Source organism: Pinus tabuliformis, chromosome Q (genome assembly GCF_031772625.1).
Source record: "Pinus tabuliformis cultivar Carrire ecotype Pingquan chromosome Q, CPIR1, whole genome shotgun sequence".
In the NCBI taxonomy this organism is placed as follows: domain Eukaryota; kingdom Viridiplantae; phylum Streptophyta; class Pinopsida; order Pinales; family Pinaceae; genus Pinus; species Pinus tabuliformis.
In genome coordinates, this window is record NC_142296.1 from 545,941,726 (window position 1) to 546,510,889 (window position 569,164).

The 569,164-nt window shown below is 38.1% G+C and overlaps 1 protein-coding gene and 1 long non-coding RNA gene across 3 annotated transcripts; one reads left to right on the forward strand and one right to left on the reverse strand.

The window, feature by feature from the left end:
• The first annotated feature begins 181,003 nt into the window (after positions 1-181,003).
• Positions 181,004-468,367, forward strand: EMB2804 (tubulin folding cofactor B). Of its 2 annotated transcripts, none has more exons than XM_089384839.1 (10): positions 181,004-181,208; positions 181,303-181,370; positions 181,546-181,655; positions 222,132-222,283; positions 234,999-235,117; positions 289,491-289,552; positions 342,933-342,974; positions 345,854-345,987; positions 372,120-372,189; positions 467,977-468,367. In XM_089384839.1, exons 3-10 carry the CDS (start codon positions 181,554-181,556, stop codon positions 468,022-468,024), a joined length of 729 nt encoding a protein of 242 aa, XP_089240965.1. In that variant the 5' UTR covers positions 181,004-181,208; positions 181,303-181,370; positions 181,546-181,553; the 3' UTR covers positions 468,025-468,367. The 2 variants fall into 2 exon arrangements, with proteins under 2 accessions (XP_089240965.1, XP_089240964.1); XM_089384838.1 differs by having other exon boundaries at positions 181,007-181,138; positions 181,246-181,370.
• Positions 468,368-546,177: 77,810 nt separating this feature from the next.
• LOC149220609 (uncharacterized) lies at positions 546,178-546,996 on the reverse strand. The gene is made up of 3 exons (XR_016248758.1): positions 546,912-546,996; positions 546,623-546,802; positions 546,178-546,526 (listed from the first exon to the last, which is right to left on the reverse strand). It is a non-coding gene; the product is annotated as an uncharacterized LOC149220609 (long non-coding RNA).
• Positions 546,997-569,164: the final 22,168 nt, after the last annotated feature.

A 569,164-nucleotide genomic window follows, 5' to 3' on the forward strand; every position in this document is an offset into this window, starting at 1 on the left:
TGCATCTTGAGGTCTTCCCTACTTTTGTGTCCATTTTCCTTTAACTTTCTAATTTCCTTTCAAGTCATGCTTAGGCTCAACTTTATGCTTCGACTGCTCATAACAATTTTTCAGCTTTCTGATGACCTCCTCCAATGATCTAGGCTCATCAAACTCAATCTGACCTATGTATGCTACTGGCAGTCCACTGATGAATCTTTGAACCTTGGCCTTCTCCTCCTTGAGGTAAGGCACATATCTCATAAGCTCCAAGAACATGCTAGTCTACTCATCACCTATCATGGAACCCATCTGCAACTCATAAAACTCCTTAGCTCTGTCATCATAGTACCTTTCCAACAAATACTTCTTCTTGAAGAGACTCTCACACTAATTCCAAGTCAAGTCATCCTCATGAATACCTTTAACATTCTTCACATCCTCCCACTAGATATTTGCTTTCCCTTTAAGACTAAAAGTGGTATCATTGCTTTCATGTATTCTGAATAATCGTGTAATCTAAATAACTTCCTCATACCAAGAAACCATGCCTCTGCATCTTGTGATTTCTTCATCTCTCCATCGAATGCACATGACTTTTCTTTCTTAAACTCACCCAAAAAACATCCCTTGTCACTCCTCTTATAAGGGTGATAACGATGACGATCATAATGCTTGTCATAACCAAAACTAGAATGGTACCTATGTTTGTCACCCATCCTATCTGGAGTGTCCAAGGACCTGTAATCTCTAATCATTTCCTCTCCATCCAACATGTACTCACCATGAGACTTGATGCCATATGCCTTATTAGTTTTGTCCTCTTGCTCATGGCTGATTTGAAGTGGTCCCTGTCACTGCAATTTTAACAAACTCTAAAGAATCATTGCATTTACCTCTTCTTGTTTCTCATGTGCATGTATGATTATGTCATTGTCTACCTTACAAATCCTTATTTCTGCCTTTAAACTTCTCAATGTGTCTACCAAATCAGAAGAATTGCCAACACCACACTGCTCATATCATCCATAGGGAAAGTCTCAGTAACCATAGTCTACCATCTTGCTAGTCATCTTTGATATTCTTCCTACAAGGTATATCATGTTAGCTAAACCAAATCACAATGAACCAACGTACCTTAGCATAATTTAGGGAGGATATATCGTCTGCAGGATCAACAAATTGGCGTAATACATGTATAACATAATCATGACAACATATAGAAATATAACCATATAACCATCATTATGGCTAGATTCCAGTGATCAATGCATGACCATATCAACTACACATACCATGACCTCATGCATGACAACAACCACCACATCATTGTACACTTGACCATATGTGAATACTAATGTGCATAAACAAGGCATAATCAGCCATACACTCATGCTGACACACTCCACAAAAACATCATCAACTTCCCATGGTGACCTCACTACAACCATAACCCATACCATACAAATGTAGCAAGCACATCGTATTACAACATAAGAAACACATATGAAATTGAAATGAATGCATGACCAATGCACAACCCATCTAGTTTAAGGGGTGGGCCATGCTATGATACCACTCTGTGGTATCAAATAATGCCCAAAGAAAATGAAAATCGCTCTAATACCACTCGGTAACAACCCTCCTCCCACATCTACCCAAGTAACCGGCCAACCAGGGTAAACATATGGCGCGAAGTTATTACAATATGATTTGACTCCCTATGTGTCAGTTAAGGAAGTGGAATCAACGGAAACACACCATACCAGACCTTTTACACCTGCTACAGGACTCCCAGAATGCATCCTAGTCATTCCCCTTACCAAACCCTGGGTCCCACTGAGTTTTATACCATTAAACCCCTAGACACTCCCTTGATATGGACAAGGGTGCATCTAGGAGGCTTCAAATGCTCACGTAGCAAGGCATGCATGCATCTAGGGACTTTTCTCCTCAAACCTATTCCTGTGACTCCAGGATTTGTGCCACTTTTCAAGCCCATAATCCAGGTCACTACCCAGAAACCCCTATAGCTTTTAGAATCCATAATTTACATAATGACAAGACTTACAAATCAAAAATTGACTCAAGGACTAGGTCTAACCATCCCCAACCAGGGTTGACATTCCATCAAACACTTGGAATCAATGAAATCTACTGGAAATAAATACAAGACAGAGCAGAAATGACTGATAAGTCATATGAGACTTGAAAAGAAGGATGACCACCCTCTTGCCTTAACTGTTTTGACATTATTTAGGTCTTGCATCCATTATCCTTTTAGTTACAAGTAAATACATGAAATAACCATGAATATAACCAGTCACATAACCATGCTTATAACCAACATTAAACCATGTAAATAACAATGAGATAACAACCATTAAGGCCACATAATAACAAGTACAAAATTAAGATAACTTAGATTTTATTAAACATGGGCAAGAGTTGACTAGGTTCGGGACTCCTACGTACCACCCGACCATAAACATTGTTGAACCAAATATTTCTTTAAACCAGTCACCCCCGTGCCATATTCCAAGCATGAATGTGGGATCTCATGGATAAACCAATCAAAAAACAACCAAGGGAATCCAAAGGTTAAACCACCTCCACCCTCACCAAACCGTGATCTCACCAAAACCAACATCAAGATCACAAAACCAAACCAAGCTTGGAATTCCTCCAGACTCCATCACTATCCTTGAGGAATTTTTCGTCTCCTTGTCTCTCAGGATTCACTGCAATCCAAACCTGATCATTAGGCCCTAAACCGAGACACCAGCCTCTAGGATTTACCACAATCAACATCGGATCACTAAGCCCTAATTGAGACTCCACCCTCATGCTTTACCATGTATCCCGCTAAAATCGATCAAGGGATTTCTAGGCCTTTGGGAATTTTCATGAGACCACCTCCACCCCGTTTTCCAAAATCGTCTGACAATTCCAAAGCTCAAAATCGAGAAAACAATCCCATCACACCGTGGCTCTCTAGAAAAAGGAAATGCAAGGCTGAAAACCATTGTCATAACCCGGCAAAACCATGCCACCGACAGTAATAGAACCATATACCAACATGCAAATCTAGGCATGTCAAAACCATCTAGGAAATCACACATGCAACATGTTACCTGCAAGTATTCCTGCTAAAGTTACTTGATCTTGCTCTTCCTTTCTTCATATTTTCTTTCCTTTGTTTTCCTTTTCCTTCCTTTGCTTGCTTTTCCCTTCCTTGCTCCAAAACTAGAATGCTCCAAGAAAACTCTAAGTGTCCAAGAGTGAGAGAGAGAGAGAGAGAGATAATAATGAGAGAACTCCAAAACTGAACTGAAAAAAAGCCATGAACTAATCCTCAGAAGCCTTTTTATTAATGAGGCCTCTATTTTCTTCATTTTCCATTATTTTCCTTCAATTTCCTCCTCACATGCAACCTGTGACCTTTCACCTTCCTTTTTTCCTATTTTCCTTTATTTTCATAAATAAATGTGCCAAAAATACCTTTTTGCCTTTTTAATGCCTTAACCATTGCCTTTGCCAATTTCCCTTAGCCATAAACACATCCAATGATGCCCACTAGGATATCTTTGCCCAACATTAAGCTTGGAATAATTGTCCCTTAACTATGGTCTTATTTTTCCTTTATTAAATTTTATTACATGAACTTTTATCAAGGGGTTGTTACATCGACCTTGTTGAAAATTAGTAGCTTAATTTGATATTTTTATTGGCAAAACGAATGAGAAATTATGAATTTATGTGTTGACCAATTCGACCTGAATTTTCTCAATTGAGCCCCTCCTAGATCATGTCGGCCTGCCAAAAAGACGTGTTTTCACATGGACTGACAACTACATATTGAGCCTATTCACTCTCCTTCAAAGGTAGATTTGAATCGTCTTATCTATCTCAGTTTTGGTGTGATAATATCTCTAAGGAACATTGTTAATATGTGGCTTATATATTTTATGACATGTGCAGATCTGAGGTATTATGTTTTTATGGATTAGTGTGGACCTATGGCATCATACCATTGTAACTTAGACTGAGTTTTTGCAGGACTCTGTGCCATCAGACATGTGAATTTTCTATTGCATTAATCTTTGTAATTATGCAAGCTACTTGTGGCATATTGTGCAAAGTTTCTATGGCATCAATAATTGTAATTATGTGAGCTACTTGTGGCATCTTATGCAAAGGTCTATGGAATCTCATGCAAGTTTTGTATCTTATTTTGTGTCATCGTTAATGGAACTTATCTCTGTGGGAAAGAGAAGGATTATGATTATGAATTAGAATTGGATATTTCTCTCTCCCTTGCCTGATCTTGACTTGGAAAACATTAAGGGCAGAAATTGATGTTTTGATTGAATATTCTAATGTACATCTTGATGAATTGAACTTTCTCTCATAAGGAAATATTTGTTGGGTTTTCCCCTTGTGGTTTTTTCCCTAGCCTCTAGCCTAAATCTTGGTGTATCTTGTCTCTTGTTTATGTGTTTGATGTGATCTCTATTGCTTTATTGTAGAAGTGAACAGTTGAATTTTTCCATGTATAAATTATTGATGATAGGAATTCTCTAAAGAACTAATATTTTATCATTGGAAGTAGTTATCAATTTGAATAATTTCTCTAGTCTTAATTTCACTAGAATTTCAATAGACCCTACTGTGACACCTCCTCTCAAACTTGTTGTGGCTCTTTCACTCAAACCTGTTGTGACTTTGTTGTTCATACCTTTTACTCAAACCTGTTGTGACTTTGTCGTTTAAACATATACTTGACATCGGTTCATTCCCTTGTCATTTATGAATTATTAGATGGATTGCATGGAGCAATTTTCTTTACTAAGTTGGATCTTCATTATGGATATCATCAAATAAGAATGAGACAAGAAGACATTCCCAAAACAACCTTTATAACACATGAATTTCATTATGGGTTTTTGTTATGCCATTTGGACTTGCAAATACACCTTCAAAATTTCAAATCTTGATAAATTATATTTTCAAACCCTTCCTTAGAAAATTTGTGCTAGTATTTTTTGATGACACATTAATCTACAACAAATCTTGACAAGGAAATCTACAACATGTTGATAGGGTCTTGACACTATTGGAAGAGAAACAACTATATGCAAAGTCTTCCAAGTGTGCCTTTAGGTTTCAAGAAATGGAATATTTGGGTCATATTGTATCTCATGCTGGTCTCAAGGTGGATCCTAACAAAATCAAAGCTATGAGGGAATCGCCAATCTGCAATACCTTGAAGAAACTTAAAGGATTCTGAGCGTTGACATGATATTACTACAAGCTTGTCAAGAATTATGTTCAAATAGAAGCATCTCTAACAAAATTATTAAAGAAGTAAGCATTTTCTTGGACTAAAGAAGCAACCAGATCTTTTGAAAACTTCAAGAGGCTATGTGTACAACTATCATCTTGGAAACACCTAACTTCACAAAAAAATTCATTGTGGAGTATAATGCCTCAAGCTATGGCATTAGTGTATTTTTTATGCAGTAAGGAAGACCCCTTGCTTCTAAAATTAGGGAACTTAAAGTAAATAATTTACTTAGACCCATATATGAAAAATAAATGTTGGATATACTATGCATTTAAGAAATGGCATCCATACTTAATAGGAAGACACTTCAAAGTAAAAATAGATCATGATAGTCTGAATTACTTCTTGGAAATTATGTTAGGTTATGACTTTGACATTATCTACAAAAAAGGGAAAAAAACATATTGTGGTAGATGCCCTCTCAAGGAAAGAGGGAGACACAAATGGTTTACTATGTGTTATTTCCTTTCCACAATCCAATTAGCTAGAAGAAGCAAGGACAAAATGGTAGCAAGATGAGAAGATATGCAAGATCATTTAACAGCTACAAGAGGACCCTGACGTAGAAGAAAAAATTATGTGCAAAAATTATTTGTTGTGGTATCAAGATTTCTTATACTTATGTAATAATTATAAACTCAAACAAAATGTCCTTTTGGAAGTACACACTTCTCTTGTATGAGGACATTCAAGGTTCTTGAAGACATACCATAGGGTCATGAAAGATTTTTTGGGGAAGGTATTAAGGCAAACGTGCAAAATTTTGTGGCGGAATGTGTGGTATGCCAACAAAATAGAGGAGTGCCTATCAAGACCCTAGGGCTCCTTCAACCATTAGTCATACCAAGCTAGCATTGGGAAGAAGTTTCAATTGATTTTATTAGATGTTTACCCAAATCTGAAGGAAAAAGAGTCATTATGGTAGTGGTAGATTAAAATACAAAGTATGCCCACTTTTTCTCTCTTTCTCATTCTTCTAAAGCAAGTATTATGACAGAAGAATTCATGGAAATAGTCCAAAAGTACATTGAATACCAAAATTTATTGTAAGTGACAAAAATCTATTTTTTTCTAGAAATTTTTGGACTAAATTATTTTCTTGTTTAGGTACTAAATTGGATCACAATTCATCTTACAATCCTCATTTCGATGGGAAAACTAAGATTATGAATAAATGTTTAGAAGGATATCCACGTTTCTTTGCATCTAATAAACAAACACAATGGGTCAAATTCTTTCCCTTAGCAGAATGGTGATACAACACATCCTTCCATACCTCCTAAAATTGTCACCATTTATGGCACTTTATGGATATCACACTCCATCCATCACATCACCTTTGAAAGGGATTATAAAGGTCCAAGAAGTATAGGACCGCATACAACACCAAAAATAGGTTCTCAAAATATTGAAGGACAACTTGGTTATGGCACAAAATAGGATGAAACATCAAGTAGATTAAAATAATAGTGAAAGGGAATTTGAAGTGGGGGATTGTTTATTTGTGAGACTAAAGCAATATAAACATATGTCCATCAAGCAACAAAAGAAGGACAATAAGTTACCTCTAAGGTATTATGGCACCTATAAGGTGTTGCAGAGGATTAGAAGTATGGCTTACAAACTGGATTTGCCTCCATCTTCACATGTACGTAAAGTAATCTATGTCAGTTGCTTGAATAAGGTAATTGGTGACAAGATCCTAGTCCAAACTATTCTGCCAAATATTAATGAAGAAGGGAAAATAATATTAGAACCAAAAACAATTTTGGAAACAAGGACTAAGCATCTGAGAAATTGAGCAATTACTAAGCACCTCATCAAATGGAGGAATTTCTAGTGGAAGAAGCGACATGGGAAGATGATTTTCATGCAAAAACACCCACATATATTCAAGTGTTGAGGAAACACTTCTTTGAAGGGGAGGGGCATGTTAATCCCTATATAAGCCCCATGTTACCCAAAAACCCCATATTAAGCCCTAGATATTGAGTTATTATATTCATATTATTATATTGTTATGTAGGCTAGAACCCCTCATGGTCCCATTTTATTATGATTTCACCCTTTATGTCCTTTATATACACTAAGGAGACATAGTCCTAGGATCATCAATTATTGTCTTGTACATTGTATTCATTGTAAAAGGAGGTCTCCACCTCGAAGAGAGCTGTAATTATTGATTTCTTATCATTTTTAAGGCACAAGGATCATAACAACTAAAAATTTGTTTCAACTTAAATTTTATTTGTAGGAAAATTAATGTCCCTTGAGATCATCATCAAGGTTTTTTTTGTTTTGCAAGTCATAAGTTTTTCATTAAGTCAAAAAAGTTACATTGTTGTCTACATCTTTTCAAAATTTTACTAGCCTCACTCTTACTAGATTTGTTGGTTGGTAGATGATAAACCAAAACTTTATAGTAGACAAAAAGGATTGTGATATCCAAAAAAAAACATGTCCAAGAGCCAGAAAACCATCAAAATCATAACGCAACTAGTGTCCATTTAGGAGTCAGAAGAGATTGAGCAAGATTCTTCGGTTCACATCGATCATCCACCACCATCAAGGTGAGATCATCATAAAATTTATTTACAGTGAGATCATATATTATTTAGTAATATATTACCTACACACACACACACACCCTAGCATAGATCCATTCAAATCTCTCAAGATGCAAACATTTTTTGAGTGTAAAATTTGAGGAAAGGATTGCACCTCATGAGATTTTATTCCTCCATGTGCTTGGAAAATGTAGATTTAAGATGGATCTATGTTGGTTATTAATATTATTATTTATATTAATATAAATTTCGCATTTCTATATATAGAAATATTCTTAAATATCTCTATCGGATTATGGGCAAAATTAACCAAAACATATGCCCAAAAAAGGGTCATGTCTTCTATTAGTTAGACCATGTGTTTTTCTCACGATACATTTCACATTGCGGGGATTTAAAAAATAAAAATAAAAAATTATTAAACTATAATTTTATTATTATTATTATTTGTTCAACACCTAATCCATCAGGATTGGGAAAAAATTTGTAAATATGTAAATAGAATACCTAGAATAAGAAAATTCCCTAGAATTTGAATCCCAAGGGTAACCATTTTGATTATATATAATACCACTTATCTTAATGGAAAGGATCAATTTGGGAGTTACCATCCTGGCCTTACATGGTATAAGAGCACATGTACCAATTTTGGCTTTGATTTTCCACTTATAACTCCTTTCTGATACTTTTTCCTCTCTACCAACACTCTAATGCTTTGGCATGAAATGCACTACCTTGTAGACCAAATCTCATTCCTTCAACAGTGTTGGTCTTACATCTACGGATCACTTATACACTTAACTCTTTATGTAACATATGTGGACATGGTGCCACAGGCTCAAGAGAATTTGGTGACATCTATGGGAACAGATTTCATATTCGTAACGTTCCATCCAGGCTCACATACCCAACATCTATGTGTATCCTTGCACTCAACTATGTACATAAAACATTGTGGTTTCCTTCTACCAACAACAACCACGATCACGAGTTGTTGAAGAAATCAATAATGAGCTCCTTGTAATATTCATGTGAAAATATTGACCTCCATAGAGACAATGGATATCAATCAGTGTCTCTATCACTAAAGATAAATTTTGTTTTACAAAGAGAGCTCATAGGTTGTCATGAATCTAGTGAAGTATCTTTCGATGCATGTGCCATATCCTATTGCAGAGGAGGTGTTGAATTTAACAAAGGAGAATTATGGGCAAGTGTGAAGATTTTATATCATGAAATTTATTTCTCCCACAACACTAGGAAATCATTGTTACAAACAATCCTCCCAAAATGGTATTTTCATTACTAACTAGTGACCATTCCCCATCACTCTAAAACTTACTAACTCTTTACAAAAAAATGGAATTCTAATAAAATGGCATCATGCTTTTGAAGCATGCCAAAAAGGATTGAACAAATTCGACCTTTATCGATCATGTGAAGCTATAAAATTATGAAGAGAGGAAACTAGCATTGGCATCATCTTTAAAAATAGATAGAAATATTACTTGATCTTTGTGGCCATGTAAATATTATTTATCTACAGATATATATAACTTTCCTCCTTTTACTTTCCCTTGAAACTACATATGAGCCAATCAGATTACTTGGTATTGTAATTATTGAAGTATATAATATTGGACTCCGTAAGATCGTTAATTCCCAACTACTAGCTTTCAATCCGAAAGGTAGACTATTTCTTACCATATTTGTCTCTGTAAGTGAGAATAATATGAGGAAACTTTGGAACCACTGATGTTTTATTGTGTCTACTTCATTTAATAAAAAGGAGGTGTTAGTTGTTAGTTAGAAACTAGCATGTTTCAAAAAGAGGTTGTTTTCTATGTCTAACCTTGATGAGATAAATTGATTCATGTGAGGTGGGTCCATTAAAAAACTCCCTAAAACAAAGATTGAAATGACCACTTTTCCAATTTCATCATTGTAGCTATCATAGGACCCTCCACTACAGTTATTTTTTATCAGCATTAGAATTAGCACCACTTTAAGTATCATCATTATTTTCATCAACACCAACATCAATATCACTTCTAGCATCATCATTATTTCCATCATAACCTACACATTTATCACTCTCAGTGTCGTCACCATCATCAACATCATCATTATTATTTCCAACATCAACTCCAACACCATTTTTTCTCTCAGCATCATTAACAACGGAAAGTGTATAATAGAAAAGGGAAGCATATCATTACATAAGGCTCATTTTGTTATTGTATTTTTCAACATTTACTATAATTTGGCCCTTGGATTTATTTGAAAACTAAAATTGGTTGAATTCTAAAGGCATGGATCTACAAATTTATGCAAGGACAATAGTAGTAACCTTGACAATTTCCTAGATCTTCAAGTTTGCACAATTCTGGTAGTGTTGGTTACAAAACCTCTATATCAATTATAGGACTGCCTACGTGAATGTTTAATGAGTCATTTTGCATATTTCATTATTATTCAGTGATCAAAAGGTACGATAAAGGATCTAGCTTCTTGTGCTTTTATTTTTCTTAAGGTCTTGTCAGCAGAATGAATTTCATAAGTCAAAAGTCAAAGTCAACTTCCAATCCATATATTTTTCTTCATGATCAACACAACATTTTATTGGTCACAAAATCAAGTTTATTATTGTATGGTATCATGAGAAGCTCTGGTATAAAGGCAACCTAAGGCAATCCTATCATTTTCTAAGCTTCTTTGGAGTGTTTAAGACCTAGATAATATTGGAAATATAAAACCTTAGTCCCATATCTATATATACATGATTTTCCTTTGCCTTCTTTTGAAATCATTGTGACAAGTTGTTCAATTTTTGTATCATGGTGATATTATTATATCACAATCTCACTGTCATGGAATATTATTAGTCTGCATGCTTGCAAATTAACCATGCCTCATTATTATTTAACCATTCTATATCCTTTGTTGAGGCATCATTTCACTCTCATCTGGCATATTGTCTAATACACCACCTAATCCCATGTTTAATATATTGCTTCATCATGTTGTATATGTCACTTTGTTACTTTCCCTCTATATAACCTTATTCCCTTATATATTTATATATCCTATCCCAAGTGTTTCCCCAATTCCCAATGACAACATAAGGTTGAGAACCTAAGCCTCAAATGTAACCCTGATAGGAAAACTTAGACCTTTGAGGCAACAACCATGGTCACTGGAAACCCTAGATAATTTCCATGAGTGCAATGCTAGTTAATTAATTTTAAAGGTTCTGGGATGGCCCCCATTCCTTAAGAATTTGAGTCACGTCGATGTCATTGCAATGGGTTTTGCTCAAGGGTTTTATGGAAAGGTGGCCAAGATTGGTGCTTTGGTCATGGCAATGACTAAGGACTCTATGGGTTAAGCCATAGGGCTCCCTTAGCAAGGTGATTGATGGTTAAAGAATAAACAAGTGGAATAAGGAGTTTGAGGTTGATTCCCGATTGAACCAAGGATTAAAACAAATTAGAAGAAAGGGGTCCCACAATGTCACATTGCGAAAAAATGGAGTAACTTGTTTATGTTCTGCAGAAATTTGTGACTTATGAGGGTAGGTATGCCATTACTTTCTTATATCATATATGTTTGTTGTTGCATTTTGAAGCCAATGAATTTATTAATTTTCCTTACTTTTTGCATAATAGTTTGGGATGCATGGCTAAGTATGTTAAAAAAATCCCAAAAAATGTTGTGTCGATTGTATCATTGGGGCCTTATCAAAATTTAGATTGTGGAAGAACTAAGGAAAAGAAAACATAGTTGGGAGGCCTTTGTAAAAGTAGGTCAATTCAGTAGTCCCCTTCCTGTGCTTTAGGAGGCATTTAAAGATGTGGTTGACAGGGTAGTTGAGGAAATTCCTAATAGAAATCAAGAAAATTCTATAGGTGGTGATAATGTTCAAAAGGGTTATGATCCAATAGTTACTTGCGCAAAGAACCCAAAGGAAAAGAAGAAGTCAAAGCCACCACCTTTCAATCCACCAAGAAGAATAACCAAGAGCATGGCAAAAGGCAAGTCATGTCGATAAAAATGGGCCATTCCTCCATCTTCCCTTGGACCTTGTATAACCCTTACAGACTCTCTTAATGATGCAACTCCTTTATCTAATCCATGTGTACCATCCCCTCCCTATTTGATGAATAATTTAGCCCCACACTTCACCCTCTCCTTTAGTGGACTTCTAGATTTGTACATTTTTTTCTCCTTGAGCCAAAGTATTACAGACCCTAATATTTCTCAAAAGGAGGAATCAATAACTTCTCTTCCTATGAAGCTGAAAACAAAGAAAAAAGTATTTAAGACTATTTTTCCTGGTGAATTTATGGACCCACCAGTCTAAGACTTTGATTATGTTGTCAATTTTCATAAATGTTATAACCCCACCATGTCCTTTATTATACCAGTTGAACCTCCAGCCCAAAAATTGAGGAAGAAGGACAAGAAGATTAAAACGTGGAAATCAAAGATTAAATAATTTAAAGTCCTTGACAGGTATGTCAAAAGAATGAAAACATTGTTCTAAAAACTAGGAATGAAGAGTTAAGGAGGGACATTGAATAGCTTTCCAAGGAAAGCAAGAAACATTAGAAGTTAGTCAGGAATTGGTATAAACAAAATTTCTACTTAAAAAGAAGAAATAAGAATCTACATAAGAAACTTAAGGCGACATAAAGCAGGTGGGGCTAAAGTCAACATTAATATCAGTGGTTAATGAGGCATAAGGCCAATTCAGTTTTGATCTATTTTTTACAGGGAGCACCCAATGAATGAATTCAACTCTATCATATATGGTTCTTCTTTTTGTGTGAAGATACATAAAACCTTAGGGCGAGGGGAGATGTTGAGGCTTGGAATTGATGATGTTCTTTTTGTCTGTTTACCATTTTTTACCCTTTTAAACCCCCATTTTTGTCCCCATACAACCCTCTTTTATGCATAATGAACGAAATCATGTTAGCTAGGGATTTCAAGATAAATATTTATTCAATGTTGATTATCTATGGTTTTTCAATGCATTTAAAGTTATTAATATTTATTAAGGTTGTTAATGAGGGTTTTAGCAGGTCTTGTAACCCTTTGGGTTTCCTGCAACTAGGCTCCATGTTGGATACGAATGTGTCCCTCCCATATTTGAATGTATAAATGGGTCCCCTCAGGTTCATCTTCAATATACTCTCTCACCTACTAGATTAGATCTTAACTTCACATTGAGTGCATAGCTAGCTTGACACTTCAACAGTTAACCCTAATGAGATGCGGCCAAGATTGGGGGAACTCAGTTAAGATTTCTTCAGCAAGAATGTGGCCACTCAAACCTAGTTTATCACTCTATTATGTCCTCATTATAGATGTATGTTGAGATTGTTGGATCTCTTGGAGTTTACTTGGAATAGGTCTTTGATTATGGGAGATAATGATGTGGTATTTACTTTATTTTATATACAAATAGAGCTTCAACTCTTAATCGTGTTAGCGAATAGTGGGAAAAGAGATAAGTTGTTATTTTTTAATACAACCTTACGTGTGGCCACTAGGGTCGCTCTGTTCCTTATGTAATCTATGGACCTCTTCAATAAAATATTGTTGTTGATATTCCATATTTATGTTTCATGATAAATATTGATTTTAGTTCATTCTATTTTAAGAAAATGTTGTTAATTGTAAAGGGAACACCAACCCATTACATTGCCTCATCTTGGTAGTGTGATTTCAATACATAGTATGGTGTGTTGTCACGATGTGCAGGTCAACTTTTATTCATTACCTAGTTTATTTCATTTTCATGCATAGATCTATTATCTTGATGTATAATGTGTGAGTTTGATCCCCGGTAATAGATTTGTATTGTGGTATAGGTGTGGATTAATTATATGATGATCATATTTTACTTATAGGGAATAGATCTGACCAACATTGTTAGTGGTTTACCTTAATCATGCGTAGATATATCTTACCATCATTAAACTTAGCATGTTTATTCGAAAACTTGTCTTGTGAGACTTTTAATATAGACTAGATGTGTGGATTGGATAAGTAATGGTCGTACTTGGTTTATAAAATCCATATCTGAGTCATATTGATTGTGTTTCATACATATAACACATAGATCTCTTTTTTTCAACTACGCTTAGCATATTAATTTATAATTTGTTTTGTTATATATCATATGCATGGATTCATTGCATAATGGTTGTAGTCCTTTAGTAAATTTTAGATCTAGTTGATAGTATATGCGTTTGGGAATAACACAGAGTAATACTCTACTTTATAATCGGCTAGATGTATGAAGGATTGTGCCATGTTTATATTTTACTTTCATTACACAAGTTTAATCCCCATCCTTTATATCTTCATATGAAGGATACAGAGATTTCCTTTATTATGATTAAACCCAACATAACGATTTTCAATCTATCTTGTGAACATGTAGGCTAGATGAGTGATGGTTGCATTTGGTTCATAGAGTAATGATATGGTTTGGAATGTTTGAGTTTTGGATACAATATAGAATAGATTTGTGTTCTCTAGTAGATTGAATGTATGGATGATTGCACCTTGATCACATTTGAATTGTAATATATAGACATGACCCCTAGTTCTTGTATTCTTATGTGAATGACATAGAGGTTTATTTGACAATTAGTAGATTTTATATATGATCTTAACCTACCTTGCATTTCAACTAGTATATGACACAATATGATTTGATGCACATGACAGTGTTTTATTTTGGAATCTAGGTTTGATCTCACTTCACAAGCTACACAATTGTGCTCTAGGTTTTTCTTTATGAGTTTGGTTTTCGTAACATTGCATAGAGTTGGTGGTTTTGAGTCTTTTGATGCCTTGATTCCTTTGCTCTGTGTGAGATTGTTTTAACTTCTAGGAGATCAATCACTGAAGGATTCTCTTGGATATTTTCAACCTCCTAAGACTATAGGAACACATTCTTTCTCTAAGTGTGAAAGACTATAGCCCATAAGGGAAGGGCTCTACAACAAGAACCCAGTGGTCCCAATAGCTTAGGGTTTTTCCAATGGATCAATAGATTAATGTCTATCACTAAAGGAGATTAATTACAACTAATTCCTCAGGAGTGAGTGGTGATAAATGATTATTGAGTGAGTTGCCTTGTAACGACCCTGCAGTAGGTACCTAGTTGATTGATGCCTTTTTTGAGTGTCTTTTCCATCTGATTATTGTTAAGGATAGAGGTGATGCCTGCTGAAGGCAAGAACTAGAAGAAGCCTATAGGAACTTGTTTGATCTTATAGAAGCAAGTGTTTCTAAGCCTATTTCCCAGAGACCAAGCCTTTAATACATGATAGAGTCCTTATATTAGCATTTGAATAGAATTATCACCAATATCCATACCTCCACACATATTTTGTAACACCTCTAAGCCTATGCTCCCATATTGACATATTTATGTTTTGAATGTATCATCAATAAATTTTCCCAACAGGAAAAAGGCCAACAAAATTGCAGAGGAGTTGGCTTGTGATTGTAGGTTTTAACCCTATACATAAATTACCTTCAAATGAATTCTTAAAACAAAAAAAATAATGGTGAGAACATAAAACAAACATACACGGAAATTTTCCCTTGGATCCCAAAACAGGGACTACCAGATTGATTTTTCATTATTTTTCTTTTAATGTTGCAATACATATATATACATGCCAAAGAATTAAATAAACCCCAACCCACTAACCTTGGATTAGAACATAACCATAGTTCCCTTGGTCGTATCTACAAAATACCATGGGCAAAAAACCATCATGCCAAAAACCATGCGCGAAAACCATGTGCAAAACTACCCAAAAAAGAAAAATCTAAACCCCAAAAAATTATTTTGGGGTCAGTCATGGAAAGAATATAACACACACCCAACATTCTCCCACTTCTTGTTTTATTTCCACACAGGGGGGCGCGTGAGTGCATAGTTATTGATCCAAGGTTGCAATGCCCATTGTTTCTCTACACTAAGAAAACTTCTCAGTGCTCACAGACTCTGTCAATGCATGTGTAACATTCTTTAAAGTGTCCACCATTACCAACAACACCTTTTTTTCTTCAATTACATCCCTCACAAAGTGGTATTGAACATCAATGTTCTTTGTATTTGAATGATAAGTAGGGTTCTTTTCCAAGAAAATTACACTTTGGTTGTCACAGTCTATCCTTATCGTTCGTTGTACCAACCCCATACTTGAACACAATCTCTGCAACCAAACTACTTCCTTGCTTGCATGATTGACTACCATGTATTTAGCCTCTTAATTGAAAGTTCCACTACATAATGTATTTGTCTCACCCAACTGACTGCTCCTCTAAATAGGTTAAACACATACCCACTTGCAGATCTTTTTTGATCTAGATCTCCAACACAGTCTGCATCAACAAAGCCACAAATGTCCAAAAATTTGTGTAATCATGGTCTTCCTTGGTAGCATAAACCATAATCACTAGTGCCATGTAAATACCTGAAAACTTGCTTCATTGTTATCCAATGCTCATTCCATGGTTTTGACATAAACTTGCTCAATACTCCTACTACATGTGCAATGTGTGGTTTGGTACAAACCATTGCATACATCAGGCTACCAACTGCACTTGCATATGGAACATTGGACATGTTCTCTTCCTCTTCCTGTGTCTTGGGACACTATTCTGTAGATAACTTTACACCTACATAAATAGGAAACTTCACCATTTTACTATCCTGCATATTAAACCTCTGCAATATTATCTCGACATACTTCCTCTAGTTTAACCAAGGCTTCCTCTTTTTCCAATCTCATTTAATTTCCATGCCCAAAATATAGTTTGTAGCACCAAGGTCCTCCATGTCGAATTTAGAGGACAATTGCGACTTCAAATCCTGGATAATTTTATTTTCATTTCCAATCAGCAACGTATCATCCACATACAGGACCAAATAAATAACACAGTCACTAATAAATTTAAAATACACACAATGATCATCTTTGCTCCTGGTGAACCCAAGTCCTTATATAACCCGAATACCATTTCTTTCTTAACTTTCACTGCAAATCCTTCAGGTTGCTTCATGTAGATCTCTTCTTCCAAATCCCCATGAATAAATTTTGTCTTCACATCCATTTGTTCTACTTCAAAATCAAAAGCAACAACAACAGATAAAAGTAATTTGATAGAAGCTAACTTGGCAACATTAGAAAAATATCACCAAAATCAATTCTTGACACCTGGGAATAACCTTTTTCTACCAATTGAGCTTTGTATTTCTCCATCTTTCCTTATGCATTCATTTTCTTGTTAAACACCCATTTATTGCCAATGGGTTTCCTTCCATCCAGAAACTCCACCAAATCCCAAGCCTCATTTCTATCCAAAGATGCCATTTCTTCAACCATGGCCTCTTTCCAAAGTCTTCCATCCTCTGAATCCACTACCTCCCTGACAATTTTTAGATCATCATAAATGATAGATATAGAAAATTTTGAACAGAAAGGAGATGGAATATACCTCTCTAGTTTCCTTCTCTCTCGAACTAATCTTCTAAAAACTATATTTTATGGCCCTTCCTCTTCTGATTCATATTCTGTTGTAGATTATGATTCTTCCTGCTTCAATTCAAACTCTATCTTTTCAGGTTCCTTTGGTAGGACATCGTGTTTAATAACATCCTTCACCTCTCTAAACACCACATCTCGGTTGTACAAAACCTTCCTTTTTTATGGGTTCCAAAGCTTATAACCTTTTAAACCAACCTTATACCCAATAAAGATGCACTTTTTAGATTTACTATCTAACTTGGTTCTTTTCTCCTTTGGAACATGTACATATGCATCACAGTGGAATACCCTGAGATGTGAGAGAGAGGGTTTCTTACTAGTCCATACCTCATGTGGAGTATTATCCTCCAAAACTGATGAAGGTGATATATTAAACAGGTAACATGCAGTATCCACTGCCTCTACCCAGAATTCCTGTCCTAACCTGGCATCATTGAGCATGTTTTTTTCCTTTTCCATCAACATCTTGTTCATTCTTTCTACAATTCCATTTTTCTGAGGTGTGTATCGAGTAGTCTTTTGTCGTATTATACCACACTTATTAAAAAGCTCTTCAAATTCCTTCTTGCAAAACTATCCACCATTATCTGTCCTCAACACCTTGATCTTCTTCTCTCTCTGATTTTCTACCAAAGCCTTAAATTCTTTAAACCTGTCAAAGACTTAAGGTTTCTTCCTGATTCCTGAGGAAATATATCCATGTATACCTCAAGAAGTCATCTATAAATGAGACATAGTACATAGACTTACCCAATTATGGAATTGACACATGTCCAAACACATCACTGTGCACAAGCTCTAATATCCCTTTCGCCCTCTTAGCACCTCAGGGGAAACTCACTCAATTTTGCTTCCCATATACACAATTTTCACATAAATCAAAATCCGGAGAGAAATTAGACATACCTTCTACCATACCATTTCCATGTGGTATTCGAAGGCCCTTCTCTCCAATATGCCCAAGCCTTCGATGCCATAGCATGGTCTTTTCTCCAGAGACCACTAGATTTTCTACACCACTTTCAGGGACCATAGAACTATGTCAACCATCAATAACAATTCTATCTAGAATCTTATACATAGTTCTAATCCAAACTTCTCACATCAATACCATTTCCCCCTGAACCATCTTGCAGGTATCTTTCTCGAACACTATTTTTACACCTGCATAATCCATCTTACTTACAGAAATCATATTTTTGGCCAAAATAGAATATGTAGAACACCAGGAAGTGTTTTAATCCTTTCACCTTGAAACGTCATCTTGACTTTTCCCCATCTGATGATTCTAGACTTCCTTTCATCCCCTAAGAATACATCACCACCATCATATTTCTCGTACTCGCAGAACTACTCCCTATGGGGAGTGAAGTGAAAGGATGCACCCGAATTAACCATGCCTCATAATCCACATGTGTACTTGAAGAAGAATCCAAGTACACATCCCCACCTTCATCTAAGGTGGTTTTTTCCTCTACATAAGTTGCATCATCAGATCCCTTTCCTTTCTCAAGAGTTTTAGATTTAGAATCCTTTTTGTAGTTCCCTTCTTTTCCACATTTCTAGCACACCTTTACAAGTTTTCCTAGAGATTTATATCTCCCTCTAGATTTAGATCTCCCACTTAAGGAATTATTTATGTTTATGTTCTGGGACCGTCCTCTCATAGACCAGGCATCTCCATTCTAGCTCTCCATATTTTTTTGTCTCATCTCTTCAAATAAAAAAATGAGACTATTTCATAAAACTTCAAGGTGGTTGCATTGCTACATATGGAAACAACCAAACTATCCCTCAATCTAGTATAGAACACAACAAACAGATGCATTTATCCTTGTCTGAATTTTTTATATCAAAAGATAACAACTGGCTTACCACAATATTAAAGGCATTCAAATTCTTTGTCACTAAGTCTCCATCATTCATTCTCAGGTTATATAGTTTTTTCTACAGGAACAGTTTGTTCACCAGAGACTTAGACTGGTACAAAGTCCCTAACTTGTCCCACAAAGGCTTCATCATAGCTTCCCCTTATACATTCAACAATATTGAATCTAAGAAACATAATCATATTTTTCTCTTCGCCCAATATTCTGCCGACATTCATGTTGGTGTCATGCTTGGATCTACAGTAATCCATTGATCTCGATCCACCAACAAATCCTTCATCTTGAGCTTAAAAACTCAAAACTTCGACCATTAAATTTATCGATCTCTACCTTTCCACTGTTTTCCGTCTTCTTTCACTGCAGAAATTGATCTCGCAGATCTCCCACTGAACAAGGTCTACCACAGGCCTGAGAAAAACCCCTCAGCAGCAAAGGCATCCCCTTGAAGACGAAATTTCTCTGATACTAAATGTAGGTTTTAACTCTATACATAAATTACGTGCAAATGAATTCTTAAAACAAAAAAATAATGACAAGAACATAAAACAAACATACATAGAGATTTTCCCCTGGATCCCAAAATCTGGACTACTAGATTGATTTCTCATTATTTTCCTTTCAATGTTACAATATATATATATATATATATATATACATGTCGAAGCATTCATAAATCCCTATCCACTAACCTTGGATTAGAACACAACCATATTTCCTATGATCGGATCTACAAAATACCATGGGAAAAAAACCATCATGCCCGAAACCATGTGCAAAACCGCCTGGGAAAATTTTTCCAAGGCGTTGTCGTAGACCCCAAAAAAAATATTTCAAGGTCAGTAATGGAAATAATATAAAATATATCGAACATTAATGGGCCAACTCTCTTTGAAGAGGGATATTTAATATCGTCATGCTAAATACAATAAAGAGGCCAAAATATTGCAGTTTGAAAAAGTCAATGTGAAGAACAAGAAAGTTACATAGAAATAGAGCTCAAAAATCGAAGTTAAAGGATTGAAACCTATGGTATTCTCAAATTCCATTAAGCCACTAGTGACGCGCTACCTCATTCAATAACAAAACAAGAACTAGAAAAAACCAAATTGAAGAAAAGGATATTTGAGCTTGAGGACACTTTTGATTCTTGTACCATTTTTTGCAAAACTATTATCTATTATAACCCTAGATCAAATTCTTAAAGAAACACCTGGGTCAAGTCCTAAAGTCAAAAATACTGCAAATTTATTAATTGGCATTATAATATATGTTGTTGAAAATATAAATATATAGCTCAGTACAATTTTGGAATCCTGGGAAATTAGTATTAATTCAAGTGGTTTGGAAAAAATAATTTCTTCTCTCAGTGAATATCTTAAAGAGGATTTAATAAATGATGAATATTTTACAAAAATGTAGTAAGTACATTTGTGGCAAGGATAATAAGCATGGAAAATCTCATAAGAATTGAATTGTTCCTAAAAGTTATATATATAGTAAAATAACTCAAAGGCTCACCACTAATAAGAGATGTCATGTTGCTAACAAAGGATCAAGTTAAATCTGAGTTGAAGATACACAAAGCTTCATGGGGCACTGAGTTTGACAACCTCACTAAGTTTTGAAAAGAAGAAATCATATGGTGATTGGTTAATTTCGTGAATGATAATGAGAACCATATGGCCACCATACAAGAATTGCATTCCAAATGTAAATCCATTGAGGATGAGTTATTTTTTTTATGAGTGAAACAAGACAAAATGGAAATACTGTTAGTAGATTCATGGTCATGCTTTCAATTCATCCTTTCAAGGTCATGATGGGGCTTTCATGTGATCGAGTAAGATTTTTTTAATAGTTTCAATACCAATGTGTATCATTGGATTGAATATATTGCCATGACTTGGATATTCCCCGAAATTGGAAACATAAGAAGCATGTTGCTTATAAGTATCTGATCAAACCAATTGACTATTGTAGGGGCATTGAGGAGGTGGAGTGAAGGACTTTACTTGGCATATCATCATTGCATTTTAAGCTCCTCCATTAAGCCCTATGCGACATATAAATCTCAAGGGTAATTTGTACATCCTTGAGGTGATATAAGTACCTAGGAATGGCATAAATACAAAGGGTTGGAGTCTAAATCTTGTTGATAATTTGTATCAAATTTAGGTCTTGGACTTACATATGAGTTTTCTACCATGTGATATCATTTAATATTGAGTTGTCCAATGAGGGGTGGTTAAGCTAATGTGTTTTCTCTATGCATTAGTAGAGAAAGATCTTTTTTAGATACACTCTTTGTATTACAAGTTGGAATGTCGTGAGTACCACTAACAAACAATTCTTCTGGTTAGAAGCGATATGATTTGGTTCTATATGGTTTGGCCTCATCAAATTTAGACTGTAATTTTCATAGAACTTGTGCAATTTTTTGTTTTGATTAATTATTTTGAATATGAAACGCATGGACTCTCTTTCAATGATTTTCCACTATTATTTATTGATACTAAGTAAAACATTATTTAGTTCTCAAGATTCATGGTTTGTGTTATGGCTCGTGCAACCATATAAATTAAATGGTTGGTAAATGTGGATAAGCATCAAAACACTTACTCCAAGATACGTCTCGTATTGCTTACATTAAAAGAAATCATAAAAAATAACTGTAATTTAAATATTATTATTATTAATTTTAAAAAGAATTGATATATGAGTTAAACATATACAGATTTTAAAAAACATGTAACAATATTCTTGACCATGGAGATTCATCCCACTTTAATATGGAAATTATTAGCTTATAAATAGTCATTCTTACAACACCATCAACCAAATACCATGTCTTATCAATACCACATGCCCAGTGTGACACATATTGATATAAAATTTTATTTAATTAATTAATTTGAGAAAAATTTATTAAAAGGGCATAACTAACTTGGATATAACTCTTACCCTTGATTTATGACTACTACTACGAATATTTTAACGTAAATCATTGAGGTTAAATCTTTACCATATACCTAATAATTACTAATAATTAAATTAAAATTCTGGAAGATGTAGCCCCAAGGGTTATCTCAATTGGTTGAGTCCTCATTGTTAAAGAAACATTAATTGAAAGGTCGCGAGTTCAATTCTCTTGACTCTCTCAGGGTCAAGATACATGGTTGAGTTGGCAGGAAGTGATCCTTTTGAGTAGATATTCCTAATACAAATATTTCATTGGCGTAGCTGTCACTAATCTCCAAGGACCTTGAAACACATATAAAAATAAATAAAAATAAGAAAGATGTATTCTAAAATAAACACACTTATTGGAATAATTATTATAATGAGTATTTAATTTTAAATTACTTTTGAAACTTCATTTTGCATTGATATTTTTGGCGAGTCAGTTAATTTTATATTCATATTCATGTAAAATACTTAATCTCTATATGGTAGGTTATAAGAAAGAGAGCCTACAGCCCCAATTTAAAACAATAAAGGCATGCTTTTGGTTTTCCAATTTGGGAGAAAACTTACTGATTTATGTAAAATCCTATATAGCAATGTTGTACTTGCTTTAAACAAAATAAAAATCTATAATTTGGAAGTCATCCATCAATTGTTTTTAATAGAGTACTTCTACCTCCATGGATTTCCATTACATTTGCATCTTTTGTCGTAGCTCTTCCTTATGACACATTTTTTTTTATGTTTTTAAACTATAGCTAAGAGCCACATTGATATTCCTTAATTTTCTAGATTTAATTTATTCTTTAATTCCTAAAGTCTCTTATACATCAACATCTATAAATTAAACTAATGAAACTATAATTTTTTAACATTGTGCTAAATAATAAACTAAACTTCATATAACCACCAATAATCTTTGCTATTCCATGTCATGAATGTATAAAGAAATGAGACTAAATGGATCTAATGTTTGACCTTGAAAGGTTGACAATGGAGTTGTGTCATGTCATCACCCATATTATAGTGCTAAGTATATAGCTTGAATTTAATTCCTTTTCTTATGTCAATTCATTTCATTTTCATTATTATCACATCAGATGTGAGATCTATTTCATTGCAAGAAAGAGAGGTGAGATCTATTTCATTGCAAGAAAGAGAGAGAAGATATGATGAACTATGCAATAAATTCTATCTGTCAAAGTAAACAATCAAGCCATTATAGTTTCCACGAAAAAGTTTGTAAATTTATGTAGAAAAAAGAGTGATTTTTTCCCAATCATAGTGCTCTCAATAGCATTAGTTAGAGCATCATACTTGGAGTCCATTTGATCTAATTTCCAACAAAAAGTATTGTCTTATATCCCTTTTCTCTTAAATACATAAGCTAGTAATACCTTCACATGCCAATACGACACTATAGTTTTGGCATACTTCGATTCTCCACCCTTGAGAAAGCTAATATATGGAATAGGTTTCCTAATTTATACATATTCCTCAATATTTGAATTTTTACTATTCTTCATCCCAACTCTATCTTCCATGCCTTGACCTCTCTTCTCACCACTTCCAAATTCATGGTATAATATGAGGTGATAACTAATGCATTCCTTGTCTTCTTCTTATGTAGTGTACCTCTCTTCTTAACCTCTTAAGTAAACATTGACCATTTTGTCTTCGATTTAAACAAAAAGAGCACTAGTCACAGGAAAGGAATTTGCCAAAATTATTATACATTATGTCATATATTCAAGTTTAACACAAGTTGCCTTACACGTTAAAATTATGAATTTTCATAATAGTGTTCATTCACTGATTCAATTAGCCTTGTTTATTGTGTGATTACTCGAAAAGAGAGATTTTAGGTCTTTTCATGGCAATGCACTTTCAAACGGTTTTTTCTTATGCCCTAGCTACATTATTTTCAGGAAAATCATATAATTAGATTTTACTGACAAAGAAACATGAATCCATGATCATTATTACAACTGCCTCTCTACAACAATGGAGTAGCCTGAGAAAAACCACTACAATAAGGCTAGTGTAAAAAAGGAAAACATATGAAAGCATTTGGGAAAAAAGAAGAGAAAACATTGTGGAGGCTTGGCTTTGGGTTGATAAAAGTAGCTAAAATAGTGCAAAATTGCCCATCTAGTGGTTGTATACCTCACAATAAATATGCACTATTTCCAATCCTCTAACATCAGTGACAATGCACCATAAAAATAAAATTTAATTACATATTATCAAATTTTATATTCTTATATTTATATATGTTATGATCTAAAGAAGTTGATATTTTGAATTTGTTTTATATAGAAACCTTCTTTTATCATCTCAAACTCCTAAAAGTAGAGTTTATACTTAAAACTTTTGCAATCCAAGTTTTATAATTAATATTGTAATAGTAGTTCAAATTGATATAACTTTGAAAGGAAAATTGATATAATGATGTCGTAATTTATGCAAGTAAATTAGTCCTGACAATATTCATTGCCAGTAGACTTCATCATCGTTTTGGTTTAAAATAACAATGATATATATGCCAGAGGTAAACATATATAGAATGAAGTAAAAACTATAATTAGGACTCCCAAGTATAATGGAATTGGAAATAGCATCCTTGATCTTGTCGAATGCATCCTTTTCTATTTGGTTCCACTTAAACACATCATCCCTTTTTAATCAAATTTTTCAATGGATGAATGGTCTTGGCAAAATTAAGGACAAATCTCACAAAATTTATTTTACCAAAGAAGTATTGCACATATTTGATCCAAGTTCTATAAGGAATGAATGGAATGTTGGAAATTAAATGGAATAAACATAGAGAATTATAAAATAAATTACAATAATATTGTGAAAAACTAACTTTTACTAATAAATGAAATAACTAAATATTGTAGAACACAAACCGGTTAGAGTTGTGATAGCGATCTCTAAATAGAGAGAGATGGCGGCTAAGTGTATTCTCACAAGTTCTTATAAGAGGTCAAAAGGGTGGCTTTTTAACATAAATAAGTAACCCTAGATATCCAAAAACCTCACCCAATAAGATGAAATCCAAAACGTTTTTAGGCCCCGAGGTGGTTAGTTGGTACATCAACTTCCTATGCGTACAAATTTTGCATACAATATATGTTTGGGGTGCATGATAACTCATTGGAAGAGATACTGGAGGACTAAAACTTGTGACTAGGGCCATTACATGGCATGAAAACCATTGTCCCACATGATTTCCAAAAAACATTGTTTAGGGCTTCAAAGCCTCGAAAGTTTGGGACCCAAAAATTATAAATAAATAAAAACTGCGGAGAAGATAGATAACTATTGAGATAGTGGAAGAAGTGGGTGGCCACTAATATCCACCTCTATTATTACTCCCCTATTAGTAATAAATGGTCTCCTTCATGTCAAGTTCCCTCATTAGATGGCAAAACTTCTGTTGAATTTGGATGCTGGTGTGCAACTTGCCTTGGTGAAGAAGTTACTCTGCTTTGACAACCCAATAGAGTTGTATGTATTGTTGGAGGGTATTATTTGTCTTAGTGTCCATGATGTGATCCGCTATCTCTTATCTAATGCAATTAGGATTTAGTTCTGTGGGGTCTAGTTTCTTGACAACCTCTAAGGTGTCCAACGAATGTGAAAAATATGATCAAAGCAGCTCCACATTAAATATCAAGTACATGCCAAGGAAAGGGGAAATACTTAATTCAAAATTATTTTCACCCAAAACATTTATGATTATGCAAGGCCCATATCAGAGCGGTCTAAGCTTCATATGGAGGCATGTGAGGCATTCTTTCTTTAAATTTAACCACACCTTATCACCAACCTTAAACTTATGTTGAACCTTGTGCTAGTCATGTCATTGCTTGTACTTAGCAATGGCTTTCTACTGGATATCATGAACCTATTTTTGGAGCTGTTCAATCCATTAAAAAAACTTGCCTACCCTATCTACCTCAAATTTGACATGGGAGGACTTGGCTGATGAAGATGCAATGGGCATAATTACATCAATTGGGGCCAATGGTTAGAACCCCAAGCACATTTGAAAAGAATGTGGCCAATGGTTGGAACCCCAAGCACATTCAAAAATAATGTGGCCAATGGAACCATGGAGGGATATGTTATAGCTATGTTTAACATATGGAACATTTTTTTCCCCATGTACAGAGATGCTTGGATTTGTACATGCACAAGATATACACAATCGTCCTTTTCACCACTTTTGTTTGTTCATCTAATTTGGGATGAAAGGCAATCTATTTCGTCAACTTAGTATCCTTGAGAGACCAGAGGTTGGACCAAAATGTGTTAAGTAACTTGTTGTCCCTATATAAAATAATGGTCCAAGGTAGCCCAAAATGAATGCAAACACACTAAAATAAGAGTTTAGCAGTGGGTTTAGTTGTGATACCCTTCTAGCATGATGAAAAATGGCCATCTTAGAGAACCGATTGACAACCACAGATATGAAATTGTTAACATGCTTCATGGATGGAAAACTTGACATGTAATCCATGGATATTGACTCCTATGCCTTGTCTAAGGTAGGTGAAGGAGGGTACAACCCCTACTTCTTGATGGTTGGTTTAGCAATGGCACAAATAGTGCACAATCTAATATGTCATTGGACATCCTATCGAAGCTTTGGCTAATAGAAATACTTTTGAAGTATTGCTACTATCTTCTCCACACCAAAGTGCCTTGCCATCTATCTGTAATGTGCCTCCCATATTAGCTTGGCATGTTTGCTTAAAGGAACACAAAGGTGGCCTAAGTAGAACAAAAACATATCGTGGAGGTGGAAGTATGGAACTTATTTGCTTGTTATCATCATCTGGTATGTGGCAGGGAAGTCAAAGTAACTATTGTATAATTTTGTCCACCCATAGGTCTTATGCCTACAAAAGTTAATAACTATGGTTAGTGCCACAACCAAGAGCATATTGAGGAAAACAGTGACATGACTGGTTCAACCATTCTTGTGTTGATGTTCAAGTAGAATTGTTGCATGTATGTGGACCATTTATCATGGAAATCATTTTTTAGTTTTCCTTTGTGTCTGCATAAATTGCAGAGGCTTATGATAAGTGTGGATGTTTGTATCCTTCTTTAAAATATAAGGATTCCATTATCAGTAGGCCTACATAATGGAGTAATTATCCTTGTCATAGGTGGGGTATCTTTGGACAATATCAAAAGGTGTTTCATTATGATAGGCTACCATATGTCCTTGTTGAGTGAGTAGCACATTGATACCATAGTCAAAGGCATCTATCTTAGGAAAACTTTGTTTTTCCTCGCTTTTGGTTACTTGACTTAACAGCCAAGTGATACAAGAGAACCCTAACATGAACCTTTATTACAAGTTAGCAAGACCCAAGAAGCTACGAAGATTGGTTAAAGTAGTTGGGGTTGTCCAATATCGAACGACTTGGATCTTGGATAGGTCCATGTGCACCCCATGCTCATCCATAATATATCCCAAATTTTGAATCATCTACATGCCAAATGAGCATTTCTTCGTACTAGCATACAACTTGTGTTGTTGCAGGGTGCCCAAGATGTGTTGAATGTGTTGCAAATGTTCTCCCCAGGTTATATTGAATGTGAGGATGTCATCTAAATATACAACCATAAAAGAGTTTACGAATGGTTGCAATATATAATCCATCATCCTCATGAATGTGGTTGGAGCATTATTCAAGGCAAAGGGAATTACCAACCACTCGAAAAGGAATTCTTTAGATTTGAATGTTGTCTTCCATACATTAATTCGTTCAATTTGAACATAGTGGTAGCCCGACTTCATATCAATCTTACTAAACTTAGCACCCTTAAGTTGGTCAAGAATATCATCAATCATGGGAATTAGGTATTTATTCTTGACATGTTTTTGTTTAGGTCCCTATCATCAATATAGAGTCGACACGCCCCATCCTTCTTCTACACCAAGACAATTGGAGTCTTGTTAGGCGAGGATCTTGGTCAAATATGTCCCTTTTTGGGTGAGGCCATGACTTGATGTTTTATTTCCTCATTCTCCAAGAGAGAGTGTCTATATATTGGGAGATTAGGTAAAGGTTCATAAGGTATCAAGGCAATTAAGCGTTTGACCTGGAACTACTGAGGAACCCCCAGAAGTGGAGTGAATATATCTCTATATGTCTCTACAATCTTGTCCACTTGCTTATGTTGTGTACAAAGGCCTTATGCAAAGGTTGTTGTGGTTGTAATGGCCTTATTTTAACCTTATAACCACCACAAAGAGAACAAACTTTTCATTCTAAGAGATTACCCTTTTGACATTGTTTTATTGAGATCAATGAAATTGCAATAGTTGGGACAACCTTTGGTATCTTGTAGAGTTTAACTATGAGAGTAACAATGACACTACAAATCTGAGATTCATAAACAACATGACATTTCCAAATAAAATAGTGTACTGAAATAGAATTACAAAACTTCAGTCAAAAAACATCACATAGTAACTCACCTTTGAAGGATTTAATGTCATAAGACATGTGGCATTGTTGGCTGAAAAAAATGTATCATGCATGGTGATGGTGTATTTATAAGTTAATTATTTTAATCATAGCTTTGAGATACATTGTGCGCTTTATTTGTTAGACCAAGTTCATTAAGCTTTTGAGGCACTCTGTGTAATATACACAAGAAAAAGGACTCTTACCATTTCCTAAATGACCTATACTACAGAAAGGAAATCCTAATGTGACACAGAGTCTAGGTGGAAGATGTTCCTATAAGATTAGCCCAAAGATCATCTAAATGGCATGTCACACATCCAAGATTCTCTCTTAAGATGTTTAGCTCTGTTTCACAGGTCATACTAAAATAAGACAATTCTCCAACACACGGATCTCGTATAACCAAACCATTTAATGAAAAAGAAAATATAACTCAAACTGTAAATTTTAATAGAAATCATAAAAAATAAAGTACGTAAATTATAATCTATGTTACAATAATAAAATAAATACAAAGCATAGGACCTTACCATGGAGCGGGCCCCCTCCAAGGGTTCGGCCTGTGTGGCCAACCATAAAATCAAGTCTCTCACACTACAACACAATTACACACAGGGAAAACACAACATCAATTATATTACTGGAAAAAATAGTACGGTACCAAAATACAGAGTTGATTGCCCCTAATAACTAGAATTCGTGTCCCCAAGATGAGGATGCCTCTTCTTTATATAATAAAATAAAGAATCTATTCATTTAAGGAGAGAGATTAAATTTCTCAATTCTTAGGTTTTGTTTTTATTACAACAGAAATTAGATCATTGTGCAACCTCTTTAGACTATCCTTATAAAACTTTTATAATTGTATCTGATGAGGCTCGTGAACACCATGTTTTATTTATGAAAGATTGGTTGCAATTGGTTCAAAAACTAATTGGAAATTTTGCCCATACATTTCACTTGAAATCAGATGCCAATCAAGTGAATAAGAATCAAGATCCATTACATGGATCCTTCAACCAATGCACAAAATATTTACAAAACATTTATATAATAGTATGTGTAATAATTATGCAGGTTAGATTGGTTAGAATAGTGTTTTTCTCATTTAACAAATATACCCTATTTCAATTATGCGAGGCATGTTCTTATCACACATGCTCGAGATGTTGAAGTAGTTACGGATGGTTATGCTTAGACATAAATCTGTTGGGTACCAAATTTATGAATTAATTAAAAATATTCCATTAGCTTTTAGGATGATTTGTTAGCAACAAGTTGGAGTGTTGCTATAAACACTCGGTATTTATCATTCTCAATAGCTTTAAATGCTCCAATAATATTAAATATTCCCTAAAAAAATAACAATTATTTGTTAGAATTTTAGTCACGATTTATTTTGCAACTCTATCCCACATGGAAATTTGTTGTAGAACTTAGATAATGCAACAGGATGTTGCAAGCCCAATTTCACAGCAATAACTTACTATAGGTGTGATTTCACAAGAAGCTACTACAAGTGCAATTTCGCAGCAATAAGCTACTACATGTGCAGTTTCGCAACAAATTGATACAGGTGTGATTTTGTAGCAATAAGTTGTCAGAGGTACAAGTTTGCAACATTAAGTTTTGAGTATGAGAACCCTGTAGCTATAGAAATATATTTAAATCTGTGACAAGGGATGTGCAATGACCATTACAGAAACTCCCTAGCATGTAGATCTTTAACAAAACCCTTTAATAACTTTTTCAAGCATGAGTTGATACATCAAATGTAAATGCGTAATATATTAATTCTTTCTAATGTTAGTCATAATCCAAAGAAATACTACAAAATGAAAATGGAATATATCTTGAACATAAATCTGGAATATGATCATTAAAATGGATAATATGCGGTTATGGGTAAATGAAATAGGGGTTAAAAGGAAGGAAAGGAGTCAAATAATGGTTTTTTTGTGAATTTGTTGATGCTGCGATAAAAACCCTCCAAAAATTTTCCTACACGTGAAATTTGGAGCCTACTGAGGATCTAACGATATGTCATTCCATAGTAACTTCATGATTGATTAATTTTACGCTAAGTGTTTAAGTCTTCTTCTCGGTTTCTAAGTGTCGAAGTCACTTGCTAACACATGTTCATTCGGTAACAAGTCATGAATGCATTCCTTTACACAAACTTGAACAGGCATAGCACATTCCATCAAGATGGTTCCTATTTAATGTTCAACCTATGGTGATAGTCAGTGTATGCTTTCATTTAATAGTTTCTTACTTTTGGTTGTGATTGTACTTCTATTTCGGTGAGTTTTTCCAACTGTCACTTTTGCACAATTCCACTTTCACAAGTGTCACTTTCATGTTTATGATTGTTGATTTTGTTTTCCTTCACTTTAATAAGTGTTGTTTCCATGATATCTTTGCTCTAGCATGTGTCATGTTCAATGTCGTTCGCATTTTGCAAGTGTCTTTTGTGCTTTTCTCTTACTGTCACAATTGTCATATTTTGGCATGGAAAGAGTCGTGCGTCGCATAAGTGGAGTTATGGTTTGCTTCAAGGGGAAACTTTGTTGTTAATGAGTCTTATTTATCATATATACATCTATTAGACTCATTCCCAATTTTTTATGCATTGTCGCACAAGTGTCATCATTGTTGTTAGAAAGTGTACCTTTAGTGTCACACTTAGTGGAAGTTGTTGTATTCTTGTAGCATTGAGGGGATCACGTTGTTCTTATATTATGAGTGATTAATGTTGTGTCAATGAATTTTTCGAGTGTGTGATCATTTTCAAGTTTTGTCTCCACTAAATTTTACCTCATCGATCCCACACTTAGACAAACCCTAAAAAAATCCTACACGAGCAACTTGACCTCACTAAACCTTCCTGAATTGTGCATTGTGCAATCTCAACCCTCAAGATCAGCCCTTGCTTCTTGGAACTACACAATGTGCAGTTCCTACCTTTCAGAACTACACACTTCATAGTCTCAGTGCTCACCCCTGACCCCTTAAGCTCCAAAATTGTGCAACCCATCCTCCCAAACAACTCCTTTTACACACTGCGCAGTCTCAAGCCTCAAGCTTCCAACCTAACTCCTTGAATTGTGCAACTTCATAATCCCTTGGCCTCTCTCTCTCCAGAACTACACAGTGGGAAACCTCAAGCTTCAAGCCTCAAGCCTACCTCCTTGATCCCATTAACTATGTAGTCACCCTTCCCTAACTTGAATGAACTACACACTACGCAGTCTCAAGCCTTAGTCCTTGCTCCTGACCTCTTGAGTTGCGTAACTATGCAATCCCTAAGCCAATCTCACAGTCCAACACATAGTTCCAACTCAGTCATTTATTTCATGAATCATTTTAGATTAGGAGTTGTTTGGACTAATGACATCTTGTCATGAGTGAATCTCAAGTTGCATGTATTATATCTTGTCATGACATCATGATGATGAATGGGAGGAAGAAGGATACCCTACTAGAAGACACCTTTGGAATCAGAAGACAAGTTGATCATCAAAGAGAAGATGAAAATACATTAGCTTCTTATAGAAGATCAAATATCAATATCACATTAAGACTCCATATTAATCAATCGCTTGAAGGATGAATACAAATCATATGCAAGATCCATCATGAAGATGCAAAGAAAGTAGCAAAAGGAGCAGCTTGGCAATGTCATATCATCATGACGTTCCATGTCATCATCTTCAAGAGGCATTTCAAGAGTACATGTGTCATAGTGTCTTTCCACATCATTTGTGGAATGCAATTACGTAATTCTCCGAAATGAGAAAATGTAAAATATGTGGAGGACCAAGGATACCACATGGATTATGAAGAGTCACTATTGAGTTCTAAAGTCATATAGAAGCTCAAAGGTCTTGTAATAATTTGAAAAGTCATTGTAGAAGCTCAAGAGTCATGAGAGAGGTCAAGAGTCACATGGGAGGTGAAGAGTGACCTCATTTGTTATAAATACACCCTCATAACTCAAGAAAAATGACTTTTGGGACAGGAACTTTCACCTTGGCTTCTATAGAATTGGCATAGGAGAGAATATATTTCATTAGAGAATCAAATGGTGGCTTAATATTCCACTATTGGAGCTAGTGTGGTAGAATTTTACTTATATATCTTGGAAATTCCAGTTAATATATGAATCTCAATGAGCTAGCACATTTTCATGCATGTATTTTAAATATCGTAGGACTATTCTTTAGATGTTTGAGGTATGTGTTTCGTTCATATGTATTAAGGAAATTGAACTATTTCGATGGCTTTGTTGCTTATCTTGTTAAATGTGTGTTGTATTTGGTTTTATGATCATGGCTGGCTTGTGAACTATTTTGCAGAATAAAATGTGGTCCTCTTATGCTCTTGTGTGTCTCTTTTAGGATGGCACTATTAATTTCCTTCTAGAGGATCACTCTCTTTCTCCTAACAGTGAAAGTACCTTGTATACATCACAATTGTATGCCTCACAGTGTCAACTTAATTGTTTGTTTCAAAGAATGTTTGTATAGCCTCTTATGTTAATAATGGCGGTCAAGTAAAATCCCTAAGGACTGGAGCTCCTACTCCAAATGATGTGAGGTCTAATTAGGACTCCACATCCGGGAGACCCCCTTAGTTGATGGATTTCCAGCATCGTCAATAGTTGGTGCTAGAAGTAGGGGTAGATGACAAATTGTGCCCATTGAGTCTCTTTTAAATCTCTAATCTTACATGTCTCTTTCCCAAATCATAATCGCGTATTTTTTTCTAACCTATCCCCTAGTAAAATTTTCATCTTCGAGGAACATTTTCATCACTTGTCTCAATTCAGGTTTGATGGTGAGGGTTGTAAATTCATAGCCAAGCATATATCTGATTTTCTTGGTTTGTGTAAATATAACAAAATCAATGATGAAGATGTTGTTTATGTATTATTCACCCTCACTCTTGAAGGTTGAGTTAAGAAGTGGTGTCAGATTTTACCATATGCTTCCATTCATTCATTCGATCAATTTCTCAAGGAGCTTCATCAAGCCTTTGATGGGTATGATTATCAAGATGTATGTAATAGGATTGATCTGCTCATAATGAAATATGGTGAATCTGTAGAGGATTTTCTTAATTGATTTTTTCACCTTTTCTATGAATTTCCTGAGGGAGTGATTGATTCATATTTTATCAGTGAAAAGTTCCAAAGCTTAGTTCTTCTCTCCATCAAATCATTTTCATCTGAATCATTTTCATCTGAACCCTTCGATGATTCTACTCTCCCATCTTATGTCGATCATGGACACCCCAAATTTGTGAGGAGGAACCTAAAATTTTGTCTATTCCTTGTCCTCCTCCTTTTTCAATACCAATTTGGGTGCCTTTTGGTGACGACATTAAAGTTTGGAAATCTAAAAATCGAATTGTTGTTCCATCCATTCAGCTTTCATCCAATTCCCATAATTCAGATATTATTGAGGACTTGGAATGGTTTAGAAATTACATAGAGCCTAAAGTAACAGTTGATCCCTTAGTTTTTCAAGTACATAATCCTAATCTTGAATCCAATCCAATTGAAAACATAATTTCCTCAAGGGGTTCTTTTCAACCTTTACCATCTACATCTCATGATTCCTTGTTTCATGATCTACTTGGCCAACCTAGTTCAACTCTTAATGATGTTCAACCTATTGTTTCAAGTAGTAATCAAGAACAAGGTAGTTGCATTTCATAAGTAGAGGAGCAAATTGTTTAAGACATGTTCCATCTTTCTTCCATCTTTTAGGATGACAATCTGGAATTTCTAGATGATCACCAATATTGGAATCTTGATAACCTGTCAAGTGATTTCAAATCCTTCACTAAATTTGAGACTTTGGACAACCATCACCATGAAATCCTTGTTTCCATTAATACATGAAATGATAGACATCCAAGTACATCAAATGATATCTATTCTTCTTTTGAAGGCTTAGATTTGTGAAGTATCGATTCAAAAACTACTTCTCATAGTTTCCAATCTCCATTTATGCGACGGGATTCTCTTTCAACTTGGAATGATTTTGAAATTTCTTCAAGACATGCATCTTCAGATACCAAATCCGAAGAAACAAGTTGTCAGTCTTTGGAATAATTGGTTTACCTTGTTGAACAAAAGAAATATCAATCTGAATGTTGCATTGGTATTCATGTCTTCAATCATTACGATGATTAAGATACTCTCATGGCACATAACATGCATATTGATATGTTGGTTTTACAAGCTCAATCTGATATTTCCTCCACCTGAGTCTTTTCATATTTCCTCGCCTTTAGCACATTGATCATTGTATCCATACATGTGTGATAAGTTTATTATACCAACAATCTCTCTAAATCCTTTAGATATTTATCTGGATGGTCATGATCGCAATCAGGTACAAGATGATGAGAACTTATGATCAAAGTATGAAAATTCTGAATCCATTATGTTTGATCTGTTTAATTGTAAATATTTCATATATCAGGAGGAAGTTGTTACAATTCTAAATTATCAAGGGAGTTTTTCGACTGATGCATCTCAATTCTCCATCCATCAATAATTTGATATTTTTAATCTTGAGTCTAATCAAAACTTATATTAACAATATTTTCATTGATACATCTAATGACAGTGGTCCATATCTCCCTGTTGATTTTTATAAGCCACCCAAAATTTATGTTCCACCATCAAAAGGTTAAGTGTCAAGAAGTCCAGACACTTCAGCCCTCGCTAATGGTTATGTCAGGTTCTCACAATCCTGTTGAGATCTCCAAACTAAGTTGGATCTAGATTTTCTTGCATAATTCTTTCATTATAATTTATCCATTGGAATTGAGCTAATTCTTGAAGGAATTTAAGCATTTTAAACTCAATTATGTAAACCCTCAAGATAGAGTTTTTGATGAGATGGAATATTCTTGCTTGGTTAATATTTCATCTTGTGACTCCCTTGTATCACACTTAAGATTTGGGAGCAATTTGTTTACGAATCTACACAGCTTGAAAGCTTGTCATTCTTATTGTCAAGAAGAATTTCATTTTTAGTCGAAAGATTCCTCTCTATCAAATGCTTCTGAGATTGGTCGCCTTCTTATCACTTTCATGCATGTCATGGATCTAATCATCTTTTTCACACAATAACTCTTCTTGAGTGATGGCAAATTCTTTATTCATTCATCGAATCAAGACCCTTGTGTTGTTATGAATCCTGGTTTTATTTTACCCTTGCTTCCAATATTTCACTAGCCTTGAATCTTAAGCTTCAATATTGCTAGAATGATGTCTAATCAAATACAAGTGGAACCAATGGAGAATTGAGGGTATTATAGTCACCAATCTTATCATGATGTTGGTTCTAACAACTATATCTCAATCAATCATTATCCCACTATGATATATGATGATAGTTGTCTTACATTGATTGATCTTGTTGAACCTAGTGATTTTCATTGTTAATCATTTCAATGTCTAGATGCTTGTCGGATAGTTGAGGCACTTCAATGTTAGATGATGGTTATGTAAGGTTCTCATCATCCTGACAAAGATTTTGGACAAGATCAGATTGAATTCCCCTCAAAAGATTCTCTTTGTGATTCGAACGCATTAATTGAAATTAATTTTCTCATGAGCATCAGCGTTTTCAAATTTATATTCTGAATATCAAGATCCAAATGCCGAATGATTATACCAATATTACATTGCAAGCTCTGTCACAAATAACAAGTTTCAATCTTTCTTGATGTTTGCACAAACTAAAAACATGAATTAATGTACTTTTACGAGAAGCATTCAAGGTTTGTATGATCATCATTTCAAGTGACAAGATAAAGCTCAAAACTTGTTAAAGCTAGTCAGTATGGCACATCTTTCAATTGATAAGAAAAACCTTTGATTCATTGTACAAGTTTGTCAAGTTGTAGTCTTTTTTTGTGCATAATTCTTTATACTAATTTTATTGCTTATATCTTTGTGATTGTAGGTCTGGAGAGGTTACGGTGGCTACATTGGAAATTAAATTATACTTAGCCCTGACCTTCTAGCCCGTTAGGTTAGGATTAGGTTTATGGGCATTTAGTCCCCTAGTTGCATTGCATGATTCTGCATTTCACCCTGCACTAGTCCTTGCATTTAGTGTGTTTGTTTGTTTGTCTTCCATGTTTCTTAGTTAAAGTTTACTTCCGCTATGTTTTGATTTTCTCTTTTTTTTATGCCTTGTCTTGTCTTTCTTGGCTTTGTTTAATAAGACTTTGCATGAAAAATCTCTCGCTTGGCTCAAAAGGCAATGTGGAAAACTTGAAAAGGGAAATTGTGATTACGAACAATGCTTAGTTTATTTGTTATCCTCTTCTCTATCTCAGGTTTACATATCTTTAAACCCAATGATGTTTGAATTGAAAATACGATCCATTCAAACATAAATCCTTTGGCTGAACCATAAATCCTGTATCTATTCTAGGATCTTCATTCCTTGACTCGATGTTGTAATTAAATGGTGTTCTTCTTGTCGATCCAATCAAGTAGAAGAAGGGAAAGGGGAAAATCAATAGAAAGCAAACCAATATAAAAGGTATATATAACCTTCTCTGAAGGAACAACCTCTTCTGGTCACAAAAGTCATCATCCCTCTTCCACCCCATTAAATAATAAGTGTCAAAGTACAGTTCCCTAAATAAATAAATAAAGGGATAAAGAAGAAAAAGGCTGCCTACATAGAAAGGTGAAGCAAGTAACTTTGTAGGGGTAATGTTCAGTCTCACTAGCAGTGAAGTAATACTTGTGTTCCTATACTGACTTCGTTGGGGTACTATCTAGGCCTGCTAGCAGCCGAGCAACACCAAAGATGGAAACTAAGACTTTGATTATCTTAAATTCACAATTATATATTACCCTTCTCCTTAATCAAAACAATTGTGATTTGGCAATATTTATGAATGAGTTTAGCCAAAAAAGGAATATAGAAGACTATATCCATAACCGAGTCAAATTGGGAGCCAAGGTGATCCATGCGATGAATCAATACTTATTGAAACACTGATACCTTGCACTTAAGGAAAAAAACCTTAACAGAGAAGTCGGCGTTCTAATAGTGTGTCACCAAGTGTTGATATTGCGATCAACACCCTCTAAATTTTTTCCTACACATGAATTTTGAAGCCTACTGAGGATCTAATGATCTTTCATTCGATATTTTCTTCATGATTGATTAATGTTACGCTAAGTGTTTAATTCTTCTTCTCAATTTCTAAGTGTCGAAATCACTTGCTCACACATGTTCAGTCTGTAACAAGTCATGAGTGCATTCCTTTACGCAAGCTTGAACAGGGATAACATAGTCCATCAAGACAGTTCTTGTGCAATTTTCAACCTATGTCAATAGTCATTTGTGCACATTAAATTGATATTCTCTCATTTTTGGTTACGATTGTACTTCTATTTCGACGAGTTTTTCCAACTGTTAGTTTCGGGCACCTCCACTTTCGCAAGTGTAGCTTTCATTTTTACAATTATAATTTTTCTTGCGTTCACTTTAATAAGTGTCACTTTCGTGATATATTTTCTCTCGTATGTCACATTCAATTTCGTTCATATTTTTGAAGTGTTGTTTGCGCTTTTCTCTTATCGTCGCAAATGTCATCTTTTGGCATGGAAAGTGTCCTGCACTACATAAGCAGAGTTATGGTTTGTTCCAAGGGGTAACTTTGTTGTTAATGAGTCCTATTTATCATATAGACATCTATTATATTCATTCCCAAAGTTTTATGCATTGTCACACAAGTGTCTTCATTGTCGTCATAAAGTGTACCTTTAGTGTTGCACTTGGAGGAAGTTGTTGCATTATTTTCGCATTGAGGGGATCATTTTGTTCTTGTCTTATTAGTGATCAATGTTGTGTCATCGACTATTCTAAGTGTGTGATCATGTTCAAGTTTTTTCTCTACTCACTTTGACCTCACTAATCCCACACTTAACCAAACCCTAAAAATTTCATGCCCAAGCAACTTGACGTCACTCGACCTTCTTGAACTGCACACTACATAGTCTCAGCCCTCTAGCTCAAGCCTTACCTCTTGGAACTGCATAATGCACATTTCCTGCCTTTCAAAATTGTGCACTACGCAGTCTTAGTGCTCAACCCTGACCCCTTAAGCTCTAGAATTGTGCAACCCAACCTCCCAGTCAGCTCCTTCTACGTCCCTGCATAGTCTCAAGCCTCAAGATTCTAGCCTAATTCCTTGAACTATGCAATTTCACAATCCCTTAGCCTCTCTCTCTAGAACTGCATAGTGAACAACCTCAAGCCTCAAACCTTAAGCCTGCCTCCTTGAGCCCTTCAACTGCACAGTCAGCCTACCTAGCTTGCCTGACCTACGCATTGTGCAGTCTCAAGCCTTAGTCTTCACTGCTAACCTCTTGGGCTATGCAACTGTGCAATCCTAAGACAGTCTCACAGTTCAGTGCCCAGTTCTAGCTTAATCAGTCATCTCATGAAGCATGTTAGATTAGGAGTTGTTCGGACTGATGACATATTGTCATGAGTGAATTTCTAGTTGCATGTAAGATATCTTTTCATGATAGGATGATGATGGATGGGAAGAAGAAGGAGACCCTGCTAGAAGACACCTTTGGAGCTGGAAGACAAGTTGATCATCGAAGAGAAGATGAAGAGACACTTGCCTCTGATAGAATATCAAAGGTCAGGATCGCACGAAGGCTCCATTTCAATCAACCCCTTGGAGGAGGAATACAAATCACATGCAAGATCCATCATGAAGATGCAAAGAAAGCAACAAAAGGATCATCTTGGCAATGCCATATCATCATGAAGTTCCATGTCATCATTGTCAAGATTATTCTCAAGAGTCACATGTGTCACATTGTCTTACCGCATCATTTGTGGAATGTAACTATGTAATTCTAAAAAATGAGCAAATGTAAAATATGTGGAGGACCAATGCTCCCACATGGAATATGAAGATTCACTATTAAGTTCTAAAGTCAAATGGAAGCTCAAAGGTCATGTAAGAATTCGAAAATTCATTGTATAATCTCAAGAGTTATGAGCGAGGTCAAGAGTCACATGAAAGGTGAAGACTCGCCTCATTTGTTATAAATACGGTCTCATAACTCAAGCAAAAGGAGTTTTTGGATTAGAACTTTCACCTTGGATTCTCTAGCATTGGCGTAGGAGAGAATATCTTTCTTTGTAGAAGTAAGTGGTGACTTAAAATTCCACTTTTAGGGCTAGTGTGGAAACATTGTACCTGTATATCTTGGCACTTCCACTTAATATATGAAACTCAATGATCCAACACATTTTCATGGATGTATTGTGAATATCATAGGACTATTCATTAGATGTTTGTGGTGTGTGTTTCTTTCATATGTACTAAGGAAATTGAACTATTTCAGTGGCTTTGGTACTTATCTTGTTTAAGGTGTGTTGTATTTGGTTTTATGATCATGGCTAGCTTGTGAACTATTTTGCATACTAACATGTGATCCTTGTATTCTCTTGTGTGTATCTTTTAGGATGGTACTATTACTTTTCTTCTAGAGGCCCACTCTCTTTCTCCCCGTCATGAAGATACCTTGCATACATCACAATTGCGTGCCTCACAGTGTCAACTGACTTGTTTGTTTCAAAGAATGTTTGTATAACCTCTTATGTTAATATTGGAAGCCAAGGAAAATCCTTAAGGATAATGGAAACTGATTGTATTTCCTATTGGGACTCCTACTACAAATAGTTTGAGGTCTAATTGGGACTTCACATCGGGGAGACCCCCTTGGTTGACGAATTTCCAACACCATCAACAAACTCATCATCTCCCCCAAACTCAATATGTTGTATGTACGCATGCAACCTTGTACCCGTATATCAACCAAGTTATCAGGACAGATACTTAATGAAGCTTCATTTTTCAATATATATGGATCCAACTTCGAAGCATAGATCAATTCACGAAGTCTTCTTCAATTTTGTTCGAGGAAATAAGGTGAGTGGACACAACACTACAATGTTTCCCTTGTCATCAATTAGGTTGTTTGTTGGAGTTTAAACAACCCATGATAAATGCTTATGTGTCTAGGCTAGGCACAAGTATTTATGTTGATATAAGATACCATGGACCACCCTTAATGGATATGCAACTGATAAATGGCCTATTTTCTGCCACAACATGCCAAAAGAGATTTGAAACATGGTTGTTGTAATATTTTTAGTTGTAGTTGCTAATCAAGATGTTGTCAACGTAATTGGTTTTTTAATACTTAATTGACATCATATGTAGTGCACAATACTTCTTATGAAATATGAATCTCACAACCCATTAAGTGCCTTTGTAACATGTATGCAACATGAATGAAATAATTTGTAACACAAATACCATGTGCAATGTAGCCTTCAGTGATCCTTGTCTTTAGTTTTTATTCATGGAGGTATGTTCCTATTTTTTGTTGATCTCCTTGGCTTGTCGATCTCAACTGCTTATTTTCGTTTTGTTGGTTCTTGTGGAGAAACAATGATGTCCTCCTTTTCTCCTACTATTGTTCTTATGTAGTAGCATCAAGGCTTTCTATTGTTGGTTCTTTTTGTTCAACAATAGGGTTTCATGATGTATATCCTTGTGTAGCAGTAACACAGATTTCTATTGCCAGTTATTGTGGTGCAAAAATAGGGTTTCTTGATGTTGGTTCTTGTGTAGAAACATAAAAGATTGATGTAGAAACACTAGTGTGTTTCCTTGAGTATCTTCTAGTGCTTCACATTGCTTGGATGACTAGGGAGGTGCTAAGATGGACATGAACCATGGAAATAAGATAAGATGATGTCATGGTTTGGATGGTGTGGTGAAGGATTTCGATTGAACAAGGGTGGGAATAATAATGGTATGATAAGTGATGGTGTGGTCATGAATGATAAAAGTGAAAGTTTCCCCCCACCCCCACCCAAACTCAAAACTTTATCCATCCTCGGTAAAGATAGAAAATGGTAGAGAAATAGGATAGAAAACAAATGGGCTTAAGTGTTTTCCATATACAAATCTAAAGTATTCAATGGATCTAATAAACAAATAGAAAGAAGAAGTGTACTTGTACCTACCTAATAATTTCATGAAAATTGTAGTAGGCATACGATCTTCTATAGCATGTTCTTCATAGGTTCCCATCGCAGAGAGAAAACATCTTGTTGAAATATGGCAACAAGAATATTCCAATTTAATTTGTCCTTGAATTAAATTGTGAATTAAAATTGAATTTAATCTTAACAGCTCCTTGGAAATAATTAATTAATTTATCTTGAATTAATTATTTGGAGAAATTCAGGTTAGAAGTCTTTCTGAAGTCATGCAAGAGTTATCCCTTAAATTAAGGAGATAAAATTGAGTTATATTTGAGTTGTAATTAGTTAACTCAATTTACTGAGTTAAGTCCAGTTAAATTAGTTCCAGAATGTTTGAGGAACTAATAGAGAGTTAACAGTTAGTTGATGCATGTATGCACTCAATTAATGCTACTCCAGTTAACTGAAGATTCCCTCATCAGAAACTCATGCATGTCTATTCTGAGAAAGACCCAATTGATATTAAAGTCAAGGACAATGTACTATCAGTTGCATGTGTTTTCTTATAAATAAAACTCATGCATGCAGTCAAGGCATCATTCCTTGAGGATTGCACAGCTCTGACAGTGTGTGAGAGAGTGTTACACTTGGTAACATGAGAATCATCCCAGAGGAACAGTGCAAGGAAATAGGAGCTTGGAGGGTAGAGAGGAAGGCTAGAGAGAAGCCAAGATTGCCTATGAGCATCTGTGAGGATTGTACTGAGAGCTGGATAGTTGTGAGAGATAAGGCTTTGTATAATTCCTATGTATTTCCACCTTGTATGATAATACAGATAATGGGGTTTTTAGCTAAGGCTTTCCCCAAAGTATTTTCATGTGTATTGTGCGTTGATTCTTCTTCTTCTAGTTATATTGTTCAGCTCAATCTTTAAGCTTCCGCAAATTGATAGTAGAAGTAGGTTATAGTATTCTGCTTTGATTTATATTGCATTATCGTGTTAACCTACAACAAATTTTCTACATGGTATCCGAGATGGATATGTAGAAATTTTCTACATGGTATCAGAGCTGGATTTGTAGTGAATTTTCTACATGGTATCGGAGTTGTGAACAGTATATTGAGAAGAGAATTCAAAGTTTGAAGTTCGGGGTTGCAAGTGAAAATCGAATTCATATCATACTTCAAGGTTGGCCAATGGCATTCTATGGCTTGAGACTCGAGTATGCCTTGGAAGGTAGCTTGAATTACATAGCATGGAAAGATAGAATGGAGGCTATATTAGAAGACAATGGCTTGGAGGAATTCATTGATCAAGAAATCCCAAAGCCAACTTCAACTAATGCACAAGAGTTGGCTGAGTAGAAGAAGTGTGTGGCAAAGGCAAGATAGATCATCCTTGAGGGAGTTCGAGACCATATTGTCTCGAGTCTCCATGGGAAGGATACTCCATTTTCAATGTGGAAGACATTGAAGGACCTCTACCAGAACAGTAGCAACCAGAGGAAATTGGCGCTCAAGGATAAGCTTCGAAGAATCAAGATGGAGAAGGGCGATATTATTTCCACATATCTGAACAAGCTCACCCCCTGCAGAGATGAGCTTCGCAGTGTGGGAATAACTACTGTCGATGATGATATGGTGAACCTCACTCTCCTTGGCCTTCCAAAGAGTTGGAATAGCTACCAGGACTCTATGATTGGAAGGGAGAAACTGTCGAATTGGGAATGACTATGGTCGGATCTTATGCAGGAGGAGCACACGAGATAGTTCTTCATCCAACAATGATGATGAAGAAAATCTGGCATTAGCAAGTAAGGCAAGGGAAGGGGAAGGCTTCCCATTCCAAATTGAATTCTTCTCATGGAGGGAAGAAGGGTGACATGTCTAAAGTGAGATGATTTAATTGTCACGAGATGGGACATTATGCAACTAAATGCCCATCGAAGAAGTCCAAGAAGGGATCATTGGAAAGATCGGAAGGTGAGGCATTAGTGTCTCAGTTCAAAATGGACTTTACCCTCATTGCATGCATGGTGTCATCAATGATGGGTTTTGTCTGGTATCTTGACAGTGGAGCCTCATTCCACATGACCGGTGATAAAAATTTATTCAGTGCCTTGGAGGAGAAAGACCTCAAGATGCACATAGAGATGGGTGACTACGGAAGGTATAGTGTTTGAGGAGTGGGCACAGTTGCTTTTCAGAGGGAGCATGGAGCTCCTCTCATCTTGACAGATGTGATGTATGTGCCTGGACTGAAGAAGAACTTGGTAACAGTCACGATGTTGGAGGACAAAGGCCACAATGTTGTCTTCAGTAAAGGAAAGGTGTTCCTAGGACACATAGCCATGGGTCAGACCAAGAGGATAGGGATTCAAGTGAAGAATCTCTATAAACTAGAGGTAGATGATTATGCAGCATTGAGTACGAAAGCAAAATTGGTACAAAGCCAAGACATTGGTGAGTTGTGGCACAGGCGGTTGGGCCATTTGCATCATGGGGCTTTGAAGATAATGTAGCAGATATCTACAGGACTTCCCAAAGGTAAACTTGAGCAAGTTGACACACGCAAAGGCTGTACCTTGGGAAAGTACACCGAGTCTTCCTTTCATGATCAAGACAGTCGAGTAGAGGCTATCTTAGAGCGAGTTCATACTGATTTGTGTGGACCATTCTCGACGGCATCCACAGCGAAGCAAAGGTATTATGTGATTTTCTTTGATGACTATTCTCGTAAATGTTGGATTTATTTCATGCAGAAGAAGGACCAAACTTTCACAATTTTTTGTGAGTTCAAATCTTTGTTCGAGAAAGAGTCAGGGAAGAAGATCAAGGCCTTAAGAAGTGACAACAGTGGAGAATATGTCTCTCAAGAGTTTAAGGACTTCTATGCAGTAGAAGGAATTAAACGAGAGTTTATGGCACCTCATAACCCACAGCAGAATGGAGTGGCTGAGAGGAAGAACAGAACTATTGTAGGGGCAACACGGGAAATGCTGCATGACCAAGGCCTACCACTTCACTTGTGGGTTGAGGCATGCAACACAGTGGTCTATTTGCAGAATAGAAGCCTGCATCGCATACTTGGGATGAAGACACCGGAGGAAGCTTTCTCCGGTAAGATACCAGATGTGGGTCACTTCAAGATCTTTGGCTCATCGGTATATTTCCGTGGGAAAAAGGATGCACGGAAGAAGCTTGAGTCGACAGCAGAGTTGGGGATATTTGTGGGGTACACGAATACACCTCACAACTATCGAGTGTACTTGCCTACCAGTCGGAGGACAGTGGTTCGCAGAGATCTCAAGTTTGATGAGCAGAAGGCCATGCGAGTTTCCCTTGAGAGGGAGCTCCAACTACAAGTTGTGGAGGAACTGTTGGTTCCTAAGAAGGAGGAGCCTCAGACTGATGCGGAGCAGCCACATGCAGAAGTTCCAGGAGTGGATACATCCACTCAAGCAGATTCTTCCAAAGATGGACAGAAGCACACAAGAGAAGCTGACAGATTGTTGGAGGATGCGAGGGAGAATGTGGGAGCACCATCTTCTCAGTGCAGACAGAGGAGGTCACCTAAGAGGTACACTGGATACATGGCCCTTGTTGGGGAATGTGTTGAGACCGAGCCATCCTCTGAGGAAGCAGTGCAGAAGCCGATTTGGGTTGATGCTATGGTGGAAGAGTATGACTCCATAATTCGTAACAGTGTTTGGGACGTGGTTCCGAGATCGGAGAACAAGTCAGTTGTGAGTTCTCATTGGCTTTACAAGGTAAAGAAAGCTGCTGATGGTAGTGTAGAGAAGCATAAGGCAAGATTTGTTGGCCGTGGCTTTTCATAGGTCGAGAGGATCAAGTTGCTGCAGTATATTTCGACAAAGGAGAAAGATGCTGACATTTTGACAAGGGCATTGTCAAAGTGTAAATTTGAGTTCCATAGAGACAGGATCGGGGTGGCAGACAATCCCTTTCTTATTTAGAGAGAGTGTTGAAATATGGCAACAAGAATATTCCAATTTAATTTGTCCTTGAATTAAATTGTGAATTAAAATCGAATTTAGTCTTAACAACTACTTGGAAATAATTAATTAATTTATCTTGAATTAATTAGTTGGAGAAATTCAAGTTAGAAGTCTTTCTAAATTCATGCAAGAGTTATCCCTTAAATTAAGGAGATAAGATTGAGTTATATTTGAGTTGTAATTAGTTAACTCAGTTTACTGAGTTGTAATTAGTTCACAGTTTACTAAGTTAAGTCCAGTTAAATTAGTTCCAAATTGTTTGAGGAACTAATAGAGAGTTAACAATCAGTTGATGAATGAATGTACTCAACTAATGCTACTCCATTTAACTGAAGATTCCCTCATCAGAAACTCATGCATGTTTATTCTGAGAAAGACCCAGTTGAGATTAAAGTCAAGGACAGTGTACTATCAGTTGTATGTGTTTTCTTATAAAGAAAACTCATGCATGCAGTCAAGGCATCATTCCTTGAGGATTGTACAGTTCTGACAGTGTGTGAGAGAGTGTTACACTTGGTAGCAGGAGAATTATCCTAGAGGAACAGCGCAAGGAAATAAGAACTTGGAGGGCAGAGAGGAAGGTTGGAGAGAAGCCAAGATTGCCTGTGAGCATCTGTGAGGATTGTACTGAGAGCTTGATAGCTGTGAGAGCTAAGGCTTTGTATAATTCCTATGTATTTCCACCTTGGATGATAATACAAATAGTGGGGTTTTTAGCTGAGGCTTTCCCCAAAGTGTTTTCATGTGTATTGTGCATTGATTCTTCTTCTTCTAGTTATATTGTTCAGCTCGATCTTTAATCTTCCGCAAATTGATAGTAGAAGTAGGTTATAGTATCCTGATTTGATTTATATTGCATTATCGAGTTAACCTGCAACAGATTTTCTACATGGTATCCAAGCTGGATATGTAGAAATATTTTACACATCTTTGAACATGTGTGCCAACAATTATCAATAATGTTTTCTCCAAGTTATAAAATGTCTTTCTTTGAATCTTTTAGGGAAGACTACTTCTGCAACAACTTGTTCTACTATAGGTTCTTGTGGGGTAGTAGTCATTTCCCTTTGTAGAATTCCTTCAACTAATTTTTTTCTCTCTATTGTTGGTTCTTGTGTGGCAACAGTAGGGTTTCGTGAGGCTGGTTCTTGTGTGTAAACCTCATGAATAGTAGGTGTTGGTTCTTGTGTGACAAAACCTATTTATTTTATAAATCTTATGGTTAATATTGGTTCCTGTGTGGAACCACCAATGTTGTCCTTAGAAATTTTTTGGTTTTTTTATTGTTGTAGAAATTGTGGATATCTGGAGTATTACTAAGAATTGAAACATACTACAAGATTTGTAGCACATTGTCAGATGTTTGAGGATCAAGGAATTGTGCTAGACAATATTGGCAGTATGCATGAAGTAAAATAAACCTCTAATGGATTGGTAGCAACAAGCTCTCTTTATTCAACTACTAATGAAAATAGCAGGGTAACTTAGCATTGTAAGTGAACCAGGTTACTTTATTGGGTGGGTTAGGAGTGAGTGGAGCAAGAATTTATGGAGGTGTTATGGAGGAAAGAAGTAGGTTGATGTTGTGACATGATAACAATGGTTACATGAATTATATTCTAAGGCTTTAAAGTTAGCCACACAGGAAAAGAAAACTTCATAAACTTTAGTGAGCAATTTAAGCTTTAGAATAGGCATGGGCATACCATGGTACTTCAAATATTCTTGAAGGGCCCTTTTGAACCAATGGGATAAATAATGTAGGAAAGGGGATAGACTTATCTAGCATTGGTCTTTGATCAATTCTCGATTTTTCTCATACTCAATCCATTTGAAACTTTTATGGAATGTTTGGGTTGTAGGTAGACAGTTGAAATGATTCTTTAGTGCATCCCTAGGATATTGAACTTTTTGGGCATGGATTTCCCAAGGAATTGGCATCACATGGTAGAACACTTTTTTCAATGTCATGGTGACATGTCCATTTCGTGAAATTCAACCTTCAAAAATCACTCATTCATGGATTGACCGTCATGATCCTTCTTTAGCCTACAAAAACTAGCATTTTTCCTACAACACATGGTGAGATTATGAAGGAAAATATCTATGAGGAATCTATTCCACCAATTAACATCAAGTAATGCATATAAAATAAATTTCCTAGAGGATTTATTGAAAAAAATCGTTGTTACTTGCTAAGGAATGTGTTGTATCCACATTTGAACCTATTCCTCTTATATTTCGAAGTCTATTAAGAACTCCTTCATACATATCGTCTCTGCTACAAAATTAACAATTGAGTGCTTTCCTGCAATTAGTGTTTGAATGCTAAGAGTGTTTATTTGCTAATGACTATGGTATTGCATCCTAATTTCGATATGAATTATCAATCATAACATTTTAATGTAGAGATCATAATGCTCAAATTATAAACCTTTTGATAATTCACGTAAACCTGTTGATCGAGTTAGACTCATTGTACGTGAACTTTATTATTTTTCCTTTATCTATAGTTTTACGCAAATAGTCCCACAACATCCTTTATGTTCTATCAGATTCCAACAAGAAGCCTTCACAGGCGCCTCCTCATCCATCTGAAGCCATATAATGGTTGGGGTGGATCTAATCCAACTGTTAATGATATCTCCGATCACAAATAGTGCCCAATTTAACCTGGAACCTATGACCTGAAATGATTGGACAACAACAGGTGTTTTTATCTAATGGCTCACATTCATATCGAGTGGCAAAGTGGGCCATTATGAACGCCTCCCTTGTCACTCGAAATGATCCAACAGTAAAAATTTAAATTAATCAATGGTTGTATCTTCCCATGGGTCGCAACTAGCATGTGTTTTAACAGTCATCATTGCACCTGATATGTTGTACCATTGACATCATGCTGCTCAGATGACCACATTTTACTTAAAGTCCCATCGCATTAATACCTAATTAATGATAAAAAGGGTGGTGTATTGTGCGGTAAATACACAACGTGCAGTAGTTTCAATTTGATTTTTAATGTAGGAAAGGTCGCATTTTTCACTTTCACCTTTGTTGAGCTTTGGATTTTGGTCATTCTTTGAATGTTTAAGCCTCTTGTCACAAAACCAAGTAAAGTGCTTGGAATCTGAGTAAGTACATATAATCCAATATTTAAGTGCAGGAATTGTTCTTGATTGGTTTTCTTGAGGTCATAGAAAGAAAATGGCTCTGAATTTGGTAGAAGATGTTTTAGTCGACCCTCTAACCTGTATCAAAGATACGTAGGTAATTATCCCTTAAGAAAGGATTTAGATACTGGTATTATTCATAGCACATATGAATGTCTAATAAAGACTAGACTTCTTTGGGAAACCTTGTCGTATGTGCATTTCGACCTTGATAATATTAAGTTACTTGCTAATAATTTACACCATGAGTCAAGAAACATCATGTGTCCTATGAATGGTTAGGTTCTCCTTGAATTTTTTCAAGAATCTTTAACTAAAATGTTGAATTTACCTACTTCTTGTAAGGTATTCTATGATAAAGAACTAAATGAATTGTTCATCATTTGGGTTAATGAAGAAAATTTGAATTTTTTACAAAATCTGCTCAAAAACCCAAATAAATTCTTTGAAGTTGTCTTGCTTATCTCAACCAAGTCTCTTAAACCCTTATACCAAATGTTTGCTTCACTCCTACCATTTATTCAAGGATATTCAGAGGATTCAAATATGGATGAGTCAATTTTTGTGTTCATGATTGAAATATTAATGAACCGCAACAAAATTACTATCAATTTACTAGGGTACTTAGCTAAGAATATTTATGTTGACTTGACTGCAGCTCTCAATTTTGTTGGAAAAAAAGACTTGATAGACCCGGGGTTCAACCTATAGTTGCCAACAAAGGACTCCATTATATTCTAGCACAACGCCAGCCATTTCATTCCTCCATGAGCGAGAAACATCTCACTTGAGGCATGTCGAGACATTTAAATATAGAAGGGATCAAGAGACAATGTCAAGGATCAACATAACACAGAGAATTAATTTCATGAGTATTATACATCAATTGAGGAATGCTCATAAACCATTATACAAATAAAATAGATATATTCACAGCAACGAATACTAAAATAACTAACAACACATCATAAAAAAAAATAAGGGTCACATCCACTCCATTCATTTTATTCGCTCATACACAGAATTACCTTGCAACACCTCGTTTTATTAATCTGACAGGACCATTACATTATATTTTTGTGTTATTGTGGAAGATTCTTTAGAAAATATAACAAAGTGAGGCTTAATAAGGCTGATTCACAATCTAAGAACAATCACAGAGGTTAGATCTTCAATCTGATATCATCTCGGCATGGACTGAGAAAAATCTCTCTAACTCGTTATTCGTAGTCCTTTTATAGATTTTATAATTAACATTACAATTAATTTGATTTTATAAATTAACATTACAATTAATTTAATTTTATAAATTTAATAAATTAAAAGTCTATTTAATAATAATAATTATGAATGTGAGTAGTCTTTAAATGCGACTTTCTTAAAAGTTTTTCGATTTATTTTATGATGTAATTTGTCTAGAATCTGGTAGGGATTCATTGAAATCACAAGTTTGATGAGTGAACTCTTCACAATCAAAGTGCCCCATGGGTTTTTGAGGGTGTTGAATCCATATATGCAGTCAAAAAACCAGTTTAAACAACACAAATCAAGATTTGACCACAAATTTTTTTGCCATATTCCAACGAGAAATACCCCTGAAACTCTAAAAAGTCGCACTTAAAGACTACTCCATTATTAGTGAAGCATCATTAAAAAATATATTTATTAATTAAAATTATTATTTAAAATATAATTTTTAATTTAATATGTATTTTTAAATCTTAATTATAATTATCTTTTGAATCTATAATGTTTAAATTAATAAATAAGAAAATGCAATCAATAAACTATTATCAATAATAGTTAATTAAAAAATATAAAAATAACCTTTTAAGTTTATTTATAAAATTCAATCTATTGTTAAATTTAAAAAACTTACCCTGACGGGGGAGGCTAACCCAAGGACGTTGGAGGTTGTGCGTGGCCCCCTCGCAAATTTCCCATGTGAATGACATGCAAAAGGGATGCGTGGAAAGGTACGCCAAAGTTTATCTATGTGAAACCAGTTATCCACATTCATGTGCATTTAAGGGGAGGTCGATGGGAAATGGGTATCCTACAAAACTCGATGGGCATTGTAAGGATACTTTAACGATGGAAGGTTGGGGTATGTGACTTAAAACAGTGCCTCGTTGATTCGTATTGGAGGTGGGATAACGTGACCTACCGCTCCTTGGATTATGAAAGAGGTAGAATTTGGTTGCAGAAGGGAGCCTTCGGCCCCTTGTTCTTGTATATATTTTGATTCTCTCTATGGCGCCCTCCTGATAGGGAAAGACTCCAAAGCCCAACCCACCAACGACCTTCCTCTCGAGACTTGAATGAATTTAAGTTTATTATCGATTTTATCGTCAGGTCCATTCCCAGATGTGTTGGTGGAGTTAAGTGGAGTATCAAAGGAGAATTAGGGCAGATCCTACCCCCATTTCCTCTCATTGATTTGTGTTTGTGGTATTTTGTGGCTCCTTTTTCTAAGGGTGTATAAGTGCATAGTCTTTGGCAGGTTACTACCTAAGAGCAGCTCAATTGGGGATGGTGTACACTACGAGGGTTGAAGTAGGGTTGGGTGACCAGAATAGAGAAAGAAAGGGGTTTGGTGGTGTAGGTCATCGGGCTAGGGGAAAAAGTTTTGATATAGTTGTGGATGAGTGTCAATTCGGTGAAACTAGAAGGTATTAAGGTGTGGCTCAAGAAAAGAGTGAAAGGGGCAGAGGAGTCTAGGGGGTGTTGTGGTGTGATGTGTGCATGGCACCGTTACATATCTCCCATTTGGGTGGAGGTGGAAGCGGACTGGCTACAAAACCCATACCTTGATACCAGAATAGGGTTGAGGTGAGGTTGAGAACATATGCAACTGGGATCTTGCAGGGGCCCCGACATGAACGTCGACCACCACAACGGAAGAGAAACAACCCCTCTCGCACCACCAAATGCCAACCGCGATAGTCCGTGAAAATGAAGTTGGAAGCTTACGAGAAAAATCGACGGGAGGAACATAAGGCAGTAATGACAGCCATGGCACAACTCCAAATTTTCCAGTGTCAACTTCAAGAGTAAGTGGTGGTGTCAGGTGCAGGCATATGTGCATTCTAGACAAGCTTAAGCAGATGGAGGCTTTGTTGGCTCACATGGAGCAACACGTCAGCTGCTTTTTCATCCCTCCTCCTCCACTTGCGATGGGTCCAGACAACCTAGATTCTATCAACTCTGATGATTGAGTATGTGTTTTGGTGTTTTGTTCATTTTGTCAATCTTTTGGCATATATTTCCTTTATGGTTATGGTCGACTAGCCTTTGTCTTTTTTGGAATCCTTATTTTCGACTAATGGCAATGGTCAGAAAACCCAGTTGAGGTGACACCAACATAATTTTAAGCAATAACATTGTAAAATATTTACTCCTACAGTTAACAGAAAGATCCGATTTACCAAAAAAGGAAAATTAAAAAATTAAATCGAGATTGTTTTTATAACTAATTTAAATTTAATATAACTTAAAAATTTATATTTTAATAAAATTTAATTTTTCACTAAATTCATGAGAGTTTTAATCAATTTAAATTTAATATTTATAGCAACTCTTACCAATTTAAATTTAAATTTAATATCTTACCAATTTAAATTTAATATCTTACCAATTATATAAAATGCCAACAAGACGAATAAAAAAAATATAATTAGCATGGGATATTGTTAGATGTGATCACGATGATGATGCCCTATTAAATTATTAGATTTGTGTGCTAGCTAATGATGTTTATATGTGTTAGAGGTGTATATAATTAGATGATGTTAGTGAATTTGAATGTGTATTTTAGATGATGTTTATGTTTGTTAGATGGTTATCATCATGATGTTTATTTTTATGAAATGATATATATTTATTATAGATTATATATTGGTGAACTTATATCAAAATTTTATATATGAAATTACATGCAAAAAGACTTACTTTAAATAAAAAATGCAAAGATATTTTTATAAATTACAAAGTTTAATATGGTTGAAACTATAATTGTAAAATTACCATAAATATTTTTCTATTGTATAGATAGTTTATACATATTCATTCTAACTAAATTCTTTTTCAAAAATCAATTACATATGAATCAATGTTATTTTCCATTGTACTATTTACTCTTTTTTAATAGACTCTTCTAACCTAAAAATTATTATTATAAAAGATTTATGATCTTCAATCATAAACATTCTATTGGCCCTAAAATTTTATGGATGCAAATCTTCCTATATTTGTTCTTTTTGTCATTATTTTGTAAGTTGATTGCTATCAAATTTTTAAATTAATTTATCAATTGTGGTTTAGTCAACATTGGGGGCATAATTTAAAGATTTCCAAAAGCAATGATAAAAGTATGTAAACCAACAAACAGCTAATTTGAAAACCAAATTATCACAAAATCCAAATTAAACTTATCACAAACTCAGAATTAAACAAATACGCTAAAATTTTAATTTTAAAATTATAAATTACACATTGGAAATACTTAGTTTTAAGCGTAAAATTGTTTCAATGGAAATAAATAAATAAATAAAAAGGTGTAAAAATGTTTGTGAATATTACCAATTATATAATACCAGCAAGACGAATACAAAATAATATAATTAGCGAAATAAAGAAAACAAAAACATACAACAATAGCATAAATGATGAAATAACACAAGTACATATCACTCTTTGTTGTCATCGCCTTTATTATCTTCCTCGCTTGGCATGATAACATTGTTGTTCTCAAAAATATGTTTTGATCTAGGGTCATGTCTTAATACGAACCACCAATCCCTATCCAACACATCTAGGTAAAAAACACCTAGTTGCAGTGTTTGGGGAAAACATAAGGCTCCCTAGCTTCATGCCACATATTTCTAGAGTTGATACATATCATCCCACTATCATGATCTTCCTTTACATTATTTCGATCAAAGGTGTCCCACCACTTGAACCTAAACATAACACATTGGAATGAAGAGAAGTCCACTTTATGATCTCTTGTATCTTTTTGACATAGCTTAACATCCCCTGTATTAAGTTTTGATCGCGATGGCTAGCACAACTAAATTGATCGAACTCGACTTCCAATCCACAGTCTTGTGTCATGCGTCCAACATCAGCATCCTCCATGCAAAAATGATGTCCATATGCCCACATAGATGGGAACAAATGCACCTATAAAAAATGAAAAAATCATAGTGTCATGTGTCTAATAACGTGAACATATTAAAATGTAAAATATAGGTATTACAATTCAAAGGTGCATTGTGAAGTTAAAAATGTAAATAAATATATTATTACCAAGATTTGCTCCCAATCCCTATGTTTAGCGCATCATCTTTAGCATGTGGGTAACGACCAAATGCACTGCGTTTCTCTCTGACTTGGTCAGCAACCCAATTATTGGGGCATATCATTGGCATATTTTCTTTTAAATGATCAGGATAAGGAATGCTTCTACCATTCAAATGTATGAATTATTTCTCGTCATTGTCCCATTTCCTCCTCTTATGTTCATACAATGCGACCCACAGTTGTTTTGCTTCCAAATTGTAAAGAATGAATTTGTTGATGGATTCAATTTCTAAATTCGCTGATGAAATCAAACCAACATATATAGTACATATGAGATCAAAATATACATTATGAAGTTCAGTGTCAATAGTTACTGTGTAAAAATTTGACAAATGATAAGTCACTTACTCTTTATCAAGTGCCTTTTTTCCATTCGTTTGGAGAAGCTCCCCTTCTCTTTTGTCTTCATCCCCTTCGTCGTCCCAAATCACCGCAGTTGGTGTGTTGTCAATCTACTTGATATACTCATTGGCATAATAGAAAGACTCATATGACATGTACCCCTCTGCCATAGACCCCTCAGGTTTCTCCCTTTATCGAACAAAACTTTCAATTTCTTCATGTACCTCTCTAAGAAGAACATCCAATGACAAGAAACCACCCAACTAATACAACCTCATCTACTAGGTGAATTAGAAGATGAACCTGCAAGTCCATAAACGCGTCGGCAGTTCCTTCTCAAACATGCAAATAATGTCAAGTATCTCTTGCCACCACCATGGAATGTTATCCATATGAATCTCCTTCGATGTGATCCAACTACAAATGCATATAATTTAGATATGGAACGTCGTAGGTCTTGGGGGAAATCATGGTTCACACACCCATGCACGAACAGAGGATAATGACACTCCAAAGTAAACACATATAAAAATTAATTACATTTTATCCCACGGCATAAAAATAATAACAAATAATAAAATCATGTTTTTGACATACGTACTCTTACAAGGTTCAAATGGTCATGTGATTTCAAACCTGACAAATGGTCTTCCATAGTGAAGCAGCACCGTAGTGAAGACCCATATAAAGAAGACACCCTCACACCCATTATAACATCCTTTTCCAAAGAAAGATCATCTTTCTTTAAAATCCATGGGACATTACCTTCTTTGAAAGACTATGAGGACCAACCTCTCCTCTACTTTCTTGTCTTGGCCAATGTTTCTTTTTAGTTTTTGAAGAAATAAGATCTCTCCTAATAGCCAATGTTTCACTTTCTTTCGATGATGTGTGCCTCTATAAATAAGATGAAACATTTTTAAATATATGCATGGGAAATAGTAAGTGGGAAATCTTAAGATGCTCCCAATATAGGAGCTCATAAAAGATAGATTTCCTTTTCATCCCAATGAGCCGCAATTTCTCAACATAGGTGTTGAAGAAATCTAGATCATTGAACATAGGCTTCCCAATTGAATCGAACATTTCTCTAATATCCTTCTCCTTCTCTCTCTCGTATTCTCTAATCCTTTCAGTTGGTGTCATTATTGCAAACCTTTGGGTTCTCTCTGGTTTACCATTGAAAGTAGATGTTTCTCTTCTATAAGGGTGTTCTTCTAGGAGGAATACCCTAGAGCAGTCATACACTGGCTTTCGTAGGTGGTTGGACCACCTAGCCTTCAAAGAAGGTCCACAACATTTACATCCATGATACCCTTTTGTTATAAGACCTGTGAAATTATTGTATACAGGAAACATTAGAGATCATGAAGATCAGAAAAATTGCAACGAATTAAATTAATATGTGAAACAATATTGTTACATATATAAACAAATCAATAAACATGTAATTTACTAGAAAAAACTCTTAAGCCTGGATAATCATGTGTGGTGTCCTCTTTATTGCGATGGGTCCTAATACATCGTATAGATATATCCTTTCCCACAATAACTTCAATTCATCTACCAATTGTTGTAAGTATACATCCATATTATTCACTTGTCTTCTACCAGGGACTACGAGAGCTAACATCAGAGGTTCATTCTTCAAAAATAACCATGGGGGGGTATTGTTATTGATCACTACTACATGCCAAACAAAATATTTGGTGTTTTGGAGGGAATATGGGTTGATGTCACCCATAGCCATGCTAAGTCATAGACTTCATACTTCATCCTTGAATTTTTCGAGCCATGTATCCTCTATATGCTTCAAAGCTATTGAATCATTGGGATTCACATAACTCCCGGCTCACTTTTGTGTGAGGCATGTCATCCCTGCAACATAGCTAATTACTTGCAATGAAAGAGCCTTTGAATCCTTGGGATTATAGACATGTGCCTTAATATCTTATGAGAAAGACCATGTGATTTACCCTTTTTTTATTTATGTTACCTGTCATACCCTACATTTCGGACATATATCTTTGTCTGCATATAGTCCTTTTTATAGAATACAATTATTCAGACATGCATGATATGATATGTACTCAACACACAACATTTTCAACAATTGTTTTGCCTCTTCGCAACTATTGGGCAAGACATTATCACTCGAAAGAAGCTTATCTTTGAATAACCTGCAGTTGGTGGTCAATATTAATGTGCAATGTCAATATTTAACGTTCATTAAACCAACCATTTTTAATGTTGATTGTGTGACAAGATTTCTCAAAATATAAGGGACTTCATCATGGTCAGTTACCTCATTATTGTTGAGAAACATGCATTCGACATGCCAAATTTTGCTTTCAAGTTTTACAGTAACATTGTTGTCCCCAGCTGCTTAGACTATGATTGGTCGTCAGGTCCAAAGAGAGGGGCAGTGGAAGCAAATTCCAGGCTTTCGAAAAATGTATCAGTGATATGAGCATCATTCCCTAGCTCATAATTCTAGAATGCATCTAACAACATTGTCTCCATGGCATTCATATCCCATAAGTAATCATCCATACCAATCTCTATTTGATTGCCTCCATTGTCAACTTGTGATGGAGAACTACTATTGTTGTATTCATTCATAATTGGTGAATCTGGACATAGTGGGAATTGAATAGGTCGTTGATTCAACCATTCTTGGTATGCTTCATATCTAAGTTTTACTCTTAATGCAACCTTCTCTCAATTTTACATTGTAGTGGGCTGCACTAGAAGATGGTAGGTTGGACGCTCATCATCACTAGAATCCTATTTTGAAAAAAAAAATGAACATTAGTCCATCAATGATATTAGTAATCACAATGCAACTGGTTTGTTGAAATTACATTATACCAAACAATTATTACCATATTTGACCCAGAATTGCGGCTGGAAGATGGCATGTTACAATTTGTAGGGTAAAGCGGTTGTCCATTTTCATCTACCAACTACTTGTGGTATGTTGCTCGTAATAAGAGCTTCCAATGTTTTTGAATTGGTGGAATATTTTTTTGCATCTGAACTAGATTCTGAATCAGGATCCTGGAAATTTGGATACATTTTTATTCAAATTGACATGGATAAAAAATAAATTCAAATAGATAATCGAAATATAATTAAAATATGAACTTACTTGAGATTGAAATGGAGAACTGCGCGAAGGACTTTAAGCAATATGGAAGGAACTGGAATTTGAAGAATTGGTCATTTGATATTATGAGATTTTCTCCCTGCATTTGAGCAAAATCAGCAATAATTTTTTGTGTACATACCTAAAATTAATTTTGAGAACCATCCCACAATCTAAATTTCAATATAGTTTTCCAACCATTTTTTAAGAATAAGGCAACTTTAATATGAAAATATATACTATGAACTATTCTAACTCGTGGGGATGCATCCCAAAGGATAATTTGAGATGAATATGCCATTTTATGTCAAAATAAAAATTTAGATAACTTTTAAAGCATATTGTGCTCTTGTAAAATTAACCGCACAAATGTATTTAAATAATAACCGCACATATGCGTTAAAATAATAACCCCACAGGTTTTTGAGATTTCGAAAAAAAACAAAACAAAAAACAAAAAACAAATATATATATATATATATATATATATATATATATATTATCACATCGATGCGTTAAAAAAATTTAGCACACAGTTAAGCTATCTTAATCAGTATGCATTACTATTAAATGTAACGATGCTTTTTACTAAAAAACGCACCGATGTTCTGACCGATAAAAAAAAACAAACAAACAAACAAAACAAAAAAAATGACTTTGTTTTTTCAAATTGAAAAAAGAGCAGTAATAACTAAAAAAATGCGATCTTTGTTCATATTTAGATTTAACTAAAATTCAAATCCTTGCTTATGTGACTACAAAATTTCACCTTAGGGTTTAACTCCCTCTACCACTTCACAATTAGGCTTTTCATTTTAGGCATTTTAGATTTAATGGGTTTGTGTTACTATAGATAAAGTGTTTGGCATGTAAAGCAAGGGGGGCCACTTATTGAATCAGATCCAAACCCTGTTGGCCTTGTCCTTTTCTTGTAAACATAATCTATTTATCAATGTGCCCTATGTAATATAACACATTGATGTGCCTCCGACAAATAGCACCGTTAAATCCAAAAAACTTGTGTTTAATTTTTTATGTTTTCATTTTTTACTGTGATGGCAGTGCTTTTATCGTTACATATCACACTGTCATAATTTAAAGTTATTTAAAAATAATAATTTGTTGTCGGTGCTCAACAATTAAACACGTCGGTGTGTTTACTAAATTAAACACATTGATATGTTTATGCCCATAAGTGCACCAGTTACCGTACCTTTTTTAGCTTAAAATTATGTGATTTAAATTTTATTTAATGGCTTTTATAATGAATGGTATAGGTTGTATATTGATAAAAATTTGTCTGAGAAGTGGCAAGTAATAAAAATATTGACCGGCACAATGGTAGCACATCCAAAAAAACAGAAAAGGCAAGTTCTTTGTAAATTCTTTACAAAATTAATATGTTTGAACTATATGTAAGTTTAACTAATATGTATTGGTTAGTGTGTGTCATGCAGAGCCACAAAATGAGGAAGCTCGATAATATTCTTTATGATCTAAGTGCAAAAGAGTGTAAAATCCAAATGGAAAATTTGCAAAAGGATGAATCACGTGAATGAAAAAAACTATTCAATATGAGTTTTTTTTTTTAATTTTCATTAATAATATACTTAAAAATATTAGATAACATGTTTCAAACAATCTATTAATTCACATATGTTTAATGTTCTACAGGGACCAACAATAAAGGAAAAGAATGTTGTTCTAAGAAAATAAAAATTATAGAACATGTAAATGATGATGAATTGATCCTTAACTCATTTGGAGTGGTGTTGGAGGTTAATGAAAGGGGGGAACTTTTACAAAACTATGAGGGATATAGTGGAACGAACGTATAGATGTACTTTCCACTTACAATACAGAAATCAATTCAATGATTCCAAGAACCAAGTTATATTTAAACTACAAGAAGCATTTCCAAAGTAATGGTCAATGAGACATGTCAAACTTGCAATAGCAAAAATATAAGACAACAAAAAAGAATCATTTAAAAAGTATTATTCCTAATTTTAAAAAATCTAGAATTATATGTATATATTTCTACAAAGTATTCATTTATTAATATCAATTTTGTTATATTTAGTTTTCATATATCAATATAAAAATAGTTTATTACTATTTCGATAAAATTATGAAAATCTCAAAGGATCAACGAGCTAAGATCTGAAACATGTCAGTAGGAATGTCTAAAAAAGAGTACAAGGAGATGGTCAAAGAAATGGGCATAATTGCATCATAGGAGGAGCCATCTCAACAACAACGTTCTTCAAATGTATGTAATCATTGGATTTTTCTATTAGGTACATATAAACAAACCATTTAGCATTAAATATTAAGCTTCAAGTATTTTCTTGCTAAAAATAAAACAAAATGGAACCGATAAAACACATAAAACAAGACGACAAGGAAGAAAAGGGTTGATATCAAAGTTTGTGAGTAATTGTTAATCTTTCCTTATAATAACTTAAATTTCATTTTTGTATATTTTAAGATATTTTACAACAGCCACCCTTGAATATATTCAAATAGGTGCTAACATACAAAGAAGATCCATCGAAAGAATTGATTGACATTGGGTTAAAGATGGGTTGTGAGTATATGTTGGCATATCAAAAATTAATTGTGGAATTTGTAAGTATCTATGTTGTTTTACTTCTTTGAGTTTATAATTAATAGAACAAAAAAATTATGTATATTAAATCTATAATTTATTATGGGGTATAAAACTTGTTGAAAACAAAGTATGGAACTACGCCAACAAAAGAGTTATTGAAAGAAGACGTGAGATTTGGTTTTGAAAGAATGTATATAGTTCAGGACTCAATTCTTGCTATGGTACATTACTTTTCCATTTAAATTGATGTATATTATTTATTTTAATTTTTATTATTTTCACCAATGTAGATACACTCGTCACACTTTATTTTTATGTTTATAGATGGAACTTGAATAAGATGAAAGCAATCGATGCAATCAACAAAACATTCGTCCAAATAACCCAAGTTATGGAAGTAGCTCGAGCACTTACAACAGTTCCAAAGAAGAATGATGATCTATTTAGATATCAATGCAAGCTATTTGTCTATTAAAATCAGACATTTTGTTTAATGTAATGGGTATAGTGTCCCAATTGAAAGACCCCTACCAATAATTATCGCATTTTGTATGATAAAGAGCCCCTTATTCATATATAATAAAATACATTTTAATTTATTCTATTACATTGTCCAATGTCATTGTGAAATGTTACACCATTGATTAAATGTATGGATAATTAAATATTATAATGAAGAGATGTGAAATATGATGATATAACAAATTAATCCAAACATCGTATACAAATTCATTAATCAAAATTTAATTTATATGAATATTGTTAGAAGATATCTGTCAATTTTTTTATGAATAACGGATTTGAAAAATCACAATAATTGCACTGTCACATGTCAATGTTTCTAAACTATTCATATCTTGAATATTAGAACACAAAAATAAATAATCTATCCAATATTAATTTCAACCACATGTAATGATTAAATGCACCAACCTAATGCCAACATCAAATAACAATATTTATCATTAATGCATCATGACATTCTTTGCAACATATTTGCCTTTGCCTTGGAGTCTTGCCTTTGCATCCCAATAATCAACAATTTTACATCATAACAAATTTTTCAATATGGCAATCTCTGCGACATTATCCAAACATTTCAATGTATCAAAACTTCTCCTCCTTCTACTCCTTTGCCTTCTTTTGATGCTTGCTGCTCCTTGCATTGTTGTTGCTCCTTGCCTTGTTTTTGCTCCTTTCATTGTTGTTGCTCCTTGCCTTGTTGTTGCTCCTTGTATTGTTGCTCCTTTGCTTGTTGTTCTTTGTGCTACTCCTTTACCATCAATGATAATATTGCCAACAGTTTCAACATTTTGCATATGGTGTTACAGATGGAAAAAGATTATTGAAAGATGTTGATACAAGATGAATCTCATTGAACGGACCAGCTCAAAGACTATTTAGTGAGTTCAAATCTTTGGTAGGGTTGATGTATTAAAATCACTACAATATAGACAACGCTCAAGATCTTCTTTCTCGACTAATTGATAAAGAGACATTATTGACATTGGTCGAAATTCTTCCTATGCTACATGAAAGGAATGTCCTCATGAAAATGTCTCAGAATCGCACAATGTATATTGCAGAATACACAAATGCGAGAAAGTCAGCATGCCTTGCATTGGATAATTTGCATATGATGCCAAACTCTTTTACTAGTCTAGAGTTTACAAGTTGGACTAAGATTATCAATATAGAAAATACTTAAGAAAAAAAATTGGCGTTTGATGAAAAAGGGATAATATGTATTGCAGTGCGTGGGAGTATGGTTCCCTATAATTATATTAGTAAGACATGATGAATCACCAATTATTTTTTCATGTCAAGAGACCAATTTGAAAATATTATGATTTCACTTAGACAGAATTTGATAGAAATTGAAATATCACTATTATCAGAGCTAAGAGAACTGCAACCCCCCTCCTCCCACATATACCCAAGTAACTAGCCAGCCAGGGTAAACATGCAATGAGAGGCCACTATGATATGATTCAATCTCCTAAGTCACGTTAAGGAAGTGGAACCGACAGAAACACACCATACAAACTTTCAACATTAGCTTCAGGACCCTCAGGAACCAATCCAACACTTCAGACAGCTTGCCCTTGGGTCCCACTGAACTTTTGGACAACTTAAGCCTTAGTCGTTCTCATGTTATAGGCATGACAACATCTAGAAACCCAAAGTCATTCTCACAGGCTTGCCTACTAACGTCCAGAGACTCATTTAGTCAGTGTTATGCCAGCATCCCGAGGATTTGAGACACTTTTTTAGGCCCATAGCCCAGGTCACTGCCCAGAATTGAACAGTAAAATAACATGGAAATGATAGTGCTGAAGAAAACACTTGTTTAAGACCTTGACTGGACCCCTACTAGCCATGACAAGCATTTCATCAAACATATCACAAATATGTAATCTACAGGTATAAATAACAATTCTGAGCATAGGGGTCTCATACTTAGCTGAGAATTGCTAAGAACCATTGATGCCTCAATACATGAACTCCCATTCCATCCATTAGTTCATAGATACATTAATCATTCAATTACAAGTAAAAACATGATGAAAACCATACATGGTTGCTGTCATAAAACACATACATACCCAACATAATAGCAGCAAAAATACTCATGAAAATATAGCCATATAGACCACATATAATCCATCAAAATGCTCATATAAATACAAGGAGAAATAACCTTTAATTAATGATGCAAAATCCAAACCCGGGATGGGACTTTCACATTCCACCCGACCGTAGAATGGTTGAGCCAAATATCTCTTCGTCCATTTACCCTCATGCCATATTCCAAGAATGAATGTGGGATCTCATAGAAAACATCAATCAAAACTCATCCAGAGATTTCAGAGGCGATCCACCTCAATCCATCATACAGTGATTCCACCTCACGGTCGGACATCACAAAACCATCATCAGATTGGTCTTCATCCAAGCCTTCTAGGGCTTCCAGAGCGTTTGTTCCAACCAAGGCTTACAGGACTAGTAACTCAACCCACAGTTGTTGCCAGGCTTCCTCAGCGTTTGTCCAACCAAAGCTTCTAGGACTAGTACCTCAACCCACCAAAGGCTTCTAGAGCGTTTGTCCAACGAAGGCTTCTAGGACTAGTAACGCAACCCAAGTTGTTAAAGGGATTCTAGAGCGTTTATCCAACTAGGGCTTCCATGAACTAATAACTCAACCCAAGTTAAAGAAACATGAGAACCAACCAAAAACAATAATGAAAGTAAACCCACAATCACCATGGTTATCCAGGAAATGGAAAGACTAGGCAATCCACTGTCAATCTAGGCAATCCTCCATGCCAATGACAAATCATAACCAATAATCCACATGCATATGCCATGCATGCCAAAACTAGTGAAGGAAACATGCATGAAACTCGGTACCTGCAAGTAAATATGATGTAGTTGTTGATCCCGATTCCCTCTTGTGCTTTCCTTCTCTTCCTTTTCCTTATTGCTCCAAGAATCCAAGTATGCCACACCCACCAAAGGTGCTCCAATAAAACTCTACGTCTCCAAGAGTATGAGACAGAGAGAGAATAATTAGAGAGCTCCAAAACCGAACTGACAAAAGGTTACCAACTGATCCTCACGATTCTTTTGAAGAACGAGGCCTCTATTTTCTTCATTTTCCATTATTTTCCTTCATTTTCCTCATCACATGCAACCTGTGACCTTTCACCTCCCTTTCTCCTAATTTCCATTATTTTCATAGATAAATGTGCCAAAAAATCCATTTTTCCTTTCCAAAGCCATAGCCATTTCCTTTGCCAATTTCCTTAGCCATAACCAATCACAAGTGATTCCCATCACTAGGATTTTGCCCAACATTCAACTTGGAATAAGTGTCTCTTCATCCATAGTTATTATTTTGCCTTTATTTACTTTTATTACTTGGAATTTTCACCAAGGCTATTACAGAACCCTCCCCCTTGGGGGAACACTGACCTTGGTGTTCAACAACACTTATAACCACAAAATTGTTGTACACAAAATATATTGTCGATGGAGCTTTAGAACTTAGCTCGTTGTAGTAGTTACAATGATGAACTCGCTGAGAAGCAAACCAACATTAAGACATAACAACATAACATCATAATGACATGACACCCATACTGCTTATGGGAGCTTTATAACATAGCTCATGGTGGTATTTACATCCATATACATATGTACATAAACCAACATCATCAAAACATATACCAAGACATATACCAAAACACCATACCAAAATTGTTTTGCCTCAACCAAAAAACAAGGAAGGATACATAGCCTGCATCTGATCTACCATCTCCCATGTAGCTTCATTCGGGACCAAAGTTATTCCACTGCACCTTAACTTTCTTGATTGCTTGGTTTCAGAGCATGAGCACCTTTTTCTACAATATACATTGAGGCTCCCACTGGAATTCTTGATTTGGTTCCACCTGCAATACAAACCAGTCAATCACATGATCAACATCTTTAACATACTTCTTAAGCCATGACACATGGAAAACATCATGGACTTTCAATGTCGGAGGCAGTGCAAGTCGATGGGATAATGGCCCAATCCTCTAGATGATACTGAAGGTCCACAAAATTATGGTGCTAACTTAGCACATGATCCAATCCGTAAGGAGCTCTTCTTCAGCTTGATGCACAAGTACACCTATTCCCCAACCTGGAATTCCTTGAAAAACCTGTTCCAATCTGCATAACTTTTCTGCCTATCTTATGTTGCCTTTCGATTCTTATTTATAACCTACATTTCTTGTTCCATGTCTGCCAAAATGTCTAGTCCAATCAACACCCTTTTAACCAGATCACTCCAATTGATAGGAGTATTGCAACTTCGCCCATACAATGCCTCAAACAAAATCATCCTCAATGATTCTTGATATCCATTGTTGTATGTGAACTCAAACAGTGGAAGGTACCCTTCCCACTTTCATTGTTGATGCATCACATACATCCTCAACATGTCCTCCAATATCATGTTGACCCTCTCTGTCTGTCCATCTATCTACATATGATAAGTTGTACTGAAGGCCAACTCTGTGCCCAAACCTGCAAACAACCCCTTCCAAAACTTGGAAGTGAAATTTGCATCCTTGTTTGACACAATCTTCCTTGGAACACCATGCAATCTTACTACATCTCGGATGAATGCCTGTGCTACATCACTAGTTGAGAATGTAGACTTCACCAGAATGAAGTGCGAGCCCTTTTTCAACCTGTCCATGCTAATCATGATGGAATCATGTTGTCTCAATGTCCTTGGAAAACCTGTGATGAAGTCTGTGTAAATGAGTTCCTATTTCCACTCTGGAATTGCAATTGGCTGCAGCAGTCCATCTAGATGCTTACACTCTGCCTTTACTAGCTGACAATCAAAACATATAGCCACAAACTCTGCTACACCCCTCTTCAAATTCGACCAATAGTAAAATATCTTCACTGTTGTCAGTGTCTTTTGATAACCTAGGTGACCTAAATATGGTTTCTCATGAAAATCTCTTAGGATCACCTTCTTGAGCTCATTGTTGTTCTGCACATATATCCTATCTCTAAATCTAACCAATCCATATATTGTAAGGCAATAGTCCACATCCTGTGCACCTACACCTGTACATGTAATGTCACTTGTACATGTACCTATACCTATACCACCACTTGTACATGTACATGTACTATCACTTGTACCTATACCTATACTATCACATGTGCCATGCTGCAACGTGTGCATAATCTCCATATATCTAACATCCTATTGACCTACCTGCAAGATCCTATCTTGTAGGCCTGTCCCATACGAGCTCATAGCTACTAAGTGATTTACCTGTATTCGTTTGCTAAGAGCATCTGCCACTTTTTTCTCTTTACCTTTGATATATTGGATCTCGAAATCAAACTCATTGATCATAGCCAACCACCGAGATTGCTTACCATTTAGATTCGATTGATCAAATAGATATCGCAAACCAATGTGATCACTCATCAATGTAAACCTCTTGCCCAGAAGATAATGTCTCCACATCTTCAATTCATGTATAATCGTCGCCAACCCAATATCATGCGTGGAATAGTTCTGCTCGTGCTCATTCAGTTTCCATGACTCATAACATACCACCTGTATGTCCTTGATAAGGACTCCACCAAGTCCTCTTTTGCAAGCATTTGTGCACACTACAAATTCTTTGTCTGGATCTGCAATCTTAACACTAGTGCATGTGTCAACAACTGCTTGAGCTACTCAAAACTAGCCTCACACTCCTCTATCCACTCGAACTTCTTACCTTTCCTCTACAATGATGTGATAGGATAAGTGATCTATGAGAAGTTCTTGATGAACCTCTTGTAGTAGCCTGCCCAACCCATGAAGGATCTCACCTCATCTACATTCTTAGGAGCTACCCATTCCATGATGGCTCTTATCTTTTTTGGATGTACTGCAATGCCCTCCTTGGAGACAACATGCCCCAAGTAATGTACCTTAGTCTGAACGAAACTACACTTGTTGAGCTTAGCATACACTTGATGCTCTCTTAACAACCTCAACACTGTTGCTAAATGTTCTGCATGTTCTTCCTCATTTTTAGAATATACCAATATATCATCAATGAACACAATAACAAACTTATCTAAGTACAGATGCAACACACTATTCATCAAAAACATAAATGTAGCTGGATCATTAGTTAAGCCAAATGGAACTACAACAAACTCATAATGCCCATACCTAGTCCTGAACGCAGTCTTTTAAATACCCTCCTCTTTGATGCGTACCTGATGATATCCGGATCTCAAATCAATCTTTGAGAACACTACTTCTCCCTTCACCTGATCTAACAAGTCATCAATCCTTGGCAAAGGATACCTATTCTTGATGGTCACTTTATTCAACTGCCTATAGTCAATGCATAATCTGAGAGTACCATATTTCTTCTTCACAAACAATACCGGTGCACCCCAAGGTGATAGACTTGGCCTAATGTATTGTCCAATGTTTCCTTCAACTGCAAATTTAACTCAAACAACTCAGGTGTTCTCATCCTGTAAGGTGCTTTTGATGCTGGAGTTGCCCCTGGCACTAACTCAATAGAAAATTCTACCTCCCTGTGAGGTGGCAACTATGAAATGTCCTCAAGAAATACATCCCTGGACTACTCTAGAACTAGATACCTGCTCAACACATCTACATCCTCAACTTCCTTACCCTTATCACTAGAAATGTGTACTGCAAATAGCTTGCACCCTTTCGTGTGGCTACACTTTGCTTGCATAGTTGTCACCATCCCAACTGATGTAGATTTCTTCTTACCCTGTAGGACTCTTGGTTCTCCATTTCCATCAACACACTCAATAGATTTATCATAACAATCCACCTTGGTTTTATGAAGATACAACCAATCCATGCCCAACAACATACTATATGAACCCAATATTAATACATTCAAATGTGTTGTGGTAGGCATACCATTCAAATCAAATGCACAAGCTCTTACCCAATGATAAGCTCGTTTCTTCATACCTATAGCCAACTACACTAACCAAGACTTTGCATGTAATACCTTACTCAAATCACACTTATCCACCAAGTCAGGACTAGCATAGTTATAATTAGATCCAGGGTCAATCAAAATAGAAATAACTTGATCACAAACTTACCGTCCATCTCAATGATAGATACCTAATGATCTGCTTGTTTATTATCAAATGTTGCATAGATATGTGGAATACTCTGACCAGCATCCCCAACAATTTAAGCCTCATGCGTATTGTATATCTAAGTTCTACCACCCTGATTATGCGGACAATCTCTCCTGCGACGATCATTGCCATAAATCCAACACTTTATAGGCTTCCAACCTGCCTCCTTGTTTTGTTCCCTTCATCAGAATCTATGTCCTCTATCTGATGCATTAAACTTCTTAGGTGGTGCAACATTATAATTTTTACCTGTATCCTAAGGCCTTGCTCGTTTTCTGTCCCATTTTCCTTTGTTCTTTGCATTACCTCTTCAATCTGGCTTAGTCTCAGTTTTGCGCTTCAATTGTTCATAGCAATGCCTTAGCTTTCAGATGGCCTCCTCCAATGATCTAGGCTCATTGAACTTGATCATGTCTTTGAATGCAATTGATAATCCACTAATTAACCTCTGAATCTTGGCCTTTTCCTCAGTGAGATAAGGAACATACCTCAGCAACTCCAAGAATCTTCTAGTGTACTCATCATTTGTCATGGAACCCATCTTTACTTCATAAAAATCTTTTGCTTTTTCATCAAAGTATCCCTTTGATAAATACTTCTTCTTGAATAGCCGCTCAAACTCACTCCAAAACAAATCCTCATCATGAATACATCTGACATTCTTCACATCTTCCCGCCAAATGTTTGCTTTTCCTTTGAGACTAAATGTAGCCACTCTAGCTTTCATGTTCTCTGAATAGTCATGCAATCTGAAGAATTTCTGAATTCCAAGTAACCATGCCTCCGCATCTTGTGGTTTCTTCATCTCTCCATCAAATGTTGGTATCTTTGCTTTCTTAAACTCATCTGACAAATATCCCTTATCACTCCTCCTATAAGGATGATAATGATGACGATCATGATGCCTTTCTGAATCAGAACTAGAATAATACTTATGTCTGTCCCCTCTCCTATCCAGAGTGTCCAACAATCTGCCATCTCTAACTATGTCGTCTCTATCTAACCTGTGACCACCATGCGACCGACTACCCTATGCCCCATTAGTTTTATCCTCTTTCTCTAGCTTTCATGTTCTCTGAATAGTCATGCAATCTGAAGAATTTCTGAATTACAAGCAACCATGCCTCCGCATCTTGTGGTTTCTTCATCTCTCCATCAAATGTTGGTGGCTTTGCTTTCTTAAACTCATCTGACAAATATCCCTTATCACTCCTCTTGTAAGGATGATAACGATGACGATCATGATGCCTATCTGAATCAGAACTAGAATAATACTTGTGTCTATCCCCTCTCCTATCTGGAGTGTCCAACAATCTACCATCTCTGACTGTGTCTTCTCTATCTAACCTGTGACCACCATGCGACCGACTACCATATGCAGCATTAGTTTTATCCTCTTGCTCTAGCTTTCATGTTCTCTGAATAGTCATGCAATCTGAAGAATTTTTAAATTCCAAGCAACCATGCCTCCACATCTTGTGGTTTCTTCATCTCTCCATCAAATGTTGGTGGCTTTGCTTTCTTAAACTCATCTGAAAAATATCCCTTATCACTCCTCCTGTAAGGATGATAATGATGACGATCATGATGCCTATCTGAATCAGAACTAGAATAATACTTGTGTCTGTCCCCTCTCCTATCTGAAGTGTCCAAAAATCTGCCATCTCTGACTGTGTCTTCTCTATCTAACCTATGACCACCATGCGACCTACTACCATATGCCCCATTAGTTTTATCCTCTTGCTCATAGTTGATCTGACGTGGTCCCTGTTGCTGCAAATCTAAAAAACTCTGAAGTTTTGGTGCATTTACCTCTGCTTGTTTCTCCTGTGCCTACACGACTCTGTCATTATCTGCCTTACAACTCCTTATTTCTTCCTTTAAGCTTCTGAGTGTAACTGCCAAATCAGAAGATCTCCCAACACCATACTACTCTTCTGATTCATAGAGAGAGTCTTTGTAGTCAACCATCTTGCTAGCCATTTGATATTTCTTCCTTTAAGGTATATCATGCCAGCTAAACCAAATCACAATAAACCAATGTACCTTAGCATAACTCAAGGAGCATACCTTGTCTGCAAGATCAACAAATCAGCGTGATACATGTATAACATAATCATGACAGTATATAAGAACATAACATCTAAGCATATAACCATGCAACTGTCATTCTATCTAGGGTCCAGTCATCAATGCATGACCTTAACAACAACACAAACCATGACCTCATGTTTGACAACAACCATTATATCACTACACACTTAACTGCATGCAAACATGATCATGCATAATCGATACATAACCATCCACACATATGCATAGAAACGTATGATCAAGCATGAATAAACGATACTTGAGACCAAACCTACAAGAATGATACATGCAACCAAGCATACAAGAATGTAACTAAGCATGCAAGATGTAACCAAGCATACTACAATGATACATGTAAGCAACATAAATCGACATGTAACCATTCATACACTCACGATGTTGCATTCCAAAATAACAACCTCAATTTTCACATGACGACATCACGCCAACGATGATCAACATCATGAAAATGAAACAACAACGTGGAATGCAAGTGTGAGAGACAAACATGTAACTGGCATGCATGCATGACCAACACATAGCCCATCTAGTCTCAGGGGTGAACCATGCTTTGATACCACTTTGTAATCACCCTCCTCCCACATCTACCCAAGCAATCTGAAACCGAGGTAAACATGCGATGAGAGGCCACTATGATATTATTTGACCTCCCAAGTCACGTTAAGGATCTAGAACTGACGGAAACACACCATAAATACATTCAACATCAGCTTCAGGACACTCAGGAACCAATCCAACACTTCAGACAGCTTTCCCTTGGGTCCCACTGAACTTTTGGACACTTAAGCCTCAGTTTATCTCATGTTATAGGCATGACAACGTCCAGAAACCTAGAGTTTCTCTCATAGGCTTGCCTACCAGCATCCATAGACTCATTTAGTCAGTGTTATGCTAGCGTCCCCGGGATTTGAGCCACTTTTTCAGGCCCAGAGCCTAGGTCACTAACCAAAATCGAACCTTCTCTTCAAAAAAATAAAATAACATGGAAATGACATGGAAATGACAGTGCTAAAGCAAATACTTGTTTAAGACCTTAATTGGACCCCTACTAGCCATGACAGGCATTTCGTTAAACATATCACGGATATGTAATCTACAGGTGTAAATAACAATTCTGAGCATAAGGGTCTCATACTTAGCTGAGAATCGCTAAGAACCATTGATGCCTCAATACATCAACTGACATTCCATCCGTTAGGTCATAGATACATTGATCATTCAATTACAAGTAAAAACATGATGAAAGCCATACATGGCTGCTATCATAAAACACATACATACCCAGCATAATAGCAACAGAAATAATCATGAAGGTACAACCATATAGACACATATAATCCATCAAAATTATCACAGAAATACAAGGAGAAATAACATTTCATTAATGATTCAAAATCCAAACCTAGGATGGAACTTCCATGTTCCAACCGATCGTAGAATGGTTGAGCCAAATCTCTCTTCACCCATTCACCCTCGTGCCATATTCCAAGCATGAATGCGGGATCTCATAGAACACATCAATTAAAACTCATACATGGATTCTAAAGGCCATCCACCTCAACCCATCAAACAGTGACTCCACCTCACGGTCAGACATCACAAAACCACCATCAAATTGGTCTCCATTCAAGCCTTCCAGGGCTTCCAGAGCATCTGTTCCAACCAAGGCTTACAGGACTAGTAACTCAACCCACAGTTGTCATTGGGCTTCTATAGCGTTTGTCCAACCAAGGCTTCCAGGACTACTACCTCAACCCACCAAGGGCTTCCAAAGTGTTTGTGTAACCAAGCCTTCCAGGACTAGTAACTCAACCCAAGATGTTACAGGGCTTTTAGAGCCTTTGTCCAACCAGGGCTTCCAGGACCCAATAACTCAACCCAAGCGAACGAAACATGAGAACCAACCAAAAACAATAATGAAAGTAAACCCATAATCACCATGGCTATCCAGGAAATGGAAAGGCTACGCAATCTACTGTCAATCCAAGCAATCCTCCATGCCAAATGATAGATCATAACCAATAATCCACATGCATATGCCATGCATGCCAAAACTAGTGAAGGAAACATACATGCAACTCGGTACCTGCAAGAAAATATGATGTAGCTGCTGATCTCGATGCCCTCTTACGCTTTCCTGCTCTTCCTTTGCCTTATTGCTCCAAGAATCCAAGTATGCCACACCCACCAAGGGTGATCCAAGAAAACTCTAATTCTCCAAGAGTTTGAGAGAGAGAGAATAATGAGAGAGCTCCAAAACTGAACTGGCAAAAGGTTACCCACTGATCCTCATAAGCCTTTTTATGAATGAGACCTCTATTTTCTTCCTTTTCCATTATTTTCCTTAATTTTTCTACTCACATGCAACATGTGACCTTTCACCTCCATTTTCTCCTAATTTCCATTATTTTCATAAATAACTGTGCCAAAAATGCCATTTTTCCTTTCCAAAGCCTTAGCCTTTGCCTTTGCCAATTTCCTTATCCATAACCAATCACAAGTGATTCCCATCACTGGGATTTTGCCCAATATTCAATTTGGAATAAGTGTCCCATCATCCATGGTTATTGTTTTTCCTTTATTTACTTTTATTACATGGAATTTTCACTAAGGTTGTTACAAGAACGATTTCCTCGAGATGAATTATTGGAGGTCATGTGTGTGGTATACCCTCAACTTTAAAAGTCGATTTTCAAAAGATATTAAAATGTTTAGTAGACCACTTTTGCAAAAAAATCTCGATACATGGAGAACATATTAAAGGTATTTTAGATTCATCAAAATTGTATCAACAAGTTGGACGCTTTGTTGAAGCAATATGGAAGCAATATCCGTTTTTGGAGAATCGTAATGAAAATAGTGTGATAACAAGATTATGGACTACTTTAAGTGCTAGCCAATACTCAAACCATGATTTTGGGATCAGTGGGGAATGAGAAAATGTTAAGTGCATTATCCTTATGGAAGTCAAAATTGAGGAACAATCTTGATAAACATGTGGATACATGTTTAAGATTATATGTAACAAAGTATGACATTAATAATTTTCCATATGAAAGAGCACTAGCTCTTTGGCGATCATATTGTGATAGAAGGGGAGAAAACAATATAACAAATTTCTCTAATGAACTTTAACAGAACATAATTTTTTGGAGGCTCATAGTGACGGTTCATTTGGAGAAGATCATGTTCACAATGTAGAACATGAGGACCAAGATGAGAACTGGAAAATTGATATACCCTAAGATGTAATCTAATTCGATATATGTGAGGGGACTATTATTTTGGTATACATGTCCCATTGATCAAGTAAGATTACTATATGTCAATTTCAGGTAAAAATAGGTTCTATATTTTGTATTTTTCATTGTAACATTGCAGCTACATTTCTTTGATGTGTGTTATTAAAGATTGATATTTCGTATTTAATCATTACATTGTCTATTTCTTATCTATGATAGGAGATGAATTTGGATTTGATGAAGTTGGAACCTATTTATTTTCACATAGACAATGTTCGACTAGTATTAAATGATAAATAACTAATTTAAGAAGATTATCACAAAGCAAAAATGGGCTCATTCAAGTACATGAAACTAGCTTGATGTCTAGCTCTGATATCTTGGAACATTTTAATGGTTTATATGTTGCTTGTGTTTGGGGCATTTTGTTGAGCTTTCAGTTTTGCATTTGTTTTGGTCAAAGATTATGTTAGCCTCTTGAATGCTTTTAGTTCTTATTTCATGCTTAGATTCATAGATCTTCATCTAGTTTTGTCATTATTATTGTTTTCTTTATATTTTTGGTAGTTTGAAGAAATTTGTTTTTATTTCCTTTCACTTTGTGGCATGACTTTAGCATCTTCACTTTTAGAATCTACTAGACTACTATGCTTATTTTACATTTTCTTGGAAAATAATTATTAATATTTGGAAAGGGAAATAATCCATGGGTAGCTAAGCGAAGAGAAAAATGGATTATGTACTAGGATCTTGCACATTCAACGTAGGAGACCTATTGGCATGAGACCGAAATTATTTTGTATAGAGTCTTGTCTCCACTTTCCCAAATATAAAACTAGACCAACTCTAGAGCTTGAAGCATTGCTAAAGTGGAAGGAAATTCCACGTTATCATAAGTGTTTTCAATTGTATTTGATTGACGGAAGGTTTTGAATTTAATAAGCGTGTTATGCATGACATCTCACATACCAAATGATAAAAAAAAAATAATTAAACCTAAGTGTGAAACTTTGAAAGTGGAACAACAACAATTAAACATAATCTTATATATGTATTTAGTAAACTAAGTGGAATTAAACAATTAAACTAAGTACATAAATGAAAAACAGTACACAAATGACTTACATAGAACAAAAAACATGGCATAATCAACAGACAATTGGAATCATCTTTGAAATTTCATTACTTCTCGAAGAAAATCTTGTACATTGCACAACAAAATTTTTGTCTCTAGGCCAAAGTCAGAAACCCAAAATTGGTTCCTTGATCTTCTTTTAAAGGAACTTTTACATTGAAAACAATTATCAAAATTGTCAAGTGTCACAATTACTTCTTAACCATTCGGTCCTCATGAAAATTATAAGACTAAAATATTTGAAATTTATAACTCTTAGAATTACAAAATGAGACATTTTCCAAAAATTGAAAATATTTAGAAATAATCATTTGATAACTTGGGACTCTTCTACAACTTCAGACTCACTTGATGAAGCTCCAAGTTGCACAACTTGAACATTCATTGGTGAAATCAAGCTCTAACATTAATTCCATAGGGTTAAGTCAGGAATTGGACACTGTAACATTCTATTGAAGGCAATTTTCTAGTTGGTTACCTTGGTGTATGTGGGCTTCTCAGTGAATAAAGTTTTGACTAACCATAACAGTTGGAAGTCCCTCTGCATGTAGTTCACAATTGTAGCTCCTTTCATAGTTGTTGTTTTCTCATGAGATGCACTAATCTTACTTTTTTCTTCCACCAACAATATTTCATATTGTTCCCAATAAAGGAGGTTCCCTTGATGATCCAAACATGAAGGTAACCCTACTCTGACTCTCTTGCCAAAATTGGAATTAGAAGTTGTCGCAGATTCCTTCACTTCTAACCCTCTAGTTTTTGCATGTTTCCTATACATGTTATTCTACACCATATTGGTTATTTTTGACACCAAAGTTGTTATGTCTACAATGTCTACTACCCTTAATTCCTTAGAAGATTTAGCATTTAGATAATCAATTATTCTTTTAGCCAAATGTGAACTTTCCTGTGATTGAGTTTTATTGGTGTAGATGATGGCTTTAGAGGCCCTAAGCATTTCCTTTTCTTCAGATATGACTACCATATGATCCTAGGTTACTTTGATTTGTTGAATGATACAATTCCAAATGATCTCTCTCGCTTGAATAAGAGACATGTTCCCTTTTAGCTTTTCTTTTAGTTCTTTGATTTCATCACATGTTGACTTGTATTTATTGTGATGCTCAGTTGCATTCTCTCTAGCCATGTTCAATTGTCTCTCCTTATGCTTTAGGTGTTCTTTTACATCATCCATATTTTTATACAGTTTCTTCAATTCATATTCTGAGATCTTTAGCTTTGCCATAACATGAGTAAGCTTTTCATATGGGTCTTCAAAATCAAGTTGTACTACAATTGTGTAGACATAATTGTCTATCTTTTGTTGCAAATCTGCATTCAGCTCCTTAAGAATTGTTATTTCCTTATTTCTTTCGAGAAACTCATGAGTCAGGATTTCTTTTTCTTTTTTGATCTGGGCCACTTCTGAATCTTGAACATGCTCTGTTGCAGGTAGCTTCAATTTCCTCTTTAAAGACTGGATTTCAGACTCTGCGTTATGGATCAAGGATTGAATTACTACTTTATCCTTTGGGTTTACCTCAAGCTTGATTACCAACTTCTTATACTCTTCATTCAGAGTATGAAGAGCTCGGGAATTGGCCCCTTATAGCATTAATTGACCTATCACCTTTCCCAATAAAGCTTCTATATTGCTCTCTGCCAATGATGTTTTGTTGAGATCATTATATATTAACTCCCCTGTCTTCCTGTGCAGTTTTTTTTATCTGGCAATGTAATTTCTTTAGTGTTCACAAAAAAATTAATTGTTCTAAAATCTACACCAAAGAAAATTGATTGGGCCATGGGGTGACTGAAAGAAAATATCAATTGGTTTCTTTCCAAAACCTTAGCTAAAATAATTCTGATTTGATAACCAAAAGTGGATTGAGCTTCCAGTTGAACCATAGCGTTAGACTTTAACTTTGTGTTCCTCTTCTCAATTTGTTGATAGGTATATTTTTAAACATTGAAGGAATTGTGCTCTTCTTCATCTAGAATTGGAGATGATGGTGCAGACTTCATCCCTCTCAGCTGCAACTGAGAACCAACCTCACTTGAAGGTATTTCCGTGAATTGTTCAAATTTTATCTCACCTCCTATTGTTCTTGCTTTCATACTTCCCTGAGAACTTTCTCCATCAATATCGATGACATCAAAAACACTTCTTTTCAGCCCCTTGTCAGTAGGAAGAGGGGTTTCTACCTCCATCCTCTCTCATGTCTCCACCAAGCCACAATTTTCCAATTTCTCAAGTTTTGGCTTTGGTTCACGAATCATATGATATCTCCAACCTCCTCTTTGAAATGACGTGGTGTGGATCATAGCGCCACTTCTCCCCCTGCTGAAAGTTCATTGCTTGCAACCTTTTCGTAGTCTCCTTTGCAACTTGTCTGTTATTTACAATAAAGGGGCAAACAGTCCTCGGTAATTCAAACAAAATCCTTTCCTAGTTGGGACAAAGTGTACTTGGTCTACATTCAATATTTGTCTAATAAATTCCAATGAAAATATTCTCATGGGCACAAAATAAGGAAGCATATATGGTGGGATCTTTGCTCCATATAATTTGATTTCTATATACTCTTTAAATAAGAACCAATCTCCAACCTTCAAATCTTTGCTCACTGATTATAAAAGAGATTGAGCATTTGGTAAAATTATCGGAGGAGCAATATTATTGATGATTTTATAGACAATTGACATGAAAGAAGTAATGTAAAAATAGAATCTTTCATTATTTTGTCTACTCTTGATAATATCAATCCAATTTATCATTATTTTCTTTTACTTAATTTATATCCATGACATTCAAACCCAAATCCATGAATTGGTCAACATGAACATATAAGAAGAGGTATACTATCAAGGACGGAAACCTAAAGCACCCAGAAATACTAAAGTTGAGAAGTTGTAGATTAATGGAATGTTCCCAGAAAGTGGGAATATCTGACACAATGCTAGGTTGCATCACTAAATGGAAAAGCCCTAAGGCTTGAAAATCAATCACAGATAAAATTGGCCTAACACTTTCAAAAAAACAAACTATGGAAAATTTTGTAGACTCTGGTGGAAGAACTACATTTGGAGGAAAAACTAAGCCATACAATTTATTCTATCTTATGTTGACAGGTTCTAGTAGACATACAAAAGGGTTTCATCAGAAAATGCATTGTAATTATCAGATTGGGAAAATCCAGTGCTTGTTGAATCAACGAGGAAGACACATGCAAAATGTTTCACCAAGGGAATTCATTACATAGCATCTTTGTGGGTATAAATAGAGGTTATCGAGCTGATGAATTCTGGGAAAAAGTAAGTTTGAGGGATAATTACAGCGAATAAGCCTGATTTAACTATTCTTGAGGAAATTTCTGAATCAACCTGACTGGCTAGAATGTTTTGACAAACTTCCATTAAAATTAATGGACAAACAGGGTAAAAAATATCATGTTCCATGTCCATTAGGGGTATATGGGTGGAAGAACCAGATAAAGTGGGTTTTTTTGTCATTTTCAGATTTACTTTCAAAAACACGAGGTAGTTTAAGACTCTAAATGGTAAATACCTAGTAGTTTGAAAGCCGCTTGATGATGGAGTCAATTGTCAATGGTCGTCAAGAGCAGCAATTGGACTTAGGAGCGAATTCAAAAATGGAAAATAAAATAGAAGAAATGGGTTTTTAAAGACAAATGGTGGAAAAATTATAATTAAGGTAATGGAGAGTCGAGACAAAAGAGTATGGAAGGGTGACATGGCAGCCAGTGTGGCAGGTGACATGGAAGGGTGGTGGGTGAGGTGGCTTGAGTGGAGTGACGTGGAAGTGGAGATGTCGAAACTAGCCTCGGGGGCACCCCTGGCAGTAAGTGGTTTCGTCCTTTTGTGTCGTTAGGGTTGATCACAACCATCGATCACCCCAACTTTGACTTTTCAAAATCGCTTACTCGGGGCACCCTACAGTATAAACGTCGAGCTAGTTGTGATGTCAAAGTCGATTTAAGCATAGGCCCTATGTATGGTATGATGATGCATTTTGACAGCTACACGTTTTTAACAATTTGCTCTGCTTGGCACTCATAGGGTTGGCCAACTACCCTTAAAATACATTTTTATTTTATCAACCCAATATTTGGGCCTGATTCATAGTCTCAACGCAACTATATTTTGTACTTTATCTTTTAGTAAACATATATGTCTATTTTCTTTTATGCTTTTATACTTTTTTCTTTTTTAATTAAAAAGAAAAATGACTACAACATATTCGCCATGATTTTACAAGATAATATAATCTGGTGAGAGATTCGCCAAAAAAATTGTATATACATATTATATTATTGATAAAATCACCTTCCATTTTTCCTATGTATCGTGGGGATTCGCCCATTTTTTATAAATATAAATTTAGGGGGATTTCTTAAAATTTTCCCTGTTAGTCAAATAACAAATACAACACTTGTTTGAAGGAGAGGGGCATGTTAAACCCTATATAAGACCCATGTTAACACTAAAACCTCTTATTAATCCCTAGATATTGATTTATTACATTTCTATTAATATATTGTTATGTAGACGAGAACCTTTCATTGTACCCTTTCATTATAATTGTATCCTTTGTCTCCTACATATACCAAGGATATGTAATCTTAGGATGATCATACCTTGTTTTGTATTCTATTCATTCTAGAAGAACATTCCACCCTCGATGTGGATTGTACCATTGACTTCTTGTCATTTCTAAGGTGCAAGGCTCATAACAAAATTACACTTTAGAAGCGATCCAAGATCTAAGCCTAGTTATTTCTAGAATATGAATTAGAGGTTGTCGCTCCATCATTCAATCCACATAGAGCAAGATGAATTGCCCATTTGTTAATGTTTGAGGGAAAGAGATTTGAATCATGGGGTTTGTCATCCTAAGCAAGTGCCACGTGAGAGAACCCTTTTCTTTTAGCATTAACACATCCAAACATATCGACTTTGAATTTCCTCACTTGTTTTTTTTATACGAAAATGTCCTTACACCACTCAATATTTCTTGTCACTAGTCACCATGCTATATTTTCACCCAATTCCTGGTTGAGGAGCATTGGGTATTGAATGCATGGTTTCCTCTCTAAAAAAGGGTCCTTATCATTTTCCAATTTATGAGATGAAACTTCTTCAAAGTAGCTTTACCACTTTGCCATTAGAAATCCCTAATCACTTTCCCTATTCCCTTGTACAACCCTTGTTGAACACATATATTACAAAAGAGGAAATATCAAGGAAATGTAATTGAAAATATCAATGAAAAGTGGGAGCTCCAACTTTTCATTTTGGTATTCATAATAAAGAGTAAGGCTCCACAGCTTTATTGTTGAAGAACTTAGATAATAGGGATGCCAAGGTACTTAAGATTTCACCATTGGACTTCGAGTAAGAACTTGAGTAGTCTAATGAGACCTCCAATAATAGGTCTAGGGCTAGTGTTTCGACCATAAAATATATTTTTTTCCTTCTTAATGTGTCCTCTTGAGGAATTTAAGGAGGAGCTTGTGATCCTCTTGAATCATTTCACTATGATGACAAGGGCACCTTCAATTATCATTGTATCATTTGCAACTTCAGTGTAATTGAACAATTTGGCTCTTATGAGAAGATGTGAATCCTAGGGAGTATGTCTAACTATCTAGATTTTACTACAACCCATTTAAGGGACCATGCGATGATGATGCATAACATCTGAGAGAGCAATAAAGCATGTCTTATTCTCACAGAGCCATGAAAGAAGGGAGTTGTTTTTCCATTAACCATTAGTGTTATCTAAGGGATGTTTATGCATGCATTAATTAAGTCAACAAATTGATTTGATTAGCCAAATCTGCTTGTGACACTAACTAGGAAACTATGTCGTACTTTATCAAAGACATTAACAATATCCAACTTATTCTGTGCCCCTTTATTTGGAACCATGTCAATGGAATAAATAGCTCCCTAACTTAGGTGATGTTATTTATAAGGTGGTGGAGCACATTGCAAAGACAAATAGGGCAGTAATGAATAAAAGAATTGAAATTCTTCTCTTTGAGAATGGGGATTGCCAGGGCTTAGGATTGACGTAGTTTTCAATTCCAATCCACCCTCTTTGACTTTACAAAATCCACATTTTCTAAGAATTATCCACTTTTCATAGCATTAGTAGGAAAATAAAAGTTATTAAAAAGCATTCAAAATGTAAATTTTTGTTATTTATTATTAATTCCATTGTTTTGATATATTAAAAGGCTTATTTAATGATTATTACCACTATTGATGGTTTGTAAGTCAAACCTTGTAACCACTATGGTTTCTAGTAACCCGCCTCTATGTTTGAGATGGTTATGCACTAAACAGCGACATGGTCTTTTTCTCTAGCAGCCTCAAGAAGATCTTATGTTCATCAGATCAGGATGAGAGCAATTGTGGAGCATGTTGGCTGCAAGACAAAGTGTCGTTGACCAAACCCCAAATTTGGAGATGTGCACAGGGTTATTGGGGCTACATGAATAAGGCGCTTAATTATGTATATGGATGTCAATTTGCAGTTTGTATGTGTTACACAAAAATATCGTCACCATGATTATTTGCAGTCAGTATGGGTCTATCATCACTTGTACTGTCCTCCTAAGCAAGTCTCAGACCTCAGCTCTTCAAATCAAGCTTTGAAAATGAGAGAAAGACAATAAAAAACAATGTAACTCTGGTTCCGCACTTTCTCTCACTGTCACCTGCGGTCCCGCACCTTCTGTGTACAAAAACTGCGGACCTGCCCGCTCTGTCCCTAACGGTGTAGGTGCGGACCCCTGTGAAAGTCAAAAGGCGCAAGTTTTATCTTAAAAAACTCACTTTGGGTTAATTCTAGAGGTTTCTAGAAGGAATTTTGACGTGGATTGTTTGCTCTGAGGTGGTTCATGCATCCCAAAAGAGAAGGAGCTAATCCCTTGATGAGAGGAGCTATCCCTTTGAAGGAGGGCTTTATCCCTTTGAAGGAGGACCTAGTAACCTCCCTCCATTGCACTATAAATACAGGCATTGGGCTGGTTGCTAGAGAGGTTAGAAGCTGAACATTTTTTAGGGTAAATGCTGGTGAAATCAAGACTTCCTAGTTGAGCTTAAGAGGAGAGATCACATACCTTTTTGGCTTCATTGGGGAGTGAGTGAAACTTGTCAAAGTAGAGGAGACTTCTTGCTGGACCCTGGGAGGAGCTTGTACAGCGTCAAGGCAAAGGTTGTAAAGTTCTTCTTCTTTTGAATTAATACAATCAAACTCATTTTTCTCAACAAGTATCTCATGTTATTTGTTTCATGGACTCCTTGACTTTCATGTTAAATATGTTTTATGCAATTAGCTTTTCAGGTGCTATTTAATTTGTTTGCCTTGTTTGTGTTTGTAGATTCGCGACAAAGGAGCTCATTTGGATCGAAGGAGCGAGGGCATCCACAAGCTTGCGTTGGACCTAAGGTAGGCCCTAAAAACACTTGTTTGCCATTGTTTATCAAAGCATATTTAGAGAAAGATAGTGTCTGGTTGGTTTGCTTGTCATTAGGTCTTCTTTAGATTCTAGGAAGGTCTATCTTGTCCGCAAGATCGACTTATTCCGTGTGACAAAATGGCGACTCCGCTGGGGACTTGATTTTTTCCTTGTTTTTACTTTGACCTGAGAAACTGTGTTTTTGTTTCTGTTTTTGGCTTGTTGTGTGTGGAATTGGGTAGATTTAGTAGATCCACGGTTATTTTTTGTTTTTCATAACTTTGGTAGAGGACCGCACCCTAGGCTTTTGACACAGTGCGGACCTATCCGCACTTTTGCTTTTAGCACAGAGCGGTACCGCACCTGTGTTAACTGCAGGCCTGCGGACCCTGCCAAACTTTTGGAAAATATAAGATTTTCTCTATTAGTCAGCTTAGTTTTTGTTTAGATGTTGTTATCCCCTGCCCAGACCTGCATATGACTTGTTAAGAACTTTCCTTAGCTTAATTCCATTGGCATTCTCGTTTTAAGCTTTTATCGATTGGGTGTTTTGAGTCTCTTTTTTGAGAAATTCTTAATTTGATTTCCTTTGGTCATTACTTGGAGGTTTGTGTATGAGTGTTAATCGCCTTTGAGTGTTTTTATGTTTTGATCTTTGGAACTCTCACCCGATTTTCTTGACTTGCACTTGATTGGTTCTTAGATTACATTAGAATCATCTTGTGTTTGAGAATTCTCTTGCATAGATCACATTTGCATAATTAGAATTCTCATTTTCAGAATATGAATGAAAAATGTACATAGATTACATTTGCATACTTTTCAAGTGAATTGTGCATAGATTACAATTGCATAGTTTACATTCTGAAAAATCAATCGTAGATTTAGATCAGCTTTCTTTGATTTGAATTTACATATTTTTATTCTTGTTTTTAACACACAAAAATAAAAATAAAATAAAATAAACTTTTTGGAGTTGATTTGCATTAGTTTTTCTTGATGAAATTAGTGCATTAGAGAGTTTGTTATATTTTCTCTTAGTGATCAATTTTTTGCATTGTTGGAAGTGAATGGAAACTCTCTCCTTACTTTAATTAGGATTCATCGAATTGAAAGGATTACATTATCATATTCGATTGCATTCAGTTTTGAGTCGGGGCATAACACCATTGGTTTCATATCCATTTACCCCTTTGAGTAATAACAGCCTAAATAACACAGCGCTTAATTAAAATTCATCTAGTAATTTTTACATTTTTAGGGCTCTTTCCACCAACTTAGCTTAGGCTAGTGTCTTGGAGTAGGAGAGTAATTAACTCTCCAAGACAGTAAAAACAAACAAGTAGTTGTATCTTGTGGTAGGGAAGAAATCCAATTGTTGCATTTATGCTCTGGGAAAGCTCCTCTTAAAGGAGAAGCACGAGATCATATTTGAACCAGTGAGGTAATCAATCCTTTCTCATTGGGAACGATAGAAGATATTCACGTATTAAAAATGGTAAACCTCGGATTGACCATTGTCGAGGAGCCTGGGGTCACTTGTTGGTAAACCTTGGATTATGTCAAGGAGCCTTCAAGGGGATTGAGCTTGTTACTCTGCCCTTGCGTGCGTATCGGATCGTAGACTGTTCCCCCAGGTATATTTGTTTCTGTTGGTAACCTTAGTGACCATAATCTATAGGATTCTTTCCTAAGGTGACGGTGGAGGGAAGATCCCACTGTACCTGGAGCAGACGTCGACTAGACTCACTTGGATTTTCTGGGGGGTTCTCTTCACTCGAGACGGTTTAGTGGAGAAACCTGTGCCAGTCTATTCATTAAGCAGGTTGTCGGGGTAACTGTTCCAACTGCCATTTCTGTATTGAATTCTACGACGTTGGATTTCATCACCAACTAGTGTTTTCGGTACGGAAAGTTACTGTTTGTGTGTGGTTTGACTCCTAGATTTGATAGTGCGTGTTAATTTGTTTGTTTTTACTTTTAGAGACCATAGGTGTGAATTGTGAATTTTAATTGTTAGGTGTGAATTGTGAATTGTTAGTTTTAGTTTTAAATTCACTGAAGTTGAATATAATGGCAAGTGTTCTGGAATTTATCAACCAAGGAACCCCTCTTAACGAGAATCCTAGTACTTTTCCTTACTTTAGAAATGTTGGTCCTCCTTATATGGCTACTTTGTCATTACCTGGATTTACAATAGGTTTACCGATATGGTTATTTTCAACTTCGTTGGCCCCAAATACTCCAATTGTTCCACCTCAATCGAATGCTTCACCTCAACAGAGTTCACCATCTCAACATCACCAACCTTCTGTTGACCCTTTACCTTCTTCACCTAATTTTTCTTCCTCCATTTCTTCCTCTTCGCTTGGTAAAAGCCTTGACGCTAGTAACCAGGCGTCTAAGAAGAAGAAAAAAGGGAAGAAGAAGAAGAAGAAGAAGCAAAATAAGAAAGAAGTCAACCAACCAACCGTGGCTGTAAGTGTTAGTTGTGTTGAGGAAAACTCCGACATGCATCGTAAACCCAAATACCCTTGCAGGCTTTGTAAGGGTGACCACTTCCTTATCAATTGTCCTGGTATTCCAAAGGTCTTGGAAGTATGGTCAGAAAAATCTCATCAACTTTCCATTGATCCATCAACCAGTGATAATCAGGTTCCTGGGAAAAAGGGTAAAGTTAGGTTTCCTTGTAAGTTATGCAAAGGGAGTCATCAAACTCACATTTTCCCTCACATGGATGAAGCCTCAAAATTGTTGGAAAACCTTACTGTTCCACAGCAAGAATTTCCAACTGGTTACCGTAAACTTTCTCCCAACCTACCGTCAACTGACGGAGTGATTGATCTAATTTCAAGTACAGTCAATCACACTCTTCCATTGGAGAGTGAAACTCATGTCACTCAAGTTGATGATCCATTAGTTGATCAAGTGGTCGATTCAATTTCACATTCGGTCAATCCCACTTTCCCTTTAGAGAGTGAACTTCATACCGCTCAGGTTCTTTTTCTTACATCAGATTCTTCTACGCTGGGGGGCATTTCACCTATTTCTACAGAACCCCCTCCAAGTACTGAGGTCTTTTCCTTTGATCGGAATAGACTGACAGAACCTCGTCTTCCTTCCTCCATCCCTTTCCAAATCATTGTCAAGGTTGGTGGTAGGAACATGCATCACACACAGGTAGATGAAGGTGCTTCTGTTAGTATTTTATCCTCAACTGCTTGGAAAGCTTTGGGTTCCCCTCAGCTTGCACCTATTACGCAAAATCTGAAAGCTTTTAATAGAACCATTAGTGAACCTTTAGGGATCCTTCCTAAGTTTTCTATTACCTTGGAAGGTAAAACTGTTTATATTGATCTTATGGTAGTTCGAGGTCCCTTGGATTTCAATTTACTCCTTGGACGAGACTATGTTTATGCAATGAAAGCTGTCGTATCGACACTCTTTCGCGTGATGTCTTTCCCTCACAATGGAAACATTGTGACTGTAGACCAGCTTTCGTTCCCTGGTCTTGTTTCAACTACCAATAATATGACAACCCTAAATGTTCCTGATTCTAAAGTGGTATCTACCCCGCCACGGGTTAATTATGTGGCAACTGGTCCCATGTTTTCAGTTACCGATGTAAGTGAGCCTCTCACTGTTTGCTCATCTTCCCTTGATTTAGATCTGGTAATTGACATGGAAAAATCTATGGGATTACTTGAACACGATGTTCTTATCCCTTTTGAGTCCCTTGACATGTGTTCCTTCCAAAGAACTATTCTTCCCTCTGATGAAGACCTTTTGGAAGCCATGATCAAGGTGTGTCCATTGACATGTCTTTCTTCCAGTTGGAAGCCATGATCAGTGAGTGCGAGGATAGTTCCTTTTCCTGTACCAACCTCATTAAAAAATGAAACAGGTGTCCATGAGGATGGTTTTGTTCCAGTATCAACCTTGTTAAAAAATGAAACAGGATGTTTCGAGGATAGTTCCTTGTAGTGAGTCAACCTCGTTAAAAAATGAAACAGGTGTCCATGAGGATGGTTTTGTTCCAGTATCAACCTTGTTAAAAAATGAAACAGGATGTTTCGAGGATAGTTCCTTGTAGTGAGTCAACCTCGTTAAAAAATGAATCAGGTCTGAGGACAGTTCTTTTCCTGTGTCAACCTCGTTAAAAAATGAATCAGTTGGTTAGAGGAAAGTTACTGAGTCAACCTCGTTAAAAAATGAATCAGGTATGAGGATAGTTCTTTTCTTGTGTCAACCTCCTTAAAAAATGAAACAACTCCCTTTTCCAGTTAAATCTTGAAAGTAAACCTTCATTCCATCCACCTGGTTGAATGCAATGAAGCTTGGGGGGCATGTACCTTGCTTTGCATCATTATGCTGGGGGCATGCGAACTTCTGGAGCATAGTTCCTTGTCTTGTGTCAAGCTCGTTAAAAAATGAAACAAGGAGTCTTGAGCATAGTTCCTTGTCTTGTGTCAAGCTCTTTAAAAAATGAAACAAGGGTAGGTTATATAGGTAGATTGTAGAGAGGAGTCATGAGCATAGTTCCTTATCTTGTGTCAAGCTCGTTTAAAAAATGAAACAAGGGTTTTGAGGATAGTTCTTTTCCTGTGTCGACCTCACTAAAAAATGAAACAACTCCCACGAGTCTTTCCAAGATTTCGAAAGTAAACCTTCATTTCATCCACCTGGTTGAATGCAATGAAGCTTGGGGGGCATGTACCTCGATTTGCGTCATTATGCAAAGGGCATGCAAACTTATAACAAGCATAGTTTTTCATTTCAAGCTTGCGTAAACATGAAACCGAATCCGAGCATAGTTCTTTTCCTGTGTCAAGCTCGTTAAAAAATGAAACAAATCCTCCTCTAATTGAGTCGAGAGTTTGACTAGATCTCATAAATGTTAAGTTGTATATTTAGGTTAATTATTTCAGTTTTTTGCATAATTTTCTTACAGTTTAGGTCGAGTCTTTCAAATGATCTCGTAACTAAACCTTCATTCCATCCAGCTAATAATTACCAGCAGTGTACTTCGTTGAATGAAATGAAGCTGGGGGGGCATGCGCTCTAGCAGTTACGCTTAGGGGGCATCAAGCACAGTTTTCTCTTTGTTTCAAGTTTGTGTGAAAATGAAAACTACTTTGAAGCATAGTTTTTCTCTATTTCAAGCTTTTGTAAAAATGAAACCTATCTCGAGTCAATTTCAGTTATTTTCAAGACTCGTTAAAACTCATGAAAATCTCGAGATTATTTTGTTATCTTTCATTCTCGTAAAACAAATGAAAATGCCGAGTTCTTTCCGTCTTTTCCTGCTCGTAAATTAAGTTGAAAGTCGGCCATATGAGTACATTTTTATCATTTTTTCGAACTCATTAAAACTTACAAAAAAGTGAAAACCATGAGTACATTTTTATCATTTTTTCGAACTCGTTAAAACTTACGAAAAAGTGAAACCTTAGAGTCACCTTTAAGCTCTTTTCTGACTCCTGAAACCTGAAAAGATTGCCGAGTGTTTCTTTTAAACTCGTTAAAACGGAATTAAAAGACGGTCCACTTACAGCTCTTTTCCGACCGTAAAAACATGAAAAGATTGCCGGATTTTTATCGTTTCAAATTCGATATCGGTTATAAAACGACGTGTCGTTGATCACTTTTTTACTTTTTTGGGTCAAAGGCACTAATGACGAAAAGTACTCCTTGGTCGTAAAAGATCAATCGGTTCTCTCAAGTATTATTTTATACTTTTTCGGGCTTGGGAGACATAAATTTACGAAAAAGGTCAACCCTGGAGTCTTCTTAAGTTTTTTCAGACTCTCTAAAATTGAAAAACGCCGAGTTTCTCCTATACTCGACTCGTTAAAATTTCACAGTAAAGGACCTGTTCAATTACAAACAGGAACGAACCACTCCTTCTTAGGGTTCGAATTTAAACTAAGTTGGACTCATCCGAAGGATGAGCTTATAATCAAGCAAATGTTATCCTCCTCAAGCTTGTCAAAAATAAAGAGGTACTTGCCAGAAGAGGTACTTTGTTTGTCATACTTTGTAACCACTCTTGAACACGACACTTTTATTCACCTGGGTTGGGAAATCCTTTGCCTAATAGTTGATCAAACTACATTGAAAGTCTTCAGCGGGTTTCTGGGTATTAACATTGGGTCAATTGTCACCAAACCATCTGCCGTGTCGTTATGTGTTCAGAGGTCACTGCCAATAAGCCATTCATCTGCAAAATATCTGTCATCCATCTTGACCATCCCTGAGTCAGTCCTTGCAACTAAATTTCTTCAACTTGATCTATGATTTCGTGTTGTGGGCTTGCCCTATGACGGATCGCTTTCTATCGACATCAGCTCATTATCTAGAAAGATGATCTAGGAATCGTCAGTACCTTGAGATCTGTATGCCTCAATGGCAGGTTTCTCGCCTTTGACGACAATTTACATCATTGACTTTCGATCAAAGGATTCCGTGACATGTTCGACATCAACACATTTATTCGCATCTCATGGATTGTACTGGGTACTTTGAGAGCCATTGACATCACTGGTGGTTTCTCTCACACTTGTTAACAGTTTACATCATTGACTGGTAATCAAGTGGTTTCTACCATGTTCGACATCAACACATTCATTCGCATGGATAGAATGGTATTGTTTCGAGAAGTAGAAATGAAGACCCTGGATCTAGTTTCCACAATCCAGGCTGCGAGGAATTTTGTATTCATTATAAAATGGACTATTCATAAACAGATGGTTGCGTCCATACTGTGTCCACATGAGTCTTTACTTGTGATGTTTTACAAGATCATTCCTATATCAGAGCAGTAATTAGTTTTTCTAGTCAGTTTTGATCTGAGTATGGGAATGCCTACCTCAGCGATGATATGATCTCATATATATATCTTGCATTGAATGTTTTTACAGGTTCCAACCGGGCTGTCCACAAGATGATCCTCAAAATGATAAAGTACTTCACTCTTCCTAAATGATAAGAAATCCTCATCTACTACAGACTTCGCACTTTAGGGGGCAATCTGTTACACAAAAATATCGTCACCATGATTATTTGCAGTCAGTATGGGTATATCATCACTTGTACTGTCCTCCTAAGCAAGTCTCAGACCTCAGCTCTTCAAATCAAGCTTTGAAAATGAGAGAAAGACATTAAAAATCAATGTAACTCTGGTTCCGCACTTTCTCTCACTGTCACCTGCGGTCCCGCACCTTCTGTGTACAAAAACTGCGGACCTGCCCGCTCTGTCCCTAACGGTGTAGGTGCGGACCCTGTGAAAGTCAAAAGGCGCAAGTTTTATCTTAAAAAACTCACTTTGGGTTAATTCTAGAGGTTTCTAGAAGGAATTTTGACGTGGATTGTTCACTCTGAGGTGGTTCATGCATCCCAAAAGAGAAGGAGCTAATCCCTTGATGAGAGGAGCTATCCCTTTGAAGGAGGGCTTTATCCCTTTGAAGGAGGACCTAGTAACCTCCCTCCATTGCACTATAAATACAGGCATTGGGCTGGTTGCTAGAGAGGTTAGAAGCTGAACAGTTTTTAGGGTAAATGCTGGTGAAATCAAGACTTCCTAGTTGAGCTTAAGAGGAGAGATCACATACCTTTTTTGCTTCATTGGGGAGTGAGTGAAACTTGTCAAAGTAGAGGAGACTTCTTGCTGGACCCTGGAAGGAGCTTGTACAACGTCAAGGCAAAGGTTGTAAAGTTCTTCTTCTTTTGAATTAATACAATCAAACTCATTTTTCTCAACAAGTATCTCATGTTATTTGTTTCATGGACTCCTTGACTTTCATGTTAAATATGTTTTATGCAATTGGCTTTTTAGGTGCTATTTAATTTGTTTGCCTTGTTTGTGTTTGTAGATTCGCGACAAAGGAGCTCATTTGGATCGAAGGAGCGAGGGCATCCACAAGCTTGCGTTGGACCTAAGGTAGGCCCTAAAAACACTTGTTTGCCATTGTTTATCAAAGCATATTTAGAGAAAGATAGTGTCTGGTTGGTTTGCTTGTCATTAGGTCTTCTTTAGATTCTAGGAAGGTCTATCTTGTCCGCAAGATCGACTTATTCTGTGTGACAGTATGGTTCATAGATCAAGTAAAATATGGAATGGAATCCACCCGTATTACCCATCCTTGTAATTATTGTGATATGGTGACAATCTCCATGCATGAGATAGGACATTTGATGAGTCCTCGTGCTCATTTCTTTTCCATTATAAAATTTCATAAATTTCGTCCTTTTTGCACTACATAACTTATCATTTGTAGATTTTTTTATTTATATGATTATTGGGTGCATACATCCCTGTGTTTGACATGTAATTCTAAGACAATTAATTAAGTGAAATTATTGGTGCCATTAAGAGTATGGTTATTATCGTAACTATATGTGGTTTAAAGTTTACTCCATGGGAAAAGTAGCTGGTCGAGAGGGCCCGCCAACTCAACCACATTCACCTATGTATTATATTGAAATAGTGTACATCAGATGTGTGCTATCACTCTTTAGCATGCATGATTATGTATATCTTGATTCGTATTTCTTTACAAGATCATCATTTGGTGTGGATTGCATACTAACTCATTCACCAAAAGTTAGTATTGCATACTAAAAAAATTTCAAGGAGAATAAACACTTTGTGGGGCTCAAGGGATTGCATACTAAAAAGTCTTCAAGGATCATCTTCAACATATATACCCCCACCACTTATTAGGGTAATAAATAAGGTTGAGACACTCTTACACCCTTTAGAGACCCCCTCCCTTCGAGGAGGGAATTTTTAGCCAAAATGAGTTGTACCTCCCTTGAGCCCCATAAAGTGTTTATTCTCCTTGATTCACCCCTTTCACTTACAAGGATGCCTTGATAATTCTTCCATAATTTATCGTGTATAAATTGAAAATAAATGTTTTCTAATTTGGTTTCCTTTAAATGGAATATCTCTATATTTTTTATACAAATTAAACTTTAGACTCTTTCTTGTTTTTTGTTGTTCATTGTATTGTTACTCTCATATATGTACTTCATTTAATAGATTGAAAATTTTTTCAATGACTACTAAAGGCTACTGGGAGGGTGGGTCCGCCCCTCACCTCCTTGTCCTGGTTCACTTATTATTCTCTCTCTCCCTTATTGTTCTTTCAACCAAGTTTCTTATTGGAATTTAGATCCTCCATATCTTCTCCATCATACATTTACTAGTCCTTATTATGGGTGAGAAATCCACTGTGATACCATGGGAAGACACCAATTGAAGCAAAATTTGTTGGTAGTGTTTCATGGACTTTAGAGGTCACAATATTCTCCAAAACAGGGTGGTTTGAAATGTCAAGAAGTGGGTTTGGACAAGGTACATACCATTCAAGTTGTCCATAAGGAGAAATGAGCTGCATGTGTGAGGTTTATTTGGGGGGCTAGATGGGGGCGGGGGGCGAGGATTGGGGGTGTCACTTGAGGAAGCATTTTATTCTAACCTTTCTCCACCTCTTTTATAGTATTTGCAATATAAATTTTTGTAAAACCATATCCTATGTCATGGTCAACTTGATTGAGTGCCTCAAAACAAATTTTCAACATTGAAGTTGGAGCCTCTTTTTCTATTGTTTATTACTCAAAGCTTGGGATATTTCTTGCTAATTGACACTTATCTATTGGGGGTGCCTCTATTGGATTCAATTGCTTGTTTTTCTTTAATTTTCTTACAAAATGGCCATATTTAAGACAACCACCACATTTCAACAACAATTATTTCTACTATATGGCTTGAATGTGAATTCATTTGTCTAGGCTCAGTGGGACAACTCATGAGAAGCCCTTCTCAAAATCAACCTTCATATAGATTCTTGCACGCACAATTTTCCTACTTTAGGCTTAGTTATCATCATGGTATTCAAGCATATTCTTTATGGAAATTAGAGATTTGTCATCCGAAAATATTAATGGGAGGTGAGGGAGACAAACCAATACTAAGATAATAGGGGCCACATCCATCTCAAGATCAAAATACAAGGACTAACAATAAGTTACATACATCCACTAGGGTATTATAAATTAGGAACCACTGTGGAAGATGAGGTCTTTGTCTTCCTCGTGTCAATTTAAACATCTAAATTTAACCTGAAATCCAACCAACCTCATTTTCTATGTATGGGGTATGCCTTTATCCCTTTAAAGTCTACATGTTGATTCCATAATAGAAAATGTTATTTCTTTTTCACACTCATTCATGTTGTTCACCTTCCAAAAAAGGTCTACCAACTTAAAGTGGGTTTTACCAATTAACTATTTATTGCCATAGACTTTGATGTTGTCTTCAATAGTTATCCTTATCCCACTACTTCATAAATACAATGGGATCATTCACATTGAAGCTATATTGAGAGGAGGTCCCTATCCTCCTTGTGTTTAAATAAAAAACATAAATCCCAATGCCAAAAAAAAAAATTGCATCTTACCCTTGAATAATGTAAGATAGTTCCTTTGGAGCCAAATATCCTAGCACAGGGTTAAGGTCAAAGCCTAATAAATTGTTTGTTAAAATCTTGATTAACATTCGTGAGGACATTCCATTCATGATGCTTCAAAAACCTAGAAGGAACAACAAGGGAGGAGGCCAGTCTCTTCCTAGTGGCCAACATAATGGCTTTGAAAAAACTCTATACCTAAGGAGAAAGAATTGAAGGGGAGTTTGGCTTTCTCCCGCCTCTTGCCACCAACATGGATAGGGCACACAAGAAACCCTAATAGAACTACAACACTAACACAATAGATAATCCAAACACCATTTAATTATTCTTATTCTTGAATACCTTCCTCATGGTAAAAAAATTATGACTCAATCACACAAGTCATTTTAATACAAGCTTAGGTTATAAATTCAATAAATAATAACAATGACATAAGTATTTAATGCCCCTATACTTTCTCACACTATTGCAATACCTATTGCTTTATCATATAGTATCAGGAATCCACCATTGTGGTCCTTAAAATCTATTACCAAGGTTGTGGGTGGTAGCCCTCTAATCATATATTAAACTTCTTCCTACTTATTGGAATTGGCGGAAAAAAAAATATTAAGTTTCTAAGTTGATTTAGAATTGTTAAAACCTTTAAAGACACTGGTCCATGATGCATGAAACTTAGAGAAATCATTCCACCATGCACACTTGGATTGTGATAGAACTTTGATCATGTCTAAAATTCATGGAAGGGTTGTCACCAGAAAGAGGGCCATTTTGCTACAAAATTAGTGTAATTCTTATAGATGCCCCCTCCTTCCATCTTAGTTCTTGTATGATATTGAAATTTCATACATAAGATACCTTTTTAATGGTTGTGCGATAATGTTCGTTTTATATCCACTAGCTTTGAGGTGCTTGCCAAAATAGGAGATGTTTAGTTTTTCTCCTTACGACAATGACCTTCACATCTTTATTTCTCTCATCTCCTTTCCCTACGAATAACATCATGAGATGCTTAGGATCTTTCTTAAGAGTCTACTCCCCTTGATAGTAGGAATAGGAAAATCACCTAGTTTTTATTTCGATTTAGAAGAAATTAACAACTAACATTTGACATTGCCAAATAAAGATGTAACATTCAACCCGTCTACCCTTAGAAGAAGAAGAAGAAGAAATTGGTTTAATGTCCACAAGGCTAAAGATAAGCTATGTAACATATCGCCTTTCCATTTGACTTTTTCATTCAACCCTTTTCCCATGCAACATGATAATGAGTGCACCCAACTTCTCAAAAATCCCCTTGCTGAATAAATTATCCCAAGAGATAGCGGTCTGAATATTTACATAATTGTCCCTGCTATTTTTGAAGGCCTCACATTCTAAAATGAAATGCTTTTATGTTTACACTTTTCCAGAAGTGTAAAAAATACACGCTCTTTGTAACAACCCCAAAGGAAAAGTTTCATGTAATAAAGGGTAATAATAGGAAAAATAAGACCAAGGTCATGGGACATGTATTCCAAGTTGAATGTTGGGAAAGCATTATAGTAGGCATCATGTGTGGTTCAATAATGGCTATGGAAATTGGCAAAGGCAAAGAGGCATTAATGGGAATTTAATTATGAAAATAAAGGAAAATAGGAGAAAATGAAGGTGAAGAGACACAAATTAGCATGCAAGGAAAATTAGAGAAAAAATGAAGGAAAATGAAGAGAAAAGAGACATCAATAATAAAAATGCATCAAAGGATCAGTTCACAACTTTTTCAGTTTAATTTTGGCTCTCCCTAATACACTCTTAGACCATTCTTGGAGCACTTTAACATTCACTTGGTTGGGAGAAAGGCAAGCAAGTAAGCAAAGGAAGGAAAAGGACAAGAAAAGGAAAGTAAGGAGAAGGTTGGATCAATAACTTCAACATGAGGATTTTGTACGTAATAGGTTGCACATGTGATTTCCTAGCTGAGGTGTGAATGCATGGTACATGCATTTGTTTATTTGGTTCATTTGTTATCATGGGCATGGGTTTTTCCTGGTTTCCGGTAGCTTCAACCTTGCCTTTCCGTTTCTTGGATAGTCATGGTGTGATGGGATTCATTATTGGTTGAGCTTAAGATTGCAGGAAGGTTTTGTAACAGGGTGAGGTGGTCTCAGGAACATTCCCAAGGGTTGGGGGTGTAGATGGTTTTTTCTAGGAAGCCCTCGACAAGTTGGTGGAGACAGGAAATTTCCTCAAGGTATGGTGAAGAAATTCTAAGGCATCCAAGCTCGGTTTGGTTTTGTGATATCAGGATCGATTTAGGTGAGATCACAGTAACTTGAGGGTGGAGATTGTATAACCTCTAGAGTCCGTGTCCCATGAGATCCCACATTCATGATTGGAATATTACACAGGGGTTATTAGCTGAAAGAAAGATTTCGTTTAGCCCAATCTATGGAGTGGTATGTGGAAGTCCCTAACTTGGTTAGCTTTTGGATAAGTTAATATGAGTTATTCTTCTAATGTAATTAATGAGCACCTGTACTTTTTATTATGATGAGTTTATGGCAGATTTACCATCGTTAATATTTTAGTTATAGGTTGGTGATAAGCATGGTTCTATAATGTGCTTTGGCTATGGATCTTGTTCATGATTTGATATGTATTTGAATGGTTGATGAATGCATGGACTAGCAAGTTGTGTTGTAGCGACTTGAGAGGGCATTAGACCATCTTGGTGATTCTCAAATGAAGTTCAAAGGTGTATGATCAAATATGCATTCATGACCTGTAGCTTACAAGATTACTATATGTTCGACGAAATTTCTAATGTGTACTAGGAAGTTTAGGGCAAGTTCTTACTTCAAATTTTAATGTTTGGCATTTTAATCATGTTAATTATGATTATGAAAAGTTACAGGCAGTTTTGGGCAGTGGTCTGGAGTCTAGCCTGAAAAAGTGGCTCAGATCTTGGAGCCGCAAGCACATAACTGGAAGATTTAGGTCATAATCGCATGGAAGCAAGCTTGTGTGTGCACTTGGGGCCTCATAACCACACTCTTGCCTTGTTGTGCATGCGGTTGGGGTGTTAGGTCAGAGAAAAAGGGTTCTGGCTTAGGGATTGATCACCTGGAGTGGTTTTTCAGCTCCTGAGTGATTTGCAGTCCCTATAGGATATCAATAAGTGTTCAGTTTGTAGGCCCCACTTCCTTAATTGGAACTTGGAGGTCATGTCGTGTCATAGTAGCACCCAACCTCATATTTACCCTGGGAGATTGTAAAAGCGGGTAAACGTTGGGAGGGGTGGCTACATATTGGTACCAGAGTGGGTTTCCGTTCTCTTTGGGTGATATCTGGTACCACAGAGTGGTATCAGAGCAAGGTTGCAGCATTGGACCTCGGGGTAAATGTATATATTTATGCATGCATGTTGATTCTATATGTGCCTAATATGCATGCATTGGGATGGTTACAATTATCATGCATGTGGTTATTATTGCAGTTTTGTGTCATCATGCATGATGTGAGATGTCAATAAGTTGACATGTCGGTGCCATTATATAGATATATATATATATATATATATATATATATATATATATATATATATATATATATATATATATATATATATATATATATATATATATATATATATATATATATATATGCTATATCTCGACTGATTTCTACAGACGAGATAGCCTACCCTGAACTTCATAAAGGTATATTTGATTATGTTTCTATTTGGTTTATCTAACATGGTATGTTTGCAGGAAGAAGAAGATCAAAGATGACAAGAAAAATGGTGGATTACAGTTCACGTGACTCCCATTACAGATCAGTTGAGCAAACAAGGAGATGAGTACTCTCCTGATATAGCAGATAAACTGAGAAGTCTAAAGGTTGGAATCACTGAGTTGCAAGGTATATAATAATAGGATAATTCAGTCACAGGAAAGACTTGTCAGAGCTCAGGAAAAGCAAGCAGAGGTTAATGTAGTGATTTTTCAGAGCTTATCATATTTGTGGAGACAGGGACAACCACAAATCAGTCATGGACAGGAGGGAAGGATTGATGGGGAATATGGTAGCAGATCTTGATCAGGATATAGGTTGGACATGGATGACACAGTCAGAGGTGGCAGGTGGTTGTATACACCTGATAGAAGAGGTAGTTCTTATGGATTTTATTCTAGTTTTGGTATGGAGAGACATCATTATCATCACCGTTATCATCCTTATAGGAGGAGTGCGAAGCAATACTTGCTAGATGAGTTCAAGAAAACCAAGCAAACTACATTTGATGGAGAGATGAAGTAACTTGAAGATATAGAAGCATGGCTACATGGGACGAAGAAGTTCTTTGAATTGCTTGATTATACAAAGAATATGAAAACCAAAGTAGTTATTTTCAGTCTCAAAGGAAAAGAAAATATCTTGTGGCAAGACGTGAACCGTGTCATAAATATCAAGGTAGAAGTGACGAGTTGGCATGAGTTTAAAAGACTCTTTAGAATGAAGTACTTGTCTAAGGATACTATGAAATAAAGGATAAAAAGTTTTATGAGCTGAAGTTGGGATCAATGACAGATGAAGAGTACACGACTAAGTTTTTGGAGCTATTGAGGTATGTGCCATATCTTAAGGATGAGAAGACAAAGGTTCAAAGGTTCATCAGTGGAGTGTTGTTAACATTCAAGGATCGAATTGAGTATGATGAGCTTCAATCATTGGAGGAAGTCATTAGAGAGTTGAAGCGTTGTTATGGGAAATCTAAGCGTAAGTCTAAGCCTAAACGTGACTAGAAAAGGAATGAGAAAGCTAAGGGAAAATGGCCTTAGAAGTAGGTAAGACTCATGATGGAGGTGAGAAAGAAAATGTGGCTCCTTACAAGAATTTTAGTGCGGCTGAGAAGGGACATGGATCTCAGCCTCGAGAGAAGCAGAATAAAGGTAGTGGCAGGGAACCGTTGGAGTGGCCTTAGATCTACATTGCTTATGAGGCATAGACATATGGGGATGTTTGTCATAACATTCCTCGGATCTATGCAACACTTGATAATAGGCAGGCATACCATCAGGCATCTATTATTGAGATAGAATGTAAGCTTTGTGATCAATTTGTTTCCATTTTGATTGATTATGGATTTAACAATAATTATGTTAGTCCTACCCTAGTGGATAAGTGTTGCTTGACAGAAGAAGTGAATACAGAGTCTTGGTTGATGCAGTTAGTTACAGGGACCAAGAAAAGAGTTCATCATTGGGTGACAGCTTGTGCATTCAAGCTTAATGGTATGCCTACATCAACACATCTAAATGTGATTCCTTTGGGTTCATATAGCATGATTTTGGATATGGATTGGTTGTTTACTCACACGACCAAGGTAGATTGTTATGAGAAGTCTATTGAGTGCCTGGACGATGATGAAGATAATATAATCTTGCAAGAAAATAATAAGCCTACGTTGGTGAGAATGGTTATAGCTATGCAGGCAAAGCGTAGTTGCAGGAAAGGGTGTGTATTATTTGCAGTGCATTTTTCTAATAACAAGGGAAGGATGTTGAGGATGATGAAGTCTTGAAGAGATATCCTATTTTGCAACAATTTCAGTATGTGTTTCCAACAGAGATTATAAAGTTACAGCCTCATAGGGAAGTGGATTTTTCTATTAAGTTGGTATTAGGAGCAACACCAGCATCAAAGGCACCTTATAGGATGAGCACTCCAAAGTTGATAGAATTGAAGTTGCAACTTAACGAGATGCTTGATAAAGGATACATAAGGCCAAGTGTGTTGCCTTGGAGTTCCCTGGTGTTATTTGTGAAGAATAGGATTCTACTCTCGATTTGTGCATTGATTACAAGAAGTTGAATAATGTGACTATCAAGAACAGGTATCCTTTGTCGAGGATTGATGACTTGTTTGATTAATAAAAGGGAGCAACAATGTTCTCAAAGATTGACTTGAGATCAGGATGTCATCAAGTGTGCGTCAAATAAGAAGATATCTACAAAACCACATTTCATACCAGGTATGGACATTATGAGTTTGTGGTGGTTCCTTTTGGTCTTACTAATGCTCCAACCACTTTCATGTGTTTGATGAACAATGTGTTGCGTCCTTATCTGTAAAGTTTGTGATAGTGTTCATTGATGATATATTGATATTTTCTAAGAATGAGGAAGAGCATGTAGAGCACCTGATAACACTATTGAGATTGTTGAGAGAGCATTAGTTGTATACCAAGCTTAGCAAGTGCAATTTCTTTCAGACTGAAGTTCATTCCTTGGGGAATGTTGTTTCCAAGTAAGGTATAGCAATAGACCTAGAAAATATTAGAGCTAGGTTGCAATAAAAGATAGGTTGCTTGGTAGAGACAGTGTGGTCTCGGGATGTACATATGGTGTTGTGTACATGTTGTAAATGCGTTTTTGTGTACAAACGATGTTGTGTATGTTGTATATGCGGTGTTATGTATATATGGTGTTGTGTAAATGTTATATATGTGGTGCTATGTACAAAAGGTGTTGTGTACATGTTGTATATGTGGTGTTGTGTATAGGTCGTACATGTGGTGTTGTGTACATGTTGTACATGCGGGTGTTATGTACATGTGTTGTTGTATACATGTGGTGTTGTGTAAAGTTGTGCAGGTGGTGTTGTGTACGTGAGTTGTTGTGTATATGTTGTGTAGGTGGTGTTGTGTACATGTTATACATGTGGTGTTGTGTAAACATTGTGCAGGTGGTGTTGTGTACATGAGTTGTTGTGTATACGTTGTGTAGGTGGTGTTGTGTACACGTTATACAGGTGGTGTTGTGTACACATTGTGCAGGTGATGCTATGTACATGTGGTATTGTGTTCATGTCGTACACGTGTTGTGCACATGTCTCTTGTGTTATGTGTATTGTGTAGTCGTTGTATCGTGACGTGTATTTGTTGTGTTGTACTCTGTGTACGTATGTGTGGTGTTGTACTCTGTGTACATATGTGTGGTGTTGTACACCAGATGTAGGTGTATGTGTTGTGTTGTACACCAGATGTAGGTGTATGTGTTGTGTTGTACACCAGATGTAGGTGTATGTGTTGTGTTGTACACCGGGTGTAGGTGCATGTATTATGTGATGTTGTACATCGTGTGTGGGTGTATGTGTGTGATGTACACTCTATGTATGTGTATGTAGTTGAAGAGAAGGCATTGGGTACTTGTCGGGTGTGGTAACTGATCGAATGTGTGTACGAAAAGGAAAAGAACAAAGATAGAAGCAAAGAACGATTTGAAAGATAAGTATCAGTATTTTATTTCAATTTTTTATTATGCAAGTGATCTATGACTCTAATTTATGATGATTTCATGTGATCTATGACTCTCATTTATGATGATTGCATGTGATCTATGATTTTGATTTATGATGGTTATGTTTTGAGCTAATTGGATGTGATATGTTTATATATGATGATTTGATCAAAGAGCTAGTTTGACTTGTTGTGATAGGAAGCAAACAAAATTGCAGGTATACCTTATTGACGAGCCACCTATGAGGTATGATTTGAATTTATTTTAATTTGTTTTGAATCTAATGACAATTATGTGCTTGGTATAGGAAAGCACGGAAATGTCCGGTTTGGGTGGTTGAAACTGACTGTAAGAATTAGCAGTAGAAACAAAAGGAATTGGAACAGGCAGTAGTGTGTTGGTAAAGCATTCAGGAGTAGGGCCATTATGGGAAATTGGTACAAAATAGTGTCCATTGATTTCCATGAGCATGTTATGATCAGTATAGTGGTTTAAGACGGGGTTATGCCTTGGTTTTTGGAACTTCCAATGTGAGGAAAACTTGTCAAGGGATGGATCGCCCGACGGGTTGTGTAGTAGAGAAGGGGATGCCAATGGAACTTGGAAGGTGTGTGACAACATGAAAGGGGGTGACCATATTTTCCGAGGGACTGTGTAGAAGAGAAGGGAAGGTCAGGGAATGAATTTGTTTTGGTTGTAGGGCTTTACAGGGTAAGTTCCTCATACATAACACCAAAGGACACCGCTCACAAACATATCACATATCAATACACCAGTATTCTTGAGGTTGTTAAAACCCTCAAAGAGGGAAACAATCCACGGCCTGAGCCAACGCGGCCACTTCAGGCAATTTATTAATAAAAGAATGAAAATTTACATAAGTTTCTCTCATGAAGGGTTACCCTACAAATGACCCTCCATGCTCTTTAAATAGAGATAATTGACCAATTGGGTGTTAAGCCATGGATCAAGTGTCGGTAATACCGAGGAGAGAATGAACCGTTGGATCACTTCATGTCTAGAACATATCGTGACTGTCAGATTGTAAGTTACAAAAGTACATAGTAAAGGAACTCACTTTACCTAACTCTACACTAGACCAAGTTATACTTAACTATTTCCTATGTGTCAGAATATCCTAACATCCCCCCTTAAGAACAACTTGGGATAGGATTGAAGGATGTACAAATATGACACAATAGGAGAAGGAAGGAGGCATTAGAGCCTATCCCCCCTTAGTGACAACTTCCTGAACTTAAACTTCGCCTCTGTGAGAGCCTTTGTAAAGATGTCTGCAACTTGATCATCTGTTGAACAATATTACACTTCAAGAACATGGTCATGAATGAGCTTTCTGATGAAGTGCATGTGTAGTTCATTGTGTTTGTTGTGCTGATGTTGGACTGGATCTTTGCATAGTTGAATGGCACTTTGATTACCACACCAAAGTGTATTCGAATGTTGCTGCTGAAAGCCAAACTCTAACAGGATCTGACGAAGCCACAGGGCTTCCTTACTAGCTTCTACGGCACCACGATACTCTGCTTCTGCTGAAGAAAGAGAAATGGCACTTTGTTTCTTGCAAGCCCATGTAATAGGTCCTGAACCAAGAGTGAACACATAACCTGCAGTAGACTTCTAATCATTAGGGTCACCAGCCCAATCGGAATCAGTGGAAGCGACCAATAGAGGAGATGCTTCTGCACTGTAATGAATCCCAAATTGAACTGTACCTAGAACATAACGAAGTATTCTTTTAGCTGCTTTCCAATGACTTTCATCTGGGTTTTGCATAAACCGAGCAATTAGGCCAACAGCAAAGGAAAGGTTAGGATGAATATGGGTCAGATACAAAAGTTTTCCTACAAGTTGACGGTATAAGGTAGCATCAACTTCAGGGGAAGTACAAGTGACTGAAAGTTTGGCTCCAGACTGAAAGGGAGAAGGGGCTGGCTTACAATCTTCCATGAGAAAATGGCGTAGAAGATCACAGGCGTACTTGGACTGGGATATGGAAATACCTTCCTTGGATTGTAACACTTGAAGACCAAGAAAATAATGCAAGTGTCCTAAGTCTGTCATTTCAAACTTCTTTTTAAGGCTAGACTTCACATGGTTTATAAGGTTGGGATCACTACCAGTAAGGATAAGATCATCAAAATAAAGAACAAGAATGATAAGAGACTTGCCCACTTTCTTGGTGTAGAAAGTATTGTCAGAATGACACCTAGAAAAGCTAGTTTCTAAAAGAAAGCTATCCATTTTGGCATACCAAGCCCAAGGGGCTTGCTTGAGACCACAAAGGGATTTCTTAACCCGACATACAACGTTGGAGTCTGTTTGTATAAAGCAAGTAGGTTGTTCCATATAGATTTCTTCATGCAAGTCCCCATGCAAGAAGGCAGATTTAACATCCATCTGATGGACTTCCAATTTGAAAGAGGCAGCAAGGGAAAGAACAAGGTGGATAGAGTTCATTTTGGAAACAGGGGAGAAGGTTTCAGTATAGGCAATGGCTTCAACTTGTGTAAAACCCTAAGAAACAAGACGAGCTTTATGTTTATCAACTTTTCCATCTCGTCCATACTTGGTTCTGTAAACCCATTTGCATCTAACAAGTTTTCGTCCCTTTGGAAGAGGAACAAGATCCCATGTATCATTTGCCAATAATGAACAATATTCTTCATTCATAGTTGTGTCCCAATCTGGATGGCCTGAAGCTTCTATAAAGGTGGCAGGATCATAATTCGCTAAAGCTTGAGCCAGTAAAGAAGAGGCCCTATCAAACTGAGAACGTGTACGTTGTTGATCTATAGGATCACCGGCAAGAGCACCTGCTGCATCCCGAGTAGCACGAACCCATTTTGGAAGCTGAGGAGCTGAAGGAGGATCCTGAGAAGGTGGGGGAGGATTGTCATCCTCGCTGTCATCATCTGAAGAAGAAATATTTTCAGAAGTAGAAGGGATAGAGAGAGGTGGCACATCTACCGAACTAGGCTCGTAGGCTAATATATTTTCAGCAAACTTTACATCTCTTCTAATGATAACATTTTTGGACTTAAGTGGAATAAGTCTATATCCTTTGACATCTTCAGAATATCCAACAAAAATACATTTTTCACTCTTAGGTTCTAAAGCTTTATGTTTCTCGTCTGGAATATGGGCCCATGCTTCACTTCCAAAAACACGAAAGTGACTTACATCTGGTTTAATTGAGCTCCATGCTTCTTTTGGAGTGATATTCTTTAAAACCTTAGTAGGAGTGCAATTTACTATGTAATTTACATAATTAATTGCTTCTGCCCAAAAATTAAGACTAAGTCCTTTAGATTGAAGCATACAATTAGCCATTTCCTTTAAGGTGAGATTATTCCTTTCAACTACACCATTTTGTTGTGTAGTATATGGAACAGTATGTTGCATTTGAATTCCATTCTCAGTGAAAAAGTTGATGAATTTGTTGTCAACATATTCTCTGCCATTATCAGATCTTAGCTTAAGAATTTGATGTCCAGATTGTTTTTCAACAAAGGCCTTAAAGGCCAAGAACACGTTAAATACTTCACTCTTGAGTTTTAAGAAGTATACCTAAGTGCATCTAGAGAAATCATCAATGAAAGTTAAGAAATACTTGTAGCCAGAGAATGAAACAACTGGAAGTGGACCACATAAATCACTATGCACAAGCTGTAAAGGGGCTAAGGCGTGCCAAGAGGCACGTTTTTCAAAACTATCCGTGATGTTTTCTGAGTACACATCCGGAACAAACACCATCTCTGCAAGATACCATTAGAAGACCTGTCACCATATTTTCTTTACATAGATTCTGAAGGGAGCGATAGTTTAAGTGACCAAATCGCTCATGCCAAAGTTTGCTCACTTCATCATTATGAGCAACAAATACTGAGGGAAGATTTGATGACCCAAAGTTGTTAAACTTATACAACCTTGTAGAATCATCAGCAATGTCAGTGGCTAAAATTTGCCCAGGATCTCTTAGGTCTTTAATTACAATATCGTGAGATGAAAATTCAATGATTTTACCTTCACCTAAATGAGTTATCTGATATATAGATAGAAGGTTGCAGGATAATGTTGGAACACATAATACATCCTTAAATTGGCCATTGCCTAGATGAACAGTTCCAGTCCCTACAACACTAAGATATCTATCATCACCAACATATATATTTTTGGTGTTACAATCATTTACAGAAGAAAACATGGCTTTGTTTTTGGCCATGTGATAAGAAGCTCGAGAATCAATGAGCCACTCATGAGAATAAGAAGAAGAAGATACATTTAGTGCATAACCAGACCAAGATGCTTGACAACCACATGTAGAAAGTGTTATTCCTAAAGATGAAGTTGAAGTTGAAAAGTGCTCCAAATGGATGTTATGCTTCTTCATTGTTGTTTCCAAGGCTTCCATCTTCTTAAAGCATTTGGATTCTAAGTGGCCATCTCAATTACAAAAGTGGAAATGCCTATCAGTCTTCTTCCCTTTGTTTTTATTTGCCTTATCATTATGTTGAAATGATTTTTCATTTTGAGACTGAAATTGCTTAGGGCCCTTGTTTGGTTTAGGACCATTCTTTTTAGGATACTGCTTCTTAGTATTCTTTGAATTTGGTTGTTACTAGGCAGCTAAGGCTTTCTTAGAAGAGTTTCCAAGATTAAGAAGACCAAGATATAAGATCTTTTCTTGTTCTCTTATTAAATAATCACAAAAAACATTAAAAGAGGGGGACTTGTAGTCTTGTCCTTGAGAAATAAAGGCTTCTCTAGTAGAATGGAAGGTGGAAACAAACACAGAGTATAATGGTCCCAAATTAGTAAGAATGGAATAGATAAGGCTACCATTTTTTTCTTAACCTTAACACCTTCCAAGAGAAGTCTAAGGGTTTTGAACTTGGACAAAAAATCTTCAATGGAAGAAAAATTATTGGGGTCCAATGTAAGCAACTCGTTTTCGAGTTGATGGGCTCTAATTTCATTTTTAATTCCAAAAACTTTAGTGAGTTGTTTCATTGCTTCATTGGGAGTATCAAGTTCTGCAACATGGAATCTAAGGTCTGGATAAATAGACATCCCTATCAACCCATGTGCTTGATTTTGCCTATTTTCCCATTTGCTTGCCTTATCTTCATCTTGAGGTTTGGTTTCTTGGCCTGAGACTATTTTGTAAATACCTTTACTTCTAAGTAAATCCACAATGTAGGACCACCATTAGAAGTAGTTCGTGTTATCAAGAATACTTGGCATGGACTTTCCATTTTAACAGAAACTGAAACTGTAGATACTAAAACTAAGTGTTCCAATGGAAAAATCTCAAAAAATTAGGCTGATTAAAAAAAACGGCTTCCAGATGAAGAAGTTATGGCTTTTTGAAGAAAAATTGTTGAAGATGCCGATGAAGTTCGTGAATGTGCAGAAATGAATGATAATGTTATATTTTAAAAAAAGTATCCCCCCCTTTCCAAACTTATTATAATTAGATCACTTAAAAAAAAAAAAAAAGAAGAAGAAGAAGAAGAAGATTTTATGTGACTCACTTTTATAAATAAGTAAAGGTCACTTTTACAATGGTATTTTATAAGCTACCCACTAAATTGTAACTTAAATAAAAGATAAAGAGACTTTAGAATTATAAGTGACTCACTTTTTATAATGCGTGAGAACACTTTTACATAAAGTAACTTTAAAACATAAGTTACATGTGCTTTTTGAAAAAGTAATTCAACAAAAAGAAAGACTTGAACTCAAGACTTCGACTCTCATAAAATAACTTTGGACCAAGTGAGCTAGTTTAAAAGGTTAGTAATTTTTGGAAAAGAGGAAGGGGTTTTTTTTTTAGTCACTGAAGCTTTGGGTTGTGTGCTTACTTGAAAAATCTTTTTTTACTTACAAAACAAAAAACACAAAACCCAACACGGACATACAAAAAAAACAAACCTTATGGCTTGAAGTTAGCTTTAGCCAAAAACTAGATATTTGCATCAATGTTTCTGATTTTCCGAGATCACACTAAGGCACGATGAAAAAGAGCATACGTATGAGAAAAACCCTTCCTTTCTGTTTCTGATTTGCCCAGATCGCACAGAGTTGCGGGGCAAAGAGCATACGTAGAAATGAAAGGTATAGATCTGGTAATAAAAAACAGAGAGCTAAATAAACCGAAATAAACAGATAGATGAATAGCTAGAACTGCAAATAAACATTGTATACCTCTAGATCTTAAAATGACGTAGCTAGGGCTATCAGAAACATTTTCACGTGAAACGAAAGGGGTTCTTCACTAGAACAGATGCTCCTAACAAAATAGAGCAGTCCTTTGGACCCGAAAGCAGTCAAAAATAGTAAATCTAGGAAATGATAGTCGGATGCAGTTGTATCGACTTCATATTTGGATCACCGACGAATATGGCCCTCAAATAGCTCCTATACCATGTAGGAATTTACAGGCTAACTTCCTTAGACAGAACACCAAAGGACACCGCTCACAAACAGATCGCAGATCAATACACCAGTATTCTTGACATGGTTAAAACCCTCAAAGAGGGAAACAGTCCACGGCTTGAGTCAACGCGGCCACTTCAGGCAATTTATTAATAAAAGAATGAAAAATTACATAAGATTCTCTCATGAACGGTTACCCTACAAATTACCCTCCATGCTCTTTAAATAGAGATCATGGACCAATCGGGTGTTAAGACACGGATCAAGTGTCGGTAATACCGAGGAGAGAATGAACCGTTGGATCACTTCATGTCTAGAACATATCGTGACCATCAGATTGTAAGTTACAAAAGTACATAGTAAAGAAACAGACTTTACCTAAATCTACACTAGACCAAGTTATACTTAACTATTTCCTATGTGTCGAAATATCCTAACATTGGTCATTAACATTGCTAGATGGAATCAAAAGCACATTGGGAGTGTCCCCTAGAACAATGAGCTAGTAACTGTTCACCGAGGGAACAGGTAGCGCGAGGATTGTAGCGCTAGACATTGGATGAAGATATGACTTTAGCAATGGATTCTGGACTTCCTGGGAAGGAGGTGAATCCTGATACTACTTTGAGGATGGAGGTGTAAGCCTTTGGACTCCCTTGTTGTTGATGCAGTCATTGTATCCTTTTATTTGTTAGTTATAGCAAATGTGCATATGTATATGTGTATATTATTGTAAATATTATATCGAGCTATGGTTATAAAGCTCCATCGACAGTATGATTATTTGATGGTTGAAGCAAATGTGCATGAGTGCATATGTGGTTGTTATTGTAAATATTGTAATGAGATGTGTTATAAAGATCCAATAAATGGTATTATTGTCATGTTTCCAACAAGATGTCATTGTAAATACTACATCGAACTATGTTATAAAGCTCCATAGGCAGTATGTTTGTTTTCAATGGTTTTCTAGTCATAGGTGTCATAAAACACCGAGGATAGTGTTCTCTTAAGGGGTAGGGATTTGTAATAGCCCTTGGTTGATTTTCCATGTAAAAATAAATATAAAACCAAAGTCATGGAACACATGTTCCAAGATGAATGGTAGCCAAAACATCCTAGTGGGTGTCACTTTGGTTTATTTATGGCTAAGGAAATTGGAAAAGGAAAGAAGCGTTAATTGGCATTTATTTTTGTAAATAAAGGAAAATAGGAGAAAAGGGAGATGAAGGGTCGCATATTTGCGTGAGAGGGATATTGAAGGAAAAATGAAGGAAAATGAAGAAATAAGAGCCACAATGATAAAAAGGCTTATGCAGATTAGTTCATGGCTTTTGTCAGTTGAGTATTTTGTTAGTTTTAGCTTGGAGATCTCTTCTATTCTCTCATGTCTCTCATACTCTTGCACACTTAGAGTATTCTTGGAGCACTTTGGTATATATTAGATTTGGAGAAAGAAGGCAAAGGGAAGAAGGAAAACGCAAGGGAACAGGTGGATCAACGACTACAATTGGATTTCTTTGTAGGTAATAGGTTGCATGTGTGATTTCTTTGTTGATATATGGATGCATGGAATATGCATGTGATTATCTGGTTATGTGTTGTCATTGGCATGGAGGATTGCCTAGATTGACATAGTTTTAGCCTTTCCTTGTCATTTCCTAGATAGCCATGGTGTTGGTGCTCATAATTCCTTATGGTTGTGGGTTGGAACAAACGCTATGGAAGCTCTAGAATAACTTGGTTTGAGTTACTAGTCTTGGAGCCTATGTTGGGAAAAAAACTGTATAACCCTTAGTGGGTTGAGTTACCAGTCCTTGGAGCAGGGTTGGACAAATGCTCTGGAGCCCTAGAAGGTTATGGGTTGAGTTACTAGTTCTTGGAGCCCTGGATAGCTTGGGTAGAGACCGATTTGGTTGGTGTTAGTGATGTACATCTATGAGGTGGAATATTTAGTTGAGGGTTGAGGTGGTTTGACCTTTGGATATCATGTTTTGCTTTTGTTTGGTTTATTCCATGAGATCCCACATTCATGCTTGGAATATGGTGTGAGAATGATTCACTAAAAGAGAGATTTGGTTCAACCCAATATATGGTTGGATGGTACATGGAAGTTCCTAACTTGGTTGGTATCTTCATACGTTAATAAGAGTTTTTCTTCTATTGTGATTCATGTATATTTGTAGTGATTATATTGGTGATATCATGTTCCAAGTGGCTCTAGAGAGACTCAATTTTCAAAGTTTCCATATCTCGGAAATAATGATACCAGATTGTAATGCTCATCATTATGAACCAAACAACGTGAACGACACCTCAATCGAAGTTGGTATGGTCAACTTATCACAGTAAAAAAATCACAAGTTAAAGCAGGAAAATGGAACTCATAAAACATAGTTGGCAGCTGACTAGCCAATTAGCCAACAACACATGGCACTCCACCATTGGCTCTTGCGCCTACAAAAAAGACTATATATATATATATATATATATATACACCACATAAAACAAAGATCATAAGATCATATAAGACAAAATGGATATATTAAAAAAAAAATTAAAATAAAAAACCCATTTAAAAATGAAACATGGTCATATTGACCAACAAACGGTCAAGTTATTTTGTTATATTATGGTGTGTAAAATATATGGTAAAATATATGGTGCATACCATATAAATGGTGGTAACCACCATATGTTAAAAAAAAACATATAAACAACAAAAACCAATGAACCCATATTTAAAAAACCGGTTGCGACGACGGGAGATTTTATATTAAAATAGTTGTAATTGGTGGTGTTTTAATCCTAACCAATTTCCAACGGAACACCCGTTATATCGTAAGCCAACTATCTTTCCAACTGTCAAGATCATTCTTGTAGAAATTCCCACTATAGATCACCTAGTAATGCAATGTACTAAAGCAAAACACTTGATCTACTTCTACAAACAATTTAGCGGAAGCTTAATCGAACATCAGCAACATCAATAAGAACACATATAACTGATAAGAAGGAATCAATCACACATAACACAGAATAATTTACCCGGGGAAAGCCTTAGCCTAAAACCCGAACTCTGTATTATCATACAAGTGGAAATATAGCCAGTATTACAAAAAGAATCAGCTCAAAGCTATCATGCTCTCTCTGCAATACCTCTGTTGCTCATAGACAGTCAAAGGCCTCTATCTAACCTCTGGTCTTCCCTCCAAGCCTCCTATTTCTTTGCGCAATTTTGATTGGGGTCCAGTGCAACCACTTGTGTGAATTGGCCTCTTCACACACTCACTAACCTCTGATCCAACTACACAGTCCTGAAGGAGACAAATCCTCATCATGGATGAGCTTCCTTTATAGGAAAAATATTCATCCAACTGATAGTACACTGTCCCTTCTTTGATCTCAACTGGGTCTCTGTCTGAACTGACATGCATGAGTTATTCATGAGAGAATATTCAGTTATCTGAAGTGCAGCAGTTATATGCAAGCATGCATTAACTAACTGAACTCACATTAATTTAAACAAATTGTTAAATTAGTCTAACTGGATTTGACTCAGTTAACTGAGCCAACTAATTACAACTCAATATTACAACTCATTCTTATCTCTTTAACTGATGGACAAATTCCTCAATTTATAGATAAACTGTTGCATGTCCTCACATAGACTTCAAGTTTGATTTTCCTTAACTAATTAACTCAAGATGAATTAATTAATTAATTTACAAACTGTTGTTAATATCAAATTCGAATTTTACTTCCTATTTTTAGTCCAAGGACTGACTAAAATTGGAATCCATCCTGAACTGCTAAAAATAGAATGCTATTTTTAGCACTTCCATTTTTCATTCCTTGTTGCCCAATCCAGCACTGGTACCCAAACTGCTATTTATAGCAGTGCTATTTTTAGCATTTCTTGTTTCCATTTTCAACACTCCCTCTCAACAAGAAAGGCTTCCTCTCGAACCCGATCTTGTACCTTCGGAATGTTCTGCATGCAACACTTCTACCAAGTGTGGTTGCTCCAACAACTCTCAGAACAAAAAAAACTCCCAACTGACCTCTCTATTGGGCTAGAAACATACTCTGATGCTGAAGCTCTACCTGCTGCTGACAAGTGCTCCCTCTCTGACCTCTGTGCTACTGCAACATCTCCATGCATCTCGCACCATTGCACACCTCTTTGTGCCATCTTGCACTAGTGCAACACACTTGTGCCTCTCGCATTGTTGCAGCCTACTAGCTCTGCGCTGTCTTGGAATTCCTTCACTGTAGCTCTCTCTGCCACTCCATCCGCATCTATCTCTACCCAATCAGTCAATTCTTCTACTCCTCATCGGGACTCCTGTAGCAAAGTCGAATCAAAGAGGTTGGGTACCTCAAGGATCATGTCCCTCCTCCTTGGGATGATCACTCCACATTGCCCCACCTGCTACCTGGAGGTATGGCTGCATGTGATCCCTCAGCCCACCCGGCTCGAAGTTTCCCCCTACTAGAGGTCTCTGCATGAGTAGATGTCTCTACTCGATCTCCTCTAAGCGTCCCCTATTGTGGCTGATCCACAACCTCCTGAAGTTGCTGCACCAATCGTGGCTCCTCCACAATCGTCTGAGACTTCTTCCGGCGCTGCATGTTGAGAGGTAATATACTCTCCCTCTCAACCACCAAGTCTCCATCAGTTACCTTGCTGCTCAAGGCTTTCCATGCATCTTGAACCTCAAGAGCATACAGGTTCTTGACCCGTGAACCAATCTGCTTCACCTATCTAGTGATGATGTGTCTAAGGAAAACCTTTCCCTTACTAAAGACTGCATCATAGCCTCTGTCTTCCAGCATCGCGATTGACACCAAGTTTCTCTTCAATCCTGGTACATACTTGACATCAGTCAAGGTAAGGCGAGCTCCATGCTCCCTCTGAAAAATAACTGTGCCTACACCTGAGACACTGTACTTTTCATCATTACCCATCGCTATGAGTATCTGGAGATCTTTCTCCTCCAAAGTACTAAACAAACTCTTGTCATCGGCCATGTGGAAAGAAGCTCCACTGTCAAGAAACCAACCTCTTCACACCATGGATGAAACCATGCATGCGAAGAGTGTGAAATCCAACTCAAACTGTGAAGCAAGTGCCTCACCTTCAGATCCTTCCCCGGATCCCTTCTTGGGTTTCCTCTATGGACAATTTATAGCAAAATGTCCCACCTCATGACAACAAAGCATCACACTTTCGATTTGTCAAACTTCTTCCCACCATGGGAAGAACTAGATTCGGAAAGAGAAACCTTCTCCTTCCCCTTCTTCACCTTACTCGCTAAGGCACAATTTGGATGAAGAACCATCTCTGGTGCTTCTTCTTATCTCCTCCTGCATCAAATCTGACCAAGGTCGTTCCTAATTTGGCAGTTTCTCTCTTCCATTAACCAAGTCCTGGTAGCTATGCCAGCTCTTAGGAGGACCGAGGAGTGCAAGACTCACCATGTCATCATCAGCTGTCACGATCCCTACACTTCCAAGCTCATCCCTACATGAGGTGAGCTTGTTAAGATACATAGAGATCGTGTCACCCTTTTCACACTTGATCTTTCGAAGTTTGTCCTCAGAGCCAGCTTCCTCTGATCACTGTTATTCTGATAAAGATATTTCAGTGTTTTCCACATCGAAAACAGAGTCTCCTTCCCATGGAGGCTCGAGACAATGTGATCTCGAACTCCCTCCACGAGGATTCTCCTTGCTCTAGCCACACACTTTTTCCATTCCGCCAGTCGAGTAGCATCAGTCGGCTTCTGGACTTCTTGATCAATGAAGTCCTTTAGACTGTTATCTTCTAATACTGTCTCCATGCGATCCTTCCAGGCTATATAATTCGAACTGCCATCAAGGGCATATTCTAGTCTCAAACCATTGAACGCCATCGGTGAAATAGATGTGATAAGAACTCAATTCAGTATTCATAAACCACAAACTTCAACTTCTCCCTTCTTGTATATTGTTCTTCCTTGATCACCTGTTCTCTGATACCATGTAGAATTTTTCTACAAATCAGCTAGCTCTGATACCATGTAGAAATTCTCACTGTAGATCACCTGGTAATGCAATGTACTAAAGCAAAACACTTGATCTACTTCTACAAACAATTTAGCGGAAGCTTAATCGAACATGAGCAACATCAATAAGAACACATATAACTGATAAGAAGGAATCAATCACACATAACACATAAGAATTTACCTGGGGAAAGCCTCAACCTAAAACCCCAACTCTATATTATCATACAAGTGGAAATATAACCAGTATTACAAAAAGAATTAGCTCAAAAGCTATCATGCTCTCTCTGCAATACCTCTACTGCTCATAGACAGTGAAAGGCCCCTATCTAACCTCTGGTTTGCCCTCCAAGCATCCTATTTCTTTGCACAATTTTAATTGGGGTCCAGTGCAACCACTTGTGTGAATTGGCCTCTTCACACACTCACTAACCTCTGATCCAACTACGCAGTCCTGAAGGAGATAAATCCTCATCATGGATGAGCTTCCTTTATAGGAAAAATATTCATCCAACTGATGGTACATTGTCCCTTCTCTGATCTCAACTGGGTCTCTGTCTGAACTGACATGCATGAGTTATTCATGAGAGAATATTCAGTTATCTGAAGTGCAACAACTACATGCAAGCATGCATTAACTAACTGAACTCACGTTAATTTAAACAAACTGTTAAATTAGCCTAACTGGACTTGACTCAGTTAACTGAGCCAACTAATTACAACTCATCCTTATCTCTTTAACTGATGGAAAAATTCCTCAATTAATAGATAAATTGTTGCATGTCCTCACACAGACTTCAAGTTTGATTTTCCTGAACTAATTAACTCAAGATGAATTAATTAATTAATTTACAAACAGCTGTTAATATCAAATTCGAATTTTACTTCCTATTTTTAGTCCAGGGATTGACTAAAATTGGAATCTATCCTGAACTGCTAAAAATAGAATCCTATTTTTAGCACTTCCATTTTTCATTCCCTGTTGCCCAATCCAGCGTTGGTACCCAAACTGTGATTTATAGCAGTGCTATTTTTAGCACTTCTATTTTTAGAACTTTCTCCATCAATATCGATGACATCAAAAACACTTCTTTTCAGCCCCTTGTCAGTAGGAAGAGGGGTTTCTACCTCCATCCTCTCTCATGTCTCCACCAAGCCACAATTTTCCAATTTCTCAAGTTTTGGCTTTGGTTCACGAATCATATGATATTTCCAGCCTCCTCTTTGAAATGACCTGGTGTGGATCATAGCGCCACTTCTCCCCCTGCTGAAAGTTCATTGCTTGCAACCTTTTCGTAGTCTCCTTTGCAACTTGTCTGTTATTTACAATAAAGGGGCAAACAGTCCTCGGTAATTTAAACAAAATCCTTTCCTAGTTGGGACAAAGTGTACTTGGTCTACATTCAATATTTGTCTAATAAATTCCAATGAAAATATTCTCATGGGCACAAAATAAGGAAGAATATATGGTGGGATCTTTGCTCCATATAATTTGATTTCTATATACTCTTTAAATAAGAACCAATCTCCAACCTTCAAATCTTTGCTCACTGATTATAAAAGAGATTGAGCATTTGGTAAAATTATCGGAGGAGCAATATTATTGATGATTTTATAGACAATTGACATGAAAGAAGTAATGTAAAAATAGAATCTTTCATTATTTTGTCTACTCTTGATAATATCAATCCAATTTATCATTATTTTCTTTTACTTAATTTATATCCATGACATTCAAACCCAAATCCATGAATTGGTCAACATGAACATATAAGAAGAGGTATACTATCAAGGACGGAAACCTAAAGCACCCAGAAATACTAAAGTTGAGAAGTTGTAGATTAATGGAATGTTCCCAGAAAGTGGGAATATCTGACACAATGCTAGGTTGCATCACTAAATGGAAAAGCCCTAAGGCTTGAAAATCAATCACAAATAAAATTGGCCTAACACTTTCAAAAAAACAAACTATGGAAAATTTTGTAGACTCTGGTGGAAGAACTACATTTGGAGGAAAAACTAAGCTATACAATTTATTCTATCTTATGTTGACAGGTTCTAGTAGACATACAAAAGGGTTTCATCAGAAAATGCATTGTAATTATCAGATTGGGAAAATCCAGTGCTTGTTGAATCAACGAGGAAGACACATGCAAAATGTTTCACCAAGGGAATTCATTACATAGCATCTTTGTGGGTATAAATAGAGGTTATCGAGCTGATGAATTCTGGGAAAAAGTAAGTTTGAGGGATAATTACAGCGAATAAGCCTGATTTAACTATTCTTGAGGAAATTTCTGAATCAACCTGACTGGCTAGAATGTTTTGACAAACTTCCATTAAAATTAATGGACAAACAGGGTAAAAAATATCATGTTCCATGTCCATTAGGGGTATATGGGTGGAAGAACCAGATAAAGTGGGTTTTTTTGTCATTTTCAGATTTACTTTCAAAAACATGAGGTAGTTTAAGACTCTAAATAGTAAATACCTAGTAGTTTGAAAGCCGCTTGATGATGGAGTCAATTGTCAACGGTCGTCAAGAGCAGCAGTTGGACTTAGGAGCGAATTCAAAAATGGAAAATAAAATAGAAGAAATGGGTTTTTAAAGACAAATGGTGGAAAAATTATAATTAAGGTAATGGAGAGTCGAGACAAAAGAGTATGGAAGGGTGACATGGCAGCCAGTGTGGTAGGTGACATGGAAGGGCGGTGGGTGAGGTGGCTTGAGTGGAGTGACGTGGAAGTGGAGATGTCGAAACTAGCCTCGGGGGCACCCTTGGCGGTAAGTGGTTTCGTCCTTTTGTGTCGTTAGGGTTGATCACAACCATCGATCACCCCAACTTTGACTTTTCAAGATAATATAATCTGGTGAGAGATTCGCCAAAAAAATTGTATATACATATTATATTATTGATAAAATCACCTTCCATTTTTCCTATGTATCGTGGGGATTCGCCCATTTTTTATAAATATAAAATTTAGGGGGTTTCTTAAAATTTTCCCTGTTAGTCAAATAACAAATACAACACTTGTTTGAAGGAGAGGGGCATGTTAAACCCTATATAAGACCCATGTTAACACTAAAACCTCTTATTAATCCCTAGATATTGATTTATTACATTTCTATTAATATATTGTTATGTAGACGAGAACCTTTCATTATAATTGTATCCTTTGTCTCCTACATATACCAAGCATATGTAATCTTAGGATGATCATACCTTGTTTTGTATTCTATTCATTCTAGAAGAACATTCCACCCTCGATGTGGATTGTACCATTGACTTCTTGTCATTTCTAAGGTGCAAGGTTCATAACAAAATTACACTTTAGAAGCGATCCAAGATCTAAGCCTAGTTATTTCTAGAATATGAATTAGAGGTTGTCGCTCCATCATTCAATCCACATAGAGCAAGATGAATTGCCCATTTGTTAATGTTTGAGGGAAAGAGATTTGAATCATGGGGTTTGTCATCCTAAGCAAGTGCCACGTGAGAGAACCCTTTTCTTTTAGCATTAACACATCCAAACATATCGACTTTGAATTTCCTCACTTGTTTTTTTTATACGAAAATGTCCTTACGCCACTCAATATTTCTTGTCACTAGTCACCATGCTATATTTTCACCCAATGCCTGGTTGAGGAGCATTGGGTATTGAATGCATGGTTTCCTCTCTCAAAAAGGGTCCTTATCATTTTCCAATTTATGAGATGAAACTTCTTCAAAGTAGTTTTACCACTTTGCCATTAGAAATCCCTAATCACTTTCCCTATTCCCTTGTACAACCCTTGTTGAACACATATATTACAAAAGAGGAAATATCAAGGAAATGTAATTGAAAATATCAATGAAAAGTGGGAGCTCCAACTTTTCATTTTGGTATTCATAATAAAGAGTAAGGCTCCACTGCTTTATTGTTGAAGAACTTAGATAATAGGGATGCCAAGGTACTTAAGATTTCACCATTGGACTTCGAGTAAGAACTTGAGTAGTCTAATGAGACCTCCAATAATAGGTCTAGGGCTAGTGTTTCGACCATAAAATATATTTTTTTCCTTCTTAATGTGTCCTCTTGAGGAATTTAAGGAGGAGCTTGTGATCCTCTTGAATCATTTCACTATGATGACAAGGGCACCTTCAATTATCATTGTATCATTTGCAACTTGAGTGTAATTGAACAATTTGGCTCTTATGAGAAGATGTGAATCCTAGGGAGTATGTCTAACTATCTAGATTTTACTACAACCCATTTAAGGGACCATGCGATGATGATGCATAACATCTGAGAGAGCAATAAAGCATGTCTTATTCTCACAGAGCCATGAAAGAAGGGAGTTGTTTTTCCATTAACCATTAGTGTTATCTAAGGGATGTTTACGCATGCATTAATTAAGTCAACAAATTGATTTGATTAGCCAAATCTGCTTGTGACACTAACTAGGAAACTATGTCGTACTTTATCAAAGACATTAACAATATCCAACTTAATCTGTGCCCCTTTATTTGGAACCATGTCAATGGAATAAATAGCTCCCTAACTTAGGTGATGTTATTTATAAGGTGGTGGAGCACATTGCAAAGACAAATAGGGCAGCAATGAATAAAAGAATTGAAATTCTTCTCTTTGAGAATGGGGATTGCCAGGGCTTAGAATTGACGTAGTTTTCAATTCCAATCCACCCTCTTTGACTTTACAAAATCCACATTTGTCTAAGAATTATCCACTTTTCATAGCATTAGTAGGAAAATAAAAGTTATTAAAAAGCATTCAAAATGTAAATTTTTGTTCTTTATTATTAATTCCATTGTTTTGATATATTAAAAGGCTTATTTAATGACTATTACCACTATTGATGGTTTGTAAGTCAAACCTTGTAACCACTATGGTTTCTAGTAACCCGCCTCTATGTTTGAGATGGTTATGCACTAAACAGCGACATGGTCTTTTTCTCTAGCAGCCTCAAGAAGCTCTTATGTTCATCAGATCAGGACGAGAGCAGTTGTGGAGCATGTTGGCTGCAAGACAAAGTGTCGTTGACCAAACCCCAAATTTGGAGATGTGCACAGGGTTATTGGGGCTACATGAATAAGGCGCTTAATTATGTATATGGATGTCAATTTGCAGTTTGTATGTGTTACACAAAAATATCATCACCATGATTATTTGCAGTCAGTATGGGTCTATCATCACTTGTATTGTCCTCCTAAGCAAGTCTCAGACCTCAGCTCTTCAAATCAAGCTTTGAAAATGAGAGAAAGACATTAAAAATCAATGTAACTCTGGTTCCGCACTTTCTCTCACTGTCACCTGCGGTCCCGCACCTTCTGTGTACAAAAACTGCGGACCTGCCCGCTCTGTCCCTAACGGTGTAGGTGCGGACCCCTGTGAAAGTCAAAAGGCGCAAGTTTTATCTTAAAAAACTCACTTTGGGTTAATTCTAGAGGTTTCTAGAAGGAATTTTGACGTGGATTGTTCGCTCTGAGGTGGTTCATGCATTCCAAAAGAGAAGGAGCTAATCCCTTGATGAGAGGAGCTATCCCTTTGAAGGAGGGCTTTATCCCTTTGAAGGAGGACCTAGTAACCTCCCTCCATTGCACTATAAATACAGGCATTGGGCTGGTTGCTAGAGAGGTTAGAAGCTGAACATTTTTTAGGGTAAATGCTGGTGAAATCAAGACTTCCTAGTTGAGCTTAAGAGGAGAGATCACATACCTTTTTGGCTTCATTGGGGAGTGAGTGAAACTTGTCAAAGTAGAGGAGACTTCTTGCTGGACCCTGGGAGGAGCTTGTACAGCGTCAAGGCAAAGGTTGTAAAGTTCTTCTTCTTTTGAATTAATACAATCAAACTCATTTTTCTCAACAAGTATCTCATGTTATTTGTTTCAGGGACTCCTTGACTTTCATGTTAAATATGTTTTATGCAATTAGCTTTTCAGGTGCTATTTAATTTGTTTGCCTTGTTTGTGTTTGTAGATTCGCAACAAAGGAGCTCAATTGGCTCGAAGGAGCGAGGGCATCCACAAGCTTGCGTTGGACCTAAGGTAGGCCCTAAAAACACTTGTTTGCAATTGTTTATCAAAGCATATTTAGAGAAAGATAGTGTCTGGTTGGTTTGCTTGTCATTAGGTCTTCTTTAGATTCTAGGAAGGTCTATCTTGTCCGCAAGATCGACTTATTCCGTGTGACAAAATGGTGACTCCGCTGGGGACTTGATTTTTTCCTTGTTTTTACTTTGACCTGAGAAACTGTGTTTTTGTTTCTGTTTTTGGCTTGTTGTGTGTGGAATTGGGTAGATTTAGTAGATCCAGGGTTATTTTTTGTTTTTCATAACTTTGGGAGAGGACCGCACCCTAGGCTTTTGACACAGTGCGGACCTATCCGCACTTTTTCTTTTAGCACAGAGCGGTACCGCACCTGTGTTAACTGCAGCTTGCGGACCCTGCCAAAATTTTGGAAAATATAAGATTTTCTCTATTAGTCAGCTTAGTTTTTGTTTAGATGTTGTTATCCCCTGCCCAGACCTGCATATGACTTGTTAAGAACTTTCCTTAGCTTAATTCCATTGGCATTCTCGTTTTAAGCTTTTATCGATTGGGTGTTTTGAGTCTCTTTTTTGAGAAATTCTTAATTTGATTTCCTTTGGTCATTACTTGGAGGTTTGTGTATGAGTGTTAATCGCCTTTGAGTGTTTTTATTTTTTGCTCTTTGGAACTCTCACCCGATTTTCTTGACTTGCACTTGAATGGTTCTTAGATTACATTAGAATCATCTTGTGTTTGAGAATTCTCTTGCATAGATCACATTTGCATAATTAGAATTCTCATTTTCAGAATATGAATGAAAAATGTACATAGATTACATTTGCATACTTTTCAAGTGAATTGTGCATAGATTACAATTGCATAGTTTACATTCTGAAAAATCAATCGTAGATTTAGATCAGCTTTCTTTGATTTGAATTTACATATTTTTATTCTTGTTTTTAACACACAAAAATAAAAATAAAATAAAATAAACTTTTTGGAGTTGATTTGCATTAGTTTTTCTTGATGAAATTAGTGCATTAGAGAGTTTGTTATATTTTCTCTTAGTGATCAATTTTTTGCATTGTTGGAAGTGAATGGAAACTCTCTCCTTACTTTAATTAGGATTCATCGAATTGAAAGGATTACATTATCATATTCGATTGCATTCAGTTTTGAGTCGGGGCATAACACCATTGGTTTCATATCCATTTACCCCTTTGAGTAATAACAGCCTAAATAACACAGCGCTTAATTAAAATTCATCTAGTAATTTTTACATTTTTAGGGCTCTTTCCACCAACTTAGCTTAGGCTAGTGTCTTGGAGTAGGAGAGTAATTAACTCTCCAAGACAGTAAAAACAAACAAGTAGTTGTATCTTGTGGTAGGGAAGAAATCCAATTGTTGCATTTATGCTCTGGGAAAGCTCCTCTTAAAGGAGAAGCACGAGATCATATTTGAACCAGTGAGGTAATCAATCCTTTCTCATTGGGAACGATAGAAGATATTCACGTATTAAAAACGGTAAACCTCGGATTGACCATTGTCGAGGAGCCTGGGGTCACTTGTTGGTAAACCTTGGATTATGTCAAGGAGCCTTCAAGGGGATTGAGCTTGTTACTCTGCCCTTGCGTGCGTATCGGATCGTAGACTGTTCCCCCAGGTATATTTGTTTCTGTTGGTAACCTTAGTGACCATAATCTATAGGATTCTTTCCTAAGGTGACGGTGGAGGGAAGATCCCACTGTACCTGGAGCAGACGTCGACTAGACTCACTTGGATTTTCTGGGGGGTTCTCTTCACTCGAGACGGTTTAGTGGAGAAACTTGTGCCAGTCTATTCATTAAGCAGGTTGTCGGGGTAACTGTTCCAACTGCCATTTCTGTATTGAATTCTATGACGTTGGATTTCATCACCAACTAGTGTTTTTGGTACGGAAAGTTACTGTTTGTGTGTGGTTTGACTCCTAGATTTGATAGTGCGTGTTAATTTGTTTGTTTTTACTTTTAGAGACCATAGGTGTGAATTGTGAATTTTAATTGTTAGGTGTGAATTGTGAATTGTTAATTTTAGTTTTAAATTCACTGAAGTTGAATATAATGGCAAGTGTTCCGGAATTTATCGACCAAGGAACCCCTCTTAACGAGAATCCTAGTACTTTTCCTTACTTTGGAAATGTTGGTCCTCCTTATATGGCTACTTTGTCATTACCTGGATTTACAATAGGTTTACCGATATGGTTATTTTCAACTTCGTTGGCCCCAAATACTCCAGTTGTTCCACCTCAATCGAATGATTCACCTCAACAGAGTTCACCATCTCAACATCACCAACCTTCTGTTGACCCTTTACCTTCTTCACCTAATTTTTCTTCCTCCATTTCTTCCTCTTCGCTTGGTAAAAGCCTTGACGCTAGTAACCAGGTGTCTAAGAAGAAGAAAAAAGGGAAGAAGAAGAAGAAGAAGAAGAAGAAAAATAAGAAAGAAGTCAACCAACCAACTGTGGTTGTAAGTGTTAGTTGTGTTGAGGAAAACTCCGACATGCATCGTAAACCCAAATACCCTTGCAGGCTTTGTAAGGGTGACCACTTCCTTATCAATTGTCCTGGTATTCCAAAGGTCTTGGAAGTATGGTCAGAAAAATCTCATCAACTTTCCATTGATCCATCAACCAGTGATAATCAGGTTCTTGGGAAAAAGGTTAAAGTTAGGTTTCCTTGTAAGTTATGCAAAGGGAGTCATCAAACTCACATTTTCCCTCACATGGATGAAGCCTCAAAATTGTTGGAAAACCTTACTGTTCCACAGCAAGAATTTCCAACTGGTTACCGTAAACTTTCTCCCAACCTACCGTCAACTGACGGAGTGATTGATCTAATTTCAAGTACAGTCGATCACACTCTTCCATTGGAGAGTGAAACTCATGTCACTCAAGTTGATGATCCATTAGTTGATCAAGTGGTCGATTCAATTTCACATTCAGTCGATCCCACTTTCCCTTTAGAGAGTGAACTTCATACCGCTCAGGTTCTTTTTGTTACATCAGATTCTTCTACGCTGGGGGGCATTTCACCTATTTCTACAGAACCCCCTCCAAGTACTGAGGTCTTTTCCTTTGATTGGAATAGACTGACAGAACCTCATCTTCCTTCCTCCATCCCTTTCCAAATCATTGTCAAGGTTGGTGGTAGGAACATGCATCGCACACAGGTAGATGAAGGTGCTTTTGTTAGTATTTTATCCTCAACTGCTTGGAAAGCTTTGGGTTCCCCTCAGCTTGCACCTATTACGCAAAATCTGAAAGCTTTTAATAGAACCATTAGTGAACCTTTAGGGATCCTTCCTAAGTTTTCTATTACCTTGGAAGGTAAAACTGTTTATATTGATCTTATGGTAGTTCGAGGTCCCTTGGATTTCAATTTACTCCTTGGACGAGACTATGTTTATGCAATGAAAGTTGTCGTATCGACACTCTTTCGCGTGATGTCTTTCCCTCACAATGGAAACATTGTGACTGTAGACCAGCTTTCGTTCCCTGGTCTTGTTTCAACTACCAATAATATGACAACCCTAAATGTTCCTGATTCTAAAGTGGTATCTACCCCACCACGGGTTAATTATGTGGCAACTGGTCCCATGTTTTCAGTTACCGATGTAAGTGAGCCTCTCACTGTTTGCTCATCTTCCCTTGATTTAGATCTGGTAATTGACATGGAAAACTCTATGGGATTACTTGAACACGATGTTCTTATCCCTTTTGAGTCCCTTGACATGTGTTCCTTCCAAAGAACTATTCTTCCCTCTGATGAAGACCTTTTGGAAGCCATGATCAAGGTGTGTCCATTGACATGTCTTTCTTCCAGTTGGAAGCCATGATCAGTGAGTGCGAGGATAGTTCCTTTTCCTGTACCAACCTCGTTAAAAAATGAAACAGGTGTCCATGAGGATGGTTTTGTTCCAGTATCAACCTTGTTAAAAAATGAAACAGGATGTTTCGAGGATAGTTCCTTGTAGTGAGTCAACCTCGTTAAAAAATGAATCAGGTTTGAGGACAGTTCTTTTCCTGTGTCAACCTCGTTAAAAAATGAATCAGTTGGTTAGAGGAAAGTTACTGAGTCAACTTCGTTAAAAAATGAATCAGGTATGAGGATAGTTCTTTTCTTGTGTCAACCTCCTTAAAAAATGAAACAACTCCCTTTTCCTGTTAAATCTTGAAAGTAAACCTTCATTCCATCCACCTGGTTGAATGCAATGAAGCTTGGGGGGCATGTACCTTGCTTTGCATCATTATGCTGGGGGCATGCGAACTTCTGGAGCATAGTTCCTTGTCTTGTGTCAAGCTCGTTAAAAAATGAAACAAGGAGTCTTGAGCATAGTTCCTTGTCTTGTGTCAAGCTCTTTAAAAAATGAAACAAGGGTAGGTTATATAGGTAGATTGTAGAGAGGAGTCATATGAGCATAGTTCCTTATCTTGTGTCAAGCTCGTTTAAAAAATGAAACAAGGGTTTTGAGGATAGTTCTTTTCCTGTGTCAACCTCACTAAAAAATGAAACAACTCCCACGAGTCTTTCCAAGATTTCGAAAGCAAACCTTCATTTCATCCACCTGGTTGAATGCAATGAAGCTTGGGGGGCATGTACCTCGATTTGCGTCATTATGCAAAGGGCATGCAAACTTATAACAAGCATAGTTTTTCGTTTCAAGCTTGCGTAAACATGAAACCGAATCCGAGCATAGTTCTTTTCCTGTGTCAAGCTCGTTAAAAAATGAAACAAATCCTCCTCTAATTGAGTCGAGAGTTTGACTAGATCTCATAAATGTTAAGTTTTATATTTAGGTTAATTATTTCAGTTTTTTGCATAATTTTCTTACAGTTTAGGTCGAGTCTTTCAAATGATCTCGTAACTAAACCTTCATTCCATCCAGCTAATAATTACCAGCAATGTACTTAGTTGAATGAAATGAAGCTGGGGGGGCATGCGCTCTAGCAGTTACGCTTAGGGGGCATCAAGCACAGTTTTCTCTCTGTTTCAAGTTTGTGTGAAAATGAAAACTACTTTGAAGCATAGTTTTTCTCTGTTTCAAGCTTTTGTAAAAATGAAACCTATCTCGAGTCAATTTCAGTTATTCTCAAGACTCGTTAAAACTCATGAAAATCTCGAGATTATTTTGTTATCTTTCATTCTCGTAAAACAAATGAAAATGCCGAGTTCTTTCCGTCTTTTCCTGCTCGTAAATTAAGTTGAAAGTCGGCCATATGAGTACATTTTTATCATTTTTTCGAACTCATTAAAACTTACAAAAAAGTGAAAACCATGAGTAAATTTTTATCATTTTTTCGAACTCGTTAAAACTTACGAAAAAGTGAAACCTTAGAGTCACCTTTAAGCTCTTTTCTGACTCCTGAAACATGAAAAGATTGCCGAGTGTTTCTTTTAAACTCGTTAAAATGGAATTAAAATACGGTCCACTTACAGCTCTTTTCCGACCGTAAAAACATGAAAAGATTGCCAGATTTTTGTCGTTTCAAATTCGATATCGGTTATAAAACGACGTGTCGTTGATCACTTTTTTACTTTTTTGGGTCAAAGGCACTAATGACGAAAAGTACTCCTTGGTCGTAAAAGATCAATCGGTTCTCTCAAGTATTATTTTATACTTTTTCGGGCTTGGGAGACACAAATTTACGAAAAAGGTCAACCCTGGAGTCTTCTTAAGTTTTTTCAGACTCTCTAAAATTGAAAAACGCTGAGTTTCTCCTATACTCGACTCGTTAAAATTTCATAGTAAAGGACCTGTCCAATTACAAACAGGAACGAACCACTCCTTCTTAGGGTTCGAATTTAAACTAAGTTGGACTCATCCGAAGGATGAGCTTATAGTCAAGCAAATGTCATCCTCCTCAAGCTTGTCAAAAATAAAGAGGTACTTGCCAGAAATGGTGGGGGAAAAGAGAGAAAAATGAGTCTGTTTGTCATACTTTGTAACCACTCTTGAACACGACACTTTTATTCACCTGGTTTGGGAAATCCTTTGCCTAACAGTTGATCAAACTACATTGAAAGTCTTCAGCAGGTTTCTGGGTATTAACTTTGGGTCAATTGTCACCAAACCATCTGCCGTGTCGTTATATGTTCAGAGGTCACTGCCAATAAGCCATTCATCTGCAAAATATCTATCATCCATCTTGACCATCCCTGAGTCAGTCCTTGCAACTAAATTTCTTCAACTTGATCTATGATTTCGTGTTGTGGGCTTGCCCTATGACGGATCGCTTTCTATCGACATCAGCTCATTATCTAGAAAGATGATCTAGGAATCGTCAGTACCTTGAGATCTGTATGCCTCAATGGCAGGTTTCTCGCCTTTGACGATAGTTTACATCATTGACTTTCGATCAAAGGATTCCGTGATATGTTCGACATCAACACATTTATTCGCATCTCATGGATTGTACTGGGTACTTTGAGAGCCATTGACATCACTGGTGGTTTCTCTCACACTTGTTAACAGTTTACATCATTGACTGGTAATCAAGTGGTTTCTACCATGTTCGACATCAACACATTCATTCGCATGGATAGAATGGTATTGTTTCGAGAAGTAGAAATGAAGACCCTGGATCTAGTTTCCACAATCCAGGCTGCGAGGAATTTTGTATTCATTATAAAATGGACTATTCATAAACAGATGGCTGCGTCCATACTGTGTCCACATGAGTCTTTACTTGTGATGTTTTACAAGATCATTCCTATATCAGAGCAGTAATTAGTTTTTCTAGTCAGTTTTGATCTGAGTATGGGAATGCCTACCTCAGCGATGATATGATCTCATATATATATCTTGCATTGAATGTTTTTATAGGTTCCAACCGGGCTGTCCACAAGATGATCCTCAAAATGATAAAGTACTTCACTCTTCCTAAATGATAAGAAATCCTCATCTACTACAGACTTCGCACTTTAGGGGGCAATCTGTTACACAAAAATATCGTCACCATGATTATTTGCAGTCAGTATGGGTATATCATCACTTGTACTGTCCTCCTAAGCAAGTCTCAGACCTCAGCTCTTCAAATCAAGCTTTGAAAATGAGAGAAAGACATTAAAAATCAATGTAACTCTGGTTCCGCACTTTCTCTCACTGTCACCTGCGGTCCCGCACCTTCTGTGTACAAAAAATGCGGACCTGCCCGCTCTGTCCCTAACGGTGTAGGTGCGGACCCCTGTGAAAGTCAAAAGGCGCAAGTTTTATCTTAAAAAACTCACTTTGGGTTAATTCTAGAGGTTTCTAGAAGGAATTTTGACGTGGTTCGCTCTGAGGTGGTTCATGCATCCCAAAAGAGAAGGAGCTAATCCCTTGATGAGAGGAGCTATCCCTTTGAAGGAGGGCTTTATCCCTTTGAAGGAGGACCTAGTAACCTCCCTCCATTGCACTATAAATACAGGCATTGGGCTGGTTGCTAGAGAGGTTAGAAGCTGAACAGTTTTTAGGGTAAATGCTGGTGAAATCAAGACTTCCTAGTTGAGCTTAAGAGGAGAGATCACATACCTTTTTGGCTTCATTGGGGAGTGAGTGAAACTTGTCAAAGTAGAGGAGACTCCTTGCTGGACCCTGGAAGGAGCTTGTACAACGTCAAGGAAAAGGTTGTAAAGTTCTTCTTCTTTTGAATTAATACAATCAAACTCATTTTTCTCAACAAGTATCTCATGTTATTTGTTTCATGGACTCCTTGACTTTCATGTTAAATATGTTTTATGCAATTGGCTTTTCAGGTGCTATTTAATTTGTTTGCCTTGTTTGTGTTTGTAGATTCGCGACAAAGGAGCTCATTTGGATCGAAGGAGCGAGGGCATCCACAAGCTTGCGTTGGACCTAAGGTAGGCCCAAAAAACACTTGTTTGCCATTGTTTATCAAAGCATATTTAGAGAAAGATAGTGTCTGGTTGGTTTGCTTGTCATTAGGTCTTCTTTAGATTCTAGGAAGGTCTATCTTGTCCGCAAGATCGACTTATTCCGTGTGACAGTATGGTTCATAGATCAAGTAAAATATGGAATGGAATCCACCCGTATTACCCATCCTTGTAATTATTGTGATATGGTGGCAATCTCCATGCATGAGATAGGACATTTGATGAGTCCTCGTGCTCATTTCTTTTCCATTATAAAATTTCATAAATTTCGTCCTTTTTGCACTACATAACTTATCATTTGTAGATTTTTTTATTTATATGATTATTGGGTGCATACATCCCTGTGTTTGACATGTAATTCTAAGACAATTAATTAAGTGCAATTATTGGTGCCATTATGAGTATGGTTATTATCGTAACTATATGTGGTTTAAAGTTTACTCCATGGGAAAAGTAGCTGGTCGAGAGGGCCCGCCAACTCAACCACATTCACCTATGTATTATATTGAAATAGTGTACATCAGATGTGTGCTATCACTCTTTAGCATGCATGATATTTGTCTTGTTTATATTTGGTGACTGCATATTTATGTATATCTTGATTCGTATTTCTTTACAAGATCATCATTTGGTGTGGATTGCATACTAACTCATTCACCAAAAGTTAGTATTGCATACTAAAAAAATTTCAAGGAGAATAAACACTTTGTGGGGCTCAAGGGATTGCATACTAAAAAGTCTTCAAGGATCATCTTCAACATATATACCCCCACCACTTATTAGGGTAATAAATAAGGTTGAGACACTCTTACACCCTTTAGAGACCCCCTCCCTTCGAGGAGGGGATTTTTAGCCAAAATGAGTTGTACCTCCCTTGAGCCCCATAAAGTGTTTATTCTCCTTGATTCACCCCTTTCACTTACAAGGATGCCTTGATAATTCTTCCATAATTTATCGTGTATAAATTGAAAATAAATGTTTTCTAATTTGGTTTCCTTTAAATGGAATATCTCTATATTTTTTATACAAATTAAACTTTAGACTCTTTCTTGTTTTTTGTTGTTCATTGTATTGTTACTCTCATATATGTACTTCATTTAATAGATTGAAAATTTTTTCAATGACTACTAAAGGCTACTGGGAGGGTGGGTCCGCCCCTCACCTCCTTGTCCTGGTTCACTTATTATTCTCTCTCTCCCTTATTGTTCTTTCAACCAAGTTTCTTATTGGAATTTAGATCCTCCATATCTTCTCCATCATACATTTACTAGTCCTTATTATGGGTGAGAAATCCACTGTGATACCATGGGAAGACACCAATTGAAGCAAAATTTGTTGGTAGTGTTTCATGGACTTTAGAGGTCACAATATTCTCCAAAACAGGGTGGTTTGAAATGTCAAGAAGTGGGTTTGGACAAGGTACATACCATTCAAGTTGTCCATAAGGGGAAATGAGCTGCATGTGTGAGGTTTATTTGGGGGGCTAGATGGGGGGCGGGGGGCGAGGATTGGGGGTATCACTTGAGGAAGCATTTTATTCTAACCTTTCTCCACCTCTTTTATAGTATTTGCAATATAATTTTTTGTAAAACCATATCCTATGTCATGGTCAACTTGATTGAGTGCCTCAAAACAAATTTTCAACATTGAAGTTGGAGCCTCTTTTTCTATTGTTTATTACTCAGAGCTTGGGATATTTCTTGCTAATTGACACTTATCTATTGGGGGTGCCTCTATTGGATTCAATTGCTTGTTTTTCTTTAATTTTCTTACAAAATGGCCATATTTAAGACAACCACCACATTTCAACAACAATTATTTCTACTATATGGCTTGAATGTGAATTCATTTGTCTAGGCTCAGTGGGACAACTCATGAGAGGCCCTTCTCAAAATCAACCTTCATATAGATTCTTGCACGCACAATTTCCTACTTTAGGCTTAGTTATCATCATGGTATTCAAGCATATTCTTTACGGAAATTAGAGATTTGTCATCTGAAAATATTAATGGGAGGTGAGGGAGACAAACCAATACTAAGATAATAGGGGCCACATCCATCTCAAGATCAAAATACAAGGACTAACAATAAGTTACATACATCCACTAGGGTATTATAAATTAGGAACCACTGTGGAAGATGAGGTCTTTGTCTTCCTCGTGTCAATTTAAACATCTAAATTTAACCTGAAATCCAACCAACAATATTTGCCTCATTTTCTATGTATGGGGTATGCCTTTATCCCTTTAAAGTCTACATGTTGATTCCATAATAGAAAATGTTATTTCTTTTTCACACTCATTCATGTTGTTCACCTTCCAAAAAAGGTCTACCAACTTAAAGTGGGTTTTACCAATTAACTATTTATTGCCATAGACTTTGATGTTGTCTTCAATAGTTATCCTTATCCCACTACTTCATAAATACAATGGGATCATTCACATTGAAGCTATATTGAGAGGAGGTCCCTATCCTCCTTGTGTTTAAATAAAAAACATAAATCCCAATGCCAAAAAAAAAAAATTGCATCTTACCCTTGAATAATGTAAGATAGTTCCTTTGGAGCCAAATATCCTAGCACAGGGTTAAGGTCAAAGCCTAATAAATTGTTTGTTAAAATCTTGATTAACATTCGTGAGGACATTCCATTCATGATGCTTCAAAAACCTAGAAGGAACAACAAGGGAGGAGGCCAGTCTCTTCCTAGTGGCCAACATAATGGCTTTGAAAAAACTCTATATCTAAGGAGAAAGAATTGAAGGGGAGTTTGGCTTTCTCCCGCCTCTTGCCACCAACATGGATAGGGCACACAAGAAACCCTAATAGAACTACAACACTAACACAATAGATAATCCAAACACCATTTAATTATTCTTATTCTTGAATACCTTCCTCATGGTAAAAAAATTATGACTCAATCACACAAGTCATTTTAATACAAGCTTAGGTTATAAATTCAATAAATAATAACAATGACATAAGTATTTAATGCCCCTATACTTTCTCACACTATTGCAATACCTATTGCTTTATCATATAGTATCAGGAATCCACCATTGTGGTCCTTAAAATCTATTACCAAGGTTGTGGGTGGTAGCCCTCTAATCATATATTAAACTTCTTCCTACTTATTGGAATTGGCGGAAAAAAAAATATTAAGTTTCTAAGTTGATTTAGAATTGTTAAAACCTTTAAAGACACTGGTCCATGATGCATGAAACTTAGAGAAATCATTCCACCATGCACACTTGGATTGTGATATAACTTTGATCATGTCTAAAATTCATGTCAAATTCATGGAAGGGTTGTCACCAGAAAGAGGGCCCTTTTGCTACAAAATTAGTGTAATTCTTATAGATGCCTCCTCCTTCCATCTTAGTTCTTGTATGATATTGAAATTTCATACATAAGATACCTTTTTAATGGTTGTGCGATAATGTTCGTTTTATATCCACTAGCTTTGAGGTGCTTGCCAAAATAGGAGATGTTTAGTTTTTCTCCTTACGACAATGACCTTCACATCTTTATTTCTCTCATCTCCTTTCCCTACGAATAACATCATGAGATGCTTAGGATCTTTCTTAAGAGTCTACTCCCCTTGATAGTAGGAATGGGAAAATCACCTAGTTTTTGTTTCGATTTAGAAGAAATTAACAACTAACATTTGACATTGCCAAATAAAGATGTAACATTCAACCCGTCTACCCTTAGAAGAAGAAGAAGAAGAAATTGGTTTAATGTCCACAAGGCTAAAGATAAGCTATGTAACATATCGCCTTTCCATTTGACTTTTTCATTCAACCCTTTTCCCATGCAACATGATAATGAGTGCACCCAACTTCTCAAAAATCCCCTTGCTAAATAAATTATCCCAAGAGATAGCGGTCTGAATATTTACATAATTGTCCCTGCTATTTTTGAAGGCCTCACATTCTAAAATGAAATGCTTTTATGTTTACACTTTTCCAGAAGTGTAAAAAATACACGCTCTTTGTAACAACCCCCAAAGTAAAAGTTTCATGTAATAAAGGGTAATAATAGGAAAAATAAGACCAAGGTCATGGGACATGTATTCCAAGTTGAATGTTGGGAAAGCATTATAGTAGGCATCATGTGTGGTTCAATAATGGCTATGGAAATTGGCAAAGGCAAAGAGGCATTAATGGAAATTTAATTATGAAAATAAAGGAAAATAGGAGAAAATGAAGGTGAAGAGACACAAATTAGCATGCAAGGAAAATTAGAGAAAAAATGAAGGAAAATGAAGAGAAAAGAGACATCAATAATAAAAATGCATCAAAGGATCAGTTCACAACTTTTTCAGTTTAATTTTGGCTCTCCCTAATACACTCTTAGACCATTCTTGGAGCACTTTAACATTCACTTGGTTGGGAGAAAGGCAAGCAAGTAAGCAAAGGAAGGAAAAGGACAAGGAAAGGAAAGTAAGGAGAAGGTTGGATCAATAACTTCAACATGAGGATTTTGTAGGTAATAGGTTGCACATGTGATTTCCTAGCTGAGGTGTGAATGCATGGTACATGCATTTGTTTATTTGGTTCATTTGTTATCATGGGCATGGGTTTTTCCTGGTTTTCTGGTAGCTTCAACCTTGCCTTTCCGTTTCTTGGATAGTCATGGTGTGATGGGATTCATTATTGGTTGAGCTTAAGATTGCAGGAAGGTTTTGTAACAGGGTGAGGTGGTCTCAGGAACATTCCCAAGGGTTGGGGGTGTAGATGGTTTTTTCTAGGAAGCCCTCGACAAGTTGGTGGAGACAGGAAATTTCCTCAAGGTATGGTGAAGAAATTCTAAGGCATCCAAGCTCGGTTTGGTTTTTTGATATCAGGATCGGTTTAGGTGAGATCACAGTAACTTGAGGGTGGAGATTGTATAACCTCTAGAGTCTGTGTCCCATGAGATCCCACATTCATGATTGGAATGTTACACAGGGGTTATTAGCTGAAAGAAAGATTTCGTTTAGCCCAATCTATGGAGTGGTATGTGGAAGTCCCTAACTTGGTTAGCTTTTGGATAAGTTAATATGAGTTATTCTTCTAATGTAATTAATGAGCACCTGTACTTTTTATTATGATGAGTTTATGGCAGATTTACCATTGTTAATATTTTAGTTATAGGTTGGTGATAAGCATGGTTCTATAATGTGCTTTGGCTATGGATCTTGTTCATGATTTGATATGTATTTGAATGGTTGATGAATGCATGGACTAGCAAGTTGTGTTGCAGCGACTTGAGAGGGCATTAGACCATCTTGGTGATTCTCAAATGAAGTTCAAAGGTGTATGATCAAATATGCATTCATGACCTGTAGCTTACAAGATTACTATATGTTCGACGAAATTTCTAATGTGTACTAGGAAGTTTAGGGCAAGTTCTTACTTCAAATTTTAATGTTTGGCATTTTAATCATGTTAATTATGATTATGAAAAGTTACAGGCAGTTTTGAGCAGTGGTCTGGAGTCTAGCCTGAAAAAGTGGCTCAGATATTGGAGCCGCAAGCACATAACTGGAAGATTTAGGTCATAATCGCATGGAAGCAAGCTTGTGTGTGCACTTGGGGCCTCATAACCACACTCTTGCCTTGTTGTGCATGCGGTTGGGGTGTTAGGTCAGAGAAAAAGGGTTCTGGCTTAGGGATTGATCACCTGGAGTGGTTTTTCAGCTCCTGAGTGATTTGCAGTCCCTATAGGATATCAATAAGTGTTCAGTTTGTAGGCCCCACTTCCTTAATTGGAACTTGGAGGTCATGTCGTGTCATAGTAGCACTCAACCTCATATTTACCCTGGGAGATTGTAAAAGCGGGTAAATGTTGGGAGGGGTGGCTACATATTGGTACCAGAGTGGGTTTCCGTTCTCTTTGGGTGATATCTGGTACCACAGAGTGGTATCAGAGCAAGGTTGCAGCATTGGACCTCGGGGTAAATGTATATATTTATGCATGCATGTTGATTGTATATGTGCCTAATATGCATGCATTGGGATGGTTACAATTATCATGCATGTGGTTATTATTGCAGTTTTGTGTCATCATGCATGATGTGAGATGTCAATAAGTTGACATGTCGGTGCCATTATATAGATATATATATATATATATATATATATATATATATATATATATATATATATATATATATATATATATATATATATATATATATATATATATATAGTGCTAATCTCGACTGATTTCTACAGACGAGATAGCCTACCCTGAACTTCATAAAGGTATATTTGATTATGTTTCTATTTGGTTTATCTAACATGGTATGTTTGCAGGAAGAAGAAGATCAAAGATGACAAGAAAAATGGTGGATTACAGTTCACGTGACTCCCATTACAGATCAGTTGAGCAAACAAGGAGATGAGTACTCTCCTGATATAGCAGATAAACTGAGAAGTCTAAAGGTTGGAATCACTGAGTTGCAAGGTATATAATAATAGGATAATTCAGTCACAGGAAAGATTTGTCAGAGCTCAGGAAAAGCAAGCAGAGGTTAATGTAGTGATTTTTCAGAGCTTATCATATTTGTGGAGACAGGGACAACCACAAATCAGTCATGGACAGGAGGAAAGGATTGATGGGGAATATGGTAGCAGATCTTGATCAGGATATAGGTTGGACATGGATGACACAGTCAGAGGTGGCAGGTGGTTGTATACACCTGATAGAAGAGGTAGTTCTTATGGATTTTATTCTAGTTTTGGTATGGAGAGACATCATTATCATCACCGTTATCATCCTTATAGGAGGAGTGCGAAGCAATACTTGCTAGATGAGTTCAAGAAAACCAAGCAAACTACATTTGATGGAGGGATGAAGTAACTTGAAGATATAGAAGCATGGCTACATGGGACGAAGAAGTTCTTTGAATTGCTTGATTATACAAAGAATATGAAAACCAAAGTAGTTATTTTCAGTCTCAAAGGAAAAGAAAATATCTTGTGGCAAGACGTGAACCGTGTCATAGATATCAAGGTAGAAGTGACGAGTTGGCATGAGTTTAAAAGACTCTTTAGAATGAAGTACTTGTCTAAGGATACTATGAAATAAAGGATAAAAAGTTTTATGAGCTGAAGTTGGGATCAATGACAGATGAAGAGTACACGACTAAGTTTTTGGAGCTATTGAGGTATGTGCCATATCTTAAGGATGAGAAGACAAAGGTTCAAAGGTTCATCAGTGGAGTGTTGTTAACATTCAAGGATCGAATTGAGTATGATGAGCTTCAATCATTGGAGGAAGTCATTAGAGAGTTGAAGCGTTGTTATGGGAAATCTAAGCGTAAGTCTAAGCCTAAACGTGACTAGAAAAGGAATGAGAAAGCTAAGGGAAAATGGCCTCAGAAGTAGGTAAGACTCATGATGCAGGTGAGAAAGAAAATGTGGCTCCTTACAAGAATTTTAGTGCGGCTGAGAAGGGACATGGATCTCAGCCTCGAGAGAAGCAGAATAAAGGTAGTGGCAGGGAACCGTTGGAGTGGCCTTAGATCTACATTGCTTATGAGGCATAGACATATGGGGATGTTTGTCATAACATTCCTCGGATATATGCAACACTTGATAATAGGCAGGCATACCATCAGGCATCCATTATTGAGATAGAATGTAAGCTTTGTGATCAATTTGTTTCCATTTTGATTGATTATGGATTTAACAATAGTTATGTTAGTCCTACCCTAGTGGATAAGTGTTGCTTGACTGAAGAAGTGAATGCGGAGTCTTGGTTGATGCAGTTAGTTACAGGGACCAAGAAAAGAGTTCATCATTGGGTGACAGCTTGTGCATTCAAGCTTAATGGTATGCCTACATCAACACATCTAAATGTGATTCCTTTGGGTTCATATAGCATGATTTTGGATATGGATTGGTTGTTTACTCACACGACCAAGGTAGATTGTTATGAGAAGTCTATTGAGTGCCTAGACGATGATGAAGATAATATAATCTTGCAAGAAAAGAATAATCCTACGTTGGTGAGAATGGTTATAGCTATGCAGGCAAAGCGTAGTTGCAGGAAAGGGTGTGTATTATTTGCAGTGCATTTTTCTAATAACAAGGGAAGGATGTTGAGGATGATGAAGTCTTGAAGAGATATCCTATTTTGCAACAATTTCAGTATGTGTTTCCAACAGAGATTATAAAGTTACAGCCTCATAGGGAAGTGGATTTTTCTATTAAGTTGGTATTAGGAGCAACACCAGCATCAAAGGCACCTTATAGGATGAGCACTCCAAAGTTGATAGAATTGAAGTTGCAACTTAACGAGATGCTTGATAAAGGATACATAAGGCCAAGTGTGTTGCCTTGGAGTTACCTGGTGTTATTTGTGAAGAATAGGATTCTACTCTCGATTTGTGCATTGATTACAAGAGGTTGAATAATGTGACTATCAAGAACAGGTATCCTTTGTCGAGGATTGATGACTTGTTTGATTAATAAAAGGGAGCAACAATGTTCTCAAAGATTGACTTGAGATCAGGATATCATCAAGTGTGCATCAAATAAGAAGATATCTACAAAACCACATTTCATACCAGGTATGGACATTATGAGTTTGTGGTGGTTCCTTTTGGTCTTACTAATGCTCCAACCACTTTCATGTGTTTGATGAACAATGTGTTGCGTCCTTATCTGGACAAGTTTGTGATAGTGTTCATTGATGATATATTGATATATTCTAAGAATGAGGAAGAGCATGTAGAGCACCTGATAACACTATTGAGATTGTTGAGAGAGCATTAGTTGTATACCAAGCTTAGCAAGTGCAATTTCTTTCAGACTAAAGTTCATTCCTTGGGGAATGTTGTTTCCAAGTAAGGTATAGCAATAGACCTAGAAAATATTAGAGTTAGGTTGCAATAAAAGATAGGTTGCTTGGTAGAGACAGTGTGGTCTCGGGATGTACATATGGTGTTGTGTACATGTTGTAAATGTGTTTTTGTGTACAAACGATATTGTGTATAGGTTGTATATGCAGTGTTATGTATATATGGTGTTGTGTAAATGTTATATATGTGGTGCTATGTACAAAAGGTGTTGTGTACATGTTGTATATGTGGTGTTGTGTATAGGTCGTACATGTGGTGTTGTGTACACGTTGTACATGCGGGTGTTATGTACATGTGTTGTTGTGTACATGTGGTGTTGTGTAAAGTTGTGCAGGTGGTGTTGTGTACGTGAGTTGTTGTGTATACGTTGTGTAGGTGGTGTTGTGTACATGTTATACATGTGGTGTTGTGTAAACATTGTGCAGGTGGTGTTGTGTACATGAGTTGTTGTGTATACGTTGTGTAGGTGGTGTTGTGTACACGTTATACAGGTGGTGTTGTGTACACATTGTGCAGGTGATGCTATGTACATGTGGTATTGTGTTCATGTCGTACACGTGTTGTGCACATGTCTACTGTGTTATGTGTATTGTGTAGTCGTTGTATCGTGACGTGTATTTGTTGTGTTGTACTCTGTGTACGTATATGTGTGGTGTTGTACACCAGATGTAGGTGTATGTGTTGTGTTGTACACCAGATGTAGGTGTATGTGTTGTGTTGTACACCAGGTGTAGGTGCATGTATTATGTGATGTTGTACATCGTGTGTGGGTGTATGTGTGTGATGTACACTCTAAGTATGTGTATGTAGTTGAAGAGAAGGCATTGGGTACTTGTCGGGTGTGGTAACTGATCGAATGTGTGTACGAAAAGGAAAAGAACAAAGATAGAAGCAAAGAACGATTTGAAAGATAAGTATCAGTATTTTATTTCAATTTTTTATTATGCAAGTGATCTATGACTCTAATTTATGATGATTTCATGTGATCTATGACTCTCATTTATGATGATTGCATGTGATCTATGATTTTGATTTATGATGGTTATGTTTTGAGCTAATTGGATGTGATATGTTTATATATGATGATTTGATCAAAGAGCTAGTTTGACTTGTTGTGACAGGAAGCAAACAAAATTGCAGGTATACCTTATTGACGAGCCACCTATGAGGTATGATTTGAATTTATTTTAATTCGTTTTGAATCTAATGACAATTATGTGCTTGGTATAGGAAAGCACGGAAATGTCCGGTTTGGGTGGTTGAAACTGACTGTAAGAATTAGCAGTAGAAACAAAAGGAATTGGAACAGGCAGTAGTGTGTTGGTAAAGCATTCAGGAGTAGGGCCATTATGGGACATTGGTACAAAATAGTGTCCATTGATTTCCATGAGCATGCTATGATCAGTATAGTGGTTTAAGACGGGGTTATGCCTTGGTTTTTGGAACTTCCAATGTGAGGAAAACTTGTCAAGGGATGGATCGCCCGACGGGTTGTGTAGTAGAGAAGGGGATGCCAATGGAACTTGGAAGGTGTGTGACAACATGAAAGGGGGTGACCATATTTTCCGAGGGACTGTGTAGAAGAGAAGGGAAGGTCAGGGAATGAATTTGTTTTGGTTGTAGGGCTTTACAGGGTAAGTTCCTCATACATAACACCAAAGGACACCGCTCACAAACATATCACATATCAATACACCAGTATTCTTGAGGTTGTTAAAACCCTCAAAGAGGGAAACAATCCACGGCCTGAGCCAACGCGGCCACTTCAGGCAATTTATTAATAAAAGAATGAAAATTTACATAAGTTTCTCTCATGAAGGGTTACCCTACAAATGACCCTCCATGCTCTTTAAATAGAGATAATTGACCAATTGGGTGTTAAGCCATGGATCAAGTGTCGGTAATACCAAGGAGAGAATGAACCGTTGGATCACTTCATGTCTAGAACATATCGTGACTGTCAAATTGTAAGTTACAAAAGTACATAGTAAAGGAACTCACTTTACCTAACTCTACACTAGACCAAGTTATACTTAACTATTTCCTATGTGTCAGAATATCCTAACATCCCCCCTTAAGAACAACTTGGGATAGGATTGAAGGATGTACAAATATGACACAATAGGAGAAGGAAGGAGGCATTAGAGCCTATCCCCCCTTAGTGACAACTTCCTGAACTTAAACTTCGCCTCTGTGAGAGCCTTTATAAAGATGTCTGCAACTTGATCATCTGTTGAACAATATTACACTTCAAGAACATGGTCATGAATGAGCTTTCTGATGAAGTGCATGTGTAGTTCATTGTGTTTGTTGTGCTGATGTTGGACTGGATCTTTGCATAGTTGAATGGCACTTTGATTACCACACCAAAGTGTATTCAGATGTTGCTGCTGAAAGCCAAACTCTAACAGGATCTGACGAAGCCACAGGGCTTCCTTACTAGCTTCTACGGCACCACGATACTCTGCTTCTGCTAAAGAAAGAGAAATGGCACTTTGTTTCTTGCAAGCCCATGTAATAGGTCCTGAACCAAGAGTGAACACATAACCTGCAGTAGACTTCTAATCATTAGGGTCACCAGCCCAATCGGAATCAGTGGAAGCGACCAATAGAGGAGATGCTTCTGCACTGTAATGAATCCCAAATTGAACTATACCTAGAACATAACGAAGTATTCTTTTAGCTGCTTTCCAATGACTTTCATGTGGGTTTTGCATAAACCGAGCAATAAGGCCAACAGCAAAGGAAAGGTTAGGACGAATATGGGTCAGATACAAAAGTTTTCCTACAAGTTGACGGTATAAGGTAGCATCAACTTCAGGGGAAGTACAAGTGACTGAAAGTTTGGCTCCAGACTGAAAGGGAGAAGGGGCTGGCTTACAATCTTCCATGAGAAAATGGCGTAGAAGATCACAGGCGTACTTGGACTGGGATATGGAAATACCTTCCTTGGATTGTAACACTTGAAGACCAAGAAAATAATGCAAGTGTCCTAAGTCTGTCATTTCAAACTTCTTTTTAAGGCTAGACTTCACATGGTTTATAAGGTTGGGATCACTACCAGTAAGGACAAGATCATCAAAATAAAGAACAAGAATGATAAGAGACTTGCCCACTTTCTTGGTGTAGAAAGTATTGTCAGAATGACACCTAGAAAAGCTAGTTTCTAAAAGAAAGCTATCCATTTTGGCATACCAAGCCCAAGGGGCTTGCTTGAGACCACAAAGGGATTTCTTAACCCGACATACAAGGTTGGAGTCTGTTTGTATAAAGCAAGTAGGTTGTTCCATATAGATTTCTTCATGCAAGTCCCCATGCAAGAAGGCAGATTTAACATCCATCTGATGGACTTCCAATTTGAAAGAGGCAGCAAGGGAAAGAACAAGGTGGATAGAGTTCATTTTGGCAACAGGGGAGAAGTTTTCAGTATAGGCAATGGCTTCAACTTGTGTAAAACCCTAAGCAACAAGATGAGCTTTATGTTTATCAACTTTTCCATCTCGTCCATACTTGGTTCTGTAAACCCATTTGCATCTAACAAGTTTTCGTCCCTTTGGAAGAGGAACAAGATCCCATGTATCATTTGCCAATTATGAACAATATTCTTCATTCATAGTTGCGTCCCAATCTGGATGGCCTGAAGCTTCTATAAAGGTGGCAGGATCATAATTCGCTAAAGCTTGAGCCAGTAAAGAAGAGGCCCTATCAAACTGAGAACGTGTACGTTGTTGATCTATAGGATCACCGGCAAGAGCACCTGCTGCATCCCGAGTAGCACGAACCCATTTTGGAAGCTGAGGAGCTGAAGGAGGATCCTGAGAAGGTGGGGGAGGATTGTCATCCTCGCTGTCATCATCTGAAGAAGAAATATTTTCAGAAGTAGAAGGGATAGAGAGAGGTGGCACATCTACCGAACTAGGCTCGTAGGCTAATATATTTTCAGCAAACTTTACATCTCTTCTAATGATAACATTTTTGGACATAAGTGGAATAAGTCTATATCCTTTGACATCTTCAGAATATCCAACAAAAATACATTTTTCACTCTTAGGTCCTAAAGCTTTATGTTTCTCGTCTGGAATATGGGCCCATGCTTCACTTCCAAAAACACGAAAGTGACTTACATCTGGTTTAATTGAGCTCCATGCTTCTTTTGGAGTGATATTCTTTAAAACCTTAGTAGGAGTGCAATTTACTATGTAATTTACATAATTAATTGCTTCTGCCCAAAAATTAAGACTAAGTCCTTTAGATTGAAGCATACAATTAGCCATTTCCTTTAAGGTGAGATTATTCCTTTCAACTACACCATTTTGTTGTGTAGTATATGGAACAGTATGTTGCATTTGAATTCCATTCTCAGTGAAAAAGTTGATGAATTTGTTGTCAACATATTCTCTGCCATTATCAGATCTTAGCTTAAGAATTTGATGTCCAGATTGTTTTTTAACAAAGGCCTTAAAGGCCAAGAACACGTTAAATACTTCACTCTTGAGTTTTAAGAAGTATACCTAAGTGCATCTAGAGAAATCATCAATGAAAGTTAAGAAATACTTGTAGCCAGAGAATGAAACAACTGGAAGTGGACCACATAAATCACTATGCACAAGCTGTAAAGGGGCTAAGGCGTGCCAAGAGGCACGTTTTTCAAAACTATCCGGATGATGTTTTCTGAGTACACATCCGGAACAAACACCATCTCTGCAAGATACCATTAGAAGACCTATCACCATATTTTCTTTACATAGATTCTGAAGGGAGCGATAGTTTAAGTGACCAAATCGCTCATGCCAAAGTTTGCTCACTTCATCATTATGAGCAACAAATACTGAGGGAAGATTTGATGACCCAAAGTTGTTAAACTTATACAACCTTGTAGAATCATCAGCAATGTCAGTGGCTAAAATTTGCCCAGGATCTCTTAGGTCTTTAATTACAATATCGTGAGATGAAAATTCAATGATTTTACCTTCACCTAAATGAGTTATCTGATATATAGATAGAAGGTTGCAGGATAATGTTGGAACACATAATACATCATTAAATTGGCCATTGCCTAGATGAACAGTTCCAGTCCCTACAACACTAAGATCTCTATCATCACCAACATATATATTTTTGGTGTTACAATCATTTACAGAAGAAAACATGGCTTTGTTTTTGGCCATGTGATAAGAAGCTCGGGAATCAATGAGCCACTCATGAGAATAAGAAGAAGAAGATACATTTAGTGCATAACCAGACCAAGATGCTTGACAACCACATGTAGAAAGTGTTATTCCTAAAGATGAAGTTGAAGTTGAAAAGTGCTCCAAATGGATGTTATGCTTCTTCATTGTTGTTTCCAAGGCTTCCATCTTCTTAAAGCATTTGGATTCTAAGTGGCCATCTCAATTACAAAAGTGGAAATGCCTATCAGTCTTCTTCCCTTTGTTTTTATTTGCCTTATCATTTTGTTGAAATGATTTTTCATTTTGAGACTGAAATTGCTTAGGGCCCTTGTTTGGTTTAGGACCATTCTTTTTAGGATACTGCTTCTTAGTATTCTTTGAATTTGGTTGTTACTAGGCAGCTAAGGCTTTCTTAGAAGAGTTTCCAAGATTAAGAAGACCAAGATATAAGATCTTTTCTTGTTCTCTTATTAAATAATCACAAAAAACATCAAAAGAGGGGGACTTGTAGTCTTGTCCTTGAGAAATAAAGGCTTCTCTAGTAGAATGGAAGGTGGAAACAAACACAGAGTATAATGGTCCCAAATTAGTAAGAATGGAATAGATAAGGCTACCATTTTTTTCTTAACCTTAACACCTTCCAAGAGAAGTCTAAGGGTTTTGAACTTGGACAAAAAATCTTCAATGGAAGAAAAATTATTGGGGTCCAATGTAAGCAACTCGTTTTCGAGTTGATGGGCTCTAATTTCATTTTTAATTCCAAAAACTTTAGTGAGTTGTTTCATTGCTTCATTGGGAGTATCAAGTTCTGCTACATGGAATCTAAGGTCTGGATAAATAGACATCCCTATCAACCCATGTGCTTGATTTTGCCTATTTTCCCATTTGCTTGCCTTATCTTCATCTTGAGGTTTGGTTTCTTGGCCTGAGACTATTTTGTAAATACCTTTACTTCTAAGTAAATCCACAATGTAGGACCACCATTAGAAGTAGTTCGTGTTATCAAGAATACTTGGCATGGACTTTCCATTTTAACAGAAACTGAAACTGTAGATACTGAAACTAAGTGTTCCAATGGAAAAATCTCGAAAAATTAGGCTGATTAAAAAAAACGGCTTCCAGATGAAGAAGTTATGGCTTTTTGAAGAAAAATTGTTGAAGATGCCGATGAAGTTCGTGAATGTGCAGAAATGAATGATAATGTTATATTTAAAAAAAAGTATCCCCCCCTTTCCAAACTTATTATAATTAGATCACTTAAAAAAAAAAAAAAAAAGAAGAAGAAGAAGAAGAAGATTTTATGTGACTCACTTTTATAAATAAGTAAAGGTCACTTTTACAATGGTATTTTATAAGCTACCCACTAAATTGTAACTTAAATAAAAGATAAAGAGACTTTAGAATTATAAGTGACTCACTTTTTATAATGGGTGAGAACACTTTTACATAAAGTAACTTTAAAACATAAGTTACATGTGCTTTTTAAAAAAGTAATTCAACAAAAAGAAAGACTTGAACTCAAGACTTCGACTCTCATAAAATAACTTTGGACCAAGTGAGCTAGTTTAAAAGGTTAGTAATTTTTGGAAAAGAGGAAGGGGTTTTTTTTTTAGTTACTGAAGCTTTGAGTTGTGTGCTTACTTGAAAAATCTGTTTTTACTTACAAAACAAAAAACACAAAACCCAACACTGACATACAAAAAAAACAAACCTTATGGCTTGAAGTTAGCTTGAGCCAAAAACTAGATATTTTCATCAATGTTTCTGATTTTCCGAGATCACACTAAGGCACGATGAAAAAGAGCATACGTATGAGAAAAACCCTTCCTTTCTGTTTCTGATTTGCCTAGATCGCACAGAGTTGCGGGGCAAAGAGCATACGTAGAAATGAAAGGTATAGATCTGGTAATAAAAAACAGAGAGCTAAATAAACCGAAATAAACAGATAGATGAATAGCTAGAACTGCAAATAAACATTGTATACCTCTAGATCTTAAAATGACGTAGCTAGGGCTATCAGAAACATTTTCACGTGAAACGAAAGGGGTTCTTCACTGGAACAGATGCTCCTAACAAAATAGAGCAGTCCTTTGGACCCGAAAGCAGTCAAAAATAGTAAATCTAGGAAATGATAGTCGGATGCAGTTGTATCGACTTCATATTTGGATCACCGACGAATATGGCCCTCAAATAGCTCCTATACCATGTAGGAATTTACAGGCTAACTTCCTTAGACAGAACACCAAAGGACACCGCTCACAAACAGATCGCAGATCAATACACCAGTATTCTTGACATGGTTAAAACCCTCAAAGAGGGAAACAGTCCACGGCTTGAGTCAACGCGGCCACTTCAGGCAATTTATTAATAAAAGAATAAAAAATTACATAAGATTCTCTCATGAACGGTTACCCTACAAATTACCCTCCATGCTCTTTAAATAGAGATCATGGACCAATCGGGTGTTAAGACACAGATCAAGTGTCGGTAATACCGAGGAGAGAATGAACCGTTGGATCACTTCATGTCTAGAACATATCGTGACCATCAGATTGTAAGTTACAAAAGTACATAGTAAAGAAACAGACTTTACCTAAATCTACACTAGACCAAGTTATACTTAACTATTTCCTATGTGTCGAAATATCCTAACATTGGTCATTAACATTGCTAGATGGAATCAAAAGCACATTGGGAGTGTCCCCTGGAACAATGAGCTAGTAACTGTTCACCGAGGGAACAGGTAGCGCGAGGATTGTAGCGCTAGACATTGGATGAAGATATGACTTTAGCAATGGATTCTGGACTTCCTGGGAAGGAGGTGAATCCTGATACTACTTTGAGGATGGAGGTATAAGCCTTTGGACTCCCTTGTTGTTGATGCAGTCATTGTATCCTTTTATTTGTTGGTTATAGCTAATGTGCATATGTATATGTGTATATTATTGTAAATATTATATCGAGCTATGGTTATAAAGCTCCATCGACAGTATGATTATTTGATGGTTGAAGCAAATGTGCATGAGTGCATATGTGGTTGTTATTGTAAATATTGTAATGAGATGTGTTATAAAGATCCAATAAATGGTATGATTGTCATGTTTCCAACAAGATGTCATTATAAATACTACATCGAACTATGTTATAAAGCTCCATAGGCAGTATGTTTGTTTTCAATGGTTTTCTAGTCATAGGTGTCATAAAACACCGAGGATAGTGTTCTCTTAAGGGGTAGGGATTTGTAACAACCCCTGGTTGATTTTCCATGTAAAAATAAATATAAAACCAAAGTCATGGAACACATGTTCCAAGATGAATGGTAGCCAAAACATCCTAGTGGGTGTCACTTTGGTTTATTTATGGCTAAGGAAATTGGAAAAGGAAAGAAGCATTAATTGGCATTTATTTTTGTAAATAAAGGAAAATAGGAGAAAAGGGAGATGAAGGGTCGCATATTTGCGTGAGAGGGATATTGAAGGAAAAATGAAGGAAAATGAAGAAATAAGAGCCACAATGATAAAAAGGCTTATGCAGATTAGTTCATGGCTTTTGTCAGTTGAGTATTTTATTAGTTTTAGCTTGGAGATCTCTTCTATTCTCTCATGTCTCTCATACTCTTGCACACTTAGAGTATTCTTGGAGCACTTTGGTATATATTAGATTTGGAGAAGGAAGGCAAAGAAAAGAAGGAAAACGCAAGGGAACAGGTGGATCAACGACTACAATTGGATTTCTTTGTAGGTAATAGGTTGCATGTGTGATTTCTTTGTTGATATATGGATGCATGGAATATGCATGTGATTATCTGGTTATGTGTTGTCATTGGCATGGAGGATTGCCTAGATTGACATAGTTTTAGCCTTTCCTTGTCATTTCCTGGATAGCCATGGTGTTGGTGCTCATAATTCCTTATGGTTGTGGGTTGGAACAAACGCTATGGAAGCTCTAGAATAACTTGGTTTGAGTTACTAGTCTTGAAGCCTATGTTGGGAAAAAAACTGTATAACCCTTAGTGGGTTGAGTTACCAGTCCTTGGAGCAGGGTTGGACAAATGCTCTGGAGCCCTGGAAGGTTGTGGGTTGAGTTACTAGTTCTTGGAGCCCTGGATAGCTTGGGTAGAGACCGATTTGGTTGGTGTTAGTGATGTACATCTATGAGGTGGAATATTTAGTTGAGGGTTGAGGTGGTTTGACCTTTGGATATCATGTTTTGCTTTTGTTTGATTTATTCCCTGAGATCCCACATTCATGCTTGGAATATGGTGTGAGAATGATTCACTAAAACAGAGATTTGGTTCAACCCAATATATGGTTGGATGGTACATGGAAGTCCCTAACTTGGTTGGTATCTTCATACGTTAATAAGAGTTATTCTTCTATTGTGATTCATGTATATTTGTAGTGATTATATTGGTGATATCATGTTCCAAGTGGCTCTAGAGAGACTCAATTTTCAAAGTTTCCATATCTCGGAAATAATGATATCAGATTGTAATGTTCATCATTATGAACCAAACAATATGAACGACACCTCAATCGAAGTTGGTATGGTCAACTTATCACAGTAAAAAAATCACAAGTTAAAGCAGGAAAATGGAACTCATAAAACATATTTGGCAGCTGACTAGCCAATTAGCCAACAACACATGGCACTCCACCATTGGCTCTTGCGCCTACAAAAAAGACTCTATATATATATATACACCACATAAAACAAAGATCATAAGATCATATAAGACAAAATGGATATATTAAAATAAAAAACCCATTTAAAAATGAAACATGGTCATATTAACCAACAAACGGTCAAGTTATTTTGTTATATTATGGTGTGTAAAATATATGGTAAAATATATGGTGCATACCATATAAATGGTGGTAACCACCATATGTTAAAAAAAAACATATAAACAACAAAAACCAATGAACCCATATTTAAAAAACCGGTTGCGACGACGGGAGATTTTATATTAAAATAGTTGTAATTGGTGGTGTTTTAATCCTAACCAATTTCCAACAGAACACCCGTTATATCGTAAGCCAACTATCTTTCCAACTGTCAAGATCATTCTTGTAGAAATTCCCACTATAGATCACCTAGTAATGCAATGTACTAAAGCAAAACACTTGATCTACTTCTACAAACAATTTAGCGGAAGCTTAATCGAACATCAGCAACATCAATAAGAACACATATAACTGATAAGAAGGAATCAATCACACATAACACAGAATAATTTACCCGGGGAAAGCCTTAGCCTAAAACCCGAACTCTGTATTATCATACAAGTGGAAATATAGCCAGTATTACAAAAAGAATCAGCTCAAAGCTATCATGCTCTCTCTGCAATACCTCTGTTGCTCATAGACAGTCAAAGGCCTCTATCTAACCTCTGGGCTTCCCTCCAAGCCTCCTATTTCTTTGCGCAATTTTGATTGGGGTCCAGCGCAACCACTTGTGTGAATTGGCCTCTTCACACACTCACTAACCTCTGATCCAACTACACAGTCCTGAAGGAGACAAATCCTCATCATGGATGAGCTTCCTTTATAGGAAAAATATTCATCCAACTGATAGTACACTGTCCCTTCTCTGATCTCAACTGGGTCTCTGTCTGAACTGACATGCATGAGTTATTCATGAGAGAATATTCAGTTATATGAAGTGCAGCAGTTATATGCAAGCATGCATTAACTAACTGAACTCACATTAATTTAAACAAATTGTTAAATTAGTCTAACTGGATTTGACTCAGTTAACTGAGCCAACTAATTACAACTCAATATTACAACTCATTCTTATCCCTTTAACTGATGGACAAATTCCTCAATTGATAGATAAACTGTTGCATGTCCTCACATAGACTTCAAGTTTGATTTTCCTTAACTAATTAACTCAAGATGAATTAATTAATTAATTTACAAACTGTTGTTAATATCAAATTCGATTTTTACTTCCTATTTTTAGTCCAAGGACTGACTAAAATTGGAATCCATCCTGAACTGCTAAAAATAGAATGCTGTTTTTAGCACTTCCATTTCTCATTCCTTGTTGCCCAATCCAGCAGTGGTACCCAAACTGCTATTTATAGCAATTCTATTTTTAGCATTTCTTGTTTCCATTTTCAACACTCCCTCTCAACAAGAAAGGCTTCCTCTCGAACCCGATCCTGTACCTTCGGAATGTTCTGCATGCAACACTTCTACCAAGTGTGGTTGCTCCAACAACTCTCAGAACAAAAAAAACTCCCAACTGACCTCTCTATTGGGCTAGAAACATACTCTGATGCTGAAGCTCTACCTGCTGCTGACAAGTGCTCCCTCTCTGACCTCTGTGCTACTGCAACATCTCCATGCATCTCGCACCATTGCACACCTCTTTGTGCCATCTTGCACTAGTGCAACACACTTGTGCCTCTCGTATTGTTGCAGCCTACTAGCTCTGCGCTGTCTTGGAATTCCTGCACTGTAGCTCTCTCTGCCACTCCATCCGCATCTATCTTTACCCAATCAGTCAATTCTTCTACTCCTCATCGGGGCTCCTGTAGCAAAGTCGAATCAAAGAGGTTGGGTACCTCAAGGATCATGTCCCTCCTCCTTGGGACGATCACTCCACATTGCCCCACCTGCTACCTGGAGGTATGGCTGCATGTGATCCCTCAGCCCACCCGGCTCGAAGTTTCCCCCTACTAGAGGTCTCTGCATGAGTAGATGTCTCTACTCGATCTCCTCTAAGCGTCCCCTATTGTGGCTGCTCCACAACCTCCTGAAGTTGCTGCACCAATCGTGGCTCCTCCACAATCGTCTGAGACTTCTTTCGGCGCTGCATGTTGAGAGGTAATATACTCTCCCTCTCAACCACCAAGTCTCCATCAGTTACCTTGCTGCTCAAGGCTTTCCATGCATCTTGAACCTCAAGAGCATACAGGTTCTTGACCCGTGAACCAATCTGCTTCACCTATCTAGTGATGATGTGTCTAAGGAAAACCTTTCCCTTACTAAAGACTGCATCATAGCCTCTGTCTTCCAGCATCGCGATTGACACCAAGTTTCTCTTCAGTCCTGGTACATACTTGACATCAGTCAAGGTAAGGCGAGCTCCATGCTCCCTCTGAAAAATAACTGTGCCTACACCTGAGACACTGTACTTTTCATCATCACCCATCGCTATGAGTATCTGGAGATCTTTCTCCTCCAAAGTACTAAACAAACTCTTGTCATCGGCCATGTGGAAAGAAGCTCCACTGTCAAGAAACCAACCTCTTCACCCCATGGATGAAACCATGCATGCGAAGAGTGTGAAATCCAACTCAAACTGTGAAGCAAGTGCCTCACCTTCAGATCCTTCCCCGGATCCCTTCTTGGGTTTCCTCTATGGACAATTTATAGCAAAATGTCCCACCTCATGACAACGAAAGCATCACACTTTCAATTTGTCAAACTTCTTCCCACCATGGGAAGAACTAGATTCGGAAAGAGAAACCTTCTCCTTCCCCTTCTTCACCTTACTCGCTAAGGCACAATTTGGATGAAGAACCATCTCTGGTGCTTCTTCTTATCTCCTCCTGCATCAAATCTGACCAAGGTCGTTCCTAATCTGGCAGTTTCTCTCTTCCATTAACCAAGTCCTGGTAGCTATGCCAGCTCTTAGGAGGACCGAGGAGTGCAAGACTCACCATGTCATCATCAGCTGTCACGATCCCTACACTTCCAAGCTCATCCCTACATGAGGTGAGCTTGTTAAGATACATAGAGATCGTGTCACCCTTTTCACACTTGATCTTTCGAAGTTTGTCCTTCAGAGCCAGCTTCCTCTGATCACTGTTATTCTGATAAAGATATTTCAGTGTTTTCCACATCGAAAACAGAGTCTCCTTCCCATGGAGGCTCGAGACAATGTGATCTCGAACTCCCTCCACGAGGATTCTCCTTGCTCTAGCCACACACTTTTTCCATTCCGCCAGTCGAGTAGCATCAGTCGGCTTCTAGACTTCTTGATCAATGAAGTCCTTTAGACTGTTATCTTCTAATACTGTCTCCATGCGATCCTTCCAGGCTATATAATTTGAACTGCCATCAAGGGCATATTCTAGTCTCAAACCACTGAACGCCATCGGTGAAATAGATGTGATAAGAACTCAATTCAATATTCATAAACCACAAACTTCAACTTCTCCCTTCTTGTATATTGTTCTTCCTTGATCACCTGTTCTCTGATACCATGTAGAATTTTTCTACAAATCAGCTAGCTCTGATACCATGTAGAAATTCTCACTGTAGATCACCTGGTAATGCAATGTACTAAAGCAAAACACTTGATCTACTTCTACAAACAATTTAGCGGAAGCTTAATCGAACATGAGCAACATCAATAAGAACACATATAACTGATAAGAAGGAATCAATCACACATAACACATAAGAATTTACCCGGGGAAAGCCTCAACCTAAAACCCCAACTCTATATTATCATACAAGTGGAAATATAACCAGTGTTACAAAAAGAATTAGCTCAAAAGCTATCATGCTCTCTCTACAATACCTCTACTGCTCATAGACAGTGAAAGGCCTCTATCTAACCTCTGGTTTGCCCTCCAAGCCTCCTATTTCTTTGCACAATTTTAATTGGGGTCCAGTGCAACCACTTGTGTGAATTGGCCTCTTCACACACTCACTAACCTCTGATCCAACTACGCAGTCCTGAAGGAGATAAATCCTCATCATGGATGAGCTTCCTTTATAGGAAAAATATTCATCCAACTGATGGTACATTGTCCCTTCTCTGATCTCAACTGGGTCTCTGGCTGAACTGACATGCATGAGTTATTCATGAGAGAATATTCAGTTATCTGAAGTGCAACAACTACATGCAAGCATGCATTAACTAACTGAACTCACGTTAATTTAAACAAACTGTTAAATTAGCCTAACTGGACTTGACTCATTTAACTGAGCGAACTAATTACAACTCATCCTTATCTCTTTAACTGATGGAAAAATTCATCAATTAATAGATAAATTGTTGCATGTCCTCACACAGACTTCAAGTTTGATTTTCCTTAACTAATTAACTCAAGATGAATTAATTAATTAATTTACAAACAGCTGTTAATATCAAATTCGAATTTTACTTCCTATTTTTAGTCCAGGGATTGACTAAAATTGGAATCTATCCTGAACTGCTAAAAATAGAATCCTATTTTTAGCACTTCCATTTTTCATTCCCTGTTGCCCAATCCAGCGTTGGTACCCAAACTGCGATTTATAGCAGTGCTATTTTTAGCACTTCTATTTTTAGCATTTCTTGTTGCCATTTTCAACAATTCTCATATCCATCGACAACTTATCTATATACCCATGTTAATTACATTCAATTAACAGGAAGGAGATCGAAGAGACATGGAACCCAAAATGCGCACGTGGAACCTTGACCAACGAAACCCTGATGCAGGAAATATGTGAGGAATCTTTAAGATTCCCTATGGGCTAGATTTTGAAGGTGTCAAAAATATGCCAACTTTATACTCAAATTACTCAGAATTTCACCAAGAGTCTGATGGTGTAGATAGTTTTATAATCTGAGTAGCGGATTTTTCAGAGGTAGAATGTGAGGATGGAACTATGAAGGTGGAATCTTGACGCAAGAAACTAAATGGAATCTAAAAGATCTCTAAAGGCTTGAAAATGATAGTTTCAGAACTAGACCAACTTTTACTCATTTTTCTCAGTTTTTCACAAGGAACGTGATGATGTGGTTAGTTTCTTCGTTTGAGCAGCCAAATTTCAGTCAAACCGCACGAGAATCTTTGAGGAATCTTCAAGATTCCCAAGGAGCCCAAATTTGACAGAGTCATAAAGGGGTCAAGTTTACAGTCATATTTCACGAATTTTCGCCAGGAATTCAACTATGAAGTTTGTTTCTTCAACATAGTTATGCATTTTCAAACCATCCCAAAAAGTGGAGGTATAATATGCATTGGTGCCATGTCTTCTTTTGATTTTTGCTGAGATGATGATTTGATGTTGAGATCCTTGTTGCCATTTTGTTGGAGGATTCTTGTATGCCACTTGATGTGAGAGTTTGATATTTTACCATGTTGAAGGAGAGCTTATATGAGCGATAGGTCTTATAGAAGAACGTCTCATGGAGAGACATGCCACTCTAGTTAAGGGAGTTCTTCCTTGTATTGACAAAGAACACATCATGTACTCATCATCATCTTGTAGCACCTAATGAAGCGGCCTCCCCACTCTTAACACCAGGCCCAAAAAGGTAACCCACACTGGGTGAACTCGGTTATCAAGTTGTGTGTTCTTTTATTTGATGGTTGTATTTGTGTTTCTTCTTCTTTGAAGTATGGACATGTGGTTTTTTATACTCTTTCACGCGCAATTCTACTAACATCACAAAAGTAAAAGAGCTTGTTAATTTTGGTAGTTGAGAGAATCTGGATTCAGTTTTGTATCAGAGTAGGTCTTCTATTGTTGTGAATTGCAAGTGCATGATAGCTAGGGCAAAGCTCCAAAGAGGTGAAGGGAAACTTAAGTCCTTTGATCCAGAAGTAGGGCATGCAGAATGAAGAATGGAAATGGTAGATGAAGATGCTTGGTTGGAGGAAGAGTGAAATTATCACAAGGTCTTATACACCATGGAAAAAAGGCGACAAATTGTTTGCAGAATATGAGAAGACAATGGTGAAACCAGAGAAGAAAGGACCAGATGATCATGCCAAAGTAAATAATGAAGGTGGAGTAGAAGACCCCCCTCCTGAACCTCCCTCTCTATCTTCAAGTGCAATTTCTTCTTCTTCCTCTTCTCATCATTCTAGAGGTAGACAAACTCATAAAAAGCCCTTTTTCAAATTGGATGTCAAGTTTGATTTTCCTGTGTTTAATGGAGAATCTAATGCAGAAAATCTAGATAACTAGATTAGATAGGTTGAAGTGTATTGCCTCATACAACGAATCAAAGAGGCTGAGGCCAAGATTCAATTAGCATCCCTTCGATTGAGTGGAATTGCTCTCGTATGGTGGGAAAGTAAGCTGCAAAAAGGTGGTAAGAGTAATCATAAAATTCTTTCACCTTGGTCCGAGTTTGTTTATGCTTTAAGAGGAAAGCTTTACCCATTGGGCTACAAACAGAGGGCCATGATGGAATGGCAACATTTGAAACAAAGTAAAGGTCAAAATGTTCAAAATTTTACACAAGAGTTTAGGAAACAAGCTTTAGCATTGAATGTTCCACTAGACTTTCCTGAGACGTTGACAAAATACATTGGCTCCTTGCATGGTTATTTACATTATTCATTGTTATTATTTGAACCTAAAACCCTTGACCAACCTAGTGTGAAGGTTGTACATCTTGAAAGCCAGGGGAAACATGAGCAAGATGACCGCAATAGCCAAGAGAAAGGAAGCAAATCCCTCTTGTACACATTGTGAGATAGAAGGGCAGGATGAGGAGCATTGTTAGAAATTGTGTCTGGAATTGAGGCCAAAGAGGAATGGCAGAAAAGAGAAGCAAAAGACGATCGCTATGATGCAAAAAGACCAAGAATATAAATCAGAAGATGAGGAGAAGATTACAATTGTAGGACTTGCAGGTGTTGGAGAAATTGACCTAGGATCTGACTCAAGTGATGAGATGATGATTGCATCTCAGAATTGTGGGAGATGGACCTATTGACTTGGGTTTTGATTCAGGCAATGAGACAAAGATTTAAGAAAATGTTGTGCCAAAGATGAAAAGGGCACCAAAGACCGTATGGCTCCAAGAACTCGAAGAGATCAACCAAAGCATTCAAGCAGAGAATGTTGAACTAAGGAGACTCCTACAAGAAGCAAAGGGGGAGAAACATAGGTTACAATATCAGTTACAAGCCAAAGAGGAGGCCTTGGAAAAGTTGCAGCGTAACAAGCCTGAGGTAAAAAGTGATTCTTCAATTTCATGTTCTTTTTATGATGACGATTTCACCGTTTTTTAGAAACATACTATAAGAATTGGATCAAAGTTATTGAAGAAAATGGGGTATCAAGGAAAGGGCATCGGCATTAATGGACAGGGCATTGTGAATCCCATCAAAGTGGAGGAATTGCCTCACTATGCAAGACTTGGTTATGTCAGAAAGGAGGTTGGAGAATGCTCTAAGACAACCAATGACCAATCAATGATAGATGATGGGAGCACCTCGTAACATTCCAGTGATAGTGAGGATTCCACACAAAGTTCTCCACATCAAGGATGCACCAGGAACAAGCATTCCAAGACGTTCCAAAATGTTTGGAGGAGAAATAATCATTGTAGTCGATGCAACAAGGATGGACATTAGAGAGCGACATGTTATGTACTCCATGACCAATGAGCTAGTGAAAATGTTCAACAAGTGAATCCGCCATAGGGAGATAACCCATTCACTTTGTTGAGTGAGAGATGGTGGTACTAGAGATAATAGTTTGTCATGGCCACATTTTGTAAATCACATATTTTGAAATAATTGTAAAAGTGATGGAGTGTTTGCCATCACTTATGAGTTCAACATGATGATGTTTTTGGCCTTTTGTTGATAGCTAGGGTATTTTTTGTTGTTGTGATTCTGATGTAAACTTGGCAGAAGAGTGTGGTATAAACTCTTGGCAAGTATGGGATTTGCTTGGGTCATGGTCTTGTAAAAAGAACATGTATTTTTCAATATTGTACTACCGGTTTGTTGTAGGGAAAAGTATCCGATTCGGATGACCCTATCCCACTCTAAGGGTGATAGTACCTCAGCAACAACTGTAAACAAAACTACTTAAGGTTTACTTCTTTATGAAAGCAAGAGAGAATGAAGAAATGCACTAACCGTTGCCTTGCGCTTAATATTTGCTCCAATCTCTTCTCTTTGTTGCTTGCTCCTAGCTCTTTGCTCTTTTGCTGGCCCAGCTACAATGAGATCCTGCAAAATAACAAAGAAGGAAACTACAAGAAGCATGCATTCATAACTGATTCAAGGATTAGCATAAATCAAATATACAATCATCACAATACATCATTGAAACAAATGCATATAGAAGAACCTCAATAGCTTTTATTAATGGAAGAAGTAAAGTTCTGAGAAGGTTACAACCATTGAAGGCTCCAATCCAGCAACACCTCCCAGCAGAAAGAATTTCTCCTCTTCACCTCCTTCAAGCAATCACCCAATAGTTCTATAGTGAAACCAACAGCATATCATTACTTTGCACAAAATTCCAGCCTCTTGAGCTCATAGGAGAGAGCTCAATATATAGATGAATTGAGAAAGGATGAGTCAGCTTGCAACTGATGTGTAGCTGCCTTGTGTCCTCTCTCTCTTCAGTTGATCTTTAGTTCTTGAGTCCACTTGGAGAACCTTGCTTCCACTTGGAGAAACAGAGCCTCTGACTCATCACAAGGCGAAATCCCTGATCCAAGTGTCATTTTTGGAAGATTCCAGAGCAATGACTCAGTGTGCCACTTGTCCCATCTCGCTCAGCGCAGGTGGCCTTTGTTCTACCTGCTTTGCAACGCAGGTACACCATGGAGGAGTTGAGTTTCAGCGCAGAAGCCTAGTGGAGCACCTGCTTTGATTTCAGGATTGCTTGTTTTTTAGTGTTTTCAGGTGGAGAACTGATCTGAGAGCTGTTGGTTTGCTGACCTTGTTCCTCTAGGGGTAGGAACATCATGTTTAGGGACTTTGGATCCCTTGGATTATTGACAATTCATGCCTGATGCTGCAAGGCACAAAATTGTCTATAACAGATGCCCCCTAAAGTATGAGGTCGTTTATCGGGTGAAATGCTTTATTAGGAGGATCCGAAGTTCATTCAATCTGCTGAGAAGTGTCCTGTAATAAGATACAATACAATACATTATTTTTCGTACTTTTTCATGATCTAGCTGAGGCGGGCATTCCCATGCTCAGCTTTATAAATTCATTTTGGTACATAGAACAGACGATCGTCTGATGGTAGACTGATAATTCTCTGCTGAAATTATCATCCTTTGAGAAGGATGATCATCTGCTGCAATGATGTACACATCAAATGTCTTTATATCCTGAATATATATCACAGCCCGGATGGATGGAACTAGATCCGGGGTCTTCAATCTCTTCCGATCTTCACTCGATGTACAAGTCAATCCACGTGAGAATTTCTTGAAGTCGAACATGGAAAGACATCGCTTGATTACCGGTCAATGATGTAAACCGTTAACAAACGCGAGAGGAATCACTGATAAGGATGATGACCCTCAAGGTACAGCAGTATAATTCACATGGTGGGAATACAGGACTTGGCATCGACCACCATGCAAAATCTTCTGGTCGAAGGTCATTGATGTATACCTGTCGCCGGAAGTGAGAAACTTGCCATTGAGGCATGCAAGCTTCAAAGTACTGAAGGGGTTGTTCCTAGATCAACTCCTTGGATAATGAGCTGATGTCGACAAGGAGCGATCCGTCAAAGGAGGGCCTTAATGAATCCCACATCAGTGACACGGAACGGAGCTAGTGATTGTGATGAGGTGAAAACAAACTGTGATGTATGATTCAGGGTGGCGGTCATGAAATGGATGAAGGACAATGTATGGCAGTGGATGGGACACGGTTGACTCTTTGCAGAACAACATCTCTTGAACATATAACGACACTGATGTGATGGATCGGTAGCATTACCCCAAATGTGGATGGTGTGGCGAGGACCATGGTGATGAGACCGGTGAATGAAACAACCCAACCCGATGTGATACGGAGGACAAAGTGTCATGTTCAAGAGCGACTTGCTACCATTAAAGCTGTGAGGTTCTCCCTATTTTTCCCCAGTCATTGCTGACCAGTACCTCTTTATTTTTGTCAAGCTTGAGGAGGATAACATATGCTTGTTCTATAACCTGCCCTTCGGGCAAGCCCATCGCTATGTTTTAACGAGCCTAGCGATAGGGAAACTCGTTCTCGTCTAAAGACAAGTTTGTCGCTATTTAATGAATTTAACGAGTCTAACGACAAGGATAACTCCGTCCTTTTCATTTTTAGAGAGTCTGAAAAGGTACATAAAGTCAACTCCAAAATTCCTTTTTCGTCATCTAATCCCTTAAGTCCGAAAAAGTATAAAACAATACAGAAGGGATGAATTTTCGATTGCTTTAACGAGCCGAACAAAACAAGCGCTCGATCTTTTTGTGCAATAATCCCTCAGGTCCAAAAAGATTAAAATCTAGAGGAGGGATAGCTCTTTCGGTTGCTTTAACGAGCTGGAAGGCCAAAACTCGGCAAACTTTTCATATTTTACGAGTCAGTGAAAAGAGCTCAAAGAAGACTCGTCTTTTGAGGAACGAGTGATGAACAGGGCAGCAGCAGATTCTAGGTACAGGTTGGAATATTCCAATCACGGCAGTGTCACAAGGATGGCTTAGTGAAATCACTCTTCGCAGCTGTTCCTCAAAATGGGTAAACAAACATATGGAGAAGAACGATTGGCCAAATGAACGGATGGAGGTGAGACTGCAAGAACACAACCAAGGGCTTTAATATGGCTGTCAAAGGTTACATTTACCAAGGTTATTTACTGGTTCATTTTTTCTGGGTGAGCTTGAACTCTAGGGGAAGATTGCTCACAACTTATGTTTATTTTTTAACGAGCATGAACTATGTGCTAAAACTGCTCGGATCTTGCGTTTATTTTTTAACGAGCATGAACTGTGTGCTAAAACTGCTCGAAGATAAGTTTGCATGCCCCCAGCATAATAATGCAAATCGAGGTGCATGCCCCCCAAGCTTCATTGCAATCAACTTGGTGGTTGGAATGAAGGTTTACCTTTGAGATTTGGAAAGGGGATTTGTTTCATTTTTTAATGAGGTTGACACAAGATAAGAACCATCCTCGACTCTTTGCTTCATTTTTTAACGAGGTTGACACAAGATAAGAACCGTCCTCGGAGCCCACTGTATTTACAGTATTTCTATTAGGGCGATGATCCATGCCGACAAAAAAATTAGGAATCTTCCGAATCCAACCAGAAGATTGGATTAGATTTCATTTTGTAGGTTTCCACCGTGGCCACTCCCGCCAGATTACTTGGAGGCGGTAGGGCGAAAGTACCCATTAAGGCAGGGTCTTTTAGGAGACCTACTCCGATATTTTGGAGCAAATGATTCCTTCCATGGATCATTGGAATGCTTCCTGTAACTTGTGAACTGTTGTGGAGAAAAGTTTGTTGGTCGACGATTGTAATTCCTCCTTGGAAGGGAAATGCAATCTTCCTGAAGTAGGTCGACACAACTGCGGCCATGGCATAGATCCATGGTCTTCCAAGTAGGATGTTGTAATCGAGGTTTCCATCAATTACTTCAACATCAATTCCTACTGTTTTGCCCCCCAGCTCAACTTGCAAGTTACTTAAAATCCCGTATGGAGTGTATGATCGTCCATCAAATGCTTTTAACGTCGTTGACGATTTCGACAAGGGTGGTGAGCCTAAATCTTTCCAGCAACTCATCGACATAAGACATGTAGATGCCCCCTCATCAATAATTGTTCGATGAACAGTTTTGTTGAGGGCTTTCACTTGAATAAGGAAAGCTAGTTGAGTTGGTAATTGCGGGTCATATCCTTTATGATCAAAGGCCACAAGATTGGAATCCATTGGGCCAATCCCACCTATTGCTGATAATAAAGCTTGTTCTTGGGAGGGGTAATTTTGTGGTACCTCAAGTGTCGACATAGTGGACGGCGATTGGGCCAGGTCCTTTACTATATTATAATTCTGTGCTTCTTTGGCACGAGGATTAAATGTCGATTTGTGTACTACTCCCTTTGGCGACTTTATCATTGGCTCAGGAATGATGGGTGGCACAACTTCGGTCAAAGTTGTTGTTGAACTACTAGGTCGTTCATTAACCTTGTTGTTCGACAGCTTTGGATTCCCGTAATCTTTATTCCTTGTCAAAGCATTATTCTGTTGCTTTGAGGTAGACAACATAAGCACTTGGGATCCAGAAGCATTTTGATTAGCAACCAGATTTTGACCTGGATTAGGAAACGGATCAGTCAATACTGTTGGGGTTTTTGAACTCTTAAAGAGTTTCTTAACTTCAGCTATATGTGGACAATATTTCGTCCAATGATCCTCATCGCATATATGACACCCTGCCGGGGGTTTCCTTTTTCTTCCTGTCTTTTTCTTCTTGCCCCCTGGTTGCTTCAGTTGTTTGCCCTTGTCGGTCGACATGGCATTTACTTCTGAGGCAAGAAGTTTTTCATTTGCATTTTGACTATAAATTTTGTGCTTGCCAATCACGTCATCGCCGGCGTGAGAGTCATTGTTTGATTTAGGAGGAGGAGGAATTGAGAATTCCGGTCTAGGGGCGTCAGGTATTTTGTCGTAGAGCGTGCCGGACTGAGTATAGACCAAGTCTAGATATTGCGCACGAGCGATAACCTGCTCTTCCGTTACGACCCCCCCCCCTTTGCCACATCTTCCGTGATGGCAGGAAGTAATGACTTGATAAACCATTCAGCTAATAGTTGATCGGGAACGTACGTTTTTACCATCCTACGACGACGTCGCCACTCATGTATATGATCAGATATGTGGGTGGCAGTCGTCTGTTTGAAGTTGGTGAGGAGTTCTGTTCCCGTTTCATACCTTATCGGTAATTGAAAATGGGTTAAAAAGGTTGTGGCTAAGGTACTGAAGTTGTCGAACGAAGCTCTAGGCAATTCAATGTACCATTTTGCCGCTGGACCCGTTAACGTCCTCTGAAAGAGGCGAAGTCTTATCGAATCATCATTCAAGGTGTTCGATGAACACCATAGATGGAATGTCATCACATGATTCGACGGGTCTTCACCCGGATTTCCATTAAATTTAGGAATATCTGACGGAAGTTTATGTGGAATCGCTGGCCACCAAGGGGCATAAGCAATTGGATCATTCGTCAGCCGGTTTAGATCTGGTAATTCTAGAGTTGCTACAAAGGGCAACTGTTGATTCAGGTTAGGCGAAGCATATCCAGGATAAGATGGGATTGCCTGAGCAATGGGTCTTTGCAGACCAGCATAATGCTGGCAACTTTGACAAGGTTGATGGGCATAACCATTATAGTATGGTTGCCCATTACTTACAAAGACTTGTTGCTCAGGTCCTTGATATGATTGCTGGAATGGCGGTTGTTGACCAATACTGGATGATTGACCAGGATGAGGAGTCACAGTAGTTGTTTGAGCCTGAGTCGCTCCAGATAAGGAGGCACTACCTTGAGATTGCGATTGAGTCGTTGAGACAAGTGTTTGTTGTATTGCAACCTGAGATTGGGGTTGACATACAACAGGTGGAGCTTGTACTTCCGACACATTCACTATAGCAGGTATGGTGGGAATATTCGACACAGGGTGTACTGGTTGCATCGAATATACAACTCCTGGTTGTTGAGGCAGTATTGGTACCCAACCGCTGGATGTAATTCCAGTTTGACCTGAACTTTGTTGTGAACTCACGCATGGGTATCCTCCCGGAGGAGGTAATGAAAGGGCATACTGCCCCCCATACGGTATCAATCCGGAACTCAAGGGGATTGATTGCCCAGATTGACCTCCAAATGGATCAATTTGGCGAGTTTCAACATAAGAAATACCAGATGATAATCCGGATGAAGAAATAGGAACTAACCATGTCGTTGTCCCTGATTGGACTCCGGCTTGTTGTTGACAATTTGCCGGGACAGATGGTATACCAGCGAACATCGTTGGAGTAGCAGCAGGAGGCTCTGCTGCTGCTGTGTCGGACGACACAGTCCTCGGTGTCGATGGTTGTTCAGACATATCTAGTCTATCCAAAAGATTTCTTAGCGATTCTACAGGAACTTCCACTTGTGGTGGACTAACTTCGAAGATCAACGAGGGAAAGGTGATGATTATTCCGCTTAAAATAAATTTTATAACGACGCTTTAGACACAACTTGCTTTTTCAGTTTTAAAGAGTCGAGAAAAAGCTAAAGATGACTCTAGTCTCCTTCGATGTTTTAACGAGCCCGAAGTGACAAATGCTCGGTTGGACTTTTTCAGTTATAGAGTTTGAAAAAGGCCAAAAGAAACTGCTCTGGAGATCTAGGCAGAGGGTGTGCCAAACCTTTCGCAAAACCACGGAATACGTTTTACGGTACGTGTGGTCAATCTTCGTGAATGCTGTGTTCACTGCATTGCGATCAGTAGGGCGGCCGACACGGCTTCCTAAGGATAAAGGATATATGCCTATAGGGGTCTCCCAATATATACTCGACGGTACGTGGGAGCACAAGTCCGTATTAGTGCCACCGACTCTCAGGAGGAATCACCCACCTTCTTCGAGATCGACAGTCACTACGTTTAACAACGCCGGAACACGTCTCTAGCTTAGACCTTTATGTGTTTGCGTTATGTTTCAAAGCGTTGTCAAGTAAATTGGATTTATTTTAATGTTGATCTTGCTTAGTAGTTTGCCTTTAAGGATCACCACGAGATGTATGTAACAAATTCCTGAATGCAGTCTAAGATGAGAAGCAAACTTTTCAATCTTTCAACTTTGAAAATCTTAACTACTGAGGAGAAGAAAGGCAAATCTTTTCACACAGATCATAGAGCACACACTAATGCAAAATTTCCTAAATCAGCATGCAAACAGTCAAATGCAAAATGCACAATGCATGTATTTTCTTTTCCCTTTCTTAATGTTGATGTATTACAAAAAGAAAGTTGTTATATAACTTTGATTTCGATTTCAAGCGAAAGTAAACAAGCTAGTCCAAAATCAAAAGACACCTTAAGATTTACTTGTTTAAACTCTGGAAATGCATGAAATCAAACCATAATGACAAAAGTAAAAAGACTAATCAGCTATGGACAGCAAACAAGCTAACTCTTTAGACCAGCAAAATGCCTAACACAGGTTCAGATCTAAGAGGCCAAAGCAAGACTAGTTTACTCTTCGTTATGGGAAATTGTAAATGATGTAAGAAATACAAAAGAACAAGTACAATTTCGTTATATAACAGAGGCGGAATGATGGCAAGTAAGGTTGGTTTCAGAACAGGTACAAGACTGGTAACTGGCTGCAAAATCTATAGTGAAAACAGGCAAGAAAAAGGGAGGAAACCCCAAATGCACAAGGCAAAATTGGGCCAACGCAGGTGCTGCACAGCCAGTCTGGCTCTCAGCGCAGGTAGCCCCTTCGGGACCTGCGTTGCAAAGCAGGTAGCCTGTGTACTACTTGCTTTGGAAAACGAAAGTTGCGTTTTCTCAGTTTCCGGGTCACAATTTTCTCAAAAATTCACAGTTTTTGCTCAAATCAGAAGCTATCAGTTAAGTACACACTAAGGGATGACAAGGAAGATGAAAAGCTATCACTAAGAGCTTACAAGGATCCTTGTAGATCAGCTCTTCAAATCATGAACATGCTCAGAAATGAGCTAGAGTAGCTGCCCTCTACTTCGCTTTTGATATAGTCAAAAGCTTTTCGATTTGGTACTCTTTTGTTCAGGAAATGAATAGCAAAATACTACAAACAATCAAACAGATACGATCCCCAGTGGAGTCGCCAGTTTGTTGTAGGGAAAAGTATCCGATTCGGATGACCCTATCCCACTCTAAGGGTGATAGTACCTCAGCAACAACTGTAAACAAAACTACTTAAGGTTTACTTCTTTATGAAAGCAAGAGAGAATGAAGAAATGCACTAACCGTTGCCTTGCGCTTAATATTTGCTCCAATCTCTTCTCTTTGCTGCTTGCTCCTAGCTCTTTGCTCTTTTTCTGGCCCAGCTACAATGAGATCCTGCAAAATAACAAAGAAGGAAACTACAAGAAGCATGCATTCATAACTGATTCAAGGATTAGCATAAATCAAATATACAATCATCACAATACATCATTGAAACAAATGCATATAGAAGAACCTCAATAGCTTTTATTAATGGAAGAAGTAAAGTTCTGAGAAGGTTACAACCATTGAAGGCTCCAATCCAGCAACACCTCCCAGCAGAAAGAATTTCTCCTCTTCACCTCCTTCAAGCAATCACCCAATAGTTCTATAGTGAAACCAACAGCATATCATTACTTTGCACAAAATTCCAGCCTCTTGAGCTCATAGGAGAGAGCTCAATATATAGATGAATTGAGAAAGGATGAGTCAGCTTGCAACTGATGTGTAGCTGCCTTGTGTCCTCTCTCTCTTCAGTTGATCTTCAGTTCTTGAGTCCACTTGGAGAACCTTGCTTCCACTTGGAGAAACAGAGCCTCTGACTCATCACAAGAAGAAATCCCTGATCCAAGTGTCATTTTTGGAAGATTCCAGAGCAATGACTCAGTGTGCCACTTGTCCCATCTCGCTCAGCGCAGGTGGCCTTTGTTCTACCTGCTTTGCAACGCAGGTACACCATGGAGGAGTTGAGTTTCAGCGCAGAAGCCTAGTGGAGCACCTGCTTTGATTTCAGGATTGCTTGTTTTTTAGTGTTTTCAGGTGGAGAACTGATCTGAGAGCTGTTGGTTTGCTAACCTTGTTCCTCTAGGGGTAGGAACATCATGTTTAGGGACTTTGGATCCCTTGGATTATTGACAATTCATGCCTGATGCTGCAAGGCACAAAATTGTCTATAACAAGGTTTGCATTGGATGCAAGTGTTGGTTCATCACTTATGACTTCGAAGTACAAAGCTAAAGGAGGAGGAAGTGTGGCCTATTAGGGCACTTGTTGTGCATATGAGGGAGTACAATAGATTGCAAATTATGTTCATGCTTTTGGAGGATCAAAAGCTCCTCAGTGGGGAGGAATGATCAAGGTGGCTCTAGAGAATTTTTGAAGTTTCCATATCTCGGAAATAATGATACAAGATTGTGGTGTTCGTCATTATGAATCCAACGACAAGAACGACACCTCAATCGGACTTGGTATGGTCAACTTATTGCAATCAAAAGTTCACAAGTTAAAGTAGGAAAGTGGAACCCATAAAGCATATGTAACAATTGACTGGCCAATTAGCCAACGACAAATGGAACACCATCATTGGTTCTTAACCCTCCAAAAATATATATATATATATGACAAAATGAATATATTAAAAAAAATACAAAACCCTTTTAAAAATTAAACATGGTCATATTGACCGACGAATGGTCAAGTTTGTTTATTATATTATGGTGCATACCATATAAATGGTGGTAACCATCATATGTTACAAAAAACATATAAACAAAAAAATATATGAAACATTAAAAACCAAAAAACCATATTTAAAAACCTTGTTCTGACGACGAGAGATTTTACATTCAAATAGTCGCAATTGATGGGGTTTGAATCCTAACCAATTTCCAACGGAACACCCATTACACTATAAGCCAGCCATCTTTCCATCTGTCAGGATCATTTTCATATCCGTGAATAGCTTATATATATATATATATATACCCATGTTAATTGCATTCAAGAAAAAGGATGGAGATCGAAGAGCCGTGGAACCCATTATGCGCAAGTGGAACCTTGACTAGTGAAATGCTAACACAGAGAGTATGTGAGAAATCTTTAAGATTCCCTAGGGGCCAGATTTTGAAGGTGTTAGAAATATGCCAACTTTATACTCAGAATTTTGCCAGGAGTCTGATTGTGTAAATAATTTATTGATATGAGTAGCGGATTTTCCAAAGACAGAATGTGAGGATGGAACCATGAAGGTGGAACCTTGACGCATGAATCTACATGGAATCTGAAAGATTCCCTGAAGGCCTGAAAATGACAACTTCAGATTCAGACCAACTTTATACTCACTTTTCTCAATTTTTCACAAGAACCGTGATGGTGTGATCAGTTTCTTTGTCTAAGCAGCTGAATTTTAGTCAACCCGCATAAGATAATATTTGAGGAATCTTTGAGATTCACGGGGAGTCCAAATTTGACCAAGTCAAAAATGGGTCAAGTTTACAATCAGATTTCATGATTTTTCGTCAAGAATTCAACCGTGCAGTCTGTTTATTCAACAAAGTTGTGCATTTTTAGGCCATCCATGGAAGTGGAGGTATAAGATGCACTGATGCCAGGTTTTCTTTTGATTTTTGCTAATATGATGATTTGATGTTAAGATCCTTGTTTCCATTTTTTAGAGGATCCTTGTATGCCACTTCATGTGAGAGTTTGACATTTTGTCATGTTGAAGGAGAGCTTATATGAGTGAGAGTTCTTATAGAAGAACGTCTCGTGAAGAGACATGCCACTCTAGTTAAGGAAGTTCTTCCTTATATTTACAAAGAACACATCATGTACTCATCATCATCTTGCATCACCTAATGAAGCAACCTCCCTACTCTTGACATTGGGCCCAATGACGTAACCCACATTCGGTGAACTCTGTTATCAAGTTGTGTGTGTTATTTGATTTGATGGTTTCCTTTATGTTTCCTCTTCTTTAAAGTATGCAGATGTGGTTATATACATGCCTATAATTCTATTGTTGTTGTGGCTACATGCATGATAGATGCTAGTTAATTAGTACGGTCATATGCACATACGTCGAGTAGTCATGAATGGTAGTAACTTGTTGTTATATGCATTGCAGTCTGTTGTCGCTGCGAAAAACACCCTCTAAAAATTTTCCTACACTCGAATTTTGGAGCCTATTGTGGATCTTACAATCGGTTGTTACATAGTCACTTCTTGGTCAGTTAATGCTTTTGGGCTCCCTTCTTATATTAGAAGTGTCGAAGTCACTTGCTCACACATGCTCAGTCCGCAACAAGTCCATGAGTGCATTCTTTTACACAAGCTTTAACAAGCATAACATGGTCCATCAATACTATGCCTATGTGATGACCAATCCATGTCGATAGTCAATATGCACTGACATTGACAATCCCTCACTTTGTTTGTGATCGTACTTTTATTTTGGTGAGTTTCTCCCATTGTTGCTTTTGCACACTTTCACCATTGCAAGTGTTGTTTTCATGTTTACGATTATCGCTTTCACTTGATTTCCATTTAATTAGTGTCTTTTTCCTATTATCTTCACCCTGACATGTGTTATTTTCACTGTCATTCGCATATGACAAGTGTTGTTCGCACTTTTATTTTCATATAGCAAGTGTCATCTTTTGGCGTGGGAATTGTCACTTATCATGTAAAGTGGAGTTTTGGTTTGTTTCAAGATTCAATATATGTGATGACGAGTTGTTCTTATCATGTAGGTATTTTTTGCACTCATTTCCAAAGTTTCACGCACTGTCACACAAGGGTCGTCATTGTCATCGTAGAGTGTATCTTTAGTGTCGCACTTGTCGTAAGTTGTCGCACTAAAGGAAGTATGTGTTCATGTGTTCCAGATCATCTATATTGTGTCGTCAAGTGTCTAAGTGTGTGATCACAATCAAATCCTCTCACTATTCACATCAGTTTCACTGATCCCACACTTAGCCAAATTTCAAAAAAACCCTGAGCAACTTAGCCTCATCGAGTGTTCTTGCATTGCACATTGCGCAGTCCCAGCCCTCAAGCTACAACCCTGCCTCTTGAAATTGTGCAATTCACAATTCTTTCCTCCCGGGACTACAAAATTTTTGTGCTCAAGCCCGAGCATTGGCCTCCAAAATTACGCAATTCATCCCTCTAGCTTGGCCCCAACTGCGCACTGTGAAATCTTTGAGCTCAAGCTCAAACCTTGAGCTTTTGAATTGCACAAATGTGTAATCACTAAGCCTTCTTTGCCTCCCAGGAATGCGAAATTTTGTGCTCAAGCCTGAGCATTGGCCTCCAAAATTACGCAATTCATCCCTCTAGCTTGGCCCCAATTGCACATTATGCAATATCTAAGCTCAAGCTCAACCCTTGAGCTTTTGAATTACACAAATGTGTAATCACTAGGCCTTCTCTGCCTCCCAAAACTACAAAATTGGATGAAACAATGCAAAACCCCTCAGTCCGCCTCACTGACTTCCAAAACTACACAATTTCTCTTTCTTACCTAGTCAGTACTTCGCATTGCACAGTCTCAAGGCTCAATCCTCAGCCCCAAGCTCTTGAAATTTGCAATTGTGATATCACCTGGGCTCCTCTATATTCTAGAACTGGGCATTGGGGAAAATCAGCGCTCAAGCCCTCAGTCTGGCTCCCTGAGCTCCCTAACTGCACAATCTTTTTGCTTAGTCCAAGCCTGAACTGCACATTGCAGAGTCTCAAGGCTCAAGCCTGACCCTTGACTGCTTGAGTTGCATAACTGTGTAGTCACTAAGCCTCTCCTTGGCCTTCTTCCCGATTCCGACTTAGTCAGTGGATCGTCATGCAACATCTTAGACTAGGGGTTTATCAGATTGATGTCATATTTTCATGAGTGGATTGTAGATGCAGGAAATCTATCATGCTATGGCAAGATGATGAAGAATGAGATGGAGAAGGAGGACATGCTAGAAGACACTTAAGGAGCTAAGGAGATAAGATGATCATCAGACAAGAAGAAGAAGGAACACTGAATTACAAGAGAGACCAAATATCAGGACCGCATGAAGACTCCATCTGATTCAAAACCCTTTGGAGGGTAGATATGGTGAACAAAACATATATCTCATGAAGATGAAGAATTAGATACATATATTATTGAAGACAAAAAGAAGGAAGCAACAAGAAGGACAACTTGGCACTGCCGCATCATCATGCAGTCCATGTCATGTAATGTCCTGTCACGAGTCATCATATGCCACATCATTATTGCAGATTATGTAATTATCTATTCAAAATTTATTGTAAATTGGAAGTCCAAAGGTCACATTCAGAATATGAAGATTCATGTAAAGTCGAAAAGTCATAGAAAATCAAACAGTCATGGGGGTAGTCAAAGAGTCACAAGGAAGGTGAAGCACCACCTCTTGGTTATATATACACCCTCATTGTATAGCAAAGGACTTTTCACCTTGCCTCCTCTTGTAAGGCATTAGAGAGAAAAGATAGTTATTTTGGGGAGCAAGTAGTGGCTCCAATGCTCCACTATTAGAGCTAGTGGTGTTCATTGTATACATGTGTCTTAGAACTTTTACTTAGTATCAAAAGCCTCATGGCCAGCACATTCTTCATGACTATGAATATTTGTAAGACTATTTTGTGGATGTTTGTAATTCATGTTTTCTTTCATGTGTGCTAAAGTATTTGAATTATTTTGGTTATTTTAGTACTTATCATATTGATAATGTGTTGTAATGGTTGCTATTGTTGTCACATCCTCGTGGACTATTCTGTTGGATACTAGACATATCTTTCTTGTTGATTGGTTGTAATGATTGTCGCATCTATGTGGACTATTCCGCCGGATGTTAGACAGATCCTTCTTGGTTGTGTGTGTCTCTACTAGGGTGGTACTATTACCTCTCTCTAAGAGGCTCACTTTCTTTTCTCCCTTCATAGTAGAAGAACCTTGACACAATTACAACCGAACACTCACTAGGCACACTCGCTTGCTTTTCGATAACATTTGCATTCCTCTCTCTTACTGAATGTTAGAGCCAAGGCAAATCTCTAAGAACACATGGAAACCAGGCCGATGCTCCAAATGGGTCTCCTACTCCAAACAATGTGAGGTATAATTAGGACTTCACATTGGGGAGACCCCCTTGGTTGTCGAATTTTCAACACTGTTAACAAAATGGCGTTAAAAGGAGGGCCAAATGACAAGTTGTGCCTGTTGAGTCTGTTTTGAATATCTTATCATAAATGGCTCAACATTAAAGCATAATCCTGGGGTGCTTTTCCAACCTATCCCCTGGTAAACTGTTAATCCCCGATGAGGCTCTTTATCACTTATCTCAATTGAAGTTTAATGGTGAGGATGGAACGTCCATAATAGAGAAAATTTCTAATTTTCTTAAATTTTGTGAACATTACAAAATCAATGATGAATATTTTTCTTGTGTGGCTTTCTTCCTCACCCTTGAAGGTCGTGTTAATCGATGGTGTCATACCTTACCATCTACTTCCATCCATCTTTTTATCATTCCCTCGAGGAGTTTTATCAAGCCTTCGATAGGTATGATTACTGAGATGTTCTTAAAAGAATTAATCAACTAAGAATGAAGCCTAATGAATCAGTTGAGGATTTCTCTGATCGATTCCTTCACCTTTGTTATGAATTTCCTGAAGAAGGCACAAATTGGGATTTATTTAAGCAAAAGTTTGAGCATTTGGTTCACATCTCTCTGCATGGTGAATCTAAACCTCTTGATGTTTCTACTTCCCCAACTCTTGTAAATCATGAGACACCTCTAATTTCAGAGGAGGAATCTATGATTCCTTTTGTTCCTTGTCCTCCTCCCTTTTTAGTTTCGATGTGGGTGCCTCCTTGCGATGATAATAAAGTTGGGAGATCTGCTAATCAAATTCCTAATCCATCTTCTCATTCTTCTTTCGTTTTTCATGACTCATATTCAATGGATGAAATCCCATAATGGCTCATGAAGCCCATGGTGAAGACTAACTCCTCCATTCCGCAAGATGATGTTACTATTCATAACTCTAGTCTCGAATCTGATTTGGATTTCTATTATCCTCTATCATCTACATGTCATGACTCTTTATACCATGATCAGGCTGATCAATCGGCTCCACCAACTATTTTTTCACACTCTCTTGATTTTCGAGTTGTTGATTCAAATTGTGATGAGATACAAGGTATTCACATTACACAGATAGAGGAGAAGGAAGGTGAAGATGCTTTCAATATTTCTTCTCTTTTTCAAAATCCTCCATGTGAAGATGATGCGCTTCCATTCTTGGATGATTTTCAATCTCCTAATTTCGGTAGTGAATCAAATGCAATCAATTATTTCAATCAATCTGTAGTCTTGGGAAACAATCATTCTGATGATGATGACTTTATTGATATATGTGATCACGAATACCCAAGTGCATCATCTGATCTTCCGATTTCTCATGAAGACTTTCCTTTATATCTAGAATATGATTAACTTAAAGAAGAGTCCTTATCGAAACTTCCTCATCATCTCACTATCCCTTGTGCTATGCCATTTGTGATGCATATACTTGTGACAGAGATACTCCATGCTCTTCAAGTTCTTCATTCGATGATTTAACTTCTCAATTGACATAAGGTGGTGAGATTATCCATGATGAAAATGAAAACAATCAAATCATTGAGTGCTCCTTCCATCCCTCGTCATCTCTTCTCTTGCATGAAGACAACTCTCCAAACCAGCTTACTCATGAAATTTCTTCGATTCATACATCTTCAGATTTGCGATCAGATGAATCTTTCAACTTGAGTAATTTGGTTATTGAAGTTGAAAAATTTGGTCAAGTCAGTGACAGAGATGGCTGCCACCCAGTGAGCAGTGGTCTTATTGAAACCAGTAGTAACAGTTATCCTCACATCATGCACAATCTGGTTCAATCTTCAGGATGCGATTTTACAATCCTTGAAAGTTCTGGGACTTGTCGGGAAGTCGAGGCACTTCAACTTCTGTTAATGGTTATGTCATGATCTCACAAATCTAGTAAGCCCCCCAAACTAAATTAGATATGGTTTCTCTCGCACAATCCTTCTCTTTGCATGGTTTCACTTGATGCAAATTTCTTTTTGAATGATTTTTGGTATTTCAGATGTAATTTTCAAATTTTCAATATTTTACTTATGATCGGATTAAAGAATCTTCTTCAGTTTATTCATATTCATGTAAATCTCTTGCATCAAATTTGGGTTTGGAATGTTCATCTCCCTTATAGTCATGGAATTGTGAAGTTGATCACCCCAAAGATCATCTTTGGCCGAAGGAATGATATCTATCAAATTGATTTCATGATAAGTGGCTCTTGGTTTTCCTTGTGAATATCATATTGTGAATATTGTTATTCATAGCACCTGAAATCATCTTGAGAGCGAATGAATGCATGAGATATTGTGTGAACAAAATTCTTTTTCGTTCACTATGTCTTGACTAGTCTCATGTGTTTGTTGTGTTTCCATCCCTTTTAAATTATTTCGATGATTACGATGCTTGTACCATTTGTCACTAGTTATAGGAAAATTGTTTTTCACATTCGACTTACGAGGAAGTTGGTTTGATTTTTCAGAGCATTCACGAAGTTCTTCAAATTGATTTATCTTCATTAACTAATAACTAGGAATCTGATGCTTTAATCAGTCCATCTGATCATAATATTAATTATCATTTGTTTTATCATTTTCCCACTAGTATATTTGATGACAATTGTTTTACATTGATTAATCTTTATGGTTTATCTCACCATTCAGATACTTGTCAAGCAGCTGAGGCACTTCAACCTTCGTTGATGGTTATGTCAGGTCCTCACTATCTTAACAAGCCTTCTTAATATGATCAGATCTATTTTCCCTCACAATATTCTCATCCTAATCCTGTGCTTTTAATTGAAGATTCATTATTTCAAAGTTTTCAGGATTTTCAAGAGGATTGTTTCGAATTTCATGATCCAATCGCCGAATGGTTGGAGAAATCTTACTTTGCAAGCTTCATTGCAAAGAACAAGTTTCGACCCTTTCTCATGCTTGTTAAGTAGTATGACATAGAATAAGGTGCATTCATAAGAATTTTTTGAGGTTTGTCTGATTATGGTTTTCATAGAAAAGGTAAGAATGTGAACTAGATAAAAGTAGTGGTTGCGACACATCTTTCTACCAACAAGCAAGTCCTTCCTTTTATTGTGCAATTTATTCAAGCTCTCATATTTTCTCTTGCACATTACTTTATATCTATTTTAATCGATCATATATTTCTCATTGCAGGTCGAGAACATCTACAGTGCCTTCATTGGAAATTTCATTATACATGACCCCCACCTTCTATCTATTCGGTTAGGAGTAGGATTAGTTGCATTCTAGCCCCCCCTCTCTTGCACTCATTTTGCACTTGTTCTCTTTAGCCTTTCCTATCTTTTCTTACTTCTATATTTCATCATGTTTGGTTTAGACTCCTTTGTTTGTGCTTTGGATTCACTTCCTTGTTGTGTGTTGTCTTTCCTTTAGTTTTGTGATACCTTGCATGAAGATGCTTTGTTGGATCAAAAGGGAATGTGGAAAAATAGAAAAGGACTTTGTGACATTGCAAATTTGGGTAACTCTCTCTCCTTCTTCGTTGTCTTGGTTACATCTTTTGGCCAATGATGTTTAGACGAAAAATGTGATCCTTGCATTAAGAATGCCTTATGTCGAACCATGATATCCATGTCTATTATGGAAACCTCATGCCTACACTCGGGTTTTTATGTTTTGGTGTTTTCAGGTTGATCCAATCAAGTAGAGAAGGACAAGGGGGAAATCTAAACAAGCAAACCAATATCATAAGTCTTGTATATGCTTCTCTAAAGGGATAACCTCTCCTATTCGCAATAAGTTGGGATCCCTCTTCCATCCATGAAATAAATAAGTGTCGATGCATAGTCCTATATAAAATAAATAAATAAAGGTGAAACAAGAGAAAGGCTTCCTGAGCAGAGAGGTGAAGCAAGCAACTCTGCCAGAGTATTGTTCAGGCTTGCTGGTAGCGAAGCAATGTTTGTGTCCTTGGAGTGACTCCATCGAGTACTGTCCAGGCCTGCTGGCAGGGGAGCAACACCATAGATGAAAAACTATACTCTAAAAATCTAAAGCTCGTGAACTTCATTACCCTATCCCGATTCAAAAAATTGTGTGATCGTTGATCTTATGTTTTTGTTTAACTGAGTAAAGGAATGAAGGGGACTATGTTTATGCATGGGGTAAATGGGGAAGCCATGGTAATCTTAATGATGAATCAATACTTCTTGAAGAACTAGACCCTGCACGAAAGAATTGACCAAGGTAGACAAGTTGGAGTTCTACTAGTGTGTCGCCAAGTGTTGTGGTTGTGAAAAACACCCTCCAAATCTTTTCCTACACTCGACTTTTAGAGCCTACAGTGCATCTTGTGATGGATTGTTCGGTAGTCACTTCTTGGTCAATTGATGCTTTTGAGCTCCCTTCTTGGATAGAAGTGTTGAAGTCACTTGCTCACACATGCTTAGTCTGCAACAAGTCCATGAGTGCATTCTTTTACGCAAGCTTGAACAAGCATAACATGGTCCATCAAGACTATTTCTGTGTGATGACTAATCCATGTCGACAGTCAATGCATACTGACATCGAAAGTCCCTCACTTTGTTTGTGATCGTACTTTTATTTTGGTGAGTTTCTCCAACTATCACTTTTGCACACTTTCACCATCGCAAGTGTTGTTTTCAAATGTCTCTTTCACTTGCTTTCCCTTTAATTATTGTCTTTTCATGTTATCTTTGCCCTGAGATGTGTTTTTTTCACTGTCGTTTGCATTTCGCAAGTATTGTTCGCACTTTTATTTTCATATAGCAATTGTCATATTTTGGAGTGGGAATTTTCGCTTATCATGTAAAGTAGAGTTTTGGTTTGTTTAAAGAGGCAATATTTGTGATAATGAGTTGTTCTTATCATGTAGGTATGTTTCACACTCATTTCCAATTTTTTTTCGCATTGTCGCACAAGTGTCATCATTGTCATCACAAAGTGTATCTTTAGTGTCGCACTTGTCGTAAGTTGTCACAAAGGTTGTCACACTAAGGGAAGTATGTGTTCATGTGTTTCAGATGATCTATCTTGTGTCATCAAGTGTCTAAGTCTGTGATCACAATCAAGTCCTATCAATGTTCATATTAGTTTCATTGATCCCACACTTAGCCAAATTTCATAAAATCCCCAACAACTTAGCCTCATCCGACTTTCCATAACTGCGCATTGCACAGTCCCATCCCTTAAGATGTAACCTCGCCCCTTGACATTGTGCACTACACAATTTCAGTGCTTAAGCCTGAGCCTTGGCCTCCAAAATTGTGGAATTCAACCCTCCAACCTCGCCCCAACTGCACACTGTGCAATCTCTGAGCTCAAGCTCAAACCCTAAGCTCTTGAATTGTGCAACTATGCAATCACCAAGCATGCTTTGCCTCCCAGAAGAGCATAGTTGGATGAAAAGTGAAAAACCCCTCAGCGTGGCTCACTAACTCCCAAAATTACGTAATTTCTTTCTCTTGCCTAGTCAGTATTGAGCATTGCGTAGTCTCAAGGCTCAAGCCTTAGCCTCGACCTCTTGAACTGCGCAATTGCATAATCATCTGGGCTCCTCTTTCTTCCATAACTGCACAATGGTAAAATCAGTGCTCAAGCCCTCAACTTGGCTCCCTAAGCTCCCCAACTATGCAATATTTTTGCTTAGTCCAAGCCCAAACTGCACATTGCGTAGTCTCAAGGCTCAAGCCTTACCCTTGACTAGTTGAGTTGTGAAACTAGCAGTCACTGAGCCTCTCCCTTGACCTTCCTCCCAGTTTTGGCTCAGTGAGTGGATCATAATGCAACATCTTAGACTAGGGGTTTATCAGACTGATGTCGTCTTGTCATTAGTGGATTGCAGATGCAATAACTTTATCATGTTATGGCAAGATGATGCATAAGGAGATGGAGAAGGAGGGCATGCTAGAAGACACCTAAGGAACTTAGGAGATAAGATGATCATCAAACAAGAAGATGAAGGAACACTGGATTACAATCGAAGACCAAAGATCAAGACTGCATGAAGACTCCATCTGATTCACAACCCTTTGGAGGGTAGATATGAAGAACAAAGCATATATCTCATGAAGATGAAGCATTAGATACATCTCTTATTGAAGACAGAAAGAAAGAAGCAACAAGAAGGACAACTTGGCATTGCCACATCATCATGTAGTCCATGTCATCAATGTCATGTCATGTCCTGTCATGAGTCATCATATGCCACATCATTATTGTGGATTATGTAATTATCTATTCAAAATGTATTGTAAAGTGGAAGTCCAAAGGACATATTTAGAATATGAAGAGTCATGTAAAGTTGAAAAGTCATAGGAAGTCAAACAGTCATGGGGGTAGTCAAAGAGTCACAAGGAAGGTGAAGCATCACCTCTTGGTTATATATATACCCTCATTGTATGAGCAAAGGAATTTTCACCCTGGCTCCTCTCGGAAGGCATTAGAGAGACAAGCTAGTTCTTTTGAGGAGAAAGTAGTGGCTCCAATGATCCACTATTGGAGCTAGTGGTGTTCATTGTATACATGTGTCTTGGAACTTTTACTTAATATTAAAAGCCTCATGGCCAACACGTTCTTCATGCATGGATTATGAATATTTGTAAGATTATTCTGTGGATGTTTTTAATTCATGTTTGCTTTCATCTGTGCTAAATTAGTTGAACTATTTCAGTTATTCTAATACTTATCATATTGAGAATGTGTTATAATGGTTGTTATTGTTTTCACATCCTTATGGACTATTCTGTTGGATACTAAACTCATATTTCTTGTTGATTGGTTGTAATGATCATCACATCTTTGTGGACTATTCTGCTGGATGTTAGACAGATCCTTCTTGGTTATATGTGTCTCTACTAGGGTGGTACTATTACTTCTCTCTTAGAGGCTCACTTTCCCTCCGCAGTAGAAGAACCTTGACACACTTACAACCAAACACTCACCAGGCACACTCACTTGCTTTTCAAAGGAACATTTTCATTCCTTTCTCTTGTTGACATTTAGAGCCAAGGCAAATCTATAAGAATACATGGCAACTAGGTCGATACTCTAGATGGGGTTCCTAGTCCAAACGGTGTGAGGTATAATTATGACTTCATGTCGGGGAGACCCCCTTGGTTGACGGATTTATAACACCATCAACACGGTCATATGCATGATGATTATGGTTTTTGCAGCTAAGATCTTGATGTTATTATGTGTCGTGCTAATCTGGATTGGCCTGTGTAGATGCTTATGGTTATGATATTCAGGTATGAATCGATATACTTGTTATATTGTGTCATACTAATATGGATTGACTTATGCAGATGCGATAACCTCCACTGAGATACATTGAGGTATGAGTTTGGTTATGTCATCTATTTGGTTTATCTAACATGGTACGTTTGCAGGAAATAGAAGACCAGGGATTAAGAGTAGAGTAGTGGACTGCGGTTCACATGACTCCCCTTAAAGGCATGACATGAAATCTACGGAATGTGGTATGTTTCAAGTAAAAATGTATGAGAAAATAAAATCAAGTTTTGGAAAGTGTGGTTAAATTTAGTAGAGCTTTGGAGATCCCATTGGAGATCGAGCCATTATAGTAGCTACCTCCTTCTACCTTAGTGTGGACCATGGACAATAAGGGGTTATGTTTACAAGTTGTTTGAATGTTTGATTAATTGCATGATATGAGTATGTGTCTATAAGATTGCATGAAGGAATGATCTTGTTTTAAGACGGTTGTACTAACACAATATGTGCTGAGACAACTGATATGCACTTGAGTGCAAGTGGGTGCTAGTTGTAGTATTATGACTTATGATTGTGAGTTGATTTTTTATTATGACATGATTGTTAGTCTTGGTAAAGGTTGATTTCAAATTAATAGACATGATGTCTTGATCTTTGGAACATGTGACTGACATGTGTGAACAATTGCAGGGAAACATGCTTGGTATTAGCGTGACAAGGTAACAATTGATTTGTTTATATATAACTAACAGTTGGGTGATGTGATAACACATAATAAGACTCAATTGCAACAAGGAAAAAGGTAAAAGAAAGGAATTAGGTGAGAATTCCTTTGGCTATGTTTGGAAATCACAATTCCAAATGAATGAGTGCTTTGCATGAATACATGAAGTCTTCTTAACCTTGATTTTTTTTTTTCTTCAGATTATGCAGATATGTGCTATATTCATGAAAATGTATTATACTACATTGAGTTGTGTTATAAAGCTCCAATAAGTGATATGTTTTGTTTTGCTTTCAACAAGATGTTATTGTAAATACTGTATCAAGCTATGCTATAAAGCTCCATAGGCAATATGTTTTATTTTTCAGCGGTTTGTTGGTCATAGGTGTCATAGAACACCGAGGATGGTGTTCCCATAAGGGGGAGGGGTTTGTGACAGCCACAGGCAAAAGTTTCATGCAATAAAGGATAATAAAAGGAAAAATAAGACCAAGGTAATGGGACACATATTCCAAGTTGAATGATGGGCAAACATTATAGTGGACATCACTTGAGGCTTAATAATGGCTATGGAAATTGGCAAAGGCATTAGCAAAAGCAGAGAGGAATTAATTGACATATAATTATGAAAACAAAGGAAAATAGGAGAAAAGGAAGGTGAAGTGACACAAATTTGCATGCAAGGGAAATTGGAGGAGAAATGAAGGAAAATGAAGAAAAAAGAGATATCAATAATGAAAAAGCATCAGAGGATCAATTCACAACTTTTTCAATTCAGTTTTGGCTCTCTCCTTTCATTCTCTCTTTCGTACACTCTTAGAGAATTCTTGGAGCACTTTAGCATTCACTTGGTTAGGAGAAAGGCAAGCAACCAAGCAAAGGAAGGAAAAGGACAAGTAAAGGAAAGTAAGGAGAAGGTTGGATCAACAACTTCAATAGGAGGATTTTGCAGGTAATAAGTTGCATGTGTGATTTCCTAACTGAGGTATGAATGCATGGTACATGCATTTGTTTATTTGGTTCATTTGTTGTCATTGGCATGGGTTTTTCCTAGTTTGACAGTGGTTTCAGCCTTGCCTTGCCATTTCCTGGATAGCCATGGTGTGATGAGATTCATTATTGGTTGAGCTTTGGATTGTTGAGGGTGGAGATGGTTTTCTTCGAGAATCCCTTGATAGGTGGGTGGAGACAGGAAATTTCCTCAAGGTATGGTGAAGAAAGTCTAAGGCATCCAAGCTCGGTTTGGTTTTGTGATCTTGGGATCAGTTTAGGTGAGATAACGGTAACTTGAGGGTGGAGGTGGTTTAACCTCTTGAGTCCCTGGTTGATTATGTCTTAGTTTATCCCATGAGATCCCACATTCATGCTTGGAATATGACACGAGGATGATTGGCTGAAAGAAAGAGTTGGTTCAACACAATTTGTGGTTGGGTGGTACGTGGAAGTCTCTAAATTGGTTGAATTTTGCATAAGTTAATATGAATTATTCTTCTAATGTAATTAATGATAACATGTACTTGTTATTATGATGATTTTATGGCAGATTTACCATGGTTAATATTTTGGTTATATGCTGGTGATAAGCATGGTTCTATAATGTGCTCTAACTATGGCTCTTGTTCATGATTTGATAAGTATTTGAATGGTTGATGAATGCATGGGTTAACAAGTGTTGTTGTAACTACTTAAGAGGGCATTAGACCTTCTTGGTGATTCTTAGATGAAGTTTAGAAGTTTATGATCAGATATGCATTCATGACCTGTAACTTACAAGTTTACCATATGTTCGATGAAATGTCTGATGTGTAACAAGCAATTTAGGTCAAGTTCTTGCTTCAAGTTTGAATGTTTGGAATTGTCGTCATGTTAATTATGATTCTAGAAAGTTACAAGCAGTTCTAGGTAGTGATTTAGAGGCTGACCTGAAAAAGAGACTTAGATCTCGGAATTGCAGGCACAAAACTGGAGGATTTAGGTCATAACAGCATGGAACCAAGCTTGTGTGTGTGATTGGGGCCTCATAACCACACCCTTTCCTTGTTGTGTGTTCGGTTGGGGTGCTAAATCAGAGAAAAAGGGTTCCAACTCAGGGATTGATCACTTGGGGTAGTTGTTCAACTCCTCAGTGATCTGTAGTCCCTGTAGGATGTCAGTAAGTTTCAATTTGTAGGCCCCACTTCCTTAATCGGAACTTGGAGGTCAAGTCATGTCATAATAGTACTCAACCTCACATTTACCTTGGGAGGTTATAAAAGAAGGTAAATGTTGGGAGGGGTGGTTACACTCTTTCTCCCTAAACTTCTTTTGGTCTTTTCCAACACCCTATTTCACAATGGAGTTGATGAGAGTTAGTTCTTAATTGAGAAATAAGAATTTTGGCTCTCCATTAAATATTGACCCCTATGTACACTTTTTGATGATGATTACCAGTGGGATTAAACTCTTCAATATAGTACTTTCTCTTTCTCCCTAGCTCTTTATCCCAAGTATGCTTATGGAACTTATCCATAACAAAATGCTTATCTCTTTACTAATTTTTTGGCACATATTCAAGTTAATAGCCCATTTACTAAACCATTTTCTATTTCCCCACACCTAAGTCTTCTTTATTTTGCACAATCTGTCATTGAAGACAACTTATTGATGGTGTTAGATGCCATCAACAGTAAGGGGGTCTCCCCGGTATGAAGTCCCAATTAGACTTCACACGATTTGGAGTAGGAGTCCCAAACGGAAAGTACGGCTAGTTTCAATTATCTTAGAGATTTTCCTTGGTTGCAATGAATGACACAAGAGAAACACATGCACTTTCAAGATGAGAAAGTAAATTAGCCTTGCGATGATTCAATTGCGAGTGTATAATGGTTCTTTCATGAAATGGAAAATAAAGTGAGTCTTTGAAAGAAAAGTAATAGTACTATCCTAGCAAAGACACACACATGAATCTGAATGAATTATTAGTAATCTTGTGAAATAGTTCACAAAGAAACCATGATCATGAAAACATAGGACACACGATTCAAAGATGCATACTAAGGCCAACAAAATAGTTTATTTTCATTAGTTATGGATTAAAATAAACATACACCGTAAACAATGAAAGAATAGTCTCACAATCATTCACGACATATGCATGAAAAGTGTGTCAACTCCAAGAGCTTTGAATTATTGAGTGAAAGTTCCAAGATACACCATTACAATGATACAACACTTGTTCCAATAGTGGAACATTAAGCAACTACTTTCTTCTCAAAAGCCTATTCTTCTCTCCTATGCCTAGCTTGAGAAGCCAAGGTGAAAAGTCCTTTTCTTGAGCTATGAGGGTGTATATATAACAAATGAGGTGACTCTCCACCTCCCTTGTGACTCTTGAGCTCCTTGTGACTTTTCAAATTTACATGAGACCATTTAACTTCTACATGACTTTTCACATTTTATGCGGGACATTTGGACTTCCACGTACTTTACATTTCTTATTTTCCTTGAAAATTACATAATTACATCCACAAATGATGTGGCAACATGATGACTCATATGATTCTTGAGATGAAAGTTGGACAATCCATGACTTGGCGATGACATGGAAATTCATCATGATGTGTCAATGCCAAGCTTCTCTTTCTGTTGTCCTTGTATCTTCTTGTTAAGTCTTGCATGTACTTCATCTTCCTTCTCCAAAAGGATCGATGATATGGAGTCTTCCATGTGATCTTGATCTTCCATCCTCTGTCACAATCTAGTGTCCCTTCATATTCTTGCTTGATGATCATCCTTGTATTTGTAGCTTCATAAGTGTCTTTTTGCATGATCTCCTTGGCATCCTCCTTGAGCATCATTTTGCCATGTCAAGATACAATAATTGCAAATGGAATTCACTCATGACAAGATGACATATGTTCGAAAATATCCTAGTCTACTTCTTCATGCAATTGACTGATTGAACCCAGGATTGAGTGCAGTATTGAGGAGGGGACTCAGGGATTGCGCATTGAGTAGTTCCAGGAGGCAAGGAGGAAGGTTTGACGACTGTGATTGTGCAAGGTGCAGTGGCTGGAAGACTAAGAGATAGAAATGCGCAGTTGAGGGCGACAATGACACAGTGAGGAAGACTTGCCCACTATGACTACGTAGTGTGCGATTTAAAAGAGGTTGGGCCACATGATTGCACATATCAGAGAGATAGGGAGGCTGATTACTGACATAAACTGTGCAATGCACAGTGAGAGGTTGACTAGGGGGCAAGATTGCACAATTTTGAGGGGTAGGAGGCAACAACTTGGCATTGTGACTACACAGTGTGCAGTCCTTGGAGGCAATGACTATGAAATGCGCAGTTCCAAGAGCAACTAATTGGGGCCTGAGATTGCACAATGTGAAATTCAGGGAGGCAAACTAGGAGGGTGGTTGGTCAAGCAAGGAACATTTCGAAAATTGACTAAGTGCGGGATCAATAAAGCAAAGATGAAACCATGACATGCCTTGAAGATGATCACACACTCATGAACGATCAACTACACATCAATGAGCACTTAATACCCATAATCAACATGAACCCATTGAAACGACAACGAACCAACACTTACCTCCAAGTGCAACACTTAAGATACACTTTACGACACAAGTGACAATGACAACAAAACAATGCACAAAACTTTGGGAATGAGTCTAGTACATGTCTCTATGATATATAGGACCCATTAGTACCAAAGTTGCCTCTTAAAGATGCACTATAACTCCCTTTTACGAAGTGTGACACTTCCCTTCCCTAAAACACAAACACTTAGGTTTTCTTCACAAAGGGACTTATAAAGTTAGAGAACAAGCATGGAATGTCTTTTATTACTAGAAACGACAACACACATGGTTTAAGGTGGCTCCAAAGTTTGGATATAGGCTGAAATTTGGAGGGTGTTGTAGCAGCGACAACATAACCTTAGGCCATTTGCCCTCTTCCATTTGCTCATTTTTTAAAAATATCTTATGAGTCGCACCATAACAATTGCTTCAATAGGAGCAACCCCCATTTCACTTAGCAAGATATCAAAAGGAACCGAACTTTTAATTTTGAACTTGTTTGTAATCAAGTGTTTTTGAATTTTTTCAATTTGCTTCCATTGTAAGTCAATTCCAAGGTATTTGTAATTTGCAACTGCCTTCAAAATAGAACTTATGCTAGCTATGTTTTCTTTTGTTAGAGAAAACCACCACTTTCACCTTGCTAATATTGACTTGCATTCCCCACCTTCTAGAAAAACGCTCAAGGGAAAGTAAGTGCTCTTGCAAGACAAGAACAGATTTAGCAATCAGAATACGATCATCTGGATACAAAAGAAGCCTTATAACAAACTCGCCCAAATGGACACCATCACCACCTTGTGAGTTTAACAACTCTTCAAGTTTGTTAATATCTAAACCAAAATGGGTAGGGGACAATGAACACCCTTGATTGACCCCAATATCGCTCCTAAAACTTCCAGAGATGCCAACTGGAGTTCTTATTTTGACTTTCACCTCCTCATACAACCTATGAACAACTGCCCCAAAATACCTAAGAACTTGAAGTTCCTCTATTAGGTGCCAAAGCTTATCCCTAAAAACCGTGTTAAAAACATTTTGAAAATCAACTAAACAACGAAAAAAAACATCTTTCCTTTTGTCCCAAACCTCCCTAACCTCATTAAAAAAGACAAAATCAAAATGAGCAATCAACCGCAAAAACCCCCTGCATGAATAAATGACAAACCTCCCTCGAGCAAATGCTAAATGGAGACCTCGCTTTGTGAAAACAATTCTCTTTTCTATAATCTTCTACAAAAATATCCTACATAATTTTGTCATGAATTAGTTGGATGGGATCTACCATTTGAATTGACACATCACGATGTTTCTCGACTATCTTAAATATAGCGAGTGGTCACTCCGATCCATTGGCCAATCTAACGAAGTAGAGTCCCCACTTTTTTCAGGAATTTGAATGCGGTGGACGCTAAACCAATTAGTCGATGCATAAAATGATTTGAATGTTTTGCATTTAGAATTAGACCCTCAACAAACCAGCTAAAATTACGAAGTGTGACTCGATCGGGTTACCTTTCAACTTTAATTTGTAGTTCTCTGCTTCCTTTCTGTTCAGAAAGGTTTTCATTCGCCAAACGGTAATGAATTTTTAAAGCAGTGCTTTGTGAATCGTAGGGAAGGTACTTTCAAGTCCTAAACAGGCATTTAATCCATATGTATATTGATTCTTAGACGCCTCGAAGTTCTGGCACCTTCAGATCGATATTGATTTCTGGTGATTTAATAGTGACACATCGCAGGTATTTATTCGAATGCAATCTCCATCAACTTCTGCATAGTTACATTCCAGAGGAATAATTTATTCTGTGTGTTTTTTTCTACACTGATTTTAGTTATAGGAAAATGCATTAGTTGGTATCCTCATGTTGGTTTGGTTTGTTTTACTGATGTACGATTGCATATAATTACTGCCAGAGCAACGGATGGCCTCTGTCCTGCAGAATGTGCCCGATGACACAGTCCTTCTTCATGTCACTCATTCTAATCTCAAGCATCATTTTAGCGAGCTAAGGTTTTCTCTTCATGTGGGTATCTCTATCCCCCTTTGTCTTCAAGCTCCCTTAGTAATCGGGTTTCTGTACTATTTGAATTTATTGGTTTGGCTGTTCATGTGTGGCAGTTGTTTAAAGTGCATATTGTCAAATCCACCTTGAAGTTTTCCATGAATGACCTAATGCATGCTATTATAATTTAGGTCATGTGTATATCATTTTGGGAAGCTTGAGCTGAGCATAGCTGTCTTTTCTTGCCCTACTGTAGAGCAAAAGCCTATTCTCTTGTTCTTTAAGTGTAAAATATGATCTTTATTTATTTTTCCTACTATTCTATGATGTTCATAGACGGACTGTTTTATTTTTTATTTGTGAAATCCTATTTTATTAGAGTCAGCTATAGTCGATGCCATGCCCATCATCTTCTGTTCATTGGAGAGGTTTCTTTTGCGATGTGCTAGTGGGCTCAAATAACCTTGTCATGGTATAAAGGACCAACAGCAAATGTAGAAGATATAATCTCCACTGTGATATAACTCATCGGTTTAACTTTCTGATATGGTTTTTGATCTCGAGTTTCATGCTGATTAAGCACACCCACGTTCTCATTGTGGCTTGGGAGGATAGCACTAGCCACTTAACAAATTTTCGATCATCAGGGTTTATTTGCTTATGGTTTTCTTTATAGTGTTCACAGGGATCATTTAGCAATCATTGTCCATCAGCCATGCAGTTGTCAGATGTGATCATCCGATTGTTCCACTCTAGTTTCTTTTCCTGCTCTACTGTTGAGCAAAAGTTCATTTATTCTGAGTATAGAATTAGAAAATTGAAAGAACTACCTTTTCAAGGAGAGCGGCAAGTCACATTTTTTGGATGAAGTCATTGGAATTGTGTTAATTTTCCACGAAATTCTGCAACTACTTAGTGAATAACTGAAAATTAATGCAATTGCAAACTTTCTTTCACAGAGATACAGAATTTCTTAACTGATAAGCAGCAGAATCTGAACACGGAGATAAAACAAAGTCACACAAATTAACACAATTATTTATTGGGAAACCCAACTGGGAAAACCCTCTTCTTTGCTGTAGTATTTATTGATAAACTTGAGCAATGGAATCTCTTACAAGGCAATCTGAGAACAAACTTGTTCTCTGCTGTACTAGCTTAAAACACCCCGCAAAACTTGCTTGACTCCTGCTCCTAAACTTTGCACACCAGCAGCTCTATATCCTAGTGCACTAGGGCCTATATCTGTGCACACAAAAACTCCTATTTTGTAGTGCAGCAGGCTCCTATTTTTGTGCGCACCAGGTCTCCTATTATATAGGATGCAGCTCCTAAACTTTTGCACAAGTCTGCTCACCAATCCAGTGTGTGCTTGCTCCTCAAGGCTACACACACCACAAGCAAAGATCTCTCTCACTAACTCGTGAGCTTGCTTTGTCTTACAACCTTGTGCACAAACAATTGTTTAACTTGTTCATTTCGTCCTTCCTTTATAGATTCTGTCCACTCTATAATAGGCAAGTTACAAATTTGGAAGTTGAGTTGTCACTGATTAGTTAACTAAGTTGAATTGGTTCTCTTCTCCAATCATCAGTTGGAGTTATAACTCGTCCTCCTTCAGTCAAGGACTGAAGTTCGCAACTCTTCCTTTTCTAAATTTGAACTGCCATCTATCTTGTAGTTAACCGAAGAAGACTCCTCTTTAACTGGAGCTCCAACTCAATGCATGAACACGTGATGATTATTCCCATGAAGTAGAAATTAACTCACCACAATTGAAGTCTATCTTCTGAGGACAATTCGAGGTCTTTTTGGTCAAGGCACACACACTAGAGAAGACCTTCTCTCACTACACTTTTCAACACTCCCTTTTAGCGAGGAAGGTATTTTTGGAGGAACCTTGCCCACCTGGATTTGTCTTCAACACTACCACATTCTTTGTTGCTGTAGCTGCTCCCTCTGAACTAGAAGATTTCCGTGCTTCCTGCTTTGGAATCTGATTTGAAGACATGTTCTCTCCAACCATGCTCTGTGAGTCTATCACCTTAGTCATAAGTGCCCTGTACCCTGTGTACCTTTGTGGCTGCTTCCTTTGTCTAAAAGACTAAATGTGGTACTAGGAGATCCAATTCTCTTCTAGTCCTCCCCAAACAAATCTTCTTCCCACTTGGCTTGAACTGTCCCTATACTGGGAGTCATTGACTGAGTGGTTGCTTCCACTTGCCCTGGGCTCTGCTCCTCATCATCCTGCTGGTCAGCCCAACTGCCAACTAGCCAAGACTCAAACGAAGATACTGGCTAAGGTTCCATCTTGAGTAGCTTCTTCATAGGTGCTCTAATCTGCTCTTGCTCTAAGGACTCCCTCAGAGCTCTGCTTTCCTTAACCATCACTTTTCTACTCTGTGCACTTCCCGCCTTGCTGCTGAAGGTTGTGCCTGTCTCTACCTGAAACTTGTAGAGATTCTTCATCCTCACACCTATTTGCTTCTTACATCTAGAAGCTAAGTGCTTGAGGTAGGCCTTACCTTTGCTGAAGATGACATCGTAACCCTTGTCCTTAAGGGTAGCCACTGAAACAAGATTCTGCTTTAGTCCTAGGACATAGAGGACATCTCTGAGATGAAGATGATTACTTGACTCCCTCTGAAAACTGACAACACCAACTCCTCTAGCTGCATACATGCCATCAGCTCCTAGCTCAATTTGAAACTACATGTCCTTCTCCTTTAGGTGGCAAAAATTCTTCTTGTTCCCAGTCATGTGGAAGGATGCTCCAAAATCAATATACCATACATTGCTTATTTGCTGAGCTTACCTTGCTAGCTATTAATGAGAAATATTCTCGAAATGTGGGCAAAAAACACATCTACCTCTGCTAATGCAACTACATGATCCTTACTGGACTCCTTCCGATTAAGACACTTAGTGGCATAGTGTCTGAACTCATGGTAATGGAAGCACTTGATCTTGCTTAGATCCTTCTCTTTCTTCTCGCTCCTCTGACTAGACTCAGCCTCTCCTTGGCCCTCCCTGCCTTTGCCCTTGCTACCTTTGCTTGCCAGGGCAAGGGTTTCCTCGTCAGAGCTTCTCTACCAGTTCTTGTGCTTCTCTCGATCAATGTTGCACGAAGCGCCCCCCCCGGTTCCAAGCCCCAAAGCGCGTCCCATACGGAAGCGCCTAGGAAGCTTGGTCGGAAGCGGCGCTTTCGAATTCGGAAGCGTCGCTTCCTGGAAATTTGGAAGCGCTGTACGGAAGCGCCGAAGCGCGCTTCGTACGGCGCTTCGGGCGTTGGAAGCGTGGCGCTTCGGAGGAGGAAGCGTACGCTTCCAGAAAAGCTTCCGGAAAAGCGTTTAGAAAATCGTTTTTTTTCAATTTTTTTTTTTAAAATTTTAGGTGAGTTTGCTTGTTGGGGGTGGGTCCACCTTGGGTTAGGGTGACGAATGAAGGCAAAAAAAATATAAATATAGCAGATGCTCCCTCATGGTAATGTTAAATTCTTAAAGTAAAAGTGACATTCTCCTTTATTTTTCATTTTCATCCTTTTACTTAAATTTTTAACATTACCATGAAATGACTCAGGATGATTGAGAGTGGTTCCAGCCTCATTGGACTTCATATGGAGAAAATATAATTTCATATCCTATTCAAAATTCAGCAGACTTAACAGTTTTCAGGAATTCAGGATCAATGGGATTGTGGCATTGAATTAGATTATATCAAGTATGAAGGTATGCGATTAGCATTTAATCAAGAGCACCAAGCCCTATATGTACCCTAGTGTTGGTGGTGTTAATTGTTGAACTCCTTTGTCATGCGGCACGCCCTTAGCAAAAAGTTACCTTTCAATCAAGTCAAAATCATCGATCAAACATGTTAAGCTTTTTCTACCATATTTTAAGTCTTGAATTAGGTAGTTTGATCAAAATTGGGCAATGTTGACTAATATCCCTAGACAATCGAGGTAGAGGCAAAGGCTAGACAAGAGGAGAAGAATCTAGATTCTAGATCATTAATGTACAATGGATGTTATATCTATCTTGATTTATGCAAAAATATGCATGTTTTCATGTCTTCTACAATTAATTTGGTATTTGGGATGTTTGTTTTGAGTATAAATGCAAAATATATATATATATATATATATATATATATATATATATATATATATATATATATATATAGCAGACGCTTCCGCGGACGCTTCGCTTCCTAGATTTTTGGAAAATGACGCTTCGGCGTCCCCGCTTCCAAAAAACGCTTCCGCTTCGCTTCCGCTTCGTGCAACATTGCTCTCGATCTCTTCTTGAACACAATCACTCCGTTGCCTTTCACTGTAGAAAATTGTGCTCAAGCTGTTGCCCAACCCAGCTACAGCTTTGCATTTGCATTTATCTTCAAAACAAAGAACTACTTTACCATTTAGTCTTCTAGTTGATAGAGGAAATAAATGAGCAAGCACACACCATAAATTTTAACCCATGAACACAATTATTTTTGACCAACTGACCCTGGAAAAACCCACAAGGGGAAAACCAGTCTTCAAGGAGGACCTTATTTGCTTCTAGAGAAATTTCTTACAACATTAAATGTACAAGAAAATCAACTTATCTCTTCCCTTGAAGAAGCATCTCATAGGTTCTTTTTACACTTTCTTAGACTGATATTTTTACGCCCACAGTCTACCCTCCTCAGCAAAAGAATTGGCCTCTTAACAACTCCTTAAGTCTAGAAATTTCACCACAGAACAGTCCACTCTCTGCTCTTGGAACTCTGATATACACAGTTGGTAAAACGCACAACTGAAGCAGACTTCTCATCACTTACCCACACGCTGAATCACACTCATAAATAAACTTGAGATACTTGCTAAACATGCTCAGTATTGGCCTCGAACTGTACACTGAAACATGCTCAGAAACGGCCCGAAATATCTGCCGAACAAACCCTGAAAAGCATGGACTGCATGAGACTGACTGAAGGATAAATCTAAGCTGCTGTTAACTGGTTGTACGAGTCTCAGACCTTGGATAACCTTGACCTGTGCACAGAAGTCTACAGTGGCTGCTCCCTTGAGATTCAAACCCCTCCAAAGACTTAAACTCGGCCCTAAGAAAAAATGGGAGTTGCTAGTGGTAATGGTCTTGTTCTTTGCTGTAGAAATGCTTCACACACAAATTATCTTCCTCATCTAGCAGCCTCGAGCTTCCTTGACCAACTCCTTTTCTTGACTGACTCGAGCTTCTCCTTGGTGCCTCCTATGCTCTCCTCATTTCCTTGAGAGAAGAATGAATGAGAAAATCCTTTTCCATTTCCTTTTGTCTTTCTTTTGAGAGGGAAACCTAACCCTAGAGATTTAATGGCTGAGATTAAATCTCAACCTATGTTGCAGGAAACATAGGGCAAGGGGGCGTTTCCTTACGGAAAGGAGTACGAAACGCTGAAATGCGTGTGGTACGGCCCTTAAACGCGTTTCAGGCCATCCTGCCACGTTTCACGAAACTAAAACGTGGCCAGTACGGCCTGAAACGCGTTTTAGGGCCGTACGACTCACGTTTCAGCTTTTTACTTGTGTTTTTTTTAATTAGTTTTCTAATTTATCTTTAGGTTATCCTAGTGACTTGTAGTTGCTTCTAGTAAAAGTGATATTCTCCTTTATTTTTCATTTTCATCCTTTTACTTAAATTTTTAACATTACCATGAAATGACTCAAGATGTTTGAGAGTGGTTTCACCCTCATTGGATTTCATATGGAGAAAGTAGAATTTTAGATCTCACTCAAAATCCAGCAGGCTTATCTGTTTTTCAGGATTTCAAGATTGGGGGGATTGCAATGTTTCCATTGGATTTTATCATGTACTAGGGTATGGAACTTGTATTTAATCAAGAGAACCAAGCCCTCTATGCAGGGGAGACTCCCAATCATGAAGAGCATGTAGGGTACTAGGGTATGAAACTTGTATTTAATCAAGAGCACTAAGGTCGTTCGACTATGTAGGAGGAGACTCCCAATCAAGCACGAGACAAGAAATTAGAAATTTCTCGTGACTGATTTTGGATATTTCTATTTTCATTATGTGATCATTCATGAGTAAATGTGATGTAAATTTAAAGACTTATAGTTTATGCATTGACAATTGACAATTTTATCATAATGTAATAAATTAGAATGTATCATATATGCTTTATGATTGCACATATTTCTTAAATGCCCTAATATATATATATATATATTCGCGTTTCCCCGTTTCCAAAATTTGGGGAGGTCGCGTTTCGTATTGGTTCCCGTTTCGGAAACTCGTACCCATTTCCCCGTTTCGTGCAACCTAGATCTCAACTCATTAGATCAAAGGTAGAGATCAAATCCCCCACTTGACCCCTTTCTCATGTTGACCCCCTCACTTACAAGACTCTTAGGCACCTTTTTAATGCTACGCACCTTGTGCACTTTTTCTCTCATAAAGTGACTTTTAAAACATAAAAGTCACTTTAATAATATAAAGTGCACTTTAGTTTTTTTCACATGAAGTAACTTTATAACCCATGTGACTTTATAACCCAGCAGGTTCTTCTGCAACTTCGACCTACCCAACAGATTCTTCTGCAACTTCGACCTGCCTAGTAGATTCTTCTGGAACTTTGACTTGCCCAACAAATTCTTCTGGAACTTCAACTTGCCCAACAATTTTTTTTGGAACTTTGATTTGCCCAACAAATTCTTCTGCAACTTCGACCCAACAATTTCTTCCTAGCACTTCGATTTGCCCAACAACTGTAGAAACCCTAGCATGAGAGAGAGAGAGAGAAGCCCAAAACTTTGATCTTGTTCTTCTTGTTCTTTTTCATCCTTTTCCAACTACATTCTTGAGGTGATCAAACTTGCTTGAGTGTGTCCAAATGAGGTCGAGTTCCTTCTTATTTATAGGCTTTTGAGGGGTAGGAATTGCTATCTCTAAGTCGATTTGTCCCTTCATGTAGGCCGATTTGATCTTTGCACTATGACGAGGTCTTGGAGGGTCTTTTGACTCAAATAATTTTTCTTTATAATATGTAACATGCCCAAAAGGGTCTTTCATACATGACAATGACTCAATTGACTTGTAGACTCAATGACAAGCCCTAGAAGCACTCAATGGATGCTTGACCTAAAAATAAATTTCTCTTGAGCATGAAACTCATGCCTCAAGAATAGCAATAATAAATTTATTTTTCTCATTACATCAAATAGATAAAATCATAATTACAAATGTCATTATGAAGACCGAACCTAGTTACATATTTCAACAAAACATGGGGAAACATGTCCCTAGTGTGGGGAGCATGTTTCCCAAAACGGGTCATTTGGATGCCCCCCCCTGAGAGGGGGAATGTTTGGGTAGCCCCACTTGATTTTTTGTCCATAAAGGCTAAAGATTAAAATAAAAATTAAAATGCAAAAGCAAAAAACATAAACTTATTATAAACCTAACATACCTTTATTTCACATTGAAATCAATGCATACAATTTTTCATTTATGAATTAATGTGTTTCATTTTTGAATTTGAATATGCATCATGTTTATATCATTTACAAATTTTAAGTTCATATTTTATTGTTTACTATTTAGTATTTACATTGCACAATGATGAATTTGCACTGGATGAATTGTTATTATTGGAATTTTATCATGATTATTTTTTATTTTTACAATTTTAGAGACGAAGACCTATTACTTATCATTTTAGCGGGGTTACTAAGGTCCTAACAACCCACTATGATTGGCACACACAGGATGAGGGCCCACTATCACCTTGTTCCAAATCCTCACTCTTTAAGCCTGACATCCTTCGAAAAAGCTACGTGTAAGATATTGTTTATGAATAATCCAATTTTTTTCCTTAATTTTTTTGAGTTTGGCCGAGTGTTTAGTAAGGCATTTCTTCAAACAGTTGTTAGACACATGGCTGTAGGTGCACTTAGTTAAGTTTTAATTCTAATGAGTAAACATAGTACTAGAGTTGCGGGGGAGCGCCCCCCCCCCCCCACCGAACCCACTCCCAATCCGCGCTCCGGGCAGGAGTGGCTCGGGAGCGATAAAAAAATTTGCGCTTCCTGCCAAAACAGGGAGGGACTTCGGGAGCGTCGCTCCCGTCGCTCCATGAGCAAAAATTAAAGCTTGGGAGCGATCGCTCCCGTCGCTCTAGGAGCAAAAATTAAAGCTCGGGAGCGATCACTCCCGATTGCTTCCGGGCTTTAATTTTCGCTCCCGGAGTGATGCGCATTGCTGCAGGGAGCGAAAAGCGCGCAAAAAAATTTTTGTTTTAATTGTTTTTTTTGGTTTTATAAGTGCTTGGGGGGCATTTTTAGTTCATTGTGACTTGAAAGAGTTGGAGGAGAGCCAAGGAGATTGTGCAAAGGAGCGAGGAGGAGCGAGGAGCGAGCGCCGAGGAGCAAGCCTGCAAGGAGGTTAGTAACTTAGTAATTTAGTAGGTTAGTAAAGTTATAACTTATTTCTAGATTCTAGAATGATGAATGATGAATCTAAATAAATAAAATTAATAAATAGTAAATAGTAAAACTAAATACATTTTTATTTTTCTCATTCCCATTAGATTTTGCAGATTCAAAACTACAAATTTCAAACATCATGGACCTGGTTATATTTCTTGGCATTTTCTTCTTTTTGGTCCCTTTTCTGGTTATTATGGTGCTGGAGAGTAGGAAAAGGAGGGGTCAAAATGAAGAGGGGGATGAAGAAGGGGGACAGTGGATTTGATGAAAACCTCGGTGAGGAGGAGCTGGAGGAGGGTGAACTTGACTCCCAAAAAACTAAACAAGACCAAACTCCATTGTGGAAATATGTTAACAGACCTGAAGCAGGGAAAGGGGGTGGAACCATTAAATTTCATTGCCCCCATTGCAACAATAATTACACAAGTTCATACACCCGTGCCAGAAAACACCTTTGCGGGAAAAGGCCATGGGATGGAGATAAACAAATAGGAATCAAAACTTGTGCAGTTGTGTCAGCAGCAGATAGAGCCAAATACATAAGGGAAGAGGAGGAAGCCCAATACAAATCTAAAAAATCAAGGGGTTTCTTTGAACCAAGCTCACAATCACAAGCACAAAGAACTCCTTCAGCATCCTCCCAAGGCAGTGGATATGGAGGCATAGGGTCACCAGCTTTAAGGCGTAGAACCATATCACATTTCCTTGATGAGGGGTGTAGGAATGATGTGGATTCAAAAGTTTATGGGTTTCTCTATGCATGTGGGATACCATTCAATGTTCTTCGCTCACCTTATTGGCACGAAATGGTTTCTGCCATAAATGATGCCCCTAAAGGATACAAGAGCCCTGGGTATGACAAGGCAAGAACCGTTGGACTTGATCATGAAAAAGCAAAAATATCACATTCTTTGAATAGAATGACAAGTTCTTGGACTGACCATGGGGTGTCCATTGTATTTGATGGATAGAGAAATGTAAAAGGCAAGCCATTGATAAATGTTCTTGCTGTGTCTGTTAGTGGTGCCATCTTTCTAAATGCATATGATTACTCAGAGAAGTTCAAGACCAGCATCAACATTGCAGAAGCATTACTTGCAACAATTGACTGTATTGGGCCATACAATGTCATCCAAGTCATCACTGATAATGCTCCTAATTGTAAGGCAGCAGGAGCAATTATTGAGGATAAATACCCCAACATATTTTGGTCTGGGTGCTTGGTTCACACATTGAACCTTTTGATGCATGATGTTGTTAAGAACAAAAATGAACAATACAAATGGATTGGTGATTTGTACAAGAAAGACAAACAAATGATAAAATTTATTACAAATCATGGCAATACCCATGGCCTTTTCCGTAGTCACTCAAGATTGGAGTTGTTGAAGATTGCGAGGACTAGATTTGGTAGCTATTACCTCACCTTTAGGCGCCTTTTGAAGGTAAGAGAGTCATTGGCTAGCATGGTATCAAGTCCACACTGGCAGGTATTAAAGGAAAGGGCTACAAATGCAGTTGACAGGCGAGGTTTTGAACTGGTGGAGGAGGCCGCTCTTGATGGTATGTTTTGGTCAAGTGTGAGGCAAGTATTGGAATTCACCAAGCCCATTTATCACATGATTCGGTTTGCAGATACAGATAAACCAGTGATTGGCGAGGTGTATGAGCAGATGGATACCATGTTGGGGCAAATAAAAGATATTGTTCATAACAATGATCCCGACTTGTACAAACTGATTCACGATTGTGTGTGTGTATGGTGGGATAAACTTAATCTTCCACTACATTGCTTGGCATATATCCTTACGCCAAAATACTACTCTACATCTTGGTTGGGCCAACCTGCACCAGGGGGTGGGGTTAGGATCAAACCCCATTTAGATGAAGAGGTAACTAGAGGATATTTGGATGCATTAGAAAAGTTGATACCTAATAGGGAGGAATGTGCAGCTGTGCGCCTTGAAATAGGTAGATACTTTAGTGGCACTGGTTTGTTTGGTACCTTCCATGCAATGGAAGACAGAGACAGATTTGATTCTCTCACATGGTGGGAAACATATGGCTGCCAGGGACTTTCGCCAAAATTGGCAAAAAAAGTTCTATCACAGGTTGTAAATACTTCTTCTGCAGAGAGGTGTTGGAACACCTACAGCTTCATACATAATGTGAAAAGAAACAGACTCAATGAAAATTGGGCAGAAAGCTTGGTTTATGTGCACTACAACTTGAGGTTGTTGAGTCATTACTGTGATCGGGCTTATGAGGATCCAACATATACAATTTGGGACAACCACCCAGAGGATGACAATTTGGTGGATGGCACTATACATCTTGAAGAACTAGAAGAGGAACTTATAAGGGATGAAGATGAAGCAGTTGTGGCAACCATGCCACCTCCACCATCCAGTAGCAGTGCTCGAGCTCCGAGCCTTGTTCCTTTGCTGTCTCCACCTCCATCTACAGCCTCACGTGGAGGGCATGTGCCTTCTAGTTCTGGTTGTCGGTCTGTGCGGGAGACTCCTAGAAGACCACCACGACCTGCACATACAGGAGACTCTCGTGGCAAGGGCCACATGTAGACTTACAGTTTACTTCTCTTTTCTAGTTTCTATTAGTTTTCATAATTTTTGAGTCTTGAGTCCTTGACTCTTGACTTTTGACTCTTTCATATCATAATGATATTTTCTGTAAACAATATATGACTGTGACAATGAAAGTTTGAAGTTTGAAGTTGGCAATTATAACTCATTGGTAATGATTGTGAATTATGAATATGATGCTTCGTGAAGGACTAAAGTTGTTTCATTTCATTTCATTATTCATAATTCATTTTATAACATTTCATTTCATGTTAACGGTTAGAACTTAGAAATATCTAAGATATTATTTCTTGTAATGGTTAAACTTAGCTTACAAGTACAACTTTGGTGATCAATGACGATAAATGTTATATATTGAATTTTCAATTTTGAAAGCTTGAAGTTGAAACTTTAAGATTGAATTTGATGAATCATGATTCACGAGACTCAGTATGTTGCAGTTGTAATATGTATGTTACTAACTTGTGGACATGGTTGATGAAAATTATAACTTCTAGATGATTGATGTGATATGGTTCAATGATCAATCTATGTTTTTTTATATTTTTTATATCTAATTCATCATTCTACATGTTTTTGTTGACATATATGTGTCAAAATATAAATATATATATATATATATATATATATATATATATATATATATATATATATATATATATATTATATTTTTAAAAAATCGCTCCGGGATTCGCTACCAAACTGGGAGCTTCTGAAAATGTCGCTCCCGCTCCCTGCTTTCGCTCCCGCTCCCTGCTTTCGCTCTGCTTCCAAGTAACACTGCATAGTACTGAGAAAATGCTTCTAAACTCATCCATGGAACAATGTATTATTAATACTTAACCCATAAAAAGGTACACCACTGATATACACTATATGTCATAAGGCACTATGCATCAGTGAAATATGGCTCAAAATTACCAGCGGTGCATATTTAATTTCTGAACTGATATATGGACTGAATAATACACAGAAACAAGAACCTGGGAATTTATTTTAGCAATATGGTGCTACAGGACTCTTTCTTTGTGACAACAGTTCAATCCTTCATCAACAGGTGTACTCAGCCAGCAATAATAGAAGGTACTCAACCCCAGTTAGCAGATGGAACTCATCCTTGAAAGGTACCAGATTTGGCCAACAATATACTAGAACTCGATCCCCAATAAAGACTAACCTCAGCTCCCACTAAACGTAGACCACTTGGCTCTCTTTTTGCAATGATAAACTCAATCTCTTGTGTATGAATCAATATTACCAGACTCGGAATCGGCAATAAATCGGCGAGGCAAAAGAGCGAAGAGTTTTAATTGGATCGGGAAAAAATCAGCAAAAAATCGTTGAATTCATTAAATAAAAATATACACATATATTGAATTAAAAAAAACATTTTTCATTAATATTGGGTAAAGGCATGTCCAAACAATGCATAATATCAATAGATGTCCAAAATATCATGAATAAATAAGTATCTCATATATGTTATGAGTCCAAACATGATCCAAAGCACTGAGTCTTGAGTCCTTAGAAGCATATGCTTCTAAAAGTTTACAAAAAAGTTAAAAACTGCATACTAATCAGAAAAAAATCAGCAACTAAGAGTCTAAGACTCTTAAGAGTGAGAACTAGAAGCGATTCCTTCCACTCCTTCGCTTGCTTGACTCTCAAAGTTCTCCAAGTCATGAAGGCTTAAAAGAGGAGGCTCATCTAATTGAACCCAGTCTGCCGCATTTGTAGCTTGCAAATCTATCTCTTCAAGGTCAATTGGTGAATGATCCATGCCTGTCATTATCATGAGACATTGAAATGTGAATTAAAATTTCACTTTGAAGTTTGAACTTTAAACTTTAAAGTATGAACTAGATTATGAAACCTTCAAATTCAAGCTCTCGAATCTCACCTTGTATTTGTTTGTTGCGAAGTCGTAGATTGTAATGGACAAATACAAGGTCATTCAAGCGTTTTTGTGTCAATCGGTTGCGCTTCTTAGAATGTATTTTCTCAAACATGCTCCAGTTGCGTTCACAACCTGAAGCACTGCATGCTTGGTTTAAGATTCGAATGGCAAATCTCTTCAAATCTGGCGTATCACTACCAAAGTTTTGCCACCAAAGACCTAGCAAGTGGTAAGGGTTTGTGAGTAGAAGACTAGAAGTACTAAATTAGTAAATTGTAAAAACTTAAAAAGAAAAGAAAATTTAATAAAGCATTTAACATACAAAATAAAGTTTAAACAAATTTAATGAATTGATGAAGCCTTCAAGCTGGGTACCTGGCAACATCTTAGACCTTTGTCTTATAGCACTGGTATAGGCAAACAATTTAGATGGTGCCCTATAATCTTGTAGTTGGGAAAAGACACGACTTTGTTGTTCTGGATCAGGGAAGCACCTTTCCACGCATGTCATAAGTCCTCTGCCAACCTCCCCATCCTCATTAAATTTGCTCTTATCATAAAAATATTGTGGGTTTAAGAAGTACCCAGCAGCATGTAAGGGGGAATGCAATTGCCTATCCCAACGTGCATCTATAATGTCCCAAAGAGGCATATACTTTGTCTCATCATCCCCATATCTTCTTTTGATGGCCTCCTTTGCGAGATGCATCGCCTCATAAATGTAACCCATAGCGGGTTTGTCACCATCAACCATCCTGAAAGTTCAAGCATTCAAATTTAAAGAAATATGAAACATTGTAAATAAAAAGAAGCTTGAAATGAAATTTAAAAAATGAAAAAGTTAAAAGACTTGAAGTACCTGAGAACTCTAACAAGGGACTCTGTCACAGCAATAATCTCTTCGGCATCTTTCCAGAAGCCATCATTAAACACAAGTGCAGCAATTTCGATGCCTTCAAGGGTCTTGGAATGTTTAGATCCCATCCACTCAGGTCCCAAGAACATCCTCTTCAGATTTATCTTTTGCTCAACCACAGATTGCAAAGATATGAAATTTGTTGCAAATCTAGTCACTGCAGGTCGAACAATTTCTTTACCTTCAGTGTATATTCTCATAGTGTTTAGGACAATAGTGTGGTTGTATAGGTATTTGGTTATGGATTTTGCCTTCTCCACAACCTCATGTATCCAATGAAGCTTACCAATGTCCTCAAGCATTAAATCTATGCAATGGGCAGCACAAGAGGTCCAAAAAATAGTGGGGTGCCTCATCTCAAAAAGTCTACCAGCAGCCATATACTTAGCTGCATTATCGGTGAAAATTTGTACAACATGTTCTTCTCCCACTTCTTGAACGACTTCCTCCATCATTTCACAGATAAGTTGGGCAGTCTTAACCTTGTCTGAAGCATCCACTGATTTGAGAAACATTGTGCCTGCGGGACAAGATACAAGGAAATTTATTAAAGTTCTATTCCTCTGATCTGTCCATCCATCACTCATGATGGTGCACCTTGTTTCTACCCATGATGAATGAAACTCAGCTAGCACAAGCATGACATCTTCGACACTCTCTAACAACATATCTGTCCTAAGGCTCTCTGATGTAGGGGCTTTGAACCCTGGACCTGCAACAATAATTGCATCAATCATAGCTTGCCAATAAGGACTTCTGGCACAGTGGAAAGGTATGTCAGAATAGTACCAAAAGCTAGCAATGGCCTTCCTTGCCTGGCTATAGATATTTTTTCTCCAGCCAATGCCATCCAAGGTAGGTTGGGAACCGGGTTTTGTGCGGGGAGCAAAAAAGGTGTTTATGTTTCCACCTCCAGTGTTGAAGGAAGGAGTTAAAGGACTCGCATGGCTTTGAGTTTGACTTGGCCTTGGAGGCATGTGTGGAAAACTTGGGAACGACATTGAGGATTCAACAGATTGAGGTGACATGGGGCTAGTGGCAGAAAAATTATCAACTCCAACAGTTCCTATTTCAGTATTTTGCTTTGCTTTCTTGGCATTATGCTGCTCTAAAATATCAAGGGCCAAGGCTGCTTGGTATTTGACATTGTCGTCAACCTTGCCGCAAAGACCTATATCATGGCCAGGTATTTGTGCAAGGTGGAACTTGAATCTATAAATGCCTCCACTACATTCCTTTTTGCAAAATTTACAAAGGAGCTTGGATTTTTCGGGAATCTTGTCACAATAAGCCCAAGCAAAGTCCAACTCTCTCGGCATTGTTGTTGCTTTGAACTTGTGTTTAATTTGTGGCTTCTGTTAAGATTTGGAGTCGTGGCTTCTATTTAATTTGTGGCTCCTGTGAAAGACAACAAAAAATCAAATTTAAAAATGATCCAAAAATTTAAAATATGCTAGAAATTTAAAAAATTAAATGAAGACAGATGTCAGTAAAGTTGTAAACATATAGAAATGTTGCCTTTCAATAAAAGCAGAACCCTGTGCTTGGAATCTGGATTATTTCTCTCTCTAGTGTACTTGTGCTGGGGTTTATTTTTCTCTGTAGGGCTGCACCTCTTTTGGCTGCCCTACTGTTGTTTAACAGTTAACTCTTTCTTCGGTCATGGATGAGAGCATTAGTAGTTCAAATATAAGGCAGATTCAAGAAGACATGGTCAACATAAGGGCCAGACCATGATTTATGTGAAGATGAAGGGACTTCTGCTGAACATACTGAGTTCCAACTTCCAACTGTCAACCTGAACAGAGAGTGTTTACCTAGGAAAGTAGGGCACCTCCAATCCAGAGAAGGAATTTTGATAATATTAAGTTCTCAGCTCTGAGATCCAATTTCTGTTGTTTTGATAGTTTTTCGACATAGGGAATTGCATATATCAAGAGGGGAACAAACTTTCTGTATATAATATATATGACGTTTGAAAGAGCTTTTCTCAATGCATTCTCACGCCCGTCACAGTTCATGGTCACTTATAATTTTACATCCTAAAGCACATTAAAAATTAAATGGGGAACATTGATGTTTTAGGCTTTTAGCCATATTAAATGTTAATCAACAACTTCAAAACTATGCTAAGTCTCCTTTCATGTTTTAACAAATCTACCACTCGGTCATACTTCAGTCTTCTAGACTCTATATGTTAAGTTTATAATATATATGTTAAAACTTAAAACTTAATATGTCAAGTCACTGTCAATACCGAATACGTAACCGTTCAAACTTCACGCAGGTTACCTCGGTCCTCAAGGCTGAAGGCGGCTCACGCAGGTACTCAGCAATCCGGCTCTGCGGCGTCGAATGCGGCTCTACGGACTCGGGACTATGAATAAAATGACTGTAACTCGGCCCCTTTTCCACAGAGATAGCAGTCCCGTGCAAGGTTGTTTGTATAGTCTTCTAAACCGGCAGCAGGTCGACCCCTTTTCTTAATACTCAACCTACACAAAAGACTGTATATTTATATCAGTCCACTCAGCCAACAGACCAGGGAGTTCATGGTCACTACAACAGGTATAAACTCGGCATAATATGATGACAACTTAGCCAGTGAATTGTGACCCTTTCCAGCAACTCGTGCAGCATACTAGGATGAATTCGGGCCTCTAAAATAACTGGACTCGGCCCGACTTTAACACTCAGCTCTCAGCTAGCAAGGAAGGTATACTTGGCCAGCAAAGAGAGATGCGCCCAGCCTCTTGGTATGGTAACCTCAGCGTGAAATGAGAAAGAAATTCAGCGCCAATCGACAGTGAGAAAGTTAGAAACAATGAAACAGCGCTATCACGTAACTGATATAGTTATAAACGCCTTACCGCCACAATCCGAAACCCAAAACCCGATAAAAAAAACTGGCGGGACTCGCCAAAAAAACGCAGAATCGGCTAAATCGCCAGACTCGCGAGTCAAACTCGCGTTGACCACGAGTCAAACTCGGTCAACGCGAGTTGACTCGCAGAGTTTCCAATCGGATCTTTTCGCCGCCGAGCCGAGTATGACTCGTGATTAATCGCCAAAGTCGGCGATTCCTGTTTCATTGGTATGAATGATCTCTGTCCAACGTAGCAACACTTCCCAGCCAACTCGACCCACAAAATAGTGACTTGGCCTTCAATACAAGATAAAACTCGTCCCCCCAACCCAACTTTGTCTCAACCTTCAATACATAGCTCAGATTCAGCCAAATGAAGAGGAATGCGACCTTGTAATGCAATAGAACTCAACCTCTTGGAATCTTAGAAGACAACCCCTTTAGCAAAGATATTTCGACCCTCTTTTCTTGGCAACTCGTCCTCATATTTTTGCCTGGGAAGCTTGGCGTCTTCTTGGATATTCTCAACCTGTCAAATATATGTGAAAAATTCAATATTAGAAGATAAAATCAATTGATAGAGTCTTTTACCTCCATTATCCTTTGAAAATCTTCTTCTCCTTGGTAACACAATGGTGAAATCTAAGTGATTTTGCTCTCTAAATCAATTGGGGTGTATAGTTTCAACATCGAAGCTAGCGATGGCGGCTAGGGTTTCTAAAACACTTAGCTCTTCTCTAAAAGATTTCCAAAAATCCCTTCTTCTTCAAATGACAAATGATAGAATGAGGAGAGACTCCTCACTTTTCTTTTTTATAACTTAGTGGCCACTTTTGCCACCATTTTACCTTTTTAATTTTATAAAGTCACTTTAGCAACTTTTCACTTTATAAATTGAAGGTTATTTTTCATTAGCCTAGGATATCACCCCTTTTTCACCCCTCTAACAATTATAATGTTTTTCCTAGGCGAATCACATTCGCTTTGTTAAATTTTTTCCCTACCTTAGCCTATGAGAACTTTATTAGGCTAGCAGAACCCTGTCTTATGCCTCCTAAGCAGTTGGGGACATTACAATCCTCCCTGCCCAAGATTGCTTGCCCTGAAGCAACTTTAGCTCTGGATGTTTGAGCACCTATTCACCCTCTCAGGTACCATATTCAACAGGTAAATCCTTCCACTTCACTAGGTATTGCTTAAAGGTTCTATTGCTCAACCTTTGCTCCCTTGTTTCTAGAATCTCCTCTAGAACCATAATTAGTTCTCCTTTCTCGTCTAATGGTGGGAGCTTAGTGGGAGTGACTACATGCTGCTTTGTTGTCGCCTAAGATGTACACCTAGACGTGGGAAAAGTTTTCAACTCTACAAGGTATAGTTTTTATGGCGCAACGCTAAGACAAGGGGTTATCACCTGTTCCCTACTCACTCCATTTAAGCTCTCCCCTAGGCAAGCTATGGGGTGTAGTCCCTAAAGGATGGAAAACTTGTTGAAACAACAAGTGTAGGTGATCTAAGGCAAGGAAATTACCTCTCTAGATATCTTGAATTAAGATTTGGCAAGTGTATTTATTATTGAGCAATGTGAGTGTTAAAGGTAGATTCAATTAGATCAATATGACACTTGGTGAGATGAAAAATGAGAGACCGATGCTTTAATAACAATGCTCAAATGTACATATAACACTTGCACAATAAAGAAATGAGACCTCAAGTCACTAGAGATTAAAAACAATTAGAGGTAAGCTTGCAAGATAAATAAAACTTGAACTTCAAGTAAAGATGTTATTCAAGAGACGAGTGTAATAATGTAAAACTTGCAAGTATAGAATGAGCTCACAATTCCAATTACAATAATCAATTGAAATGCAAAAAGACGATGTTAGATGAGTCAATGCAAGATCTATCTATGTGACATGCAAGACCTTGGTTAATTTTAATTATATGCCTAAACTAAGGTGAAGGCATTCTCCACAATTATCAAAATTTGTCTTAGAACAAGTTTGTTGGGAGAAGTGTTGGGGAAGGAGGCTAAGGCCTCATTAATGATACCTACCCAGGGCTTCTAGCAACCCAAGTGCCTCCGTTCCTACAAGGGACTCAACCACAAGAGAACTGCAAGGTCACTCATTTTAACTGTTGTTTAAGGGTCAAGCTTCTCAAATTGAATAATGAAGAAGGTTGTCCTAAACTTTCTATCAACCAAGATTATGCTTGGAAGTAAATTTTAAGATGCAAGTCTAGATCTAGGACGCAGATGCAAATGCAAATGCTTCAATGACATTCAATAACACGATGCTTCAAAGGAAATGCCAATCCACTTATCAAGATTTATGATAATCACTTAGAACACAAGATTATTAGCTTATAACAATGATTCAATGATTCAATGAAGCAAATTTAAGATTACTCAATGAAACAATAGAAATGAAAGAGATGATAATTAGATCTCAATGTTAGAAACAATAGCTCAAATGCCTTTAGTTAATAGTGCTCCTTAAGATGTTCTTCACTTATATTATATTATGACAGTTGAAACAAGTGAGAATTATATGATGAAAGCACAAGTAAATGATGGCAAATGATATAGCTAACAAGAAGATAAAATAATGACAACTATAAATCTAGAATGCAAATGAATTTAAGATAGATGATTTCACAAATGCAAATAGATCAAGTAGCCAAGTTAGTGACAAGAGCAATTAGAAGAAAATGACGAAGAAGAGATGCAACTCAAAAGATTAGATCTAAGCTATGATGACAATGAAACTCCAACTAATCAAATGAGAGCAAGAAAAGAGGTTAGTAATCAGATCTAAGACTAATGCAAAGAGAAGCTAAGCTAAGAAGATGAGAGATCCTCCCCTGTAAATAAGGAGGAATACCATGGGATTGAATCCCAAGCTCCCTTCAAGAACAATATCACTTTTATTATTAATATTAGAATGGAAGAAGAAACCCTTTAGACAGTGAGAAGGGCTTTTCAAATCTTGAGGAGATTTACAAAATGAATAGAACCTTACAACAACCAATCTTTCCTAAAGCCTCAATAGATCAAAGAAGAAGCTGCAAGTCAATAAATGATAAAATTTTAATGGAAAATGACTTTTTCTAAGCCTCTAATAGCCCATGACTTTGATGAAGATAAATCTCAAAAGCTCTCGACCTTGCAAGGAGAAAGGTTAGAAATTTTAAATAAATTTTGTAAAATTTATATGATGAATTTGCAATTTTTTAAAGCCTTTAACCTCTTAAAAAGTTTCAATGACCCCCCAAGTGAATAAGCTTAAGATCAGAGAAGGGTTTGCGACCCTTCTTGAGCCCTCGACTAGGAGAAGGACGCCTCCCAAAGCCCATGAATTTCCTCCAAAAAATAGTCTCAAAGGATTAACTTTCCAATGCCAAATTCCTTGTCAAAATTTGATGGAGAAACCCTTCAAAATAAAATGACTTTCTCTACAAATATTCCAAGGGTTAGTCACTTGACACCAAGAGCAAAATAAAGCCCTAAAAGGCTTGCGACTATGTGAAATAGGTGCCAAAAAGCATGTGGCTAGGCTAAAAAATGCTCAATAAAATTCCACAAACCACAAAATCAAATTTTTAAATTAAAATCCTTCTTTAAAAGAGGCTAGAGAGGCCTCTAGGCTTGCGGTTTTGAAGAGAGAGGGTTTGAATGCTAGACGACCCTCAAAAAAGTGATTTGTTGCACTGAAACCCTAGCCGTCTAGGCTAGGTGAGGGTTTAGCCTTCAAAAAAATTGGTTTCCCCTTTGATCTTTGAGACAAATTCACTCGCAAAACAAATCCAAAAGGAACCCTTGTCCTTCTCTTCAAATCTGCAAGGAAACAAGAAAAAATAAAAACTCCAAATCGATATATACACAATGAGCAAAATATATACAAGATCTATTTACAAGTTTACAAGAGCTAATTTAAGGAGTATAATTCCTTTGATTAACAAATAATGGCTCTCAATAGCAGATCTATTCAATTAAAGCAAAAATAGATATAGAGAAATATATGAGATAAATAATTTTAGATGAGTAACAGCCAAGAAACTTTGCAAAATAAATCATTAGATAAGTCTCTGAAACCGACCAAGGCAAAAGTTTCTTCAATTCCTATGTCTTGGGAGTTGGTTGCTCCAACCAAAGACATCCCCTAATGCCCAAGATTTGAATCATAGATGATCTCTACACACCTAAAATTAAATTGTTAGATCACAAGGGGTCATATAACAAAATAAACCCAAAAGCTCTAGAGATACCTGCGAGATCGATTAAATTTAAAATGCTTTTCTGACCCAAGAAATAATGCAAGATACCTATGCAAAAAGTTAGTCCACAATTAGCTAGCAAAATAACAAGTATTGAATTTAAACCCAGTAGAGCATTAAGAACAATATTCGAAAAGTATCTACCATAGAAAATAGAAGAGGAACACCACTATGAATTGACCCCACAGACTTCTTTATTATCCCTGAAAAGGTATTATAGACCAGCAGAGCTTGACTTAGAGATCGATTACAAATTTCATGATTAATACAATGAGGAGCAAGAGCTTCCTTATATAGAAAATGAGAGAGCTAGAACCCTCCAAGTGGAAAAAACGACTAGCTTGACTTGATCCATGGCTAGATGCTTCCAAAAAAATTCGATTACTTGATTTTGCTGCACAGATCTAGAGGAAAAAACCGTTGGCCTTGATGGATGGGCTGGATGGACCATTCTTTTACTTTGGAGTGGTTTTGGACCAATGGAATGCTTTCAAAAATATTTTCCTCGAAATTTCTTCATTTAAAATAACCATCAGACCAAAAAATTCGATTTCCTTGAAAAATATTATTTGTATTGATTTTTAATGTACCTTGGACAAGTGGTATCCCATGGGTTAGTCTCTACCTAGGGAAAAGTATCCAAAATAATTCTTTTCTTAAGTGTGACTTTATAAAGTGAAAGTGACTTTCTAAGTGGTAAAGTCAATGTTAAATTATAAAGTGAAAAGTGACTTTAGACATAAAGTACAATGTGGGTATTTTATTTAATGGGTGAGTTAAAAAATAGAAAATGAGAATTAAATACACATTTATTCTCATCCCTTGATCTAAATGAATTTGAACCATTAGATCTTAGGGTTGTCCAAAAGTCATTTAGGGAAACAAAAGGGGGAAAAAGAGAGACTACAATTCAATCTTCATGAGCAGATTGGAGAAAGGAGGCTGAGAGCTGGAGAAAATTTTTGAAGTAGAAATTTGTTGCAGCAAGTTGCAGGAGTGATTTCTGGGCAAAGCAGGGCATGGAAATCAAGGTTTAGAAGACAACAGAAGGTACAATACAAACAACATTGAACGCTGTGAGCTGCACACCATTCGAGAGAAGTTTTGATTTTTTTTTTTTTTTGAAAAAAAGTCCGTACAGCTCGTACAGGACAATCCGTGCAGTCGTATTTGTACAGTACATATTTTTAGCTTCAAGTGGGCATGGAAATCGAGGCAAAGTGAGCATGGTTTTCAAGGAGTTTTGGGCTGAAGAGATAAGTTGTATTTTGCTGTTTTGTTTTGTCTGCAAATGTATTTTTCCTAAACTTGAAAGATAAATAAATTTGAAGAGCTTTCTAATAGGTTTTCCCCGGAAAGATTGAAGGGGTTTTGCATGGGTCTAAGTTGACCAAAAACCTGTGTGTATTTTTATGTGTGTTGCTGGTATGGTTATGTCCATATTTATTTTCAGCATGTGTTGACAGTCCCATGTGTTTTAATCTGAAAAGTTCATTTCCAAAATTCTATATGTTGAATGTATGTTTATGGGAAAGGGCATTTGACGGAATGGGAGTGATAAGGTGAAATTAAAACCAGGTTGGGATTGTTGTAAACTTTTTTTAGTCATCAAATTTCAACATGGTATCAGAGGTACAAGCTGAAAATTGCAGTTTGAACAACACACAGTAGTTTGGGACAGCAAGCAGTGGTTTGGACAATGAACTGAATTTTTGGACAACAAACTGAATTTTTGGACAACAAACTCAATTTGGACGTAGACTAAACTTTTGGGACAGCAAGGTGAAATTTCACACAGACTGAACTTTTGGGACCTCAAGGTGTGCTGGAAAGTTCATTTCTCCATTTTCTTGGTTTTGTAAATTTTGGACAGCAGTCATGACCATGTTCTTAAGGATAGAGGACAGACTGGCTGGGATATCCAACTATGCCATTTGGAAGGACAAAATTCAGACAGTGTTCAAGGAGGCAACAGTTTGGGACATAGTGCGGCGAGTGGATGTACCTCCCACTGCTGCAGATGAACTTGCTAAATTCACAAAAAATAATGCAAAGGCAAAAAGGATTTTGATGGACAGTCTGAGGGATCATGTGGTTCCTCATGGAAAAACATATACATATCAGATGTGGACAGCGCTAACCACTCTCTATCAGAGTACCAATGGGAGCAGGAAGATGGTACTCAAAGAGAAATTGAAGAACATCAAGATGACAAAGGCTGAAAGTGTAGTTCATTATCTTGGCAGGGTCAAACAGGTACGTGATGATTTGACTGCTATTGGTGAGACAATTGCACCCACAGAATTAGTCAGGATAGCTGTAGCGCGACTTCCTAAGTCTTGGGAGGTCTTTGGAGATGCTATTACCTCTAGGGGGAATCTTCTCAATTGGGACAAATTCTGGGATGATTGTGTGCAGCATGAGATACAGAAAACTGACAGTGGTGGGGTGAAGATATCAGAGGAGGAGGATGTAGCCTTGACATCCACGGGGAAGAACAAAGGGAAGGCCAAGAAAGGGGCCTCATCAGATGGAGCTAAGGGAAAGGAGAAGAAGAAAAAGAAAGATATGGATATGTCCAAAGTCAAATGTTGGGCATGTTAGAAGATGGGACACTATGCTGCTACGTGTCCTGAGAGGAAGAACAAGGAGAAGAAGGGTACTGCAGCTTCAGCAGAGGTGGAGTGGTTTGCTTCACAGTTTGATCAAAACTTTGCATTTATTACTTCTACATCTAGTAGGAGTACATCATCCAATGTGTGGTACATAGATAGCTGGGCTTCCCGCCATATGACAACTGCACGAGAGTTTTTTTCAGAGCTTGCAGAGAGGGCACTTGATATTGAGATTGTACTAGGAGATGACCGCACTGTGAGAGCTGTTGGTGTGGGCATTGTGACCTTTGAGAGGGAGTCTTTGCCTCCTTTGAAGGTCATGGATGTTTTGTATGTTTCAGGGATGAAGAACTTGATTTCAGTGTCTGCTATGGAGGAGAAGGGGTTTGACGCAATGTTTTAAAAACTGGAACCGGTAATCGGACCGGTCCACCTAATGAACCAGGTTACCGACCGGAACTGGTCGAATCGGGACTGGTTAGGTCTAAACGAACTAGTTTTAGAAAAATACATTAAATAATTATTTTTTAATGAAACAAAACTATTTTTAAGATTTAAAACCATGATTCCAAGCCAATAGAGACAAAATATGCAAAGTTTGCTCATTTATATACCATGTAAAGGTGAATATATCAAAATGGCACGGAGTGCAATACATATCATCGACAAAATAGTAAAATACATAAGCAACGAGGCTCTAAATGGCCTATAAAGTCCAAAAACAATGTTGCAAGCTATGAGGCCATTGACCTACTACAAGTCTATAGTGTTGAGTGTACACATGATCAATCATCAAGTTCATCACCACTACTAGACACAGGATCATCATCAGGAGCTACATAGACATCATCTGGTTCAGAGTCTGAGGATGCCTCAGCTTGATCTGCAACCTCAGTAGCAATGCCACCAATAACAATAGAAGTGGACCTAATGGACTGTTGAACTGATATATGTTGGTTTAAGTTCAAAGAAGTTGCCAAATAGATTTTAGGTTTTGTACTGAAAATTAGAAACTAGTCCTAGAACAGAGATCAACGTAAACCAAAGAAAAAGAAATGGCAAGTCATGTTGAAACTTCACACAAATAAATCCAAGTATTGCAAGTAAAATATATTTTTCATATCCATAACTAAGCAAGCCACAAAAGTTGAGTTTTTTATCCACGCCGTTATATTCAATCATAACAGTATTGCATATCAGGTAGTAGTACAAAGTTTTGATGACCATTATGCAAGTACACATTGCATGTTACTATTATATGTACATTTTGAGATTTGCTCCTGCTATTTTGTAATACTGAATACAAAAGCTCCTAATGCTTCTAGAATTTTTAAATCACCGGGCTTCTCCTAAAAGCACTTCATTATTCATAGATTAAGCTTATCAAACAAATGACTTTGCAGTTCATATGTTTTATATATTTTAACACTATAAACTATTGACAAGCATACATCTATCACAAATTGGGCCATAGCTGATATATACCTATCAAACGGATTTTGGCAAGATGACCATAACTTTTTCCACAATTGTTGTTATTGTGGTAGAAAAGAAATTCAGATTTCTGGTCAATTATAGAGAAAGTTATTTGATAGGGATTCTTAGTTATTTTATTTGCATACATGAGTGGCTCCATCCCTTGCAGATTCTAGTTTTTCAGAAGGGACAGAGACCATCCCGAGAGTTTGTCTTCCCTTTGTATATTTGCATATTTGAAATTTTGATGAGCATAAAGGATTTAAGAAGTCATATGTCACAAGACCTCCGTATTGAAGTATTTAAACCTTGCAAATGTTTCCAAAATGAGCATCTCATACTAAAGGTATGCATAGATTTTGTGCAAGGAATAGATTCTTGCATAAATCCAAATTCCACAACATAAATCCAAATTCCACAGTTACATTCTCACAAATACACCCACTTTGTCAATCAAAACGGTTTTAAGGCCAATAATGCTGTAAATTGATCTGCCAAATATTCAGATATCATATCAGTCCGTAGTAAGATTTAATTAAAAAAAAGGCCTTCACACCACAGTTAAGTTAAAATTCTTCAGCACACAATAACTGTCCTAGTCTAATTTCTAATCTACCTACTCAGAAAAACAGAGAACTGAAATAAAAACAGAGAATTGAAATCTTCTATCAAAACTGCAATCTGAACCCTACTAGATAATATATACCAAATACATTATATTGATGAAAGTGGCATCACGTACACAGACCCTAAAGTCGTTGCGTGGGTCCTCAGCGGCTATGGCAGTTAACCGGCTGGTTTAGGATGGAATCGACCGGTTTGACCACAAACCGGCTGGTTCCGTCCTAAACCGGCCGGTTAGGGCTCAAAACAGGTGAAATGTTCTTGCTGATCGGGTTTTTCAGCCGGTTTGACCGGTTATCGGTTAGGACGGCCGGTTTTAAAAACACTGGTTTGATGTCACCTTCTCAGGAGGGGAGGTATTGATGCATCCCAGGGGAGCTTCCATCACTTCGGCCAAAGTGATTGGAGCCCGCTTTGGGAAACTATACAGGTTCAATTTTCAGTGGGCAGGAGTATTGGTGAGTAGCACATCGAGTAGCACTCACACTAGTACCACCAGAAGTAGAGACTTGTGCGAATTATGGCACCGGAGGATGGCGCATATGCATCATGGAGCTTTGAGAGTACTGAGGGAGATCACTATTGGAGTTCTTGATTTCAGTGTCGAGTATTATGAGGTCTACAGAGGGTGTGCTTTGGGCAAGTACACCAAGTTACCATTCCCACCGAGCGACAATAGATCTACAGGTATACTAGATTTGACTCATACTGATGTTAGTGGTCGTCTGTCTCATGTGTGTTTGGGTGGTTATGAGTATTATGTTATATTCATTGATGACTACTCTAGGAAGACTTGGATATATTTCTTGAAGACCAAGGGTGAGGTCTTCAGTCACTTTAAAGAGTTCAAAGCTCTTGTGGAAAAATAGACAGGTAGGAAGATTCGGGTCTTGAGGTCAGACAATGGTGGTGAGTACACCGATGGTGGGTTTTCTGACTTCTGTGCATAGGAGGGCATTAGGAGAGAGTTCACGGTTCCTTACAACCCCCAACAGAATGGGGTGTTTGAAAGGAAGAACATAACTATTGTTGGGGCTGCTAGAGCGATGATTCATGATCAGGGGCTGCCTTTGTTTTTTGTGCGCTAAGGCCTGCAATACTACTGTTTATCTTCAGAATAGGAGTCCTCACAGAGTATTGGGGAATATGACTCTGGAGGAGGCTTTCACTAGAGAGAAGCCTCATGTGGCACATCTTCGTATCTTTGGATGTCTCACATATTCTTATATCCCCAAGGAGTAGAGGACGAAGCTGGAACCCATGGCAGAGAAGGGTATCTTTATGGGTTATAGCGAGACTTTGAAGGCCTATCGGATCTTCATTCCTTCTAAACGGAGAGTGGTGATTAGGAGGGATGTGAAGTTCGAGGAGGAGAGGGCCTATCGGAGATCACGAGAGTATGATGAGAGAGAGTCACAAACTTCTCCTCAGCAGGGAGGTCAGGTACAAGGAGCAGGACCTCAGGGTTCTGGATCAACAGGTATAGGAGGTACTTTAGTGTCAATGACATCTGGGGCACCAGTGGCGAGTTAACCGAGCACTTCTTTAGGGAGTTCACTGGTATAGAGTTCACATGGCACTTCAATTGACACAGGCACATGTGCCAGTACAGGTTCTTCGAGGATAGGTGCTGGTACAGACACACTAGGGTCAGTTGGTAGACCTCCAGGTTCACCAAATTGAGGGGCAGAGGATGAGGTTCCCGATGGGTAAGCTTCTTCAGGGAAGAGGAGGCCCAAGTGGCTTTAAGACACCTTGAAGGAAGCAGAGTTCGTTGGTCCTCTGAAGAGGGTGAATAAGGAGAGTGTGCCACCTGAGTGGTTTTGTAGTTATGTAGCCAAGGCTATCAACATTGTTGACTCTAAGCCTACTAGCTATAAGGAGGCTGCCAGCTAGGAGGTATGGAGAGAGGCTATGGTGGAGGAGTATGTCTCTATCATTAAGAACAATTTTTGGGAAGTGGTTCCTAGGCTTGAGGGAAAGTCAGTTGTGATTTCCAGGTGGCTCTACAAGATCAAGCATGCTGTGGATGGAAACATTGAGAAGTTCAAGGCGAGGTTTGTGGCTAGAGGGTTCTCACAGATAGAGGGAGTTGACTATGACGAGACCTTCGTTCCCGTAGCTCGATACACTTCTATCTGGTCCCTTATTTCTATTGCTCTAGAAATGGGTTAGCAGATCCATCAGATGGATGTGAAGACCACATTTCTGAATAGAGTTATAGAGGAGGAGATGTATGTTGAGCAACCACAGGGCTTTGAGGTACTTGGGCAGGAGACCCATGTATGCCGGTTGAGGTGAGCACTCTACAGACTTAAGAAAGCTCTGAAAGCTTGTTATTCGAGGATTGATACTTACTTATATCAGATGGGTTTCATGAAGAGTGATTCAGATCCGAACCTATAGTACATTGTTGTAGGGGATGATCTGCTCATTTTTGTGTTGTATGTTGATGACTTGTTCATTACTGGGCAATGAGACAGATTAGTGGTTGCAAGGAGGATCTTGCTATGGAGTTCGAGATGAAGGACATTGGGTTGATGCATTACTTTTTGGGGCTTGAGGTGTGGCAGGAGGAGAGGCATATCTTTATGGGGTAGGGGCAATATGCTGTGGATGTGTTGAGCAGATTTCACATGGCAGACTGTAGACCCATGTCTACACCTATGATCACTAACTGGAAGAAGCTTCATGCTTCAAATTCTAGTTTGGTGGATCCCACATTGTATAGGCAGTTTATTGTGTCCTTGATGTATCTGGTCAACACTAGGCCAAATATATGCTTTGCAATGAACACACTTAGCCAGTTCATGGTTGAGCCTAGGGAGGTGCACTGGGTAGCTGCAAAGCACATTCTTCACTACGTGCAGGTCACTGTTGATTATTGTATGTGAAGCATAAAAACTATGGCTGAAGCAAGAAAATTGATAGCTTGAAGAATTAATATGTTAAAATACACGAGGTATTTAAATTAATAATTTATTAATATATATAAATGTATAAATGATGAATGTTACAATGAGGACCCACATTTATATACTTAAGCAGGTGTCCTTTCGTGAATGGGCATGTCCTTTAGACATGCCTGTTCACTTAACTTAATGACTATTTAACCTAAGTAATATTTAATTATTTAATATTTATATTTATTTTATTTAATTACTTGTTATGAATTGTATTCATAACATAGCCCCTTCCTTCGGAAGCTTTGTCCTCAAAGCTTTAAAGCTGTGGATTTTCTTTACCTAGTGTCTGGCGTCTCGATGTATATAATTTGGCCATCCTCTTGCCATGCAGCTCATCAGTAATACTCCCTTGGATTTTTTTTTCTTTGTCCTCTTTCCCGTAATCCACTTCTTCCTCTTCATCATCATCAATGTCTTCCTTCATTATTATGACATTGTTCTTCTTGTTTCTCAAGATAGTCGTTTTCCACATTATCTTCGTCTGTTGCAAATTCCAAATTAACTTCAGCAGTCTCCACAGTGGGGAGTTCTGAATCGAAACATTTTTCAGTGACTCTTGCTTTAAGTTGACTTTTGGTATCTACATAAACTTTTTCTTCTGCTTCACCTTGTTTCGTTTCTTCACTGTCGCTATTCTCTTCCTTATTATCGATTTCCTTTTGACATGCTTTAACTTCTGCAAATGATTTTTCTAATCGCTGAAATGCTTCTTGAATACTACACTGCTCAACGCAATCAGGATGTGAACGTAATGGCACATTGTGCGGCGAACATCGTTCAAAGACTTACGTCATTATATTGTGTGCCATGGCTTTGATACCACTGAAGCATAAAAACTATGGCTGAAGCAAGAAAACTGATAGCTTGAAGACTTAATATGTTAAAATACACGAGGTATTTAAATTAATAATTTATTAATATATTTAAATGTACAAGTGATGAATGTTACAATAAGGACCCGCATTTATATACCTAAGCAGGTGTCCTTTCGTGAATGGGCATGTCTTTTAGACATACCTTTTCACTTAATTTAAAGACTATTTAACCTAATTAATATTTAATTATTTAATATTTATATTTGTTTTATTTAATTACTTGTTATGAATTATATTTATAACAGTATGTACTATAGGCGGGGGGATGGAGTGATGTTGGTAGGTTACACAGATTCAGATTGGGCAGGATGTGCTTCTGACAGGAAAAGTACTTCAGGGTGTTCCTTCGGATTGGGTTCGGCAGTTGTGTCGTGGTTCAGTCGAAAGCAAAAGTCAGTTGCTTTGAGCTCTTCTGACGCTGAGTATATGGCTACTAGTCAGGCTAGTTGTGAGGCCATTTGGCTTCGCAAGTTGTTGTATGGCCTATTTGATCAGGAGTTGAGACCGACGGTTATTCACTGTGATAATCAGAGTTGCATTAAACTCATGGAGAATCCAGTGTTTCATGACAGGTCAAAACACATTGACATCAGATATCATTTCATTAGGGACTATGTTCAGAAGGGGGCAATGAAGCTAGAGTATATATCAACAGATGAGCAGGTGGCTGATGTTCTCACGAAGTCCTTGCCAAGAGGCAAGCATGTCCATTTCAGGGACAAGATGGGTGTGGTGAGAAACACTTTCCTCGGTAAGAGGGAGTGTTGATTTTTAATGTACCTTGGACAAGTGGTTTCCCATGGGTTAGTCTCTACCTAGGGAAAAGTGTCCAAAATAATTCTTTTCCTAGGTGACTTTATAAAGTGAAAGTGACTTTATAAGTGGTAAAGTCAATGTTAAATTATAAAGTGAAAAGTGACTTTAGACATAAAGTACAATGTGGGTACTTTATTTAATGGGTGAGTTAAAAAATAGAAAATGAGAATTAAATGCACATTTATTCTCATCCCTTGATCTAAATGAATCTGAGCCATTAGATCTTAGGGTTGCCCAAAATTCATTTAGGGAAACAAAAGGGGGAAAAGAAAAGAGAGACTACAATTCATTCTTCATGAGCTGATTGGAGAAAGGAGGCTGAGAATTGGAGAAAAGTTTTGAAGGAGAAATTTGTTGCAACAAGGTGAAGGAGTGACTTCTGGGTAAAGTTGGGCATGGAAATCAAGGTTTAGAAGACAACAGAAGGTACAATACGAACAACATTGAACGCTGTGCGCTGCAGACCGTTCGAGAAAAGTTTTGATTTTTTTTGAAAAAAATTCGTACAGTCCATACAACGGTACCTAAATCCGTACAGTATGTACGGGACAATCCGTACAGTCGTATCTGTGCAGTACATTTTTTCAGCTTCAAGTGGGCACGAAAATCGAGGCAAAGTGAACACCATTTTCAAGGAGTTTTGGGCTGAAGAGATAAGTTGTATTTTGCTGTTTTGTTTTGTCTGCAAATGTATTTTTCCTGAACTTGAAAGATAAATAAATTTGAAGAGCTCTCTAACAGGGTCTCCCCAGAGAAGATTGAAGGGGTTTTGTCCGGGTCTAAGTTCAACAAAAATCTGTGTGTATTTTTATGTGTGTTGCTGGTCTGGTTATGTCCATATTTATTTTCAGCATGTGTTGACAGTCCCATGTGTTTTAATCTGAAAATTTCATCTCCAGAATTCTATATTTTGAATGTATGTTTATAGGAAAGGGCATTTAACTGAATGGGAGTGATAAGGTGAAATTAAAACCGCGTCGCGATTGTTGGAAACTTTTTTTAGTCATCAAATTTCAACACTTTCTTTTGGCCCAACGAATTTTTTGTGGTATTTTTCTGCCTTGGAAATGAGACTTTTATCATTTTTTATTTGATTTCTTTTTTGGGAAAGTCCTCATTATTATTATTTTTTTAATCATTTTTCCACTTGTAGAGAATTTTATTTTTTCTCATTTAATCTTTTGACCAATTTTTGGCTAATTGTTTTACCATTTTTTTCCAGAAAATAGAAATAATGTCTCTAGAGGGGTTTAAACATATTTTACACCCTCAAAGTTTGTCTAGATAGAAAGTGTAGGAGTTGAGGTTTAATTTTAAGTACTCATACCCCCTATAACTTCTATAGTCAACACCTTTTACATCTTTACATCAAATATTACATAGAAATCCCATTCAGAAGGGGAATTTTGACAATTAAAAATGACCTCTAGACAACCAAATTTTGTGACACTTTAGACATGATCTAGTATGATAATTTACATCGACTCTATACACTAGGACTCACCTAAGACTTCACCATCAAGCCCCACTCTAGCTTTGGGGTATATTCGGGAGAAAAACTCAACTAATTATAAGTGTTGAAAAACACAAATAATTAGCTGAGGAAAAAAACTCCCTAGAGTGAAACTTTCTAGCAAAAATCTTAGGCTACCTAGATGTTTTACATGGCTTTATAAACATACTAGAATCATTTTTACATAATGGCCCATAGGGCTGCAGAATTTGGATTACAAATGAAGACTAGAAGTTGCATGATGATGATGAAGTCTGAAAATTTTTTGACTGCTGTGAAATGCACTCTACTCATGGGGTAGTTGACACTTGAGTGGTCAACATTGCCCCAAGGCCTTTTTGAGGCACGAAACATGGAAGACATTGTGAATTTTACATCCTTTAGGAAGTTCAAGCTCATAGGCCACTTCTCCAACTCGTTTCATGATTCTATATAGCCCATAGAACCTGGGTTTCAATTTTATCTACCCCCTTGGTTATGAGTGATGACTGCCTGTGGGGTTGAAGATGAAGGTATACCATGTCTCCCACTTCAAAGCTACGCTGTATCTTGTGCTTGAATGCATATACTTTTCGCTGGTTTTGAGCCATCTGCAAGTTGTCTTTGAGGATTCGTAGGATATCTTGGCTCTCATGAATCCAACTTTAGCAAAAGGTGCACGACTATCTCCAAATACCCGTTTTGCAAATATTGGGGCATCATAGCCATATAGTGCTTTGAAGGGCATCATACCAATAGACACGTGGAAAGTGATGTTGCAACAATGCTCCCCCAGATGTAACCACTTTACCCATGCCTTCTATTGACTAGCTACATAGTTTTTGAGATAGCCCTCTAGCCACTTGTTGACTATGTCGATTTGCCCATCAATTTGTGGGTGGTACCTAATGCTTGGTGTTAGTTCAGTTGTCGTAATTCTGAATAGCTCCTACTAGAATCTGCCCATTAATTGTCATCCACGATGGTCTTTGGCGACCCATGCAATTAGAAGACCTCCTTAAAGAACAACTCGACCACTTGTTCTGCTGAATATTTAGATGGTATGGCAAAGAAGTTTGCGAAATTTGTATGTCAGTTCACCACTACATATTTGCAATCTTTACCCTGTACTTGAGGTAACCCAGTGATAAAATCCATGGAAATGCTCTCGCATTTCTATTCAGGGATAGGGAGTGGCTGTAGTAACCTCGCTAGATGAGTATGTTCAGCTTTGTTCTGCTGACAGATGCAGAATTCCTTCACAAACCTCAACACATCCATCTTGAGACCCTTCCAAGTAAACCTCTCCTTGATTTTCTTGTAGGTTTTTAAGTACCTCGGGTGTCCTGCCAAAGGTGAGATATGGGCTGCATGCATAATCTTCTCAAGCTGTGATCATGGTACCAAATAGATTAAGTTCTTGTAGTAAATGATGTTGTCATGACCTGGTATCTATCATCTTGTATCAATCCTTCTAGAATCTCACAAGCAAATTTTTTTTGGAATACTCTACAAGCAATAACGACTTCCAATCATCTGTCATCTCCATGAGTGAGAGAGTGGGTGGAGTCCTCGAAAGGGCATCTGCTACTACATTGTTTTTCCCCTTGACATACTCAATCTCAAAGTCATAGGCCTACAATTTGCTGATCCACTTTTGTTGTCTCTCACTCAACTCCTTTTGCTCAATGAGGAACCTCAGGCCGTTGTGATCTGTCTTTACTTTGAACTTGTTCCCACAAGATATTGTTTGAACTTGGCCAATGCATGCATAATGGCCAACATCTCTTTGTCATAAATTGAATAGTGCCGCTCATAGTCCCTGAGTTTGTGGCTCTCAAATGCTATGGGGTGGTGATTTTTCATTAGGACTACTCTTATTCATGTCCTTGAAGTGTCACATTCTAGCATGAATGTTTGGGTGAAATTTGGCAATGCTAGCACGAGACTCAAGGTCATCACTTGCTTCATCCTATCAAAGGTTGTCTATGCTTCATCAAACCAACTGAAAGCCCCCTTTTTGGTGAGGTCTGTTAAAGGCGCTGTTAGCTGCAAGAATCCCTTAACAAACTTCCTATAGTATGTGTAAAGATCGAGGAAGCACTTCAACTGAGTCACATTTTCCAGGGTAGGCTACTCAATAATAGCCTTGTTTTTCTCCTGGTGCACTTGCCCCTCGTTCCCTCCGATCACATGCCTTAAGTAGAGCATCTCTGTCATCCCAAACTCACACTTGGACTCTTTTGTGTAGAGTTATGGTTCCTCCAAAATCCCCAATACCTCGTCCAAGTGCACTAGATGTTCCTCCCAAGTCTTGTTGTAGATAAGTATGTCATCAAAGAATACTAGCAAGTACTTTCGCAATTGTTTATTGAATACATGGTTTTTACAACACTGGAAAGTTGCAGGTGCATTGGTTAGCTCAAATGGCATATCCAGAAACTCGTAGTGCCCATAATGGCATCTAAAAGAAGTCTTCAAGGTGTCCTGCTCCTGAACTTGGATTTGGTGGTAGCCTGAACGAAGATCTATCTTCGAAAAATATTTGGCTCCCCTCAGCTTGTCCATCAACTCGTCTTTTGGGGATGGGATATCGGTTTCTGATTGTCTTCTTATTAAGAGCCCGATAGTCAATACACATCCACAAGGTATCGTCCTTCTTAGCCATCACTATTGAAGAAGCGAAAGGATTGGAACTAGGCCAAATGTGACCCAACCTCAACAACTCCTTAATGGCCTTCTCAATTTCATCTTTGTAAACCTTGGGATGTCAGTAGGGGTTGGTAATGACTACCTGCACTCCTTCCTCCAACTCTATAACATGTTCAAAGCCTCTATTTTATGGTCTACTTGGAGGAATGTGAGCAAAAACATTTTGGTTTTTACCAAGCAATACCAAAATGTTGTCTGAATGCTGTCGCAGCTGTTCCGACTTCTTGCTGTTTGTGATGAAGCACTCGATTGCCCACTCAATTTCACCCCACCATAACACTGCTTCAATGTTGTTGAATGACACTATTTTTGGTGGATACTGATGCATGGCCCTCAAAAATACCTTTTTGCATTTCATCTCCACGTTCCTCTAGCTGGTAGTGTATGACACGATGTAATAGAGCTAGTGAACTCTTAGCAGCACATTGGTGTTTGGTACGTCCACCACGAAAAAGTCATCTATCACTGTATAATTCCTTGGGGACATATCTAGTGCAGTCCATCTGGTGGCCACCAAGTATAACTACTGCGAAGCCATCAAACTCCTCTGTTAGGATCTCTCTCCGATCAACCAAGGGTGCATCTATGAAATTATATGAGGCCCCACCATGAATCAATACTGTCATCTTGTGCCCTGCCATAACTCCTCTGACTCTGAAATTATGATACCTACGGAATCTTGACATGGATGCGATAATAGGAGCTTTGCCTCCAGTCTGTGAAATCTCGCCCCCAACTATGTGGTACCTCTGTCCCTGTGCTTGCTCCAATGCTGATTCTTCATCCTCATCATTGTTGTCACTCTCCGAGTACACCTCTATCTAGTGGGCCTTGCCAAACTTGTCTTTCCCCACACATCTGTGCCTTGGTGCCCAAGGCTCCTAATAGCTGGAACAAGACTTCTTCTTTCCCAACTCCTTTCAGGTCTCCTCATCTATCTTCAATTTTCGGATCTACTCCTTTTGAAGAGGCTCAACCTCTTTGTTCTTCCTGAGAAAAGAAGGTTTAGGAGGGAATCTGCTCTTAGGAACAAGATCTTGCATGTCCCCGACTCTGTTAACTGCATGACGAAGACTTCGTAGCGGGTTGGTAACCTTTAACCCAACCACGAAGAGGCTCAAACAACCATCCATGAATGGCATCACCAATCGAGCCTCCGAAATGTCTATGACCATAACTGCTAACCTTTGAAACTCTGAAACGTAGGTCTCTGGACTGCTTATCTACTTGAGTTAGGTCAACTTCCTGAAGTAAAGCTCTAGATCCTTCCTGTCAAATTACTCTATGAGCCTCTGAGTAAACTCAGTGTATGAGGTGACACTGGCATGACCCATGGTTAGTAATCCATGATACCACCACCCATGGGCGTCCCCATCTAGATGTAATGTCGCCAACTTAATGGCATTGATCTCGGTCATCTGATGTAACTAAAGGTAGGTGTCCAACTTTTGGACCCATGATCTGGTTGAGCACTTCGATGACCCATCAAAACAAGGAATGGTCATCTTTCCCAATGTTTTTTGTAGCTCTAATTTTGCCTCAAAGCCTTCTGAGCTGCCTTAGGCTTGCTTTTTATTTGGAGGTGGCAGAAATTTGTGAAACTTATAGCAGCTTGGAACTCACGTCCCAATGTTCTATACTCCTCTGAATAATCCGAATAAGGGATCCCGTGACTCATTTGCTCTGTCTGGTCTTTTGTTGTCTCATGTATGAACTGAGGCATGTTGGGTTTGGGTGCTTTGCTGTACAAGTGTGAATGTCTTTGCATGGTAGTATGGGCATGGCTGCCCTTAGCATTGTTAGACCCCTCTCCATTAATAAGATCTTTCTCATTGGAAGTCCCTTTGTTTGCTATCATGCCCATCAGATCCACCATCTCCCTTTAGCCCTTAGCCAAATCGTTCAGTGCACTAAGAAAACTGTTGAATGCTTGATTTTTCTTGTCCCCCATGTCTGGCTCTTCTTTTTCAGGTGTCACTTCTACACCTTTTCCCCTTCTAGGGGTTTCTTCTTCCTCCCTTGTCTTTTTTGGAGACTCTTCTTTCCAAATGGGAGTGGGCTCCTTGCCTCGATAACTTCTATAGGTTACCCTACTGAAACAATTGTCTTCTGAACTCATGAAATCAGTGATAATCTGCCCTTAGACCCTACATCTTTCCAAGAACATACTCTGATACCACTGTAAGATACCCTTTAGGAATATTCCAAAATTTTCCCTTAATTTTCTGAGTTTGGCTGAGTGTTTAGTAAGGCATTTTGTCAAACAATTATTAGACACATGGCTGTAGGTGCACTTAGTTAAGTCTTAACTCCAATGAGTAAACACAATACTGAGAAAATGCTTCTAAACTCATCCACAAAACAAGATATTGTTAATACTAGACCCAAAAAAATGTACACCATGGATATACGCTATTTATCTTTCAGATAAGACACTATGCATCAATGAAATATGGCTCAAAATTACCAGCAGTGCATATTTAATTTCTGAACTGATATATGGATTGAATAATACAACAGAAACAAGAACCTGGGCATGTATTTTAGCAATATGGTGCTACAGGACTCTTTCTTTGTGACAAGAGTTCAGTCCTTCATCAACAAGTGTACTCAACAAGCAATAATAGAAGGTACTCGGCCCCAGTTAGCAAATTGAATTTGTCCTCGAAAGGTAGCAGGCTTGACCCTCTAAGAAACAGGTGACTTGGCCAGCAATATACTAGAACTTGACCCCCAATGAAGACTAACCTCATCTCCCATTGAATGCAAACTACTTGGCTCCCTTTCTGTAATGATAAACTCGGGTTCTTGTGGATGAAAGATCTCTGTCCAACGCAACAACACTTCCCAGCCAGCTCGACCCACAAAATAGTATTTGACTTGGCCTTCAACAGTAGATAAAACTCGTCCCTCCAACCCAGCTTTGTCTCAGCCTTCAATATGTAGCTCAGATTCAGCCAAATGAAGAGGAATGCGCCCTGGTAGTGCAACAGAACTCTACCTCTTGGAATCTTATAAGACGGTCCCTTCAGCAAAGATATTTCGACCCTCTTTTCTTGGCAACTTGTCCTCAGATTTTTGCCTTGGAAGCTTGGTATCTTCTTGGACATTCTCAGGTTGTCAAAGATTTGTGGAAAATTCAATATTAGAAGATAAAATCCACTGATAAAACCTTTGACCTCCGTTATATTTTGCAAATCTTCTCCCCCCTGGTAGCACAATGGCGAAATCTGAGTGGTTCCGCTTTTTAAACCGACTAGCGTGTATAGTTTCAACACCGAAGCTAGCAATGGCGGCTAGGGTTTCTCAAACCCTCAACTATTCTCCAAAAGCTCTCCAAAAATTCCTTCTTCTTCAAATAACAAATGACAGAATGAGGAGAGACTCCTCATTTTTCCTTTTTATAACATAGTGGCCACTTTTGTTGCCATTTTACCTTTTTAATTTTATAAAGTCATTTTAGGAACTTTTCATTAGCTTAGGATATGATCCCTTTTTCACTCCTTTAACATCTATAATGTTTTTCCTAGGCAAACCACGTTTCCTTGGTTAAATTTTTCCCCGCCTTAGCTTACGAGAACTTTATCAGGCTAGCGGAACCTTGTCTTATGCCTCCTAAGTGGTTGGGGACATTACACTATGGTAGGATTCTCGTTTGATAGCTCACCCAACCAAATAATGACTAGTGTCTTAAATGAGGCCTATGGATGAATTAATTGTTTGCAGCCTTGCTGGTTTCTGTGTAAAAACCTGCGAAGAAAAATTTACAACTAGCAAGATATGACACTCAAACGTACAAGATATATCTGTGTGTGTAGTCAAAATGAGTGCACAAAAAATACACTAACCAAATCTAAAGTTAGAGCTTTGGTTGGGGCTTCTAATGTTATTTTGCTTTTGTCTTGTTAACACAGATTGTAAAATACGCCGTAAAATGTAGGTACAACAACAATTCCCCTTAGAAATGACTGCCCAAATAGTGTCTTAGCACTCTAGATTAATTATCTAGGGCTGTGTAGGCTAGGAGATGTCAAATAGACACTGTAGTATCACTCCAAAGCCTATTACCAACAACTCGATACAACTTGCTGGAAATTGTTCTTGCGAGGTTAAGGGATCAAATCCTACTAGGTACGTTGCCCAGAAAATTTCTGGCAGGGATATTTGATTTATAACAGCTGGAAACAATGTTTTTTGGACTCTAAAAGTGAAAGATAAACAAAGTATATTCAGTATAGAGCCTACCTATTGGTTTCCAAAGTAAAATACTTGTGATGTGCTTGGAACCTTGAAATTCCTGCAGATCTGTAATGCTATAGTAAGAAAACAATGCAGATCTGCAACAAAAAGTTCAATATACCATGAAATATATGTGATAAAAAGTGAAGGCTTGGTATGTTGATCCTTGGCTAAGATCTAACTTTATAATTGACAACTCCAAGGTGTAAAAGCTAACTATTAATGATATACAACTTGAAAAAATCATCCGTTTAATTTTGCGAAGCTACAATAGAAATTTAAAAGATTTTGGTTTTTTATACAAAAGTGGTTGCTGAAGATTGCCTTACTTTGTACCACAACAAGTTATCTCAAGATGTTAGGTTGTGAACCATAATTGTACTTAGGTCGTTCTTGTATTTTGGACAGTGAAGTGGGGTTGGTCTCGACTCTCGAGTAGCGAATATCACCCCCACTTATGTCTTAAAAATTTTCCACATCTTGGGATAGCAGGATTAAACCTAACAGTTAAAACAAAACTCTGAATTTTTGGCCTTAATTTTCAGGCCATGATGATTAAATCTTTTTGAGATGTTTCGTACCTAGACAGCCTCAAACACTCTTATCATATATAATGATCTGTTTGTCTTTTATGCTTTGCTTGGAAGGCTGCGCCTTGTGGACTTTGTATCTTGGCTTAGCTAAGTAGACTTTTTCCCCTTATGTTCTCCCCTTATAATTTCGATGTTTGTTTTCAAAATTATGAAATGCAATCTTTTGTTTTCCAATAGTCTTGACACAATTTAACTTCTTTCCTGCATGTGGATCCTTAACTTGCTAGCCCTTTTCATTTTACAAAAGCTTGCATTTGGAACCTGTCTTGAATATCTTTTAAGACATTGGCAAAGACAGGTCAACAGCGATAGTGAGCTTGAGGTTGGGCTGAAGCATAAAGCCCATGAGGATTCATGCAGACCAACCTGGTAATGGGGTCATACATATGGAAAAAAATTACTAACAAGATCTTTGCATCTTGAATTAATTGTCCAAAACTGTGGATTAATTAGCAAATTTATGAAGTATTCATTAAAACTTTGGGATTATGGGTTTATGGATCTATCAAAACATACCACTGTGCACTTTTTTTTTTATCTCGTTTTCCTCTCATATAATTTCTTTCTTTTGATGTTGTCATGATTGCGGTTCCTGCGATGTTGCAAACATTGGCATTGGGATAAAATCAGGAAGGGTATGGAAAGCCAAAATATTGTAAAATCAGGAAAATATTTGTAAAAATTGGCAAAATTAAGATACCACCTAAATATCTGTGAAAATCAGCAAACATCGGCTAGGCCAGAAAATCACGATTTCCCAAATTTTATCGCGATAAAATTGGGATGTTTACAACATTGGGTTCTTGCCAATTTGAAAAAAATTATATTTCATTCTTCTTACCTGTTTATCTAGGAGAGTGTTTGGTGCATATCAGTCTTCTGTTTTCGTATTTCAGAATTATTTGTGGGGAACCTATTTGTCAAATGATATATTTCTTTTTTATGTTAATTTTTTCCAAGAATAGGTTCAAATACTCAGTTTATATCTTCGCAAAAAGTACTTGTTAACAGGAGTTGTATCCTAAGTGGTTTTGTCTGATTTAGTCTACAGTTGGGGCTACAAAAGAGAGGCTTTGGAAGAATTGTGGGACAGCAGTTGATTCCATGGTTCTTCAACTCTTTGATGATACTGACAAGAAGGTCTGTGACATGAATGAGGACTCACAGTCTCTTGGGTTTTATTCTCCACTTGATGGGTGAGTTTTACTGCTCGCTACAATTGAAACTTTCTTTTCAAAAATTTCAAGTTTTGCTTTGTATGATAAGGAAACAAGGGTTACATCCTGTTACCTGAACCTCCCATATTCTACTTATGGTGTAAAAGTCCCATCCACAAAATAATAATAATCTAATTTTATGGTCACAGCCAAGCCAGACACCAACTTGGTGTATGAGACCCCGTTGTTTTGGGACAAGGGACCCACCTCTACAAGGCAATTTGACTGCTCAACCCTAGGGGCAACTCAGGAATTAGCAAATCTAGTCATGCATTTACTTTGTCCATAGAATTCATCAGCGCAGTCGTTAATTAGCCAATGCAATAAATGACAAGAAGATATGCTAATATGATTAAATGCTAACTAAACCCTGGATGTCTACCCTAATTATGGCTGAAAATTGAAGTACGATTGCATATGAACCCTAATCTAACCTTAAAACAATAAAAGAAAAGGTTGATTTTGATTTTAAGGAGTGACTAATGGGAGTGAAGACTAGTGTCTACTATTTTTTTGGGCTTACGGAGTCTAACGATGGACTCTCTTGAAAGAAATGAAAAATCGATTTTGGATAAAGCCTAGGGTAGTCCACTACAAACCCTAAAAGTTCTCCTATGTAAAGATATCTAGTGTAGTCTACTACAAACCCCAAATTATTTTCCTAAATTCCTTCAACAAGCTTTAAAAATTGATTTCAAGGGAGACAGTTCTTCCTGAGAATCTCTCCTAAGGTCTGCAAGCTAAGGTCTATTTAAGAAAAAATTAAATTACAAGGAAAAATGTACTTTCACCACATGATCAGCACATCAATACTTCATACATTCAATACAAAAACCCACAGTGATCTAGAAAGAACACATACTAGGTAAACCAATGCTCATCAACCAACTCCCTCTTCACCAAAGGAGGGATATGAGCAAGATAGCTCTAATACCTTGTTGAAATTTCTGCATTGTTTGACTTAATTCAAAACAGGATTTTCACCTCACAAGGAGGTTTCCATGATATAATTCCTATGAACTTTAGTCTTATTGCTGATCTGAAATACCGGTTTACAGTAGCAAGAAATGGACATTATTTCGTCTTAGTTAAAGCCAACACACTAGGCAGCCCAATAGAGAAGACACCAGACATAAGCTAACAAGTTTCAGCCACAGCGCAGACTTTTCCTAGCATAAAGCAGATTTGAAAATCATTTTAATTACAGCAGATCTTCAAGAGGAAATATGCTCTATTTTCTTCCAATTATATGTTAAATCTCTTAACAATTTCAACCTTAAATATCTCAATCAACATGAAACAACGTTACCAGATTTGGCCATCTTAGCATTGTACTTGGATCCAATTCATCAAGGAATCAGGGAATCAATGATTCAAATTGGATTAGGGCAAATTCAACAATTTTTTAAGGATTCATTTCTGGTTTTAGATATGGATCTTATTGTTTAAAAATCAGATCTTGAAATAGGATTCATTATAAAAATTAAGGGAAATGGTTCCAATTGGAGGAACCAATTTCCAAAGGCTGGGAATCAGTTCCTCCAGTGGGAACTGTTTCCTGTCTTCATGTTGAAATTCAGAAACCCCCCTTCCAACCCCGCCCCTCCCCCCAAAACAAAAATGATGGCAAAGGACACTAGGATCATTAGGGAATCCGTGATGTCATAGTAGTAATGAGGTCTTGGCTATGGTGGGACTTAGGTGACCACATTTTATATATGAATTGGTTGCAAATGGAGATGGAAGTTGTTATCATGGACAATTAGATTGGAGTGTTTGATTCAGGAAAAATGGTTTCCATTATTTAATCATTATGGCATTGGGAGACAAAGGATAGGCTTACGTAGGTTGTTACAGACTCAAGGTTTTACTAAGGTCATTTACAATATATAACTTGCAGAATGGGATGACTATGACACATGGACTGCTGATATGTGATCCGATCCTTGTTGAAAAAAGTTGGCACTTTCCCTGGAACTTTGATAATTTGAGTGCAACATTTGGCTTCATATGAGAATCCCAGAACGCTGCATCCAAGGAAACAAAAGTTCACCAAATAGATATCCATTCAACATCGAAATCATCATGCATATATAGAAAATACCGTTGGAATATGAAATCTACTCTAACAAATTGAAATATAAAAGACAATATAAATGCGTGAAATAAACTATCTAACGACATGAAATAAAAAGAGAATAGGGTTAGAGATATTATACAAAACGATGCCCTATGGCATCAGATGTCATCAACATGGTGCATACTGAGCATTTGCCGACTTTCCGGCAAGTCTGTGGGCTACTTCTCGGATGTTGCATGCTGAATTCTGACAATGTGAGGACTTTGTCTTATCTGAATATCGAGCTGCTCTCGAGCATCAGATGCATCAAACTTTTTCGTTCTTCTCTTTTGCCTTTTACGCTTGCTCGGTAGGATGCGATGTTGATGTTGATGCAATTGACATGCAACTTTCTATCTGATTCGGTTAAAGTTCATGTGGAAGGTTTGGAATGCGACTGATTTTTGTGACCTGCTCTTCCTTATTTTCGTGACCTTGTTCTGTCAAAGCCGCTGGATCGGTGTTGCAATCATCGATCTGATTTCCTTCAGTTTCCTTCCTACTTGGATCATCCTTGTTTAACCATTTCTCAATGGAATCAATGACTTCTTCATAATAAGATGAAGGTTGTTGAGCGGGATGGGAGGTTCATGTACTAGATCCTTCAGTGTTGGCTGGAGTTGTGATTTTTCCAACATTTGTAGCTTACTTTGAAGAGTGACCTGTTCAATTCTTATGGCATTTATTTCGTCAGCATGTACTGATTCCATAATTTTCATTTGTTGTATGTGATCAGCCTCCATGGTCTTAATCACGCTCTGTAGCCTATCCTCAATGGCTTTCATTTGATTGGAATGCTTATCCTTAATAGCACTGATTTCCTTGGCATGATTTTCCTCCATGGTGATCAAATGGTCTTGCATGGTGGTCATCTGATTAGAATGATTAGTTTCCATGATTTTCAGCTCCTCAATATGCTTTTCTTCTCTAGCTAATAACCTGTTCTGAAGAGATATTTGATTAGCTTCCATGTCCTTTATCATTCTATTATGATCTTCTTGAATAGAATTCATTTCTTTCTTAAGATTTGCTTTTATGGAACTTATCTCCTCAACATGTTCTTTATCTATGGTATCCATCATGTTCTAAAAGTTGATCCTTTGATTATATTGAGCAACTTCCATTGCTTGTACTCTGTTTCCCATGGAAGTTGTTTCTCTAGTGTGATTTGCTATTAATTTTGCTTGACTAGACTGCATGTCTTTGATTATTTGAGTTAATTCCTTACCAAGACGCTTATCATTTTCCTTTTCATTGTTAAAATGATTATTCTGGTTATTGGTTCGTTCCTCTGTACTATCGAAAACTCTTCTTGCGATGTCACAAGTGGATTCATCATGACAGTGATTACAATATCTATAATATGGCACATCCTCTTGCTCACCAACATGGTGTAATTGATTCTCTTGCATCTTCTTTATGAGATTCTGCATATCAGCAAATTGTTTATCCTCGTTAACTTGTATTCTTTTAACGATCTCTATTAATTCTTTAACCCTATATTCCTCTTCTGGAAGGTCATGAGGATAACCTTGAGTGTTAGGACAACGAAAAGGGACGGATAAGTCATCCATGACGACTTGCTTAAGAAGAAAGGGAAGCTAATGGACGTCAGAGAGCGAGATCTGTGCTCAAGAAAATCAAGAGATCCACAAGAAGCGAGCCTCTAGCAGAAATTCTTGCAAAAAATGAAAGAATTGGAGCCACCACTTGAACATGAATCTGTCTCCGAAATCCAGAAGTCAAAAAATCGAAAAGTTATTAAGGGAAAAAGCAAGTGGATATCAAGGTGGGCTTCCCGTCTGAGAAAAATGAATGCTTACTAGAATGTAATTTGTTTAACCGAGCTCTGAGAGAAGGGTTAAGCAAGCTACGAGGATTCTTTCTAATGTAAGCCTTTGTGAATGGATGAAACAGTGGAGTTGCCATCCAAACAGGAAACTGACCCAAATGTCTAGGTGCTAAAGTGAAAATAGAGGAGTGAATAAGGCGATAAGGAGATTAGTGAATGCGGTGTCAAGAAAATGAAAATGGATTAGAGGATTATGAAGATTAATGAGAATGTCGTCAACAGTAAAGTCCAATAAATTGGTCCTTGACAAATGACGCCAAAAAATGTTGTAGCGTTGATGGAGCAATGAATGAAGGATGAAAAATGATATGATAAGGAAGGATGTCGTGAGGATGAAGGACATAAAAATCTATCCTAGGCAACGATGCCAAAAAATGTTGTGCTGCTTGACGGGCTAAATGGAAAAAATGAGAGATCAATAATGGGAATGTCGCTAACCCCGACAACAAGAGAAACTCGTCCCCGACAATGGCGCCAAAAAATGTTGTCGCCTAGATTGTATAGGCATTGCGACAATGCTCAGGACAGGGGCTGTCACTTTGATCCCCATCCACTCCGTTCTAGCTGTCTCCCAACAACAGGCTATGGGGGGTAGTCCCTATAGAATGAAGTGAAGGAAAGCAAGTTGAGAATCAACTTACTTGGGAGAAATGGATGAGTGGCCTAGCCGCTTGGTTGAAATTAAGCAAGATTATTGATTAAATTAGATTTTCTATAATGGTACCAGTGCCTTAATGGAGTCACAAATTCTTGCTTCTTATGAATTGGAACCAAATGACCAGATGGACACCCGTTGCTTGAATGATTGACTAATCTATATGATATATAAATCCTAGGACCTATGTGAGATGCAGTGATCTTGATAAAATTTAGTTAAATGCATAGTCCAAATGTAACCTTCCTTTAACTATTTTGAAGTTGGGCTCCAAGGTAGGTTGTGGGAAGGAGGCTAATAGGAAGCGGGCTAGGGCCTGATTAACGATACCTTATGTTAGGCTTTTATCACTCGGTGCCTCCGGCGTTGTAGAGACTGTGGCTCTGATGACTGCAAGGTCACCGTGTTAACCAATGAAGAGTTGCCGAGGCCCCTCAAGCTAGATAAGAAGGGTTGTCCTATGTCTCTATCAACCTAGCTTATGCTAGGAGGTAAATTATTGATGCAAATCTAGATTTAGTATGTTTATGCAAGAGATTATGAGTGAGATTTATCTTGAGCTAAGCTTTTATTAAGTTGTTTAAATACTTAATTCGAATCGTTTTAAGAGCACTTAACAATAGTGATTTGCAATCTTAAACAAGATAAAATTCTTAGAGATACAAATGTAAATTTCAACAATATTTCACAAGATACCAAGTAACCCAAGATGCCAAATGCTAACAATGGTCAATCAAGATGTTGATCACAGATTAATCACAGTTTATAACAACAATTCTATTTTAGAAAAATCAGATTCTATCAATGTTGTAACAACAGTTCATAAACCTCTTCAATTGATGAAACTTACCCAACACATAAAACACTGAAATTTTAATGACCAACAAATGTAATTCAACGTGTTTAGTTCACTTTAAGATGATGTATTCAGTAAAATTTCAGATCCGATTTCTTGATTTATAGCAGTAAGTAAAGATAGATCAACAAGATAAAACTGCCAAAAATAGATGGCTTATATGCCCAAAAATAGCAAAATGCACTAGAACATGAAAATTTCAATTTTAGGGCTTTTAAAGAGTTTGACTCAATAATTTTCAGAATTGATATGTTTATTACAACAGTGAGTTAACCATAGAACATCAAACTAATCACGCGAAAAATAGATGCCCATTGCCCAATATTTCAAAAAATAGAAATTTTTTCTTGAAATTGTAAATTTTAGTGACATAGAAAAATCCAGCAAGCTTAAATGCTAGCTTTAGGCCAAAAGTCAAATACCCAAGAGGCCAAAATTTGTGAAAATGAAGATTTTGCAATTTTAAATGACTTTGACAATTTAGTTTGTGATTTTAGGGCCTAGTTATTAGTAATTTGCTTGCTGTAATAAAACTGCAGAAAACGAGGGTTTAGAGGTCAAACTCTAGGCTAAAGGCCTTGAAGATCCCATTGTTGAAAATCGTTGAAACTTTAGGATCACGTTTTCGCTTGCAAAATATGAATTTTCAGACCTTAACCCTGCAAAACTGCCAAGTATTTAGCTTTAAAACTTCAGCTTAGGGTTTTAGGTCAATTTTGGGGCAAAAGAGGCCAATAATTGGATGATAGATTGGGGCACAAGGATGAAGAATACGGCCTCAAAGGCCAACACTATGCCTAATGAGGCTAGTGTTTGGGAAAAAGAGGGTATGGAGGCCTAGGGCAAGGCGAATCTAGGCCTAGAAGTCATGAGAAGGTTGAAACCCTTGCTCAAAATTTTGTATGCTTCAGCTCCTTCGATTTTCCAAAACTTTTCCATGGGAAACCTATCAAAATTTTTCGAAAGACTAGATCTTACCTTCAAGGGCCTAGATCTAACTCTTCTCCCACTTGGTTTCTCGATCTAACTTGCAAAAGTAAAAATAGGAACACCCAAACCCCAAATATATACAAAATACTAAAAATCCCCAAAACCCAAGTTAGAATTATTAATTTACAAGTTAGATCAACAAAATTATTCACAAGATCTACAAATATACAAGGGTTTTAAAAACTTAAAAATTTTGAGAAAAATATTTTTATGTAGTTTTTTTCTTTGAAGAATGACTAAAAATACTTTAGAAACCCCAGTGTATACTATAGCATTAGTGAAGATTTAATCCACCATATAAATATTTGGAATCCAAACAACAATGATTGAAGTACCTGCAAACACCATGAATTTATTTCAAGATAATTTGTTAGATCACATGGAGAATCAAACCACCTAAGATTAGCCCAAAACTATCAATAGTATGGTTCTATCTCTATCTAATGCAACAAAAAATTTGACCAATATTCAATACAACATAGAGATGCCCGTAGTCAGCACATACCACAAATCAATAAGCAAGAACACCTTGAATTGCACCAAAGTCTTTATTATGATTGAAAAAATAGTTCCCAACGGGACAGTAGTTACAAAGTTGCTTCAACAAAATTTTTATATCAAGAGATTAAGATGACTAGAGACTCAAATGACTCTAATTTATAGATAAATCCCCCAAATGGAAAAATAACAGTTAGTTTCTTTGATCCCTGTCAAAATAATCTTGGCCATTGATAAATACTTCAAGATCTTTTAATCTTGGCCCTTGATTTGTTATTTTTGATGAATTTTTAAATTTATCATTTAATTCCATTTTAATTAGCTCAAAATTAATTATTTAGAGCTAATTTCCTAAAAAATTTGACTTTGAATTATTTTTCCAACCCTCTAATGCATATGATTTTTTGTTTACAAGACTCAGAGGGAATACACATTCGTCTTAGAACCTCAAGACACATAACCCATCCGCGACTCAATATGATCTAGTAAACCAAGTGATTTGTAATAAAATAATTTAGCCAATTACCTTTAATTATTCCCAAACCACTTTGACATCAGACTCGACTAAAACACTAGGACTCACCTAATAATTCGACAATAAATTTCACCCTAGCTTTGGGGGTTTAAGCTGAAGGGAAAAATCTCTTCTGATTAGCTGTGTCAAAAAACACAGGTAATCAGTGATGTTAAAAAACGTCTTAGGATGTGTTATCACCAAAATAGGACCCTGATAGGCTGCTGATCAGACTATCTCAGTGTAACTATTTCAAACCAATCTTTTAGCTAAGGCTTAGCCTCCTTAGCCTGAGAGGGCTCTCTCAAAGGGTTAATGATATTGATTAAAGATATGGATAGATGGCTAACTCTATGGTTTGGATTTTATATGTTTTTAGATTGGAAGATGGAGACTTGCTACCATTGGGCTATGGAGTCAGTGACAGAGATAAGGGCAACAAATAGCTCTTTTTATAAAACTGAGGCTTGTATATACTTCAATGAAAGAGTGACACATTCAAGAAAGTCTCAATAACTTGAAGTTCATAGGAGTCAGAGCATGTGGGCATGAATTCTGAGTAATGATACATCAAGGTATTCAAAAGGAAAGAATTTAAAGTGATAGATCATAGTTTAATACCTAAAGGAAGTCAGGGCATTCGGCATTTAAACATTCAGAACATAAACTCATATGGGACCACACAGTTTATAAATGTATACAGGAAGTCAGAGCACATTCAGTGAATTCTGAGTGATTATACATCCATACCACTGTAAGAATTAAGGGAATGACAACATCACATATTCTGAACATAAAAAATCCTTCATGAATCCTGAGTAATAAGCATTAAGACTATGGAAGTAAAGCATTTCACAGATAAAAGATGAAGCTCACTGAAGTACACTAAGAATCTCAGCTTCAGAAAAGTCCAACTGCTTCTGTATATATCAATCCCTGCATAGCATTTACAAAAGTAGTCTTTTTCTCTAACATTTTCCAACCCCTTGTACATCAGCTCTTCTGCTATATATAGAGCTCTTTACACAACTTAGATTCCTCTTCTAGGATGAGGAAAATTCGAATTCTACCTGACCTGACACCTAATGACACTCAAAACTAACTATTAAATGCAAATGACACCTAACTAGCAGTCCTAGAGACCTAATACAACTAGGAGTGTATCTCCTTATCATGATTACAACAACCTTATCTAAGCATTAAACACTCCTTTTGGCAAACAAAAATCCATGAAGTCGAATTTGATGAAGCCCATAACCTTCCAGCTGGCCCTTGATGACTCATCCTTTTGGTGTTCCTAGAAACTAGGAGACTGTCCCTTGCTCTGTTCTGGCTGAAAAATAGGTCTTGGGACAGAGCTCATAACTTCTCGTACAAAATGTATTTGGAAAAACTGAAGGAGGCTTTTGTGAATCAATCCATGCTGAACAAAAACCTCTCTTGGTTTTTTGAAAAACCTTCCCTACCTCCCAGAATGTGTCTTTGAAAAACCTGTGTTAAACAGGAGATGAAAAACTGCACCTACAGCAGTTTCGTAGCGCAAGTTTTAGTCACCCGTTTCTCCCAGCTCATAATCAATTTGAAGAAAATGAAAGAGGTTTTTCTAGTTCAATGTGTTAGGAATAAAAACCTCTTTCAATTTCCAAAAATATGCTTTCAGTTTCTCTAGAGACCTCCTGGAATTTAACCACCTAAAACAGTTTTTCTCGTGAAAAACGTTGCTTCAGTGATTTCGCAGCGCAAGGTTGAGCACGTGTATATGTCTTCATTTCTTGTATTTCCTTTTCGATTAGGGCTCAAACATTCTCAAGTGATCTGATTACACCTTTGCAGCAACATCCCTTTACCTTTGCTGAGAAACAGGAAACTGCCCCTGTTCTATGCTTTTGGTTTCCTTAAAGATAATCGAAAGTAATTAACTATGTTGATCTTCTTGAATTAGTCAATTTATTCATGGGGTGCCACGTCCTTCATGTGTTGTAAGCCTTTCCCATGTACATGTGTGCAGGCAAAAGTTTCTTGCAAACTGTTTGATATATCCTGAACTGTGGTAAATGTGCTCACTTTACGACAAAAATTTGAAGTTGGATTTGAATATATATATTTTCTCCACCTGTCTTGACCTGGTTGAATGTTGATAGCTTCAGATGATGCCTTGTATGCCTTGTAGACATTCCCCTTTCAAAAAGATTTGCCTTTGTCTTTCAACATTGGTCCATGAAAGCATAATGTGCAGCTACAGCAGTTTCGTAGCGCGCTACGAAACTGCTGTGTAATTTTAAAAAACATAGTTTCAACCATAATTTTGCCATTTTGAGCCTTTTACTATTTAAGCATTCTTTCAACAGCTCCAAGACCTTTCAAAACTGAATGGGAATGTTTGATTCTTCAATAAAGATTATACCAAGCAAAACCATCAAAACTTTGAAACATAACCTTACTTGAAGTGAGATTTCTTTATGGAGATTCTTTTTGCTGGCTCAACTGTATCTTTAAGTCTTCAATTTGTTTCTTCATTACTTTGATCCCAGACCTGAGGTTTGTCAAGTGCTTCTTATGCATGAAAGGAGCATGAGAATAACCAAGACCAAATCTTTCTTACCTTACCCTTTTCCTTTGAAATTTGTTTAGTGATAACAGGATGGAAATTTGTCATCAAATTATAGGCTTACCTAGGTTGTTACATAGACTCATGGTTTTACTAAGATCATTTACAATATATAACTTGTATGATGGGATGACTATGACACATGGACTGCTGATATGTGATCTGATCCTTGTTGAAAAAAGTTGGCACTTTTGCTTCTAGGAACTTTGATAATTTGAGTGCAACACAACCCAAGTCTCTTCCTTATGTCATGAGTTCGGACCTACACCTTGACTGTAATCTTCAGCCTTTGCTACATCTTTTCATTCTCTTCTTCAAAATCCCTAAGACAACACGTGTGATAAAAAACATGGGTAACTTCATCTTCTATTTTCTTCGCTTGTCTTCACCTTACTTCCTTGACAACTTGGCTTGAGAAGGAGATTTCTGTTTATCCCAAAACTCGGTTAGTCATGATGACTGTAATTTGGTCCTGCATCTGCCCTAGTCTTGGTTTGCACGTGTGAGAGATTTTTCCAAAACAGTGTTTAAGAAATCTTCCTCTTTACTTGACGTTTCTCTTGCCTTCTTTGCTTTTTTAGTATCTTTCATCCTCAGATCAAATTACTTTTATGCTTGATTGATGCCATTTGGAATGAGGCCAAATGCCTCTATATGTAGGCTTCCTAACCCATGCTTGTAGGTCAACTTGACATAACAATTAGGCCGACTTGTCCATCTAGATAGGCTAATTGCTCCTTTTTGAAGGCCAACATGATGTAGCGATTGTGACGAGGTCTTGGAGTGTCTTTTGACTCTAACATTGACTCGATTAAATTTCTTTACAATATGTATCATGCCCCAAATAGGTCTTTCATACATGACAATGAATTTAATGACTTGTAGACTCAATGACAAGCCCTAAGAGCTCACAATGGGAGCTTGACCAAAAAATAATTTTCCCCTAGCACGAAACCCATGCCTTAATATCAACAATAATAAATTTATATTCTCATTACATCAAATACATAAAATCATGATTACATCTGTCATTATGAAGACCGAACCTAGTTACATATTTCAACAAGGTTGACCACAGGAAAAATTGCAGACTTCACCACAAAAGTTTATCTCCTTTGACCGAGTTTGATTGAGTATTCTTCGACTGTTTTGGGCTGACTTTGACTAGCATTTGAGGTCAAATTGGAGGACTGTTGACCAAACTCTTAGAAGGCTAAATTGACTATTGACTTTGACTAGTTATGATACATTTTGACTGTTGTTGACTTGGACAAACTTGTAGATTATGACAGTTGAACAGATTTGACTATTGGCACATGTTTTGGAATTTTTGGTTGGTTGATTTGTTGATAAGTCAAACTTTGACTTTGACTCTTATTTGTGGATTTGGGCTCATTGTACTCTCTGCTAAACATTTGAAGACAATTTAATAGAAGAAGGATTTCAAAGGGTTTTCCCCCTTGTGGGGTTTTTCCCTGGTCGTTGAGGGAATCAGTGTCTCCTGTTGATGTTGTTGATTGTCTCCTTTTTGTCATTTCATTTACTGTTCTATCTTCAATTACTGTTGATTACCGGAAGAATTAATTATTGTTGAAAAGGTTACTTATTTAAGAAACTAATTGGGCTAAAGTAATCTATATAGCATAGAGCAGTGCAAAATTAACACCTCTTTGGGGAATTCTCACTCTTATATTTTCATTTATTGTGGGAGTTATTAGGTGTCAAGTTATTTATAAGCTAGTTTGTTTGATAATTCTCTTGCGGATAATTATCGACATATTCCTATTTGAGGATCCTTTTGTATTTTATTTTTGTTCTAATGAGGGAGAGTCATCCTTCAAGGTATGTTTGTTGATGGCCATATTGCCTAATTTGAGCGGTCTAGAAGGATGGTTGATCAATTTATGGTATTGATTGTGTACGTGCAACTACATGCCAACTTTTGTTGCAAGTTGTGTTTGAGAATGCATTCTAGGAACATAGAGACCTCTTTGGGACTATCCTATGAATCTTCATGCTAACTTGTTTTACAATTGTGTTTGCGAATGCATGTCGGGGACATAGAGACCTTTTTGTAACTTTCTTAAATATGATAAGTTTTGAGGCATTCACTTTTAGTCGTAAATCATAGTTATGATTTTGCTAGAACTAATTGACACTCAATCCATTTATAAATGCATAATCTCATACACAATAGTTTGACTTGTCTTCATAGTTAACTCTTTGACATTTTCATTAGTTCTATTTTTTCCATCCTAAAATGTCCTTGTTTTTTACCATTTAAAAGAAGAGGACACAAGAGACAAAATAATCAAAACATGAGTTTGTAGGATCTTTTAAGTCAAATACACATAGTGTCCTTGATTTTTTAACCAGTGACCTTGCATGATACCACTAAATTTATTTGTTTTTATACCAAACTTTTTCCATGTAAATGCTAAGGGTATTGAACTTGAAGAAAGTATCCGTTAACTTTATGTTTTCTATTTAATGTTGAATCTATAATGGTCTATCTAATTTTGGGGTTTCTCTTTGTGAGCACCTGATCCATTTTATTGTAGCTCAATTATTCTTCTTTATTCTTATTGGTTGAAGTTTTCAGGTATCGCATACATATTGTAGATATGGACCCATCATCAATGACTGCCGGAGGCTGGTTAGAAGACACTTCGTTGGTGGAAAAGTATCACATTTCAGAAGAGTCTTATGGTAAACTTGATGGTAAGTCATGAATCTTTACATATTGTCTCTTGGCTTGTAACATTCAAATGATGTAGAGCAATTTTACGAGTTTATTATAGACTTGATGGTAGATAGTAGCTCTTTAGACATTGTTCTAACTATAATTTTTTGAATAAGCATGTGGAAGTTCCATAGTATTTAATTGTGATGCCTAAACAAGAATTATAAATCAAAGAATTTAAATGACTCTTTAGATGATTATGGAAAAAGTTGATTCTCTTAATGAGAAACTTTTGAGTAGAAATTATAAAATGAAAATGAACCTATAAAAGCAACAATCACATTTTCTCTTGTGGGTTGTAGAGTTAATGTGTGTTGATGTACAATTGAAGGGTTTATTGCAGATTCAAAGGGATTCCAAGCGCTTGGTAGGTGGATTTGTTAGCCAAATTGATTGTTTTATCTACAACCATTAGCCATGAGGCTTCTCTCTCATGTTACTTCATCCTCTTGTTGCAAGAGGAATTGGAGCACATATGAGAATTTGTATAATTTGAAGAAGAGCAGGCTTGAGCTTTCCAGGGAAGAGACAATGGTGAATGTGCACACCAACCTTCCTCTTGTTGACCACTTTGTGTCAACGAGCCCATAGCAGTACACCCCTTTTTTGGCAAAAGGGATTGACAATTTTATAAAGATGTCAACCCACTCTGCATATGTAAAATGTAAATAATCTCAGTATGACTACGTTTGTATGTAACAACTTAGGTAAACCTATGGTTTTGGTGATGATCTCCATTTTAGGAGTTTTTTTGTCTCACTGATTCATCTGTGTCTTTAGACACAAATGATCGGCAAAGTTTTTCTCTCCAACCTCACCCCAAAGCTAGGGTGGATTTTGTCGCTAAAATCTTAGGCGAGTCCTAGTGTTTTAGATCAAGTCTATATAAAAGTGATTTGGGAATAATCCTAGCTAATTGGCTAGATTATTTTATCACAAGTCACTTGGTCCACTGGATTATATTTTGTGTCGCAAAAATGGGTAAATGTTGAGGGTCTATAACAAATGGGTTTCCCCCTTCATGTATTAAAATGTAAAATCTTCATGTAAAAAATATTTAGTGCATGGTCCCTCATAGTTAGACATTATGGCTAAATATTAGAGGGCTGGAAAAATTATTAATCTCCTCATCAGTCAATTAATTAAAGTTACTGGAAAAGTTAAATTAAATCCCAAGCTAGAAATTCAATTAATTTTGTGTCCTAGGTAAAATTAAATTCGCCAATGGCTAAATTCGTGGGTTTTAAAGAAGTTAATTTTTGGAGGTCCTCGGCCAAGGGAATATTGAGGAAATTTTGGACCCTTGGGCTTTGGTGGTTAAGTCAAAGTCAAAATTCTGAGGAAATTAACTCAAAATAATTAATTTTGAGTTAATTAAAAATCGATTAAATGATAACTTCGATTTTTCCTCAAAAATTAAATAATTTTGACGGTGATGATTAAAGATTAATTAAATCTTTATGAACGGTTGAAATTAATTTGATAGGGATCAAGTCAACTAGCCGTTGGAGATTTTACCTATAAATTAGAGGTCAATGTCAATCTATCTTTTCACCCGATCTCTGAATCGTGTACTAAGCTCTCTTGTATACTTTTTAATTAATGCAAAAGTCTCTAGGGTTTCAACGTGCTGTGGCGTTCCTCTTCACGAATTTATGGTAACATTGTTTTAATTTCTGCTAAATTTTATGTGAAAACTATCAATCAATAACTCTTTCAGAACAATCTGAATATAGGTATCTTAATCAGTTTTTTGGATCTAGGGTAACATTCTTAATTTTGATCGAAGTAGCAGGTATCTCTATTTCTTCAAAATTTCATTGTTCTATTTCTCTACCTAGTTTGATGGTTGATCTAGTGTTTGTAGGAGATCTTTCGAGTTTTCGTTGAGCGTTTGGGGATAGTTCTTGGTTGGACTAGGCAACTCTCAGTGTATATTTTCTGAAGAGCCTACTTTACATAAGCTCCTAGACTTATCTTAAGATTAAATTATTTTTCATGCAGGGTGTTTTTGGGCTAGTACCTCACCAAAAATTTCAAAATATTATTTTTAAAATATTTTGTGGAAAATTGATAGATTTGGCTATCGAGAGCCTTAGATGATCAGATTTGGGAGCGGAGTTGGACTCATACTCCTCAGATCTGATAGATCTACCATCTTTGTGCATAGATCTGAATATTTTTTTAAAAAGTTTTATGACTTGGGTTTCTGGGGTTTTATTTATTTTTGTATATTTGGGTTTTGGGTGTTTTGTTTTCGTTTTTGTTGATCTGAAGGAAATTTTTTATTTGAAGCTAGATCTAGGCCCTGGAGGGTAAGATCTGGCTTCAATACCATTTTGCAGGGACATTATTCAAAAATTATTTTTAGTTTGAAGGTTTCAAAATTCAGATCTCAGGATTTTATAAGTGTTTCGAGCACAAATCTGAAGTAGAAGAATATATCATTTTAATCAAAAAATTCTGGGAATTTTTAAAAGTTTTCTAGGCTACCATTTTCTGCTGCCCCTTTTTTTTCTTCCTTTCTGAAAAATTTTGAATCTCTGCTGCCTGGGGTTTTTCATTTCTTTGCTCCCTTGCTGCTACCATCGCTCCCTCCTCTACGTATTACCAGCTCGTAGTTTCATTTCTTCTCAAAATCTGAGCTCTGTGTGCTGCATTTTTTTCTGCCTCCTCCCAAACCAACGCTTCCATCTCCTTCCCTTTCCTCGTTGCTGCCTAAGGCTGAGCCCTCCTCTACTCGCGGTTTTCTAAACACTCTACCTAAGCCTCTTTTCCGCATCTCCTTCACGTGTTTCCTCCCTCACCCTTTGACTTTCTTCCACAAGCTCCCTCGTAGCTTATCCTTGTCCCTCTATGCTGTCATAAACCTGCTTTCTTCCTCGCTGCCTGCATCTGTGACCTGCAAAACCCTTATCCGCGTCCCTGCTTCTCCTTTTCCATTTCCCTGAGCTCCCTCTCTCGCTGCTCTTCTTCTACGCGCCTCCCTTTCCTCATCGACTTGCGTATCTCCCTTCTCCGTCTCTACCTAATCTCATTCGAGCTTCTCTCCCTCGAGCTTCTTCGAGCTTCCTTTCTGCCGCCGTCAACCTGCACACAACAAAACAATTCGATTTCCCTTTACCTTTTTTGTGTTTCGTTTTAGGGTTATGTTTTAATATCAATTTCGATTTTTTTTTGTTGCCTTTAATTTCCGACTTTTTATTTTTGTTTTGTTTAAAAATCCCATTTTTTTTTTAAATTTTTGACTTTGATTCTTTTTAAATTTCAAATTTCATTTTATTTTATTTTTTTTTGTATTTTTGCTTTTCTTTTGGGTTTTAATTTTATGATACTTTGATTTTGTGATAAAAATAAAAATAAAAATTTCATTTCCAGTGTTTTATTCGTGACTTTGATATTTCTAAAAGAATTAAATCAAAAGAGGACTTGGTGCTTTCACATTAAAAATTTAACCTTATTGAAGCTTTTTGATTTTTTATTTTTGTCACATTAAAAAACTTAATTAACTATTTGCCACACTAAATTTGCTTCATAAAACTTAGCACATTAAAAATTTGGCCAAGGAATAATTAAATTTTTAATCTAAAGTTCCTTCTTGGTGTCTTTTTGTGTTAGGGGTAAAATTTTGTTTTATTGAATTTTTTATTTTTTATTTTATTTTATTTTATTTATTTATTTTTTTTCTTCAGTCAAACACACCTAGATATTTTTAAAATCGTCTCTAAAGACTGACTATAGGCTAAGTAACCGGATTCGTTCTATAGGGTCCACGAATCCGAATGCGTCGTGTTCGACACGATTCGCTCGAAAATCGTGTTCAAAAATATGACACTTCGTGTCCTATTTTGACATGTCGAATCCCCCAGCGTGTCTCGATTTTCAGCAGCGTGTCATGATTTTGGAAATCGTGTCCTGTTTTCCAGGACTCGTTAGGCGGAAAAGTGACCTGCGCGGGTATGAAAAGGCCGCATTTGGTCATTACAGCCACGCATATTTTCATTTGGCAAGCGTTTTTTGAGCTGTTGGCAAGTGGAGAAGGGTTTGGAGCAAGGAGTTAAGGGAGTAGAGCGTTCGGCAAGGAGATTCAAGCACCAGGTAAGTGCATTTCAGCTCCATTTTTTTGCATTTCTTACAGCAGTTTGTATATGATTTTTTGTTTACAAATTTGTGCATGTTTTGTTCATTTCTTTTACAGTATTCATGGCTCAATCAAAGGCAACAGTTAGGGGGCAAAGGAAGGGCAAGAATGTCATGGGTGGAGATGCCCCTCCTCCCCCAATATCATCAGAGTCTGCTGCAAGTAATGTTGAGGGAAGAGGAGGACCTAAAGACAATGATAAATATCCATTGTGGAAATATGTCACAAGAGAGGATGGGACAAACTCCAAGGGAAAGGGAGGAGGCAATGTGCAATGGAAATGCAGCTTTTGTCACATTTCTTTCAAAAGCACATATTACTGTGTGAAAGCACATTTGTTGGCTTTACCGGGTTGTGGGATTGGAGCTTGTAAAGCTGTTTCTTTACAAAAGAGAAAAGAATTGGAAAAGGAGTCCAATGTTGGTATGGAACATGTGGCTTCAAAATCAAGAAAACCCAAGAATGAAGACCCCCTTCCATTTTTGAGGAAAGCCACCACCAAATTTCCATTTGAGAGTTCTACTTCTACTGGGGGACAAACAACAAAAAGAAGAGCACTTGGTCCAATGGACAAGATTTTCCAAAAAGAGAGACGGGAAGAGCTTGATCTCACCATTGCCTTCTTCTTCTATCAAAACTTCATATCATTTAATGTTGCACGCTCACCTCTATTTATTGAGATGTGCCGAGCTCTAACTCAAGGGGCTCCAGCAGGGTATGTGCCTCCTGGGTCAGAGAAGCTGAGAACCACATTGTTGACGAAGGCAAAAAAAGAGGTGCAAAAAATGCTTGAGCCTATTGTAGCATCATGGCCAACATCTGGGGTTAGCATTGTTTTTGATGGATGGACAGATCCAGCACGACACCCAATCATCAACTTCATGGTGTCTTCCTTGAGTGGTCTAGTTTTCATGAAAGCAGTGGATACACTTGGCGAATACAAGGATGCACAATTTATTGGTGAGTTATTTATTAAAGTTATTGAAGATGTAGGTGTTGATTCTTGTGTGCAAATCATTACAGATAATGCACTTGTTTGCAAGGCTGCTGGCATGATTGGGGAAGCTAAATATCCACGTGTTTTGGACACCTTGCAATGTCCATTCATTGAAATTAGCACTGAAATCCATTGCTTCTGATGTGCTTTGGATTGGAAGCATTATTGAGGATGCAAGACATATCTGTAACTTTGAGCAAAATCATACAAATGCCCTCACTATCTACAACGAGTACACCAATCTATCATTGTTGAAGATTGCTGATACACGGTTTGCCTCTTCATTCATGATGTTGAAGAGGTTGAGGGAGGTCAAGACTGCTCTTGGGGCCATGGTTATTTCTGAGTTTTGGTATTTTTGGAGAAAGACAGATCAAGTAGCCTCTAAAAGAGTGAAGGACACAATGCTAGATGATGCTTGGTGGGAGAGGGTAGATATAATTATTTGGATCATGGACCCTATCATTTCTTTGCTTCGATTTGCAAATACAGACAAACCCATCCTAGGAGAGGTTTATGAGGGATGGGATTCCATGATTGAGTATGTGAGGAGCATTATTCTACATAGTGAGTGCCCCGAGTATGAGACATCACCAGAGGCCTTCTGTGATACTATACAGAATATTCTTGTCAGCAGATGGGACAAGAATTGTACACCTTTAAATTGTTTGGCTCACTCATTGAACCCAAAATACTACAGCCATGAGTCGCTGAATGGTGGACCTTTTCGTAGATTCCCTCCTCACATGGATGGTGAAATCTTACAGGGGAGGAAAGAGGCATTCAAGCGGATTTTTCAGGATAGTGCATTGCTTGCTGAGGTGGAGGATGCCTTTGCAGAGTTTTCCACTGGCAGTGGTCGATTTGGAAGTTACGATGTGATTAGAGACAGGGGGGCTAAGAAGCCCTATTCTTGGTGGGCAAATCATGGGGCAACAAGCCCTCCTCTTCAGCAGTTAGCCATGAGGCTCCTCTCTCAGGTGACTTCATCCTCTTGTTGTGAGAGGAATTGGAGCACATATGGGAATTTGTATAGTGTGAAGAAGAGCAGGCTTGAGCAGTCCAGGGCAGAGACAATGGTGTATGTGCACACCAACCTTCGTCTTATTTACAGGCAGAGGGAAGAGTGGTTGAGGGGAAAGACAAAGATGTGGGATGTCTTTCCTGATGATATGGGTCTGGACACCAGTGTTGAGTTGGCATTGGCCAACATGGATCTTAATGATCCAGTGCTAGAGCCTGTTAGATTTGATGATTTAGAGGGGTCATCCTCCACACTAGCAGATGCAGAGGCGACTATGGATATAAGGGAGGAGTAGGATGCAGAGGAGAGCAGTGGGGACCATGATGATGAGGACATTGATGCTGATTCTGATGCTGATGATGAGGATTGATGCCTTGAGGCTTGTATACTGTAGTTGTTTTATATTTTCTATTTCTATTTTCCATTGGCATTGCACCAACACTACCTATGTAACACATTTTGATTTGATGACTTAATGAGAAAACTACAGTTGTCAGTGTGTTTATCTTACTATCTTGTAGTTGTAAGTTGTCTTTTAGTTCTGAATTATAATTTATGAATCATGATTTATGTGACCAGTACCACTGACATGTATTTGAATTTTGTATGTACTATGCATGCTATAGATGAAGATCTATGTTTGAAATCAATAAATTTGTATCATTAATTAAAATTTGTGTAAGAAATATCTAATTTTTAATATATATATATATATATATATATATTTTTTAATAAAATAATATATAACGAATCCTATGTGTCCTGTTTTGGGGGGTCAACGTGTCCGAATCCGACACCACGAATCCCGAATCCTACGAATCCCGAATCCCCGTGTCAGGTGACTTAAACTATAGGAAATTAACAAATTTTCTGGATTTGGCTCATTTAATGAAAAATCATTTTAAATTCTGGAATTGTTAAGTGTTGTAGCATCTAAATTTCATAGTTCTTCATGGTATTTAAATTTTCAAAATTTAATTGCTAGAATATTTTGCATGCTAAAGTTTTGAGCTTTTTCTTATGTTTTGAACATCTATTGCTCATCGTTTAAATTAGCTCTAAGTGTGATTTAATTACTTGAATTATTTGATGTTTATTGCACATTAAATATTTTGCAAATATTTCGAGTAATTATTAAAGTACTCTATCATAACATTGTGATAAATTGCATATCTTTTGTTTCCTAAGCTGAGTATTTCTTGAGCATCTAATATTAAATTGTGAAGAAGCTTTTGTTCTCTTTGAGCTATAATTGTACTAAAAAAAAATTGAAGTAAGCTTGTGGTTTAATTGTGATACTGCGAAGAAGTTTATCTCTAAATCTTTGTCTAGAGAAGTGAAAATTTCATTTTGGTGATTAAGGGCTTTTGTGACATAAGCATTTCTAATCCTCAAATCTAATTTCTTTTCATCATATCGTGCATTTTCATATTAAGTTAGTTCTGCATATTTAAAATTTACTTTCAATCATAAGCTTAGTCGATAGAGAGATAGGTATCCATCCATCTTTGCTTGAGAAGCCTGCTTTTAATAGTACTTAAAACGGTGACCTTGTAGTCGTCAGAGCCACAACTCTTTGGAGTGCCAGAGGCACCGGTATGTTAGCTTTTCAAGAGAGGTATCGTTAATCACACATTATTGTGCTTCACATTATCTTCTCTCTGCCAATTACTACGGAATCAGGTTCAATATAGAAAGGATTGAAGGGTTTAAACTTAGATAGGCATTTAACTAAAATCAACCAAGATTCCTGCATCTCACATTAGTTTTCGGATTTGCATTTCATATAAGATAGTTATTCTTCCAAACAATAATTGCTAATAGATTACTTGGTCGTAATTTCCCTAGCAAGATTGTTGACTCCACAAGGCACTAGTATCAATCGTTTAAATTTAATGAAATCTTATAAGTCTTGCTAAATCTTAATCAAGTACTTGGTCGCTTCATTGTGTTTCTTGAACTGGTTGGTTCCCAATTAATTCTTCTTCATTCCATTTCCGTAGGGTCTACCCCCCTTAGCCTGCTGTAGGGAGACAACTTAACCAAAGAGATTGGGGATCAGGGTGACAACCCCTAATCTGAGTTGTTGTGGCGGTGCCTAGACATTCTGTGTGACAACACCTCTTATTATAGGCAAAGGGAGTAAATGGTTGAAGGGAAGATGTTGGATGTGTTTACTGATGAAATGGGTTTGAACAAAATGTTGAGTTGGCATTAACCAACTTGGATCTTAATGATCCAGTGCTAGAGCTAGCCACTTTTGATGATGGTCATCATCTTGAGGTGTCATCCTCCATACCAATAGATGCACGAATTGGATCAGATATCGAAGAGGAGGATGGAGGAGAGAGAGAGTAGTTGCAATGCTGTTGATTTTGATGTTTTTGACATGGAGGAGGACTACTGACAATTAATAGCTATGTGATTCTTCCATCTATGGTCATTGTTGTACGAAGCGGTGATGAAGCGGGTGTGTATTTTTGAAGCGAAGCGTCATTTTCCAAAAAACCTCGAAGTGAAGCGTCCCAGAAGCACATATATATGTCATTGCATTGATATTAAAAAAACATCCAAAATGCCAAATTAGTTGCAAAATATATGAAAGCATAAAAATGACATTCATAGTACATTAATGATTAATTATTCGAGCATCAACCATCTAGAATCTAGAATCTATCAATTACAAACAAACATACAAATTTTTAAGTCATATAATAGAATGTAGACCATTATCTTATGGAATATCTTATGGAAAGAAATGGGTTATGTAGCAACTATGAACAATAACATTAACAAATAGTTATGTTTACAAAATATGCTATCGACACACCGAAATATGAAGACCAAAAGGTCTACAACAATAAAATGAACTTGTTGCTAAACACCTCTCTACGGAAGAAATGTTTACCAATTGTGAAAGCACCCATGATACCAATTGTTGTAGCTATGGGGTAGCATCACCATGCATGTTCCACCATTCCTTCACAAACAATGTTCCACCATTTACTTATATCAAGATCCTCATCACTGGTATCATCTTTCATTCTCCTCTTGTCCAACGTGTGCCTCTACCTCGATTCTCTAGGGACATTAGTCAACATACCCAATTTTGTTCAAACTGCCTAATCCAAACCTTAAAATATGGTAGAAAAATCTTAACATGCCTGATCAATGATTTTGGTTTGAGTGAAGGGTACATTTTTGCTAAGGCCATGATGACGGAGATTAACAATCACCACCACCAACACTAGGGTACGTATAGGGCTTGGACTTAACAATATCATTAATAATTCTATTCATTCATCATCACTTGTGACTTGAATTTGGCCTCTTAGAGATTTCGACCTTCCTGGTTCTTGAGGAGATATGACTCTATGGAGCTTTTTTATCTATTGGAGATATTTCTTGGCATTGGTGAAGTTATCTTGGATCAAGAAAGGATTGTTCATGCATTTTGTCTTGTAAGTGAACCTTTTACTTGATAAATGTTTGATTTTATGTCTAATGTATGGAATGAATTGATAATCTAGGGTTTTTCTATTGTGCTTTTATTGTTGAACATCTAATGTATAGAATCTAGATATCATCATTGTATGCTTTACTCATGTATGAAATGTGAATGGCTATCCCCTTGGCGAACCTTTGTAATTGCTCTCCCAAGCGACCTTGATCCCTCACAGAGATAATAGTTGGGGTTTTGTTCTAGGGCATCAAAATATCCTTAGTCCTTTGCAAAAGTTAGGCACTATTCCACATCCATAGACTCCATCATCCAAAGGACTAGACTCTAGTCACTGGCCTTGTCAAATTCGCTCCCTTATTTTTGGTTTCAGCCCTCATAAGGATAAACCGCCCATCTAGGGCTTGGTGCGAATTGGCTTAGGAAGGCAATTTTGGATTGTGGAGAGATTCAACATTAAGGGAAGAGTTGATTGCCTCAATATCATCTTCTTATAGTGGTCAGTCTTTCCAATTTAAGAGCTAATTCTCTTGTCCTAGGAAAATCCTAGTTAGTGTAGAGCTTCAGCTTTGGGGCTTATTGAAGGTTTCGTAGACAATTTGGTTGGAAATGCTCATTGTTTGGAAACCTTGTATTGGCCTATTGGTCCTAGGATATCTCATTTGGCCCTAATTTGGTCTTACTAGAGGATGCAAGTTGCCTCTCTTTCATTGATTGAGCCTTGTACTTAAGACGTGTCATCCTTTATAAGCTTCTAATGTCACCTTAATCCTTGAAACATAGCATATCTCTCATAGGTCACCTCTCTACAATGGGAAGCCTCCTATTTGTGAAAGTCGAGAAAGAGCAGGGGTAGTGGTTGTGGTGACAATGAGCCACACCTCATTGTTGTCACTTAATCCAGTGCATGCCTTCTACGGTACTCATCTACAAGACCTACTAGATTTTGAGGCAACATCTTTGGTGTTGTTGCCATGGAGGATTTGAGTCAACCTCCTTATTATCTGAAGTCTAAGCTTCATTTCATTGATTGAGCTTATCCCGTAGACAAGGATACATCTTTCTTCTGGCGACTGTTGAAAATGTAACTAGTGTTGGTCTTCATAATGTAATACAAATGTATCATTGGTGTACTTATTATATTCATTTATTACATTCATCATTATTATTTTATGTTTAGTCAAAGCATGTTCTTCATGCTTCTAGGTTTTATTGAGTCAAAAGAAAATTTATTATGTGTCAAAGAAATATATTTGAGTCAAATTCCTATTTGGACTACTTGTAAGAAAAATAAAATTATTTATCTTGAGTCAAAAAGAGCCAAAAAGTGAATTCGTCATCCACAAGACCAAGTCAGCCTTGCCTGGACAAGTTGTCCTAAAAGAGGCATCTATTTGACCTCCTGGATGTTGGAGAATGTAACTAAGTTCGATCTTCATAATTTGTACCATTATTTATTTTATTGAAAAAGCAAAAGAAAAAGAAAAAGAAGAATTATTATTATTTTTCTAGATAAGAATGTTCTTCATGCTTCTAGGCTTTGAGTCAAAGAGTCAAAGTCCTATTTTGGACCTATTGTAAAAGAAAAAGAAAAATAATTTTTTAAATGTAATCGTTGGGACAAAAATACCTCTAGATGCCAAGTTGGCCTACATGACAAGTCAGCCTTGCCCTAATGGACATGTCTATTCACACCCCTTCTAAACTATATAAATAGAAGGAAGATGGAGCTCATTTGAAGATACACACATGGATGTATTTGGTCTGAAATATTGCAGAGACACGAAAGAAGATGAGGAAGGCTGAAGTCTAGAAGAAAGGGTTTCCTCTTGGAGCTAGGGTTTGTAGAAGATCTGACTTGGTATGTCTCTCACTGTTGATGTCTTGCTGATGAATTTGTTGGAAGGAAGGAAGGTCTGACTTGGCATCTAGAGGTGGGAATTTCTATGGTTATGGGTCTTGGATATCTCATTTGATCAGATTCTATGAGAAGATAATTTTCCGGGTTTTCCCCTTGGAGGGGTTTTTGCCTTGGCTTGGAGCCTATATCTTGTGTTCATTTTGTTTATGTGATCTTCATGTTACTATTATGGTAATTGTTTGATGAAAGAATCAAGATAAATATTAACTAAAAGAACCTAACATATTTCACAAGCAATTACTATTGTAAGGAAAATATAAGTATGTTACAGACCTCTTGATTTTCTAACATGGTTTCAAAGCTAAGGCTAAAGGATGATGCTCTGAAGATCAATTTTATTATCTTTTGGATAAAATTTTTTCTCTGCTGATGAACTCATGTGAAGGTAATGGGTTATTCGAATTCTGGGAAATTTTCTGACTCGCACTACAGTGTCCCGATTTGTGGTGGCTTGCTTATAGTCCCTAATGGCTCGCTTGAATTTATGAATCTGTTCATATTGAAGCTATGACTCAGATGTTGACTCTCTGCAGTAACCCTAAAAAGGTGTGTAAAATATTCGAAGGCTCACATTACATCAATTATAATTGAAGGCATGTTTTTATAAATTATGGCTCACAGTTCCTTGCTTTGGCATTGATTGACTCCAACAAACACATAACTGTATATCTCTATGGTTACAATAGTCCGCACCTTTGGTAGTTTGCTATCTTTGCGGGGTTATTCTTTGACCCTAGTCCAGTAGGATCTCCCTTAAGGTCCTATGGGTATAGGAGGGGCACTACTTGGGCAGCATTGATTGAGATAACGTAGTTCCATCTTCCCATATGTCAAAATTAACACTTTTTCATCTTACATTACAAGCCCATATCTCACCTCCATTCTTCAGGTTCAGCTTGTCATTGGTTCTTTGGGATTTGGCATCCGTATGTGCACATACCTAGGTAGAGCTTGGAGACTTTTCTCTAGGAGGTTGTGTTGATTTTTCAAGGTATTCTTAGTTGATAATTACTTCTAATGATTTCTTAGCTTAATTCCTCCTATATTCATATTTATCATTAAGTAATTACATATAAGATCTCAGCAATGGAAACAAAATGCCAGTAGGATCATAAAGAGACAACCAAACACAAGAGAAACATATGTTTACCTTGAGAAAACCCACTTGGTGGAAAAACCCAACAACCTATTTCTTAGAGAAATCATTCAATTCAACAAGAGATATAATCTGATCTTCCTGTCAAAAACAAAGTCAAATTGACTAGAAACATACCCGGGTCAAACCTAGTTAACTAGAGACAAATTCAACATCCTGAAACCTTGACCTCTTGAAATCTTGGCCTCTTGAAATTTCAGCCTCCTGAAATCTCGGCCTATTTTGCTGCGGCCTCAAGGAATTTCGACCTTCTCCCCAAAATTCATTTTGTTGCCCAAAAATTAGTCTTGATGCCTTAGAAACTGGTCTTGCTACCTCAGAGAATTCCCACATGTGAACAAAAGATAAGAAGTTGTGATCCGATTTGGTTCTCAAGTGATGAGGTCGAATGGTTATATATAGTGATTGGATGAACCCAAAGAGGTGTTTATAGGGTCAGGCTGACTTGATTTTTAAGAGGGCCAACTTGATCTTTTGGAGCCAAAATTTTAATTTTGAAAATTCGAATTTCCCTCCACATTTATGTTTATCGTTTGTCATATATTTTTCAGGGCTAAATATGAATTACGAAGACCAACCTTAGCAACAAAATTCAACAGGTTGATGCAACTAAAAGAAACAGAAAGAGCATATCATGGCCACAACAAAATTAAAGAATGAAAAATCAAAATGTGAAAGATGGCCAAGGACATATAGATTAGCACATGGGCAAAAGCCTAGCATGAGCTCTATCTCACTCATTATGGTCATCACTTAGTTCCTGAGCACGTGTTGCTCCATTTCATCAAAAGAAGGAACCCTTGCATGTCCCAACCTCGATGAGTAATGAAATGACTCATCATTAAGGGTAATACAACTGCTGAATCATTCAAAGCAAGCTCTAATCCTTGAGCTATGAGCAATATTACAAAGAAAAAAATCAAGAAAAAGTAAAAGGTGCACAAGAGGGGTGGAAAAACAAAGGCCGAGTTAGTAACTCATTCATCCACGAATGCTCCCTCCTCACATCTATAAAATCAGAATGTGGACATCCCCATTAGCTAGTACCTTTGACCATGAAGTCTTATCTCCTTTGTTATGATCATTATTGTTCACTAACACCTATCGATTGAAGGGTGGACCAAGGAAATGCTACTCCCACTTAGGGGTTGGAAACACCTAATAGGTTTGACCTTTAGCCACTCCTACCTGGGGAGAAAACACCATTTCGAGATCAAGGTCCTAATTTTGGAAGAGGATCCTTATTTGAAGTATTGAATAGCCCATGACCTTCAAGTTTGGTTCATTTAGATGCAATAATGATCTTTGTCCCTAATGACTGGTTGCTTTCACTAGAATCTTTGTTGTGCTTGTCAGATGGTTCAACAACTTAGGTCTTGGGCACCTTCTCCATTGTTGCCTAGGCCCTTAGGGAAGTATATTGGCATAAACAGGTGATGCATTAAGACTCCTGGGCTTCCTAGAAGTAGAAACGGAAGACACATGTTCCAGGGTACCTCCTGCACCCTAGGCATTCGATCACTTTGTACCAGATTTGATGATTCTTCAGGATGACATAGACGTGCCCCTAGGTCGACCTTAACACCAATTCATGGATGGCAGCTGATTGAGGGCCCAGACGAGGATGGTCTCACCTTCAAAGACTAGGGAGGGCTAGTTGCACTTGAGAAGGCCTCAACGCTGGAGCAAATGAGTCGACTTTGAGCAGTTGGAGACCCATGGAGACCACTTTGTGGTGCCCCAGTTGGATCTTGGGACCCCACAGGAGCCATTAAGGTGGATTTGAGTGCCAACCCTCAAATCAAGGACTTAGCATGCTTCTACATCATCTTGAACACCTTGTTTCACTTGGACATGCCATTTGGAGCTCATTTATTGCATGACATCAGCCCTAGAGAGCTAGCGGTTCACATGTCTGTGCTAATTAGGGCATATTTCATGAAAGCTAGTGGGGTGGCTTGCAACCCAAGGTTCTTTTTCATCAAACTTGTTTTTAGCGGCTTTGTAGGCTAATTAGATGTTATCCTCATATAAATAGAGGATAGGATCATCCTATTCATTCATCATCACTTTTGACTTGAATTCGATCTCTTAGAGATTTTGGCCTTCTTGTTTCTTGAGGAGATGTGTTTTTATGGAGCATTTTGTCATTGGAGTTATTTCTTGGTATTGGAGAAGTTATATTGGATCAATAAAGGATTGTTCATGCATTTTGTCTTATAAGTGAACCTTGTACTTGATAAATGTTTGATTTTATGTCTAATGTTTTGAATGAATTGATAATCTAGGGTTTTTCTAGTATGCTTTTATTATTGAAGATCTATTGTATAGAATCTAGATATCATCATTATATGCATTACTCATGTATGAAATGTGAATGGCAACGCCCTTGGTGAACCTTTGTAATTGCTCTCCCAAGCGACCTTAATCCCTCACAGAGATAATAGTTAGGGTTTTGTGCTAGGGTATCAAAATATCCTTACTCCTTTGCATGATTTAGCCAATATTCCAGATCCATAGACTCCATCATCCAAAGGGCTAGTCACTAGCCTTGTCAAATTGGTGATCACACACAATTTCATTCCCAAACACAAATTCACTTCCTTTTTTTTGGTTTCGACCCTCTTAAGGATAAGCCGTCCATCTAGGGCTTGGTGCGAATTGGCTTAGGAAAAGGATTTTGGATTGTGGCTGTTGAGAAATCAATGCTAGTAGAATTTAGGGTTTGATTCCTCTTTCTTGATAATTACTTGTGAATTATGTTGGCTTCTTTTACTTCTTAATTAGTTTATCTTTCATCAAGCAATTACCAAATTATATGTGTATGAAGATCACAAGAACAAGAGACACAAGATGTAGGTGCTCACCTAGGGCAAAACCCTTATAAGGGGAGAATCAGTCACAAACTCTTCCTTCAGTAGATTCAAAACAATATGAGACACTTTCCAAACTCCTTAGACCTAGACAAAGACCTCCTCCAACCACCAAGTCAACTCTTACCTGCAACAGATGATCTTGACAAAATGCTTCAAGTGACAACTTCCCAGTAGTAACTTTAGTCTAGAATTTCGGCCCCCAGCAGCAGAACTTCGTTAGCACATCAACTACTTGTTCATCTGTCGGAATACACTGTAGCTTCACGATCCCATCTTGTACCAGGTTCCTAATGTAGTGATACTTATTGTTGGTATGTTTCGTCCTTGCATTAAATACAGGGTCTTCAGACATGTTGATGCTGCTTTGATTATCATAATTAATCACTGTAGGATCTAGAGGATTTTCAAACAAATTTGACAAGAGTTTTCTTAACCAAACAACTTCCTTTCCTACTTCACATGCAACAACATATTGGACTTCTTCACTACTTAACGCAACGAGATCTTGTTTTCTATCATCCTTGAAATCACGATAGATCCCAAAACTAAAACATCCATTGGTAGTGCTTCTTCCATCAGTCTCACTGCCACCCCAATCTAAATCTATAAAACCTGTTAACTTAACTTCCTTACTATCATACTTTAGGCAATGATGTATTGTGCCACGTAGATATCTCAAGATATGCTTGGCAGCTATCCAATGGTCATGACGAGGCTCCAACTGAAATTGAATGAGAACATTTACGACAAAACATATATTAGGTCTCATATTTACCAGGTACATCAAAGAACCCACCAACTTACGATAGCTAGTAGGATCGACAAGACTAGAGTCAGAGCTTCTCAACTTCTTGAGATTAGTGATCGCGGGAGTAGTCATAGGCTTAAAATCCATCATACCGAATCTTTGCAATATCTTGATTATGTATTTACCTTGACCTACATATATTTCTCCAGGTTTCTGCCAGACTTCCAAACCTAAGTAATAATGCATTAGTTCCGAGATATTTCTTTTCGAATTTGGCTGCCAACATTTTTCTTGCATTCTTGTATTCTGCGCTCCACACCTGTAATGAACAAATCATCCACATATAGTAGTATAATGACTGGTTCATTGTTCACCACCTTAATGTAGAGGTTTGGATCTGCAGAACTTTTAATGAACCCAATTCTTAAGAGATATGCATCCATCCTTGCATACCATGCCCTAGGAGCTTGCTTCAAGCCATATAGAACTTTCTTAAGTCTGCAAACATGTGTGTCCTTGCTATTTATTTCAAAGCCTTCCGGTTGTTCAATGTATACTTCTTCGTCAATGGTTCCATTCAGAAATGCTGTTTTTACATCCATTTGATGGATATTCCATCCCATTGTAGCAGCTAGCGAAACTGAAGATCTTATAGTAGTATATCTTGCAATAGGTGCAAAGGTTTCTTCATAGTCTATACCTTTCTTTTGAGAGAAACCCCTAGCAACGAATCTAGCTCTGTATTTGTCTATACTTCCATCAACAACATGTTTGATTTTGTAAATCCATTTTGAGATGACAACTGATTTGTCACTTGGCCTAAGAATGATTTCCCAGATTCCATTCTTCATGATGGATTGATATTCTTCTTGCATCGCCTTCTTCGATTCTTCTTGATGAGCAACTTCTTCAAATTTGGTTGGTTCAACTTCTATCAATTTTGTCATATATGCTGCATATCTTGAATATCTCTTTGGTCTGTTTCTTTCTCTAAAAGTTCTTTTAGTAGCTCCATGTCCTTCGATGTCTTCAAGTGTATCTTTTAACCAAATTGGCCTCTTCCTTGTTTTAGGAATAATTATAGGTTGAAAAGGCTCACTTGGTCCTTCTTCTTCTTCTTCTTGGTTTGTAGTTGTCTTATGATGCTCTTCTTTTTCAAATAGTGGGATAGCTTCGTCATCAAAATCAATTGGAATATCCTTGGATCTTTTTTAGGCATGATTTTCATCAAATATAACATCCTTGCTCACTTCAATTTGTCTTCCTTCCTTGATGTAGATTCTATATGCTTTTGAAGAAAGGCTGTAGGCAACGAAGATCCCTTTAATGCTTGTAGAATCTAATTTCTTTCGCTTGTCCTTTGGAACGTGGATGTATGCGGGACACCTTAAAATTCAAAGATGGTCCACACATGGCTTATTCCCTGTGAATGTTTCTTCATGTTGAAAAATGTGTAACTAGGTTCGGTCTTCATAAATATGAAATGTACTTTTGATTCTTGTATATTGTAAAATGAAAGAAAAATTATTATTATTATTATTTTTGGAGCATGGGTTTCATGCTCATGGTCTTTTATTTTAGAATTCAAGCAGCCATTGAGTGCTTCTAAGATTTGTCCTAGGTCAAGAAGTCAAAAGAGTCATTGTCATAAGTTGAAGACCCCATCGTGCACATTGTAACTTGTAAAGAAAACTATTTGTCATTTAAAGTGTCAAAATACCCTTCAAGGCCAAGTCATCCTAGCAGCTGGGAAGTCTGCCTATTTTGAGGAGCCACGTCCAGCTTTAGAAGCTTATATAAAGGAGGGAAATCGAACTCCTTGGAACACATTCATCACTCATTCAAGTGAAGAAGGAAGGCAAAGAAGGCAGCGAAGACGGAGAAGGACGAAGAAGAAGTCTTTTTGGGCTAATTCTCTCACACGTGTGAAGGAAGGCTAGGGTTTTTATCGCTGGTCTAGGGTTTTTTTGCTGCGAGTTTGATCTTGAAGAAAGCAAAGAAAGAAGGTTAGTGAAGGTTGCATCAGGTCATCCTCAAGCACCAAAAGAAGGAGAAACCGAAGCGAAGGTCTAAAGAGACCTTAGGAGGCCAGAATAAACTCACACGTATGGTAGCAACTGCTGCTGGGAGGGCCGAAATTTTCAGACCTGCAGTAGAGGCTGAAATTCTGAAGCTAGGGGTCGAAGTTGTGTTGCTGGAAGAGATTTGACTGGGTTTGACTTGGACAAAGGAAGCACATCATCTTGAAGGGTTGGACTTGGCCTTGGAGGGTATTGGTCTTGGTTTAGAGGTCTTGGAATTCATCAATTGAAGAATCTATAAGAAGAAAAAGAGTTTTGCGGGGTTTCCTCTCAAGTGGAGAGGTTTTGGCTCTTGGCAACCAACATTCTGTGTTCTTGTGTATTATTGTTCTTCTTGTTTTGGTAGCTGTTTGATGATATACAAACATAATAATAAATGAAGAAGCTAATAAGTAAGAAAAATTAAAAAGACATCACAAGCAGTTATCAAGAAAAGAGAAACCATTCTAACTATTTCCCTATATATTTCTCAACATGGTATCAAAACTAAGGTTGGCTAAGGGCATAATGAAGATCTCTACTATAGCAAAGGAGTTCCTAAAGAAGTGTTTGAAGGTGGCAAGTCAACTCAAGAAGGGCATCGAAGAAGTATGTGATTTCCTATTTTCTTCTAAGAAGGAAATGACCAATGTTGAAAAAGTATAACTAGGTTCGTTTTTCATAATGACATGTAACTGTGACTTTTGTAAATGATGTAAAGAAGGAAAATAAAATTATATTGTAAGATTTGCTTCATGGGTTTCATGAGCAAGGGATTTTATTTTTAGATGGCTCCCATTGTGAGCCTTTAGGATTTGTCAACGAGTCAATGTCATGAAGACCCCTTCTTGGGCATGTTACAATGTATATGAGTCTATAGGATTGTCTAGAAGCCCTCCAAAGACATGCACAAGTTCTCCTGTCCAAGTCGGCTTGAAGAAGAAGTGAAAAAATGATGTCGGCTCACCTATTTGGAGACACAACCCTTCATAAGAACAAGTTGGCTTATTTATGACGAACATACTGCTATAAATAGGCAACTCGACCTATTCCACAAAGAATTTTTTGGACATCTGTTTCAGTTTTTTGGGTGGACAGTTATAGAGATAATTTTGGATCTCACTGAGATTTCGGGTGGCCTAATGTAGAGGTAGGATCGGATATCCTTGTGGTTCAGTGGGAGACTATAGCTTGGTGTTAAAAGGAGGATATCAGTTCGTTGAAGAAGCTTGGATAGGGTACTAGATTGCAGAGATCAATTTCGGTATTATAGCGACAAGAATAGAAACAAGTTTGGATTACAGTGACAAGGGTTTCTTATATTCAGTGCCACACAAAAGGAAGGTCACAAGTGTGTGACAAGATCTCATTGTTGTTACAAGGAAGGAGGTCTCAGTGGTATCTCAAAAGGGCAGTGACTATGGTTCAGTAGTATGTCTTCAGGATTTAGTGTTACTGCTGAAGGAGAAGTTCGGTATCCTTGATAAACACAGTGATCATAGTTCTGTGTCATCACATATGGTGCGAAATTTGAAGTAGAAGGAACCGAGAGAGAGTAAATGAGAAGGTGGAAGAGGACTTGTGTCTTGGTCTTGGAGTGGCAAATAGGTCAAGGGTCTTGGTCTTATAAGAAGAATTTGTGCGGGTTTTCCTCTCAAAGAGTGAGAGGTTTTGGCCCTGGATGATAGCCTACATTTTGTGTCTCTTGTCTATTTATGTTCATGCATTAGTAGCTGTTTGATGAGGAAGAACACTAATAACTTAAGCAACAAGAAGATCCTAATCTAATGAAGTAAAAGGCACTCACAAGCAGTTACTAATTAAGAGAAATCACCTAAGGTTCATGATGCCCTAGAGAAATCACATAATAGTAAGTGAAGAAGCTAATAAGTAAGAAAAAGTAAAAAGACATCACAAGCAGTTTTTTGTTTGTTTGTTTGTTTCTTTTGTTTTTGTTTTTTTTGAAGGAAAAATCAAACTTTTTTTTAAGTATATAAAAAGTTACATAGTATATGCTAAGACATCACAAGCAATTATCAACAAAAGAGAATTCATTCTAACTATTGCCCTAGATATTTCTCAACATGGTATCAGAGCTAAGGTTGGCTAAGGGCATAATGAAGATCTCTACTACACTAAAGGAGTTCCCAAAGAAGTGTTCGAAGGTGGCAAGTCAACTCAAGAAGGGCATCAAAGAAATATGGGATTTCCTATTTTCTTCTAAGAAGAAAGTGACCAAGATATCTACAAAGGATGAAGGATTATTCTCAACACTCACTGGTACATTTCAAGATGAGAATATTTGGGTAATCGACAGTGGAGAATCAAGACATATGATAGGTCAACATAAGCAATTGAAGACATTATCAAAAGAGAAGTCCTCTTACTCCGTAGAACTTGGTGACAGTAAAAGCTACAAATTCTATCATACAACTAGTACTCCATCAATGATGATAAATTGACAAACACACCAAAAATTAAAACAATAAATTGCAATTTTCTCTTTAAGTCATCAAAGTCAAAATGTATTACATAGACATTGACTATTTGAGTTGCTACTACTCTAGTTGCGATTGCCAATTGCAAATACAAACAGTGTAGATAATAGAATTGTAAATCAAGATGGAATAACCTCATAGTTGATAGTTGATGACTCTCAGTGATCCTCCACGTGATCATCATCAAAATCAACATTGTTGCCATTGCTCTCTCCTTCATTCTCCACCTCTATATTTAATCCAATCTATACATCCATTGGTGTGGAGGATGACCCCTCAAGAAGATCACCACTATCGAAAGTGACATGATCTACCACAAGTTCATTAAGATCCAAGTTGGCCAGTTCCAACTAAACACTCCCACCCAAACCCATATCATCAAGGAACACATGCCACATTTTTGTCTTTCCCTTCAACCACTCCTCCCTCAACGTGTAAATAACATGAAGCTTGGTGTTCAACCATTGTCTTTTTCCTAGACTGCTCAATCTTTCTCTTCTTCAAACTATAAAAATTTCGATATTTGCTCCAATTTCTCTTACAACAAGAGGATGAAGTACCCCGAGAGAGGAGTCTCATGGCCAATTGCTATAGAAGGGGTCATGTTTCCCCATGAGTTGACCACCAAGCATAGGGCTTCTTAGCCCCATTGCCTCTAACCACATCATAGCCTACGAATCTCCCAGTGCCAGTGGAAAACTCTACAATGCCCTCTCTACCTCATCAAGGGATGCTCTATTTTGATATATTTGTCTAAATGCATCCTTCCTCACCTAGGAAATCTCACCATCCCTATGAGGAGGGAATCTGTGTAAAGGGCAACCATTGAGCCAATCATTGTTGTAGTATTGGGATTCAACGAGTGAGACAAACAAAGTAAAGGTGTGTAATTCTTATCCCACCTACTGACAAGAATACCTTGTATGATGCATAGTTTTAAAAACCGGAACCGGTGATCGGACCGGTCCACCTAATAAACCGGGTTTCAAACTAGAACCTGTCAAACCGAGACTGGTCAAATCTCAATGAACATGTTTTTAAAAAAATACATTAAATAATTATTTTTTAATGAAAAAACTATTTTTAAGATCTAAAACCATGATTCCAAGCCAATAGAGACAAAATATGCAAAGTTTGCTCATCTATATACCATGTAAAGGTGAATATATCAAAATGGCACCAAGTGCAATACATATCATCGACAAAATACATAAGCAATGAGGCTCTAAATGGCCTATAAAGTCAAAAAACAATGCTACAAGCTATGAGGCGATTGGCTTACTACAAGACTACAAGTCTACACTTGATCAATCATCAAATTCATTACCACTACTATGTTGAAAATAACAAGAAGAAATGCTAAAAATAGAAATGCTATAAATAACATTGCTATAGATAGTATTTCAGGATATATTCCAATTTTAATTTGTCCTTGAATTAAAATTCGAATTTAGTCTCACCAGCTGTTTGAAAAATAATTAATTAATTCATCTTGAGTTAATTAGTTGGAGAAATTCAAACATGAAGTCTTTGTGAAGACATGGAACAATTATCCCTTTGATTGAGGAAGTTATCTCTTAATTAAGGAGATAAGGATGAGTTGTATTTGAGTTGTAATTAGTTAGCTCAGTTAATTGAGTTAAGTCCAGTTAAATTAGCTCCAAACAGTTTGAGGAAATTGTCAGTTCAGTCAGTTAATGCATGCATGCATGAAACTAGTGTACTCCAGATAACTGAATATTCTCTCATAAATAACTCATGCATGTCAGTTCAGACAAAGACCCAGTTGATATTAAAGACAGGGACATTGGACTATCAGTTGGAGGAATTTTCCTATAAAAGAAACTCATCCATGCAAAAGGAACAAGGTTCCTTGAGGATTGCGCAGTTTTACAGGGTGTGAGATCAGTGTGAGTGATCAGTGTTACACTTGGTAGCAGTAGGATCACCTAGAGAAACTGCGCAAGGAAATAGGAGTTTGGAGGGCAGAGGAGAAGGTTTGTGAGAAGCCTTGTTTGCCTGTGAGCATCTAGGAGGATTGTACTGAGAGCTGGTTAGTTGTGGGAGCTCAAGCTTTGTGTAATCTTGATGTATTTCCACCTTGTATGATAATACAGATAGTGGCGTTTTTAGCTGAGGCTTTCCCTAGAGTATTCTTCTGTGTTTCATGTGTATTGATTCTTCTTCTCTGTTAAAAAGTCCCGATGGGATGCGATTTTTTCAAGTTTCGATCTTGCTCAAATCGATTAAGCTTCCGCAAGTTTGATTGTAGAAGTAGATTAAGTATTTTGCTTTAGTACATTGCATAATCAGATTAATCTACAGTGAGAATTTCTACATGGTATTAGAGCAAAGGTGATCAGAGCTGTGAACAACATACTGAGAAGGGAAAAGTCGAAGTTTGAAGTTCTTGATTGCAGGTACAAAATCGAATTCTTATCACACCTCAAAGTTCACCAATGGCGTTCAATGGCTTGAGACTCGAGTATGCACTGGATGGTAGCTCGAATTACATAGCATGGAAGGATCGCATGGAAGCGGTATTAGAAGACAATGGCTTGAAGGATTTCATTGATCAAGAAGTCCCCAAGCCAACAACAGCTAATGCCCAAGAATTGGTGGAATGGAAGAAGTGTGTGGCAAGAGCAAGGAGGATTCTTTTAGAGGGAGTTCGAGACCATATTATTTCGAGTCTCCATGGGAAGGAGACTCTATTTTCAATGTGGGAGACATTGAAGGACTTATATCAGAACAACAACAATCAGAGGAAACTGGTGCTGAAGGACAAGCTTCGGAAAATCAAGTGTGAAAAGGGTGACACGATGTCTACATATCTGAACAAGCTCACCACCTGCAGAGATTAGCTTGGAAGTGTAGGAATCATGACAGCCGATGATGATATGGTGAGTCTTGCTCTCCTCGGTCTTCCTAGGAGCTGGCATAGCTACCAGGACTCAGTGAATGGAAGAGAGAAACTGCCGGATTGGGAATGACTGTGGTCGGATTTGATGCAGGAGGAGATCAGGAGGAGCACTAGAGATGGTTCTTCATCTAAGCATGATGATGAAGAAAATCTAGCCTTAGCGAGTAAGGCAAGGAAAGGGAAGGAGAAGGATTCTCATCCCAAATCGAATTCTTCTCATGGAGGGAAGAAGGTTGACAAATCTAAAGTGAAATGCTTTAATTGTCATGAGGTGGGCCATTATGCAACTAATTGTCCATTGAAGAAGTCCAAGAAGGGATCCTTGGAAGGATTTGAAGGTGAGGCATTGGCCTCTCAGTTCGAATTGGATTTTACCCTCATCGCATGCATGGTGTCTTCGATGAAGGGTTGTGGTTGGTTTCTTGACAGTGGAGCCTCATTCGACATGACTGTTGATAAGAGTTTGTTCAGTACCTTGGAGGAGAAAGACCTCTAGATGTGCATAGAGATGGGTAATGATGAAAGATATAGTGTTTCCGGAGTGGGCACGATTGATTTTCAGAGGGAGCATGGAGCTCTCATTACCTTGACAGATGTGAAGTATGTGCCTGGACTGAAGAAGAACTTGGTATCGATCGTGATGTTGGAGGACCAAGGCTACGATGTTGTCTTCAGTAAGAGAAAGGTTTTCCTTAAACACATCACCACGGGATAGGTGACACAGATTGGTTGACGGGTACAAAACTGTATGCTCTTGAGGTTCAAGATGCATGCAAAGCCTTGAGGAACAAGGCCAATGTTAGAGACTTGGTGGTTGAGAGGGACAGTACATTACCTCTCAACATGCAGCCTCAGAAGAAGTCTAAGACAATTGTGGAGGAGCCACAATTGAAGATGTTGAGAGGAGACCGAGTGGAGGCATCCACTCATGTAGAAACCTCCAGCAGGGGGAAATTTCGAGCCAAGTTAGCAGAGGGATCACATGCAGCCATACCTCTAGGTGTGAGGTAGGGCGATGTGAAGTGATAGTCCCAAAAAGGCTGAAATAGGGGTAGGAGCTTTGAAGTACCCAGCCTCTTTGATTAGACCTTGCTACGAGATCCCCGACGAGGAGTAGCAGGACTGACTGAGTGGGTAGAGACGGATGCAGATGGAGCGATAGAGGGAGCTTTAGCATCAGAGGGTGTTTCTAGCCCAACAGGGAGGTCAATTGGGAGAGCAGTTACTTACTTCTCAGTAACTGAGTTGCAGTGCAGCAGTGGGCAGCACAATGCAACATGATGAGAGGAGGTACAGTGCTGGTAGATAGGACCAACAACAACACGGATGCAGCAGGAGGAATCAGTGTGATTGATGCAGTCAGAGATCAAAGTGACAAAGGCTAGAGCAGTCAGATAGTGAAGAGCACAGAGGTGCAGAGTTTTCAGTCGACAGAGGTAATAATAGTCAGAGACTTTGATGACAGAGGCATCATTCTGATTCAGGTTGGATATTTTTTTTTGTTTTTGTTTTTGGAGTTGCTGGAGCAACAACACTAGAGGGAAGTGTTCCATGCAGAACATTCCAAAGGTTCAGGATCGAGATCTAGTAGAATTCCTTTCTTGTTGAGAGGGAGTGTTGAAAATAGCAACAAGAAATGCTAAAAATAGAAATGCTATAAATAGCATTGCTATAGATAGTATTTCAGGATATATTCCAATTTTAATTTGTCCTTTAATTAAAATTCGAATTTAGTCTCACCAGCTGTTTGAAAAATAATTAATTAATTCATCCTGAGTTAATTAGTCGGAGAAATTCAAACATGAAGTCTTTGTGAAGACATGCAACAATTATTCCTTTGATTGAGGAAGTTATCCCTTAATTAAGGAGATAAGGATGAGTTGCATTTGAGTTGTAATTAGTTAGCTCAGTTAACTGAGTTAAGTCCAGTTAAATTAGTTCCAAACAGTTTGAGAAACTAATTGTGAGTTTAGTCAGTTAATGCATGCATGCATGAAACTAGTGTACTCCAGATAACTGAATATTCTCTCATAAATAACTCATGCATGGCAGTTCAGACAACGACCCAGTTGAGATTAAAGACAGGGACATTGTACTATCAGTTGGAGGAATTTTCCTATAAAGGAAACTTATCCATGCAGAAGGAACAAGGTTCCTTGAGGATTGCGTAGTTTTACAGGGTGTGAGATCAGTGTGAGTGACCAGTGTTACACTTGGTAGCAGTAGGATCACCTAGAGAACCTGCGCAAGGAAATAGGAGCTTGGAGGGCAGAGGGGAAGGTTTGTGAGAAGCCTTGTTTGCTTGTGAGCATCTAGGAGGATTGTACTGAGAGCTGGTTAGTTGTGGGAGTTAAAGCTTTGTGTAATCTTGATGTATTTCCACCTTGTATGATAATACAGATAGTGGGGTTTTTAGCTGAGGATTTCCCCAGAGTATTCTTCTGTGTTTCATGTGTATTGATTCTTCTTCTCTTTTATATGTGTTCTGTTTGATCTTGCTCAAATCGATTAAGCTTCGACAAGTTTGATTGTAGAAGTAGATTAAGTATTTTGCTTTAGTACATTGCATAATCAGATTAATCTACAGCGAGAATTTCTACATACTAGACATAGGATCATCAACAGGAGCTACATAAACATCATCTGGTTCAGAGTCTGAGGATGCCTCAGCCTCATCTGCAACCTTAGTAGTAACACTGCCACCAATAACAATAGAAGTGGACCTAATGGAAGTACGAGTTGGTCGAGCTACACGACTAGTGCCTTCCATTGGTTGTTTGCCTTTGCTTGATGCAGCTACTAATCTTGGTTCTAATGGCGCTACCAAATCTACTTCATCCCCCCCAATGCCATGTCAATATCAAAATCAACATCAAACATAGGATCTTCAGTCTCCTCCACCCATTCTGATGTTGGATCAATATTGTCTAACACAATGGGATCTAGATCAAGTGTTCTATTCATCATTTGGTTGCGCCATTGCCGAAGGTTGTATTGCAAGAAGACAAGATCATTTAACCATTTTTGTTCCAAATGGTTTCTCTTCTTCGTGTGTATGCGCTAAAAAACAGACCAATTGCTTTCACAACCTAAAGCACTGCAAGTTTCATTGAGGACTCTAATTTCAAACTTTTGCAATTGAGGACATTGGCCACCAAATGACTCCCACCAACGTGCTGCAAAGAAAAAGACATTAATTAATAATTTAGTTCATTTCATCACTTATTTACAAGTTACAAGTACTTATAGATAATTTGAATTGTAAATTTGTAAACAATTTAACTTGAAAAGAAAAACAAATTGGAATTGCTTACCTGGTTGATCCACATCTCTTGCCATCTTTGCCAAGTTTTTGCCAAAGGTACCAGTTGTCATACTGAAAAGAGTAAGTTGTTTATGTATTTCCAACTAGTTTGCATGGATAGGTACCATGCACTCCAAGCAATCAATCAATCCATCTCTGACCTCCCCAACTTGCAGATTTCCTAGCCGAGCTTTATAATGATACTTTGGGTTCAAAAAATACACAGCTGCGTGTATAGGATGATGGAGTTGATTGTTCCATATGTTATCAATGATCTCCTATATACGACCATATTTAGCTAACCTATCCTTGTAAGTTTCCTGTATCTGCTCCTTTTCCTGATGCATAGCCTCATAAATGTAGCCCGTGGGAAATTTTTCCCCATCCACCATCCTTAGCACCATAACAAGGGGCTCGGTATTTTTCACAAGCTCTGCAGACCTTTTCCAAAAATAATTGTCAAAAAATTTCTTTTTGGTGTCTTTGCCATCTCGAGCCCATCGAGATTTAGTCCGATCATTAGAAGAAAACATTTTCTGCAGATTTTTTTGTTGAGAATTGAGACATTGCAACGTGAGGAAGTGAGTTGCAAATCTTGTAATTGCAGGCCTAACAAGCTTTTTGACCCCAATGTTTTTCCTCTTTAGGCTCAATACCCACAAGTGGTTGGAGATGTATTTTGTAATTCACTTGGCACGCTCTACAATATTTTTACGCACTCCACTTTGCCTATGTCCTCAAGCATGAGGTCTATGCAATGTGCAACACATGGAGTCCAAAATATGGTCTTATATTTGGACTCAAGCATCTTTCCAGCAAGAGCATAGTTTGAGGCATTATCTGTGATGACCTGCACAACATTCTGCTCCCTATTTCCTGAATAATCTCATCCAAAAACTCAAATAGAAGGGTTGCAACCTTCACCTTATTAGATGCATTAATTGATCTCAAAAACATGGTTATTTGAGGGCAAGAAACAAGGAAATTAATGATAGTGCAGTTCTTTCCATCGCTCCATCCCTCTGACATGATGGAACAACCTGTATTGAGCCATGACTCTCTATACTCAGCCAAGTACTTATCAATGGAAGAAATCTCTTTTTGCAAAAGAGCAACCCTCAAGTCATGCATAGTGGGGCCTTTGAAGCCCTTTCCTGTAGCTATAACAAATTCCCACATAGCTTGGTAATAAGGTGAGCGAGCAACATTAAATGGGATATCTGCATCATACCACCATCTAGCAATGTATTGATACAAAGTTTCTTTGCATTGTTTTTTCCAATGTTCATCCAAAGTGGGTTGACGACTTGGCTGGGAGGAAGTAGGATTAACAGAGACAATGGTCGCAGAAGATGAGAAATAACTCTGGATGGTTGTTCTGCTTGTTCCTTTAGATTGTTGGCCAAGAGCAGGAGGAACATAGTGAAAGGGGTCATTGGTGGGAGGGATAGAAGACGAGTCTTGAATCTCATAATCATCACACCCACTCTCTTTCATGGCTTGTAATATTTCCCTCTTCCTTGAAATTTCTTATTGGATAGCCTTATCCGTAGCCTTATTCTTCTCAAACTTTTCAAACTTGGCAAGATATTCTGCTCTAACAGGACCTAACACTTCCTTTGGTGCTTCACATGGCTTTACTTGACCTCTTATCCCAGTCAAGTGTTGTTTCAATATGTGAATACCCCCGCCTCCTATAGATTTATTGCAAAGTTTGCATATCATTTTTCCATCAATCACATCACAATGATCCCATGCAGTGTCCTTGGATTTTGGAGCCATGTTGGCTCGAAATAATCAAAATTTGCACAGAAATCTGCCATTTAAAAAAATTGTAGCTAAGAAAATTGGAAAACCTAAGATAAATTTAGGAAAAAAAAATACATATGTAGCCTACAAAATTTGATAGCATAGAACTAGAGATTTGATAGCATAGAACACTTAAAAAAATTTAATACATGGACAACAGTGAAATGAGGAATTTTTCAAGTGAAAATCCTTACCTGGAAATGCAAACTAGCTACCTTAACCTCCTCTTGAAGATGCTAACTCTACTAACAACGTCAAACTATCTCCAAAATAGCTCCAACTCCAACTCCAAGCCTCCAAGATGACTACTCTAGCAAAAACTCAACACTCTCCAAGCTCTCAATCAAAATCACAGAAACTCCAAATGTGATGTGTGAGGCAAATGTGGGGACTAAGCTCCTTTTAAAGGCTTGGAGAGGGTGTTTTTGGAGGGAAACAACCCTTACTTTCCCTCCAAAACACCTAGGATGCTTCCTAAAAGACATTGTGTGGGTCTATCGCAATCTTGGCAATGAATCGACTAGTTTAGGACGAAACTAGTTGGTTTGAACTTTGACCATAAACTGACTGGTTTTTTCCTAAACCGATTGGTTTGGTTTGGCTTTTGTGGTTTTTAGGAGAAATAGGCCCTTAAACTGGGTTTTTTGTCCGGTTTGACTCGGTCTCCCAATGAACCAACTTGTTTGACCAATTTCCAGTTCATGCCGATCAGTTTTTAAAACTATGGTATGATGGTGAAAAAATTCTCTTCTAATGTCGCATATTCAAGGCACTTATTCTATGAAATAATGGTCTTCACGTACTTAATCATGGAATCCCACCCCTCATAAACCTCTTCTAGAATGGGTTGCTTTGGGTCTACAAATCGCAACAAAAAGATAATAGGTTCCATGATCTTAATGGTAAGATCCACCCTCTCCCACCAACTGTCTTTTAGCATTGTATCCCTTTTTTGAAGTTGTTTGATCCGTGTTTCTCCAAAAGGACCAAAACTATGAAATAGCCATGGACCCAAGAGTGGTCTTGACCTCCATAATCCTTTTAAGGATGATGAATGAGGAGTTGAGTTGCATATTTGCAATCTTAAACATTTATAGATTTGTGTACTCTTTATTGATTGTCAGGGTATTGGTATAATTTTGTAGAAAATCACAGATATGGTATGCATCCTTAATAAGACTGTTGATCCATGGCACGTTGGAAGAGATAGATTTAAGTGCTAAATTCAAAGAATGAACAATGCAAGGTGGCCAAGATATTTGTGGATATTTAGCTTCCATAATCATGCCAACAAACTTGCAAACAAGTGCACTATTTGTAATAACTTGCACACAAGAATTAATGCCTACATCTTCAATAAATTTAATGAACAACTCATCCATATATTTTGCATCCTTGTATTTTCCATGAGCATGCACCACTTTCAAGAAGATTGGTCCATTTGAGGAAGACACAATGAAGTTGATGATTGGATGGCATGCTGCATTTGTCCATCCATCAAAACAATGCTAACCCTAGATGATGACCATGATGATTTAATAGGCTTTAACATTTTATCCATTTCCTTCTTTGCGTTAACAAACGACGTGGTTCTAAGCTTCTATGAATTAGGAGGTACATACCTTGTTGGAGTCTGTTCAGCTAGATCTTGACACATTTCAATAAACAAAGGTGACCATGCAATATTAAATAAGATGAAGTTGAGATAGAAAAAATAACCCAATAGTATGATTATTCTCATCTCGCCTCTCTTGCTGAAATATCTTGTCTATTGGACTAGTTATCTTCTTTTTGGTTGCTTGAACTACACTCCCACTCCCAAATGGATAATTTCTAGTTGCAGATTTTTCGTTCTTGATTTTCCTACATGTTGCCACCACCGCCATGCTAACTTTAGCCTGTTTTTTAATTCCCTTTGTTTGGATGCACTCACTCTTGGACATGCTCCAAGTCCACAAAATGTGCCCAACGAATGGCCCTTCACTTGGAAGTAGGTGCTCTTGAATTCACTATGGGAAAAACTACATGTCCAAAGAACATTCCCTCCTCCCTTTAACTTGATCCCGGGCCCTTGATGTCTTATAACATACTTCTAGAATGGACACTTTTGTACTTGAGCTTGTTTTCTTGCTACGACAATGTTTTGTTTGGCATTTGAAGCTCCTATTGCAACCCCATTTCTAGCAGATGGAACACTAGTATACCTTAATGAAAATGGAGTGGGGACAACCTCAGTGGAGCTTTTCTTTGCCGTTTTCCATCTGCCCTTGATGATTGAGCCATGAATTTTGTGACATGAAGAGAAATTGGATTGTTACAGGGAAAATAGTGAAAAATGGTGGACAAATCCACTTCCTAGCATATGGAATCCCTTCGAACACTTCTTAATGTTGGAAATACTGAGGGGGGAGGGTGAATCAGTATTTCATAATTTTCAATAGTGAAAGGTCACAAAGCATTAACCAATAACATCACATCAAGAAATACACAATAATTATATGAACAATTTATTTATATTACAAGGGAAGCTACAAATTCCGGTTTACTAGCTACAACTAGAAGGGCTACAACCCCAAGATATTTACCAGCCACTATTGGAAGGAGCTACAACCCCTGACTTACTAGCATCCATTGGAAGGAGGTGACAACCTCCTGAAGGAAGCTACAACTTCCTTGCCTAGCACCACCTTGCCACCCTTAACAATAAAATATAGAACAATAATTTTGGGCTCCTGTACTAGAGATAATGACCCATATACAACAATATACAATCACTAATATCTCTACCTAAACATATTCAACTTTGGATTTGCTCCAATAAGTATGGCATTGTAACTCTGATCTCCAATGCAATAAAATAGATTCTAATTCATAACTTCAATTAGTTGCTTCATATACGCCTTAGAACAAACCTCAGATTGTGCTTCTAGTAGCTCAGATCTCCCTCAGAACTCTACCTTAGAAAACACTGTTGATTTTCCTTTAAAAGTAACTTGGATCTGCTTCAAGACTTCTACAAGGATGACATCCAGGTCTGCTCTAAACTTCTAGAAGAATGACGTCAAGATCTGCTCCAAATTTCTACATGAATAACTTCAAGATCTGCTCCAAAATTTTACAAGAATAACTTCAATATATGCTCCAAACATTTACAAGAATGTTGTTGGAAAGTGTTAGAAAATTAGAAAGGTAGAAAGATTTCCTTATGTTGATAATTACTTGTGTTATTCTAGTATTCTTATTATCTTCTTTATGTTCTTCTTTTATCTTCTTTTCATCAAGCAATCATCAAATCAAAACACGAAGATCAAAAACACCAGATGTAGGCACTCAGCCAGCGCTAAAACCTCTCTATAGGGGAAAACCTAGTCAAACTCTTCCACCAATCAAATTGAGTTAGACCAAGACCTTAGACTTGACCAAAATACCTTCCTTCTCCACCAAATCAACCTTCCAAGATGATTCAACAACCTTCAGTGGTCTCTTTTTGTCCAACACCTACAATCCAGCAACAACCCAAAATTTCAACCCCCAACAACTCTAGAATTTTGGCCCAGCTACTCCAGAATTTTGACCCAGCTACAGTACTGCAATTTCGGCTCTTCCAGCAACCCAACAACTTCACACGTGTGAGATAAAGATAGAAAATTTGAATTCTTATGCTTGACAAAGACTTCCTTCTCCTTCACTAGGGTTTCTTTCATCTTCCTTGAATTTCGCACCCTGTTTTGCCTCCAGCAACTGGAGATCGAACTTGTTGTTATGAGCTCCAGATGAGGTCAAGATGCTGCCTTTATATAGTGAATTTGTGAGGTCGAATTCCTTTGATGAGGTCGACTGGGTGGAGGAGACCTAAAATACCTATTTTACATTAAAATAAATTTCTTTCTTGATGGATGAAGACCAAGAAGGGTCTTATACATATTGGCAAAGACAAGGACTCTTGACATAAACCCTAGAAGCCTACAATGGAGGCTTTGACCTAAAAACCCTTGACCCAAGCGTGAAACCCATGCTTTAATAAGTCAATTTCTTTAGAAATAAAATTTCTTTTTATTTCTTTTGACAAATACATTACATCACAAGTACAATTATGAAGGTTGATACTAGTTACATTTTTCAACACTCCCTCTTAACTAGGGAGGTATTGATAATTACATATATACAGAGGTACGTGGAAGATCTCAAAATTACATACTCTATGAAGAGTCACAACACTCACAGTGCTACAAATTAGATACCCGACCAAGGTACTCTAATTGGGTGGGACTAAGGTGTACTCAAGCTTTAGCCACTTTAGGTACCATCAGGCTTTTAAGCTCTAACACCAACCTAGGGATCTAGGTGTGTATCCAAGGTTGAAGCTCCATGACCAACGCCACCCTCCTTACTTCGAGATCTAGACATCAACACATAGGATGACCAAATATCCTCCCAAGCATCTTGTTGCCACAAGATGCTTCATCTCTCCTATATATATATATATATATATATATATATCCATCATTCCAAGCATGCTTCAAATATTCAACTTTTTACAAAAAGTTCCTGCACAATCACAACCCCTAGAAGCCTACAATGGAGGCTTTGACCTAAAAACCCTTGACCCAAGCATGAAACCCATGCTTTAATAAGTCAATTGCTTTAGATAAAATTTCTTTTTCTTTCTTTTGACAAATACATTACATCACATGTACAATTATGAAGGCTGATACTAGTTACATTTTTCAACACTCCCTCTTTACTAGGGAGGTATTGATAATTACATATACACAAAGGTACGTGGAAGATATCAAGATGATATATTCTATGGGGAGTCAGAACACTCGCAGTGCTACAAATTAGATACCTGACCAAGGTACTCTAATTGGGTGGGACTAAGGTGTACTCAAGCTTTAGCCACTTTAGGTACCATTAGGCTTTTAAGCTCTAACACCAACCCAGGGATCTAGGTGTGTATCCAAGGTCGGAGCTCCATGACCAATGCCACCCTCCCTACTTCGGGATCTAGACATCAACACATAGGCCGACCAAATGTCCTCCCAAGTATCTTGTTGCCACAAGATGATTCATCTCTCATAATTATATATATATATATATATATATATATATATATATATATATATATAATTCCAAGCATGCTTCAAATATTCAACTTTTTACAGAGAGTTCCTGCACAATCACAACCCCAATCACCTTTAAAGATATATACAAGTAAACACAAACCTTCGAGGTCTTTAATCATCTTGAATCAACATCAGGTCATCCAGATACAACTTGTCGGAAGCTTTCTTCTTTCACTTCTCTAGTAGCACCAAATACACCCACAGTACTTCTCAAGTCCATCTGAAGTACTTTCATTCAATCTTTGGTTTCATTCTTTCTTCAAGGTATTCACTATGACTGTCATAATGTGCCCTCCCTCTCAATTGGGGAGATATACCTCTTTTTCTATGCAAGCTCCCTCTCAACTTAGGGAGATCAACAACTTCCTTCTTTTATAAGAACATAGAAACTTCATCCTTTCAAGGCTTCATGGCATCAAGGTCAACTTTGATTATAATCATTCTTGTAGCTTCCTTCATCATGCTTATCAATATGAACATCTTAAACATCTTGTACGTGCAAAACTTTAAGAGTAAGTACAACCAAATATAAATATACAAAAGCATGAAGTTAACTATATCAAAATCATATCATTACAATGGAAGCATCAAAACATTCAAACTTTAGACATTAGATACCTAAACCTAGATAGGTTCATAATCAACAAAGGTTACATTCTTTTACATACTAGACTTCAACTTCTTGCTAGGGTTTTGTCATAAACCCTAGACTCCATCTTCGAGACACAAAGCCTTAGATTCAATCAAATAACAATCCAATCATAGTACTATACATCTAAGGTTTCAACAATATGCTTTTAGAATTACATGTCAAACTCTACTAGGGTTTGTTGCAAACCCTAGATTTTATCATCAAAACTAAATCATATCAATAATATCATCATATCCTAGAATATCTATCTCTACCTTAGATTTCATCATCAATCAAGATAACATACTTGCATAGACATATCTAGGGTTTCATTATCATGCATTAACATCTCATGTCAATATCTACTAGGTAAACCCAAGATCAATACATCGAACAATTTTTGACCAGGCTAGGGTTTTGATCAAACAAACGAATATATACCTGGGGTTTTATTCCTAGAATCTTACTATAACTATTACAAGGGTTTTGCTTATAAACCCTAATTTACCAAACTCTAAAGATCTAGGGTTCATTTAGACATTAATAGAGAACCCTAAAGGACTATGGTTTTTATCATAACATTATCAAAACCCTAAACTTCAAAAGAATAGGATTTCTAGACTTCATCAACAATCCCTAAGTAGACTAGGGTTTCATTATTAACATTGACATACCCTTAGCAACAAGAGGCTAGGGTTTTACAGTGAACCCTAAGAGTTAGGGTTTCACAAGAATGATCAAATGATAGTATAATGAGGGTATATTCAATCTAATGATTAATCACCCTAACAAGAATATTTATGATTCAAAACCCTAGACTTGAAGATGTTAGTAATGTAAAGCAAATTTCAAATTTCAAATGATCATACCTTTTGTATGGAGAGAATCTTGTAACAAAACTTGTAGTCTAAGACATACCTTAAGTTGTTTTTTAACAAACCTTGTAGGACTTTAGTTCTTGAAGGGCTTCCTTTGCAACAAAATTTCTTTCATGATTCAAGTCTATCCTTTGAAGTCTCCTCCACAACCTGTGTATTCTGCAAGCTTTCCTACCGAGGAAAATATAAAGAAAGAAAAGGTTTAGTATATAATACAAATAAATCTTGATGTCTGGAGGAAACCAAGCATAAAAGAGGAAACAAAGAACAAGATACTTATCTTTTGGCAAAATGGCGAAGGTTCCCTTCTATGTTGCAGGAAACGTGGTACAGAGGTCCGTTTCTGTACGGAAACTGGTACGAAATGCGGAAACACGTTTGGTATGGCCGTGAAACGTGTTTTCCGCCGTATTGCCACGTTTACCGAAATGGAAACGTGGCCAGTACGGCCGGAAACGCGTTTCACGTCCGTACGACCCACGTTTCCTCATTAACTTGTGTTTTTTTTTTTTAAATTTGTTTTTTAATTTATTTTTAGGGTATGTTAGTGACTTCTAGTTGTTTTTAGATGTGTGTCTAAAGTTATAAAAGTGAATTTTTGCCCTAGTGTTGATATGCAGTTCATCAAGAAGTTTGAGGCATATGCAGTTCATGGTAATGTTAAATTTTTAAAGTAAAAATGATATTCTCCTTTATTTTTCATTTTCATCTTTTTACTTAAATTTTTAACATTACCATGAAATGACTCAGGATGTTTGAGAGTGGTTTCGCCCTCATTGGATTTCATATGGAGAAAGTAGAATTTTAGATCTCACTCAAAATCCAGCAAACTTATTTGTTTTTCAGGATTTCAGGATTGGGGGATTGCAATGTTTCCATTGGATTTTATCATGTACTAGGGTATGGAACTTGTATTTAATCAAGAGAACCAAGCCCTCTATGCAGGGGAAACTCCCAATAATCAAGATCATGTAGGGTACTAGGGTATGAAACTTGTATTTAATCAAGAGCACTAAGGTCGTTTGACTATGTAGGAGGAGACTCCCAATACAACAGTGGTCCTTCTAAAGAATTGGATGTGGATGCAGAAAATCTTAATTTGGATCTCTATCTTGCAACCTTATAGTCTTTATTGTACTTGCAGCCTCATATATTCATATAAATAAACGCTGATTTTGAGATTTGGATATATAATAAAGGTTGCTTTTGGATATTCCGATATTTTTATTTTCATTACGTGATCATTCATGAGTAAACGTGATGTAAATTAAATCTTAATGTTTAAGTGTAATAAATTATAATGTATCATTTATGCTTTATGATTGGACATATATATATATATACAGTGTTACTTGGGAGCGGGAGCGGGAGCGGGGAGCGGGAGCGGGAGCGGGGAGCGGGAGCGGGAGCGACCATTTTCAGAAGCTCCCGGTTTGGGAGCGAATCGGGGAGCGATTTTTTAAAAATATATATATTTTTTATATTTTTTAATTTTTGATACATATATGTCAACAAAAACATGTAGAATGATGAAATAGACATAAAAAACATAAAAAAACATAAATTGATCATTGAACCATATCACATCAATCATCTAGAAATTATAATCGTCATCAACCTTAGTAAAATAATAAATTAAAATAACATTCAATTCAATAACATTTATCATCATTGATCACCAAAGTAACAAGTTGTACTTGTAAGCCAAGTTTAACCATTACAAGAAGTAATATCGAAGATATTTCTAAGTCCTAACTTCTAACTGTTAACATGATATGAAATGTTAAAAATTTATAAAATGAAACATGAATAATGAGATGAAATGAAACAACTTTAGTCTTTCACAAAGCATCATATTCATAATTCACAATCATTACCAATGAGTTATAATTGCCAAGGCCCAACTTCAAACTTCAAATTTTCATTGTCACAGTCACCAGTGATATAATGTTTACAAAAAATATCATAATGTCATAATGATATGAAAGAGTCAAGAGTCAAGAGTCAAGGACTCAAAACTCAACACTGAACAGTTATGAAAACTAAAGTGACAAGTCACAAGTCTAATAGAAACTAAAAAAGACAAGTAAACTGTAAATCTACAAGTGGCCCTTGCCACGAGAGTCTCCAGGAGTATAAGTAGGTCTTGGCGGTCTTCTAGGAGTCTCCCGCCCAGACCGACGACCAGAACTAGAGCCTCCACGCGAGGGTGTCGATGGAGGTGGCGACAGCAATGGAACAAGACTCGGGCCCCGAGAACTGGATGGTGGAGGTGGAGGTGGCATGGCTGCTGCAGCTGCTTCAGCTTCATCCCGTACAAGCTCATCTTCTAGTTCTTCCATATGTACAATGCCATCTTCCAAATTGTCGTCCTCAGGGTGATTGTCCCAAATTTTATATGTGGGATCTTCATTAGCCCGATCACAGTAATGGCTCAACAACCTCAAATTGTAGTGCACATAAACCAAGCTTTCTGCTCGGTTTTCGTTGAGCCTGTTTCTTTTCACATTATGTATATAACTGTAGGTGCTCCAACACCTCTCTGCAGAAGAAGAATTTACAACCTGTGCAAGAACTTTCAATGCCAATTTTCGCAAAAGTCCGTCGCCGCCATATGTTTCCCACCATGTGAGAGAATCAAATTTATCTTTGTCGTCCATTGCATGGAAGTTACCATACAAACCACTGCCAGTGAAGTATCTGCCTATTTCAAGGCGCACAGCCGCACATTCCTCCCTGTCAGGCACCAACTTTTCTAATGCATCCAGATATCCTTTAGTTACCTCTCGATCTAAATGGGGTTTGGTCCTAACACCACCCCCTGCTGCAGGTTTGCCCAACCAAGAATCTGAGTAGTATTTTGGCGTAAGGATATACGCCAAGCAATGTAGTGGAAGGTTAAGCCTTTTCCACCGTTGACACACACAATCGTGAATCAGATTGTACAAGTCGGGATCTCTGTTATTAACAATGTCTTTTATTTCCCCCAACATGGTATCCATTTGCTCATACACCTCACCAATCACTGGTTTGTCTGTATCTGCAAACCGAATCATGTTATAAATTGGCTTGGTGAAATCCAATACCTGTCTCACAGTTGTCCAAAACTGCCCATCAAGAGCGGCCTCCTCCACCGTTTCAAAACCTGCAATGTCAGCTACATTTGTAGCCCTTTCCTTTAACACCTGCCAATTTGGACTTGATACCATGCTAGCTAAACCCTCTCTTACCTTCAAAAGGCGCCTGAAGGTGAGGTAATAGCTACCAAATCTAGTCCTCGCAATCTTCAGCAACTCCAATCTCGAGTGACTGCGGAAAAGGCCATGGGTATTGCTATGATTTGTAATAAATTTTATCATTTTTTTTCCTTTCTTGTACAAATCACCAATCCATTGGTATTGTTCATTTTTGTTTTTGACAATATCATGCAACAGAAGGTTCAATGTGTGAACCAAACATCCAGACCAAAATATGTTCGGGTATCTATCCTCAATAATTGCTCCCGCTGCCTTACAATTAGGAGCATTATCAGTGATGACTTGGATGACATTGTATGGGCCAATACGCTCAATTGTTTCAAGCAATGCTTCTGCAATGTTGATAGCGGTCTTGAACTTGTCTGAGTAATCATGTGCAGCTAGAAAAATGGGACCACTTCGGGACACAGCGAGAACACTTATCAATGGCTTGCCTTTTACATTTGTCCATCCATCAGATACAATGGACACCCCATTGTCAGTCCAAGAACTTGTCATTTTATTCAAAGAATGTGATATTTTTGCTTTTTCATGATCAAGGCCAACTGTTCTTGCCTTGTCATACCCAGGGCTCTTGTATCCTTTAGGGGCATCATTTATGGCAGAAACCATTTCGTGCCAATAAGGTGAGCGTAGAACATTGAATGGTATCCCATTTGCATAGAGGAACCTGTAAATTTTTGAATCCACATCATTCCTACACCCCTCATCAAGGAAATCTGATATGGTTCTACGGCGTAAAGATGATGACCCTGAGCCTCCATGTCCATATCCACTGCCTTGGGAGGATGCTGAAGGAGTTCTTTGTGAGCTTTCAAAGAAACCCCTTGATCTTTTTGCTTTGTATTGGGCGTCCTCCTCTTCCTTTATGTATTTGGCTCTATCTTCTGTTGACACCTTGTCGCAAGTTCTGATTCCTATTTGTTTCTCTCCATCCCATGCCCTTTTCCCGCAAAGGTGTCTTCTCAAACGGGTGTATGAGCCTGTGAAATCATAATTGCAATGGGGGCAATGAAATTTAGTGGTTCCACCCCCTCTCCCTGCTTCAGGCCTCTGAACATATTTCCACAATGGAGTTTGGTCTTGTTTAGTTTTTTGACCCTCATGTTCACCCTCCTCCACATCCTCCTCACTGGGGTTTTCACCTATTTGACTTCCTCCGGCTTCTTCATCCACCTCTTCAGTTTCAGGCCCCCTCCGTTTCCTACTCTCCACCACCATAATAACCAGAAAAGGGACCAGGAAGAGGAAAATGCCAATAAAAATCCCCAGGTCCATCGTGTTTGATGTTTGTAGGGTTTGAGTCTTGAATCTGCAAATTAATTTAGTTTATTGGGATTAATTCATTTAATTTATTAATTTAATTTAAATTAATGATCTTTAAACTCAAACAGGTAAATTAAACTAACCAAACTAACCACCTAACCAGCTAAACTAACTAAATGATTAAGTTACTTACCTCTGCAAGCTTGCTCCTCGCTCCTTGGCACTTGCTCCTCGCTCCTCAGCTCTGGCTCCTTGCTCCTCAGCTCTTGCTCCTTGCTCCTTTGCTCTCAAACTCAAGCTCAATCTCATTGAAATGATTTTGTTTTGGCCCATTGGGCTTATAAATCCAAAAAAATAAGTTAAATTTTTTGTTTTTTTCGGGTCCGCGGAATTTTTTTCCGCCGAATCGCTCCCGAATTTTTAAAATTCGCTCCCGGAGCGTTTTTTAATGCCCGGGAGCGATCAGGGAGCGATCACTCCCCGATCGCTCCCGGGCATTAAAAAGCGCTCCGGGAGCGCAGGAGCGATCGCTCCCTGAAGCGCTCCCTCACAGACCAGGGAGCGCAAATTTTTTTACGGGAGCGCGCTCCCGAAAATCGCTCCCGTCCGGGAGCGATTTGGGGAGCGCGCTCCCGACCCGCTCCCGAGCCGCTCCCGCCCGGAGCGCGCTTCGGGAGCGGGTTCGAAGGGGGGGGGGGGCGCTCCCCCGCATCACTGTATATATATATATATATATATATATATATATATATATATTCGCGTTTCCCTGTTTCCAAAATTTGGGGAGGTCGCGTTTTGTATCACTTCCCGTTTCAGAAACTCGTACCCGTTTCCTCGTTTCGTGCAACCTAGGTTCCCTTTTAATCTAGTCTTTCTGAGGGATACCTACAACTTATCAAAATCACTTCAAGAATTTCTAACAAAATATATTGAATATATGAACTATGAAAATCAAAACATAAAAGAAAACATTGCAAAACTTAAAGTAGGATATGTAAGGGATAGTATCCTTAAGTGTTAAAATTGGCAACTAGGGCCAAACTCCATGTGGATCACCTTATTTATGGCTTCTGATATTTTTCCTAGATTCCTCTCATCGAGAGGTGTAAGATTGATCTAAGGATCATCTGATTCTGATATATATTTATGGAGATATGAATTTATTTTGATTATGGACAAATTGTCAAGGTCGGCCAACAAACTTATGTAGGCTTAGAAGCCCAACAGTCACGTCTATTCACACTCAATGTTTGCATATAAATACAAGGAGCATTCTCCTCATTTGGACAATTCATTCACTCATCTTCTCTCTCTCTCTTATGCATAAAAAGAGCCTCTCTCTCTCTCTCTCTCACATGTCGCTGAAAGGAAGACGTCCTAGGGCAAGGAAGACACAGAAAGAAGGACGCTAGGGCAGTAGGTCATCTCTTTAACCAACGTTGACCAACCGTTGACCATCCAGAAGTGCAGATTGGGTGTGGTTGCCTCTCCTAGGCAAGCCACAATTTTTGGCACAAAAATTGAGGTGATTTGACCTTCGGTTTGACCGGTGTTGACTGCCCTAGTTTAGGGCTGAAAGTTGACTTCAGAAATTTGCAAATTGACTGAACTTTTGGGGCTGTTCAAGGGCTGTTTTTTCAAGCTATTTGAGGACAAGTTGACTGGAATTGACCAAGTATTTTAGAGGTCAATTTCAACTAGTTTGACCAAGTTTGACTTTGCTGATCTAGGGCTTGCTGCTGCTGATATAAAATTATAGAATTCAAATTTTGTACTATTTATCTCTACTGAACTATTGAAGATAAAAGAAGATTTGATCAAAGGGTTTCCCCGCATTAGGGTTTGTCCCTAGCTAGCCGCTACATCTTGTGTCTCTTGTCTTGGCTTGTTTTCTGTTGATCATTTAATTTACTATCTGCACTTTACTTAATGTATATGTGATTGCTAATCTGTGGATAATAAGAAGAAAAATAAGTAAACTGCTCTAAGAATAGAACATACCATAATTTAACATGGTATTAGAGCTGAGGTGAAGACAAAGCCCAAGCAAGAGCAAGAGCAAAAGCAATCACCGAAGAGAAGGTTGGCAAGGCTATCTGAAATAAATCATGGGGTCCTCAACACACTTCCCTGCTGAAGACAAACTCCATGAGAAGTCTGTTTATCACGGATGGAAGATGTTTCTCGATCTAACATTAGAAGAACAGGAAGTGTTGGACCATGTGAGAGGCGGAATTGTTGAGCCTCCATCAAATGCATCCGCTGCTGCTAGGAACAAATGGACCAAGGGAGAAGTCAAAGCTAGCAAGATCATCCGGGACTCTATCAACAAGCACTTGGTGGCCTATGTTTCCGAGTTGAACACCTCCAAGGAAATCTACGATAGACTGCCGAGTTTATTTAAAGTTAATGATGCAAATCAAGTCTTGTTTCTTAGAAATAAGCTGAAGGAAATTAAGAAGGGCAAAGATGAGAGTATGCAAGCATATTTCTTAAGGATCACCGAGATCAAGAACAATCTCCTATCTATTGGGGAAGTAATTCCTGATAGGGAAATGACACTCACAACTCTTGGAGGACTACCATCTGAATGGTATATATTCAGGACTACTCTTCTCAACAATAACGAAATTCCTGGATTTGAGGAATTAATGGCTAGATGCATTCAAGAAGAAATGAGGATGGAAGAGCAAGAAATGCCCATACTTAAAGGTCATCCCTCTGCCTTTTCTTCTCATACTAAAAGAAGAAACAATTCCGGGGCTAAATTCAAAGGAAAGGCTGGACCAAAGGGTGGAAGAAAAGGACGATGTTACAATTGCAATAAAACTGGCCACTATGCAAGGGAGTTCCCTGATAAAAGGGACTCACATCGGGACGATGATCAAAATCCCTCTCAAGGAAATCAAAGGAATGGCAGGTCAAATGGCAGAGGTAAAAGAAGCGCCAGAAATCAAGGAAGAGGACAACCATTCAAGAAGGCAAGAAATTCCAAGTATGAATCTAACACTGTTAACAATAAGCAAGAAGAATATTATCTACCCGCTGCCCTATCTACTACTGATCCCCCTGACTCGCTGGAAAATTGGCTTATTGATAGTGGTGCCTCAAGGCACTTCACTGGTTACAAAGAAGCTCTCTATAATCTGATAGAGAAAGAAACCAACCTGGAAATTGTTCTTGGAGATAATTCAAAATATCCCGTGAAAGGCGTAGGAAATGTCACTCTTCAATTGAATCAGGGTAATACCATCCACTTACAAGATGTATTATATGTACCTAATCTCAAAAAGAATCTGGTGTCCATTTCGGCAATGGAAGACAAAGGCTACAAGGTGACTTTCAACGATGGCAAGGTACGTGTATGGAAAAAGTGCTTTAAAGATGCTTTTACCCTTTGGTTTCGAGTTGATTCATTATATCAGGTCGGAGGAAGTCCGCTGGGTGTCATGTCTTGTGACACATCTCTTTAGTGTGAATTATGGCATTGGAGGTTTTCTCACCTTCATTATAAAGCTCTTCCCGATGTAAGAAAAATGGTGACCGGGATGCCCGAGTTTAGATTAGAGCGAGAAGGTGTATGTCTAGGATGTGCTGAAGGAAAGCTCAAAAGGGGACCATTCCCCTCAAGCCAAATTGAGACCTCCGATATATTGTAGTTGGTTCACTCAGACATATCCGGTATGATGCCTGTGAACTCCTTGGGAGGATATTTATATTACCTCACTTTTACAGATGATTATTCTCGCAAGACTTGGATATACTTCTTGAAAAAGAAGGATGAAGTGTTCCCCTGGTTTCGACACTTCAAAGCCTTGATCGAGAATCAAACCGAAAAGAAGATCAAGACCTTAAGGACTAATAATGGGACTGAATATGAATCCAATGAGTTTCATGACTTTTGTAAAGAGGCTGGCATTAAGAGGGAGACTACTACACCATATACTCCTAAGCAGAATGGTGTGGTGGAAAGGAAGAATCGTACAATTGTGGAAGCTGTCTGTGTTATGCTCCATGATCAAAGACTTCTGAAGTTTCTATGGGCCGAAGCTGCAAATACCGCCGTATATGTACAAAACCGATGCCCTCATCAAGCATTGGGTTCCAAGACTCCCGAAGAAATGTTCACCGGTAAGAAACTTGATGTATCTCATTTTAGAATGTTTGGAAGCCCTGTATATTTTCATGTGCCGAAAGAGAAAATGAATAAATTGGGTGCATCTAGAAAGAAAGGAATCTTCGTGGGCTATAGCGAAAATACTAAGGGCTATAGAATCTATGTAGCTAGTCAAAGGAAAGTCGAGATTAGTCATGATGTTTCCTTTGACGAAGATATGGCTCTTAGCAAAGTAGACAATCTTCCTACTTTAAGGGGATCTAAAGAAGCTGACATCGGGGAACTGAAGGAAAAGGAAGATGAGACGATGCCCGATGTGGAAGAACCTATGGATCCTATTGATCCTCCTCTGCAAGAGCCTTTCTCTTCTAGGAAGAGGCCTTCATGGCTTAGGGGGACACTTGATGATGCTGAAGGACACATTGCACCCAGAGGAACCTTTCGTGGAAGTAAGAAGCCTAACAGGTATCAGGGATAACTAACCATCATGAGCACGATCATCCAAAATGAGCCTTCATCATTCACAAATGCTGTCAAGCATCAAGTATGGAAGGATGCTATGACCGAGGAATATGAATCCATTATGAAAAACGATGTTTGGGATGTGGTCCCTAGACCCCAGGACAAAGCAGTTGTCACTTCAAAATGGCTTTACAAGATAAAGCATGCGGTTGATGGAAGTGAAGCCGACTATGACGAGAAGGAAGGTATAGACTATGACGAGATATTTGCACCTGTTGCCCGATATACCACCATCCGCTCGATCACAACCCTTGTTGCTTCGCAACGATGGAACCTACATCAGATGGATGTCAAGACTGCGTTCTTACATGGTTCGATCAAAGAGGAGGTCTATGTGGAGCAACCCGAAGGATGTGAAATTTATGATTGAGAATTTCATGTGTGTAGGTTGAAGAAGGCCCTCTATGGGCTAAAGTAAGCACCCCGAGCATGGTATGAGAGGATCGATAGCTATTTGATGAAGCTAGGATTCACCAGGAGTGAAGCCGACCCTAACCTTTACTTTAAGGTTATAGATGACAAGCCTCTCATACTGGTGCTGTATGTTGACGACCTCTTCCTAACAGGTGCAGACCCTCTCATTCACGAATGTAAGAGGGAGCTGGCTTTTGAGTTCGAGATGAAAGACGTAGGACTTATGCACTATTTCCTAGGATTGGAAGTTTGGCAGAAACTAGGGGAGATTTTCCTATCTCAAAGGAAATATGTGGTGAAGATATTGGAGAGATTCGACACGGTGGACTGCAAACCCGTAACTACCCTGTTGGAGCTTGACCATAAAAAGTTAAGCGGTAGTGCTGCCAGACCTGTTTTACGAAATGCTACTGAGTATCGTCAACTCGTTGGAGCATTAATGTTCTTGGTGAACTCCCGTCTGGATATATGCTTTGCAGTCAACACATTGAGTCAACATATGGTTGAGCTTCACCACTCACATTGGATTGGTGCCAAGAACCTGTTGAGATATCTTCGTGGCACAATCACTCATGGGTTGAAATACACTACCGGAAATGTGAGACTACTTGGGTATACTGATGCTGATTGGGCAGGCAGTGTGGTGGACCGAAAGAGCACTTCTGGGTGCTGTTTCTCTTTGGGATCTGCCTCAATATCTTGGATAAGTAGGAAGCAGAAGTCGGTGGCTTTAAGCACCGTCAAGGCAGAGTACATAGCTGTTAGCATGGCCTCCTGTGAGGCAGTCTAGTTGCGAAAGCTCTTGAGTGAGTTGTTTGGTTTTACATTGGATACCACCGTGATCCTGTGTGACAACCAGAGTGGGATCCGTTTATCAGAGAATCCCGTATTTCATGATCGCTCCAAGCATATCGATATCAGGTACCACTATATTTGAGATATGGTGCAGCGAGGAGCAATAAGGCTCCAACATATCGGTACAAATGAATAGGTCGCCGATATTTTGACAAAGCCCCTAGGAAAGGTCAAATTCCTGACTTTCCGAGAACGACTTGGTGTCGTTCAGAGACCCTCTTATGAGGGTCGAGTATGATGTATTGAGCTCTGGGAGCTCCAGGGGGGCGCGAGGTACTTCTTGGAGCGACATGTGACCACAGGGTGACTCACCATCCCCTGGTGGTGCACTATGTACAGGGTAAAGGTTCAACCTTCCCTTGTGACACCCCGTGGCGACTATGGAACAGGATGATTAGTTCTCCTGTGGGCCAGGATGATTCATTCTTCGTGGCAACTGTGGAACAGGATGATTAGTTCTCCTATAGGCCAAGATGATTCGTTCTCCTGTGGATAGGATGATTAGTTCTCCTATTGAGGCATCCTACCCATGCAGTCTGGGACTCATGGGAAGTACCTCTCATCTGATCAATGAGCAGGGAAATGAGGATAGGGACCATAGTAGTACTATCGATGGACGCATCGTTGTATCTACCGTACTCCCTATGCTAGGATGACCTCCATTGATCTGGGATCAGTGAGAGTGGTTCACACTTTGAGACTGACTTCGGGTCAATAGAGGATGGTATGATACATCCTCAATCATTTCTTCTTCTTCATAGTTCGAGCAGAGCAGAGCAGAGCAGAGTGGGGTCAAGCTGTACAGGACAGTGCATTTGATGGATGGATAGCAGCGACGGTCTGACGGATTGCAAATGAAGTTCTCCCTAGTTGAGAGGGAGTGTTAAAATTGGCAACTAGGTCCAAACCCCATGTGGATCATCTTATTGATGGCTTCTGATATTTTTCCTAGATTCCTCTCATCGAGAGGTGTAGGATTGATCTAAAGATCATCCAATTCCTATATATATTTATGGAGATATGAATTTATTTTGATTATGAACAAATTTTCAAGGTCGGCCAGCAAACTTATGTAGGCTCAGAAGCCCAACAGTCACGTCTATTCACACTCAACGCTTGCATATAAATACAAGGAGCATTCTCCTCATTTGGACAATTCATTCACTCATCTTCTCTCTCTCTCTCCTATGCATAAAAGGAGCCCCTCTCTCTCTCTCACATGTGTGGCTGAAAGGAAGACGTTCTAGGGCAAGGAAGACGCAGAAAGAAGGACGCTAGGATAGCAGGTCATCTCTTTGACCAGCCTTGACCAAGCGTTGACCATCCAAAAGTGCGGATTGGGTGTGGTTGCCTCTCTTAGGCAGGCCGCAATTTTTGGCATGAAAATCAAGGTGATTTGACCTCTGGTTTGACCGCTGTTGAATGCCCTAGTTTAGCGCTGAAAGTTGACTTCAGAAATCTGCAAATTGACTGAACTTTTGGGGTTTTTCAAGGGTTGTTTCTTCAGGCTGTTTGAGGACAAGTTGATCAGAAATTGACCAAGTATTTTAGAGGTCAATTTCAACTAGTTTGACCAAGTTTGACTTCGCTAATCTAGGGCTTGCTGCTGCTGATATAAAATTACAGAATTCAGATTTTGTACTATTTCTCTCTGCTGAACTATTGAAGATAAAAGAAGATTTGATCAAAAGGTTTCCCCGCATTGGGGTTTGTCCCTGGCTAGCCGCTGTAATGTCCCTTAATAATAAATAATAATAATAATAAAAATAATAAATAATAAATTATAAATAATATAATATAATATTAAAATACAAGAAAATAAATAATAAACAATAAAAAAATAGTAATAGTAAATAAATAATAAATAATAATAAAATAATAAATAACAATACTAAAGCTCTAAATAAATATAAATAAAAATAAATAGAAAAATAGTAAAAATCAGTAAAGCTATCAAAAAGTAAAAACAAAAGAAATAAAACAAGAAAGTAGTAAAAATCAGTAAAGCTATCAAAAAGTAAAAACAAAATAAATAAAACAAGAAAGCAATAAAGTTGCATGTGGACACATGGAGTGTGTGCATGTGGTTCCCCTTCCAATGTTTGCTCTATTTAATAGATGGTGAAGAAGATGAGAGGCATTCCATCATTCCATGATTCCATCATCCATTCTCTTGGGAGAATAGTGTTGTGAGACAAAAGATTCCCTGGCAGTATTACGTTGATTGACGGCTTGGGGGTGGCCAGTTGTAGCAAAGATTTTGGGCAATTGAGCCTACGGTTGGGTGGAGAGTCGTCCCCAAGACTTTGTTGCTGTTAGCAGAATTCAACTAGCGTTCAACCTCGAAATCACAAGTGAGAAACATCATCGCCATAGGTAAGTTGTATCTACTCATATTTATGAAATTTTATGTTAATTAGTTGATAAATTGTGTGTTGATTATAAATTGCATGATTAATCTAATTAATTACATGTTTTTATTTTGGCGCTGTTACAGCCGCCACATCTTGTGTCTCTTGATCATTTAATGTTTTATCTGCACTTTACTTAATGTATATGTGATTGCTAATTTGTGGATAATAAGAAGAAAAATAAGTAAACTGCCCTAAGCATAGAACATATCATAATTTAACACTAAGAGTCTCTAGCAAATAAGTCTTTGACTTCAGATTCCTCTGTCTTGTTCTTATTTGATGGAGCTTCATCAATAATGTTCGCATGTTCTCTCTCTCTTCTTATTCATTGGATCTTCAGGACAATGACGTTTGTAATGACCCATCTTATGAGAATTGTAGCGTTTAATCTGGGATAGATCAAATTTCTTCCTAGGTTCTTTATGTTGGGTATGTGTTATATTCTTTCCACGATTAGCTCCCCTGCACGAGGTCCGAGGATTTTTTAATTTTATATTTTTTTATTATGCAGACCCAATAATAGTTGGGCGGACCCAAGGATGGGGGGCAGACCCAAAGATGGTGGGCGGACCTATCCATGGTTTTGTGCATGGGTTTTGCACATGATTTTGGGCATGATGGTTTTCTGCCCATGGTATTTTGTATATCTGGTCAAGGGAACTACGATTATGTTCTAATCCAGGGTTATGGATTGGGGTTTATGAATGCTTCGACATGCATATACATGTATTGTAACATTGAAAGGAATATAATGAAAAATCAATCTGGTAGTCTTGATTTTGGGATCCAGGGGAAAATATTTATGTTTATTTGTTTTATGTTCTCGCCATTTTATATTTTTTTGTTTTAAGAATTTGTTTGAATGTAATTTCTATACGGGGTTAAAACCTATATTTGGTATAAAAGTTGTTTTGGCTTCAAGGGGACGCCTTTACTACTGATGGGTTTTGCTCAGGTCTGTGGTAGACCCTGTTCAGTGGGAGATGTGCGGGATCAATTCTTGCGGTGAAAGAAGATGGAAAACAGTGGAAAGATAGAGATTGAGAAATTTAATTGTCAGCGCTTTGAGCTGTGGAAGCCTAAGATGGAGGATCTGTTGGTCGATCGAGATCTGTGGATTGTTGTAGATCTAGATACGATGCCAACAGGAATGTCGGGAAAAGACTGGGCGAAGTTAGATTAGAAGGCGAAGAGCACAATACGATTGTGTCTCTCAGATTCAGTGTTGTTGAATGTATCAAGGGAAGCTACGCCCAAGGCTTAGTGGGAGTCGGGACAAGTTAGGGACTTTGTACCAATCTAAGTCTCTGGTGAACAAATTATTCCTACAAACTAAGCTGTATAACCTGAGGATGAAGGATGGAGACCAGTGTTGCACTAATCACCAAAAAATCGCAACATAATCGTTTTATTGCGATTTTTTCAAAGAGAAGATAAAATCGGGGTTTTTTTTGCCGATTTTTATGAAAAAATCTCGATTTTTTGGGAAAAAATCGTGGGAAAAAAATTATGAGGAGGAGGAGGTGACCCAAGCTACCCTTGTCACCAGTAGAGGACATGGTCTACCTCCTGTAGCTCCTAGTACTTCAGCTTCTAGAGCGCAACTGAGTCTACTGCCAACTCCACCGACATCTTCATCTAGAGGGGCAAAGGAAATCTTCAAATCAGTAGTATTAGACTTTAGTTATTTGGTTCATTTCATTGTATATGACATTATGACTCATGATATGAGATACATTATTATATTTTTTGTTGATATTTTGAGGCTGAGTTGGGAGTCATGAGTCAGGACTTACTATTTAGGACATGATTCACTGTTATGTGTGATGTGGCACTAGAAATGATATTAAACATCTTATATATTAGTTCTTTTATCATATTTATGTTTCAATGTATTTATTTTATGTTGTAGATGCTTTAGATATTAAAAAAATTGCAAAAAAATGAATATTTTTTTATGTTACGATTTTTTCCCGAATTTTACGATTTTTTCCGATTTTTTCCCCGTGCTGATAATATCCCGATAACGATTAGCGCAACATTGCTTCCAACTGCTAATTCCTGATGCAAAAACACTCCAAGATGTTGGTGGACCTACGAGAGCAACAAAAACGAGTTATTTTTATGGTGCAATTTCATTTATTGCTTGGAGTTCATCCCTTATTCTAGATATCCTTACAAAATATGATGACATAGTATCATCTTTTGTCATCTTTATTGTCCTTAGTTCATTCTTGAGGCCAGCTATCTGACCAATGTTTTTGATGGTGAACAACTTGGAGAGAGCTTCATACATTTCTTGACCAGAGTCTATGTTGGATATGTATGGGATTAGGTTGTCCTTTACTACATCTACTATCAAATTCATGGCCAAGATTTCGGTTTCTCTGAACTTCTCCTTTCTTGCATCATTTGTAGGTTTCTTGACTTTTCCTTGAACAAGATCCAAAACTTTATTCTTAGCGAAGATAAGATCTATCCTCTTTTTCCATGCCCTGTAATTGGAGGCTCCTTCTAGCTTGTTTTCTGCCTTCATTGTAGTTGTCATTTTCTTTATAGACATAGGCTTCTCTTCTTATATAATCCTTTTCCTTAATGGCCTTGTCTTGTTCCTTCTTCCTTAACCTTTCTTTCAATTGACCTTCAAGCTGCCTTTTCCTTCCTTCTTCACCTTATCTCTGTTGCCATGGTAGAAAATCATAAAGGCAGCAATATTTCCTTATGTTGATAATTATTTGTGTTATTCTAGTATTCTTATTATCTTCTTTATGTTCTTTTATCTTCTTTTTATCAAGCAATCATCAAATCAAAACATGAAGATCAATGACACCAGATGTAGGCACTCAGCTAGGGATAAAACGCCTCTCGAGGTGAAAACCCAGTCAAAATCTTCCACTAATCAAATTGAGATAGACCAAGACCTTAGACCTGACCAAAATACCTTCATCCTCCACCAAGTCATCCTTCCAAGATGATTCAACACCCTGCAACGTATCTTCTTGTCTAGCAGCTACAACCCAACAATAACCCAAAATTTCAGCCCCCAACAACTCTGGAATTTCGGCCCTTCCAGCAACCTAACAACTTCGCACATGTGAGATAAATAGAGGAAATTCAACTTCTTATGCTTGACAATAAATAAATTTCTTTCTTGATAGATGAAGCCCAAGAAGGGTCTTTTACATATTGACAAAGACAAGGACTCTTGACATAAACCCTAGAAGTCTACAATGGAGGTTTTGACCTAAGAAGCATTGACCCAAGCATGAAACCCATGCTTTAATAAGTGAATTTCTTGAGCAATAAAATGCCTTTTTCTTTCTTTTGACAAATACATTACACCATGACTCAAGTACAATTATGAAGACCGATACTAGTTACATTTTCCAACAAAAAGAACTTAAAAAATTGTGCCAAAACTCCTTCCATAGATAGCCTCCCCAATTCGGCCTCTCCTCACTTCCGGTTCATGAGATGTGAATCCCGAAAACACTTCTTTTCTTCAATTGTTTCAATAGATTTGAATTTTCCTTGAGTGAATTGCTAAAATGCCTCCTCACGCCTATATAGAGTGCATTCTGGGTCTAGACTGGGCTGACTTGTCCACTGGCTGGATTGGCTTTTGCAACTGGCAAAATGTATAGTGAATATTGAAAAAATTATTTCTCCTCAACCATGAAGAGTTAGAGGGAGTTCCATATACCATTGGAAAAGTCTCGGAATAAGCTTTCCAACCATGTATGTTATACTTCCATTTGAGCTAGGTAAATGGAATAAAAATGCATCTAAAGATAGGGTATTCAAATGGAGCATCAAAAATTGAAAAATTATTTCTTTTCAACCACGAGGAGCTATGTGAACATTCCTAATGCTCAAGGAACCCCTACTGCAGCAAATCTGAATCTACTTCGCCTACTTGATTTTAATTACATTCATCAAGTTATTCCTCTGAAAACTGAAGCAAATTACTTCTGCAGCCTACACTACTTTAAATATTTGATTTCATGAAACATAAAACTGAGCAAAGAACAAGATACACAAGACAATTATTTTTGGACAAAATAGTCCCTGGAAAAACCCAATGCTGGAAAATTAGTGCAGCAGTGCTGAGGGTTTTCTATTATTAAGCAGTAATTCTGAATACAATGCTGGATGCCCTCCCGAGAATCCAGTGACAGAAAAATACAATGGTGAAAAATCTGAGTGAGTTTTACCTCACTTCACCTGACAGATTCTGGCTGATCTGACAACAAGACTGGCTAACCCCAGCTACTTCTGCGCTGGCCCTGCATAGGCCTTGCGTCAGCCTTTCAGGCTCTGCGTTAGCCCTGCGGTGTCACTTCTGCCCACTGTGTCATCTTTCCCGGTTGTTCTGGCAGTTCCTCGATAGTTTGGGCTTTCTGCGTGGAAGGCAACTTTCTCCTCTGCGCTGGCCCTTCTGGCTCTGCGTCAAGAATGCGTGGACCCAGATTTGCCCAACGTCAGTCCTCCTGGTTGCTGCGCTGCCACCACAAGCTTCTCTCCGCCTCTCTGTCAGTATTCCCGAACTATCCCTGCCCCTCTGCTGCAAGATCTCCCCACTCGATTTTCCTCCTGAGAACTTCGCACCCTAGAAAATCGATTTCCTCAATCTCTGTGTGTGTTTCTAAATGAACCCCAAGCCTTCTGCTTATACTTTTCCTGTTGAGACTTCAACGACTGAGATTAAGTTTCTAATCAATGGCTAAAACTAAAACATGACTTGATCTGCCTTCTAGATCATTCTCAGCCATATTTTGATTAATACCCATTAATATTTTAATTTTCTTAAGTTTAGACTTAGGAACCCCATTAAAAATATTAATTATTTTAATAAAATACAATCTGGGTGGAATTTCACCAAACGGTTTTTGGGTTCTTTAGAACTCATGTGCCTTAGCCTCTCCACCAATTTTCAAGGCTAGAGCACATCCGATGCTACCAAAACTAACAAGCTGGAGGGAGTGCCATATACCATTGGAAATGTCTTGATGAAGGCTACATGATGACATAGTCATTCCTGGAATTTCCTTTGGCTTTGGCTTTGGCCACCTTTTCCTTGATTTTCTTTTGACTTTAGGGCTTCTTGAACTATTATCACATGCTTTGATCATCCCAAAGCTAGGGCATCATCCCTAAGATTAGGGCTTTGACATCAGTGAGAACATTACTCAACAATGACCCATTCACCCTTTGACATCAATGACAACTTTCGTCCAACACCTAATCGTCTATAGCTGCACTACAAATTTTATGAGAGCTCTAAACTTGTGACTGAAATGAGTTAGGAGGCAAAAACTGGGTTTTAATGGGTCATGGGCTGCTTTTTTGCTGGACAAGTATCAGAATTTCAGGACATACTTAAGGCACATGTTTGGTATGTGTCCTGTTAACAGGACACGTGCCCAACACATGTCATGCTTGTGTCATGTTAGACATGTTTAATACATGACAAGGGGGAGGATGTGTCAAGTAACTTAGGCTAGCACAAAATGGACTTGAACAATTCATTTTAAGATAATTTTCTTTTAGATCAAATTTTGATACTTTTTACTAGGGACAAATATAATTTCTGACTTTATGTCACTTTAAGTTTCGCTTTAAGATGGATGAAATGCACTGCTTATTATTTTAAGGGGCATCTACTTTACTGATATTACTTGTGTGCTTATGCGCTTTCAAAAGTGGTTCCTCTGTGATAAGTTTCATACTTCTATGCACTTGTTACCACAAATATGACGTCATTTTTCCTCTTTTTATTCAACATTTTCCTTTGTTCTTTTCAAAATAATGGAAAATGAAGGAAGTAGAGGACTTTATAAATTATTTGATTGTTTTTATAGCTGATTTCAACTTTCCAATTAAATATTAGGGTGTTGTTTCACTTATCAAGATTTCATAGTTGTGAATCAACTTCTTCATTTGCTGTTTGGCAGGGACGTTTAGAAAATTCAAGGAAAGACTGATTTCTCAAGACCCTTCTATTGCTCAACCAAAGGTATATTAGTGCCAAATCTATTATAGTAAGAATGGCGGTGGTGTTGTTTTACTTTAAAAGAGAGAACACATACATATGTAATGTGCTATGATACATTTTTGTACTGAGAAGGAAGTTACATATAAAATATTTTTGGATTGTTTTTTATAGTTGCCTAACATTCTTGTTGTCTATGTTGTCAACAATTTAATAGAGTAGAGTTTGTTGTTTTATGCTGGTTTTCCACTTCTTGAAAAAGATAAGATTTAAGTTTTTAATGTCCTTTTTGTTTACTTCAAATAAAGTGCTTCGTAATGTATTACTATATAAAATAAAGTTTACATGAATTTTATAGAAGGGCCATAAGGATGATTGCCACATTTATGACACCGATAACAACCGATTTGAAAAAATATTCTCGAGTTGTTTCTATTGTTATTTTTCACTTGGTATATATGTTAAGTTTTTAGATCTGTTGTTTTCTAACATTCTTGTTGTCTATTTGTTAACAATTCAATATAGAGTTTGTTGTTTTATGCTGGCTTTCCACTTTTGTAAAAGATATGGTTTAAGTTTTTAATATCCTTTTTGTTTACTTAAATAAAGTGCTTCATAATCTATTACTAAATAAAGTTTACATGCATGTTATAGAAGAAGGGCCATAAGGATGATCTCCACCTGCATGACACCAATAACTACCACTTCCATAATCATTATGGCAGCTTCTTTGTGGAATAAACAGTGCCTATTTATTACGAGATCAATGGAACATTTCTGCAATTATGTATTAAAATATCAAGTAATGAATGGTTAATATAAATGGATGATGTTACAATGAGTATGGTGACGGTATACTTGTATGCATTGGCTGATTATGAAGTGAAGGGGTGTGTGGTTTTTGACCTTTCTTTAATCTAATCAGTATTATCATTTATTGTTATTTTATTATAATGTTTATTGTTATTTTATCAGTGCCTGTTCATTACGAGATTGATAGAGTATTTCTGCAATTGTATCTTAAAATATCAAGTAATAAATGATTGATATAAATGGATGATGTTATGTTGAGCATCATGACAGTATACTTGTATGCATTGACTGATTATGAGGTGAAGAGGTGTGTGGTCTTTGACCTTTCGTTAGCCTAATTAGTATTATCATATGTTGCTATTATTATTATATTGTTTATTATATACACATTGCCACCTCTTTGAAGGATGCTTTGTCCTTGTTACCCTATAATATCGCATTTTAATTATTTGTGTTCTATTACGGGGAATTTTCTTCAGAAAATTATAGGCCGTTAATTTTATCAAAACACCACAAGATTACCAGCATAAAACAACAAAACCAGAATATGGTAGAGATAAAATATATTGCAATTACAAGGTGGACAAATGCATTAAATCTTAGCTTATTTATATTAATATATAAAAACTGATATTACAAACTGGCCTCAAAATATATCTACTGCAACACTGGATTTGACCTCCCAAATCAAACTGCAACTGATAAGCATTCATGTGAATTCTGAATGAATTCACCAAGGGATGAGATGGGTTTTCGTCTTGGGGCTGATGAATGCTGAGAATTTAGTTCTCCAAACCTCAACAATAGAAAATACAACGAATCCAAGATCTCCCAAATGATTTGCTTCCCTTCCTTTTAAAGATCAAATGCATCCTCTCGAACCTTCTAGAAGTACTTTATTTTATTATTTTATTTCCCTTGTGGATGATGTTGGGATTGAGGATGCTTTGCTTGATCATTGAGCATCCTTTTGACAAGGATACGTAACCTTTGGGATGAGATGCACCCCTTGGAGCCATTCATTTCACATTTCATGGAGAGCCACAACTTTTGGAGGATGAGTTCACCCTTGGAGGACATTTAACTCACACTTGTGGGTTAATTGAGGCAGAATTTCATGTTATTTCATTGCTTTAGCTATCTTTGGGGGTTAGTTTGTGTCCTTGTTGTTGGAAAAGTAACTAGTTTCGGTCTTCATAATTGTTGTTGTACTCATTTCAATAAGTATCTTATGTAACAAACAAAAGAAGAAAAGAAAAAGTTATTAATTTAAAGCATGGGTTTCGTGCTCTTTATTGATGGTCTTCTAGGTAAAAGCATGTTCTTCATGATTCTAGGGTTTGTTAGGTCATAGGATTTATTGTCATGAGTCAAGAGAGTCAACGTCATGTTTATAAGACCCTTCTAGGAAATATATATCTTGTAAATTTTTTTTTTATTTTGAGTCTAGAAAGTCTTGGAAACCTCCAAAGTACAAGTCAACCGAAAGTAGGGAACCTGACCCCTTGGAAAGGCTATATAAAGGAGTAGATTCAACCTTATTTGGCACTCACTCATTCATAAGTTCGATCTCAAGAAAGGGAGTTTGATATCTAGTTGGGAAGCAGAAGAAGGAGAGTGAAGGTCTGGAAGGAGAAAAAGAAGGAAGATATCTTGTTTTTGCACTATATCTCCCTCACACGTGCAAAATTCTAGGGTTTTTGCGGCTACAAAAGAGGCCGAAACTACACGTTCGAGTTGCAATAGGAAGAGGTGTAGTATCAAGTTGTTGGAAGAAGGAATATAGTATCTTGACTTCGTTGACCTTGGAAGGATTTGTCTTGCTCAAGGAAGGAACTTTTGAAGAAGTTGGGTTAGGTTTTTTGCAACAGTTGCAAGTCGAAGTTGCAGGATAAAGTTGCAGGGTCGAAGCTATGCAGATAGAAGTTGGTTGATGTAGGATTGAGCTGTGGTGATCTGATTATCTTGGAAGGGTTGACTTGGTACTTGGAGGACGACTTGGTCTAGTGTTTGGGTCTTTGTTGTCTTATTTGAAGCATATTCTATAAGAAGAGAAGAGTTTTCTGGGTTTTCCCCTTGGAGAGGTTTTCCCTTGGCTTGGAGCCTAATATGTGTGTCCACTGTCTTTATTGTTTTTGCTTTTGATGTTTGTTTGATGAAAAATATCTAATAAGGAAACACAGTGTTGCGGGGGAGCGCCCCCCCCCCCCCCCCCCCCCCTTCGAACCCGCTCCCGAAGCGCGCTCCGGGCGAGAGCGGCTCGGGAGCGGGTCGGGAGCGCGCTCCCAAAATCGCTCCCGGACGGGAGCGATTTTCGGGAGCGCGCTCCCTTAAAAAAATTTACGCTCCCTGCTCTGATAGGGAGCGTTTCAGGGAGCGATCGCTCCCGAGCTCCCGAAGCGTTTTTTAATGCCCGGGAGCGATCGGGGAGCGATCGCTCCCGGGCATTAAAAAAACGCTCCGGGAGCGATTTTTAAACGGCCGAGAGCGGTTTGGCGGAAAAAAATTCCGCCGGACCCGAAAAATTAAAAAAATTTAGCTATTTTTTTTTGTTTTATAAGCCCAATGGGCCAAAAACTTGTCATTACAACTTTGTTGAGCAAGTGATTGAGAGCTTGAGCAAGAGATTGAGAGCTGGAGCAAGAGCTGAGGAGCAAGGAGCCAGAGCTGAGGAGCGAGGAGAAAGTGCCAAGGAGCGAGGAGCAAGCTTGCAGAGGTAAGTAACTTAATCATTTAGTTAGTTTAGCTGGTTAGGTAGTTAATTTGGTTAGTTTAATTTACCTGTTTGAGTTTAAAGATCATTAATTTAAATTAAATTAATAAATTAAATGAATTAATCCCAATAAACTAAATTAATTTGCAGATTCAAGACTCAAACCCTACAAACATCAAACATGATGGACCTGGGGATATTTATTGGCATTTTCCTCTTCCTGGTCCCTTTTCTGGTTATTATGGTGGTGGAGAGTAGGAAACGGAGGGGGCCTGAAACTGAAGAGGTGGATGAAGAAGCCGAAGGAAGTCAAATGGGTGAAAACCCCAGTGAGGAGGATGTGGAGGAGGGTGAACATGAGGGTCAAAAAACTAAACAAGACCAAACTCCATTGTGGAAATATGTTCACAGGGCTGAAACAGGGAGAGGGGGTGGAACCACTAAATTTCATTGCCCCCATTGCAACACTGATTACACAGGCTCATACACCCGTGCTAGAAGACACCTCTGCGGGAAAAGGCCATGGGATGGAGAGAAACAAATAGGAATCAAAACTTGTGCAGCGGTGTCAACAGCAGATAGAGCCAAATACATAAAGGAAGAGGAGGACGCCCAATACAAAGCAAAAAGATCAAGGGGTTTCTTTGAACCAAGCTCACAAAGAACTCCTTCAGCATCCTCCCAAGGCAGTGGATATGGACATGGAGGCACAGGGTCATCATCTTTACGCCGTAGAACCATATCAGACTTCCTTGATGAGGGGTGTAGGAATGATGTGGATTCAAAAGTTTACAGGTTCCTCTATGCATGTGGGATACCATTCAATGTTCTACGCTCACCTTATTGGCACGAAATGGTTTCTGCCATAAATGATGCCCCTAAAGGATACAAGAGCCCTGGGTATGACAAGGCAAGAACTGTTGGCCTTGATCATGAAAAAGCAAAAATATCACATTCTTTGAATAAAATGACAAGTTCTTGGACTGACAATGGGGTGTCCATTGTATCTGATGGATGGACAAATGTAAAAGGCAAGCCATTGATAAGTGTTCTTGCTGTGTCCCGAAGTGGTCCCATATTTCTAGCTGCACATGATTACTCAGACAAGTTCAAGACTGCTATCAACATTGCAGAAGCATTGCTTGAAACAATTGAGCGTATTGGCCCATACAATGTCATCCAAGTCATCACTGATAATGCTCCTAATTGTAAGGCAGCGGGAGCAATTATTGAGGATAAATACCCGAACATATTTTGGTCTGGATGTTTGGTTCACACATTGAACCTTCTGTTGCATGATATTGTCAAAAACAAAAATGAACAATACCAATGGATTGGTGATTTGTACAAGAAAGGAAAAAAATGATAAAATTTATTACAAATCATAGCAATACCCATGGCCTTTTCCGCAGTCACTCGAGATTGGAGTTGCTGAAGATTGCGAGGACTAGATTTGGTAGCTATTACCTCACCTTCAGGCGCCTTTTGAAGGTAAGAGAGGCATTAGCTAGCATGGTATCAAGTCCACATTGGCAGGTGTTAAAGGAAAGGGCTACAAATGTAGCTGACATTGCAGGTTTTGAAACAGTGGAGGAGGCCGCTCTTGATGGGCAGTTTTGGACAACTGTGAGACAGGTATTGGATTTCACCAAGCCAATTTATAACATGATTCGGTTTGCAGATACAGACAAACCAGTGATTGGCGAGGTGTATGAGCAAATGGATACCATGTTGGGGGAAATAAAAGACATTGTTCATAACAGAGATCCCGACTTGTACAAACTGATTCACGATTGTGTGTGTGAACGGTGGAATAGGCTTAACCTTCCACTACATTGCTTGGCGTATATCCTTACGCCAAAATACTACTCAGATTCTTGGTTGGGCAAACCTGCAGCAGGGGGTGGTGTTAGGACCAAACCCCATTTAGATCGAGAGGTAACTAGAGGATATCTGGAAGCATTAGAAAAGTTGGTGCCTGACAGGGAGGAATGTGCAGCTGTGCGCCTTGAAATAGGCAGATACTTCACTGGCAGTGGTTTGTATGGTAACTTCCATGCAATGGACGACAAAGATAAATTTGATTCTCTCACATGGTGGGAAACATATGGCGGCCACGGACTTTTGCCAAAATTGGCAAAAAAAGTTCTTTCACAGGTTGTAAATTCTTCTTCTGCAGAGAGGTGTTGGAGCACCTACAGTTATATACATAATGTGAAAAGAAACAGGCTCAACGAAAACCGAGCAGAAAGCTTGGTTTATGTGCACTACAATTTGAGGTTGTTGAGCCATTACTGTGATCGGGCTAATGAAGATCCCACATATAAAATTTGGGACAATCACCCTGAGGACGACAATTTGGAGGATGGCATTGTACATATGGAAGAACTAGAAGAGGAGCTTGTACGGGATGAAGCTGAAGCAGCTGCAGCAGCCATGCCACCTCCACCTCCACCATCCAGTAGCAGTTCTCGGGGCCCGAGTCTTGTTCCATTGCTGTCGCCACCTCCATCGACACCCTCGCGTGGAGGCTCTAGTTCTGGTCGTTGGTCTGTGCGGGAGACTCCTAGAAGACCACCACGACCTACTTATACTCCTGGAGACTCTCGTGGCAAGGGCCACTTGTAGATTTACAGTTTACTTGTCTTTTTTAGTTTCTATTAGACTTTAGTTTTCATAACTGTTGAGTTTTGAGCCCTTGACTCTTGACTCTTGACTCTTTCATATCATTATGACATTATGATATTTTTTGTAAACATTATATCACTGTGACAATGAAAATTTGAAGTTTGAAGTTGGGCCTTGGCAATTATAACTCATTGGTAATGATTGTGAATTATGAATATGATGCTTTGTGAAAGACTAAAGTTGTTTCATTTCATCTCATTATTCATGTTTCATTTTATAAATTTTTAACATTTCATATCATGTTAACAGTTAGAAGTTAGGACTTAGAAATATCTTCGATATTACTTCTTGTAATGGTTAAACTTGGCTTACAAGTACAACTTGTTACTTTGGTGATCAATGATGATAAATGTTATTGAATTTTCAATTCTGAAAGCTTGAAGTTGAAACTTTAATATTGAATTTGATGAATCATGATTTATAAGACTCAATATGTTGCAGTTGTAATATGTATTTTAATTTTACTAAGGTTGATGACGATTATAATTTCTAGATGATTGATGTGATATGGTTCAATGATCAATTTATGTTTTTTTTATGTTTTTTATGTCTATTTCATCATTCTACATGTTTTTGTTGACATATATGTATCAAAAATTAAAAAATATAAAAAATATATATATTTTTAAAAAATCGCTCCGGGATTCGCTCCCAAATCGGGAGCTTCTGAAAATGGTCGCTCCCGCTCCCGCTTCCGCTCCCGCTCCCCGCTTCCGCTCCCGCTCCCCGCTTCCGCTCCCCGCTTCTGCTCCCGCTCCCAAGTAGCATTGAGGAAACACAAAGAAGAATAATAAAGTTCACAAACAAATATTAAGGCTAAGGAAAATTGGAATTAATCGTTGCCATATTGCAGTTTCTAACATGGTATCAGAGGTAGGGTGAACAAAAAGGCAGCTGAAAGGATCATCTTGTGGAGACAAGAAGGGTTTGATAAGGGGAAAAAGGAAGACCTATTGATTTAGAAGAAGGGTTTCATCAAACGAAAGCTTGAAGAAGAAGACTATTGTTCTCTCTTGAAAGGATCTAGTTGAAGGCTCATTGGAAGACTCCCCTGAAGGAAGCATCAAAGGATCTTGGTATCATTCATCACTCTTTGAAGTTGTTGAAGTCTCTTCAAAGATCTCATAGGCATCAAGAAAGTTGGAAACATCATCAAGGAAGAGAAGGATCTTGGTTATCAAGTAAGTATCATATTTTTACTCTATGTCTTAATCTATAGGTCATATGGGTTCTTTTTGTAGGGAGAGCAATAAGCTCGTTGGAGAATCAAATTTCCTAGCATGGAGGAAAAGCATTGACCTGTCACTTACAGAACATGAGGTAATGGAATATGTCACTGGGAAATTACTGATCCTAACAAAGCCAAGACTCAAGAATTAGCAAAGTACAAGAAAGGAGAAGTAAGGGCACAAAGGATCATAGTTCAATCCATTAAGGATCCTCTTGTTCCATTTGTTGCAAATTTGAAAATTTCCAAGGCTATGTACGACAAGCTAGTGAATTTGTACTCTATAAGTACATCAAGACAAAAGACGTCTTTGCGGAATAAACTATATAAAATGAAGAAATCAAAGGATGAGGGCATGGCATCCTTTTTAATGAAGATCTCTCAATTAAGAGATCATTTGCAGGGGCTTGGAGAGACAATTTCTGATTTGGAAATGACTATATGTGTATTAAATGCATTGCCACCAAAATGGAGTAGCTTTGCAACAAACATCTACTCTAAGAAAGATTCAACTCCTTTTAATGAGTTGTGGGCTCAATGCATCTTGGAAACAAGGATCAAGGCAAATGATGACATTGGATTAGAGGAACAATCTCAAGTCTTTATTGCTAGAATTAAGAAGCTAAAGAAAGGAAAGTTTGGAAAGTCCAAGAAGAAACATATGTCCAAGGTTCAATGTTTTAAGTGCAATGAGTATGGACACTTTAAGAGGGACTGTCCTAGCTGCAAAACAACAAAGAAGTGAGGCTCACATAGCTGAACAAATGGGAGAACTTGAGAAGAAGTCGAAGAAAGAAGATGTGAAAGATCTTTACTATTGAAGAAGGCACCTTGTCTGCCAGGTTCTTTATGAAAATTGGTCTTTCCTTTAGAATAGTATGAATTGTTGTTTACTCTCGAAGATTCTTTATTTTTTATAAAAACATAGAGAGAAGCGTGTGATAGTAGCGTACTTATAGTCTACTTGCTTAAGTTGCTTCGTAGAAATCATCTAGTCTTTAAAGATAGATAGATAGACCATTTTGCATATTATTCATCCAGACATTATCTAACATTATGTTAAAGGCAGTCATCTTGCTAAGATGGATCATCATGATCCTGTAAGAACCATCATTTTGAAAGGTTCTTAGAAGAAGCATTATGACAAGGTTAGTATACATTCCATATGGTATGGAAACAATACTTTTGAAGGGATGAAGGAATGCAATGGGCCAGGTTGTAGGCTCATTATGAGACATATAGCTAGATGATGGAACAAGAAGCATAGGAATGCATATTGAAAGTAACTCTTGGATAAGATTCATATGTGCAGAATCTTATAACATGCTTAGTTTGATTATGTGATGTTTGAAAGGAGAATTTGACTTACTCAAGGATAAATAAAGAATTAAGACTTTCTCTAGAATATGTAAAATAATGATTAACGTCTAGTATAATCTCCGGAAGAAAGTTTTAACTTGGTAATCAAGTTTGATCCTTGGGCATTCTGATGCATGAAAGAAGATTCATATGTAGATGGACCATGAGGGTGTTGGAGATGGACCATGAGGGTGTTGATCGGACGAGAAGGTCATCATGATGAGGTAAGTCTAACTTTAATTATTGTTGGTTATCTGGTTAACATATTGCTTTGCTACCTGGAAGAGTACCGCAAGAAGATATGAAAAATGTTGAGGTAAGCTCAACATATGATGCTTGGTGTTGTCGCCTGGAGTGTACACCTATGACGCAACGCTCAGAACAAGGGTTGTCTCTCTAAATCCCTATTCACTCCGTTTAGACTCCCTACTAGCTAAGTCAAGGGGGGTAGTCCCTAAAGGTGATAATGAGGGGAAAACTTGTTGGAACAACAAGTTTTAAAGGCAAGACAAATTGTTATTAGAGTAACTTGATTGTTAATTAGAGCAAGTACGAGAAATTATGAGCGATGTATATTAAGATAAGCGCAATTAAGATCAATGAGGCAGATACAAGAAAATGTAATGAACTAGTGCCTTAGTCAATGCTCAAATGTAAAAGAAAAATACTTGCAAAGAAATAGGTACTCAAGTTACAATAACAACAATGCTGCAAAAAGTGTTAGAAATGGCACAGTATCAAATATGAGTAGATAAAAAAAATAACTTGCACAACAAGAATGACTTATACTTTCCTGAAAATGCTCAAGATAACAATGGCAGCATAAATAAACAATGAGCAATATAACCAAAGATGAGCACAAGGACAATGATACCATATGCAAGAAAAATATAATGCTCACAATGATAGTTATGCCACAAGAGATGAGAACGATGAAATGCAAAACTAAACTAGGTGGAGTGCAAAATCTTGGTTGATTTTAAATTAGATGCCCAATTAGGTGAATCCATCCTCCTAGCTGTTTTGAGGCTAGTCTCTAGAGTAAGTTGTGGAGAGAAACCAAGGGGAAGCAAACTATGGCTTGATTAATGATCCCTCCCCTTGAGTTTTAACTACTTGATGCCTCTGGCGCTGCAGAGACTGTGGCTTTGATGACTGCAAGGTCATTGTGTTAACCACTAAAGAGGGTCTATCCTTCGCAAGCTAAAAGAGAAAGGTTGTCCTAACTTTCTTTCAACCAAGCTTAGGCTTGGAGGTAAATTTTAGGATGCAAATGAAATGCAAGATACAATTAGGGTGCTTCAGTGATATTACACTTCGATGATATGCTTAAATATCAAGACCACTTATAACCAAGATTATTTATTAGCACTTAGAGCACGAAATTATAAACTTTCAAAAGAAAAATGAAGCACCAAAAAATTCCCTCAATGAAAAGATGACAATGAAATGACAAGTCAGATGTTAGAAACAATACTCAAACTGCCTTTTAGATATAGAGTGCTTAAGATTATCCTTTACTTATCTAGCCAGTTGAGAGAAGCAAAGATACTTTAGCAAAACAACACTATTTAGATGGCAAATGAGATTACTAATCAGTGATTTTAAAGGACTACTAAAAATATTTAATTAGACCAAGTAGCGATGCAAGAAAATGCAAGTTAGAATGCAAGTTTAGATGCAAGGCAATTATATTTTAATGTGCAAAGCAAGAAGAGCAGATTAATAACTAAATTTAGGTAGTTGAGTTAGTGTGTTAGTTCTCCCTTTTTGAATAAGGAGAGGATGCCAAGGGAAACAAGTCCCAAGCTCCATACAAAAAAAAAATGATCCTTTATTAACGAGGCTTACAAAGATGGAAGAAACCTTCTAGGCAATAGAGAAGGGCCCTTCTTTCAAGGAGGTTCCAAGAAAAATGAGTTTTGCAATACAATGGATCCCCTTAAAAAAATTTAATGGAGCCAACTGATATGAATCCTATATTCCTTCAAAGATCAGATTTCGAGTGCCCTCAGCTTTCCAATAAATGATGACAGTGAGAGAATTCTCAGCCTAGGGAACGAAATCTTCAAATTTCTTCAATGCAATGGCTCTCAAATGTAATGAAACTTGGTTTCCAAGGAGGCTTGATACCTCTATGACAAGTTCCACCTGAAAAATAGAGGATTAATCTTCCAACAAAGCTGCACCAGATTATGAGAAAGATCTATTCCCTTAAATAATAATTGTAATGATTATTGAAGTTCATGCTCTAGAAAGTGTGAAAATTTCTGCAATAGGAAGGGTTAGTTACAGCAATGAAATTTCAGATCAGATCAGCAACCAAAAGAAAGATGCTAATGCTACAGAGAGCTGATCTTAAAGTATTTTCAGCCTTCAAGGATGGAAACCACCAATCACCTAGGCCAAGTTAGATTAGTCACAAGAATCCACTGCCAAACAAAAAGAAAAATGTTTGGAAAGTTTATTGGAATTTTTGCAAATTACGTGTGGTTACTTTCAAATTATTTTGAAACTCTTATTATCAGATTTGTTGTGAAAACTCTCCACAGAATGGTGCTTCAGATCACAGAGGTCTTATCAGTCCCTTAGGCTCACTGCAGGGGTTGATATAAGCCTTAATAAGCCTGTGATTTCCCTTTAGAGACTGCTATGTCAAGACAGAACCTTTAGTGCAGAATTCTAGCCACAAAACGGTGAAGAAAACTTTCAAAACAAATGAGAATTCCTCCTGCAAACAACAGTGTGTCAACCCTGAAAACAAATGGAGAATGGGCAAACTTTAAATGTCTTTGCGGCTAGGTTAGATAAGGCTCCTAGGCCTGGTGGCTAGCCCTGGAAGCAATCCTTAAACAGATCAGCTCTGAAATAGCTAATAGCCAAGCTAGAATAGGTAACCAGCCCCTGCAAGTGATGGATACAAGCCTGCAATATACCACAGATGAGCTTTAATTTAGAAGCAACAAATTTCGGACCTTAAACAATGCTAAAAACCTTTTAAAATAAGCCCCAACCCCCAACCAAGTGATAAAAATCCTTGGGAAATTTGAGTGTGCCAAACAACAAGGGTGAGTCTGCAATGAATTTCAGTGACAAGATCCCCTGCAGAAAACAAATTCAGGCCTGCCAGATGCCTTGTATTAGTCTACAGATTACATGCAATAAGAGTAAGACCCTTATGGGTCTGCGGCTAAGGGCATAAAGCCTAAACAGGCCTGTGGCCAAGCCTGGAATGGTCCTACTTTGCTAACGGCCAGCCAAATAAGCCCTGAAGTTAGACCCTGGGATAAAATTTTGATATACCAGCCTGCAAATCACCACCATTAGATTTTGATTGAGGCACAAATTATTTGCAGAATGTTAGACCTGGAACCCTTAAATTTTTTTAATATTGCAGTGAGATTAGGGCTTCTAGAAATAAACTCCTTAAAAAAAAATGTGCTCACAGTTGCTCAAAAATTTCGACTTAGATAGATTCCCTAATTTCTCGGCCTACGAGGAAGGTCTCAAAACTTAAAAGCCTTGCAAAAATTAAATTCTGGGGTGAGATCAAGCCTTCAAACCCCTGCGGCTCTGTGGAATAATTTTTTGTTGTTGTTGAAGAATTGAAACCACAAAAGGTAGATTGAATCTTCTTGAAAGGCCTAGATCCTTGCGGCCCTGAAGAAGGAAAATGAAATGCTAGATAACCCTTCCAATATTTAGATGCTGAAACCCACCTGCAAGCAAATCAAATTAACCACAAAATTTCTATAATATTTGCAAAAAATTTGAATAAACCTCCTCACATATTTTTGATGAGAGAAACCTTCTTGGCCTGCAAAGATAATGATAAAAAAATCCATGAAAATTTCAACAAAAAATTTACAAGAAATACATAACAGATTTTGTCTTAAAAATTTTTGATCTGAAAGGGAAAATGGTAGAAACCCTCAAGATTTCGATGAAAAATTTAACCCTAAGAAATTTGATTGTCCTTTTTGTGAGGCCTAGAGAAAGCCTTGTGGCCTTGAAAAGAGAGAGGCGAAGGGCTGGACGACTGTTAAAAAGACAATTTAATATGGCACTGAAAGGTTAAAACCCTAGCCGCAAGGTTATGGCTTAAAATTTAATTATTTTGGAAAATAAGGATTTAAAGCCCTCGTCCCTTTTTGTTGGATCTGCAAAAAATAAGAAAAGAAAAGACCCAAATATATTCAATAAAAATATAGCTACAAAGGGTTAGAGGAATTACTTACAATTATTTAAAAGTTTAAGAGAAATATTTAAAATATTTACAAATATAAAAAAAATAAAAAAATAAAAATGGAACATTTACAAATATAATCTTTACAAAGTTTAAAATAAAATATTTCAAATATTATTATTTACGAAGTTTCACAATGTGATTAGCTCTTTAAATAGCAAATTTATCAATTATAGCACAAATGGAATAGGATTATTGAGGATTATTAAAATTTTCCCTTTAGATTGATAGCTAAGAAAATCCCTTTTAATTAATCTTATGAGGAGCCTTTTGAAAAAACTCCACTATAGGTTCTCAGTTATTACGAGTTAGGTAAGTGAGTGGTTCAAGTAAGAACTTCATGAGATGCCCAACTTGAGTACTTAGTTGATTCAAACAAGAACGACCCCAAGTCCTCAATACAAAACTTCGAGAGATTTTGTTAGATTTAGAAGTGGTGAATCACAGAGTGAGAAAGAACTTCTATTGATTCAAATTTCAAACAAGAATTCTCTAAATCTAACTAATCAACAATGTTTATGTAATATTCCTACTTAGGAAATACAATGAACAAAGCAAATAAGAACATGAACACACAAAAATTCAAACATATAAGTGAACATCTGGATTTCCACCAAAAATAACACCCAATGGAGCCATTTTATTATATAGAACAATAGTACAATGGTGGTTTGGTATGAGTGCACTTAGGCTTGCCAAAAAGGCAAGCTAGACAAGCCCCAAGTGGAAAAGTGAAATGCCCAGACGCTGGAATGTGTGGCTTTAGCTATGCCCTGCACTGCCCTGGTGGAAGTTGGAACTACACTGCCTGCTGCAAACGATCTGCTGTTTGACCCACTTCCGGTGCTCAAAAAATTTCGGGAAATTAACCCCAGAGTCCTCTCAAATAGCCCACCAAAACCCAGAAAGGTTTTGGCCTAATTCTGACCCCCAAAATTGACCCCAATTTCAGCGTGGCTGGGAATTTCGGCCCTACTGGAAAAATCACTGCTCCAGCCCTCCAAACAAATTTAAAAAGCTAGGGGTTCACTCCTCTGGATATCTCCCAAAATCCCCATCTCAAATCAGCTCCAAGTGTTCACCTCCCTAGCTCCCATGTGCACCTTGAAACTCCTCCTACACAGGCCCGCACAGTCACCAAAGATGGTCACATTGCTACAACAAGGAACCTCAGAGTTTGGCTAATCGTTCCCCCCAAAATCTCTAATAAATTATGATGCAAGGCTCCCTTGGAATCCACAACAAGATTTCTTCTCTTTCCTAGCCCCTCCAAAGCAAATCATACTCCTCTCCTATGCCCAAGAAGTAGCAAGGAAACCTTTGAATTGCCTGAAGATAATGCTGAACAAGCTCACAAGGAAATCGACTTCCCTCCTAGGGCTGGCACTCGAAGTCCATCGAAGCAAGGGGTGAGAAATTTGTTGGCATTCAGTTCAGTGACAATAAATGAGAGGGGGTTGCAGTGCAAATGCAGTGTTGGCAGCAGTACAACAGGGTTAGCAGTAGCACAGATGCAACATATATCAGAGTTGCGTAGTGTTTGGTGGGTAGTATGGTCAGACATCTACAACATGACAAAAATGATACAGCGACAGGGTGCAGTACCACTAGAACACATTCCTATGTGTTAGTTTTTGTAGCATCAGATGTGTTCTAGCCACAAAATTTGGTGGAGAGACCCAAAAATCGATTCTAGAAATTTTGCCTGGAAATGATTTAATTAGATTACTAACTAATTTTTAAATATTTCCTAAGTCTAAACTCATGGAATATGGTTAATTAATTAGTATTAATTAAGTAAAGGTGTGAATGATCTAGAAACTCACATGGATCTTAGCTGTTGGTACTCCAATAGAGGCTTATAAGAGAAGGTCGATGTGGTGATGGGTAAGATACTTGAGAGGTTCAATTTCTAGGTAGGTTGATTTCCAGAGTAGCAACAGTTAGTTGCCACAGAGAGAGAGCTAGATATCGAAGCAGTGTGAGAGGGGCAGGGATAGTGATCTGAAGGAAATATTTCTAGATCTGGAGAGGCAGTAGCAAGAGGGCGGATTTATCCTAGAGAGGCAACGCAGAGGCTCTGCGAAGTAGCTTCAACAAGGCAGATCGATTTGCTGGTGAGAAAAATTGTTCTCAGTTCCAGAAGTTGGGCAAAGGTTTCAGAAGGCTGGAGAGACGATTTCCTTAGCAGATGGAGGCAAACCGACTTCATTAGAGGTAGTTTCGAGCCACACGTGTGGCAGACACTGTAGAGGCAATGCAGAAGAGGCTCACGTTGGGGTTTGGACAACCAATTTTCTGAAGGCAAGTCGTGCCAGAGATTGCCTGTGGGAGAAGGGAAATTCCCTTCAGTATTTTGCCCATATTTTCTTGCTGTGGATTGCTAGTTTTAGGCATCCAGATTGTACTCGGATTTTTCACTGCTGCATAATATTAAAACCCTCATTTGCTGCATCGGTTTTCCCAAGTTGGGTTTTTTCGGGGACTTTTGTCCAAAAATAACTGTGTTATTTTTATGTGTGTGTGCTAGTATTTCTTCCAACATTTATTCTTCCGCAATTTTATTTGTGTAGATTGCAGTGTGGTTTATTCAGTATTTGCTGTAGCAAACAACAAATAAATTGTTAAATTAAATTAACAATTAGGAGAATAATTTCCAATTGCTGCAATAGGATTCCGGTTTGGAATTTTCACACAAGGTCTTGTTGTTGAGGGCATGGTAATCGATAGACATCCTCAACGTGCCATCCTTCTTCTTCACTAGGATAACTGATGAAGCGAAGGGGCTAGAACTGGGCTTGATGTGCCCCAAGGCTAACAACTGTTGAATGGCTTGCTTAATCTCATCCCGGTAGGCCTTGGGATGTTTGTGAGGGGTTGTGATGACCGCCTACACCCCTGGCTCTAGCTCGATGGTTTGCTCAAATCCTTTGTCAGGTGGCTGTCCTGGCAGGATGCCCCCAAACACTGTTGGGTACCTGGCCAAGATAGCCTGAATATCCAGATGAGGTGGTTTGGGCTGATCTCCAACCTCATAAATCTTCGACTCCACTGCCCACTCGAAGTCCCCATGTCTCAAATCGGCCTCCATTCGATGCGCCAAGACTGTTTGTGGTGGGTATGAGTGCATGCCCTTGAAGACAACCAACTTCCCATTTGGTCCCACGAACTCCATCTCTAGCTTCCGCCAATAATTAGTCACTTGCCTTAGAGAGTAGAGCCACTAGTCACCCATCACCACATTGGTGTCTGGTACATCCACCACGAAGAAATGATCAATCACTGAGTAGTTCACCATGGTCATTGTCAAAGTGGGGACATATCAGGTACACTGCATGGTCTTATCCCCCGGTACAAGAACTGAAAATCCCTCAAACTCCTTTGTAGTAATGCCCCACCTCTGATCCATCTGCGCATCAATGAAGTTGTGGGTGTCCCCACTATCTACCCAAACTGAGACACCTTGCCCTTGCAATGTGCCTCAGATCCTCATGGTAAAAAATTCAGGAACCCCACACAATGAAGCAAGCACTCCCGCAACTGGGGCTAAAGGTGCTCCCTCAGGTGGTGGTGGTGGAGGTGGTCCCCTCGTTGCATGTGTCTCTCTGTCACCCCCATCTACCTCCAACTCCACATCATCCTCCTGGTCACTATCAGAGAAGACCTCAATGTAATGGGCCTTGCCAATTGTGCATCTATGACCCTGTGCCCAAGGTTCTTAACGAGTGAAGCATAGTTTCCTTCGTCTAAGGTCTCTCCTGGCCTCCTCATCCAACTGTCCATGCCCTTGGTTAGCTCTTGGGGGTGGAGCCCTGGTGTCACGACCCCTAGGAGGGAAAGGAACTCATGTTGGGATCAATGTCTTGGTCTTTGGGATTACGTCCTGCAAATCCTGGGTGAATGTCACAGCCTCCAGCAGTGTGACTCGTCTGCGAGATCTCACCAACCCGTGTAAAAGCTTGAGCAACATCTCAACAAAAGTGTAAACCCTCCAAGTCTCTGACAAGTCTGACACCGTCACAAATACCCTAAAAAAATACAATATGTATTGCTTAGGGCTGTCGGTCTGTTTGAGCTATGTGAGCTCTCTAAAGTGGGCTTTTGGGTCCTTACGGTCAAAACACTCTAGCACCATCTCTTTGAAGTCCTTGTAAGAAGTTACGCTTGCATGCCCAAGCGTTGTCAACCCATCAAACCACTAGTCATGGGCTTCATCCTCCAAGTCTAAAGTAGCCATCTTGATTGCCTCTACCTCCATCATCCGATTGAGCTGGAAATATGTGTCCAACTTCTCCACCCAAGCCCTAGCCATGCACTTGGAAGACCCATCGAATGTGGGGAGGTACATCCTTCCGATGTGTGTTGTAGCTTTGTGCTCTGCGTGTTGGAACCCCCTGTGCCCCTGCCCCTTCCCTTCTGCTTGAGCTAGCATAGAGTGCAACTCAAAAATCATCCCCCATAGAATACCACTCGCGGAAATAATCCCCCACGGGCATCTCATCCTGCCCACCCTACTCGCCCGGTCTTAAGGGAAAAAAACATGGGTAAAGTAGTCCTGGTTGGTCCACTGCAAGCCTGCGGGTGAGTCGTTGGGGAATGGTGGTCATATTGGTGAGATGCCCGTGGGTCTGCAAGATCTCACCAACCCGTGTAAAGGCTTGAGCAACATCTCAACAAAAGTGTAAACCCTCCAAGTCTCTGACAAGTCTGACACCGTCACAAATACCCTAAAAAAATACAATATGTATTGCTTAGAGCTCTCGGTCTGTTTGAGCTGTGTGAGCTCTCTAAAGTGGGCTTCTGGGTCCTTACGGTCAAAATGCTCTAGCACCATCTCTCTGAAGTCCTTGTAAGAAGTTACGATTGCATGCCTAAGCGTTGTCAACCCATCAAACCACTAGTCGTGGGCTTCATCCTCCAAGTGTAAAGTAGCCATCTTGATTGCCTCTACCTCCATCATCCGACTGAGCTGGAAATATGTGTCCAATGTCTCCACCCAAGCCCTAGCCATGCACTTGGAAGACCCATCGAATGTGGGGAGGTACATCCTTCCGATGGTGCGTTGTAGCTTTGTGCTCTGCATGTTGGAACCCCCTGTGCCCCTACCCCTTTCCTTCTGCTTGAGCTAGCATAAATCTTTGAAGGAGAGTGCAACTCAAAAATCATCCCCCATAGAATACCACTCCCGGAAATAATCCCCCACGGGCATCTCATCCTGCCCACCCTGCTCGCCTGGTCTTGAGGGAAAAAAACATGGGTAAAGTAGTCTTGGTTGGTCCACTGCAAGCCTGCGGGTTAGTTGTTGGGGAATGGTGGTCATATTGGTGGGATGCCCGTGAAACTTCCCAAAATAGGAAATCCCAATGCAAGCTCCTATTCTGATTCTACTGCTTGATTTCATCTAACATCTCCTTCTACCCTCTGGTCAAATCGTTTAGGGCCCTCAAGAGGTTCTCAAATGCTATCTCCTCTTTATTGTTTGGCTACCCCATATTCAGCTCCACCAAGGATTTCTCTGGAGTCTCAGTATCTAATGTAATCTCCAACTCTCTCTCCCTACTCTAGTACCTTTGTCTCCGGTAGGTAACGTTTTGCGTATCCTCTAAGGTCATAGGAAAATCCCCACCACTGAGCTAAGATCTGAGCTTTGATACCACTGTAATATTCCTACTTAGGAAATACAATGATAAACAAAGAAAATAAGAACATGCACACACAAAAATTCAAACATATAATAGAACATTTGGATTTCCACCAAAAATACCACCCAACTACGCCATTTTATTATATAGAACAATAGTACAATGGGGGATTGGTATGAGTGTAGACAAGCCCCGGTGGAAAAGTGAAATGCCCAGATGCTAGAATGTGTGGCTTCACCTATATCCTGTGTTGCCCTGGTGGAACTCATTGTTTGCTGCAAAATATCTGTTGTTTGACCCACTTCTGGCCTTAGAAAATTTTGGGAAATTAACCCCAGACTCCTCTCAAATAACCCACCAAAACCTAGAAAGGGTTTGGCCTAATTTCGACCCTCAAAATTGACCCCAATTTCAGCGTGCTCCTGAACTGGTTGGGAATTTGGGCCCTCCTAGAAAAATCACTGCTCCAGACCTCCAAACAATGCAAAAAGCAAGGGGTTCACTCCTCTGGATATCTCCCAAAGTCCCTAGCTCAAATCAGCTCCAAGTGGTCACCTCCCTAGCTCCCACGTGCACCCAGAATGGCAGAAACTACTCTTGTGCAGGTCCACACAGTCACTAAAGATGGTCACCATGCTACAGCAAGGCACCTCAGAGTTTGGCTGATCTTTCCCCCAAAATCACCAACAAATTATGATACAAGGCGCCCCTGAAATCCACAACAAGATTTCTGCACTTTCCTAGCCCCTCCAAAGCAAATTGTACTACTGTCCTATGCGCAGGAAGCAGTAAGGAAACCCACTAATTGCCTGAAGATAATGCTGAACAAGCTCACAAGGAAATCGACTTCCCTCGTTGGGCTTGCACTTGAAGCCCACCGAAGCAAGGGGTGAGAAACTCGCTTGAGAATCTCGGTTGCATACTTGGCTCAGTATCTCAAGCGTGCTAGGTGCAAGTAATTGCTAAAATGTCAAAAGCTCCAAACTGATGTGAGTCTCTTCTATTCATCCTTGCTTGCCTCTTCCTCATGTGGGTCCCATCATTGAACTCTTTTCCTCCCCAAGTGGCTCGAATTGCCTAAGTGGAGTGCATTTCCCTCTTGGTGCCCCCCACATTTCGCTAAGAGTTCAATTTTGCCTTTTTCCTTTGTGTGAGTGCCTTCCTTAACCAAAAATTGCAAGTGGGGTCCTCCAACCCAATTCGCCTAAGTTGGACCAAAAATGTAAAAAATTGAGCAAATTTATATTCTCACTTAGCAATAGTTGCTAAGTGGGAATATCACATTTTCTAACCCAGATATAGATGCAAACAAGTAGCTATAAATCCAAATGGCTAAAGAATTTAACAAACATTGAAAACCATAGTAGAAATTATAAGCACAATTCAGAACACATTACCACAAAAGATGAGAAGAACACCATTATATAACCCCCAAAGATTTTTTGCTTTATTGCATAAATAGGAAAATTTATAGAGCTTTTAGAGCTAGTACACCATCCAAAGATCATTTTACAATGAGGAGCCTCAATCTCAATTTAGAGAAAAGTAGAGAGATCTAGATCCCCCTCCAAGTGGAAAACAACTAGGTCCAAGAAGTTGGACAATTTTGACTTGACCCTGGAGAATAACGACTAATTGCTGCTTGATCCATGCCAAAATTGAATCTCGTCCCTTGATCTTTATGAAGAATTTCGAATTCCATAATAATTCCCTTTTTTCTTGGTTAAAAAAAATATTATTTTGACCTTTTTTCCTCAAAAAATTATTTTTGACTTAATCGCCTTGGTCCATAAGTTCAATTTTTGTTAAAAATTTGATTTTTTCCTTAATGGAGGACCTTGGAAATTTGACTTCTTTTGGACCAACGAATTTTCTTCAACTAACCGAACCCAAAAAAAATATTTTTTCTTGAAAGAAATAATTTATTTCTAGTCCCAAATAATTTCTTGTGATTTTTTTCTGCCTTGGAATTGGGTTTGTCAATTTAATTCTTCCTTGGGAATGACCACCTTCTCGAAAAAATCTTTTTTCTACTTGGAGAGAATTTTATTTTCTCTCAATTTTATTTTTGTGGCAATTTTTGTCATTTTTGGCGAGAAAACCAAAATTAAAAATAATTTGGGGGGTTTGACATAATTTCAACCCTCAAAAGGTGTCTAGACACTAAGTTGAGGTGTAGAGGTTCTAACTAAGAGTACTTTACCCCATTCAACTTTTACAATCATTTGATTTTGCAATTACAACCAAATTATTAGTTGGAAATTTAATAATTGAAAATAGGCACTTAGACTCAACCAAATTCTGCGAGACTCAAGACATGATCTAATATGATGAAAATACATAGATTCTACACTAGGTCTTACTTAAGACATCACTATCGAATCCCACCCTAGCTTTGGGGGTATATGTGAGAGAAAAACTTTGCTGATTATCCATGTTTACAAACACACATAATTCGGGGAGGTTAAAAAACTCCTTAGGATGAAACTCGTTAACAAAAATTCTTAAGCTTACCTAGGTGTTTTACATGGTTTTATAGACATACTAGAATCATTTTTATAATGGCCCATCGGGCTGCATAATTTGGAGTTAAGACTTCGATAAACTAATGAGTATCGGACTGCTCGAACATGATGGAATTCCTTTTAAAAATGTGTAATTCTATAGGGAAGTTGATGCAGAGTGGTCAACACCCGACAACTGTGGAGTCAAGATGTATTCATCATGGGAAAGAAAGGTAGCAGTGCAAGAAGATAACTAGAACGTCAACAAGGGGGATCACTTTCATGCAGAAGCTATAATCAACTTGAAGTTTGGAAAGCTCAATATAATGCCTTCATCGATGATGAAAAGATGAAAGTGATCAACAAGAGAAATGATGTGGATCATGTCACAAGATTGAAGAGTAAAGATGGATCCATGATACCTCGAAATATATTAAGCCTGATACAAGAGATGGGAAAGAGGGAGCAATGTAGCTATGAAGGTCAAGTAGCAAGTACTCTTTTTAAGACAAGCTATAAGGCTTGTGGTGTTGACTTCCCAAATTGAAAGCAAGTCATGGATCTCCTCTGGTTTTGAGGAGTAAAGGAGTCTCCTTAAGTAGGAACAAGGATCTATTATATGATCAAAAGGAAGAATAAGGATATCCTCTCTGGTTGAGGAGTGATGATGGACATCACATGTGCATTCTCTTCTTCATATATTATGCACTTGACCAGGACTAACAACGGTAAGTCTAAGTGAAAGTCCACGAAGAGAGAATGGTTGAGGATTGGATAAACATCTGTGGTTTCCTTGAGGATGGACATTCCAAGAAAGGAAAGGAACCGACACTCTTTGAGGATAGGATAGGTATCCAAGATAAGAGCGGTCGAAGAGGATCAATATTCTTTGAGGATTTAGGATTAAGAATCCAAGATAAGAATAGTCCTAAAATGACATACCTGATGGGGTATGTGCCTTGTAGAAGTAGTGCAGTATCAAACATAAAGCCTCCTAGCATTATGCTCTCAAATGAAGTTGAACTTGTCTAGTTGGGCCTCAAAAACAATGTTGGTCATAATGATGATGCTTATAGTTGGCTTATCAATCTGACTCTTCTTATGAGAACTCTTGAGTTTGTGAATGATGTTGTACTGGTTGTACAATTATGAATACATCCTATTACTGCTCAAACTAGCAGGGGTCCTAGGAGGGGATCCTATAGAGCAACTACTAGGTCAAGGGAAACAATGGAGCAATAACCCACTGTCACCTCAGCTAAAGCTCCTTTCTCTTTACAGACTTTCACCAATGGGAGGAAACCCCGTATAAAGGGGAATTACTGGATGAATGGAATAATGAGGGGGCAAGGAGTGATTCCTAAGGCCTATTCACAAGAGAGACTCAATTATATGGCTTTCTTGCTCGGAAAGCATGGTGATATGCTTTCTAAGAAGGGCTAAGAGGATTCTCAAGGCTAGGGTTTGGGAATATATCTAGCAAAGATGATTCACAGGCCTCAAAATCCTTTTGGAGAATTGGTCTTTGTGTGATCTTTGTGGAATTGGTATCAATAGGTTGTGTGGGAGCACACGGGACCAAGCAGACCCAAAATTTGGTAAAGGGTATGGAGTTGATCACCCAATGAGGGGATTGACCTAATTAGGGAGAAGAGGATCAAAGGAAAAAATTTCTTTGAGGTTTGAATTAAATGATCCTAATGAGGACACTTGCTAGGGGAAAAATAGGGCAAGAAATGGTCCTTGAGCTAGGGCTTACTATATATCGAGGTCCCGTTGTCGGATTTGCTTCAAATTTGGAGGGCTTCTAGAGCAAACTGCAACGTAATTTTGGACTAAAAATTAAAGTGTTTGGATGGCTAGATTGTGAGATAATTGATGCCCTAGGTGACCTATGTAGGTTAGGCCTAGAAAAAGAGGGAGGTGAAAAGAACAAGCATTGAAAATGAATACCAATGGAGGATTAGTGTCTTGTCCTTTGGGAGAGATGGAGTCAAGGAGAATTTATGGTTTGGGAAAATTCACCCAATCAAGGAGGCCTTCAACAACTTCGCATGGTATGCAGAGCATGAAAACAACTGCTGCAAGGACTTTGTACTTCAGTTTGCAATAAATGATGACTTATCGAGATGTATTTGACATAAATTATCTCTAGGAACGTTCACCCATTCATACATGGCCCATGACATGATGCAACTCTATAAAAAACAAAATTTCCTACAATTTCATATAGAGAAGCAGTAAATTTCAGACTTGTATAGCGAAAATCCTAGCAACATTCATGTGACAAAATTAAATGACAAGAATAAGCATTAAAATAGTACTTACATGTATAAAAGAGTATATCCAATCATCAAATTATGCCAATAATGAAGCTCCAAGACAAGAGAGAGATATCCAAACATCAAAATTCATCCATAACATCCAAACTCGTCCTCCAAAAGGGATAGCGAAAATTTCACAAGAGCAAATAACCCAATCCAAGTGATGATGAGAGAATGAATCACCTCTCATCTATTTATACAATCTCTAAGGGATTCGAATGACTTAATTTGGACTAATAATGCCCCTAAAATAAAGTAATGTGCATAATAACAATACTTTTGGTAACAAGCCCTCCAAATAGCTCAATAACACAAAAATAAGCCTCTCAAGAGGGTTGAATGATCAATAAAGTGAGTTGTTGGGCCTTTGAGGAGGCCTAATGAAGTCCAAGGGGTGCCATAATGTAAAATTGACTCCAAACATAGTGGACAAGGGGTTGGCCCCTCGTTTTCCAAGCAAGAACCTGTGGTGCTCTCAATGGGTGTGGGGGCTCAAAAACATCCTCATGGGTCTCTAAGTGGATTGAAAATGCCTGTAGACCATCTGTAAGGGCTAGGATGATGACATAAGCCCTCCCTTTGCAGCGAGAGACATCCTCTGGACCTTGGAACATCTTGCTAAGTGTATGGTGCATGTGTGGAGCCGGCTGGGCATGGTGAATCTGGTGCATCATCCTCATCCAAAAGGTGGAGCATGAGCATCAACGAGTGGTGCTGGGGATCCATGAAGTACTCTCTGCTATGGTGGAGGCCTATGGCTCTCAACGCTCACCCTGTAAGTGCCAATGTGGCTCTCTGGAGGGTTAGGAGCCCGTATAGGGAGACGAAACCCCAAATGAAGACCCACCTGCAATCTTGCATAAGATCCAATGTGTCCCCTTACCCTCCAATACAACAATTCATCAGAATAATCAAGTAATAAAGCTTACAAGTCATGGAACCAATGGGGCACTTCATGGTGGCATGCCCTTCCATAGTGGGCTTTGGTATGTACAAGTGTCTCCAAGCTCAATAGGTGGTTAACCAAGGACCCTATTAGGAGGTTTCAACCTCTAAAGGGGGTGACATGTCCATGGTACATCCCTCAAATGGTAGGTGGCAATGAGATAATAATGGAGCGGAGTGGGAATCAAGGGAAACCATCTGGAACACATGTCATGGTACATGGGTAGCTATAATAAGGGAAGCCCAGACTTGGATATATGAGTGGAAGAGGGAGAAAATCGTGGTACATGAGTTACGCCGACCTTTGTTTTTCCACCCTTCTTCATATGCCTTTTGCCTTTGATTGATTTTTCTTTACAACTGCTTGGGGATCCAGGGGATGAGAGCATGATGTGTAATATGTAGCAGTGGATACCCCCTTAAGGTGGGGCGGTTCATCGCCCACCAGGGGTTGGGACAATCATGGGTTCCTTAATGATGGAGGGGGCTCATCCAGGGCCCATAGGAACTATTGTCGCTCGGATTGTATGGATTCCGCAACAACCACTCAGGGCATGGGCCGTCACTTTGATCCCCGACCACTCCGTTCTAGCTATCTCCTAACAATAGACTATGGGGGGTAGTTCCTGTGGAATGAGGTGAAGGGAAGCAAGTTGGGAACCAACTTGTTTGGGAGACACAAATGAGTGGCCTAGTTATTTGGTTACATTTAGCAAGATTAATGATTAGATTAGATTAGATTTTAAGTATGAGACCAGTGCCTTAATGGAGTCACAATTCTTGCTTATGGTAAATTTAAACCAAGTGATCGGATGGACACTCACTGCTTGAATGATTGAATAACCTATATGATGTGCAAGTTCTAGGACCTATGTGTGATGTAGTGATCTTGGTTAATTTTAATTATATGCCTAATTTAAGTGCGGCCTTCCCTTAACTATTTTGAAGCTGGGCTCCAATGTAGGTTGTGGGAAGGAGGCAAGCTAGGGCCCATACGAACTATTGTCACCTGGATTGTACAAATTTCCGTGACAACCACTTAGGGCATGGGCCATCACTTTGATCCCCAACCACTCCCTTCTAGCTGTCTCCTAACAATAGACTATGGGGGGTAGTTCCTATGGAATGAGGTGAAGGGAAGCAAGTTGGGAACCAACTTGTTTGGGAGATAGATGAGTGGCCTAGTTATTCGGTTACATCTAGCAAGATTAATGATTAGATTAGATTTGAAGTATGAGACTAGTGCCTTAATGGAGTCACAATTTTTGCTTTTGGTAAATTGAAACCAAGTGATCGGATGGACACTCACTGCTTGAATGATTGAATAATCTATATGATGTGCAAGTTCTAGGACCTATGTGTGATGTAGTGATCTTGGTTAATTTTAATTATATGCCCAATTTAAGTGTGGCCTTCCCTTAACTATTTTGAAGCTGGGCTCCAAGGTAGGTTGTGGGAAAGAGGCAAGCTAGGGCCTGATTAATGATACCTTCTGTTGTGCTCCTATCGCCCATTGCCTCTGACACTACAGAGAATGTCGTTCTAATGACTGCAAGATCACCATGTTAACCACAGTTGCAAAGCCCCTCAAGCTAGGTGAGAAGGTTTGCCCTAGATCTCTACCAACCTTGCTTATGCTAGGAGGTAAGTTTTAATGCAAGGTAGATCTAGGATGCTTATGCAACGATGATGAGTGAAATTATCTTGAATTAAGATTGTTTAAGATACTTAAGTACTCAGTGTGAATTGTCTTAAAACAAGAGTACTTAACAATATTGAAATAACAATCTTAACGAGATAAATGCCGAAAGATACAAGTTAACCACAAAACTATGAGATGCCAATATTCAACAATATTCAATACTTAAGATGAGCCAAATATCGCTATTGAAATAACCAATGGAAACTTGGATGCCTAAAACAAGATTAGAAATGATCTTATCACTTCAATGACAATTATTAAGGGGAATTCAATCACATCAACAAGATACCGATATGATCAAGAGACTTATCATGAAGACAATTTATGATTCAAGTGCTTTTAGGCGAGTGAGCTTATTAAATGTGAAGTATAAGTTCTTATAAACTCACAAGAACAACACAATGTTAGCCACTTTCACTATATAAATGCTAGGAACAAGTAACAACAAGATATAGAGATATGAAGACACTTATGCACTTTATGTTCCAATGGCTTTTTTATGGGTAACAAGTGACTGTTATGACAACAACAAACAAGTTATAACAACAATAAACAAGTTATAACAACAGTAAGTAAATATCAATTTAACAATGCTTATGTTTGCCCAATGTTACAAAAATTAATCCAACCACAAAATAACTTGACAATCTTGAAAAATTAGATGTACTAGCCCCTTTGAGATGTATTTTCAGAGATATTCCAGATCTGATGTATTTATTTCAGCAGTTAATAAATGGCAGACCAGCAAGCTAGAAATGCTAAAAACAATGCCCAAAATGCCAAAAAATAGTAAAAAATTTTCCAAACTTGAGAAAATCAATTTTTAGAGCTTTTAAAGGGTATAATTAAGAGAATTTTAGATCTGGTCTATTTATTTTAGCAGTGAATAACTAACAGATCAACAAGCCAATGAAGCTACAATCAATGCCTAGAACAACCGAAAGATAGGAAAATTTCACTGTAATTGAAAATTTTGAGTTTTTGACCATTTTTAAATATATGCTTCAGAAATTTCAGATCTGAAATTTTCAGTTATGCAGTGAATTCTAGCAAGCATAAAAATTGATCTAGGTTATATCTAGGGTGCCCAAGTGGCCAAAATTCAGGAAAATCAATATTTTTGCAATTTTAAACAATTTTGACCATTTAACATGCAATTTTAGGACTTAATTATTACTGATCTAACTGCAGAGGTAAAAGTAGGGTTTAGAGGTCAAACCCTAGGCCCAAGGCCTTGTAGATGCACTTGCCCAAGTGACCCAATTTTTTTTGATGAAGAAGCCACTTGAAAATCAAACTTTTGGAGCTCAAAAATTTGCAAAACCACAAAGGATTTAGTCCCAAAACTTCAGATTAGGGTTTAGGGCAAACTAGGGCAGAAAATGGCTAAGAAGAGCCAACGCTAGGCCAAGAAAGGCTAACGTTGAGGGCTAAGGGGGCTAGGATGATAGATCGGGGGCTGAAAAGGTAAGAGGAGGCCGGAAAGAGGCAACGCTGGAGGAGGAAGAGGCCTAAAGGCTCGACGCTGTGGTTTAAGGGCCTAAGAGACCACGACAAGCCCTCTAGGGATGCCATCTAGGCTTCCAGAGGGAGGTCGAGGCCCTAAAAGGCCACAACTAGCCCTAAAAAGGGCTTAAATCCTCTGTGTAGGGGGTTGGAGAAGAGGTCAAGGCCTCTAGGGATCACAACCTGCCCTAAAAGGGCTGAAAAAGGCTGATGCTGGGCCTTAGAGGATGATGCAGGCCATGGAGAGACTGGATCTGGTCCCGAGAGGCTTGAAACCGAAAACCCTGGTCTCAATATTTTTTTTTTCTTTCTGGATTTGAATTTTGTTGTAAATTCTTCAATGAACAGCCCTACAAAATTTTTCAAGAGACTAGATCTTACCCTCAAGTCCCTATATCTAACTCTTCTTCAACTTGATTCCTTGATGGAACCTGCAAAAATGGAAAATACAACACCCGAACCCCAAATAGATACAAAATACTTAAAACCCCAGAACTCAAGTTAGAAAAAATAATTTACAAATTATATTTACAAAATTACTTACAACATCTAAAAATATACAAGAGTTCTGAAAATTTTTAAATTTTGAGAAAAGTATTTTTATGGAGTTTTTTTCCTTTGAAGAATGACTAAAAATACTTTAGAAACCTCAATGTATACTATAGCTTTAACAAAGATTTAATCCACCATATAAATATTTGGAATCCAAGCAACAGTGATTCATGCCCAAGTTTGTGAACTTAGAGACCAAGAACTGAAGTACCCGCAAACACTATGTATTTATCTTAAAAATAATCTGTTAGATCACATGGGGAATCAAACCACCTAAGATTAGCCCAAAACTATCAATAGTATGATTTTATCTCCATCTAATGAAAAAATAGATCTTACCAATATTCAACACAACATAGAGATGCCCGTAGTCAGCACATACCACAAATCAATAAGCAAGAACACCTTGAATTGCACCCCAAAGTCTTTATTATGATAGAAAAAATAGTTCCCAGCAGGACAATAGTTACAAAGATGCTTCAACAGTGATTTTGTAGCCAGAGATCAAGATGCTAGAGACTAAAATGACTCTAAGCTATAGATTTATCCTCCAAGTGGAAAAATAACGACTAGTTTCTTTGATCCTTGTCAAAATAATCTTGGCCATTGATAAACACTTCAAGATCTTTTAATCTTGGCCCTTGATTTTTTATTTTTGAGGAATTTTCGAATTTATTATTTAATTCCATTTTTATTAGTTTAAAATTAATTATTTAGAGCTAATTTCCTCAAAACTTTGACTTTGAATTAACCACCAAGGTCTAAGGGTCCAAATTTTATTGAAATATACAATATTCCCTTGGTGGAGGACCTTTAAAAATTGATTCCTTTAGGACCAACGAATTTTTCCTTCAGAGAATTATTTTTCCTAAGACAATTTAATTTTGACTCTAATTAATTAATTTTCTGGCTTAGGATTTAATTTTATTTTGCCAGAAAAATTAATTAATTTATGCATGAGGGGATTTAATTATTTTTCCACCCTTCAATACATAAGATTTTACATTTACAACTCTCAGAGGAGGAATACACATTTGACTTAGACCCTTAAGGCACATAACCCATCTGCGACACAATATGATCTAGTAGACCAAGTGATTTGTAATAAAATAATTAAGCCTATTAGCTTAAATTATTCCCAAATCACATTTACATTAGACTCAACTAAAAACACTAGGACTCACCTAAGATTTTGACAATAAATCTCACCCTAGATTTGGGGTTTAAGTTGACGAAAAAAACTCTTCTAATTAGCTGTGTCTAGAAACACAGGTAATCAACGAGGTTAAAAAACCTCCTAGGATGAAATTCATCATCAAAATTATAGACTTACCTAGGTTGTTACATATACTTGAGGTCTTACTAGGATCATTTACATTACATAACTTGTAGAATGTGTTTACAATGACATGTAGACTATCTATAGATAGCTCGATCTTGTTGAAAAAATTTGGCACTTCCGCTTCTTTGGAATTTTGACAAAATGCGTGCTATAGGAACCAAGGTGATGGCCATGGATAAGGGGTAGAGCTCATGTTTGGCTTTATCTCACATGCTAATTTTGTATGTCCCGACCATCTTTTGCATTTTGTGGTACATTTCTTGTTGAGAGTGGCCAAATTATGCTTTTTTTTTTTTTTTTAACTGCATTAACCTTCGGGGCATCGTTCTAGGCCCGACCCAAGGTGTGGACAAGGGGAAGGGGAGGCTACCCTATGTGGACCCAATGGACACATGTGGTCCCGAATGGGAAAAGAGATGAATGGGGCTAAAATGAGTGGAATGGGGGTGATGTATATGGTGTCGGGAAGTGGGACCACACAACCAAAATTCAAAATTGGGATTTCCCATGTAGTGGCAACTCTAGAGCTAATAGCTAGTAAAGGAGATTCCACGAGATCAGGATACAAGGTTAACCATAAAATCAGGTAGTGGAGACAAGAGTGCAAACCTAACCTACTCTTTCCGCCGAATCCCTTTACTAATCCATGCCCAAAAGTGCCCATGACAGGTAAGGAAAATTACTCAAACTGTACAAATGAAAGCCATACCTTTGGGGTCGAGAGGCCCACTTTCAAACATACAATCATAACAGGTGGGCGAGGGACCACATGGCTGGCTCAAGTGGCAGAGATAATGACACATCGAACTATCTGGTGGCTGCAAGGGGTTGCTGGTTGCCAGCTAAGGACCATTTAGGAGAAATTTTTTCTCTTATATACTACCCACAGGTGGTGGGTAACACCTCCCTAGTTAAGAGGGAGTGTTGGAAAAGTAACTAGTTTCAATCTTCATATTTTTTGTTGTACTCATTTCAATATGTATCTTATGTAACAAACAAAAGAAGAAAATAAAATGTTGTTATTTTAAAGCATGGGTTTCATGCTTTTTATTGATGGTCTTCTAGGTAAAAGCATGTTATTCATGCTTCTAGGGTTGGTTAGGTCATAGGATTTATTGTCATGAGTCAAGAGAGTTAACGTCATGCTTATAAGACCCTTCCGAGCAAAATATATCTTGTAAAAGAATTTATTTTGAGTTTAGAAAGTCCTGGAAACCTCCAAAGTACAAGTCAACCCTTACAACTTCAAGTCAACATAAAGGAGGGAATTCGACCCCTTGGAAAGGCTATATAAAGAAGCAAATTCGACTTCATTTGGCACTCACTCATCCATAAGTTCGATCTCAAGAAAGTTCGATCTGTAGCTAGGAAGCAAAAGAAAAGCAGAACGAAGGTTTAGGAGTAAAAGAAGGAAGAAATCTTGTTTTTGGGCTATATCCCTCTCACACGTGCAAAATTCTAGGGTTTCTGCAACTACAAAAGAGGTCGAAACTAAAGGTCTGAGTTGCAGTGGGACGAGGTGCAATATCAAGTTGCTAGAAGAAGGAATATTCTATCTTGACTTCGTTGAACTTGGAAGGATCTGTCTTGCTCAAGGAAGGAACTCTTGAAGAAGTTGGATTAGGGTTTCTACAACAGTTGCAGGATAAAGTTGTAGAAAGAAATTGTGGGGTTGAAGCTATGCAGATAGAAGTTGGTTGATGCAGGATTGAGCTGTGGTAATCTGATTCTCTTGGAAGGGCTGACTTGGTACTTGGAGGAGGACTTGGTTTAGGGTTTGGGTCTTTGTTGTCTCATTTGAAGCATATTCTATAAATGAGAAGAGTTTTTTGGGTTTTCCCCTTGGAAGGGTTTTGCCCTGGCTTGGAGCCTAATATCTGTGTCCACTGTCTTTACTGTTTTTGCTCTTGATATTTGTTTGATGAAAAAGATCTAATAAGGAAACACAAATAAGAATAATAAAATTCACAAGCAAGTATTAAGGTTAAGGAAAATTGGAATTAATACTTGCCATATTGCATTTTCCAACAATTGTGACCTCTCCAACTTGTATTATAGATTATTCTTATTTTAATGATTTTAGGGCTAAATTTAGGGCAACCTAACTAGTATAAATAGAAGGTCGATTTACCCTTGGATTCATTCTCACACACTTGGAGATTATTTTATTAGCTACTTTTGTCTTGTCTCTTTTGCGCTATAGAGCACTATTGAAGCAAACTTCTCTTGGATGATATTTTGTGGATGGTTCTCTCCCTTTGATGATCATTGGTGTTCTTTGATGATATGTGCTATGCAAATGTGAGTTATCTACTTCCAATCTTCTTGTTGTTGATGAATTAGGGTTTATTAAGATTTTCACCAAGGTTTTGTTGATGTTTTATGGCTTTAAATCTTCATGTGCAATATTTTTCATTAGTTTTAGCTCCCTACCTTTCAATTTTCCAAGAAGAGAGAAGGACGCTAGGGTTGAAGGATTGGTAGACACTAGTTTCTCTCTCTTGATTTCTTGGAATCCACATCCATGTCTTTTCTTCCAAAGGATTTTTACTCCTAGACTATATTATCCCTAGATTGAGAAAGGCATTAGTCTTATTTATTGTGCCAATCTATCAAAATCTTAAATATTTTCTTGTTTTATTTGTTCCAAGATATGTTAGGGTTTATTTATAGCAAAAACATACATTTTCAACATTATTTGTGCTTATGTTATTTATTCTAGGGTATACTTGGGTTTATTTATAGCAAAATAATACATTTTCAACATTATTTGTCTTAGATAACATCGTTATAGGGTTAGGGTTTGCTTGCAATTAAACTAAAAACCAAAAGTATCAATTTACATGCATTTTCAGCCATAAATTAGGGTTGATGTCTAGGGCTTATTGTGCTGTTGTACTTATTTGTACCGCAAAATGTTTGTTGTAATATATTCTCTTATTTACTCTATTTTTTTCGGCCCCAATTTAACACCTTTTTTTTATCATACATTTCAGGGCTTTCTCTTATTTTTGTTATAGACTTTGTTTACTGAAATATCTGGTTTGAAACCCTAGTTTATGACAACCAAGTGTAATTTCTTGATCGTGATTTGTATGTGTTTAGGAACTTTCTTGAGCCTTTGGTATTTGACCTAAGGCTCTAGATTGAGCCATAGTAGCACTTGAATTCACATTCTTGGAATTGTAACTTAGTGCACCGAAAACCCTAATTTTATATCTTAATTCTTAGGTGAAAGTTTTTTGTAGGACCATTAGGGGGGATTTAGCCTAAATTAAATTGGGTCACTTGATGTTGAAATATGTAACTAGGTTTGGTCTTCATAATGCCATATGTAATCATGATTTTACGTATTTAATGAAAAGAGAAAAATAAATTTATTATTGTGAGTCTTGAGGCATGGGTTTCATGTTGAAGATAATTTATTTTATAGGTCAAGTACCCATTGAGTGCTTCTAAGTTTGTCATAAAGTCATTGAGTCATTGTCATGTATTGAAGTCCCATTTGGGCATGTTACATATTGTAAAAGAAAATTTATTGAGTCAAAAGACCCTCCAAGACCTTGTCATGGCACAAAGATTAAGTCGGTCTACATGAAGAGACAAGTCGGCTTAAAGGAACAATTCAACCCATTAAGAAGCCTATATAAAGAAAACTTAGACCTCATTTGGAACTGACTCTTAACTCTCATAAGTTCGATCACAAGGAAAAGACGAAGTGCGAAAAAGAAGAGAACAAAGGAAGAAGAAGAAGAAGTAGAGTGTTAGGATTGTTTTTGGGTTACTTCTCTCCACAGGTGCGAAGGAATTAGGGTTCATGCTGTTGCAGTAAAGCGAAGTTGTAGAAGTGAAGTTAGGTCATCAAGAAGAACTATCTTGGAAGTCAGATTCACTAGGAGAGAGAATCTACCCAAACGAAAAAGAGAGGAGCAGAAATACACCATTGTTTCTCACATGTGTAAAGGTTAGGGTTTCTGTAGAAGAAGCTGCTGGGCATGTCGAAGTTGTTGAAGAAGCTGCTGGGTAGGTTGAAGTTGTAAAAGAAGCTGCTAGGTAGGTTGAAGTTATAAAAGAAGCTGCTAGGTAGGTCGAAGTTGCAGAAGAAGCTGTTGGAAGTCAGATTTGCAGAAGTTGCTAGAAGCAAGGTTTGATTTGGTCTTCGGGGGTTTTGGTCAAGAGCCAAAGGTCTTGGAATTTTTCAATTGAAGGTGTTGACGACTCTGTGTCAACGACCCCATAGCAGTACACCATTTTTTCGCAAAAGGGATCTATTGTGTTTGAGTGTTCGTGCCTTTCAAATTTCATCATCAGTCGACAGTTTTGTAAAGATGTCAACCCATTTTGCATATGTATAATGTAAATAATCCTAGTATGATCACGTTTGTATGTAACAACCTAAGTAAAGCTATTGTTTGGTGACGATTTCCATATTAGGAGTTTTTTTGTCTCACTGAATCATCTGTGTCTCTAGACACATAATCGACAAAGTTTTTCCCTCCTTCCTCAACTCAAAGCTATGGTGGATTTTGTCGTCAAGATCTTAGGCGAGGTGTTTTAGATCGAGTCTTTGTAAATGTGACTTGGGAATAATTTTAGCTAATTGGCTAAATTATTTTATTACAAATCACTTGGTCTACTAGATTATTTTTTTTTGTGTCGCAAAAGTGGGAAATGTTGAGGGTCTATAACGAACGGGTTTTCCCCCTTCATGTAAAAAATATTTAGTGCATGGTCCCTCATAATTAGACACCATGGCTAAATATTAGAGGGTTGGAAAAATAATTAATACTCTCATAAGTCAATTAATTAAATTTTTCTGGCCAGATTAAAATTAAAATCCTAAGCCAAAAATTTAATTTATTTTTTGTCCTAGGTAAAATTAAATTCTCCAATGGTGAAATTCATGGGTGTTAAAGAATTTAATTTTTGGAGGTCCCCAGCCAAGGCAATTAAAAATGGATGTGGACTTTCCCATGAAAGGAATCAAGTAAAAATTTGTGGAATCTCCACAAATTAAGCAAGGAAAAGTCCCACAAGAAATTGGTTCATCTAGAAAAGGAATTAATTTCCCAAAAAAATGATTTTTTAATAAGATGGTCCAAGTTGGTTAAGTTGAATGAGAAACGTTCGATGATAAAATTTTGAAAAAATATATTTTGGTTCGGGATCAAATTTTGGGGTCAGTCCAGCCCCATTTTCAAAAAAATCAAATTCCTTCCTCAAGATTAGTGCTGTCAATCAAGGGACGAGAATAATTGGACATGGATCAAGTCGTCAACTAGTCATTTTCTTCTAGGATCAAGTCAAACTTGTGCAATTCATTGGACCTAGGTATTTTCACTTGGAGACAGATCTAGATCTCTCATTTTTTCTATAAATTGAGCTCAAATATCCTCATTGTAACACATTGTAATCGAGCTCTTGGCTAAGTGAAGCTTTGTTGGATCTGTAATATTTTCTGGAATTAAATAAAGAATTCTTTGGGGTTAATTCATGGTGGTGTTCCTCTTCTATCTTCTATGGTAGCATCTTTTTGAATTTTGTTCTTAATGCTCTAATGGTTTTAAATCTAAATTATTGTTATTTCATTAGCCAGTTTGCGGATTTACAATTTGCATAGGTATCTTGCATTAGTCCTTGAGTTTAGAGAAGCATTTTGAATTAATCGATCTAGCAGGTATCTCTAGATCTTTTGTTTCATTGTGTTATCTAACTCCTCGTGATCTAACAATTTTATCTTAAGTGTGTAGAGACCATTCTATTCAAATCTTGGGTGTTTGGGGTCGTTTTTGGTTGAACCAACCAACTCCCAAGACATAGAAGTTGAAGAGCCTACTTTGGTTGTTATTAAAAACTTATTTACCAAAATTTTGCAGGGATTCCTAGGCCATTGCTTGTCAAAAAATTATTTATTTCATCTACTCTCTCTATATTGTGTTTTAATTGAATGATCGACAGAGTTTTTCCCTCCAACCTCACCCCGAAGCTAGGGTGGATTTTGTCATCAAGATATTAAGTGAGTCCTAGTGTTTTTTATTGAGTCCTTGTAAAAATAATTTGGGAATAATCTTAGCTAATTGGCTAGATTATTTTATTACAAATTACTTGGTATTCTAGATTATATTTTGAGTTGCAGAATTTGGTAGATATTTGAGGGTCTATTACGAATGGGTGTTCCCCCTTCATGTATTAAATAGTAAAATCTTCATGTAAAAAAATGTTTAGTGCATGGTCCCTCATAATTAGACACTATGGCTAAATATTAGAGGGTTGGAAAAATTATTAATCCCCTCATAAGTCAATTAGTTAAATTTTCTGGCAAAATTAAATTAAAATCCTAAGGCAAAAATTTAATTAATTGTGTCCTAGGTAAAATTAAATTCTTCAATGGTGAAATTTGTCGGTTTTAAAGAAGTTAATTTTTGAAGGTCCCCGGCCAAGGGAATATTGATGAAATCAAGAAATTTTGGACCCTTGGGCTTTGGTGGTTAAGTCAAAGTCAAAATTTTGAGGAAATTAATTCAAAATAATTAATTTTGAGTTAATTAAAGATCAATTAAATGAAAAATTCGATTTTTCCTCAAAAGTTAAATAATTTGGATGATGATAATTAAAGATTAATTAAATCTTTATGAACGGTCGAGATCAATTTGACAGGGATCAAGCCAACTAGTTGTTGGAGATTTTACCTATTAATTAGAGGTTAGTGTCATTCTGTCTTTTCATTCGATCTTTTGATCGTGTACTAGCTCTTGAAGCTCTTGTATTTTATGGAATAATACAACGCAAAGTCTTTGGGGTTTCCGTTTTACTTAATGGCAGTGTTTTTCTCTAGTATCTTATGGTAACATGTGTTTAGTTTTTCGCTGATCTTATTTATAAGTCGCTGGTTAATAGCTCTTGTAGATCAATTTATTGCACACGTATCTTGCGTAAATTGTTGGGTTTTAAGATAACATTAAAATTTTTGTTCAATTGGTAGGCATCTCCAATCTTTGAAGATCTAATCGTTATTTTATACCTCTATTAATTTGACGACTTATATTTTAATTGTGCATAAGTCATCTTTATTCAGAGATTTTGGTTGTTTGGGGAAGTCTTCGGTTGGACGAGCCAACTCTCGAAACTTGAGATCTGGAGAGCTTTCCGGATTAAACTCCGAGATTATCTAACGAAATATATCTTGTAGGGATTTTCTGGGCTAGTACCTAGATTTTAAAAAACTATTTATCTTCAAAAAACTGTGCTAAATAGCTAGATCTGGCTACAAAGAGCCTTAGATCTACAAATCTGGGAGCAGAGTTGGACTCATATCCTCAGAGTTGATAGATCTGTAAATTATTTGTATAGATCTGTAAATTATTTGTATAAATCTGTTATTTACTTGTGTAGATCTGAAATTTTGTAACATAATTTTGAATTTTAACACTTGGGTTTTTGGATTTTCTCTATTTTTGTACATATTGGGTATGGGTTTTCTTCTTTTCACTTGTGCAGGAATAGATCTGAGAAATCAATCAAGGAAATCTTCAGATCTGAGCTCGATTTAGACCTTGGAGGGTGAGATGGGCTCAAAGATTGTTTACATGAATAGATATGAGAAATCAACCAAGGAGATCTTCAAATCTGAGTTAGATCTAGACCCTAGAGGGCAAGATCTAGCCTCAAAATTCTGTTTGCAGGGAAGAAACAATAGGACCTTTCGTTAAAGGCATTAGATCTAAGATTATTTGAGGAAAGTTTTGGCTTTTAAGATAGATCTAGGCCCTGGAGGGCGATATTTAGTTTCCAAAATTTTTGTAGGGCCAACCATTGAAGATTTTGCATTTGAAGCAAAATAATTTTTTCGGAAAAAAGGTTTCAAGTTTTGGGGCTCCTAAGCCTAGATCTGCCTTCTCCTAGCCCAACGCTAGCCCTATTGGGCCTAGTGCTAGCCCTCATTGGCCCTAGATTCCCCTTGCTCCATTTCTGATCTGAATATTTAAATTTTCTGAAGCTGATCATTGGTGGTTTTTTGCAAAAAAATTGGTAAAAATTTGTGTTTCAGGTATTGAAATTTTTTTGGCAACTTGGGCAAGTGATCTTCAAGGCCTAGGGCCTAAGGGTTTGATCTCTAAACCCTCTTTTTCCTCACTGTTTGCTACAACAGTCATATACCTTTCTAATAGTGGTGAAAAACACATCTAAGTGGTTTGAAATTAATTGAAAAAATTGCTAAATACATTAATAAGTCACTTATGTTTGATGGGTATCAAAAATTTGGCCTAGATCTACATTTTTGGGTCACTGTTATCTTCGAATAATTCTGTTTCTGAAGTCTGAAATATAACAGTGGCAAAATTTCATGTGGGTTAGCCTAAAATTAGTTCCTAAGTTGTCTAATACATTAATGAATTAATTTCTTGAGTTGGGCATCCATCATTAAATCTATTTTATATTTTAATTTCTCACTGTAATAAGTATACTAGATCTGACATAATTATGGAAATCACATCATAATAGGCTATAATTTTTTGATAATTCATGTGGGCAAGTCTGGAAAATTTTTGGCGTAAAGATTATCATTGATAGCTTACTGTTTTCATTGTCATATTGTTGCTGTCATAACATTTGTTTGTTGTTATCTTAAAGGTTTTCTTACTGTTGTCCTAAAGATAATTTCTGAAAATTAAGTGCTCTAACATCATTGTGAAGGTGATTGTCACAAGTTTTCAGAGCACTGATATATTTGTTTGCAACAAGCAATTTCTTTGCTGTCATAAATCTTTTTTTTTTTGGTGCTCTTATTGTCTCTGAAAACATAACTGCTGTCATAGATATCATCTTTGAAAATAAGTGCTTTTGTTTCATTTGTAAGGGCAACTGTTTGCATAGATTACATCAACAAATTTTAGTGGTTTTTTGGATTTTGGATTTCGAGTCTAAGTGTCTGTTGTCTTTTGATTTCCTACTTCAAAATCACATATATAAGCTTGCTGCCCTAAAGAACATTTAAGTTGGGAATAGTCGATATTTATCTTTCTAAAGCATTTCTCGTGCCTTGACTTGTGAATGGTAATTGCATTGAAATATAATTCTCTTTGAGCTAAGTAGCATTGAAGGTGATTTACTCCATTTGCATAATATTGAGTAATCTGAAGATAATTGAATGGTTTGAATCTAATTGTCATTGGCATTATCTTGGAAGAATCCTAATTGTCTAAAGGGAGTGTTGATAATCTTATTGAAGAATTGTCGTTGAAGCATAAATTGGATAAATGCTCTAATTCTCTTTCTTGACATTAATATCATTATTGGCTTGTGGTTATTATAAATTTTTGGCATATTAGTGATCTTTCTTTAAGAGCATATATCTTGTGGTCATCTTGGTTATCTTGTGTATCTTATTGGCACTTGAGATATTTGGCACTTTGTCTTGTATAAGATTGTCTCTTTATTTCATTAAGTACTCTTGTCATAAAGTTAATCAATACTAAGTACTTGAGCCTTAAATGATCTTACCTCAAGACTACTCACTCATCCCTTTGCTAATTGCATCTTGCATCTCTTTTCATCATAATAACATTTTCCTTAGCAGCAGTTGTCCATCCTGTACTTGGTCCTAAATTTCCTAGCAAGATAGTTGACTCCATAAGGCATTGGTATCAATTGTTTAAATCGAATCATTTAAGTCTTGCTAGATCTAAACAAGTATTTGGTCGCTCAACTGTGTCTCCCAGATTGGTTGGTTCCCAACTGGTCCTTCTTCATTTCATTTCTGTAGGGTCTACCCCCCTTAGTTTGTTGTAGGGAGACAACTTAAATGGAGAGATTGGGGATTAGGGTGACAACTCCTGATCTAAGTCGTTGTCGCAGTGCCTAGACATTCTGTGTGACAAAAGAAGGTCTATAAGAAAATAAATAATTCGGTGGGTTTTCCTCTCAGTTGGAGAGGTTTTGGCCCTGGCTGATCGCCTACATCTTGTGTCCTATTGTCTCTTTGATTTTATTGTTTGGTAGTTGTTTGATGATAGAGAACACTAATAATAATCAAGTGAAAGAAGAAGCTTATCAAGTTAAGTAAAAATATATCACAAGCAGTTATCAAAGTTTGAGAAATCATATAATATTAGTTGCCCCTAGATTTCTCAACATTGTATCAAAGCTAAGGTGGCAAGTCAAGGAAGGGTAGTTTAAAGGACACTCAAGGGCTGAAGCATTAGAAGATCATCAAGAGCGTCAATCATCAAGAAGGACCTCTCATCTCAAAGGCACTACAAGAACAGGAATTACATCATCATCTTGAAGGAAGTTACTAAAGAAGACCTAAAAACCCTAGTTCGTTTAAAGAAGGATTCTACCCTTGAAGCTTTCTTGGGAACCTCGCACAATCATCACCTCAAGGAGAAGAAGACCACAAAAACCCTACCTCCACTGAAAGAGGACTTTGAAGCATCTTGAAGTTTACACATCCAAGGGAAGTAGAAAAAGGCATTGTCATTATCATCAAGGAACTAAGGTGATCTCCTTCTCTTTGAAGGATCACTTTTGAAGGAAGACATCTTCTATTATAAACATCATCATAAAAATCAAGAAGGTATCAAGTTGAAGATATTGTTATCAAGGAATATCTTTACAAGTAAGTATCTTTATGTCCACATCTGAATCTATCAAAATGACTTCATTCTGCAAGGAAAGCAACAAATTGGTTGGGTCATCAAACTTTCTTGCATGGAAGAAGAGGACTTATTTGATCCTCATAGAAAATGAAGTCGCTGATCATGTTAATGGATCAATGATTAAACCCCCAAAGGAAGAAGCTCAAGCTCTTGCAAAGTACACGAAATAGGAAGTTAGGGCTTAAAGGATCCTTATAGAATCCATCAAAGATCCTCTCATACGCTATGTATCAAAGTTGGAGATATCAAAAGAAATATATGATAAGCTAGTAGAATTGTTCTCTGTAAGTAATGCTAGAGAAGTGATATCATTGAGACAAGAACTCTACAAGATGAAGATATCAAAGGAAGATGGAATAGCCTCATACTTTATGAGGGTATCTGAAATAAGAGACCAACTACAAGAGTTGAGAGAAATAATGTCTGATAAGGAAATGACCACCATAGTTCTCAATGCACTACTAGAGGAATGGGGCAATTTTACATCAAGCTTCTATGGAAAGAAGGAAGCTACCCCATTCAATGAACATTGGTCATTACGCAAAATTGAAGAAACAAGGTGAAAGGCAAAAAGTGATGTAGGATCAAATGAGCAAGCACAAGAATTTGCTACCATGGTTAAGGAAAAGGAAAGTTTGGGAAGTTTGGTCCTCATAAAAAAAAGAAGAATATGTCGAAGATCCAATACTAATATGGACACTACAAGAGAGATTGTCCAAAGCTCAAGAAGGACAGCATCAAAAGAGGAAAGGAAGACACCCATATCGCCGTGGAAGTGGAAGAACCTGAGAAGAAGAAATCAAAGAAGGAAGAAGTGAGAGATCTCTACTATAATTGAGATAATCTTCTTCACTTAGTTCTTTTTAGTTTTTGTAAAATATTGCTATCATGATAGGAAATATTAGAAGCATAATAGGATGCATCATTTTAGAAGATGACATCATAATAGTATACGATTGATGCAAGAGCTCATCATCATTATAAGAAGCATGAAAGATAGCTGAAATAGAAGTCCACTGCAGTCATCATTAGATGAAAGTAGCTCTTGGTAACCTCATTAGAAGCATAAGTAGGACTTGTTACCACTCAAACCAGCAAGGGACCTAAAGGGGGTTCTTAAGAGAGCAACTGCTAGGTTAAGGGCAACGGTGGAGGCTTAGCCCATTGTCACCACAATTAAGTCTCCTTGCTCTTTATGGACTTTCACCGATGGGAGGAGTTCCGGTAGTGTAGGGATCACTTGTAGAGTATATATCAATGAATAGGTGGAAGGTGACCCTAGAAACCCTTTCCTGAGGATGGAGTGAAGAATGGAACTTGCTTGCTCTTTAAGCAAGGGTCTTGGTCTTCCAAGGGTATGGGGTGAGGATTGGAAGGTTGAGGGAGAAGGAATGGTCTTACGGATGCGGTTTTCAATCCCTATAATCCTTGGGAAACTTAGATTCACAAATGGTCCTTAACAAATAATCTTTATTGAGAAGTGGGACTGCACAGGGCCAAGTGGACCCAACCCAAGTTTGGGGATGAAATGCGACAACCAATAATGTTCCTATCTTGGACAAGGTGAAGGGAAAGGACGAAACACAAATATTTACTTCAAAAGGTTGAATTGATCCTATTGAGGTCTAGCCTTGAGAATGCTTTGGCAAAATCCGGTCCTAGAGCTAGGGCTTGGTATTCCTGGAGATTCCACTGTTAGAAGTGCCTCAAATTTGGAGGAGAGGGAGGGGATCCACCAGCGCAGTAGCCTCTAGGAGATCGAAGTTTTTCCTTGGGTTAATTCCCGGGAAATTGATGCCCTAGGTGACCTAATGGGGCTAGACTTGGTGAAAAAGGGGAAAATAGTAAGAAGAAGGTTAAAATGATCACCCCTTTAAGGGACCAGTGTCTAATTCACTTGGGGATATAGAGTCAAAGATGATAATGAGTAAGAACTTGGTTTCTTGATCAAGGAGGCCCAGAAAGTCAACTTCATCCAATGTTGAGAGAAAGACAAGGAAAGTAACTTTCAAGCATTTATACTTCAAAGCAAACAATGAAAGCTTATCAAGACAAATAATCTTTGGGACATTTCATTCATATAACATTGGCCCGTACATTAAATTAAAACATGCTCAATTCCACATTTCAATTTTGCAACAACTAGCCCTAATTTTAGCAGTATACAACAACAGGAGTAATAACATAAAAATTCACTTACAACATTATAGAATATATCCAACCGACATTTCTTTCACATGACAAAGCTCCAAGACAAGAGAAATAGCCCAAATCCATACGTCAAAATTCATCCATCTCGAGAAAATATCCTCCAAGGAAAAGATGCAAAGTTCTCTATGATTAGAGAAATCCCAAGTCAAGTGGTGATCCAAATGAATGTATCTAACATCAATATATAGCCTCCTAAGGAGTTTGAATTAGCCTATGAGCCTACATTACCCTCTAATGATAAAATAATGTGCAAATAATAACCCTTATTGGTGACAAGCCCACCAAAATAGGTTACAAATGTAAAATAAGCCTCACAAGGGGCCAAATAATAGTATGTGCATGTTGTAGGGCCCTCCAAGGGCTCAATAGTATCCTGAAGTCCCATATTGAGGAATAAATTCCTCGAAATATGATGGACAAGGGGTGGCCCCTTGCTCCCAAAGTAGTAGACTTGTGGTGCTTTCAGTGGGTTTGAGGGAACATCAATGACCCCATGGGTCTCCATATGAATCGAAGATGCCTATAGATCCTCTGTAATGGTCCAAGTGGTGGAATGAACGCTGCCATGACATCGTGCAAGTGCTGGGACACTTGTTAAGAGTGTGGGGCTCCTGTGTTGATTTGGGGTAGCATCGGATGTGCTCTAGCCACGAAATTTGGTGGAGAGATTGGGGCACATGAGATCTCCAATACCCAGAAAGGGTTTGGGTAGATTCTAAACAGTTCAACAGATATTAAAATAATTAATATTTTTAATGGAGTCCTTAAGTCTAAACTTAGGGAAAATAAAATATTAATGGGAATTAATATGAAACTATGTTAGAATGGGCCAAAAGACAATGGATCAAGCCAGATCTAATCTTAGCCGTTGATTAGGGACTTAATCTCCGCCGTTGATATGTCAACGAGAAAAGTATAAGAGGCTTGAGGGTCACTTGGAGAGTACATTAGAGTGATCAGTCATTCTATTCTCTAGAGCGGAGTTTGCTAAGAAAGATAGAATTAGTGATCGAGAGTTGCAGCTGAGGGGCATTGAGTACAGAGAGACAAAGAGGTAGAGATAGTGTCGGCAGAGCAGCGCAGTAGCCGGGGAGAGTGATGCGGAGCTAGTCAGGGCTCACGCAGAGGTAGTCGGGAGGTGCGCAGAGCCTCAGAGAGGCCAGCGTTGCTGACGCAGAGGGCCAGAGGGCTAATGCGGGGCCTCCTAAGGCTGACGCAGACCCATCTGGGGTGACGCAGGGCCAATGCTGGGCAGAGAGGGGCTGACGTAGTCCAGAGAGATGCTGACGCTGGGGTTTCTGGGGCATATTGGTGTTGAGGAGCTACCGGAAGGATTATCTGGGGTTTCAGCCAGAGATTTGTCTCAAACTGAGAGGTATTACTGCCAAGGAAATTCTCTGTTGGGTAGGCCAGTTTCAGCACCCAAATTGTACTCTGATATTGCTTAATAAGAAAACCCTCAGATAGCTGCACCGGTTTTCCCACTTTGGGTTTTTCCGGGGACATTGGTCCAAAAATTATGGTGTCATATGGTGTGATTGTTTCTGTTTCCTTTAGTTGCATGATCTGTAATATGTTGAGCATGCACTAGTGTTTATTTTTAGTATTTACATCGTAAATAACTCGTTAAGTAACATAACGAGTAGGTAGGAATAACTCAGATAAAGTGCATGGAGGGTTTCTAACTAAGTAGACTTAGAAACTTCAACATCCTGTGGGGGCCTGCTGGGCATAGTGTACCAAACATATCATCATCATCCCAAAAGTGGATCGCTAGTAGTCTCTGAACATCCATGAAGATCTGTGGAGTGCTGTCTGTTGCTGTGGAGGCCCATGGCTCTCTATTGACACCCTACACGTGCCAATGTAGACCTGTGGGCGTTAGGATCCTGTATAGGGAGACCAAACCCAAATGGAAACCACTTGTAATCCTGCATAAGATCCAATGCGTCTCCAGGCTTCTAGAACAACCAATCATTAAAATAATCAGGTAAAAGAGCTTACAAATCATGGATAGCAAAGTGGGCACTTCATAATGGCATGTCCTTCCGTAGTGGGCTTTGGCATGTGCTAGTGTCTCCAAGCTCCAAAGGGGGCTATCCAAGTACCTTATTAGGTGGTTTGAGCCCTTAGAGGGGATAGTATGTCCAAGCTACATCCCTCTAATGTGGGTGGCAAGTCACAAATAAGTGAGATGGAATAGGGAATGAGAGGGGCAGCCTTGGGCCACATAATGGGGCATAGGGGTAGATAGATAAGGGGAAGCCCACACCTGGGTATGTAATGTATAGGAGGAAGCAGTTGTGGTACATGAGGTGCCCCGACCTTGATTTCTCCATCCTTCTTTATATGCCTTTTGCCTTTTATGAATTTTCTTTAATTAACTGCTCGGGTCTCAAAGGACAAGAGCATGATGTGTGAGATATAATAGTGATTACCCCCTTCAAGGTAGGGCGGTCCATTGCCCTCCAGGGGTTGGGACAATCATGGGTTCCTGAATGATAAAGGAGGCTCATCTAGTTCCTATAGAATTGGGGTGATGGCCATGGATTGGGGTAGAGCTCATGTATTGGCTTTTGTGCATGTGCTATTTATTTTTGTCCCAACCATCTTTTGCATTTTGTGGTACAATTTTCTATTAAATGTGGCCAATTATGCTTTTCCTTCTTTTTTTAGTTGCTTCAACCTCTGGGGCATCATTCTAGTCCTAACCCAAGGTGGGGGCAAGGGGATAGGGAGGCTAGCCCTATGTGGACCCAAAATGGGAATGTGGGCCCAAGTGGGAGAAATGATGAATGGGGTATAATGAGTGGGAAGGGAGTAATGCATGTAAGTAAAAGAGCGGGACCATGCACCTGAAGTCGAGGTTTCCCAAGTAGTACCACCCTAGAACCAAATGGTCAATAAAGGAGATCCCACAGGACTAAGATTCAAGGGTAACAACCAAAAGAGATCAAGGACACAAGAGTACAAACTAAGCCCACTCTTTCCGCGAAATCCCCCCATCAATCCATACCCATAAGTATCCATGATAAATAAACCCAATACTCAATTATCAAATGACAAGACATACCTTTAGATTCAGGAGGCCAACCTTCAAACATACGATCAATACCGGTGGGTGAGGGACCACATGGTTGGCTCAGGGGGTAGAGAAATGGCATAAGGAGCTAGCAGGAGGCATCAAGGGGTTGCCGGCTGAGGCCCATCATGGAGAAAAAATTTCTCCTGGGGATATCACCCACAAGATGGTGGGTAATAGGACTTATGGTTAGAAGAAAGTTATCTAGTGTAGAACTCATCATACATCATTAGGAAGAAGCATTTGTAGTATGAGGATAATCAAGATTATCTGTTGGAATCTTCATTCGAAGCAAGTGCTGAGAATTCCACCCTTTATGGGATTCATTGTTTGGAAGAATGGTGGTATGATGACAAAGGAATATAACATGTCAAGATGGTTGAAGTACTCTCAATCAAGGAAAGGAAGCTGCTAAAGGAAGTCTATGTTGACAAATCTAGGGCTTTGAAATGTTGATGATTTCTCTATCTAGGTAACTGCTTGTGAAGGATTTTTAACTTTTTCTTATTTCAAACGAATTCTTCCTTATATTTGCGTTTATTAACTTCATCAACCAGCTACCATGCAAGATAAGCAAAAGAACAATAACACAAGATGTAGGCAGCCACCAGGGCAAAACCTCTCCAGCCTGAGAGGAAAACCCACAGTAATTCTTCTTATAGAATCTTCACTTGACAAAGTTTCCAAGACCTAGACAAAGGCCCTTTGACACTTGTGTCTCTAAGATCAAGGCAAGTACCTTTTGCTACTGCTGTCCTCTTACTGCTGTACAATAGACCGGATCTGTCACTGTAGGTGCTGGGATCAGCTTCTTTCTTCCTTCTTCATCCCTCCAAATCCCTCCAAATCTTACTTGCATCAAGAGCAATTACTAGACAATTTTGTGCTCAACACTTGTCCTTAAACAAGGGAGATCTGCCTTCTTGATTAGGACTGTCTTGCTGTCCTAAAATCAGACCTGCAACAAATTGTAGATCCTTCTTTTGCACGTGCGGGAAGACTTGAGGTTCTTCTAACCTCCTTTCCTCTTTGCAATACTTTTATCTTCATTGTAGGTGAAAGATTGAACTTTTAAGCCAAAGATCGAACTCTTTTTAGATGATGAACTTGGACTGTAATGCAGCCCTAATCTGCAACCCTGTCTTTTCTTGTCTCTTCGCACGTGTCAGTGGCTTTAGGGCTCTCCTAGCCTCTTATCCCTTCGCTGCACTTGAAGACTCCTAGGTGAAGGACCGAATCTTTTGAGACCAAAACCGAACCCTTTTGAGGTGATGCACTTGGACTGTTATGCAGCCCTAAATTTGTAGCCTTGTCTCGTCGCACATGTGGCAGACTTGACCCAAAAACAGATCCAAGGATCCACCGAAATGTTCCTCCTCTTCCTCGCTAGATCAACTCCTCTTCTTCGCACTTCTTTTTAACCCAAGATCAAGTGAGTGAATGAGAGAGTGAGTTCGAATGGAGTATGAGATGGCTATTTATAGCCTTCTTGTGCTGCCTTTTAGCCGACCTATAAATCTGTCTTGAAGCCGACTTGAACTATCTACTTTGGAGGCCTTCTTGATGCCTAGTTGCTTGTCCTTTTGCCTTGCATTTATTGGAGACATTTAACATGGTTTTTCCCTTGATCTTGGAGACACAAACTCATCTTTTTATATACAATTTACAAGTGTAATATTAACATCAATGACACAATCCTATCACCTAGCCTAGAGCTCACAATGGGAGGTACTAAACAAAATTTTGAGCATGAAACCCATGACCCAAATTTACAAAAATATTTTGCTAGATACAAATTTACATCATTTACATTGGAATGTGTCATTATGAAGACCGAACCTAGTTACACTTTCTTCAACAACCTAGATGACCAAAAAGAAGGAAGGAGGTATGTATGCATGTATTTAATTGAGTCATGTCGTCGTATGGTTGCATGGGAAAAGGTCTATCTCATGAGCATGATCAAAGAAAAGAGATCTCCTCCTTTGGAAAGATGCATGAGGGCATGGTTCATATTGACTAGATGAAATCAAGTTTCAACATAAGATGCCCTCATATAGAATACGAGGTGGTTGACAAAGATGAAATAACTATGGATGAAAGTTCTTGGGAAGCAATATGTGAAGAAAGAAGGAAGAGATCGTGAAACATGCAACTATGAGCACATAGAAAAGGAAATTAATATCTAATGACTAGGAGAATTGACCAGGACATCTCCATGGAAAAGGTATGGAGACTTCGATGAAGTTTGGAAATAAAGGATACCCTTGACATTGAATATCTTGGAGATGTGTCAATCTGTATGCAGGATGTTGATGTTGCTACACGTAGATGCCATGATGAAGGGCCATCACAAATGGTAATTTTATTTGATGTTCATTTTTGATTTTTTTGAACAATATCTGGATGGGATGATTCAGGGCCTACCGAAAGGGAGTTGTGGAACTCACCCACAACTAGTACTCATGTGGTGAGATAGAAGATCCTAGAGGAAACATGATGTGAAAAAGGTAGCTATATAAAGAAAATCCAGATATGGTCTAGTAGATCACTTTCCGATAAAAGGAAGGATGATGTAACGACCACTAGTCGTATACACAACGGAACTATTAAAATACTTCGTAGACATATACATCCATTGTAGGATTGTAAGTGTAAATAGTATATTATATAAAGAATTGATGTAGGATGATTACAAATGAGAATGAGGGTCCTTTATATATAGCCAGGTAAGTACCCTTTCACAAGCAGGCATGTCTCTAAGACATGCCTTTTCACTATTAATTAACTAACCATTAGTTAATTTACTTATTATTTATTATTATATTTATATTGTTATGATTATTATTTATTATTTATTTATTTTTACATAATTTATGTTCATAACATTGCCTTCTCCTTCAAAAAGCTTTGACCTCAAAGCTTATTGATGAAGGATCGGATCTCTTCTGTCGTTCAGAATATCTTCTTGTTTTTGAGCTTTTATATTTGTTGATATAAGATGATATGATGTTCTGAGCAATAAACAGAATTGTCATACAGAAAATGGATCAGACCATCCTAGATTAATCTTTAGGGAAATCTTCTGACCCTTTGAGATGTGTGGTGAATAGTTGTCGTATGACTGGATTGAGCTTATTATTCTTTGGAACATAAGTTTGTTTATGTTCTGTGTGATATACATTTGTAGGTTGATTAAGGTGTCTACTCTTGTGATTCGGATGTAGATAAGGAATTTTTCTTGTTTGAACTTCATTAAACGTTTTTATGGCAGTTTCTTGATTTCCATCAGGCATTGTTGTTGTTGACTTAACTATTGAATCCTTATTTGGGGTGTCTTTTGTTTGAACGACAACCTTTGAGTACGTTTTTACTTTAATAGGGTTTGCATTTGCCTGAACTGCGAGATTAGTGATATTGATGTTTGTTTCTTCAGTTTGGACTACTACATCTGGAGATTTTGATGCTTCCTTTGCAACAAGTTCTTTGAACCTATTCGTCAATGATTTATTTTCGTCCTTAAGTTTTTTAATCTGTTTGAGCATATTTTGATTATGATTTTTGAGACATAAGCATTCCTCATTCTCTGAGTCAACTTTATTTTGGCCTTCATGCTTCTCATCTTTTAAACACTTGATTTGTTCTACTAATGTTTGGTTAAGGCTCTTTAAACGTAAATTTTCTTCTTCTTGTTCTAATAAACGCTCCTTGAGTTCCTTCTTTGATGCTTTAGCTTTCTTGACTTGTTCGAGTAGTTTTTCTTGGTGATCTCTGAGGCGTGAAATTTCTTTGTCTTTGCTGCAGATGACTTCTTCAAGCTCTTTTTGCTTCTTTGATATAGTTTTTTCGTTATCTTGAAACATCAAGTCTGAGATATCCTTAAGGTCTTCTAATGAAGATTTTATTGATTTTGATTTACTTGTTATGTCTCGAAATGTGACCATCTTCCCTTTATAAGGAAACATCAAAACTTGTTTCTCTATGTTTAACATGAATATACCCAAATCCTTAAACCAGGGTTGACCGAGTATGATGTTTGTCTTTTTATCCATCCTTACAACATGAAATTGAGATATGTACTCATAATGACCTATTGTCACTTGTAGATCACTAATTTTATACTCTTTTTGGTCAAAAATATTTTTCTTTACACCAATGCTTAGATCTGGAATTAATAGTTGATTTGCCAAGTTGATGTTGATATAATTTTTATCGTTGCTTGGGCTGATGGCGACATTAACTTCTCTTCCTTGGATACTTCCTTTTAATGTGATTACTCTGTGATCTGTAACTGAAAGACCATAGGAAAACCTTTCTTCCTTCGTCATTTTAGAATTGAGCTCCTTCATTTTTTTAAATGATTGATCCCATTTGTTTTGTCGAGATGACTTAAGGTATTATGTAATCTAAATATATAAAATTTCTTTTAATTTGATGGATTGTGAACACTTAGCTATCAATTGGAATATTCTCCAAATTCACCTTTTTATGTTTTATAAGAATATATATCTTCCCTTTAATCCACTAAGGAATAAAATTTAATGCTACCCTTTTCTTATATTCACTTATATATATTTGAATGTTTTTCTTTATACTTATATAAAGAGATATGCTTTGACGTAACCTTTTTAATTTTAAATATTTTTTATTTTTTTTAAAACTTAATATTCTCTCTCTTTTTTTGACTTGAACTTTTCTTTAAAATACCCCTTTATAATATAAAACTTCTCTTTATATATCTTTTATTTATAATATTTTCTTTTTCTTTTTGAAAAGTTACAACCCTAGTGAAATGCGACTATTCATCTCTTTGGGGTATAATATAAAATATATGTCCACTTATGTTCCTTTGACTCAGTTAATTTTTTCCACGTAAAAGTAAAACTTACCATTCACATATAGAATTTTTGTATTCCTTTTGTTTTTCTTTTACCTTGAAAATACCATGGGCAATTACCATGGGTTGCTAAAACCATGGGCTTGTAAACCACTTAATGAAGAATCAAGATAATATTATATACTCTTCATTTTCTTACGTATAGTTTTAAAGATATTTGGAAAGATTCCCTCTTAAATTTATCATGCACTTTGTATCGATAATGTAAAACCTTTTTATATATATGAATGTTCTCCTTCAAATTTCACACTAGACTATATATATCCTTTTTTTACAATATATTTTTATATGATTTTTTTTAATCCTTATATGTACTTTTTTTCTTTCTTTGACTATCTTATTTTTTTCTTTATTTATTTTTTGTTTAACGGGCAAAGCCCTCTGATGAATTAGCGACGGAGAAAGTCCCAAAAGTGTAGCGAAATGATTCAATCTCGACGACAAAAATGTTGATGAAACCTGGATGGCCAAGGGCCTGAATCAGAGAGTGTGACTCTGTGAGCGGTGGAGCGGCCAGAGGATCGAACTGCTCTGATACCAATGTAACGACCACTAGTCATATACACTACAGAAATATTAAAATACTTCGTAGACATATACATGCATCGTAGGATAGTAAGTGTAAATTGTATATTATATAAAGAATTGATGTAGGATGATTACAAATGAGAATGAGGGTCCTATATATAAGTAAATTAACTAACCATTAGTTAATTTACTTATTATTTATTATTATATTTATATTATTATGATTATTATATTTATATTATTATGATTAATATTTATTATCTATTTTTATTTATTTTTACATAATTTATGTTCATAACAGATGACATGACTGACATGGTTCGTGAAGGAAAGTGATGGATGGCTGATGCCTTACAAAGATGTCTCAAAGATGAAGGCTCCATAATGATGAACATGAAAATTCATGACATCGAAAGGAGCCCCAAAACCAGCTGATAGTCACATAATCTCCATCTAGAGCAGAAAGTTGCTGGAAGCAAGTCCCTGGTTAAGAGGGAGCTTGGACAAGTCCATGGATAAGAGGGAGCTTGGGTACATTCTTTTTATAGTAATGGTTATAGCCTTGATAGGAATGGGTATATCCTCCCTAGTTGAGAGGGAGAGATAGATACATTATTCTTGTCTTCAATTTGGAAGAAAGAATGGAGGATTGTGTAAGCATCTGACATCCGATGCTCTTTGAGGATGAGGTACGACATCCAAAGAGTAGTCGTAGAGGACCTATATTCTTTGAGGTCTGGGAATCCAAGATAAGAATAGTCTTGGAAGGACATACCTTGTGAACTGCCGAGTGGGGTATGTACCTTGAGAGACAATGATGATGGTGTCTATACGTCATTAGTCTCGCTAGCGTTGTGCTCTGATCTTGTGCAGAGATAGCACTGTTAGTCAAGGCCTTGCTATGTGACAATGTTGGTTGATATGATGCTAAACATATGGGTTACCAATTTGACTCTTCTAATGAGAATTCTTCAGATTGAAAATGTCCAAGTACCTTACATGTATTATGAATACCTCCCTAGTTAAGTGGGAGTGTTGAAATATGTAACTAGGTTTGGTCTTCATAATGACATATGTAATTATGATTTTATGTATTTAATGAAAAGAGAAAAATAAATTTATTATTGTGAGTCTTGAGACATGGGTTTCATGCTCAAGAGAATTTATTTTATAGGTCAAGGACCCATTGAGAGTGCTTCTAGATTTGTCTCTTCACTCTCATAAGTTCGATCACAAGGAAGAGAAGAAGTGCGAAAAAGAAGAGGACGAAGGAAGAAGAAGAAGTCGAGTTTTGGGATTGTTTTTGGGCTACTTCTCTCCACATGTGCGAAGGAATTAGGGTTCATGCTGCTGCAGTAAAGCCGAGTTGCAGAAGTGAAGTTAGGTCATCAAGAAGAACTATTTTGGAAGCCGAATTCTCTAGGAGAGAGAATCTACCCAAGCGAAGAAGAGAGGAGCAAAAATACACCATTGTTTCTCACGTGCAAGGGTTAGGGTTTCTGAAGAAGTTGTTGGGCAGGTCAAAGTTGTTGAAGAAATTGCTGGGTAGGTCGAAGTTGTAGAAGAAGCTGTTGGAAGTCAGATTTGCAGAAGTTGCTAGAAACAAGGTTTGACTTGGTCTTGGAGGGTCTTGGTCAAGAGTCAAAGGTCTTGGAATTTGTCAATTGAAGGTCTATAAGAAGAGAAATAATTTTGGCGGGTTTCTTCTCTCAGTTGGAGAGGTTTTGGCCCTGGCTGTTTGCCTATATTTTGTGTCCTATTGTCTCATTGATTTTACTGTTTGGTAGCTGTTTGATGATAGAGAACGCTATTAGTAATCAAGTGAAAGAAGAAGCTTTATCAAGTTAAGTAAAAATATATCACAAGTAGTTATCGAAGTTCGAGAAATCATATAACATTAGCTCCCCTAGATTTCTCAACACTTGATTCCTAATATCTGCTAGGGAAGCCTCTCTTGTGTTGGATTCTGACCATCACTAAACTTAGCAGAATCCTTGTTGAAGTGACAGTGGTAAAACCTATTGTTGCACTCAATCTGGGTTGTTTATTGAGGCTTTGTACCAAGGTGCTAGATTTTGCGGTAATAGGGCTCTAATCAGTCAGCAGGTTGCATTTTTAGTTAGTATTTTGTGATCAATAATTTTCTGTTTCTCTTCTTAAAGCTATGGACTCTCAAAAGTATCTCTTATCCCATTATTGGTGTGTTGAAGCCTATTATTCCATTAGATAAAATGTTTTAATAAGATTCTGTTAATTGGGCAACCATGAAGTTGCTTGTGATTCATATTTGTCTTCAATCAAGGAGTTATCATAGGTTTCACTGGAAACAATGTGGCATTTTAAATTTCGTATTTATTTTCAACCTGTTTTATTGTGAAATGTTTTTACCATCTCGTATTATTTTCTCATTTCCATATGCTCCATCTTTATTGTGTACATGGATTCAATGTTATTGCTGCTGCAGATTTCAGAAGACTACATGCAAGATCTAGCTGCAAATATAAAAGTAAGTAACATTTAGGACAATATTTGTTTCTGAGAAAATTTGTTTCTGTATTGATAAATTTATTTTCTTTTCACTCATCAGTGAGACTCTATAATGGTTTTAAATATGCATGTAACTTGAAAATATTAGGGTTCAATGACTATGAGACAGGTTGAGTGCAATCCTTATTCTTTTGACTCTTCAGTTATCCACTTGGAGTTGATATGGGGGCTAACGAGCTTAAAATTCTACAACTATGTGTGGAATGCTATAACTGTTTTGATGCTGGATGAAAATATGAAAGTAAAAATTCTTGTAGAAAAACCCTGAATACGATAAGATAATTTTATTAATGTCCACTGAATGACCATATGTAGGTCAATGGGACAGAAGGATACAACCAATACAGGTACAATGCGGGAGTGCAAACACAACTAGAAAATGCCAAAGCTAAATCTAGAATAAAATGAATATAAATGCAATCACTAAATTCAAATTATGAAAACATTTTAATTGTCCATTGCAACAGTCTGTACTTAAGTTTACTTTTATCTGTTACTTTGAAGTATAATCATAATGAAAGAGGATTGATGCAAGACAACAGTATTGCATTTGATTAGTGGGTTAGGAGCTAATGCATAACATGTTTTGTGGGTTGAATCCTTAAAACTTCCCTTATCAAGGCCTTATACATGGGTAGATGCCAACCTTGATCCTTGACTTACTCATTTGCTATTCAACTTTTTGCACAGACAAAGAATTGTGTTTTCTTGAAAACACATGACTGAAATGTACAGAAAACCTTTACATATGGAAAAATTGAAGCACTTCCGTAGAGTCTTAAGGTTTTTCTAAGGAATAGCTAAGGTAAGTGATTAGTGCTAGGACATGTAGAGTAAGCCATTATGGATTCAAAAATCGAAGTACTGCCATGGAATCTAAAGTGCTGTAAGAAATTATGAACGTAAACAATTACTACTATCAGAAATAGAGGAAAAATTTGAAATATTCAATATATTTTTTGGAACAAGTTTTCACTTATCATGGTTTATGCTAAAATGCCCAAATTAGCATCATGGGGGATCTATCAGCACAATTCAGTGTGGTTGTTCTTTGGCTAAGCAATTGCAAATGGCAGTTATCTATATTTTCTAAAGTTACCTAGGACTTGCACTTGGCCTAACTACTATTGCGTGCAGTGGTATGCATCTACAGCCATGAGCTCAAGCACTTGCATGTCACTAGAAAGATGTAAAGCTTGGTGAGGGCTATATTAATGACCCACACTCACTGGCCACACAAGCCATGCTTGACAAAACACACACAGAGACATAAATATATATTTTTTCCAAGAAAAACCTCACAGGGAAGCCCAAGAGATGCCTTACAATAGCTGTGGATGGCATCCCTAGTAAACCCATCAGTGTAGACTAGTGTGTCTCACCTACTGGGATTCAAACTAAACACTTACCGGCACAAAGCTAGCCAAATACCCAACAGCATTGGCAAGAACCGTTTGAACTAATCCCTTGGGCTAATTGTTTGGAAACATCTCATTGCACCCTCACGCATTTATCCAAGAGTGATTGGTGTTACTTTGCCAACCGCAATTGACCCACAAGGGGCAGACTCTTCACACAGGATTTGAACATGGTACTTTGCCCACCCAAGCTAAGGCCAATTGTCTCTATATATATATTGGAAGTCAAATAAATTTTAGAGATGAAGATATGCTGCTAAATATCAGTGGATTCATACAATTGAAATGTTAAGGGTCATGACCATTTGAATAGCAAACATTATTTGGTAAATATTTATGTATCTCTGTTTATATTCAACACTATTTTTACTTTACAAGTTATCCCCTTTTCATTGCTTTGACCTTAGAGTTTAGGCGGAGATGGTGGTGGGGTCAAGCTTCATATCTACATGTTGGTTCTTTAGTGGGAAAATTTATCTACTTTATGAGGTAATTAGTGATTTGCTTTGATTTAAATTTTTTTCTATGTTTATCCAAAATTCCTTTCATTTCTACTATTAATTTTCCTCCTCCATCAAGCATGGGATATTTAGTCTGGATGAAATGTTGTGAAGCCATTTTCTTTTTTCATGTGATTTTCCTTTGTTGTGGTGATCCAAAGCATTAGCAACTTGGCATACTCATTTCGAAATCTGATGAGATCAATAAAATTTTGTAGCTAAATTTGGGAACAAGTGTGATTAAGCATTGAGCGGAGCAACTTATTTGAAAGTGAGACATGAGAAACATAACTTGCTTGGAAAATAAATTAAGGGAATAGGAATAAGACTTGATTGAAGAAGATAGGGAAGTAAAGCTTACCATTGGGCCATGGAATCTTTGCTTTCCTTGGTGATGTTTCCTTGTTAATGTGCTGAAGACTTTCTCACCCAGGGTTGGGAAAAAAGCATCAAACCTGAAAGACAAAAGACTATCAGCTTCAAAGGGGATTAAATCTTATAAAAATATATAACCAAAGCAAAGCAAGGAGTTCCTTAGCAAATCAGGATGTAATAGAACAAAATTTTGCAGCCATGGAGGTCTCCAACTCATGGCTAATGCTTGAATCTGCAGTCCTGAAATCATCCATAGCTTCTTCATATGCTTGGCCATCTTGGGGCAAATCATCAGCATGAATTTCAGTCAAATATGATTAGTTGAGTGAGGGTTTTGAAGCTTGGCTTTGTCTGTTGTATGCATTTTTGTTTGGATTTTTCGACTTCACATACATAATAGATTTTTGACACAGCATTTGATTTCAGATTTATCTGTTAATTTTAATCATTTATGGATCTCTCTGGAAATATCAATTTGGCACAGATTTTATATTAAGTTTTCTGTGGTGATTTCTGACAAGGCAATGTCACATTTAAACTTGTAGGTAGGTGATAGATGTGAAGTTGATCCTGGAGGCAAGAGGGGCATGGTTATGTTTGTGGGCAGGGCAGAAACTCTTCCTCCTGGATTTTGGGTTGGAGTGCAATATGATGAACCTGTTGGCAAGAACGATGGAATGTAAGACACATTCATTCTTAAAAATTCATAAGGAGTACACATACACAACAGTGCATTGCAATTTCCTATTTTTCTTTTGTTTATTAGTAAGTACATAATTTTTTGGTGGCAAGTGATTCTGGCTTATGATATCTGTAAGATGCAACTTTGTTAGATATCAATAACTTTTTCATAATACAAGGAGTTCATGTACGCATAAGATGGAGGAAATGAAGCATGTAATTATGAAACTTTTCTCAGCTTAAAAATGACCAGGATGAGACAATAATAATGTATTCTTCCCATAGAGTTATAGGCTCAACAACCCTCTCAATAAAATAACAATATCCTTCTTTAGCCTTAGATATAGCTTAGGAGAACATAAAAACCATTATCCACTACCAAACTAAGGTGGATAACGTCAACAATATTAAATTATAAAATAAGAAGTGGTTATGCCACATATACAAATCCTCAATTAATAACCTCCATGAAGGTAGGACATCTCCATTAGGGGGAAGAAAACTATGCCAAGTTTACAATGTCTATCTTCAAAACATTGAAAATAGCACAACAAATACCTTTAAGTATGGACGACCCGTCAACATGGTGCAATGATTGTTAGGGTCATAACATCCCTAACCCCTTAAGTAGATAGAGTACTATGTATTGCTATGTATGGAGGCCATCACTAGTGATTATGGCTTGTTGTCACCTAAGATGTACACCTAAATGCAGGAATAATTTTCAACCCGAGAAGGTATAGCCTTTAAGGCATGATGTTCAGAGAAGGGGCTATCACCTATTCCCAACTCTCTTTGTTTAAGCTCTCTCCTAGGCAACCTATGGGGGGTAGTCCCTAAAGATGATTACTAAAGGAAAACTTATTGAAAACAACAAGTTCTAGGAGATCAAGGGAATGAAATTACCATCCAATATAACTTGAATTAATAATTAATTGGCAAGTATAAATATTGATTAGCAATGTAGATATCAAAATACATATTCAATTAAATGAATATGTCGTCAACAAGATAAAGTGTGCTAGACCAATGGATTATAAACAATGCTCAAATAAAGCTATAATACTTGCAAGATGATAAAATGATACTTCAAGTTTAGTGTTACTTGGGAGCGGGAGCGAAAGTGGGGAGCGGGAGCGAGAACGGGTGTGGGAGCGACATTTTTAAAAGCTCTCAGTTTGGGAGCGAGTCCCAGAGCGATTTTATATTATATATATATATATATATATATATATATATATGATACAGATATGTCAACAAAAACATGTGGAATGATGAATTAGATATAAAAAACATAAAAAAACATAGATTGATCATTGAACCATATAACATCAATCATCTAGAAGTTATAATCTTCATCAACCACGTCCACAAGTTAGTAACATACAACATATTGAGTCTCGTGAATCATGATTCATCAATCTTAAAGTTTCAACTTCAAGCTTTCAAAATTGAAAATTCAATATATAACATTTATCATCATTGATCACCAAAGTTGTACTTGTAAGCTAAGTTTAACCATTACAAGAAATAATATCTAACATGAAATGAAATGTTATAAAATTAATCATGAAATGAAATGAAACAACTTTCACGAAGCATCATATTCATAATTCAGAATCATTACCAATGAGTTATAATTGCGAACTTCAAACTTCAAACTTAAATTGTCACAGTCATATATTGTTTACAAAAAATATCATTATGATATGAAAGAGTCAAGACTCAACAGTTATGAAAACTAATAGAAACTAGAAAAGACAAGTAAACTGTAAATCTATTATCTACTACTTCATGTGGCCCTTGCCACAAGAAGTGTTTGATGTATGAGCAGGTCGTGGTGGTCTTCTAGGAGTCTCCTCTTGCACAGACCTACGACCAGAACCAGAAGGCACATGCCCTCCACGTGAGGGTGTAGATGGAGGCGACGACAACAAAGGAACAAGACTCGAAACTCGAGCACTGCTACTAGATGGTGTAGGTGGCATGGTTATCACTTCATCTTCCTCTCCCATAAGTTCCACTTCCGGTTCTTCAAGATGTATAGTGCCATCCTCCAAATTATCATCCTCTGGGTGTTTGTCCCAAATTTTATATGTTGGATCCTCATAAGCCTGATCACAGTAATGACTCAACAACCTCAAGTTGTAGTGCACATAAACCAAGCTTTCTGCCCGGTTTTCATTGAGTTTGTTTCTTTTCACATTATGTATGAAGCTGTAGGTGCTCCAACACCTCTTTGCAGAAGAAGTATTTACAACCTGTGAGAGAACTTTTTTTGCCAATTTTGGCAAAAGTCCCTAGCCACCATATGATTCACACCATGTGAGAGCATCAAATTTGTCTCTATCTTCCATTGCATGAAAGGTACCAAACAAACCAGTGCAACTGAAGTATCTGCCTAATTCAAGATGCACACTAGCACATTCCTTCCTGTCAGGTATCAACTTTTCTAATGCTTGCAAATATCCTGTAGATAACTCTTCATTTATATGGGGTTTGACCCTAACCCCACCCCTTGGTGCAAGTTGGCCCAACCAAGATGTAGAGTAGTATTTTGGCGTAAGGATATACACCAAGCAATATAGTGGAACATTAAGTTTATCTCACCGTATACACACACAATCATGAATCAATTTATACAAGTTGGGATCATTGTTATGAACAATATCTTTTATTTGCTCCAACATGGTATCCATCTGCTCATACACCTCGCCAATCATTGGTTTAGCTGTATCTGCAAACCGAATCATGTGATAAACGGGCTTGGTGAAATCCAATACTTGCCTCACATGTGCCCAAAACATACCATCAAGAGCGGCCTCCTCCACCTGTTCAAAACCTTGCCTGTCAGCTGCATTTGTAGCCCTTTCCTTTAATACCTACCAGTGTGGACTTGATACCATGCTAGCCAATGACTCTCTTACCTTCAAAAGGCACTTGAAAGTGAGGTAATAGCTACCAAATCTAGTCCTCGCAATCTTCAACAACTCCAATTTTTGAGTGACTGCAGAAAAGGCCATGGGTATTGCTATGATTTGTAATAAATTTTATCATTTTTTTGCTTCTCTTGTACAAATCACCAATCCATTTGTATTGTTCGCTTTTGTTCTTAACAATATCATGCATCAAAAGGTTCATTGTGTGAACCAAACACCTGGACCAAAATATGTTGGGGTATTTATCCTCAATAATTGCTCCTGATGCCTTACAATTAGGAGCATTATTAGTGATGACTTGGATGACATTGTATGGCCCAATACACTCAATTGTTTCAAGTAATGGTTTTGCAATGTTGATGCTGGTCTTGAACTTGTCTGAGTAATCATATGCTGAAAGAAAGATGGCACCACTAACAGACACAACAAGAACATTTATCAATGGCTTGCCTTTTACATTTGTCCATCCATCAGATATAATGGACACCCCATGGTCAGTCCAAGAACTTGTCATTCTATTCAAAGAATGTGATATTTTTGCTTTTTCATGATCAAGTCCAACGGTTCTTGCCTTGTCATACCCAGGGCTCTTGTATCCTTTAGGGGCATCATTTATTGCAAAAACCATTTCGTGCCAATAAGGTGAGGGAAGAACATTGAATGGTATCCCACATGCAAAGAGAAACCTATAAACTTTTGAATCCACATCATTCCTACACCCTTCATCAAGGAAATCTGATATGTTTCTCCGCCTTAAACTTGGTGACCCTGTGCCTCCAAATCCACTGCCTTGGGAGGATGCTGAAGGAGTTCTTTGTGCATGTGATTGTGAGCTTGGTTCAAAGAAATCCTTTGATTTTTTAGATTTGTATTGGGCTTCCTCCTCTTCCCTTATGTATTTGACTCTATCTGCTGCTGACACACCTGTACAAGTTTTGATTCCTATTTGTTTATCTCCATCCCATGGCCTTTTCCCGCAGAGGTGCTTTCTGGCACGGGGGTATGAACCTGTGTAATTATTGTTGCAATGGGGGCAATGAAATTTAGTGGTTCCACCCCCTTTCCCTGCTTCAGGCCTATTAACGTATTTCCATAGTGGGGTTTGGACTTGTTTATTTTTTTGCGCTGACTCATGTTCACTCTCCTCCAACTCCTCCTCACCGGGGTTTTCATCAAATCCACTATGACCCCCTTCTTCATTTTCAACCCTCATTTTTCTACTCTCCAACACCATAATAATCAAAAAAGGAACCAAGAAGAAGAAAATGCCAAGAAATATAACCATGATGTTTGAAATTTTAAGTTTTGAATCTGCAAAATTTAAAAAAATGGAATGGGAATGGGAATGGGAAATAGAAAAAAAAATTTATTTATTTATTTAGAAATGAACATTAAAAAAAAATTGCTAGACACTCTATTGTAGAGCCTACTTCTTTGGCCTCCAATCTCCCCTTGCAAGTTCTTCAATCTCCCCTTGCTCCTTGCTTTCTCTTGTTCTCTCACTCTCTTGCTCCTTGCTCCTTGCTCTCTCTTGCTTTCTGCTTGCTCTTCACTCTCTTGCTCTCACTCTCGCTCTCACTCTCACTCTCTCTCTCACTCTCTCTCGCTGTCACTGTTACTATCACTGTCACTCTCAAACAATGATGAAATGAATGAGGGAGGTTCTATTTATATTCTTTCCCTCCCTCCAACCCTCGCTTCCTACCTCCCTCACTTTATTTTCACACAAATCGCGTTTTTTTCCTGCGAATTTTTTGTTAATTTTATTTATTTATTTATTTATAATTAATTATTTAATTTAATTTTTTTTTTTAATTTATTTATTTATTATTATTTTTTTTTTCCGCACATTTTTTCTAGGCGTCACTCACCGCCACTGGGAGCGATTTTTATAACTTGGGAGCAGTGGGGAGCAATTGCTCCCCGACTGCTGCCGGGTTGTAAAAATCGCTCCCGGAGCGACGGGAGGGACGCTCCCTCTGTTGATTTGAAAAAAAACCAAGGAGCTGATTTTTTTTTAGGGAGCGCACTCCCGAAATCGCAGCGCGCTTCTGAACCGCTTCCGTGTCACTCTTGCTCGGAGCGCAGATTGGGAGTGGGATCGGGGGGGGGGGGGCTCCTTTGCAACACTGTTCAAGTTACAAGATATGCGGTGTTGCAAGACAAACATTAGTACAATATGATAGCACAATATTGAAATATGAGCAATAAGATAGAACTTGCAAAATAAATAAATCTTGTACTTTAAAGAGATGGTTAGAAAAGATAGAACAATATTGTAGGCCAAATGAGCAAGTAATTCAAATGACAAGTACAAGAGAAGTATAAGGTAACGTTGCAGGTAAAATAAAACACTCACAATCCAACTTGATGCAAAATAATGTTGAAAATCAAATGTTCTATGTTGTAACAATCACTTATTACAAAACTTCTTTATGTTGCAATTTTAGTTAAACAATTGTAGATAGAACATAAATCAAATGCACAATAGAAGACAACCAAGAACTGAATGAGACACAAAATTTAAGTCTAATGACCAGGGAAAAACCCACAAGGGGAAAACCCAACTAGATTCTTCTTCTATTAGGTATCAATTGTTTAGCAGAGATACAAAGTACAATGAGAGATCAAGAGAATGATTAAGTTCACCCAAATTTGAACAAGTTGTTCCATGAAGATCACCGGTAGCAATAGCTGATGCAAACATTGAATCAACCTTGAAGTTCTGCTTTTACTCTCCATGTCTCACTCTCTCTCACAATCTTCTTCAAATCTTTCCAACTCTCTCTCTCAAGTTCGAATCCTTCTTTCACAATGCACAAGTAGCGAGGAGATGAGATGATATGAGATACATATATAAGAGAAGTAATGAATTATGTGTTGAGAAATCTAGGGCATAGAGATTAAGTGATTTCTCTTCTATTAGTAACTGCGTGTGATTTATTTTTTCTTCTTTAGATTAGGATCTTCTTTTACTTAGGTTATTAGTGTTCTTCTTCATCAAAACAACTACAAATGCATAAACCATAAAAAGACAAGAGACACAGAATATAGGGTATCAGCGAGGGTCAAAACCTCCACTCTTTGAGAGGAAAACCCGAACAAAATGTTCTTCTTATAGATATTCCAATTGACGAATACCAAGGCCAAGACCCTTGACCTATTTTCCCCTCCAAGGCCAAGACACAAATCCTACTTGATGAGATTCTTCCTGCAATGATCAAACCTTTGCTTCTTCGTTCTTCTTGGCTACTCTTTAGAATTTTGGTTCCTTGGTTCAACACTACACTTCAGAAAACCCTTAGCCCAAAACAGTCCCAAAACTGATGCTGGAATATTTTGTATCTTTTCCTCTCTCTTCGCTGGCTCCTTCTTTGTCACCTTTGTATTGCTTAACTTCAAACTACTGTACTTTGCACTTGCTGTACTGCTGTACCTTCGCACTGCTATCCTTGTACCTTCACACTACTATCCTACTACCTTTGCACTGCTATCCTTTCCCACTGTACACTTTCGCACTCCTGTAATTACTGTAGTACCTTTGCACTTCAGACTGAGATTACCGAAATTCTATGACAAATATGAAATTCGAGCAACCTATTTATAGTAGTTTTCCCGTGTATATGAGCCAACATGAGTACATGAGAGCTAACATGAGTACATGAGAGCCGACATACCCATTAAGTAAGTTATATTGTCCTTTTCATAGCCGACTTCAAGGAGAGGTTTTGTGCATGGTTTTGGAGGGCTTACACACTTATTAAATGACTCATACAAGATGCAACATGCCCAAGAAGGGTCCTTCATACATGACATTGACTCAATTAGACTTTATGACCAATCCTAAGGACTCTCAATGGGAGTCATACTAAAAATAAAATTTCTTGCTCATGAAACCCATGAGACAAGCATTACAATAATAATTTTATTTTTCTTCTTTTCATCAATCACAAAAAATCATAATTACACATGTCATTATGAAGACTGAACCTAGTTACACTTTTCAACACTCCCTCTTAACTAGGGAGGTAATCATATTGGTACTTGGTCATTCTCAATCTGAAGAATTAGATTCGTAACCCATTTTTTTAGCATCATATCAACCAACATTGTCACATAGCAAGCCCTTGACTAATAGCTCTATCTTTCCACGAGATCTGAGCACAATTCTGGCGAGACCAATGATGTATAAACACCCTCATCATTGTCTCTCTCAGAACATAACCCACCCGAGTTGTCAGGGTGTGTTCCACTAGGACTATTCCTATCTTGGATTTCGAGTCCTCAAAGAGTATCGGTCCTCAATGACTACTCTTATCTTGGATCCCTAATACATCCTCAAAGAGCATCAGATACCAGATGCTTACCCAATCCTCTATTCTGTCTTCCCAAGTGAAGACAAGAGTGATGTGTCTATCTTTCCCTCTTAATTAGGGAGGACATATCTATTCCAATAAAGGAATGTACTCACTCATACAAAAGGAATGTACCTAAGCTCCCTCTTGGCTTAGGAATTTCCATGTTTCTTCCAAGTCAGAAACTTGTTTCCAGGCTCCCTCTTAATTAGCGACCTACAACAACTCCTTAGGTGGAGATGATGGGACAACCAACTGCTTGAAGAACTCCTCTTTATGATGTCATGAACTTCTTTTCGTTATTTAGGAGTCTTCATGTTTGTGACTTCTACACAGGGCACTGACCATCCATCACTTTCATCCATGATCCAACCATGTCATCATCGGAAAGTGATCCATCAGTCCATATCTAGCCTTCCTTCATGCCATGCTGCTTTCTTCATGCCATGTTTACTTAAGGATCTTTACATCCTACGACATGTGCATCAGTGGTGGAAGACATCCATAGATCTTCCCTTGGCAACTTTACGTAAACCCATCCAGAAAGTAAAGGAATGAACATTAAAATCAACATCACCAAAGATATATATATTGTCAAGGGTCTCTTTCCTTTTCAGACTTCATCAGAGTCTTCATATCTTCCATGGAGATATCCTAGTCAAATCTTCTTGGTCTTTCGGATGTTGATTGCCTTTACCATGGTTACATATTCCATGATCTCTTCCTTCCTTTCTTCGCACATTACATTCCTAGGAGATTCCAATTAGAGTTCCTTAATTGTAGTCAACCACCTCATACTTCATATGAGGACATTTTATGTTGATTTTCATTTAGTGAATATGTGACCCATGCATTCCTGCATTCCTTTGAGGGAGGAGATCCTTACTTTTGATCATGCTCTCAAGATAGAGCATTGATCCATGTTACTTGCAACCATATGGCATGACTTCCACAATATCAAATGTAAGCATACTCACCTCATTTTTTCTTTGGGTCATCCAGACTTCCTGCAACAACTTCATTGGTTGAAAGAGCTTCAATCCCTTGAACTGCTTCATTTTTATGTCATCATACCATCATCCCATGAATTCCACAAAATTGGAATTTTTGATGAAACACTTGCTTTTCCTCATGATCGGTGAACCTTTCAATGAAGATTCCATTAGAGAATCTGGAGGATCTAAAGCAATGTTGCGAACATTGGCATCGGGATAAAATCGGCAAGGGTCCAAAAAACCAAAAAATCGCAAAAATCGGGAAAATATCGGTAAAAAATCGGCAAACATCAACAAAATTAAGATACCATAAAAATATCTCTAAAAATCGGCAAACATTGGCTAGGCCAAAAAATCGTGATTTTAAGATAAAATCGGGATGTTATCGAGATGTTCGAAACACTGATCTAAAGTATCCCCATCAGCAGATGTTTCCTTTTGAGAGATGTATGGTGAACCTTGTACTAGATGACCTTGCTACTTATGTTCCCAATGAGATTCCCAAGAGCTCTATCATCGACTCCCATAGATTCTAACCATCTTTCATGCTTTTCTATGATGATGTCCCGAGCTATTGCTTTCAATGCTTCTATGGTGACTTGATGCATCCCATTTAGTGAATCATGATAGACATATCATACAACAGAAGACTTAGGAAGTTGAAAATAAGTTAGGTGAGGAAGACTATCTCAATAGTGGAGATCTATTACTTCCTCCTTCTTGGATTTCTTCTTTTCAGCTTCCTCCACTTCTTCGATAATATGAGCTTCTTATGTTCTTCTTTTGTTATTGTCCTTCTTGATCTTAGGACAGTGTCTTTTGTAGTGTCCATATTCTTGACATCCATAACATTGGATTTTAACCATGTTCTTTTTCTTTTTCTGAGGACCAAACTTTCCAAATTGTCCCTTTCTTCTTGTCATTGTAGCATAAGCTTGATTTTGCTCACCTGCTCCCACATCAGATTTGGCCTTTAGTCTAGATTATTCAATCTTGCATAGTGACCATAGATCCTGGAATGGAGTAGCTTCTTTCTTCCCATAAATACTTGAAGTAAAGTTACCCCACTCCTCTGGTAGTGCATTTAATACCACTGTAGTCATTTCACTATCAAACATGACTTCTCCCAGTTCTTGTAGTTGATCCCAGATCTCAGATATCCTCATAAAGTATGAGGTTATTCCATCTACCCTAAACATTTTCATCTTGTAGAGTTCTTGCCTTAATGAGATAACTTCTCTAGTAGTGCTTACAGAATACAACTCTACTAGTTTGCCATAAATTTCTTTTGAAGTTTTGAGTTTAGATACATATGGGATGAGGGGATCCTTGATGGATTCTATGAGAATCCTTTGAGCCCTAACTTCCCCCTTCATATACTTGGCAAGTGCTTGAGCATCTTCCTCTCCTGGTTTTGTGATAGATCCTTGGAGATTTCCATAACCTCATTTTCAATGAGATTCAGATCTGTCCTTTTCTTCCATGCAAGATAGTTTGAAGCCCCAACCAATTTGTTGCTTTCCTTGCAAAAAGACATTTTGCCAGATTCAGATAAGGTCATATACTTACTTGATAGGATGCTTCTTTCTCCTTGCTATTGATGATGATATAGAGGATAGAAAACTTCTTTTGATGAAGATAGTTTTCTTCAATGATGATCCTTGATCCCACAGAGAGGGAGATCCCTTGGATCTTTTTGATGATGATGATGTCTTCAATGGTAGGGATCTTGCTTGAGAGAGATCGCCTTAGAGTCTTGATGACAATGCCTCTAGCTTCCTTTGGATGAATAGACTTCAAAACACTTCAACTTGATTTGTAGATCCTTTCAACTTGAGTAGACATAGGGTTTTGGCCTTCTTTTCTTTGATGATGATCCTAATACTTCTTTGTAGACTTTTTGACTTCAAGATGATCTTTGCTTTGATGCCTTTCTTGAGATTTGATCCTTGAGTGTCCCTTGATAAGATGCCCTTCCTTGACTTAGTTACCTTGGCTCTGATATCATGTTGAGAAATCTAGGGCATAGAGATTAAGTGATTTCTATTCTATTAGTCACTGCTTGTGACTGCTTTTTACTTCTTTAGATTAGGATCTTCTTTTACTTAGATTATTAGTATTATTCTTCATCAAACAACTACCAATGCATAAAGCATAAAGAGACAAGAGACATAAAATATAGGCTATCATCCATGGCGAGACCTCTCTCTTTGAGAGGGAAACCCAAACAAATTCTTCTTCTTATAGAGATTCCAATTGACAAATACCAAGGCCAAGACCCTTGACCTATTTGCCCCTCCAAGACGAAGACACAAATCCTCTTTGATGAGGTTCTTCCTGCAATGATCAAACCTCTGCTTCTTCGATCTTCTTGGCTACTCTTTAGAATTTCGGTTCCTTGGTTCAACACTACACTTTAGAAAACCCTTAGCCGAAAATAATCCCAAAACTAATGCTGGAATATTTCGTTTCTTTTCCTCTCTCTTCGCTAACTCCTTCTTTGTCACTTTCGTACTAAACTTCAAATTATTATACCTCACACTTGTTGTACTGCTACACCTTCGCACTGTTGTCCTCATACCTTCGCACTGCTATCCTAGTACCTTTGCACTGCTATCCTTTCCCATTGCTGCACTTTCACACTTCAAACTGAGATTACCAAAATTCAGTGACAAATATGAAATCCGAGCAGCCTATTTATAGTAGTTTGCCCCTGTATATGAGCCGACATGAGTACATGAGAGCCGACATGTCCATTAAGTAAGTTATATTCTCCATTTCATAGCCGACTTCAAGGAGAGGTTTCGTGCTTAGTTTTGGAAGGCTTACACAATTATTAAATGGCTCATACAAGATGTAACATGCCCAAGAAGGGTCCTTCATACATGACATTGACTCAATTAGACTTTATGACCAATCCTAAGGACTCTCAATGGGAGTCATACTAAAAATAAAATTTCTTGCTCATGAAACCCATGAGACAAGCATTACAATAATAATTTTATTTTTCTTCTTTTCATCAGTGGCATAAAATCATAATTACACGTCATTATGCAGACCGAACCTAGTTACACTTTTCAACATTCTGGTCATAAAGGAGTAATAAGCATGCCTTGAGGAAGAGTAAAATATACCATTTGGGGAGTGTAACTCATGCCATTATGAGGAGGCAATGCATGCCTTGTAACTTATGTCATTAAGAGGAAGGCAACACATGCCTAGATGGAGGAATCTCACATGCCTTAGTAACTTATGCCATAAAGGAGAGAGGTACGCATGCCTTAATAACTTATGCCATAAAGGAGAGAGTGTAACATATGGATTAAAGAGGGCATAAGAGGAATATTTTATGACATGTCTTCAATGAGTGTAAGAGAGTGTAAGAGGAGTGCAATGAATCCATTATGTAAATTTGGTAGCTCAGCGACAAATTCCAATTATTGGACTAGATTCCTCTTTTCGAGAGGACCAAAATTGACATTTGAAGCACTGAATTTGGATAAGGAAAGTTGTATTTTTGAAGTCAAGCCTACATGTATACAAATTGTCAAGGTCGGCTTAAGGACAAATCGTCCCTCCTCCAACTCATAAATACAAGTGACCTCAAGCTCATTTGGACAACATCTCAACACAACTAATCTTCTCTCTCTCAATCTGATTGGTTCGTACAAGTCTGAGGCAACTCTTTCTCTCCACACGTGCGAAGGGTTTCTTGGCATCCTTGACTTTTGCGTTGACTTTCTAAAACATGGATCTTTGACCAACGCTGACTTGGGTGATTTTGGCATGCTTTGACTTCATTCTTTTGGAGGAATTTTCTGTTTTGGAAGGCTGCATTAACTGGCACACAAATTGAGAAATTCGATGATGTTTGACTTAAGTTAACCATAGGAAAAATTGCAGACTTTGACCGCAGTATTTCTCTCTCATTTGACTGAGTTTGACTAGACATTCGTTAACTGTTTTGGGCTGAGTTTGACCAACACTTGAGGCTGCACTATTTGACTTTTGACCGAGTCTGATTGGAGCACTTTGACCAAAGAATTGTGGATTGGTTAGGGCAAGTTGACTTTTTAGATTTGCACAGTTTATGACAGTCGACCAGATTTGACTATTTCATCATTGGCATATTGGTTTTTTGCTGGTTGATTTGTTGGTCGAGTCAAGGCTTTGACTTTGACTCTTATTATGGAATTTGGCTCATTGCACTCTCTGCTGAACATTTGAAGGCAATCTAATAGAAGAAGAGTTTCAAAAGTGTTAAATTTTGGTATGTTCTATGCTTAGAGCAGTTTACTTCAATTTTTCATATTGGCCCAATGACAATATTCAGATTAGCAATCACATCAGCATGATAGTAAAGTGTAGATAGAACATAGACATAAATAGTAGAAGACAAGCCAAGACAAGAGGACACAAGATGTGGCACCAGCCATGGACAAACCCTAATGTGGGGAAACCCTTGATCAAATCTTCTTTAGTCTTCGATAGTTCAGCAGAGAGATAGAGATATAAAGTACAATGATTTGAAGTCAATACTTGACTTGCCAAATAAAAGATCAAACATTATAGATCTTCACTATGAAGATGACATAAAGGAGTTATACTCCTAGCACTAAGGACCGCAACTTGGAACACTGATAGAGCAGCCCTCAATTTTCATTTGATTGCATCATATCAAGCTTCTAGAATAAGGTTCTCCAAGGTGAGACCCTTACAAACCATGATGCTCCTCTCAACGTAGTCCTTCTAATATCCTCATGTTTCTGGCTATGGCCTGTGGCCTAGCTCAGCAAGACTGGGCCTGAATAAGTTCCAAAGTACTGTCTCCTAACGGTCCCAAAATCTGCCCAGATTTGTCTTACAATTGTTCTCCAAGGGAAGGCTGTCCCCTTTAATATTTAGAGCAACCTTCTAGCCCTTAACAGTTGCTGAACAATGGCTATGCCCTCCTCTTATTACAGTGGCATCCTACAGCCCTTAGAACAACCCTGTGGTAGCCCATTAGAGTGACTGTTAACCCTCCAACAAGTGCTCAATCAAACCTCCTAGCCTCGGCCTTTAAGAACAAGGCCTTGGCCTACCAACCAACAGTTCTTCCCCCAAATTGAACCCCTGAAACAACCCTTAATTGTCCACGCTTGCCAGACTTCTTCTTGCTGCGGCTTAGGCTCTTTTACCTGCGGATATAGGCCTCTTTTGAATGCAGGCAGAACTCGCTTCCACTGCGGCTATATCTCTTCCTTAACTGTTGCTAGGGATCTCCTTCTACTCTTCTCCTTTTCTTAATTGTGGCTAGGTCTCCATTAAGACAACATTTTAGACTTCATCTTACTTGCGATTAGGTCTCCATTCCCTTGGACTGCGTATAAGTCTCCTCCATGACTGCGTATGGGAGCCTGCTCTTTGACAACATCTAGGGCTTCCTTTTAGATTCGCTGCTAGGGTTAGATCTCCTCTAAGACAATGTATTCTCCTTTAGACCTCTCCTTCCACCAAAACCCAAACAAGTGGAGAGAGAGACCACAAGAGATGTGTGTGAAAAATGACTTGAATACCTCCTCTATTTATAATGAAACGTTGAGGATAAGTGGGGGTAATTTGGTTGTTGGCCGACCTTGATGAATTGTCACATAATACAAATAAATTCATATCTCCATGAATACATGTCGGAATCGGATGATCTTTAGATCAATCCTACACCTCTCGATGAGAGGAATCCAAGACAAATATCAACGGCCATAAATAAGAAGACCCACATGGAGTTTGGCCCTAGTTCCAAATTTTAACACTCCCTCTCAACTAGGGAGAACTCCAACTGCTAATCCATCTGCCAATTTGTACTATCTCTGCCATTAATGCAGTGCCCTGCACTGTTGAACTATGAAGAAGAAGAAGTGATCGAGAATGTATCATACCATTCTCTACTGACCTGAAGTCAATCCCAAATAGAGAGTGTCCCATACCACTCTTACTAATCCGAAATCAATTCCAAATAAAGAGTGTCTCATACCACTCTTACTGACCCGAAGTCAGCTCCAATTGATCCCAGATCAATATCATCCTAGCATGGGGAGTACAGTAGTACACGATGCGTCCATCGGTAGTACTGTGGTCCCTATCCTCATTTCCCTGCTCGTTTGCCAAATGAGAGGTACTTCCCATGAGTCCCAGACTGCATCGGTAGGATGTATCAACAGGAGAAGGATGAACCACTTATCTTGCCTACATGTCGCCATGGGGTATCCTAGGGGAAGGCTGAACTACTCACCTTGTACACAACAAATCACTAGGAGAAGGCTAAACCACTCACCCTATGATTGTGTCTCAGCAGGAGAAGGATAAACCACTCATCATGCCTACATAGCATACCACTAGGGGAAGGCTGAACCACTCACTCTATGGTTGATCATCCCTCCAAGAAATACCCCCAAGCCCCCGGAGCTCCCAAAGCTCAATGTCCATATCATACAGTATCCTCAGGAGAGGGTCTCTTCATGACTCCTAGTCGTTCTTGGAAAGTCAAGAATTTGACCTTTCCTAGGGGCTTTGTTAGAATATCGGCGACCTGCACATCAATCCCAATGTGATGGAGCCTTCTTGCTCCTTGTTGTACCATATCCCAGATAAAGTGGTACCTGATGTCTATATGCTTGGAGCGATCATAGAACACGATATTCCTCAACAATCGAATCCCACTATGGTTGTCATAGAAGATCATAGTGGTATACAACACATGTCCAAACAACTCACTGAAGAGCTTCCTCAACCAGACAACTATTGAAGTTTCTAAGTCTACCGGTTAGAAACCCTCCATGCACTTTACTGATTTATTCCTACCTACTTGTTTCGTTGCTTAACAAGTTATTTACAATGTAAATACTGAAAATAAACACTAGTGCATGCTCAACATGTTACAGATTGTCAACTCAAGGAAACAGAAACAAGCACACACAATGACACTGTTATTTTTGGACCAATGTCCCCGGAAAAACCTAATGTGGGAAAACCGATGCAGCTATCTGAGGGTTTTCTTATTAAGCAATTTCAAAGTACAATTCGGGTGCCAAATCCGGCTTACCCAACAAAGAATTTCCTTGGTAGTAGTACCTCCCAGTCTGAGACAAATGTCCCTGCTGAAACCCCGAATAAATCCTCCGGCAGCTCCTCAGCTCCAATCTGCTCCAGAAACCCCAGCGTCTGCCTCTCTAGACTACGTCAGCCTCTCTCTGCCCAACGCTGGCCTTGCCCTGAATGGGCTTTCATTAGCCTTTTGGCCCTCTGCGTCAGCAACGCTGGCCTCTTTGAAGCACTGTGCAGCTCATAGCTGCCTCTGCGTGAGCCCTGGCTGCTACTATGTCACTCTCTCTGGCTCCTGCGCTGATCTCCTGGCACTATCTCTGCCTCTCTGTCTCTCTATACTCAATGCCCTTCAGTTGCAACTCCGATAACTGATTCTATCTCTCGTAGCAAACCCCGCTCTAGAGAATAAAATCACTGATCATCTGGTGTACTCTCCAAGTGACCCTCAAGCCTCCTCTTATACTTTTTTCGGTGACATATCAACAACCGAGATTAAGTCCCTAATCAACAACTAAGATTAGATCTGGCTTGATCCATGTCTTTTGGACCATTCTAACACAGTTTTATATTAATCCACATTAATATTTTAATTTTCCTAAGTTTAGACTTAGGGACTCCATTAAAAACATTAATTATTTTAATATTTCTCAAACTGTTTAGAATCTGCCCAAACTCTTTTTGGGTATTGGAGATCTCATGTGCCCTAATCTCTCCACCAAATTTCGTGGCTAGAGCACATCCGTTGCTACCCCAAAACAACAACAGCTTCACACGAGGTCATACTTGCAGCTATGTGTTCGAACTCAGCGGTGCTCAAAGCAACCGACTTATGCTTCCTGCTCATCTAGGATATCGAGGCAGAACCCAAAGAGAAGTAGGGCTCAAAAGTGCTCTTGCGATCCTGCACACTGCCCGCCCAATCAAGATGAGAATAACCATGCAGCCTCACAGCTCCGGCAGTGTATCATAGTCCATGAGAGATAGTGCCTCGAAGATACCTCATAAGATTCTTGGCACCAATCCAATGTGAGTGATGAGGCTCAGCCATATGATGGCTCAACATGCTAACTGGAAAACATATATCCGGACGGAAATTCACCAAGAACATCAATGCTACTATGAGTTGATGAAACTCAGAGGAATTTCCCAATTCAGGTCCGGCAGCACTACAACATAACTTCTTAAAGTTAAGCTCTATCATGGTAGTCACGGGCTTGCAGTTCACCATCCCATATTCAGAATCCAACTCCCTCTTACGTTTGTAAATGAGAGGGTCTGCACCTATTAGAAAGAAGTCGTCCTCATAAGGTACTAGTGTGAGAGGTCTATCATCCACAACCTTAAAGCAAAGGTTTGGATTGACTTCATTCATAGTGAATCTCATCTTTATCAGATAGCTGTTAATCCTCTCAAACCAAGCACGGGATGCTTGCTTCAAATCATAGAGAGCTTTCTTTAACTTGTATACATGAGGTGCCCGGTCATGAACCTCAAGCCCATTGGGTTGATCCACATCTGTGGTCCCACTTCTTCTTGAGGGAAAAGATCTCCTTATAAGTTTTCCCTTGGTACATCTCAAACACATATCTTCATGCTCTTCCTTGAATTCGGGCATTCCTATCACCATCTGTCTCACATCGGGTAGGGATGTGTCGCAAGAAATGGCCCCCACTAGACTTCCTGCAACCTGATACAAAGTGCTAACCCTCAACCCAGGAGTAAAAGAATCTTTGAAATTTCTTTCCAAGTACATACCTTTCCATCTATGAATGCCACCTTGTAACCTTTGTCTTCCATTGCCAAAATGGACACCAGGTTCTTCTTGAGATCAGGTACATAAAGAACTTCTTGCAAATGAATTGAGTTACCCTGATCTAGTTGAAGAGTAACATTCCCTACACCTTTTACGGGATAGGTGGCATTGTCTCCAAGAATAGTCTCCAAGTTTGTTTCCTTCTCTCTCAGATTAGAGAGAGCTTCCTTGAATTCGATGAAGTGCCTTGAAGCACCACTATCAATATGCCAATTTCCCAAAGTATTCGGAGAAGAGGTAGAGGAGAGGGTCGATATAAGATAATACTCCTTTTGCTTATCAGAAACAACATTTGATTCTTCATACCTGGAGTTCGTTGCTTTCTTGGAGGGTTGACCATTTCCTTGATGTCGTGCATTCCTTTTTCCTTTGCCATTATACCTGTCATTCCTTCGATCATTGTTGTTGAAGTTGCCCCTGGAATGATTGTGATCATCATCATGTGATGTGTCCCTTCTATTCAGACACTCCCTTGCATAGTGGCCAAACTTATTGCAAGCAAAGCATTTGCCTTTCCTTCCTCCTTTGAATCCAGGGTTTCCATGGCAATGACCCTTAGATCCTGCATTATTCTTCCTTTTGGCATGAGTAGAGAAAGCAATATGGTTACTTTTATTAAAGGACATCTCTTGCTCCACCATCTTGGGTTCTTCTTGAATGCATGTCGACATCAGTTCCTCAAATCCTGGAATTCGATCATTATTGAGAATAGTGATTCTGAATATATACCACTCGGGTGGGAGACCTCCAAGGGTAGTAATAGTAATTTCCCTATCGGATATGATTTCTCCAATCGATAGAAGATCATTCTTGATCTCAGTGATCCTTAAGAAGTAGGATTGAATATCCTCGTGCTTGCCCTTCTTAATATCCTTCAACTTATTTTTGAGAAATAAAATTTGATTTGCATCACTAACCTTGAACATTCTTACCAACCTATCATAGATCTCCTTGGAGGTGTGTAGATCGAAGATGTAAGCCACCAGACGCTTGTCGATGGAATCTTTGATAATTTTCTTTGCTTTGACTTCACCCTTGGTGTACTTGTTCTTTGAAGTAGCCGATGCATTTGACGGAGGCTTTGGGATTCTACCTTCACGTAATCCGGCACCATTCGTGATAGTCAGACTTTTCATGGAGCTTATCTTCAGCCAGGAAGAGGGATGAGGAACCCATTGAGCCTTTTGTCCTTTCCAACTGTCTTTGGTGATTGCTCTTTCGCTCTTACTTGGGCTTTGTCTTCACCTCAGCTCTAATACCATGTTAAATTTTGGTATGTTCTATGCTTAGAGCGCTTTGCTTCAATTTTTAATAGTAGCCCAATGACAATATTCAAATTAGCAATCACATCAGCATGATAGTAAAGTGCAGATAGAGCATAAACATAAGCAATAGAAGACAAGCCAAGACAAGTGGACACAAGCCTTTATGAAACTCAAAGCATTTCCCAAATCTGGTCTGAAATCACTAACATATAACTTATGAAAGTTAAGATCCTTGAGGTAGTCATAGACTTGCAGTTTATGTTTCCACATTCGTAATTCAACTCCCTCTGTCTTCTACAAATGAGAGGGTTTGCACTTGTCAGACATAGGTGTTGGTATGAGAGGTCTATCATCCACAACCTTCAGGTAATGGTTTGGATCGGTTTCACTCCTAGTGAATCTCAGCTTCATCCGACAGCTATCAATCCTCTCATACTACGCCCGGGGTGTTTTGCTTCAAGCCATAGAGGGCTTTCTTCCACCTGCATATGTGAGATTTCTGATCATCAATCTCAAACTCCTCGGGATGTTCCAAACCTGAGGACCTACTGCATGAGGGTAATGGTCCCCTTTTAAGATTTTCCTTTGGTACATCTCAGACATGTACCTTCATGCTCTTTTTGAATTCAGGCATCCCTGTCATCATCTGACTCACAGATCTCTAGTGCTTTGTTAATGGACATGGTCCCCAGTGGACTTCCTACAACTTGATACAACCCTGAACTCAAAAACATCTTTGAAAAGTCTAAAACATGTACCTTTCCGTCGATGAGTGCCACCCTGTAACCTTTGACTTCCATAGCTGAAATGGACACCAGGTTCTTCTTTCGATCGAGTACATAAAAGAGATTTTGTAAATGAATTGAGTTACCCTCATTCAATTGAGGGGTAACATTCCCCACACCCTTTCCAGGATAGGTGGCATCGGCTCCAAGTGTAATCCCACGATTGTTTCCATCTCTACCAAATTAGAGAGTGCACCCTTCTATCTGATAAAGTGCTTGGAGTTGCTTTCTTTGAAGAGTCGACCATTTCCTTGATGACCTGCATTACCAGTCATTCTTTGATCATTGAAAATGTCGCTGGAATGATTGTTAACTTCATCAAGAGATGTGTCTCTGCCATTCGGACACTCCTTCGCATAATGGCCGAACTTATTGCAACCAAGGCATCCGCCTTTCCTTCCACCCTTAGATCCAAACTTCCTAATGAAGTGATGTTTAAGTAGGCCATCAGAGACTTCCGTTGTGCCATTCTGATAATATTCTCTTCTTCCACTTGACCCTCGGTGAATTTGAAGAGGGATGAGGAACCCATTGATCCTTTTGTCTTTTCCCAACTGTCTTCAGTGATTGCTGTTTCACTCTTGCTTGGGCATTGTCTTCTCCTCAGCTTTGATACCATGTTAATTTTAGGTATGTTCTATGCTAGAGCAATTTATTTCAATTTTAGTTAACTCAATATCTTTTCCTGATCAGCAATCACATCAACGTTTAAAGTAAATTGCAGATAGAACATAAATAAATCGCAGAAGACAAGAGAACAAAAGATGTGGCGCTAGCCAGGGACAAACCCCACAATGTGGGGAAACCCTTGATCAATTCTTCTTTTATTTTCTTCATAGTTCAGCGGAGAAAGTGAGAGAGATAGTACATTTACAATAGAAGTCCATACTTGACTTTTGATATCGCAAGAGATCAGTTGAAGACATATTGCTTCAACTGATTCTCTAAGGTGACTCCTTCACCTATCTTAGTGCTGCATCTCGTCCATTTGCTGCACCTTACTGTGTAGCACCATCATGCTGCATCATGCTGTCTCATTCATCATCGTGCTGCCCTTTACTAACATGCCCATGATGCTGCATCTTACATCATCATGATCTGAGACTGTTCATCCTTTGCTGTTCATGTGATAGGGTTTCTACAGATATGCTACCTACAGCTGTTCATTGCTGCTACAGGTATGCCACCAATCTATCACTGTTGTACTACTGCATCACTGATATTTTCAGTACTACTACCATCATTGATAACATCATTGCTGCACCATGACTGTCCCTTGAAATTACCATAGAGGTAATCTCTGCATCTTCAACGAGATCATGATCTTACAAGAACTAGATCATGACTTTGTCACAGATCATTCTTGACACAGCTTCTTCCATTATGCTGAGAATGTAACTATCACTGTCATTATTACAGCAGCACTGACATTGCTTGAAACCTTCGTCACTGCTTCTCATTGTGCCCAGACTTCCAGCAATTTCCAAAAATCCTTTTCAACATGATTATGTAAGATATATATGCTGAGACTGAGGTTGTATCTTAATGTATGATCTACGGCTACCTCACTTGACCGCAATTATGACTGCGGCTTCTTCCACTAAGTCACTGCTGTAATGACTGCGGTTCTTCCATCATTGACTGCAGTTCTCCCATTCTTGACTGCATGAACAGGTGTCTTCATTAACTGCATTAGAGGACTGCGTTTAGATGACTGCGTGGAAAGTGTCTTCATGATAGCGTATAAGGATGGCTGTGTATGAAGTGTTTCCATGAACGTCTTTGTTACAACGTGTCTTCCATTACAGCGTATGAATGTCTTCCCTTACTGCGTTATAGGAGCCTCCTTGACTGTGTAGATTAGGGCCTGCGTATAAGACTTTTAGACAGTGTATTAGGGCCTGCGTATAAGGCTTTTGGATAGTGTATTAGGGCCTGCTTGCTGCGTAGAGCATCCTCCTATACCTGCGGCTTACTGCGGTTAGGGCATCACCTTTGGGCCAACGAATCTTCATTGTGTCTCTCCTTCACCAAAACCCAAAGACGTGGAGAGGAGGAGACTACACATGAAGAGGATGTGTGTCAAAATGACTTCAACTCCTCTTCTATTTATACTAAAACGTGGATGATGAATAGACACGTCTATTGGGCTTCTGAGCCTACACAAGTTGCTGGTCGACTTGACAATTTGTCTTATAACATAAATAAATTCATAGCTTCATAAATACTTATCAGAATTGGATGATCTTTAGATCAATCCTACACCTCTCGATGAGAGGGATCCAATAAAAATATCAGCTGCCATAAATAAGATGACCCACATGGAGTTTGGCCCTAGTTTCCAATTTTAACATAACTAGAAGGCTCCTTGTCGACGACTTTTGTCACCAACACCTTGTACCAATTAAGCTATCTGTGCTCTCTGGTGCTCGATCTAGGAGCTCAGACGAACACCTGCACATCCCTCAATGTATGGAGCATCTCTCTGCTCCTTTCGCTGGTGGTGGTTGGAGCTTCAGGCTACTCATGATGCCCCTGCTGCTCTGTTTGTTGTGAACTCACACGACCTCCTGCACTTGAGGTAGTGCTTGTACTAGTGACTGTACTTGTGCTCTGTTGTCCTTGTGGCTACTGCTCAGCCCTTACAGCTTCTACTGGCCCACTCTGATCATTTGCTAGCAACTTGCGAGATCTCCTAAAGGCTTTCTCTTTTTGGAACTTCACGTCTTGTCTCACGATAATCCTCTTGATACTAGGAATGTAGATCCTATATGCCTTGGACGTTTTGCTGTAGCCAATGAAATATCCCTTCTCTGTAGTCTAATCAAGTTTGGTGCATTTGTCATTTGGCACATGATAGTATGCTATGTTGCCAAAGATCCTGGAGTGCTAGACCTCTGGCTTCTTCCTTGTGAAGACCTCCTTTGGTGTTATCTTCCCCAACGTTCTATGAGGAATCGTATTCTGTATATACATTTCCATGCTACATGCCTCTGCCCATAGGAACTTGGGCATATCTTGGTCATACAACATCGCCTTTGCTGCCCCAACAATAGTCCTGTTCTTCACTTTGCTACTCCATTTTGATGTGGATTGTATGGAGTTTTCCACTCTCTCCTAATGTTCTTCATACAGAACCCCGTGAAGTCCTTGTCTATATACTCTCCTACATTGTTTGTACGAAGCACCATGATCCTTTTGCCTGTCATGTTCTCCATAAGAGCCTTAAACTCTTGGAAGCAACTGAATACCTCATCCTTTGTCTTCAAAAAGTAGATACAAGTTTTCTTGGAGAAGTCATCTATGAAGGTCACAAGGTACTTGTAACCTCTGAGAGGTTTGGTGGATATCAGGCCACAAATGTTTGAGTGTATCAATTGCATCACACCATTGGCTCCACTGTCACTTCTTGGGAATACTGCCTTTGCAAACTTCCCAAGTACGCACCCCCTGCACATGTCATTGTGTTCCATGCTCAATTATGGAACCCCTGTTACAGCCTCTTTGAGCAACCTAAGTGCTCCATGGTGCAAGTGTGCCATCCTCCTATGCCATAACTCTTCTAAATCTCTACCACTACTACTGCTGTTACTAACCAATGCCCTTGGAGAATTGAACTGCAACCCGTGTAGCTTGTTGCTTCGAACCCCAATCTTTTTGACCTTCTTCTAGTTTTGGTGTTTAATGAATAACTTTTGCCCCATCAGGTAGACATGCTACCCGTCATCCTGTAATGCAGACACTGAAATCAGGTTCATAACCAAACTTGGAACATGAAAGACATCTGTAGCACTGGTGTTCTTGCCTGACTCCCTCTGAATGTTGATGGTACCTCTCCCAATTGGAGTACACTTCACCTTGTTTTCCATCTGAATTTGGAAGTCCATTTGCTTCTCCTTGTAATTGGAGAAATGGCCTCTAACCCTTGTCATATGTGTTGACGCTCCACTGTCTATGTACTAGACACCTGTGGACGTGGAGCTAGAGAGGCAAGCTACGAGAGCAAATTCATTCTCCATCCTAGAAGACAAATGCTCAATGTCTGCTGAAGCTATTGTGTGATTTCCCCTCTTGTCCTTATTTCTGTTAGGACAATGGCTGACGTAGTGTCCATGTTGATCGCAACCAAAACATTTGACCTAAGATAAGTCCTTTTTCTTCTCTCCTTTCGAGCCTTGCCCCTTATTGGGACCCTTCTTCACTTTTCCTTTTCCTACTAGAGCGACATTCTCTTGCTCCTCTTTCACCTTCGGTACTTTGCCACTGCTATTGGTGTCATTGACTAAGCTGAGCCTCAACTCCTCTTGAGTGAAATCACTCCATATGCGATCCCAATCTGGAAGCTTGTCTTGCCTAGAAACTACTCGACTTGCCTCCAACTATAGTTAATTCATCTCTGACAGACCGAACTCTTTTGAGATAAGAAGTAACATCCTCGCCCTTTTGCATCTTGATGGTTCTCAGCCTTTCCTTGAGGATCATTTTCCTGTATTTTGAAGGATTCTGGTATAGTTTAGCGATGGCATCCCACATTTCCTTCGCTATTCCCTTTTTTGCGATATGTGGAACAATGTGATCCTTGACTCCATCAAGAATCATCCTCTTTGTTTTGGCATTTTCCTTTTTGTAGGTGACCTGCTGTTGTGGATCTGTTGGTACGACAATTATATTTTCTGCATACTTCTTTAGACCATACTCATCTGGAAGGAATGACATCTTGGCCTCCCAAATGAAAAAATTGGAGGCTCCATCCATCCTATCCTGATCTCTCAATCTTATTGTGGCCATCTCTAAAAAAACTGTGAACTTAAATAAACTGGAGAACTGAAGAAATCGAACTAGGTAAAACGCTTGTGTGCTTCTCTTTCCGTGTCTTGCGTTAATTTATGACAACAAACCCTCTGCGCCTAGATCTGCTGTGGTACCATGTGAAATTTCTTTACCTGTAGCAATTGGAAATTAATCTTTTAACCTGTAGCAATTGGAAATTAATCTTTTAACTTATGCAGTTTATTTGTCTTTAGAATTTTTATGGCAAATAATGTTTAATTCACTATTGCAATCTTTGCAAATAAAATTTAGTCCCGAGGATGTGGTCTAATGGTTAGGTGGGGAGGTTTGGTCCCCACAGGTCTTGTGGTCCAATCCCGGGCAGGACAATGTATGCCTGAGAGCCTGCTCCGGGCACAATTTCTTTAGTTGAAAAAAAATATTAAAAAAAAAGTCTGGAGGATGTGGTTCAACGGTTAGGTGGGGATGTTGGGTCCCTGCAGGACTCATGGTCCAATCTCGGGCAGGACTATGTACTCCTAAGCACTACCCCAGGCACGATTTCTTCAGGTGAAAAAAATCCTCATAAAGAAAATTCAGGAATTGAAAAAATAATGCACACAAAAATTTGGACACCAAGCTTTTTGGACAATAGTCCCTGAAAAAACCCCAATGTGGGGAAAACCAGTTAGTAGATGAGGGTTTTATTATAATTCTTCAGCAAATTAGAGAGTACATCAATCTGCTTGCCTGACACTGGCAAAACTCCTGAAAATTTTATTTCACACCTCCAACTGGCAAATTGATCTAAAAATACCGAGTTTCCTTCTGCAAATCCAACTCGGTCTTCCAGTGATTCACTCCCTCTACCTGCAACTCGCATTGGTTTTAGTAACTCGCACTAACAACTGAGAAATGCCTTCGAATTTAGTTTTGAATAATAAACTGCCTCCCTTTGTCCACTGAAGCTACTCGTACCTCCTCCGACAAATCTTCTCGCAACTAGAAATGGAATTACTGCTCCAACAACTCGCACTGGGTAAATTGGGTATTCACATTGTTTGCTTCGGCCTTCTATTTGCAAAACAATATTGACCTTGTTTGACTGAGAATATTGGAAATCACTGTGAGAATCTCCTCCCAAACCTTCTGTTGAAACCCTTCTAGTGGTGTCTCCCTCTACTTCAATTGTCCCCTTCTGCAATTGGGTAAGTCAAACTGCTCAAGTGTTTCTCTCCAAACCCCATCGATTTTCTCTTATAATCTCTTGTTGAACAATCAATTGCCATGATCTAATCATGATCGATGGCTAAGATCATCTTGAACCCATCAAGTGACTTTTCCGGAAGTCTATAGAGCAAAACCGATTTTCCTCAATTAATCTGACTTAATTAACTTGTTTTCCTAAGTTAGACTTTGGAAAATAATTAATAATTGGCTAATTAATCTAATTGAGGTGTTTCTTGCGAAACCTTTTCTGGTATTGGAGAAAATGTGTTCCCTAGTTGCTTAGACACCATATAGACTAGAACACCTGTCCAATGCTACAAAAAACTAACACCTATTTATATGCCAAAGGGCATTGCGCTCTCTACAACATTCCTGCTAACTTGAAAGGCTTTGGGGAGGCATATTACAGTGCTAAGATGACCCAAATGAGTCTTATGATGATTTTGAAGGTGGTAATGAGACATACCCAAGTAATGAAACTTAGTGTTCATTCCTATGACTTAATCTATATATTCTCAAGGACACAGATCTTGACATAAATTACACACTTCTGTGGCAGGTGTACACAATTTTTCACTGATTGTGTCTTGACAATAAAAATCTGACTTCAACATTGGCAATTACTTCTTTTCATCTTCTTTTGCATGGCATACCTTTCAAACTAACATGATCCTTTGGCTAATGTGGTTCAAAGAAATGTATCAATTTTTTAAAAATTCGCAATGCAATGCATATACACATTCAGCATATTGTTGATTTATTTACTGTCTAACGTTGTCAGCTACACACAAAAGACAAATAAGATATGCCAAAGGTATATAATGGAACTAAATTTGCTGTTTATTGTATGACTCTACAGATAAAAGTTTGTTGTTATTTACCTATATTTTTGCAGGGTGAAAGGAAAACGCTATTTCAGTTGTCCACCGTTGCAAGGCGCTATGCTTCGACCAGATAAAGTGAAGGTATGTCTAGCTTGTATGTCCATTTATGGAACACAACCTCCTCATATGGTTACTCTTTGTATGCAAAGAATACAATAAAAACATAATGAAGTATTGCAAAAGACTTATTTTGTTACTCCTTATGTTACTCTATATGGTTAGTGTTTTCTCTTTGTTGTGCTTTAGATGTCGTACCTTGCATTATAAAAGTGTGTTAGCCCTAACAAAGATTGAGGATTTGGTGTTTGAAATTTCACACTTTGGACTCCTAGAGTGGCTGAAATTGACTGCTGAGACAATTTGTAGCTCAAATTGAAAAACCAAGACTATTGTTGGATTCTTTGCAGAACATTAGGGGTTTCTCTATTTTGTATTTTTCAGATTTCAATCATTTTAACATACAAATTTCAGTCCAAAGGTTTCATAATATTTTTGGAAATTCCTGTTTCTGGAAAATTTCTTCTTCAGGGATTTTTTTTTCAGCAATTTTTGTTTTGGAAAATTTCCTTAGTCAGTGATTGTTATTGCAAAATTTAACACTACCGCAATGCTTCACTAAGCAATCTAAATTGAAAGCAACAATGGGATTAGTTACCACTGTCACCTAAGCAACTACTCTTGTTTTTGTTGTTGGATATAATCACCCACAAGGAAGGCTTCTCCAATAGATCTTGTGTATTAAGTAGCCCAAATGGCTTAGGCTAAATACCACCAAAGGATTCTACTACAAGATTCACCCCAAGGTAAATATGCAATGGTTAAGGTTTTGGGTGATTTAAGCTATATTTTCAAAAACGAGTTCAAAGTTCCCTACGACTAAATATATAAGTCTTAGTCAGATCAAAATAGGCTCAAATAGATGCCCAAACACATGCAGTCAAGAAAATATACTTTGTTGTTTTAAACTAGGTATTGTTGATTTTCTAGTGCAATCAAGACTAATACAATTTTTCTATTTGGTAACTACTCTAATGATACATTTTAACTTTGTTACATCATATTCTCATCATCAAGCAATTACACATAGAAAAATTTCAACTATCAATAGAGTAGTAGATCACAATAAACAAACAATAGACAAGAGACACCAAAATTTAGGCCAGCGACCAGGAAAAAACCCACAAAGGAAAACCCCAACAAATCTTTCGTTATGAGAGAGAGTTCAATTCATTAATTTGTTCCATCCTCTTTCTCGGTCACAGAGATAAGGATCCAAACAATTTCCATGTACCATAGAGATAAGGAGCCATAGAACTTCACTTTACCACAGAGATAAGGAACCACATAGAAGCTCACATACCACAGAAGATAGTGCCACAAAGAGGCTCAGATACCATAGAAGATAGTTCCACAGAGGCTTGCATACCACAGAAGATAGTGCCATAGATACGCTCAGATACCACAGAAGATAGTTCCATAGAGGCTCGCATATCATAGAAGATAGTGCCACAGAGAGGCTCACATACCACAGAAGATAGTGCCATAGATCCGCAAGGTTCCATAGAGATATTTGCACACCAAAACAAAGATACATGAGATGATCCAAAGCTTCCTTGAAGGGGGGTGAATAGGCTCAATATATAGTTGTTCGTCCATGCTAATAGACATGTCTCTTGGGCAGGCCGACTTGATCTAGGAGGGGGCCGACTTTGTTGGATAGTGGATAAACCAATGCTCCTCGTGTGTTTCGTGACATGTACTAACCGCCTCTCATGGATCCTTATCTCTAGCGATGTGATCGTTGACTAACACCTACAGGTTTTGGTCTAATGGCAATCGTGATTCCCAATAAATGGTATCAAAGCGTAGGTCACGGGTTCGATACAAACTTGACTCACATTAGGGGGGGAGATTGTTGGACATTGGATAAACCAACGCTCCCCGTGTGTTTTGCGACATGGACTAACCGCCTCTCTTGGATTCTTATCTCTGGCAATGTGATCATTGACAAACAACTACGGGTTTTGTTCTAATGCCAATCGTGATTCCCAACAAACTTGGCATTTGTGAGGGCATAAATTCAAATTTAATTTTTCTTTTTATTTCTTGATGAAAATACCGAACATGGCTACTAAAATTCCAACATGAATTAGAATATTTACAGCATGGAAATATATGTAACAATTGTAAGAAAAGAACCCCATAATTTATAACAAATAAGTGAATATTTGTTGATGTTTGTAGCATGGGAAGGTACTTCTACAAAGGCCTAAATGCCTAGGCATGGAGAAGTCACCTAATGGAGTTAGATATGTGAAAATTTCACTACTGAAATTCTATTGCAACTATTGGAAATTATTCTTCTAACTGTTAATTAATTTAACAATTTATTTGCTACGACTACTTAGCAACTGACACTGACACTGATCCATCATGCTACTGAACACTGTGGGCCCCTGTAGCAAGGTAATGATCCATGAGGAGGACACCTCAATGGACCTTGCCCAAAACTCTGCAACTTTGGGGATATAGCTCCATATCACCCCACGTCACTCTTGGAGGTATAGCTTCATACATGACAAACTCTTCCTCCAGCTTGGAGGACAACTTGTCTATGTATGCAAACGCTGCCGCCTGGTCCTGCTTCTCCTGCTTTTCCTTCTTCTTGAGAGGACACTGAGTACTATAGTGACCGAACTCACCACATCTGAAACACTTGACCTTTGACAGGTCCTTCTTTTGATTTTTTCCCCCCTGTCCTTGGATGGGACCCTTCGATGCTAGGGCCACATTCTCCTCTTCCTTCTCACCCTTCATGGCCTTGTCGCTGCTTCCGCTGATGGTGCTCTTTACTAGATCTCGCCTCAACTCCTCCTGCTTTAGATTGGACCACATCGTGTCGCATCCAGGCAATGTGTCTCTACCCAAGATGCTTTGGACAAACAACTACCAATCCTCTAAGACACTATTCAGTGCCTCCCTAATGACTGCAAGCTTATCATGGACCTCCTGAATCTTGGTGAGGAAGGGATCTATGCCTTCACCCTTCTGCATCTTGATGCTTGTCAACTTCTCTTGGAGAAACATCTTCTACTGCTCGGTAGAACTCTAAAATAACTTGGAGAGAGCATCCCATATCTCCTTGGTTGTCCCTTTCTCTGCCACATGTGAGACTAGATGACCTCGGACTCCATCCAAAATCATTCTCTTTGCTTCGCCACTTCCTTCCAGGACTCCTTGAGCTGATCGACATCCTAGGCGACTGCTACCACGTTCTCTACGTAGGCTTTCAGGCCATGTTCATCTAGAAGGAAGGACATCCTACCCTTTCATATGGCATAGTTGGAGGCTTCCTCCATCCTATCATGATTTCTAAGCCCAGCGGTGGCCATCTTTGAAACTAGACGAAAATCTCCCTCTTTCCCTTTGCTCGGTTGCTGGATCTGCTGCACGCAACTGGAAAAATTAGATCTCTAAAACTCGAGATCCCTTGATGATCTGATAATCACCCTATGAGTGACATCAGTTAAAGATTTATTGAATAAAGGTATTACAGACTCATGTGCTGGTGTGTGTGTATATGTTATTTAAGCAACGGATCGATCAGATTGCCAATACACAGACATTTAAATGGAAATACAGCAGAGAAATACAGTAAGCAAACACACGAACACAAGAAATTAATAAGGAGTTCACCCTATTCTCCAAGGCTATATCTTTGGTCCAGATTTTAGTGGTGGCCTTGTTTTATTGTGTCTTTAAGCAGAGAATTACAATGCAGGATCTCAATATGAGTCACCTGAAGCAGATTTTGCTTGGCAGGGTGGTTCTTGGATTCCCCAAGCCATTGGAGTGCATAGACTCTTCTGCCTACCAGCTCTGTGACCTTCTGGTCTACAATGGAAAGAGCCCAATGTGGTGCTCAGCCCGGACAGATCCTCTATGGGATGGCTTGAATCTCTCAAGCTTTCGGATGCTCGATGCTGCCTTTGGTCAGCTCGGCCCTCTGTCCTCTTTTACTTTTGCTTCGCTGTCTTCTTCTCTCTGTGTCCCGTCCTCCTCTCAGGGTTCTGGTCTCTCTGTCTCTCGGGGTTCTTTGTCCCTCTGTGTGTGTCTCTGACTATGTATTCTGTCTCTGTTCATGGCTTTGAAGCCATCCGTTCCCATGTCTGTTCGGTTCCTCTTCCGCCTCCGTCGAATCACCTTCTGCAGCTGCGCTTGGAGTTCCCTGGCTCGGCGTCATCATCAGCTCTCAGGGAGTGGCCACATGTCCTCCTGTAACTCGCGCCAGCCTGCTTCGTCGGTTCATTTCTTCGGTTACGTCGTGGATGAAGTCTTCCTCCACCATGGCGGTCAAACGGACCTCAATCCTTCTAAAACGTGGCTTAATCCTTCGTTGATTCTGTTTCCCCCATCGGGCGCGATCTCAGCCGTCCGATCTGGATTGCCCAGATCCAACGCTGTTCGCTCATTTCGTGCAGTTGACTTGCTCGACTGTTAGCACACGATCAACGACGGTTTTCTCTCTCCTCCGCTTGCCACGCGTTGATCGTTGAGTGGGATCGCTCTGCTTTCTCCCAAAACTGCTTACCATTTGAGGGCGGCCCGATCAATACCGCCGGTTTCTAGAGCGCGGGTCCCGCCTTTGTTCTTTAACGCTTTTTCGCTTTTCGCCCGCGGTTCTCCGACTCCCCATGTGTCCGAGTGCTCGGGGCTACTCCATTTCGGCCCTTTTTGCCCAGCGATGCGCGATTAGATCACGCATCAAAATTCATCTCTGTTAATCTCGCATCAAAATTCATCTCTGTTTCCCGATCCGGGCCTCCCAGGGGCTAATTCGGCCTCCCGCGCAGTCTTCATGGGCCTCGGTCAGTGCGCTTTGACTGAGGTCCTCGCCGTTCCACGCTGGCTACCATTGCCACTGGTTCAGGGGTGTTTTTAATTGCTGTTTTGGAATTTCTTAATGTTTGTCTCGACCTTATATTGTCATGGTTCTCTTGACAGTTCTTTATGGATCCAATTCGGATCACGGCCTTCCCACTGAAAAAGCTTTTGGACCACCAAAAGTTGGTTTTCAAGCATCGACTAAGTGAGGGTATTGATTTCTCACTTGTTCAATCTCAATCCACTTTGCACTGCTTGGCTTTGAACCTTTGAGTCTAATCCTGAGGTACTCAACATCTCCCTTGTGCGTTGTCCTTACCTTCTTGTCCAGCACTGTGTCTTCCTACAACTCATTAAGATATTCAAGTAGCAGGTCATCAATAGAAGGCAATTGACTTTGCTCTTCGGGGTCCTCAATCATTGAAGGTTCAAACAATCTCAAGCAATCTGCATTTACAACTGAGTAGATGTGCATGTAAGCTGGTAGATCAAGGCGAAAAACATTTTCACCAATCTTCTCAAGTATCCTAAAGGGTCCATACCTGATAGGATTTAGCTTTTTACGTTCACTTTGCATCCTGTCCTTGTTGATATACAGCCAGACTTGGTCACCAACTTGAAAACTATGCTCCATCCGATGCTTATCATGCCTAGCCTTGTACTTGGCTTGGCTCTTTTTCAGCTGTTCCTGTACTGCCTGGTGGATCTCTTGGATCTGATCAATGAACCTAGATGCCTTGTCCACATCACTGTGTCCATCAACCATGGTATCTTTACCAAAGACAAAATCCAAAGGAGACCTTGGTGTGAAACCAAAACAAGTCTCAAAAGGAGATCTCTGTGTAAAAGAGTGTTTTTCTTTGTTGTAAGTGTGCTGCACATGACACAAGTGTTCATCCCATAGCTTAGGATGTTTGCTACAATATCCTCTCAGTGACTGGATCACTATCCTGTTAACTACTTTTGTCTGGCCATCTGTTTGTGGATGAAAAGCTGTGCTTTTCTTCAGTTTGGTGTTGATCAGTTCCCACAGACTCGACCAAAACTTCCCCACAAATTGGGTGTCTCGATCAAATACAATGGAAGTGGGTAATCCAAAATGAACCCATACATGTTCAAAGAACAATTTTGCAGTCTGTTCAGCTGTAATCTGTTTATTACAAGGTATCAAAATACACATTTTGCTGAACCTATCCACAACAACATATAGATAATCATGACCTTTCCTAGATTTAGGTAGTGCTCCAACAAAATCCATGGAAATGCTTTCCCAAGGGTGAGAAGGAATTGGCAATGGAGTGTATAAGCCTAGTTTTCTATTGCTGGGCTTGCTTTTAGCACACATAGCACACCCTCTTACATATCTAGAAACTGTCTCATTCATTTTCGGCCAATAGCAGAACCTTTGCAGCTGTGCAACTGTTTTACTTACCCCAAAGTGACTTGATATCAGAGAAGTGTGTGCTTCCCTAATTATCTTTACTCTCTCAGTTTGTGGAATGCAGAGTTTCCCACAATGATATAAGAGTCGGTCCTTCATATGATAGTCCAATTCTTCTACTCTTTTGCCTTGACTTAAAGTTGCATATACATCTTTAAAGTCCATATCCTGAGCATATTGTTCAATGTAGCTTTCATGTAGTACAGAATTATGCTTAAGTATGGTAGATGCATTTATAATGGGCCTAGATAACATGTCTGCAACTTTGTTATGTATGCCCTTTTTATATATGATGACTAGGTGAAACTGTTGTAGAAAACTCATCCATCTGTAATGTCTTGATTGCTGCAACTTAGTTTGGGAGTGTAGATATTGAAGTGGTTGATGATCAGTATGTATTACTGTCTCTTTGCTCATTAAGTAATGTTTCCACTTTTTCACACTCTGAACTAATGTATACAATTCTTTATCATAGGTAGGATAGTTAACTACTGCAGGATTAAAAGTCTCAGAATGATAACATATGGGTTTACCATGTTGTGTCAGCACTGCTCCCGTGGCATAGTCACTGACATCAGTTTGGATCTCAAATGGTCTTTGTAGATCTGGCAGTGCTAGTACAGGTGCTGTACTAATCTTTTCTTTTAAGGTGTCGAAGGCTTTTTGATGTTTGCCCCCCCACTGAAACACCTTGTTCAATCCTGTTAAAGCATGTAAGGGAGCTGCAATTGATGAGATGTTAGAAATGAACTTCCTCCAATATCGTGTTGCTCCTAAGAAGCTTCTCACTTCTGTAGCAGACCTGGGTTTAAGCCAGTTCACAATGACTGCCACTTTAGAGGGATCTATTTTCAGTTCACCTCCCCCTACTATATGACCCAAGTAGTTTAGAGATGTTTTTCCAAATTCACATTTTGAGAGTTTAACATAAAGGTTTTCTCTTTTCAAAACATCTAATGTCTGCTTAACACGCTTTAAATGTTCTTCCCACATTTTACTAAAAATAAAAATGTCATCCAGGTACACAATAACAAAATCATCAAGAAAAGGTTTGAGTACATCATTCATTAATCTCATGAAAGTAGCATGAGCATTGGTCAAGCCAAAAGGCATAACCAGCCATTCATACAATCCCTGCTTTGTTTTGAAAGTAGTTTTCCATGCATCTTGCTCTACAACTCTGACTTGGTGGTATCCACTGTGCAAATCCAGCTTGGTGAAATAAACAACTTCCTTCAATTGATCTAAAAGATCATCTATGCGAGGAAGGGGATAATGATTTTTAATTGTTATCTTATTCAGTGCTCGGTGGTCAATGCACATTCTCCACGAACCATCTTTCTTTCTCACCAAAACGATTGGTGACCCACATGGTGATGTGCTAGGCCTGATGAACCTTTTCTCGAACAACTCCTGCACTTGCTTCTTGATTTCAACATTCTCTAAAGCAGACAACCTATACATTCCAATGTTAGGAAATGGAACATCTTGCTGCAAAATAATATCATGTACTATTCCCTTTTTGGGTGGCAGACCTTTAGGTTCTTGAAATAAGACATCATACTCTGAAACAAACTTTTCTATATCAGCTTACTGTTCAGCGTTACAGCCCTCAAATACATTGGTTTTATCAAGTTTCTTTTCCTTTACAACCATCAGTAAGAATTGTTTGCATGAATTTATCATTCTTTTCATCTGCCCTGAGTTTATGAGAGTATAATTATTCTTGAGCTTATGAGCTCTTACAAAGTATTCGATTCCATCTTTAACAAGTAGATACTTGTTCTCAGCTCTATAGAAAATAGCCTTTCTATCATACAAGTAAGGACTTCTTAAAACAATTCCACATATATCCAAAGGAATTATGTCTAACTCAACCTCATCTACAAATGCTGACCCAAAAGAAAACTTGAGTTTGCACTATCTAGTCACTTGTAGTTGTTCTTTATCATTCAACCATCCTAATGGGTATGGTTTCTTATGAGGTATAGTTGCTAATCCCAATTTCTTTACAATTGCTTCGGAAATTAGATTTACTTGTGAGCCACTATCAAACAAAGTATCAATCTTTTGATTTTTGGAAATAACTCGAATATGGAAAAGCTCATGTCTTTTTCTCTCATTTTCTTCATCAATAACAAATTGAGCAGAATTACTAGTAGATGCTTCAGAATTCTTACCTTTTATACCTATGGCTGCAATAGTTGTTTCATCTCCTGAGTTTGACCCCAAATCTTTCTGAATAGCTGCAATAGTCTTCTTCTTCTTGCCCTCAGACTTTTTAGGTCTCAGCTCTGGATGTAGAATCCAACAATGCTCATCATCATGCCCATCTTTTTTACAATGAGTGCATGAAGCTTTGCTTTTCTGGGCAGTGTTAGCCTTCCTTGCTTTCCACTTCTGCTTTCTTTTCTCCTTGCTCTTGCTTACAGTGGGCTGGGATGGTCCCCCAACTTCTGGATTTCCATTCTTTCCTCTAGCTTCTAGATGAGTAGCTTGTACAAATACCTCATTTATACTAGCGGGATTAAACATGAGGATGGTATGCCTCATGTAGCTGTGTAGACCACGAATGTACTTCAAAAGAGTCTCTGGTGAGTCTAATGAGATACCCAACATCAATGCTCTTTTTCTAAATTCTTGAGTATACCCTTGCACACTTTGCCCTTTCAACTGCCGAAGAGTTTGCCAACTCATCATGGCTTGTTGCATGTAGGTCAATGGATAGAACTGCTTTTTGACTAGAGCAACAAATTCACTCCAGACAGAGATAGTCTTACTATGTCTTTTCATATCAGCTTGGGTTCTGTCTTCCCACCAAACCAAGGCAGTGCCTCTTAGGCGTAGGCTTGCCAGTGGAATCTTACTCTTGTCTGAGCCTATGTTATGTACCTGCAATACACATCAATTTGTCTAATCCAATTGTCCAACTTTTCAGCATTTAGCTCTCCATCATATATAGGCAAATCAAATTTAACATCTAGCTTGATCAAAGATGCTTTCTTATTATGCACAGGGCTATTAGGAGGTGGGAAAAAGCTTTCCTCTTTCCCCTTTCCTTTGGAGTGGTCATGGAAATGAGACTCATCTTCTTCTTTATCTTGTTTAGAACCTGATGAATCTTCAACCTTATGCTTTCTAAAGTCCCTATACATTTCTTCTACCATAGACTTTATAGCTAGGAAACTTTCTATGAATTGAGGGTATGGCCCCACAGAACCTTCCTCTGACATTGTCTTCCGAGGATAGACTCTCACAATTTCAGGATTAGTTTCCACCAACTCTTCTTCTCCTAATTTGAGCTTTGATCTAGTGAGCATTCACCAGCTAAATCAACACAAGCTTGTCTAACCTTACAACCTAGAGCTCTGATACCACTTGATCTGATAATCACCCTATGAGTGACCTCAGTTAAAGATTTATTGAATAAAGGTATTACAGACTCATGTGATGGTGTGTGTGTCTATGTTATTTAAGCAACGGATCGATCAGATTGCCAATACACAAACATTTAAATGGAAAGATAGCAGAGAAATACAGTAAGCAAACACACGAACACAAGAAATTCATAAGGAGTTCACCCTATTCTCCAGGGCTACATCTCTGGTCCAGCTTTCAGTGGTGGCCTTGTCTTATTGTGTCTTTAAGCAGAGAATTACAATGCAGGATCTCAATATGAGTCACCTGAAGCAGATTTTGCTTGGCAGGGTGGTTCTTGGATTCCCCAAGCCACTGGAGTGCATAGACTCTTCTGCCTACCAGCTCTGTGACCTTCTAGTCTACAATGGAAAGAGCCCAATGTGGTGCTCAATCCGGACAGATCCTCTATGGGATGGCTTGAATCTCTCAAGCTTTCGGATGCTCGATGCTGCCTTTGGTCAGCTCGACCCTCTGTCCTCTTCTGCTTTTGCTTCATTGTCTTCTTCTCTCTGTGTCCCGTCCTCCTCTCGGGGTTCTCTGTCCCTCTATGTGTGTCTCTGACTGTGTATTCTGTCTCTGTTCATGGCTTTGAAGCCATCCGTTCCCATGTCTATTCGGTTCCTCTTCCGCCTCTGTCGAATCACCTTCTGCAGCTGCGCTTGGAGTTCCTTGGCTCGGCGTCATCATTAACTCGTAGGGAGTGGCCACATGTCCTTCTGTAACTCACGCCAGCCTGTTTCGTCGGTTCATTTCTTCGGTTACGTCGTGGATGAAGTCTTCCTCCACCGTGGCGGTCAAACGGACCTCAATCCTTCTAAAACGCGGCTTAATCCTTCATCAATTCCGCTTCCCCCATCGGGCGCTATCTCAGCCGTCTGATTTGGATCCCGCAGTTGACTTGCTCGACCGTTAGCGTGCGATCAACGGCAGTTTTCTCTCTCCTCCGCTTGCCACGCATTGATCGTTGAGTGGGATTGCTCCGCTTTCTCCCAAAACTGTTTACCGTTTGAGGGCGCCCCGATCAATACCGCTGGTTTCCAGAACGCGGGTTCTGCCTTTGTCCTTTAGCGCTTTTTCGCTTTTCGCTCGTGGTTCTCCAAATCCCCACATGTTCGAGTGCTCGGGGCTACTCCATTTCGGCCCTTTTCGCCCAGCGGTCACGCATCAAAATTCACCTCTATTTCCCGATCCGGGTTTCCCAGGGGCTAATTCGGCCTCCCGCGCAGCCTCCATGGGCTTTGGTCAGCGCGCTTTGACCGAGGTCCTTGTCGTTCCACGCTGGCTGCCATTGCCACTGGTTCAGGCATGTTTTTGATCGCTGTTTTGGAATTTCTTGATGTTTGTCTTGACCTGATACAGTCATGGTTCTCTTGACAGTTCTTTATGGATCCAATTCGGATCACCTGAGAGAAATTTTCTCTTCGTGTGTGTTATTGCTCTTCCACCCAATGCTGATTCTGCTACTACAAACTGTTGCAAAACCCTCTGTGCCCACCCAAGGAATTTGCTCAACAAAACTCTGAGTTGTTGCTGCTTCCTCTGCCTGCTGGAATCACTATGTTGGAAATTGAATCCTTGCCCAGTGATATGAACTGCCTCGCTAGACATTGCACAACACCAAATTTTTGGCCTGTTGTTCCCTCTTAACATAGAAATTTTCTTCTTTCACCTCTGAGCTTCCTGGCTGATCAATCACGTTTTGATACCATTTGAAAATTTTACCACTGAAATTCCATTGCAACAACTGGAAATTATTCTCCTAATTGTTAATTAATTTAACAATTTATTTGCTATGACAAATATTGAATAAATCACACTGCAACCTTCACAAATAAAACTGTGGAAAATAATAGCATTGGAAACTGAGAAATATTCTAGCACACACAAAATTTGACACACTTATTTTTGGACAAATGTCCCTGGAAAAATCCAACTTGAGAAAACCAGTGCAACAACTAAAGGTTTTTATTATTATGCAGCAGTGAGAATTTTCTGAGTACAATAAATATCGTCAAACTGGTGAATCTATCCAAGAGGAATACTGGCAAAAATAATTTGAGGGAAATTACCATCTCCGAGCAATCCTAGCACTTGATTGCCCCTAAAAAGTTAGTCGTCCAACTAGCTCTGTGCAGGCCTTGTGTCACCCTAGCGTAGTCTCTGAAATGCTCTGCCTAAATCAACTTCTCATCTGGCTGTCCTGCCTGTTGCTGACTAGGAAAACGCTTCTCTGATCCTTTGGAACCTCTTCCCAGCCTCTAGAATAGAAAACATCTTCCTCCTCAATTGAATTGAATTTCCTTCTTGAGGCTTTGCGTTGCCTCTGCATAGCCTCCTAGAGAAAATCTCAGCCTCCTCTTTTCGATTCCCTGGGACAGGAGAAATCCCCCCTAGACTCACTATCTCTGCCCCTTTGACACCTGCTACTCACTCAATGATTCGATCTCTACTGCTGAATCTCTGCCACTGAGAAAATTGAACCTTTTGAGCAACTGAGTATCTGCTATTGGTGTGTTCTCCATATACCCATCGACTTATAATCTTCTATAGGACATCCAACAACCAAGATTAAAACTTAATCAAGGGCCAAGATTATTTCCCTATCTATTTGTGTGAGTTTCTATATGATTTAGACCTTATCTCAATTAATTTTGATTAATTAACCCCTTTTCCTAAGTTTAGACTCAAGAAATAATAAAAAATAGGTTAATAATCTAATTGAGACAGTTCTAGGTAGAATTTCAAGAAACGATTTCTGGGTTATGGAGAACTCTTGTGTTTTAGCCTCTCCACAAAGTTTTTTGAGTAGAACACCTCCGATGCTACAAAAACCAACAAGATATTCCTTTGGGCTCTACTAGGACGAGGCCAAGATGCGCTAAGTAGACCTTGAGCGATGCTAAGGAGCATGTGGAGGCTTCTAACAACACCTTTAGGTAGAGAAAACTTTGACGAGATTTTCCAGTTATTTGGCACTAACGCACAACATCAACGAATTTGAGCCTTCCACTTTTGAGGAGACTATAGATGAGCAGGTCTAGATAGATGCCATGATAGAGGAGTATAACTCCATCATGAGCAATGATGTATGGGACATCGTGCCGAGACCGAAGAGAAAGTTGGTGTTCACTTCTCGATGGATCTAATGTTGTAAACATTGAGAGGGGGTGAAGTAGTATTTCTCTTCAATTAGTATTTTTAACTTCATAAAACATTATATAATTTATATTCATATTAACATTAACAACACATCAGTTAGCAACACCATTCAACAATGCACAAACATCAAGACAGTAGACAACAAATTTTACCCTTTTAGGAGAAAAGCCACCAAATAATTCTTAATATTTGTCTTCAATAATGTTTACATCAATATTTTTAGTTCCAACTGGAGGAGGCTCCAACCCCTTGTTTTACAGGCTCCAACTTGAAGGATGCTCCAATGCCCTAGTTTACTAGCTGCAATTGGAAAGACGCTCCAACACCCTGGTTTACAAGCTCCAACTTGAAGGATGTTCCAACACCCTGCTTTCTAGCTGCAACTAGAAGGACGCTCCAATGTGCTATGCAGGCTCCAACTTGCCCAAGTGCCACCCTGCCACCCTAATCAGCGAGTGGATCACATTTCACAATTTTCAATCAGGATCCCCTTGTGCTTAATAAAATAAATAACATCAAACATCAAATAATCAATTGGCTTTTGCCGTTTTGTAATATTGGCACCAAGTTGGCAACAAAGACACCAACTTCTTTTGTTCAATGATCAAACCTTAGTTGTTAATGCCGATGTTGTACTTCAACTTTGCAGCGAAATCCCTAACTTCGCAAAACTTAGTTAACCTCATCAACCTGTCATCAACCATCTAGCCATATAGCCCTGGTTCAACAAGAAAGTTTGAAGCATTGTAAACCCTGGCACTCATCAGTTGCCCATACAAACCAATAACACTGCTCAACGGATTCTGTCTCTGCTCATCTCATATCAATGCTATAATTGCCACTGTTGTTGCTACGAACTTGTGTCCACATGTACTGTTAGGGTCCAACCCTAGCCCCCTTATTTATGTAATAGGGTCGAGTCATAGTTATAGTTAGTAAAGAGTCAATAAAGCCCACATTAATAATTGTAAGTGTTTGACCCACATTTAAAGAAAGGGACCATAGTTAGTTGCAAACGGGCCATGGTATTAGATAGATGGTATTAAGAGACCCATGGTATTGCATGTATGAATCCTATATAAAGGATAAAGACTCCCCATTGACGAGCGTCGTGTCTTATTTTGTGATAGAGCCCTGCTCTATTAGAGGTTGCCCCCTCAAAGAGGCAAGTGAACATTGCTTTCATCTCTGAATAATACAATACATGCTGTTATTTCTCATTTTGTTCTGTGTTCTGGGTTGAGTTTCTTCGTATATTTGGTATTCTAGGATCTCTCGCAAGTCAAGAGCATAACAAGTGGTATCTACATTTTTAGCAGATTTTTTTTTTGGCTAGAGACGTGTTCCGACGTCTTTAAACCACGGGGTCTGTCGTTGAGCGCATAAACTTGCGGATTTGGGGAGGCATGCACGCAGGAAATACAAGAGGTGGTCACGCTTGTTGGATTCCCCTTCGAGTAGTAGCACATTAGACAGAACCGCGCACGCACTGTCTTCCACGTACCCTCTAGGTTTATCGGAAACCCCCTAGGCTCCTCTGAAACCTCGCCATAGATAAACCGTCGGCCACTTGCTGCTATAGTACACCGAGAACAACACTCAGGGAGATTACTCGTGCGTACGATAGGGTAGTCGGGTAATACGGCTAAGGGTACGATTGATCCTCCCTAGTTAGTGCCCAGAAATATTGGGCCGAGTACTACTGTTGGACCCTTATGTATATTGCGATCTGTAGCCCCTGACACTCGTTGAGACCATAGTTCCCTTGTCTCTCTGAAGATCGCCCATCATCTTCTTTGCCAGATTAGATCTAGCAGTTGGGGTTCTATCACCGCCGCAACAATCAGATCCATCAGTTTAGGGTCTACCTCCACAATACCATTTAGATCTAGCAGTGGGGGTTTGGTCTTTGCCGCAGTCCAACTCACATTCAATAGTTGAGGGTTTCGCAGACAGAACTGACCATTTGTGCAGGGAGGCTTGTGGCTCCTATACCTTGGGGTGATTCTCGCAGGACATTGGGCAGGGTTAACTTTTCTGGAAATTGGCTACTGCAGTATTGATAAGTGGGGAGTAAAACCTCCGTTCGGAGTAAGAGACTTAGCCCATAAGAATCAGGACAACGAGCTGAGCACGGTGGTACAATTCACTTGTCAGCTTCAATTTTTGGGTGGTCCCAAATTTTTTCAAAGTGACGACAAGTGACTCGAATCTGTGTATGGTAGAAACCATAGCTCAAGCCATGGCCAATGAGAAGATCGAGACGACTGAAAAAAATTTGGGTTGGATAATGGATCAGCTGAAGACATTAACCAAAATAGTTACAAAGGGCAAGTGGGCGTACAATTGCAGGTAGATGGTTTTAATGAATACCTTGAAGGAGAATCTAGCCATCATCTTCACTTGCATGGAAATCACCAACATTCCCACCGTCGACTTCCCAAGCTAGACATGTACAAATTTGATGGCTCTAATCCGGCAATATGGGTAGCACAAATGGAACAATATTTCATTCTGAGTCACATCATAGATGATGAAACTAAACTACGTGTGGGAGGCCTTTACTTGGACCAAGAAAGATGGCAATGGTGGCAGTGGCATCATAAATGCTATCCAAGGACAATTACTTGGCAAGTGTTCTCAAAATCCATTTGTGACCGCTTTGACCGTGAATCTAATTTTTGGGGTCATCTTACTAAGCTCAAACAGACATGCACAATAAACGACTATATTACAGCCTTTGAGAAATCGGCCTTCCGCACAGCAGGTCGGGGACATGAATTCTACTTGGAATGTTTTATAAGTGGTCTCAAAGAAGCCATCCAAGCCCACGTCCGAATGCACCACCTAGCCACATGGATGGAAGCTTGCACAAAGGCTATCGAAGTGGAACGTGCTTTAGTGGCCTAGTCGCCTCGTCCAAATTCCATAGCCAAGGGACGCCCCACCTAGGCTCAGGGCACTACCCAAACACGTAAGGTTCAAAAGGTGTCCCCTGCATAAATGGCTAAAAGAAGGAAGCAAGGATTATGTTATTACTGTGATGACAAATACTCCCCGCGACATAAATGCAAGGAACCTAAATTCTTCCAAATTGATGCTACTGATCATAGTTCATCTAAGGAAGCCCCACCCTTTGAGGGACCAGAGGAGGAAGATGAGGACAACCAACAGGACAATGAGCTCCCAGCTACACCAGAAGAACCAGTTATCTCGCTCCATGCTTTGGCAGGCATTTCTTCTCCCCAAACTCTCAAAATCAGAGGTTTTATTAAACATCGCCTGGTAGTAGTATTGATTAATAGTGGCAGCATGCATAACTTTATCCATCATAGAGTCGCAGAAGCTGTTCATTGTTTTGTCAGAGTAGTCTCTAATTTCCAGGTCTAGATTTCTGATGGGGGGACAATGAAATGTGAAGGCCGCTGTGAAAATATCAAACTGCAGATGGGAGATTACCACCTAAAGACCCACATGTTTTCCATCAACATGGGTGGTTGTGACATTGTCTTGGGTGCTGAATGGCTCTGCACACTAGGCCCCATCACAATGGATTTCCAGGAGTTATATATGAGCTTTAAGCATAATGACCACATGCATACCCTTCGCGGACTCCAGGCAGGTACTCCTTCTATCATCAGCTCGCATCGAATGGAAAAGTTGTTAAAAAAGGGCCACCATGGATTTATCGCCCAATTTAATGCCATCTAGGCAGTTCCCGACAGTTCCGACAGTTCCGGTTGTTCCGGCTTTTCCGGTAGTTTCGACTTTTCTAGCAGTTCCGACATTTCCGACAGTTTTGGCTTTTCCGGCTGTTCCGGCTTTTCCGGCTGTTCCGGCAATTCGGCTTTTCTGGCAGTTCCGGCTTTTCCGGTAGTTCCGACTTTTCCGACATTTCTGGATTTTCTGACAGTTCCGGCTTTTCTAGCAGTTCCGACAGTTCCGGTTTTTTGCCCTCTAGATCAGGGCAACGTTATTCCTTAGGATCTTGCCTCCTACTAAAACTCAAAGACAAGTAGAGAGAGGAAGAGATCCCAAGTGTGTTGAAATGACTTGAAGACCACCTCTATTTATACTAAAATGTTGAGCACATGTGGGGTTTTTTTGGTTGCTGGCCGACTTTGATGAATTGTCTTATAACGCAAATAAATTCATAACTCCATGAATACTTATCGGAATCGGATGATCTTTAGATCAATCCTACACCTCTCGATGAGAGGGATCCAAGAAAAATATCAGCTGCCATAAATAAGATGACGCACATGGAGTTTGGCCCTAGTTGCCAATTTTAACACCTACCCCACCCAAATACCCCTACTTTGGTGGTTCAATCTTTCATGGAACAGGTCTTCAAACTACATGGCATGCCCACTTCCATTGTGTCTGATCGTGACCCGCTCTTCACCAGTAACTTTTGGCAGGAACTTTTCAAACTACAAGGCACCCAACTCCAACTAAGTGCTTCCTATCATCCCCAAACTGATAGACAAACTGAAGCAGTCAACAAATGTCTAGAGACCTACCTCAGGTGCTTCACTTAAGAAAAGCAACATCAATGGGTACAGTGGTTACCTCTAGCTGAATGGTGGTATAATACTAACTATCATGCTGCCACCAAGATGACTCCATATGAAGCAGTTTATGGTCAACTCACCCCTTCACCTGCTTCTTATATCCCTGGATGCTCTAAGGTGCAAGCAGTGGATCAACTCCTACAGAGCCGTGCAACCATGCTAGCCCGTCTCAAAGATAATCTCCATCAAGCTCAGAATCGCATGAAGCAACAAGCATACCAACATCGTTTAGAGTGCACATTTCAAGAAGGGGATCAAGTATTCTTGAGGCTGCAACCATACAAGAAAACATCACTCAAAGACAAGGGCCGTTAGAAATTATCTCCAAAATTCTACGGATCTTATCAAATACTTCAGCGCATTGGAGAAGTAGCCTACAAGATAGCCTTGCCACCCAATGCAAAAATCCATCCCGTCTTCCATGTATCATGCCTTAAGAAAGTGGTGGGGAACAATTGCAGAATTCAAACCAGTCTACCTGAATTGGATGAAGAAGGTTCAATCAGGCTCCAACATGAACAGGTCCTTGACACGCGAGAACAACATCTACGCAACTACACGATTAAGGAAGTCCTCGTCAAGTGGAAAGACACCTCTCTAGAAGATGTGACCTGGGAACCAGCCACTATTCTCCAGCAGTTTCCGCAGCTTCAGCCTTGAGGACAAGACTATTTTTATGGGGGAGGGCATGTTAGGGTCCAACCCTAACCCCTTTGTTTATGTAATAGGGTCGAGTCATAGTTATAGTTAGTAAAAAGTCAATAAAGCCCATATTAATAATTGTAAGTGGTTGACCCGCATTTAAAGAAAGGGACCACAGTTAGTTGCAAACGGGCCATGGTATTAGATAGATGGTATTAAGAGAACCATGGTACTGACCCATGGTATTGCATGTATGAATCCTATATAAAGGATAGAGACTCCTCATTGAGGAGTGTTGTGTCTTATTTTGTAATTGAGCCCTACTCGATTAGAGGTTGCCCCCTCGAAGAGGCAAGTGAACATTGCTTTCATCTTTGAATAATAAAATACATGCTGTTATTTCTCATTTTGTTCTATGTTCTGGGTTGTGTTCCTTCGCATATTTGGTATTCTGGCATCTCTCGCAGGTCAAGAGCATAACATGTACAATCCAATGTGCCACAAGTCTACCCTATGCCTAGCTTGCAAATATTGCCTTTGCTGCAATCACTGTTACTAGAAGCTACCCATATTAAGTTCATCAATCCTATTAGTCAATTCCTCCTCTATAACCTACTCATAAGCCTTTGACAACTTGTGATAAAGAATCTAATCATCAAAGCACCTACTCATCTCATATCAATGTTATTATTGCCACTATTGTTGGTGTGAACTTGTGTCCACATGTACCATCCAATGTGCCACAATTCTATCCTATGCCTAGCTTGCAAATATTTCCTTTGCTAGAATCACTGTTACTAGAAGCTACCCATGCTAAGTTCATCAATCTTGTTAGTTAGGTCCTCCTCTATAACCTACTCATAATCCTTTGACAACTTGTGATAAAGAATCTAATCATCAAAGCACAACATCAAGACTTCTCATGTCTATAAGACTGTTCACTACAGAGCCTCGATTGTGATGCTTCTTGTAGAATTCAATTTGGAGTAAATTTGTGAATATTCCAAACTGAAATCCTATTGTAAATTATTCTCCTAATTGTTAATTTAATTTAACAATTTATTTGTTGTTTGCTACTGTGAATACTGAATAAATCACACTGCGATCTACACAAATAAAACAGCGGAAGAATAAACGCTAGAAGAAATGCTATCACACACACATAAAATAACACAACTATTTTTGGACAAGTCCCCAGAAAAACCCAACTTGGGAAAACCAATGTAGTAGCTGAGGGTTTTATTATTAAACAATAGTGAAATAATCTGAGTACGATCTAGATGCCGAATACTGGCAATCCTGTAGAGAAAATACTGGAAAAAATATAGTGAGGAATTTTTCTCACCCCACATGGAAATCCGGGCTTTGACCACAATGTAACAAACTAAATTTATATAAAAATAAACACAAATAATGTAAAAGACAACAAATAAGATTAATAATTAATTAGTTAGGAATTAATGAAAATGTACGTCCCTAAGGACATAACCGTTAGTGAAAGGGTACTTACCTGGCTATATATACAAGACCCTCATTCTCATTTGTATCATCCTACATCAATTTTTTTATACAATATACAATTACAATTACTATCCTATGATGGATGTTTTTGTCTACGAAGTATTTTAATATTTCCGCCGCGTATACGACTAGTGGTCGTTACATTGGTATCAGAGGATTCCTTAGTATACGAATTTTGTTCGTTACATTGGTATCAGAGCAGTGCGATCCTCTGGCTGCTCCACTGCTGCACAGAGTTACGCTCTTCGATCCGGGCCTTTGGCCATCCAAGTTTCGTCAACATTGTTGCCATCGAGATTGAAACGTTTCGCTACACTTTTGGGAGTTTCTTCGTCGCTAATTTGTGAGAGGCCTTTGGCCATTAAACAAAAAAAATAAAGAAAAAAAATAAGATAGTCAAAGAAAACAAAAGAAAAAATACATATAAAGATTAAAAAAAATTAAAGAAAAAAAATCATATAAAAATATACTATTAAAAAAAAGATATATATAGTCTGGTGTAAAATTTGAAGGAGAACATTCATATATATAAAAAGGTTCTACATTATTGATAAAAAGTGCATGATAAAGTTAAGAGGGAATCTTTCCAAATATCTTTAAAACTATATGTAAGAGAAAGAAGAGTATATAATATTATCTTGATTCTTCATTAAGTGGTTTACAAGACTGTGGTTTTAGCAATCCATGGTAATTGCCCATGGTATTTTAAAGGTAAAAGAAAAACAAAAGGAATACAAAAACTCTATATGTGAATGGTAAGTTTTACTTTTACGTGGAGAAAATTAACCGAGTCAAAGGAACATAAGTGGACATATATTTTATATTATACCCCAAAGAGATGAATAGCCGTGTTTCACTAGGGTTGTAACTTTTCAAAAAGAAAAAGAAAATATTATAAATAAAATATATATAAAGAGAAGTTTTATATTATAAAGGGGTATTTTAAAGAAAAGTTCAAGTAAAAAAAAGGGAGAATATAAAGTTAAAAAAATATTAAAAATTAAGAAGGTTACGTGAAAGCATATCTCTTTATATAAGTATAAAGAGAAACATTCAAATATATATAAGTGAATATAAGAAAATGGTAGTATTAAATTTTATTTCTTAGTGGATTAAAGGAAAAATATATATTCTTATAAAACATAAAAGGTGAATTTGGAGAATATTCCAATTGATAGCTAAGTGTTCACAATCCATCAAATTAAAAGAAATTTTATATATTTAGATTACATAATACCTTAAGTCATCTCAACAAAACAAATGGGATCAATCATTGGAAAAAAATGATGGAGCTCAATTCTAAAATGATGAAGGAAGAAAGGTTTTCCTATAATGGTCTTTCAGTTACAGATCACGGAGTAATTACATTAAAAGGAAGTATCCAAGGAAGAGAAGTTAATGTCGCTATCAACCCAAGCAATGATAAAAATTATATCAACATCAACTTGGCAAATCAACTATTAATTCCAGATCTAAGCATTGGTGTAAAGAAAAATATTTTTGACCAAAAAGAGTATAAAATTTGTGATGTACAAGTGACAATAGGTCCTTATGAGTACATATCTCGATTTTGTGCTGTAAGGATGGATAAAAAGACAGTTATTATACTCGGTCAATATTGGTTTAAGGATTTGGGTACATTCATGTTAAACATAGAGAAACGAGTTTTGATGTTTCCTTGTAAAGGGAAGATGGTCACGTTTTGAGACATAACAAGTAAATCATAATCAATAAAATCTTCATTAGAAGACCTTAAGGATATCTCAAACTTGATGTTTCAAGATAATGAAAGAACTATATCAAAGATGCAAAAAGAGCTTGAAGAAGTCATTTGCAACAAATACAGAAATTTCACGCCTCAGAGATCACTAAGAAAAACTACTTGAACAAGTCAAGAAAGCTAAAGCATGAAAGAAGGCACTCAAGGACCGTTTATTAGAACAAGAAGAATAAAATGTACGTTTAAAGAGCGTTAACCAAACATTAGTAGAACAAATCAAGTCTTTAAAAGATGAGAAGCGTGAAGGCCAAAATAAAGTTGACTCAGAAAATGAGGAATGCTTACATCTCAAAAATCATAATCAAAATTTGCTCAAACAGATTAGAAAACTTAAGGACGAAAATAAATCATTGACGAATAGGTTCAAAGAACTTGTTGCAAAGGAAGCATCAAAATCTCCAGATGTAGTAGTCTAAACTGAAGAAACAAACATCAATACCACTAATCTATCAGTTTAGGCAAATCCAAACCCTATTGAAGTAAAAACGTACTCAGAGGTTGTCGTTCAAATAGAGGACACCCCAAATGAGGATTCAGTAGTTAAGTCAACAACAACAATACCTGATGGAAATTAGGAAACTGCCATAAAAACGTTCTAGGAAGTTCAAACAAGAAAAATTCCTTATCTACGCCTGAATCACAAGAGTAGATGCCTTAATAAATCTACAAACCTATATCACGCAGAACATAAACAAAATTATGTTCCGAAGTATACTGAAATAAGCTCAATCCAGCCATACGATAACTATTCACCACACATCTCCAAGGGTCAGAAGATTTCCCAGAAGATTAATCTAGGATGGTCTGATTCGTTTCAGTACGACAATTTTGTCTATCGCTCAAAACATCATATCGTATTGTATCAACAAAAATGAAAGTTCATAAATGAGAAAATATTCCGAATGACAGAAGAGATCTGATCTGTCATCAGTAAGCTTTGAGGACAAAGCATTTTGAAGGGGAAGGCAATGTAACAAACTAAATTTATATAAAAATAAACACAAATAATGTAAAAGACAACAAATAAGATTAATGATTAATTAGTTAGCAATTAATGAAAAGGTATGCCACTAAGGACATAACCATTAGTGAAAGGGTACTTACCTGGCTATATATACAGGACCCTCATTTTCATTTGTATCATCCTACATCAATTCCTTTATACAATATACAATTACAATTACTATACTACGATGGATATCTTTGTCTATGAAGTATTTTAATATTTCCACTGCATATATGACTAGTGGTCGTTACACACAATTCAAGTGAGCTATCCAAACTGCTTCTGCGCAGCTACTGTGTCACCCTAGCGCAGTCCCTTCCGCACTCAGTCTGAATCAACTACTCCTCAAGCCGTCTAGTCTACTGTTGTCTTGGAAAATGTCTCTCCTATCCTCTGGAACCTCTGTCCAACTTTTGGCACTGAAACTCGTCTTTCCCCAACAGAATCGAAACTGCCTCTAGAGGCTACTGCGCTGCCCCAACGTCAACCTCTATGTGGCTCTTTCGCCTCTCTGCAAATGCACTCACTAGATTTGGAAATATTCCTCCAGCTTCACTCTTTCTGCCCCTCTTACTGCTTCGATCTGTAGCTCTCTCTCTGACAACTGACTATTGCTACTCTGGAAATCAATCTATTCAGAAATCAAACCTCTCAAGTATCTTCTCCATCACCACATCGACCTTCTCTTATAATCCTCCGTTGGAGCACCAACGACCAATGTTAAAACTTAATTGATGGCTAGGATCATCTCTAGATTGATTCGTGTGAGTTTCTAGATCATTCACACCTTGACTTAATTAATACTGATTAATTAACCATATTCCCCAAGTTTAGACTTCGGAAATATTTAAAAACTGCTTAATAATCTAATTAAGTCATTTCTAGGAGAAATTTCCAAAAACGATTTCTGGGTTTTGGATATCTCATGTATTCTATCTTCTCCACAAAATTTCAAGGCTAGAACACATCCGATGCTACAAAAACTAACACTCCCTCTTAGCGAGGAATGTGTTCTAGTGCTATTGCACCCCTTGTTTTTGCATCATCTCCTGTTAAGCTGCTGATGTCTAGCCGTACTGCCCACCAACCACTACGCAACTCTGATATATGCTGCATCTGTGTTGTTGCTGACCTCGTTGAACTGCTACCAACAGTGCATCTGCACTGCAACTCCTCTCCTCTGTTGTTGTTGCAACTGCAACATCTTCAACCGAAAAACATCCAAAATATCAAATCAATTGTGATCAATATAATGTATCTGTCACCTGAGTCTCTGACTGCTGCTAGTATCTGCAATGTCACTGAAGAATTTGTGTTGCTGCTAACTCTGCACTGTGCCAACTGGACTGCTATCAACTCTGCACTGTGTTCCCCAACTTCTGACTGCATTAACTGTCACTGATCCATCCTGGTACTCAATACTGTGGGCCCCCGTAGCAAGGTATTCATCCATCAGGTGGACTCCTCAAGGATCTCGCTCAATTGTAGAACTATGGGGCTACAACACCAAGTCATCCCACCTCACTCCTGGAGGTATATTGGCAAACATAGTGTTAAAATTGGCAACTAGGGCCAAACTCCATGTGGGTCATATTATTTATGGCAGCTGATATTTTTATTGGATCCCTCTCATTGAGAGGTGTAGGATTGATCTAAAGATCATCCGATTCCGATAAGTATCTATGAAGTTATGAATTTATTTATGTTATGGACAAATTGTTAAGTCGGCCAGCAACTTATGTAGGCTTAAAAGCCCAACAATCATGTCTATTCAACTTCTACGTTTTAGTATAAATAGAAGAGGACTTGAAGTAATTTCCACACACACTTGGATCTCTTCCTCTCTCTACTTGTCTTTGGGTTTTAGTAGGAGGAGAGATCCTAAGGAAAAGTGGGAAAAGCTAGGGAAGCCAGAAAAGCCGGAAATACTGGAAACGCCGGAAACGCCGGGAAAGCTTGAAAAGCTGGAAAAGCCGGAATTGCTAGAAAAGTTGGAAAAGTCGGAACTGCCGGAAAAGTCAGAACTACCGGAAACGCCGAAAATACCGGAAAAGCCGGAAAAGTCGGAAATGCTGAAAATGTCGGAACTGTCGGAAAAGCCAGAAAAGCCGGAATTGGTAGAAAAGTCGGAACTACTGGGAACTGTCGAAACAGCCGGAGCATCTGCCTCCGAAGGAAGGTAGCATGATGTATGAGATCAAGGGCAACATAATAAGCAGCATGATGATATGAGCATGGACAGCATAATGATGCATGATGATATGAGCATGGGCAGCATAATGATGAATGAGATCATGAGCATGGGCAGCTTGATGATGAATAAGACCATGGAAGATGCAGCATGAAGATGAAAGCAACTCAGTGATCAAGGTTCAACACATGTGACAGTACAACAAGGTGTCACACGGTAATGTGCAGCATATAGACGAGATGTAGCACTATGATAGGTGAACGAGTCACCTTAGAGAATCAGTTGAAGCAATATGTCTTCAACTGATCTCATGACGATATCAAAAGTCAAAGTGATTGACTTCTATTGTAAATGTACTCTCTCTTACTTTCTATGCTGAACTTTGAAGAACATAAAAGAAGAATTGATCAAGGGTTTCCCCACATTGTGGGGTTTGTCCCTGGCTAGCGCCACATCTTGTGTCCTCTTGTCTTGGCTTGTCTTCTGCGATTTATATTTATGTTCTATCTACAATTTACTTTATGCTGATGTGATTGCTAATGTGGAAAAGAAATTGAAATAAATTGCTCTAGCATAGAACATACCTAAAATTAACATGGTATCAGAGGTGAGGTGAAGACAATACCCAAGCAATAGTGAAAGAGCAATCACCAAAGACAATAGGGACAAGACAAAAGGATCAATGGGTTCCACATCTCTATTCTAAGTTCACAAAGGGTGAAGTTGAAGCAGAGCATATTATCAGAATGGCGTAGTAGAAGTTTTTGATGGCCCATCTAAAGATCACTTCATTGGGAAGTTTGGATCTAAGGGTGGAAGGAAAGGCGGATGCCTTGGTTGAAATAAGTTTGGCCATTATGCGAAGGAGTGTCCGAAGGTAATGCAGGTCATCAAGGAAATGGTTGACTCTTCAATGAAAGCAAGGAACCCAGAATCACTTTTACGTACCTGATCGCAAGAAGAACCTAGTGTCCATCTCGGAAATGGAAGTCAAAGGTTTTAGGGTGGAACTCATCGATGGAAAGGTACATGTTTGGAAATAGAATTTTCAAAGATGTTTTTGAGTTTAGGGATGTATCAAATTGCAGGAAGTCCACTGGGGACCATGTCCATTGTCACATAGCATGGAAGGTCTGTGAGTCAGATGGTGACAGGGATGCCTGAATTCAAAAGGAGCATGAAAGTACATGTCTGAGATGTACAGAAGGAAAATCTTACAAGGGGACCATTCCCCTCATGTAGCAGGGCCACAGGTTTGGAATAACCCAAGGGGTCTGAGATTGATAATTAGGAATCTCGCATATGCAGGTGGAAGAAAACCCTCTATGGCTTGAAGCAAAACACCTCGTGCATAGTATGAGAGGATTAATAGCTGTCTGATAAAGCTGAGATTCACTAGGAGTGAAACAGATCCAAACCATTCGAAGGTTGTGGATGATAGACCTCTCATACCAGCACCTTATGAGGATGACCTACTTCTAACAGGTGCAAACCCTCTCATTTGCAGAAGTAAGTGGGAGTTGGATTCCAGATGTGGAATGGTGAATTGCAAGCCTATGACTACTTCGAGGATCTTAACTTTCAGAAGTTATATGGTAGTGATGTCAGACCAGATTTGGGAAATGCCTCTGAATCTCATAAACTCATTCGCGTTGATGTTCTTGGTGAACTTCCGTCTGGACATATGTTTTGCAGTTAGCATGGTGAGCTCATATTTGGTTGAACCTCGCTGGATTGGTGCCAAGAATCTTCTAAGATATCTTCAGGGCACATCCTCTCATGGATCGAGATACACTGCCAGAAATATGAAAACTACATGATTATTCGAAAGCTGATTGGGCAGGCAATGTGGAGGATCATTAGAGCACTTCTTAGTGTTGGTTCTCTTTGGATTCTGCTTCGATATCATGGGTGAGCAGGAAGTAGAAGTCAGTTGTTATAAGTACCGCAGAGACCAGATACATAACTATGAGTATGACCTCGTATGAAGTTGCTTGGTTGTGGAAACTCTTCAGTGAGCACACATGCTGAATACCACTGTGATTCTCTGTGACAACCAGAGGTGGGATTCGATTATTGAGGAATCCCGTATTCAATGATTGCTCCAACAGATAGACATCAGACACTGCCTTATCTGGGATATGGTAAGTCGATGAGCAAGGAGGCTCCTTGGAATTAAGATGATGTACAGGTCTCTACACTTTGTCTAAGCCCCGAGGGAAAGATCAAATCTATGATTTTCCCGAACGACTTGGAGTTGTCAAGAGACCCTTGTACAAGGGTCTTGCATGTTGTATACATTGAGCTCTGGGAGCTCTGGGGGCTTGTGGTTCTTACTAGAGCAACATACGACCACACGGTGACTCACCCTCCTCTGGTGGTGTGCAGTGGGACAGGATGATTCGCTCTCCTGTGGACAGGATGATTTGCTTTCTTGTGGACAAGATGATTCGCTCTTCTGTGGACAGGATTATTCGCTCTCTTGTGGACAAGATGATTCGCTCTTGTGGGACAGGATGATTCGCTCTCCTGTGTAGCAGGATGGTTAATTCTCCTGTGAGGTCTGGATGATGTGTTTTCCACAATGTGGAAAAAGTCGAAGTCGGGATTAATTCGGCAAGGGTCCAAAAGTTGAAAAACTCGTCAAAGTTAGGAGTTTTTTGAAAAAGTCGGCAAAAAGTCGACAAGATTAAAAAAACACAAAATTATTCATTTTATTTTTTATTTTTTTAAAATCTAGAGTATCCACAACATCAAATAAATGCATTTCCACATAAACATGTAAAGAAAGCTAATATATAATATGTATATGAAGTCTAGTGCTACATCACATATCAAAATAGTGAATCAACTCCTCAATTCTGAGTCCTGTCTGAGTCTCAACTCTCAAGAGTCAAAATATCAACAAAAAATATAATAAATGTATATCATGAGTCATCTAAAAGTCATCAAGTAATCAGTCACTGAGATCCTCTTCCCCTTTTAATTTTTGTTTCCGCTAATTGTATTAAGAAATAAGTCATGCATTTATTCAGTAGATTGTAATCTGCTCAGGTAATAAGGTGTCAGGTGGTAGGTCCAATGAAAATTAACAGTGAGTATCACAGTAGATGTGAAAATTAACGCTTGGTGACTCCAAGCTGCTTATTCTCTGAGAAAACGATAGATGTCAGATTACTAACCTAGCCTTAGCATCTATTATTCAAAAACTCTTGGAGGTAAAATCCACTTCTGATACATAACCTTTCCCCACATCTACAAGGAGTTCACCACTAAAGAAGATTCCCTTTCAAAACGTGCTCTCATTGCAGCAAGGATCTTTGCTGTCACACGATTTCAGAGGTACTTTGTTCCTGTCTGAAAATGGGTTCTTTTTTGAGGCACTGGTTTTGTTTTTTTTGGACAGGTTGTTGTTGTTTGATCTTCATGACCTCCTCTTTGTTGTTTCTTCTAGAAGCATTCAACAACTGTAACAATGCTTTTGATGGTGTGGGGTTCTTTCTACGGAAGACTGTTGTATGCCTGTCCTTTTGGTACTTTTGTAATCTTTTGAAGGGGCAGTGGCTGTTAGAGTCTGGACTTTGGATCACTGAAAGCCTGGAGGCTTAGCCAATGTATACTTTGCTTTCTAGCTAGAAATATGAAGTGTAAATATTTGTTTTTCCTTGGAAAACAAAGACATATCTTAACCTCAAAACTAACAGATTACAAATGAGACTGCTATGCTCGTAGGAAGTATGACAAACAATACAATGCAATAACTTGAAAATGCATGGATGGAAGCTTCAATTTACAGTTTTTTCACCTTTGTAGCCTCTTTATCCACGGCCTAGGAAGGGAGGCCGACTTTTTGGGTCGACTCCCGATTAAATCGGGAATATAAGGAAAAAATCACGATTTTTTCCTTTGTGAAAAAGTCGCCAAAAAGTCGGGGGATTAAATCGTTTAGTTCAAAAAATCGCGTTTTTAGGATTAAATCGCGATTTTTTGCAGTCTTTTTCCACACTGGTTTTCCATGACGATTGTGTAGCAGGATGATTAGTTCTCCTGTGAGGTCTGGATGATGTGTTCTCCATGACGATTGTGTAGCAGGATCATTAGTCCTCCTGTGAGGCTTGGATGATGTGTTTTCCATGGCAATTGTGTAGCAGGATGATTTCCTGTGAGGATAGGATTGATTAAGTTCTCCTGTTGAGGCATCCTACCCATGTAGTCTAGGACTCATGGGAAGTACCTCTCATCTGATCAATGAGTAGGGAAATGAGGATAGGGACCATAATAGTACCAATGGATGCATCATTGTATTTACCGTACTCCTTATGCTAGGATGACCTTCATTGATCTGGGATCAATGATACTGGTCTGGGACCAGTGGTAAGAGTTGTACCCACTATGACACTGACTTCGGGTCGATTGAGGACTGGTCTGGGACCAGTGGTACACACTCTGAGACTGACATTCAGTCAGTGGAGGATGGTATGATACAGCCTCGTGACCTTCAATGATATAGGATCAATGATATTGGTCTGGGACTAGTGGTAGGAGTTGTACCCACTATGACATTGACTTCGGCTCGGTTGAGGATTGGTCTGGGACCAGTGGTACACACTCTGAGACTGACTTTGAGTCAGTGGAGGATGGTATGATACATCCTCGTGACCTTAATTGATATGGGATCAATGATACTGGTCTAGGACCAGTGGTAAGAGTTGTAACCACTATGACACTGACTTCGGGTCGATTGAGAATTGGTGTGGGGCCAGTGGTACACACTCTGAGACTGACTTTGAGTCAGTGGAGGATGGTATGATACATCCTCATGACCTTCATTGATCTGGGATCAATGATACTGGTCTGGGACCAGTGGTAGGAGTTGTACCTACTATGACGCTGATTTCGGGTCGGTTGAGATTAGTTTGGGATCAGTGGTACATACTTTGAGACTGACTTCGGGTCAGTGGAGGACTGGTCTAGGACCAGTGGTAGGAGTTGTACCCACTATGACACTGACTTCAGGTCGGTTGAGACTGGTCTGGGACCAGTGGTACATACTCTGAGACTAACTTCGGGTCAGTGGAGGACTGGTCTGGGACCAGTGGTAGGCGTGGTACCCGCTATGATGCTGACTTTGGGTTGGTTGAGACTGGTCTAGAACCAGTGGTATGCACTTTGACACTGACTTCAGGTCAGTGGAGAATGGTATGAGACATTCTCGATCAATTCTTCTTCTTCATAGTTCAAAGAGCTAAGTTGAGTAGAGCAGAGCTAGCAGAGCAGAGCAGAGCCAGCAGAGCCAACAAAGCTGAGTAGAGCAGAGCAAAGCCAACAGAGCTGAGCAGAGCAGAACAGAGCCAGCAGAGTTGAGCAGAGTAGAGCAGAGCCAACAGAGCTGGGCAGAACAGTGTAGGGCACTGATCGTAGAGACAGTATAGCTGGACATATGGATCAGCGGATGGAGTTCTCCCTAGTTGAGAGGGAGTGTTAAAATTGGCAACTAGGGCCAAACTCCATGTGGGTCATATTATTTATGGCAGTTGATATTTTTATTGGATCCCTCTCATTGAGTGGTGTAGGATTGATCTAAAGATCATCCGATTCCGATAAGTATTTATGAAGTTATGAATTTATTTATGTTATGGACAAATTGTTAAGTCAGCCAACAACTTATGTAGGCTCAGAAGCCCAATAGTCATGTCTATTCAACTTCTACGTTTTAGTATAAATAGAAGAGGACTTCAAGTCATTTCCACACATACTTGGATCTCTTTCTCTCTCTACTTGTCTTTGGGTTTTAGTAGGAGGAGAGATCCTAAGGAAAAGCCGGAAAAGCCAGAAAAGCCGGAAATACCGGAAAAGTCGGAAAAGCCGAAAATGCTGAAAAAGCCGGAATAGCCGGAAAAGCTGGAAAAGCCAGAAATACCGGAAAAGTCGGAAAAGCTGAAAATGCCGAAAAAGTCGGAATAGCCGGAAAAGCTGGAAAAGCCAGAACTGTTGGAAAAGTCGAAAGTGCCGGAAAAGCTGGAATAGCCGGAAAAACTAGAACTATCGGAAAGGCTGGAAAAGCCAGAAAAGCCGGAACTGCTAGAAAAGCGGGAACTGCTAGAAACACTGGAAATACCAGCAAAGCCGGAAAAGCCGGAAAAGCTGGAAATGTCGGAAAAGTCGGAACTGTCGGAAAAGCCGGAACTACCAGGAATTGCCGAAATACCAGCAAAGCCGGAAAAGCCGGAAAAGCTGGAAATGTCGGAAAAGTCGGAACTGTCGGAAAAGCCGGAACTACCAGGAATTGCCGAAATAGCTAGAGCATCTGTTTCCAAAGGAAGGCAACATGATGTATGAGATCATGGGCAACATAATAAGTAGCATGATGATATGAGCATGGGAAACATAATGATGCATGATGATATGAGCATGGGCAGCATAATGATGAATGAGATCATGAGCATGGGCAGCGTGATGATGAATAAGACCATGGAAGATGCAGCATGATGAGCAGCATGAAGATGAGAGCAGCTCAGTCATCAAGGTTCAACACATGTGACAGTACAGCAAGGTGTCACACGGTAATGTGTAGCAAATAGACGAGATGCAACACTATAATAGGTGAACGAGTCACCTTAGAGAATCAGTTGAAGCAATATGTCTTTAACTGATCTCATGATGATATCAAAAGTCAAAGTGATTGACTTCTATTGTAAATGTACTATCTCTCTCACTTTCTCTGCTGAACTTTGAAGAACAAAAAAGAAGAATTGATCAAGAGTTTCCCCACATTGTGGGGTTTGTCCCTCGCTAGCGCCACATCTTGTGTCCTCTTGTCTTGGCTTGTCTTCTGCGATTTATATTTATGTTCTATCTGCAGTTTACTTTATGCTGATGTGATTGCTAATGTGGAAAAGAAATTGAAATAAATTGCTCTAGCATAGAACATACCTAAAATTAACACATAGTGAAGTCTTCCTCCACCCTGGAGGATAGCCTATCGATCTCAGCATGTGCTGTAGCCTGGTCCCACGTGTAATGATCCTACATAGGAAATACAAGTGATAACAACAAACATTCTATGCAGCAGAATACAAAAACGAAATGTTCAGCAGACACCCATATAAAAATTGTAAATGGAGAACTTTTGAGCCATTTTATTAATTTTTAGCGAGCCAAATACAAAAGATGATGGAATGGTGCACTTGGGCTTGTCTCAATGGACAAGTAGGACCAAACACGGGGAGGAAAAGGGCTGAGCTAAAGGCTTCCCAACTGCTGCACCACTCTGCACTGCGCTGCCCAGAAAATTGCTACTCTACTGAAGTTCAAATGGCTGGAATGGGTACTAAAACAACCCAGAAAATTATATCCTTTTAACATTGGACTCTTTGGCCAAAACCCAAAAAAATCCAAAAGGGATTTTAGCTGGTTTTGACTTTGGTTTTTCAACCCCCTTGGAGCCTCACCCTAGCTATGGCTGCCAAATTCGACCTGCTAGAAATTGGCTGCAAATCCACCTGCAAATTCCAAAATGTTGGGTTTACCCTTGCTATCCAACTCCTAACTCCCCGAGTGAACTCTTGGCCTAACCCAACTGCTCTCTAAGCACCACGAAATTTTGCTATGTGGCCTCTACGCTGTTTCTCAGCCCAGAAATGCGAATTGCTGAAATGCTGGCTGATAGCTCCAACGAAAATGTCTGTCTAACGTTGCTACTTCAGCTCCCTCACCTCTCGACAAGTTGTGTGATCCCTGCTAGTCTCAAACTCCCTCTGCGTGATTCCTGGTTGCCTAGAAATATGCAGTCATTGCCCCGGAATTCATGAAAACTCCTGTAGAATAGCCTCCCTAGGGCGGGCACGGATGGTCCCCCGAAGTAGAGGTTGAATCTCCCGTGTGAGAGACTCATGGCTAAATAGCCGGTAGACTCGCTAAACAACAGAGTGAACAAATGTGTGTTTGTTTGCAAATGTCAAAGATGAAAACAAAATGAGAGCTGATCTCTCTTTATAACTCCTTGGGCCCCCTTAGCCTCATGTGGGCCCCTCCATCCACCCATTCGATTTTCCCTCCAAGCATATCGAATGGCTAATTCGAACTCCTATGTGGGTGGCCCCCACATTCCACTAGCAGCTAAATAAAGTCGATTTGGCCCCTAAGTCCCTAAGTCGAAAGTGTGGGGCCCTCTTCCTTAGTAAAAAATGTGCAAAATTGTGTAGCAACACCCTGTTACTAATGTGTTTGAGAAGGGACATGACAGTCCTCCCCTCCCAAATGTTGTTTTCCCTCAAGCAACCTCAAAGTTGGGTGCTCCAAAATATGCTCACCTTCCTAAGTGGTATCCTCATCTGGCAAGATCTTCCAATGCATCAAACATCGCTTGCCTTCAAGCAATGCCTGAACAAACATTCTCTGTGATTATGGACCTCTACTATCATTGCAAACTTCACCAGGGTCCCAAATGTGCCATTGGATCGTCCCTGATTGTCGTACTATCCTATAGTGAAGGAGTCCCTTGATACCAGGATCCCAAGCCAACTTGATCAACGTGAAGCCCCTTGCTCCACTCACTATCCTGCCAGATATGGGCATTAGAACTTGTTAAAATTGGCAACCAAGGCAAAACTTCATGTGGGTCATCTTAATCATGGCTAATAATATTTTTATTAGATTCCTCTCGTCGAGAGGTGTAGGATTGATATAAAGATCATCCAATTCCGATAAGTATTCATGGAGATATGAATTTATTTTGATTATGGAATTATTATCAAGCCGACCTACAACTCATGTAGGCTCAGAAGCCCAACAGTCGCATCTATTCACCCACCAACGTTGTGTATAAATATAAGAGGACTTTTCCTCATTTGGACTCACTCATCTCATCACATCTCTCTCTCTCTACTGCGCAGATATGAGTCTCTTCTCTACTGCGCTGAAATGGGTCTCTCTCTCTCACACATGTGAAGCCGGAAGCTGTTGAATTTGAAGCTGCAACTGCAGAAGTAAAGATTGACTTGCGTGGCCTAGAAGATCTCTTCTTTGGAACTGCGCTGTAGGTTCATCTGAACCTTCTCTGAAAGCCGCAACTTTTGGTGGTGGAATGAAGTCAATCTGATGAACGGTTTGCAAGATATCGACTGCCTAGTTTGAAGCCGGAAACTGCTGAAACTGAAGCTGCAACTGCAGAAGTAAAGATTGACTTGCGTGGCCTAGAAGATCTCCTCTTTGGAACTGCGCTGTAGGTTCATCTGAATCTCCTTTGAAAGCCGCAACTTTTGGTGGTGGAATGAAGTCAATCCGACGAACGGTTTGCAAGATATCGACTGCCTTAGTTTGAGGCCGGAAACTGCTGAAACTGAAGCTGCAACTGCAGAAGTAAAGATTGACTTGCGTGGCCTAGAAGATCTCCTCTTTGGAACTGCGCTGTAGGTTCATCTGAATCTCCTCTGGAAGCCGAAACTTTTGGTGGTGGAATGAAGTCAATCCGACGGTCGGTTTGTGAGATATCGTCTGCCCTAGTTTGATAATGAAGCCGCTAATGCTGATGCTGCTGATCTAGGGTTTGCTACTGCTGATATGAATCAGATTTATTGTACTATTTCTCTCTGCTGAATTATTGAAGATAAAAGAAGATTTGATCAAAGGGTTTCCCCACACATTGTGGGGTTTGTCCCTGGCTAGCCGCCACATCTTGTGTCTCTTGTCTTGGCTTGTTTTCTGTCGATCGTTTTATGTTCTATCTGCACTTTACTTTATGTACATGTGATTGCTAATCGGTGGAATATAATAAGAAAAAGAAGTAAACTGTTATAAGCATAGAACATACCATAACTTAACATGGTATCAGAGCTGAGGTGAAGACAAAGCCCAAGCAAGAGCAAGAGCAATCATTGAAGAGAAGATTGGCAAGGCTATCCTAAAAGAACTATGGGGTCCTCAACACTCTTTCCTGCCGAAGAGAAGCTCCGTGAGAAAGCTGACTATCACGGATGGAAGATGTCTATCGATCTAACCCTTGAAGATCAAGGAGTGCTGGACCATGTAAGAGGCAATATTGTTAAGCCTTCATCAAATGCATCTGCTGCTGCCTGGAACAAATGGAAAAATGGAGAAGTCAAAACAAAGAAGATCATCCGGGACTCTATCGACAAGCGCTTGGTGGCCTACATCTCTGATCTAGACACCTCCAAGGAAATCTATGACAGACTGGTGAGTTTATTTAAGTTAATGATGCAAATCAAGTTTTGTTTCTTAGAAATAAGTTGAGGGAAATCAAGAAGGGTAAAGATGAAAGTATGCAAGCATACTTCTTAAGAATCACCGAGATCAAGAACGATCTCCTATCTATTGGGGAAACCATTACTGACAGAGAAATGGCACTCACAACTCTCGGAGGATTACCATCTGAATGGTATGTGTTCAGGACTACTCTTCTGAACAATAATGTAATTCCTAGTTTCAAGGAATTAATGGCTAGATGCATTCAAGAACAAACAAGGGTAGAAGAGCAGGAAATGCCCTTGCCTAAAGGTCCTCCTGCTGCTTTTCTTCTCATGCTAAGAAAAGAAATAATTCTGGGTCTAAATCAAAAGGAAAGGCTGGACCTAAGGGTGGAAGAAAAGGATGATGTTACATCTGCGATAAAGCAGGTCACTATGCAAGGGAGTGCCCTGATAGAAAGGACTCACACCGGGACAATGATCAAAATCCCTCTGATGGAAAATCAAAGGAATGACAAATTCAACAGCAAAGGTAAGAGGAGAGCTGGGGATCGAGGAAGAGGACAACCATTCAAGAAGGCTAGAAAGTCCAGGATGTATTAAATGCACCTGACCTCAAAAAGAACCTAGTGTCCATCTCGGCAATGGAAGACAAAGGCTACAAGGTAACCTTCAGCAATGGCAAGGTATGTATATGGAAATGCCTTTACTCTTGGGTTTAGTGTTGATTCATCATATCAGGTCGATGGAAGTCCGCTAGGTGTCATGTCTTGTGACACAACTCTTCAGTCTGAACTTTGGCATCAGAGGTTTGCCCACCTTCATTACAAAGCTCTACTTGGTGTAAAACAAATGGTGACAGGGATGCCCGAATTCCAAGTAGAGAAAGAAGGTGTATGTCCGGGATGTGTCGAAGGAAAGCTCAAAAGGGGACCGTTCCCCTCAAGCCAAAGCAAGACCTCCATATATTACAGTTGGTTCACTCAGGCATACCTGATGTTGGCATTAAGAGGGAAACTACTACACCACATACTCCTGAGCAGAATGGTGTGGCGGGAAGGAAGAACCACACGATGATGGAAGTTGTCCGGGCCATGCTACATGATCAAAGACTTCCAAAGTTCCTATGGGCTGAAACTACAATCACCGCCGTATATGTACAAAATCGATGCCCTCATCAAGCATTGGGTTCCTAAACTCCTGAAGAAATGTTCACCTCCGGTCAAAGGGAAGTCGTGATTAGTCATGATGTCACTTTTGACAAAGATATGGCTCTCAGCAAGGTGATCAATCTTTCGACTTTGAGGAGCTCTCAAGAAGTCGACACCAGGGAACCAAAAGAAAAGGATGATGAATCAATGCCTGATCCGATTGATCCTCCTCCATATGAGCCTTCCTCTTCTAGGAAGAGGCCTTCATGGCTTAAGGGGTTACTTGATGATGCTGAAGGACATGCTGCACCCCGAGGAACCTTTCGTGAAAGTAAGAAACCTAATAGGTATCAAGGATACCTGACCATCATGAGCACGATCATACAAAATGAGCCTTCGTCATTCTCAGATGCCGTCAAGCATCAAGTATGGAAGGATGCTATGACCGAAGAATATGAGTCTATCATAAAGAATGATGTTTGGGAAGTAGTTCCCAGACCCCAGGACAAGACTGTTGTTACTTCCAAATGGCTTTACAAGATAAAGCATGCAGCAAATGGAAGTATGGAAAAGTATAAGGTTCATTTTGTTGCTCGTGGTTTATCCCAGAAGGGAGGTATAGACTATGATATTTGCACCTGTTGCCAGATATACGACCATCCGCTTAATCATAGCCCTTGTGGCTTCACAAGGATGGAACCTACATCAGATGGATGTCAAGACCGCGTTCTTGCATGGTTCTATCAAAGAAGAGGTCTATGTGGAGCAACTTGAAGGATTTGAGATTTATGATTGAAAATCTCATGTATGCAGGTTGAAGAAGGCTCTCTATGGGCTGAAGCAAGCACCCCGAGCATGGTATGAGAGGATCGATAGCTACTTGATGAAGCTGGGATTCACTAGGAGTGAAGCTGATCCTAACCTTTACTTTAAGGTTGAAGATGACAAGCCTCTCATACTGGTGTTGCATGTGGATGACCTCTTTCTAACAGGTGCAAACCCTCTCATTCACAAATGTAAGAGGGAGATGGCTTTTGAATTTGAAATAAAGGACCAAGGACTTGAAGTGTGGCAGAAGCCAAGGGAAATTTTCCTATCTCAAGGAAAATATGTGGTAAAGATATTGGAAAGATTCGGTATGATGGACTGCAAGCCTGTGACTACCTCGAGGATCTTATCTTTTAGAAGCTATATGGTAGTGATGTCGGACCAGACTTAGGAAATGCCTCTGAGTTTCAGAAACTCATTCACATTGATGTTCTTGGTGAACCTCCGTCCGATCATATGTTTTGCAGTTAGCATTGTGAGCTCATATTTGGTTGAGCCTCACTGGATTGATGCCAGGAATCTTCTGAGATGTCTTCAGGACATAATCTCTCATGGATTAAGATACATTGCCAGAGATGTGAGACTATTTGGATTCACAGATGCTGACTGGGCAGGCAATGTGGAGGACCGTAAGAGCACTTTCGGGTGTTGTTTCTCTTTGGGATCTGCTTCGATATCCTGGATGAGCAGGAAACAAAAGTCGGTGGCTTTGAGCACCGCCGAAGCAGAGTATATTGCTGCTAGCATGGCTTCTTGTGAGGCAGTTTGGTTGCGAAAGCTCTTCAGTGAGCTGTTTGGATTTACATTGGATACCACTGTGATTCTCTGTAACAACCAGAGGTGGGATTCGATTATTGAGGAATCCCGTATTCGTCAATTGCTCCAGTAGATAGACATCATCTGGGATATGGTAAGTCGATGAGCAAGGAAGCTCCATCACATTAAGATGATGTACAGGTTGATACACCTTGTCAAAGCCCCGAGGAAAGATCTAATCTGTGATTTTCCCAAACGACTTGGAGTCGGCAAGAAACCCTTGTACAAGGGTCCTGCATGTTGCATACATTGAGCTCTAGGAGCTCTGAGGGCTTGCGGTTCCTACTGGAGCAACATATGACCACAGGGTGACTCACCCTCCCTTGGTGGTGCACACTGGAACAAGACGATTCGCTCTCTTGTGGGACAAGATGATTTGCTCTCTTGTGGAACAGGATGATTCGCTCTCCTGTGTAGCAGGATGATTAGTTCTCCTGTGAGGCCTGGATTGATGTGTTCTCCATGGCAGCCTGGATTGATGTGTTCTCCATGGCAATTGTAGCAGGATTGATGTGTTCTCTTGTGAGGCCTGGATTGATGTTTTCTCCATGGCAATTGTAGCAGGATTGATGTGTTCTCCTGTGAGGACAGGATTGATTAGTTTTCCTGTCGAGGCATCCTACCCATGCAGTCTAGGACTCATGGGAAGTACTTCTCATCTGATCAATGAGCAGGGAAATGAAGTTAGGGACCATAGTAGTACCGATGGACGCATCGTTGTAACTATTGTACTCCCTACGCTAGGATGACCTCCATTGATCTGGGATCAATGATACTGGTCTGGGACCAGTGGTAGGAGTTGTACCATACTATGACGCTGACTTCAGGTCGGTTGAGACTGGTCTGGGATCAGTGGTACATACTCTAAGACTGACTTTGAGTCAGTGGAGGATGATATTGGTCTGGGACCATTGGAGTTGTACTCACTATGACGCTGACTTTGGGTTGGTTGAGACTGGTCTGGGACCAGTGGTACATACTCTGAGACTGACTTTGAGTCAGTATGATACATCCTCGATTATTTCTTCTTCTTCATAATTCGGACAAAAGCAGAGTAGAACAGAACAATGCAAGAGCAGAGTAGAACAGAACAAAACAGTACAGATCAGTGTAGGGCAGAACAAGACAAAGCAGAATAGGCAAAATAGAGCAGAGCAGGGCAAGGGTCTGGCTGTACAAGGCAGTGCATTTGATGGATGAATAGTAACGACCGATAGACAGATTGCAGATGAAGTTCTCCATGGTTGAGAGGGAGTGTTAAAATTGGCAACCAAGGCAAAACTTCATGTGGGTCATCTTAATCATGGCTAATAATATTTTTATTAGATTCCTCTCGTCGAGAGGTGTAGGATTGATATAAAGATCATCCAATTCCGATAAGTATTCATGGAGATATGAATTTATTTTGATTATGGAATTACTATCAAGCCGACCTACAACTCATGTAGGCTCAGAAGCCCAACAGTCGCATCTATTCACCCACCAACGTTGTGTATAAATATAAGAGGACTTTTCCTCATTTGGACTCACTCATCTCATCACATCTCTCTCTCTCTACTGCGCAGATATGAGTCTCTTCTCTACTGCGCTGAAATGGGTCTCTCTCTCTCACACATGTGAAGCCGGAAGCTGTTGAATTTGAAGCTGCAACTGCAGAAGTAAAGATTGACTTGCGTGGCCTAGAAGATCTCTTCTTTGGAACTGCGCTGTAGGTTCATCTGAACCTTCTCTGAAAGCCGCAACTTTTGGTGGTGGAATGAAGTCAATCTGATGAACGGTTTGCAAGATATCGACTGCCTAGTTTGAAGCCGGAAACTGCTGAAACTGAAGCTGCAACTGCAGAAGTAAAGATTGACTTGCGTGGCCTAGAAGATCTCCTCTTTGGAACTGCGCTGTAGGTTCATCTGAATCTCCTTTGAAAGCCGCAACTTTTGGTGGTGGAATGAAGTCAATCCGACGAACGGTTTGCAAGATATCGACTGCCCTAGTTTGAGGCCGGAAACTGCTGAAACTGAAGCTGCAACTGCAGAAGTAAAGATTGACTTGCGTGGCCTAGAAGATCTCCTCTTTGGAACTGCGCTGTAGGTTCATCTGAATCTCCTCTGTAAGCCGAAACTTTTGGTGGTGGAATGAAGTCAATCCGACGGTCGGTTTGTGAGATATCGTCTGCCCTAGTTTGATAATGAAGCCGCTAATGCTGATGCTGCTGATCTAGGGTTTGCTACTGCTGATATGAATCAGATTTATTGTACTATTTCTCTCTGCTGAATTATTGAAGATAAAAGAAGATTTGATCAAAGGGTTTCCCCACACATTGTGGGGTTTGTCCCTGGCTAGCCGCCACATCTTGTGTCTCTTGTCTTGGCTTGTTTTCTGTCGATCGTTTAATGTTCTATCTGCACTTTACTTTATGTACATGTGATTGCTAATCGGTGGAATATAATAAGAAAAAGAAGTAAACTGTTATAAGCATAGAACATACCATAACTTAACAGAACCCCTATGTCTATCACCAATAAGTAGAGCATCTTAACGATGTAAAACTCTGCCCAAATCCTCATGAAGCTGCTCTATCGAATAGTCCACCCCATGCACTCTAATTATGGGCCCTTGAAGATACAACTCAATCCCTATTCGAATGCAGCCTCTCCTGCATGAGCTCCTCCTGAAATCCTCTTGCTGGCCATCCTGCCATGTTGATGAAGTTTCCTATGCCCTTAGCGAATCACTAAAACCCGATGGAGAATCTTGATGATCCTCCCCTATAGAAACCGGCTCACCCCTATGGGTATCTGAATTGCTAAGTACTATGACGCTAGGGTCCCATGCCCAACGCAGCAAGAAACTGTCCTGCTGACCCCGCGACACCCTGGTCATCACTAATTGTCTAACATGCTCGTACCAAAGCCTCCTCTCGCATAGGTCTCGACCATAATCTATGCGATGATTGAGGTTAGGCCCAACCTGCCAAAGCGACCCAATAGTGTCAATGCTTATCCCTCCATGGCTGGCCCCACTCTTGAGCAACAATCTACCTCTTCCTGTCGCTATGATATGCTGCTAGCTATTGGGACTCCTCTGTGCCTCGTCTTTGTCTCCTGTAGGTATCTAATAGGTAGGCACTGACCATCAAAAACCCATGTTGCGAATAACCAACTGCTCCGCGCCTGCCAAATCACACAACAAGATCTACTATCCCAACTCCTGATGATGTGCCCTGGTCCTGTTAGAAACCTAGGCATCATCCTGCCAACAAGGGCTACCATCCCTCACACCTCATGCTCACCTAATGTCTCAAGTTGTCGAGCTGGAAAAGCACCATACAACTCCCTCTTGGTCACCTCCCCAAGTGTGAGCCTAGGGGTGGAACATATGCTACCTCGACAATCAACCATGCTATCCCTAAGCTTGTATCTGTCAACTCGTGCACCTACCAAGTGTCTCAACTGGAGAGTCTCCTCCTAGCCCATGACACGCGGTGTCTCATCCAATTGCCTAGGGTGAGCCTCCCATGCCCTGTTGCCTGAATGGAGAGTGTCAAGGGGCAACAACCAAACACTATGTAAGCAACACCGGAGGAGGATGGGTGGGTATGTCCCGAAGGGTATGATCAAGAGTCTGCTAGAATGCTCAAGAGTAATCCTATGGACGTCCCTGTCTCTACTTTGGATCTGTTGACAACCCCCTCGAGGCCCTATCTCTGCTAAACATTGTGTCACCAAATGTTCAACCATGTCCTTATCGATCCTAGGTGAGATGCATCCAATGGTACAGCTACTGCCCCTGTCCATAAGTCTCCTTGGAGGTAACGCTCCAAGCGCCCACTACACTGCATCATCTGCCACTGCATACCACCCAGTATCACCACACTCATCGACATGCCACCTTATACTGCAACCTGTCTCTGTACACTATGGAATACCCCGGCTACGAGCATACCATCCTGTATTGTCCTATTTCCTACCTGTGTTACGGCACCTGTCACTCATCGCACATCCTCAATGTGATGCGAGTCACTCCTCCTACCCCACAGTGTCAACTGACATGTTGTGATATACCACCATGTATCTCCATGCTCCTCGCTGCATAGCCTTGCACACCACTGGGTGCTATGGCCTAGAATTGGTTCTGTATGCATCAGGCCACATCCCTCTATATAAAATTGGATGCTACGACCCGACTCTGTGTAGTCTTGTGTACCACTGCCTACTATCATACCACTCTGTAACATATGGTATACTGCATGTGCCAAAGTGTCCACCACTCTGATAGTGACCCCACCATGACACGTGTCATGTCCCCTTGTCCATCCTGGTAGACCTGAGCACCCTAACTCCACTCCTGCTGGGGGGATATCTCTGCTGTGCTGATCCTCTGTGACCCCCGAGTCCTAAACCTCAATGGGAGAACATCGTCTCCATACAATATCCGGTTTGGTGGCATACCCATGCCACCTCCTCCAACCAGATCCTGCCAGAGAATGCTAATCATGTTAGACCCCCATGCACAACCAACATGCCATAACAACCAATTGAGTTTTCTCACAAACCACTTGGCCACTAGCATCAACTGGAACTCCCCTAAGGAATGCATGCGCTCAAACACGGGGTTGACTACCTCATCAATGCCATAGCCATCCCGCATGTTTGATATCGGATAGGAAGCCTCGCCTGGATCCCAGTGCCAACCTGAGCCTCCAGCACCCTCAATGTCTGAGAGCTCCCACTGAGCTTTACTCCGGACTATGACCATCTCCATGAGTTTAGCCCACTCCATCGGGTACCAAATCAGAATCTCTCGCCATCCAACCCCAAGAGAGGGATCGAATGCACAAACTCTAGCACATAGAACAAGCCCTCCATCCTGTGAGTGTTGCAGCTCGTGCAACTCATGTCACCTCAGCCCTCCATCCTAGTCAACACATAAAATTTGTCGGGGAGTCTCCACATGTCTCTCTCCGTGGTGCAAAGGTAGTCTAGCAATGTTGCGAGCCCCATCTATATAAGCCCAGAGAGCTATTATCTGGAAGTACTGCAACTTTGTTGATGGTCTGTGCATCTAACAAATCTAAGTTAGTGGTGGGCCCCAAAGAAGACTGCTAGTCCTCCTCCACCATGGACTCAACATGAGTCACGAATTGCCCTTCCACAATTTTCTACAAAAGAAATGACCCTGCAATTGTCAATGAATAGTGGAGAAGACACCTAATCACTGTCCAACTCAAGCCAAAAGAGCACTGTCCGTAGTAGCACTATCCGCAGTCAAGGTAGAGGTTAATCCGCAGTTAGGGGAGGACTGTCATCACACTAGCCCGTAATGATGTTGTTGTAGTAGCCTCCAAACAACACTGTATGCTGTTACTAGCCCGCAATAGGTGTCTGCACTGCTGCAGAAGGAAAGGTCTTATAAATAATCTATAACCCAAACACAGACCTTACTCCAGTCCCTAATCCGTAGTCATATCAATCCACAATCCTGAGCCAATAGTCCACAATTTTGAGCCATCCTCCTTAGAACAAATCTGAGTTGTATAGTTCACGAGATGTGAACTTGCTGTGTCTTCCCTTGCTTGTTGAATCCAAACTTGACTACCCTCCAAAAGTGTTGAGTTCCTTCTATATATATACTCTTTTTGTGCATGAAAAATGAAGGGACGTGTCTCCTAGCTAAGCCGACATGAGTTTGACAAGGTAAGGTCGGCTCACTGGCAGATTCTTGACTTAAATTTGTAAAATCTCGTTCTCTCTCGTTATTTGGAATTTCGGGACACATAATAGCTCATTAGAAAGATAAAATTGTGCTCTTCAAGATGGTCTAGGTCTCATGATGAGATTATTCTTCTAAGATGGAGAAAAATATTATTTAAAGTGACTGATCATTTATTAGTGCAGAAATGGAGGCAGGGCAGAATGCCTTTGAGTGTTGGGCTTCTTCATGGTTTGGTTTCTTCATTGATTGCCTTTTTCAATATGTCACCATCATCATGTCCATGCCCTTGCCTTCTTCAATATGTCACCATCATCATGTCCTTGATTTCTTCAATATATTGACATCAATGACAACTAGATTAATAATCTCCCCCTTTGTCATTGGATGGCAATAGTTTTCTTCTCTCCCCATTTGACATCAATGGCAAAAGGGTGCACAAAATAAAACTCGCCCTTTCAAATTGCTCCCCTTGTCATGCGACATCTTAAGAATTTATTTAGTGTGATGTTAGAGCAATAACCCCCATCTTTTGGCGAAGATGTTCAAATGCTTCTCGAGGAAGGGGTTTGGTGAAAATATCTGCAATCTGCTCCTTAGTATTGATATATTCCAACTTGATGTTTTGTTCAACCACTTGTTCACGGAGAAAATGATATTTGATTGGTATATGTTTGGTCTTTGAGTGCATGATTGGATTCTTTGAGAGACTGATGGCACTAGTGTTGTCACAATAGATGGTGATTGGTTGTTTAGTTTCTATGTTGACATCCTTCAAAGCTTCCTTCATCCATAGTATCTGTGTACAACAATCTGCAGCAACTATATATTTGGCTTCAGCTGTGGAAAGAGATATAGATGATTGCTTTTTGCTAAGCGAAGATACTAGACAATCTCCTATGAAGAATGCATTTCCGCTGGTACTTTTTCGATCATCCACACTTCCAGCGCAACTAACATTGGTGTAGGCTGTCACTGTAAGCACTGTACTTTTGGGATACCAAAGACCAAAGTCAGGAGTTCCTTTCAAGTATATGAGAATTCTTTTCACAGCCAACAAATGAGATTGTTTAGGAGCTGATTGAAATCTTCCCACCATTCCCACTGCTTGCATAATGTCAGGTCTTGTAGCAGTTAAGTATAGTAGAGCTCCAATTATTGACCTGTAAAGAGTTGCATCTACTCAGGGGGATTCATCATCTTTGCTCAATTTTGTAATTTGTGGTCATCGGTGTGCTAATAGGTGCACAGTGTTCCATCCCATATCTTTTAAGCATATATTTAAGATATTTTTCTTGGGATATGAACATGCCTGCTATGGTTTGAGATACTTGTAGTCCAAGGAAGTAAGTTAACTAACCAATCATCGACATTTCGAACTCTTTTGACATATTTTGAGCAAATTCATGGCTCATCTCATCATTATTGCTAGCAAAAATCAGATCATCAACATAGACAAGAGTGACTAGTATCTTATCCTCGTCCATCTTCATGTAGAAATTACTTCCTGCCACCCCCTTTTTGAAGCCTTGTTGTTGTAGATAGTGATCTAATCTTGCATACCAAGCTCTAGGAGCTTGTTTGAACCCACATAATGCCTTTTTCAACTTACATACAAAGTCTTTTCCTTGTTGAGAACTCCTTAGTCTTGTGGGTGGTTCTAGTTTGCTTACCATGTTGACATGGGCCACATGCAGCTTGATCTGGTTTGAACATCTTTGGAATGTCCCTTACTGCATTAATTTTGCTAATATTGATCAAGTTATCAAAACTTATATGCCCCAATCGCTTATGCCATAACCAAATTTCCTCTGTTTGACTCAAGTAACATTTATCTTCGTGGATTTTGCTCAAGATGTAAACGTTATCTGGTGTTCTTACTCTAGCCACAAGTTCTCCTGAGGATGAGTTTCTTATTTTACAGTCTTTTGTGCTAAAGACAACATTATGTCCTAGGTCACAAATTTGGCTAACACTTAAGAGATTGTGTTTGAGTCCTTCTACAAACAAAGCATTTTGAGCCTTTCCTTTTCCATTAACAAGGGCAACGGTCCCTTTTCTAATGATTTTAGCAGATCCACTTCCAAAGGATATACTTCCCTCCTTGTTGTTCAATGAGACAAACTTCTTTTTGTCACCTGTCATATGTCTTGAGCATCCACTGTCCACAAACCAATGGTTTTCATCACTATGAGCACATAGAGCTAGGCCACATTTATCCGTATTGAGATTCTCCCTTCTAGCTTCTCTTCTTTTGAGTTTGGGGGACAAATCCGGCTTCATAGCTTATCATCAATATAATCACCAATATCTACCAAACCCAGCAGGTTCCTTAGATATTCGAACTTCTTATTAGGAAGAGTCTTTGTCAGTATGTTTGCTACTTGTTCATTTGTCGGAACATACTCTAACTTCACGATCCCATCCTGTACCAAGTTCCTAATAAAGTGGAACTTATTATTGATATGTTTTGTCCTTGAATGAAATATGAGATCTTTAGACATCTTGATACAACTTTGATTATCACAATTAATCACAGTAGGACCCAGAGACTTCTTAAACAAATCTGTCAAAAGCTTCTTCAACCAAACAACCTCTTTTCCTACTTCACATGTAGCCAAATTTTCTGCCTCGACGCTACTCAATGCAACAACATCTTGCTTCCTACTCATCCATGAGATCATAGCAGCGGCCAAACTAAAGCATCCTCCGGTAGTGCTCCTTCCATTGGGCTCATTGCCACCCCAATCAGAGTCTGTGAAGCCAATTAGCTTGACTTCCTTACTATCATACTTTAGGCAGTGATGTATAGTGCTATGAAGATAACTCAATATATGTTTGGCAGCTATCCAGTGATCATGACGAGGCTCCAACTAAAACTGACTAAGAATGTTCACTGCAAAACATATATCTGGCGTAGTATTTACTAGATACATTAGGGAACCCACCAATTGACGATATGAGGTAGGATCTATGAGACTAGAGTTGGAGCTCCTCAACAACTTGAGGTTGGTGATCATAGGAGTAACCATCGGCTTGGAGTCCATCGTCCCAAATTTCTGCAATAACTTGATGATGTACTTTCCTTGCCCCAAAGATATCTCCCTAGGTCTTTGCCATACTTCTAGACCTAGGTAGGAATGCATCAATCCTTGATCTTTCATCTCAAATTCAGCTGCCAACATCTTCTTACATTCTTGAATTCTTCGTTCTACATCAGTGATGAATAAATCATCGACATAAAGTAGAATAATGACGGGCTCATTATTCACAACCTTGATATATAGATTCGGATCAACAGTACTCTTCACGAACCCAATTTTGAGAAGATATGCATCCATTCTTGCATAACATGCCCTCAGTGATTGCTTCAAGCCATATAAGGCCTTTTTGAGTCTGCAAACATGAGTCCCTGTTATTCACTTCAAATCCTTCAGGTTGTTCGATGTACACTTCCTCATCAATGGTCCCATTTAGAAATTCGGTCTTAACATCCATTTGATGGATATTCCACCCCATTGTAACAGCCAATGAAACCAACGATCTAATGGTAGTGTACCTTGCTGTAGGTGCAAAGGTTTCTTCATAGTTGTTAAAATTGGCATGTAAGGACTATACAGAATTTAACAGCCATCGTAAAGACAGTAAAGGATTTCTTAAAATCATCATGAACCTGTGATAAAATTACATAAAATTTTTACAAATCTAATTGACAGAATTGATGAAAGTACCTACTTGTTTTCCTGCGGATGAAGAGGCTTCAGTATTTCCCAGCTCGCTCCTGTAACCAAAAGACCATAACCTCCCAACCAAACCAAGTACAACCTGGGTACTTAGTCCAGATTGGTTTTCAATTTCTACAATTTGTTCCCCCGTGCCCAAAAACTTGAGAACAAGCGAGGCTCCTTCCCACTGTGCTTCTTCCCACTGTCCTCAGATTCTTCGTTCTTCCTCCTTTCTCCACTATTTTGTTTTTGCCCCGGTTCAGATCCCCTCCGAAACTCCTTTGACCTCTATATGTATCCTTCCTTGGTGATGACCGTTCTCTCCACCAACGAACCCACCGCTTCCATTCGTAGTGACACCTTTTCCCTCTGTGTAACGTGATTCATATTCCTTTAAAGGTGTGGTTATATTATATTTAGGATTTTTGTTTGTTTAATATAAATGCCCTAGGTTCATACTAGGTACTTTATTTTGATTTTATCATTTTAATTATTTATTAATATAATTTATTAATATTCTGGGATATATAATTATATAACCATATTTAAAAATTAACTTAATTTTTACATCTATTTCTTTATAACCCTTTTAACATTATACTTTTTAAATTTATATCATTGGTATTTGCTCATTAATTATGATGCATTAAGCAATATGCGTGTTGATGGGTGAAGGTAACTTCTATTTGAAGGAGTGTCATGATATTCAACGTTTATAGTTAATTTTAGAATATAAATACTAGTGTAGTGCATGCGATACATGCATATGTAGCTATCATATGCATGCATCGTATGCACGCTAATATTCTTGCGCTCTCTATATTAAAGATGGGTCATTACATACACCCCTCCTTCAGAAAATTTCATCCTGAAGTTAGGGTTTTATCATATATCATTTTAGCGATTAGTACATTGTCGTTAGGGTTGTGTATCGAGGTTAAATTCTTATTTAATGTGAGGACACTATAAAATTTGTGTTTTGAATACTTCTAGGTTTATAACTTTAATGGCCATGCCTTACTCCAACCAGGTTCCCAAGCTATTACAAAATCATCCTATCCTTCCTAATCTCTTCCGCTCCCATCCTATCCGTTCTCTACTGGAGTATGCCATGGCGTCAGTTATACTGACCTAACCATTCATAAACTCTAAGGATGGCAACATCAACTATATCGACCTGATTCCCAGTAGGCATCCGACAGTCATCATCACACGTCTAGGGGAGCGTGACTCACAATCCTCCCATGACTCCAGGTTTCGAAGGATAAACGGTGGGTAACACTTTCACCCCTCCCAGTAGAATCAGGGTTGATACCCTAGCCTTAATTGTTCTGAAGTTTTTGTCATCACGTGGTCATCTTGGTAACGATATTATCTGCAATCATAAACACTTGTCCATGCATTTATAAAATGTGCATCAACATATTCAAAACAAATATTTTATGTATAATTCATACATGTTAATTATGGTATAACATACTTGGCCATGTCCTACTCATATCATTAGCTTTCATATTAAAATGTAATCATTCTTTGATTTCTATCTCATCAATCATATTGATATGTATAAATGAAACACAATTATAATATCTTAATTCTCATCAGAAGCAAAATTACTCAAATATTTAAGCTTTATTCTGATAACTATAATTTAGTAAGATCAATAACATATTCCGTCTTAGTATCCATGTACTAGTGGAATAAAATAGATAACATGTCATAAAAATTCACGTTTATATATGATCATTCCAAAATGGCACTGTTTTTGATTTATAGTAAAGTAAATATATACAAAACATGGTTTAAGGTTTTACAAAATTGACACAAGTTGGGGTAATTTTGACATATGATTTTCGTATCTTCCGAAATTGCCGATCCAGGACTATACTTGTCCCACTGGACCTTAATTTGGTCTACCAGAAGATTCCTGAGTTGTCGAACTCTACGTTCCAATATATGTAATGGTTCGACCGATATGATTCCTTCGTCCAATATCCGCAGTTCCTTCCATTGAAGGTTATGAGATTGGTCAACTATGTAATGTCTTAATACAGATACATGAAATACATTATGAACTTTATGCAAGTGAGGTGGCAGTGCAAGATGATAGGCGACAGGTCCAACTCTTTCCAAGACTTTAAATGGTCCAATAAATCGGGGTGACAACATTGTCCCTTTTCCAAATCGAATAGTGCTTTTATTCGGTTTGATGCGAATGAAAATCTGATTCCCTATTTCATACTCCCTATCAGTTCTGTGAGCATCAACATAACTCTTTGTTTATCTGTGCTTTTTTTAACCGTTGGCTAATTTGTTTTACTTGCTCTTCCATTTATTGGATTAATTCTGGTCCTACTATCACCCGATCTTCTAACCTGTCCCAACTTAATGGTGTTCTGCAAGGTTTGCTGTATAATGCTTCAAATGGAGACATTCCGATTGAATTGTGGTAACTATTGTTGTATACAAATTCGACTAAGGATAAGTACTTTTCCCAATGCGATTACTGATCCATAACATACATCCTCAACATATCTTCAAGTACTTGATTTAATTTTTCTGTTTGCCTATTAGTTTCAGGATGATAAGCTGTACTCAAATTTAGTTGAGTTCATAAGGCTAACTGCATGCAAGTCCAGAATCTTGAAGTGAATCGTGAATTTCTATCTGATATAATCTTCTTAGGTACTCCATGAAATTTGATAATTTCATTTATGAATACTCGAGCTATGTCAGCAGCTTCATAAGTATCTCTCACGGGAATGAAATGGACACTTTTTGTTAATTTATCCATTACCAACAGAATAGCATTGTGTCTTTGGGAAGTAAGAGGTAGCCCAGTGATAAAATCCATAGAAATGATCTCCCATTTGGTCATAGGAATGTCGTGTGGTTGTAAGAGATCTGCTGGATGACAATGATCAACTTTTACTTGTTTACATTCCAAACATTTTGCAACAAATAGAACGATATCACGTTTCATGCTCGACCAGAAGAAGAGTTTCTTGGTATCAGTATACATTTTCTTTACTCCAGGATGTGCACAATATACTGCTCTGTGGGCCTCCTTAAGGATGGTGTCTCCAAGATTCCTATTATCAGGAATATACATCTTTCCATGAAATCATAAGATTCCATCATTTTGTAGTTCATATCCTTCAAACTTAGATTCTTTTGGCTTTTTACCATCAAGACTAGATCTTATCTTTAAACAACAACTATCTTTTATGAGATGTTCTAGTACTCGTTGCCTTAAGTCTACTTTGATAGGTATGAGGGAGAATATTCAAGGTCTTCTGTTTAAAGCATCTACTACTACATTTTCTTTTCCTTTAATATATGATATTCCTAAGTCATATTCACTTAGAAATTCACTCCATCGTCTTTGTCTAGCATTCAAGTCTCTTTGGATGAATAAATATTGTAGACTTTGATGGTCGCTTTTAAGCATAAAATTTTGCCCTATTAGATAGTGTCTCCAAATCTTTAAAGCTAGTACTATAGCGACTAACTCTAAATCGTGAGTAGCGTAGAGTTCTTCATGAGGTTTTAACTTTCTTAAGACATACGTTATTGCTCCTCTATACTGCATTAATACTGCACCTAACCCATGTTTGGATGCATCAGTACATACCATAAAATCTTTGTTCATATCAGGAACTCTTAAGATTGGTGCACTGGTCAAGAGTTTTTTGAGTTCAGAGAATGCTCTATTACATTCCTTAGTCCATTCATACTTAACACCTTTACGTTGAAGAGTTGTAATGGGCTTTGCAATTTTAGAGAATCCTTCCACAAATCTTCAGTAGTAACCGGCTAAACCCATAAAGCTTCGTACTTCATGGTTGTTTTTCGGTATTGACCATTCCGTGATTGCTTTTACCTTCTCAGGGTCTACTGAGATCCCTTCACTTGATATGATATGACCTAAGTAATGAATCTTTTCCTGAAAGAACGAACACTTGGATAACTTTCCATATAACTGGTGTTTTCTGAGGTAGGATAATATTATCTTTAAATGGTCTTCATGTTCTTTCTCATTCTTGGAGTAGATGAGTATATCATCTTAAAAGACTTGTACAAATTGATCAAGATATTTGTAGAAAACACTGTTCATAAGATTCATGAATACTGCTGGTGCATTAGCTAATGCAAATGGTACCACAGTAAATTCATAATGCTCAAAGCATGTTCGGAATACAGTCTTAGAAATATCGCTTTTGGAAATCCTTAGCTGATGATAGTCTGATCGAAGATCAATTTTTGAAAAAGCAACAGCTCCTTTCATTTGATCGAAGAGGTCATCAATTCGAGGCATAGGATATCAATTCTTTATTGTAGCGCGATTCAAGTCTCGATAATCTATGCATAATCTTAAGGATCCATGTTTCTTTTTGACAAAAATTACAGGAGCACCCCAAGGTGATATACTGGGTCGAATATGTCCTATATCCAATAGTTCCTTCAATTGAATTTGTAATTCTTGAAGTTCCGGAGCTGTTATTTTATAAGGTGTTTTAGAGATTGGTTGAGTACTAGGTTTCAATTCTATGGTGAGGTCTAGCTCTCGTTCAGGGGGTAATCCCGGTAGTTCCTTTGAAAATATATCTGGAAATTCAGTTAACATCGGATATTGTTCTAAGGATGGTCCTTTTTCTTTACTTACTTCTTGAATTACATATGCCTGACAACCTTTCCTTAAGCAACGCTTCATTTTCATTACTGATATGTAGCGTAAAGATACTTTTCTCTTGATACCTTGAATTTGGATTGCCTCTCCTTCATCATTTATATCGAGAATTCGTTTCCCATAATAGTCTACCCAAACTTGATGAGCTTCTAACCAATCCATACCTATGACAAGATCATAAGTTCCTAAAGTTGTAACATAAACTTTCAATTTAGTCAAACAGATTCCTAGATCGATTTTCCATTGATCCACACTTAAGTCTACGGATTGGAGTTCTCCTGAGGCCATTTCTACCTGACTGTAATCATTTTGCCTGCGAGCTGCTAGCCCACATCTATTTAATGCATATGACGAAATGAAACTATCTGTGGCACCAGTATCAAATAAGATTTTGAATTTTATACCATTAATAATACTTGAGGATTCCACTACAGTGCACTGGTATGCTGCTTGATTGTTGTTGACTACTGCATGGATTCTATGATTGCCTTGAGTATTCGATATTGGTTCTTTTTCTGCCCTTCGTAATATATTTGATGAAGCTTTTGGACAATCACGTTGAAAATGTGGTCCTCCACATCCCCAACAATTTACTTGGGTTTGTCCTCTTGAATCAAATTGTGAGTTTCTAGATAAAGAGCTTTGCCCTCTCATACCGATTCCTCTCGAATTTCTTCCTCTATTAGCAGTGCCACGAGATTTCCATGGACTTGTGTTTGATGATTCAACGACTATAGTATTAACTGCCATGGGAGCTCTTGTTCCTACATTTCTTGGGGTAAACCTATTACCATAAGGTGGTCTTGAGCTACTTCCTCTGAAGAAATTTCAGGGAGTCTTTCCTGAAAATCCTGGTTGTGGAGGTTTTGCTGGGCCGACATTCTTTTTGATTCCTAGATGTTCTTCTGCATAGAAACCACATTCCACTGCCTCAGTTACTGATGATGGTCTCTACATACTAACCAAGGCCTGGATGCGAGGATTTAGCCCAAATATGAAGCGTTTAGCTTGACGTTCATTAGAATCTAAGTAGTGAATGTATTTCACAAGCTCCATAAACCTTATTTCATATTCTTCCACTGATTTATTACCTTGAATTAATGTATGAAAGGCTTCGGCTTGTTGTTCTTGAAAATATGGAGGTAAATACTTAGCACGAAATCTTTCCTCGAACCATTACTAAGGGACATTATCCATTGTGAGGTGTAGTTGTTTTTCCAGATTTCCCTACCAAACCAAGGCACTTTCCTTTAATTGAAGTACAACAATTTTTGTTTTTGCAGAAGAAGAGTACTCTCTTAATTTAAAACATCTGTTCATTCCTTCTAACCATGCCTTAGCACGTTCTCCAGCTCGACCTCCTGAAAATTCTGGGAGTTTAATTTTCTGAAGCTCCCTAGAAATATCTTCCTTTGATCTTTTGTCCTCTTGTCTTGGCTTGTCTTCTACTGTTTATGTTTATGTTTTATTTGCATTTTAGTATCATGTTGATGTGATTGCTAATCTGAATATTGACACTGGGTTTATAATGAAATTGAAGTAAAATTTCTCTAAAGCATAGAACATACCATTGTTACCTAAAATTAAAATGGTATCAAAGTTGAGGTGAAGACAAAGCCCAAGCAAGAGTGAAACAGCAATCACCAAAGACAATTAAACAAGGACAAAAGGTTCAATGGGTTCCTCATCTTACTTCCTTGCTGAAAACAAGCTCCATGATAAATCTGACTATCATGGATGGAAGATGTCTCTTGATTTGACCTTGGAAGAAAAAGAAGTGATGGATTATGTGCAGGGTAAAATCCCTGAACCTCCTTCAAATGCACCGGCCGCTGCGAAGACCAAGTACAATACGGCTGAAGTCAAAGAGAATAAGATTATCAGGGATTCCATTGACAAGCATCTGGTGGCCTATATCTCCGAATTGAAGACCTCTAAGGAGATCTACAACAAGTTGGTCAACATGTTCAAGGTTAGTAATGCTAATCAAATTCTATTTCTCAAGAATAAGTTGAAGGATATTAAGAAGGGCAAGGATGAGGACATTCAATCCTATTTCTTGAGGATTACTAAGATCAAGAATGGTCTACTCTCGACTAGAGAAGTCATTCCTGACAGGGAACTTACTCTCACCACCATTGGAGGACTCCCATAGGAGTGGCATGTATTTAGAACCACTATACTCAACAATGATCGAATTCTAGGGTTTAAAGAATTGATGTCAAGATGCATTCAAGAAGAGACAAGAATGGTGGAGCAAGAAATGCCTTCTAATAGAAGAAACCCCACTGCATTCTCCGCTCATGCCAAGAGGAACAACAATGCAGGTTCAAAGAAGCAAAGTCAAGGAAGACCGAGATTCAAAAATGGAAGGAATGGAAGATGCTTTGTTTGCAACAAGTTTGGCCACTATGCAAAGGAGTGTCCTAATAGAAGGGATACACCTCGAGATGATGACTATCATAACAACTCCAGGGGCAACTTCAACAACAATGATCAAACGAATGGCAAGTCCAATGGCAAAGGAAAAAGGAATGCAGGACATCAAGGAAATGGTCGACCCTCCAAAAAATAAGGAACTCTAGCTATGAAGAATCAAATGTTGTTAACAATAAGTAAAAAGAGTACTATCTTATATCGGCCCTCTCCACTGCCTCTCCTTTGGACACGTTGGGAAATTGGTTGATTGATAGTGGTGCCTCAAGGCACTTCACCGGATACAAGGATGCCCTCTCTAATCTGATAGAAAAGGAGACAAACTTGGAGATAATCCTTGGAGACGATGCCACCTATTCCGTAAAGGGAGTAGGGAATGTTACCCTTCAATTGAATCAAGGTAACACTTCATTTGCAAGAAGTACTATATGTACCTGATCTCAAGAAGAACTTGGTGTCCATTTTAGCCATGGAGGACAAAGGATTCAAGGTGGCATTCATTGATGGAAAGGTACGTGTTTGGAAAAGAAATTTTAAAGATGCTTTTACTCTTGGGTTCAGGGTTGACGCTTTGTATCAAGTTGGAGGAAGTCCATTGGGAGCCATGTCTTGCGGCACATCTCTACAATCTAAACTATGGTACCATAGGTTTGCCATCTTCATTATAAGGCCCTACCCGATGCGAGACAGATGGTGACAGATATGCCCGAGTTCAAAGTAGAGCATGTAGGTGTATGTCCATGATGTGTCGAAGGAACCAGAGAAGCTGGCATTAACAGGGAGACTACAACGCCATACACTCCAGAGCAGATTGGTGTGGTTGAAAGGAAGAATCATTCTATTGTAGAAGCTGTTCATGCGATGCTTCATGATCATAGCCTTCCGAAGTTCCTATGGGCTAAAGCTGCAAATATCGCTGTGTATTTTCAAAACTGATGCCCTCATCAAGCATTGCACTCCAAGACTCCCGAAGAAATGTTCAGTGGTAAGAAACCCGATGTCTCTCATTTTAGAAGTTTTGGAAGTCCCGTATATTTTCATGTGTTGAAAGAGAAAAGAAGAAAATTGGATGCATCCGGGAAGAAAGGAATCTTTGTGGGCTATTGTGAAAATTCTAAGGGATATTGAATTTATGTGGCTGGTCAAAAGGAAGTTGAGATAAGTCATGATGTCACCTTCAACGAAGATATGGCCCTTAGGAAGATCAACAACCTTCCTATCCTAAGGAAGGACAAAGAAGCTGACACCGGAAATCAGGGTGAAAAAGAGGACGAAACGATGCCTGATGTTGATGAACCTATGGATCCTATTGATCCTTCTGTTCATGAACCTTCCTGCTCCAAAAGGAGACCCTCATGGCTTAGGTAGACTCTCGAAGATGCTGAGAGACACATTGCACCAAGGGGGACTTTCCGTGAAAGCAAGAAGCTGAACAACTATCAAGGATACTTGATTGTCATGAGCACTATCATTCAAAATGAGCCTTCATCATTCGAAGAAGCCGTGAAGCAACAAGTATGGAAGGATGCTATGAATGAAGAGTACGAGTCAATTATGAAGAATGATGTCTGGGATGTGGTCCCTAGACCCCAGGACAAATTGGTTGTCATCTCCAAGTGGCTCTTCAAAATCAAGCATGGAGCAGATGAAAGTGCAAAAAAGTTCAAGGCTCGCTTTGTTGCTCAAGGCTTCTCTCAAAAGGAAGGTGTAGATTATGATGAGATATTTTCACCTGTTGTTTGATACACCACCATCCGCTCGATCATAGCCCTTGCTGCCTCGCAAGGATGGAACCTAATTAGATGGCTGTCAAGACTGCTTCAAGTTGGCCTCAAGATGAGGTAGAAACTCATGTCGACTCACCTTATATGGAGACACACCTATTCGGATTTATAGGTCGCCTTATTATATGGAACAAACCACTATATATAGGTGGGCAAGGTCTTCGCATTAACGCAGTGCAGATTTTCAGATATCTCTGAGATTTTCGGATGACAATTACAGTGCTAAGTTTAGATAAGAGTGTAAAAGAAAGTTCGGTGAAGGAGCTCGATCTAGGTACAGAAGTATAGAGATAAGCTCTGATTCCTCTGAAGTTCGGATCACAGAAAGGAGACAAGTTTGGATCATAGAAAGGAGACACAAGTTCGGATGGAACATAGAAAAGTGATGAAGGGACAACGAAAATTTGTTTAAGGGTTGATTACAGTCATCAAGTTCGGATCTTTGAAATTAGGGTGGAAAAACATAGAGACAGAAGTTCAGATTTCTCTGAATTCGGATGGAAAGTTACTGTCAAGTTCGGATGTCATTACAGTCAAGAAGTTTGGACTTCTATGAGAGAGTCTTGATGTTATGAAGAAGACAGTTCGGTGTCGGAAACCACAAATTCGGTGCTATATCACAGTGATTTGGTGACATTACATTGACATGTTTCGGTGCTATCTCTAGTGTATCTACAATTCGTTGAGGAGATGATCTCAGTGTTAAGAAGGTCGAAGAGGAAGAGGAGTCAAGAAGAAGAAAAGAGCAGAAGACAAAGAACTAGTGTCTTGGTCTTGGAGTGGCTAATAGGTCAAGGGTCTTGGTCTTGGTATTCATCAATTGGAATCTCTACAAGAAGAATTCATGTGGGTTTTCCTCTCAAAGAGTGAGAGGTTTTGGCCTTGGCTGATAACCTACATTCTGTCTCTCTTGTCTATTTATGTTCATGCATTGGTAACAGTTTGATGATGAAGAACACTAATAACTTAAGCAACTAGAAGATCCTAATCTAATGAAGTAAAAGTCACTCACAAGCAATTACTAATCAAGAGAAATCACCTAATTCATGATGCCCTAGATTTCTCAACATGGGATCAGAGCTAAGGTGACAGTTAAGGAAGGGCATCTAATCAAAGAGACACTCAAGGATTGAGTTTCAAGAATGGCATCAAAGCAATTCGAAGGATATCAAATCAAAATTTCAAAGATCTACATTGAAGAATCAATCCCTAAATCAAAGAAGAAAGTTTATTTCAAAAGAAGTCTTCGGGTCATCAATCAAATCAGGGCAACCAAAAGTCTACACCAGTGAAAGTGTTGGATCCTCTAGTCATCATCAAAATACCAAAAAGACCCTCATCAAGTTGAGGAGATCTACAATGAAAGGTAGCCCAAAGTATAGACATCCAAGAGAAGCACTTTAAGAACAAAGATCACATCATCCTGAAGAAAATCGAAACCCTAGGAAGCATTCGTGGGATCCAATCTCAATCAATTTGAAGTTGAAGTATCTTGAAGGTTGTTCATCCATAAAAGGCTAGATCGAAAAGTGTTGTCATAAAAAGGGCATCTTCTCTTTATTGAAGCAAGGTTTTCATTTGGAAGAAGATCATCCAAAAGGAGGCAGTCTCCCCCTCGTTGAAGCAAGGACCTCCTTATCCTTAAAAAGAAGATCATCCCAGGAAGCATCAATACATCTTCATCAACCATCATTAAAGGGATCAAGTTGAAGATTTCATCTTCACTTTTCAAGTAAGTATCTCTTATTCTATAATCTAATCTAGTAAAATGACTTCGTTTTGCAAGGAGTTCTATAAGTTGGTTGGGTCATCGAACTTCCATACATGGAAAAGGAGGATAGAGATAGTCCTCGAAGAAAATGAAGTCATTAGAAAAGTCTCCAAACCATTCGAAGGTAAAGTACTATTTGGAAAAGGATCCAAGGGTGCAATAGATTCTTATGGAATCCATCAAGGATTCCCTCGTAGCAGGATTGGATACATCAAAAGAGATATATGATAAGCTGGTAGAATTATTCTCCGAAGATGCGATAAGAAAGGTCATATCACTTAGCTCTGATCTACACAAATTAAAGGTATCAAAAGATAAAGGGATATCTTCATAAGATCTCAGTTGCAAGATCTGGGAGAGATAATCCTCATTGTTCTAAATACGCTAACTGATGAACAAGGTAACAAATGTCTATGAGGATAAGAAGGTTATCCCATTCAACAATGTGTGGTCTCTATGCAAGATAGGAGAAGACAAGTTGAGGGAAAAAATAATTCAGACATTTGTCAAAAGGAAAGAAGAACATAGCTAAGATTCAATGCTATGAGCATTACAGGAAAGATTGTTCTAAGCTTAAGAAGGGCAATAACAAGCAAGATAGAGAAGAAGTCCATTTCATTGAAGATGTGTAGGAAGCTGAAAGAAGAAAGACATTAGAAGTAAGAGCTCATGACATCACTATAGGAAACATGAAGGATGTTTGGAACAAAATCTATCGCAGTCAACTATGAAGGATATAGCTCATGGGAACTTCATTGGAAACTTAAGGAAAGGAAGAAGTTATCCAAGACAAGGCTCATCATACATCAAAAGGATAACATCTGTTGGATAGGGATATGCAAGATCCTCAAGATTCTCTAATGGAATCATCGGAAGGTTCACTTATCTAGAGAGGAAGTAAGTGTTGGGATTGTTAGCCCTGAGGTGCAACGCTACTATTTTGTAGGCTAAAGGAAGGAAATGGTCTATTTTGCTATCCATCACCACACTTTCATCACTTTTCCACTCCCATTCACGTACATTCATGTCCTAACTTGACCCTCACATCATAACGAAACCCACTTTTGGCTTGGCCCTACATGAATTAACCCATTTTTGCCCTGAAAACCTTACCTTTCCGCCCATATGCGCCCTTTGCACATTTCTTGAGGACATCCCATACCTCTGTGTCCCCCTGCTGTCGATCTTCCCACTGATCGGACGATTTGCACTTCACCCGACTGATGTTGCTTGCTCGATCAATCTTCACCGTTAGATCATTCCCGCCTGATCTAGTGGCTGTCGCACATATCGTGTGAGCAACAAGTGAGAGGGATACCCGCCTAATAAAGGTGGTTTCCTCTCTCTCCTCCGCTGCTACGTGGCGCCCGATGAATGGAATCGGGCGGGCTCCGACCTTTACCGCTTATCACCTGATGATCGCTCGATGTAAACCTTTTCCCGCTTGGGTAAAACCGCTCCCGGGCGTTATCTTTCGAGCATCTCCTCCGCTCGATAGCCGTCCGATCTGCTCATCTGAGATCTGACAACTCGAACTTATTTCGCTCCTGCCACGACTTTAGGCCTCTTGTGTTCGATCTCCTCCGTCCATTTCCCTCGATCCAACGACCCTCATTCACCATCACCGTAGTTCACCCTCCGCCGCCTGACCACCATCTTGACTGTCGATCCATCCCATCCAACGGCCCATATGCCCCTATACCCCACTTCCCATCAGTCACCCGGGGAGGAAAGTTGTTGGCTTTGTTAGTGTTTGTGACAGTCGGACAGTTGAACTGAAATAACGGAATACATGGCCGAAAGGGGAAAAATAGCAGCACGATGCAGCCAAACTAATATAAATGATCGTGGAACATCACAGCACGTGCGAGCCACCTGACAACGTGGTGAAATGACCAGAATTTGGTTACTGTGTTTGTTAGAAACAGAGCCCCTATGCTCATGCTTGTCTAATTATGGCATCAAGTAGTTAGAAGCCAGAGGGGATAGATTAAGATATCTCGACCGCTAGAGAGCCTGAGAGCATTGTAAAAAGGCTATAAATGGCTGAAAGTTAGAAGAAATAAGGGTTCAACTTTTGGAGACTGTGGATACTCTGTTCCTCTCAGCATCTCATCTTCATTCTAGTAATACAAGCTTCTTTTGCTGTTACATGTTCAATTGCCATCTTCTCCTCTATTCTAAGCTTGCACTTGAATAGGTTATTCATGTTTTCTTCTGTGTCTAATGCCAGATAACTATCATCTTATCTCTGTGTTGATAAATTAGATTTGCAAGCTTCATTTACTTTCTGTAGTTAGCCAGTCATATATGTTTATGTATGCATCTACTGGTACATTCAGTATTCTCCATCTATCGATTCAATCTATAAACTATTGAGCATTAGTGGCCTAAAGCCTTGTCAAGCTGAGGGTCTTCATACATGTCTGGAGTGAAAATAGAGTGGAAACAGTGATCTAACTTGATCCAAACCTTAATCCATTCCAGTAGTTCAGAGAACAATATTGAAGATTTATATGTTATTGGTTCGTAGATTTCTGTGGAGTGGTTTCTGAGAGATTGAATTCGGATATTCCACAGTGTTCATCATTTTTATTTGTCGACGTTTCGAGCCTAGACCAAGACTCATCATCAGGACTGATATACAGAGAAGAGAAAGGCGAGTGATAAATATGGTGAAGGAGGGCTGTTGAGTTGATAAGCCGACCTTTTAATATTTAATCCTATTTTTATTTATATTTATAATTATTAATTAATTTATATATATATTTTTCCAATTTTTATTTATTTAATTTTTATATTTGTATTAATTTTATTTTTATTTTTATAATTGTATTAATTTTATTTTATTTTATTTATTTATTATATATTTAGTAAATAATTATTATTGTTATTGATTTTCTTTTCTTAATGTCAATAATGTTTAATTTTATAAATATTTGTTTATTTATATTTATTTTATTTTATATATTTTTTATGTGAGATTAGTTTAATATTGTAATATATTTAATCAGTATAATTAATTTAAAAGCTATATATATATATATATATGTTTATTTTATTTTATTAATATAAAAGTTATATATCAATCTATATATATATATATATATATATATATATATTTTGTTTTCTTTAATTTTATAATTGTATTAATTTAATTTTATTTTTATTTAATATATTTTAATTACTATATTTAATTTAAAAGCTATATATATATGTTACCAGGCATCTCCTATCTACAACCTAGGAGAGTTTCCTGGAGTGATAACAGGGTTGATGGTATGATGACATAAGAGATGAAGTAGATCAAGGGGTTGAAGGTCTTTTCAATCAATGAAGCTGCGGAAAGAAGCCTAGATGACCTAAAGGTAAATAAGGTATGTATGCTTGTATTCAATATTTTAAAGTCATGTTGTATGGTTGTAGGTAACATGGTTCACTGCTCTACCTTGAGAAGCATGATCCAAGGAAAGGAATCTCCTCCTATGAAAGGATGTTGGAAGACATGGGTCACACTAGATATTCAACATAGTATGTCCTCATATGAAAATGAGGTTGTTGATAGTAATTAGAGGAACTCCGATTGAAAGTTCCTAAGAATAAAATATGTGAAGAATGAAAGGAAGAGATCATAGACTATGCAACCATGGAAGAAGGCATTCAACAACATTCAACATCTGTTACCAAGAAGATTTGACTAGGAGATCTCCCAGAAAGATATGGAGACTCTGATGGAAGTTTGAAAAAGATGGAGACCCATGACAATGGATATCTTTGGGAGATATGTCAACATGTATGCAAGATGTTGATGCAAATTGGAAGATGTCATGATGAAAGATCATCACAATGGTAATTTTGATTTAAGTGATCATTTCTTATTTGTGAACAAATCTCTGGATGAGCTTATGCAGGACTGCCAAAGGAAGAACTGTGGATGTCTTCCCAGAGGACCATGTAGAAGGATGTAAGATCCTTCTGAAGAAAATGGTATGAAGAAGGTAGCGTAACATGAAGCAAGGCTCGATGTAGATTGATGAATCACTTTCTGATGAAAGGAATGATGACATGACTGACTCATGAATGAAAGTGATGGATGCTCTGTGTCCTATGAAGAAGTTCCAAAAGATGAAGACTCCGTGACGAAGGAATTCATGATATCGAAGGAAGGAGTTCTTCAAGCAACTGAGGAGCTGTTGTAGGTCCCTAATTAAGAGGGAACCTGGAAATAAGTTTCTTACTTGGAAGAAACTTGGAAATTCTTAGGCCAAGAGGTTGCTTAGGTACATTCCTTTATTGGAAAAGATATGTCCTCCCTAATTGGGAGGGAGAGATAAACACATCATTTTTGTCTTCACTTGGGAAGACAAAATGAGAGGATTGGGTAATGATTTGGCATCCGATACTCTTTAAGGATGAGATAGGGCATCCAAGATAAGAGTTGTGGAGGACCAATACTTTTTAAGGACTAGGGAATCCAAGATATGAATAGTCCTGATGGAACACACCTTGAGAACCTGGGTGGGGTATGTTCCGAGAGAGACAATGATTAGGGTGTCTATAAATCATTGGTCTTGCCAGCATTGTACTCTAATCTAGTGGAGAGATAAAGTTGTTATTCAAGGCCTTGCTATGTGACAATGTTGGTTGATATGATGCTATACAGATGGGTTACCAATTATGAGAATTTTTCATAAGAATTTCTTATGAGAAATTCTTTAGATTGAGAATGACCAAGTACCATTATGAATACCTCCCTCGTTAAGAGGGAGTGTTGAAAAGTATAACTGGGTTTGGTCTTCATAATTATATGTAATTGTGATTTTTGTAAATGATAAAAAGAAGAAAATAAAATTATTATTGTAATGCTGGGTTCATGGGTTTCATGAGCAATAGATTTTATTTTTAGGTGGCTCCCATTGAGAGCCTTTAGGATTTGTCATTAAAGTCAAAGAGTCAATGTCATGTATGAAGAACCCTTCTTGGGCATGTTACAAATGTATTTAAGTCTATAGGATTGTCTAATAGCCCTCCAAGACAAGCACACGTTTCTTATCTTCAAGTCGGCCTCAAGATGAGGTAGAAACTCATGTCGGCTCACCTTATATGGAGACACACCTATTCAGATTTATAGGTCGGCTTATTATATGGGACAAACCACTATATATAGGTGGGCAGGGTCTTCGCATTAACACAGTTCAGAAGTTCAGATATCTCTAAGATTTTCGGATGACAATTACAGTGCTAAGTTTGGATAAGAGTGTAAAAGAAAGTTCGGTGAAGGAGCTCAGTCGAGGGTGCAAAAGTATAGAGATAAGCTCATATTCCTTTGAAGTTCAGATCACAGAAAGGAGACACAAGTTCAGATGGAACTCAGAAAAGTGATGAAGGGACAACAAAGATTTGTTTAAGGGCTGATCACAGTCATCAAGTTCGGATCTCTGAAGTTAGGGTGGCAAAACACAGAGGCAGAAGTTTGGATTTCTCTGAATTAGGATGGATAGTTACAGTCAAGTTCGGATGTCATTACAGTGAAGAAGTTCGTGCTTCTATGAGAGAGTCTCGGTGTTATGAAGAAGACAGTTCGATAATGGAAACCATAGATTCGGTGCTATATCATGATGATTTGGTGATATTACATTGACATGTTTCGGTGCTATCTCTATTGTATCTACGGTTTGTTGAGGAGATGATCTCATTGTTAAGAAGGTCAAAGAGGAAGAGAAGTCAAGAAGAAGAAAAGAGCAGAAGACAAAGAATTATTGTCTTGGTCTTGGAGTGGCTAATAGTTCAGGGGTCTTGGTCTTGGTATTCATCAATTGGAATCTCTATAAGAAGAATTTGTGCGGGTTTTCCTCTCAAAGAGTGAGAGGTTTTGGCCCTCGCTAATAGCCTACATTCGGTGTCTCTTGTCTATTTATGTTCATGCATTGGTAATAGTTTGATGATGAAGAACACTAATAACTTAAGAAACTAGAAGATCCTAATCTAATGAAGTAAAAGTCACTCACAAGCAATTATAAATAAAGAGAAATCACCTAATTCATGATGTCCTAGATTTCGCAACAATGGAAAGTGAAAATAAATAAATAAATAAAGATATATATATATATATATATATTTTAATTTAAATTACTTTATTTTTCTCTATATAAAGTAGATATAAAATTATGTTATTTAATATGGACATTGAAATATTTTACTTATGGTTAAGAGCAATGTTTTTAAAACCGGAACCGATGATCGGATTGGTCCACCTAATGAACCGGTTTACCGATCGGAACCAGTTTAACTGGCACTGGTTTGGTCTAAATGAACTGGTTTTAAAAAAATACATTAAATAATTAATTTTTAATGAAACAAAACTATTTTTAAGATGTAAAACCATGATTTCAAGCCAATAGAGACAAAATATGCAAAGTTTGCTCATTTATATACCATGTAAAGGTGAATATATCAAAATGGCACAGAGTGCAATACATATCATCGACAAAATAACAAAATACATAAGAAATGAGGCTCTAAATGGCCTATAAAGTCCAAAAACAATGCTGCAAGTTATGAGGCCATTGGCCTACTACAAGTCTACAGTGTACATACTACGCATGATCAATCATCAAGTTCATCACCACTACTAGACACAGGATCATCATCAGGAGCTACATAGACATCATCTGGTTCAGAGTTTGAGGATGCCTCAGCCTAACTTGCAACCTCAGTATCAATGCCACCAATGACAATAGAAGTGGACCTTATGGAAGCACAAGTTTGTCGACCTGCGCGACTATTGCCTTCCATTGGTTCTTTGCCTTTCCTTGATGCCGCTATTGATCTTGGTTCTGATGCCGCCACATAATCTGCTTCATCCTCCACTAAAGCCATGTTGATATCAAAATCAGCCTCAAACACAGGATCTTCAGTCTCCTCCGCCCATTTTGATGGTGGATCAATATCGTCCAACACAATGGGATCTAGATGAGGTGTTTTGCTCATCATTTGGTTCCTCCTTAGTCAAAGGTTGTATTGCACGAAAACAAGATCATTTAACCGTTTTTGTTCCAAACGGTTTCTCTTCTTTGTGTGTAAGCGCTCAAAAACAGACCAATTGCACTCACAACCTGAAGCACTACAAGTTTGACTGAGGACTCTAATTGAAAACCTTTGCAATTGAGGACACTGACCACCAAATGACTCCCACCAATGTGCTGCAAAGAAAAAGACATTAATTAGTAACTTAGTTTATAATTTGAATCGTAAAGAACGTAAACAATTTTAACTTGAAAAGAAAAACAAATTGGAAATTGGAATTGCTTACCTGGTTGGTCCACATCTCTTGCCATCTTTGCCAAGTTTTTGCCAAAAGTACCACCTGCCATATTGAAAACAGTAAGTTGTCTATGTATTTCCAACTGGTCTGCATGGCTAGGGACCATGCGCTCCAAGCAATCAATCAATCCAGCGCCGATCTCCCCATCATGCAGATCTCCTAGCCGATTTTTATAGTGATACTTTGGGTTCAGAAAATACCCAACTGCATGTATAAGACGATGGAGTTGATTGTTCCATCTGTTATCAATGATTTCCCATATACGACCATATTTAGCTACTGTCCTTGTAAGCTGCCCGTATCTGCTCCTTTCCCTGATCCATAGCCTCATAAATGTAGCCCATGGTCAATCTTTCCCCATCCACCAACCTTAGCACCTTAACAAGGGGCTCGGTAATTTTCACAAGCTCTACAGATCTTTTCCAAAAATAAGTGTCTAACACTTTCTTTTTGGTGTCTTTTCCATCTGGTCTACGAGCCCACGGAGATTCAGACCATTCTTCAGAGGAAAACATTTTCTGCAAGTTTTTATGTTGACCATTGAGACATTGCAATGTGAGGAAGTGAGTTGCAAATCTCGTAATTGCAGGCCTAACAAGCTCTTTGCCCCTAGTGTGTTTCCTCATTAGGCTCAATACCCATGAGTGGTTGTAAATTTATTTTGTAATGCACTTGGCATGCTCTACAATGTTTTTTACCCACTCCACTTTGCCTATATCCTCAAGCATGAGGTTTATGCAATGTGCAGCACATGGAGTCCAAAATATGGTTTTATATTTGGTCTCAAGCATCTTTCCAGCAAGAACATAGTTTGAGGCATTATCAGTGATGACTTGCACAACATGCTGCTCCCTAATTTCTTGAATAATGTTATCCAAAAGCTCAAATAGAAGGGCTGCATCCTTTACCTTATCAGATGCATCAACTGATTTCAAAAACATGGTTCCTTGAGGGCAAGAAACAAGGAAATTAATGATAGTGCGGTTCTTTCCATCAGTCCATCCATCTGACATGATGGAACAACCTGTTTTGAGCCATGAATCTTTAATCTCAACCAAATACTCATCAATGGAAGATATCTCTTTTTGCAAAAGAGCTCCCCTCAAGTCATGCATACTAGGGCCTTTGAAGCCCTTTCCTGCAGCTATAACAGAGTCCCACATAGCTTGGTAATAAGGTGAGGGAGCAACATTAAATGGGATATCTGAATCATACCACCATCTAGCAATCTATTGATGAGAAGTTTCTTTGCATTGTGTTTGCCAATGTTGATCCAAAGTGGGTTGAGAACTTGGCTGGGAGGAAGTGGGATTAGAAGAGGCAATGTTGGCAGAAGATGAGAAATAACTTTGGATGTTTGTTCTCTTTGTTCCTTTTGATGGTTGGCCAAAAGAAGGATGAACACAGTGAAAGGGGTCATTGGTGGAAGGGATAGAAGAGGGGTCTTGAATCTCATAATCATCATAACCACTCTCTTTCATGGCATCTAATAATTCCCTCTTCCTTGCAATGTCATCTTGGATGGCCTTCTCCCTAGCCTTATCCTCATAAAATTTTTCAAGCTTGGAAATGTATTTTGCCCTAATAGGACCTAATAGTGCATTTGGTGCATCACATGGCTTTACTTGGCCTGTTATCCCAACCAAGTGTTGTTTCAACCTAAGAATACCCGCACCTCCAATAGATTTATGGCATAATTTGCATATCATTTTTCCATCAATTACATCACAATGAGCCCATGCACTATCCTTTCCTTTTGGAGCCATGTTTGCTTGAAATAATAACAATTTGCAAAGAAATCTGCCATTTAAAAAAAAAATTGCAGCTAAGCAACATGGAAAACCAAAGATAAATGTAGGAAAACAAATGCACATGCAAGCTACAAAATTTGATAGCATAGAGCTAGAGAGTTCATAGCATAGATGATAGATCATAGAAGTGAGAAGTTTATAACACATAAAAAAAAAAAAATTCATGGACAACAATCAAATGAGGAATTTTCAAGTGCAAATCCTTACCTGGAAATGCAAACTAGCTTCCTTAGCCTCCTCTTGAAGATGGCAACTCCATTGATAGCTACACACTATCTCCAAAATAGCTCCAACTCCAACTCCAAGATGACTACTTCAGCAAAAACTCCACACTCTCCAAGCTCACAAACACTCCAAATCAGTTGTGTGAGACAAATGAGAGTGAGAGGGGCCTCTTAACGGCTTGGAGAGGGTGTTTTTGGAGGGAAAACACCCTTAGTTTCCCCCCAAAACCCCTAAAACACAGTCCGCATTACACTTTTTGGACAATATGGTGGGCGTGCCTCTAACCGGTCGATTTAGGATGGAACCGGCCAGTTAGCACCGATTTAGGGCAAAATTTGGCGAAATGGGTGATTGAACCGGGTTTTGGCCGGTTTCGATCGGTGAGCTTGCTAACTGGCCGGTTAGACCGGTAACCGGTTAGCAAGACTGTTTTTTAAAACTATGGTTAAGAGTAAAATATTTTTTTGTTATTAATATATCTCTGTTTTAAATATCACAAGTAAATTGAATGTAGAATGAATTATACATCATGTAATATCAATAATGCATACTATTTCCTGTCATGTTCACATTAAGTAGTGAAGAAAGTACATTTCTTCCTCAGTAAAAGGTAAATTATTTTTTTTGCTCATATCCATATTAAGTAGTGAAGAAATTACAGTTCTTCCTCATACTAAAAGGTAAATTATTTTTTCTACTTTCGGTTATTTTATATCTCTATATAAAGTTATATAAAATTAAAGTGAAAATTGAAGTATTTTAATTATCGCTGACATTAATTTCTTTTTTATTACTATTTTGATTTTTTCAATTAAAATTATTATTTTACTATTTTTAAATGTAACGTTACGTGACAACATCTCTCCCATATCGGGTTGTAGAGCGCCTGTTGACACAACCACTGTAGATTATAGAGTAGAGTGCGAGATCACAAAGAGTGAGCTTACCATAGAAACACGAACTTGCCACATAGAATGATCTTGCCACATACACTGATCCTTGCTACAGAGAATGATCATTTGAGCCATTAAGAAAGGTGTGCAACTACAGGACTGTAAGATCAAACCACAAAAGTATTCCGTGCCAAACTGTAACGAGATGCAAGAAGTATACAATGCCATGACTGCATGCCATCGATATCACTGTGTATGTGGCCATGTGAAACCATTCATGGTCACTAAGTAGCATGATGCAAATTTACTGTGTATGTGTAAAACGAGCCACACTGCAATGTATACTTTGAATCACAAGAAACAAACCAGACATTAATGTATAATTTGGGCCGCACTGATTTAACATAAATGAGGCCACTGAGATATATAGAGAGAACATATGCGTTTCCACAAGAAAGCGAACCTCAGACACTGAATGCCATAAAGAAGTGCGAATCTCAATTGAACGTAGTGATCCATGGCTGAATATATATATATATATATTGGACCTCAAAAGTAATTTGCAAGCCTAATTCCACACACTTTGGAGATGGAATGATCCATTTCTTATATGCTTTTTCATAATCGTATGGGTGACTTGAAAAAACCAAGCCGACTTTACACATTTGGAGGGAAAAACCATAATTTCAAATTTTACTTATAATAATATATTTTTTCATGATCCTTAGAAATTGCTTGCTCATGTTGATTTGATACCTCGAAGAGGAGAGCCAAGACCATTTTAAAATTATATTCTTTTATCTTATTTGAAATTTCCTTCAGGGTAAGATGGGCTTCATTTGGGGTCTATGAGAAATTCGTTCCATAGCTGCCCAATTTTCAACATAAGGAAAGACTACTTCTTTTCTTCGTCAATTGAATAAGTCCTCCTAGGGTTTAATCTCAAAACCTTAATCTCTAAATGTTTAAGGGATAAAACCCCAATGCTCATATTTGCTCCAATAAGCTTAAAAAACCCTAGCTACTTAGAGAGAGAGAGAGAGAATTCGAATATATTGTAAACTCCAAGAGAGAGAGGAGAAGAGCATTGCTCTTGATGACATCTCTACATAATAGTCAACAATAATGAATTGGGTTGTGGAAGGACTCTATCCTTCCTCTATATACATGATAGGTAAGAAGGCCCAACAATACATAATTGGGCCTATGCCCTTACAAGCAACCTATAATAACACGTCACACAGCACACTCTAAGGGTGCACATGTCAAACTCCAAATGCAAGGTTGTCCCACAAGGTGTGCCCAAGACTCCTACAAGCCTCTGAAGACTTTGACAATCCTCTTAAGCCATGTACTCTATTGGATCCACTCCTCTTGCATGATGTTGTTGCATCTCAAGGATCCTTGAGCCAACTCTAGTTCATCATGTAAGCATTCAAGCTACCTTGTGTTGACTAGGGTCCAATGCCCTCTTTCAAGGTGCAAGAAGCTCTCCCCATAAGTAGGGTGTTCTTTAAGCAATCATCTCCATGTGGTCATCATGTAAAAAGTCATCAACATTGTCAGGAGATCACCACTTTAGGGAAGAATACCATGCAAACACCCAATTGAGCTCAAGAAACCACTAAGCCAGTGATCTTCAATGTGCAAATACAACATGGACAATCTCTCATGTGCAAATTCATCATGGACCATCTAGGGGTTGATCATACACCATATATCCAAATCTCATGAAGCAGCAACAAACATGGTGTAATCACTTTCGACGTAATCTCAAAAGCTCACAAAATGTATAACTACAATCATCACAGTGTTAAACTTAGTGATATCCTAAGGCCTATATTCTATTGAGCATTTGAATCACACTGTGTGTTGATTTTTGGGTATCTGTGGTCAGTATTCCTAGCTACTCAAGTCGGCCCTCAAAAGGAATTAAAAGTAAGAAATTCAAAATTTAAATTCTGAAATTAATTTGCCTCCAAAAGTTAGGTCTATCCAGCATAAGGATAGGTCGGCTCAACATAAGGATAGGTCAGCCCAACCATAAAAACACACCAATTTGGGCACGCTAGCGGCTAAACCACTATATATTGGCACTTGACCTCATCACTTGGAGACTAATTCGGACAATCATATCATCTTATGATTTTCTGTTCACACGTGCAAGTTAAGGAGAGTCTTCTAAGGTTGACCAAGCTCATCTTTTGATCTGTTTGACTAGCATTGATCGAATAAATTCTAATATGTGTTGAACAAGTAGTGGGTATAATTTTACTGAGCTTCTGAGGCAATTTGACAGAGTCTATTTTGACTTGCGTTGACTAAGTTTTCTGGGCACAATTTGACCACATTTGACCGAATCTGTTTCTAGCGATTTGATTGCAGTTGATGAAATTCTTGAGGCAGTTGCAAGAGGCTAAATTTTGGCCTATTTAACCAAAGTTGTCTAGTTGAGGTAAAAGGTTGAAAATCTCAATGTTTGACCAGGTTTGACCTATGTGGATTTATGTGGTCAGTTAGACCTAGTTTGACTGGAAAATCAGATTGTAACTTTTGTTGAATTGAAAAATATTCTCCTAGGAAAGATTGTTGGGTTTTCTCTTGAGGTTGGGTTTCCCAAATGAAAAATTTGTCTCTCTTTTGGGTTTTAGCTATCTCTTTATGATCCTATTGGCATTATTTTATTATTGTTGAGATTTTCTATGTATAATTGCTTTATGATACATGTGACATAAGCAACTTGATTAAGAAATCATTAGAAGTAATTATCAGATTAGAAGGTCAGATTTCTCCTTAAAACATCAACATGGTATCAGAGCCCAGGTGAAAGAGTAGCCATTAAGGAGACTTGAAGTAGCTAAGGCAAAGTTTGAGACTTCTCTAAAAGAGGAATTCGTGAAAGAAAGCTTGCTGACTAGAGTTTTTGGACTTGATGTGTGAAGATGTTGGCAGCCACATTGAATTTGTTCACTCATGTTAGAAAAAATGTTTTATAAAGGAACATCACTTAAAGTTTTATTTGATATCATGGTTAATACAGAACCAGTGGGCATTGACCTAGTTATTCCAGATTGTTATGAAGACAAGGAATTAGCTCCCCAGAAGTCCTACTGTGGCAGGGCAGAAGGTGTTTCGTGGACGAATATATTGGGCATATTTGAAAGGTAGAATTGAAGTCATTTCTGTGATTTTCTCTTAAGGACAATCTCGCTGATCCTGAAGGACTTTTTTATAATGATAATCCCCGAGTCTTCTGAGTCCAGATCAAGAGAATAAGGTTCATTGGAAGATCAAGAGATACCTTGGTTTGGGCTTGTAAATAGAGTTCTAATAATGATTTAATTGAATCCATGGTGTTGTGAAAGTTGACCAAGATTTATCCAGTTAAGAGAATTATATAATCCAAGTTTAAGAAGCAGTAGCTTTGACTGATTGAAGTTTGTGCAATCAGAAGCATAGGACTATTGCAATTGGAGGTATAACTTTGACAAAAGAAAATGGGATTCATCAGCAGTGAACACTAGGCAGAATCTGAAGCAATCAATGCCACTCTTCTCAGTTGTCTCAACAGTTATTGGCACTTTTTCAACAAGTGAAGTAGACCAAATTTCGATATATAGGTTGAGCCCCTTCTATTGATGACTTGTGCTTAAATAAAGAGGCAGAATTCAAGCTTATCTCGAGGTAGCTAGTTAAGAAGTTGTGTTGAAGTTAGGGCTGATTGTCAATGCATTCAAAAGGATCAGTTGGCTGATTTGATCAAAAGGTATCAGTTAGCTGATTTGATCAAAAGGATAAACAATAGCTATATGAAGTGGCAAGACAATGATTCTTGGACAAGTTGACAAAGTGTTGTTGACCATAAATATGTGCATGTATTGGCAAAAGTTGACAATAGTGACATCATCGAAAATAGACATAATTTGCACATGACAAGTTTGTTGGACTTGCAAAGAGTGTTGATGAAATTTGAAAATATTAGGGTTTGGAAACCCTATAAGTTTAGAATGTTATGACTTGAATGTGAAAGTCCTAGGGTTTGTGTTATGCAACCAACTTACAAAATAGAAGAAAGAGATAGATCAACGACTTAAAAAGTAGCCTCTTCGAGGGGGTAACCTCTTTTACATTACACAAATGAACAATTCTTGGATAATACAAATGACAAGACCTCCTTCTGTATATAGGAGTCTAAGGGGTCACAATATAGTCAAAGCCAACATGACAATAATATTGTAAGGGCACAACAATAAAAATAATGGGCTTCTATGGGGCACAATAATAACAATATGGGGACTACATGGGCACAATAATACAATAAGGGGTTGCACTAATAATAATAAGGGTCTACACTAGTAGTATAGGGACCCAACATGCCCCTCTCTTTAAAAAAATGTTGTACTCAATGCTTGAGTAGTTTTGGATGCTTCTGTATAAAATTCTCATCCTCCCATGTGAAATATTCAGTGGGTAAGTTCTTTCACTTGATGAGATACTCTGAAATTGATTGATTTCGTATCTGTTAGGTTCTTGTTTCTGTGACTGCTTCAGGTTCCAATATGGTTTTTCCTTCCTTGTCAAGTTTTGGCAATGTTGTTTGAATTGGGAGCTTGTCATTGTGACCTGTTACCTTCTTTAAGCATGAAACATGGAAAACTGGGTGCATTCGGGAAGGTGCAGGAAGTTCCAATTTGTATGCCATAGTACCAATCTTTTGCAACACCTTGTACGAACCATAATACTTTGGTGATAATTTATTATCCTTCTTAGCTTGATTGAGGGACATTTGTTTCTATGGTTGTAGTTGTAGAAATACCTAGTCACCTACATCAAAACTTCTTTCGTTGCGATGTTGATTTGCCTGTTGTTTCATTCTATTCTGTGCCAAAGTGAGGTTATCCTTTAAGAGTTGGAAAACTTTTTGTTGATGCTCGATGTGATATTCCAATGCTTGAACCTTAGAATTTTCTCTTAAATATGATGTGATGGATGATGGATGATATCCATAAATTTCCATAAATTGGGTCATTTTTGCTGTAGTATGGAACGGAGAGTTATACCACCATTCAGCGAGAGGCAAGCATTTGACCCATTGTGTCTGTTTATCAGATACAAAGCAACAAAGATATCCTCCCAAACATTTGTTTACTATCTCAGTTTTCCTATCAGATTGAGGATGATAAGATGAGCTATGAGCTGACTGAGTACCCAGACAAGAAAATAATTATGTCCAAAAATTTCCAATGAAAATAGGATTTATGTCGCTTACAATAATCTTTGGGTTTCCATGTAGGTTTTGAATTGTTTACATAAATGCAGTAGCAATTGTACTACCTTTAAATGGATGAGATAGTGCACAAAAATGTGCATACTTGGTAATTCTATCAACTACCTCCATGATGACACTCTTTCCTTCGGACTTGGGTAAACCTGTGATAAAATCCATTGAAACCTCCTCCCAATGTTGACTTGGAACGGATAAAGGTTGTAAAAGACCTGGGGTCTTAATTGTCTCAACTTTATTTTGCTGGAAAACCAAACATTCCGCCACAAAATTTTGAATATCAGATTTGAGGCCTTTCGAAAAAGATTCCTTCTTAACCCTGTGGCAAGTTTTTAAAAATCCTGAATGCCCTCCTAAGGGAAAGGTGTGCAATTCCAGAAGAATCTTTTGTTTGAGTTGGGAATTCTTACAGAGGTATAAGCGATCTTTGTTCCATAATGAATCATTTTTCTAGCTATATGTATCAGATGTACTACGATCTTGCTGCAAATTTTGAATGAGTGCCCACACTTCTTTGTCATTCTTCCATTCATCCCTTTCTTTGTTTATGCAATCTTGTTGGATAATAGAAATGACACAAAGCAATGCTTCCACATCTTCATCCTTTCTTGAGAGTGCATCTGCAACAAAATTTTTCTTCCCTTTTTTGTAGATGATTTCAAAGTCATAACCCAACATCTTTGTGACCCATTTTTTCTGCTCTTTTGAAGATAATCTTTGTTCTAAAAAGTATTTAAGACTATCATGATCCATTTTTACCTTGAAATGTCTTCCCATTAGGTAAGGTCACCATTTGTTAAGTGCATGTAGTATTGCCAACATTTCCTTCTCATAAATAGCTTTGTGTAAATACATTCCTTTGATTGGACGACTTTCGAAAGCAATGGGTCTTTTTTCTTGTATTAAAACAACACCAATTCCATTCCCTGAGGCGTCACATTCCACGATAAAGGTTTTTGTGAAGTCTGGCATAACTAAGACCGGTGCTTGGCACATTGCCTCTTTAAGATGTTCAAAGGCCTTCGTTGCTTTTGGAGTCCAAGAAAATGCATCTTTCTTCAGTAATGTTGTTAGAGGTGCTGCTATTCTCCCATAATTATTAACAAATTTGCGATAATAACCTATTAACCCGAGAAATCCTCACAGATGCTTTATGGATGTGGGAATTTTTCATTCCTTCATGGATTTAATTTTGCTAGGGTCTACCTTAACACCTTCATGAGATACAATAACACCCAAATATATCACCTCTTGTACTCCAAAGAAACATTTGGTGGTTTTTGCATATAATTGTTTCTCCTCCACTAGTTTGAGCACTCTGTCAACATGTTGAACATGATCCTTCCAAGACTTGCTATAGATTAGTATATCATCAAAAAATACTAACACAAATTTTCTAGGGAAGAGTTTGAAAATGGAATTCATCAAACCTTGAAATGTAGAAGGTGCATTGGTAAGGCTAAAAGGCATGACCAAAAATTCTATTGACCCTAACGAGTTCTAAATGGTATTTTTGGAATGTCTTCAGTTTTCATTTTGATTTGATGATATCTTGAACGAAGGTCCAACTTGGTGAAGTAAATTGCTCCATGCAATTCATCCAATAATTCATCAATGATAGGATTGGGAAATTTATCTTTAGTAGTGAGCTTGTTGAGCTCACTATAATCCGGACACATGCACCATGATCCATCCTTCATGTGCACCAATACTACTAGAGCAGAGAAAGAACTTCGACTGGGTTGAATTATACCATCTTCTAGCATTTCTGCAACCATACATAAGGCCTGATGTTTAGAGGAACAGTTCCTAGAATCAAATGAATAGCATGATCATGATCACGAATAGGTGGGAGGCCTTTGGGAGTCTCAAATACCTTGGAATGATTGTCCAAGACTTTTTGGAGATCTGGAGAAATAGATGATTTTGATGTGGGAACATCTAGCGAACATAATTGTGCTTTTATGCCTCGTTGTTCTTTCTTTAGAAGCTTTGTCATGCCGTTAGAGCTGATTATTTTTCCCGGTTTCCCTGCAATACCCCTTAATTCAACTTCCTTTCCTTCTGAAAAAAATTCAAGAAAAGTTCTTGAAAATTAAAGTTATCGTACCCAAAGATTGTAACCATTGCACTCCTAGTAGAACATCAGCACCACCCATTAGAATGGAAAACATTGGAAATCAAAGGCCTTTGTTGCTTTTGGAGTCCAAGAAAATGCATCTTTCTTCAGTAATGTTGTTAGAGGTGCTGCTATTCTCCCATAATTATTAACAAATTTGCGATAATACCCTGTTAACCCGAGAAATCCTCGCAGATGCTTTATGGATGTGGGAATTTTCCATTCCTTAATGGCTTTAATTTTGCTAGGGTCTACCTTAACACCTTCATGAGATACAATAACACCCAAATATTCCACCGCTTGTACTCCAAAGAAACATTTGGTGGATTTTGCATATAATTGTTTCTCCTCCACTAGTTTGAGCACTTTGTCAACTTGTTGAACATGATCCTTCCAAGACTTGCTATAGATTAGTATATCATCAAAAAATACTAACACAAATATTCTAGGCAAGGGTTGGAAAATGGAATTCATCAAACCTTGAAATGTAGAAGGTGCATTGGTAAGGCCAAAAGGCATGACCAAAAATTCTAATGACCCTAATGAGTTCTAAATGCTATTTTTGGAATGTCTTCAGTTTTCATTCTGATTCGATGATATCCTGAACGAAGGTCCAACTTGGTGAAGTAAATTGCTCCATGCAATTCATCCAATAATTCATCAATGATAGGAATTGGAAATTTATCTTTAGTAGTGAGCTTGTTGAGCACCCTATAATCTAGACACATGCGCCATGATCCATCCTTCTTGTGCACCAATACTACTAGAGCAGAGAAAGAACTTCGACTAGGTTGAATTATACTAGCTTCTAGCATTTCTGCAACCATACGTAAGGCCTGATGTTTAGAGGAACACTTCCTAGAATCAAATGAATAGCATGATCATGATCACGAATAGGTGGGAGGCCTTTGGGAGTCTTAAATACCTTGGAATGATTGTCCAAGACTTTTTTGGAAATCTGGAGAAATAGATGATTTCGATGTGGGAACCTCTAGCGAACATAATTGTGCATTTATGCCTCGTTGTTCTTTTTTTAGAAGCTTTGTCATGTCGTTAGAGCCGATTATTTTTCCTAGTTTCCCTGCGATACCCCTTAATTCAACTTCTTTTCCTTCTAAAAAAAATTCAAGAAAAGTTCTTGAAAATTAAAAGTTATCGTACCCAAAGATTGTAACCATTGCACTCCTAATACAACATCAGCACCACCCATTGGAATGAAAAACATTGGACTATTCAACACATATTTTACCATGGATAGCTTGATATTATGGCATTTTCCAGAGAAATTATGGTTACTCCATTTGCAACCATCACTTGACACTCTGGTGTTGGATATAGGAAGCAATGCAATTCCTTGGCTATCTTACAATGAATAAAATTATGGGTACTGCCCAAATCAATCAACATTATACATTTTTCTTCTTGTATGTCCTTCTATCTTGATAGTTTGAGGAGTGGTAATTTCGGCCAATACATTACAAGATATGGTCGGATTCATTTCTTCTTTCTCTAGGGTTTGTTCCTGGTGTGTATCCTTTTTTTTTAATGTTTCTTGTTCCTTTTCTTCCTCCTCTTCACAATCTATGTAAAATAATTTTTTCTCAGCACACTTATGACCTTTAGTGTATTTCCTATCACAACTGTAACAAAGCCCTTTTGTTCTTTTTTCTTCCAATTGTTGTGGTGTCAACCTTGTAGGTTGCGGAAGGCTAGGGGTGACAACACTTCCATCTTTATAGTTGTGAATGGTAGGTTTCCTTGTTGCCATAATTTTGCTTTCAATTTTTCTTGCCAACTTGAATGCCTTCTCCAATGAATCATGTTCCCAAAGGCGGACCTCATGTTGGATGTTATCCTTTAAAGTTCCTATGAACACATCAATCCTCTGCTCCTCTGGAATATCTTTTACCCTTTTATTCAATTTTTGGAAGTCCTCAATGTGCTCCACCATTGAACCCTTTTGTTTGAGATTTATCAATTGGCTAAAAAAGGTGCTGCTTTTTGTATCTTCATAATGTGCTAACATTTCTTCCGTAAAAATTGCCCAAGTGAGATATTGTTTACAAGAGCAAAGCCATTGATACCATACAAACTGATTGGGTTCCAATTATAAAGTTGCAATGTGTACCTTTTGTGTGTTTTGCACATTATGGAGATCGAAATATTGCTCCATTTGTAGTATCCATGTTACAGGATCCTTGCCATCAAACTTCCTCATATCGATCTTTGGAACATGGTGGGTTTTCAATCTGACGTTTGATTCTATGAAATCATGACTAACATTTCTTTTGTTCTCATCATTAGTTTCCTTTACTACTCTTTCGCCATTAGTAAGCATTTCTTGTAGCAACTTTGTCAAATATATCTTCAAATCTTCCATGTTTCCTTTAAGTTTTGCTTTTATACCATCCATCTTAGCTTCCATGCCATCCATCTGAGCTTCCTTTCCATTCTTTAAACCATGCATCTTAGCTTCAGTTACTTTTTGTGAGAGCAAAATTTGTTGCACTTGGTCTCATAATTTTGATATATCATCTTGCATTTCTTCCTCTTCTTCATGTGTCACAATAGAGATTTCAGGTTGCTTACTAGGTTTTTCCATTTTCTTTCTGTGTGTCATCAATGAATGATAATTTTGTTTCACAATGCCCTTTGAATGACTTCAAACTACTTTCACAAACAAAACTTATGCAAATTAAAGAAAAACTACACACCTTTGTTTTTCCGCTTTGTATGAGCTTGATCTTGAAACGACTATAACTCTGTAATTTCGGATCTCTAAGTTCTGAAATTTCGGCCTATAATAGCTCTCTGCGTTCTCTTTCCAACCCCACAAGTCTGATCGCGATTGGATTCTCCAAGAAAGAGTTATGCCCAATCTCTTGCGATGACCTAATTATAGACTAGTTCAGTAGAGCGAACTTGTACGATGTGCCACATGTCACTATTTCGACTTTCGGCTCTGAAAATGATACCCAACAAACTACAATCCGTCCTCTTTCTGTCATTTCTTACGAAATTTGAATCCGATGCTCAAAGAGAAAGTTATGACGATTTTCCCAAGGTGACTTGTTTGAGATCGAATTTGGGAGCCTGCAAAAACCCTAGCTTCCTTAGTTCATTTCTCCGAAAATATAGCTAGACAAGATCTGAAATTCGGTCACGATGTTCATTGCAATTTCGTCTCTAATGGGTTTTAATTTCATTTTCTAAAGCTTCTTAGAAAAAAAGTTATAGTGAAAATGCCACGATGACCTATTTGAAGCAGTGAAACTTTAGAATCCAAAGTTCTGATACGAATTGTTATGCAACCAACTTACAAAATAGAAGAAAGTGGTAGATCAACAACTTCAAAAGTAGCCTCTTCGTGGAGGCAGCCTCCTTTACATTACACAAATGAACAATTCTTGGATGATACAAATGAAAAGACCTCCTTTCTATATATAGGAGTCTAAGGGGTCACAATATAATCAGAGCCGACATAACAATAATATTATAAGGGCACAACAATAACAATACTGGGTTTCTATGGGGTACAATAATAACAATATGGGGACTACATGGGCACAACAATACAATAAGGGGGTTGCACTAATAACAATAGGGGTCTACACTAGTAGTATAGGGACCTAACAGTTTGTGTATAAAACCCTAGAGCTAGACCTATAGTGTTGAACATTAATGATTTTGATGAATGAAGAAACCCTAGCTTATGCAAGGAAGGAAACGAAAGTGGCATGCATTAGTAGTTGACGATAAGGATGAGGATGACCATTTCTAGCTTGACGAGATTGTAGATGGATTTCAATGATTTCTACAAGAAGGCAAAGATGAAGAGGGAGTTGAGAATTCCCTACAATCCTCAGATGAAAAGATAAGTAATTCATATACTTCCTTAATTATTATTGCTTTATTATTGGTTAGCCTCTTGTATTTGTGTCTTTTGCTTGGTTATAATAATTTCTTCCATATGAGGTTTGCAGGGACATCATGAAGGCTGCCAAGGCTTTGGCAATAGATGGAAGCATCAAGAAGAACGAAGCAAAGTTTGTGACAAGAGGATTCTCTGAGGATTGAGCATAAACCCGGCTAGAGTGATTTGTGTTAAAGAAGGAGAAGTTGTATTGCAATCTAAAACCACGCCATAAAGAGCTTCAGGCTAGCAAGCTTTAATGAGGCCATGAGAAAGAGATTGAGCCAAGACCTGAGGGGAAGTCAGTGATAACTTCCATGTGGATCTACAAGATCAAGGATATAGTAGATAGGAACATGGAGAAGTAAGAAGCGAGATTCATGGCAAGAGGGTTCTCCTAGAAAGAGGGAGAGGGCTATGAAGAAACATTTGCTCCATTCACCCAGTACACTTATATTAAAATTAATATTTCTATTGCTTCTATTATAGGTTGGAAATTGCATCAAATGGATGTGAAGATGACTTTCCTTAATGGAGTAATTGAAGAAGAAGAAGTGTACATAGAGATACCTCATGGCTTTGAGGTACATGAGAAGAAGTCTCATGTTTCTAGACCAAAGAAGGCTTTGTACAATCATAACTAGGCACTTCAAGATTGGTAGACTCACACTGATGTATACCTGATGAGTCTTGGTTGTTAAAAGTGAGCCTGTGATCTTGTTATTATATGACTTGCTTCTGACGAGAGCTAAAGGACTTATGTGACAGAGGGAGAAACAATGGCAGAAGGATTTGCTTCCATGAGAAGGGAAATAGTTAGGATTACCAAAGGAAGCCTTGCTTCAGTGTCAGTGAAAGAATCTGGATTCGATGTATCACTTCCTTCGTCAAGAGAAGTATACTATTGAGATCCTTCTATGAGTGGACCTTGCAAAACAACATATATGCTTCAGTGACTAGGAAGAAATAGTGGCAGAGGGAGCAGTGAGAATTGGCACTGTTGTCGCACAAAGTGTCTAGGCATCGCAACAACGCTCAGAGTAAGGGTTGTCACTCTAATCCTTACTCACTCCGTTTAGACTCTCTCCTAGACAAGTCAAGGGGGTAGTCCCTGGGGTGAATGAATGAGGATAACCTATGAAACAAAAGCTCTAGGAGACTTAAAGATGGACAACTTGATGAATGTAAATGAGTCCTGGTTAACTGAGATGAATAGATCAAACACTAATATGACCAAGACACAACCACAAGATAGAAATGATTATAGACCAGTGCTTTTATATTCAATTAACCATAGACTAAATAAAAACAAGTTATCTAAACCAATTTATGAATGATAAAGTATGAATGCTCAAAACTTTATCATGCAAGAATTTCTAGCAATTAAATCTTGTGAGGAATTATGAAATTTAAATGCTAAGCAATGATTCCAGATTTAAAATGATTTTCATTAATAACCCAGATCTAGAATAATTTATCATTCTCCAATAGTCAATGATTTTAAAACATTAATCACATCTGACAGTAGAGAAATCACTACCACGAAAGGACACCAAGGAATTTTAGATTAACAACTTACTTATTTCTTAGGCAATTAATTTAATGTGGTAAATGAATAAATCAATGACTAAAAATCAAATAAAAAAACCTTTTATTTAAATTTAAATTTTTATGGGCCGTAGGCCACATAAAAATAAAAATTTCTTAAATGTAAAAGCTCAGATTCCACTTTTGATTTAATTCCTTAGCCATTCTAAAGTCACTAAAATTTAAAACTTTTAGATTTTTTTTATTTTTATTTTATTTTTTGAATTTTTAAAGCAAAATAAAGAAAAATTAAAATAAAAGGAAAGGAAATAAAAAAAATTCATGAGTAAAAATAAATTAAAAAAAATGTGAAATCAAAACGAGACAAAAAATAAAAAATAAAAATTGAATTTTAAAATCAAAACGAATCTAAAAGACAAAATAAAATAAATCTAGCCCAAATCCTAAACTAAACAAACACAAATAATAAAAATCAAATTTAAAATAAAAAACGAATCTAGATGTTAACCAAAGTAAAAAAAATCAAATAAAAACAAAATCAAAATAGAAACTAAACCCTAACTGCATAATACAAATGAAAATAAAAAAAACGAAATCGAGTTATGGCTAACCTAACACATAAAATGAAACAAAAACGAAAATCAAATTGTTCTAGTGTTGTGCGTGCAGGTGTGGAGAGGCTCGACGATGGAGTTGGGGGTTGTGGTTTGCAGCAACGCAGTGGGAGGAAATAGGCAAGTGGAGGAGACAACGAACAACGGAAGGGAGATGGGCGAGAAGCGTTTGAAGAAGGGGCTCGACGAAGTTGGAATGGAAGAACGAGTTGGATGATACACAGAGGAGAGGAGATAGGAGCTGGGGATACGCAAAGGAACACATAGGGTTTGAAGTCAGCGATAGGAGGATCCGTAGGTTTTGCAGGTGGATAAGGAGAACGTGGAAGGGAAGAAGGAGCCATGGGTTAGAAAGAGAGGGAGCCGCAATGCAGAAGACGAGGGCACGTGGAGGAGCAACAGATCAGGAGGATGAGGCAACCAATTTTGCAGCAGGGGTATGGTAGCAAATGGGGGAATAGAAGCTTTCCTAAAAATTTTGAAATTATCTGTAGCAAAAGATAAAAAAACCCCAGGCAGCAAACAGGAGAAAAATGGTAGCCAAAAACCCAAGAAAATTTCCTAGAAAATCTTATTTTAAAATGATATGCTTATGCTCAATTTTTCCTTGAAAACCTTATAAAAATTTCCAGATTTAAAACTTTTTAAACCCTTATACTGCAAAATTTTTGAATAATGTCCCTGGAAAATTATTTTGATAAACCCCAGAAATCCAGATCTTACCCTCCAAGGCCTAGATCTGGACTCTACACAAATTTCTTCCTTGGATCTGTAGCTGGACGACAATAAGAAAACACCCAAATGATATATACATTGATAAAAACTTAAAACCCAAAAAAACCCACGTTAGAAAAATAATTACAAAATTTACAAACTGCAGGCTCTAATCAACCAAATCTACCATTATGCCACACAAAGAATTAAATTTTAAAATTTTAAAGGAGGTGCTAACTCAAAACCCTTCGTGTATCACCAATAAAATCTTATGATAAGCCCAAAGCTAATTTAGCTGGGCTCTTCCGAGAACACAGATCGGCTCTTACGAGAACACAGATCGGGAGTTGGCTAGTCCAACTGAAAACTTCCCCTAACGCCCGGGAATCTAACATCAAGATTTCCCTGCAAAACTCGATCCAACCATTAAAAATAGAGTGAGAAAATAATAATAAAACTCAGACAAATAGAAATACATGCTATTATGTTCAAAATTTAGATTATTATTCAAACCCCATCGATTGAGCAAGATACCTGTACTCAAATCACTCTTTAGAAGTTATCATCAATGGCTTTAGAAAAAATTATGCATGAAAACAACACATCTTATAGTATTCCCATGAAGAGTAACACCAACAGAACTTAACCCCAAAGTATTTTTTTATTATCCAGAAAAAGATTACACAAGAGCTTCTTGCTAAGCACACGACTCAAAGGTCGGATGGATCGATTGACAAATGACTTCCTATTTAAAGGTAAATCCTCCAACGGCTAGTTTGAGTGATCCTCGTCAAAACAATCTTGACCATTGATGAAGATTAAAATTTCTTTTAATTTCATCTGTTGAAATATTTAAATATTTGGGGAAATTCGAAATTTTTAATTAAATGCATTTTAATTAAGTCAAAGATAAAATTTTTGAGTTAATTTTCCAAAAAAATTGACTTTGACTTAACCCCCAGAGATCAAAGGTTTAAAATTTGACAAAATAATTAATTTATCTTAGCCTCGGGACGTTTTAAAATTTAATTTTTAAGGACTAACGAATTTTGCCTTTGGAGAATTTAAATTTACCTAGGACCTATAATTAATTAAATTTCTGGCTTTGGATTTTAATTAATTTTTAACCATAAAATTTAATTAATTAACCTACGAGGGGATAAATTATTTTTTCAACTCTCAAGACACTTTATATCATGATTTTCATATTTTTTATATCATAAGGGGGAAAACCCATTTGTAATTGACCGTCACAGACTACCCATTTTTGCGATACAAATATAATCCAACAAACCAAGCAATTTGTAATAAAATAACCTAACCAAATAGTTAGGATTATTCCCAAATTACTTATACATAGACTCGATCTAGAAAACTAGGATTCGCCTAAGATCCTAGCAACAAAATCCATTCTAGCTTTGGGGTAAGACTGGAGGAAAACTTTGCTGACCATCCGAGAATGGATCGGTGAGATAAAAAACCTCTCAGAATGGAGATCATCACTAGAAAAGTAGATTTACCTAGGTCGTTACATACATGACACAGATCTGTTGAGATTATTTACATTATACACATGCAGAAAGGGTTTACATAACACCTTGGAAGTCAAGTTGATGATGATAGCTAGACGGCATAGACACATCGATCAAGTGCTATCCCTTTTGCGAAAAAAGGGAGTGTACTGCTATGGGTCGTTAACACGTAGTGGTCAACATCTGGCTCTACTTAGGGACATGTTGCTACATCGGAAGAATGTGAGAATCCAGAATCTGCATCCACGCAACACACAATATAACATAAGTAACGTCCATCCAAAACTCATCATATAACATTACGCACAAGAAAGGTATAAGGTCTTCATTTATTAACTATCCTAATAACATGAAAAACACAAATCTAACTACAAAATGAAATATTGAAATAACAGGGTATAAGGTTAGAAATACAATACAAAGATGCCCCATGGCATCAAATGCATACTGAGCATTTGCCTACTTTTAGGCAAATCTGGTGGCTGTTTCTCAGATGTGCCATGTCCAATCTTGCACACGGTAGGACTTCTTTCGATCCGAAAGTCACGCTACTCGCGGCCATCAAATGGATCAAACTGCTTTCTCATTATCTTTCTCTTGCACTTTTTCTTTATGGCAGGCTGTGATGTTGATGATGATGTGGTCGACGCACAACTTCCTTGTTGATTCAAAAAATGCTCATATGGAAAATTTGGAATGTTCAAGACTTTTGTGACCTGCGCTTCTTTATGAACTTGACCTGTTATGACTAGTGGATCAACCATGTAAGCATCAACCTAATTCTTACCAATTTCCATTTTATCCGGATCACCTTCAATTAGCCACTTTTCAATGGAACAAATGACCTCATAATAAGATGGAGCTTGCTGCAGTAGACAAGGAGGCTTATGATTTGTTGGCATTTCCTTGTTTCTTTCATCCTCTGACTCATGCTAAAATTTCTGTACTTGTATCTTTTCCATTGTTATGGCATCCATCTGGTTAGAGTGTTCAACCTTCATGGCACTGACTTCCTTGGCATGGTTTTCCTCCATGGTCAACAACCTATTCTGAAGAGATATTTGATCAACTTCCATGTCCTTTATAATTTTATCATTCTTTGCTTTCATGCCCATGAAACAGTTTTGCATATAGTTTATCTCTTTCTTATGATTTGCTTGCATGGTAGCTAAGTGATTATTATGTTCAACCTTCATGGCACCGGCTTCCTTGGCATGGTCTTCCTCCATGGTCAACAACCTATTCTGAAGAGATATTTGATCAACTTCCATGTCCTTTATAATCTTATCATTCTTTGCTTTCATGCCCATGAAGCAGTTTTGCATATAGTTTATCTCTTTCTTATGATTTGCTTGCATGGTAGCTAAGTGATTATTATAATCGAATCTCATGATGGTCATTTATTCATCCATAGTTGATATTCTGTTCTGAATCGAACTTATTTCTTCTTGATAACTTGCTTTCATGGTAGTTACTTGATTTGAATTATTGAATTCCATGATCGTCATCTTTTCCTCTAGGGCTAATAACTTGCTTTGTATAAAATTAATTTCCCTGGCATGATCAGTGGTTAGTCTTGCTTGATTAAGTTCCATATCTTTAATAAGTTGAGCATGATTAACTTCTACATTCTTGATTACTTGAGGCTGATTTAACTATATGTCTTTAACCATTTGAATTAACTCCTTGAAATTATTTTCAACTTCTATAGTTTCCTTTACTTCAACTTTCGCTTTGACCTTTTCTTTATCTCCATATCTATCTTCAAAGGCATCAATTATTGATTGTAGAGAATCAAAAGTGTTATCAGGGAACTTAATAAACCAATCTAAAGCATCTCCAGATAAGGTGAGAAAGAAAATCTTCATCTTCACATCTTTATTGTTAGAATATGGGCGACACTTGCTTATACGGAGGCTGACATTCCGAAGGTGAATTTTGGCAATAAACGCATTGTTACCTTGAAAAGGAGGAAATTCATCGATGGCTTCACCAAAAAATAATGATAACCATATGGAGCTCCCTGAATGTTAGTAAAATCACAAGGAGCAAACAAGTCAAAATCCATGATGCCCTGCCTAACGAGAAAAAGATGGGCCAAATGGATACCAGAGAGAGAGATCTGTGCTCAAGACAATCAAAACATCTACAAGAAGCGAGCTTCTAGCAGAAATTCTTGTAAGAAATGGGAGAAGTGGAGTCGCCACTTAAGCATGAACCTTTCACAAAGTTTCCAAAGGTGAAATCGAAAAGTTAGTGGATGGAGGCAGATGGATATTCAGGGTGGGCTCCGTGTCTGGGATTAAATGAATAAATAAGTGGAGTCGCCACCCAAACAGGAACCCAACCAGAATGTCCAGGTGTGGAAAGTGAAGATGAAAGGATTAGATGAGAGAGATGACGAGAGTCAGGATGGTGAGAAATGAAGAGACAAAATGACGCCAGAAAAATGAGATGAAATGTCGTAAAACCAAAGTCCAATAAATTGGTCTTTGGTGGCATGCCAAGAAGTGCTGGCTTTGCCGGCTCGAATGAGAGATGAGAAATGAGAAGAATGATGAGGAAATGTCGTTGAAACGCCGAGAATAAAATGTCCGCAGCAATGACGCCAAAAAATGTTGTGTCGTTTGACAGACTAATGAATGGAGGAAAATATTAGATGATTAGAAAAATGTCGTGAGGACCAAGGATAGAAAAACTGTCCCCGGCAGCGGCGCCAAAAACTGTTGTCGCACAAAGTGTCTAGGCATCGCGACAATGCTCAAAGTAAGGGCCGTCACTCTAATCCTTACACACCCCCGGGACTACCTCCCTTGATTTGTCTAGGAGAGAGTCTAAACAGAGTAAGGATTAGAGTGACAACCCTTACTCTGAGTGTTGTCGTGGTGCCTAGACACTTTGGTGACAACCCTTACTCTGAGTGTTGTCGTGGTGCCTAGACACTTTGGTGACAACCCTTACTCTGGGTGTTGTTGCGGTGCCTAGACACTTCGTGCAACAACAAGCACAACAAAATCTGTTTTAAAGGGAGCACCCAGTCAGGGTGGCTGAAAAGTAGTTGTGGCAATGGATCTAGTGAAGGAAGACGATCAATTTATGATTGATCCAAGGCACATGGCTCAAGCATGTGTTGAGATATTTGCATGGTACAATTTGTTATGGATTGAGATATGTCTCAAACGATGAATTATTGTTGCAAGAATTTACAAATTCATATTGGGAATAGAGCGCAAAAGACAGGAAGAGCACATCAGGATGTTTCTTTAGTTTGGGTTCAACTATGATATTTTGGATGAGCAATAAGCAAACATTTGTCGCACTTAACACTAGAGAGGTCGAGTATATTGCAACTAGCTTGGCGAGTTGTGAAGCACTGTGGCTTTGGAAGCTACTCCCATGATTGTTTGATCAGGTGTTGGAGACGACCATGATGATAGGTCAAAGCACATTGAGATCAAGTACTAAGACATGATACAAAAGGAAGTAGGAAGGCTCCAATACATTTCTATAAACCAACAGGATGTTGAAATTCTCACAAAGCCTTGTCCTAGGGTGAAGATTTTTGTATACTTCAAAGAGAAGCCTAGAGTAGTTGAGAATGCTTCCGTCAGTTAGAGGGACTGTTGATGTTTCAGCATTGAGGGGCAAACATTCTCCCTAGGTTAGAATATTTTTAGGGTTGGGCATTCACCAGGGGCCATGTAATGTGGCTAGAAAGAATGGCCCAGAGAGCATCAAGGCTCGAATTGCACCCCCAATTAGAAGGTTATGATCATGTTGCGAAGAGTTTCTTGGCTAGTGGGTAGAGTGAGTCCCTTTAGCATTGAGCAGGTGTATTACCATTTAATTGGCATGCATGAATGGGAATTAGCCTAGGGGTTTCACAATTTCTGGTCAAAGGTATTGACCTTGCTCCAAGTGACGACTTGTTGAGTTGGTGACCTTGCTCCAAGTGATGACTTGTTGGGCATGATATTGATGCACGATGCTTTCCACATGGTTCTATATTAAAACATGGAGTGGATAGATACATTAATATAGCAGGCTCATTCAATCTTTTCTTAGGAAGGAGATTTTTTTTGACAATGTGGACATCTGAAGAAATCAACGTGAATACCTCCCTAGCTAAGAGGGAGTGTTGATTTTTAGGTACATGTGGTCAGTATTTAGAACTACTCAAGGCGGCCCTAAAAAGGAATTAAAATGAAGAAATTCAAAATTTAAATTTTGAATTTAAGTTTCTTCCAACAGTCAAGTCGACCCAGTATAAGGACAGGTCAGCCCAGCCATAAAGACACACCAATTCGAGCACCCTAAACCACTATATATTGGCACTTGACCTCATCACTTGGACACTAATTTGAACAATCATGTCATCTTCGAATTCTTTGTTCACACTTGCAAGTTAGGGGGTGTTGAGAAATCTAGGGCATTAGGATTAGGAGATTTCTCTAGGATGATAACTACTTGTGAATGCTTTTTACTTTAGATTAGGATCTTCTCTTTAGTTAGATTATTATAGTGTTCTTCTTCATCAAACAACTACTAAAGAATAAACAATAAAGAGACATAGAATAGAGGTGATCAACCAGTGCCAAAACCTCTCCAACTTGAGAGGAAAACCCAAACGAATTATTCTTCGTATAGAGACTTCAATTGACAAATAACAAGATCAAGAACCTTGACCTATTTAACCTCTCGAAGACCAAGTCAAGGCTTCTTAGTTTGACCTCTTCTTCCTTGAGTTAATGATGGTCAAACTGCTTGCTTCTCCCTCCTTCTCGACTATCCCTCAAATTTCAGCTTCCTGCAACCCTTGACCTCTTCAGAAACCCTAGTTGCAGCATGTGTGAGATATGGATGGTGATTTGATCCCTTAAACTCCTTTGCTTGGACAATACGACTTTCTCCTTTAATTCAGCTTGATGAAAGATTTATTATTCTTCCTTGATTTGATCCTTCAGGACAGTTGTAACAACTCAACTTCCTTGAGTAGTCGACATAACTTTCTTCTTCGCATGTGTGGGAGGAATCAACCAAAACAGGCCAAAAACAAATCAATATACTTCGGCTCCTTGACTTTCTTCTCCTCGCTTGATGTGAGGTTCCTTCTCTTAGGTTTCTCACACCTTCTCTTCTTCTTGCTTGTCCAAAATTATGTTCTCAAATGGAGGTCAAGCAACACTATATATAGTGTTTTTCCCATCAAAATAAGCCGAGTTGAACAAATAACTATCAAATAGGTTCATCAAATAGCTATCAAAAACAAAGAGACAAGAACACACACAAAATTCTTCTTATAGATATTCCAATTGACGAATACCAAGACCACAACCCTTGACCTGCCAGGCCACTCCAAGACCAAGACCCCAATCCTCTTCTTGCTGTGAGATCATCATTTCTATTGCAACACTGAAGCCATCTTTACTACATTACTATGATTGTCATTACAGCTGCAACACTAAGGCCATTACTTCTTCTCTATCAAGGTCTTTGTTAAGATTATGACCGAGTCTCTAACTATGTTCTCCTTCATGTATTGATATCTTCGTTGTTATAGGTATGTTGTGACTGTTTATTACGCTGAGACATAGTATCACAATAGAGTAACCACATCATAACGAATACGCTGTGATCCATAATTAAGTCAAGTCTGTAATTATGCCGAGAGAGAGATTATATTAGTGATCAAGGTTATGTGTTGACTCAGAAATAATGTCGAGATTGTATGTCGTGTTAGAGCGTGTGACTGTGAGATATATGCTTCATGATTATACCGAGACTAGGTTACCATGGAGTCATTGAGATCTTCTTTATGTCATCCATCCGAAGAGCTTGATGCCTTCTGAGATTGCAAGGTCTTACTCACTGTAATTATCTTTTAATAGTTTGAGATCCTGTAGCTGTACCCACGAAGAATCTCAGAGAAATCTGAGTTATCTTCTCACACTTTTGTGCAGACCCTATTGGGTATATATAGTGGTCTGTCCTGTAGGTAAGCCGACTTGTATTCATGAATAGGTATGTCGCTTTAACTGAGCTGACATGACTGCTCTTCAATATACATTTTGAGGCTGACTTAATTGTTTTCTTCATTGTTTTGTAGGCAAAGTTCTTCGTGCTTGTCTTGGAGGGTTGTTCTAGATTTGTATACATTTTACATATATGCTCAAGAAGAGATTTTTACACATGACTTTGACTCTTTGACTTTCCTAGACCTGTGGAATGAGCAAGAAACTCATTCTTATAATTTGCAAAAATAATATTTCTTTTTCTTGACAAGTACAAAGATCAAAATTACATTTGTAAATACCGACCCTAGTTACACTATCTTCAATAGAATGATCCTTGACTCCACAAAGAGGGAGATCACTTTAGATCCTTTGATGGTGAAGTCTTTGTTGATGATGATCAATAATGACTTCTTCATGATGTCTTGATGCTTCTTGGATGATCTTCTTCAACGGTAAGGACCTTGCTTCAATGAAAGGGAAATTGCCTTAGAACTTTTTGAAGACAACGTCCTTGATCTTGCTTCTCTTGGATGAATAGTCTTCAAGATACTTTGATTTGTAGGTCTCTTCAACTTGAGAAGGGTCTTTGTGGTATTTTGAGCATCCCAAGGCTTCTTCTGGCATAGACTTCTTCTTCAATCTAGGGTTTTGAATTGACTTTGCTTTGATGTCCTTCGAGATTTGATCCTTGAGTGCTTGTGTGTCCCTTGATGAGATGTCCTTTCCTTGATTTGTTACCTTAACTTTGATACCATGTTGAGAAATCTAGGTCAGTAGGATTAGGAGATTTCTTTTTGATGATAACTGCTTGTAAATTCTTTTTACTTCTTTAGATTAGGATCTTCTCTTTAGTTAGATTATTATAGTGTTCTTCTTCATCAAACAACTACCAAAGCATAAACAATAAAGAGACAAGAGACGCAAAATATAGGCAATCAACCAGGGCCAAAACCTCTCCAACTTGAGAGGAAAACCCAAACAAATTCTTCTTCTTATAGAGACTTCAATGGATGAATACCAAGACCAAGACCCTTGATCTATTTAACCTCCCCAAGATCAAGTCACAAGGCTTCTTAGTTTGACCTCTTCTTCCTTTAGTCAATGATGGTCAAACTGCTTGCTTCTCCCTCCTTCTCAGCTACCCTTCAAATTTCGGCTTCCTGCAACCCTCATCCTCTTCAGAAACCCTAGTTGCAGCACGTGTGAGAGATGGATGGTGATTTGATCCCTTAAACTCCTTCGCTTGGACAATATGAATTTCTCCTTTAAGTCGTCTTGATGAAAGACTTATTATTCTTCCTTGATTTGATCCTTTAGGATAGCTGTAACAACTCAGATTCTTTGAGCAACAGACAAAACTTCTCTTCTTCTCACGTGTGGGAGGAACCAACCAAAACAGACCCAAAAACAAATTAATATACTTCGGCTCCTTGACTTTCTTCTCCTCGCTTGATGTGAGGTTCCTTCTCTTAGGTTTCTCGCACCTTCTCTTCTTCTTGCTTGTTTGAAATTATGTTCTCAAATGGAGGCCAAGCTACCCTATATATAATGTTTTGCCTATCAAAATAAGCCGACTTGAATTGGTGCCTAGGCCGACATGTCCTACTAGAATCCTCCTTAGGCGGACTTTAAGTAGAGCTTGTGACATGGTCTTGGAGGGTCAACAAATTTTCTTTTGCAATGAATGACATGCCCAAATATGTTTTCAATCCTTGACATTGACTTTACTAGACTTTATGACTTGATGACCAATAGCTCACAATGGGATCTTCTAAAAATAAAATTCCTTGATCATGAAACCCATGATTCAAGCACTACAAAAATAATTTTATTTTTCTTCTTTACACCAATTACATAGAATCATGATTACATTACACTTTTCAACAAGGGGGAGCCTTCTGAGGTTGACCAAGCTCATCTTCTAATAACTTCTAATTTGTTTTGACAAAGTTATGGGAAGAATTTGATCGAGCTTCTAAGAAAATTTGACCAAGTCTGTTTTGACTTGTGTTGTTCGAGTTTTCTAGGCACAGTTTGACCACAGTTGACTGTATTTGTTTAGAACAATTTGATCGTAGTTGACGAAATTCCTGAGGCAGTTGCAGGAGGCTGAATTTTCACCTATTTGACCAGAGTTGACTAGCTGAGGCAGAAGGTCAAATTTCTCTTTGTTTGACCAGGTTTGACCTGTGTGGATTTATGTGGTTAGTTTGACCTAGTTTGACTGTAAAATCATATTGTACCTTTTGTTGAATTGAAGAAGTTCTCTTAGAAAAGATTGATGGGCTTTCTCCCAAGGTCAGGTTTCCCAAGTGAAAAATTTGTGTATCTCTTTTGCGTTTGGATGCCTCTTTATGATCCTACTATCATTCTTACATTACTATTGAGATTTTTTGTATAACCACTTAATGATACATGTGACATAAGCAAATTGATTAAGAAATCATTAGAAGTAATTATTAGCTTAGAAGATTAGATTTCTTCTATTCTAATAATTCTAAGAAGATCTATTCTAAGAAGTTCTGAACCTATGGAATTCATAGCCACACATGCAACATGCTTAGGATTCAAGTGTATTAAATTTTGGGGTATTTATCAGAAATGAGTGCCTCCACGTGTTGGAGCTAATTCTAATAGACTTGAGCTAGGAATGTAATTTACCAAGAGGAAAGCATCAAGATAATCTTAGGTGTTAGATTGTTAAGGGCTTGGTCTGAATAGATTGACTTGACAATAAAAGATTATTTCACATAAATCTTATAGAGAGAGTAAAGGCCCAAACCTTGAATAGTACTTAAATTAGAGTAATTAAACTCTAACCAATCATGCATGAGAGAAAATTAGATATCCCTTTCAAGGATATAGATCACGTAGTATCATATCAATTCCTTGGAAATTGTCAATGACGTTGCTAACATGGTGCTTTGCTGACACAAAACCAAAAGGAGATATAAGGTGTAAAGTGAGCAACCAAATGAAATGAGCGTTATTATTAGCCCTAAATGGACATCACTAGAAAACTATAGTTAGATAATGTAATAAGATATCGCTCTATGATCCTTTGAGTAAACTTAGTGTATGAGGTGATGCTGGCATGACCTATGGTCACTAGTCCATGATACCACCATTCATGGGCATCCCTGTCCAGATGTAATGTTGCCAACTTAATGGCCTCTTCCTCCGTTATCTGATGTAACTAGAAATATGTATCCAACTTCTATACCCATGATCGAGCTGAGCATTTAGATGATCCATCAAAGCAAGGAATGGTCACCTTCCCCAATGTCTTTTGCAGCTTGTGACTCTGTCTCAAAGCCTTCTAGACTGTCTTAGGCTTGCTTTATTCGAGGTGGCAGAAGTCGGTGAAACTCATGACAGCTTGGAACTCACGTCCCATTGCTCTATACTCCTCCAAATAATCTACATAAGGGATCCCATGACTTGTATGCTCTGTCTAGTCCTCTGTTGTCTCATGTATGAATTGAGGCATGTAGGGCCTAGGTGCTCTGTTATACGAGCATGAATGGGTATGCATTAAAGAGGGAAAATAAAATTTTGAATTTCAAGAGTTTGCCTTCAAATAGCTAAAGTCAGCCCTGCTAGAGACACCCCAATTCGGCCTATTCATTCACTATATATTGGCATTCTTCCTTCTCCATTTGGCATAAAGGTAGATCACACAAAAATTTCTATCTTCTGTTCACATGTGGGAGAAAGAGAGATATATGAGGTAAAAGAGGCCAAGTTCTTCAAGACAATTTTCTGTGGCAGACCTAAATGTTGGCCAGCTTTGACTTCACAATCTGGGCAGCAGACTGAACTTCTGGGCAGATGGTTGAGTTTCTGGGTAGAAGGACAAATTTCTGGGCAGGAGGAGGAGGCTGAAATTCGGCCTATTTCTGGCAGGTTGACTAGGGAAGAATTATTATCGGCTTGATTTTGATTTTGACCAAAAAATCAGATTGTATCTCTTGTTGAATTGAATATTTTTTCTAAGAAAAGGTTGATGGGTTTTTCCCTAGAGGGTGTTCCCAAGGTAAATCTTGTTGTCTTTGTGCGTCATTGTTCTATTATGATATCTCTCTCTACTGCATATTATGGTTGAATTTTTGAAGTATAATTGCTCAATGATAAATTGTAAGTGCTAAAGAAGATATCGATATCGTTAGAAGTAATTATCAGTTTCAGAAATTGTGCTAGTCTTTATTGCACTTGAAAAATCAACAGAGAATTGGGGTCAGCCTTCATAATGATGAGAGATATGATAACTTTAATATTGGAGCTTCCTTGATATTCAATGTTGGAGGGGGTTGAGAAAGAAGTTGAGAAAGCAGGGATGGGAAAATATCACGAGACTTAACTCTAGGAAAAGCCAAAAACCTCAGTAATCTCGACATAATTCCTAGTATTCTTGTTTGGCTGCGGTGATCTGTCTTGACTTCTGTCATTAAAATGCTTTGTAAATTATGTTGAAATATTTGGCCCCCAAGACTATGGAACTTTTAGATATCGTTAGTATTTTTGTAATGTTACTATAAAGGGAAAGTTTGGTTTTTGTATTCCTTCATGAACCTGATGTTATTATGTCAGAGATGGTGAAAATCAATGATAACTTGGAGTTGTATCAAGTAAACTATTATAAATTTTCTAGGCTAAGGCCCGATATAATAAATCCTTGTTCTTACCAAAACATTGTTGAAATTCTGTTAAATATATTGGGAAACAACAATCACCTATACTTATTTATTATGGTATTTACCCCATATGAGAAAAGTTGTCTTAATACAATAGTGCAACAAACATTTCTTGCAAGTCGACCTGTTGCAAATATTATATGTCAACCTTGTAAGAAATGGAGGGTGGTGGCGTATATAGCAATGATTCTCTCTACTTTCTCATACAAATAGTTATGCTTTTCTCTATCGAAACACTCTTCTAAAATTTTGAAATCACATTTCTGTCTTTATGTATGTTGACATTTTTGTGAGGGTCCTAACATTTTGTCACCTATGTAACCCATATTATGTTGTTACCTATGTAACTATTGTAGGCCGTGTAAAACTGGATTTGTTGTACTCGCACAAATAATACCAATAGATAAATAGATACTGCCTTTAAAGGATAGAGGAGAGGAACATGTCATGGAAATTGCCCACCCGGATAGAGGAGAGGAATATGTCATGGAAATTGCCCACCCTTTATCTTCTGGAATCACTTAATAAGTGAACAAGTTCAACTCTTTTTCACAAGAAATTATTTTCCAAATCTAGTAGGAATTTTGCCAGAAGTTATAGTTCCACCCGATTCGTGTGAAATTAGATCATGGAATTTTACCTTTCAGAGTGTTTGTCAATTTTAAGACAACCTAGATCATTGGAATGTTGAAAAAACGAGTAGATGCTAGTGGAACTTTGCCTTGTTGGAAAAAAATGGACTAACTGGCAAGGTTGATTTTGTCCACATATTAACTCACTCTTCTTCTTCTTACTTTTCCCATTTCGTCTCCTTTTATGTCTTAATTTTTCCAGTGTTTGTTGCTTGGGTTTCCTTATTTTCTTTCATCTTCTTTTTACTGTTAGATTAATTTCAAGTCTCTTTTACTTAGATTTCAAGTATTTTAACCAATTGTTATTTTGTAGACAACAATCTTCTACCCACTCTATATTTACACTCTTATATGTAACAATTCCATTGGTCTATTTGTGCTCATTTGTTGGACATTAATAAATTTATTGCATCCAATTTTATCTAGACAATTTCCCCGGCACCATGAAAACTGTAACAAATTTCCCTTATTTTTTGCAATTTTTAAAACTTAGACGTTGAAGTCCACTTATGGAACTCACACGTCCATATGAATATTCTCTTGAAGTGTTCTACTTTTAGGCCCTTATTAGCATCATATGAACTTATTGGATGAAAATAATAGTTATCATTTATTCATCAAATTAAATAGAGGCTTCCCGTTTTGTCATGAGGAGTTATGCCTTTATGAATCCATGCCAAAAAGTATGTATGCCCTTTTTCTTTTAATGGCATAATTATTGCTTTCCAAGGTTATTTACACTTTGATTTGGCTTGTGATGGAAATTTTGTTGAGCTAAAAGTTGGTATCCTTGAAGAAATCAATTTTCATTGCATGCACAGGTGGGAGATTATCCTGAGCGGGACCCATTTGAAGAAGAGGAAATATAAGTACTTCAACGCTTTTAAACTGTTTTGGGAGTTCATGTATATGCCCTTGTTAGTAAGGATTCACTATTCATGAAAAATATTGGATGAATGAGATATTTATAGGATGTATATGTTTTACCATCCTTTTCTACTTATATTTTTCATGTAAATCTACCATCACATTGTATGTACATCTTGGGTGGTTCGATAAAGAGGAGGTTGTTGTTGTAATTCAATACAAATTAAATAATCAAGAGAATGGATTTTGGATGTCTAAAATTTCATTTTGTTAATCCGATGTTGGGATGCATTGTGTAAATAAGGGAGTGGCGTTATGAAAACATTGAAAATTATCATTTTCTCATCATATTGCATTTCCTTGTGAAGTTGTTTATTTGATAAGGTGACAATGAGTTTGTTTTGTCCTTTATATTTGGTTGTAAAATAATTAAATATTATCATAACTCTGGAGGATGAAGAGAAGCCACAAGTGAAGTGATGATTTGGCATTGTTTCTTTTTTTAGTAAGTTGAAGATGATAAATTTGTGTTTCAAAGTCTCAAATGGTCAACAACAATACAAATACAAAGTTTAGTGAGGTCCACAATGTGTATCATGGGAATGATCACAACTCTCCATTGCAAGTAGTTTTCCACACCAAATATGTCATAGCTCTAGATTGTGTAGACCCTAAAGAGGATTGAACACAAAGGATGCATAATCCAAGGGAAGAAGCACTAACATAGATGAAAATTGAGGGACACAATGTGAGAAAAAAACAATACAAATTTGTTACCGCAGTAACACCTTAAAAATGTCGCCTCCTTAGACCAACAATGTCCCCTATTGATTTTCGTATGCGTAAACATAAATATATTTGTGGAGTTGTGCTTACTCATTCTATTTACTTTCTCATGTAAAACCTATTTGCAAGCTAAGATGGTAGCAACTCTTAGCAACACTTTACCCATGAACTAAGAGTTTCTACCACCATGATAGCACCATGGTATGTCCACTACCACCATGATAACACTCTTTCCCTCAGACTTTGGTAAACCTGTGATAAAATCCATTGAAACCTCCTCCCAACATTGGCTTGGAATGGATAAAAGTTGTAATAGACCTGGGGTCGTAATTGTTTCAACTTTATTTTGTTGGCAAACCAAACATTTCACCACAAACTTTTGAATATCCGATTTAAGGCCATCCCAAAAAAATTCCTTCTTAAGAGTTCCCTCCTAAGGGAGAAGTGTGCAATTCCATAAGAATCTTTTGTTTGAGTTGGGAATTCTTACAAAGGTATAATCGATCTTTGTACCATAACGAATCATTTTTTCAGCTAAATGTATCAGATGTACTGGAATCTTGTTGTTACTTTCGAATAAGTGCCCACACTTTTTCGTCATTCTTTCATTCCTCCCTTGCTTCATTTATTCGATCTAGCTGGATAATAGAAATGGCGCACAACAATGCTTCCAAATCCTCATCCTTTCTTGAGAGTGCACCTGCCACAACATTTTGCTTCCCTTTTTTGTAGATGATTTCAAAGTCATAACCCAACATCTTTGTGACACATTTTTGTTGCTCTTCAGAGGATAATCTTTGTTTTAAAAAGTATTTAATGCTATCATGATCTGTTTTTACCTTGAAGTGTCTTCCCATTAGGTAGGGTCGCCATTTCTTAAGTGCATGTAATATCGCCAACATTTCCTTCTCATAAATCGCTGTGTGTAAATACTTTCCCTTGATTGGACGACTTTCGAAAGCAATGGGTCTTTCATCTTGCATTAAAATAGCACCAATTCCATTTCCTGAAGCATCACGTTCCACAATAAAGGTTTTTGTGAAGTCCGATGTAGCTAAGACCGGTGCTTGGCACATTTCCTCTTTAAGATGTTCGAAGGCCTTTGTTGCTTTTGGAGTCCATGAAAATGCATCTTTCTTCAATAATGTTGTTAGAAGTGTTGCTATTCTCCCATAATTCTTAACAAACTTGCGATAATACCCTGCCAACTCGAGAAATCCTCGCAGATGCTTTATGGATGTGGGGATTTTATCATTCCTTAATGGCTTTAATTTTGCTAGGGTCTACCTTAACTCCTTCATGAGATACAATATGACCCAGATATTCCACCTCTTGTACTCCAAAGAAACATTTGGATCTTTTTGCATATAATTGTTTCACCTCCAATAGTTGTAGCACTCTGTCAACATGTTCAACATGATCCTTCCAAGACTTGTTGTAGATTAGTATATCATCAAAAAATACTAACACAAATTTTCTAAGGAAGGGTTTGAAAATGCAATTCATCAAACCTTGAAATGTAGAAGGTGCATTGGTAAGGCCAAAATGCATGACCAAAAATTCATAATGACCCTTATCAGTTCTAAATGCTGTTTTCGGAATGTCTTCAGTCTTCATTCTGATTTGATGATATCCTGAACGAAGATTCAACTTGGTGAAGTAAATTGATCAATGACAGGAATGGGAAACTTATATTTAATAGTGAGCTTGTTGAGCACCCTATAATTCGGACACATGTGCCATGATCCATCCTTCTTGTGCACCAATACTCCTAGAGTAGAGAAAGATCTTTGACTAGGTTGAATTATACCAGCCTCTAGCATTTCTGCAACCATATGTTCAATTTCACTTTTTTTGGCATAGGGATATCTGTACAGCCTGATGTTTGGAGGAACACTTCCTGGAATCATATGAATAGCATGATCATGATCATGAATAGGTGGGAGATCTTTGGGAGTCTCAAATACCTTCTAATGATTGTCCAAGACTTTTTAGAGATCTGGAGAAGTAGATGATTTCGATGTGAAAACATCTAGCGAACATAATTGTGCAATTACACCTCGTTGTTCCTTTTTTAGAAGCTTTGTCATACTGTTAGAGCTGATTATCTTTCTCGGTTTCCCTGCAATACCTCTTAATTCAACTTTCTTTCCTTCTGTAAAAAATTTCATGAAAAGTTCTTGAAAATTAAAAGCTATTGTACCAAAAGATTGTAGCCATTGGATTCCTAGTACAACATCAACACCTCCCATTGGAATGGAAAGCATTGGGCTATTCAATACATATTCTCCCATGGATAGTTTGATATTATGGCACTTTTCAGAGCAATTTATGGTTCCTCCACTTGCAACCATCACTTGACGCTCTGGTGTTGGATATAGGAAGCAATTCAATTCTTTTGTTATCTTACAATGAATAAAATTGTGGGTATTTCCTCAATCAATCAAGACTATTACCTTTTTTTTCTTGATATGTCCTTCTATCTTGATAGTTTGAGGAGTGGTAAGTCCAGCCAATGCATTACAAGATATGGTCGGATTCATTACCTTTTTATCTAGAGTTTGTTCCTAGAGTATATCCTATTCTTTTGACATTTCTTGTTCCTTTTGTTTCTCCTCTTCACAATTTATGTAGAATAATTTCTTCTCAGCACACTTATGACCTTTAGTGTATTTGCTATCACAACTGTAACAAAGCCCTTTCGCTCTTTTTTCTTCCAATTGTTGTGGTGTCAACTTTATAGGTTGTGGAAGGCTAGGGGAAACAACACTTTTATCTTTATAGTTGTGAGTGGTAGGATTCCTAGTTGCCATAATTTTGCTTTCCATTTTTCTTGCTAACATGAATGCCTTCTCCAATGAATCAGGTTCCCAAAAGTGAACCTCATGTTGGATATTATCCTTTAAAGTCCCTATGAACACATCAATCCTATGCTCTTTTGGAATATTTTTTACTCTTATGTTCAATTTTTGGAAGTCCTCAATGTGCTTCATTATTGAACCCTTATTGAACCCTTTTGTTTGAGACTTATCAATTGGCTAAAAAAGGTGTTGCTTTTTGTATACTCATAATGTGCTGTTATTTTTTCCGTAAAAATTGCCCAAGTGACAATTTGTTTACGAGAGCAAAGCCATCGATACCATACAAACTGATTTGGTTCCAAATATAAAGTTGTAATACGTACCTTTTGTGCGTTTTGCACATTATGGAGATCGAAAAATTGCTCCATCTGTAGTATCCATGTTGTAGAATCCTTGCCATCAAACTTCCTCATATCGATTTTTGGAATATGGTGGTTTTTGATCCAACGTTAGTCTATGAAATCATGATTAACATTTATTTTGTTCTCATCATGAGTTTCCTTTACTACTCTTTCACCATTAGTAAGCATTTTTTCTAGAAACTTTGTCAAATATGTCTTCAAATCTTCCATGCCTATCTTCAAATCATCCATTTTAGCTTCCACGTCATTCATCTTAGCTTCTACATCTTTATTTAAACCATCCATCTTAGATTTTGTTACTTTTTGTGCGAGTGACATTTGTTGCACTTGGTCTTGTAATTTTGATATATTATGTTGCATTTTTTCCTCTTCTTCATGAGTCATGCTAGAGCTTTCACGCTGCATAGTAGGTGTTTGCATTTTTTTCATCGGGGCATCAATTACTGATAATAATTCTTTACTATGCCCTTTGAATTTCTTCAAACTAATTTTTCAAACCAAGCATATGCAAAAATTAAAAAAAACTACACACCTTTTTTTCACTTTGTAGGAGCTCGATATTGAATCTGATGTATTTCTGTAATTTCGGATCATCTAGTTCTGAAATTGTGACCTGCAGTAGCCCTCTGCGTCCTCTTTCCAATGCCATCAATTTGATCAAATTTAGATTCTCCAAGAAAGAGTTATGTATAATCTCCCAAGCTGACCTGATTATATACCTTTTCAGAAGAGCGAAGTTGTATGAAGTGCCACGTGTCACTGTTTTGACCTTTGTTGGAAATAACACTGAGAGGGGGGGTGAATCAGTGTTATCAAGTCAAATATTCTTTTTTTTTTCAAAATCAAATGATATACGCTACTTCAGTTAATTAAACCCGTGTATATACACAACTATGCAGAAGGAAACCCGCGTATACAATGCAAACTTTTAAATGACTTTATCTTTATGATGATGATTATTAATCTGTGTTTGAGAATCAAATAACCAGTAACCAGAAACAGCAAACAGAGCAGAAAGACAATCGCACACAAGAACACAAGATATAAGGTGGAAACCCAATGTGGGTGAAAACCACCTGCTGCAATTCGTCTGTATCTTCTCTTTAATTAGAAACTTTTTTTTACAATTGTACTGGTGCAGTCCTTTACCAGTACGCAGGCTGCAACTTGTAGAGAGCTACAACCCTCTCTCGTTTTCCAACTTCTCCTAGAAGGGAGCTACAACCCCCTTAGCTCTTGCACTAGCCAAGATACTAGTATGTAGGTGCTGGCCTACTGAAGGCTACAACCTTCTCTTTCTTTCAGGGACCACGTTTCATGAATTTTCAGACTGGATCCACAATTAGCATCAATCAAACATCAAGAGTTTCTGCATCAACCAATCACCTTTTCACCAATCAAAACTGAATCAAAATAAACACTTCTCTGATGACTGTACCCAGATCACAGTAACAGTAACCACACACCAAAACTGAACCCAAAACACTGCAGCAATAAACAGAAGCAGCAAGATCACAACTCAAAATATATACGCTACTTTAATAGCCCGAAACCTGCGTGCATACGCTTCTGCGTATGGAACAACCTGCGTATACGCTGTTTGCCTTCACTGAACCAGCGTATATACGCGCCTTCGCTTCACTGAACTTGCATATAGATCTATAAAGGATAATTCGCTCTTTCAGATATTCTAATTAACCCAGATTATCAGTTTTATAGATCAAGAAAACGCCACATATAACAGATCAAAATCATACAAAGATACTATCTTTCAAGCTTAAAGATTATGATCCATCAATAGAACTTATCCTTCTCTTTGCGCTAAGGTTCCTCCTTCATTCAGATCCAGATCTGCACCATAACCCAATTACCAGTATTCCAGATCTAGCACTTTATCAGATATTCAACAATAATTCCGATGATACTTTGCCAAATGATCTCCTTCCTCTTTTATAGTCTTAGGCCTTCCATAATACCACAGTCCAAAACCATAATAAACCAATACCACAAACCCAATACTTGGGATCAACACGTCTGACGAGGTACCATGGTCCAAAACCATAGGTTCAAATACCAAGGACTAACTACCACGGACCAAAGGTAAGTTCTCCAACATATACGTGCTTTTCCTTGCATAAAAGTGCGTGTATATGCACACACGCCTTTGAAACATCTAACCCGCGTGTATACGCATCTTCGTCTAGATGAACCTGTGTATATGTCTTTTCCTTCATTCTGAAAGCCTGAACTGAGATCTGTTACCAAAGAGAGTTGCCATCAAAGACAACACCTATGCCATAGCTCCAAACCTGTGCCATAATGCCAACAATCTCCCCCTTTGGACTTGGTGGCAACTCAACATCCTCAAAGTCATTCTCCCCCTTTGTTATCAAGGGCAAAGGGTTGTGTTCCCTCTGAGTACATGCTGAAATTTCTGCCCTGCTGTGTTGACCATGCTCCCCCTGACTGTAGGCAAGATCTGCAAAAGATGTTCTTCAAGAAGAACCATGACTTATACATCATAAAAGACCTTCCTATCACCAAAAGACTCAATACATACATCCATCACCCAACCAAGTGGGGATCATCCACCCAACCATGTGGGGATATATGACAACCAAGTTCATTACATGTTCATCCCAGGCATAGTGGGGAAACCAAAATAGGCCGTTACATGACCTTGACACCATAAAAGAGATACCACAAAAGAGATACATGACATAGAGACGAAATATCTAGAACAAGACTTATGAAAGTCACCAATAACTGATAGCAGCAGCATCTGACAATCACCATTCAGATCAGCAACCAAGATTTCCTTCTGTTCTCCCTCTGCCTCTGTTCCACCTGAAACCAACAACAACTGAGAACTAGAACCAAAAGCTTCTAAGATAATGCCAACAATGCATTGTTAGAAGATTATCTGCTCCCCCTGAACCTGTGCCGGATGGTCTCTATCAAACCCATATCAGAATATCTTCAACCAGAGCCTGTTCCTATTGATATCCATCAAACCTCCATATACGCGACTGTCTCTGCACAAACCGGCGTATGTACGCGGATCCTCCTCAGGCAACTCGCGTACACCCATTTTTCTCTGAAACAGACAAGTTTTAACAACAAGATGATTCATCAACTACTCCCAGCTTCTGTCTGAGGTATTCAAATGTCTCCCTGGGCAATGGTTTGGTGAAAATATCAGCAACTTGTTCCTTAGAAGGAACATACTCCAATTTGAACTTTTGTTCCAATACTTGTTCCCGGAGAAAGTGATACTTGATCGGTATGTGCTTGGTCTTTGAATGCATGACTGGGTTCTTTGAAATGCTGATTGCACTTGTATTATCACATAAGATGGAGATAGGTGGTGTACAAGTGATTTGAAAGTCCTGCAAGGTTTGCATCATCCAAAGAAGTTGAGTGCAACAAGATGCAGCAGCCACATATTCCGCTTCAGCTGTAGATAAAGCAATCGAACTCTGTTTCTTGTTGAACCAAGATACTAATCTGGAACCCATAAAGAATGCACCACCACTTGTGCTCTTCCTGTCATCCACGCTTCCAGCTCAATCTGCATCTGTATAAGCATGAAGAGTGAGATCTGTATCTCTAGGATACCATAAGCCATAGTTTTGAGTTCCTTGAAGATACTTGAAAATTCTCTTCACTGCCTGAAGATGAGTTTCCTTTGGATTTGCCTGAAATCTTCCAACTATTCCCACTGCATGCATGATGTCTGGTCGGGTACCTGTCAAATAAAGTAGACTTCCAAGATCTATAGGTTGGTTGATGCACTGCTGTTGATTCATCATTTGCACTGAGGCTGCATCCTGTAACCATGGGGGTACATACTGGTTTCGAATCTTCCATGCCATACTTCTTCAGAATTTGCTTGAGGTACTTGGTTTGAGACAAGAAGATACCGCCTTCATTTTGTTGGATTTGCAATCCAAGAAAGTATGTCAGTTCTCCAAGCAAGGACATTTCGAATTCTTTCTGCATCACCAAGGCAAAGCTTTGATTCATAGCTTCTTCATTGCTTCCAAAGATAATATAATCTACATACACAACAAGTATTAGCAATTTGTCATTTTCAATTTTTATATAGAGATTGCTATCTGCTGATCCTTTTGAAAATCCTTGTTGATGAAGATATTTGTCCAAACGGTAGTACCAAGCCCTTGGAGCCTGTTTAAGACCATAGAGAGCTTTTTTTAGTCTGCATACAAGATTTGGATCATTCCCAAGAATGAAACCATCTGGTTGCTCAATGTACACTTCTTCTTCTAAGTCTCCATTCAGAAAGGTTGATTTCACGTCCATTTGAAATACTTTGAACTTTTGAAAGCTTGAGAGAGCAAGGAACATTCAGATGGCCTCAAGTCTAGCAACGTGAGCAAAAGTTTCTTCAAAGTCTATTCCTTCTTGTTGAGCATACCCTTTACACACAAGTCTGGCCTTGTTTTTTATTACTTCTACATTTTCATTCAACTTATTTTTAAAGATCCATTTTGTCCCTATGCCATTCTTATCTTTTGGTCTAGGAACCAACTCCCAAGTGTTGTTATTTTCGATCTGCTCAAGTTCTTCATCCATTGCCTTGACCCAGCATTCATCTTTGCATGCCTCTTTTACATTTTGTGGCTCAGTGGAGGAGAGCAATGCCAAATAGCTTGAGGCTTCTGCAATTGTTCTTCTTGTTTGTACACCTGCCTCTTTTTGCCCCAAAATCTGAGATTCTGGATGATTCTTCTGAACGTACCTGGATGGAGTCTTCTCTTCTATCCTTATCTGTTCCTCTGGTGCCTCTTGGGGTTCTTCTTCATCATCAGTCTGATTTGGAAAGTAGTCTTCATCCTCTTCGATATTTTCATAATTTACTTGCCTAAGAATGTATCCTTTTTCATCACCCACTACATCAATGCTGTCAACAATTCTTCCAAGTCTTTTATTGTAACACTTATATGCCTTGCTGTGAGGAGAATAACCAAGGAGAATGCCTTCATCTGCTCTAGGTTCAAGTTTTCCAAGTTGTTCATCATTGTTCTTAATATAGCATTTGCTTCCAAAAATTTTGAAATGCTTTACCGAAGGAGTCTCACCATACCAGAGCTCATGAGGAGTTTGAGTGCTGTTCACTCGGACATTTGTTTTGTTAAGAATAACAACGGCAGCAAATGCAGCTTCACCCCAAAAGGTTGCGAGAGTTCTAGATTCATCAAGCATAGCACGAGCCATTTGTTGGACCGTTCTGTTCATCCTTTCCACCACTCCATTTTGCTGAGGAGTCCTAGCTGTAGAGAATTCCCTTCTTATTCCATGTTCTTCACAAAAATCGAAAAATTCATTTGAGGTAAACTCCCCACCTCTGTCGGACCTGAGGCACTTAATTTTGTGATCTAATTCGTTTTCAGCCAAGGCTTTGAAGGATTTGAATTTTTCGAATGCTTCGTCTTTGTGCTTCGTAAGTCCTAACCAAACCATCCTGGAGAAGTCGTCAATGAATAATATAAAGTATTCTTCTCCTCGAGGTGACATTGTCCTAAATGGACCACATACATCTGTATGGACTAGCTCAAGAGACCTGCTAGCTGATCCTTCCTTCTTAGGGAAGTTAGTTCTGGTTTGCTTACCAAACTGACATGATTTGCATATTGTGTTGTCTGGAATTTTGATATCTGGAAGACCACGAACTGCATGGTATTTGCATGCTTTCCTTATTTGTGGAAAGCTTAGATGCCCCAACCTTCGGTGCCATAACCAGTGTTCATCATCCTTGCTCAAATAGCATTGTTGTTGTCCTTTTTCAAATATGTATAAGTTATTTGGAGTTCTTCTACCTTTGATCACTGTTTTTCCCGTATCAAGATCACGAACACTACATCCATTTGATCGAAATATTACCTCGGTTCCTTGATCGCACATCTAACTGACACTCAGTAGGTTATGCTTCAAGCAATCAACATACAAAACATTTCTAGCTTTGACCTTTTCTTTCAACTGAGCAGTGCCTTTTCCTTTTATAGCTGCAGGGGTATCATTTCCAAAAGAGACTTTCTTTCCCTTTTCTAAAGCAGTATATGATTCAAGTTTTTCTTTATCACCTGTCATATGCTTCGAACATCCACTGTCGATGTACCATAGATTTTCCTGTCCTTCTGCATAAAAAGCTATCCCACATCTTTCTGGTTGTGGTTCTTTTATTCTCCATGTTCTGGTGCTTGAGGTTTGTTCCTTTGTCTGCCGAAACCTGCTCCTGCATTCAGAATCTTCATGACTGAAGTTATTACAAATAGAACATTCAATTTCATTTTCAAGCGCCGAAAAGTTGTTATAGGTCCTTTTCGTAATCCCAGTCATACTTCTTTGTTTTTGAACTTTTCTAGTCATGATTGTCTTATAGGCAACACATTGAGCTGCTTTGTGACCAAAGTTATGGCAAGAGAAACATTGGCCATTGAAGAAACTTCTGCGATTATCAAATCTACCAGCCAAATGATTGTAATTTCTATTGTCATCCATTCTTGAAGCAAATTGAGAAGTTTTTACCTGTGGCTGATTGTAGCTTTTGTTCACCCTTAAGATGGATTGCCCCTGGTTTACCTGGTAGTCTTTGTTTGATCTTGATGTAATTCGTCCCTGCTTTACCTGATGATCTCCATTGGGCTTTTGCTCATTCCTCCTTGCTGCATCAAGATAACTCTTTGAGGTGGATGCTTGAGATGTTTCTCCATTATAACCCAAACCTGTCTTGATTAGTGGAGAACGCTGTACATTGATAATCTCATCCAGAGTTTCAGATCCTTTAACAAATTTAAGATTAAGAGCCTTTGTTTTCTCAATTTCTTTTCTAAGGCCAACAATTTCACATTCTAACTTCTCAAGAAATTTTTCTTTTTCATCAAGTTGAAATTGCAGGGTATCAATGATCACATTCTTTTCTTCTAAACATGTCTTGAGTCTAGAAATCTCTTCATAAAAGCTATCCACGTCTATAGCATCCATGTAATCATCATCTTCAAAAGCCATTAAAAGTTTATAGTCATTACCTCGTTCATCTTCATCACTATTTGATAGTCCATCACTGTCTTCATGAGTGTAATAGCTTTTCTTATTTGCATTCTGTTTCTTGTTCCATCTAACAGGTTCCTTTCCCTTGTCAATCTTATCCTTATGAGGACATTTGGCAGCATAGTGACCTACTCTTCCACAAGCAAAGCATTTGAAAGGTAACTTACCTCTGAATCTTCCAGTACCCCGTTGAAGATTTCTGACAAAATTTGATTCTTCTTCTTCTTCTGACACGTGTCCTGACTCATAGTACTCTCCTTTGCCTGAAGCCTTGAAGGCAGCTTCTCTCCTGTCTGATGGACCTCCTTTCCTCATTTCATAAGCAGTTAGAATTCCGTGCAGCTGTGACATTTTAAGGTTTTGTAGATTCTCCTTTTCTTCTATTGCAGAAACTTTAGATTCAAACCTAGGGGATAAAGATCTTAGAATAATTTCAACCACAACAGCCTCTTTTATTTCTTCACCCAAAATTTTCATACAATTAACAATCTCATCTACACCAAGAAAATAGTTAGCCACACTTTCATGATTATACATCCTGAGATTTTCATACTGAATCCTGAGGGTTTGAAGTTTTGCTCGTTTTACCTGGATCATCTCCTTCATAGCTCAGAACAATCTTGTCCCATATCTCTTTTGCGGATTTAAACTGCATTACCTTGACATATTCTGATTGAGATAGGCATCCTAATAGAGTATTGACCGCCTTTGCATTTGTTTCATATTTCTTCTTCTCAGCCGGATCTGTAGGAGTTGCTGATGGAAAAGTATACCCTGTTTCTATGATATCCCAGAATTCTGTACCAGGAGATTGAAGATAGGCAGTAACTCTTACCTTCCAATATATGAAGTTTGTCCCATCAAAAATCGGTGGCCTGATTGATGCTTCCCTCTCGTAGTTGCTCATGATGAAAGATCTTCCTTCAAGCGATCAAGCTTCTTCTGAAGGACCTGCTCTGATACCAATTGTTGGAAATAATACTGAGAGGGGGGGGTGAATCAGTGTTATCAAGTCAAATATTCGTTTTTTTTTTCAAAATCAAATGATATACGCTACTTTAGTTAATTAAACCAGCGTATATACGCAACTATGCAGAAGGAAACCCACGTATACAATGCAAACTTTTAAATGACTTTATCTTTCTGATGATGATTATTAATCTGTGTTTGAGAATCAAATAACCAGTAACCAGAAACAGTAAACAGAGCAGAAAGATAATCGCACACAAGAACACAAGATATAAGGTGGAAACCCAATGTGCCACCTGCTGCAATTCGTCTCTATCTTCTCTTTAATTAGAAACTTCTTTTTACAATTGTACTGGTGCAGTCCTTTACCAGTACGCAGGCTGCAACCTGCAGAGAGCTACAACCCTCTCTCGTTTTCTAGCTTCTCCTGGAAGGGAGCTACAACCCCCTTAGCTCTTGCACTAGCCAAGATACTAGTACGTAGGTGCTGGCCTACAGAAGGCTACAACCTTCTCTTTCTTTCAGGGACCACGTTTCATGAATTTTCAGACTGGATCCACAATTAGCATCAATCAAACATCAAGAGTTTCTGCATCAACCAATCACCTTTTCACCAATCAAAACTGAATCAAAATAAACACTTCTCTGACGACTGTACCCAGATCACAGTAACAGTAACCACACACCAAAACTGAACCCAAAACACTGCAGCAATAAACAGAAGCAGCAAGATCACAACTCAAAATATATACGCTACTTTAATAGCCTGAAACCTGCGTGCATACGCTTCTGCGTATGGAACAACCTGCGTATACGCTGTTTGCCTTCACTGAACCAGCGTATATACGCGCCTTCGCTTCACTGAACCTGCGTACAGATCTATAAAGGATAATTCGCTCTTTCAGATATTCTAATTAACCCAGATTATCAGTTTTATAGATCAAGCAAGCGCCACATATAACAGATCAAAATCATACAAAGATACTATCATTCAAGCTTAAAGATTATGATCCATCAATAGAACTTATCCTTCTCTTTGCGCTAAGGTTCCTCCTTCATTCAGATCCAGATCTGCACCATAACCCAATTACCAGTATTCCAGATCTAGCACTTTATCAGATATTCAACAATAATTCCGATGATCCTTTTCCAAATGATCTCCTTCCTCTTTTATAGTCTTAGGCCTTCCACAATACCATGGTCCAAAACCATAATAAACCAATACCACGGACCCAATACTTGGGATCAACACGTCTGACGAGGTACCATGGTCCAAAACCATAGGTTCAAATACCAAGGACTAACTACCACGGACCAAAGGTAAGTTCTCCAACATATACGCGCTTTTCCTTGCATGAAAGTGCGTGTATACGCACACGCGCCTTTGAAATGTCTAACCCGCGTGTATACGCGTCTTCGTCTAGATGAACCTGCGTATATGTCTTTTCCTTCATTCTGAAAGCCTGAACTGAGATCTGTTACCAAAGAGAGTTGCCATCAAGGACAACACCTATGCCATAGCTCCAAACTTGTGCCATAATGCCAACAACCTTTGGATCTAAAAAATATACACAGAAAACTACAATCCGTTCTCTTCCTGTAACTTCTTACGAAATTTTAATTTGATGCTGAAAACAAAAGTTATGAGGATTTTCTTTAGGTCACCTGTTTGGAATGTAATTCGGGAGTTTGAAAAAAGGCCCACTTCCTCAGATCATATCTCCGCAAATATAGCGCAAAAAACTCTGGAATTCAGACCCGAAGTTCAAAACAATTTTGGCCCAAATGGGTTTTTTTTTTAGCGTCTTGAACATCACAGAAAAAAAATAAGTTATAACGCAAATGCCACGATGACCTATTTGGAGCAATGAAAACCTTGAATTCAAAGCTCTGATACTAAATATTATGTAACTAGTTCACAAAATGATAGAAAAGATAGATCAACGCCTTAAACTTCAGCCTCTTCAAGGGGGCAACCTCCTTTACATTACAGAAATGAACAATTCTTGGATGATACAAATGGCAAAAGCTCCTTTCTATATATAGGAGTCTAAGGGATCACAATATAACCAAGCCAACCTAACAATAACAATATAAAGGCACAAATATAACAATAGAAGGATTCTATGGGGCATAGCAATAACAATATGGGGACAATAGGGGCACAACAATATTAATAAGGGATACAACTACAACAGTAATGGGGAATCACTAGTATTATAGGGGCCTAACAACATGTCACTCTCATCATATTTGTAGGACCTCTAAGGCCAACATAAGCAAGTAGAGTGTAGGGAAAAGTTCCTCGTTGTAGGTTTTCCTAGTCATTTGCTTATCAAGGCATTGATAAGGTCACCAAAGTAAATGTGGTTGCACCGTGTTGCATTCTAATAAGTAGAAGCTTCTGAAAATAAACAAATAACAATGTGCAATGTTGCACCATGATAAGTGGAAGCATCCTAAAATATGATAAAAAATAATAATGTAATGATGCCTTATTAATTTACATGATATGTTTACATCTAATGCCATATGAGGACATATTTAATGTGAATGGATTGTATCATTTATTTATAGTTTTATTATTTCAAGCATATTATGTTATGAAACCAACTCACAAAAAGATAGAAAAGATAGATCAACGCCTTAGAATTCAGCCTCTTTGAGGGGGCAACCTTCTTTACATTATACAAATGAATGATTCCTTGATGATTCAAATGACAAAACCTCATTTTATATATAGGAGTCAAAGTAGTCACAATATAACCCAGCTGGCTTAACAATAATAATATAAAGACACAAAAATAATAATAGAGGGATTCTATGGGGCAAAGTAATAACAATATGGGGACAATAGAGGCACAACAATATTAATAAGGGATACAACTACAATAATAATGCGGTAATCACTAGTATTGTAGGGACCTAACATGCCCCTCTCCTTCAAAAGAGTGTTGTCCTCAACGTTTGAGTAGTTCTGGATGCTTCTATATAAAATTCTCATCTTCCCATGTGGAATCTTTAGCGGATAAGTTCTTCCACTTGATGATATACTCCGAAATTGATCGATTTTGTAGCTGTCGAGTTCTTGTTTCAGTGTCTGCTTCCGATTCGAATATAATTTTTCCTTCCTCGTCAAGTTCTGGCAATATTGTTTGAACTACGAGCTTGTCGCCGATAACCTTCTTTAAACATGAAACATGGAAAACTGGGTGCACTTGAGAAGCTGCAGGAAGCTCCAATTTGTATGCCATAGTACCAATATTTTGCAACACCTTGTACGGACCATAATACTTTGGTGATAATTTATTATCCTTCTTAGCTTGCTTGAGGGACATTTGTCTATATGGTTGTAGCCGTAGGAATGCCCAATCACCTACATCAAAACTTCTTTCGTTGCGATGTTGATCTGCCTGTTGTTTCATTATATTCTGTGCCAACACGAGGTTATCCTTTAAGAGTTGGAGGACTTGTTGTTGATGCTTGATATGATGTTCCATTGCTTGAACCTTAAAATTTTCTCTTAAATATGATGTGATGGATGGTGGTTGATATCCATAAAGTGCCATAAATGGGGTCATTTTTGTTGCTGTATGGAAGGAAGTGTTATACCACCATTCAGCCAGAGGCAACCATTTGATCCATTGTGTTTGTTTATCAAATACAAAGCAACGAAGATATCCTTCCAAACATTTGTTTACTATCTCAGTTTGCCCATCAGATTGAGGATGATAAGATGAGCTATGAGCTAACTGAGTACCGAGACAAGAAAATAATTCTGTCCAAAAATTTCCAGTGAAAATGAGGTCTCTGTCACTTACAATAATCTTTGGATTTCCATGTAGCTTTTGAATTGTTTCCATAAATTTAGTGGAAAATGTACTGGCTTTAAATGGATGTGATAATGCACAAAAGTGTGCATACTTGGTAAGTCTATCAATTATCAGCATGATGACACTCATTCCCTCAAACTTGGGTAAACCTGTGATAAAATCCATTGAAACCTCCTCCCAACGTTGGCTTGGAATGGATAAAGGTTGTAATAGACCTGGGGTCTTAATTGTTTCAACTTTATTTTGTTGGCAAACCAAACATTCTGCCACAAACTTTTGAATATCCGATTTAAGGCCATCCCAAAAAAATTCTTTCTTAACCTTGTGGTAAGTTTTTAAAAATCCTGAGTGCCCTCCTAAGGGAGAAGTGTGCAATTCCATAAGAATCTTTTGTTTGAGTTGGGAATTCTTACAGTGCTATAAGCTATCTTTGTACCATAACGAATCATTTTGCCAGCTAAATGTATCAGATGTACTGGAATCTTGTTGTAACTTTCGAATAAGTGCCCACACTTTTTCATCATTCTTACATTCCTCCCTTGCTTCGTTTATCCAATCTGGTTGGATAATAGAAATGGCGCACAACAATTCTTCCACACCCTCATCCTTTCTTGAGAGTGCATCTGCCACCACATTTTGCTTCCCTTTTTTGTAGATGATTTCAAAGTCATAACCCAACATCTTTGTGACCCACTTTTGTTGCTCTTCAGAGGATAATCTTTGTTCTAAAAACTATTTAAGGCTATCATGATCCGTTTTTACCTTGAAGTGTCTTCCCATTAGGTAGGGTCGCCATTTCTTAAGTGCATGTAGTATTGCCAACATTTCATTTTCATAAATAGCTTTGTGTAAAAAATTTCCCTTGATTGGACGACTTTCAAAAGCAATGGGTCTTTCATCTTGCATTAAAACAGCACCAATTCCATTTCCTGAAGCATCATATTCCACAATAAAGGTTTTTGTGAAGTCTGGTGTAGCTAAGACTGGTGCTTGGCACATTGCCTCTTTAAGATGTTCGAAGGCCTTTGTTGCTTCTGGAGTCCATGAAAATGCATCTTTCTTCAATAATGTTGTTAGAGGTGCTGCTATTCTCCCATAATTCTTAACAAACTTGCGATAATACCCTGCCAACCCGAGAAATCCTCGCAGATGCTTTATGGATGTGGGGATTTTCCATTCCTTAATGGCTTTAATTTTGCTAGGGTCTACCTTAACTCCTTCATGAGATACAATATGACCCAGGTATTCCACCTCTTGTATGTTGGCATTATGATACATATGTTGTACTTGATGGCAACCCACTCATCTCAGATAATAAATTATAGTGTAGAGAAAAGTTCACGCACTTATATGCAGAGAAAAGTTTATTTCATGTAGAGAAAAGTTCACGCACTTTTATGCAGAGAAAAGTTTATTTCATGTAGAGAAAAGTTCACGCACTTTTATGAGAAAAGTTTATTTCATGTAGAGAAAAAGTTCACGCACTTTCATGCAAGGAAAAGCGCGTATATGTTGGAGAACTTACCTTTGGTCCATGGTAGTTAGTCCTTGGTATTTGAACCTATGAGGAAAAGCGCGTATATGTTGGAGAACTTACCTTTGGTCCATGGTAGTTAGTCCTTGGTATTTGAACCTATGAGGAAAAGCGCGTATATGTTGGAGAACTTACCTTTGGTCCATGGTAGTTAGTCCTTGGTATTTGAACCTATGGTTTTGAACCATGGTACGCACTTTCATGCAAGGAAAAGCGCGTATATGTTGGAGAACTTACCTTTGGTCCATGGTAGTTAGTCCTTGGTATTTGAACCTATGGTTTTGGACCATGGTACCTCGTCAAAAGTGTTGATCTCACGCACTTTCATGGTTGGTTCATGGTATTAGTCCAACAGTTTTTTGATCCTATGGTTTTGGCCCGTGGTATTGTGAAAGGCCTAAGACTATAAAAGAGGAAGGAGATCATTTGGCAAAGCATCTTCTGAATTATCGAATATCTGATAAAGTGCTAGATCTGGAATATTGTGATTGGGTTTTGGTGCAGATCTGGATCTGAATGAAGAAGGAACCTGAGCGTAAGGAGAAGGATAAGTTCTATTGATGGGTCAAAATCTTAAGGCTGGAATAGTGGTATCTCTATATGATTTTGATCTGTGATATGTGGCATATGCTTGATCTATAAATCTAATAATCTAGGTCTGAATTATTGATGCATGTTTTATTTTACACATGTTATGATCTGGGTATGTCTGATGTAACAACTGCAAAGTTATAAGGAAATATTTGCAGATCTGTATGCGGGTTGGCTTTGGTGAAATCAGAGATTGATGATGCAAGTGTAGTTGATGGGCTTTTTTATGTTCTTGGATCCAGTTTGAAAATTTATGAAAAGTGGTCCTTGAAAGAAAAGAAGTAGAGGGTTGTAGCTTCCTTCCAGGAGACACTGGAAAACGAGAGAGAGTTGTAGCTCTCTGCAGGTTGCAACCTGCGTACTGGTAAAGCACTGCACCAGTACAAAACCATTGTAAAAGGAGTTTCTAATTTGAAAGAAGATATAGACATATTGCAGCAGGTGGTTTTCACCCACATTGGGTTTCCACCTTACATCTGGTGTTCTTTGGTGTGACTATCTGTTTTCTTTATTCATGCTCATTATTTTATGGTACTGACATGCAAAAATAATTCAAAATATAAATAAGGAAGATTTATTAAAAGAACTTGATAATATTGATTCACCCCCCCTCTCAGTATTATTTCCAACAATTGGTATCAGAGCAGGTCCTTCAGAGAAGCTTGATCGCTTGAAGGAAGATCACTCATCATGAGCAACTACGAGAGGGAAGCATCAATCAGGCCACCAATTTTTGATGGGACAAACTTCAATTATTGGAAGGTAAGAGTTACTGCCTATCTTCAATCTCTTGGTACAGAAGTTTGGGATATCATAGATACAGGCTACACTTTTCCTTCAGCTACTCCTACAGATTCGGCCGAGAAGAAGAAATATGAAACAAATGCTAAAGCAGTCAATACTCTGCTAGGATGTTTATCTCAAATAGAATTCGTAAAGGTTATGCAATATAAATCCGCAAAGGAAATATGGGACAAGATTGTCTTGAGCTACGAAGGAGATGAACAGGTAAAGCGTGCTAAACTTCAAACCCTCAGGATTCAGTATGAGAATCTCAGAATGTATAATGATGAAAGTGTGGCTAACTATTTCCTTCAGGTAGACGAGATTGTTAATTGCATGAAAAACTTGGGTGAAGAAATAAAAGAGGCTATTGTGGTTGAAAAAGTTCTAAGATCATTGTCCCCCAAGTTTGAATCTAAAGTGTCTGCAATAGAAGAAAAGGAAAATCTACGAATTCTTACTATGTCTCAGCTACATGGAATTCTAACTGCTTATGAAATGAGAAAGGGAGGTCCATCAGACAGAAGAGAAGCTGCTTTCAAGGCTTCAGGCAAAGAAGACTATTATGAAGCAAGCCACGTGCCAGAAGAAGAAGAAGAAGAATCAAATTTTGTCAGAAATCTTCAAAGGGGTACTGGAAGGTTCAAAGGTAAGTTACCTTTTAAATGCTTTGCTTGTAGAAGAGTAGGTCATTATGCTGCGAAATGTCCTCATAAGGATAAAGGAAAGGAACCTGCTAAATGGAACAAGAAACAGATTGCAAATAAGAAAAGCTACTACACTCATGAAGATAGTGATGGTCTATCAAATAGTGATGAAGATGAACGAGGTAATGACTATAAACTTTTAATGGCATTTGAAGATGATGATTACATGGATGCTATAGATGTGGATAGCTTTTGTGAAGAAATTTCTAGACTCAAGACATGTATAGAAGAAAAGAATAGGATCATTGATACTTTACAACTTCAAATTGATGAAAAAGAAAAATATCTTGAAAAGTTAGAAGGTGAAATTGTTGGTCTTAGAAAAGAGATTGAGAAAACAAAGGCTATTAATCTTAAGTTTGTCAAAGGATCTGAAACTCTGGATGAGATCATCAATGTACAACGTTCTTCTCTAAACAAGACAGGTCTGGGCTATAATGGAGAAATTTCTCAAGCATCCACCTCAAAGAGTTATCTTGATGCAGCAAGAAGGAATGATCAAAAGCACAATGGAGATCACCAGGTAAAGCAGGGACCAATTACAAACAATGACTATCAGGCAAATCAGGGGTAATCCGTCTTAAGGATGAACAAAAGCTACAACCAGCCACAGGTAAAATCCTCTCAATTTGCTTCAAGAATGAATGACAGTAGAAATTACAATCGTTTGGCCGGAAGATTTGATAACCGCAGAAGTTTCTTCAATGGACAATGCTTTTCTTGCCATAATTTTGGTCACAAAGCAGCTCAATGTGTTGCATATAAAACGATCATGACTAGAGAAGCTCAAAAACAAAGAAGTATGACCGGGATTACAAAAAGGACCTATAACAACTTTTCGGTTCTTGAAAATGAAGTTGAATGTTCTATTTGCAATAATTTTGGTCATGAAGATTCTGAATGCAGGAGCAGGTTTCAGCAAACAAAGGAACAAGCCTCAAGCACCAAAACATGGAGAATAAAGGAACCACAAACAGAAAGATATGGGATAGCATTTTATGCAGAGGGACAGGAAAATCTATGGTACATTGACAGTGGATGTTCGAAGCATATGACAGGTGATAAAGAAAAACTTGAATCATATTCTGCTCTAGAAAAAGGAAAGAAAGTTTCTTTTGGAAATGATACTCCTGCAACTATAAAAGGAAAAGGCACTGCTCAGTTAAAAGAAAAGGTCAAAGCTGGAAATGTTTTGTATGTTGATGGATTGAAGCATAATCTTCTAAGTGTCAGCCAGATGTGTGATCAAAGAACCGAGGTGATATTCAGATCAAATGGATGTCTTGTTCGTGATCTTGATACAGGTAAAACAGTGATCAAAGGTAAAAGAACTCCAAATAATCTATACATATTTGAAGAAGGACAACAACAATGCTATCTGAGCAAGGATGATGAGCACTGGTTATGGCACCGGAGGTTGGGGCATCTAAGCTTTTCACAAATAAGGAAAGCATGCAAATTTCAGGCAGTTCGTGATCTTCCAGATATCAAAGTTCCAGACAACACCATATGCAAATCATGTCAGTTTGGAAAGCAAACCAGAACTACCTTTCCGGAGAAGGAAGGATCAGCTAGCATGCCTCTTGAGCTAGTACATACAGATACATGTGGTCCATTCAGGAAAAGGACACCTCGAGGAGAAGAATACTTGATATTATTCATTGACGATTTCTCCAGGTTTGTCTGGTTAGGACTTATGAAGCACAAAGATGAAGCATTCGAAAAATTCAAATCCTTTAAAGCCTTGGTTGAAAATGAATAAGGATACAAAATTAAGTGCCTTAGATCCGACAGAGGTGGGGAGTTTACCTCAAATGAATTTTTCGATTTCTGTGAAGAACATGGGATAAGAAGAGAATTCTCTACAGCTAGAACTCCTCAGCAAAATGGAGTGGTGGAAAGAATGAACAGAACTGTCCAACAAATGGCTCGTGCTATGCTTGATGAGTCTGGAACTCACGCAACTTTCTGGGGTGAAGCAGCACATGCTGCGGTTATTATTCTCAACAAAACAAATGTCCGGGTGAACATCACTCAAACCCCTCATGAGCTCTGGTATGGTGAGACTCCTTCGGTAAAGCACTTCAAAATCTTTGGGAGCAAATGCTATATTAAAAATACTGATGAGCAACTTGGCAAACTTGAACCTAGAGCAGATGAAGGCATTCTTCTTGGTTATTCTCCACACAGCAAAGCATACAAATGCTACAATAAAAGACTTGGAAGAATTGTTGACAGCATTGATGTAGTGGTTGATGAGAAAGGATACATTCCTAGGCAAGTAAATCATGAAGATATCGAAGAAGATGAAGGCCATCCTCAAAGACAGAATGATGAAGAAGAAGAACCTCAAGAAGAACCAGAGGAGCAGATAAGGATAGAAGAGAAGACTCCATCCAGATATGTTCAGAAGAATCATCCAGAATCTCAGATTTTGGGACAAAAAGAAGCAGGGGTACAAACAAGAAGAACAATTGCAGAAGCTTCAAGCTATTTGGCATTACTCTCGTCCACTGAACCACAAAATGTGAAAGAGGCATGCAAAGATGAATGTTGGGTCAAAGCAATGGATGAAGAACTTGAGTAGATCGAAAAGAACAACACTTGGGAGCTGGTTTCTAGACCAAAGAATAAAAACGTTATAGGGACAAAATGGGCCTTCAAAAATAAATTGAATGAAAATGAAGAAGTAATTAGAAACAAGGCTAGACTTGTTTGTAAAGGGTATGCGCAGCAAGAAGGAATAGATTTTGAAGAAACCTTTGCTCCTGTTGCAAGATTTGAGGCCATCCGAATGTTCCTTGCTCTCTCAAGCTTTCAAAACTTCAAAGTATTTCAAATGGACGTGAAATCAACGTTTCTGAATGGAGACTTGGAAGAAGAAGTATACATTGAGCAGCCAGATGGTTTCATTCTTGGAAATGATCCAATTCTTGTATGCAGATTGAAAAAGGCTCTCTATGGTCTCAAACAAGCTCCAAGGGCTTGGTACTATCGTTTGGACAAATATGTTCATCAACGAGGTTTTTCAAAAGGATCAGCAGACAGCAATCTTTATATAAAAATTGAAAATGACAAATTGCTAATACTTGTTGTGTATGTAGATGACATTATCTTTGGCAGCAATGAAAAAGTTATGAGTCAAAGCTTTGCCAAGATCCAATTCTTGTATGCAGATTGAAAAAGGCTCTCTATGGTCTCAAACAAGCTCCAAGGGCTTGGTACTATCGTTTGGACAAATATCTTCATCAACGAGGTTTTTCAAAAGGATCAGCAGACAGCAATCTTTATATAAAAATTGAAATTGACAAATTGCTAATACTTGTTGTGTATGTAGATGACATTATCTTTGGCAGCAATGAAGAAGCTATGAGTCAAAGCTTTGCCTTGGTGATACAGAAAGAATTTGAAATGTCCTTGCTGGGAGAACTGACATATTTTCTTGGATTGCAAATCCAAAAAAAGGAAGGAGGGATCTTTTTGTCTCAAACCAAGTATCTCAAGCAGATTTTGAAGAAATATGGCATGGAAGATGCAAAACCAGTATGTACACCCATGGTCACAGGATGTAGCCTTAGTGCAAATGATGAATCAGCAGCAGTGCATCAACCAACCTACAGATCTATGATTGGAAGTCTACTTTATTTGACAGGTACCCGACCAAACATCATGCATGCAGTAGGAATAGTTGGAAGATTTCAAGCAAATCCGAAGGAAACTCATCTTCAGGCAGTGAAGAGAATCTTTAAATATCTTCAAGGGACTCAAAATTATGGCTTATGGTATCCTAGAGATACAGATCTCACACTTCATGCTTATACAGATGCAGATTGGGCAGGAAGCGTGGATGATAGGAAGAGCACAAGTGGTGGTGCGTTCTTTATGGGCTCCAGATTGGTATCTTGGTTCAGCAAGAAACATAGTTCGATTGCCTTGTCTACAGCTGAAGCAGAATATGTTGTTGCTGCATCTTGCCGCACTCAACTCCTTTGGATGATGCAGACCTTGCAGGACTTTCAAATCACTTGTACACCACCTATCTCCATCTTATGTGATAACACAAGTGCAATCAGCATTTCAAAGAACCCAGTCATGCATTCAAAGACCAAGCACATACCGATCAAGTATCATTTTCTCTGGGAACAAGTACTTGAACAAAAGGTCAAGTTGGAGTATGTTCCTTCTAAGGAACAAGTGCCGATATACTCACCAAACCATTGCCCAGGGAGACCTTTGAATATCTCAGGCAAAAGCTGGGGGTTGTTGATGCTTCATCTTGTTGAATCTCTTCTGATTGTTGGTTGTACGCAAGGTTCATCTGAAGTATATGCATACATGTGCTGGGTTGCAGATTGGTCAAAGATCGAATGGCACAGGTTCAAGGGGAGCATATCATGCATTGTTGGCATTATGGAGGAAGTACAGAAGGAGATCATGGATGCTGGTTTGAATATTGCTGCAATACGTCTCTATCTCCTTCATGGTCATGGATTATGGTTCTTCTTTGCAGATCTGGTTTATAGTCAGGGGGAGCATGTTCTTAGGGGGATCATAACCCTTTGCCCTTGATGTCAAAGGGGGAGAGTGATTGGTTGTTGTTGCCATCAAGTCCAAAGGGGGAGATTGTTGGCATTATGATACATATATTGTACTTGATGGCAACCCACTCATCTCAGATAATAAATTATAGTGTAGAGAAAAGTTCACGCACTTATATGCAGAGAAAAGTTTATTTCATGTAAAGAAAAGTTCACGCACTTTTATGCAGAGAAAAGTTTATTTCATGTAGAGAAAAGTTCACGCACTTTTATGAGAAAAGTTTATTTCATGTAGAGAAAAAATTCACGCACTTTCATGCAAGGAAAAGCGCGTATATGTTGGAGAACTTACCTTTGGTCCATGGTAGTTAGTCTTTGGTATTTGAACCTATGAGGAAAAGCGCGTATATGTTGGAGAACTTACCTTTGGTCCATGGTAGTTAGTCCTTGGTATTTGAACCTATGAGGAAAAGCGCGTATATGTTGGAGAACTTACCTTTGGTCCATGGTAGTTAGTCCTTGGTATTTGAACCTGTGGTTTTGAACCATGGTACGCACTTTCATGCAAGGAAAAGCGCGTATATGTTGGAGAACTTACCTTTGGTCCATGGTAGTTAGTCCTTGGTATTTGAACCTATGGTTTTGGACCATGGTACCTCGTCAAAAGTGTTGATCTCACGCACTTTCATGGTTGGTTCATGGTATTAGTCCAACAGTTTTTTGATCCTATGGTTTTGGCCCTTGGTATTGTGAAAGGCCTAAGACTATAAAAGAGGAAGGAGATCATTTGGCAAAGCATCTTCTGAATTATCGAATATCTGATAAAGTGCTAGATCTGGAATATTGTGATTGGGTTTTGGTGCAGATCTGGATCTGAATGAAGAAGGAACCTGAGTGTAAGGAGAAGGATAAGTTCTATTGATGGGTCAAAATCTTAAGGCTGGAATAGTGGTATCTCTATATAATTTTGATCTGTGATATGTGGCATATGCTTGATCTATAAATCTAATAATCTGGGTCTGAATTATTGATGCATGTTTTATTTTACACATGTTATGATCTGGGTATGTCTGATGTAACAACTGCAAAGTTATAAGGAAATATTTGCAGATCTGTATGCGGGTTGGCTTTGGTGAAATCAGAGATTGATGATGCAAGTGTAGTTGATGGGTTTTTTGATGTTCTTGGATCCAGTTTGAAAATTTATGAAAAGTGGTCCTTGAAAGAAAAGAAGTAGGGGGTTGTAGCTCCCTTCTAGGAGAGACTGGAAAACGAGAGAGAGTTGTAGCTCTCTGCAGGTTGCAGCCTGCGTACTGGTAAAGGACTGCACCAGTACAAAACCATTGTAAAAGGAGTTTCTAATTTGAAAGAAGATAGAGACATATTGCAGCAGGTGGTTTTCACCCACATTGGGTTTCCACCTTACATCTGGTGTTCTTTGGTGTGACTATCTGTTTTCTTTATTCATGCTCATTATTTTATGGTACTGACATGCAAAAATAATTCAAAGTATAAATAAGGAATATTTATTAAAAGAACTTGATAATACTAATTCACCCCCCTCTCAGTATTATTTCCAACATTGTACTCCAAAGAAACATTTGGATCTTTTTGCATATAATTGTTTCTCCTCCAATAGTTGTATCACCCTGTCAACATGTTCAACATGATCTTTCCAAGACTTGCTGTAGATTAGTATATCATCAAAAAATACTAACACAAATTTTCTAAGGAAGGGTTTGAAAATGGAATTCATCAAACCTTGAAATGTAGATGGTGCATTGGTAAGGCCAAAATGCATGACCAAAAATTCATAATGACCCTCATGAGTTCTAAACGCTGTTTTCGGAATGTCTTCAGTCTTCATTCTGATTTGATGATATCCTGAACGAAGATCCAACTTGGTGAAGTAAATTGATCAATGTAATTCATCCAGTGATTCATCAATGACAAGAATGGGAAACTTATCTTTAATAGTGAGCTTGTTGAGCACTCTATAATCCAGACACTTGCACCATGATCCATCCTTCTTGTGCACCAATACTACTAGCGCAGGGAAAGATCTTTGACTAGCTTGAATTATACCAGCCTCTAGCATTTCTGCAACCATACGTTCAATTTCACTTTTTTGGGCATATGGATATCTGTACGGTCTGATGTTTGGAGGAACACTTCCTGGAATCAGATGAATAGCATGATCATGATCACGAATAGGTGGGAGACTTTTGGGAGTCTCAAATACCTTGGAATGATTGTCCAAGACTTTTTGGAGATCTAGAGAAATAGATGATTTCGATGTGGAAACATCTAGTGAACATAAATGTGCCATTACACCTCTTTGTTCCTTTTTTAGAAGCTTTGTCATACCGTTAGAGCTGATTATCTTTCCTGGTTTTCCTGTAATACCCTTAATTCAACTTCCTTTCCTTTCGTAGAAAATTTCATGAAAAGTTCTTGAAAATTAAAAGCTATTGTACCCAAAGATTGTAGCCATTGGACTCCTAGTACAACATCAACACCTCTCATTGGAATGGAAAGCATTGGGCTAGTCAATACATATTCTCCCATGGATAGCTTGATATTATGACACTTTCCAGAGCAATTTATTGTTCCTCCATTTGCAACCATCACTTGACACTCTGATGTTGGATATAGGAAGCAATTCAATTCTTTTGCTACCTTACAATGAATAAAATTGTGGGTACTTCTTGAATCAATCCACACTATTACCTTTTTCTTCTTGATTTGTCCTTCTATCTTGATGGTTTGAGGAGTGGTAATTCCCGTCAATGCATTACAAGATATGGTCGGATTCATTTCTTCTTTATCTAGGCTTTGTCCTTGGAGTATATCCTCTTCTTTTGACCTTTTTTGCTCATTTTATTTTTTCTCTTCACAATCTATGTAGAATAATTTCTTCTTAGCACACCTATGACCTTTAGTGTATTTGCTATCACAAATGTAACAAAGCCCTTCTGCTCTTTTTTCTTCTAATTTTTGTGGTGTCAACCTTATAGGTTGTGGAAGAATAGGGGCAACAACACTTCCATCTTTATAGTTGTGAGTGGTATGCTTTCTAGTTGCCATAATTTTGCTTTTCATTTTTCTTGCTAACTTGAATGCCTTTTCTAATGAATCAGGTTCCCAAAGGCGAACATCATGTTGGATATTATCCTTTAAAGTCTCTATGAACACATCAATCCTATGCTCCTCTGGAATATTTTTTACCCTTATGTTCAATTTTTTGGAACTCCTCAATGTGCTCCATTATTGAACCCTTTTGTTTGAGACTTATCAATTGGCTAAAAATAGTGTTGCTTTTTGTATCCTCATAATGTACTGTCAATTCTTCCATAAAAATTGTCCAAGTGATAATTTGTTTATGAGAGCAAAGTCATTAATACCATACAAACTGATTTGGTTCCAAATATAAAGTTGCAATACATACCTTTTGTGTGTTTTGCACATTATTGAGATCAAAAAATTGCTCCATCTATAATATCCATGTTGCGGGATCCTTGCCATCAAACTTCCTCATATCGATTTTTGGAATATGGTGGATCTCCGATCCAACATTAGAGTCTATGAAATCATGATTAACTTTTTTTTGTTCGCATCATGAGTTTCCTTTACTACCCTTTCACCATTAGTAAGTATTTCTTGGTCAAATCTGTCTTCAAATCTGCCATGTATTTCTTCAAATCATCCATCTTAGCTTCCACGCCATTCATATTAGCTTCCACACCCTTTATCTTAGATTCCACACCATTTATCTTAGCTTCTGTTAGCTTTTGTGAGAGTGACATTTGTTGCACTTGGTCTTGTAATTTTGATATATCATGTAGTATTTCTTCATCTTCTTCATGAGTCATGCTAGAGCTTTCAGGTTGCTCACTAGGTGTTTGCATTTTCTTTTCTCGGGGTATCAGTTACCGATAATAATGTTTTACTATGCCCTTTGAATTCCTTCAAAATAATTTTTCAAACCAAACTTAAGCAAAAATTAAAAAAAATCTACACACGTTTTTTCACTTTGTAGGAGCTCAATATTGCCTCTGATGTATCTCTGTAACTTCGGATCATCCCATTCTGAAATTCTGACCTGCAGTAGCCCTCTGTGTCCTCTTTCCAATGCCACCAGTCTGATCCAAATTGGATTCTCCAAGGAAGAGTTATACCAAATCTCCCACAGTGACCTGATTTTAGACTAGTTCAGTAGAGCGAACTTGTACAACATGCCACGTGTTCCTGTTTCGGCCTTTGGCTCTGAAAAATTTATATAAGAAACTACAGTCCGTCCTCTTTCTGTACCTTCTTACGAAATTTCAATCCGATGTTCAGAGAAAAAGTTATGAAGATTTTCTCCAGGTCACCTGTTTGGAATGTAATTCAGGAGTCTGCAAAAAGACCAACTTCCTCAGATCATATCTCCACAAATACAGCACGGAAAGCTCTAAAATTTAGACCCGAGGTTCAGTGTAATTTCGTGTCAAATGGGTTTTTTTCGCTTCTGAAACGTCGCAAGAAAAAATTTATAGCAAAAATGCCACGATGACCTATTTGGAGCAGCGAAATCCTAGAATCCAAAGCTCCGATACCAAATGTTATGAAACCAACTCACAAAAAGATAGAAAAGATAGATCAACACCTTAGAATTCAGCGTCTTCGAGGGGGCAACCTCTTTTACATTACACAAATGAATGATTCCTTGATGATTCAAATGACAAAACCTCCTTTCTATATATACTAGTATAAGGAGTCACAATATAACCCAACCGACCTAAAAATAATAATATAAAGGCACAAAAATAACAATAGAGGGATTCTATGGGGCACAGTAATAACAATATGGTGACAATAGGGGCACAACAATATTAATAAGGGATACAACTACAATAGCAATGGGGTAATCACTAGTATTGTAGGGACCTTACATATTACATCCACACGTTATGAATAGTTAAGCATTATTAATTAAAGAAGTTATATTCTCAATATTGAAAAGATACTTTTGTGCAACAAATGTGTGTAAAAATTGCTAATAAAAATGATTTTTAGAGAAAAAACAAGAATTTCACCCCTATTCTTGAGGTTTCCTAGATCTTAACCATATGAATTTCCAATCTTAGAGTTGTGTTGAAATATAAACAAAACAATAGCAACAATGAATGATATTTCAACTCTTAAAAACCCCATTCTACTTAACAATTCAAGAGATAAGATATTGGTGTGGTAATAAGTTTCAACTCTCCATGACAATCTTAGCATGCATATAATAGATCTAAGAATGCTTATGACAATTGAACATTTGTCCTTGTTACCAAAAAATCTATCTGCTTGGTGCAAAGCCTCACTAGATATTCTAGATCTTAGGGAATTAAAGAGAACAACCACCACTATCACCTCAATGGCTTCTCCCCTGTTGTTTTGTGGTATTATATTATCCTCAAAAGGGAGGCTTTCCTAGAAAGACTTAGAGGTTAGATGACTAAGGATCCTAGGCCAAATCGTTGCTTAAGGAGCTTGCAAAGCATACACCCTAGAATGATCTTCAATTCAGAAAGGCTTGAGGTGAAAAGAGATGATGGATTGGAGGAACCTATCAACAAAATCTTGGATGCTAAGATAATATCTAAGGATTCTCAAGTAAGTTTTCCACTAGCTACCATCAACTTATATAATGTTATTGTAATTTTAGGTTCCAATAGTATGTAAGTTTACAACATGCAATCCATTACAAGAAGAAGAGAAAAGGCTTAATCAAGTTGTGATCAACAACAAACTAAGGTTTTTGGAGGGGATAAATAAGGGAGAGGTCAAGACTATTTTTAATGATAGAGTTTTCTTTTTAAACATTAATAGATGCAATACATACTTAAGGAAAATAACATATAAGTGTAATTATGTTATAAAATGCAAATGTAACCAAACCCTAACCCTAGTTTACCATAAAACAAATAAAAATGGAAAAATTATGTTGTTCAACAAATAAAGACTAGTTCCTTTAGTCAATTGTGCAATGGAGTCAATAAGATGAGGTTTATGCAAGAGGACCATAGGAAAAGAGGGGGGAGAGAGAGAACTCACTTGACCTCCAAACCCTAGAAACTTCCTTCTTAGATTTAAGGTCGAATGGTGCAAATCTAGCCCCTTTGATGGATACTTGACAATTTTTGCATAATAAGAAGTAATAGTTCGTGAAAGTTGTTGCAATTTTAATATGGCACATAACAAAACCTAATTTCAACAATTCATGCAAAATGGACGAAAATAGCATTAAACTTACACCATTCAAGCAAGTATCACTTTATCAATAAAATAAAATCCTCTCCATGCAAAACCCATCCTCCCCATGACAATTCACACTCCTACTTAGCCATTGCGTCTAAGAGGAAGAAGATAAACTAGTGCACACTCTTTGCAATAGAAATAAATGAGTGTGTGACCATGATTAAACTAATTTAGCTCCCCTCTACTTATATGTGGGTAACCAAGTCGAATTAGTTCTAATTTACAAGTAAAAGCACTAAAAAATGACTTTAAGCATTCAACAAGTCTAATAAGTCACAAACTGACCTAGAGATAAATTTACATAATAATTAAAAAATAGTAAAAAACTTTCTTTTCCTCACACATGCAGGATTAGTTCTCTAGCATGACATCCTGCTCATAAAGTGAGTATCTTCATCAATCAAGGTGGAAAAGATGGTCCAAGAGTGCTCCTCACTCCAAAACATCTCATCGAGGTGAACAGGTGTATCTCCAAGCCATAAGTTCTCATCCAAGATGTCTTGTCCAACAAGCCATGTGTTATCATCTTAGGGTTCACATGGGTAACATGGAAACCCTAGTGCATGATGTCATCATCAAAAGAAGGTGTTCCATCCATCACAAAGTGAAATGATCACTATCCTCATATAGGCTTTGGACCAAAGAAACACCCATTAAGAAAGTGCAAGGCTAGCCTAGGGGCATCTTAGGTCCTTTGGGGCACATCATCAATCCTACCAATGACTTGACTGCTTTGCACAAAATTTCAATATTTGGAAATGTCGAAGGGCTCATACATCCATGTGGAGGCTACCCAAGGACCACCACTTGTTTATGGAGTGGCAACATTATCGATGCAAGGTCAAAAGCACTCTTATGTTGGGTTAGACGTCTTCTTCAGTGTGCTACTGAAGAGTTCGTCCATCCCACAGGGGATATCCCATGCATTTAAAATAAACCACCTAAAACATACCCTCAAGATCAAGTGAGATCAACATCAATAGGTAAAATTCCATAAAAGTCTCATACTAGACCCTATTTAATGTTAGGGGCACAAAAATACTTCACAAAAGCCTTGCTTTCAAATGTCTTTCTAGCTGATGACTTTTAAACAAGTTACCAAATTATGTTTGAAATGAGAATCCAGTTATCCCTATTAGGTGCTTCCAACACCAATGGGAAGGAAAGTTCCTAGAAAGGCACATCAATCCACAAGTGCGTGTGATAAAGATGAGCATGGAATGGGAAATATTTTAAGGAAGATGTCATAGTCACGGTACTAGCTAAATGGGGTCCAACATCTTTAGTGTAATGATGTGAAGAGGGAGAAATTGTGTGGACCTACGTTACCCCTTTCGTTAATCTATTTTTACCACCTCTCTGGTGTGCCTTTGACGTAGCAAAACCACGTCTTTTCCAAACCCCGCGTGTAGCCTATGAGTCAAGGCCACATTTGCATCGGAAGTGATATTATCAACGTAATTCACATTAAAACCCGAACCATACAAAACTCAGAATGCACAGGAATGTACACGGAAACATGGAAATTCGGACTGAACCACTTAAGGCTGTACTTCAAATATTTTACACCCGCAACCATAATTCGTCAGGTCCGCTTTCAGTCTATCTCCTTCCCGCTGCACTCTCCATTCTCTGATCGTCGATCAAACCAGGGCCGTTGATTTGATCTTTAGATCCGATGGTAGGATGTCACTCGATCAACAAAACAGAACGCTCGATCTCAACCGTTCAATCAACCCCACTTGATCTGATGGTTGATATTGATTTTGGGTGGATAACTTGCGAGAGGAATAACCGTCCGATAAAGCGGTTTTCTCTCTCCAGTCTCCTGCCACACGTCAGTAGCTGAATGGTATCGGGTAATCGACCCTAAATACCTCTTACCATTTTTTGGCCGCCCGATAATCCGCTTACCATCTTTGGGAAACTACTCTTCTGTTTAATGCGTGTGCGTCTTCACTATCCGATGATCGTAGATCTCCATTGATCAACGATCACAACACTCTCGCGACTGTTGACTTGTGAAGTGTTAAACAATATAACATGCAATCTGTGCTTAAATCTGAGCCGTCCATCCTATGTTTTCAACAATGTGATCTAATCCTCACCATCCATTCGCCTTCACCGTTTCTTTATCATCCTTTAGGAATTTGGGAAAAGTTTGTGTTCTCCGCTTTAGAAGATATTCTCAATCTTCTTCTGGTTACTGTAAAACCCAATTGCGCTCACTTCCGATTGATCCCTCCATTCATTCCAAAAAGGAATCCCATTTCTACATGCCTATACACAGGGTTTATTAAACAATTAAATACTAATCCCGTAAAGGAAAACTCCAGCATACATTCATGTTATTCAACACAAAATTCCACAATATTTCTCAGGTTCATAGTCAATACACCATAAGGTTATTAAAACACATACATATACAAATTCTCACACATAATACAGACAAATTCACAATATTTGGTATTATAATATTTAGAGAAGAAACAGTCACATTCGACTGTTTCAGTTCTCCCCTCGCTCAACCATCCTATCTTTCCATTTGAATCTAACCTAGCTAACCTCCTTAATTATGCAAAAAGATCATAATTTATACAAGAATGGATTCATGAGCCAATTTTAGTTTAGATCCAAAAATCTCTCTCTCTCCTAAAGAATCTCTTCAGCTCCACTCTTATCTAAAACAAATGCTAATTTAAGCTTTGAAATCCCTCATGTCCTATTCAAACCAATTTATCTAATTGCTTGGCCTGATCTCCACACAGGGAGGATCAATCAACCGCTATGCCATTTTTCTCATATTTTACAATAAATAAACACTCTCATACATTTCAATAAATAAATTTAACTAAACTATTGTCTTCCAACCCCTTGTTAGTCACAACATGTGATCATGCCTTCACATTGCTGACTAGGCTTGAATGCTCCTGCATCAGACTCCCAAAGTTGAAAGTATTCATGACCTCCTGATCATGTGTTTTTTCTGCTGATCATCCAGTATCCCAAACTTTACTTTGTAACTAGTCATCACTTTTATCATGATGTTGATTCAATTATTTTGCCACTGTCACTTCAATTCTTCCAGATTTCCAAATCTTATTTTGTTGTTGTTCTCTTTCCTTACTGATACAAATTCCTTTTGTTAATTTCTCTTCTTTATTGTCCCTCTTTTTAACTGTCTTCATCTTCCACAATTTCTCAACTTCCTCTTTACAATTTGTTCTTAACTGAACTCCACTGACATCTGCCTACTGTACATTTCTTCTCACCATAGAAATTATGAAATTTCTGTCCAATTCTTCTTCGCCTTTGCCATTTACAAACTGTTGTTTGTACTCTACAACTTCCCTTTCATTATCATTAATGATAATCCTTTCCTCTATGTTATTAGGTTCATCTAATATCTTTTCCAACAAAATACAGTTTCCTTCATATTCAATAAGCATGTCAATTACATATGACTCCTCCTTCCTGTATAAGACATAATTTCCATCACAATTGTTAGATTCAAAATAACTATGGTTTTCAATCTTCATAGGTAATTCTTCCATCAAATCTTTATATTGTCCTTCTGCAAAAGTTATGAAACTGTCATCAATTCTCATTCCAATACTTTCCTCTGCATTACACAGTGTTCCTTGTTCTAACACAAGACTATCATTCAACAATTCAATAGCTAGGATTTCTTGGAGCATATCATTATGAAGTACCCTTTCCTCTTCTATACTTACACTGTTGCAACAAAATGATGTTGTTTCATCTTTTCCTACTTCAGAAACAAAATTTTGGTTTTCTAAGACTTCTTTATGGTTTACAGATTCGTAAAAATAATCCACTTTAAAATCACAGAATTCCTGAACTTCTGCATCTGTCAACATCATCATATATTCTTTCATAATTTCCATAGTACTTTCATTTTGATTCTCTACTGAAGATACTTCATTCTAGTTATCATCACAAACTTTCATTTTCTTATCTTCAGCTTCTTTAATCATGACAATTTCCCTGTCAATACCATCATTCTCAAAATTATTAAATACATGCTCAAAATATCTTTTTGTTTCAGCCATCTCTCCCAGTAATCTCACTTCTTCATCAACATGCATAAGCACATTGTCCAATTGATGTACATCACCTGTCAAACCTGAAAACATACACAACATGTCAGTTTCAAAATTACAAGGCTCTTCATTTGAAGCCTCAATGATTAGATCCTCATGCTTCTCTGAACTTTTATGATAGTTCACTAAGTTATTGAGAAATTCTTCCTCAACATCTTTGATTTCTTTCTCATCAAAGAAAACTTATGGGATTGCAGCGTTTTGACTATGCTTGGCAACTTCATCATAGGTTTGTAGAATACCTTCCTGTTTTGCACAATTTCTTCCAACACTCAGTTTATCCAAATAAGACAACAATGCCTCTTCCTCTTCTATGATAAGTTTTTGATCTTTCAAAGATTTCCTTGACTTAACCTCTTCAACTAAGTTCTTTGTTTCAACTTTTCTTCTCTTCACTTCACAAATCTGCACTGCATCTGTTCCTTTTCCTTTTTCCATTTCCCATTGGTCTTCTATCCATGCTAAAATTCCTTCAAATATGATCCAATAAGTTTTCACTAAGAGAAGACACAACCATTCAGCCATACTTTTTAATTTCCTTCACCAATTGAAGTCTTGAAAGTCTTTATGCACCTCCTTTTATGTTTTTCTTGCCTCTACCTCTTTCACCTTTTCAGGCACGTGTTCAAATTCATTAGGTTGCATACCTATAGTTTTGCATTTACAAAAATAATTAATCCCAAAAATATGAGATTTTCTTGTCTGTGAAGATGTTACCAACACATTCCTCTCATTCTAATCTGCATAGATCAGTTCTTCATCACTGTCTCCTTCCCTAAGAAGAGATCCTTTCTCTGGTTCATAGATTATATTCTACTCCTTCATCTTCAATTGTTCAGAGTATTAATTTCTCAGCGAACAATTCTCTGACAGGCCATTTAACTCTTTTTCCCACATAAAATCCTTGTTTCCATTTTTCTCTAATTCCTTTCAATACCAGCTTCTTCAAATGACTGAGTTCTATCTTCATCTCATCCAACTCTGTGTTCCTTTCTTCTTTACTCATTCCTTTGAGTCCAACTGCTTCAACACTCTTTTTCCTCTGCTTCTGACTTTCCCCTGTACCCCTATCATAACTACCAATAGTCAGTTCCATTTCTTCCTTTGGTGAACTTTCTTTGTTCGCTAGTGAGTTGCAACTAGCCTTTCTCATTGGTAACAAGTCTCCTTCATGCCTCACCAAACTTTTCTGAGTTCAGCGTTTTGGCACCTATTGGTTCTTTCTTCGAACCTTTCACTAACTAACAATTCTACCCAACACTCCTTTCGTTAGAATTGTTATTTTTAAGACAACTCTACCCACAATCACAATTTTGGAGCTGCCTCAAAAACTTCTACTCAACCACAGTTGGAAGTTGTTCTCATCTCCTCTTGAACACTCCTCACTCTAGGCTTTGCATCTTTAATTGCTCACTTCCTTCTTTCATTCAGTAATTTCATTTATTGTTGGGTACTGTCACCTTTACTCATCTGAGAGTTCTTCTTGCTCTATCTTCTTTAACATAGCTCATATGCTATGATGCTGGTACAACTCATTCTACCTTTCAACAATTCCACTGCTTCTATTGACCTGCACAATCTTATCTCAAGATACATCAAAGTAACCTTTTAAACTTGCAACTTTTCCTTCAAATATGTCTTAAAACTAATTCCCATTCCATCAGTTAAATCTTTGCCAAAAGATTCATTTGTTCACTATTTCATTTAGACTTTCCATTCAAAAGACTCCATACATCCAACAATTATTTCCCAGTTTACTTTTCATAATGGACTCTTCAGCTTTCAAGATCAATTAAGATTAGATTTGAATTTCAATTATTTTTACCAATTCATGACAGACACTATCAATTCCTTATGATAACCTGTTTATAAGCAAATCCTGTTTTGCTTCTACAAATTCCAAAATTCATTCCTTGTAGTGGTTCTTCTTTCAGTCCTATTAAACCCAATCTCTGTTCTTTCAATCATCAATATTATTGCCTTCAACAATACTTTGAACAATCTTCATTCACTCCAATTTACCTTTTAAATCAAATCAATCATGTAATCAACTTACACAGAAATTTTATTTTCCTGAAAGGAAAACATCTTTTCCTTTGAAATTTCAATCTCTTGTTGCTCTTTAGATGTTCAAAACATATCTCTACAAAATCATAAACATAAACATTATTACCAGACCTTCCTCAGAAATTCATTGCTTTCCCATTTTGATCTCAGTGTCCTTTGTAGTATGATCCCCATCTGTATCAAATTCACTTCAATGCAATTATACATATGCTAGAATTAAAATTCAGTCTCTCAACCAATCTCTACAAAGCATTCATCTCTCTGATACCAAAAATGATGCAGCAAAATTGCGATTTTACTAATATCTGCATGTAGCCTATGAGTTAGACCCACATTTGCATTGGAAGTGCTATTATAAGCGTAATTCACATTAAAACCCGAACCATACAAAACTCGGAATGCACAGGAATGTACACGGAAACATGGAAACCCGAACCGAACCACTTAAGGCCGGACTTCAAATATTTTACACCCGCAACCATAAATCGTCAGGTCCGCTTTCGATCTATCTCCTTCCCGCTGCAATCTCCATTCTCCGATCGCCGATCAAACCAGGACTGTCGATCTGATCTTTAGATCCGACGGTAGGACTTCACCTGATCAACAAAACAGAACGCTCAATCTCAACCGTTCAATCAACCCCGCTTGATCTGATGGTTGATATTGATTTCGGGTGGATAACTTGCGAGAGGAATAACTGCCCGATAAAGTGGTTTTCTCTCTCTAGTTTCTTGCCACATGTCGATCGATGAATGGTATTAGGTGACCAACCCTAAATGCCACTTACCATTTTTTGGCCGCTTGATAATTTGCTTACCATCTTTGGGAAACTACTCTTTTGTTTCATGTGTGCGCGTCTTCACTACTCGATGACCGTAGATCTCCATTGATCAACGATCACAACACTCTTGCGACTGTTGACTTGTGAAGTGTTAAACAATATAATATGCAATCTGCGCTTAAATCTGAGCCGTCCATCCTTTTTTTTCAACAATGTGATCTAGTCCTCACCATCCATTCGCCTTCACTGTTTCTTTATCGTCCTTTATCATCGTTATTCAACACACAATTTCACAGTGTTTCTTAGGTTCAACAGTTCAATACACACAATTTCACAGGTTTCTTAGGTTCACAGTCAATACACCATAAGGTTATTAAAACACATATAGATACAAATTCTCACACATAATACAGAGAAATTCACACTATTTGGTATTATAATATTTACAAAAGAAACAGTCACACTCGACTGTTTCAGTTCTCCCCTCGCTCAACCATCCTATCTTTCCATTTGAATCTAACCTAGCTAACCTCCTTAATTATGCAAAAAGATCATAATTTATACAAGAATCGATTCATGAACCAATTGTAGTTCAGATCTAGAAATCTCTCACTCTCTCCTAAAGAATCTCTTCAGCTCCACTCTTATCTAAAACAAATGCTAATTTAAGCTTTGAAATCCCTCATATCTTATTCAAACCAATTTATCTAATTGTTTGGTCTAATCTCCACACAGAGAGGATCAATTAGCCACTATGCCATTTTTCTCATATTTTACAATAAATAAACACCTTCAAACATTTAAATAAATAAAATTAACTAAACTATTGTCTTCCAACCCCTTGTTAGTCACAACATGTGATCATGCCATCACATTGTTGACTAGGCCTGAATGCTCCTGCATCGGCGTTTTACTTTAATGATTTCCTTTTTCTTTTTTGTGTAACTTGGGAAAATAGCTTGCTTAATGCTTTCCAATACCCCTCATAGATGTGGTGGTTCATTTCTCATTAGGGTTGGGACATTCGTAAGTTCCTTTTATTAAATAGAGCATGATATGCTTGGAACTGGGTGATAACTGATGAGGGGGATAGAGCTCAAGCTAGGACTTTGTTGATGCACTTTTAATTTTGTCCCTACCATCTGTTGCATTTTACTTTTTCTTTCATTTGTGTCTATACATGCTTTTATTTTTCTTTCAGCTACATCAAATTCTTAAGGAAAAGAGTTTATGGGCCCTTTCCCTTTATCCTTGCTCAAACATGACAAGAAGGGTCTAGTACTGGTGACAAATGGCAAACAACCTAAAGAGTGGAGTTGGATACAAGGAATTGATGGAAAGTGATAATTATGGATTAGCTTGGGCACATTGTATCAATCAACACTTCTTATTCATGTCCCTCTTGAATAGAGGAAAGGGAAAAGCCTCAAGGAAAGTCACACTTGACAAGGGGTAGATGGGGATATCCACCTAGTTGAAACATGGGAACAAGGATACAATCAAGAGTGGTCAATCATCCAACTAAACCTGTAATTCATATTAGAATGGCCTTAACAATAAATGAAATCACATGATTACATAAATTGTTAATGCATCTTGTAGTAGATGACCCACCTTCCTTCAAAAAGTATGCTAGGTGAGGAAGAAAGCATTGATTAGACACATGTGGAGAGCTTTGAGGCATAACTATCAATAAGTCATCCACAGGGTTTCTAGCTAGCAAGCTGATCAAATAAGAGAAATTGATTTCCGCCCAGGGGTTACCCACTTGGGTGGTTAACAATCCTTATATTCTTTATTGATAATACTAAATCACTTAACACATCCCTCAACTTATATCAAATCAACATGACATATAGTATTTGATATTTCAAACCATGAAAAATATAGACCACTAACAATCAAATTTTCAATTTACACAAGTATTGTATAGCTGAAAATGTCATGAATACACATAAATATGTAGTTCATTCACATACCATAGCGTTATTGTAATGCTAGTGCATCCTCTAGCTCTATAGAACCCTAGCTAGACAAAACCAAGAAAACCCTAGCTCACACCAAGGAGATCCTACTGAGCATCCATCACATAGGAATGTCTTCTAAGGTGTTAATTTTCTTAGGGCTTGATTGTTCTTTTCTTTAGATAATTTTATTTACAAAATTTCATCATTCACATATTCCATTTACCCCATAACATCATAACATCATTAACAATTATATAGAAAGAACAATAGCATCAACAATGCAACGAAACAAGAGAAGAAAATCATGCATAAATAAATAACAATATAAACTTTGAAATGGGAACTCTGGCCAAAAAACACAAAAAAAACAACATAAAAAATAGTGCTAAAAACGAAAAGTGTGTATACTGGAAAGATGGTTTTTTTTTAGGGACAATTTTGAACATGTTTTAAAAATGGCAATAAAAACAAAATTTTCGTGCAAAATATAGCTTGAAAACGAAAAAGTGATTATACTGGAACGATGATTTTTTTTTAGGGTCAATCTTCAAAATTTTAAAAAAATGCTAGTAAAATGATCTAACAACATAAAAATGACTCATAACTTCTCATTTAACACCATATGGAAATCAAAAATTTTATTTCAAGATATGATGCAGACATCAGTTAGATAAACTGTCTTAAACAATTATTCAAAATCACTCATATTTTTTTGCACACCATCATCACATTTTCAGATGAGTGACTGGATGCTGATGAAGATGTTCCATATTTTTCTCTTTCATCAACTAGTGCCACATCTGAGTCCACATGCATGCCCATCATTTCAGGTTTCAAAATTCTTCTAGATCTACGACTAGTTTTAGCGGATTCCCATCTCAATACTATTCCTTCTGGTAACAACATTTTCAGAATCTCTATCGTCTTGAAGCAAAGAGTTCCCCTCTTTGTTAAATTGAAGTCATAAACAAGTATGTCAACATCCTCCAATTTCAATATGTCTGTGCGGCGACGATTTATATTCGTACCCTTTCTTTTTCTCTTTCCGCCATTTTTTGTCAACTACCATCTCTGGCTTATACACACCATTGAATGGGTGTGTATTTGTGGCATACCAATGTACTTCAACACTTGTAACATCCTCATTTTCTGTAAAGACCTTTATAACTTTAGCAACCTAGAATGGATAGCCATTGAGATCTCCATCTGCTAGCACTGCGATCATGCAACCCTCCTTAATATCCTGTATTGAACCCCTGTAAAGTTCTTCCATGGCTTCACGTTGTGCACGAGATCTTCTGGAACCAATATACATCTCTCTTTCCTCTGCCTGTGAAGAATTAATGATACCTTGAGATTGTTGTTGTTCAACAATGTTTATTTCCTCATGTGCATTCGACACATTTTGTGGCCAAATAAATGGATTTTTCAAAGGTATATCTTCATTTGTTCTTGCTGAAATGATATCACTTTGATTATTGAAAAATGACTCCCACCAAACTGAATCAGCAATGTCAAAGTACTTATATGTATATCTAATACATTTTTTTATTTCTTCTAGGCAATCAGAATAATTTATATATCTGTTTTGTTTGCGTGCATTATGAACTTCACCAACTGATTATAATAACAATATTTTCGATGCAAATATTGAATGATCTGGAATAAACTTTAAAAATTGCAAACCCGATGACGGTGCCCATTATGTAGTAGTTGAATACTTCTTGCCCCATATTAGTGTTTTCCCATCAATTTTTTTGATATGAAATTGATGTTGGAAGCTAATGTCATTAAGTTGTTCAATGCATTTCCCCTCACCATATGATCCCATAATAAACCTTCGCATGTCAATAGTTTCTTCCAACACATCAAAAGTAGGCTCTGGCATGTATGATTTCTTAATACATTCAATTAATGATGGCAAGCTCCCAGCTTCCTTCCTCCTCAATGTGACTGAAAAACCACTGAACATCTGATCAGGGCATGAGTGTGCCCAACAAGAAGGAAACCAACCTTTACCTTCTAAAAATTCTCAATTCAATAAGCATGTTTAGATATCCAAAAACAACCTGATTTTTGTTTTCACGACAAGTGTTGTCCAATTGTAGATACAAAACGTTAGGAAGATTACCAGAACAATGAGAAAGCACATCATGAATTATGGTTATGGTCAGATTTGCATCATTATGAATATTTGGAGTTGTGAAATACACCTTTGGCAACATTTTCCCATTGAAGACCATACAACCGACCAAGTGATACTGAATAAAATTTTCCTCCTGTAAATTTTTGGGTGTGCAAACAAAATGTGGTAAAAGTGTTTTCTTCTGGTCCACACCATCAATTATCAAACCCAAATATTTATTCAGATTATCATAACACTTCTTTCGATGCTTGTACAACTTTTTCTGTTCATTTGTTTGTTGTTCGTGATACTCCTGAAGTTCTTTGACAATTGAATCTACACAACATAAAAGAAAGCCATTAAGAAATATGTTTTCATACTTGATGAATATACAATTTTAAAAGTTAAAGTTATGAATTCCTACCTCTTTCTGACCCTTCACATTGTCCCTTTTTGATTTAAGAGAAGCACATGTACTGCAAATCCCCATCCTTGTCTTCTTAGGAATACAGACCTTGTTGAATTCTTTTTTCCATATCTTCACAAAATATTGATATGTAATAAATGGCCATGTCCCTCAGCACCTTCTGCATATTCTTTGTATAAGTTGTAGATTTCGCGTCTCGAAAAATTATCTGGAATATGTATTGTCTCTCTATTTGGCATACACTCTCCATGCTTTGAAAAGAAATCTTTCATCCATGACATTGCAGTGTTTGATAATGGCCCAAACTGTCTTTTATGACGTACTTCAGAATAAAATGTGGGATCCTTTTCCAAATTTTCTTGAATTCTCGAGAGGCGAAAATTCCCAATTGAATGAAACATTTTGAAAGCTTTTTTACAGATAAATAAAGTCTTAATATGATAATCATAACCTGACAATGTAGATTGCATGCACCCAACTAAATATGAATTTTGCATGCTTTTATTCATTGACAAATATCTCTTCCTGCTCTCTAATGCAAATTTGAAATCCATATGTTTCAAGCAATCTTTTTGGCAACATTCACTTGAAATGAGTGCGCTAATAGAAATTCTTCTCGTCAGATATTTTTCTCTACCCCTTGTATAACTAGAACATCTTGTATTCATACAAAAAGGTCTGCTCCTACTCCTCGATACAATATTTCTTGGCAACATCTACATCATTAGATCATCATTTGTATAAGGATTTTCATCATCATTAAGAGGAATGTTATCCACACTATGATCAACTGTGCTTTTCAAATACTGACTTGGAGGATATTCTTCATCTTCCCCTTCTTCAGTGCTACTGTCATAGTCCATAGACTTCAGACTCAATGGAAATTTTGACTCTATGTTTATTGGATATTCTTCCTCATGTGCATTTTCAGTGCTGCTTTCACAGTCTATAGAATTAGGACTAAGTGTATCATCTTGTCCTTCATCACTGCTACCTTTATACTCATTAGAATTAGGACTAAGTGCATCATCCTGTCCTTCATCACTGCTGCTCTCATAGTCCTTAGAATCAGGACTAAGAGGACATTGTGACACTCCATTCTTTTGAAATTTATCATCGCGCTCTTCATCACTATTTCTCTCATAGTCCTTAGAATTAGGACTAAGTGGACACCGTGACACTCCATTATTTTGAAATTCATAATCCCGCTCTTCATCACTGCCGCTGTCAGTCCTCAGAATTAGGACTAACTGGACACCGTGGCACTCCATATTTTTGAAATTCATCATCCCGCTCTTCATCAAAGCTGCTCTCATAGTCCTTAGAATTAGGACTAACTGGACACCGTGGCACTCCATACTTTTGAAATTCATCATCCCGCTCTTCATCAAAGTTGCTCTCATAGTCCTTAGAATTAGGACTAACTGGACACCGTGACACTCCATACTTTTGAAATTCATCATCATGCACTTCATCGCTGCTGCTCTCATAGTCCTTAGAATTAGGACTAAGTGGACACTTTGACACTCCATTCTTTTCAAATTCGTTATCACGCTCTTCATCACTGCTACTCTCATAGTCCTTAGAATTAGGATTGAGTGGACACCATGACACTCCATTCTTTTGAACTTCACCATCTTGCTCTTCATCACTGCTGCTTTCATAGTCCATAGAATTAGGACTAAGTGGACACCGTGAGACTCCATTCTTTTGAAATTTGTCATCAAGCTCATCATCACTACTGCTTTCATAGTCCTTCGAATTCGGACTAAGTGGAATCTGTGACTCTTTATTTATTTGAAATTCTCCATCCCCTCTTTCATCAGTGCTGCTCTCATAGTCCTTAGAATCAGGACTAAGTGGAAGAATTGACTTTCTATTCATAGTGGAAGAATTCCCGATATATTCATCCATATGAATAGAGTTGTTACGCAATGAAGATGTTGATGCTATATAAATCGAAACTTCAGTATCAGGATAATCCATCCCTTTCAAATAGAATATGTTGAATGATACAAATGGAGAGTCTCCTAAAGATATTATATAGCTTAGAGAATGAAATTTTCCCTCCAAAAATTTTCCTCCCAAAAAATTTCGCGAAAATATTTCCCTCGAAAAATTTTCCACCCAAAAAATTTCGCGAAAATATTTCCCTCCTAAAAGTTTGTGAGATTTATTTTATTTCATTATTTTATTAAGCAATTTAATGAAAAATGTAAACTTAATTTCTTTTATGAAATAAATCATTAAAGTTAAAATTGTAAACTACAACTTCTACCTAAATTATTTTAATAGTCAAAGTATATAATATTTACTAAACAATTGAATGTTTTTTTAAATTTTTATAATACATTCTGAAACAATTTAATCCCGCATTCACCCCGCTATAAAACAATTTCATACTATTCGCTTTATCATATTTTCATTCATCGTCATAAAAAAATTAACATGTTAAAATTTATTAAAACTAATTAATCCCGCATTCACCGTACAGTAAAACATCTCCATAGTTTCACCTATATATTCCATTATCACTATTACTCACGTTACATCAAGGTTTCTAAGGTTCGTTAAAAGACTTGGAATGAATTTGTGGAGCAGCTACATTGGGATCAACAACATATTCAACGAAGAATTCCCTCAATTGAAAGGTCAGTTAAATTTTTTTCCTTGAAATTTCTCATATTAAATTAGTTTAACGAAGTAGATTTTTTTCTAGACTTAAAATTTTTTGTCAACCAAATTAAGAAATATTTCCGCCATGAGCATAGTGGGTGCAAAGCAACCCTATCCTGTAATCGACTGGCCACCAGATTTTTTTTTACAAACTTAAAATTTTTTGTCAACCAAATTAACAAATATTTCCCCCGTGAGCATGGTGGGCCCAAGGCAACCCCATCCTGCAATCAGCCGGCCACCCACTCCCTCCGCACACCCTTCCGGGCCCCTCCCCAAACTCAGAAACTCCTTTCCCCCTCACCCCCCCTTCTGCCCCACCTCCCTACCCCACACGACCCCCTCACCCCTACCCGGCCCCCCTACCTCACTCCCCTGGACCCACCCACCTGCCCCCCTACCCGACTCCCCTCCTCCTCCCCCTCACCTCACCCCTCGTTTCCCGACTCCCGTTCCCCCCTCCCTCACCTCACCCCTCATTCCCCCCCGTCCTTACCCCTACCCCTCACCCCTTCCCCCCCGTCCTTACCCCTACCCCTCACCCCTCGTGCGACCCCTACCCCTACCCCTCACACTTCTTGCCCCCCAACTCCCCTTCATCCACAACCCTACCCTCACCCCTCGGTTGCACCCCCTATGCCCTCCCCCTCACCCCAGCCCTCGGTCGTGCCCCCACCCCACCGCCCCCCTGCCCCTACCCCCCCACCTCACCCCTCAAAACCCGCCCCCCTCCCCAACTCTACCCCCTACCCCCCCTTCACCCCTCGGCCCGTCCCCTAATCTGACCCCCTCCACCCCTCGGCCCCCTCTCCAACCCTACGCCCTAACGCCCCCCGCCGCCTCCCCCCCACCTGTCTCACCCCTCAGCCCGCCCCCCTAAACCCTTCCCCCCAACCGCCTCGCCCCTACCCCCCCCCTCGCAACCCCTCGACCCTCCCCCGTAACCCCCCTACCCACCCTACACTCCCCCGTTCCCCCCTCCGCCTCCCGCTCCCTCCCCCGCCCCTCCGCCTCCCGCTCCCTCCCTATTAGGCCCCTATACTACTAGTGTAACCCCTTATTGTTATTAGTACAACCCACTTATTATATTGATGTACCCATGTAGTGCCCATATTGTTACTATTATGCCACATAGAAGCCCACTATTATTATTATTATTGTGCCCTTACATTATTATTGTTATGTTGGCTTTGATTATGTGATGACCCCTTAGACTCCTATATATAGAAATGAGGTCTTTTCATTTGTATCATCCAAGAATTGTTCATTTATGTAATGTAAAGGAGGTTGCCCCCTCGAAGAGGCTGAATTCTAAGTCATTGATCTATCTTTTCTCTCTTTTCTTGAGCTCGTTTCATAACATTTGGTATCAGAGCTTTGGATTCGAGGGTTTCGCTGCTCCAAACAGGTTATCATGGTATTTTCTCTATAACTTTTTTTCTGCGACGTTTCAGAAGTTAAAAAAAAACCCATTTGAGAAGACATCGCGCTGAAGCTCGGGTCCGAATTTCAGAGTTTTTCGCGTTATATTTGCGGAGATATGATCTGAGGAAGTTGGTCTTTTTGCAGACTCCTTAATTACATTCCAAACAAGTGACCTGGGGAAAATCATCATAACTTTCTCTCTGAGCATCGGATTGAAATGTCGTAAGAAGGTACAAAAAGAGGATGGACTGTAGTTTCTTGTAGATATTTTTCAAAGCCAAAGGTTGAAACAGTGACACGTGGCACTTCATACAAGTTCGCTTTCTTGGAAAGGTGTATAATCAAGTCATCTTGGGAGATTGTGCATAACTCTTTCTTGGAGAATCCAATTTGGATCAGACTAGTGGCATTGGAAAGAGAACAAAGAGGGCCACCACAAGTTGCAATTTCAGAACTTAAAGATCTGAAAGTACAGAGTTACAGTCATTTCAAGATCGAGCTCCTAAAATCAAGAAAAAAGCAAGATGAGGAAGTTTGATGGCAAGGATCCGGTAAATTGGATACTTCAGATGGAGCAATATTTTGATCTACATGGTGTACCACTATTACAAAAGGTATGTATTGCATCTTCATATTTAGAACCAGATCAATTTTTATGGTATGAAGGGCTTTGTTCTCGTAAACAACCTGTTACGTGGTCAATTTTCATGGAAGAAATGATAGCACATTATGAGGATACAAAGAGCAACACCTTCTTTAGAGCAACACCAAAACAATTGAAAAGAGTAAAAGGGCTTTGTGACATAGTGGAAAGAAAAATTATGGAAACCAGGAAGCATACCCCTCACAACTATAAAGATGGAAGTGTGATTTCTCCTAGCCTTCCACAATCTACAAGGGTTACACTACAACAATTGGAAAAAAAAGAGAAAAAGGGCTTTGTTACAATTGTGATAGCAAATGCACTAAGGGTCATAAGTGTGCTGAGAAGAAATTATTTTACATAGAATATGAAGAGGAGGAAGAAAATGATCAAGAAACATCAAAAGAAGAAGATATACGCCAGGACCCCACCCCAGAGAAAGAAGAAATGAATCAGCCCATATTTTGTAAAGCATTGGCAAGAATTACCACTCCTCAAACTCTCAAGATAGAAGGACATATCAAGAAGAAAAAGATGCAAGAAGTGAAAGATCACATCGAGAAAGAAGAAATGAATCCAACCATATTTTGTAATTCATTGGTCGAAATTACCACTCCTCAAACTATCAAGATAGAAGGACATATCAAGAAGAAAAATGTTCAAGAAGTGAAAGATCACATCGAGCATCAAGAAATGAATCCGACCATATCTTGTAAAGGATTGAAAAAAATTACCACTCCTCAAACTCTAGAGATAGGAGGACATATCAAGAAGAAAAAGGTTCAAGCAATGAAAGATTACATCGAGCAACAACAACAAGTTCTCCAAATTTTAAAGGATAACGCCACTTCGGTGCAAAATCAAATGAAACAACAGGTAGATCAACATCGTAGTGAAAAATGTTTTGATGTAGGTGATTGGGTATTTTTACTGCTACATCTCAAGCAAGCTATTTATGAGAAGGAAATGTCGGAAATACTACATGCACTTAAAAATGGCGACCTTACCGAATGGGAAGACTCTTCAAGGATGAGGGTGTGGAAGCATTGTTTTGTGCTATTTCTATTATCCAACCAGATTGGATAAATGAAGCAAGGGATGAATGGAAGAAGGACGAAGGAGTATGGCCACTTATTCAAAAGTTGCAAAAGATCCCAATTCAAACAGTATTGCCAAAAATTGAAGAGGAAGGAAAAATCATATTGGAACCTGGAGCAATCACAGAAACAAGAACCCGAAAGCTATGAAATTGATCAATTTCAGAGTATCTCATCAACTGGAAGAACTTACCCACTGAAGATTCCACATGGGAGGAAAATAATTTTATACAGAAGCATCAAGAACTACTCAAGCATTGAGGACAACGCTTTTTAAAGGAGAGGGGCATGTTAGGCCCCTATACTACTAGTGTAACCCCTTATTGTTATTAGTACAACCCACTTATTATATTGATGTATTCATGTAGTGCCCATATTGTTACTATTGTGCCACATAGAAGCCCACTATTATTATTATTGTGCCCTTACATTATTATTGTTATGTCAGCTCTGATTATGTTATGACCCCTTAGACTCCTATATATAGAAATGAGGTCTTTTCATTTGTATCATCCAAGAATTGTTCATTTATGTAATGTAAAGGAGGTTGCCCCCTCGAAGAGGCTGAATTCTAAGTCGTTGATCTATCTTTTCTTGAGCTGGTTTCATAACACTCCCTTCCCTGCCTCCCCCTCCCTCCCCCTCCTGCCTCCCGACCTCTGCCCCCTCGAACGGCCACCCCGACCTCTGCCCCCTCGAACGGCCACCCGGGTGGCTGTTCAAGGGGGCAGAGGTCGGGAGGCAGGAGGGGGAGGCGGGGGAGGGAAGGAGCAGGAGGCGAAGGGGCAGGGGAGGGAGGGGGTGGAGGGGTGAGGTGGGGGGGGGGGGGGGGGAACGGGGGAGTGTATGGTGAGAGGGGGGCAAGGGCGATGGGGTCAAGGGGTGAGGGGGGGGGGGGGGGGGGGGGGGGGGGGGGGAAGGGGGCGGGGAGGGGTTGGGGGGGGGGGGGAGGGAGGTGAGGGGGAGGGTCGGGGGCCGAGGGGGGAGGGGAGGGGGGAAGGGGGTGGGAGGAGGGGGAGGGAGGGGGGTAGGGAGGGCCGAGGGGAGGTGGGGGGAGGGGGGGGGGGGATAGGGGAGGAGGGGGAGGGGCGAGGGGGGAAGGGAGGGGGGGGAAGGGGAGGGGGTTGAGGGGCGGGGGGGGGGGGGGGGGCGGGGAGGGGGGAGGAGGAGGGGGAGGGGGGGGGGGGGAGGAGGGGGAGGACGGGGGGCGAGCGAGGGAGGGGTGGGGAAGGGCGAAGGGAGGTGGGGGGGGAGTGAAGGGGACGGGGGGGGGGGGGCGTAGAGAGAGGGGGAATGAGGAGTGGGGCTGGGTAGAGGGGGGGAAGGGAGTGGGGTGGGACGGGGGGGATGAGGGAGGAGGGAGGGGTGGGGAGGGATACGAGGTGGGGGGAGAGTGAAGGGGAACGAGGGGTGAGGGGGGCGGCTAGGTAGAGGGGGGGATGAGGGGTAGGGTGAGGGGGGTGGATGAGGGGGAACAAAGGGTGAGGGGGGAGCTTGGGTAAAGGGGGGGATGAGGGGTGAGGTGAGGGGGTGGGATGAGAGGTGGCAGGAGGTAGAGTGAGTGGGAATGAGGGGTGAGGGGGGGGGGGGGTAGAGGGGGGGAAAGGGGAGTGAGGGTGTGGGGGGGATGAGTGAGGGGAGTGAGGGGTGAGGGTGGGGGGCGTGGAGTAGAGGGTGGGAGGGGGATGAGGGTGAGAGAGGGGGTTGGGTAGGGGGGCAGGAAAGGGGAGGGGTGAGGGGGGAAGGGGTGACGGGGGGGGAAGGGTGAGAGGAGGGGTGAGGGGGAGGGGTGAGGGGGAACAAGGGGTGGGGGTGAGCGCAGGTAGTGGGGGGGAAGGGGAGTGAGGAGGAGGGGTAGGAAGAAGGGGGGGGTGAGGTGAGAGGGAGGGAGGGGGCGCGGATGAGAGGGAGGGTAAGGGTGGTCTGGGGTGGCCGTCCGAATTGCGGGGAGGGGTGGTTCAGTTGGGGGCAAGGGGGGTAGGGGGAATAGGTGGAAGGTGGGTAAGGGTGTGCTGGGGTGGCCGTTCGATTGCGGGGTGGGTGCCTCGGTTGGGGGGGAAGGGGGTAGGTTGTTGGGGGTTGGGGAGAGGGGGAAGGGGGTGAAGTGGCATGGGAGTTGTGGGTCAGTAGGGGGGCTAGGGGGTGGAGGGGGGCGTGGAGGGAAAGTGGTTGTGGGGTGGCGTGGCGTGGGGGTAGGGGGGGGTGTGGAAGGGGGGTAAGGGTGTGGTTGGATGGCCGTCCGATTGTGGGGTGGGGTGGTGTCGGTCGATTGAGGGGGAAGAGAGGTAGGGGGCATGCAGGATAAGGAGTGGGGAAATCGCCCGCCACTTTGTAGATGGATGGGGTGGTGTCAGTGGGCTTCTGCCATTTCTTAGTGTTAATATTTTTTTAATTTCAATTATCTGATTATACAAATTAAAAATTTAGGATATATTTTCATTGTGGATTTAAGTTAACATGTTTTTGTTGTTTACTAATTTATGTGTTTCTATTTTTCAGGAAAATGGGATCAAAAAAGATTTCTGTGAATATGTCTGGACCAAAGACACTTAAAGGTGCACTTCAAAAAACATTGGTGAACGAACTCCACCTGAGCTCATGGCTATAAATCTTCCAAGTACCTCAAATGATAAGAAGATGATTTCAGACTAGAAGAATTCAAAAGAAGTGAAATTCCCATCAAGAATCTGGTATGTAAAAGAAAGATAAAGCCAAAATGTGAACATATATCTATATATTGATATACCGAATGAAAATAGAATTTTTGAGTTGATGGGAAGAGTCATAGATATGTGTTTGGTACCGGACACTGAAGTTGTTTACATACTTACAAAAGCTCCCAAGTCACATGAAAGGATTAAATATCAACTAACATATTCATTGTATGACACGAGAGAGGTATCTACAAAGTTGTGTAAACAAATCATAAATGAGATGAAACAAAACATCGTAAGTATTGTTATTTATATTTGTATTTTTTTCTTGAAAGTGTCTCACTATATTTTTTTAATTTTGTTTTTATTGACATATGATATTTTGTTTGGCAGAATTTTGTTGAAAGTTGTTCAATTAGGTTGGGAGGCATTCATTTCATAGAGCATGATATCATGAAAGTTGTCAGCAGTTTTTATTCAGTGTCAAAAGAAGATATGGAAAACAAGCAAAATGTAGTAATTGATGTTGCTACAAAACTACATTCAAAGGATCAGAAAAAAAGGCCTCTAGTGGATAAATCTAGCAAAGGTAAATAAGTTTCTTTTGAGGGCAATGAAGTTGAAACTGACAGTGAAGCATATGTTGCCGTTACTGAAGATGACATTGGAACTGAGAAGAGCCTTAAAAGACCAAAAGTAACAACGCCCAAAAATAACTCTGTTGAGAATGTTATGACGAAGAAAAGTAGAGTTGAAGATTTTGAAGTAGTCATTACCAGCAGTTAAGAACCTAGTGAAACTTCAAAAGAAAGCAGAGAAATCATTACACCAGGATTTGATTTAGAGGATGGCATTATCAAAACAAAACAAAATGCCATTCCGCAGAATTTGACAAAGAAAAACTTAATTGATGGTGGTCGTACATTTCAGCTTAATGTCAGACAAACCTATAAGGCAAGTGAAGGACAATGTCAATATCAAGTCAGAAAACCACACCATCTGCATGTTCACAACTTGAAGACATTGATGAGGTATAATCCATATGCTCATGTGGTTAATTATGTGCTTCTTATTGATCCAGTTCAAGTTCCCAACAAAGAAGCATTTGATAAGTCAAAGTGTTTTGAATACAATTATTATGTGCTTGGGGGGAACCATTCTGTAGAAGCTCAAAGACAATTGAGGGAGGAATATCCCAATAACCTATGTTTTGAAACAATTAAATGTATCATTTATGCTAGTTTATTGAATACAGAAGCAAAGTTAGTGGCATGGGATCATAATTCAGATAATGAATATAAGATGTCTATGACTTTCATCCAAAGGGTTAGATTTATTCATAGTGAATTTCAAGAAAAATGTGGTGGGGATAGGATAAATGTTACTGCAGATTTCCGAAGGGAATGTTGTATGGAAATAGGCTATCAAATTGAAGAGAACTCCAATTCAAAAGGTGGAAAACGCAACCTTCCTAGTGATATATTCAGAGGTGTTGATAACATTTTCCAATTGGCATTTAGAACTGGAGATGTTTGGAACTTGATTGATGAGATTTTTAGCATGTGGCAAAACATTGGCATTAAAAACCAGAAGGTTAAAAAGTCTAAGCCATTGATATGTGGCGGCAGTAAATTAGGTCCTGACTTGAAGCAACTTCCAGAATATATGACTATCACACCTTGGAGAGCATTGCATGGAGTGAAAGATGAAAAAATTGTCAAAACAATATTATTTCGTGTGAAGTCAGGGGAATTATCATTGGAGGAAATGTCCGAGGAATTTCAAAAGTAAGTTTATTGAATTATTTTTATTTATTTCTAGATTATAGTTTTCTTTTAAATAAAACATCATGTTCTTGGTAGTATTTGTTATACATATCATTATATTGAATTTTTGTTACTTTATCTATGTAGTCATAAAGTTTATATGAAAATTCAAGAACAAATGGTTAGATTGTTGAATGAAGATAGTTGGGATGATGTCGTACGCAACTATCCAGATTCATGTTCTACATCAACATTAAAATCTTTTTATGTTGCATTTAAAAAGGTATCTTGATTTACACATTCGTTTTTATTCATTTGTGTACTATTTTTAATTTATAACTTACACATATATTTGTTTATTTTATAAAAGAAGAAGGATGATAATGGAACGCCAACTAGCTTCAGAACCTTTATTGAAGAAATAAAGACCGAAAGACTGAGGAAGCAACGTGTTAAGAATGTTTAACTTGATCCAACTCTTACTCATTTCATTTGGAATGAGCTAGACACTGTTCAATATCAAGTAATACAAGGTGACTGTGAAGACATTGCTAAACTCATACCTAAAAGAGAGTATGCCCTAGTTATTGCAGATATTCCCCATGGTTTCAATATTCCAAATATTAACTCTGATAGTGACCTTTATACTTATCAAGCTTTTAGTAAACTGGTTGCAGGATTTGTAGAAGTCACGTCATCACCATTATGGAGATTTGTGACATTTCATTCAGACACACAATTGGCAATGATATTGTCAAGCTTCAAAGGGAAAACAAATTCAAGGATGCAGCTTACATGGTAAGACGTTTAAAATGTATATTTGATTAATGTTGAAAAATTCATTTATGTACAAGTTGATTGAACTTTTACTATTTCATGTTACAGGCAAAAGTCAAATCTTCGTAACCGTGATGATCAAATATTTATAAATGATTGTGAGTTCATTCATATTGATAGTTGGGCAAAAGATGATAGTTATATGTCTATGATTTTTAATCGGGTGGACGGAAAGAGTCATCGCCAAACACTGAGTTATGATGTTGTTGTGAGAAAACTAACATATGAAGACAGAAACAAAATGAGAGATAGTTAACATTTATTGAAAACCACAATTATTGATTAACTATCTTATAGACATATGTTCAAATGAAGGAGATTGGGTTCTGGATTTATTTTCTAGCTCAGGTAAGTTTTATTATATAGAATTGAATTTCAATATATTATTTTTTTAATTAATATGTCATTGTACTAATTTACTTCATTATTTCTTTTGTGCCTGATAACTAGGTACAACACTAGCATGATGCCTTCAAAAAGGAAGAAATTAGATTGCAATTGAAAAAGATCCATTACAATGCAATTTCATTCAGCAAAGAATTAATGCTCTTCAATTTCTTCCAGATGCAATGCAAGAAATTGGGTTGAAGAAATGAGACTTTAGTGAATCATGTGTGGCCAAAAAGGTAAAGGAACTTAAACCACCATTACATGGGATGTTTGGAAAGACATACATTAGGAGATTGACAGATATGAAAGATCCATTAGAAGACGAAAATGAGCAAAATGACGCAGAAAATATTGAGGAAGAAAACAATGATGAAACTCTAAAGGACGAAGAGTTTGGATTACGTGACATTGTTGATTAAATTTAGGTTATGCTTGGAAATCAAGCTCATTTTTTGTAACTGTTAAGTAGTTGTACTTGCAATATTTTGACTTTGACATTTTATGAGAAGAATATACACTCAATTAAGGTTGTTATGCGTTCAATATTTGTAATATGTGATTTTCGCATTAATTTTTAAGTTAACCATTATTTTTTGAAAAAAAAGTGATTATTATTATTTTTTTGACATGAAATTCATAAAAAAAACTATTATTTAACTATTTTTAGTTAAAATTTTCATATAAAAATTGTGATTTTCACATGTTAATTGTAGCAAAAAATTATCAAAACGTGTAGTTTTTTAATTATATTTATGTTAAAAATGGCTATTTTTATGTCAATTGTTAGAAAATATTGTTTTTAGAAACAATTATTTCTTGTGGATTGAAAAATTAATTAACAATGTATAAATATGTAGAATATCGAAAATTCAAAATATCAACCTTCTTCTTTAAATATGCGAAACAATAAAAACCTCACTACAAAAAAAATAAAATTAAAATAAAAACAAGAAAATATGAAGAAAAAGACCACTTCAAAAATTATTAAGTTTACAAAATAATTATTTACATTTCATACATTAGAAAATTAAAAAAGTAAAAAAAAAACCTTTTAAAAAAAGGGTCTGGTGCAGAATTACCACGTTTTTAAATCAGCATAAAAAACACTACCATTATAAAACACAATGTACATAAAAAAATTTATAGTGCCAAAAACTAAGCTTTAAAAAACACGTGTGTTCTGCATAACCCCTTTTCGAAATCGGGTCACTTTTTTGCTATCTCTACAAAACACGTAACAGTATGGGTTCCCGTTTCAAAGTTTACATTGTTAAAGACACTACGATTTGGTCAGAAATCAAGGAAAAATCCACAAAGGGGGAAAACCCTCAATCAATTCTTCTTCTATTAGATATTCATCAATTGTTTAACTGACATAAAAAGTACAATTCAAACGATATACATCAATCACTTCAGTCCATCTAACCAAAGTCAGTTCACAACTACATCCATGCCATTTTTGTCAATTGTCGTCATCAAAAGATATATTGTCTTGTCTTCATCAAGGTCTGTGCCATACGACAAGATTACTGCGAAACACATAGATCACTGCTCAAAATCAAAGTCATGTTAGTCACTATACAAACTTCAAGTTCATTGGTGACAAAGTCTATGCATATAACTAAATCAAGAGTATTGTCATTATTTGGGTTTTTCTTCAGGGTCACTAGTGGCAAGATCTCTGCATATAACTCAGAATTGTTTGAACCACAGATCTATACACATTCCTTAGTAAACATAATGTGAGGTAATGTTGTTAAGCGAATGCCATCAGAAAATTCATATATATGACTATGCAATGTACATAGTAATAATGCCACACATATATGTAAAACTAAAGTGATGATGCCCCCGTGCCCCCCTCCCACATAGTCAAAGTAATGATGTCGTGCATCTATAACTTGTGTGATTCCTTATGGTGATTCCTTAATGAGATATTACCAGCCTAGATCCATCTTAACACTTGATCTACCAAGTGCTGAGACAGATGAAAACGCTGAGAGGGATGAAATCTCTTGAGATGCAAACATCTTTTAAAGTGAAAAGAGATTTGATCCCTCTCTGCACCTGGTAGATCTGGACTTAGGATAGATCTAGGCTAGTATAACATATATGTAATTGAGATTGAAATATTTTATTTGTAATTTACTTTCTCCAAATTAAAATGTTAAAACAAGCTCCCTCGTATTTTTTCCTTGAATGGATACATTTGATTATTTTTATTATTAAAATTTTTATAAAATATTACATATCAAATCCATATTAAGCATTGAAAGAATTACAAATATCCTTCATACATTGAATTAGAAAGAAACCATTAATGAAATAAGAATTCTATCAGTCTTTCTCAATCTATATATGTTTCATGTTAAAATATTTTTCTCAACCTGCCTATTGAAATATTATATATGTTTCATGTTAAAATCTTTTACTCAACCTATTTAACATATGTTAAACTTTTCGTTGTTATTGATTTTTAAAAATCTTTTATATCAACACCAAATTAAAAATACAATAAATTACACATCTCCTTAGTTATGGAAAGTGAAAATATAAGATTTTTTTATTTAATTTACTTAGAAACTAGAAGATCCTAATCCAATAAAGTAAAGGTCACTCACAGGGAGTTACTAATAAAGAGAAATCACCTAATTCATGACGCCCTAGATTTCTCAACAATGGAAAGTCAAAATATAAGAATTTTTTTTTCACTTAAATTACTTTATTTTTCTCTATATAAAATAGATATAAAATTATGTTATTTAATATGGACATTGAAATATTTTACTTATGGTTAAGAGTAAAATATTTTTTTGTTCTAAATATCACATGTAAACTAAACAAAGAATGAATTACACATCATGTAATAGCAATAATACTTACCATTTCATGTCATGTTCATATTAAGTAGTGAAGAAATTACATTTCTTCTTACTCATCTCCATTTTAAGTAGTGAAAAAATTACACTTCTTCCTCTTAGTAAAAAGTAAATTATTTTTTTTACTTTCCTTTATTTTATATCACTATATAAATTTATAATTAAGGTGCAAATTAAAATATTTTAATTATAGTCCCTGACAACATCTCTTAGAGCACCTCTCCGCACAACCACTATAGATTACAAAATATAGTATGAGATCACAGAGAGTGAGCTTACCATAGAAACACAAACTTGCCACAGATAACGATCTTGCCACAAATACTGATCCTTGCTATAGAGAATGTTTATACGAGCCGTTAATAAAGGCATGTGAGCTATAAGATCTTGGCGTGTGAGCTATAGGACTGTAAGATCGAGCCACAATATTATTGTGTGCCAAACTGTAATGAGGTGCAAGAAGTATACAATTCCATGACTGCGTGCCACAGAGATCATGGTGTATGTGGTCCTGTGAAACCACTCATGGTCGTTGAGTAGCGTGATGCGAATCTACTGTGTATGTGTAAAACGAGCCGCACTACAATGTATACTTTGAACCACGGGAAACGAGCTAGACATTAATGTATAATTTGGGCTGCACTGATTTAACATAAATGATGGCACTGAGATATAAAGAGTGAACGTATGTATTGCCACATGAAAAGTAACACCCCTCGATGAAAAGTAAAATATTTAATTTACTTTTGTCATGGGGTAGGTGGAAAGCTTAGTGAGAAACTTTAATATTTAAATTTTGTTTTAATTTTATATAAAAAAATTATGGTAAATTTTGGAATTCATGGGAGAAAGACCGTAGATGAAAATTTCCAGTTCCCAAATAGTTGAGTCACTTACTTCCTCCTTCCCTTGACATAAAATATCTCAGAAGGGACCAAAAGCCAAGGAAGGGAAAGAGAAAGAGGTTAGAGGCATCTAAGAGGAGAAAGAAAAACTGAGAACCTTGAACAGGGTGTTGTCAAGTTGAAGCAAGACATTGTTGGAAGGGTGTTCTTGAGTTGGACTGGGAGCTAATGGAAACCCTAAAGTTTTTGATTTCTTTGCTAAACTGGGTAGTCTTGAGAATAAAGCGTTGACTATTAACTATTCTAGCAATTGAAAAGGCTCGGGGGAGAGTTGGATGTGATTGCCAACCTCATTGGTTGGCAGGAGGAGTCTTCTTCTGAGTAGACTTCCCGGTTGTCTAAATCGAATTAGATAATTACATTATTAATTTTGAATCTATATCTATTTTGTATGTATTGAGTTTAATGGTTATGTGTGACAAGATTTGGTTAGAAATAAAATTATTATGGTGATTGTCAAATTGTATTTGAGTCCAATGCATTGAGAAAATATGTGATATGTTTGTAAATAAACAAATTTGGGTCGGAGAAAAGACTCGAAAGGCCCTTCTCAATGAATTGGAATGGGAGTAGAGGTTGAACTATTATGATTAAAGCCTTCTCCAAATGTGACTACATCATGTAACCGGTAAAGAATAGAATGATTGTTGTAGGCAATAGTCGAACATGAACAAACTATCATTATATATACAAAGAAATATGAATAAGTAATTAAATGAGTTGTTGGCACATTAATAACTAGACATGTAAAATAGGAGAAGAACTTGCTACATCAGAGAACTAATTAGAATTCATAAAGAATTGTAATATAACCCTATTTGTATCAGATAAAACTAGAAATATGCATTAAACAACCGTGTTAGCCCTTGAGGCCAGGATGTTTCCAACAACATCATGGGCAATCCCAGGTTTGAGACATGAACTGTAACAAATGACAACTTTTCCATAAATTAACATCTGCAAGTTCATTTCTTCGATAATAAGGAGATATAATAGAATAATTATTCTATAGAACTATGTGCGTCATTGGCCAAAAAGAGATAACATTATTAATAGTAATTCGATAAAGGAAGTTAATATGGAATCTTGTTGAGGATCTTAAGTATCAAACAAAGAAACTTTCGCTGAATAGAGTGGAGTTCCTTTCATCATAAATTAACCGAAAATATTAAGAGTTCCATAATACAAGAGAAGTTCTTGGCATCAATTATGGGTATCAAATACCCTTATCAGTGACAATTTACACAAAAGTATCCAAACTTAAGATTATAAAGATTACTTTACAACCCTATAGAGTATTTTAATCAGACCTGGTAATATAATCAATCCAACTCAAGTCTCATGTAGCAATCATAAGATCCCGGAGAGGGCCGGGTCATATAAGAACAAGTAATAAAACATGTATTATTGTGCATCTAGTAGAAAACTTGGGTTGATCGACCAACAATAGATCTTGTGTCATCAAAAGATAAAGAACACGTTTAAGGGAACCTGGAAGAACTAATTGAACTGTGGGAGAAAGAAGCATAAGAATTCCAATTGTTGTATAATCATTTAGAAAACTCCACCTTGAGAGGTTTGAAAATCACTGGAGAAAAGGGAAAGGGTTGTACTTTTGAAATTACCTTCAGGTAAAAAAACTCACTGAACATTTCCATCTATAGATGATCAAACCTTATAAGGGTTAACACATGGGTAAAGAGAAGCAGTGATAACGTACAGATCAAGACCAAAAATTACATTTGAAAACCTCTAGCAAGCAACATGGCATTGCGAGTCGACGGTGGTAACTCCGAAAGACTCTGAAACATAAAGGTTGGAAGAGGGTTTCTTCCCTTCAATATGGCAGGGTGTGAGAACAAACCTTGGTTGAACCCTAGCCCAACAATACTTGCTAAAAGAGGTAAAGTTTCACTCTAAATCGAGGTCCAAAAATATTCGCCGAGCGCTGCAACGAGAGGTTACACCTGCCTGGGAAGAAAGAAAGATACTTATCATTGTCTCTCTTAGAACATAACCCACCCAAGTTTTCTGAGGATATGCTCCATAAGGACTATTCTTTTCTTGGACTCCCTAGTCCCAAAAGAATATCAGTCCTCCACAACTACTCTTTCATGGGATTCCTTATGTCATCCCACAAGAGCATCAGATGCCAAATGATTACACAATCCTCCATTCTGTCTTCTCAGGTGAAGCACATAACAACATGTCTATCGCTCCTTCTTATACCAAGAGGTTTTATTCCATTAAAGGAATGTACTCATTCCTATCACAGACGAATGTACCTAAGCTTCCATCTTAGGAATTTCCAAGTTTCTTCCAAGTAAGAAAATTCTTCTCAGGCTCCCTCTTAACCAGGGACCTATAGCAGCTCTTCATGTGAGATCCTGAAACAATCCGCTGCATGAAGAGCTCCTTTCTTCGATGTCGTGAATTTCTTTAAAGAGTCTTCAACTTTTGTGAACTTCTATATAAAGGGCACAGATCATCCATCACTTTTACCCATGAGTTAGTCATGTCCTTAAATCATCAGAAAGTGTTCTATCAAAATTTCCATCTAGATTTGCTTCATGTCATTCTGCTTTCATGCCATATTTCTCGGAAGGACATTACATCCTTCTATATGGTCTACTTGGAAGTCATTCACAGATATTCCCTTTGACTATCCTACATAAGCCCAACCAGATGTTAGTTCAAAAATAATCACTGAACACTTCAAATCAAATTTACCTTTGTGATGATCTTTCACCATGACATCTTCCTATAAGTATCATCATCCTGCATGCAAATTGACACAACTCCCACATATGTTCATTGCTAAGGATCTCTATCTTTTTCCGACTTCCATCAGAGTCTTCACATCCTTTCAGGAGATCTTCTGGTCAAATCTTCTTGGACTTTGGATGTTTAATGCCTTCTACCTTCGTTGCATATTATCACGATCTCTTCCTACCTTTTCACACACTTCATTCCCAAGGGATTCCAATCAGAGTTCCTCAATCGTAGTCAACCACCTCATACTTCATATGAGGACATATTATGTTGATTTCATCTAGTGTGACTCATGCCTTCCGACATTGTTTCATATGAGGAGATTCCTTTCCTTTGATCATGCTTCTCAAAATATAAGTAGTGATCCTTGTTACCTGCAACCATATGACAAGACCTTATAATATTAAATACAAGCTTACATACCTTATTTTACCTTTAGGTCATCTAGGCTTCTTTCAGTAGCTTCCTTGATTGAAAATATCTTCAACCCCTTGATCTTCTTCAACTCTCATGTCATCATACCATCATCCCATGAACTCCAAAAGTTCGAGTTCCTGATGAAAACCTTGCTTCCTTTCTAGATTAGTGAATCCTTCAATGGGGATTCCATCTCGCACATCCTTATTCCGCAGATGTTACCCTTTTAAACTAATGTATGATGAGACTTATCTTGAATGACTTCTTCCTTTGATCTTCCAATGAGGTTACCAAGATCTATATCCTTCAAAGTTGACTATCATAGATTTTGTTCCTACGGTCCTTCATGTTTCCCTATGGTGATGTCACAAGCTCTTGCTTCTAATGCTTCTCTTCCTTGGACTTTCTTCTTTCAGCCTCCTCCACTTCTTCAGTGAAATGTAATTCTTCTCTATCCTTGTTGTGATTTCCCTTCTTAAGCTAAGGAAAATCTTTCCTATAATGTTCATAGCCTTTGCATCCATAGCATTGAATCTCAGTTATGCTCTTCTTTTCTTTCTAAGAACTAGAATTTTCCAAACTTCCTTTCCTTCCAGCAAATGTTTCAGTCCTTAACCTTCAAAACTTTTTCCCTCAACTTGTCTTCTTCTATCTTTCATAGAAATCACAAGTTGTTGAATGAGGTAATTTTCTTATCCCATGGATATATGTTACCTTGATTATCAGTTAGTGCATTATAGATCAATGATGATTATCTTATTTGCTAGATCTTGTAGATGAGATCTTATGAAGATATCCTTCATCCTTTGATACCTTTACTTTTTGTGTAGATCAGATCTGAGTCATGTGACCTTCTTTCTCGCATTTTCATAGAGTATTCTTATGCGTTTATCATATATATCTATTTGATGTCTCCAATATTTCTATATGAGGGGATATTTAATAAGAATCCCCTTCCATGAATTCAGAGGATACCTTTTAATATATTCATTGATTTCACCTTCTTAGAGGACTATGTGTATCCTCCTTTTTCATGCAAGGAATTTAGATGACCCATCCAACTTATAGATCTCCTTGCAAACACAAAGTCATTTTACCAAATTGATTAAAGAATGAAAGATACTTACTTGACAAGTGAAGATGAAATCTTCACCTTGATCACTTTGATGATGGTTGAAGAAGATGTTTTAGAGATCCCTCTTGGATGATCTTCTTCCAAATGAAAAAATATTTTTCAGTAGAGAAGGTTGCTCCTTTTGATGAGAATGATTTGTTGCTTCTTTAGATGAACTTCTTCAAGGACAAGGAGAGGATCCTTGCTAGCGTTATGACCTTGAAAATGACGACAATGTCTTCTCGCCTTCAATATACTTCGACTTCTCTTGTAGTGTATATTAGACATGCTTCTAGGGTTTTGAATTTCTCTAAGATGATGTGATCTTCATATTTAAATTAATTTGATCTATCTTTCCTTGTAGAAAACTTGATGAGGACTAGAGGATCCAAAAGCTTTTATTGTTGTAGACTACTCCTTTGATCTAGGGTTTTATCCTTCGATGTATATCTTGATATTTTGCTTGGATAACCTTCGACTTGATTTGTTTCCTTTCTTGAAACTCGATCCTTGAGTGTCTCTTTTATGCCCTTCCTTTGATTTTAGCACCATAGCTCCGATACCATGTTGAGAAATCTAGGGCATTCAATGTTAACAATTTCTCTGCTTGATAATTTCTTGTGATATGTTTTTACTTATTAACTTATGATATTTCTTTGTTATCTTCTTAGTGTGTTCTTTTCATCAAGACAATTATCAAGAAATAAAGACAAGTGACACAGTATATAGGCTTCTCCAGCCAGGGCCAAAACCTCTCACCTCTTAAGAGGAAAACCCGATAAAATTCTTCTTCTAGACCTTCAATTGATAAGTACCAAGATCATGACTCAGACCCTTGACTATAGTATCCGTCCAATAACCTTGTCACCCACCTTGATGTTTTTCCTCTTCCTTATTTTTCCTTTCCTCCTAGAGAAACTCGGTCTCTATCTCTTATACTGCACCTTCACAACCTCCCTAGAGAATCTCGGTCTCTAGGTCTTCTAGAGAGAACCTCGGTCTCTACTTTGATCACTTAGTAGAGTCTCTCTCTTACTTCCCTAGAAGAATTTCACTGCCTTAACTTCACACTTCCCAGAAGAATCCGCTACCCATACTTCACACTTACTAGAAGAATCTTCTGCCCAGACTTCGCACTTCCCAAAATAATCTTCACTATACCTAGAAGATGATGTCCAGAAGATGAATTTCTCTAAGATGATGTGATCTTCATATTTAAATTAATTCGATCTATCTTTCCTTGTAGAAAACTTGATGAGGACTAGAGGATCCAAAAACTTTTGTTGTTGTAGACTACTTCTTTGATCTAGGGTTTTATCCTTCGATGTATATCTTGATCTTTTTCTTGGATAACCTTTGACTTGCTTTGATGCCTTTCTTGAAACTCGATCCTTGAGTGTCTCTTTTATGACCTTTCCTTTGATTTAAGCACCATAGCTCCGATACCATGTTGAGAAATCTAGGGCATCCAATGTTAACAATTTCTCTACTTGATAATTTCTTGTGATATGTTTTTACTTATTAACTTATGATGTTTCTTTGTTATCTTCTTAGTGTGTTCTTTTCATCAAGACAATTATCAAGAATAAAGACAAGTGACACAGTATATAGGCTTCTCCAGCCAGGGCCAAAACCTCTCACCTCTTAAGAGGAAAACCTGATAAAAACTAGGGTTGATACTATGTTGAATTGTCATTGTTGGGTATTGTACTATGTGATAAAATCAAATTTCTTGGGATCAGCCATGCCATTCAAAAGCTTGAGCTCTGTGATTTTACTACAATTTATGAATGGCATCTTCGAAAAGGAGAGAAAAAGAAACATATGAATGAAAAATTGGCTTCACTATTTCAAAAATTGGCAAAATATTGCAAATCCTTAATGGTACCAAAATGGGTAAATTGAAAAAGAGAATTAGCTTTATCTGTATAGAAATCCATAATGGCACCAGGGTTTCTAATCTCTTCAAAAATTTCCAGAACGTTTTTTACTAAAACCTCATCAATTATTTGCCCCTCATGCTCTTGCCTAATAAGTGTCATCAGGGAATTCTTCACTTTAATCCGCATTTCATGATCATAGAGCATGTCATGGAATAACAGCAGTCCAACTTGTGTGAGTGTGGGCAGGGAGAGTATTGGAATGAAGGTGGTTTCCAAATGGTGAAAAAACTTTTTCATGTATTGGACCATCACTTTGTAAATTTCCCATCTTCTAACAAGTTCTCTCAACATTAACTCATTACTATGAACTTTGTTTAAAGCTGGTAAAACTACAGAAGCGATGTACTCTTTGATTGAATCCCTGTATTTGTCATACACTTATTCATGGGGTCTATGCATGTTGTAGATAGTAGTATAAAGCGAAATGCACTTCTATACAGACAACACATTGCTCAGAGCTCCCTCTTCCAATCTGCTTCTTAACATTAAGATACCATCGTAAATGGTAGCCCATACTCCTTCCATTTCCATTTCCATCAAAATATGTGCACTGTACCCAACTGTTTGCTCGAATACCCGAGGATCCGAATCACTTTTTTTTTATGGTAATGATCAAAATATGTGCATTGTACCCAACTGGGCTTGTGCCATGAGCATGCTCACATGATGGCGAGGTTCCCAACATAAACCGAGAGGTCTTGCTAAGAGATTGGGAGGGTTGGAAGCCTTGGGTGTGGAAACATGGCAAGCCACCCATGCCCAACACTTGCACGAAAGTGCACACACACATCATGCCTGCACGAGAAGAAGTTTCGTTAGATGAGGTTGGAAAGAGATGAGTGGGCATGCATGTAACATCGAGAGGTCAATGCCACCCATTTGGTAGGTCATACATCACATAATGAACTCATGCGCAATGAGGTCGAATCATTGAAAAGGTCGATGTAAGGTGGATGATGGGTCACCCTGAACCAACAAACACAGGTGGACGAGTTGGAACAATCGACTCATTCTACACTTGGAATGACACGACCCATGTAGAGGGTGAACATATACACAGACATGCGTGCGCACACACATCACTTGGGACTATCAAGTGTTGTCATCCACTAAACAAACATAACAATGCACAATTTATTGTAAGGAGGATAGTTCGAACTAAAAAGTGGGTGCAAGAAAGACAATCATGTTAACTTGCTACATGACTAAATGATTTGTTGCATGAAATGTTGGTGCACAATTTAACCAACATAGGTTTTGGAACAAAATTAAGGGATTAAGTTGTCATTAAATAAACATTCCCTAAAAGACTATTTATTAGTTGCATAGAGGTCATAGTAGTGGCACAGTCACACCACACAGTCATGGCACAAACCAAGCCATTCCAGACAAAATAAAATGAAGCAAACAGTTGGGTACAGTGCACATATTTTGATCATTACCATAAAAAAAAGTGATTCGGATCCTTGGTTATTCGAGCAAACAGTTGGGTACAGTGCACATATTTTGATGGAAATGGAAATGGAAGGAGGATGGGCTACTGTTTACGATGGTATCTTAATGTTAAGAAGCAGATTGGAAGAGGGAGCTCTGAGCAATGTGTTGTCTGTAGAGGAGTGCATTTCGCTTTATACTACTATCTACGACATGCATAGACCCCATGAAGAAGTGTATGACAAATACAGGGATTCAATCAAAGAGTACATCGCTTCTATAATTTTACCAGCTTTAAACAAAGTTCAGAGTAATGAGTTAATGTTGAGAGAACTTGTTAGAAGATGGGAAATTTACAAAGTGATGGTCCGGTACATGAAAAAGTTTTTTCACCATTTGGAAACCACCTTCATTCCAATACTCTCCCTGCCCACACTCACACAAGTTGGACTTCTGTTATTCCATGACATGCTCTATGATCATGAAATGCGGATTAAAGTGAAGACTTTCCCCATGACACTTATTAGGCAAGAGCGTGAGGGGTAAGTAATTGATGGGGTTTTAGTAAAAAACATTCTGGCAATTTTTGAAGAGATTAGAAACCCTGGTGCCATTATGGTACCAAAATGGGTAAATTGAAAAAGAGAATTTATTAAGCGGATATTACAATCTATGTAGCGATGGGTGCAAATAGTCCAGAATGTAGAATTTTTGCAAGTTACAAGAAAATAAGATCTACGGCGGATTCCTCACCTCTGGAATAACAGGGACCTAATTTGGCATAAAAAAAATTCAGATTCTTCAGCTTCCAGTGACCATCATCACTGTTCTTGGTGCTTCGCGTTCAATTTGCCTCATGACTACAATATGATTCGCTTCCCTCGTAGACCTCTCCCCAGCTTTATGAATTCCAATAAGATATTTATTAAAGAAATTCAAATTTAATTTAATATTTTCTTGCCTCTCCCCAGCTTTATGAATTCCAATAAAATATTTATTAAAGAAATTCAAATTTAATTTAATATTTTCTTGCGTTCTGATTAGAACCCAGGGCGGTGGTAAAACAGAAAAATATTAAATTAATATTAAATATTTTTAATAAAATATTTTATGATGAATTGTAAGGCTGAGGAGATGTCTGAGCAAGGAATTGTAAGGGTTGGGAGGGAATTTAAGCGAATCGGATTATAATCTGATTTTCTTTTATGCCAAATTGGGTCTCTGTTATTCAAGAGGTGAGGAGTTCACTGTAGATCTTGAGTGCCCTATTTGTTTTTTTTTATTTTTTTTAAATTGGAGCTGATGACTTTTCAAGAGAAAACACATATTTTTAAACATTATAACGTGGTAGATTTTACACATAAACAAGATGTGATCTAATTTAATTACCACCCTAGATCCATCTTAATTTTGGGTCTACCAAGTGCAAGAGGGATCAAATATCTTTTCACTAATAGATTTGCACCTCAAGATATATGAACCCTTTCACCCTTGGTAGATCTTGAGTTAAGATGGATCTAGGCTGGTAAGTATTAATTTTTAATTAATAAAATACAAATAACTACTTGTATTTATATTTTAAAGTAATTTATTACAACTTTAATTTCTGCCTTTTCAAAAAGATGGTAGAGCTTATCATAACTCATTTGTTAATGGGTGAAAATAATTGTTATTTGTTATTACTCTTGGTAATAAAAAGTTTTGCAACAAAGAAATTTAAATGCTAAATTTGAGCAAAATTATGCGTAAATCAAGTGAACAGATAAAGATATATGGAGTTTTCACCTTTTATTGTTTTGATTTTGATTATTCTTTGGCTTCAATGTTTAACCATGGAACATGGGAAAGGAATGATCATTATAACTATGACTCTGATTCTCATTATTGTTTTGATTCATGGTTTAACCATGGAACATCAGAAATGACTATTATAATGTGCGGGGATACAATAGATAGATGCCACTCAAAGTCCCAGTGAAATCCTTTGATTTGGAGAAACAAAAAAATCATGCTTTTAAATAACTTACATTAGAGAAAAATACCATGGGTTAAGAATACTATGGTAAAAACCATGGGTGAATACAATTACTCAAAAATATATTCTTGTTTTATTTTAACGTATCAATATTTTTATTTTTATTGTTTATAGGACATGACAATATCTCTTCCACATTGGGTAGATGAAAAAAATGAGTAAGTTTATTAAAAATAAAAAACTGTTATATTATATTTTAAAATAAAGATATTATATTTATTTTTATCAAGTGAAAAGTGTTAAACAAGACAAGACATGACATTACAACATCTATACCATACCGGGATGGAGAGCGCCTCTCATGGCAATAAAAACTAAACCTAATCCACATGTCTTTGTTACATTATTTTTAAAACTAATTCCAATAACAGTGTGAAACTCTTACATTGAATTGCATAAGGTTACTTGCAACACGTTGTATCTTTTTTGCTCTATCCAATATGCACCCAAACTACAGTGACACATATATACATGTCCATCCAATGTGCACCCAAATTACAGTAACCTATATATACATGTAACTTGTCTATGTTCACTGAACGCATTCAAATTCCTGTATTACATGTAAACATGTGCCCAGATTCATTTAGACTTGAAGCAAACCTTTAACCCTGTAAGTTAGAAACTATCTTTAAAACATAGATGTAGAAGCATGCAACAAGAATCTAGGAATACATCCCCTATGGGGGAACATCAAGCTCTAAATTGTGACATGAAACAAGTTTTTAAACCTCACAGAAATTACTTCAATATCCCTTTTTTACTTCATATACCAGTCTAGATAAATCTTAATTAGATGGAAACATATATAATATCCCCTTTTTACTTCATATACCAGCCTAGATCCATCTTAATTTGATGGAAACATATATAATATCCCCTTTTACTTCATATATCAGCCTAGATCCATCTTAATTTGATGGCAACATATATAATATCCCCTTTTTACTTCATATACCAAGTGTCGAGAGCGATCAAATCTCTCTCTTGAGGTGCAAACCTCTTTTAGAGTAAAAAGAGATTTGATCCCTCTAGGCACTTGCTAGATCAGCTATGATGGATCTAGGTTGGTTTAATTATTTTGCTTTAAATAGGCCACATTAGAGAAGAATACCACGGGAAAAAACCATGGGTTAAGAATACCATGGGTTGGAGAATATTATCTTTTTTATTTTATTTTTTAATTTTCCTTTTAATTTTCTTTTATTTTGACTGAGTCAAAATGTTAAACATTACAATATCTCTAACATATTGAGGTGGAGAGGGAGCAATAATTCTTGTTAGTTAGAACTAATCATGTTATTGTCTTTACTTGATGGTAAAGTTATTAACATAACCTTGATTTAGTCATTGACGGATTTACAATTGATGGTTTAAAGTTTATAGGCCCATGGTATTAGTCCATGATATTTACAATTGATGATTTAAAATTTACCGGTCCATGGTATTTATAATTGATGGTTTAAAGTTTATAGGCTTATCATATTCGCCCATGATATTTATACATGATGATTTCAAGTTTACAGGCCCATGGTATTTGATGCGATGAATTTAAAGTTGTGTAATAAACATTCAAACTTAGATAATTTAAAAACATAAAATTGCATTAAAATTATTTAAAAATATAAAATTGTATTGTAATTTAATAATAAAGTAATTAAGAGAACAGTAATTGATTTTATGATAAATTTGTAGATTAAAGTTATACACCCATGATATTTATTCATAATATTTAATGTAATGAAATAAAAAAAACTCCATTAAAAAAAGGAGTTGTTTTTAGTGCGAATTTTTGGAAGCTTTTTCAGTGAGTTTTTGTGGTCTAATTTCTCTAAAATCCGACAATTTTTTTTTGAAATCACAAGTTTGATGGGTAACCCTTGCACAATCGAAGTGGCCTAGGGGGTTTTAGGGCGCTTAATCCATATATACAGTAAAAAAACCAGTTTAAATAACACAAATCTAGATTTCACCTCAAAATTTTCCACCAGATTGATCACTAGAAAGTTCAAAAAATCAAACTAAAGACAATTCCTTAAGAAAAACCTTCAAACTTGAATTATTTAAAAATATAAAACTAATGTTAACCATTTTAATCAATAAAAAACAAAAATTATAATCCTCACCTTCAAAATTAATAATGTATATTAATACATTTGAAAGATATTTATATAGATATAAGTCTTTCGGATTAATCACATCGTTAAGATTTGGTCCACATTTTGAACCTTGTCCTGAGGATGAACCACATTAGTTGGTTCAAACGTCCACCAAATCCTAACGATGTGATTAATCCAAAAGACTTATATCTACAATATGGATCACAAAAGTCTTAGATCTAACAAGATATTTATATAATTAACATTATTAATGTCAAACCCAAAAAATAATAATATAACCTTTAAATTAAAATGAAAATTTTAAAAAATAATGTATATTAACGATGTGATTAATCCAAAAGACTTATATCTACAATATGGATCACAAAAGTCTTAGATCTAAAAAGATATTTATATAATTAGCATTATTAATGTCAAACCCAAAAAATATTAATATAACCTTTAAATTAAAATGAAACTTTTAAAAAATAATGTATATTAATACATTTGAAAGATAAAAATAATGTATATTAATACATTTGAAAGATATTTATATAATTAACAGTGTTAATGTCAAACCCAAAAAATAATAATATAACCTTTAAATTAAAATGAAACTTTTAACAAATAATTAACGTATTTAATTTATATTTAAATTAGTTGGAAAGGGGACCTTAACCCATTGAGAGGCTAACATTATTAATGTCAAACCCAAAAAATAATAATGTAACCTTTAAATTAAAATGAAACTTTTAACAAATAATTAACGTATTTAATTTATATTTAAATTAGTTGGAAAGGGAACCTTAACCCATTGAGAGGCTAACATTATTAATGTCAAACCAAAAAAATAATAATGTAACCTTTAAATTAAAACCAAACTTTTAACAAATAATTAACGTGTTTAATTTATATTTAAATTAGTTGGAAGGGGACCTTAACCGATTGAGAGGTTCTATGCCTAATTTGAGCAGTAGTCTAAACAGATTGTTTTTTTGTTGGGAAAATCATAGAAATTAAAATGGATTTTTGTAAATCTAGGTAACATTTGTCATTTGATGATGCTGAATCTATTTCCACCATCGAAAACATGATTCAAAGAGGTCTACTACAAGATTTTTTGAATTTTTTTTTGCCCAGATTCTTGACCGTCTGGGCAATTCCTCCCTTAGTATCCTTCTTCCCAATTTGATTGTTAGGCTTGGGTTTTCCTTGGACTTTTTCATGGTTAAAGTATTGATATTTTGTTACATCTATTTTTCATTTATATTTTTGCTTTTTATTAATATATATTTGTAAAGATAGATGGTGGAAAAAATATAATAATAAATAATTATGAAAGAAAATAATTTTGAATTTATGTTAGTTGTGTAGGTGAATATGAAATAACTTTTTATTTTTATTTTATATAATTTATATTTAAATTAGTTTTTTTTTTTTTTTTTTTCTTTAAGTGGAATGAGTACATTTCACTTAATACATTGATTACCATTATTTTATTAAGTAAAATAATTACCTAATAAAACAATTATTTCATAAATATTACAAAGACTAACTTACAACTATCTCTAGAAACTTAAACCATATAATTGGAGATAAGAAACATTTTCCATATCACTCATTCTTTTGACAATTTATGTTTAAACTAGTTAGCAAAAAGAACTTAGCTCGTTAAGAAACCTAGTTATGTCCAATTTGATTGTTTCTATTCCTTTGACAATTTACGTTTAAACTAGTTGGCAAATGGACCTTAGCTCATTAAGAAACCGAGTTATGTCCAATTTGATAGTTTCTTGGATTGTTGTTTGACTTCTTCGCGATGAAGGTATTGAATTTTTGTTACATTTAATTTTTATTTATACTTTTATATCATATAAATGAATATTTTTAAAAATAGATTGTGAAAATAATTGATGTTAAAAAATTTATGATAAATAGTTATAAAAGAAAATGATTTAAACATTAAGAATTTAAGTTACAAATAACTTTTAAAATAAAATTATATATATATATATATTTTGTAACACCTCTAGTTACCTTGGTTTTATTTCTATCTTTTACAAACATGTTTAATTGTTAAGTAATTACCTATTATGGAAGTTGATAGGTTGTTTGGTTAGTTAAAGACCTAACTAAGTTAGGAAAGACTTTTTAATTCTTATTTAAAGCCAATGATTAGGATTTACAAGACTGTGTGTTATCTGAGCAAAGGAAAACTCATGGAGGACCACAAGAGTTCCTAACTCCCAAGACAATTGGAGGAAACAGTTACTCCTTATTCCAAGGGATTCCCTTTAAAAAAAGGAATAAGGGGAAGAGGAGGGGGTTGGTATTTTCTCCTTTCTGAAAAAGTTAGCAGTAGAAACAAAGAAATGGGTTGATATGATCTGCTGCCCAAGAGCTAGGTTCCTGAGCTGGTAAGGACCAGTGGAAGGCTCAAACTGTGCCACAGATATACGTCAAGCTGGGTCAAGTGAGACCTTGATTGCCATTGACTAAGTTGTAAAGAAAAACCCTCCATTGTCACAATTGTTTGGGAGTTGGGAGAGCGGGGGGGGAGAACTTGATCCAGGTGGATATTGGTGGCCACCCGCCTATTCCACTTGGACCCCCACCATTGTTTCTTTCAGTTTTTTAGTTTCCTTAATTGTAGCACAATTTACTATTTTTGGCAGTTTTTTCGGGTCCTGAACTTCCAGAGCCATTTTGAGGCCCTAAACAACGTTTTTTGGGAAAATCGGGACCAACATGGGTTATCGACCGATGTTGGTCATTCAAAAGTTGTATTCCTCGGATAGATATTTTTAACAAGGTATTGTGTGCGTCAAATGGAGGTCGTATGCCAAATTTACAACCTCGGGAAGTTGATGTACCAATTTATCCAAACGGGGCCCATAGTTTGGCGCTTCATCTCCTAAGGTTAGGTTTTTGGATGCTTAGGGTTTTCCATTGTTTCTCAATATTAAATAGGCCTTTGAGCCTGATTGTAACATAGTTTAGAGGCATGTAGCTGCCACATCTCTTCTCATAGATAAGCTACCATTGCCCGAGCTAGTCTTATTTCCATTATATTTGTAAACATATTTTAGTATTTGATATTAATGAAATGCACTGTTATTTCTGTTGCATCTCTATATTTATGGTTATATATGTAATTTGTTGCATTCTTGTTTAAATATGGATCAGTGGTATCAAAGCGGTCTTCTCTTTCTCTGTTTTTTCTTTGCATGTCCCCAACAAGGTCGGGATATAAGGAGTTAAGGCTTGAATTGGTCGAGACTTTGCAGGACTAACATCGCAAATCTCGACAGACTCCCATTGCGGATGAAAAGAAAGATGAGGGGGCAAGATATCCTATCAAAATCTTGCTCGAAGAAGCCCTCGAGAGACAAAGGAATGCGATGATGGACAACTTTGTCCAGATCCTTCAACGACTACCCAGGGGTGATGCATCTACTTCCAGCAGCTGCTCTAGAAGTGCCACACCCTTTAAGTTACAAGTTAATTTTGACATTCCCATATTTGAGGGTCAGATAGATGCGGATGTCATAGATAAATGGTTAAATATGCTAGATGAATATTTTTCTGTTCATGATCTTTCTAGCCTGGAAAAGATCACTTTCACACTTCTCAAAGGCACCCCCCACGTCGAGGACTGGTGGGAAACCCACTGTGAGAAGAAGGACGAGAGGGAGCCCTCACTGTTTTCAGCCTCACCCACTTGGAATTCATTCTGGGATGCCATCAAGGAGTAGTACTACCCTGTCGGGAGCTATGAGGATAAATACATAAAGTGGACCACATTGCGGCAGGGAAGGGACCAAGACGTGCTAGAGTTTACCAATATTTTTCATACCCTTCGCACAAAGTTGGGTATCAAGGATTCTGAGCGGCATTTGGTACTCAAATACCACGGTTGCATACACAGGTATATCCAAAACGAGATGAAGTTCCTATACATCTCCTCGCTTGGTACAACGTACCAATACGCTGTCAAAATCGAGCAAAAGTTTAAACAAAAGAAGCGAGACTTTGGATTTGCAAATTCGAAGAACAAAGGACAAAGCCAAGACGGGGTGACCCAATACAACCCATCGAAGCTGCAAGAAAATAACACCACCACAAAGTCAAAGAAGGACACAGGGAAGTGGTGTGAGTTCCATAAGAGCCCCACTCATAGCATAAGTGAGTGTCGGGCCAAGCAGTCGCTGGTGGCCGAGTTGAAGGCTTAAGAATCAGATGCATGTTCCCACCCTAAGTTAGAACTCGACAAGAGGAATGACAAATGGAAGCAGATTATTGATGCAGAGCCCAGTGGCACTATTGCCACCGCCAAGATCTAGAAGAATGAGCCCGAAGATCCAGAGGAGGGGGAGCATCTTTTCCACTCATGAATGTGGGTGAAGGGTTCGTCGCTACGATTCATTGTTGACAGTGGCAGCCAAAAGAACCTCATTTTAGTAGAGATCGTGAAGTGTTCAGGCTTACTAACCATACCACACCTGTAGCCGTACAACATCGGGTGGCTTCACCAAGGACGATATCTCCGAGTCAGCCAGAAGTGTCGCCTTCCCTATAGCATCAATCCCTTCATAGATGAGGTATTGTGTGATGTTGCTCCTCTCGAAGTTTGTGATGTATTATTAGGACAACCATACCTATGGAAGCGACATGCTTTATATGAGTCGAGACCTCTCTCTGTGATTATTTCTTGGGGTACTATGTTATACAGGATACCGGAGGTATCCCCACCTACCGCCATCTCTTCGATCACTGCAAAGCAATGTAGTAAGATCATTTCACAAACCAGGAAATTTATTTTCTTTCTGGTTTGCTGGCAAAGTAAGGGGAAGAGCGTAACCACATCTATGGCCCTGGGGAAGGGTTCCTCCAAACAGTAGAAGGAGGTGGATACGGTCGTGGAAGAATACAGGGACATATTCTCCTCACCCACAGGGGTACCCTTACATTGTCAGGTCACGCATTCGTTCGATCTGACTCCCGGAGCACCTCTACCCAACAGGCCGATATATCACCGCTCCATTGTGAAAAATGTCAAGTACAAGCAGCGACATGATCAACATTGGGTGCCACACATGTTTCAGGTGGGTGACAAAGTTTGGTTACATTTGCAGAAGGAACGTCTTACTAGAGCCTATCGGAAACTCAAACCACTCCAATATGGTCCTTACACAATTACCAAGGCTGTGGGAGACAATACATTTGAGCTCAACATTCCCAATTCCTTGGCCTACACCTAGTGTTCAATGTGGATCACTGATCTGGGCTCCTTCAGCTACCAAAATTATCCAAGATCTTTTACTTCTGTCATGTTGTTAAAATTGCATTTAAAAGAGAATAAAGAACCACATGTGCATGCTTAAACAAGAGGAAACATGATAAGATCAGCAAGTCAAAACACGAGACATTCAGCTTACAAGAATTCTCACTCAAGAAGGCTTCCTCTCAGCACGACAACTTAACATGATCTCACACAATGTGGCAATGAGTATCCCTTCAACATAGTTACATAGGGATATCAACAACAATACATAGCATGACATGTGGCAAAAGCGATCCCGCAACATAACATCAAGCAGGGATCTCAAAACATAATTCATCATCTCAGCAATTATGAAGGAAAACATGACATGACTCCTTCATGTACCTTCACTTATGAAGTTGGTTGAAAAATTGAAGGCTCAGTTGCAAAAATTGACTACACCACTGAATTTTTGTCGTCGAGAGGTGTAAAATCGACTACCCATTTGTCGAATTTTGACACCATCAAAATCTAGGCCTGTAGGAATCTTTTAGATTCCCTATGATTCTCCAAAGATTCCCTTCTCTGGGCTAACTAGAGATCTGCTACTCAAATCACAAATTTGATCTCACCATCATGATCCTTGCGAGATTGTGATACTTTTGAGTATAAAGTTGGTTGCATTCTGACTCTGGCGAATTTCAGCCTCCAAGGAATCTGAAAGATTCCCTCAAGATTCTTCAAAGATTCTGCTCTGCTGGGAATCTGAAAATATATTGCTTAGATGGTGATTCTGATTTTACCATCGTGTTCCCTATGAAATTATGGTTAAAATGACTATAAACTTCATATCATTCTGACAAAATGAAAATTTACCTCCCCATGGAATCTTTCAGGCACAAGCAATATTCTCTGCAAAAGATTTTGCCTCGAAAAGCGTGACGACATAGTTCCGCCTTAGCACTGCAAATCACGGTTCCGCCTTGGTCACGGTTCCATGAGCTCAGTGTTCTGCCTCGAGTTCTGTTTGGTCACTCTTCGTTCCGCCGTGCTCTCCCCTGTGTGAATGACAAGTACTGGTTTAATATACTTTTGTGGACAGAATTTACAAAGAATGGCCAACAACCCATTGGTTGAGGGCGTTGCCACCAAGGCAGGAGGTTGGGGGATCAAATACCAACCCCGCTAAACATTGAGCAAGGTTATAAATATTTTTGAATGCTGGTATTGTTATGCATTGGTGTTTGTTTTAGGTGAGGGCACTCGAGTGGTGGGTCGGGCGGGTTCGAGCCCCACCGCCCTCAGTATTATTCGATAAGTGACAACCAGAGGAGGGGTGTGGGTCGTGCCCGCCTGGGGCGGCCCGCCGAGCACCATATTTTGATGTATTATGCGATGGGGGTGGCGGGGGTTATGGCATGTCCCCCATTTTAATATATTTTTTTTGTTCCTTTCAAAACAAAATAGAAATTTTCAAATTTGCTAAAAATAAGGGTTATTAGGAAAATTAAGGAGGCACCAATTTCACCCATTCCGATGGCTAGATTCCGGTGACCGCTGCCGGTGCAATTTGTAGGACCATTAACCCTGCCACGTGGCCAAGTCAACCCTGAACTTTGACTAGCCCTATCTCCTCCATACGAGCTCAGATTTGAGTGTCTTTTGCACCATTGGAATCAGGGTGACGAGCACTTTGATCTGGTGCTGGTTTGGGAGAAATATGACCACTTTGAATTTTGACCATTTCTGAGCCCTCTGGACTTCTGCATGTGTCTAGAGCCACCTGGATCAAACGCCTTCGACCATACTTCCCACCATTGCTAGACAAATCAAACATTGCAGAACAACTCACACCTACAAAGTTAAATCCAGAATGCATGGAACAAGCCACAACTGATCGGATCATGGACACGCAGATCAAGAACACCTGACAACAAAGGATCCAACTATATCAAGTTGTCAAAGCAGACCAACTCCTTCACCAGGGCAAGTGGCTCACTAAGGACCAAGTTCTGTAGAAGCTTCCTCATCTCATGGAGGAACTCAACACAATGGGGGCAATTGCTTCCTAAGGGGGGAGGAATGATCCAGTTGGACATTGGTGGCCACCCACCTATTCCACATGGAACCCCACCATTGTTTCATTCAGTTTTTCAGTTTCCTTAATTGTAGCACAATTTACTATTTTTTACAGTTTTTTGGGTCCTAAACTTCTAGAGTCATTTTGAGGCCCTGAATGACGTTTTTTTGGGAAAATCGGGACCAATGTGACTTTTGGACAAATGTTAGTCATTTAAAAGTTGTAGTCCTCGGATAGATATTTTTAACGAGGTATTGTGCATGTCAAACAGAGATCGTATGCCAAAGTTACAACCCCGAGAAGTTGATGTACCAATTTACGCAAACGGGGCCCATAGTTTGGCGCTTCATCTCCTAGGGTTAGGTTTTTGAATGTTTAGGGTTTTCCATTGTTTATGAATAATAAATAGGCCTTTGAGCCTCATTATAACATAGCTTAGAGGCATGTATCTACCACATCTCTTTTGAGAGATAAGCTACCATCGCCCGAGCTAGTCTTATTTCCATTATGTTTGTAAGCATATTTCAGTATTTGATATTAATGAAACAAAGTGTTATTTCTGTTGCATATCTGTATTTATGGTTATATATGTAATTTGTTGCGTTCCTGTTTAAATCTGGATCAGAATTGGTGATCAAGTCATTCTCATTGGAAGGGAGGTGTGGTCGTAGCCAAGGAATTTCCTCGTCAAAATGCAGATAAGTATTCTAAGTATATGATTTCATTGTGTTGGTTTATAGCTATTAGAACAGTAAATGAAGAAAAGAGGAAAAAACAGTTCTGTAGAATTCATTCATATAACTTCCTGTAGATTTCAATGGGTAAATTAGTTCTATTTTACCGGTTCATAGTGGTAGTAATACTTGACTGAGAACAGAGGATGAGAGGGTTTCTTTACAAACAATGTGGAACTTTTTCTTCTTACGATTCCTATAGTATTGATTTTCTTTTATGAAAATAAAATGAATAAGAAAGAAATTTCTCTACTGAAATGACTATATGAAGGAACCTGAATTCATCTTCTTGAACCATGGCAAATAATACAGATAAGTAATCAAACCCTCCTGGCAGTAATTTCTAATAATTATCAATGTTGTAGAAACTAACTAGACAAGGTTAATGAACTACAATAAGAGTATCTTTTTTTTATGTTCTGAACAAGCAACAAATTACTGGTTACAATGTAGATTTTATATGAGCATTATAGTAGGAATAAAAGGGAGTGTACTATAACCTAAAATGTAAAAAGGGTCACTAGGCTATCTGCAGTTCTCATAGTGGTATTACGAGAAACATAAGGGTAGTATATTTTACATTCGGCCCATAATAGGATCGAGTTGCTGTGAGGAAAAAAAAAAGTACATATCCTTTTTGCATATTCTGAAGGGAAAAGAAATCCCTCAAAGAAAACTACAGAATAACCCTGCCAACGATTCAGTTACACATTAAGATAGAAAACCTATAAACTAGAACTATGACTACCCAGTGGGCTAGTTTGCAGTATACACGAGCATGCCAACTTAAACAATTAACCTATGTGAGACCGAGAATGCTAGTACATAAACCATTTCGTTCACATTTCATGCAGTGGAAAAGAAACAATGATTTTGAATGGGAACATTAGTCAAAATCATAGATATTTAAGTACTGAAGAGACACAACACAATGCTCTATCATATAACAAGTCTCAACCTAGGAAAAACTGTAAATTCCAAATTAAGGTGATTAATTATTTTCCTCGACAAGCCATCGTGGGCCGGCATAACATATTCACAGTAATTAAAGAAAGGGAAAACACTTTAAAATTGCTTAAGCATGTAAACCAGCTACCAAGACTAAATGTTAACCGAAGTAACAATTTTGTCTCTGTAGAGTCAGGAACCAGAAAGAAGACAACAGTCAAACAAAATAAAAATGATCCTTAAATCAGCTTGAAAAACTCTACCAAACCCACTTTCTGTTTAAACGAATAAGAGTATGCGATGCAAAAATGAAATTGTATTAAACCCCGAAGGGCTTACAAAATGAATAAATAAAAGAACGCAGATAGTTTATACAAAAGTAATTCGATCGAAAACGTTGTACCCAAATGGAATGGGTTAAAACCCCTTAAGGGTTTTCTCAAACAAACTCATCAAAGAGAAGGCAAATTTTCCCAGTAATAAGAGGAACTTGGCCAACTTGTGTTGAAAGGTATGAGTGCTGGAAGATATCCTGGGAATTGAATTTCTTGGGAGCTGCTTTGAAAACCTCCTCTTCTTTCTGCATGAGAAGCCAAACACCTAGTTAAGCTATTAAGAAATAAAAAAAATTCATAACTCAGAACAATGAACAAATGGGGAAAGTGTTTATACCTGAATCTGCTACATAGGGAAGGGTTCCTTTGACTGGACCTAGACACTCCGGAGGAAAACCATGAACTAGACTGCGATAAGGAAACCCTGAGATTTCCAAACTCGTGAAGAAAGCAACTTGAACTCGATGCGAGCTGCTCCTAGAAAGGAAAAAGGAAGAGGTGGCGGCCATTCGCAGCCCTGCAGTAGTGAGACCGGTTAAACAAGAATCATTGCCGCACCGCAAAAACAAAACATGGAAAACCAGGATAGTCTCATTAGCTGCGACAATGGGAAGATCCTAGGTTACCTGAGGAGGGTCATGCAATAATCCGATAAGGACTGAGACAAGAGTGTGGCGGAGCTAGCCTTCCCGCAGAGGTAGCAAAACAAATGACTGCTAACCATGACTACCCTGTCGGTAGTTACCCATATTCCATGTGAGATGATCTGAGCCATCCGATACCCCTCCCTCAGATCAACGGTGGAAACTTTCACATGTGGATAGAAGTAATCGTGGGCACCTGGAGGATGGCGCCTCAAAGTCGAGAACCATCCAAAGCCTTGGTTAGGGTTAGGTTAGACATTTAATGAAATGTAAATCAATGCATTTAATACCCATTACGCATGATCGGTAACTGGAATCGAAATATTAACCTATATGCTCATTATATTAATGACATCTACGTCTAATGCAAGGTCAGGTACATATGTAATATATGTGAAAATGTATACATTTTTTTATGACTATTTTGAGATGAGAGCTTATGTGTTGTATATATATATATATATATATAATTTAAAGGAAGAATATATTCAAAGACATAAATGAATAAGGAAAATAAAAAAGTTAATGTTTGTTATTTGTTATTATATTTAAATAATTTGTATGTAAATTTTGAGAAATGAATTTGTTAAAGTATATTATAGTATATTAAAATTATTTTAGATGGGTGTCATAAAGGGGAGAGAGAGGATAATTCAATTTGTGTTGCTATAACAATATTTCTTGAATTTTTTAGGTACAATCGCATTAGAAATTAAGAATTTAATAGGTACAATTACATTAGAATTTAAGAATTTAATAGGGTTTTTATGCTTTTTAATGAAAAAATAAAAATAAATTATGTTTAATATTTCAGAGAAAGAAATTACAATATATATTCACCAATCTTTACAACTTCTTATCAAATTTAGGGACTTTGCAATCTACTATATAAATATGATCCATAAACTGCCATAGATATCTCACTGGACAGTTCATCACAACCGATCTCTTTAGATTTATATATCTGTAGATTATTGTTAATAAAATATGCATGTGAGTTAAAATTAGAATAGTTAAATAAAAGCTCACACACACATTTGACACAATATATGACCTAGGAAAACCTTTTGGGAGAAAAACCCAACTGAAAGGTGAGGACGCTCTACTCTCTTTCTTTGTATAGAAAATGTCTTTGAGTACAAATAAGTATGGTTTGTGGCTTGTGGGCTACTATAGTGCAAAAAACCTCATTGCGTGCTCTATCTCCTATCCCTCCCGGTTATTTTTTCTCAATAATGAAACAAACGCCCTAAAAAGAATGGAACTCCTTTTCCTCCTAGTGGCCCAGTTATAACACAACCATATAGCCTTCTAGTGGTTAGGTTTAACTACCTAAACTCTTAACCAAAGTTACAATATAGAATCTTCTAGAGTCTTATTCATCATAATCACGTGGCTAGCCCCTTTTTCATGAATAATGGGGGCTAACGTGGCATCCTTGTTGGACATTGGATAAACCAACGCTCCTCGTGTGTTTCGCGACATGGACTAATTGCCTCTCATGGATCCTTATCTCTACCAATGTGATCGTTGACTAACACCTACAGGTTTTGGTTTAATGATAATCGTGGTTCCCAAAAAATGGTATCGAAACGTAGGTCATGATTTCGATACGCACCTGACCCGTGTTGGGGAGAGATTGTTGGATATTGGATAAACCAACGCTCCCCGTGTGTTTCGTGACATGGACTAACCGCCTCTCATGGATCCTTATCTCTGGCGATGTGATCGTTGACTAACATGTCTGTTTTAACCCTGTACATAAATTTCCCGCATACGAATTATAAAAACAAAAAATAAACAATGGGGAGAGCATAAAACATAAAACATATATACACACAGATTTTCCCTTGGATCCCAAAATTGGGACTACCAGATTAATTTTTCATTATATTCCTTTCAATGTTACAATACATATATATACATGTTGAAGCATCCATAAACCTTGGATTAGAACATAACCATAGTTCCCTTGACTGGATCTACAAAATACCATGGGCAAAAAACTATCATGCCCAAAACCATGTGCGAAATCCATGTACAAAACCATAGGTAGGTTTGCCCACCTAATATAGGGTCCAAAAAAAAATTCCCGGGGCACTGCCCCAAATCCTATACAAGGGGGCTACCCCCCCTTGTGAAGCCCCCGACAATGGAGTTGTCACCCCCCCTGTGACCCCCCCCCCCCCCCAATGCGCCCGGTGCAATGAAGCGAGCGTGTTATGAAACCAGCTCAAGAAAAGATAGAAAAGATAGATCAACGCCTTAGAATTCAGCCTCTTTGAGGGGGAAACCTCCTTTACATTACATAAATGAACAATTCTTGGATGATACAAATGACAAAACCTCCTTTCTATCTATAGGAGTCTAAGGAGTCACAATATAATCCAGCCGACCTAACAATAATAATATAAAGCCACAAAAATAACAATAGAGGGATTCTAAGGGCACAGAAATAACAATATGGGGGTAATAGGGGCACAACAATACAAATAAGGGGTATAACTACAATAGTAATGGGGTAATCACTAGTATTATAGGGACCCAACATGCCCCTCTCCTTCAAAAAAGTGTTGTCCTCAACGCTTGAGTAGTTCTGGATACTTCTGCATAAAATTTTCATCCTCCCATGTGTAATCTTCAGCAGATAAGTTCTTCCACTTGATAAGATACTCTGAAATTGATCGATTTCGTAGCTGTCGAGTTCTTGTTTCTGTGACTGCTTCCGGTTCCAATATAATTTTTCCTTCCTCGTCAAGTTCTGGCAATATTGTTTGAACTGGGAGCTTGTCGCCTATAACCTTCTTTAAACATGAAACATGGAAAACTGGGTGCAATCGAGAAGCTGCAGGAAGCTCCAAGTTGTATGCCATAGTACCAATCTTTTGCAACACCTTGTACGGACCATAATACTTTGGTGATAATTTATTATCCTTCTTAGCTTGCTTTAGGGACATTTGCTTATATGGTTGTAGCCGTAGGAATACCCAATCACCTACATCAAAACTTATTTCACTGCGATGTTGATCTGCCTGTTGCTTCATTCTGTTTTGTGCCAACACGAGGTTATCCTTTAAGAGTTGGAGGACTTGTTGTTGATGTTCGATGTGATGTTCCACTGCCTGAACCCTAGAATTTTCTCTTAAATATGATGTGATGGATGGTGGTTGGTACCCATAAAGTGCCATAAATGGGGTCATTTTTGTTGCTGTATGGAAGGAAGTGTTATACCACCATTCAGCCAGAGGCAACCATTTGACCCATTATGTCTGTTTATCAGATACAAAGCAACGAAGATATCCTTCCAAACATTTGTTTACTATCTCAGTTTGCCCATCAGATTGAGGATGATAAGATGAGCTATGAGCTAACTGAGTACCAAGACAAGAAAATAATTTTGTCCAAAAATTTCCAGTGAAAATGGGATCTCTGTCACTTACAATAATCTTTGGGTTTCCATGTAGCTTTTGAACTGTTTCCATAAATGCAGTAGAAACTGTACTGACTTTAAATGGATGTGATAATGCACAAAAGTGTGCATACTTGGTAAGTCTGTCAACTACCACCATGATGACACTCTTTCACTCAGACTTGGGTAAACCTGTGATAAAATCCATTGAAACCTCCTCCCAACGTTGGCTTGGAATGGATAAAGGTTGTAATAGACCCGGTGTCTTAATTGTTTCAACTTTATTTTGTTGGCAAACCAAACATTCCACCACAAACTTTTGAATATCTGATTTAAGGCCATCCCAAAAAAATTCCTTCTTAACCCTGTGATAAGTTTTTAAAAATCCTGAGTGCCCTCCTAAGGGAGAAGTGTGCAATTCCATAAGAATCTTTTGTTTTAGCTGGGAATTCTTACAGAGGTATAAGCGATCTTTGTACCATAACGAATCATTTTGCCAGCTAAATGTATCAGAAGTAGCAGATGTACGGCCTGATGTTTGGAGGAACACTTCCTGGAATTAGATGAATAGCAGGATCATGATCATGCATAGGTGGGAGAACTTTTGGAGTCTCAAATACCTTGGAATGATTGTCCAGGACTTTTTGGAGATTTGGAGAAATAGATGATTCCAATGTGGAAACATCTAGCGAACATAATTGTGCAATTACACCTCTTTTCTCCTTTTTTAGAAGCTTTGTCATGCCATTAGAGCTGATTATCTTTCCTGGTTTCCCTGCAATACCTCTTAATTCAAATTCCTTTCCTTCCACAGAAAATTTCATGAAAAGTTCTTGAAAATTAAAAGCTATTGTACCCAAGGATTGTAGCCATTGGACTCCTAGTACAACATCAGCACCTCCCATTGGAATGGAAAGCATTGGGCTAGTCAATACATATTCTCCCATGGATAGCTTGATATTATGGCACTTTCCAGAACAATTTATTGTTCCTCCATTTGAAATCATCACTTGACACTCTGGTGCTAGATATAGGAAGCAATTCAATTCTTTTGCTACCCTACAATGAATAAAATTGTGGGTGCTTCCTGAATCAATCAACACTATTACCTTTTTCTTCTTGATTTGTCCTTCTATCTTGATGGTTTGAGGAGTGGTAATTCCCGCCAATGCATTACAAGATATGGTTGGATTTATTTGTTCTTCATCTAGGCTTTGTTCCTGGAATATATCCTCTTCTTTTGACCTTTCTTGCTCCTTTTCTTCTTCCTCTTCACAATCTATGTAGAATAATTTCTTCTCAGCACACTTATGACCTTTTGTGTATTTGCTATCACAACTGTAACAAAGCCCTTTTGCTCTTTTCTCTTCCAATTGTTGTGGTGTCAACCTTGTAGGTTGTGGAAGACTATGGGCAACAACACTTCCGTCTTTATAATTGTGAATGGTATGCTTCCTAGTTGCCATAATTTTGCTTTCCATTTTTCTTGCTAACCTGAATGCCTTCTCTAATGAATCAGGTTCCCAAAGGCGCACATCATGTTGGATATTATCCTTTAAAGACCCTATGAACACATCAATCCTATGCTCCTATGGAATATCTTTTACCCTTATGTTCAATTTTTGGAACTCCTCAATGTGCTCCATTATTGAACCCTTTTGTTTGAGACTTATCAATTGGCTAAAAAAAGTGTTGCTTTTTGTATCCTCATAATGTGCTATCAATTCTTCCGTAAAAATTGCCCAAGTGATAAATTGTTTACGAGAACAAAGCCATTGATACCATACAAACTGATTTGGTTCCAAATATAAAGTTGCCATACGTACCTTTTATGTGTTTTGCACATTATTGAGATCGAAGAATTGCTCCATCTATAATATCCATGTGGTGGGATCCTTGCCATCAGACTTCCTCATATCGATTTTTGGAACATGGTGAGTCTTCGATCCAACATTAGAGTCTATGGAATCATGATTAACATTTCTTTTGTTCTCATCATGAGTTTCCTTTAGTACTCTTTCACCCTTAGTGACCATTTCTTGTAGAAACTTATCCATATTTATCTTCAATTCTTCCATCTTATCATACATGCCATCAATTTTAGCATCCATGCCATTCACCTTAGCTTCCATGCCATCCATCTTAGCTTCTATGCCTTTCTTTAAACAGTCCATCTTAGCTTCTACACCTTTCTTTAAACCATCCATCTTAGCTTCTACATCTTTCTTTAAACCATCCATCTTAGATTCTGTTCCTTTTTGTGCAAGGGACAGTTGTTGCACTTGGTCTTGTAATTTTGATATATCATGTTGCATTTCTTCCTCTTCTTCATGAGTCATGCTAGAGCTTTCAGGTTCCTTACTGGGTGTTTGCATTTTCTTTCCTTGGGGCATCAGTTATCGATAATAATGCTCTACTATGCCCTTTGAATTCCTTCAAAATAAATTTTCAAACCAAGCTTAAGCAAAAATTTAAAAAAATCTACACACCTTTTTTCACTTTGTAGGAGCTTGATATTGCCTCTGATGTATCTCTGTACTTTCCAATCATCTAGTTCTGAAATTGTGACTTGTAGTAGCTCTCTGTGTCCTCTTTCCAATGCCACCAGTCTGATCCAAATTGGATTCTCCAAGAAAGAGTTATGCACAATCTCCCAAGATGACCTGATTATAGACCTTTCCAGAAGAGTGAACTTGTATGAAGTACCACGTGTACAATTTTCGACCTTTGGTTCTGAAAAAGATATACAAGAAACTCCAGTTCGTCCTCTTTCTGTACCTTCTTATGAAATTTCAATCCGATCCCTAGAGAGAAAGTTATGATGATTTTCCCTAGGTCACCTGTTTTGAATGTAATTCAGGAGTCTACAAAAAGACCAATTTCCTCAGAGCATATCTCCGCAAATATCGCGCGAAAAGATCTTAAATTCGGACCCAAGGTTCAGCGCGATTTCTTTTCAAATGGGTTTTTTTTTGCGACTTCTGAAACGTCACAGAAAAAAAGTTATAGCGAAAATTCCACGATGATCTGTTTGGAGCAGCGAAACCCTAGAATCCAAAGCTTTGATACCAAATGTTATGAAACCAGCTCAAGAAAAGATAGAAAAGATAGATCAACGCCTTAGAATTCAACCTCTTCGAGGGGGAAACCTCCTTTACATTACATAAATGAACAATTCTTGGATGATACAAATGACAAAACCTCCTTTCTATATATAGGAGTCTAAGGAGTCACAATATAATCCAACCGACCTAACAATAATAATATAAAGCCACAAAAATAACAATAGAGGGATTCTAAGGGCACAGAAATAACAATATGGGGGTAATAGGGGCACAACAATATAAATAAGGGGTATAACTACAATAGTATTGGGGTAATAACTAGTATTATAGGGACCCAACAGAGTGCTGGTCACCCCCCTTCAAATCCCTCAGCTTCGCGCGTAGGGCTAGTTGTGGAAAGAATATAACACACACCTAACATAACACCTACAAGTTTTTGTTTAACAACAACTGTGATTCCCAACAATCCTCTCAAATTATGGAGGTGAAAATAGGAAGGTCAGCTTCTAAGTGCCATAACTTTTGCATACAAACTCTGATTGATGTGATTCTTGCATCATTGGAAAGATATCTGTGTGTGGAATTGTTAAAAAAAAAATCACTAAAGAAATGAAGTTTCACCCCCCAAAAAACATTGTTTGAGGCCTAAAAATGTTCTCAGAAGGTTTTAGACCCTGTTTTTCCAAACTGGCTCCCACAGGTGAAAATGGTCCCATGAGCTGATTCCTCCACTTTTTCCACTCTAAAAGCATCAAGATCGATGAAAAACAATACAATGATCCAATCAGTGATTCTACCCCCTCTATACTACAACATTATCGATGACATGAATAAAACTCGCGTGAACATCATTTTGTTTGAGCTAGCTAAGATTGAGAGTCAGTGAGACATCCTGTTGTGCGCATTGGGACAGACAGTAACGGACAACGCAACCTCTACCAGCAAGGGAGAAAGAACACCTCCCAAATCACTTTTGACTGTGCTAAACACACTCTGGATGGAACAAGGAAACTTAGGTTTCCCTCAATTCCTTCTCTCATTTGAAATTTTCAACTGTAATGTTCACAACTGCTTGGTTGATTCTGGCGCGGAAGCCAATGTCATGCCACTCTCCATTGCTAAAAATATCAATGCACAATGGAGCAAGACATTCATGCAAATCATCCAACTTGATCAAACATTTGTACCAGCCATTGGTGAACTCCAAGATGTGATCATCTGAATATCTCACGACAGTCGAGTCCACCAATGGATCAACATTGTTGTTGTGGACATACTGGAAGCATACAGTTTACTACTTAGCAGAGACTGGTCTAGCAAGCTGAATGCATATTTTGCTACGAACTAGTTGCACATGTGGCTTCCATATAAGGGAAAAAACAATCAAATCCGGGTGATATCCGAGAGGTATATGAGGCACAATGTCACTCCCATCAATGGTGAGAATGAACTATTGGCCTTCACAGAACTCATGTTTGGCAACTGCCTCTTGGAAACAACGCTGGGGTGTTATCCCGCACAACTAGCTCTAACCCCACCAGACACGCAGTTGGGTATCCTTCCTTACTCAATTGATGGAAAAGAAGCATGTACAATACTTTGTACCAATAGTAGTAGTAGCAGTAGCAACAACAGTAGAAGTAGTGCAATCACGTCGAACAGTCTCCGTACAGACGAGCTGTGGACCATGTATTTTGACGGATCAAAGACACAGAATGGCTTAGGAGCCAGATGCATCTTGGTTGACCCAAATCACAGAAATCATATGGTTTCAAGCTGCTTGGAGTTCGAGTGCATAAACAAAGTTGCTGAGTACGAAGCACTCGTGTTGGGCTTATAGAAATCCATTAGCCTCAACGTGGTCGCGCTCAAAGTGGTAGGTGATTTGGAGATAGTGGTATGCCTATTACGTAACAAAATTCATTGTTTATCACCACATCTCAAAATTTACCAACAAGAGGTATGGCAACTCATCTCTAACTTCCGAGCTTTTAACATCACTGTTGTACCACGTACGCGTAACGCACCTGCCAATTCTCTAGAAAATGAGACTTCCAGAATGTCACCGATTAGGGATAGATTTACTATTGAAATTTTATAACAAACCTTCTATCCCAGATAGCATAACTAACTTACGTGTATTTAATGATGATCAACAGATACTACATTTCATGGCCAATGCTGACCTCTTCAAAGATGCAGTGATAAACGATGACGAGCACGAGCGATCTCTGCAAGTAGAAGCTAGTAACAGGAAATGCCACCTTATCACGAAGGGTGTGGCATCATTGGAGAATATTTACGACTTGCAAGAACATTTTCAAGGGTCGAGGAATAGAAAAACCCACAGTTCCACCATGATGCATGAACTGATCAACTTGGGAACAGAACAAGATCTAAAGTTCGTCAATCTCGACACATGTTGCACATAGCAAGAGCGGCAAGCCTTTGTCCGCCTGTTCAAAAAGTACCAGTATGTGTTCACGTGGATGTATGATGATTTTAAAACTTATGACACATGAATAATCCAACACATTGTTCTGATCAAAGAATGGGTCAAGCCATATCAGTAGAAGCTGAGGAAAGTACATTCGTCACATGAACCCCTCATATAGAAAGATCTCACCAAGCTGTTGGATGCACGGATCATATACAAAGTTTGTCATTCTACTTGGGGTTCAAACCTTGTTCTTGTATGCAAGAAGTATGGGGAAATCCGCTTTTGTGTTGATTTTAGGAACGTGACCCGCGCCTCAGACAAAGACAACTACCTCGTGTGGTCTATTCCACACAATATATACTTGCCTGCACTTTAGCTATCCCAAGAATCCCAAGGAAAGCCTTGCCAGCTAGTTCAGTGTAGGATGGATACACACCACAAGCTTCAGGAAGAAAGGATGAAAGCAAAAGAAAAATTTACACTCCACCAGAACCGTATCAAGAGATGGTTCAATAAGAAGTCTGTAGGGAAAGCTAAATTCGGTGTTGGTGACTTGGTCTTGAAATGGGATAAATCCCATGAAGACAAAGGCAAGCATATGAAGTTCCAGCAATGTGGATTGGTCCGTACACAGTCCATGAGAAGCTTGGCCCACACACGTACCATCTGCAATCACTTGACGAGAATATTGACAACCTTCCTGTTAACGACCAATATCTCAAACACTATTTCCAATAGGTAGGGCCGCGCCCCACGTCATGTACATAGTCTGCTTGCTACTTATTATTTTTGTTTTATTTGCTTTGCTTACTATTTTTGTTTTTTTTTTTTTTTTCTTAATAGATTACTATTTTTTTTTGCCAGAAATAAGTGTTGCCATTTACTAAGTTCTAGCTTTTGAATGAGTATGTGGCTGAGATATGAAGAGACTTGTAACGCTGCAACACTTGGCCAATCTTGTGTCTATCTTCTCTGTGCTTGGTTATAACCTTCGGCCGATGACGACTTGATGGAAAATATGAGCCATCTGCAACAATATTTTTTGTCCAACCATGCACCTGTGTCCACACTGGGAAGCCTCATTCCTGTACTCAACCTTTTGCTCTGTGTGTTCAAGCTCATCCAACTAGTAGAAACGGAGAAGGGGAAAATCTAAATGAGAAAACCTATGTTAGAGGTCTTACATGCTTCTCTAAAGGAACAACCTATTATGCTCTCAATAAGTCGGGATCCCTCTTCTACCCCAAAAATAAATAAGTGCCTATGCACAATCCTCTTGAAAAAATACAAAGGCGAAAGAAGAGAAAGGCTTCCTACGCAGAGAGATGAAGTGTGCAACTCCACTAGGGTACTGAACAGGCTCGCTGGCAGTGGAGAAATGTGTGTGTTCCTACGTGACTTCACTAAGGTACTGTCCAGGCCTGATGGCGGTGGAGCAACACCAGAGATGAAAACTTATACTCTGAAAATCTTCAACTCGCGAGCTAAACTACCCTTCCCGATTTCCAAATATTGTGATCAAGCTGAACTTTTGTTGTGTTTGATTAAGTTGGAAAAAGGTGAACCATGTCTATCCATGGGGTAAGTGTGGAAGCCAAAGTAACCTGCACATTGATTCAACACTCCCTGAAATACCAAGGCCCTGTGATGTCAATGAACCAAAACAAAGAAGCTAGAGTTCTACTAGTGTGTCACCAAGTGTTGTAGCGGTTGCAACACCCTCCAAAATTTTGGCCTGCACCCAATTTCGGAGCCTCCTTTGAGTATTTTACTTGATGTTTGCACACACTAGGGTTCACCCCATGAGCTCGTGTGAGCCTTCGCACCCACCTTGCTTGATCGATCAGTAGACATCTTTTACGTGTTGGTAACAATGTCACGCTTGCAACCATGTTCTGGTCATTCACAAGGTCTCCACTTTGTTTGTACATATTGTGTTTGCTATGTAAACATCTTTCGTGCTCACACACGGAATCATATACACTATCACGCAAGCGTCGTCACGGTCATACAACGATCAATCACAAGCACCACTCTTGTCGACTTGTAATGGCGGTTGTCATGTTGAGCATGTGTGTCTAGATGGTTTAAGTCGTCTTTTCATCAAGTCATGTAAGTGTGAGTTTGCAAGTTCACGTATGCACCTTTTCACTCGCTCACACACTTAGTCGTTTTGCTGAAGTTTCTGACGACTAGATCACCCTCTAATAGACGGACTTTCCCTCCACCATCAACTCGATCAACTGTCACCCAAAACAACACAGAAGCACCAAGCAAGCCATTTCAAGTTGTGTTGCCCACAAGCTGATCAATCAACCCTCTTGCTAGTCAACTAGAGAGTTTGACCCGACAGTCACCCCAGGACTGACTCCCCTCAAAAATTTCATAGAGGCTGCAGACCATGCCTGCTCCACTAACTGAGAAAATTGCACAGACAGGCTGGACAGACACCCAGTGACCATCCCTGTCTCCCTCAAAAAATTGCACAGTTTTTCCAGCCAGTCCACGAGTTAGGCTGCTCACTCGGAAAACTGCGCAAATTTCATGAGAAATCCCTCTGCTACCTAGCAGTCCGCTCAACTTAGAAACTACACAGAGGTGATCAGCAGGCCAACCTCCTAGCATCAGCGTAGTTTTTCCTACTAGCAGCTCCCAACAGCCAGCTGCCAGTTCCCTCCAAGAATTGCGTAGTTTTCACTGTCAGGATCCCACTTCTTGCTTCTTCCAAAAATTGCGCAGATTTTGTCTGCCCAGCCTCCTGTAGCACAGACTGCTCCTCCCAAAAATTGTGTAGATTTTTCCTCCAGCTGAGTGAGACCTCACGAACAATCACTGTTGATCGGGATTTCCTGTCACCATCTCCCAGTGATTTCTGCATAGTTTTCACCAACAGTGCCCAAAGCATCCATCCCAGCTCGAAGCTTTCCTCGTGCAGTTTTGTGACCTTTTCTTCTCCTAGTCACCTGTATCCGAAACGATCATGCATAATGGTAGACTAGGAGGTTTATGGATTTGATGTCATCTCGTCATGAGTGATTGAAGATACAAGTACAAAAACAAACATGGCACGATGACAGATGGGATGAACAAAGACAGTACATGCAGAAGGACATGTTGGCCAACGAATGAACAAACGATGCATGCAAAGAGATGTGCTCGAAAAGGGATGATCATGCAAAGATGTTTTCGTGAACGGATGGATGAGTGAACATGCGAGGATGTGTTTGCGCATGGATGAATGGACGAACATGCACTTTTCACGAACGGACAAACCTGTCAAGCATGCCAACATACAAGCAAGGAGCAATGTGCGAATGAAACATCAAGCAAACCCAACAACCATCGAAGACTCCATGCACTTTTCCATGTGGAGGTGAAGCTATGGCACACCATGAACACATCCATCATGCAACAACACTGCAGCTTGACATGCACACCAGTAGCAGCATGAATGTGCCAGCACTGCGATGTCGAGTCTTGTCACGAGTCATGTCGTTCACATATCTACTATGGGCCATACTGTCAATAAATGTAATGTAACGTGGAAGTCCAACAGACCCACTTGTCATATGAAGAGTCATGTGAAGTCAAAAGGTCATGGAAGTGAAACAGTCATGAGGTAATTCAAACAACCACAAGGGCTAGTTTCAACCTTGGCTATAAATACCCCCTCATTTGTACATGCAAAGGAATTTTCACCTCGGCTCCTCCCACATAGCCTTGAGAGTCTGTAATATTTTCTTTGAGGAGTAAGTAGTGGCTCCAATGCCCTGCCCACGGGGTTAGTGATGTATGGTGTAATGATGTGTCTTGGAACTTTCACTTAATTCAGAAGCCTGCTACCAGGGCAGTACATTTTCACACATGTGTTGTAATTGTTGTAAGACTAATCTTGAACACTTGTAATACATGTTGCTTTAACCTTTGTTTAACACTTGAACTCATTCAATTGTTTTAATACATATATATCAATGAAAATGTGTTGTATGAGCTATTAACGTTGTCCTGCCTGTGTTGGTTACCTCCCCAGACATCAGATAGACCTTTCACGTAAAATTTCCATAACGATCATTGCACTCGTGCGAACTCGTCCACTATGTGTTGTACATGTTATCTTTCCTTGTGTGTTGTGATTACCACATTCGTGTGGACTACTCCTCCGGCAGCTCCTCACATCCTATTGTGTTGTGTGTTCCTAACAGAGTTGGGGCTTCCTCCCATCCGACTTGGGGCTCACTCCCACCCTCTCCATCTACGATGAAAGAACCATTGACACAAGTAACACTAGAAATCACTGGGCATGCGAAACTCACTACTTGAAGAAAAAGTAGACCACTCTCCTGTGCTGACAAGCAAGAGCTGAGGAAAACATTTAAGATAATGGAAACTAGGCCATCATACTAGATGGGACTTCCACACCAAATGGTGTGAGGTCTAGTTGGGACTTCATACTGGGGTGATCCTCTGAATGTTGGCGAGTCTAGCACCGTCAATAGAGTGTAAGAGAGATAGTTGCAGTGGCTAGGAGCGCCAGGGTCTAAGAAGCATAGAGCAGAGTTGGAAACAATGAAGATGGCATGGACTACAGTTCAGCAACAACGTAGAGCAGAGTTGGCAATAGTGGAGATGTCACAGAACAAAGGTCAGCAATAACGCAGTAGATTCAGAGGGTCAATGCAGAGACTAGTACCAGTCAGACTTCAACATTCACGTGATATCATACAAAACACATTTAGTTCAGTAATTTTGGATGTTTTTCCGTTGCTTATGGAGTAGCAACAACAGTTTGCAGTGCAGTAGCAGTTGGTAGTGGCAGTGGTAGCAGCAGCACAATTGCAACACTTGAGAGGGAGTTGTAGTACGGATGCAGTGTTTACAGTGGAAGTGTTAGCAGCAGTACAGTTGCAGTAGCAGCATAGTAATTGGTGGACAACATGTCAGACATTAGCAGTGCAGAGAATGATGCTTCAGAGTCAGAGCAATATGTAGCAGCGTATATTGTTAGAGCACATTCCTCGCTAAGAGGGAGTGTTGATTTGGGATAGCATCAGATGTGATCTAGGCCTCAAATTTTGAAGGGAGGCTTGGGAATATGTATTCCAAAGAACTCGTAAAGAGTTTTGATAAATTACACCTAGAAACAATTCTATTAAAATAATTAATATTTTTTTAATGGGACCCTAAGTCTAAACTTAGGAAATAAAAAATATTAATGGGTATTAATCTAATTGTGGGTGTAACTTCTAGAAGAAGATGAGGATCAAGCTAAAATGATCTTAGCCATTGATTAACTTTTAATTTGTGTCATTGAATTACAAAGAGAAGATTATTTAAGGAAGCTTGACGGTCATTTTGAAAACACACCGAAAGATCAAGAGATCGAATTTCCTAAGTGAGAAGTCCTCAGGAGAAAATTCTGATCAAGGAGATTTCTTGCAGTTGAGGGGCAGGGGCAGCATCCACAGAGAGAGAGAGAGAGATTTTCTCAAATGGAGAATCATTGGTAGAGAGAGGCAAAGAGCGATCCAACATCTCTCACATATAGGTTGATGTAGGGCCACGAAGAGGCAATGCGGAGGGTGAGAGAGGGTCTGAAATTTTGTAGCAGAGCCAGTTTCAGAAGTTGAGAGCCGTGGTGTGACACCAGGAGGCTGAGAGCACTAAATTTGAGAAACAAAATGATTATTTGGCTGGGATATGTAGTTCCTAGAGAGTTTTAAGAAGGGATTGCATGAGGACTGCATAGAGGTAATGCAGGGCCTACCAGAGGCACCTCATCCAGTGACCAAATCTGCCGGGATTTTTCTCAGTGATTGTGTGAGGTAATCTCACAAATATTTCTGCCAGTATTTAGCTCTGTAACTGAATAACTCGTGAGGTATTCACAGATGTATTCATAATTTTCTACTGATTAATAATAACAAACCCTCATAACTGTTGCACCAATTTTCCCACATTGGGCTTTTCCAGGGACATTTGTCCAAAAAAAACGATGCCATTTAGTCCATCAAGAAACAACAGATATAGACTCTAGGAGGGCTACCACCTATCACTATTGCAAGTCACTTCTGCTATAATGAGCACAGGCTGATCCAATCTACTCCTCTAGGCTGGCCAATACCTGAGCTATCCAACTTCCTTCTAGTAGTCACTTTTGTCAATCAAAGTGTTGCACATTAGGCTTCAACATCTTCACCCAACTTCATCTTTCAAAATCCCTTTATGACTGCTTGTCAAGGGCTACACATAGACATCGACACGTTTCCCTCCAAGAATCCAAAGATGACCAATACAACCACCAATCCTCACTTTGGAATCATCTCCTAAAAGAGGGCTTCTAACCACCAAGTCAAACCAAACCAATTGTCTTCCATAGACTACCATCCAATTAGCATTAACTCAACATTTAATACACCACACAAATCATACATTTCTTCTTCATAAGTTGTATATTGTTGTAGGGTTATACTACTGGTTAAGGTTGTTGATACACTGCACTAGCACTCTTGCTCCACATCCAAATCTCTCCCACAATTGTGGCTTGCCTCCAAACATTTTTGCCCACAACCCTCTATTGTTTTGGGTTAATATTAGCCCCAAATAAGTCCTTTCAGCCCCCCTGTTCCAAGGAATATCAGGTTTGTAGCTTGCCTGAACCACTATTCCAGCCTTATGACCCTATGTCCAAGGAATTTGGCCTGTGGCCTACCTGTAGCAAGCATAAAAGAACTGTGGCCTACTTTAAGGAGGGGAACCACACTAAAATTACATCAAAACACAACCCATATTTCCCTTGAGGCATGCAGCCTTCTCTCCGGTCCAAATCAAACCTGTAAAAGACACAAAATTACCTTTAAAATAGTCCCAAACACTTTTCCCTCTTCCTTCTAGAGCTCGGTTGCATCAGAGGTGTATTTTCCATGAGAAATGCACACTTTTATGAGTAAAATTAATTCTCATCACCTTGTATTTATACTCTTTACAAGGGCTCCATGAATTCTCTAAGGGACATGCCTTTTGGACATATTTACCTCAAGACTACATGACTTGTATGTCCAAAAACCCATTATTAACTTCAAAAATTCATAACTCATCATAGACAACTTGGAATTTGATGATTTTCATTGCGTTGGATTCTCCTCAATGTCCTCTATCATCTCCATCCATCATATGTCCAAAATTCTCCATAGTTTTGGCCCAAAAATCAATGGGTGTAGAACCCCAACCTTGGGTTCCAAGCCCACAAGTGACTTCTGTGGTGCTCCAACCTCCAAACCCTGAAGCCTAGGGCTTGGAGTACCTCCCAATCTACCAAAAATTAACACTCCCTCTTAGCACGGGAGGTACTTCCAAGACTAGGAAGTAGCTCATCATCATCATACCTACTTGCAATGCTCGCCCAACTCCTTTATCTCACAACTGAAAAAATCCCTATAGCATGAAATACACCTCTCTCAGAAGTGTCACTATCACTAGAAGCTTCCCGTTTCTTCTTATTCTCCTATATCATTTTCCAGTCCCTCAATCATTCCTTCTTGGTATATATAGAAGCACCCTTACTCCCCAATGACCATGTGCTCTTCTTGGGTCGCAAAGTCTCCCTTTGAACCTGCAAGCTCCCTCTGGAAATTGACTCTCCCTAAGCCTATGGAACCTGTAACTTCTTCTCTGGAACCTATACCTGCACCTCTAAATCCTACACCTGCACCTACTTCTTTGGAACCTATACCCGGTCCTCCTGCTTCTTCATCTCATGATCCATAGGGTTTCCTGTTAGCATATATATACCATGCTCTCTAATTCCAATTATAATACCTACAGAGCTAGAACCTTTGGGCTTGAGTCTTGATTTCCCATCCTGGAATAAGACCTCAAACCCCTTCTTCTCAAAATTTTGTGTGAAAACACTAGACATTGATTAAGATCTAATCTTGGTCATTGAAGTCTCAACAGAGGATTATAAGAAGAAGTTGACGAGGCTTGGAGAAATCACTTGAGCAATTTGATTTCAAGAGCATATTGATTTCCTGAGTAGCAGCATTTAGTTTCCAGAGAGAGAGCCAGAGAAATCGAAGCAGTGAGAGAGGGGCATGGACAGTGAAACCATAGGAAGGATTCTAGTTTCGGTGACTACATTTGCAGAGAGGCAAAGAAGCCAGAGTGAGGTTGATGCAGAGCAGTGTAATAGCCTCTAGAGGCAACGTTGAATTGTTGAGGAGAAGCAGAATTTCAGTGCTAGAAGTTGGGAAGAGGTTCCAAACGCTAAGAGAGACATTTCTTCAAACAACAGCTAGTCAGATGGCTTGAGGAGAAGTTGTTCCAATCCGAGAGCAACAACAACTGCGCTAGAGTGACGCAGTGACTACGCAGAGTGATGAGGCTCATTAATGGGTAAATTATATGGACCTTAATGCCACTCTCCAGCTTACTAAAATCAACTTTTCTCACATTTATTTACATGTTTTGTTATATTTTGTTTAATGAGAAGGGTAAAGATGAGATACCATGTCTTGTGGTCTAATGTGCATTGATTTCAGGTTTTGGAGAAAAATTTCACTAATTAAAGTGTAGGAACTCGAAGTAGACAAGCAAGAGGGATGTTAGGAGATTGGATCTCCATCCTTAACTCCTCACTCACTCAAAGATTCCTCCACCAGATCTCATCATCTCGGAGTTACAAGAAGCCGAGCCATTAAGATAATTGGCAACCAAGCTAGTGATAGTTGAAGACTAGTTGATATTGAGTTTGGGAACCAAGCCTCCCTAAATTTAAGGAAGTTGTTGGTAACTTCAGATGTATAAATAAGAAGACCTAGAGCCTCATTAGGATTCAACTTTTTTTATTGTAGCCAAGAGGAATTTTTGAGCTAAGACATTGTGATTGATGACTCTTGTGTATTTTTTATATTTTAATGAAAATGAGAAACATTCCCTTGATCCATCACTGAGTTGACTCAGAGGGCTGAAGCTCTTCGGTTAGGGCCCAACCCTAGCAGTAGAGGTTCATCTTTTTGTACATGTATTCTTAGATTACATTCATAGTTAGTTGCTGAAATGGTTTTGGTTTTATTAATTTGCAAGTATTTGGATGATTAATTAGTTTGCTTCCATTTGTGGATAGTTAGATAAGTGGTATCATAGTGACAGAAGACACTCCAAAAAAGCTAGTGATAGTGGCTTTCACCTCATCTCCCTTATGGGATCATGAATTGAGGGTTCCATTCATACAACCCAACAGATTTCTTGCTTTGCTGCATAATATAGGGTTTCTTGATGAGTAGATCATTGTCTTTGAGTTTCTTAGGATGAGTTACAGTTGTCATTGTTGATCTCTTAAGTTTTTCATTGGTTTCAAAGCACTTCCATTCATGAAATTAGTCACTAGATGGTAATAACCTTGTTTTCTTCCATTTAATAAATCTTTCCCATGTATAGATGAATTTGTGCATAAATGAAGACAAGAATGTATGTTGTTGTAGGAGCTTCTAAATTGTAGGGAGACCTCATCTCATTTGCCTCATCCAAACTTTATCCACCCATGTTGCCAAAGTCCACTAAACCCTAAATCCGAATTCTTGTTTTGTAATAAAAATCGCCATTTCCCTTGAGCAAATCCAACCATCTTGAAGCATTTGATTGAGCCTTGGATAGTGTTCACCTCCTCCATGCCTTATTCCTCCATTATATACCTTTCCCACACTTCATTCCACCTTCCCTACCACCTCCTAAGATTTCGGCCTGTTTCCTGTAGTAAAACAGGGCATCCTGTAGTAGAGCTAGGACATCCTGTAGTAGTACTACAATAAACCCTGTAGTAGCCTGTTTTAAGCCTGAATTTAGAAAAATTGTCATTTAAGATTGGATTAGGCCTCCACTTGGCTTCCATACCTTTAAGACCAGTCCAGACCTCCTCTTCCATATCGGTCTCCCCTGCCAAAGAACAAATGAAGATTAGCATTTGCATTCATAAAATGAAAACATAAAAAAAGATATTTTTCCACAATTGCTAAATTAGCACATGCATGCAATAGTTATAATACTCCCTAGATCAGATTCCATGCTCAGTTAGTTTAGATCATCACATGTTATAAATAAGGTTAATCTAGGTTTCTTTTGCAAGAAAAATGTGTCAATGAGTAGCTAAAGGATTTCATGTCACTTTACAAGCATCTTCCAATTCAGTCTTTCATTCCTTAAAGTAGGCAGCATTCCTTTTCTTTCACTAAGGATAATTTTCCCTTCTCCATTTGGTAGTCAGACTTCTTCTAGTCAATAGAAGACTAGTTTGAGAAACCCTAGTGGTCTATCGCCCTAGTTGAAAAGTGACAAGAGTAGACCATTACATCTATTTGTGTATACAACACTATCACCTCCAAGTTTGTACGAACCCCAAGTTGATGAACTAAATTTGTTAGCCCCAGGAGTTGCAGAATTCTTGCTGCAATACTAGCACTCATCAGAGAGGCAGTTTGGATGGCTTAATTTGAACCAAGGTCAGTGTCAGGATTTTCCTGTGCAGTGAGGAATTTCTCCTCACTATATTTTCTTGCCAGTATTTCTCAATAGGATTTCCAGTTTCGACATCTAGTTGTACTCAGATTATCTCACGCTGCATAATAATAAAACCCTCAACTGCTCCACCAGTTTTCCCAAGTTGGGTTTTTCTCGGGACATTGGTCCAAAAATAATTTTGTCATTTTATGTGTGTGTGATAATATTTCTTCCAGTGTTTATTTCTTCCGCAGTTTATTTGTGTAGGTTGCAATGTGGTTGATTCAATATTTGTTGTAGCACACAATAAATAAACTGTTAAGAATTAATTTAACAATTAGGAGAATTATTCCATTTGCTGCAATAGGAATCGAGTTTCTAATTTTTCACAAAAGAATGCAAAGATGTGGTGGAGATGAAGATGAAAAGAAATTTCCCTTGGAAACGTTGTTGACGATATTACCACATGGGAAAGGATGAAGGAAGCCTTGATGGCTCACTTTGGTCCACAAGATGAAGCTTGGGATGCAAGGATGATGGTGAAGTACATTAATAAAAATGTAAGTATAGAGGCATTCATACGAGAGTATTCAAGATTTATGTTGGAGATACCGAACATTACAGAGAGAGAAAAGCTTTCAACTTTGTGAGTGCATTACAACCTTGGGCTCAAACTAAGATAAAGAGGCATAATTGTCAAACCTTGAAAAATAAATCACAACTGCTGATAAATTTCTTGATTACCATGTAGGAAAGAAGGAAGGGAAGGAGCAGAAGGGTGAAAATAAAAATAAGAAGTTTGGCAAAGGAAAGGAGAAGTCTTCTAAGGAATATGGACTGAAGGTGGTTGGAAATTGAGGGGAAAGAAATCGATGGTGTGTTGGTTATGTAATGGAGAGAACATGGCAAAGAAATTTCCTTTGAGGTAGAAGGCCATGACATTGATACAAGAAAAGAGAAGGAAAGATAACAAGGTTCTCATGTGTCAGTTGGTGCGATGCATATTTTGGGAGATTATAGCATGAAGGAAGTTACCTCAAAACAAGATTTGTAAGGGAATAAGATGAAATTCATAGAGATGAGCATTGGTGGGAAAGCATTGATGGATATTTTGGATAGTGGTTCTTCTCACAACTTTATGAAGGAAGATGTTGCAAGGAAGTTGGGATTGAATTTTCCCCAACTCATGCATCGTTCAAAGCTATGAAATCAGAGGGAATAAAATTCCTTGGGATTGCGAAAGGTGTACAAGTGAAGATTGGAGATTGGAATGGAAATGTTTTCACGATTATTAGGATGGATGACTACAAGATTGTTCTTGGCATCAAATTTATGATTGAGAGAGAAGTTGTGCTAGTACCACATCTGGGGAAACTACTCATTCATGATGGGAAGAAAGAGTCTTTGATCATTCCTACTATTGGAGGGTTTCCAGGAGAACACAAAGTGACAACCATATGTTCAGAGGTAGGACAAAGAGATGAAGAGATGGCTCATGAGAGGTTTGATTGCTTAGATACCATGCTCATTGGACACATGGAGTTGATTAAGTCTTTATCATATGGTGTTCAATGTTTGTTAAACATACCAAAGATGGTGGATGAGAATACTTTCACGAGTGAGTGCGAGGTTGTTGCTAAAGTTTTTGAGAGGATTGATGCCAAAACTTCTACCAACATTATGCAAAGAAGAGATGAAGATCATGACTCGTACATGCAAAGGTTAGAAGAGGAAGACATTGATTTGTGGATTGAAATGTTAAGTCAAGAAGATGGTGTTGATAATGTTAGGATTGTAGACCAGGATGAGGCTGCAGGGGCAACTATATCAGAACATAATGATGAGAGAGATTTGATGAACATGTTATGTTATCCTTCTTCAATGATACTTGCATGATGAATACGTGCCAGGATTACCACCAAAGTGTAGATCTAATGACATTTTGAGGAGTGGGAAGTCACACAACTTCCCCACCACACCTTCATTTGGAAGACCATGAATAATATGGGATCTCAATCTCTTGCTTAGGATGGTGAGATCCTTAGAAGTGAAGTGCTACTGAAGGGTGCTTCATTATGATCATATTTGGAGGATTTCTTATAGGATGAAGATGTGAAAAAGTGTTGGAGAAACAACCAATGAAGGCACGGGGATGTGCATTCTCATGGGTTGGACATGATGGTTGGATTAGCTACCCAACTAGTTCGAGTCATGAGGGAGATCAATGTGCAGAGGCATGTTGGACTTGAGTTGGAGTATGGTAGCAGGTGCTCATAGAGGCATGTTGTAGTTACATTGGATTATGGAAGAAAATGTTCATGGGAATTGAATACTTGAGATATATTTCTACATGAATTCATGAGCCATGATGGAGGTCTGTGGAAAGGTGGAGAGTTCATGTAGCAGGGACAAGGGGATATGGATGATTCTTCCATGGTGTTGGAGTTGGTGACTCTTTGTGACAAGTTATAATTTACGAATAAGTATTATGAGTCACATGTTTTTGAGGACAATAAACATTTTAGAATGGGGCGGGATGTCAGGTTCTTGTGATTGAGTCTGCACGAAGGTGTGCCCCAAAACAATCTTAATTACCATGTCAAATTGAAGTGTCAAAAATCAAAGGTTTAGGTGAGTTTGATGGAACAAGACACCCATAGGAAGGCAAGCTCGCCCCAATAAATGACATGAAGGCACAAGGACATGCCCAATGAATGAAGGTGTTGGGCGAGATGTAACGTGCATGGCACACACCCACCCAAAGGTATGCGGGCAAGCATTCCCAAAGTTGGCATGCATGAATCAAGATGCAACAACTTGTAGAATTGGG

What these genes read in the sequence shown, in the direction of transcription:
- EMB2804 (XM_089384839.1), top strand. Translation starts at nt 181,554, where the DNA reads ATGGCCTCTGTCCTGCAGAATGTGCCCGATGACACAGTCCTTCTTCAT. An exon ending in CTTCTATTGCTCAACCAAAG is followed by an intron (nt 289,553 to 342,932) that starts GTATATTAGTGC and finishes TTGCTGCTGCAG; the next exon opens with ATTTCAGAAGACTACATGCA. An exon ending in ATCTAGCTGCAAATATAAAA is followed by an intron (nt 342,975 to 345,853) that starts GTAAGTAACATT and finishes TTAAACTTGTAG; the next exon opens with GTAGGTGATAGATGTGAAGT.